Raw genomic sequence first — 576,716 nt, 5'->3', positions numbered from 1 at the left:
GTGTGATTCTATTGCTGTGGTTATCTCGGATTGGTAGTACATTGTTTAAGGCGGTATAGGCTGTGTTTATGTTTATGTAAGTGGCTTCGGGTGTTGCAGAAGCATCAGTGAGCACTACAGTCCTTATAAGTGTGTACTAATTGCTAGGTTCAATAGGCAGGCTGTGAGATTTGAGGTTTGTGTGAATTTTTGTATACATGTTATGAGAACCTCTGAATGACATGAGTAATAAAGTATAAGGGACAAACAATTAAGTCCCCGTTTGGTGTGGTCCCCTGTATGTGACATGGGATATTCAACTCACTTTGAGTTGAAACAGGCGGAGTGATTGAGATAAGGGACTCTACGTGAGAGAAAAAAGTTGCCGTGAAGTAGATCCCTGAATGAGCACAGTCCATGCTGTGAAAGGTGTGCAGGTGTTTTGGATAAATTGTCTCTTCAGAGAGGAAGAGGACGTAGCAATCCTAAAAGTCAATAGTGACCCTTTAACGAGCCTTATCATATGACTTAGGATAAAAAGCCAAGACCAGAAACTCAATTTTCAGACACTGTGTTTCGGGGTACTGCCCCTGGTCAGTGCAAAGTGTGAGCTCTGGTTTGGCTGGATGAGAGGCGTCAGACCAGTATCTAGGGGTAATATTTCTCCTTGCAGAGAGTGACGTGTTAAGCAAGCCAGGTGAGGAGACTTATAAAGCCGCAATGCTGCTCTGGGAAATATGCAAATTCTCTCTTCAGAGAGGAAGAGGACTATAACTCTAGTGCCACCTACAGAAAAGAGCAATCCTAAAAGTCAATAGTGACCCTTTAACGAGCCTTATCACATGACTTAGGATAAAAAGCCAAGACCAGAAACTCAATTTGCAGACACTGTGTTTTGGGGTACTGCCCCTCGTCAGTGCAAAGTGTGAGTTCTGGTTTGGCTGGGTGAGAGGCATCAGACTGGTTTGTAGGGGTAATATTTCTCCTTGCGGAGGGTGACGTGTTAAGCACGTCAGGTGAGAAGACTTTTAAAGCCGCAATGCTCCTCTGGGACATATGCAAATTGTCTCTTCAGAGAGGAAGAGGACTAGAACTCTAGTGCCACCTACAGGAAGTAGCAATCCTAAAAGAGACAATTTGCACCAATTGTGCACTAATTATTCCTTTTTAACAAAAATAATAAGCTTGTTAAGAAACTGTCATATTTGCTGCATTCCTCAAGTTCTGTTCTTATCTCATCTCTGTGCGTGCAGTGTACTCGTTGGGATGGGCTACTCTGCTCCTGTGTATGAGAGAAATGGGGTGAAGAGCAGCTGCAGATGTGCAGCTGTGTGCACCTGTCAGTCTCTGAGTGAAATGTTTGTGTTTTTTTAAAGAGACAGTACTGTACCGCCCACTGAGAGTAAGATTGTAGGTTGGAGTTGGATGCTGAAAGTAAATACTGTGCCTATTTTAGGAAAATTTGAAAGTGATTATTTGGTCATCAGTGTGTGATTGTACCTGCTTACAGTTGTGTACTGTGTGGCTGCTGTACAGCTGGTTAAGGATCAGCAGAGGTGGGTAGCCAACTGCACAGCTTATCTAGTAGGTGAGAGGCTGGGCCTTCCTACTTTAGTCAGCAAGTTTTTGTGGGTGAGAGGTCGCGTGAGCCTTCCCACTGTCCATGGAGCTGGTCTGGTAGGTGAGAGGCCTATCTCATGTAGGCCTTCCTAATACAGTCAGCTGGTCTAACGGGTGAGAGAGCTATCAGAGTCTTCCCGTTACACCCTGTAGGTCTACCGGATGAGAGAGCGATGAGAACCTTCCCGCTACATCTTGCCAGCTCAATCTGACATGATAGAGAACAAGACAGACATGGAGAGGAAAAAGTGAAGAGTGTGGGACCAACACTGAAAAAGGCAGACATGCCAGAGTGTGGATATTTGGATGTACAAAAGAGGCACAGTTTCAGGGACAGGAATAAATGGTGTCGGGTGGCTGAAGAAACACATCAGTATGGCTATAAAGAGACTGCAAGGTGTAAGGTGTATTCTGAATGTTTTGAAGGACAAAAATCTAAGACTATGACTGCTACAGCTCCACCGTTGTGTGACCAGAGACCCAGACAAGACGGATGGACTTGTAAAAATTGTGGTCAGGAAAACCCAGACCGGAGAGATACTTATGTGACATGTGCTACCACCCAACCTAAGCGAGTTAAACTGAATCCTGTTCAGACAAAATCACATGTAGTGACAGAAGACGCTGACACAGAAGTGAGGGCTTTGACTTTTGGGGAGAAAGCTGGCAGTAACCCTGAGAGGGAAGTAGGTATGGAACACCATGTCACCTCCACCCAACATCCTGTCACCTCCACCACCAGACAACAATGCACATCAGGACCGAGAAGGGTGACTAGATTAAGACAGACAGAGGAGTATTATCCCTAGAGCACCTCTGACCAGTTAGCTATGCTGAAACAGTTGCCTGACCCTAAGAATCGACGTTTCCCATTTTATAGACAAATACAGAGAATACAAGTACACTTGAGCAGACGTAGAGAGTTTGGTGACTACGACACATAATAAGGACACATACATACGTGACAAAGGATTAAACATGGAACATGAGTAGTGTTGAGCAAGCATGCTCGACACTGCTCGGTACTCGCCCGAGCATCAAGCTACTCGGGATGTTCGGCGAGCACCGAGCATTTCCGGGTTACTCGGGCGGGAGCTCGGGTCTCCGCCCTGCATGTTTGGCACTCTTTACAGAGCCAATGAACATGCAGGGATTGCCAGCCAGTCACTGTAATGCCACAGCCATGTTGTTTGTGGGCATTACAGTGATTGACTGGCCGCACAGCGTCACCTCGAGTATTTAAAACCGGGCGCCGCCATGTTGGACACAGTCGCTCCGGATTAGACAGTGTAGGGACAGTGCTGCTGAGCTAGGGAGAGATTTATCCTGCAAAATAGTTAGTGTAGGGTCTGTAAAGGCTGCCAGATCAAACAAACAGTCCTTCTCAGGACTAATATCCATCCCAGATATCAGGCAGGCAGGCAGGCTGTATAGGAGATGCAGTGGTTATACCAGCAAACGCTGCATTACAGTCCTGTGTGCTCCTGTTTCTGAAATTGCTGGACTTAGCTCCAGGTCTCGGGGGCCAGTAAAAATCCTTTTTTTTTCATCTAAATCCTCTTTTTTTTTCCCTCCTTCACACTGTACAAATACCCGTCTTATTAACCTATTGGTGTCCCCCCAACCCCCCAAAAAAAAGTGTGTCTCTGATTTTTCAGACACAAATATATCTGTTGAAAAGAGTCTGGTATAGGCCACAGAAACAGAAGTGTGGTTTTGCAGTTCCACGGTTGAAATCTCTGTATTTTCCAGTTTTGGGCCTTTTTGTATCTAAAAAAAAAAACAGTTTGAGTGTGTCGCTCACTGTTCAGCCGCAAATATATATATATTTTAAAAAGTCTGGTATACACCAGTAAATTATAACTGTGGTTTTGCTGTTCCACGGTAAAAAATCTCTATTATCCTGCTTTTGGCATTTTTTGCCGTAAAAAATAAACAGTGTCTCCTGATTGCTCAGACACAAATATATTTGTTGAAAATAGTCTGGTGTAGGCCCGAGAAATACAACTGTGGTTTTGCAGTTCCACGGGTCAAATCTCTGTATTATCCTGCTTTTTGCAATTTTTGGCCGTAAAAAATAAATAATAGTGTCTCCTGATTGTTCAGACACAAATATATCTGTTGAAAATAGTCTGGTGTAGGCCCGAGAAATACAAGTGTGGTTTTGCAGTTCCACGGTTCAAACCTCTGTATTATCCACTTTTGGGTCATTTGTATTTGAAAAAAACAGTTTGAGTGTGTCGCTCACTGTTCAGCCGCAAATATATATATTGTGATGTAGCAGACATCCCTTTAATGGTTCAGTGTGTTTTGAATGACCATGTACCTTCCCCTTTAACTGACTGGTCACATGACCGTGACATCACACAGGTCCTTATGCACACAGAGGGTGTGGACACATGACTGTGACATCAGTTAAGGTCCTATCTGTGAGTGTGTGTGTGTGTGCTGCAATATATATAAACCCTGTGTGTTCCTGTGTGGGTGTGTTCCGGTGTGTAGGAGTTCCTGTGTGTTGGGAGCTCCTGTGTGGGCCCCGTGTGAGAGGCACGAGGCTGTTCCCTGTGTGTGTGGGGGAACACCGCTCGTGTGAGGCCTGGAGTGGCCTGGTGGACTCCGGTGGAGGTGAAGCCTGGATCCCTGTGTGAGAGTGTGGGGGATGCCAGTAAGCCTCGGAGTGCCACACAAGAGGCCTGGTGGACGCCGGTGGAGGTGAAGCCTGGATCCCTCTGTGAGAGTGTGGGGGATGCCAGTAAGCCTCGGAGTGCCACACAAGCGTCCTGGAGGGTGAAGCCTGGGTATGATATATGTAATACGCCAGTAAGCCTTAAAGGGAGTGACGGCTGGAGACCACGTGTGGGAAGCCGTAGTGCCACAGCGGTGGCGTAAGAAAAAGGACTGTTACAGCTGATGCCGGCGAAGGTAATATTCTTGTTTTATGGACATTTATATGGACATTGTGTTAGTATTACCTTGCGGAAGGCTGTAATTAGAGCCAAGTGGGTCGGTCTGCCACTTGGGCCCGTGGACTTTATGTGTGTGAACTACGGTTTATGGAGTTAATAAACTGTTGAGTTGAGAAATACCGAGAAATATGGCTGGTGTGCACTGATTGATGCAGCGAAGCGAGTATCCCCCAGGATAATAAGTAGCGCGGCCTTACATGTGGTTTGAGAGTGCGGGCAGCTGGTTGCTAGGGGCAACTGCAGTCTGGTTGCTAGGGGCAGCTGCAGTCTGGTTGCTAGGGGCAATTGCAGTCTGGTTGCTAGGAGCAATTGCAGTCTGGTTGCTAGGGGCAATTGCAGTCTGGTTGCTAGGGGCAACGGCACAGGACGACGAGTGTGGATAACTCATCTGGCTGCAACTCGGCGGGGTTGTGAAGGTTGTCGTCGAACTCAAACCTGGTTTGCTGTGGCTCGGCGGGGCTCACGAAGGTCAAAGCCTCTTGCTGCAACTCGGTGGGGTTGTGAAGGTCGTCGTCGCACTCAAACCTGGTTTGCTGTGGCTCGGCGGGGCTCACGAAGTTAAAGCATCTTGCTGCAACTCGGCGGGGTTGCGAAGGTTGACATCGCACTCAAGTCCTGTTTTGTGGTGGCTCGGCGGGGCCACAGAAAATTTTTCGGGGAGAGCGGTGAAGTTCAAGTGTGAACAGTGTACCGTGATGGCTGTGAGCAAAGCAGCAGAGGTGTCTGGAGCTATTGAGCGTTTGAAGGACCGGTTGGGACCGGAGCAGGTATTTGAGAAACTCTTACAGGACATGGTGCGGGAACCGCAGAAGCTGTGGGCACCATATAGAATGGCGGCAGTGGACCATTCTATGGACTCTCTAGGGGTGCCCGTGTTGTCCCAGAGTGCCCGGGGAGGTGGTAAGAGATCTTGTGAACTGAGTCCTAAGACTGTCGCTGATGTTTTTTGTAAAAATTCCCTTACAGGTGTGGTTGTTTAAAATGGGGCGGAGTCTAAAAAGGGGGCGGATTTTCACAAGAGTGTGGAGTGTAGAAAACTGGAAATTGTTGATGATTGTGGGTGGGTACCTCCTAAAAATGACAAGGTGACCGTTGATAACGGGGTAGCTCCAGTGGAAGGGGGTGAAGTCAAAGGGGGAGGTGACCTGGTAGTCCACAACATCATGGGGAGTGACACAGACCCCATAGCTGACGGTGACACTACGGAAGTAGAAGGAGAGGTCAGTCAGGAGGGGCTAGACGAGGGGAGAGAGTCCACCTCTCGTCGTAGACGGCGCAGGGGCCACAAAAAGGTTGCTCCTGTACTCTTTGCTGAAAGTGAAAGTAAAGAAAATGTAATGGTGTGTGCCATTGTTTCAAGTGTGGATCCTCCTTCAGAGGCAGAAGAGGAGGTGACGGACCTGGAGAACGTGTCCTCAGACCAGCGGAGCCTGGAGTCTGAACGGCAGAGGGTATACCAGGTTGTGAAGAACTTACAGCGAGATCTGAAGGGAAGCAACAAGGAAGTTGTCCAGTGGAAGGAGATGTTCCACGCAATTAAGGAGGACAGCCGCAAAATCAAGGAAGAGGTTTTGCAATTGAAGCTTGAGAAGGAGGCGCGGCAGGATGGTGTTTCTGGACGTGAACAAATCCTAGAACGACTGCGCAAACAGCTCAACCAGGAGCTGTGTGACTCCAGGAAGGAGTGTGGTGAACACAGTAGGGAACTGCAACAGAGTAAGAGAGATTATGAGGATCTCCTCAAGGTGAAGGAAAAACTAGAGGAGGATAAGGCGGGTGCAGAGCAAGTGCGCCAAGTGGTTGAGACCACTCTGCAAGATATCTGTGAGGAGAATGATGATCTCCGGGGAAAGACCCTAGATCTGGAAGCTCAGGTGAAGGAGCTACAGATGTCCTGTGATACTCTCCAGAAGGCGGAGACGTACCTTAAGGAAACAGTCAGCAAGATGGAAGCTGAGTGAGAGAAGATGGAGGAGTCCATTGGAAAAGCCACAGACCAGGGCCAGGAGTTGACCGCTGGTGATGGGAGGTATGAAGCAGATACCTCCTCGAGTGATGTGGGCTCGGAGGATTCGGTAGATGTCGGAGCCGAGATCAAGCAGCTCAAGGAGTTGCTACAAGCCCAGTGGACGCAAGAGAAGCGTGAGAGACTGGCTATTGAGAGCCGAGTGGGCGCATTGGAGAAGGAGAGGTCTGAGAGAGCTCTGCTGCTGGAAGAGCAGATGAAGCAGGAAGAGTTTCAGAGATGAACTGCTGAGAGGCGAGTAACTGAGCTGGAAGGAGAAGTTTTAGAGAAGGTCGCCTAGCAAAGTGTCACGTGGTGAACGAGGTCTCCTTGGAGAAGGGAAAAGGCAAACAAGTTGCACTTACTCCCTTAGACCATGAGAAGGTGGACCTGAGGAGAGCTAAGAGTAAGGTGTTCGAAGATAAAGGTGAAGTGGAGGTGGTCAAGATGAAAAGTTGTGAAGTTGTAGCTGTGAGTCAGCTCAGGGGAAGCATCCAGGGTGAAGAAGCTGGAAGTCAGCTGTCCCTGAAACCTGAGCTGGTTGATCGTCTGAGAACCACTGGTGAGACCGAAACGTCTCGGTACAAGTGCCTCGTAGATGTACCCGAGGACTTGAGGGAAGAATGCACCCGTGAGTTCGTGCATGAGGAGTTTAAGAAGGCCGTGGGAGCCTGTAAGGTGTACTTGACCTCAGAGGCTAGACAGCTGGTGGTCCTGTCCACAACCGAAGTCACGGTGAAGAGGGTGGCGATCCTGAGTGACATACATTGGCTATGTATTCGCACGAAGCGGTTTCTCCGGTTGAAGGCGGAGCAAGCCGCTAGACAACTGGAGCTGATGAGAAAGGCTCACAGTCTGCGAGAAGAGGTCATCCGGGTGCCTCGTGTTTGTAGCGTCGGCGTCCCTGCCTTCTGCTAGGCAGGGACGCTGTTCCCCTCACCTCTCCGCTCCGTGCCCGGCGTCCTCCTCCCGCTCTGCTGGCAGCGCGCGCTGCTTCCTGGCCACTGTGCTTAGGGTGCGCGCGCGCCGTCCTAAGGAGTCCCCGGCCAATGGCCGGAGGACCTCACCATATATAAGGCACCTCCTCCAAAATGGAGGTGCCCGAGCAATGTTGTTGCAAAGCCTTCACTCTGCTTCAGCCCTCAGGTTCCGTTGCCAGTTACCTGCCAGTCACCTGCCAGATTCCTGCTTGATACCTGCCTGATATCCGCTTACCTGCTTGCAAGCCTGCGGTCCGACGGTCTGCCTTCCGACACCTGTCAGTCTGTCTATGGACCAGCCTGCCCGCTCACCTGGGAGCGCTCACCTGCTACCTGCCTGCTAGCCTACCTGGAGGCTCTGCCGTCACTTGCCGTGACCACCTGCCAGCCCAGAGACACTTGCCCGCTCACCTGGGAGCGCTCACCTGCTACCTGCCTGCTAGCCTACCTGGAGGCTCTGCCGTCACTTGCCGTGACCACCTGCCTGTCCAGAGACTCTTGCCCGCTCAACTGGGAGCGCTCACCTGCTACCTGCCTGCTAGCCTACCTGGAGGCTCTGCCGTCACTCGCCGTGACCACCTGCCTGTCCAGAGACTCTTGCCCGCTCACCTGGGAGCGCTCACCTGCTACCTGCCTGCTAGCCTACCTGGAGACTCTGCCGTCACTTGCTGTGACCACCTGCCCGTCCTGAGACTCTTGCCCGCTCACCTGGGAGCGTCCACCTGCTACCTGTCTGCTAGTCAACCCAGAGACTGTCCCTGTCACTTGCTGTGACTACCTGCCCTTCTACCCAGAGACTGTCCCTGTCACTTGCCGTGACTACCTGCCCGTCTTCCCTGGGAGCCACCCGCTTCCTCACAAGGACCGCCCCCTTGTAGAGTTGCTCAGAGGTTCCGCCTCCCAGACCCGTTACAGTTTTCTCGGGCCATGGAACCCGGTGGCACCCAAGCTCCCTCGCTCTCGGACCTATGTCATGAACTGTCCCGTCAGAGGTCCCAACAGGAGTCCATCCTGAGTCATCTGCGGAATGTCAACTCTTTCCTGGACACTCTGACTGCTCCACCAGCCACCACCGCTAGTGTCATGACTCGCAGCCAGGCAGCGCCGCTGCCCACCAATACCATGGCATCCTGCCCCGGACCCCGGCTTTCTACACCTCCACGCTTCGAAGGCGACCCCGCTCAAGCTTGGGGCTTCATAAACCAGTGCACCCTGCACTTTGAACTCCTGTCCTACCAGTTTATCTCCGACCGGGCCAAAGTAGCCTTCATCATGTCCCATCTCACGGGGGAGGCACTGGCTTGGCTAAATCCTCTATGGGAGAGAGGAGACCCCCCTGGTGTCCAACCTGCCAGCCTTTCTCAAGGCTTTCCGGAAAGTCTTCGACGAACCCGGACGGAAGACCTCATCCGCATCATCTCTGCTACGCCTCCATCAAGGAAATCTCACCGTGGGCCAATATGCCATACGGTTCCGTACCCTTGCTTCGGAGCTGGCCTGGGATAACGACGCCCTGGTGTCTGTCTTTTGGGAGGGTCTGTCCGGCCGTATTAAAGATGAACTCGCCGGTCGGGACATACCTACCACTCTCGACGACTTAATAACTCTTGCCACCCGGATTGACATCCGGTTCCAGGAACGCGCCAAAGAGGTCACCCGTGAGAGGAGGTTTCCACGTCTAGCCTCTACCTTTCAGAAACCTGTCACTTCTCCCGCTACTCCCCAGGCGCACTCACCCGAGCCTATGCAGGTCGACCAGACCAAGATGGTCAAAACCCGTCAAGAGTTACGCCGTGCCGAGGGGAGCTGCTTCTACTGTGGCAGTAAGGAGCACCGGATCCGTTCCTGCCCGGAGAGGTCGGGAAACGCCTGTGTCTAGGATCGCTCAGAGAGGTCATCCTAGACAAGAGTAAACCCTCTCCATCTCTGTTGCTGTCGGTCTCTATCATCTGCGGGGAGAACCGTTATTTTGAACTAGCCCAACTTGACTCTGGAGCTGCCGGAAATCTCATTTCTCAGTCTCTGGTAGAGAAATACCGCATTCCCACCAAACCTCTAGCTGTACCCTTATCTGTCGCTGCCGTGGATGGGGGCCTCTTACCACATCCCATCCAACTCATCACCGAATCCATAACCCTGCAGGTGGGAATGCTGCACTCTGAGAGCATCTTCTTTCATGTTCTGCCTGGACTCTCTCACGCCCTCTTACTAGGCCTACCTTGGCTTCAGAGACATGCACCCGTGCTTGATTGGCAGACCGGAGAAGTCCTTCGCTGGGGACAGGACTGCCATAAGACTTGTTTAGTTCCCGTCCATCCTGTCCGTCCTTCTCCTACTCCAGCCAATCTACCTGGTCTTACGGCTCCTTATTGGTCGTATGCGGACGTCTTTAATAAAAAGGAGGCAGAGACATTACCCCCTCATAGACCATACGACTGCCCAATCGACCTGATGCCCGGCGCTACTCCTCCCCGTGGGCGCATTTACCCTTTGTCCGCTGCTGAGACCCGATCCATGTCAGAATATATTGAGGAGAATCTGGCCCGGGGATTCATCCGGAAATCTACTTCCCCGGCGGGAGCAGGTTTCTTCTTCGTCAAAAAGAAGGACGGCTCACTCCGTCCCTGTATAGACTATAGAGGCCTTAACCAGATCACGGTAAAGAATAAATACCCCCTTCCGCTCATTCCGGAATTATTTGACCGTCTGAGGGGGGCTAGAATCTTCACCAAGCTGGACCTCCGTGGGGCGTATAACCTGGTCCGTATCCATCAGGGGGATGAATGGAAGACGGCATTCAACACCCGGGACGGCCACTATGAATAAATGGTAATGCCCTTTGGTCTCTGTAACGCTCCCGCCGTCTTTCAAGAGTTGGTCAATGACATCTTCCGGGACCTTCTCTACTCCTGCGTAGTGGTGTACCTGGACGACATCTTGGTCTTCTCTCCGGATCTCCCCACACACCGGAGGGATGTTCGTCAGGTTCTGCTCAGGCTCAGGCAGAACCACCTCTACGCCAAATATGCCTCTTTGAGCTGACCTCGCTTCCATTTTTGGGCTACATAATTAATCAGACCGGCCTACGAATGGATCCTGAGAAACTGTCTGCCATCGAGAAGTGGCCTCGACCAGAGGGGTTGAAGGCTATTCAGCGGTTCCTGGGCTTCACCAACTACTACCGCCTCTTCATACCGCACTTCTCTTCCCGGACTGCCCCAATCTCTGCACTCACCCGTAAGGGCACTAATCCCAGAGAATGGCCGCCTGAAGCTGAGGAAGCCTTTCTTTCCTTAAAACAGGCTTTCTCTTCCGCCCCGGTGCTGCATCGCCCGGATGGCAACAAACAATTCTTCCTGGAAGTTGACGCCTCCTCCTCTGGAGCCGGAGCGGTGCTTACCCAAAAATCGTCTTCCGGGAGAATGGTAACTTGCGGCTTCTTCTCCAAACTCTTCTCCTCTTCCGAGCGCAACTATTCTATAGGAGACCGAGAGTTATTGGCCATTAAGCTGGCATTGGAGGAGTGGCGTTACCTGCTCGAGGGGGCTCTTCACCCGGTAATAATTTACACGGACCACAAGAACTTGGCTTACCTCCAGAGTGCCCAGAGACTTAACCCGCGCCAAGCCCGGTGGTCCTTGTTTTTTGCTCGCTTTGATTTTGTTCTTCATTTTCGCCCGGCTGACAAAAACATCAAGGCTGACGCCTTGTCCCGATCCTTCCTGGTGTCTGATCTTGAGGAGGAACCTAAACATATCATCGATCCCGCCAGAGTAATGCAGGTGGCCCCCGTGAGTCTAAATCGTCTCCCTCCCGGAAAGACGTTCGTAACGGTTCCTAATCGGGAGAAGATCCTACACTGGGGTCACTCGTCTAAGCTTGCTGGCAATGCCGGTCAGAAAAAGACCCTCCAGCTTATCACCCGGCACTACTGGTGGCCTACCCTGCACAAGGACGTAATAGACTTTGTTTCTGCCTGTGTGTCCTGCGCCCGCAACAAGGTTCCGAGACACCTGCCAGCCGGTCGCCTCCTTCCTCTTCCAGTACCTACTGCTCCCTGGCAGCATATAGCTATGGACTTTATAACAGATCTCCCTGTCTCTGCCAGTTGTACGGTCATTTGGGTGGTCGCTGACCGCTTTTCCAAAATGGCTCATTTCATTCCCCTGCCAGGCCTCCTGTCTGCACCCGAGCTGGCTAAAGACTTTATCCGCCACATCTTCCGTCTCCATGGCCTGCGCCTCCACATCGTGTCGGATCGTGGGGTTCAGTTCACCTCACGCTTCTGGAGAGCCACATGTAAGCTGCTAGACGTCACCCTGGACTTCTCCTCCGCATACCACCCACAGTCCAATGGTCAAGTGGAGCGGATCAATCAGATCCTGACCAGTTACCTCCGGCACTTCGTTAATGCCCACCATTCAGACTGGGTGGATCTCCTGCCATGGGCCGAATTTTCTTACAATAATCACGAGAGCGAATCTTCCTCCAAATCCCCGTTTTTTGTAGTCTTCGGTCAGCATCCTCGGATCCCATTTCCCGTCTCCACCTCGGTGGACAATCCGGCTGCGGAATCTCTCGTTAGCAAATTTTCCTCCATTTGGGAGAGTACCCGATCCGCACTCCTTCAGTCGTCCGAGCGGATGAAAAAACACGCTGACAAAAAACGCCTGGATCCTCCACAATTCCGTCCTGGAGATAAAGTCTGGCTCTCGTCCAAGTATGTCCGGCTCAAGATTCCTTCCTACAAGTTAGGGCCTCGGTTCATCGGCCCACTAGAAGTTATCAAACAAATCAACCCAGTGGCCTATAAATTGAAACTCCCGGCCAACTTGCGGATCCCTAACTCCTTCCATGTATCTCTCCTCAAACCCGTGGTACTTAACTCTTTTTCTAAGTCTACAGGTACGCCTCCTGCTCCGGTTTCCGCTGAAAACGAGTTTGAGGTAGAGAACATTCTGGCCACCAAAAGGGTAAGAGGAAAGACCTTTTTTTCTAGTGGATTGGAAGGGTTTTGGTCCTGAGGAGAGAACGTGGGAGCCCAGGGAGAACATCCATGCCCCTCTCATCCTTGATAAATTTCTGTCTGGCCTAAAAAAGGGGGGGCCTAAAGGGGGGGTACTGTAGCGTCGGCGTCCCTGCCTCCTGCTAGGCAGGGACGCTGTTCCCCTCACCTCTCCGCTCCGTGCCCGGCGTCCTCCTCCCGCTCTGCTGGCAGCGCGCGCTGCTTCCCGGCCACTGTGCTTAGGGTGCACGCGCGCGCGCGCTCCCCCTCTCTTAAAGGGGCCGCGCGCGCCGTCCTAAGGAGTCCCCGGCCAATGGCCGGAGGACCTCACCATATATAAGGCACCTCCTCCAAAATGGAGGTGCCCGAGCAATGTTGTTGCAAAGCCTTCACTCTGTTTCAGCCCTCAGGTCCCGTTGCCAGTTACCTGCCAGTCACCTGCCAGATTCCTGCTTGATACCTGCCTGATATCCGCTTACCTGCTTGCAAGCCTGCGGTCCGACGGTCTGTTTGTCTATGGACCAGCCTGCCCGCTCACCTGGGAGCGCTCACCTGCTACCTGCCTGCTAGCCTACCTGGAGGCTCTGCTGTCACTTGCCGTGACCACCTGCCAGCCCAGAGACTCTTGCCCGCTCACCTGGGAGCGCTCACCTGCTACCTGCCTGCTAGCCTACCTGGAGGCTCTGCCGTCACTTGCCGTGACCACCTGCCTGTCCAGAGACTCTTGCCCGCTCACCTTGGAGCGCTCACCTGCTACCTGCCTGCTAGCCTACCTGGAGGCTCTGCCGTCACTCGCCGTGACCACCTGCCTGTCCAGAGACTCTTGCCCGCTCACCTGGGAGTGCTCACCTGCTACCTGCCTGCTAGCCTACCTGGAGACTCTGCCGTCACTTGCTGTGACCACCTGCCCGTCCTGAGACTCTTGCCCGCTCACCTGGGAGCGTCCACCTGCTACCTGTCTGCTAGTCAACCCAGAGACTGTCCCTGTCACTTGCTGTGACTACCTGCCCTTCTACCCAGAGACTGTCCCTGTCACTTGCTGTGACTACCTGCCCTTCTACCCAGAGACTGTCCCTGTCACTTGCCGTGACTACCTGCCCGTCTTCCCTGGGAGCCACCCGCTTCCTCACAAGGACCGCCCCCTTGTAGAGTTGCTCAGAGGTTCCGCCTCCCAGACCCGTTACAGTGTTCTGGTGAGAGAGCTCATTGGGAGAAATGGCCGAGCCATGCAGATGATGGTGAAGAAGTCTGGTGTGGTAAAAGTAAGCAGTCCACGTGATCGTCGGGACTGGATGCCGGATGAAGACGGCATGGTGTCGTTCTACGCTGTAGGAACGGAAGAAAGTCTTGCAGATATGCGCATGCTGGTGGAGTACCGAGTGACCTACCTGCGAGAGGTGGAAAAGTTGAATCTCGCTAGACTGCGAGTGGATAGACAGCATCATCTGAGCAGCAGAAGATGGCAGCCGTCTAGAAAGTGTGAGACCAGACAGAGAAAGGGCTCCCTAAATATCAGAGCAGCTGAGCTTAGGGACCTTTCAAGATGTCCTGGGAGTGGGTTTGGAAGAAGTGAGACCTCCAGTGACTCAGGGTTGAGTGGCCCATACAATCGACCCAATAGAGGACGGAACCATGTGGACTCACACTGTTGTATTGACCGCTGGGAGCGGGGGAGACTTGACAGGGTTTCGACTGACCGCTGGGAGCGGGGTAGACTTGACAGGGTTTCGACTGACCGCTGGGAGCGGGGGAGACCTGACAAGGTTATGACTGACCGCTGGGAGCGGGGGAGCCGCTGGGAGCGGGGGAAGTCTGACAAGTTTGCGACTAGTGTTGAGCCACCCCCGTAGTGTTCGAGTTCGGTTCAGTTCGTCGAACACCCGTGTGTTCGCCGAACTGTTCGTCGAACACCTTCGAACACCGTTAAAACTAATGGCAGGCAAACAAAAACACATAGAAAACACCTTCAAAGGTGTCCAAAAGCTGACAAACTGCTCAGAAGACATAACTAACACATGGAAAAGTGACAAGTACATATAGTCATGCGAAAAGAAAAGAGGTGGAGGAGTAAAAGGAGGGGGAGACACAGATATAGGCATGTCATGCCCTTCTAAAATCCAAAAAGTGAGAAGCCGACACGGCCAGTCCGTTCCTGCCCGTGCCACCTCCGTGTCGCCGGGTTTGTGCCAGAGCCGCGGTGGACCCTGACGGCCAGCCCCCCTCTCCCAATACTGGTGCCTGTCCGCTGGTGGGTCAAGCGAGCCCCCCTGTGGTGGAGGCAGCTCTAAGCTTTTTAATTTAAATTGTCTCTCTAATTTGAATGAATACACTTTAAATCCTTTTACAAGGATCTATTGGAGGGCAAGTCTCATGCCAGCAGCCGCGTAATTCCAGCTCCAGTAGCGTCCACTAAAGCTGCTGCAGTTAAAAAGCTTTTATAAGGATCGAGCTCGGCTGTCCACCGCAAGGCATCCTACCGCCAGTCCCAGCCCCTATGCCTTGGGGTGCCTCCTGATGCTCTTCACTGAGTATCCCGTGGTCCCGAAGCATTTCCTTTGAAAAAATTAAGTGTCCAAACTACAGGTGGTGTAGCTTGCTTAACAGCCGGGATAATCCGCTGACTAGCAGACACTGCTACTAGGCACAAAGTATTTCCTGGGCTAGATGCAGTTAAAAATTTGTAATTAGATACTCTCGTTGGATGCTGAGAAAGCATTCCATAGAGTCTCCTGGCACGCCATATATTATTCTCTTAAAAAGCTTGGGGTAGGGGTCTAGGGGACCCTTTTATAGCCAAAATCACGGCCCTGTATCGCAATACGTCACCTAGGCTGAAGATAAATGGAACTGTAGCACCCTGAGGGCTCGGTTGCTACAGAGGTATTGCACCTCACCCAGAGGTGTGATATCTCACTCTCAGGTAAGGATGGAGTGTGGATCAGGACCCGACACCTGCATGCATTACACCACATTGCCGTGGGGCAGGGCGACCAATATGACCCTGAGATGGGCACGACAGTCCCTGTCCCTGGCTGGAGTGGGGGGAGGGAACACTGAGGAAGGGGAACCCTGTAGTGCAGGAGCAGGGAGGAAGCAGTTCCTGGGTGCATTGAGAAGGGAGTATAAAAGGTGGGCACCATCTTAGTTCAGTGCAGAGAAGTCTGAGCAGAAGTGACAGGGAGCAGGGGCTCTGCATGAGCTCTGCTCCGGAGGCGGGCCTAGTAACAGAGGCCCAGGCCTGGAAGAGGGAGAAGGAAGGAAGAGGAGCGGAGAAGGCTCCAGGAACGAGGAACGAAGGGATCCCAGGGGTGCGGACGGGCGAGTCGCCACCGCACGCCCGAATCCACCTGCGTGGAGGGGTCAGGCCAAAGGGGGAGACCGGTCCCCGAAACTAGTGGAGGCGGGAAATGACCCTCAGCTAGAAACCGGAGGCTGTGACATTTTATGTGGCGCAGCCCCTCGCTACACCCGCTAGGAAGGCACCACATAGGGTCAGGGAAACTGGCGCCAAGTTTACCAAGAGGAGGCCCGAGGCAGCCGGACAGAAGGGTTGGTAAGAAAGGCCAGACAAAGGACACACAAAGGGGATCCTGTGAAGCGCTCCAAAGTTATCTGGGAGTTGTCTGAGCCCCTCACCTGGTGAGCACAGTACGACGTGGGCAGCCGTTACCTGCAGACGTGGTCTGGATAATAAGAACTGTGAGTAAAGGCCCTGGACTGCATCACTGACTCCGTGTCGTTACTGCTGCTGCCCTGCACCATCACCCCCATCCTCCGCATACACTGTCCTGAGGCTATACTCCCCCCGTGGGGAGTTATGCTACGCTCTGCTGCACCCACAACACCAGCCTCAGCGGTCTGCCCTGCAGCGGCGGTTCACTCTGACCGCAATCCACGGGTGGCATAGTCGGACATTTAAACATCAAAACCACATAAATAGTTCCGCCACTGGTTTGACCGCCCTGAGCCACGGAACGGGGTCGCCGCCATGGAGACTACAACCACCAGCATCCACCAAAAAGGGTCCGGCTCCGGGTGTCCCAAGTCCCAGGGGGCGCGTCAGAACATTTTCATCACCTTTCATAATCACCAATGGGACAAGGCAGGGATGTCCTCTGTCCCCTCTCTTATACATCCTAGTGACGGAGCACCTGCTCTCATCAATTCGCCATAACCCCAATATTAGGTGGATTGAGGTGGGAGGCACCGAGTACAAGTGCTCTCTATTTGCTGATGATGTCCTAGAAAATATCACTCAATCACATATATCCATCCCTGCTGTTATGGCTGAAATAGATCACTTTGTTACATGGTCAAATTTTAAAATCAATGCAGCGAAGTCTGAGGCCCTCGATGTCTCCCTCCCCAAATCCATACAGGATTCCATCCAGTCCAACTTTCCCTTTGCCTGGCCCTCACAGGGTATCAAATACTTAGGAATTCCTATTCATAGAGACCTCTCCCGTCTGTTATCTTAATTTTGGGCCCTTTATTGAACAACTCCATACAGACCACTGTTGGCAAGTTAGAACTGTAAGATTCACTACGTGAACCACTGGTGTTTTGTGGAAAAGCACATGTACACTGTGTTCCAAATTATTATGCAAAAAGTGTTTAGGAGTGATAAGGGAAGAATTTGTTTGTTTGTCAGTTAAACTCATTGATGGTGATGTGTGTCAGGGCTCTTTATATCACTGTAAGCAATTGCAGACACCTGTGCTAATTAGTTTGGCAGGTGTGTCCAATGAAAGGCAAGACTACTTAAGAAGGCTGTCCCACATTATTAAGCAGCCTACATTTTCTGCCAAAATGGGAAAGAAAAAGGATGTGTCGGCTGCTGAGAAGCAACAAATTGTGGAGTGTTTAGGTCAAGGCATGACTACAATCAACATTGTGCGATGATCAGGATGAAGTGTCTTGGCAATCAAGAAGTATGTAGCTGATTCACAGTACACACGTGTGCGTGCTGATAAGGGCAAATTGAGGACTCTTTTCTACAGGCAATTACGTCAGGTTAAAAGAGCAGCGGCAAAAAAGCCTTGTCATAGCAGCAGACAAGTTTTTGAAGCTGCTGGTGCCTCCAACGTCCCCCGAACAACAAGATGCAGGGTCCTTCAGAGGTTTGCAGCTGTCCTGTTGACCTCCTCTATCCACTTCACACAAGCAGAAATGGCTCCAGTGGGCCAAACATTACATGAAGACAGATTTCAAAACTGTTTTGTTCACAGATGAGTGCCGTGCAATGCTCGATGGTCCAGATGAATGGAGTGGAGGATGGCTGGTTGATGGACACCCCACGCAAACACGGCTACAGCGCCAACAAGGAGGAGGTGGAGTAATGTTTTGGGCTGGAATCATGGGGAGAGAGATTGTCGGCCCCTTTAGGATCCCTGAAGGGGTAAAGATGAACTCCATAATATATGTGGAGTTTCTCAAACAGCACTTCCTGCCATGGTTCAATGCTGCACATAACACATCTGCATCTCTGGCTGATATGGGCATAAAAGGGGACAAACTTATGGTGTGACCCCCCCATGCTCCCCTGACCTCTACCCCATTCAGAACCTCTGGAGCATCATCAAAAGGAGTGTCTATGATGGCGGGAGGCAGTTCACATCTAAGCAACAGCTCTGGGAGGGTATTCTGTCCTCATGCAAAACAATTGAAGCAGAAACCATCCAAAACCTGACAAATTCAATGGACGAGAGAGTTCAGAAGCTCCTTTCGAACAAGGGGTCCTATGTGCAAATGTAACATCACCTAGAATAAAGTTTTGAGTTGAAAACTGTTTGATTTCAGTTTCTAATAACCTGCTAATGCTTATAATTTCAAAAATGACCATTTTTTTGGTCTTTATTAAAATGAAAAGGATGATCGAAGAGTGTGGGGGATCTAAGAGTGTGGCAACCCAGTAGTCAGGATTACTTCGAATTCTGACAATCTGAGGGTCATGTTGCAGGTAGTGCAGCAAGAAGGCACTTATGTGTCTTGCGCATCTCGGAGCCCCAAAATTATTTTCCGGGCTAGATGCAGCTAAAAATTATTATTAATTTTAAATCTGGTGGAGCTTAGTATAGATGGCCTAATAGAATCAGTACTGCACACTGCTACAAAGCCCAAATTATTTTCCAGCCAAGATACAGATAAACATGATTAGTAATTTTAAATCTGGTGGAGCTTAGTATAGATGGCCTAATAGAATCAGTACTGCACACTGCTACAAAGCCCAAATTATTTTCCAGCCAAGATACAGATAAACATGATTAGTAATTTTAAATCTGGTGGAGCTTAGTATAGATGGCCTAATAGAATCAGTACTGCACACTGCTACAAAGCCCAAATTATTTTCCAGCCAAGATACAGATAAACATGATTAGTAATTTGAAAGCTTAAAACGGTTGGTGAGGTGATTTTAACCAATCATCAAGCTTTTACTCTCCCCAGGATGACACAGGGGTAGAAAAGTCGTTTCGGATCCATGATTTGTTCATCTTTATGAACGTGAGTCTGTCTACATTATCAGTGGACAGCCACGTGCGCTTATCTGTCAGCACACCACCAGCAGCGCTGAACACACGTTCAGACAGAACGCTGGCTGCGGGGCATGACAAGATCTCCAAGGCGTAAGTGGCTAGCTCCGGCCATTTATCCAGATTGGAAGCCCAAAAAGAGCAAGGGTCCAGTGACACAGTCATGGCTTCATTGTTTACTTGGAGATACTCCTGTACCATCGTCTCTAGGCGTTGACTATGTGTCAGACTTCTTGTCTCCTGTGGCCTTGCAAAGGATGGGCTAAAAAAGTGGTGAAATGATTCCGCAAAATTGATGTTACCAGCAGATACTGTGTTTCTGTTACGGTTTGAGTGCTGAACACTCGACGGTCCCACGGTTGGCAAGTTGGAACTGTGAGATTCACTACGTGCACCAGTGGTGTTTTGTGGAAAAGCACATGTAAGATTCAGCAACAGTCTCTGCTGATACTCCTGCATGCGTGCATCCCTTTCTATGGCAGGAATAATTTCTGCAAATTTACTTTTGTACCGGGGATCTAACAGTGTGGCAACCCAGTTGTCAGGATTATTTCTAATTCTCACAATTCGAGGGTCATGTTGCAGGTAGTGCAGCAAGAAGGCACTCATGTGTCTTGCGCATCCAGGAGCACCAAGTCCCTGTTGTGTTAATGGCAAGGTAACAATCATGCTTCCTTCCTCTGTCCTCTCCCCCCAACCTCGCACACCAGAAATGTGATCAAGGTCTCCCTCATCTGATGAGTCTTCCATCAGTTCGTCCTCCACTTCTTCCTGGGCTCCTGCACCTTCCTCACTAGTTTGGCTGCTACCATGCGCCCTGGTAAAACCATCTCCCCCACCCTCACATGCCTGCCGTCTTTGTGCTGCCGACCGTCTGGACCTTGCAGATGATAGCCCTTCCGCATACAACTCCTCCTCCTCTACTTCCTCCACCTCCTCTTGTGCCACCACCTGACTCCGAATTCTGTTTAACATGTGCTCCAGCATGTAAATCACCGGAATAGTCATGCTGATAATGGCATCGTCAGCACTAAACATCTTCGTCGCCATTTCAAAACTGTGCAGAAGGCTGCATAGGTCCCTGATCTGAGACCACTCCTCCAGCGTGATTTGCCCCACCTCTGGATCTCGTTGGCCCAGGCTATACGTCAGAACGTATTGCACCAGGGCTTGTCGGTGCTGCCACAGTCGCTGCAACATGTGCAGAGTTAAATTCCACCGGGTAGGCACATCGCATTTTAGCCGGTGAAGTGGCAGGCCCAACGACTTCTGTAGAGATGTAAGTCGCTGAGCTGCGGGATGCGAACGGCGGAAGAGAGCACACAGCGACCGTGCCCTCTGCAGAAGGCCATCTAGTCCGGGATAGTGGGCTAAAAATTGCTGGACAACCAGGTTCAACACGTGAGCCATACAAGGCACGTGTGTGACATTGCCCCGGCGAAGGGCCGCACCCAGGTTTGCAGCATTGTCGCACACGGCCTTCCCTGGTTTCAGGTCCAGTGGAGACAACCATTCATGAAATTGGTTCTCCAGAGCTGACCACAACTCCTCAGCTCTGTGACTCACATTTCCCAGATATTTCAAAGTAAAAACCGCCTGATGACGTTGAGCCCTACTGCCAGCATAGTAAGGAGGTGTGCAGGATCCCTTCTGCGCAGTTAGAAAGCTTGTGGCATGACCAGACAGGCTTTGGGTGCAGGTGGACGACCGAGAGGAGGTTGAGGAGGCAGAAGCAGTGGAGGAACTTTGAGATAAAGAGGATTGACGCACAACTCGTGGGGACGGCAAGACTTGGACAGCAGCCCCTTGTCCTGCTGTCACCATAGTTACCCAGTGCCCAGTCAGCGACATGTAATGCCCCTGTCCATGCCTACTCGTCCAAGTGTCTGTGGTGAAATGCACCCTGTCACACACAGAGTTTCTCAAAGAAGCAGTGATGTTGTGTGCGACATGCTGGTGGAGCGCAGGCACACCTTTCTTTGAGAAGTAGTGGCGTCTGGGCATCTGGTACTGGGGCACTGCGACGGACATAAGGTCTCGAAAATCCTCTGTGTCCACCAGGCGGAAAGGCAGCATTTCTGTAGCCAAGAGCATGCAGATGGTGAAATTCAACCTCTTAGCTTTCTCATGGCTAGGAGGAAATGGTCTTTTACTTGTCCACATCTGAGGGACCGAGGGCTGGCTATTGTGCTTAGACGGGGTTGATAAGGGTGTCGCCAGCAAACTGCCGGTCTGTGAGGAAGATGCAGGCGGACATGTTAGGTTGCCTTGATCCAAAGGTGGTGCTATCGATGTCGGACAGCGCTCAACACCAGCTGGTGTTACCACCTCCAAAGAAAATGATGACCTGCCAATCACGCTGGCTGTTGCGGGTAAAGAGGTGGCAGTTCTGCGTCCCAAAACAGGTGTGACTGCTGTCCCCCCAGTCACAGAGGATGAAGAGGCCGTGGATGCACAAGATATGGCAGACGGTGGTTGGCCCGGCCGGCTAGGCCGCATTGTAGCACACTGAGCTTCCCACTGCAACTTATGCTTCATGTCCATGTGCCGGTTCATGCATGAAGTACTCAAACTATGTATTTTTTGGCCTCTACTTAGCTTTTGCTGACAAATGTTACAGATAACACGAGTTGGGTCATCTTTATCGATCTGAAAAAATGCCCAGGCTATGCAAGGCTTAGCACCCATGCGACCTGATGAGCCACCACGACTTGTGGTGAGAGGCAGAGTTGTGTTTGAGGATGCAGTTGTTGACGTGCTTCCAGTACTACGTCTCTGTCCAGGAAGGCGCAACCTGACCTCGTCGTCACTAGCAGTCTCCTCCACCTCCTCTGCTGACCTCATCTCTTGGCTGACTGTGGGTTGACAGTAAGTGGGATCTCCAACCTCATCATCATCACCCTGTGCGTTATCACACCCGTCGTCCTCAGAGCCAACCTGTTCCTGCCCTGACAAAAAACTAAAGTTGTCGCTCCAATCAGGTATTTGAGTCTCATCATCGTCTTCCTCATTGTCTCCACCAACAGGAGTTACAGTTTGGGAATAAGGGTCTACATTATGGTCAGAAACTTCAGCGTGTGGTCCTGGATCCGACTCATAAAGATTCTGGGCATCAGTGCAGATCATTTCCTCGTCTGGATTCACAGAAGCGCTGGAGCCGACCTCTGATTCCCAGGCTATAGTATGAGTAAACAGCTCTGCAGACTCAACCATCTGTTCTACCTCATACTCAGACGGGCAGCTGGAGATTTGGGAGCTGTGAGGAAGCAAGTGCGATTGGGGTGACACCTTTGAGGACTGGAGTATTTGTGATGTTGAAGTTGATGTGGAGGAGAGCCCACTTAAAGGAGCACTTGATATCCGTTGAAGCACCTGCTGTTTTTGTGCCTCATCTGGAATTTGTAGCGATTGGCGTGGCCGTAAGAAAGGGATCTTATCACATTGTCCGCTAAAAGAAGTAGACATTTTAGTTTGGCTGGAAGATGGTCTTTCTTCTGCAGATGTTACTGTTGCTTTAACACCTACCCCACGGACACAACCTTTTTTCCCCTTCCCAACACGCCTATTCCCCTTTCCACCAGCAGCAGGCCTTTTTCCACTCATTTTGGTGGTTAACTAATTCACAACTCTGGAGTTGTTTGCACAAAAAAACAATGGATGGGAACCGAGCAGAGCTGAGTGGCCAAACTGTGGTATTTGGCCAAAACTATTGGCTGGGTTAGATGCAGAAAAAAATTATATTCAATTTGCAACCTGATGGAGGTCAGTATAGATAGTCCCACACACTGCTAGAAGCCCAAATATTTTTTCAGAGCTAGATGCAGAAAAAAATTATATTCAATTTGCAACCTGATGGAGGTCAGTATAGATGGACTAATAGACCAAGTCCCACACACTGCTAGAAGCCCAAATATTTTTTCAGAGCTAGATGCAGAAAAAAATTATATTCAATTTGCAACCTGATGGAGGTCAGTATAGATGGACTAATAGACCAAGTCCCACACACTGCTAGAAGCCCAAATATTTTTTCAGAGCTAGATGCAGAAAAAAATTATATTCAATTTGCAACCTGATGGAGGTCAGTATAGATGGACTAATAGAACAAGTCCCACAAACTGCTAGAAGCCCAAATATTTTTTCAGAGCTAGATGCAGAAAAAAATTATATTCAATTTGCAACCTGATGGAGGTCAGTATAGATGGACTAATAGAATGATGCCATGCCCAAAAGGTTTTACTTCACTAGGTGCAGTAAAAAAATTGGTATTCTATACACAGGTGGTGTAGCTTGCAACACAGATAGGCTACTCCACTGACTAACGCACTCTGCAATAGGCCAAAAAGGATTAGCTTTGCTAGATTTAGCCAAATGCTGTGAAAAAAACTTGCACAGCACTGGCACAGACCTGCCTGGCAAAAACTGATAGGAACTGATGTAACTTAGTCCTGAAAAGGACTGCAATTACAATTAGTCTTTACTCCCAACCTGTCTATTTAAGAGCACAGACCTGCCTGATAAAAGTCGTAGGAAATGCTGTAACCTAGTCCTTAAAAGGACTGCAATCACAACTATTCCCTACTCCCAAGCTATCTGTAGATTTGTGCGAAAATTGGCTTGAAATTAACAAGGTATAGTGCACACAGCAACAGCGGTGCCGTCTAACACGCAGCTGCAGCAGTGAGAAAATGGTGGCGACGGGGAAAATGGCTGGGTCTTATAGGGCAAGGACATGTGACATACACTGCCAATGACACATGCCCTTGCTTGTATGAAAAAAAGCACTTCGCTCCGTGTGTGCGCTGCTGATAGGCTGACAGATTGTACCTCCCCACTGTAAATGCGGGAAAGAGAAAAAAAAATGGAGATCTTCATTATTCCTGCAGAGATCCATCCCCTGCCCCTCCCCCCGCCCCGCGGTACACTCAAACTGCGTATTAACATTAATTTTCAGCATTACTGAGAAAAAATCCAGTTATGATTTTGGTGCACGAACAGTTATCGAACATAACCTCGAACAGCCGAATTTTTTTCAAATTGTTCGTGTTCGCCGAATGGCTCGAACTCCGCCCAAAACAGCTCGAATTTGAGATTGGCGAACAGTTCGAGTCGAACAACGCTCATCTCTATTTACGACCCGGAAATGCGACGTGACGGAGTCGATGACATTGACAGATGGTGGGTCCCTAAGGAGTGGGCTAATGTCAATGTTTAATATTCCAGGGGCTGGACAACGCAAGGGTCAAGTGCATGGTCTCAGTGTGAACTGTGGGATATAGACTGTTTGTGTATGTTATGTGTTCAACCCCACAAGTTTGAACAGAGGGGGGGAATATGTGATGTAGCAGACATCCCTTTAATGGTTCAGTGTGTTTTGAATGACCATGTACCTTCCCCTTTAACTGACTGGTCACATGACCGTGACATCACACAGGTCCTTACGCACACAGAGTGTGTGGACACATGACTGTGACATCAGTTAAGGTCCTATCTGTGAGTGTGTGTGTGTGCTGCAATATATATAAACCCTGTGTGTTCCTGTGTGGGTGTGTTCCGGTGTGTAGGAGTTCCTGTGTGTTGGGAGCTCCTGTGTGGGCACCGTGTGAGAGGCACGAGGCTGTCCCCTGTGTGTGTGGGGGAACACCGCTCGTGTGAGGCCTGGAGTGGCCTGGTGGACTCCGGTGGAGGTGAAGCCTGGATCCCTCTGTGAGAGTGTGGGGGATGCCAGTAAGCCTCGGAGTGCCACACAAGCGTCCTGGAGGGTGAAGCCTGGGTATGATATATGTAATACGCCAGTAAGCCTTAAAGGGAGTGACGGCTGGAGACCACGTGTGGGAAGCCGTAGTGCCACAGCGGTGGCGTAAGAAAAAGGACTGTTACAGCTGAAGCCGGCGAAGGTAATACTCTTGTGTTATGGACATTTATATGGACATTGTGTTAGTATTACCTTGTGGAAGGCTGTAATTAGAGCCAAGTGGGCCGGTCTGCCACTTGGGCCCGTGGACTTTATGTGTGTGAACTACGGTTTATGGAGTTAATAAACTGTTGAGTTGAGAAATACCGAGAAATATGGCTGGTGTGCACTGATTGACGCAGCGAAGCGAGTATCCCCCAGGATAATAAGTAGCGCTGCCTTACAATATATATTTTAAAAAGTCTGGTATACACCAGTAAATTATAACTGTGGTTTTGCTGTTCCACGGCAAAAAATCTCTATTATCCTGCTTTTGTCATTTTTTGCCGTAAAAAATAAATAGTGTCTCCTGATTGTTCAGACACAAATATATCTGTTGAAAATAGTCTGGTGTAGGCCCGAGAAATACAAGTATGGTTTTGCAGTTCCACGGTTCAAACCTCTGTATTATCCACTTTTGGGCCATTTGTATCTAAAAAAAACAGTTTGAGTGTGTCACTCACTGCTCAGCCGCAAATATATATATTTAAAAAAGTCTGGTATACATACACCAGTAAATTATAACTGTGGTTTTGCTGTTCCACGGTAAGAAATCTGTATTATTCAGCTTTTGGTATTTTTTCTGTAAAGAAAAACAGTAATATTTTCTCCCTGATTATTCAGATTGTTTAAAAGACTCGGGTGTAGGCCAGAGAAATATAACTGTGGTTTTCCTCTTCCACGGTTCTAGTCTACTTTTTATTACCCATTTGCCATTGATAGTGCGAATGTAAGCTATTTTACTTACTTTACAATGGGCGAGGCACGTGGCAAGGGACGTGGAAGTGGACGTTCTGGTGATGGTGCGTGCAGAGGACGGGGCCGTGGCCAAGGTGAAAATGTGCCACAACCAACAGCCACATCTTCTCGCTCCCACTTCTTGACCGAATTACTAGGGAGGCACAGAACAACACAAGTATTGTGAACTGATCAGTGTGAACAGGTTATTAATTGGATAGCAGATAATACTTCCAGTTACCTGGGCACCACCACCTCCGGCCTGTCTTCCACACGGTCGACTCTTAGTAGCCGTGAGTCTCGACCGCATACTCCTCCTCACCCTGATGCTCCTTCCTCCCACCATGCCGAGTGTCGTCAGACAGCAACTGATCCCACACTTGGACACTCTGAAGAGCTGTTCACTGGTCCATTTCCAGATTTATGCCCCTCGCCTGCTCCGCTTGAAGTGGTGGAAGAGGAGATCCCATGTAGCGATGCCCAAATATTTGAACAGCCACGGCCACAGGAAGTCGACGCTGGCAATTTGTCACAAGAGGTGGACGATGACGAGACACAATTGCCAGGAAGTGAGGAGGAGGATCGTGGTGCGCAAGTGGAAGAGGAGGAGGTGGTGGATGATCTAGTAACTGACCCAACGTGGCAGGAGGACATGCAGAGTGAGGCCAGCAGCACACAGAGGGAGGGAGGCAGAGTACCCCAACAGGCAGGAAGAAGCAGTGTGGTGGCCGCAGACAGAAGGCGGGCAACCGTTCCCCGTAACACCAACACGAGGGACGCTGCCAGTACAACCGGTAGGTCTTCCAGAGTCTGGAATTTTTTTAAAGACTCTGCTGATAACCCCAAAAAGGCCATTTGTACCACCTGCCATGCCAGCATCAGCAGGGGTGACAAAACTACCAGCCTGACCACCACCAGCATGATCAGGCACATGGCAGCAAAGCACCCGATATTGTGGGGTGAATCCCAGGGTCCACGACCAGTGTCAGCGGGTGTCACCACTGCTTCTTCCACTGTTGTGCGTGCAAAAGAACCCCCTGTTGTGTGTGCAAGGCAATCCCCTGTCCATACTGCATGCAAAGATGCCCCCTCCTCTCAGTCTTCACTTGTTATGGCAGTTTCTCAAGAAACAGCATCAACGTCCACGTCCCTCCGCAGAGTTCAATTGTCCATCCATTTCCCAGACCTTTGAATGAAAGTGCAAATTCGCAGCCAACGCCCCACAGGCCACAGGCCTAAATTCGCACATTTCACAGCTGCTTGCGTTGGAAATGCTGCCTTTTAGGCTGGTGCAGATGGAATCCTTCTGCAACCTTATGGTGGTGGCCGTCCCTCGGTACTCGGTCCCCAGCCGACACTATTTTGCCCGGTGTGCCATCCCGGCACTACACTAGTACGTGTCCCAAAACATCTGCCTTGCCCTCAACAACGCAGTTACTGGGAGAGTCCACCTGACAACGGACACATGGACAAGTGCTTGTGGCCAGGGACGGTACATCTCCCTGACGGCACACTGGGTAAACATAGTGGAAGCTGCGACCCAGTCGGACCTTGGGACGGAACACATCCTCCCCACACCGAGGATTGCGGGCCCTATGTCAATCAGAGTTGCCCCCACAGTGTACAGCTCCTGCGCATCATCCTCCTCCGCCTCCATCTCAGATATCACCACATCAGTTACAAGCTGGAAGCACTGCAGTACTGCCTCCGCCAAGCGGCAACAGGCTGTGCTGAAACTCACAAGCTTAGGTGAGAAACCTCACACTGCTTGTGAGTTGTGGACAGCTGTGAAAGAGCAGGCAGATCTGTGGCTGACACCGCTGAACCTACATCCAGGCATGGTCGTGTGTGACAATGGCCGTAACCTGGTGGCGGCTCTGAGGCGAGGCGAGATCACACATGTACCATGCCTGGCTCATGTGCTTAACCTCGTGGTTCAGTGGTTTCTTAAATCACACCCCGAGTTGCCAGATCTGCTCGTGAAAGTACGTCGCCTGTCAGCTCATTTTCGCAAGTCGGCTACAGCTTCCGCCGCCCTTGCTGTGTTGCAGCAGCGTTTGCAGCTTCTGGCACACCGACTGGTGTGTGATGTCCCCACACGTTGGAACTCTACCCTCCACATGTTGCTAAAGATTTGTGAGCAGAAGAGAGCAGTTGTGGAGTACCAGCTTCAACAAGGCCGTCGATATTCAGGTCAGACTCCACACATAAGACCTCAGGAGTGGACCTGGATGTCTGACATATGTACCATCCTGACAAACTTTGAGGAGGCCACCAAGATGGTGAGTGGCGATGACGCCATCATTAGTGTCAGCATCCCACTTGTCTGTCTTTTGCAACGCTCTCTGCAGAGAATTAAAGAGGAGGCATTGCAGCCAGAGTATGGTGAGATGTATCAAGAAGCCATAGCGGGCGATTACACACAGCCCAGCCTCATCTCATCCCAACGTGCATTGGGGGACAATGAGGGAGAGGAGGAGGAGGGACAAGAGCTAGTTTCATGCACTATAGACGGTACTACCTGCACAGCTGTCATACCGTCTGTTCAGTGTTGATGGCCAGAGGACAGAGAGGAGGAGGAGGAGAGAGCATGGTCAGTCATCCTCTTGGTGAGGACACGGAAGTCTTGCCTGTTAGTAGTCTGGCACGCATGGCTGAGTTTATGTTACGCTGCCTTTCCCATGACCCTCGCGTTATCAAAATTTTGGGTGACAGTCATTACTGGTTGGTGACACTTGTAGACCCCCGCTACAAGGAGAACTTTCACTCTCTTATTCCTGAGGTGGAGAGGTCTACAAAAATGAGCCAGTACCAGAAGGCCCTTGCTGCAGAACTGTTAAAAAAATTTCCATCTGAACACGCTAGCGGCAGAGGTCACAGTTCGTTGACCAACCAAGGCGTACAAGCGAGAGAGAGGCAACTCCAATCCAGCAGAGGCAGGGGAACACTGTCAACGTTCTGGGACAGGTTTCTCAGACCCCCCCTTCGGACAGACCCTGAGGCGCGGGGTACTCTCACAAGGAGTGGAAAGTTTCAAAAGATGGTGAGGGAGTACCTTGCCGACCGTACCAGCGTCCTCCGTGATTCCTCTGTGCCTTTTAATTATTGGGTATCCAAGCTGGACACTTGGAATTAACTCACTCTGTACGCCTTGGAGCTCCTGGCCTGCCCTGCCGCTAGCGTGTTATCGGAGCTTGTTTTTAGTGCCGCTGGGGGAATTATAACTGATAAGCGCACTCGCCTGTCAACTGACAATGCTGACAAGCTGACCCTTATCAAAATGAACAAGGGCTGGATTGGGCCAGACTTCTCATCACCACCAAATGACAGCAGAGTAACATAAAGTCAAATCCACTGTGTTATTTCGGGAGGTGTATTCACATGCACCGATTCACACCCACACATGGTTATACGCATCCTCATTTTGGCTATTTTTTTGTTCTTCTCCTTATCCTCAGCCTCCACCACCACTATACCACCAGGGTGACCGTGGTCCGTGTTGCCATTATTGAAAGTTCCTCCATCCTCATTTTTGTCAGCTTTTGCTTGGAAGGCATAAGCAAAGACTGTGGGAGACCCACTCCCCAATAATGGGAATAAGATTTTTAAGATGCTGTACTGTATGGCTCTTGTAAGGGGCATTAAAAGCGTCTTGTTAAGCTACTGGGACCTCCACGTCTCTTCTGAGGGGCATTAAAACCGTCTTGTTATACCACATTGACCTCCACGTCTCTTCTGAGGGGCATTAAAAGCGTGTTGTTATACCACTCTGACCTCCACGTCTCTTCTGAGGGGCATTAAAAGCGTCTTGTTAAGCTACTGGGACCTCCACGTCTCTTCTGAGGGGCATTAAAAGCGTCTTGTTAAGCTACTGGGACCTCCACGTCTCTTCCGAGGGGCATTAAAAGCGTCTTGTTAAGCTACTGGGACCTCCACGTCTCTTCTGAGGGGCATTAAAACCGTCTTGTTATACCACATTGACCTCCACGTCTCTTCTGAGGGGCATTAAAAGCGTGTTGTTATACCACTCTGACCTCCACGTCTCTTCTGAGGGGCATTAAAAGCGTCTTGTTAAGCTACTGGGACCTCCACATCTCTTCTGAGGGGCATAAAAAGCGTCTTGTTAAGCTACTGGGACCTCCACGTCTCTTCTGAGGGGCATTAAAAGCGTCTTGTTAAGCTACTGGGACCTCCACGTCTCTTCTGAGGGGCATTGAAACCGTCTTGTTAAGCTACTCTGACCTCCACGTCTCTTCTGAGGGGCATTAAAAGCGTGTTGTTATACCACTCTGACCTCCACGTCTCTTCTGAGGGGCATTAAAAGCGTGTTGTTATACCACTCTGACCTCCACGTCTCTTCCAAGGGGCATTAAAACCGTCTTGTTATACCACTCTGTCCTCCACGTCTCTTCTGAGGGGCATTAAAACCATCTTGTTAAGCTACTGCGACCTCCATGTCTCTTCCGAGGGGCATTAAAACCGGCTTGTTAAGCTACTGTGACCTCCACATCTTTTCCAAGGGGCATTAAAACCGTCTTGTTAAGCTACTGCAACCTCCATGTCTCTTCCGAGGGGCATTAAAACCGTCTTGTTAAGCTACTGGGACCTCCACGTTTCTTCTGAGGGGCATTAAAAGCATCTTGTTAAGCTACTGGGACCTCCACGTCTCTTCTGAGGGGCATTAAAAGCGTCTAGTTAAGCTACTGGGACCTCCACGTCTCTTCTGAGGGGCATTAAAAGCGTCTTGTTAAGCTACTGGGACCTCCACGTCTCTTCTGAGGGGCATTAAAAGCGTCTTGTTAAGCTACTGGGACTTCCATGACTCTTCGAACGGGCATTGCATTTCCTTATAATTTTTGGCAGCTTTTGCTTGGAAGGCATAAGCAAATACTATGGGAGACCCACTCCCCAATAATGGGAATAATGTTTGTAATATGCTGTACTGCATGGCTCTTGTAAGGGGCATTGCAAGTTCCTCTGTCTTAATTTTTGGCAGCTTTTGCTTGGAAGGCATAAGCAAAGACTACGGGAGACCCACTTCCCAATAATGGGAATAATGTTTGTAATATGCTGTATGCCAATGGGCATTAAAACCGTCTTATTAAGCTACTGTGACCTCCATGTCTCTTCCGAGGGGCATTAAAACCGTCTTGTTAAGCTACTGCGACCTCCACCACTTTTCCAAGGAGCAATAAAACCATCTTGTTAAGCTACTGCGATCTCCACCACTTTTTCAAGGGGCATTAAAACCGTCTTGTAAAGCTACTGTGACCTCCACGTCTCTTCCAAGGGGCATTAAAACCGTCTTGTTAAGCTACTGTGACCTCCACGTCTCTTCCGAGGGGCATTGAAATGTTGTTTTTAATTACCTCTAACCTCCACGACTCTTCCAACGGGCATTGCATTTCCTCCTAATTTTAGTCAGCTTTTGTTTTCAATGCAAAGGCGAAAACTAACGGAGACCCACTCCCCAATAATGGGTAGAAGATTTTTAGTACGCTGTAATCCACGTCTGTTTCAAGGGGCATTGCAGTTCCTCATAATTTTTGGAAAGCCTTCCATTCACTGCTTACGCCAACAGTGTACAGTAGACCCAGTTGCTATAAATGGAAAAAACGGTTTAGTTAAGGCCCTCTGACCTCCATGTCACTTCCAAGGGGCATTGGAGTGCCTTGAAATGTTTGGTAGGCATTGCACTCACTGTATGTCCTATAACTGTGTAGCAGAACCGCTCCTTTTGTTACAGAAACATATCCTACAAGACATGTGTGGTTGACTGGCCTGATATTGATGTGAATGGTCCCTGTTCCTCCTGCTCTTTCTCCTTTGCCACCACCTCATCCATCATTCATCACCTGAACCTTTGTTTTAACGGGAGTCATAGAACTGGGATAGTAGCAGGAAAACATCCAGCAATCCTCGGAGGAGGTAGGATATGCGCCAAAACGCTGACCACCTAAGGCCTAGCCGCTACTACATACATGAGCTTGCATTCCAAGAAAACAAAGCAGATGCTAACTTCTATCATCATCATGCTCCTCACCTTGGCACTCTCAACTCCCCTGATGAAGAAGCCAGGGCCCACCGGAGGAGTCGGGTTTTCTGGTGGGCTCGTCCAATGTTGCCCTAAAGCAGGCCAGTCTAATAAAAGTGTGTGGGTCGGTGTAACATACCTGGCGGCGTCCTTGCATAGTGGTCCATCTCCCACTGTGCAAGAGCGCGCACTTGATCTCCTGTCCAGAATGTCTCTCTGGCTTCCCTCCATGCTGTCTGTTTGTGTCTGTTTCTGCTGCTTAAGGGCGGCGCCCGATCACTTCCTGCTTTTTGCACCTGCTGTGGGTCACACCCCTTGTGCGTCCTCAGCCTATTGCTGTCTGTCACCTGGTATATAGCTCAGCTGCTCCAATCAATCCCTGCTTGAGCATAGTGTTTCATTCAGTGTGTGCTTGCACTCTGAAGGTGCCAGGTCCCGTTCTGTGTTCTCTTGTCTGCCTATCCTGGAGGCTGTATTTCCAGGCCTGTCTGAACACGCTCCTAGCCTGTTCCTCTCGCCTTCTAGGGGCCGATTACCTAGACCCGCTCCTGTATCTTGTCTGTCCTGTCTGAACACGCTCCTTGCCTGTTCGTCCCGCCTCTCTGGGGGCCGTATTCCTAGACCCGCTCCTGTATCCCTCTGCAGTGTCAGTCTCCTCCGTACACTCAGTTCCAGTCTGAACTCTCTCCTATCCTTTACCTGTTTTGCCTCTATGTCCGTTCCCTTCCTTTTTCTGCAGAGTCTGAACTCGCACCTAACTCCTGCTTGTTGTCTCTGTACTCCCGTTTGTGAGTTTGTGAGTTTGTGGTCCACTCGCTACTTCACTGCAAGTACCCTGTGGGTATCTGGCTCTGCCTTTCTCTTCCTGTCTGTTCCGTGTGAACAGAGCCCTGTCCCCCCTGCTCTGCCTTGCTCACCGCTCCGGCGGTTCTAGCCTGCTCCGACTCCTTTGCTCTCCGCTCCGGCGGTTCTAGCCTGCTCTGGCTCCTTTGCTCACCGCTCCGGCGGTTCTAGCCTGCTCTGACTCCTTTGCTCACCGCTCCGGCGGTTCTAGCCTGCTCTGACTCCTTTGCTCACCGCTCCGGCGGTTCTAGCCTGCTCTGACTCCTTTGCTCACCGCTCCGGCGGTTCTAGCCTGCTCTGACTCCTTTGCTCACCGCTCCGGCGGTTCTAGCCTGCTCTGACTCCTTTGCTCACCGCTCCGGCGGTTCTAGCCTGCTCTGACTCCTTTGCTCACCGCTCCGGCGGTTCTAGCCTGCTCTGACTCCTTTGCTCACCGCTCCGGCGGTTCTAGCCTGCTCTGACTCCTTTGCTCGCCGCTCCGGCGGTTCTAGCCTGCTCTGACTCCTTTGCTCGCTGCTCCGGCAGTCTCGCTCAGCTCTGACCCTTTGCTCACCGCTCCTGGCGGCCTTGTCCTGCTCTACTCTTGCTCACCGCTCCAGGCGGTCTTGTCCTGCCCTGTTCTCGCTCACCTCTCTGGGCGGCCTCACTCTGCTGTGTTTGTCCTCCACATCTGTGGTTCTGTTCCTGAGTCCCAGTGTGTACTGGGTCCTATCCCGCCAGTGTTCCTACCTGCTAGTGCCTCCCTGTCTGCACTCTAGCTGTGCTTGCCTGTACCCCTCTGCCTGTATTGTTCCTGAGTCCCAGTGTGTACTGGGTCCTATCCCGCCTGTGTTCCTACCTGCTAGTGCCTCCCTGTCTGCACTCTAGCTGTGCTTGCCTGTACCCCCCTGCCTGCATACCCGCCTGCCTGCATACCAGTCGTTCCTGCCTATACCCACCAGTCTGTGCGCCAGCCTAACCAGCCTGTTCCTGTATTCCCCTGTGTGGGTCAACAGCCGTGTCCGGGGTCTGTCCTGGAGTAGCACCTGGTCCCTCTGCTCGGTTCCTCCTTGGTGCACTGGCGTCGTATGCCGTCGTGCGACCCTGGTCGGATCGGGTGAATACCTAGTTACGCCCCTCCAGGCATTCACTCTCCGGCACGGTCCAGTGGAATCACACGCACACGCCGCTCAGCCCGGGCGTGTGCATTACAGCATGCTCAGGCCCTGGTTCCCATTGAGCCCCACGGCCTTCGCTCTCTGAGAAGTTTTCCAGCGAATATATGCATTAAAATAAATAAATAAATAATTATTTTTTTTCCCTTTAGCTGAGTTCCAGGCGAATTACGCACCCGTCCAGATGGATCTATCTGCTCTCGTTCCTGCGGATCCGCTACGTTATTATGGGGATCCAAGACAAAGTCGTGCATTTGTGGAGCAATGCATGCTACACTTCAAGTTCTACCCTCTATGTTTTCCCACCGATCGGGTTAAGGTGGCATTCATTATGTCTTACCTGGCGGGTGATGCCTTGGAATGGATCAACCCCCTATATGAAACACAGGATCCGATCCTCCTGGACCTAATGGCCTTCCTGGTGGCCTTTCTAATGGTCTTCGATGATCCTAACCCGGAGGCTCCTGCTGAAGCTTCACTTCCCAATATCCCGGAGCAGCCCCAATGGGTAATGTGTGTGGGTAGCGCAATAGTCCTCCAGCCCAATGAGACTACTGCCCACCCAGAATCCTCACAGGGTGACTACGCTTTCCGGAATACTTCTCCCAACCTCAAGAGGCAGTCCAGACGTGCTAGACGTAGAGGCAAGCCGTCACGCCAGGGTCTGTCCTCCCTGAGACCTCCTGACCCCAACCTTGAAGTCCCTACTGAAGCTTCATCTCCCTGTATCCCGGAGAAGCCCCAACGGGTAATGTGCGTGGGTAGTGCACCAGTTCTCCTGCCCGAAGAGACTTCTGCCCATCCAGACTCCACACAGGAGAACTTCCTGCACCCGGCATCAGATGCTTCACCCACTTTAACCGGTGTGCATGTCCAAGGATGCTCCAAAGCTGTGGTTACCTCAGAGTCTGTGCACCTCTACTACCTGGCGGAGGACCCCCTGTTGCCTCCTGAATCCTCCGGGATACCACTCGATGACAAATGGAGAGAGACTTCTCTACACCCGGTACTCGATACTTTGTCCGCTTCGTCCTGTGAGCCTGACAATGGGTACCCCAAAGTGGTAGTTACCCCCGAGTCTCTACACCCCTCCGACCAGGCGGAGGACCTCCAGTTGTCTCTTGAACCCTTCGGGGTGCTACCTGGTAGTGAAAGGACAGAGACTCTCCTATACTCTGTACCTGATACCTTGCTCGCTTCGTCCAGTGAGTCCAACCTAGTGTACTCCGAAGCAGAGGTTACTCCCGAGTCTCTACACCCCTCTGACCAGGCGGAGGACCTCCAGTTGTCTCCAGAACCCTTCGGGGTGCTACCTGGTAGCGAAAGGACAGAGACTCTCCTATACTCTGTACCTGATACCTCGCTCGCTTCGTCCACTGAGTCCAACCTAGTGTACTCTGAAGCAGAGTTTACCCATGAGTCTCTACACCCCTCTGACCAGGCGGAGGACCTCCAGTTGTCTCCAGAACCCTTCGGGGTGCCACCTGGTGGTGAATGGACAGAGACTTTCCTATATCCTGGATCTGATACCTCGCTTGCTTCGTCCAGTGAGTCCGACCTAGTGTACTCTGAAGCAGATGTTTTCTCTGAGCCTCTGCACTCTTCTGACCCGGCGGAGGACCTCCAGTTGTTTCCTGAATCCTCCGGGGTACCACCAGATAACAAAGAGACAGTGACTTTTCCTCATTATGTACCTGATAACCCGTCTATTTCTTCCTGTGAGCTTGACAAGATGTACCTCGAAGCAGAGATTACCCCCAAGTCTCTGTCCTCCTCCAACCCGGTGGAGGACTTCCAGTTGTCTCCTGTACCCTCTGGGGTGCCACCTGAAAATATGTGGAGAGAGACTTCCTTGTGTGCTGTTCCTGGTACTCCACCCGTTTCGTCTGTTGCTGAGGATGGCTGGATGGGAGGTAGCATCCTAGCTACCCAGAGGAGACCAGTTTTTCCGGTGGACAGTGGAAGTGATCTCTTCGAAGTGAAGAATTGGCCCTCGAATTCCCTGCGGAAGATTCTGGCAGGCCTGAAGAAGAGGGGGCGTAAGGGGGGGGGGGTACTGTAACATACCTGGCGGCGTCCTTGCATAGTGGTCCATCTCCCACTGTGCAAGAGCGCGCACTTGATCTCCTGTCCAGAATGTCTCTCTGGCTTCCCTCCATGCTGTCTGTTTGTGTCTGTTTCTGCTGCTTAAGGACGGCGCCCGATCACTTCCTGCTTTTTGCACCTGCTGTGGGTCACACCCCTTGTGCGTCCTCAGCCTATTGCTGTCTGTCACCTGGTATATAGCTCAGCTGCTCCAATCAATCCCTGCCTGAGCATAGTGTTTCATTCTAACTAACAAGTCATGTCAGACTAACTTAATTTCCTTCTATGACAGAATCACTGACTGGGTGGATCAGGGAAATGCTGTAGATATAGTATATCTTGACTTCAGCAAAGCATTTGACAAAGTATCTCACACCATCCTTATTGAAAAAATGACCAAGTATGCAATGGACCAGGCAACTGTTAGGTGGATTCATAACTGGCTTAGTGATCGGACTCAAAGGGTGATTGTAAGTGGCTTCACATCCAGCTGGATGAATGTCTCAAGTGGGGTACCACAGGGCTCCGTCCTGGGACCTGTATTGTTCAACATCTTTATCAATGATTTAGATGAAGGAATTGAGGGTAAACTGATTAAATTTGCTGATGACACAAAGCTAGGAGGGATAGCTAATACTAGAGAAGAGAGAGAGAGGATTCAGAAAGACCTAAATAAACTGGAGCAGTGGGCAGCAACCAACAGAATGGTTTTTAACAGGGAAAAATGCAAAGTACTACATCTGGGCAATAAAAATGAAAAAAGCATATACAGAATGGGAGGAATAGAGCTAAGCAACAGTACATGTGAAAAAGACTTAGGTATACTAATAGATCATAGACTGAACATGAGTCAACAGTGTGATGCAGCAGCAAAAAAGGCAAATACAATTCTGGGATGTATTAACAGAAGCATACAGTCTAGATCACGTGAAGTCATTATTGGTCTTTACTCCTCTTTGGTCAGACCTCATCTGGAATACTGTGTACAGTTTTGGGCACCACATTTTAAAAAAGACATAGACAAACTGGAGCAAGTTCAGAGAAGAGCGACCAGAATGGTGACTGGTCTGCAAACCATGTCCTATGAGGAACGGTTGCAGGATTTGGGAATGTTTAGCTTGCAAAAAAGAAGACTGAGAGGAGACTTAATAGCTGTCTACAAATATGTCAAGGGCTGTCACATTGTAGAAGGATCATCTTTATTCTCATTTGCACAAGGAAAGACTAGAAGCAATGGGATGAAACTAAATGGGAGGAGACACAGATTAGATATTAGAAAAAACTTTTTGACAGTTAGGGTGATTAATGAGTGGAACAGGCTGCCACGAGAGGTGGTGAGTTCCCCTTCAATGGACGTCTTCAAACAGAGGCTGGACAGACATCTGTCTGAGATGATTTAGTGAATCCTGCTTTGAGCAGGGGGTTGGACCAGATGACCCAGGAGGTCCCTTCCAACTCTACCATTCTATGATTCTATGATTCTATGATTCAGTGTGTGCTTGCACTCTGAAGGTGCCAGGTCCCGTTCTGTGTTCTCTTGTCTGCCTATCCTGGAGGCTGTATTTCCAGGCCTGTCTGAACACGCTCCTAGCCTGTTCCTCTCGCCTTCTAGGGGCCGATTACCTAGACCCGCTCCTGTATCTTGTCTGTCCTGTCTGAACACGCTCCTAGCCTGTTCCTCCCGCCTTCTAGGGGCCGATTACCTAGACCCGCTCCTGTATCTTGTCTGTCCTGTCTGAACACGCTCCTTGCCTGTTCGTCCCGCCTCTCTGGGGGCCGTATTCCCAGACCCGCTCCTGTATCCCTCTGCAGTGTCGGTCTCCTCCGTACACTCAGTTCCAGTCTGAACTCTCTCCTATCCTTTACCTGTTTTGCCTCTATGTCCGTTCCCTTCCTTTTTCTGCAGAGTCTGAACTCGCACCTAACTCCTGCTTGTTGTCTCTGTACTCCCGTTTGTGAGTTTGTGGTCCACTCGCTACTTCACTGCAAGTACCCTGTGGGTATCTGGCTCTGCCTTTCTCTTCCTGTCTGTTCCGTGTGAACAGAGCCCTGTCCCCCTTGCTCTGCCTTGCTCACCGCTCCGGCGCTTCTAGCCTGCTCCGACTCCTTTGCTCACCGCTTCGGCGGTTCTAGCCTGCTCTGGCTCCTTTGCTCACCGCTCCGGCGGTTCTAGCCTGCTCTGACTCCTTTGCTCACCGCTCCGGCGGTTCTAGCCTGCTCTGACTCCTTTGCTCACCGCTCCGGCGGTTCTAGCCTGCTCTGACTCCTTTGCTCACCGCTCCGGCGGTTCTAGCCTGCTCTGACTCCTTTGCTCACCGCTCCGGCGGTTCTAGCCTGCTCTGACTCCTTTGCTCACCGCTCCGGCGGTTCTAGCCTGCTCTGACTCCTTTGCTTACTGCTCCGGCGGTTCTAGCCTGCTCTGACTCCTTTGCTCGCTGCTCCAGCAGTCTCGCTCAGCTCTGACCCTTTTCTCACCGCTCCTGGCGGCCTTGTCCTGCTCTACTCTTGCTCACCGCTCCAGGCGGTCTTGTCCTGCCCTGTTCTCGCTCACCTTTCTGGGCGGCCTCACTCTGCTGTGTTTGTCCGCCACATCTGTGGTTCTGTTCCTGAGTCCCAGTGTGTACTGGGTCCTATCCCGCCAGTGTTCCTACCTGCTAGTGCCTCCCTGTCTGCACTCTAGCTGTGCTTGCCTGTACCCCTCTGCCTGTATTGTTCCTGAGTCCCAGTGTGTACTGGGTCCTATCCCGCCTGTGTTCCTACCTGCTAGTGCCTCCCTGTCTGCACTCTAGCTGTGCTTGCCTGTACCCCCCTGCCTGCATACCCGCCTGCCTGCATACCAGTCGTGCCTGCCTATACCCACCAGTCTGTGCGCCAGCCTAACCAGCCTGTTCCTGTATTCCCCTGTGTGGGTCAACAGCCGTGTCCAGGGTCTGTCCTGGAGTAGCACCTGGTCCCTCTGCTCGGTTCCTCCTTGGTGCACTGGCGTCGTATGCCGTCGTGCGACCCTGGTCGGATCGGGTGAATACCTAGTTACGCCCCTCCAGGCATTCACTCTCTGGCACGGTCCAGTGGAATCACACGCACACGCCGCTCAGCCCGGGCGTGTGCATTACAGCCGGTAACAGGAGAAATAGAGGCGGCTGGGGACCGTTTATGGGCACCCGGCCGCCCCCATGAGGCTGGGGTCCGAGTGTGGACACCGACCGCCCCCTGGAGGCTGGGGACCGAGCGTAGACACCCAGCCGCCCGGCGGCTGGGGACTGAGTATGGATACCTCGCTGCCGAAGCAGCCATGAGGTAGTGGCCAGCTTCGGCCTCCTCAAAACTAAAAGGCCCCATTTCAAGTGCAAGCTAGCAGTATGGTATTGCAGCCTGCGGGTGGGTGGGTGGTTGGCTGCATATTTGCGCTTGCATTGCAAGGAATGGGGGAGGTATAATTGAACACTGCCCTGGGACAAGGACTTGCACGGGGATAGTTGCAAGTCTGCATCTTCTGATGCGGCAAGGATCACTTCTGATGGGCACACTTTTAGGCAGTGACCTGGGAGTCAGAGATGCTTCCAGGGGTCTTCCCTATGCTGTCCCCATGTCTTTTCAGCACTGTATGCATGTGTCACACAGATAAGGTTGTAAAATGTTAAAATGACATTTCCCGGTGAATGCATTTGTCACAGTTGAAAGCAATACAAAAGTGCAAAAAACGCATAAAAAATGCTACTTGTGAACATAGCCCAAGGTGTGGAGGAGTATTTTTGTTTTTGGTTATTTATTTTACCTTATACACAAGTCTTTATACTAGAAAAGAAATTCCTTAACATATTTCACAGGAAAACAGTTTCACTTTAGTTTTTTAACGTTTTATTATGAGCCTGTAAAAGTGGCTTAATACCTCTGACCACGTTGTTGACAACAGTGACCTGGGGGTCAGAAATGCTTCCTGGGGCGATCCCCATGCTGTCCCCATGTCATTTGAGCACTGTCACTATCGTTTTGGGCACTTTTTAGGCTTTCTACAGACTGTCGGGGGTGCCGCTGCAAAAATGCTGGGGTCTCCCATAGACTAACATTGGGCTCGTTGCTCGGGTCGAGCACCCGAGTATCACGGCAAGCTCGGCCCGAGCTTCGAGCACCCGAGCATTTTAGTGCTCGCTCAACACTAAACATGAGTAATCAATCTGTACAGGGGCGGAACTACCGCCCGTGCAGCCGGTTCATTGAACGGGGGCCCCGAGGGAGAGGGGGCCCCTCCAGCCTCCAGCAGGGCCGCCATCAGGGTAGTCCTGACTCCAGTATGGGGCCCGGCCGGTAGGGGCCCCCTCGGGGGCCCCCCTCTTGTGCGTCTCTCTCCTCATGGGGCCCCCGGCCCCATGCTATGCGCCGGGTCCGGGACTTTTCAGCGCTGAGCTGCGCTGTTGCAGCAGCGCCTTCATGATTCCCCTGACTTCCGGTCATGTGACGGTGCCGTCACATGGCCGGAAGTCAGGAGAACCTGCTGTCAGCGATTTGGACGAGCGCCAGGATTCTGCAGGGATCGCATGGGGGTAAGTATAACAAGTTTTATTTTTTTTAAAATACAATTAACTAGGAGTGGAGAGATGGGAGATGCACATGTGTGTGTGTGTGGGGGGGAGATGGGAGATGCACATGTGTGTGTGTGTGGGGGGGAGATGGGAGATGCACATGTGTGTGGGGGGGTGAGATGGGAGATGCACATGTGTGTGGGGGGGATGGGAGATGCACATGTGTGTGGGGGGGGGAGATGGGAGATGCACATGTGTGGGGGGGGAGATGGGAGATGCACATGTGTGTGGGGGGGATGGGAGATGCACATGTGTGTGGGGGGGAGATGGGAGATGCACATGTGTGTGGGGGGGAGATGGGAGATGCACATGTGTGGGGGGGGAGATGGGAGATGCACATGTGTGGGGGGGAGATGGGAGATGCACATGTGTGGGGGGGGGGAGATGGGAGATGCACATGTGTGGGGGGGATGGGAGATGCACATGTGGTGGGGGGGAGATGGGAGATGCACATGTGTGGGGGGGGAGATGGGAGATGCACATGTGTGGGGGGGGATGGGAGATGCACATGTGGTGGGGGGGAGATGGGAGATGCACATGTGTGGGGGGGGAGATGGGAGATGCACATGTGGGGGGGGTGAGAGAGGTGCACATATGGTGGAGGGGGATGAGAGAGGGGCACATGTGGGGGAGGGGGATGAGAGAGGGGCACATGTGGGGGAGGGGGATGAGAGAGGGGCACATGTGGGGGAGGGGGACGAGAGGGGCACATGTGGGGGAGGGGGTGAGAGATGTGCACATGGGGGGGATGAGAGCTGCACATGGGGGGGTTTGAGAGCTGCACATGGGGGAATTGGGAGTAGGGGGATAATGAGCTGCACATAACGAATGTGGGGTGGGGGAGAGTAAATGATAAATGATGATGGGGTGGGGAGAGCACGGACATGATATAATGAATTGGGGCAGGGGGTGCATGTAAATATTGAATGCGGGGAGCAGGAAGTATAGAGTAGGGGGCGTTGCGGATGCAGGAGTGTGACTGGTAACAAATTGGCGGAAAGAGTAGAGGTTCTAATTAAATTATATATTAAGTGCCTATTTACAGTTAATGGGGGCACAGTGGTGGATTACAATTTATATTTGGAATGGTAGGTTGCATAATAACTAACCATATATTGATGGTGGATGCACGTCTGTATTCAGCTGCGTAATGTAGAAGTTGGGGAATGTGCTCTAGATAACTGTGTTATTTTATGCAGAGACGAGTCCTGGCTGGAAGACGTGATGGCGGTCTGTGCTGGATGAAGGAGAAAAGCGAAGATGAAGGACTTCACCTAGAGACGTCACCGGTGAGTCAGTCTATTACATGTACACTGTGTATAATGTCACTGGTGATCACTGTATTACCTGTACACTGACACTATATACAGAGCTCCTGTGTATAATGTCACTGATGATCACTGTATTACCTGTACACTGACACTATATACAGAGCTCCTGTGTATAATTTCACTGGTGATCACTTCATTACCTGTACACTGACACTATATACAGAGCTCCTGTGTATAATGTCACTGGTGATCCCTGTATTACCTGTACACTGACACTATATACAGAGCTCCTGTGTATAATGTCACTGATGATCACTGTATTACCTGTACACTATATACAGAGCTCCTGTGTATAATGTCACTGGTGATCACTGTATTACCTGTACACTGACACTATATACAGAGCTCCTGTGTATAATTTCACTGGTGATCACTAGATTACCTGGACACTTACGTTATACATACCATGTATAGAGCTCCCGTGTATAATGACACTTATGGTAATATTAGTAATGTGGTGGTAATATTAGTAATGTAGTGGTAATATGTGGTCTGGTCATGGTGTGGCAGTTTTTCTCCCTTCTGTGTGGTATTATTCGGTCACTATGTTGTGGTAATATGTGGTCTGGTCATGGTGTGGCGGTATTCCCTGTATGTGGTATTATTGGTCATTTAAAAAAAAAATGTATATGACACATTCCCTTAAAGAAAACTAAATAAAAATATATCTAAAAAGAGTATTGGATATTTTAAGAAAATTATAATAGGTTAGAGTAGGGCCCGCCCAGAAGAGTCTACCTTATCATGGTGGCGGCTTTAAAAATCTTTTGGCCAAAACAAAAGCTGATGGCTATGTATGTGGCGCCGTCACATGGCCGAACGTCAGGAGAACCTGGTGGCAGCGACGTGGACGAGCGCCAGGATTCTGCAGGGATTGCATGGGGGTAAGTATAACAAGTTTTATTTTTTTTAAATACAATTAATTAACTATGAGTGGGGGGAATCAGAGATGCACATGGGGGGGGTGAGAGATGCACATGGGGGGGTGAGAGATGCACATGGGGGGGTGAGAGATGCACATGGGGGGGTGAGAGATGCACATGGGGGGGTGAGAGATGCACATGGGGGGGTGAGAGATGCACATGGGGGGGTGAGAGATGCACATGGGGGGGTGAGAGATGCACATGGTGGGGGTGAGAGATGCACATGGGGGGGTGAGAGATGCACATGGGGGGGTGAGAGATGCACATGGGGGGGTGAGAGATGCACATGGGGGGGATGAGAGATGCACATGGGGGGGATGAGAGATGCACATGGGGGGGATGAGAGATGCACATGGGGGGGATGAGAGCTGCACATGGGTGGGATGAGAGCTGCACATGGGGGGGTGAGAGATGCACATAGGGGGTTATGTTTACATAACTTTGTTGCCTTATGAAGGGCAGGGGGGGCCCCCCAAAATTTCTTGCACAGGGGCCCACTACAGTCTGTGTCCGCCCCTGAATCTGTACGGTCTGGGGAGATGTACTGTGAAGCACTGAGAGAATGGGCTACACTGAAACAATAAGAGCAGTCTGTACTCCTGACTGACGTAACACAACAAAAAGGAGAAAGTATAGAGTCATACTTTGGACGGTTACAGCTGAAGTGGGCAGACATGGGGTACAGTTCCAAGAACACTCTTGATGTTAAAATACTGATAAGTGCTGTGCTGTCCAGCTCTTTGTTTGCAGAGACTTTCAGCCATTGCAGGAACATTTTCCTAATGTTGTATGTTTAATTGTATTGTTGTACTTTGCTGCCATCTAATGCTGTTGTTATGTATTACCACCACAGTGTTACCCACAATCTTTCCAGACTGTAACTCCTATCTCTTTCTCCCTCACTTGCTTCTTGTCAATACCATTTTGACAATACATACGTGGCGCCCCTGAGGGTTCAGTCGCCACAGAGGTACTGCACCTCACCCAGAGGTGTGGTGTCTCCTTCTCTCAGGTAAGGAGGGAGTGCTGCCCGGAACCCCAACACCCGCATTCAACATTACACTGCTCCAGGCCGGCTGGAAGGGCAAGATGCAATGTGTTTCCTCCTGCTGAGCCCTGTCCCTGGCTGGAGTGGGGGGAACCCAAAGGTAGGGGAAATCAGTAGTGGGTGTGGGTGGAGGAAGCAGTTTAGGGTACGGCGAGTGCAGGACGGCACCCGTACGCCCCGAATCTGTCAGAAGACAGAGGGATCAGGCTGCAAGAAGGGGACCGGCCCCTGGACCAGCCGTGTTACTCCAGGTCTCAGCTGGAAAAACCAGAGGCTTCTGGCATTTATAGTTCAGTTGCCAAAGTCACATCTTAGTCACCATGAGGGTCAAGCAGGTCCGGGAACTCCAAGTTGACAGGAGGGACTTCAGAGCACCCGAGCGGGACTGTGAGTGGGGAAGCGCAGGGCAGGAGGGAGAAGATCCAGCGTGAAGTCGGTCTAGAGAGGAACATAAGAAAGCGGGGTTCCGTCAGGTGCTTCTAACCTACCTGAGGAAGAGCTGAACCCCCGGTCTGGTGAACGCAGCGCGACGTAGGAGACAGGCACCTGCGCAGTGTATCAGTGGAACATACATGAGAACTGTGAGTAAAGACTCGGATGACTGCACAGCGCTGCCTCCGTCCATTATTTCAGCTGCGCCATCTTTCCCTCTGCACTACAACGCCCAGCGCAACCAACAATTTCTACACTGCCCTGGAGCTAGCTCTTCCTGTGGAGAGCCACACCATCCCTGCTGCAGTAACATCAGCTCCAGAGGACTGCTCCGCAGCAGCGGCTCCCTTTGGCCGCACTCCACAGGTGGCGTCACGAACTTTATAAATCCCCTATAAATAGAAAAAAAACCCTTTTTATTGACCGCCCTGGGACACGGACCGGGTCAGCCACCGTGATATCCCCGACCAGCATCCATATGCCCGGCTGCCGAGTACCCCCACGGCCCAAGGGGCGCGTCACATGCTGCAGGACTGAGAAAGGATTCTCTCCTTACCTGTAACCCGTGCTTCATCTCACCTCTACCTCATCTTAATCCCTTCACCTTCCCTCATCTCACCACATCAAGGATTGCGAATAAACCTGTTGAATTCATCACTGCATCATCCTTCCGGACTAATCGTGCAGTTCACAAGGAATAGAAGCACAGGTTAGTGAGTTAACCTATCCGCCATCGCTTATACAGAGATCCTTGTTCACATCCCTCAAACACATCTCACCCCACGTACATCGGTGGCAGAATAGTAAGGAGAGACCTAAGTCTATAGCATCTGTGTGCATATGCATTGTCTGCTAGCAAGTCTATGACCGTTCACCATCTTAGCTAAAGCATGTCCACAAAAGGCACAGTGAATCCCTCTGTGGGAGAAGCACATCATGTTCCTGACACCATAGATGCTTCAGAAGTAGTGATGAGCGTGCATGCTCGCTACTGCTCGGTGCTCGCCCGAGCATCTCACTGCTCGAGATGCTCGGTGCTCGCCGAGTATTTCCGGGTTGCTCGGGCGGGAACTCGGGTCCCCTCCCTGCATGTTTGGTGCTCTTCAGAGAGCCAATGAACATGCAGGGACTGCCTGCCATGCACTGTAATGCCGTAGCCATGTTGGTTGTGGGCATTACAGTGATTGGCTGGCCGCACAGCGTCATCAGGTCTATATCAGACCTGGCGCCGCCATGCTCGTCACAGTCACTCCGGATCAGACAGTGTAGGGAGAGCTGCTGCTGCGTTAGGGAGAGATTTGATTGTGTATTAGGTAGTGTAGGGAGAAAAACCATACATTACACATCATCTTAACAAACAGTCCTTCTGAGGACTAATCCATCTGCAGAGATATCAGGCAGGCAGGGTGTATAGGCAGGCAGTGTATATAGCAGACTGCAGTGCATATAGCACAAGAGGCTCCATTCCAATTCTGCCTTCTGCTGCTGTTAGATATTTCTATACAAAGGCCCAGGTCTCAGGGTCCAGGAATACTTTTCTTTGGATCTTAATCCTCATTATTTGCTTAAAAAGCAATACAGAGAACACCGTTTTTTCTGCGCCATTTGCTTGTTGGCACTGCAGAATACAGCCAGGTCCTTTCCATATTAGAGCGCTAGAAATCCAGCTATTTAAAACTGTGTTTTCTCCATCAAACGGATTACATATACGTTGTCAGAAAATACTGCCATTTCTGGCCTCCATTAAAAATTTCCTTTAGTTTCGCTCCAAACTCAGTCATTTGTAGTGAGCGTGGAAGATACTGTCCTCCATTTAAAATGGGCAAGGCACGTGGCAAGGGACGGGGAACTGGACGTGATGGTAATGGTGCATGCAGAGGCCGAGGACAAGGCCGTGGGCAAGCAGAAATTGTGCCACAACAAACACCCACATCTTCTCGCCTGACCTTCCTGTCCCAATTTCTAGGGGACCGCAGCATACCACTATTGAACCCAGAGCAGTGTCAAAAGGTTGTTGGTTGGATAGCGGATAATACTTCCAGTCACTTAGCCACCACCACCACCACCCTTTCTTCCACACGGTCAAGTCTCAGTAGCCGTGAGTCTGGACTGCATATTCCTCACCCTGATCCTCCTTCCTCCCACCATGCCGAGTACCCAGAGACAACTGATCCCACACTTGGACAGTCTGAAGAGATGTTCACTTTTCCATTTATAGATTCGGGCCTCTCGCCCGGTCTACTTGAAGCGAGGCAAGAGGAGATCGCGTGTAGCGATGCCCAAATATTTGGGCAGCTACGGTCATATGAAGGCGACGGTGGGAAAGTGTCACAAGAGGTGGACGATGATGAGACACAATTGCCAGAAAGTCAGGAGGAGGACAAGGGTGCGGAAGTGGAAGACGAGGTGGTGGATGATATAGCAACTGACCCAACCTGGCAGGAGGACATGCAGAGCGAGGACAGCAGCACACAGGGGGAGGGAGGCAGAGCACCCCAACAGGCAGGAAGAAGCAGTGTGGTGGCCGCAGACAGAAGGCAGGCAACCATTCCCCGTAACACCGACACAAAGGAAGTTGCCAGTACAACTGTTAGGTCTTCCCGAGTCTGGTTGTTTTTTAAAGACTCTGACGATAACCCCAAAAAGGCCATTTGCACTACCTGCCAGGCCAGCATCAGCAGGGGTGGCAAAACGACCAGCCTGACCACCACCAGCATGATCAGGCACATGGCAGCAAAGCACCCGACTTTGTGGGCTGAACCCCAGGGTCCAGGAACAGTGTCTGCAGGTGGCACCATTGCTTCTTCCGCTGTTGTGCATGCAAGCCAATCCCCTGTCCATGGTGCATGCAAAGATGCCTCCTTCCCTGCACCTGTCGTTGCACACTCTCAAGTAGCAGCATCAGGAAGCACGTCCATGTCCTTGTCCCAGCGCAGCGTTCAGTTGTCCATACCGCAGTCCTTGGAACGTAAGAGCAAATATGCAGCCAAAGCCCCACAGGCCACACTACTAAATTATCACTTTTCACGACTGCTTGCATTCGAAATGTTGCCTTTTAGGCTCGTGGAGACAGAAGCATTCCGCAACCTGATGGCGACGGCCGTCCCTCGGTACTCGGTCCACTATTTCTCCCGGTGTGCGTCCCCGCATTACACAAGCACGTGTCCCAAAACATTAGCCGTGCCCTCAACAACGCAGTTACCGGGAAAGTCCACCTAACCACGGACACATGGACAAGTGCTTGTGGGCAGAGACGGTACATCTCGCTGACGGCACACTGGGTTAACATAGTGGAAGCCAGGACCCAGTCGGACCTTGGGACAGAACACGTCCTCCCAACGTCAAGGATTGCGGGCCCTAGGTCAATCAGGGTTGCCCCCACGGTCTACAGCTCCTGCACCTCATCCTCCTCAGCCTCTTCCTCCTCTTCAGCCTCCATCTCTGAAATGACCACATCAGTCACAAGCTGGAAGCACTGCAGCACTGCCTCGGCCAAGCGGCAACAGGCTGTGCTGAAGCTAATATGCTTAGGAGACAAACCGCACAATGCTGAAGAGTTGTGGACAGCTCTGAAAGAGCAGGCAGATCTGTGGCTCACACCTCTGAACCTACAACCAGGCATGGTCGGGTGTGACAATGGCCAGAACCTGGTGGTTGGAACTCTACACTGCAGATGTTGGGAAGGATTTGTGAGCAGAAGAGGGCAGTTGTTGAGTACCAGCATCAACAAGGCCGTCGGTATTCAGTTCAGACTCCACACATAAGACCTCAGGAGTGGACATATATGTCAGACATATGTACCATCCTCCAAAACTTTGAGGACTCCACCAAGATGGTGAGTGGCGATGAAGCCATGATTAGCATCTCCATCCCCCTTCTCTGTCTTCTGAAATGCTCTCTGCTCACAATCAAAGAGGATGCATTGCAGGCGGAGCATGATGAGATGGAGCAAGGAACCATACAGTGTGATTACACACAGCCAAGCCTCATCTCATCCCAACGTGAATTGGGTGACAATGAGGAAGAGGAGGAGGAAGGACAGGAGCTAGTTTCATGCACTATAGACGGTACTACCTGCACAGCTGTCATACCGTCTGTTCAGCGTGGATGGCCAGAGGACGGAGAAGAGGAGGAGAGCATGGTCAGTCATCCTCTTGGTGAAGACACGGAAGTCTTGCCTGTTAGTAGTCTGGCAGGCATGGTTGAGTTTATGTTACACTGCCTTTCCCATGACCCTCGCGTTATCAAAATTTTGGGTGACAGTCATTACTGGTTGGTGACACTTCTAGACCCATGCTACAAGGAGAACTTTATATCTCTTATTCCTGAGGCGGACAGGTGTACAAAAATGGGGCAGTACCAGTAGGCCCTTGTTGCGGAACTATTAAAAAAATTCCCATCTGAAAACGCTGGCGGCAGAGGGCACACTTCGTTGGACAACCAAGGAGTACAGGCGAGAGAGACACAACTTCAATCCAGCAGAGGCAGGGGAACACTGTCAAAGTTCTGGGAGAGTTTTCTCAGACCCTCCCATCGCACAGGCCCTGAGGCGCGGTGTACTTTCACAAGGAGTGCAAAGTTTGGGAAGATGCTGAGGGAGTACCTTGCCGACCGTACCAACGTCCTCCGTGATTCCTCTGTGCCTTATAATTATTGGGTATCCAAGCTGGATACGTGGAATGAACTAGCTCTCTATGCCTTGGAGGTCCTGGCCTGCCCTGCCGCCAGCGTTTTATCAGAGCGGGTTTTTAGTGCCGCTGGTGGAATTATAACTGATAAGCGCATCCGCCTGTCAACTGCAAATGCTGACAGGCAGACTCTTATAAAAATGAACAAGGGCTGGATTGGGCCAGACTTCTCAACACCACCGAATCATAGCAGCGTAACATAAACTCAAATCCAGTCTTTTCTTGGGAGGTGTAGTCCCATGCACCTTTTCACACCTACACATGGGTATACGCTTCCTGATTTTGGCTATTTTCTCTTGTCCTCCTCCTTCTCCTCATCCTCCACCACCATATCACCAGGGTGACCGTGGTCCGTGATGCAACACCTACATAATTTTTTTAAAGGGTGTTTATGATGCCCATAAAAAAAAATTCTTATACAGTATGTTCATGTATACCCCCAGGGGTAAATGTTTGTCAGCCCATACACTTAGTGCATGGGCATTACAAGTATTGGAGGCCCGCTCCTTTCTAATGGGAACATTTTTTTATGAGGCCCTCCTCCACGTCTCTTCCAAGGGTCATTGAAGTGCCTCCAAATTTTTGGCAGCCCTTGCATTCACTGCATAGGCCAACACTATGGGAGACTCTCTCCTTTCTTATGGGAATTTGTCATTACTGTGGCCCTGCACTGTGTGTCTTTAAATTCTTATTGGGGTTTTTCCTAAAATTGGTTAGCCGTTGGACTCACTGCATACACTATAACTGTATAGCAGACCCTTTCCTTTCTAATGGGAACATGTCGTACCTTGTTACTGTGGCCCTGCTCTGTGTGTCTTTAAATTCTTAGTGGGGTTTTTCCTAAAATTGGTCAGCCGTTGGACTCACTGCATACCCTATAACTGTATAGCAGACCCTCTCCTTTCTAATGGGAACATGTCGTACCTTGTTACTGTGGCCCTGCTCTGTGTGTCTTTAAATTATTAGTGGGGGTTTTCCTAAAATTGGTCAGTCATTGGACTCACTGCATACCCTATAACTGTATAGCAGACCCTCTCCTTTCTAATGGGAACATGTCGTACCTTGTTACTATGGCCCTGCTCTATGTGTCTTTAAATTCTTAGTGGAGTTTTTCCCAAATTTTGGCAGCCCTTGCAGTCACAGCATGGGCATTACCACTATAGGAGACCAGCTCCTTTATAATGGGAACATTTTTTTTACTGAGACCCTCCTCTATGTCTTTTCAAAGGGGTATTGGGTTGCGTCCAAATTTTTAGCAGCCCTTGCAGTCACTGGATATGCAATAACAGTATAGGACACCCACTTGTTAATAATGGGAACTACAAAGCATAGCCGGCTGATGGCTCTCTAACAATAGCTAGGGCCGACTGCTGGCCTTTTAAGAATAGTAAGGGCTGTCTGATGTCCCTATAAAAATAGGCTTTATGACTTTCAGAGTCCCTCCATCATAAAACAGGATGTGTCTGATGATGTGTCACACACCACATTGCCAGATAAGGTTGTAAAATGTTAAAATGACATTTCCCGGTGAATGCATTTGTCTTAAAAAATAACGTAAAAAAAAACAAAACAATAGGATCTTTCTTTAGTATAAAAAACAGCATCACCAATTTAACCTCAATGTAATCACATTGTTCAGCTCATGCACCTCCTCCTCCATCTCCGAAATGACCACATCAGTCACAAGTTGACAGCACTGCAGCACTGCCTTGGCCAAGCGGCAACAGGCTGTGCTGAAGATAACATGCTTAATGCTTAATTGACAAACCGCCTAGCGCTGCAGAGTTGTTGAAAGCTGTAACACAGCAGCCTGATCTGTGACTCTCACTGATGAACATACAGCCAGGCATGGTCGTGTCTGACAATGGGCGGAACCTGGTGACGTAGAAATGACAGCTGGGGTAGATACGGTTTCCCTCTATGCCAGTTCTTTCACCGAGCTAAAGAATATGGCTGTGATGAAATACAACTCCCACTGAGAAACTGTTTCAGATTGAAAAACATTGTGCCCACCAGAGGATTTGATTCTGAGGGCTAACCTTTCTCACCCGCTCAAGAGCCCCATAGCAGCTGCAAAGTTAGCGCTATCATGAACTCTCCTGAGGTAGAAGCCAAGGCTCACCAGAGGATTCTCTGGTGGGACCGTCCCACCCTGCCGAGAAGCAGTCCTGGCTTAGAAAAGTGCGTGGGAAGGTTCCCGGACACTCTATGGCTGCTTTTTTACTGAGGAGGAAACACATGCAAACATGGGGAGAACATACAAAGTCCTTGCAGATGTTGTCCTTGCTGGGATTTGAACCCAGGATCCCAGCGCTGCAAGGCTTCAGTGCTAACCACTGATCCAATGTGCTGCCGTTCACCCTCTAATATCTAACAGGCTGGAGAAACTTGCACCTACTGCCACTCTATCTTCAGCTCCTTTGTGAGAAAATGTATTTGGGCAGCCACTCAGTCTACCAAATAAAATTCCTGAGAAGGAAATTGGGGATGGCTTCGCTACTGGTACTGGGGGCAGTGCTAATACCATGGCGTCGTACCATAGTTTGCTGGAAATATTCCAGGCTGGTAGGAGGCAAGCAAATTCCCACAGAAAAGTACCAGCAGTAATGTACAGGCCACATTTCAAGTGCAAGCAGCTTTAGAGGACTTCCTGGGAGAAATGTGAAAAGAAAAAATACATTGAAGCTGGTAGTAAGAAGCACTAGGATGTCAAAATGAGGGGCAAACAGTCCATGAGCTAAAATTAAAAAGTAAGCCAAAGCAGCTCACCAGTAACCCCAAAGGTGTTAAATGTGGAAAATGCAAAAGGTAAAAGCTGGTGATAAGAAGCGCTAAGGCATATAAAATTCAGCAATTATTACCTTTAATAAAGTCCTTGTAAAAACAACGCGTTTTGACGGCATGCAAGCCGTCTTCATCAGGTGATTACCTGATGAAGACGGACCGAGTATGACACCCGGACGCCGCCGGCATGAGGTTGTGAAAAGCTTCCGCCTCCACGAGTTTAAAAGGCCATATTTCAAGTGCAAAGAGCTGCCCAGAAATCTGGCAGTTTAGTGTTGCGGCCTGTGGGTGGGTGGCTGGCTGCATACTTGCACTTGCAGTCCAAGTAACAGAAAACTAAGCAGATGGTGGCCTCTATCATCATCATGGCCTCACCTCAGCACTATGAACTCTCCTGAAGGAGAAGCCAGGGCCCGCCAGAGGAGTCTCCGGTTCTCTAGTGGGCCCGTCCAACCCTGCCGAAAAGCAGCCCTGGCTAAGAAAAGAGTGGGGGAAGGTTCCCGGACACTCTAAGGCTGCTTTTTTAATGTGGATCGGCCATGCTTATGCATGTTATTTCTCAAACCGCATTACAGATCAGGCCATTGTCCAACTCTGTATTCAAGAAATTAAATGCGCAAATAAAGATGTGTGTGTGTATCAAAGCACCACCGACAAGTGCGAGTTGATGTTGGACGGGCTGCCATTGCTTCTGCAACAAGCTCAATTACAGGACTTCCTGGGAGAAATGACACGCAGGGTAGATACGGTTTCCCTCTATGCCAGTCCTTTCACCGAGCTAAATACAACTCTCAGCAAAAAAAGTTGTGGACTGGCTCCGTACCGTCCCTGGCCACATTCACCTGTCCACGTGTTTGTGGTTAGGCGGTCCTTCCCAGTAAGTGCACTGGGGAGGGAACGGGTAATGTTGTGGGACCTGTGCTTGTGGAAGGCGGGGGCGATACCGGGAAATATAGTGGCGGCTGGGGACCGAGTATGGACACCCGACCGCCGCCGGCATGAGGTTGTGAAAAGCTTCCGCCTCCATGAGCTTAAAAGGCCATATTTCAAGTGCAAAGAGCTGCCCAGAAATCTGGCAGCTTAGTGTTGCGGCCTGTGGGTGGGTGGCTGGCTGCATACTTGCACTTGCAGTCCAAGTAACAGAAAACTAAGCAGATGGTGGCCTCTATCATCATCATGGCCTCACCTCAGCACTATGAACTCTCCTGAAGGAGAAGCCAGGGCCCGCCGGAGTAGTCTCCAGTTCTCGGGTGGGCCCGTCCAACCTTGCCGAGAAGCAGCCCTGGCTAAGAAAAGTGTGGCGGAAGGTTCCCGGACACTCTATGGCTGCTTTTTTTATGTGGATCGGCCATGCTTATGCATGTTATTTCTCAAACCGCATTACAGATCAGGCCATTGTCCAACTCTGTATTCAAGAAATTAAATGCTCAAAGAAAGATGTGTGTGTGTGTGTCAAAGCACCACCGACAAGTGCGAGTTGACGTTGGACGGGCTGCCATTGCTTCTGCAACAAGCTCAATTACAGGACTTCCTGGGAGAAGGGTAGATACGGTTTCCCTCTATGCCAGTCCTTTCACCGAGCTAAATACAACTCTCAGCAAAAAAAGTTGTGGACTGGCTCCGTACCATCCCTGGCCACATTCACCTGTCCACATGTTTGTAGTTAGGCGGTCCTTCCCAGTAAGTGCACTGGGGAGGGCACGGGTAATGTTCTGGGACCCGTGCTTGTGGAAGGCGGAGGCGATACCGGGAAATATAGTGGCGGCTGGGGACCGAGTATGGACACCCGGCCGCCGCCGGCATGAGGTTATGAAAAGCTTCCGCCTCCACGAGCCTAAAAGGCCACATTTCAAGTGCAAGCAGCTGTCAAAAATTTGGCAGTATAGTACTGCAGCCTGTGGGTGGGTGGGTTGCTGCCTGCATACTTGCACTTGCATTCCAAGGAATGGGGTAGGGACAACTGAACGCTGCAGTGGGACAAAGACGTGGACGGTGATTGTTGCAAGTCTGCAACGACAGGTGCATGGCGGGAGGCATCTTCGCCAAAGATCACTTATGATGGGCACACTTTTAGGCAGTGATCTGGGAGTCAGAGATGCTTCCAGAGGTCTTCCCCATGCTGTTCCCATGTCTTTTCAGCACTGTATGCATGTGTCTGATGATGTGTCACACACCACATGGCCAGATAAGGTTGTAAAATGTTAAAATGACATTTCCTGGTGAATGCATTTGTCTTGGTTGAAAGCAATGCAAAAGTGCAAAAACGCATCAAAAATGCTACGTGTGAACAAAGCCCAAGGTGTGGAGGAGTATTTTTGTTTTTGGTTATTTATTTTGCCTTATATACAAGTCATTACCCTGGAAAGGATGTTCCTTAACATATTTCCCAGGAAAATCCATTTTGGCTTAGTTTTTGTATGTTTTATTGTGAGTCCGTAAAAGTGGCGTAATACTCCAACCACGTTGTTGACAGCAGTGATCTGGGAGTCAGAGATGCTTCCAGGGGTTTTCCCCATGCTGTTCCCATGTCATTTGAGCACTGTTCCCATCGATTTGGGCAATTTTTAGGCCTTCTGCAGACCGCCGGGGGGAGCCGCCTGAAAAATGCTCGAGTTTCCCATAGACTTACATTGGGCTCGTTACTCGGGTCGAGAACCCGAGTATTCCAATTTGCTCGACCCGAGCAACGAGTACCTGAGCATTTTAGTGCTCGCTCATCACTATTCAGGAGCAGAGTCCACACTTGCTGCAGAGCAGGATGTACGACCCAAAAGTATAAACAAGCCGACACAAAAGGTCAGCAAGAACCTGGAGACAACCAGAGATGAGTTCCATGATAACATAGATCATTTATGGAGCAGAGTTGATCACTATTTAGCAACTCTTCCACGCGCTAACAATGACGCAGCAGATTTAATCGCCAAATTGAATCGTTTGTCTGCCGCCTATGATTGCTACCAGAGACCTTCTGTTAAGTACATCACATTCCGGAGTAACTGTGATATGGATGATGCCCCAGCAGAGCTGGCTGAAAGGGAGACTCTTCTCCAAGAAAAGACCGCATTAGTGCGAGATGCCCAAGGTAAGGCAGAACTCCGCATAGCACACCTCCAAGAGGTTAGGTCACATCGTACAACCTCGACCAAAATCACATCTCGGTCTTCCAGATCATCTCACTCCAGGAAGTCAACATTGTCTGACAAGATACTGGAAATCCATGCATCTGCAGAGGAAGCTAGAGTAAGAAGTTCCTTTGCTAGGAAGGAGGCTGAAGTAGAAGCCCAATTAAAAAAGCAGGAAGCTGAGATGGAAACCCAATTAAAAATACTCCAAGCAGAAAGGGAAGAAGCAGCAGCCCTCGCTAAACTGAAGGTCCTTGAACAAGCACTAGGTCATGATACTGATTCCAGGAGAAATGGAGGACCCAGCTGATCGCACTACAGACTATGTGCTAAATCATTTACCATCTGTACCAGCGCCTCCTTCAATCTACCATACGGATGCTCCAGCAAGCCAAGAAATGTCACCACCTACTGCTCACAAGGTAACTTACAGCACTACCCCACAATTTAGTCCGCAGCCAGCAGACCCTATAGAGACTAAATCACAACTTAACCCTCATGCCGCATCATTTCGTCATGATCCGTCTCAGTCATATAAGCCAGAGAACTTACATTCCTCAGGGATACCACAAGTTAATCCTGCAACTCTGACCGGGAGTTCGGACATGTCTGAATTCGCCAGATATACAGTGCTGGCCAAAAGTATTGGCACCCCTGCAATTCTGTCAGATAATACTCAGTTTCTTCCTGAAAATGATTGCAATCACAAATTCTTTGGTATTATTCTCTTCATTTAATTTGCTTGCAAGGAAAAAACTCAAAAGAGAATGAAGTAAAAATCAAATCATTGATCATTTCACACAAAACTCCAAAAAAGGTCCGGACAAAAGTATTGGCACCCTCAGCCTAATACTTGGTTGCACAACCTTTAGCCAAAATAACTGCGAACAACCGCTTCCGGTAACCATCAATGAGTTTCTTACAATGCTCTGCTGGAATTGTAGACCATTCTTCTTTAGCAAACTGCTCCAGGTCCCTGATATTTGAAGGGTGCCTTCTCCAAACTGCCATTTTGAGATCTCTCCACAGGTGTTCTATGGGATTCAGGTCTGGACTCATTGCTGGCCACCTTAGAAGTCTCCAGTGCTTTCTCTCAAACCATTTTATAGTGCTTTTGGAAGTGTGTTTTGGGTCATTGTCCTGCTGGAATACCCATGACCTCTGAGGGAGACCCAGCTTTCTCACACTGGGCCCTACATTATGCTGCAAAATTTGTTGGTAGTGTTCAGACTTCATAATGCCATGCACACGGTCAAGCAGTCCAGTGCCAGAGGCAGCAAAGCAACCCCAAAACATCAGGGAACCTCCGCCATGTTTGACTGTAGGGACCATGTTCTTTTCTTTGAATGCCTCTTTTTTTTCCCTGTACACTCTATGTTGATGCTTTTTCCCAAAAAAGCTCTACTTTTGTCTCATCTGACCAGAGAACATTCTTCCAAAACATTTTAGGCTTTCTCAGGTAAGTTTTGGCAAACTCCAGCCTGGCTTTTTTATGTCTCGGGGTAAGAAGTGGGGTTTTCCTGTTTATCCTACCATACAGTCCCTTTTCATTCAGACGCCGACGGATAGTACGGGTTGACACTGTTGTACCCTCGGACTGCAGGGCAGCTTGAACTTGTTTGGATGTTAGTCGAGGTTCTTTATCCACCATCTGCACAATCTTGCGTTGAAATCTCTTGTCAATTTTTCTTTTACGTCCACATCTAGGGAGGTTAGCCACAGTGCCATGGGCTTTAAACTTCTTGATGACACTGCGCACGGAAGACTCAGGAACATTCAGGTCTTTGGCGATGGACTTGTAGCCTTGAGATTGCTCATGCTTCCTCACAATTTGGTTTCTCAAGTCCTCAGACAGTTCTTTGGTCTTCTTTCTTTTCTCCATGCTCAATGTGGTACACACAAGGACACAGGACAGAGGTTGAGTCAACTTTAATCCATGTTAACTGGCTGCAAGTGTGATTTAGTTATTGCCAACACCTGTTAGGTGCCACAGGTAAGTTACAGGTGCTGTTAATTACACGAATTAGAGAAGCATCACATGATTTTTCAAAGGGTGCCAATACTTTTGTCCACCACCTTTTTTAGGTTTGGTGTGGAATTATATCCAATTTGGCTTTAGGACAATTCTTTTTGTGTTTTTTTCATTGAAGACAAATTAAATGAAGATAATAATACCTAAGAATTTGTGATTGCAATCATTTTCAGGAAGAAACTGAGTATTATCTGACAGAATTGCAGGGGTGCCAATACTTTTGGCCAGCACTGTATGATTCGCAGGGAGTTAATAAACATCAGTCTCTCAAAGTTTGATGATTGTGCCGAAAATTATAGAGCCTGGAAGTCGACCTTTCAAGCAGTAATCCAAGACCTCAACCTCACCGGCAAGGAACAAATGGATTTGCTTGTCAACTGGTTAGGCCCTGAATCAGCGGAGCGCATCAAGACAATGAGAGCAGTTCATGTGGACTATTCAGATGCAGGTCTTATTGCAGCATGGGAGAAGTTGGAACAAACCTACAGCAGCTCAGAAGCCATAAAGTCAGCCTTATTTTAGAGACTGCAAACCTTCCCAAGGATGACTAACAAGGACAATCGAAAACTTCAAGACCTGAGTGACCTGCTAAAAGAAATAGAATTGGCAAAATTACACCCATGTCTTTCAGGACTGAGCTACTTTGATACTGCTCATGGCGTGACTCAAGTAGTTCTCAAGTTGCCAAAAGGCATGCAGGATAAATGGGCACACCACGGCTCACGATATAAAAGACAGCATAATGTGTTTTTTTCCTCCCTTTTCATATTTTTCCAGGTTCGTCAGTGATCAAGCTCGGAAGAAGAATGATCCCAGCTTCGACTTCACTGAACCTACCCCACCAGCTTCATTGTCATCTTCTACAAGGTATGATAACAATATCACCAAACATAGAGAGTTAAGGAGCACAGTATCCGTGAGAAAGACTGACGCTCCACTTACTGCACCCTCCTTCACTAAAACAAATGCTGTTGCTCTTAAAGCTATGGACAGTAACCGTATGTGCCCTATCCACAAAACACCTCACCCACTTAAAGAATGCCGTGGACACAGGGCAAAGACTTTGCAGGAACGCAGAGATACTCTCAAGGAGCTAGGGATATGTTACAAGTGTTGCGCCTCCTCAGACCACCTTGCTAAGGACTGTAAGGCCGTCATTAAGTGCACTGAATGCAGTAGTGACAAACACGTTACATCCATACATCCCACACCAGCTCCACACAATTCACAACCTTTTGCAGCACCCAATCCTGATCCAGCTGCAACTGCTGTTTCCTCATCAAGTATTGAAGTATGAGGAGAAAGGAGCAGTCCTAAATGCTGTGCCAAGGTATGTCTGGTCAAAGTCTGTCCAGAAGGACAACCCGACAAGGCCTCCAAAATGTATGCCATAATAGATGAGCAAAGTAACAGGTCTCTAGCAAAGCCCAAACTCTTTTAGACCTTCAATATAAAAAAACAAACGGCTCCATACACTGTCAACACCTGTTCTTGTCGGATTGAGACTTCTGGTAGGAGAGCCTCTGAGTACATTATCTCTTCAATCAAGGGGAACGTGCACATACCCTTGCCAACTTTAATTGAATGTGACCAGATACCCGATAGCAGGGAAGAAATTCCCACTCCGGAAGCCATTCCCACTTGAGGCACCTAACTAACGAAATTCCTCCTCTGGACGCGAATGCTGATATTCTAATCCTGCTAGGGAGGGACATTCTAAGGGTCCACAAGGTGCACGAACAATGCAATGGCCCAGATGATGCTCCATACGCCCAAAGACTCGATCTAGGCTGGCTAATCATGGGCAATGTATGTCTGAATAAGAGTCAAAAGGCATCCGAAGTCAACTCCTTTAAAACGTATGTACTTTAAAATGGTAGAAACAACTCACTTCAAACCATGCTCTCATCACTACGAAGTGAAAGAAAGGTTCTCTGACTTCATCCAAGAGCCTGACATCATTCCCACTCCCTATGGTGATGACTTAGGGAAAACAGTGTTTCGCACAACACAAGATGACAACAAGGTCGCCTCAGACGACCCACCAGTACAGAGAAGTCTGGGCTTGAGATGGAACTTGTTAAAGGACTCCTTCAGCTTTCAGGTTAGTGGTGCAGAAAAACCATTTACTAAGTGTGGGGTTCTGTCAGTGGTGAACAGTCTATACGATCCACTCGGGTTTGTTGCACCCCTGACTATACAAGGCAAGCTTCTGTTAAGGCAACTCTCAGATCCCTCGTTAAAGCCAGCAGAGGCGAAACGCGCGTCGGGATATGTGGTGTCTGGTGCCAACATTCTGGTGGTAAGCATGTTCATCTTGTTCCATCTTGTCTCACTAGCTTCCCTTTCAATTATGTGAGGGGAGCTTTGCTCCAATAGTGGCTATCTCATCTTATGAATTGTTCACTCTTCATTTATTTATTTCTGCATATTTGCACTTTATTTATATGGTCACTTTATTTCTTCACTACTAGGTGAAATAATCACAATCGTGTATTTCATTATTCCGCCACTCTGTGGACTATACATATCTTGAAGAGCCTTTTTTTACCATATTTTCATCTTTTGAGCCCTTGATTATATTATCTTTTTCTATATTGACGAACATACACTTTGTGCTTTATTTTTTACCCACCATATGGAAATTAATATGCATTTTTATGGGTACTTCATGCTATAGTATATAAACTGGCCAACTGTACATTGATATATATGTTCCCATGATATAATTTAATTATTATTCTGGCACCATACCCTATATACATCACCTGTTGGATTCTGTATTGTCCTGAATTTGTATGTCTATTTTATTCAATAAAGTTTTTCAATTTTGTTATCATTGGCTGTTGTGCATTCTAATTGTAGGGTATTATAGTCATGTGTCTGCACAGCTAATTTCCGCTGATTTGAATTTATTGTTAACTCTCAGAGACTATTAAGGACTGGGATGTACCACTCCCTGCTGATAAACAACTAAAATGGAAGTCATGGAGGGAATCTCTTTGTGCCTTGGATAAAATCCATATACCACGTTGTTACACTCCAGCATCCCTTGCTATGAGTCAAAGGAAAGAGATCCATATATTCTCTGATGCCTCTACTGAAGCTATTGCAGCTGTTGCCTATTTGAAGCTTATAGACTCTAACAATGAAGCACATGTTGGATTTCTATTTAGAAAGGCTAAATTGGCTCCTAAACCCGAGCACACCATACCCAGACTTGAGCTCTGCGGGGCTGTACTAGCCACAGAGATTACAGACTTCTTACAGAGTGAACTAGCCATTCACGTGGATGACAGAAGATTCTACACAGACAGCAAGGTTGTTCTGGGCTACACATACAACCAGACAAAACGCTTCTATGTTTATGTCAGTAACCGCGTCAAAAGGATCAGGAAATCCTCTAAACCTGAGCAATGGCAGTATGTTCCATCCCATCTTAACCCTGCTGACCTTGATACTAGGCCAGTGTCTGTTAGTACTTTTGCAAATTCTTCTTGGTTAACAGGACCGGAGTTCCTTCTCAGCCAGTGTGAAGTGACTGCCGTTGAAGACAGCTTCAGCCTTCAGGATCCAGATGTTGACCCAGAGATCCATCCTGACGTCAGCACCCTCATCACCAATTCCAAGGGGAAGGTTGGCTTGGACTGTCTGCAATTTGATCACTTCTCCAGATGGACAATGCTTGTTCATGCCATTGCAAGGTTAGTCCACATCGTACAATGCTACCGCAATAAGGACAGTAACGATGAGTGTCATGGTTGGCACATATGTCATAAGCCTCTCCCTGCAGAAGACATTGCTCTGAGTGAACTGTTTGTGATACGTAATGTGCAGCAGAATGTTTTTCACAAGGAGCTAGAATGTATACGTAAAAGGCAAGTCATTCCTAAAAACAGCCCCATTGTCGACTTAAATCCAGTAATTGACAAGAAGGGTTTACTGAGAGTCGGTGGTCTTTTAAACAAAGCCAAATTGGAGGAGGCAGAAAAGAATCCTCTAATCATTCCTGGCCATCACCATTTCACCACTCTACTAATACGACATTACCATGAAAAAATCAAACATCAAGGCAGCCACTTCACTGAAGGTGCCTTGAGAGTTGCAGGCCTCTAGATTGTGGGAGCAAAGAGACAAGTGTCCCATTTAATTTATCGTTGTATTCAGTGTCGCAAAACAAGAGGAAAACTGCAACAACAACAGATGTCTGATTTGCCTGTTAATAGGACAAACAGAGAGCCACCGTTTACCTATGTTGGTTTGGACGTTTTTGGCCCGTGGGAAGTCACTGCACGTAGGAACAGAGGCGGACATGCACAAAGTAAACGTTGGGCAGTGTTGTTCACAAGCATGAATATACATAGAAGTAATAGAATCAATGGATTCCTCCAGTTTTATCAATGCCTTAAGACGATTCCTCGCCATACGAGGACCAGTCAAGCAAATGAGGTCTGATTGTGGAACAAACTTCGTAGGTGCCTGTCGAGAACTACAATTAAATTCAACACCAGTCCAGGATTTCTTGGCTGTTTATGGGTCTTCAACCCTCCTCACACTTCCCATATGTGCAGATCATGGGAAAGAATGATAGGCATAACTTGTAGGATACTGGAGTCTATGTTAATGGACTCAAACCTTTCGAGACTCACTCACGAGACCTTAACCATTTTCTTAGCAGAAGTATCTGCTATTGTAAACTCAAGACCACTTGTTCCCATATCTACGGATCCAGAATCTCCTGCTATTCTTACACCAGCAACTCTCCTCACTCAGAAACTTGGAACTGTTCCTAACCCACCTGAAGACGCTGTGGCCGGTAACAAATATCAGAGACATTGGAAACATGTACAACATCTGGCTAACAGTTTCTGGAGTAGATGGAAGAGGGAGTACCTTACTCTTCTTCAAGGATGAGGAAAATGGCAACAAGTTAAACCTAGCTTACAAGTAGGAGATCTTGTCCTCATTAACCCCTTAACCTCCGAGGGTGGTTTGCACGTTAATGACCAGGCCAATTTTTACAATTCTGACCACTGTCACTTTATGAGGTAATTACTCTGGAACGCTTCAACGGATCCCCCTGATTCTGAGAATGTTTTTTCGTGACATATTGCACTTCATGATTTTGGTAAAATTTCTTCGATATCACTTGCGTTTATTTGTGAAAAAAATGGAAATTTGGCGAAAATTTAGAAATTTTCAAAATTTTAATTTTTATGCCCTTAAATCAGAGAGATATGTCACACAAAATACTTAATAAATAACATGTCCCACATGTGTACTTTACATCAGCACAATTTTGGAACCAAAATTTTTTTTTGTTAGGGAGCTATGAGGGTTAAAAGTTGACCAGCGATTTCTCATTTTTCCAACAAAATTTACAAAACCATTTTTTAGGGACCACATCACATTTGAAGTCACTTTGAGGGGTCTTTATGACAGAAAATACCCAAAAGTGACACCATTCTAAAAACTGTACCCCTCAAGGTGCTCAAAACCACATTCAAGAACTTTATTAACCCTTCAGGTGCTTCACAGGAATTTTTTGAATGTGGAAGAAAAAAATGAACATTTAACTTTTTTCACAAAAATGTTACTTTAGACCCAATTTTTTTTATTTTCACAGGGGTAACAATAAAAAATGGACCCCAAAATTTGTTGTGCAATTTCCCCTGGGCACGCAGATACCCCATATGTGGGGAAAAGCCACTGTTTGGGCGCACGGCAGGGCTCGGAAGGGAAGGAGCGCCATTTGACTTTTTAATTGTAAAATTTGCTTGAATAATTAGCGGACGCCATGTTTTTTTCACTTTTTCATTTTTACGAATCAATTTGTGAAGCACCTGGGGGTTCCAAGTGCTCAGTATGCATCTAGATAGGTGCCTTGGGGGTCTAGTTTCCAAAATGGGGTCACTTGTGGGGGAGCTCCAATGTTTAGGCACACAGGGACTCTCCAAATGCAACATGGTGTCCACTAAAAATTGAATGGAAAATCGGCTCAAATTGTTTGGCCTAGTGCGGCTTCTCCAATCCCAAGATGGGTTATCATTTGGATTGCTTCATGAACTGTTATAGACATTCGTCTACCTTGTTTAATGTTATAGTTGCATTGCATGCATGGTTTTTGTCTTTCAGCTTGAGGTATCCCTCAGGGTACTTCAGGAAAACACTTCCACCTCAAGACTTTAATATAGTGAAATCCAGGGATTTCAGATGGGGAGTGTGCTGTCCAGCTCTTTGTTTGCAGAGACTTTCAGCCATTGCAGGAACATTTTCCTAATGTTGTATGTTTAATTGTATTGTTGTACTTAGCTGCCATCTACTGCCGTTGTTATGTGTTACCACTACTGTGTTACCCACAATTCTTCCTGTCTGTAACTCCTCCTATCTCCTTGTCCCTCACTTGCTTCTTGTCAGTACCATTTTGACAGACATGCTGCAGGACTGAGAAAGGATTCTCTCCTTACCTGTAACCCGTGCTTCTAGCTTCATCTCACCTCTACCTCATCTTCATCCCTTCACCTTCCCTCATCTCACCACATCAAGGATTGTGAATAAACCCGTTGAATTTATCACTGCATCATCCTTCCGGACTAATTGTGCAGTTCATAAGGAATAGAAGCACAGGTTAGTGAGTTAAGCTATCCGCCATCGCTTTAACAGAGATCCGTGTTCACATCCTTCAGACACATCTTCAGAATAAGTGCATTCATTGACGGTATGAACAAAGGTTTACATAAGGCAGTACAGACAGCCACACTTGAATGGAGAAATATGGACCCAAAATATCTCTTACAAGTTGCTAGAGGAGTTGAACAGGCAAGGACCAAGCGACCAGTCATGTATGATAGTGACTAGCACAGGAGGATGGGGACGACTCAGTACCCGGGCCTTTGCCTGGCCTTTGGGGATGTCGCGGTGGTCGGCTCCCGGGCCCGTACCCTGGGGTCAGCTTTTAAAAGGGGATTATTTGTTAACTCTATGAAAGTTCGTGACGCCACCTGTGGTTTCTGGTGAGAATCACCAGCGCTGCGGCAGTGCACTGAGGCCGGTGATAAGGCAGGTCGATGGTATAGCTCCCCACAGGTGGAGCCAGCCCTCAGGGCAGCGTACGGAGAGGGGGATGCAGGACAGATGAGACCCAGCCGGGTCAGAGCAAGAACGGGGACGGACACGGTAGTCACTTCAGTACCTTTTACTGATGGAAATTCAGGCACATCCCGGAGCACTGTAGGGTGAAGGGTGCATATCAGGATCCTCCCCAATGAGTGGGTGTAGGGCCTCCTGTTTCTTGCCTCTGCGTAGTAAGTTTCTGACCTGCCTGAAGCTAGGCCTAACTTTATCTCTGTCCTGCACCGGCTGACGTTGTGGTAGGGCCTTCTCTTGGAGTGCACGCTCCCAGTTTGCGGGGCCTATGTGTCTCCTGGCTCTGTTACGTATCAGCTCTCTGGTGAACCTGGGACCTGTAGTTCTCCAGGGATTCCGGTTATGCCTTACTGGGTCGTAGAGATCCTGGTAAGCTCGGACCCGGTGTCCGGTATATGTTTCGGGGTGAGCTGGGTAAGCTCCTCTGCCCCCACTGCTACTCACGTTCCACTCGCCTTCGGCCATGCTCGGGCCCTCTCTAGGCTACTCACACTAACGGCAGCTCGCCGCTCTTCACCGATCTTATGGCGCCGGCACACCTTGGGCTCACTTACTTGAGCTGCTTGAGTCTAGCTTGGCCTACCTCTGCAGACAGACTTCTGCAGGAACCGAAATTAGAACTCTGTCCCTCTCTGGCTGTGAGCAGGAACTCTTTTCTGGCTAGACTGAGCTCGACTGAGTATTCAGGTCTGTACTTGATGAACTCTCCAGAGGAACTGCACTGCCTAGCTCCACCTTCCCTATTTATATCCCTAACGGGCTCCCTCCGCTGGTCTGAGGTGGAAGGTGGAGATGTGTGAATGTTTATGGGGGCCTCTTGTGGAGGATTCCATCAATACACCCTTCTAGGATCTGTGGTACCAAGTGCAGCTGGGCGCCACACTAGAGCACAAGGAAAACAGTGGAGTCACAGTAGGGGATCTAATGACCTGACAAGAGTGCAGTGATGGAATTGTGGGGAAGACGGACATTACACCAAACATTCTAAAAACTCTAGGAAGGAGACAGAGCAGACTGACTTTCAACCTCCTCTGCCTTGAGCCTAGGAGCCACTCCTCCCGGTTTTAAAAATCAATGGCTCTGACCAGGGATATAAAAGAATATGTTCAGGCAGGGGGCACTGGTACAAAAATCCTCTCCCTGTAACATACCCCTTGTATCCCAGAATGGTACATGATTTGAGAGCTGTAGAATGGTACATGATTTGAGAGCTGTTAATGATGTTACAGAAAGTGTGACCTTGTTTCTAACACACACACATTACTGTCACAGATCCCAGCGACCTCTAAATGTTTCACAGTAATTGACATGGCAAATGCATTTTTCTCTGTGCCGGTTACTGCACGGACTACTGGACAAACCGGATGTTGACAACTTTTCTCTGTGCCCCTTCACGCTGACTGTCAGTACTTTTTCACCTTCACACATTAAGGGAAACAGTACTGTTGGACATTCCTCCCACAAGGAGGAATGAACTCCCTACCATTTATTCAACATCAATGGCAGGGATCCTGGAGCAGTGGCAACCGCCTCATCCACAGATCATACTATTACCGTACGTGGATGACCTTTTGCTCTGTTGCCCAGACCAGACATCCTGCAAGGAAGCCACAGTTGCCTTGCGATGCTTCTTAGCAAAAAAAGGTTGCAAAGTCTTACGTGACTAATTACAATTCTGCAAACAAAAGGTGACACTTTTAGGCCACTGTATTGCTGAAGGTACAAGGCACCTGACTAAAGTGAAAACAGGCAGTTCAAACCACTCTATTACTGTTTATCATCAGATCCGATCAGATCAGATATTGAATCATTTCATTTTCTCAAACTGCTCATAGTGTCAGCCCCGGCCTTAGGCATCCCAAACTATGATCAGTCATTTTCTTGTTTTGCACAGAAAAAGGAGGTCATGCGGCAGCAGCACTGACACAACAGCATGGTGACAGACAAAGACCAATAGCTCACTACTCAGCACAATAAGACCCAGTGATCAGAGGATCTTCCACATGTGTCTATGCTGTAAGTGCTGCTGCACTGCTGCTAGAATAGGCAAGAGATCACATTGACTTTTCCTTTGACAATTTACTCCCCACATGACATCATACAGGTTCAGCCAAAACACCTGTCTATGGCCAGACAGCTAAGACTTGAATGTGCTCTTCATATTCCTGAATATTTCACCCTGAAAAGATGTAATGTTCTGAATCCAGCCACCATTCTGCCTGAGGATTCAGAAAAGGGGGAATTGGTGACAATGTTAGCAAGTGAAGAAGAGTACTTTGACATGACGCACGAAAAAAAAAATTTGATGAAAGAATTGATCTACAGATATGGTGTCCCAGAAACCATAGAAAGTGACAGGGGTTCACTTCTAGGAATAAAACAAGCATTTCACACCCCATATAGGCCACAAAGCAGTGGGAAAGTGGAGAGGTTAAAGGGGACACTTAAACCAAAGCTATAGCAGACACAGGCAGGGTCGGACTGGGGTGTCTGGGGCCCACAGGGAGAACTGACTCTAGGGGCCCACCTACAGCCATATGCAAATATCTGTTATTCGCTATCCCTGTTATAGTGGAGCATTGACTGGCGGCTCCTGCACATCTACTGTGCGACACTAACTGGGATGTACAATTACGGTAGTTTGCATTAAAGGGCTTCTTTGGTTAAAACAAGTTATCACCGATCCATGGGATCCACAGGATCGGTGATCACTTATTGATCGTTTGGGTCCAAACATTGGAAAACGCACCTATCAGAAGAATGGAGAAGCTTTATCCCTGTCAGGACACTTATCCCCATTTTAAAATGCTGCGGCAGGTGGGACGTCTGACCGCAGCTCCATTCATTCTCTTGGGGGCTTCCAAAAAAGAGCAGTGCTCACAGCCACTTTAGGAATGAATGGATCAGTGGTCGCATCTCACATGCCGCTCCAGTCTAATGGGGAGAAAAGCTCCACATTCTGCCGATTGTGTGCCAGCAGTCAGACCCCCACCAATCAATATTATCAATGATCCTGTGGAGAGGTGATTACTTGTTTTCACCGGAGAACCCCTGTAAGTGCATCTCTGCCGCTCTGGTCCAAGTATTTAATCTCTAAGGCCACGGCCCCACTATCAGTATTTGGTCAGTATCCGGTCAGTATTTTTTTTTCAGGAGTGGGAGCCAAAACTAGATGAGGAACAATCAGACAAATGGTATAATAGAAACAAGTCACCAATTCTGCATTTATCACCCACTACTTGTTTTGGCAGCGACTCCTGAGAAAAAATACTAACCAAATACTGATGGTGGGGCTGTGGCCTAATGGAAAAAATCTTTTCCTAGTTAATATCAGCAAGAACAAAATGACCGCCATACACAACACAGTTCACTATATCAACACCAATAATACCACATACAAAAGGGACAAATATCGCCACACCATGACTAGATCACATATTACCACCACATAGTGACTGAATAATACCACATACAAGGAACAAATACGGCCACACCATGACCAGACCACATATTACCACCCCAAAGTGACCCAATACTACAATACTGATCATGAATACAAACCACAATACTAACAACACTGTTATTGCCACCAGCGACATTATACACAGGAGCTCTGTATATAGTGTTAGTGTACAGGTAACACAGTGATCACCAGTGACATTATACACAGGAGCTCTGTATATAGTCTCATTGTACAGGTAATACACTGCTCACCAGTGATATTATACACAGGAGCTCTGTATATAGTGTTCGTGTACAGGTAATAAATACAGTGATCACCAGTGATATTATACACAGGAGCTCTGTATATAGTGTCAGTGTACAGGTAACACAGTGATCACCAGTGACATTATAAACAGCAGCTCTGTATATAGTGTACAGGTAATACAGTGGTCACCAGTGACATTATACACAGAAGCTCTGTATATAGTGTATACGTAATACAGTGATCACCAGTGACATACACAGGAGCTCTGTATATACTATACACACACGTGATCAGAATTGTTGGTACCCCTCGTTTAATGAAAGAAAAACCCACAATGGTCACAGAAATAACTTGAATCTGACAAAGTAATAATAAATTTAAAAATCTATGAAAATGAAGAAATGAAAGTCAGACATTGCTTTTCTGCTTCCACAGAATTAAAAAAAAAATTAAACTCATGAAATAGGCCTGGAAAGAAATTAAGGTACCCCTGAAAATAATGTGACAAAAGGGATATGTTAAATCAAGTTGTGCCCACTAATTAGCATCACAGGTGTCTACAATCTTGTAATTAGTCAGTGGGCCTGTATATAGGGCTACAGATACTCACTGTGAGGTTTGGTGACATGGTGTGTACCACACTCAACATGCACCAGAGGAAGCAAAGGAAAGAGTTGTCTCGGGAGATTAGAAAGAAAGTTATAGAAAAGCATGTTTAAAGGTAAAGGTTATAAGACCATCTCCAAGCAGCTTTATGTTCCTTTGACTACAGTGTCACATATTATTCAGAAATTTAAGATCTATGGGACTGTAGCCAACTTCCCTGGACGTGGCCACAGGAGGAAAATTGATCACAAATCAAAGAGACGGATAATATGAATGGTAACAAAAGAGCCCAGGATAACTTCTAATGAGATTAAAGGTGAACTTCAAGCTCAAGGAACATCAGTGTCAGATCGCACCATCTGTCATTGTTTGATCCAAAGTGGACTTCATGGGAGATGACCAAGGAGAACACCATTGTTGAAAAAAAAAAATAATAAAAAAGCCAGACTGGAATTTGCCAAACTACATGTTGACAAGCCACAAAGCTTCTGGGAGAATGTCCTATGGACAGATGAGACCAAAATGGAAGTTTTTGGCAAGGCACATCAGTTCTATGTTCACAGACAGAAAAATGAAGCATATCAAGAAAAGAACACTATCCCTACTGTGAAACATGGGGGAGGCTGTTATGTTCTGGGGCTGCTCTGCTGCATCTGGCACAAGGTGTCTTGAATCTCTGCAGGGTACAATGAAATCTCAAGACTATCAAGGGATTCTAGTGAGAAATGGGCTGCCCAGTGTCAGAAAGCTTGGTATCAGTCACAGGTCATGGGTCTTGCAACAGGATAATGACCCAAGAATGGCTAAGAGGAAAACATTGGACTATTCTGAAGTGGCCTTCTATGAGCCCTGACCTAAATCCTATTGAGCATCTTTGGAAAGAGCTGAAACATGGAAAAGGCAACCTTCAAACACGAGACAACTGTAGCAGTTTGCTCATGAGGAGTGGGCCAAAATACCTGTGGAGAGGTGCAGAAGTCTCATTGACAGTTACAGGAATCCTTTGATTGCAGTGATTGCCTCAAAAAGTTGTTCAACAAAATATTAAGTTAAGAAGAACCATCATTTCTGTCCAGGCCGATTTCATGAGGTTAATTTTTTTTTAATTCTGTGGAAGCAGAAAAGCAATGTCTGACTTTCATTTGTTCATTTTCAAAAGTTTGTAATCTATCAGATTCAAGTTATTTCTGTGACCATTGTGGGTTTTTCTTTCATGAAACGAGGGGTACCAACAATTTTGACCACGTGTGTAGTGTAAGTGTACATGTAATACACTGACTCACCAGTGACGTCTCTAGGTGAAGTCCTTCATCTTCGCTTTTCTTCTTCATGAGGCACAGACGGCCATCACTTCTTCCAGCCAGGAATCGACTATGCAGAAAATAACACACAGTTATCAATAACTGATCTCTTCTAGAGAATATTCCCACTCCCCCCCGACTTTTACACTACACCAGTTGAAGAAAAAAAAGCAACATAGTGCCATCCTGCACAGTAACAGGACTCCTCTTTTGTCCCATCCCATGGAAAACAGTTTCCTAAAAAGTAAATTATATTACTGAAGTAATAATGTAATAATAATAATTGGAATCTAAAGTAATAATGTTCCCCACTGGCCACCATAAACTAATAAAGTATGTTCCCCAATCTGGCCCCCAAACAGTAATTAAGTCCCTTGTCCAGCCAGGCACCCCCATATGTCCCTTCTGGCCCCCATATGTCCAGGGTGGCCTCTCCATATATTTATCCTAGTCCACATGTATCGAGCCTGCCCTCCCCCCTCCATATATCCATCCTAGTCCCCATGTGGCCAGACTGCCCCCCCCCCACATATCCATCCTTGCCTCCATGTTTCCAGCCTGCCCCTCCATATATCCATCCTGGACTCCTTGTATCCATCCTGACACCCCCCTGCATATATCCCTTCTGGCCCCCATTTGTCCAGTTTGACCCCCCCTCCATATATTTATCCTAGCACACGTGTATCGAGCCTGCCCCCTCCCATATATCCATCCTGGACTCCATGTGTCCAGCCTACCCTCTATATATCCATCCTGCCCCCCCCCTGCATATATCCATCCTGACACCTCCCCATATATCCATCCTGCCCCCCCATATATCCATCCTGGACTCCATGTGTCCAGCCTGCCCCACCCATATATCCATGTGTCCAGCCTGCTCCCCCTACATATCCATCCTGGCCTCCATGTGTCCAGCCTGCCTCCTCATATATCCATCCTGACACCCCCCATATATCCAGCGTGCCCCTCCATATATTTATGTTCGCCCACGTGTATCAAGCCTGCCCATCCACATATCCATCCTAGCCCCCCATGTGTCCAGCCTGTCCCCCCCTTCCATATATCCATCCTGGCCTCCATGTGTTCAGCCTGCCCCCCCCCATAGATCCATCCTGGCCTCCATGTGTTCAGCCTGCACCCCCCCATAGATCCATCCTGGCCTCCATGTGTCCAGATTGCCCCCTCCCATATATCCATCCTGGCCTCCATGAGTCCAGCCTGCCCCCCCATGTATCCATCCTGGCCTCCCATGTGTCCAGCCTGCCCCCCCATATATCCGTCCTGGCCTCCCATGTGTCCAGAATGCCCCCCCATATATCCATCCTGACCTCCATATGTCCAGCCTGCCCCCCATATATCACCCTGGCCTCCATGAGTCCAGCCTGTCCCCCCATATATCCATCCTGCCCACCCCCCCTTTGCCTGGGTCCAGCCAGGGTCCCCCCTTGTGTGTCCAACCAGGGTCCCCCCTTGTGTGTCCAGCCAGGGTCCCCCCTTGTGTGTCCAGCCAGGGTTCCCCCTTGTGTGTCCAGCCAGGGTTCCCCCCTTGTGTGTCCAGCCAGGGTTCCCCCCTTGTGTGTCCATACGGGGTTCCCCTCTTGTGTGTCCAGCCGGGGTTCCCCCCTTGTGTGTCCATCCAGCTGGGCTTCCCCCCTTGTGTGTCCATCCAGCTGGGCTTCCCCCCTTGTGTGTCCGTCCAGCTGGGCTTCCCCCCCTTGTGTGTCCGTCCAGCTGGGCTTCCCCCCTTGTGTGTCCGTCCAGCTGGGCTTCCCCCCTTGTGTGTCTGTCCAGCTGGGCTTCCCCCCCTTGTGTGTCCGTCCAGCTGGGCTTCCCCCCCTTGTGTGTCCGTCCAGCTGGGCTTCCCCCCTTGTGTGTCTGTCCAGCTGGGCTTCCCCCCTTGTGTGTCCGTCCAGCTGGGCTTCCCCCCTTGTGTGTCCGTCCAGCTGGGCTTCCCCCCTTGTGTGTCCGTCCAACTGGGCTTCCCCCTTGTGTGTCTGTCCAGCTGGGCTTCCCCCCTTGTGTGTCTGTCCAGCTGGGCTTCCCCCCCTTGTGTGTCTGTCCAGCTGGGCTTCCCCCCCTTGTGTGTCTGTCCAGCTGGGCTTCCCCCCTTGTGTGTCTGTCCAGCTGGGCTTCCCCCCCTTGTGTGTCTGTCCAGCTGGGCTTCCCCCCTTGTGTGTCTGTCCAGCTAGGCTTCCCCCCTTGTGTGTCTGTCCAGCTGGGCTTCCCCCCTTGTGTGTCTGTCCAGCTGGGCTTCCCTCCTTGTGTGTCTGTCCAGCTGGGCTTCCCCCCTTGTGTGTCTGTCCAGCTGGGCTTCCCCCCTTGTGTGTCTGTCCAGCTGGGCTTCCCCCCTTGTGTGTCTGTCCAGCTGGGCTTCCCCCCTTGTGTGTCTGTCCAGCTGGGCTTCCCACCTTGTGTGTCTGTCCAGCTGGGCTTCCCCACCTTGTGTGTCTGTCCACTGTCCAGCTGGGATTCCCCCCTTGTGTGTCCAGCCAGGGGCCCAGACCATTACATACACACACACACACACACACACACACACATACACCTCTTACCTTCCTGCGATCCCGTGCGGCGTCCTCCTTCTCCGGAGTTGCGCGCCTCCTTCACAGCAGGCGCATGACGATGACGTCATAAGCCGGCCGGCGAAGGGAGACGCGCAGCTTCAGCTGCTTCACAGGGACATGCGCTGCGGTGGTTCAGGTAATGAACGCCGCGTGCGCGCGTCCCCGCATACACTGTGCCTGCGCTTTTAAAGGGCCCGTGCCCCTTAAAACCGCAGGATTTTTTTTTTGCTCTCTTCTCCCCCTCTCCTCTGCAGCAGGGGGCGGGGCCCACCGGGAAAATTCCCGGTATCCCGCCAGCCCAGTCCGACCCTGGACACAGGAAAGAACTGGGTAGAGTGCTTGCCACTTGCACTCTTTCCAGTCAGACACACTCCAAATAGAAAGACAAGTTTGTCTCCTTTTGAAATCCTGTTTGGAAGTGCTCCAAAGACTGAGTCTGTACTTCCCGCAGGTACTACAATTGCAACACGGTACTATGACAGCCTATGTCCAGGCCTTGCAGAAAAGACTTGATGTGGTGCATAAACATGTGTTTTCATCCATTCTAGATCCTAATGCAAGTGCAGACGTATATCAGTTGAATCCAGGTGATTGGGTGGTCGTACGCAGACACGTGAGAAGGAGCCTAGAGCCATAATTTGATGGCCCATTCCAAGTCCAGCTGACCACATCCACCTCAGTGAAGCTTGAGGGAAGGTCCACCTGGATCCACGTCAGGCACTTCAAAAAGATCACTTCACCGACAGAATGACTGTTCTACTAATAACCTTGCTGAGAGTAGCAGGATTATTGCACCCTGCAGAGCCTCTGGATAAACTTTAAAGATGGACAGGGACAACAAACTTATTCGACATCATGCTTTCCTTATAAAGGACATGGAAAGATAAAAGCCCAAGGACTGTTGGATTTGCACACACAACCCAGTATCTGCAAGGACTATGCCGTACTTAGCCTTACCTCTGGAGCCACGGGAGGTATTAACACCACACTGCATACACAATGACAACTGGACTCAGTCTAAGTTTTGGGGAAAGAATGTGCCCTGTGACATATCTGCTTCATTGACTATAGTCGGATGGGTCACCAATCCCTGGTTTCAGTTAAATATAACAAGACCTAAGGTACAGATGTGGTGGCGGGAATATGACTCAGAAGTTGAGATATAGTCACCAAGAGGAGGACTGAGTTCTCTTATTCAGGTCCCACTCCCAGTGATGGATTATGGTTCAGTCTTCAACATACTGGAGCAAATACCTGTGGGGAGGACAATAATTGCTTTTGTATATATACGCATGATCGAACCCAGGTTAATGAGACAGTATACCAAAATGGTGTTGAAGACTGTAAGACATTATCTAGTGGTAAAATAACAAGCAAGGAAGTAAGGAGGTAAATGCACATTTGGTATAGATGGAAAACAAATTAATAATACTTGGTGCGCCCACAAAGCCATGTTGGGCTTTTGAATTTATACCTGTGTGTACTGACCTCTTCCCATGTCTGTGCTCTCCAAGAGGGAGTATTCTTGGTTTGCGGACACCATGCTTACAGGTGGGTGAGCCCACAGATAAGGGGAGTTTGCACCCTTGCCAAAAAGAACACCAGCCACTTTCATAGTACTTCATCGAAAAATAGATGCAGCAGCAATTCCAGTTCACACCTTCTATAAAAGGGCAGCAGACAACAGGCCCAGGCCAAATGGTAGGCCTTATTTAGTACAAATGGGGATAACAAATAAAATATTCAGTAGTCTGTTAATATACCCTTTCATAACACAGATGTGATATAAGTTAGTGGAAGCCACTGACTACCTGGATGATCAAATTTTCCAGGTCCTTGAGATTCTCCACGAGACTAATACAATACAGAGACAATTAATCATAGTTACTAATCAGCATACAATAGTACTAGATTACCTGACAGCAAAAGAAGGGGGGGATGTGTCAAATAATTGGCCTCACCTGTTGTAATTATATTGACCTTGCTGGCAATCTTCGGATCAAAGCCAATATAAATAAACTGAGCGAACTTAGAGACAATTAGGCTATGTGCCCACGATGCAGATTTGATGCAGAGCGTTTTTGCCTCTCCCTGGCAGAAAAAACGCATGCACATTTACGTGCGTTTTTTTCTGCCAGGGAGAAGCGTTTTTTCAGCGTTTTTACATGCGTTTTGGCATGTGTTTTTTCAAGCGCTTTTCCAAGCGATTTTGAGCGTCACTTGGAAAAGTGCTTGACAAATTGGTCACACAATATAAATCCTTGCATCTGGCATGGATTTATATTATTTGACCAACTTAGATGCTGTAAATGCTGCATCTATAGTAAAAAAAAAAAAAGAATTAAAAGTTAAAAATAAAAAAACCTGTATACACACCTCTCCGGCGGCCCCTGGTCTCCTCCCGGCGGAGAGGTGAGTATACAGATTTTTTTTATTTGTAACTTTTTAACTTCTTGTTTTCACCGCGTGGTAGCCGGGATGAAGAGGAGTTGTAGTCTCCTCTTCATCCTGGGTACCACACGCACCGCGATTACGCTTCAAATTCGCGGCCATTGAATTTAATTGAAACACTGCAAATCCACATATACCTGCGGGTTTGCTGCGTTTCAATGTTCCTCAATGCCCGTGAATTTGCGGCGTAATCGCGGTAGAAATGGTCATGCTGCGTTTTGCAACACAATGCGAATTCGGCGCGCCAATTAGCGCATCATGTGCACAGCACATCCGAATTCACATTGGTTTGCATGACAGACTGTTTTACAAGCGTTTTCATGGCGTTTTTGCGGCCGTAAAAACGCCGCAAAAACACTACAAGAATGCTACGTGGGCACATAGGCTAAAACAACACAGCGCAAACAGAAAGTCCTGGTGGGGGAATACATTCTCCTTTTTAAATCCAGCCAACTGGTTTAGTGGCCTAGCCGGTTGGATTTCTGGCATTGTACAGATTTGCATGCAGATTTTATTGTTTTGGTTATTGCTCTATGTAACTATAAAAATGCTGATATATATATTTCTCAAGCTACTGAATAATGTACAGTACAGACCAAAAGTTTGGACACACCTTCTCATTTAAAGATTTTCCTGTATTTTCTTGACTATGAAAATTGTACATTCACACTGAAGGCATCAAAACTATGAATTAACACATGTGGAATTATATACTTAACAAAAAAGTGTGAACAACTGAAAATATGTCTTATATTCTAGGTTCTTCAAAGTAGCCACCTTTTGCTTTGATGACTGCTTTGCACACTCTTGGCATTCTCTTGATGAGCTTCAAGAGGTAGTCACTGGAAATGGTCTTCCAACAATCTTGAAGGAGTTCCCAGAGATGCTTAGCACTTGTTGGCCCTTTTGCCTTCACTCTGCGGTCCAGCTCACCCCAAACCATCTCGATTGGGTTCAGGTCTGGTGACTGTGGAGGCCAGGTCATCTGGCGTTGCACCCCATCACTCTCGTTCTTGGTCAAATAGCCCTTACACAGCCTGGAGGTGTGTTTGGGGTCATTGTCCTGTTGAAAAATAAATGATGGTCCAACTAAACACAAACCGGATGGAATAGCATGCCGCTGCAAGATGCTGTGGTAGCCATGCTGGTTCAGTATGCCTTCAATTTTGAATAAATCTCCAACAGTGTCACTAGCAAAGCACCCCCACACCATCACACCTCCTCCTCCATGCTTCACGGTGGGAACCAGTCATGTAGAGTCCATCCGTTCACCTTTTCTGCATCGCACAAAGACACGGTGGTTGGAACCAAAGATCTCAAATTTGGACTCATCAGACCAAAGCACAGATTTCCACTGGTCTAATGTCCATTCCTTGTGTTCTTTAGCCCAAATAAGTCTCTTCTGCTTGTTGCCTGTCCTTAGCAGTGGTTTCCTAGCAGCTATTTTACCATGAAGGCCTGCTGCACAAAGTCTCCTCTTAACAGTTGTTGAAGAGATGTGTCTGCTGCTAGAACTCTGTGTGGCATTGACCTGGTCTCTAATCTGAGCTGCTGTTAAACTGCGATTTCTGAGGCTGGTGACTCGGATAAACTTATCCTCTGAAGCAGAGGTGACTCTTGGTCTTCCTTTCCTGGGGCGGTCCTCATGTGAGCCAGTTTGTTTGTAGCGCTTGATGGTTTTTGCAACTGCACTGGGGACACTTTCAAAGTTTTCCCAATTTTTCAGACTGACTGACCTTCATATCTTAAAGTAATGATGGCCACTGTTTTTTCTTTACTTAGCTGCTTTTTTCTTGCCATAATACAAATTCTAACAGTCTATTCAGTAGGACTATCAGCTGTGTATCCACCAGACTTCTGCACAACACAACTGATGGTCCCAATCCCATTTATAAGGCAAGAAATCCCACTTATTAAACCTGACAGGGCACACCTGTGAAGTGAAAACCATTTCCGGTGACTACCTCTTGAAGCTCATCAAGAGAATGCCAAGAGTGTGCAAAGCAGTCATCAAAGCAAAAGGTGGCTACTTTGAAGAACCTAGAATATAAGACATATTTTCAGTTGTTTCACACTTTTTTGTTAAGTATATAATTCCACATGTGTTAATTCATAGTGTTGATGCCTTCAGTGTGAATGTACAATTTTCATAGTCATGAAAATACAGAAAAATCTTTAAATGAGAAGGTATGCCCAAACTTTTGGTCTGTACTGTATGTGTTAAGAAATCTAACGCTGAACCCTCCATAGTGTATCATAAACCGCAGATAATCACTACTGAGTGGGGGTTCACAATGAGGGTGGATGGGCGAAGCAGGTAGGAAGACCCCTTATGGGTATTTGACTCAGGAGACAGTAGCTCCTTTGTGGACATCAGCTGACCCCGTTGTAGAGGTTATATACACTGCTCAAAAAAATAAAGGGAACACTCAAATAACACATCCTAGATCTGAATGAATGAAAAATTCTCATTGAATACTTTGTTCTGTACAAAGTTGAATGTGCTGACAACAAAATCACACAAAAATCATCAATGGAAATCAAATTTATTAACCAATGGAGGCCTGGATTTGGAGTCACTCCCAAAATTAAAGTGGAAAAACACACTACAGGCTGATCCAACTTTGATGTAATGTCCTTAAAACAAGTCAAAATGAGGCTCAGTATTGTGTGTGGCCTCCACTTGCCTGTATGACTTCCCTACAATGCCTGGGCATGCTCCTGATGAGGTTGCGGATAGTCTCCTGTGGGATCTCCTCCCAGACCTGGACTAAAGCATCCGCCAACTCATGGACAGTCTGTGGTGCAACGTGACGTTGGTGGATGGAGCGAGACATGATGTCCCAGATGTGCTCAATTGGACTCAGGTCTGGGGAATGGGCGGGCTAGTCCATAGCTTCAATGCCTTCATCTTGCAGGAACTGCTGACACAGTCCAGCCACATGAGGTCTGGCATTGTCCTGCATTAGGAGGAACTCAGGGCCAACCGCACCAGCATATGGTCTCACAAGGGGTCTGAGGATCTCATCTCGGTACCTAATGGCAGTCAGGCAACCTCTGGCGAGCACATGTAGGGCTGTGCAGCCCTCCAAAGAAATGCCACGCCACACCATTACTGACCCACTGCCAAACCGGTCATGCTGAAGGATGTTGCAGGCAGCAGTTCGCTCTCCACGGCGTCTCCAGACTCTGTCACGTCTGTCACATGTGCTCAGTGTGAACCTGCTTTCATCTGTGAAGAGCACAGGGCAACAGTGGCGACTTTGCCAATCCTGGTGTTCTATGGCAAATGCCAAGCGTCCTGCACGGTGTTGGGCTGTGAGCATAACCCCCATCTGTGGACGTCGGGCCCTCATACCACCCTCATGGAGTCGGTTTCTAACAATTTGTGCAGACACATGCACAATTGTGGCCTGCTGGAGGTCATTTTGCAGGGCTCCTCCTGTTCCTCCTTGCACAAAGGCGGAGGTAGCGGTCCTGCTGCTGGGTTGTTCCCCTCCTACGCCCCCCTCCACGTCTCCTGGTGTACTGGCCTGTCTCCTGGTAGTGCCTCCAGCCTCTGGACACTACGCTGACAAACACAGCAAACCTTCTTGCTACAGCTAGCATTGATGTGCCATCCTGGATGAGCTGCACTACCTGAGCAACTTCTGTGGGTTGGAGTCCGTCTCATGCTACCACGAGTGTGAAAGCACAACCAACATTCAAAAGTGACCAAAACATCAGCCAGAAAGCATTGGTACTGAGATGTGGTCTGTGGTCCCCACCTGCAGAACCACTCCTTTATTGGGGGTGTCTTAATAATTGCCAATAATTTCCATCTATTTTCTATTCCATTTGTACAACAGCATGTGAAATTGATTGTCAATCAGTGTTGCTTCCTAAGTGGACAGTTTGATTTCACAGAAGTTTGATTTACTTGCAGTTATATTCTGTTGTTTAAGTGTTCCCTTTATTTTTTTGAGCAGTGTATATATCAATACCATTTACAAAAGGGGGAAATTGATATGGAAGGGTTAATGCTTTTCCTCTCTGCTCTAGATTTCTCTACATACTCTAGATTCCTGTCCTTTCTCTATCTTATACTTTGTTTAGACTTATCCAGTCTCGCAGTCTCCGCTCAAAGATCTTATGCTTCTTATCTCATATGCAACATTCTGCAAATTCTGCAAAAAACAAGTTATGGAGACAGGCTGAATAAAGTCATCACGACCTGGACAAAGGGGGGGGGGGGGTACATTGATTTGCATTGCTTGTAAATATTATAAGAGATGCTATTCTTTATGAGAATAAACAGAAAGTGTTTTGCTCATGATCCGTGTGCAGTCTTTTTCTCCGAGCGCTCGGAATATTGGAGGGCCTAATCTCTTAATTCGGCCTCACTGGTGATCTGGCATATCTGACTATTGGGTCAGAATCAAAACAGCTACAACAGTGGTAACATTGATAAGGCAGCTTTGTTCTTTAGGTCAGTACGATTACAGTGATACCACATTTATATAGTTTTTTTTAATGTTTTGGCGGTTTTACAAGTTTAATAAAACTATTTTATAGAAAAAATAATTATTTTGCATCGCTTTATTCAGAGATCTACAACTTTTTTATTTTTCAGCTGATGGAGCTGTATGGCGACTTGTTTTTTTGTGGGACAAGATGACGTTTTCAGTCAGCTATATTTACATTTGTCTTTTTGGTCACGTTTTATTCCATTTTTTGTTTGGTGGTATGATGATAAAGTATAGTTTTTTGCCTCGTTTTTTATTTTTTTTTAATGGTGTTCACTGAAGGGATTAACTAGTGGGACAGTTTTATAGATCGGTTTGTTCCGGACGTGGTGATACCAAATAGGTGTAATTTTTTGGTTGTTTTTACATAAATAAATGTATTTATTGGATTAATATTTTTTCTTTTTTTGTTCTTTATTTTTGGATTTTTTGCTTATAGTTTTACAATTTTTATTACCTTTTTTTTTTTTTTACTTTTATCACATCATCTTAACAGTGACAGATCGCTGATCTGATACTCTGCAATGCTTCTGCACTATTAAATCTAGAAATTGATAATCCAACTCACAATAGAGTGTCACTCAAACAACTATAAATCAATCTGTACTGCGAGGCACACACTCCTTATATCAAGGAGACCAAGTAGACAAATGTGAACACTTAAACTAGATATATATGAAAAGAAGATATCTTTATGATATTGCTCAATAAAAGTAACAAACACATACATGTAAATAAAAACAGATGCCTCTAGTGTGAGGGGGGCTAGTTAATATCAGCCCAGTGTATATAGATAGATACTATATTATAGTATATGTGACATGCAGAAGTAGTGCTGTTGCTTCCAAAGCATCCAGCAACTGTTACAAATAACACAAACACAGGAGACAGGAAGTGTTTTGCTTCAGAAGCATCCAGTAACTAGAGGGGTTAACACAGTCACAGGAGACAGGGAGTGTTTTAGTAGAGCAACAGGGGGATTGTGGGGAACTTGTTATTGTAGTCTGGCTGAAGCCGATGAGAAAGGTGGTGGTGTGTTATCCGGATCTGACAGAAGGCAACTGAACAGGATTCAAATTAGCAGAGAAACTAAACACATGTCAGATAAACTCCCTGAACTAACAGTGCAGAGTATTATAGGGCAGGAAGATAAGGACTGGAAGGAATTGTGTCACAGGGATCATCTCCCTCATTAAACCCTTCCCCCCTCCATCTTCATACAGGATAAAGAATTCTGTGTATTATTGTGTCCTTGTGAAGGAAAAGCCTGTGGTTGTCTATGCATAGAAGTGTGCTGCTAAGAGATCTAATCTATGCTGAATTATGCTACTGAAGAGACTGTAATACTGTGCCTTGCGACGAAACTACTGTATTGTTACTGGAGCCGATTGCTCAAGAAACTCAGACTGTACTGAAATGAAGATTGTTGCTGTAATATCCCTGAATTGCACTGGTCATGCTTCAGATTAAATTCCACTGTTAAACTGTTGAAAAAGACTCTTGTCAGATGTGTCTGGTCAGCAATTGAATGTATCATGCCTGAGAGAAGCTGCAACCTATGGTCGCCCTGAGTAACGGTTTCCCCAGGATTCCAAAGAATTCATGAAACCTGTCTCTCCCTATCTGAACCAAGCAGCGTGCGTGTAACATATATCCCATAGAATATCAAAAAATACCAAAGATAGTCACTGCATAGTAACTCCTATCGTTGTAAAATCCAACAATTGCAAGGATGGAAACTATCAAAAGTGCCTGTGCATATCAAAGGAAAAAGGTGTCCATTTACTAGGGTAATCCAATGGTTACCCACAAGCAATATGTATTTGTGTTGCACCACCAGATAGAAAATAGATGCAAAAATAAATATAGAAAGTCTATGTGCATAGAGAATCATAAGATACAGAATTGTAATTACCCCAAACTGTGTGTATTATAATATATACATACATAGAATAATAGAATGTGGAATACAATAGATATGCTTGTAAGAGACTATACCCATGTGAGGCTATATATATCACAAGTATCACACCTGCAATATTAAACAGCACAGTATATGCACATGTCAAACCAACGCTTTCTACAATGTGCCATAACCCTGTAAAATATACTTCATTGTAGATGTTTTGAACATACAGTGTAAAGATATAATGTCACTTAAATGGGAAGGTGTAAGGCTGGGTCTGTCCTGCGTCCCTCTGCCCTGACGTGCATATTGTCAATGCTTTCTCAGGTGGTGTGTCAGAGGAGAGGGACGCCGGATGTTACTGATCCGGGTGGTGGAACCTCTGTGCTGCGGTGCAAGGAGGGACCAGAGGGGCGTAACTAGTTTTCAACTCGGACTGACCAAGGTCGTACGGCGGCGCAATCGACTCCGTGACCAGGGAAGGACCGAGCAGAGGGACCAGGTGCTACTCTGGGCCAGACCTTGCATGAGAGCAGGTGACTCCCACGGGTCAGAAGGCAGGGACTGACCGGTACAGCAGATGAGCACGGCAGGCGGGCAGACGGGTGATCCGGGTAGACGGACTGGCAGACACGGCAGGTAACTACAGGAGCCTCTAGGTAGGCTGGCTGGTAGACACGGCAGGTAACAAGCAGGAGCCTCCAGGTAGGCTGGCTGGTAGGCATGGCAGGTAACAAGCAGGAGCCTCCAGGTAGGCTGGCTGGTAGACACGGCAGGTAACAATTAGGAGCCTCCAGGTAGGCTAGCTGGTAGGCACGGCAGGTAACAGGCAGGTGCTTCCAGGTAAGCAGGCTGGCGGGCAGGGTCCATAGACAGACTGGCGGACTGGACTGTAGACAGACTGTCAGGCTGGAGAGTAGACAGGCAGACGGACAGGACTGGTAGTCAGGCTGGCGGACTGGACTGGTAGTCAGGCTAGCAGCGGGACCTGAGGGCTGAAGCAGAGTTTAACACACAAAGCTACAACCTTGCACGGGCATCTCCATTTTGAGAGGTCCTCCTGCCATTGGCAGAAGCAGGAGCGCCGGAGGACGCCGGGCGGGGAGCGCGGCGGTAAGAGGGATGGCATCTCTGCCTGTCAGGGGGCAGAGACGCCGATACTACAGTACCCCCCCCTTTACGCCCCCTCTTTTTTAGGCCTGAAAGAATTTTTTTAAGGAGAAGCGGGGCGTGGATGTTCTCCCTGGGTTCCCAAGTTCTCTCCTCTGGGCCAAACCTCTTCCAATCTGCCAGAAAAAGGTTTTTCCTCTTATCCTCTTGGTGGCCAGAATGTTCTCTACCTCATAGACGTCCTCAGCGGAGACCGGAGATGGGGAGGTACCTGGATTGTTGGAAAAAGAATTAAGCACAACTGGTTTGAGGAGAGATACGTGGAAGGAGTTGGGAATCCATAAGGTGGCCGGGAGTTTTAACTTGTAGGCTACTGGGTTAATTTGCTTGAAGACTTCAAATGGACCGACGAACCGTGGACCCAACTTATAGGAGGGTATTTTGAGACGAACATGTTTGGAGGAGAGCCAAACCTTGTCTCCCGGGCGGAATTGAGGCGGATCCAGACATCTCTTATCAGCATGTTTCTTCATTCGCTCGGAGGATTGAAGAAGTGCAGATCTAGTGTCCTCCCAAATAGTGGAAAATTCGCTGACCAGAGACTCCGCGGCAGGATTGTCCACTGAAGCGGAAACGGGAAACGGAATCCGGGGATGCTGACCGTAGACCACAAAGAACGGGGACTTGGAAGAAGATTCATTCTCATGGTTGTTATAGGAGAACTCGGCCCATGGTAGGAGCTCTACCCAATCGGTATGGTGAGCGTTGACGAAGTTCCGGAGGAAGCTGGTAAAGATAGGGTTGATACGTTCCACTTGGCCATTGGACTGCGGATGGTAAGCAGAGGAGAAATCCAGGGTGACATCCAGCAGCTTACACGTAGCTCTCCAGAAGCGCAAAGTGAACTGGACCCCTCGATCAGACACAATGTGGAGGGGTAGGCCGTGGAGACGAAAGATATGATGGATGAAGTCCTTAGCCAGCACAGATGCAGATGGGAGACCAGACAGAGGGATGAAGTGGGCCATTTTAGAAAAGCGGTCAGCGATCACCCAAATGACCGTACAACCGGCAGAAACAGGGAGATCAGTAATAAAGGCCATAGTAATGTGTTGCCATGGGGCAGCAGGTACGGGAAGAGGCAGGAGATGGCCGGCTGGAAGATGTCTGGGAACCTTGTTGTGGGCACAGGAGGAACAGGCCGTGACGAAGTCTACCACATCCTGGCGCAGGGTGGGCCACCAGTAATGCCGGGTAATGAGCAGGAAGGTCTTCTTCTGGCCAGCATGGCCGGCTAGTTTGGATGAATGGCCCCAGTGAAGGACCTTCTTACGATCCGGAACCACTACAAACGTCTTACCGGGTGGGAGACGAGACAGGTCCAGGGGGGCCACATTCATCACTTTGGAGGGATCGATGATATGCATAGGCTCCTCCTCTTGATCGGAAGACAGGAAGGATCTGGACAAGGCATCGGCTTTAACGTTCCTGTCCGCCGGGCTGTAATGTAGGGTAAAGTTGAAGCGGGCGAAGAACAAAGACCACCGGGCCTGACGCGGATTGAGTCTTTGGGCATTCTGTAGATATGCCAGGTTTTTGTGGTCAGTATAGATGACCACTGGGTGCAGAGTCCCCTCGAGCAGGTAACGCCACTCCTCCAGCGCCAATTTGATGGCTAGCAGTTCTCGGTCTCCTATGGAGTAGTTGCGCTCAGACGAGAAGAGCTTGGAGAAGAAGCCGCAGGTTACCATTCTCCCGGACGGAGATTTCTGGGTGAGCACCGCTCCGGCTCCGGAAGAGGAAGCATCAACCTCCAGAAAGAATTGTTTGTTGCTATCCGGACGGTGCAACACCGGGGCAGAAGAGAAGGCTTGTTTTAAGGAGAGGAAGGCCTCCTCCGCTTCGGACGGCCATTCCTTAGGATTTGCTCCCTTTCAGGTGAGCGCAGAGATGGGAGCAGTCCGGGAAGAAAAATGTGGGATGAAGAGATGGTAATAGTTGGCGAAGCCCAGGAATCGCTGAATCGCATTCAACCCCTCCGGACGGGGCCACTTTAAGACGGCAGAGACCTTCTCGAGGTCCATCTGTAGACCAGTCTTAGAGATAATGTAGCCCAAGAACGGAAGAGAGGTCTGCTCGAAGAGGCATTTCTCAAATTTTGCATATAGGTGATTCTGCCTGAGCCTAAGCAGGACCTGATGAACATCCCTCCGGTGTGTGGGAAGATCTGGAGAGAAGACCAAGATGTCGTCCAGGTACACCACCACGCAAGAATATAAGAGGTCACGGAAGATGTCGTTAACTAACTCTTGGAAGATGGCTGGAGCATTACAGAGACCGAAGGGCATCACATGGTATTCATAGTGGCCGTCCCAGGTATTGAATATCGTCTTCCACTCGTCTCCTTGGCGGATCCGGACCAAATTATACGCCCCACGAAAATCGACCTTGGAGAAGATCTTCGCGCCTTTAAGGCGGTCGAACAGCTCTGAGATGAGCGGCAGGGGGTATTTGTTTTTGATAGTAATTTGGTTGAGTCCTCTATAATCAATACAGGGGCGTAGTTAACCGTCTTTCTTTTTTATGAAGAAGGATCCGGCTCCAGCCGGGGAGGTAGATTTCCGGATGAATCCCCTAGCCAGATTTTCTTCGATGTACTCCGACATGGCCTGGGTCTCGGCCAACGACAACAGGTAAATACGCCCACTGGGTGAAATGGCACCGGGTACCAGGTCGATAGGGCAATCATATGGCCTATGAGGTGGCAGTGTCTCTGCTTCCTTTTTGTCAAAGACATCTGTATAGGACTAGTAAGGTGCCGGTAGACCAGGTAAATTAGCCGGAGTAGGCGGAGGTCGAACCGGGAGAACCGGAACCAGACAGGTCTCGTGGCAATCCTGCTCCCATCGGAGCACCTCACCGGATTGCCAATTCAGAACGGGTTCATGTCTTTGTAGCCAGGGAAGACAAAGCAAAAGGGAGTGAGACAGTCCGGAAAGCACATGGACGGAGATCCTCTCTGAGTGCAGCATTCCCACCTGCAGCGTTACGGGCTCTGTGACGAGCAAGATGGTCACCGGAAGGAGTCTTCCATCCACGGAAGCGTCTGCCAATGGTTCAGCCAGAGGTTTGGTAGGAATCTGATACTTCTCTACAAGGGACTGGGATATGAGATTCCCAGCGGCTCTGGAATCCAGATGTGCGGTTTCAAAGAAACGGTTCTCTCAACAGGTAATAGAGACGGATACAGTCAAGAACGGAGAGGATTTACTTTTGCCTAGGACGACCTCTCCGAGCGGTCCTAGACAATGGAATTTCCCAGCTTCACCGGGCAGGAACGGATCAGGTGCTCCTTACTACCACAGTAGAAACAGCTCCCCTCGGCTCGGCGTGTCTCTTGGCGAGATTTGACCATCTTGGTCTGGTCGATCTGTATAGGTTCGGGCGAGCGTGCCCGGGGAGTTGCAGGTTGGGAGGCAGGTTTCTGGAAAACAGGAGCAAGACGAGGAAATCTTCTCTCCCGGGTAGTCTCCTTAGCACGTTCTAGGAAACGGATGTCAATCCGGGTAGCTAGTGACACCAGGTCATCCAGGGTGGTAGGAATGTCCTGGCTGGCTAACTCGTCCTTAATCCGACCGGAAAGACCCTCCCAGAAGGTGGACACCAGGGCCTCATTGCCCCAAGCAAGCTCAGAAGCGAGGGTACGGAACTGTATGGCATACTGGCCCACGGTGAGACTCCCTTGGCGGAGACGGAGCAATGAGGAGGCAGAGGAAATCCTTCATCCGGGCTCATTGAAGACCCTCCAGAAAGTAGTAAGGAAAGCCGGAAGATTGGACACCAGGGGATCCCCTCTCTCCCATAGAGGGTTTAGCCATGCCAATGCTTCACCGGTGAGGTGAGACATGATGAACGCCACCTTGGCCCGGTCGGAGGGAAACTGATGTGCCAGAAGTTCAAAGTGCAGTGTGCACTCGTTCAGAAAACCCTGACATAAGACGGGGTCACCTCCGAAGCGAGGAGGCGCAGAAAGCCGGGGTCCTAGGCTGGGTGCCATGGTATTGGTAGGCAGTGGCGCCGCTGGAGCGGGCGTCGCCCGCCTCGAGGCGGGCACAGGTGGGACAGACAGCGTGTCCAGGCGAGAGTTGTCAGACCGCAGGTAGGTCAGGATGGTTTCCTGTTGGGATCTCTGACAAGAAACCTCCTGGTATAGGTCAGCAAGCTAAGGAGCTTGGGGGCCACCGGGTTCCATGGCCCGTGCAAACTGTTACGGATCCGGGTGGTGGAACCTCTGTGCTGCGGTGCAAGGAGGGACCAGAGGGGCGTAACTAGGTATCAACTCGGACTGACCAAGGTCGTGCGGCGGCTCAATCGACTCCGTGACCAGGGAAGGACCGAGCAGAGGGACCAGGAGCTACTCTGGGCCAGACCTTGTATGAGAGCAGGTGACTCCCATGAGTCAGAAGGCAGGGACTGACCGGTACAGCAGATGAGCATGGCAGACGGGTGATCCGGGTAGACGGACTGGCAGACATGGCAGGTAACAAGCAGGAGCCTCTAGGTAGGCTGGCTGGTAGGCACAGCAAGTACAAGCAGGAGCCTCCAGGTAGTCTGGCTGGTAGACACGGCAGGTAACAAGCAGGAGCCTCCAGGTAGGCTGGCTGGTAGGCACGGCAGGTAACAAGCAGGAGCCTCCAGGTAGGCTGGCTGGTAGACACGGCAGGTAACAAGCAGGAGCCTCCAGGTTGGCTAGCTCATAGGCACGGCAGGTAATAGGCAGGTGCTTCCAGGAAAGCAGGCTGGCGGGCAGGGCCCATAGACAGACTGGCGTACTGGACTGTAGGCAGACGGACAGGACTGGTAGTCAGGCTGGCGGACTGGACTGGTAGTCAGGCTGGCGGACTGGACTGGTAGTCAGGCTGGCGGACTGGACTGGTAGTCAGGCTAGCAGCGGGACCTGAGGGCTGAAGCAGAGTTTAACACACAAAGCTACAACCTTGCAAGGCCGCTTCCATTTTGGAGGAGGTGCCTTTTATATGAGAGGTCCTCTGGCCATTGGCCGGGGACTCATTAGGACAGCGCGCGCGGCCCCTTTAAGAAGGAGGGAGCGTGCGCGCCCTAAGAACGGTGCCCGGGAAGCTGCGTGCGCCGGCAGAAGCAGGAGCGCCGGAGGACGCCGGGCAGGGAGCGCGGCGGTAAGAGGGACGGCTTCTGTGCCTGTCAGGGGGCAGAGACGCCGATACTACACCGGATCTTTTAAATCAGTGGTCCCCAACCTTTTTTGCACCAGGGACCGGCTTGAAGCAAGATCATTTTTCCATGGCCCAGCAAGGAGGGGGTGGGGTGGGCGGGGCTTTGGTCATATGGGGGCGGGGTAATGGAGGGATTTGGAGTTTAGTGCATACTTATCATATAGTGTAGACCAGGTCCCCGCCAGGAGCTATGCCAGGAGCCCCACATAATGTGCTGTGCCAGGAGCCGCATCACTGAGGCCCAATCACGCCCTGCAGCAGGACAGGGCAGCTGTCCTGACAGCTGCTGTTCAGCTGCATTTACTTCATCCCAGGGGCGGACACAGACTGTAGTGGGCCCCTGTGCAAGAAATTTTTGGGGGCCCCCCCCGCCCTTCATAAGGCAACAAAGTTATGTAAACATAACCCCCCCATGTGCATCTCTCACCCCCCCATGTGCAGCTCACCCCCGTGCATCTCTCATCCCCCTCCGTGCATCTCTCATCCACCCCCCGTGCATCTCTCATCCCCCCCGTGCATCTCTCACCCCCCCGTGCATCTCTCATCTCTCCCCTCCCTCCCATGTGCATCTCTCATCTCTCCCCTCCCCCCATGTGGATCTCTCATCTCTCCCCTCCCCCATGTGCATCTCTCATCTCTCCCCTCCCCCCCATGTGGATCTCTCATCTCTCCCCTCCCCCATGTGCATCTCTCATCTCTCCCCTCCCCCCATGTGCATCTCCCATTCCCCCCACTCCTAGTTAATTGTATTTAAAAAAAAATAAAACTTGTTATACTTACCCCCATGCGATCCCTGCAGAATCCTGGCGCTCGTCCAAATCGCTGACACCAGGTTCTCCTGACTTCCGGCCATGTGACGGCGCCGTCACATGACCGGAAGTCAGGGGAATCATGAAGGTGCTGCCGCAGCAGCGCAGCGCTAAGATGTCCCGGACCCGGCGCTTAGCATGCGGCCGGGGGCCCCATGAGGAGAGAGACGCACAAGAGGGGGGCTCCGAGGGGGCTCCTACCGGCCGGGCCCCATACTGGAGTCAGGGCAGTCATGCCCTGATGGCGGCCCTGCTGGAGGCTGGAGGGGCCCCCTCTCCCCGCGGACCGGCTGAAAAACCCCAACGGCCCGGTCCTGGTCCGCGGACCGGCGGTTGGGGACCTCTGTTTTAAATGATACCTGGACCAATGCTGGAGGTGGCCGTGGGTCACGTGTATGCCTTCCAGGTTGAGAAGAATACGATGCGGCATGCCTCGTTGTTGGGCCGCCTCCTATGAAGACACATCACCTCCCGCGGGTGATCCTCAAGCCAGCAGTGCGGTCATGATGACGACCGGAGTGCGTGCTAGCCGGAGCATAGTGTCGGAAGTAAGATCAGTCCGGAGGCGGTGCCATGGTTATCATAATGTGTCCTATTTTTGCTCACATGATCTTTCCAGTTACTCATACAAGCTGTTAAGAACTGCTACAAGCACTAAGGAAAGATAGGAAAACTGTCCCTACAATAGGACTAAGCTGATTCCCTACAATGCAGCGGGGGACCTGTTCCTTGTGAACAGACCCGCCTAAGTCCTCGGCTAGTCTGAACCCAGACCTATAGATATAAGGGAGGAGTCCCTACAAGAACTAAGGACTGGGATCTAGATGGACACCTCCTAGCAGAAATTGTAGCAGAGCAAAGACAAACAAACAAAAAGTACTAGTGGTCCAAGGACCAAGCAAACTACAGAGTTAGGTACAAGGCCCCTGGCTAGATTAAGAGTAAATGAAACACTGAAGTCCAGAAGGCCAGAAGGGCGGAGCTGGATTATATAGGCAGAAAGTCATGTGACCAACAAAATAGAAAAAGAACTAACAAGAGGGTTCTAACACAAGCACCCCGTGCCTAATCACACATTCACTCCTAACACATTTTTTAATTCACTGGATAACTATCCCCTTTGTCTTCACATTTTCAATAGTACCTCATTCATTCACTCACACACCTCACCATATGTGTGGCTTACCACCTATTCACTTTCATTTTCCACATTCCCATCGCATTTGCATCACGCGAGTCCTGGCTTGGGGAGTTTGAGCGCGCACGTCAGTTGGCATACTACAATGGCAGTTTGATATTCTATGGGGTATACCATAATATAGTATCTCTCTATATACATTGGGCTGACATTTCCTAGCGCCCCTCACACTAGAGGCATCTGTTTTTATTTACATGTACAGTATGTTTTTGTTATCTTTATGATATTGTTCAATAAATATATCTTCTTTTCATATATATCTAGTCTAAGTGTTCACATTTGTCTACTTGGTCTCCTTGATATAAGGAGTGTGTGCCTCGTAGTACAGATTGATTTATAAATGCTTCAGCACATTAAAATATACAGAATGTATTCAAACCAGTATTGGTCTGGTTAGATATTCACAAATAGATAAAGCTCATTCTGTTAAAGCTTTACTTGATGCTTAGACACAGACAATGTTCATAGTAACAAAATCTTGAGAACTGTTTATTCACATTGTCTGGAAGATTCAACTCTCAAATAGAGTGTTTATTGTTTGTTATTGTAAAACATGGAGATTTCTTTAACCTTTGTCTGCAAGTTTACTTATGTGACCACTGAGAGCTTTTGAATTGTGTGCATTTATTGCCCACCATTGTTTGATGAGAGCCTTGTACCTCTCATTCATCTTTGACCAAAGGCCGGCCACTCCAGGTTAAAGGTGAACTAGACTTACTAGTTTAGTTTCACAATATATAAGGCCAGAGAAATATTACTGAGACAGAAGCCTTGTACCTGCACTGTGTAGTGTTGTGATACCTTCCCATGCGGTATTGTAATATTTCCAGGTGTACTCTGTCTTAGTGATTACTTCTCTGATATTCCAGACGGATTATGTCTAAAAGCTCCTTGGTGATGACAAGTGTTGAGCGAGCACTAAAATGCTCGGGTGCTCGAAGCTCGGGCCGACCTCACCGTGATACTCGGGTGCTCGACCCGAGCAACGAGCCCAATGTTAGTCTATGGGAGACCCGAGCATTTTTGCGGCGGCACCCCCGGCAGTCTGTAGAAAGCCTAAAAAGTGCCCAAAACCATAGTGACAGTGCTCAAATTACATGGGGACAGCATGGGGATCGCTCCAGGAAGCATTTCTGACCCCCAGGTCACTGCTGTCAACAACGTGGTCAGAGGTATTAAGCCACTTTTACGGGCTCACAATAAAACATTCAAAAACAAAACTGAAACTGCTTTCATGTGAAATATGTTAAGGAACATCCTTTCCAGGGTAAAGACTTGTGTATAAGGTAAAATAAATAACCAAAAACAAAAATACTCCTCCACACTTTGGGCTATGTTCACAAGTAGCATTTTTTATGCGTTTTTGCACTTTTGTATTGCTTTCAACCATGACAAATGCATTCACTGGGAAATGTCATTTTAACATTTTACAACCTTATCTGGCCATGTGCTGTGTGACACATGCATACAGTGCTGAAAAGACATGGGAACAGCATGGGGAAGACCCCTGGAAGCATCTCTGACACCCAGGTCACTGCCTAAAAGTGTGCCCATCAGTAGTGATCCTTGCCGCATCAGAAGATGCAGACTTGCAACTATCCCCGTGCAAGTCCTTGTCCCAGGGCAGTGTTCAATTGTACCTCCCCCATTCCTTGCAATGCAAGCGCAAGTATGCAGCCTGCCACCCGCCCACCCCCAGGCTGCAATACCATACTGCTTGCTTGCATGCACTTGAAATTGGGCCTTTTAGGCATGTGGAGGCGGAATCTGGCCACCACGTCATGGCTGCGTCGGCGGCCTGGTATCCATACACAGTCCCCAGCCGCCCGGCGGCCGGGTGTCCACACTTGGTCCCCAGCCGCCAGGGGGCGGCCGGGTGTCCAAACTCGGTCCCCAGCCGCCCCTATTTGTCCCGGTAACCTTCCCCACAGTTTTCTTAGCCTGGCCTACTTTAGGGCAGCATTGGCCGAGCCCACCAGACAACCAGACTCCTCCGGTGGGCCGTGGCTTCTCCATCAGGGGAGTTGAGAGTGCCAAGGTGAGGAGCATGATGATGATGATAGAAGTTAGCATCTGCTTTGTTTTCTTGGAATGCAAGCGTAAGTGTGCAGCCTGCCACCCACCCACCCCCAGGCTGCAATACCATACTGCTAGCTTGCTTGTGACTCGCCCCCTGGGCCGTGGGGTACCCGGAACCGGGCCTTCTGGTGTACGGTGCTGATGGGGGTAGTAGTGGCAACCCGATCCCGTGGCTCAGGGTGGTCAGACCAAATTGTGGCAGTCTATCAATCAGTGCTTTAAATGTCCGACTACGCCACCCGTGGATTGCGGTCAGAGATAACCGCCGCTGCGAGGCAGACCGCTGAGGCTGGTGTTGGTGTGCTGCACGGGGATAGGATAACTCCCCACGGGAAGAGTGTAGCCTCAGGGCAGTGTAGGTGGATGCTGGGGGTGATGGTGCAGGCGCAGCAAAGATCACACTGATTCCAATAGTGCAGTCCAGGGTTTTTACTCACAGTTGTTATCCATGTCACTTCTGTCAGCAATGACTGCCCAAGCCGTGCTGCGTCCACCAGGTGAGGGGCTCGGTCAACCCCCAGGCAACTCAGGAGTGTGGCACAGGACCCCCTTCTATCCTTTCTCTGGCCTCTCGTGCCCCACCAGTGACCACGCTTCTGTCCGGCTGCCTCGGGCCTTGTCTGGTAAAACTTGGCGCCAGTTTCCCTGACCCTATGTGGTGCCTTCCTAGCGGGTGTAGCAAGGGGTCGCACCAATAAATGATCACGACTTCCGTTTTTTGGCTGAGGGATGATTTACCTCCACCAACCTGGGAATCCGGTACCCTTTCGCGGCCTGACCCTTCACCCGATATAACGCGGGCTTGCAACGGTTGCTGTCCATTCTGCTCTCTTAGGGTCCCTTCTGCCTTCTTGTTTCTGGAGCCTTTCTACTCCTCTGTCTCTCCTCTTTCCTTCCTTCTCCTTTTCTCCTTTCTGGCCCCGGCTTTCTCTCTAGGCCTGCCTCGTGGAGCTGAGCTCAGGCTGAGCCACAGCTCCCTGTCAGCTCTCTCTGGCTGAACTCCTTCTCGCTCTGAACACTGACTAAAGATGGCTCCCACCTTTTATCTACCTCTCTGTGTCTGAGCTCAGGTGACCTGCACCCAATGAGCTCCTTCCTACGCTCCAGAAACCGTCCCCTACTGCTCCTACATCACTGGGTTCTCTCCCCCCTCCCCACTCCAGCCAGGGACATGGTCAGTTGTGCCTGCATGAATGGGAGCACCGTCGAGCTGTCCCCTGGAAATAGGGTGAGTGTGTGTATGCAGCTAACTGAGCTCTGGTCCACACTCATCCTTACCTGGGACTGGAATATCACACCTCTGGTTGAGGTGCAATACCCCTGTGGCAACCGAACCCTCGGGGCGCCACACTTGCACTTGAAATTGGGCCTTTTAGGCATGTGGAGGTGGAATCTGGCCACCACGTCATGGCAGCGTTGGCGGCCTGGTATCCATACTCAGTCCCCAGCCGCCCGGCGGCCGGGTGTCCACGCTTGGTCCCCAGCCGCCAGGGGGCGGCCGGGTGTCCATACTCGGTCCCCAGCCGCCCCTATTTGTCCCGGTAACCTTCCTCACACTTTTCTTAGCATGGCCTGCTTTAGGGCAGCATTGGCCAAGCACAGCAGACAACCAGACTCCTCCGGTGGGCCCTGGCTTTTCCATCAGGGGAGTTGAGAGTGCCAAGGTGAGGAGCATGATGATGATGATAGAAGTTAGCATCTGCTTTGTTTTCTTGGAATGCAAGCGTACGTGTGCAGCCTGCCACCCACCCACCCCCAGGCTGCAATACCATACTGCTAGCTTGCTTGCACTTGAAATTGGGCCTTTTAGGCATGTGGAGGCGGAATCTGGCCACCACATCATGGCTGCATCGGCGGACTGGTATCCATACTCAGTCTCCAGCCGCCCGGCGGCCGGGTGTCCACGCTTGGTCCCCAGCCGCCTGAGTGCGGCCGGGTGTCCATAAATGGTCCCCAGCCGCCCCTATTTGAAGGACATCCTAACCACAACACGTGGACAAGTGAATGTGGCCAGGGATGGTCCATCTCACTGACGCCTTCGCATTGGGTTAATATTGTGGAAGTCGGGACACAGTTGGACACTGGGATGCAACACGTCCTCCAGACATAGAGGATTGCGGGTCCTGGGTCAATCAGGCTTCAACACAAAGTTCAGAAGGTAGACAGCAGCAGTGGTCGGCCTCCTACACAACAAGTAAATTATTCATGATCATGAGGCCATCCATCATAGTGGCTAGGCCTGAGGTGGTCAGCGTTTTGGCGCATATCCCACCTCCTCTGAGGATTGCTGGATGTTTTCCTGCTACTATCCCAGTTCTATGACTCCCGTTAAAACAAAGCTTCAGGTGATGAATGATGGATGAGGTGGTGGCAATGGAGAAAGAGCAGGAGGAACAGAGACCATTCACATCAATATCAGGCCAGTCAACCACACATGTCTTGTAGGATAAGTTTCTGTACCAAAAGGAGCGGTTCGGCTACACAGTTATAGGGCATACAGTGAGTGCAATGCCTACCAAAAATTTTGAAGCACTCCAATGCCCCTTGGAAGTGACATGGAGGTCAGAGGGCCTTAACTAAACCGTTTTTTCCATTTATAGCAACTGGGTCTCCTGTACACTGTTGGTGTAAGCAGTGAATGGAAGGCTTTCCAAAAATTATGAGGAACTGCAATGCCCCTTGAAACAGACGTGGATTACAGCGTACTTAAAACCTTCTACCCATTATTGGGGAGTGGGTCTCCCTTAGTGTTCGCCCTTGCATTGAAAAGCAAAAGCTGACTAAAATTAGGAAGAAATGCAATGCCCATTGGAAGAGTCATGGAGGTTAGAGTTAATTAAAAACAACATTTCAATGCCCGTTGGAAGAGCTGTGGAGTTCAAAGTGGTTTAACAAGACGGTTTTAATGCCCCTTGGAAGAGACGTTGAGGTCACAGTAGCTTAACAAGACGGTTTTAATGCCCCTTGGAAGAGTGGTGGAGGTCGCAGTGGAATAAAAAGACAATATCAATGCCCCTTGGAAGAGTGGTGGAGGTCGCAGTAGCTTAACAAGACAGTTTTTATGCCCCTTGGAAGAGACGTGGAGGTCACAGTGAAATAAAAAGACAATATCAATGCCCCTTGGAAGAGTGGTGGAGGTCGCAGTAGCTTAACAAGACGGTTTTAATGCCCCTTGGAAGAGACGTGGATGTCACAGTAGCTTAACAAGACGGATTAAATGCCCCTTGGAAGAGAAGTGGAAGTCACAGTGGAATAAAAAAACAATATCAATGCCCCTTGGAAGAGTGGTGGAGGTCGCAGTAGCTTAACAAGACGGTTTTAATGCCCCTTGGAAGAGACGTTGAGATCACATTAGCTTAACAAGACGGTTTTAATGCCCCTTGGAAGAGTGGTGGAGGTCGCAGTGGAATAAAAAGACAATATCAATGCCCCTTGGAAGAGTGGTGGAGGTCGCAGTAGCTTAACGAGACGGTTTTAATGCCCCTTGGAAGAGACGTGGAGGTCACAGTGGAATAAAAAGACAATATCAATGCCCCTTGGAAGAGTGGTGGAGGTCGCAGTAGCTTAACAAGACGGTTTTAATGCCCCTTGGAAGAGACGTGGAGGTCACAGTGGAATAAAAAGACAATATCAATGCCTCTTGGAAGAGTGGTGGAGGTCGCAGTAGCTTAACAAGACGGTTTTAATGCCCCCTGGAGGAGTGGTGGAGGTTGCAGTGGAATAAAAAGACAATATCAATGCCCCGTGGAAGAGACGTGGAGGTCACAGTAGCTTAACAAGATGGTTTTAATGCCCCTTGGAAGAGACGTGGAGGTCACAGTAACTTAGCAAGACGGTTTTAATGCCCCTTGGAAGAGACGTGGAGGTCAGAGTGATTTAACGAGACGGTTTTCATGCCCCTTACAAGAGCCATGCAGTACAGCATATTCAAAACATTATTCCCATTATTGGGGAGTGGGTCTCCCATAGTCTTTGCCTATGCCTTCCAAGCAAAAGCTGCCAAAAATTAGGACGGAGGAACTTGCAATGCTGGCAACACGGACCACGGTCACCCTGGTGGTATAGTGGTGGTGGAGGCTGAGGATAAGGAGAAGAGCAAAATACAGCCGAAATGAGGAAGCGTATACCCATGTGTGGGTGTGAAGGTGGGAATACACCTCCCGAAATAACACAGTGGATTTGACTTTATGTTACTCTGCTGTCATTTGGTGGTGATGAAAAGTCTGGCCCAATCCAGCCCTTGTTCATTTTGATAAGGGTCAGCTTGTCAGCATTGTCAATTGACAGGTGAGTGCGCTTATCAGTTATAATTCCCCCAGCGGCACTAAAAACACGCTGCGATAACACGCTAGAGGTAGGGCAGGCCAGGACCTCCAAGGCGTACAGAGCGAGCTCTTTCCAAGTATCCAGCTTGGATACCCAATAATTAAAAGGCACAGAGGAATCATGGAGGACGCTGGTACGGTCGGCAAGGTACTCCCTCACCATCTTTAGAAACTTTCCACTCCTTGTGAGAGTACCCCGCGCCTCAGGGCCTGTAAGCTGGGTGGGTCTCAGAAAACTGTCCCAGAACGTCGACAGTGTTCCCCTGCCTCTGCTGGATTGGAGTTGCGTCTCTCTCACCTGTACGCCTTGGGCAACGAACTGTGACCTCTGCCGCTAGAGTGTTCAGATGGGAATTTTTTAACAGTTCTGCAGCAAGGGCCTTCTGGTACTGCCCCATTTTTGTAGACCTCTCCACCTCAGGAATAAGAGAGTGAAAGTTCTCCTTGTAGCGGGGGTCTAAAAGTGTCACCAACCAGTAATGACTGTCACCCAACATTTTGACAACGCGAGGGTCACGGTTAAGGCAGCGTAACATAAAGTCAGCCATGCGTGCCAGACTGGTAAAGGGCAAGACTTCAGTGTCCTCACCAAGATGACGACTGACCATGCTCTCCTCCTCCTCCCCCCTGTCCTCAGGCCACCCACGCTGAACCGACGGTATGACAGTTGTACAGGTACTACCGTCTACAGTGCATCATACCAGCTCCTGTTCTTCCTTCTTCTCCTCCTCTCCCTCATTGTCCCCGAATGCACGTTGGGATGAGATGAGGCTGGGCTGTGTGTAATCGCCCGTTATGGCTTCTTGATCCATCTCATCATACTCTGGCTGCAATGCCTCCTCTTTAATTCTCTGCAGAGAGCGTTGCAAAAGACAGACAAGTGGGATGCTGACGCTAATGATGGCGTCATCGCCACTCACCATCTTGGTGGACTCCTCAAAGTTTGTCAGGATGGTACATATGTCAGACATCCAGGTCCACTCCTGAGGTCTTATGTGTGGAGTCTGACCTGAATATCGACAGCCTTGTTGCAGCTGGTACTCCACAACTGCTCTCTTCTGCTCACAAATCCTTTGCAACATGTGGAGGGTAGAATTCCAACGTGTGGGGACATCACACACCAGTCGGTGTGCCGGAAGCAGCAAACGCTGCTGCAACACAGCAAGGGTGGCGGAAGCTGTAGCTGACTTGCGAAAATGAGCTGACAGGCGGCGTACTTTGACGAGCAGATCTGGCAACTCGGGGTACGATTTAAGAAACCTCTAAACCATGAGGTCAAGCACATGAGCCAGGCATGGTACGTGTGTGATCTCGCCTCGCCTCAGAGCCGCAACCAGGTTACGGCCATTGTTACACACGACCATGCCTGGATGTAGGTTCAGCCGTCTCAGCCACAGATCTGCCTGCTCTTTCACAGCTGTCCACAACTCACAATCAGTGTGAGGTTTATCACCTAAGCTTATGAGTTTCAGCACAGCCTGTTGCTGCTTGACTGAGGCAGTACTGCAGTGCTTCCAGCTTGTAACTGATGTGGTGATATCTGAGATGGAGGCTGAACATGAGGAGGAGGAGGATGATGCGCAGGAGCTGTACACTGTGGGGGCAACTCTGACTGACATAGGGCCCGCAATCCTCGGTGTGGGGAGGATGTGTTCCGTCCCAAGGTCCGACTGGGTCCCGGCTTCCACTATGTTTACCCAGTGTGCCGTCAGGGAGATGTACCATCCCGGGCCACAAGCACTTGTCCACGTGTCCGTTGTCAGGTGGACTCTCCCAGTAACTGCGTTGTTGAGGGCACGGCAGATGTTTTGGGACACGTGCTTGTGTAGTGCGGGGATGGCACACCGGGCAAAATAGTGTCGGCTGGGGACTGAGTACCGAGGGACGGCCACCACCTTAAGGTTGCGGAAGGATTCCGTCTCCACCAGCCTAAAAGGCAGCATTTCCAACGCAAGCAGCCGTGAAATGTGCGAATTTAGGCCTGTGGGGCGTTGGCTGCGAATTTGCGCTTTCGTTCAAAGGTCTGGGATATGGACAATTGAACTCTGTGGTGGGACAAGGACGTTGATGCTGTTTCTTGAGAAACTGCCATAACAAGTGAAGACTGAGAGGAGGGGGCATCTTTGCATGCAGTATGGACAGGGGATTGCCTTGCACACACAACAGGGGGTTCTCTTACACGCACAACAGCGGAAGAAGCAGTGGTGACACCCGCTGACACTGGTCATGGACTCTCGGGTTCGCCCCACAAAGTCGGGTGCTTTGCTGACATGTGCCTGATCATGCTGGTGGTGGTCAGGCTGGTAGTTTTGTCACCCCTGCTGATGCTGGCATGGCAGGTGGTACAAATGGTCTTTTTGGGGTTATCAGCAGAGTCTTTAAAAAATTCCAGACTCTGGAAGACCTACCGGTTGTACTGGCAACGTCCCTCGTGTTGGTGTTACGGGGAACTTTTGCCAGCCTTCTGTGTGCGGCCACCACACTGCTTCTTCCTGCCTGTTGGGGTACTCTGCCTCCCTCCCCCTGTATGCTGCTGGCCTCGCTCTGCGTGTCCTCCTGCCACGTTGGGTCAGTTAATAGATCATCCACCACCTCCTCCTCTTCCACTTGCGCACCACGATCTTCCTCCTCACTTCGTGGAAAATTGTGTCTCGTCATCGTCCACCTCTTGTGACAAATTGCCAGCGTCGACTTCCTCTGACCGTGGCTGTTCAAATATTTGGGCATCGCTACATGGGATCTCCTGTTCCACCACTTCAAGCAGAGCAGGCGAGGGGCACAAATATGGAAATGGACCAGTGGACAGCTCTTCAGAGTGTCCAACTGTGGGATCAGTTGCTGTCTGACGACACTCGGCATGGTGGGAGGAAGGAGCATCAGGGTGAGGAGGAGTATGCGGTCGAGACTCACGGCTACTAAAACTTGACCGTGTGGAAGACAGACCGAAGGTGGTGGTGCCCAGGTAACTGGAAGTATTATCTACTTTCCAATTAATAACCTGTTCACACTGATCAGTTCGCAATACTGGTGTTGTAGTGTGCTTCCCTAGTAATTCGGTCAAGAAGTGGGAGCGAGAAGATGTGGCTGTTGGTTGTGGCAGATTTTCACTTTGGCCACGGCCCCGTCCTCTACACGCACCATCACCAGAACGTCCAGTTCCACGTCCCTTGCCACGCGCCTTGCCCATTGTAAATGAAGTAAAATAGCTTACACTCGCACTATCAATGGAAAAAGGGTAATAAAAAGGAGATTAGAACCGTGGAAGAGGAAAACCACAGTTCTATTTCTCTGGCCTACACCAGAATCTTTTAGGCTATGTGCCCACGATGCAGAAATGAAGCAGAAAATTTCTGCATCTCCCTGGCAGAAAAAACGCATGCGGATTGTACATGCGTTTTTCCTGCGTAATACATGCGGATTCACATGCGTTTCCACATGCGTTTCCGCATGCGGATTGACAAGCGCTTTCCAGGCGATTTTAGCATCACCTGGAAAGTGCTTGACAACTAGGTCACACTATATAAATCCATGCAACCGGCATGGATTTATATAGTGTGACCGTAAGAATGTTTAAAAATAAAAAAATAAAGCTATACTTACCCTCCGATGGCCCGGCGTGTGCTGCCGCGTTCGTTCCTGGCTCGTTCCTGGCTGCCGGGATATCGCGAGACACTGTGCTGAAGGGCCTGCGGTCACATGACGTCACCTGAGGTCCTTCAGTCTTGCACGCAAGCAGAGGGAAGGAGACCGGGGGCCGTCGGAAGGTGAATATAATCTTTTATTTTTTATTTTATTCTTGTTTTTGCAGCTTTTTATGGTACCTGGGTGTGGAGGAGAGTCTCATCTTCTCCACACTCGGGTACCATCCGCACATTAGAACGCGCCAATAACGCAAGTACAAATGCAGTCTTGCGGAATTGGCGTGTTCTAATGCAAATCAATGGCGGCAAAAACGCAGCGCTTCCGCAAAATTAATGGACATGCTGCGGATTTTTGAGCACAGCATAAACGCTGCGGAAAAATCCGCAGCATGGGCATTGAAAGTGCGGAATTGCATAGGAGACCATGGCAGAAGGCTTACCATGCGTTTATCATGCGTTTACGCTGCGGAAATTTCCGCACCAAAAACGCATGAAATACGCATCGTGGGCACACAGCCTTAAACAGATATATTTGTGTCTGAACAGTCAGGGAGACACCATTACTGTTTTTTTTTTACGGAAAAAAGGCCAAAAGCTGGATGATACTGAGATTTGAACCGTGGAACTGCAAAACAAAACTTCTAGCTATCTGGCCTACACCAGAATATTTTAAACAGATATATTTGTGTCTGAACAGTCAGGGAGACACTATTACTGTTTTTTTTTACGGAAAAAAGGCCAAAAGCTGGATAATACAGAGATTTGAACAGTGGAACTGCAAAACCAAACTTCTAGTTATCTGGCCTACACCAGAATATTTTAAACAGATATATGTGTGTCTGAACAGTCAGGGAGACACTATTACTGTTTTTTTTATGTAAAAAAGGCCAAAAGCTGGATAATACAGAGATTTGAACCGTGGAACTGCAAAACCAAACTTCTAGTTATCTGGCATACACCAGAATATTTTAAACAGATATATTGGTGTCTGAACAGCCACAGACACACTCAATTTTTTTTTTTTTTTGGGGGGGGATACCCAAAGGTTAATAAGACACGTATTTGTACAGTCTCACTGAGGAAAAAAAAAATACAGGATTTAGATAAAAAAAAGGATTTTTCCTGGCCCGTGAGACCGGGGGATAAGTCTAGCAATTTGACCAGCAGGAGCACACAGGACTGTAATGCACCGTTTGCTGGTATAACCACTGCGTCTCCTATACAGCCTGCCTGCCTGATATCTGGGATGGATATTAGTCCTGAGAAGGACTGTTTGTTTGATTTGGCAGCCTTTAGAGACCCTATACTAACTATTTTGCACTATATATCTCTCCCTAACTCAGCAGCACTCTCCCTACACTGTCTGATCCCGGGCGACTGTGTCCAAGATGGCGGCGCCTGGTTTTAAATACTCGAGGTGACACTGTGCAGCCAGCCAATCACTGTAATGCCCACAAACAACATGGCTGTGGCATTACAGTGACTGGCTGGCAATCCCTGCATGTTTATTGGCTCTGTAAAGAGCGCCAAACGTGCAGGGCGGAGACCCGAGCTCCCGCCCGAGTAACCCAGAAATGCTCGGTACTCGCCGAACATCCCGAGTAGTGAGACTTGAGTATATGTACTTAACCTTTGTATGTTAACATATACAAAAGTGTACGCAATATCATAATATACCTTTAATTGTGTATTTTATCTTTTAAATCAACTATTATAAATAAAATTTCATTATATCTGAACCTGAGTGTTAAAAACTTGGCAAAACAGCACTGCAAAGCATCAGATCAGCATGTGATATGCAGGGAGGAGGCATGTCAGCTCATGCTCTGAGCATGAACTGACAGGCCACCGTCCCTGGGTGACCCAGCAGCTATCTTGGGACCCAGGATCACCATGGAGAACAGCAGCAAACACTATCTCCATCACATTGTGCCGATGGGAGCACAGTGGGAGCTCCCTCCCTTTGCGATGCCCCGCGATGTCGCTGTCACTATTGACAGCTGCATCACAGGGGTTAAATGCCCGCAATCAGTGCTAACACCGATCGTGGGCATTGTTGCGAGTGTCAGCTCTCATATAGAGCTGACACCCACATTTGATTGCGGCGGCGCACAGCGTGAGCCTGCGCGATTACTGCGCCGTATATATATACTTTGCCGGAACACAGCTGCCGCAGCACCATATATACACGGTGCATGTCGGTAAGGGGTTGACTTTAGCCCTTTTAGAGATTATTTCATCTTCAACTAGCTTAACTGTTCACAATAACAGTAATTTTGATCAGGGGTGCCCAAACTTTTACATGCCACTGTGTATATTCTTTGTTACATATTTACACAGAACTTAAAATTTTATGACTTTGTATTGTACATGTGCCTCCTTTTATCCAGTCCGCTGTCCATTCCACACTAATTGTTTTTCAATAAAGTATCTAATTTTTTACCATATTATTTTTTTTTACTTTTTTTTCTGCTTTTTCCCATTATGGTCCATACTTTCATAATATGCACGCTCATACAGTGGGTGATAGAAGTATTGAACATGTCACCAATTTTCTAAGTAAATCTATTTCTAAAGGTGCTATTGATATGAAATTCTCACCAGATGTCACCCATTCAATCCTCACAGGCAAAGAAATCAAACCATAGATGTCCATAAATTAAGTTATGTTTAAAAATGAGAAATGACACAGGGAAAAAATAAATTGAACACGCTTAAGGCCCGGTCACACTTAGCGACGCTGCAACGATCCCGACAACGATACGACCTGTCAGGGATCGTTGCTGCGTCGCTATGTGATCGCTGGTGAGCTGTCAAACAGGCAGGCTCACCAACGATCAGGGGAGCAGCGACATCGTGGAAAGAATCTTTCCACGATGTCCTGCTCCTGGTTGCCAGCCTGCTGAAGCAGGAGCAGGCTGGTAACTATGGTAAACATCGGGTTACTAGGGGCACACGCGCTCCTAGTAACCCGTTGTTTATCATGGTTACCACTCTGCTACAGTGAGCGGGAGGTTACCGCTCACTTTAGCAGGCTCGTAACCATGATAAACAACGGGTTACTAGGTGCGCGTGTGCCCCTAGTAACCCGATGTTTACCATAGTTACCAGCCTGATCGCTGCTCCCGCTGGTCACACACAGCGATGTGTGCTGACCAGCGGGAGAGCAACGACCAAAAAATGGTCCAGGACACTCTGCAGCGATCAGCGACGTCACAGCAGGGGCCTGATCGTTGCAAAGTGTCACACATAGCGACATCGCTGGTGAGGTCGCTGTTGCGTCACCAAAACCGTGACACAGCTGCGATCTCGCTAGCAATCTCGCTATGTGAGACGGGGGCTTTACTGAAATATAATTAATACTTTGTACAAAAGCCTTTGTTGGTGATGACAAATTCTAGACGAGTCCTAGTCACGTGCATTGCTCAGGTGTGATTTTGGCCCATTCTTCCACACAAACACTCTTCGAATCCTGAAGGTTCCATGGGCTCTTTCTATGAACTGTGAGCTTTAGTTCCATCCATAAATTTTCTATTGGATTCAGGTCAGGTGATTGGCTGGGCCATTCTAGTGGCTTTATTTTCTTTCTGTGAAACCAATTGAGAGTTTCCTTGGCTGTGTGTTTGGGATCATTGTCTTGCTGAAATGTCCATCATCATTTCATCTTCATCATCCTGATAGATGGCAGCAAATTTTCATCTGGAATGTCTCGGTACATTCATCCTTCCTTCAATCATTTGAAGTTTGCAAGTGCTGTATGCTGAAAAACAGCCCAACACCATGATGTTCCCACCTCCAAACTTCACTGTTGGTATGGGGTTTTAACATGATGTTTATTATGGCATCCAAAGAGTTCAATTTTGGTTTTATCTGACCAGACTATATTCTCCCAATATTTCGCAAACTGTAAACACGCTTGAACATGCTTTTTGTTCAGCAATGGAGTCTAGCATGGTGAGCTTGCATACAGGCCATGCAGGTTGAATGCATTACTGTTCTCTTTGAAACAATTGTACTTGCTAATTACATGTCTTTCTGTAGCTCTCCACAGGTGGTCCTTGGCTCTTGGACAACTCTTCTGATTTTTTTCACTCCTCTTGCAGGGGGCACGTGGTTGTGGAGGGATTAATGTGAAATGATGTTCTTTCCACTTCTGGATTGTGGCCCCAACAGTGCTCACTGGAACCTCAAGTAGTTTAGAAATTCGCCTGTCAATGCCATCAATATGCAAAGGTCTTGAGACAGCTCACTGGTTTTACACATGATGAGCCGTTTCTTGTGTGGCACCTTGGTAATGAGACACATTTGTATAGGAGTGGGAGCCAAAACCAGGTGAGGAACAATCAGAGAAAAGGTATAAGGCCACGGCCCCACTATCAGTATTTGGTCAGTATTTTTTGTCAGGAGTGGGAGCCAAAACCAGGAGTGGGTGATAAATGCAGAATTAGTGACTTGTTTCTATTATACCTTTTCTCTGATTGTTCCTCACCTGGTTTTGGCTCCCACTCCTGAGAAAAAATACTGACCGAATACTGACCAAATACTGATAATGGGGCCTTGGCTTTAAACATAACTTTATTTATGGACATCTATGGTTTGATTTATTTGCTTGTGTGGAATGGATCGGTTGTTACCAACATCTGGTGAGAATTTCATGTCAATAGCATCTTTAGAAACACATTTACTTAGAAAATTGGTGACGTGTTCAATACTGATTTCACCCGCTGTATATTAATTATTGATACATAAATTATAATATTAATATTATTGGTTGTAGATCTAGCTGTCACTTCACTTTGCCTTTGATCTATCTTAAGATTAAAAACATGGCAAAATTGATGCTTTTTCATATGGCATACACAACTTGTTAACTATAATCTGCAGGTCGGTCCTAACACTAAGGCATTATTCACACACCCAGGTCAAGCATTAGCCTAGTTGTGCTGCTTTCCATTGTTTCCCTGGACAATCACTTTACTTCCACAGAAACCACTGTTTCAAGTGCAAAACCACCGGGCCGTTATAATTGGCCGTGCAGTCTTCATATGAAACAGTGGTTTCCCTGCAAGATAAAGTGATTGTGTAGGGAGACATGCCTCCACAGTCTGCAGATGTGCATCCTACATCTCACCAGTGCACCCCCACCTATACTATGCATCCCACATGTGCACCCAAGTCTAACACAGTGCACCCCCACACACTCCTATACACCTCCTGTGGGCTCCCACAGACCCCACACTTTTCCTGTGCGCTTCCACTGTCCCTACACGCTTCCTGTGTGCTCTCACAATCCCCACACGCTTCCTGTGCACTCCCACATGCCTCCTGTGTGCTCTCACAGTCCCCACACGCCTCCTGTGCGCTCCCAACCTCCTACATGCCTCCTGTGTGCTCCCTTACTGTCCCCATACTCCTACACGCTTCCTGTACGCTCCTTCACTGTCCCAACACTCCTGCATGGCCTTCACACCTCCTGTTTGCTTTCACACTCCTCCTGTTCACTCCCACTGGCCGCACACTCCTCCTGTGCGCTCCTACATTGCCCTCACACCTCCTGTGCACTCCCACACTGTCCCCATACTCCTACATGCTTCCTGTGCGCTCCTTCACTGTTCCAACACTCCTACATGGCCTTCACACCTCCGGTGTGCTTCCACACTGTCCCCACACTCCTACACGCCTCCTGTGCGCTCCTACACTGCCCCCACCCCTCCTGTGCACTCCCACACTGTCCCCACACTCCTACACGCCTCCGGTGTGCTCCTACACTGCCCCCACACCTCATGTGCACTCCCACACACTCTCCATGCCTCCTGTGAGCTCCCACACTGTCCCCACACACCTCCTGTGTTCTTCCACACTGCCCCCACACAATCCTACACGCCTCCTGTGCACTCCCACACGCCTGTTGTGCGCTCCTACATGGCCATCACACTCTTGGGTGCTACTACACTGCCCCCACTCCTCCTGTGCGCTCCTACAGTCCCCACACTCCTCCTGTGCGCTACACTGTCCCCACACACTTCTACATGCCTCCTATGTGCTCCCACACTGTCCCCACACACTTCTACATGCCTCCTATGTGCTCCCACACTGTCACCACACACTTCTACATGCCTCCTGTGTGCTCCCACACTGTCCCCACACACTCCTACATGTTTCCTGCGCCCTACCACACTGTCCCCACACACTCCTACATGCCTCCTGTGCGCTTCCACACTGTCCCCACACACTCCTACATGCCTCCTGAGTGCTCCCACACACTCCTGTGCTCTCCTACAGTCCCGACACTCCTCCTGTGTGCTCCCACTGTCCCCACACATTAATACATGCCTCCTGTGCTCTCCTACAGTCCCCACACTCCTCCTGTGCGCTACCACACTGTCCCCACACACTTCTACATGCCTCCTGCCCTGTGCGCTCCCACACTGTCCCCACACACTCCTGCATGTCTCCTGTGCGCTCCCACACTGTGTCCACACATTCCACCATGCCTCTGGTATGCTCCAACACACTCCTGTGCTCTCCTACAGTCCCCAAACTCCTCCTGTGCACTCCCACACTGTCCCCACACACTTCTACATGCCTCCTATGTGCTCCCACACAATCCTGTGCTGCTACACTGCCTCATTCCTCCTATGCACTCCTACACGCTTACTGTGCACCCCTGCATGCCTACCCGTGTCCCTGTAGAGAGACTTTCAGCTAAGCTCTAGCAGTCAGCATTGTCACTAGAAATAGTTTTCTGTAAGCAGCTTGTTCACGTTTGCACGAGTCACGTGACCTTCTGACGTCAGAAGGTCCTTTCCGTGCATGATATTTAGCCCCTGCACAGCTTTGGAAGGGACTGCATATAAACAGCACACTTCCGGCAACCTATAGAATGGCTCCTCCCACACAAGAGTCTGGTCGCATGATGATGACGTCACTGGAGGTCCTGTCGCCCACTAAGATTTAGCAATTATCTCCTGGCCGTCCGCGGTTAGCATAGACTCGGGGATGTTGAAGAATACCGGGTATTTCCGGGGGATTAAGTGCCCGTTCAGTGACCGGTGCCTGCGGCCGCACTGTGTCTTCAGACATGGAGGAAGAAGCGTCGGGAGTGTTAGGAGTGAAAAGGGCCGGAATGGGGCGGGTGAGCCTTCCTCTTTGTTGTAGTCTTAGGGCCGTGCAGTGCGCTGCTCCTATAATGCCCTCTCTGGTCTCAGGCCCCATGAAGTTGTCAGCTGCTTCTTTTATGGAAGGCAGCCATAATGAGTGCTGTTCTGTAGGGCTTATGTTCAGACTGCACGGCTTCCAGATGCAGTGTAGAAATCTTTCATATCTAGCACCTTTTGCATGAGAGAAAAACCATCATAGAACAGCCTTGGTGTTATAGTGTGTAAAAAAAGAAATTCCAGTAAATACTATGTAAAGCTGACGGTGCGTCCCCACCTAGTGGAAATACTGCGGGGGGTTTCACTCCGAACATCTGCTGCATTTAACTGTCCAAGCAAAGTGCGAGTGATTTCATGAAGCCTCCTGTTTGTTTGTTTTTTTTAAAGTGTTTAAAAAGCGGTTTTAAAAAATAGAAAAAAAAACCAGCAGAGAAGATTATTGCATATTATGGTACCAACGCCTGCAGCAAAAACACAGTACTTGTGTTGGATGTGAACACAGCCTAAAAGGCTTTTTCCTAGATCCATTATGAAAATCCATGGTTTAAATTGACACGCTGTGGATGTGAAATCTGGGGCTCAATTTACAGGGTGGCTTTTTCTGCAGTACATAAGTATTTTTATCACATGGTGGTGATGATGATGCTGTGATAAGCAACAGATTTTCTGCCTCATAATCTGTTGTGTGTATGACCTGTATGAAACTCCCTTAAATCTAGCTGCTGTATCTATGCTCCTGAACCATTGGATGGTAGACTGCTTTAGGATGTGGCCAGAAGGAGCGTTGGGGGTAACGTAGACAATGCTGCTCTCACCCTTGTCAGATAAATGGCTGCACGATTGTGAAAGAGACTCGCGTGACAAATGGGGGTTGGGGGGGGCTTAGTCTCAACACCACCAATTGGACCAACATTTAGGGTTATTTTTGCAACGTTGGAGGGATACTGAGATTCCTTCCATCTATTGCACAATAGACCACCAAGAAGTGTTAAGCAGATAGGCGCACTCAGCTCCATGTCTGAATGTGCACATGGCGCAGGGTATCGACTCATTAGAGAACATGGGCCAGGAAGCCTATGCGCTCGTGTCTACTGAGGTGTGCACTTTTCGTTGTCTATTGTGGAACTGACAGGAGTCTCAGGACAAATACTAACAACTATCCTGCAATTTTTTTCTCGGCACCCAGTCCAGCAGCCAAGTCGGTAAACTGGCTATTGGACAGGAGCCCTGGCATCTGTTGCTATTGTTTTGACTAGCCTAGGCCAATGTCATGGCTGTTAAAGGGAACCTGTCACCAGTTTTTTGGCTATAAACTGTGCCCATGATATTTAAGATCTTAAGAATGGAGTTCCTGCAACCCCTTTATATCCTCAGACATGCCCTGCGTACCTTCAGAAGAAAGCGTTTTATAGTTGTCCCACGCTGTATGTAAATTGCTCAAACCAGTCTGATGGGTGTCTCCACATTGATCAGCGCCACCCCGGTCTCTTCAATCACTGCCTCTTATAACTGCATGTAAGTGGATGATATCCCACTGTCATCCACATAGTGCCCGAAGTCTTACGCCTGCGCAGTGGAATCACTGTCTGTTCAATAAGCACAGTGAGGTGTGCCTGCACAGCTCTCAGATTCCCCTGCGCAGGTGCGAGACTTAGGGTGCTACATTCCCTTTATGCTAATGTGGAGCTGTGGATGCAAGCTGGTAGGAGGCGCCCGTCCAGCTGCCAGTGACTATTGACCTGGCCACAAGGATGGGTCGTCAATTTGCACCAACTCTACTAACAACTGTGGTTGTGTTCCTATTAGTCTGTGCAACTGCCTCTTTCCTCTCTGCATCCGCAGCTCTTCTTTTGACTAGCTGGCCTGGCGTAACATCATAGTTGCAGGCATGACTCCCCTGTGGCATCGCTCCAGCAGCTATGATGTTGTGCTAGGCCAGCTAATCAAAAAAAAAAAGCTGACAGACCATGGGTTGATTTTTTGTTTTGTTTTTTTTTGTTGTTGCTCAAATAAGCTTTAGTTATCGCTCACTTGATTGGATTAACCATTGATCTGGCTACTGATTTATGTGGGAGAGAACATGAGCTGATTTACAAGACACTTCACTCTGCTTTTATATCTTTTTAATCATAACTACCTTATACTGTGCGCAGATTATTCTTTTTTTAACCCCTTCACAGTTGGGAAGAGTTTCCCAACCCTTGACTGATAGATATAGCATGGCGATCTTATGCGGCACAGAAGGTGTGCCCGTGCAATTGTTGCTTGGAGCTCTGCTTGCGAGATGGCCAAGCCCAGGCTGTCACAACCAGGAGCGTTGCCCGCGCTGCTTCCGGCTGTTTAACCCCTTAAATGCCACGATCAATATCGATCACAGCATTTGGGAGGCTAGGAGAAGGGAGACGTCATCGCGAGGGCGCGTTCGTTGTCATGACGACTTCTAGGTCTGCCAGCTATGGTAGATTGTTTAGACCATGACTGGAGCATGGTTTAAGATGCTTCTGTTCCATGTAACATTGACAGGTATAATGCATTATACCAGCGATCAGAGTAATAAAAGTCAAAATTAAAAAAAAAAAAATTAAACCAATAAATATGTATATTTATGTAAAAAAAATAAAATTTAAGCAAAAAAAAAAAAGTACACATTTGGTATCACCGCGTCTGGAACGACCCGAACTATAAAACTGTCGTAATAATTAACCCCTTCAGTGAATACCGTAAAAAAAAAAAATAAACAAACAATCAAAGTCAAATGGAAATGAAAATTTTATCTCTGAAAACATCATCTTGTCCCGCAAAAAAAACAAGCTGCTATACAGCACAGTCAGCGGAGAAATAAAAACTATAGCTCTCAGAATATAGCAATGCAAAAACAATTTTTTGTTCTATAAAATATTTTGTGTAAGAGGCAAAAAAAAAATGTATCGTATTTTTCTGATTTTAACCACTTTACAGCCTGTGCCGTATTTGTATGCACAGGCTGTAACCCCCGATTCAGTGAGGGCTCCGACGCTGAGCCCGCACTGAACCGGGCACATGTCAGCTGATTATTACAGCTGACATGTGCCTGCAACAGCCGCGGGTGGAATCGCGATCCACCCTTGGCTGTTAACATGTTAAATGCCGCTGTCAGTCTCTGACAGTGGCATTTAACAGCGCCGCGCCGGAAGCGCGTCACTTACCCCGCCCATCGGTGACCCCGTCACGTGATCGCGGGTCACTGATGGGTGGGCATGACAACCCTGGGTCTACAGCAGACCCCAGTGGTTGTCATGAGCTGGTTGCTATGAGCGCCACCTAGTGGTCGGCGCTCATAGCACAGGACCATTTCTGCTACATACAGTTGATCTGCTGATCACCTGTATGTAGCAGCGGCGATCAGACAAGTGCTGCTTCTAGTCTCCTATGGAGACTATAGAAGCAAGGAAAAAGTGAAAAAAAAATGTTTTTAAAAAAAATTAAAAGTTTAAATCACCCCCTTTTCACCCCATTCAAAATAAAATAATTAAAAAAAAAAACCCACATGCACATATTTGGTATCGCCGCATTCAGTCGGCCGATCTATCAATATAAAAAAAAATTAATCCGATCGGTAAACGGCATAGCGAGAAAAAAATTCTAAACGCCAGAATTACGTTTTTTGGTCGCCCCAACATTGCAATAAAATGCTACGTTTTTTGGTCGCCCCAACATTGCAGTAACGGGCAATCAAAACATCATATCTACCCCAAAATGGTATCAATAAAAACGTCAGCTTGGTGCGCAAAAAATAAGCCCTCACCCGGCCCCAGATCCTGAAAAATGGAGACGCTACGGGTCTCGGAAATTGGCTCTTTTTTTTTTTTTATTTAAATACAAACAAACCCTGAATTGCTGTTTTTTGTTCATTCTGCCTCCCAAAAATCATAATAGAAAATGATATAAAAAAAAATGATGTGCCTTTAAAATGATACCAATAAAAAAAACAGTCAACTCATCCCACAAAAAACAAGCCCTCACATGACTGTCGGCAAAAATGTGGAAAAATTATAGCTCTCAAAACATGGCGATGCAAAAACTTGTGTTTTGCACCAAAAAATGTTTTTTTAGTGTGTGACAGCAGCCAAACATAAAAAAAAAAAAAAAAAGCTATATAAATCGGATATCGCTGTAATTTCACCAACCCAAAGAATAAAGTCATATAATCACTAATACCTCACGAGGAACAGCGCAAAAAATAAATGGAACAAATTCTTCACCTGCTGTTGATCTTTTTGCCTCTCAAAGATTGCAGTAATGATCAGCCCACATTTATCCTGCACTCTGCTCTGAGCGCTTACACCGGGGTTTCCGTGTAAATCTCTGAAATACGTGATTCAGACGGAACCTCTGGCGAAAAATTCCTTGTGCTGAGGCAGATGGAGACATTGTGAACGCCGTCTGGCCTGTGATCCCATGGTGTCTGTTTTTTAGGTGTGCCTAAAAGCGTAATTGGACGCAGTTTTGTGCATCTCTGAAAAGGACACTGGTGAACAGAGGCCAGATGTAGTCCAGAGTAACTGCTGCCTCATTATAGTGAATGGAAACCCCGATATAAGTGCTCAGCGTAGAGCACAGGATAAATTTGATCCAAATGTTATGTAAAATATTCCCAATAAAAGCTTCAACTCAATCCACCAAAAAGCAAGTTCCCACTCAGGTCCATCTGTCAATGGAATTATAGGGGCTTCCACGTTACTGGTAGTACAAAGGCTCTAGAAAAGCCTATGTCTCCTTGCACCCCAAAAGAAATCCAGTTCTGCACTCCCAAATCCAAATTCCCCCTTCCCTTCTGAGCCTCAGTGTGCCTAAATCACATTTAGCATCCTAATGTTTGGCATTTCTGTAGTGATGCGAGCCCCTTAATTTATGGGGTCCATGTCTCCAGAAGCGTGAGCTGAGCACTACAATGGCAAATTTTCAATTTACACTTTACAACATCCAATGCTGCGTGTTTCTAGAAAACACCCATAGTCAAAATCGTCACTACATCTGTAGATAAATTCCCAGAGGGGTGTAATTTCAAAATGGGGTAACTTGAGTGGGCTTCTGCTCTTCTGGCACTTAGGGGCTTTGTATATGGAGTTTGACTATTCTACGATAAATTGTTCTCCAAGAGTCAAATAGCGCTCCTCCCCTCCCGAGTCTCGCTGCATGACTAAGCAGTACTGTACAGCCACATATGGGGTTTTTGCCATTGTGTGTCAGATTTTGGTGCCTTTTTTTTTTACCCATATCCCCATGTGACTATAAAATCTGGGGTTAAACAATTTTTGTATTTTTTTTTTTTTTTTTTTCTTCTCCATTGCCCAATGGTATAAAATTCTGTGACACACTTGTGATGTCAATATGATCTCTGCATCCTTAGATTAATTCATTGAGAGGAGCAGTTTGCAAAATTGGATCACTTATGGGGGTTTCTGCTAGTTTGGCACCTCAGGGGCTCTGCCAATGTGACATGGCACCCTCAAACCATTCCAGCAAAGTCTGCACTTAAATATGGCACTCCTTCTCTTATGAACTTTCCACTGTGCCTGAAAAGTAAATTTTTGACAACATATGGCGTACTCGGGAGTGATTGTGTAAAAAATTGGTACATTTTCTCTTATCCCTTTTGAAAATTGAAAACTTGAAGCCAAAGCGACATTTTACTGGAAAAATGGAAGTTTTCCATTGACTCAGCCCAATGTTATGCAATTCTGTGAATCACCTTTTAGTTTAAAAATGCTTACTATACCCTAGATGAATTCCTCAAGAGGTGTAGTTTTCAACATGGGGTCGATTGTTGGGTTTCTGCTATTTTTGCATGTCATGGGCTCTTCAAATGTGACCTGATGTCTGCTTATGTAATCCAGCCAAAATTGCATTCCAGAATTCAATTGGCGCTCCTTCTCTTCTGAGCCCTGCCGTACGGCCAAACAGTAGTTTTCCACCATGTCCTCCTGTTACTCTCGTGTAACTGGAAAATTGGGGGCTAAAGCAACATTTTTGTAGGGAAAAAGTAAACTTTTTCATTTTTTTCCTTCCTTATTGCTTTAATTCCTGTGAAGCACGTGAAGGGGTAATAAACTTCTTGCATGTGGTTTTTGAGCACCCTGAGGGGTGCACTTTTTAGAATGGCATAACTTTTGGGTGTTTTCTGTCACATAGGCCCCTGAAAGTCACTTTAAATGCGATGTGGTACCGGGGGAGGGGGATTGACTTTGTAAATTTTGCTGAAAAATTGCTGATTTAACTTTTAACCCTTCTAACTTCATAACAAACAAAAATGTTTAAAAAATGATGCTGATGTAAAGTAGACATGTGGTAAATGTTATTTATTTAGTGTGGTATAACTATCTGGTTTAAGAGCATAAAAATTGTTTGAAAATTGCGAAATTTTTTCTTTTGTCAAATTTTCAATATTTTCATAAATAATTGTAAAAAATATCGGCCTAAATTTACCATTAATATGAAGTACAATCTCAGAATTGCAGCGTTCCATAGTTATTACCACTTAAAGTGACACTTGCCTGGTCAGGAAGGTGAAAATAGGCTTGTGGGGTTAAGGCGTTAATGGAAAGCATGCAATAGAGTAGGAGCTGTTCTGCAGTAGCCAGTAACGGCTCCGCAGAGGCCACTACACTTCAAATGGAGCTGTACTCAGGAGCGCCGTTTAAAGTGTTTACATCTAGCCTCCGCTAGAGAAAAAAAAACTATTGGTAAGGGTTGTCTGACCCTCACCAATGTGCTATTGATGACCTATCCTGTAGTAAGGTCATCACATGCCTATGATCGCACAACTCCTTGAACTTTTTGGGAGATAGTTGTTTTTTTTCGCTATACATAATAGTGCTGATACACTGCAATATATAGCACAAGCGGCCACCGCTTCAAGTCCCCCTAAGAGAACTAACACTTACAGTAAAATGTGCATCACTTGATAAAATCAATGGTGTCATTCAAAAGTTCAACCCGTCCCACAAAAAAAGTCCTCATAAGGCTATGTGGATGGAAAAGTTTAAAAAAAATATCGCTCTTCGAAGAAGTGGAGGAGAAAACTAAAAAAAAAAAAGATGGACATTCGCTGCTGCATGAAATGGGTTAAAAAAAAGGTGCATGTCTTCAGGCTTTTGCTATGTAATCTGAGAGCATCATAATGTATGTTTCCAGCGATGTATTACTGGGCTGTTTGCTGCAGTTTTGATAGAATTCCTGTTTTCTCTGCTGTAGATGTAGCAGTGATGAGAAATGCTGAGCTCTGTATAACCCCGCCGACACCCCTAATTGGCAGCTGCAACATAATCAGGAAGCTGACAATCTCTTCTGGGGGCAGGGTTACACAGAATAGCTGGACTGGCTGGCATGTGAGGCCTAGTCAGGCAGTGATTAGCTCCTGCTGATGAAACACTGATTGTATGGAAACTATAAGGCCAAGGCCAAAATCAGGAGTGGGTGATAAATGCAGAATTGGCGACTTGTTTCTATTATAGCTTTTCTCTGATTGCTCCTCACCTGGTTTTGGATCCCACTACTGAGAAATAATACTGACTGAATACTGATAGGTCACAGCCCCACTAACAGACAGCCTAGTAAGTGGCACATCGCTGTAGTCAGGCTTTCTATTATGCTGCTCTTGCATTAAATAGTATAAACCTGCTGACAGATTCCCTTTAATAGTTTGAGAGATGCAGTTTTTAATGGAGGATCACTTTTGAGCATTTTGTGATCTGCAAGTTTGCTTGAAAATGACAATTTTACATTTCCTAGCATCCTAAAAAATGCAAAAAGTGGCACTGAAGCATGTCTGCACTGCAGCGCCCAAACTAGGGCTTTACAAATGACAAGCAACACTTACTGGGACAGAGCAGAGCCACTTAATTGGCCAATCCATGAAAGACAGATCATTCCTGATGTAAGGATCCCACAATTGGTCCTACTCTAATCTCCCCTCAATGAAACCAATCCCCACCTAGGAATCAGAATTCCAGCAGCGAGGGAGACCAAATTAGCCTAAATGAGGAAAATTGTAGTTGGACAGAGAAAATTATGTAAGGGAATGATTCCAATATATATTAAACATACTAAGAGGGATAGAAGATTTATATATGCCTGTATTGGCATGTCTCTCAACAAGGAGAAACGTTACCCCTTGGATCCGGTTGGGACGCCTCTCGTCCAGCCAAATCAGATCACACACTTTGTGTTTTGGGGTGTTGCCCCTCATCAGTGCAGTGTCTGAAAATTGAGATTCTATTTTGGCTATTATCCTAAATCATGTGGCAAGGCTCTTTAAGGGGTTGCTATTGACTTTTAGGATTGCTACGTCCAATAGGTGGCACTAGAGTTCTAGTCCTCCTCCCTGAAGACGCAATTTGCATATTTAATTTCCCAGGGGAGCATAGCAAGGCTTAAGTCTCCTCACTTTGGCACACCAGGCATGTCACTCTCCACAAGGAGAACATTACGCTTTGGATCTCTATATCTTTGATGGGAAGCTTTGCCAGTTTCCATGAGAGAGATTTGCACCCATTTAGGAAAATATCTATCTATAAAAACAGCTGCCTAAATGAGTGCAAACCTCCCCTAAGGAAACTGAAAAAGCTTGCTATCAAAAATATAAAAATCCCAAAAAAGGAGGCAGCACATCCAAAATAGTGAAAAAGTAAGGATCCTTCATTCACCAACACCAGATCAGTTTCAGCCCGATATAGCTTGATAAAGGCTCTATATAGAGGGCTGAAGTGTAGCTGGCTCTGGTGGATAAATGATCCTTACTTTTTTTTGGATATGCTGCTGCCTTTTTTGGATATATAGAATATAATTTTTGGTGAGGTAGCTCAAAAGGAGTAAAGTGAGAAAAATCTCAGTGATATTACAACGGTTTTGTGTGTGTTGTTGTTGTTGTTTTTTTTTATTTTGTTTTTTAAAGATCACATTTCAGTAAAGACATGTTGCTGGTACACTTGAGAAATATGGGCAATTTGGTTAAAAGAAATAAAGTTGTTATTCGCAAGCATTAGGCTGCAACTACTTGTCAGGCAAAGCATCTTACTGGCTGGTCATATTGGTCCCCCGTTCCATCTTGTGTAGCAGGCACAGTTACGGGCGAGGTTGCTGGGCATGAACGCCTCTCTCCATTCACTGCTAGGGGGCATTCTGAATGCAGCCAAACAAGTGCACTTCTATTGAACAGTTATGGCATATCTCCCAGGTATGCCGTAACTGTCTGTAGTTAGACAACCCTTCTAATCAGGCCCAAAATGGAGCCTTCGTGCATTCTACAAGACTCTCGACCACTCTACAGAATTGCGTTAAGTTCTTAAAGAATCTCCTTTTGTGCATGTATATTTACAATGGGTTTCTGAATGTTGTGTTTTCCATGTATATTTTTGTTGTAATGTTTTTACTTTAATGTATTTTTCAGAGTATGATCCATACAGTCCTGAACTTCCAGTGGTTTCCCCTTGCATGGATAATGACTTTTTGGGGAGTTTTTCTAAGCCCAGCCAACATATACGGGAACTGGAAAGGGTCAACAAAGCGATTGAAGAAGTCAAGGGTCAGATGGAAAAAGAGCGGAGAAAGTATGAAGAACTGCTTGAGTCACAGAATACAAAAAACTCTCTGCCATCTGAAAGCCATTCTTCTTTTGAGTACGATCCGGGTTGTTCTGGAAGGAGTGCTTTATGCTACAACCCAAATCCCAAGTCTCAGTCGGTAAAACAGTGTAAATATAATTTAGCTGACGAGGAAAATGCTAAAAGTAAGAAGCGTCACTTGGAGTACATTCCAACAACAGTAACGAATTTCTCTAGGTACAGAAGTAATAAGTATGTCATTGATAATTCCAAACCTTACACAGACTTGGAATATGATCCAATGTTAAATTACTCTGCTCGACATTTAAGCAAGGGAAAGCCTGAAAAGGTGACTAAAAGATGTCGAACAAATAGTCAGGATAAAAGTGATGCTCCCTTTTCTAAAAAGTTGTGCAATCGGACCCCTAAGATTATGGTTGAAGCTACGTTTTCAGACTCTGAAGATGATTCTCCATTACAGTGTTCCCCTAACATAGGAAAACCCCCAATTTCTGATAAAAAGAGCAGCTCCTTTACTTTGTTAAAATCTTTAGTGTGTGGAACTGAACAATCCTCTTTAAGGACAGTAAAAGAAATTGCAACGCAGCATGATATAGGAAACTCCTTAAACATCAGAGACCCTTTAGAGCCAAAAAATGAGAAGGCTGAATGTAAAAAAGAACCGCCATCGGCAGTGGTCTCTGGTAAGAAGCCATGCATCAGTAAAGAACAAAAAAAAGTAACTTCAAAAAGCCACATTAAGAAGAAATGTGAAAAGGTGGGTGTTAAAAATATAGACAAGCTAGAGGAGTATAAGCCGAAAAAAGAGAGGCCATCTGAACAGACTGAAAATAATAAAAAGAATACTTTGGAGTCTTTATCAAAAAATCCAATAATCAGACAGAATAAAAAAGATAATGAAAATAAATGCTGTAAAGAGTCGTCTAACAAGAATGACCCAAGTAGTAAAGATGGCGATAAGAAAAATAGAAAGCATAAGGCTAAAAAAATGAAATTGGTGTCTTTGGACAAGCCTAAGATGTCTTGCAATGCTAAAAATAAAAAGAATCAAAGAGCATTAAGTCATGTGGATTTATTTGGTGACGAGACAAGCGATGAGGAAGAAAACAGAAAAGCTGGTAAGCAAAGTAAAGATGAAAAGTCAACACACAAAAGCAAAGTGGCCCCCAGAAGAGATTCTGTCTCCTCTGTGGAGTCTCTTGATATCGAGACTTTCTCACTCGAGAACAACTTGGATTCAGAGTCTGATGTAGACCCAATGGAAGAGTGTCTCAGAGTCTTCAATGAGTCACATGAGATTAAGACTGAAGACAAGGGGAGAATAGGAAAACAGGTAAGTGTGTATTAAAACGTCAGATTCTATATTTATCAAACTAACCAAGCGTTGAGAAATAGAAATGTAACCTAAACATTGGGCTCCTGCTCTCCTCTGCTACAAGCACAGAATATTGACCGGTCACATTTATATATGTTGCCAAAATCTGGCAGTGATTTGCTGGTGGTATTAGTTTACTTTTCTTAGATTTGTTATGTTACTGAAATTCCTGTGTGCTTGGCGAAGTGGACCCACTATAAAGAATTGGCATTAGTAATTATTCACTGAAGAGGTGGAAGTGTTAAATTTTAACGTATTTGAGTTGTTGTTTTTTCTATTACATTTTTAAAGGACAGCTGACTGCTGTGTGCAGCATATAGATGTAACCCTAAGCATTTAATGCATTTGTGCGTCAAATGGATTGCACACACCTCAGATGCAAAGCATAATGCTACCTAAAGAGTTTTGGTCTAACAAGAACCAAATGCTTCATACCCATACAAGTAGTCAAAGGCTTTGTTCACATTACTTTCGAGCCTTCTGGTGTAGGTACAAATGGAGGATTTGAGGTGGAAGACGTACAGTAGCGTGCAAAATAGAATACTGGCCAGGTCACTTGATATCAAGGGCTACTCTGGTAGTCAACAGAGCTGAAATAAAAACCTGTTTTTGAAATATATACGTATGTGTGTGTGTATACTCAACATTGTAAGTGCAACACCGAGAAGGAAAAGTTGCCGAATTATGAAGATCACAGGGTCGACATGTTAATGATGTGCAAATCAGGGCTGTGGAGTCGGTATAAAATGGACCGACTCCAACTCCTAAAATATATAATAAATTGGGTACAGTAGTTCATTTAAGATTGTGGGGAATTTTTTTCATAAGAATTTGGGAAAGTTATGAAATGTCCTATTCCTGATCTAAGGGTCTAGACTTATAGCTGAGATGAATCTGTGCTACAGTAAATTTATCACTTAAACATGAGCCATGTATGAGGGAGTCGGTGCCATGGAAATTGAGGAGTCAGTCGGAGGTTTGGCATACTGACTCCACAGCCCTGGTGCAAATGATGGAAAAAATGGAGACTCCATTTTCAAAACATCTAAAATTTATTCAGTTTGATGTATGGGTGCCACACGCACATACTTGCTTTGGCATGCTATAAATGAGGTTATCAATAGTTGTTTGAATGTTCTGCCATGCTGAATGCACTTGAGCATGCAAATCATCAAGATCCACTTCTGCCCTCTTTGCAAATACAGACCAATGACGTCCCAGGTGTTTGCGCGCGAGTGTGTGTTTAAACATATTACAGTGTTAAAAAGGAACCTGTCACCAGGTCTGCCCCATGTGAAATACAGCCCTGCGGGGCAGTCGGGTACTGTGGGCATCGCTGGTCCTGGTCCAGCACCTTCCTTCTTCTTGTGATGCCGTCCTCCTTCTATGGTTCGTGTGGATGACTCGTCCCTACGTCATCCACACAGTGTTCCCCGGTATCGCGCTCCTGCGCAGCTGTACTTCTCTGCCGTGTTAAGGCAGAGCAAAGTACTGCAGTGCGCATGCACCGGGAAAGGTCAAAGAGCTCCAGCACATGCGCACTGCAGCACTTTACTGGGCAGAGAAGTACGCCTGCTCAGGAGTGCGATGCCGGGGACACTGTGTGGATGATGTAGGGACGCGTCATTCACACCGAGCATAGAAGGAGGACGGCATCGGACCCGACCACCCCGCAGGTGAGCATAATAAAAGGGTTTTTTCTTTTGTTACAGGCCGGATCAGGGGCATATGCACTGCATATTAGTATGCTTTATATGAGGGCTGAAAGGTGGTGGCTGTATTTCATATGAGGCAAACCTGGTGACAGGTTCCCTTTTTAAACAGGTGTAAAAACAAAAATGATGCAAAGCAACAATGCTGTTTGTTATGCAGTCTCAAAATTGGAAAAGCAAAAAAAGTGTGTGGACCACTCTGACATGATCCCAGTCGTTGTCTTCCACACTTAATTACAGCTGTTCCCAGTTGGCCTCCTTTTCCTCTTCTTACCCACCTCCGCACTACTCTCATCCTACATCACCTCCACAGTGGTTTGTGTATCTATGCTGTGAACAGTGCATTTGAAGAAGGGGGCATAGCGGCTGGGAGCTGTGTTGTGGATTTGGAGAGACTGCAGTTATGGTGGGAAGATGTGGAGAAGGAGGGCGGCTGTTAGAAGGTAGTTTGCTATTGCAGAGCCGCAGCATCTGATGAACTGTTTCATGGTCCTCGTGTCTGCTTTTTCCCTCGCTCCCCTTCTCACCTTGCGCTGATGGCTCCTCTTTTAGCCCTGTACCTGCATGCAGTGCTCAGACTGACCAGCTGCGCTCAGTTCAAAGCACAGACAAGAAATCGCTGTGCTTTGACTAGACTGAAGCAATGAGTGAGGGGTTGCCACATACTGCAGCTCCGAATCAAGCAAGAATCTTAACAGCAAGTAATTCTAAATATTCTTTATTTCTCACAGGTTTTTCAGTGCTTAAGTCAGTATTCCTGGACAATTTAATTCAATTACAATGAAATTATATAATAAAAACTAATTATTTTACCATATTATATAAAAAGTTTGACTATATCATGTGCAATATTTAAGCAAAACAAGCCTTGTCCGGTAGTTTAAGAAGTTGTTCTGTGGGGCCGTAACTGCATAGTTCTATAAAAATGACCTACAACAAGGTTTACAGCTAATGCTCGAATGAATATGGCAATATACTTTCTCAGGTGGTTTAGCAACTATGGGAAATTATAAAGACTGGCATATCCTAAACTAGTCTTAAACAGTCCTCGTACAGATGATGGCACACCCATTAATCTGGTGCATCTTGTCAGCTGAGAGATGAGGGAGTTCTGCAATAATTGACACCAATTTCTGGTGCTAAATTTATAGTAAACTTTTTAATGCTTCATAGGTTATTATACCGAATGTACACAAGTAAATCAATACATTGTGTTTATGTACCCATTAAATTATGAAACCTATTAAATATGATACACAACTTATTGCTCAAAATAGTATAAATTTTATCAGAATACTTGCAAATAAAAAAACAAGGAAAATGGAATCCTCAAATTATTGCAGTCCAGTGGGGTTATCATAATACAGTGTGTAGGCCATCAGGTAAAAATACATAATGAACACTCGTTAATATAGGTCAGTGGTTCTCAACTCCAGTCCTCAAGACCCACCAACAGATCATGTTTTCAGCATTTCATTGGTATTACACAGGTAATAATTCCAACACCCGTGCAATGCGAAGGAAATCCTGAAAACCTGATCTGTTAGTGGGTCTTGAGGACTGGAGTGGAGAACCACTGCTATAGGGAAACATGGTTATTTAATTGCACCTAATCCTTAGTCCAGAATTGGAAGTAATTGGAAAAAGTCTCCTTGATGAAGCCATAGGCGAAACGCACGTGTGGCCTCAGTTGGGTTAGTGTCTATTACTCTGCCATTTTCTTTACATCACCATGATAACATGTTGTTTGGCCTTTGCAACTCTCACAATTTATTGTATCCTATTGATCACTACTATTTAGCTGAGGGGTCATTCCATTTCAAGTGATCCAAATCTAATATATATATATATATATATATATATATATATATATATATATATATATATATATATATATATATATATATCTCTCTCGTACAGACCAAAAGTTTGGACACACCGTCTCATTTAAAGATTTTTCTGTATTTTCAGGACTATGAAAATTGTACATTCACACTGAAGGCATCAAAACTATGAATTAACACATGTGGAATTATATGCTTAACAAAAAAGTGTGAAACAACTGAAAATATGTCTTATATTCTAGGTTCTTCAAAGTAGCCGCCTTTTGCTTTGATGACTGCTTTGCACACTCTTGGCATTCTCTTGATGAGCTTCAAGAGGTAGTCACCGGAAATGGTCTTCCAACAATCTTGAAGGAGTTCCCAGAGATGCTTAGCACTTGTTGGCCCTTTTGCCTTCACTCTGCGGTCCAGCTCACCCCAAACCATCTCGATTGGGTTCAGGTCTGGTGACTGTGGAGGCCAGGTCATCTGGCGTAGCACCCCATCACTCTCCTCCTTGGTCAAATAGCCCTTACACAGCCTGGAGGTGTGTTTGGGGTCATTGTGCTGTTGAAAAATAAATGATGGTCCAACTAAACACAAACCGGATGGCATATCATGCCGCTGCAAGATGCTGTGGTAGCCATGCTGGTTTAGTATGCCTTCAATTTTGAATAAATCCCCAACAGTGTCACCAGCAAAGCACCCCCACACCATCACAACTCCTCCTCCATGCTTCACGGTGGGAACCAGGCATGTAGAGTCCATCTGTTCACCTTTTCTGTGTCACACAAGACATGGTGGTTGGAACCAAAGATCTCAAATTTGGACTCCTCTAACCAAAGCACAGATTTCTACTGGTCTAATGTCCATTCCTTGTGTTCTTTAGCCCAAACAAGTCTCTTCTGCTTGTTGCCTGTCCTTAGCAGTGGTTTCCTAGCAGCTATTTTACTATGAAGGTCTGCTGCACAAAGTCTCATCTTAACAGTTGTTGTAGAGATGTGTCTGCTGCTAGAACTCTGTGTGGCATTGACCTGGTCTCTAATCTGAGCTGCTGTTAACCTGCGATTTCTGAGGCTGGTGACTCGGATAAACTTATCCTCAGAAGCAGAGCTGACTCTTGGTCTTCCTTTCCTGGGGCAGTCCTCATGTGAGCCAATTTCTTTGTAGCACTTGATGGTTTTTGCAACTGCACTTGGGGACACTTTCAAAGTTTTCCCAATTTTTCGCACTGACTGATCTTCATTTCTTAAAGTAATGATGGGCACTCGTTTTTCTTTACTCAGCTGCTTTTTTCTTGCCATAATACAAATTCTAACAGTCTATTCAGTATGACTATCAGCTGTGTATCCACCTGACTTCTGCACAACACAACTGATGGTCTCAACCCCATTTATAAGGCAAGAAATCCCACTTATTAAACCTGACAGGGCACACCTGTGAAGTGAAAACCATTTCCGGTGACTACCTCTTGAAGCTCATCAAGAGAATGCCAAGAGTGTGCAAAGCAGTCATCAAAGCAAAAGGTGGCTACTTTGAAGAACCTAGAATATAAGACATATTTTAGTTGTTTCACACTTTTTTGTTAAGTATATAATTCCACATGTGTTAATTCATAGTTTTGATGCCTTCAGTGTGAATGTACAATTTTCATAGTCATGAAAATACAGAAAAATCTTTAAATGAGAAGGTGCGTCCAAACTTTTGGTCTGTACTGTGTATGTATATATATATGTATGTGTATATATATATATATATATAGATATAGATATAGATATAGATATATATAATAAATATTATACACTCGTTTATGCATTTTTATCTTCATTAGTTAATTTTTTTTTTTTATAGATTTCTAAAGTTTTGAAAGCCTGAATTTTGGCCTTGTATGATGTTACATATTTTATCATGTCTCTGGTTAGAAATAAGATAGAGATGGGAGAGGCACCGTTTTGTTTAGAAAAGTACAGGCTTTAATTTGATATGTCGCAAGATTATGTTTGTTGATCTTTTGTTTTTGAGGAGTCAAATTCAATATTTTGATGCGCAATTTTGAAAAAAAACGTATGCCTTTTTTGAAAATTTTTATGTTACGTGAGTTCTTGGTTACATTTGTACAAAGATTCAAGTTGGGCTCTCCTTGGGATTATATTTTTAAGTGTGATTTTCTAAATACAGTCTCATCCTAATCATATGTTTAATACTAAAGTAAAAGGAACAATATAAAATATTTAAATATATGTATCAATTTTTTTATTACGACACTAGACATGTCCTCTTTCAATTTTTAATCAGAGTATAATAGTTCAATCATCAAGATTTAAAATAAAACAATATGAACTAGTCTGAACAATTAGGCTGTGTGCCGACTATGCGTTTTTTAAGCATTTCCACAGCGACCATTCCACCGCGGAAACATTTAAACGCTTGGTAGAAGGTCTGCCATGTTCCCCAATGATGATCCACTTGTACTGTGCACATGCTGTGGATTATCATTGCGGAAAAATACGCAGCACTACCAATTATTTTGCATAATCGCGTCGTTTTAGCCGCCATTGACTTGCATTGGAACGCATGACTACATGTGCACATGCGGTTCAATGCGCGGATGGTACCTGGGTCTGGAGAAGAGGAGACTCTCCTCCAGACCCTGGTACCATAGTACCTGTAGTAAACTACAAAAAAAAAACCTTCATACTCGCCTTTCCGGCACCCCCCGGTCTCCTTTGAGTGGCGCTGCTGTCTCATAAGTTTGGGTATTATTTGATTATATATGTATCCAATATTGTCCTAAACTAAATTTTTCTAGTTTGTGGTGTCTTTTTGAATAACATTTTTTAATATAATAGTAATTTTAATATAAATCTCTAGTATTTGGCTTTGATAGATACTTCTTCATTAGAATGATCTTTGGTGAGTCCGTTAGCCAGCAGTGCCGATCATATTCACAGGTCACATAACCAGTTTAGTCATCCATTGACCATCTTGTGCCATCTTCAATAACTTCATGGACTTCACTGTCATTGCTGAATGAAACAATCCTTGTTTTTATTTCTGTTTCACTCTGTGGAATGAAAGTGTGGTATTGCTGAGTCCTTTTAATGGGTTCTCCTTTGCCTCTCTCGCTTTTAAAATAATACTTCGCTTCTGTCAGTATTAACCTCTTAATTTTCCCCTTCATGTATTTTATTCATTAGTTCCTTTTTTATTGTACTTATTGCCATATTCGCACCACTTCTGAGCTGTGCTTGGGGTACTCTCCTTTCTAGAATCTGCTCAGGTTGTCCTTTACTGGGCAGATCTGGGAGATTTGTCTGGATTGGTGACAGACCCTACACTTTTAGACCACAGGCTGAACAGATTTGAATTCATGATTTTCTCATTGACACTGTTTTATATAGGGTTTTTTTTATATTTAAAAAAAAAAAAAAAAAAAATATGATCCCAACTTGAATTTTGGTACAGATGTGGCTAGGAGCATAGGATAGGAGGCACATGTGATATATTTTATATATTGATTTTTCGGAAATGCGTTTTGAAATTTTGCATTTTGATTTTGCATGGGTAAAATATTAACAAAGATGCTCATGTGACATATCAGATGAAAGCCTGTACAGTTCTGAGTGTAATGTTGTTTTCCCATTTCCCTATCTTGTTTCTTGCCTGAGTTATAAGGAGAAACGTAAAGGCATGCAAGAGAGAAATTCACATTTTTTTCACAACGTTGAAAATTAATTAAAAGAAAAAACTAATTTCTAGAATTTTTTTCTTCACATTTTGCATCCTATAAAAATTAAAAATATAGTGGTAATATTCATTGGTTCACCTGACATGGAATGACCCTTGGGTTCTTTTCTACATGGTCATTGCCTAACAAGCTTTAGCTTCACAGCGATATTTGCAGTTTTCTCAGATGCACTAGTCACTTTATGATATTGATTATAACATTTGGACTTCTATTTTGTATTTATTTGGGTGACTCAATTTTTGCCAGAGCTGTATACATTAAGAGACCACTGCAGTTTTCTAAAAATCACCATCTCTACATGTCTGACAGCCATTCCATTCCAGTATCAGTTGAATTCCAACCAAAGTCCACCTCATTCTACTTAATGTGCTTCTGATTAGGTGATCACCTGAACCAAATCTTATGTAATGAGGGAAAGTATAAAAAACACTGCTGTGGTCTTCACAATCCTCTTGCAATAGGACAAGCTGGATGGCAAAACAAGTGCTAGGAATAGCCCAAAAGGAATTTGATTGAAAAAATAACTTTTAACCATGCCAAAAGAGTTGAAAAGAAAAGTCTTGAGTGAGGAAAAGAAGGGCTCAATTCTGGCTTTACTAGCAGAGGGATACAGTGAGCGTTATGTTGCCTCCATCCTTAGAATTTCATTTTAAAAAAGACGGCAGTCCATTACAAGGTCAAGCAGCAGACATTGGGGTCAACAAAGCTACAGACCGGCAGAGGGCGAAAGCGACTCTCCACTGACCGGGATGACTGTCATCTTATTTGAATGTCACTCAGCAACAACAGGATGACATCAAGTGACCTACAAAAGCAATGGCAGCTGGGGTGAAGTGCACGGCAAGAACAGTTCGGAACAGGCTCCTAGAGGCAGGCCTCAAGTCATGTAAAGCTAGAAAAAAAGCCTTTCTTCAATGAGAAGCCATGGAGAGCCAGGCTGAAGTTTGCCAAAGACCATAAGGATTGGACCATAGAGGACTGGAGTAAGGTAATCTTCTCTGGTGAGTCTAATTTTCAGCTTTGCCCAACACCTGGTCATCTAATGGTTAGACGGAGACCTGGAGAGACCTACAAGCCAGTGTCTTGCACCCACTGTGAAATTTGGTGGAGGATTGGTGATGATCTGGGGATGCTTCAGCAAGGCTGGAATTGGGCAGGTTAATCTTTGCGAATGACGTATGAATGAAGCCGCATACAAACACTTGCAAAAAAACACTTTTTTTCCTTCTGCTCAGGCAATGTTCTGAGGACTGTTTTTTCCAGTAGGACCATGCCCCATGCCACACAGCTAGGTCAATCAATGTGTGGATGAAGGAGCACCACATCAAGACCCTGTCATGGCCAGCCGAATCCCCAGACCGGAACCCCATTGAAAACCTCTGGAATGTAATCAAGAGGAAGATGGATAGTCACAAACCATCCAACAAGGAAGAACTGCTTACATTTTTGTGCCAGGAGTGGCATAAGGTCACCCAAAAGCAGTGTGAAAGACTGGTGAAAAGCATGCCAAGACGCATGAAAGCCGTGATTATAAATCATGGTTATTCCACCAAATATTGATTTCTGAACTCTTCCTGAGTTAAAACATGAGTATTGTTGTTTCTAAATGGATAAGAACTTTGTTTTCTTTGCATTATTTGAGGTCTGAAAGCACGGTTTCTTTTTTTATTTTAGTGATTTCTCATTTGCTGCAAATAAATACAAAATTTTTAGCTTTGAATTTCGGAGACATGTTGTCAGTAGCTTATAGAATAAAACAACAATGTACGTTTTACTCAAATATACCTATAAAGAGAAAAATCGGAGAAAATGAAAATTGTTCAGTGGTCTCAATTTTTGCCAGAGTTGTATATACCACATGGTATTGAATTCCTTGATTATTAGATTTATCTGAGTCTGTGCTTCTTTTCCGACCCTTTTTTACAATTACTTCCAATTCTGGACTAAAGATTAGGTGCAATTAAATAACCATGTTTCGCCTATAGTAATGTGTGTTATGTATTTTTACCTGATGACCTACACACTGTATTATGATAACCCCACTGGACTGTAATAATCATTTCAGGATTCCCTTTCCTTTGTCTAGATATGAATATTCTGATAACCTTTATACTATTTTGAGCAATAAGCTGTGTATCATGGGTTATTATACTGCTTAACATTTGCTACGAATAATTTTTTTTTTTCATCTGTTCAATTGATATCTCATTTCACAGAATGGATGTTTTTGTATTTATTAGCCCAATGACTGTGAAGAGAAATTGCAGCAAAGTTCGACTACATTGATTCCTGGTCAGAAAAGGAGGATTTCTCATCTACCTAGCACAAATAATGTGAGTACATTCTTTGATATGACTACATGTTAACTATTGAGCGGTTTTCCCTTTTTCTGAAGGCTAATGTAGTATCGGGATAGTGGATTCTAGTTCAGTAATGTATTTTTCGGGGCATGACTAAATGTGAAATTTTATGCAATGATTCTAAACCAAATATAAATGGAAAACATGCACAAATAAACCCCTTTTCAGTAATACTATATGGAATAATTCTGATGTAAGTTTTGAAATATACAGTCACAATTATGACAACAAATTACTTATTGTGATTGCCATCCTGTGGATTCAGAAGTTGGGGCAAGACAATCCTTCACTGTAACATAATGGATTTACTTTTAAAACTGACCTCCGCTTTATTATACTTATGGAAAAATGATGTGTAAGTACCCGAAATAGACCGGTCCTTATAATAAATGCACTTCCTGGTAAATAGAAAACCCCTAAAAAAATGGAAATAAATGCGACTAAACGTATGTAAATAAAAATAAATGTTATTGAGACAATATACCCAATATAAAAACCTCATGAAAGGGTGGCAATGAGCACCTCGCCACTAGAGGGAGCACAAGGCGTAAGGCTATTTCCAGGTAATAATCAAATTGTAATCCCAAACAGAAAAATCCACATGTAGACTCCAATGTACAAGGAGTCAAATGGCATAATGGGGTATACTAAGTTGCTAATGAATGTAATAAGGTCTAAAGTTATGACAGCACAAAAAGAGACTGTAAGGCGGCGGTGTTCACACCGTGCAGTAACTTAGGCCGTGACCCAAGCAAGTCCAACATAAACAGCTTTATTCAGCAACTCACGGGTAAACAGAAACGTCCTCCGGTCCGCAGCCGGGTTAACACGAGTCCTTAAACAACGGTTGCCGGGGGCAACAGCCGCTCAGAACCTGACGGGTGCAGAGCCTTCCCAGGCGTGGGTTCAGCCACACTCAATCCTGCTGAACACTAATCCTTAGTGCAGGGTTTTTAAAGGACCTGTGGCAAGAGCCACTGGAAAACCCGGGTTGGAGGGAGGAGGCCGCCCCACTGCCTTCCTGTAGCCTCCTTCAAGAAATGAAGGCCCTGCCGGGTTTTACTTAATCTACCTTAGCCAGGTAGCCTGACCAGGTCAATGCTCACCTTCATTCCTGCATTGCAGATGCAGCTGTGTCTGTGACTGCAATGCACTTCAATGGATTTAATAGGTCTCTGTACACATTCTGGGGGATATATAATGTCCCTCGTATACGATTCCAGTCACTGCCTCACAAGACTTATTATAGCCACCCTATGGGATGGGTAGTGTTCCAAACTACAAATGGTCAAATGTACACTATACTGGCTTTTCCTATATATATCAGCATACCTATCTTTTGTACAGTCATGACAGTCTAAAAGATAATATTCTGTAGATAGCTTTTTGGCATTACCTTTTGGGGATCTAGGTTCTCTACCTTCTCTTTAGCCTAGATAATGCTGTTTATAGGTACTTTTATAAGTCATAATATTATTTTTCAGACTTTGTTGTGACTATACTGTGCACTACAATTCTGTGTGTATTTACGATTGTAAGGTTTTTCCTACATATCTCTGCATACCTTTTTGTACAGTGTACATTTGACCATTTGTAGTTTGGAACACTACCCTTCCCATAGGGTGACTGTTATGTCCCTTTTTGTGCTGTCATAACTTTTAGACCTTATTACATTCATTGTATTTTATAAAGAGGGTTTTGCAACTTGGTACGCCCCATTATGCCATTTGACTCTTTGTACGTGGCTTTGTATGTTTGTGATCATAATTTGATTATCACCTAGTAATAGCCTTACTCCTTGTGCTCCCTCTAATGATGAGGTGCTCATTGCTACTCTCTCCCCAGTTATCCTTTATGATCTTATATTGATATATTGTCTCAATAAAATCTATTTTCATGTACATACATTTAATTGCATTTGCTTCCATATATTTTTTTTTTTTTTTTTTTTTTAATGGGGGAAAATGAGCTAAACATCACAGCGTCTTAAACTGCGCTGATTCAGAATAAATGCTTTTCATACTGGAATGAGGCCATCAAGCAGGTTGTCTCCTCTTGCTCTTTCCCAGACTGAAAGGTCTGTAAGGCTGCGTTCCCACAATGAGTATTTGGTGAGTTTTTGATGTTGCAGCATTTCTGCACTTATTAGGTTACGTGCTTTTTTTCGTTGGGTTTTCGAGTGCATTATTTTAAACGTGTTTTTGACTGAGGTTTTTGCTATGTCATGTTTTTTAAATTAAACGTCGTGTTTTTTTGTTTTTATACTTCCTGCTATTTAACTTTGATAAAACTTTATTGATGCAGTAAATTGTGGATTACATGCGTTCAATGTAGAAACGCACTAAAAAGCCCAAATGCGTGTTTTACATGTGGATTTTTCAGTGTATAATGCAATTCTATGGGGAAAATACGCACATAAAGCTCAAACTCAACGCAGGTTCCTTTTGAAAGAGAAGAAAGAAAGAGGGGAAAAAAAAAAAAAAAAAAAAGCATAGTGGGCATGAAATTTCTATAAATCCCATTCACTTTGCTGGAACTATGAGACGCACATGTTCACTGCGGAAAAAAATGCAGTATTGTTAAAAAGGCATTGTGGGAACTTAACCTAAAACACACACTTTAACTGGGGCTTCTCAGCTGGTGGCTTTATAAGATTACTTAAAGGGAATCTCTCACCCCCCTGGGCGATATCAGACCTCTACTATGGCCATACAGGTGATAGAAAAGTAAATCTATACATACCTGTATGGCCCATAGTAGAGGTTTGGTTGCAGAGAAAAGCGCTTTAATCAATTCACTTGTCACTTTCCGGCACCTGCGCAATAGAAACCTGCGGCGCAAAGTCAGGGAGCACAGTGCACGTCACAGGGCCCTGTGACGTGCAGGGGAGGGGGATATGATAATTAAGCAGAGAGGTGGGGATTTAGGGGAATAATAAGCAGATAGGGGGGGATTGCTTGGCGTCCCCCGGACGCCAAGCCTATGGAAAAGAGAATTGATTAAATTGCTTTTCTCTGCAACCAAACCTCTACTATGGGCCATACAGGTAAGTATAGATTTATTACTGATAACTCCAAAGTGGTGACAGATTCCCTTTTAAAGGGGTTTTCCCATCAACAAAATCAATTTCAATCAATAGAACTTGGAATAATAATGACTTAAAATGTGTTTCGGTAAAAAAAAAAAACAAATAAAACATGTTCCTGTGCTGAGAATCTTATTAATGTGCCCCTGCTGTGTCCTGTGTAATGTCTGTGTCTGACCGTACGGAACATGGTCTGATCATACCATATCTCCTGGGCAGGGGAGGAAGCAAAAGAGTGTACAGACCTTACAGCACGGGATCCCAGCTGATTCTTTATGTGAGGTAAAACATTGCTTTAAAATCAGGTGCAAATGTTTTCCTCACAAAAAGAATCAGCTGCAATGTCTGTATACTCCTTTGCTTCCTCCTCTGCCCAGGAGATGTGGTATGATCAGACCATGTTCCTGTGTGGTTGGTTTTTTTTTTTTTGTTTTTTTGTTTTTAAAACCCATCCAATTGTGGAACTTATTATTCCAAGATCTATTAATTTAAAATGTACTTTGTTCATGGGCCAACCCCTTTAAACCCATCGTAAACCGCAGCACGTTCCTTCTTTTCCTACTCCCGTAACCCACCTGCTTTTACACGTTTTTCACTGTCCCTTTGATCCACAAAAGTTATTTAGAGACCTTTTCAACAAGCTTTACATAGACTTATTACTGCATTTCCTCTCCCCGATCATAGCTGTAGGTCTAACACGACCACCAGAGTCTGTTGCATGAGGCTCCAGTTTTTATATAATTTTGTATTTTAATGCACTCTTCTACCAGAGTCATGACCATCTCATGCACATACCAATCTCCTGCAATACTACATAAAGGGGAAACTCCATGTAACATTTTTAACAATGCCTATTGGTATCATAAGCATCATGGTTAGCAGTTGAGGGATCATTGTCACCTATAGGGGCAGACAGTGATCCTTTCAGTGAATGCAGTATGTGAACAATTGAGTATTCATAACTTCAGTAGCATGGAATGTAGAAGGCTCATGCATTCACTGCCACCTCTCCACTTGTTGGTGTTTGGATGCCAATCAGAACAGGGGAACCCTGTTTTTGACTTGCATCCATCAGACAGTTCTGGCAAATCTAAAGGATATGCCATCAATCTCTCGTGAGACAACACATTTAATTGCTATTTCTTTATATACAGTATCAAGCATGCAAAGTTATCATTGAGTTGTTTTTTTGTTCCTTCTTCAGGTAGAGTCGCCTAGTTCAGCTCCTATTCAGCCTTACAGACGCCTAAACCCTCAGGAGATTTGCTATCAGAGAATTCAGAAAGCCCAGGAGCAAGCTGCACAACTGCTTGCTCAACAGAAATCTTCTCTCTTACCCAGTATTACCCAGGAGACTGATCCCATGAAAAGGATAGCCAAATTGTCTGGTTCTCTTTCTTCTAGTTTTTGTAAGTAATTAAATATGCAGAATTTTTAAAGAATATTTATTTGTTATATGAAGCCAAAACTGTTGATAAATTTATGCATTTTAGTTCATTTTGTTGACAAAGGATTCTGGCTATTTCATGGCTCTGGTGGTTAGAATAATCTTAATGTCTAACACAACATATACTAATGAAACCTGAATGATTGAATTCTAAACCTAGTACATTGTCAAAATGCCATCTATAACTTTAACCACTTGGTGACGCTCTCCACCTACATTGAGTCGCCACCCAAAAGTAACTTTAGGTTAACCCATTTAAATGCTGCAGATCAAGTTAACAGCAGTATCTAGCAGGTTCAACTGTTAAGGATGGAGGCTGTCCCTTCCGATGGCAATCACTACCTCCTCCTTCTCACCCTACTAAAGACTCCCATATCGTCCCTGTTACTACACATACAAGTGCATCTCACTAAATTAGAATCTCATAAAGTTAATTTATTTCAGTTCTTCAATCCAAAAAGTGAAACTCCTATATTATATAGTCATTACAAACAGAGTGATCTATTTCAAGTGTTTATTTCTGTTAATGTTGATGATTATGTCTTACAGCCAATGAAAACACAAAAGTCATTATCTCAGTAAATTTAAAATATTTAACAAACAACACCTGCAAAGGCTTCCTAAGCATTTAAAAGGTCCCTTAGCCTGTTTCAGTAGACTCCACAATCATGGGGAAGACTACTGACTTGACAGATGTCCAGAAGGCTGTCATTGACACACTCCAAGGACCCAGAGTTCCAATGTTCATTTTTAAATCAAGGTCCCAGAGTCTGGAGGAAGAGTGGAGAGGCCACAATCCAAGCTGCTTGAGGTCTAGTGTGAAGCTTCCACAATCAGTGATGGTTTGGGGAGCCATGTCATCTGCTGGTGTAGGTCCACTGGGTTTTATCAAGACCAAAGACACCGCAGCTGTCTACCAGGAAATTTTAGAGCACTTCATGCTCTAAAGCCTTTTGGAGATGGAAATTTCATTCTCCAGCAGGACTTGGCACCTGTCCACACTGCCAAAAGTACCAATACCTGGTTTAAAAACAACAGTATCACTATGCTTGATTGGCCAGCAAACTCGCCTGACCTTAACCCCATAGATGATCTATAGGGTATTGTCAAGAGGAAGATAAGAGACACCAGACCCAGCAATGCAGACGAGCTGAAGGCTGCTATCAAAGCAACCTAGGCTTCCATAACACCTCTGCAGTGCCACAGGCTGATCGCCTCCATGCCACGCCGCATTGATGCAGTAATTGATGCAAAAGGAGCCCCGACCAAGTATTGAGGGCATTTACTGAACATACATTTCAGTAGGCCAATATTTTGGATTTTAAAAACCATATTTCAAGCTGTTGTTATAACGTATTCTAATTTACTGAGATAATGACTTTCATGTTTTCATTGGCGGTAAGCCATAATCATCAACATTAACAGAAATAAACACTTGAAATAGATCACTGTTTGTAATAACTCTATAATATGAGTTTCACTTTTTGTATTGAAGAACTGAAATTAACTTTTTGATGATATTCTAATTTTGTGAGAAGCACCTATACTACATCATTTTACCAATACTTATCAATATTGCAGCGTATTGTTTAGATGATTAAGTGATCACAGGTCTAATTAAAAATGAAGGGATTTTTTGATTTTTTTCTGTGCAAATATATTTTCCATGCACTGTGCAGAATTATTAGGCAAGTGAGTATTTTGACCATATCATTTTTATGCAGGTGTGCAGAATTATTAGGCAGCTGGTTTTTCTTTGGCCAATATGGGCCAAAAAAGAGATTTAACTGACTCTCTGAAAAGTCATAAGTTTTCTTTACAGAAGTCTTAGTGGGATGCAGCACTTTTGAAATTGCTAAGTAAGATATTGTGGCATGAATACAGAAACATCATAGGTTTTGTTGCAAATAGTCAACAGGGTTGCAAAAATGTGTTGAGAAAAAGACTCCAAAGAATTGGGAAGAATCAAATGTGAAGCGACCAGGGAGGTTGCAGTTCTGGAATATGGCAGCACTGGAGTGCCCAGAAGTACAAGGTGCTCAGAGACATGACCGAAGCAAGGAGGCTGTAATCCGACCACCACTGAACAAGACACAGAAAAAACATCAACACTGGGTCTAGAAATATCCGAGGACCGGATTTTCAAAGATTTTATGGACTGATGAGATGATAGTGACTCTTGACCGACCAGATGGGATGGTCTCTGACTGGATCAGTAATTCAGTAACTGGCACAGACCTCCACTTTAAGAACAGTGTCTATATTGGTCACTTTTTTTTTTTTTTTTTTGTACATTTTGAGTTGTTGGGTTATTCTCCCTTTACCAGCTGAAAATAAACAATTGAGATGGGAAGATTTACATTTTTCATTTAGTTGCCTAATGATTCTGCACGCATGAAGATTCTCCTAAGACAGACAAAACTTCACTTTTACTTTCTTAAGTATTCAGGTTCATTAACCTTTTGGATTAACCGACAGCACTGTAGTTGTCCAATAATTGAAATTGTCAAAAATCCAAATTGTCTGTGCGCACAGTGTAGTATTTGTGGACCTGGGTGGGGCGTGTGTGCGTGTGTGTGTGTTTGTTTGTTTTTTTTTCTTTTTTTTTTATATAACTTTGTTCCACTAGGAAATAGGCTTATCTTTGCTCTATCCACCTAGATCTGTCAGTTTTAGGCCTGGCGTCAGCCAAGCATATGAAAAATCGCTCAAGGTTTCATCCACAATACTCGGATAACTTTCGTCCGTGTATCCATATTTTACATCAGTATGCGATCTGAAGGGTTAATATACTTGAATGTGATTTTGAGGACTTCAAGGGATGCAGTTTTTAGAATGGTGTCACTTTTGTGTATTTTCTGTCATATAGGCCCCCCAAAGTCACTTCAAATGTGAAGTGGTCCCTCAAAAAAATGGTTTTTGTAACTTTTGTTGGAAAAATGAGAAATTGCTCAAACTTTTAACCTTTCTAACTTCCTAACAAAAAAAAAAAAAAAAATGGTTAAAAAAGTGATGCTGATGTAAAGTAGACATGTGGAAAAATGTTATTTATGAACTATTTTGTGTGATATAATCTGGTTTAAGGGCGTAAAAATGAAAAGTTTGAGAATTGCGAAATCTTCAAATTTCCAAAATTCTGATTTTCACAAACGCAAAAAAAATCTACCTAAACTTACCATTAACAGGAAGTACAATATGTCACAAAAAAACATTCTCAGAATCACTGGAATGTAGAGGAGTTATTACATTGATACAGGTCAGAATTGAAAAAATTGGCCTGGTCAGGAAGGTAAAACAGGCTCTGGCGCAAAAGGATTAATATGTTGGGAAATAGAAAAATCCGCTGCAGTTCTTCCAATATGACCTGTCAGTTGCAGGATGCTGCCATTGAATTCAATAATAAAGATAAAATAAGAGCAGGAGTAACACTGTGCTGCTGAAGAAAAGGAGAAAACCTGAATATCCTTTTTAACCCCTTTCCGACGTAGCTGAGCCCTGGACCTTATGGACCAGCTATGTACTATTATGCACGATATGATCGCGCACAAGCGGTACGGGGCGATCGCCAACTGGTGTCAGCTATGTGCCAGGAGCTGTCAAGCACCGCTGCTGGCACATTAACCCCCGAAATGCTGCGATCAAAGTCTATCTCAGCATTCCGGGAGTAAGGGGAGGTAAAGCGCCGATACTTACCCCCTCTTCGGCATACCGCGCTGTCTAAGCCGGGTCCCGGATGTTGTCATGGTGACCCGATGTCGTCATGACGACATCCGGATCACCAGGAGGCCCGAAGTTGCTTTGGTCATGTTCAGTCCGCAACCAAAGAAACTTTTGCATGCTGCGCTGACAGCTGTATAGCATAGAGATGCTGCTGCATCTCTATGCTATATAAGCGATCAGGCTGCAAAAAGTGAAAGTCCCATAATGGGACATAGTGTACAAGCAAAAAAGTATTAGAAAGTGAAAATAAATGTAAAAAAATAAATAAATTGTAAAAATATAAAAAAATGAGCAAAATCCCTTAAAAACATACTGTATTCATAAATTAGTATTATGAAAAAAATAAACCAATAAAAGTACACATACTTAGTATCACCGCGTCCGCAACGACCTGACCTATAAAACTATTCCACTAGTTAACCCCTTTAGTGAACATGGTAAAATAAATAAATAAAAAACAAAGCAAAAAATGATGCTTTATCATACGGCCAAACAAAAAATGGAATAAAGCGCGATCAAAAAGACGAATGTAAATAAAAATGGTACAGCTGAAAACGTCATCTTGTCCCGCAAAAAACAAGCCGCCTTACAGGTCCATAAGCCAATAAATAAAAGTTATAGCTCTCAGAATAAAGCGATAAAAAAATTCTTTTTTTCTATAAAATAGTTTGTGTAAAAGCGCCAAAACATAAAAAAAGATATAAATGTGGTACCGCTGTAAACATACCGACCCGAAGACTTAATGCTGCCCTATCAATTTTACCACATGTGGAACAGCATAAAAAAAAAAACTCCCTAAAAAAACAATTCTTGAATTGTTGTTTTTTGTTTATTCTGCCTCCTAAAAATCGGAATAGAAAGCGATCAAAAAATGTCACTTGCCTGAAAATACCAGTAAAAATGTCAACTCGTCCTGCAAAAAACAAGCGGTCAGATGATTGTCGGCCGAAATATGGTAAAATTATAGCTCTAAAAATATGGCGATGCAAAAACTAGTCTTTACACAAAAAAAAAGCTTCTTTTAGTGTGTGACAGCTGTCAATCATAAAAACCCAATATAAATCTGACATCGCTGTAATCGCACCGACCCGAAGAATAAAGTCGTCTAATCACTTTTACCGCACAAGGAACTCTAGGGTTAGGGTTGGGATTTTTTCAAAAGTAAAGGAAAAAAAAAATGATGACGATATGGCGACCAGTGTTGAGCGCTTGTGCTCGCTACTTGAGTTTGCATCGGGTGCTTGGGTATGCACAGAGTATCGCGGGTGCTCGAGTCTCCGCCCCATGTGCTTCATGGCCAAAAAAAACATTGCATGGATTGCCTGCCATGCACGAGCTATCCCCCGCATGTTCTTTTTTGCGTGTCTAACAACTGTGAAACATGCGGGCGGGGACTCGAGCTTGTCACTCGAGCGCCCGTGATACATGGTGCATACCCGTGTACCTGATGCAAACTCAAGTAGCGAGCGCTTGCGCTCAAGACTAATGACAACTTATTCAATATGATGACCTAATGTTATCAAATTCTGTGTCGTACCTCTGGGTTCAAAATTTTCACTATACCCCTTGATAAAATCCTTGAGGGGTCTAGTTTCCAAAATGGGGTCACTTGTGGGGGGGTTTCCACTATTTGGGCGCATCAGGTGATCTCCAAAAGGGACATGGTGTCTGCTCTCAATTCCAGACAACTTTGCGTTCAAAATGTCACACCGTGCTCCTTCCCCTCTGAACCCTGCCATGCGCCCAAACAGTGTATTTTCTCCACATATGGGGTATCAGCGTACTCAGGAGAAATTGAACAACAAATGGTATGGTGCAATTTCTCCTGTTACCCTTATGAAAATGCAAAATTGGAGGCTAATAACATTTTTGTGGGAAAAATGTGAAAATTTTATTTTTACGGCTCAATGTTATAAACTTCTGTGAAGCACCTGGGGGGGGGAAGGTTCAAGGTGCTGACCACACATCTAGATAACTTCCTTGAGGGGTCTAGTTTGCAAAATGGTGTCACTTGTGGGGGGTTTCCACTGTTTGGGGAGCCCCTGATGTGCCTAAACGCAACATGGTGTCCGCTAATTATTCAAGCAAACTTTACATTCAAAAAGTCAAATGGCGCTCCTTCAGTACCGAACCCTGCCGTGCGCCAAAACAGTAGTTTTCCCCCACATATGGGGGGTATCTGCATGCTCAGGAGAAATTGCACAACAAATTTTGGGGTCCATTTTTCCTGTTATACCCTTGCAAACCTTTTCTTGGTTTGCATCGGTCTGGAGCAGTTGACTCTACAATAGGGCTGATATAAATACATCACATGAGACGCAGAGACTAGTGTGTGTATATGTGTATAATGTATATATATCATCCACTTGCTGGTGTATATACAGTGGGGGGGATAAGTATTTGATACAGTGCCAATTTTGCAAGTTTTCCCACCTACAAAGAATGGTGAAGTCTGTATTTTTTTCGTAGGTACACTTCAACTGTGAGACCAGAATCTAAAAATAAAAACCAGAAACTCCCATTGTATGATTTTTACATACTTTTAAATTGCTTTTTATTGAATGAAATAAGTATTTGATCACTTACCAACCAGCAAGAATTCTGTCTCACAGACCTGTTTGTTTTTCTTTAAGAAGCCCTCCTACTTTGCACTCATTACCTGTATTAATTGCACCTGTTTGAACTTGTTACATGCGTAAAAGACACCTGTCCACACAATCACACTCCAACCTCTCCACCATGGCCAAGACGAAAGAGCTGTCTAAGGACACCAGGGACAAAATTGTAGACCTCAACAAGGCTGGGATGGCCTATAGGACAATAGGGAAGCAGCTTGGTGAGGAGGCAACAACTGTTGGCACAATTATTAGAAAATGAAAGAAACACAAGATGACTGTTAATCTTCCTCGGTCTGGGGCTCCATGCAAGTTCTTGCCTCATGGGGTAAAGATAATTCTGAGGTCCGGAATCAGCCCAGAACCACATGGGAGGATCTGGTCAATGACCTGAAGAGAGCTGGGACCACAGTCTCAAACATTACCATTAGTAGCACACTATGCCATCATGGATTAAAATCCTGTAGGGCCTGCAAGGACCCCCTGCTCACCCCAGCACGTGTCCAGGCCTTGAAGTTTCACAATGACCATGTGGATGATGCAGAGGAGAAGCACATATGGTCAGAAGAGACCAAAATAGAACTTTCTGGTATCAACTCCACTCGTCGTGTTTTGGAGGAAGAAGGATGAGTACAACCCCAAGAACACCGTCACAACTTCGAAGCATGGTGGAGGAAACCTCATGCCTTGGGGGTGCTTTTCTGCAAAGGGGACAAACCGACTGCACCGTATTGAAGGGAGGATGAATGGGGTCATGTATCACGAGATTTTGGCCAACAACCTCCTTCCCTCAGTAAGAGCATTGAAGATGGCTCGTGGCTGGGTTTTTCCAGCATGACAATGACCCGAAACACACAGCCAAGGCAACTAAGGAGTGGCTCTGTAAGAAGCATTTCAAGACCCTGAAGTGACCTAGCCAATCTCCAGACCTGAACCCAATAGAAAATCTTTGGAGGGAGTTGAAACTCAATGTTGTAGGCAACTGCCCCGAAACCTGAAAGATCTGTATGGAGGGGTGGGCCAAAATCCCTGCTGCAGTGTGTGCAAACTTGGTAAAGAACCACAGGAAATGTCTGACCTCTGTAATTGCAAACAAAGGTTTCTGGACCAAATATGAAGTTCTGTTGTTCTATTGTATCAACTACTTATTTCATGCAATAAAATGCAATTTAATTTTATATAAAAATCATACAATGTGATTTTCTGTCTTCTATTTTTAGATTCTGTCTCACAGTTGAAGTGTACCTACGATAAAAATTAGACCTCTCCATTCTTTGTTGGTGGGAAAATTTGCAAAATCGGCAGTGTATCAAATACTTATTTTCCCCACTGTACATCACATAGGAGATGCTGAGGCTGGTATACATGCATTCCACAGGAGCAGGACGGGAGCACAGAGCCCGCTAACTCTGCCTACTAAGAACATCCTGATGCTGGAACTAGCCAGTGTTGGGACGTAATCCAGCATTGCTTACTCCACGGCATTCAGAGTGCCCGCACTCTAGGGAAAAAATTGAAGGGCTGACTGCCCAAGTACTACAGCTCATTGGAAAGGTGCCCAAGGGCAGAAGAAAATGAGCCCGCAGGCCATATGTTCCCCACACCAGCTATACAGGAAAGCATCGAGCCAGGTACCTCACATGGACTACGAGGAGGTGGGCATAAAAAAAATGTATATTTTGAATCATTTTGCCCACTTATATAGCCCCATTAAGTCCATAACTCTTTACAGACGTTATCAACACTGTCCCCATAGGGAATTTAGATTGCGAAACCCAATCGGTATGTCTTTGCATGGGTTTCCCCAGGGTTCTCCGGTTTCATCCCACACTGCAAACACTGGGAGAACATACAAACTCCTTGCTGATGTAGTCCTTTGAGTGGATTTGAACCCAGGACCCCAGCGCTGAAAGGCTGCACTGCTAACCACTGAGGCGCTTTTTTTGATTTATATTTTTGGAGACCAGAGTGAGGACGCTAGGGCATCAACGTCCAACAGGGCCAGCCGGATTATTCCAGGGCACGTTACCTACCAACTGCTCATAATTTACTGCCCAAAAAGATAGTTTATGCGTTCAAAAACTACATTGGCAAAGACACAAGGTATCCATGTGATACCTGCTCGACAAGCCAGGACTTTATAGACTGCGCAAGCGTGACACGCCTGCACAGTCAGGCTCCAGACAGAAGCACGCATGGAGCCGTTCCAGGTAAGAGGAGTGTATCGCGCAGGAGATCACGGTATGCGTAGACACTGAACTCATACCGCGATCTCCAGCGCCATACTTGTATACTTGCCTGACCGGGAGGAGCGTTGCCGCAGCGCCTCTTCTCGCCGGAGACCGGGGCAGGAGTGAGGCGTCGGAATCGGCGCATGCGCATTGCGCTATCCGCCGCCATTTTACTGAAGACACATTTGCAGTGTCTTCAGCAAAATGGGGCCAGACAGCGCGGTATGGGCTGAAGGGAAGAAAGGTGAGTATAACGGTTTATTTTTTTATGTGTGCAGCGTGAAAGGGATGAGTGGGCCATACATACCAGGATTGAGGGGTGCCATGCATACCAGGATTGGGGAATGAGGGGTACCATACATACCAGGATGAGAAATGGGGTGCCATCCATGCAAAGATTGGGGGGTGAGGGGACCATGCATACCAGAATGAGGAATGGGGTGCCACACATACCAGGATTGGGGGGGGGGGGGGGTGAGGGGTACCAGGCATACCAGGATTGGGGGTGAGGGGTACCATTCATACCAGGATTGGGGGATGAGGGGTGCAATGCATACCACGCATACCAGGATTGGGGGATGAGGGGTACCATGCATACCAAAATAGGGATGAGGGGTACCATGCATACCAGGATGAGGAATGGGGTGCTACGCATACCAGGATTGGGGAGTGAGGGGACCATGCATACCAGGATTGGGGGTGAGGGATGCCATGCATACCAGAATAGGGATGCTGGGTACCATGCATACCAGGATGAGGGATGGGGTGCCATGCATACCAGAATAGGGATGCTGGGTACCATGCATACCAGGATTGGGGGTGAGGGGTGCCATGCATACCAGAATAGGGATGCGGGGTACCATGCATACTAGGATGAGGGATGCGGGGTACCATGCATACCAGGATGACGGATGGGGTACCATGCATACCAGGATGAGGGATGGGGTGTCATGCATACCAGGATTGGGAGTGAGGGGTACCATGCATACCAGGATTGGGGGTGAGGGGTGCCATGCATACCAGGATTGGGGGTGAGGGGTGCCATGCATACCAGGATTGGGGGTGAGGGGTGCCATGCATACCAGGATAGGATGGGGGGACAAAATGGGGGCAGCACAAATACCAGGAGGAGGGCAGCACATTCCAGCATGGGAGACCATATACCAATAAAAATGCTTGCCACCCGGGCGTAGGACAGGTTCAATAGCTAGTAAACTATATATCCCTAGATAATTTATTCTATTTGTTCTTCTTTTTTGCCCTTTTAGATATTTTAATTTTATTTTCTAAATAGTTTTTTTACTTTGTTTAAAACCATTTCTTATTATAACATTAGCAACTCATAATTTGGATTTAAGCCATGTCTGATCAAAATTTTAAAAAGAACCTGTCTGCTTAAAATAAGACTACCTGTAGCCGTAGTGGTAATCTGCAGGTAAATGGCATTTTAACCCCTTTACCCCTGAGGGTGGTTTGCATGTTAATGACCGGGCCAATTTTAACAATTCTGACCACTGTCCCTTTATGAGGTAATTACTCTAGAACACTTCAACGGATCCCGCTGATTCTGAGATTTTTTCGTGACATATTGTACTTCATGATGGTGGTAAAAAAAATTCGATATCACTTGCATTTATTTGTGGAAAAAATCGGAAACTTTGCAAAAATTTTGAAAGTTTCGCAATTTTCAAACTTTTAATTTTCATGCCCTTAAATCAGAGAGATATGTCACACAAAATAGTTAATAAATAACTTTTCCCACATGTCTACTTTACATCAGCACAATTTTGGAAACAATTATTTTTTTTTTATTAGGGAGCTATAAGGGTTAAAAGTTGACCAGCAATTTCTCATTTTAACAAAATTTACAAAACCATTTTTTTAGAGACCACATCACATTTGAAGTGATTTTGAGGGGTCTTCATGACAGAAAATACCCAAAAGTGACACCATTCTAAAGACTGCACCCCTCAAGGTGCTCAAAACCACATTCAAGAAGTTTATTAACCCTTCAGGTGCTTCACAGGAATTTTTGGAATGTGGAAGAAAAAAATGAACATTTAACTTTTTCCACAAAAAATGTTACTTTAGACCCAAATTTTTTTTATTTTCGCAGGGGTGACAGGAAAAAATGGACCCCAAAATTTGTTGTGCAAATTCCCCTGAGCACGCAGATACCCCATATGTGAGGAAAAACCACTGTTTGGGCGCACGGCAGGGCTCGGAAGAGAAGGAGCGCTATTTGACTTTTTGAATGTAAAATTTGCTTGAATAAAATAGCGGACACCATGTTGCGTTTGGGGAGCCCCTGATGTGCCTAAACAGTGGAAACCCCCCACAAGTGACACCATTTTGGAAACCAGACCCCCCTAGGGAACTTATCTAGATGTGGTGAGCACGTTGAACCCCCAGGTGCTTCACAGAAGTTTATATCAGTTAGCCGTAAAAAACATAACCTTTTCACATTTTTCCAACAAAAATGTTTTCAGCCCCCAATTTTGCATTTTCATAAGGGTAACAGAAGAAATTGCACCATGCAATTTGTTGTGCAATTTCTCCTGAGTAAGCAGATACCCCATATGTGGGGGAAAACCACTGTTTGGGCGCACTGCAGGGTTCAGAAGGGAAAGAGCTCCATTTGACTTTTTGAATGTAAAATTGGCTTGAATAATTAACGGACGCCATGTTGCGTTTGGAGAGTCCCTGAAGTGCCTAAATAGTGGAAACCCCCCCCCAAAAAAAATGACACCATACCCCTCAAGGATTTTATCAAGGGGTATAGTGAACATTTTGAACACAGAGGTAAGACACAGAATTTGATAACATTAGGTCATCATATTGAATAAGTTGTCATTAGTCTAGAGTGCAAGTGCTCACTGCTTGAGTTTGCAGCGGGTACTCTGGTTTGCACCAAATATCGCGGGTACTCAAGTGACATGCTCGAATTCCCACCCCGCATGTTTCATGGTTATTAGACACCCAAAAAAAAAATATGCGGGGATAGCTCGTGCATGGCAGGCAATCCCTGCAAGGTTTTTTTGGCTGTATAACAGCTGCAAAACCTTTGGGGCGGAGACCTGAGCATGTCACTCGAGCACCCGCTATGCTCTGTGCATACCCGAGCACCTGATGCAAACTCAAGTAGCGAGCACTTGCACTCAACATTAGTCGCCATATCTTCGGCATTTTTTTTTCTTCTGAAAAAATCCCAACCCCAATACAACCCCAACCCTAGCACAACCCTAACTCTAAAGTTTATTTTTTACGCCGTTCCTCGTGCGGTATAAGAGATTAGACGACTTCATTCTTCCGGTCGGTGCTATTACTGTGATACTAGATTCATATCGGGTTTTTATGATTGACAGCTGTCACACAATAAAAAAGACTAGTTTTTGCATCGCCATATTTTGAGAGCTATAATTTTTCCAGATTTTGGCCGACAGAGTCATGTAAGGCCATGTTTTTCGCGGGACAAGTTGACGTTTTTATTGATACCATTTTCGGGCACGTGACATTTTTTTGATCGCTTTCTATTCCGATTTTTGAAAGACAGAATAAACAAAAACCAACAATTCAGGAATTGTTTTTTTGCCGTTCTGCGTGTGGTAAAATTGATAAGGTAGCTTTATTCTTCGGGTCAGTACGTTTACAGCGGTACCAAATTTTTATATTGTGGTGTTTTTTTTTTTGTTTTGTTTTTTGGGCGCTTTTACACAATAAAAACTATTTTTAGAAAAAAAGAATTGTTTTTGTATCGCTTTATTCTGAGAGCTAACTTTTTATTTTTCGATTGTTGGAGCTGTATGGCGACTTGTTTTCAGCGGTACAATTTTTAATTACATTCGTCTTTTTGATCACGTTTTATTCCATTTTTTGTTTGGCGGTATGATAAAGCATCGTTTTATGTTTCGTTTTTTATTTTTACTTTTTACTGTGTTCACTAAAGGGGTTAACTAGCAGGACAGTTTTATAGGTCTGGTCGTTCCGGACGCGGTGATACCAAATATGTGTACTTTTTATTGGTTTATTTTTTCAGAAGAATATATATATGAATACAGTGCTATGTGCGGGACCACTCCCTGCACATAGCACTGGGTGTTAGCTGTGACAATCAGCTGACACCTGGCGGCGATCTCGCCACACCGCTTGTGTGCCGGCGAAATCGCCAGGGCGTACTAATACGTATCTGACCCATAAGGCCCAGGGCCGATGCGTATTAGTACACCCTGGACCAGAAAGGGGTTAAACACGTTTGACTGTCTAACTTGAAGAGCAGATGCAAGTGAGAAAATAAGGCTATATTCTCCCTGCAGCCACTCCCTTTCTGTCATCAGTGAGCATGCTATAATCACTCTCCCAGGACCTTGCCTGACAGCCTGCTCCGCAGTGTGTGCAGAGTGGGCTGTTGGTTATGATGCAGAGGGAGGGATTACAGCGCGCTCACTGTTTGTTTTTTGAGTGTTGTCAGATCAGTGACCCCTGCACTGCCCTGATGACTGACTGGAAGAGAGTGGCTGCATGGAGACTGTAACTTTATTTTCTTGCTGTAGCTGATATCAGACAGCTGAACTTGTTTAAAACTATGAACCTGCCAAATACCGCTATTCCTGCAGGTAAATAGCATTTTTTTGGGTTCAGATGGGCCTTGAATTTATTCATTTGGGGCCAGAAAGTCAATTGATTTTCTCTACATTTTGGACTCCCCTGTGTGACCAGAAAGGGGTCTGTATTTCTGAACCCTGGCTTAGAGTGCAGATTTGTATTCTATCGCCTACTATAAAAGTTATTGTTTTCCTTTTTTTTTTCACAAATATAAATAATAAAAAATCTATATATTATATTGTACTGCGGCGGTGTTCAGACAGTGCGATTTTACTAGGCAGTGACCCAAGCATGTTCAACTTAAAGTTTTTATTGTCAAAAAAACTCTCACAGTGAAGACCGCTTTATCCTCCAGATCGCAGCCGGGTTGTCCAAAATAGTTCGTACAACAAAACACCGTTGCCGTGTGCGACTGCACCGCTGCAACACTCTGAGGTGCGTGAGAAGCTTTGCCTTCTTGGGCTATGTGTTCAGGTCACACAGGCCAGTATTTCAGAGCCTCCAGCTCTGCAGCTTGCAAACCAAAGACTGACACACCCAAACCTTTGCTGCAGGTTTTTAAATGGAATCTGTGGCCATGAACCACTTGTAAGACCCGGCTGGAGGGAGCGATCCGCCCCACTGCCACCACCTGTATTTCACTCCAAGAAAAAAAGCCCGTGCTGGGTTTTCTTAAATCCAACTTGGCCATATAGTTTGACCAAGTCCAAACTTTACTTTTATTTTGCACTGCAACCACAGCTATTTCTGTGATTTGTAATTCACTCCAGCTGGTTCAATATGCCTCTATGCACATCCTGTGGGATACATACCGTCCCTCGCATATAATTCCCATATAGATCTCTAGATCTCTCCGGTTTTGGCATCTGCACTGTCGCAGCTACAGACACAAAATTTTTGCACAGTCACATGGCTGGACCCCGAGAGTGTCTTGGGCTATGTTGTGAAGTGAAATTTTAATCCCACGCGTTCCAATTAACCTAACAATTTTGCCCCCATCTACATAATGGGGAAAAAGTGAAAGGAAAAGTGTTGGAGGCAAATTGACAGCTGCCACATGTGAACAAGGGAGAATTAAAGAATGAGAGCGATTGGCGCCAAAGAGTGTATACCGTACAGTTGCTAAGGTGGGGCCCCGACATGGGATACTCGTACTCGCCACACACGGGGATATGAACACACACACAAAATGCGCCACACACTGCCACGTGCTTGAACACTCAGCACACACACAACTCATCTCACAAAGATTTATCAGGCTGCCAAAAGCAACCAATCTCAGCTCTGCTTCTATTCTGCTACAGTTAATTAACCTGAGCTGTGATTGGTTAATATAGGCAACAAAGGACGTTCTCAATATAACAAAGCTTGTGTAAGGTAATAAGATGTCAGTTAGGGTGTGCTGGTGGAAAGGCTGATGTCAGTCACATTACTTCTATGTGAGAGGATATAGAAACTGCCAGTTCCAGACTATTTTTACCACAATAATGCCTCATAAGAAAAGGAATTTCATGGCACAAATGTCAGCTGATGTGAAAAGAAAAGCTGCATTACGGGCCAATGAAAAACGTGAAGACCGAGAAACCAGGCTGACACACATGAGAACAGCAGCTGCTTCCTCAAGAGCCAATGAACTTTCTGAGGAGAGGGAAGCGAGGCTTGCAGACAAGAGAACAAAAGAACTGCTTCCTCAAGAGCCAATGAACTTTCTATCTATTTGTTTTGTGTTTTTTGGGTGGAGAATACATTTTTGTTAACACATTCTATTTTGCTAACAGCAGTTATTAACCCGGGCGAAGCCGGGTAGTACAGCTAGTGTATGTGTATATACAGTTTGGACACACCTTCTCATTTAAAGATTTTTCTGTATTTTCATGACTATGAATATTGTATATTCACACTGAAGGCATCAAAACTATGAATTAACACATGTGGAATTATATACTTAACAAAAAAGTGTGAAACAACTGAAAATATGTCTTATATTCTAGGTTCTTCAAAGTAGCCACCTTTTGCTTTGATGACTGCTTTCCACACTCTTGGCATTCTCTTGATGAGCTTCAAGAGGTAGTCACTGGAAATGGTCTTCCAACAATCTTGAAGGAGTTCCCAGAGATGCTTAGCACTTGTTGGCCCTTTTGCCTTCACTCTGCGGTCCAGCTCACCCCAAACCATCTCGATTGGGTTCAGGTCTGGTGACTCTGGAGGCCAGGTCATCTGGCGTAGCTCCCCATCACTCTCCTTCTTGGTCAAATAGCCCTTACACAGCCTGGAGGTGTGTTTGGGGTCATTGTCCTGTTGAAAAATAAATGATGGTCCAACTAAACGCAAACCAGATGGAATAGCATGCCGCTACAAGATGCTGTGGTAGCCATGCTGGTTCAGTATGCCTTCAATTTTGAATAAATCCCCAACAGTGTCACCAGCAAAGCACCCCCACACCATCACACCTCCTCCTCCATGCTTCACGGTGGGAACCAGGCATGTAGAGTCCATTCGTTCACCTTTTCTGCGTCGCACAAAGACATGGTGGTTGGAACCAAAGATCTCAAATTTGGACTCATCAGACCAAAGCACAGATTTCCACTTGTCTAATGTCCATTCCTTGTGTTCTTTAGCCCAAACAAGTCTCTTCTGCTTGTTGCCTGTCCTTAGCAGTGGTTTCCTAGCAGCTATTTTACTATGAAGGCCTGCTGCACAAAGTTTCCTCTTAACAGTTGTTGAAGAGATGTGTCTGCTGCTAGAACTCTCTGTGGCATTGACCTGGTCTCTAATCTGAGCTGCTGTTAACCTGCGATTTCTGAGGCTGGTGACTCGGATAAACTTATCCTCAGAAGCAGAGGTGACTCTTGGTCTTCCTTTCCTGGGGTGGTCCTCATGTGAGCCAGTTTCTTTGTAGCTCTTGATGGTTTTTGCAACTGCACTTGGGGACACTTTCAAAGTTTTCCCAATTTTTCGGACTGACTGACCTTCATTTCTTAAAGTAATGATGGCCACTCGTTTTTCTTTACTAAGCTGCTTTTTTCTTGCCATAATACAAATTCTAACAGTCTATTCAGTAGGACTATCAGCTGTGTATCCACCTGACTTCTGCACAACACAACTGATGGTCCCAACCCCATTTATAAGGCCAGAAATCCCACTTGTTAAACCTGACAGAGTACACCTCTGAAGTGAAAACCATTTCCGGTGACTACCTCTTGGAGCTCATCAAGGGAATGCCAAGAGTGTGCAAAGTAGTTATCAAAGCAAAAGGTGGCTACTTTGAAGAACCTAGAATATAAGACCTATTTTCAGTTTTCACACTTTTTTGTTAAGTATATAATTCCACATGTGTTAATTCATAGTGTTGATGCCTTCAGTGTGAATGTACAATTTTCATAGTCATGAAAATACAGAAAAATCTTTAAATGAGAGGGTGTGTCCAAACTTTTGGTGTGTACTGTGTGTGTGTGTATATGTACAGTGCCTACAAGTAGTATTCAACCCCCTGCAGATTTAGCTGGTTGACACATGCGGAATTAACTTGGCATTGTGACATTTGTACTGTAGATCAGCCTGGAAGTGGGAAATGCACTGCAGCAAATTTTGTTTTTGTTTTTTTTTGTTTGTTTTTTTTAAAGCGTTAAAAGTTAATTCAGAGTGTCATTTATTATTCAACCCCTCAAACCACAAGAATTCTGTTTGGTCCCCCTAAAGTATTAAGAAGTAGTTCAGGCACCAAGAATAATGAGCTTCACATGTGTGGATTATAGATCTCTTTTGCCAGCCTTTTCTAACTATTTAAGACCCTCCCCAAACTTGTGAACAGCACTCAGACATGGTCAACTTGGGAAAGACAAAGGAGCATTCCAAGGCCATCAGAGACAAGATTGTGGAGGGTCACAAGGCTGGCAAGGGGTACAAAACCCTTTCCAAGGAGTTGGGCCTACCTGTCTCCACTGTTGGGAGCATCATCCGTAAGTGGAAGGCTTATGGAACTACTGTTAGCCTTCCACGGCCAGGACAGCCTTTGAAAGTGTCCTCCCGGGCCGAGGCCAGGCTTGTCCGAAGAGTCAAGGCTAACCCAAGGACAACAAGGAAGGAGCTCCGGGAAGACCTCATGGCAGTGGGGACATTGGTTTCAGTCAATACCATAAGTAACGTACTCCACCGCAATGGTCTCCGTTCCAGACGAGCCCGTAAGGTACCTTTACTTTCAAAGCGTCATGTCAAGGCTCGTCTACAGTTTGCTCATGATCACTTGGAGGACTCTGAGACAGACTGGTTCAAGGTTGTATGGTCTGATGAGACCAAGATCGAGATCTTTGGTGCCAACCACACACGTGACGTTTGGAGACTGGATGGCACTGCATACGACCCCAAGAATACCATCCCTACAGTCAAGCATGGTGGTGGCAGCATCATGCTGTGGGGCTGTTTCTCTGCCAAGGGGCCTGGCCATCTGGTCCGCATCCATGGGAAGATGGATAGCACGACCTACCTGGAGATTTTGGCCAAGAACCTCCGCTCCTCCATCAAGGATCTTAAGATGGGTCGTAATTTCATCTTCCAACAAGACAACGACCCAAAGCACACAGCCAAGAAAACCAAGGCCTGGTTCAAGAGGGAAAAAGTCAAGGTGTTGGAGTGGCCTAGTCAGTCTCCTGACCTTAACCCAATTGAAAACTTGTGGAAGGAGCTCAAGAATAAAGTCCACATGAGACACCCAAAGAACCTAGATGACTTGGAGAAGATCTGCATGGAGGAGTGAGCCAAGATAACTCCACAGACCTGTGCCGGCCTGATCAGGTCTTATAAAAGACGATTATTAGCTGTAATTGCAAACAAGGGTTATTCCACAAAATATTAAACATAGGGGTTGTATAATAATTGACCCACACTTTTATGTTTAAAATTTAATAAAATTCAACTGAGCAACATAACTTTTTGGTTTGTAAGATTTATGCTTCTGTTCATAAAACCTACTCTCGTTTGTAATTTGAAGGCTCTAACTTATTTGCATCTTATCAAACCAGCTAAATCTGCAGGGGGTTGAATACTACTTGTAGGCACTGTATGTATGTATGTATATGTGTGTGTATGTGTATGTGTGTGTGTGTATGTATATATATATATATATATATATATATATATATATATATATATATATATATATATATATATATATATATATATATATATATATATATATATATATATATATACAGTACAGACCAAAAGTTTGGACACACCTTCTCATTTAAAGATTTTTCTGTATTTTCATGACTATGAAAATTGTACATTCACACTGAAGGCATCCAAACTATGAATTACCACATGTGGAATTATATACTTAACAAAAAAGTGTGAAAAAGTGTGAAACAACTGAAAATATGTCTTATATTCTAGGTTCTTCAAAGTAGCCACCTTTTGCTTTGATGACTGCTTTGCACACTTTTGGCATTCTCTTGATAAGCTTCAAGTGGTAGTCACCGGAAATGGTCTTCCAACAATCCTGAAGGAGTTCCCAGAGATGCTTAGCACTTGTTGGTCCTTTTGCCTTCACTCTGCGGTCCAGCTCACCCCAAACCATCTCGATTGGGTTCAGGTCTGGTGACTGTGGAGGCCAGGTCATCTGGCGTAGCACCCCATCACTCCCCCACTTGGTCAAATAGCCCTTACACAGCCTGGAGGTGTGTTTGGGGTCATTGTCCTGTTGAAAAATAAATGATGGTCCAACTAAACACAAACCGGATGGAATAGCATGCCGCTGCAAGATGCTGTGCTAGCCATGCTGGTTCAGTATGCCTTCAATTTTGAATAAATCCCCAACAGTGTCACCAGCAAAGCACCCCCACACCATCACACCTCCTCCTCCATGCTTCACGGTGGGAACCAGGCATGTAGACTCCATCCGTTCACCTTTTCTGCGTCGCACAAAGACACGGTGGTTGGAACCAAAGATCCCAAATTTGGACTCATCAGACCAAAGCACAGATTTCCACAGGTCTAATGTCCATTCCTTGTGTTCTTTAGCCCAAACAAGTCTCTTCTGCTTGTTGCCTGTCCTTACCAGTGATTTCCTAGCAGCTATTTTACCATGAAGGCCTGCTGCACAAAGTCTTCTGTTAACAGTTGTTGAAGAGATGTGTCTGCTGCTAGAACTCTGTGTGGCATTGACCTGGTCTCTAATCTGACCTGCTGTTAACCTGCGATTTCGGAGGCTGGTGACTTGGATAAACTTATCCTCAGAAGCAGAGGTGATTCTTGGTCTTCCTTTCCTGGGGCGGTCCTCATGTGAGCCAGTTTCTTTGTAGCGCTTGATGGTTTTGCAACTGCACTTGGGGACACTTTCAAAGTTTTCCCAATTTTTCGCACTGACTGACCTTCATTTCTTAAAGTAATGATGGCCACTCGTTTTTCTTTACTTAGCTGCTTTTTTCTTGCCATAAAACAAATTCTAACAGTCTATTCAGTAGGACTATCAGCTGTGTATCCACCTGACTTCTGCACAACACAACTGATGGTCCCAACCCCATTTATAAGGCAAGAAATCCCACTTATTAAACCTGACAGGGCACAACCGTGAAGTGAAAACCATTTCCGGTGACTACCTCTTGAAGCTCATCAAGAGAATGCCAAGAGTGTGCACAGCAGTCATCAAAGCAAAAGGTGGCTACTTTGAAGAACCTAGAATATAAGACATATTTTCAGTTGTTTCACACTTTTTTGTTAAGTATATAATTCCACATGTGTTAATTCATAGTTTTGATGCCTTCAGTGTGAATGTACAATTTTCATAGTCATGAAAATACTGAAAAATCTTTAAATGAGAAGGTGTGTCCAAACTTTTGGTCTGTACTGTATATGTATATATATATGTATGTGTGTGTGTATATATATATATATATATATATATATATATATATATATATATATATATATATATATATATATATATATATATATATATATATATAGCAACCTAGTGCAAAATCTTAAATTTGCTGAAAATGTAAAATCCTTGCAAAATAATGGATATACAAATGAAGATAACATTTAGATATACATTACCAAATTTGCATTTTCCTGAAATCCACCAAACTCAGTTTCACCGACCGAATGCCATATAACAACTTGATTTGATCACATCAAAAATTTCTTGCCATAGAATTGGATGGTGGTGTGCCTTATACCACTCCATCATGCACAGTGGCAAGTGGATGGGTGTAAAGCACACCACCACCTATTCATTCGATTTATATGTACCCCAAAATTATGGAGATGAAAATACTCCTAACACAAAAAAAAATCCCTCATCTGAAGAAATAAAATGTGACAACGGGAAAAAAAAAATCTAGTTCTTAACACTTTCCCTCACATGAGGTTGCTGTGCTATGTGCAAGATGGCCTTAATGTGAACTACCGCAGTGTTGGCTGTTGCGTTGTGCTGAGTTATGCCTACACTTAATACACACTGCCATAGCAGCCAAGGTTAGTGCAAGCACCAGGCAACCAAGCTCAATAATGAGGATACGGTCTTTTCACAGTGGTATAAACTGTGCACTAAAGGGGTTGAAAATGGCATATCTGTGGAACAATTGCAATTTTCCTTTTTGGTAAGATCTGTTGCACACTAATTTCTGAAAAATTCCTGTGCAGTCAAAGTGCTGACTGTACCCTAAGGGCTAGCTCATATTGCCATATAAATCGAATAGAAAAAACAAGGGTGGCGGTCCAACACCACTTACGTGGTTGTTTTTTTTTTTCATGTTAAAACATCAAAGTTTAATGTAGAACTATTTTAAAATTCATGATTAAAAATAAGCGCTAGGTCAGAAGCATGCTCACTGACGCGTTTTGAACAGTTAGTTCTTAATCCTAGTGTTGCAGTGTTTAAAGAACCATCTATTCATGACGATAATTTTGTTAGAAATCCGGATTGGGTGTTTTATTATCTCATTCAAGCCCGAAGAAATGCTATGACTGATTTTCAATACGCGGTTGAAAAGGAATTGAAAGCTTTACACAATAAACCACCAGCACATAAATTAAACCTTAGTGCAAATGAAAGATATGCAATGAAAACCCTATAAAAAAATGGAAACCTCATAAATAAGAACTCGGATTAAGATGGTTCAATTTTAGTGCTGGATAAAGGATTATATGAAAGAGGGCTATCCTGAAAGATCCTAAAGTCTATCGTAAAATCAACAATGATCCTACTTTAATTAAAGAGAAATTAAAACATCTTGGTACTGGATTGTAAAAAAGTTTATTAAGTAAAAAACAGAATTTTTTAATCCAGAGTTTCCACAGGTACCTCTATTCCATGCGCTTCCTAAAATGCACAAGGAAACTTTTCCACCGCCCTTCAGACCAATCGTGTCTGGAATAGGCTGTCTTCTAGAAAACTCAGGTAAATGGTTGGATGATGGATTACAACGCTTGGTCATAATATCACCAAGTTTTATTCAGGATAGTAAGCATGTATTGAATGTCATGGATAAGATTAAATGGTATAAAGGATATATGTGGTTAACATGCGATGTAACTTCATTATATACCGCAATACCTCATGATCTGGCTTTCTCTTCAGTATCTTAACAACTTGTAAAATGTTCCAATTGTTCTACAGATCTTATAGATTATATCATGCAAGTAATGATGTTTCTTCTAACACATAACTATTTTTTCCTTCCTTGGAGATTTTTACATACAATTTCAGGGTTGTGCGATGGGAGCTAAGTTCTCAGCCACACTAGCAAATATCTTCATGAATTGGTGGGAGGATGGATAAATATATTGTGTCTCTAATCCTTTTCTTTCATCAATTTCTGGTATGGGTGCTTTATTGATGACACACTCATCATATGGTCTGGTGGTGAAGCATCCATGCCAGAATTTATTAAATACATGAATAATAATGATTGCAGTGTGCACTTTACTTATAGTGCTGATCATTTTGAAATTTCATTTTTGGACATTCACATGAGTGGCAATTCTTTTGACAACAGGGTGATATGCAGCCTTTTTAGGACGGCAACCTCTGGTAATGCATTGTTGTATGCAACAAGTTGCCACCCGAATCATATAATTTGAAATCTACCGACAGGTGAATATATTCGTGCCAGAAGCAGATGCACATTGGATGGACACTATAACAAAGAGTGAAAAGTGAATCAATGATGGTACAAAGAGGTTATTCCAAACAGGTCCTTAATGAGGCTAAAAATAAAGCTAATTTAAAAACAAGAAAAGAATATTTGGCAAAAAGCAAAAAAGTGCAAAAAGAAGTATCAAAAGCGGTGTTTTTTTTCTACCAATTACAGCACAGAATATTCTCAGCTAATTAACATTATAAAGAGAAATTTACCTACAGTTGTGCTGAAAATTCTGCCGATGTATGTAAACTTTTTTCCTTTCTTGGCCTTGTTTCAGAGAATATGCATGATAACCAAAAAACTTTCTCCACTCATGGTTATTGGTTGGGTGAAGCCATTTATTGTCAAACTACTGTGTTTTCTCATTTTAAATCTTAATGAAAACCAAAAACATCCAAATGACCCTGATCAAAAGTTCACATACCCTGGTGATTTTGGCCTGATAACATGCACAGCATTTGACACAAATGGGTTTGAATGGCTCAAGGTAACATCCTCACTTGTGACCTGTTTGCTTGTAATCAGTGTGTGTGCATAAAAGCTGAGTGAGTTTCTGGGATCCAGACAGACTCTTGCATCTTTCATCCAGACACTGACGTTTCTGGATTGTGAGTCATGGGGAATGCAAAAGAATTGTCAACGGATCTACGGGAAAATGTAGTTGAACTATATAACACAAGAAAGGGATACAAAAAAAATATCCAAGGAATTGATAATGCCAGTCAGCAGCGTTCAAACTGTGATTAACAAATGGAAAATCAGGGCTCTGTAAAATCCAAACCACGGTCGGGTAGACCAACAAAAATTTCGGCCATAACTGCCAGGAAAATTGTTCGGGATGCAAATAAAACCCCACATATAACATCATCTGAAATTCAGGACTCTCTGGAAACTAGCGATGTGGCTGTTTCAAGATGCACTTGAAGAAAAATGGGCTGCATGGTCGAGTCGCCGGAAGAAAGCTATTACTTTGTGGCATTTGTGCAGTATCTCGCCTACAATACGCCAAACAGCACAGAGACAAGCCTCTAAACTTCTGGAACTAAGGTAATTTGGAGTGATGAGACCAAAATTGAACTTTTTGGCCACAACCATAAATGTTATATTTGGAGAGAGGAACACATCTATCTATGATGCAAAAAACTGCACAACACGAATTCCATCAGGTGCTTCTCAGCACTTTAGCAATCACCATCAGGGTGATGTCAGCGCCTTAAAGGTAACGGTGGCTGAAAAAGTTTACCCACCTAAAATTAATTCTGGATAAATTATACAATTCTTAAAAAGGATTTCTGTTATGTCACTTCCTGCTGCTGAAGCTAATTAAATTACCTATATGGCGCCTGAGTCATTCAACACTCGGATTAAGAACTGACTGTTCGAAACGCGCCAGTGAGCATGCTTCTGACCTAACTCTTATTTTTAATCATGAATTTTTAAATAGTTCTACATTAAACTTTGATGTTTTAATATAAAAAAAAAATGTTCCCACGTAAGTGGTGCTGGACCCCCACCCTTGTTTTTTTCTATTGAATTTTATACTTGTGCCAACACAAGACTACAGTCCTTGCATCCTACGGAGATTCCAAAAAGAAGTCTGGTGAGCTGGAACTTTTCACATTAATTGTTATTGCCGTATACATCGGACAAGTCCTATCCGATGTTCTATCAGACCAACATTATTCAATCAGGCAGTGCTGATGACCAATGTATATATTTATGTTTCTGACCGAAATCTGCGATTCCACTCTTAAATCGGGTGCTTTTGAAAACATTGGACTACACCCAGATGATATCTGAGTGCAGTCCGATTTCCTCGGACACACACAATAAAGAAGATGGAGGTCTTTGCCTATGTGTGCATGAAGTATATCTTTATATGATAAGATCTATGTGCAGCATGTATCAGCTGTCAGGTTCACTTAAAAAAGAAAAAAAAAAAAAACTTTCATGCAGTTTTTAGAAAAAAGTAATATGTTATGGAACCTTGAAACCGTTTAGTGTTTTTGTGTAAAAGTTGTAAAACATAAACTACGCTTGTATATTTTAGAATAAAAATGAAACAAAAAGATGCAGTACCAAACACAGGCTCCGTGTTTTCACCAGTTTTCTGGCGTACAACACTTTGAAAAGTTTCAAAAATTTTGTGCAACACAGAGTTGGACAGAAATTTGCAAATTTTGGCATTTTTAAGTATCATACGCCTAAAAATGAATTTGGCATATTGTATGTGCATGTAATATAGTGTGTATATGTTAATATAATTACCTACCACGATCGAATAAATCAAGCAAGTCTTTATTAATCAACCACCACAACCTCTCCATATAACAGACCAATGCCCTTCCCCATAACTTTCCTCTCTACCATTTCTGAAGGAGAACTTGCTCATCTTCTCTCCCAAATCACACTTCACCACTTGTATACTTCACCTGATCCCATCCCACCTCCTACCCAACCTCACCACCACGCTTATCCAAGTCCTAGCCCATTTCTTCAACCGGTCATTAACTTCTGGTACCTTTTTTCCTTCGGCTTTCAAACATGTCACAATCACACCTATCCTGAAGAAGCCATACCTCGACCTGAGCACCTACATCCAGCTATCGTCCTAGATCGCCTCTCCCGTTCTCTTCCAAACTTCTCGAACAACATGCCCACACTGAACTTTATTCCCACTTGTCTAATCTCATCTAACTCACTTTTCAACAGCCTACAATCTGGCTTCCATCCCCAATACTCCACTAAAACTGCTTTAACCAAAATTAGTAATTACTTTCTGCCAAAGCGAACAGACAATTCTTTATACGCCTCATTTTAGACCTGTTCTCAGCCTTCGACAGTCGACCACTCCCTACTACTACAGATTTTACTTTTCATTTGGTGTCAAAGACCTTGCCCTCTGCTGGATCTCCTCATACCATTTTAACTTCACATTTATATTCCTAAACTACCTCCTCATCCTTCCCTCTCTCTGTTAGGGGTCCCAGAACAGGGCCTTGAGGGACACTACACTTCTCCATTTATAGCTTTTGGCTTGAGACAACTCATAAAAGTCCCATCCTTTACCTTCTATATGCTGATGACACTCAGATGTACCTCTTTGACCCAGACATCACCTCCCTGGTGTCCAGAATGCCAGAGTGTCTATCAGGCATATCCTCCTATTCATCACGCTTAAATAAATTCAATGTGGACAAAACCGAACTTCTCTTTCCTCCATCCCACTTAATTCCCCTACCTGATCTATCTGCAACAATAAATGATATCACGCTTCCCACTGAACCAGATGTCTTCTGCTTCGGAGTAACCATAAACTCTGCCATGTCCTTCAAACTGCACATCCAAGCCCTTATCACCTCCTACTGCCTCCAACTCAAAAATCTTTCCAGAATCCTTCCTCTTCTCAACACTGAATCTACTAAAATGCTAGTGCTTGCCCTCTTCACTTCCCGCCTCGACTCCTGCAATATCCTCCTCTGTGGCCTCACTGCCCACATACTCGCACCTCTCCAGTCCATCCTTAACTCAGCTTCACAACTAATCCACCTCCTCACTACTCCTTGGCTCGTCCCCTCTGCAGATCCCTTCATTAGCTCCCAATTCCCAAACGTATCCAGTTCAAACTACTAACATTGACATACAAAGCCGACCATAACCTTTCTCCTCCATATGTCTCTGAACTAATCTCCTGATATCTTTCCACACTCCGGTCCTCTCAAGACCTCCATCTCTCCTCTACACTCATTCACTCCTCACCCAAACGCCTCCAAGTCTTTACCCGAGTATCTCTCATTTTCTGGAGTTCTGTGCCCCAACACGTCCTATTATTCACCACATTCAGAACTTTCAGACTGAATTTGAAAGTCCATTTCTTCAACAAAGCTTACAGCTTGCAGTGACCCTGCTGTCACCTCTCCACCCCAGGAGCTGCATATAGCAGAAATCATGGTGCCCTTTGAAGCCCAGCTACAGGCAGGGTTTTAAAGGAGCTCCATAACGACAGGCACAGGGGTCATCAACTGACTCCTAGCTGTCATGACAACCCAGCAGCGACCCCCGATCACGTCAGGAGCATACTGATGGGCAGAGAGAATGACGCGCATGCATGCCAGCGCGTGTTAAATACCGCTGTGAGAGATTGACTGGTTAACAATCCCGGGCGGTCCTAGCTGTAATACACAGCCATTAGCTGCCGGGTATGGGGCTGGCTCTGTGTGAGTCCACTCCATACACCCACTTCTAACTTGCGCCGTACACGTACAGCCGATGTTGTGAAAGGGTTAACACCAGCGAGTGGAGATGGCTGTTGCAGCTGCTGCGTCCTGTGCGGAAAATCTGTCACAGGTCGTTTCTTCCTGTTCAGGTGTTTTTGTGAACAGATGGACATAAACAGCATGAATGAGCTAAAGTTTTATCTCTAGCAGGTTGTGTGACTAAGACTTGAATTGTAGTGGTGGAATAAAGACGTGAGAGAGCAGGATGTCTATATTCGAAAAATACTTGGTTAATGCATGATCTAATTTTAATGTTTTATTTTTTCATACACCCTTAATTCAGAAATATCTAAATTGTCTTGACTACCAGAGGAGTGGAATGGCCAGACGTTCCACATTATGTGAAACGATTAACATTCTATTTTGTTCATCATTAACCACTTCTGCTCAGCTCATATAAATTAATTGGACTAAAGGCACAGTCCATGTGTCAGAAGCACTGTAATAAATACTAAGAACTTTAATAGAAGCATGTGTTTTATATCACTTGACCGCTGCAGCCGATCATCAGCCGCTGACCGGAAGCAGTGTTTACTAGTCCGTCAAAGCAGACTTTCACTGACAGAATTTTGAAATCTGCATTTGATGTGTGCCTGATGATTGGCTCTAGCGGTCACTTGTCTGCCGGTGGACATAGCACTGACCTTGTAGGAACAGCGCGAGGAGGTAAGAATGCAGTGTTTTGTGTTTTATGATGAGCTATTTAGAACGATTCTCCAGTAGTTTAAGGTTCTTGTGTGCTTAATGTTTGTTACCCTAAACATACAATGTCCCACTTGGTCACCAATTCCACCTTGACTTTATCTGTATTTGTGCCTTCACAAAAAAAAAAAAAATTAATTCTGTAAATAGAATTAGAGATGCATTTGATATTCAAATGGGGCTTTTCTTAGTACTATGGCAACTCTATTACATTGCACAATATACCATATATTTTACATCTCCGTGCACAGGAGAATTAGAGGATTCTTTTTTTGGTGGTTTAAATATTAATTATTAAACAGGCTATCTTTAAAATGAAGAGCATAACCAATACAAAAAAAAGTATACATTTTCCTGTTTCAAAACCTGTTTAGCCTAAATATTACATACAAAGGTACTTTTTCGAAAATATAATGTTAAACAATAGGTAAACATTATTATCTTGCCCACAAAAAAATGGCATGGACCAAGTCTGGTTTCAAACATTGCAAGTGGTGACATTTTCTCTGAGATTGAAAGCCTAAAACTCCTGATTTGCAGTTGTACTGCAATTGACCATTATGTTTACATGGACTATTTATTACTCTACATATAGGTAACCCTTTTAGAATATTAGACTAATGTTTTTTGGATGGTGATATTTTAACCATGACCTTTCATTATACACAGGTGAAAAAAATACACAGTTGGGTACTGGTGAAACGTGTAATGGCTCCTCTGCAATAAAATTGCGAACACCTTCTGGCATGGCTTCAAAGACAAGCTCTGTAACCGTAAAACGACGATCACATGTACCTTCCCTGCAGGTAAATTGTTTTGTAATAAAAGCTGTGAAGATGTATTGTAACTTAATTCTGGAAAATAAATTATTCTGTACTCTACATGTATCTTCATATACAGTGGCATGTAAAAGTTTGGGCACCCCTGGTCAAAATTACTGTTACTGTGAACAGGTAAGCAAGTTGAAGATGAAATGAGCTCTAAAAGGCCTAAAGTTAAAGATGACACATTTCCATTTGTAATAGAAAAAAAAATATACAGTACAGACCAAAAGTTTGGACACACCTTCTCATTTAAAGATTTTTTTCTGTATTTTCATGTCTATGAATTGTACATTCACACCGAAGGCATCAAAACTATGAATTAGCACATGTGGAATTTATACTTAACAAAAAAGTGTGAAACAACTGAAAATATGTCTTATATTCTAGGTTCTTCAAAGTAGCCACCTTTTGCTTTGATGACTGCTTTGCACATTTTTGATGAGCTTCAAGAGGTAGTCACCGGAAATGGTCTTCCAACAATCTTGAAGGAGTTCCCAGAGATGCTTAGCACTTGTTGGCCCTTTTGCCTTCACTCCAGCTCACCCCAAACCATCTCGATTGGGTTCAGGTCTGGTGACTCTGGAGGCCAGGTCATCCGGCATAGCACCCCATCACTCTCCTTCTTGGTCAAATAGCCCTTACACAGCCTGGAAGTGTGTTTGGGGTCATTGTCCTGTTGAAAAATAAATGATGGTCCAACTAAACGCAAACCGGATGGAATAGCATGCCGCTGCAAGTTGCTGTGGTTGCCATGCTGGTTCAGTATGCCTTCAATTTTGAATAAATCCCCAACAGTGTCACCAGCAAAGCACCCCCACACCATCACACCACCTCCTCCATGCTTCACGGTGGGAACCAGGCATGTAGAGTCCATCCGTTCACCATTTCTGCGTCACACAAAGACACGGTGGTTAGAACCAAAGATCTCAAATTTGGACTCATCAGACCAAAGCACAGATTTCCACTGGTCTAATGTCCATTCCTTATGTTCTTTAGCCCAAACAAGTCTTTTCTGCTTGTTGCCTGTCCTTAGCAGTGGTTTCCTAGCAGCTATTTTACCATGAAGGCCTGCTGCACAAAGTCTCCTCTTAACAGTTGTTGAAGAGATGTGTCTGCTGCTAGAACTCTGTGTTACATTGACCTGGTCTCTCATCTGATCTGCTGTTAACCTGCAATTTCTGAGGCTGGTGACTCGGATAATCTTATCCTCAGAAGCAGATGTGACTCTTGGTCTTCCTTTCCTTGGGCGGCCCTCATGTGAGCCAGTTTCTTTGTAGCGCTTGATGGTTTTTGCAACTGCACTTGGAGACACTTTCAAAGTTTTCCCAATTTTTCGCACTGACTGACCTTCATTTCTTAAAGTAATGATGGCCACTCGTTTTTCTTTACTTAGCTGCATTTTTCTTGCCATAATACAGATTCTAACAGTCTATTCAGTAGGACTATCAGCTGTGTATCCACCAGACTTCTGCACAACACAACTGATGGTCCCAACCCCATTTATAAGGCAAGAAATCCCACTTATTAAACCTGACAGGGCACACCTGTGAAGTGAAAACCATTTCCGGTGACTACCACTTGAAGCTCATCAAGAGAATGCCAAGAGTGTGGAAAGCAGTCATCAAAGCAAAAGGTGGCTACTTTGAAGAACCTAGAATATAAGACATATTTTCAGTTGTTTCACACTTTTTTGTTAAGTATATAATTCCACATGTGTTAATTCATGGTTTTGATGCCTTCAGTGTGAATGTACAGTTTTCATAGTCATGAAAATACAGAAAAATCTTTAAATGAGAAGGTGTGTCCAAACTTTTGGTCTGTACTGTACGTATATATATGTGTGTGTATATATGTATGTGTGTGTGTGTGTATGTATGTGTGTGTATATGTGTATGTGTGTGTATATATATATATATATATTTTTTCCTCTTTTACATTGCAAAAGTTTAAGTACCCTTGGAGATTTGTGTGCTCAGATAACCTTGACCAAGGTTTCAGACCTTAATTAGCCTTGTAGGGTTATGGCTTGTTCACGATCATCGTTAGGAAAGGCCAAGTAATGAAAATTTCCCAGCTTTATTAAAACCCAGCCTCCTCTAACCTTGCGCCAAAAAAAACGCAGCTGTTGGGACTTCTAAGCAGCTGCCTAGCACTCTGAAAATGGTGGAGGCTTACAAAGCAGGAGAAGGCTATAAAAAGATGGCATGTTTAGAAGTTGCCCTTTCCTCAGTTCGAAATGTAATTCAGAAATGGCAGCTAACAGAAACAGTGGAGGTCAAGATGAGGTCTGGAAGACTAAGCAAAATTTCATTGAGCGCTGCTCGTAGGATTGCTAGAGAGGCCGATTAGAACCCACGCTTGACTGTGGAAGATTTAGCAGACTGTGGAGTTGTGGTACATTGTTCTACTGTTCAGAGACACCTGCAGAAATATGGCCTTCATGGAAGTGTCATCAGAAGAAAACCTCTCCTGCGTCCTCTCCATAAAATTCAGCGTCAGAAGTATGCAAAAGAACATCTAAACAAGCCTGATGCCTTTTGGAAACAAGTCCTGTGGGCCAATGAGGTTACAATAGAGCTCTTTGGCCTCAATGATGAAAGGTATATGTGGAGAAAAAAGGGCACAGAATTTCTGAAAAATAACCATCTCGCCAACCATTAAGCAATGGGAGTGGATCAATCATGCTTTGCGGTTGTGCTGCAGCCCATGGCATGTGGAACATTTCACGGGTAGAGGGAAGAATGGATTCAATGAAATTTCAACAAATTCTTGATGCAAACATAACACAATCTGTTAAAAAGCTGAAGTTGAAAAGAGGATTGCTTCTACAAATGGATAATGGTCAAAATCCACATTAGACTACCTCAAAAGGCGCAAACTGAATGTTTTACAATGGTTCTCACAGTCCCCTGATCTGAACATGTTTGAAAATCTGTGGCTAGACCTCAAAATAGCTGGGAATGCAAGACGACCCAGGAATCTCACAGAACTGGAAGAATTTTCAAGTAAGAATGGATGAAAATCCCTCAAACAAGAATTGAAAGACTCTTGTCTGGCTACAAAAAGCATTTACAAGCTGTGATACTTTCAAAAGGGGGTACTACTAGGTACTAACCATGCAGGGTGCCCAAACTTTTGCATCAGCCCATTTTCATTTTTGTAGGGTTTAAAATGTAAATTTTTTTTTTTTTTTTTTTTTTTGCCTAAAATAAAAAGGAAATGTGTCCTCTTTAACTTGAGCCCTTTTAGAGATAATTTAATCTTCAACTCGCTTAACTTTTCTCAATAACAGCAGTTTTGACCAGGAGTGCCCAAACTTTTACACGCCTCTGTACTTCACCCAGAAAAGTTTACACCTTGTTTTTGTGCCTGTATATACTGTGCAGTGAGTAATACTTATTAACTAACAGCATCATGAATTTGTAATATACAGTACCAGTGAAACGTGTGGACGCACCTATTCATGCAGTGGTTCATTGTTGTTTTTGGAATATGCACATTGTAGAATAAGATTGAAGAATGCTAATCTCTGAAATATCCAGGATGGAATCAAGGAGTAAAGAAACATGTGTGAAGCAAACTAGCATGCATTAAACCTTTTGATTTCTCAAAGCACAGTCCACCCCCCCCCCTCCTTTTAAACTGATGACAGCATTATACACACTTGGCATTTTCTCAAGCAGCTTCCAATGATCAGGGATGTCTCATCAAGACTTAAGTTGTAGACTCAATTGCCTTAAAGTATTTACGACCATCAGTGTGTTTTGCAGAGGTAGTGTTACACATTTCCATACAGTGCTGAACTCTATTCAACAACTGTTCTAAGCCAGAATATGGCAAGGACCACTAAGCTAAGTAAAGAGAAACTACAGTTCACCCTTACTTTAGGACATGAAGGTCAGGATTCCAGAGAATTGAAGGTATCCTCAAGTGCAGTCATCAAAATCTTCAATCACTATGGTAAAACTAGCTCCCACCAGACTGCCCCACTGAAGGAAAACCAAGATCTACCTCTGCTGCAGAGTAAAAGTCTATCAGTTACCTGTACTACCCTCAGAATCTGCAAATTGACAGCTCCTCAGTTAACAGCCCTCTTAAATGATGCACAGGAAACAAGTAGCAGACACATCTCAACATTAGTGAGTGAGGCCGACAAGTCTGTTCAATATGAATCACACACTTGCAGTCACATGACCGCCCGCTCCCGGCACCGGAGAATCCTCACAGGACGCAGTGCTCGCGATCTGAAGATTCACAAAGTTGCAGTCACATAGTGACCCCTTTTTAAGAAGTCCTTCTTGCAAGAAAAAATTAGTCCACTTAAAATCCAATTACTAGGTTTTTTTTTGATTACCTTTAACCTAATTTTATAAAACCGAAATGTGAAACTTTACCAAGCAAAGCAACACTACAGTGTCACGCTGTAGTTATACAGGTGGGTCCTCGGTGGCTTCTCCTTGCTGACAGTGACTGGCAAGCCTCTGTCTACATTCATGTATAGGCAGAGGCTTGTCGGTCACTGTCAGCAGGCGGGGGGAAGCTGCCGGGGACCCGCCTGTATGATTAGTATACAGCGCGGCTCTGTCCCCGGTTAAAAGTATGTTTTTCTCTGCAACGGTTTTACAGACAAACATACATGGCTGAGATACTACAGCCAGTGCCTGATACATGCTGCCCAAACCATGGGCAGCATGTATCAGCAGACAGGTTCTCTTTAATCTACAAGTCTGCAGTCACTCTATATGACTGCAGACTTGTGAATCCTTACATCACTCGCGCTTTGTAAGGATTCTGCAGTGCCGGCAGCGGGCGTGTGGCCGCAAGTATGTGATTTGCGTACATGCGGTCACATGCCAACTACACTTTATCCAGCATCAATACACTTGCATTGAGCGAGGCCAAATACAGTCTAATCGGAATGTGACTGTAAGTATGCAAATGCACCTGGCATCTGAGAACCCTCCGAGGACCCATTCCTGCTAATACATGTGGGGACAAATGACACAGCAGGAAAGGACCTGGAAACCATCTGCAGTGACTTTGGAGACTTGGGCAAAAAAGCAAAATAACTGGGAGCGCAGGTGGTGTTCTCATCCATCCTCCCAGTGGATGGCCATGGAACAAAGAGGTGGAACAAGATTCTACAGGTAAACAACTGGCTACGTCGATGGTGCCGTCAGCAAGGATTTGGATTTCTGGATCATAGAGTGAATTACCTATACGATGGACTACTTGCTATAGATGGGCTGCACCGTAACAAGATTGGAAAACACTTACTTGGAAGTCGTCTTGCTACACTCATCAGGAGAGCTTTAAACTAGAACATTGTGCATAGGGAAGCAAAAGGCCAGAAAAAGCCATACAGCTGACAAATACTATTGAGAGCTCTGTTAGAAGTGGAAAAGGAGAACAAAGACAAAGAAATCAGAATAATAAAAATATTGGAGAACGAGAAACCGATCACAAACGAAGATGTTTCTATACAAATGCACAGAGCATGAGCAACCAACAAGGCGAATTTAAGCTACTAACGCCGGAAAAGAAATGTCATTGGCATCACTGAAACTTGGTGGGAAGATGCACATGATTGGAATACAAGGCTAGTGAATGAACAACTTCTATAACTAGTCTAAAAATCTATATTAGATCATTTTAAAATATGGACTGTCAGACAAATATCCAACCTAGAGGACACAAAAAAAAACCATATCTGGTCACTCAATTCTTATGCATGCTTATATAGTGAGATCAGAGCTCATGGATCAAATGCCATGTCCAATCAATACAGATAACAATCACTTTGTCCTGAGGACACTCAACATCCATTGTTGCCAGTAGTGAGATGAAGTGCCGAACAAGTGATATAGTGCAAAAAAAACACATACAAAACATATATTGATAAGTCTATACATCCCTATCCAAGCTAATCAGGCCCTATGATAAAGGCTACAAAATGTACCCTGCCTGACAGCGGAGGTTGGCACCCTAGGTAAAGATGGCGATGTGGTGCCCCCGCTCCTCGGCAGCTCTCCCTCTCTGGCCCTAGATGGCCCTGCTACTACGTTACATCACAATTCGATGCAACCTCCTCAATTAGGGAAAGAAAATAGAATATAGAAAAATGACTTATCTCAGAACATCATGGATGTAGATCCCATAAACAGCCTCAAAAGCAAGCCTCGATGCGTTTCCCCATTGACTGGTTCCTCAGGAGGCAAAAAAGATGTGTGGTAAATCCACAAAGATATCTTTGTGTATTTAAGTATAGACTTATCAGTATATGTTTTGTATGTGTTTTTTGCACTTGTTCTGCACTTAATCACTTTGTCCTGAGGACAGTCCCTATCTATTGTTGCCAGTAGTGAGATTATCTGTATTGATTAGACATGGCATTTGATCCATGAGCTCTGATCTCACTATATAAGCATGCATAAGAATTGAGTGACCCGATATGTTTTTTTGTGTCCTCTAGGTTGGATATTTGTCTGTCAGTCCGTATTTTAAAATTATCTAATAAAGTATAGATTTTTATTTTTTTGGGGGGTAATTGCTCTTGGAATAATAATAACTTTCACAATTGGATGTGTTTTTAAATTAAAATGTTTCTGTGCTGAGATAATCTTATAAATGTGCCCTTACTGTGTAGTGTTTGACCGTGAAGGAACATGGTCTGGTCATGCCACAGCTCCTGGGCCGGGTAGGAAGCAAGAGAGTATACAGATATTACAGCACAGGATCACTGCTAATTGTTTTTGTGAGGTAAAACATTTCCCTGCCTATTTTTTAACAATGTTTTACTTCAAAGAAAGAATCAGCCATGATCCCATGCTGCAATGTCTGTATACTCTTTTGCTTTCTCCCCTGCCCAGGAGCTGTGGTATGATCAGACCATGTTCCTGCACGGTCAGTACACGGCCATTACACAGTACACAGCAGGGGCACATTTATAAGATTATCTCAGCACAGGGGCATTTTATTTAAACACATCCAATTGTGAAAATTATTATTCCAAGATCTATTGATTAAAATGAACTTTTGTTCTTGGTAAAACCCCTTTAATAAACTGGGAGGAGATATCACATTGTATGTTAGAAAAGCGTACATCTCCACAGAGATTGAAGCTTCAGAGACTGGAAGTCCTATGGAAACTGTTTGGGTAAGAATACAAGGAGTGAACAACAGAAAGGACACCATTGTAGGCATTTACTACAGGCCACCTGGGAAAGCTGAAGATATGGATGAACTCTTTATGCATCAGATGGCCAGGTTATCAAAAAAATATGACTTGGTGATCATGGGAGATTTCAGCTATCCAGACATTTGTTGGGAATCTCTCTCAGGCAAAAGAAACAGGTCCATCAAATTCTTGTCCTCTCTTGCTGACAACTTTATCTTCCAAAAGTTAAATACTTAAGAACCAGGTTGATTTTCCAATAATATCTCCCTGAGGTCAGAATCAGCCATACACAGGAGATCAATGAAAATGAAACAAATGACTGTGCAATCACATTACTCCTAATATCATATATGGAGAAAAACATAGGAGCTTTGATTTACCAGATAAAAAATATATTTATTTATAAAATTATTTAAAATTGATATATTAAAAAATTGACGGACCAGAATACAAAAACTCCTCAAAATACACCAACCATTAAAGTGAAATACAAAAAACCCAAACCACAAACAAATAAAACTGGGGAAATGGGCTTACCACAAAGGGTGACAATGAAAAGCTGCTGCGTTTCATTGTCTGGGGGGGTCTCGCCACCCACAGGGTAAGAGTTTACTAGCCACTTGGCTATTGATATGTACTATGGGTAATATTTATTGGAGTCTGCAGTATTTGATACACTGCCGACTTTGCAAGTTTTCCCACGTATAAAGAATGGAGAGGTCTGTAATTTTTATTGTAGGTATACTTCAACTGTGAGAGACAGAATCTAAAAAGAAAAAATAGAAAATCATATTGAATGATTTTTACATACTTATTTCATGCAATAAAATACAAATTAATTATTTAATACAATAAAGAAACAGAACTTAATATTTGGTACAGAAACCCTTGTTTGCAATTGCAGAGGTCAGACGTTTCCTGTAGTTTGTGACCACATTTGCACACACTGCAGCAGGGATTTTGGCCCTCTCCTCCATACAGATCTTCTCCAGATCTTTCGGGTTTCGGGGCTGTTACTGGGCAACATTGAGTTTCAGCTCCCTCCAAAGATTTTCAATTGGGTTCAGGTCTGGAGACTGGCTAGGCCACTCCAGGACCTTGAAATGCTTCTTAGTTGCCCTATCTGTGTGTTTCGGGTCAATGTCATGCTGGAAGACACAGCCATGACCCATCTGCAGTGCTCTTACTGAAGGAAGGAGGTTGTTGGCCAAAATCTTACGATACATGACCCCATCCATCTTCCCTTCAATGCGGTGTCGTCTTCCTGTCCCCTTTCCAGAAAAGCACCACTAAAGTATGAAGTTTCCCCCACCATGCTTCACAATTGGGATGGTGCTCTTGGGGTTGTACTCATCCTTCTTTTTTATCCAAACACGGTGAGTGTAGTTGATACCAACAAGTTCTATTTTGGTCTCATCTGACTACATAGCCTTCTCCCATGCCTCCTCTGGATCATCCAGACGGTCATTGGCGAACTTCAAACAGGCCTGGACATGTCCTGGCGTGAGCAGGAGGACTGTGCGTGCCCTGCAGGATTTTAATCCATGACGGCGTTGTGTGTTACTAATGGTAATGTTTCTTCAGGTCATTGACCAGGTCCTCCCATGTAGTTCTGGGCTGATTCCTGACGTTTCTCCGAATCATTCTTTTCCCATGAGGCATGATCTTGCATGGAGCCCCAGACCAAGGAAGCTTGACAGTTATCTAGTGTTTCTTCCATTTTCTAATAATTGTGCCAACAGTTGTTGCCTTCTCACCAAGCTGCTTGACTATTGTCCTGTAGCCCATTCCCAGCCTTGTTCAGGTCTACAATTTTGTCCCTGGTGTCCTTAGACAGCTGTTTGGTCTTGGCCATGGTGGAGAGGTTGGAGTGTGATTGAGTGTGTGGGCATGTGTCTTTTTATACAGGTAATGAGTTCAAACAGGTGCAGTGATACGGATAATGAGTGCAGAGTAGGAGGGCTTCTTAAAGAAAAACAAACAGGTCTGTGAGAGCCAGAATTCTTGCTGGTTGGCAGGTGATCAAATACTTATTTCATGCAATAAAATGCAATTTAATTATTTAAAAATCATACAATGTGAATTTCTGGATTTTTTTTAAAGATTCCATCTCTTAGAGGTCAAGTGTGCCTACGATAAAAATTACAAACCTCTCCATTCTTTGTAGGTGGGAAAACTTGCAAAATCGGCAGTGTATCAAATACTTATTTTCCCCACTGTGTATCATTACGAATAAGCACCGAGTGATATCCTCAATTTGCAGATCTTCATGGTATCATGCACTTCTATTTCCCTTTGTGATGAGCCCATTTCCCCAGTTTTATTTGTTTGTGGTTTTGTTTTTTTGTATTTCACTTTAATGATTGGTGTATTTTGATGAGGTTTTTGCATTCTGGTCCATCAATTTTTTAATATATCAATTTTTAATTATTCTATAAATAAAGATATATATATTTTTTTTAATCTGGTAAATCAAAACTCCTATGGTTTTCTCCATATATGATTTATGTTCCAAAAGGTAGAAGAGAGAGAGCAAGAGGATCTGCTACCTTGGATCTAATCCTCATAAACAGAGAGGAAATGGTTGAGGAGGTAAGGGTGGCTGGAACCCTAGGAGTCAGCGATCATGCTATCATATAATTTTGGATAACTAGAGGAGGAACACCTGTGAAGAGACAGACTTTAAGATTGGACTTTAGAAAGGCAGATTTTAAGGGACTCAAAAAGACGATAGCAGGGATTCAATGGGTGGATGTCCTTAAAGAAGTTGTCCACTACTTTGACATTGATGCCCTATCCTAAGGATAGGGCATCAATCCACGATTGGCCGGGGTCCCGCACGCGGCACCCCCGCCAATCTGCTGTCATCGGTGCAGGTGATTGCGGCCGCCGGCCGGAAGTCCTTACCTGCGGTGCTTGGCCATCAGGTTGTAGTGGCCACCACTTGTAACTGCACATCCGCCTCCCATTCAGTCGAATGCGCTGGCCAAGATAACAGCTGATCGAAGGGGGTGCTGCGTGCGGGACCCTGGCCAATCATACATTGATGCCCTATCCTATGGATAGGGCATCAATGTCAAAGTAGTGGACAACCCATTTAAGGTCAGAAATGTCCAGGAAGGATGGGAAATTTTTAAAAACTAGATTCTCAAAGTACAATCGTTAACAATCCTTAAAAGAGGGATGAATAGGGAGCATTTAAGGAAACCAGGATGGATGAACACAGAATTTAACCACATGCTAAAAAGGAAGATAATGCTGTCTGCAGGGCACGCATCAGATTAGCTAAAGCTGATAATGAATTAAGGCTTGCAAGAGATGTCAAAAGCAATAAGAAATGATTTTGGGGGTTTGTCAAAAGTAAAAGAAAAGTCAAACATGCTATAAGATTTTTACAGGATGAAAATGGTAAAGCGGTAAAAAATATTGCTGGGAAGACTGAACTTTTAAATTCCTATTTTGCTTCAGTGTTCTCTAAGAAAGTAAATGGAACAACAACTGATATTCACTGTACTATTGAAGGACTAGAAGAATTCACACCATCTATAAACCGAGAAATAGTGAGGGAATACTCAGCTTGACAAAGTATCTCATACCATCCTTAATGAAAAAATAAACAACTATGGAATGGACAAGGCAACTCTTATGTGGATTCATAACTGGCTTGGTGATCGTAGTCCTAAATGGTTGCACATACAGTTGGAAGAATGTCTCAAGTGGGGTACCACAAGACTCTGTCCTGGGCCCTGTGTTGTTCAACATCTTTATCAATGATTTAGATGAAGGAATTGAGGGTAAATGGATTAGATTTCCTGATGACACAAAGCTAGGAGGGATAAGCTAGTACTAGAGGAGAAAGAGAGGATTCAGAAAGATCTAAACAAACTGGAACTGTGGGCAGAAACTATGGGAATGGTTTTTAAGAAGGCGAAATGCAAAGTCCTACATCTGGGCAAGAAAAATGAAAAAAACATATACAGAATGGGGGGAATAGGGCTAAGCAACAGCACGTGTGAAAAAGACTTGGGTATACTAATAGATCACAGACTAATAGATTACAGACTGAACATGAGTCAACAGTGTGATGCAGCAGCAAAAAAGGCAAACACAATTCTGGGATGTATTAACAGAAGCATACAGTCTAGATCACATGAATTAATTATCCCCCTCTACTCCTCCTTGGTCAGCCCTCATCTGGAATACTGTGTTAAGTTCTGGGCACCACATCTTAAAGACATTGAAACTGGAGCAAGTTCAGAGAAGAGGGACCAGAATTGTGACCTGTCTACAAACAATGTCCTATGAGAAACGATTAGAAGATTTGGGAATGTTTAGCTTGCAAAAAATTAGACCGAGAGGAAACTTAATAGCTGTCTACAAATATCTCAAGGGCTGTCACACTGCAGAGGGATCAGCTCTATTCTCATTTGCACAAAGACTAGAAGCAATGGGAGAATGGAAGAAGAGTGGGAGAAGGGGAGTAGATACAGATTAGATATTGGAAAATACTTTTTGACTGTGTGGATCATCAATGAGTGGAACAGGCTGCCACGAGGTGGTGAGTTCTCCTTCAATGGAAGTCTTCAAAATTAGGCTGGACAAACATCTTTCTGAGATGGTTTAGTGAATCCTGCATTGAGCAGAGGGTTGGACACTGACCCTGTAGATCCCTTCAACTGTAACATTCTATGATTCTATGTCCGCATGTGATATGAGGATTCACAAGTCTGCAGTCACATAGTATGACTGCATGCTTATAGCTTAAGATCGTACAACCCCTTTAAAGCGAACCTGTCACTAGGTTTGACCGATATGAGATGCGGCCATCACCTTTCAGGCCTGATATACACCATTTTATAATGCTGTATATATGCCCCCAATCTGACCTGCAAGACTGGAAAAACGCCTATTATACTCACTCACCTGGGGGGGTGGTCCGTATCTCATATTAGTCAAACCTGGTGACAGGTTCCCTTTTAAGAATGTGCTCATTGATATTTTTACATGAATGCATTCCAGGAGCCAAAACAATTTATTTATTTTTTATCAGCTTAGTTGTATAAGGGCTTGTTTTTTGCAGGATGAGTTGTATTTGTCAGTGCCAAAATGTTCGGCTACATATTCATTACCTAACTGCTATTAAAGAGATTATCAACTACTTTTTCATTGATGACCTATCCTTAGGATAGGTCATCAATGTCTGAGCGGACACCTGGCACCCCTTGCCGATCAGCTCTTCTCGGTGTTTTCAAATCCATAAAAAACGGATGTGCAGCATCGTGCCGCGGCTACTACCAGAAGACTGAGCAGCTCCGAAATCGAGCAGTTCCGGTCGGCGGACTTGCCTTCAATGAAAAAGTAGTGGACAGCCTCTTTAACTCCTTATGGGAGGAAATAGAAAAAAACAGCAATTCTTCTGTGTTTTTTTGTTTTTTTTTAATGTTTCAAATTTTACACTATTCAAGTGCTGCACAAATCAAGTGCTGCACAAATAAAGTGCTAACTTTACTATGTAGGTCCGTACGATTATGGTGATACCAAATTTGTGTAGTTTAATGTGGTTTTGGACTTTTCTAAAATAAATGAACTATTTGAAAATAAGTCATGTGTTTGAACTGCCATGATTTGAGAGCCGTAACCTTTTTATTTTCGGTCAGTGTTTTTTTTTTTTTTATTATGGTTTTGTAGTATGGATCAATACACTGTGTAAATTGGGGATCACGGAGCTGCTGGGTCCGATGGCCGTCGCTGGTCCTTGTCCGGTGCCTCCCTTCTTGCGATGTCGTCCTCCTTCTGTTCTTTGTGTGGATAACGCGTCCTACGTCATCCACACAGTGCCCCAGGCATCGCGCTCCTGCTCTTTGACATTTCCCGGTGCATGCTCGTTTACAAAGCTCTTTGAATGCTTTTTTTTTTCCCCTTTTTTTTCTCTTAACAAGCTCTAGTTTTTATTGATGCCACTTTTAGATACAACTTTGTTACTTTTTTTTGTGAGGCTGGGTGAAGAAAAGCAACAATTTTAACACTGTTTTCACATTTTCTTGCGTCGGTCACAATGTAGGATAATAAAGATGAGGCGATGCCAAATGCGATTTTTAAATATTTTTTTGGTTCCCCCAATGGGACTTAACCATGCAATCCAATAATTTCATAAGGTATACCCTGCACTTCATATGTAGTGCAATGTTTTATCTAGCTTTTCTTGGTAGCTTATTAGAGCCCACCTCTAATGGGATCTGGTAGGCTTTTGTGTAAGGTGATATTTCACAGGTAAAAAAAAAAATTGTGCTGTCTGAATTAGGCCTAACTTTGTAACAGAAAGTTGTTGCACGCTGGGCCACTCGCTTTGTTTGGCAAGACATGCCTATTGGTTAGAGAAGGAAGAGAACGTGTCTAAAACAAACTAATATGGCTAAGGTCATGAAACCATTTTTGTGGCTCGTATTGCATCCAGCTCATTTAGCTTGCTAAATTTACTGAAACTTTGGCAAAATGTTATGAGTCAAATGGCCCTTTACAGCTCTCTTTCTTTTCAGTCTGCTGCCTTGAAGAGACCTGTTCTACCTACTGAATTTGGTGCAAAAGTGCCTACCACTATTCGACAGCGTTACCTGAACTTGTTTATTGATGAGTGCCTAAAGTTCTGTCAACCACAAGAAGAAGCGTTTAACAAGGTAAATATTAGAACTTCTTTTTAAACTCTTGCCCATTAAAGGGGTATTCCCATCTCCAAGAACCTACCCCAGTATGCAGTAGGAATAATATTAGCAAATACCTCGAATTAGAAATGTAGTATAGTTTTTCTGATTCGCTATGTCTTTCCTCATGTGCAGGCATTGCAGGATCTTAAGTATCCATGGTTACGACCACTAGCTAACTCGCGCTCAGTGGTCGTAACCATGGATACCTAAGGTCCTGAAATAATATTACACCTACTGCATATTGGGGTAGGATCTTGGAGCTTGCGGGTCTTGTTTTATATTTTAAAGGCACCAAATTTATTGATTAACTTTTATAAACTCTGTATTGACGGGCGGCATAGCCACGGGAGTATCACTCTGCAGTATAATTGACATGGTAACATTTTTTTTTTTCTCAGGTCAATATTCGATAACGTCAATAACAAATTTGTACAGTATTTCTTATGTTTTGCTACAAAAAAAAAATTAAAGCATTAAATAAAAATTGTGTCCCATAATCTGAGATCTGTAACGTTTCATTGGTGGACTTGTGGGAATGCTTGTTCTTTACAAGAAAATGTTTGGTTTTTATTGGTACCATCTTGGAGCAGGTACATTCCCACGATGAGCTTTTGGTGCGGTTTTCACGCTGCGTGTTTTCGCTGCGCCAAAAACGCAGTGTCTTACAGTTCTAGCACAGTGGATGGGATTTATAGAAATCTCATACCCACTGTGCCTCTCTCTTAAGGCAGCGTAAACTGACCTGCGGTGCAAGTTTCAAATGTCCATTTCACTTGCGGGTACACTGAGTTTTCTGTTCTAATTTTCCCCTTAGATTTACTTTAGGTGCTGAAATTCCGCAGGTAAAAAAACACGCATGTGGTTTAAGGGCGGCACGGTGGCGCAGTGGTTCAAATCCCACCAAGGACAATCCCACCGGGTTCAAATCCCACCAAATCCCTGCAAGGAGTTTTTGTTCTCCCCATGTTTGCGTGGGTTTCCTCCGGGTTCTCCGGTTTCCTCCCACACTCCAAAGACATACTGATAGGGAATCTAGATTGTGAGCCCCGATGGGGACAGCGACGATAATATATGTTAGCGCTATATAAAAATAAAGATTATTATTATTAAGTGCGTTTCCGCTGCAGAAACACATCTAAAATGCATGTAATCTGCACCTAAGTAAATTAATAAAGTTTAGTCAAAGCCAAATACCAAGAAGTATAAAAACAAAGCAGCTTTATTTAACCCCTTTACAACCAATGTTAGACATAGCATGTCATGAGCGGGTTTCCTTTTACGTACTATGACGTGCTATGCCCCTCATGGACTTTTATCTGTCACTGCTTGTAAACACGCAGTGACAGTTTAGTGCCGACAGCTGAGCGGCACAGGAAGTGGTGCAGGGACCCATGCCATCGGTCGTCACACTCAGGACGCTGTGATCGGTCAGTCAATCTGGCTCACCGACCACAGCATGATCGCGCATGAGTTTCTGGTGCAATGCAATGTATTATACCTGCTATCAAAGTAAAAAAAAAAAAAAAAGTGACAGGCCCATAAAGAGGCTAATTAAAACTATATTAGTGTAATTTTTTTTTTTAAAGTACACTTTTGGTATCGCCGCATCCAGAATGACCCGAGCTATAAAAGTGTCACACTAGTTAACCCCTTTAGTGAACGCTGTAAAAAAAGAAAAAAAGTGTCACACTTTGCTTTTTCATCATACCGCTGGAAAAAAGTGGAATAAAACGCGATCAAAAAGACGTATGTAAATAACAATGTTATCTCTGAAAACTTCATCTTGTTCTGCAAAAAACAAGCTGCCATGCTGCTCAATCAGCTGAAAAATTAAAAAGTTATAGCTCTCAGAATAAAGCAATGCAAAAATATTTTTTTTTCTATAAAAGTTTCTATTGTGTAAAAGCGCCAAAACATAAAAAAGATTATATAAATGTCGTATTGCTGTAATCATACTGACCCAAAGAATAAAGCTGCCTTATCAATTTTACCACACGCGGAATGGCATAAAAAAAACAATTCCTGAATTGCTGGTTTTGTTCATTCTGCCTCCCAAAAATCAGAATTGAAAGCGATCAAAAAATGTCATGTTCCCGAAAATGGTACCAATAAAAGCGGCAACTCGTTCTGCAAAAAAAACAAGCCCTCACATGACTGGTGGCAGAAACATGGAAAAAAATTATAGCTCTCAAAATATGGCGATGCAAGAACTAGTTTTTGCAAAAAAAAAAAAAAAAAAAAACATCTTTTAGTGTGTGATAGCTGCCAAACACAAAAACCCAATATAAATCTGGTATCGCTGTAATTGCACCGACCCAAAGAATAAAGTAGTCTAATCACTTATACTGCACGAGGAACGGCGTAAAAAATAAATAAAACCAATTCTTCACCCGCTGTTGGTTTGTTCATTCTGCCTCCCAAAGATCGCAGTAAGGCTTTGCTCACATTTATCCTGCAAAGCTGGATAGCTTATACTGGGGTTTCCATGTAAATTTCTGAAACACGTGATTCAGATGGGACCCACGGAGGCAGATGGAGACACTGGATGCCGTCTGGCTTATGATCCGGCGGTGTCAGTCTTTTTAGGCGTGCATAAAAGCGCGGTCGATCAGTTTTGTGCACTTCTGAAAAGGACAACGCTGTAGAATGTTGAGCAGAGGCCTGATCTGGTCCAGAGTAACTGTTGCCTCATTATAGTGAATGGATCCCTCGGGGGTTTCATCTGAATCTCGTCACTCTGAGATTTTAGATGGAAACCCAGATGTAAGTGCTCAGCGTAGAGCGCCGGATAAATGTGATCCAAAATGTTATGTAAAATGTTCCCAATAAAAGCTTCAACTCAAGTCCCCACTCAGGTCCGTTATCTGTTAACGGAAATATGGGGGCTTCCTCGTTACCGGTAGTACAAAGGCTCTGTAAAAGCACTATGGCTCCTGACCCCTATCCCCCCCCCCACCCCCCTCAATTGAAATCCAGAAAATTCTGCACTCCCAAATCCCCCCACCCCTTCTTCTGAGCCCCAGTGAGTCTAAACTACATTTAGCGTCCACATGTTTGGCAGGGGTATAATTTCCAAAATGGGGTCACTTGAGGGGGGTATTCTGCTCTTTTAGCACTTAGGGGCTCTGTATGTGGGGGTCTGCAAAGTATTCTAGGAAAATCTGTGCTCCAGGAGGAAAATGGAGCTCCATCCCTCCCGAATCTTAACGTTTTGCTAAGCAGTACTGTACAGCCACATATTGGGTTTTTCCACGTTCAGCAGAAATTGTGTGACAAATTTTGGTGCAATTTTTACCTATTTCTCCTTGTGAAAATGTAAAATCTGCGGCTAAAACAAATTGTGGTAAAAATGTAATTATTTTTTCTTCCCTTCACAGTGGTATAAAATTCTGTGAGACACCCATTGTGTGAATATGATCACTGCACCCTTAGATTAATTCATTGAGAGGTGTAGTTTGGTAAATGGGGTTACTTATGGGGGGGGGGGTTCTGCTGTTCTGGCACCTCAGGGGCTCTCCCAGAGGGTCATGGTCACCCGCAAACCATAACAGTAAAATCTGCACAATAATATGGCGCTCCTTCCCTCCTGAGCTTTGCACTGTGCCTCAAAAGGAGTTCCCGATTACATGCAGGGTATTGGCGCACTCAGGAGAAATTGCACAACAAACAGGAAAAATGGACCTCTATTAGCCGATGTTGAAATTAAAAATTTCAGGCTAAGGCTATGTGCCCACGATGCAGAAATGATCAGAAAATTTCTGCCGCATTTCTGCATCTCCCTGGCAGAAAAAAGCATGCAGATTGTGCATGCGTTTTTCCTGCCAAATACATGAGGATTTGAAGCTTATTCACATGCGTTTCAGCATGCGGATTGACAAGCACTTTCCAGGCGATTTTAGTATCACTTGGAAAGTGCTTGACAACTAGGTCACACTATATAAATCCATGCAAACACCATGGATTTATATAGTGTGACCGTAAGAATGTTTAAAAATAAAAAAATAAACCTATACTTACCTTCCGATGGCCCGGCGTGTGTTGCTGCGCTCCTTCCTGGCTGCCAGCTGATCGTGGGACACTGCACTGAAGGGCCTGCGGTCACATGACTGTGATGTCACCGCAGATCCTTCAGTCCTGCCGGCAAGCACAGAGGAGGAGACCGGGGGCCGTCGGCAGGTGAATATAATCTTCTTTTTTTTTTATTTTTTTATTTTATTTTAATCTTTTTTTTACAGGTACAATGGTACCCAGGTCTGGATGAGAGTCTCCTCTCCTCCAGACTTGGGTACCATCCGCACATTGAAACGCATATAATCCGTGAGTACAAATGTACTGACACGGATTATATGCGTCTCAATGCAAGTCAATGGCGGCGATTACGCCGCGCTTCCGCAAAATTAATGGACATGCTCAGGATTTTTGAGCGCAGCATAAACTCTGCGGAAAAATCCGCAGCATGGGCATTGACAGTGCGGCTTGTCATTGGGGACCATGGGGGGGCGGATTACCATGCGTTTTTGAAGCTTTTATGCTGCGGAAATTCCGCAGCATAAACGCTTGAAAAACGCATCGTGGGCACTCAGCCTAAAACAACATTTTAGCAGTAAAAAGGTCATTATTCTTTCTTCACCGTCCAATGGTATACATTTCTGTGAGGTACATGTGGTGTCAACATGCTCATTTCACCCGTAGATTAATTCATTGAGGCGTTATTTGTAAAATGACATCACTTATGGGAGGTTTCTGCTGTTCTGGCACCTCAGGGACTCTTCCAATGTGACATGGCACCCTCAAACCATTCCAGCAAAATCTGTACTCCAATATGGTGCTTCTTCCCTTTTTGAGCCTTACATTGTGCCTCAAAAGTAGTTTTTTGACCACAGATGGGGTATCTGTGTTCAGGAGAAATTGCACAATAAATTGTACAGTGCATTTTCTCCTGTTACCCTTGTGAAAATAAGAAATTGGGGCTAAAAGAATATTTTTGTGGGAAAAACGCGTGCGAAGCCCCTGTGGGTTCTAGGTGCTCACCACACATCTAGATACATTCCTTGAGGAGTCTAATTTCCAAAATGGGGTCACTTGTGGGAGATTTCCACTGTTTAGGCACATCAGGGGCCTGCAAACACGACATGGTGTCTGCTCTCGATTGCAGCCATTTTTGCGTTCAGAAAGTCAAAAGGTGCTCCTTGCCTTTCGAGCCCTGCTGTGCGCCCAAATAGTAGTTTTCCCCCACATATGGGGTATTGGTGTACTCAGGAGAAATCGTACAACAAATTTTGAGGTGTATTTTCTCCTGTTACCCTTGTGAAAATAAAAAATTTGGGGCTAAAGTAAGTAAAATTTTTGTGAAAAAAAGTTAAATGTTCATTGTGTTCTTCCACATTCAAAATTCAAAAAATTCCTGTGAAGCACCTGATAGACTTGAATGTGGTTTTGAGCAACTTGAGGGGGGTACAGTTTTTAGAATGGTGTCACTTTTCGGTATTTTCTGTCATATAGACCCCCCCCCCAATCACTTCAAAGGTGATGTGGTCCCTAAAAAAAAAAAAAAAAAAAAAAAAAAAAGTTTTGTAAATTGTGTTGGAAAAATGAGAAACCACTGGTCAACTTTTAACCTTTCTAACTTGCTAACAAAAAAAAATTATATTTCAAAAAATGTGCTCATGTAAAGTAGACATGTGGGAAATGTTATTTATTAACTATTTTGTGTGACATATCTCTCTGATTTAAGGGCATAAAAATTAAAAGTTTGAAAATTGTATCATTTTCAGCATTTTTGCCACATTTCCTATATTTTCAGAAATACAGTACAGACCAAAAGTTTGGACACACCTTCTCATTTAAAGATTTTTCTGTATTTTTATGACTATGAAAATTATACATTCACACTGAAGGCATCAAAACTATGAATTAACACATGTGGAATTATATACTTAACAAAAAAGTGTGAAGCAACTGAAAATATGTCTTATATTCTAGGTTTTTCAAAGTAGCCACCTTTTGCTTTGACTGCTTTGCACACTCTTGGCATTCTCTTGATGAGCTTCAAGAGGTAGTCACCGGAAATGGTTTTCACTTCACAGGTGTGCCCTGTCATGTTTAATAAGTGGGATTTCTTGTCTTATAAATGGGATTGGGACCATCAGTTGTGTTGTGCAGAAGTCTGGTGGATACACAGCTGATAGTCCTACTGAATAGACTGTTAGAATTTGTATTATGGCAAGAAAAAAGCAGCTAAGTAAAGAAAAACGAGTGGCCATTATTACTTTAAGAAATGAAGGTCAGTCAGTGCAAAAAATTGGGCAAACTTTGAAAGTGTCCCCAAGTGCAGTTGTAAAAACCATCAAGCGCTACAAAGAAACTGGCTCACATGAGGACAGCCCAAGGAAAGGAAGACCAAGAGTCACCTCTGCTTCTGAGGATAAGTTTATCCTAGTTAACAGCAGCTCAGATTAGAGACCAGGTCAATGCCACACAGAGTTCTAGCAGCAGACACATCTCTTCAGCAACTGTTAAGAGGAGACTTTGTGCAGCAGGCCTTCATGGTAAAATAGCTGCTAGGAAACCACTGCTAAGGACAGGCAACAAGCAGAAGAGACTTGTTTGGGCTAAAGAACACAAGGAATGGACATTAGACCAGTGGAAATCTGTGCTTTGGTCTGATGAGTCCAAATTTGAGATCTTTGGTTCCAACCACCATGTCTTTGTGCGACGCAGAAAAGGTGAACGGATGGACTCTACATGCCTGGTTCCCACCGTGAAGCATGGAGGAGGAGGTGTGATGGTGTGTGGGTGCTTTGCTGGTGACACTGTTGGGGATATATTCAAAATTGAAGGCATACTGAACCAGCATGGCTACCACAGCATCTTGCAGCGGCATGCTATTCCATCTGGTTTGCGTTTAGTTGGACCATCATTTATTTTTCAACAGGACAATGACCCCAAACACACCTCCAGGCTGTGTAAGGGCTATTTGACCAAGAAGGAGAGTGATGGGGTGCTACGCCAGATGACCTGGCCTCCACACTCACCAGACCTGAACCCAATCGAGATGGTTTGGGGTGAGCTGGACCGCAGAGTGAAGGCAAAAGGGCCAACAAGTGCTAAGCATCTCTGGGAACTCCTTCAAGATTGTTGGAAGACCATTTCCGGTGACTACCTCTTGAAACTCATCAAGAGAATGCCAAGAGTGTGCAAAGCAGTCATCAAAGCAAAAGGTGGCTACTTTGAAGAACCTAGAATATAAGACATATTTTCAGTTGTTTCACACTTTTTTGTTAAGTATATAATTCCACATGTGTTAATTCATAGTTTTGATGCCTTCAGTGTGAATATACAATATTCATAGTCATGAAAATACAGAAAGATCTTTAAATGAGAAGGTGTGTCCAAACTTTTGGTCTGTACTGTATATGCAAGTTATATCAAAGAAATGTTGCCACTATCATGAGGTACAGTATGTCATGAAAAAACAGTGGGATCCGTTGAAGCGTTTCATAGTTATTAAAGTGACAATGGTCAGAATTAAAAAATGAGGCCCAGTCATTAACCTGCAAAGTGGCTCGGTCCTTAAGGGGTTAATTTGTGGAGTTTTTGTTTATGTACATTACATACACTGTGTTGTGAAGGGCTTCCCTAGAGCTTGGTAGCCCACCTTTCTCACTTTTGCAATTGTTTGTATTTTGTATTAATGATATTGTAGTAATAAATATTAGTCTTTTATATAAACTTGGTTGCATGAAATTCCTCTATTTTGTCATAGGTTTATCACCTTATTCATGAGGGGGACGGTAATATGTATGTGAGGCAATATTGGTTCTACAGATCCTAAAATCATTCATTACCATGTGAAAAAGACATATAGCACTGTACCCTGTTTACATAACACCCATTTATACCCTGAGGTACTCTGCACAACTTGCATATGCCTTTACATTATAAATTCAAATACCAGTAAACACCAAGCATAACTCATTGTGAAGACCCGGGGTCTTCCGTGGGCTTAAAACTACTCAGACAACACAGGGTGCAGGTAAAACAGTGTGGCAATACTTTATTGAACCACAAAGCGGACAATAAACAAGTGGAACAGTCCCAGCAAATACCCAAGATGGTACAACATTACAGTACACGGTCTCACCCTTCCTTCTCCGCCTGCCTGGGATAGAACAGCTGCGACTTTGGAGACTTCCAGGGCAGACTACCTCAACCAGTGGCCCCCCCCCACTTTTGGCGGGCCCCCACAGAGAGGAGGTAGCAGCAAGCTTGGGAAGCTAGCAGTCCATCAAGGTACAAGACCAGGAGACTCAAGGGTCCCAACCTGGACTCTCCGAGAGTGTCCATGGGGCCAGATGACCAGTGGTTCCCAATATGGCTTCTCTGAATGTCTCCATGGGTTCCAGGCGACCGGTGGGTCTCTCCTGGCAACCCCAAACAACATATCCATTGGGCTAGGTGACTTCCTCGTCCCAACCTGGTCTCCCCAAAATGTATCCATGGTCTCTCTGATGGTTAATGGAGCAGATCCATATCTTTCCGGTCAGGGCCGATACCCTTAGGCTGGAATCATATAGAATCAAAATCTGTGTATCTTTAAGGTAAAATCCAAGCTGACTGTCTGTCTGTGTCCTCTTGCTTCCCTTTGATTCTCTGCTTGCAGCACTACCGACATCCTAGTTTATATTTACAGCAGTGTAACGTCATCAGTCACAGGTTGGGGGGAGAGGGCAACCTCGTGTCATTGTTTGAGCTAATCAATTTACATAGTTGGTATCACAGGGGCTATTGTAAATAAACTTTCAGCTGACTTAGTATAAGGCCATGTTCCCACGTAGCGTTTTTACGGCTGCGAAAACGCTTGTAAAACCGTCTGCCATGCAAAGCATTGTGAATTCGGATGTGCTTTGCACATGATGCGCTAATTGGAGCGCCAAATTCACATTGCGTTGCAAAACGCAGCATGACCATTTCTACCGCAATTACGCTGCAAATTTGCGGCCATTGAGTGACATTGAAACGCAGCAAACCAGCAGGTATATGTGGATTTGTTGTGTTTCAATTAAATTCAATGGCCGCGAATTTGCAGCGTAATCGCGGTGCGTGTGGTACCTGGGATGAAGAGGAGACTACAACTCCTCTTAATTCCGGCTACCACGCAGTGAAAAAGAAAAGAAATAAAAAAGTTTAAAATAAAAAACTGTATACTCACCTCTCCGGTCTGCTCCCGGCAGCGTCCTCTCTCCTTGGCGTCCTGCGGTGTACTTGCAGAACCTGCGGTGACATCATTTAGTCAGCTGATGGTCTCGCGACTGCTGACGTCAGCGGTCAGGTGATGGTCACATGACCATCAGCTGACTAAATGACGTCACCGCAGGTCCTGCAAGTACACCGCGGGACGCCGAGGAGAGAGTATCGCCGCCGGGAGGAGACTGGAGAGGTGAGTATACAGTTTTTTGGGTTTTTTTTTACTATAGATGCAGCATTTAAAGCATCTAAGTTGGTCACACAATATAAATCCATGCCGGTTGCATAGATTTATATTGTGTGACCAACTTGTCAAGAACTTTTCCAAGTGATGCTCAAAATCGCTTGGAAAAGTACTTGAAAAAACGCATGCGAAAACTCATGTAAAAACGCTTCTCTGGCAGAAAAAACGCATGTAAATCTGCATGCGTTTTTTTTTCTGCCAGAGAGAGGCAAAAACGCTCTGCATCAAATCTGCTACTTGGGCACATAGCCTAATATGTAATTAGCATAGCAAACATCATTGTTTCCAAATGAACAAAAGTCAAAATTCAGGGTTATATAAATAGTATGACCTTTTTGATCAGCAAGAGAAATACAAATACATTTGTAAGTCGACATACACTATTATCTTTATTCCTCTTGGATTAACAAATCTAAACGTCTGGTTTATTAAGATTATAGGCTGTATCGTTACACTCATTATGGCCCTAGATGAATTCCTTGAGGGATGTTGTGGTGATAGAGTAAAATCTTTCTGATGGCAAGAGCAGCATTCCTTTATTTTTATGTTGACTCTTTAATCTCTGTTCTTTAGTAGATTAACACAGACTACTATTTGTATACCTCTGAATGTTATCTGCTCTTTTGATTCTGAAACAATGATGTGTATTTACAAGAGTCCCTGTGATACCAACTATGTAAATAGATTATCTCAAACAATGATAGGTGAGCCCTGCACCTTTTACCTCTGACATGTGATATACACACTAAGCTTTGAAGCCCCCGTCTCACATAGCGAGATCGCTAGCGAGATCGCTGCTGAGTCAAGGTTTTGGTGACGCAACAGCGACCTCGCCAGCGATGTCGCTATGTGTGACATCAGGCCCCTGCTGTGATGTTTCTGATCGCTGCCGAATGTCCTGGATCTTTTTTTGGTCGTTGCCCTCCCTCTGGTCAGCACACATCGCTGTGTGTAACCAGCCGGAGCAGCGATCAGGCTGGTAACCATGGTAAACAGCGGGTTACTAGGGGCACACGCGCACTTAGTAACCCTCTGTTTATCATGGTTACGAGCCTGCTAAAGTGAGCGGTAACCTCCCGCTCACCAAAGCAGAGTGGTAACCATGATAAACAGCGGGTTACTAGGTGCGTGTGTGCCCCTAGTAACCCGCTGTTTACCATGGTTACCAGCCTGCTCCTGCTTCAGCAGGCTGGTAACCAGGAGCAGGACATTGTGGAAAGATTCTTTCCACGATGTCGCTGCTCCCCTGATCGTTGGTGAGCCTGCCTGTTTGACAGCTCACCAGCAACCACATAGCGACGCAGCAACAATCCCTGACAGGTTGTATCGTTGTCGGGATCGCTGCAGCGTCGCTATGTGTGACGGGGCCTTGAGGCGGGTGGGTGAGAGCAGTTCTGCCATTTAGGGGGCCGAACCAAGAGAAGCAGAAGGGACATGTGTTTCTGAGACATAGGGAGTCTTGGGACAGAGATTCAGACAGACTTTGGAAGGAGAATGAGGGACATCCTCCAGGACAGCAGATGGATTACATGGCATTACCAAAAAGATAGATTTGAATTCTATATTATTCTAGCCTAAGGCTAAGTGCCCACGTTGCGGAAATGAAGCATATTTTTTACGCTTCTCCCTGGCGGGAAAATCGCATGCGGATTTTACATGCGGTTTTCCCGCTAGGTAGAAGCGTATGTGAGGCGTCTTTGCAGCGTCTTTGCATGCATTTCCGCATTCAGGTGATCAAGCACTTCTCCAAGTGATTCAAGCATCACTTGGAAAAGTGCTTGACAACTTGTTCACACTATATAAATCCATGCAACCGGCATGGATTTATATAGTGTGACCAAGTAATAGTTAAAAAATAAAATGAATGGTATAAAATAAAAAAATAATGGTATAAAATAAAAAAATAAAGTTTATACTCACCTACCGATACATTCTGTGCTCCGTCCGGAGTCTTGAGTGGCTCACGCTGTTGTGTGCAGGACCTTCGGTGACGTCATTGAGTCATGTGATGGGTCACATGACTCAATGACGTGGCAGGTCCTTCACACACCTTGCGACGGCGGGAAAACACCGGGAAGACATCAGAAGATAAGTATAAACTTTATTTTATTCTTTTTTTTACAGGTTCTTTGGTACCCAGGTCTGGATGAGAGTCTCCTCTCCTCCAGACTTGGGTACCATCCGCATGCGGAAACGCAAAATTAATGAACATGCTGCGGATTTTTGACCGCAGCATATACGCTGCGGAAAAATCCGCAGCATGGGCATTGACATTGCGGAATGCCATTGGGGACCATGGGGTGCGGATATACATGCGTTTTACAAGCGTTTACGCTGCGGAAATTCCGCAGCATATACGCTTGTAATACGCAACGTGGGCACGCAGCCTAAGGGTACTGGCCTTAACTGGAAAGTTTTTGGATCTGCTCCATTAACTATCAGGGAGACATGGATACGTTTTGGGGAGTCCAGGAGAGGACGAAGATGTTTTGGGGTTCCCAGGAGGGACCCACCGGTCGCCGGGCCCCATGGAAACTCTCGGAGAGGCCAGATTTGGGCCCTCGGGTCTCTTGGTCTTGTACCTCGATGGACTGCTAGCTTCCTAAGCTTGCCGCTACCTCGTCTCTGTGGGGGCCCACCAGAAGCGGGGGGCCACTTGTTGAGGTATTTGGCCCTGAAAGTCTCCAATGTCGTGGCTGTTCTATCCCAGGCGGGCAGAGCGGAAGGGTGAGACTGTGTAATGTTGTACCATCATGGGTATTTGCTGGGACTGTTATGTGTTTATTGTCCGCTTTGTGGTTCAATAAAGTATTGCCACTCTGTTTTTACCCTCACCCTGTGTTGTCTGAGTAGCGTTATGCCCACGGAAGACTCCGGGTCTTCACAGATGTATTTTATAAAATGGGCTCAGTTGGGGGGAGTTCTGCACCTCCAGCATTGGCATACATAGAAATCACAGGGCCCCATAGCAAAAGTTCTAATTACCCAACTTTTATAAACCGGGTGACGGATATGTATTGTGACACGTACACAGTAATTATGTCCTTATTGAAGCCCCTTAGTGTTCTCACCAGCAATACCCCTTTTATGCAGTGTGATGCTTACTAAAATGCTGCCACCCATACACACACTCAGTGTGATATCACCACAGTCTCTCCCCTACCCCACAGTTTCACCCCTAAACTTACAATATGATGTCTTCACAGTGTGTCCAGCAAGATATATACCCCATAATGCGCACACACACACACACACACACACACACACACACACACACACACACACTGTTTCTTTCACTCTCATTCAGTATCAGGACCCCCTACAGTATTCTGGACCCTCAGTATCATGCCCCGTTAGGCCTATTTCACACTGTGTCTCTGGTAAGTTTGGTGACAGTTTTCACACGGAGCTGAGGCACTTACTTAGCCCCATTCAAATGAATGGGTCTGCGCACATGTCAGTGTGTGTCCACGGACCTTGTGTCCATGGGAACAACACACTGACATGTTCGTTTTTTTTCATGCTGCAAGGGCCGCAAAACATCCCCCACTGATGACACACGGATGACATCCGTGTGTCATCCGTGTGACACATACCAGCACCTGGCAATCAGTGGTACAGATCACGTTGTTTCCAGGCGCCGGAAGCTGAAGGCTTCTGTCATCATTGTCCCCTGCTTGCGCTGCGATCAGCACGAGCAAGAGACAATGTTGACAGTTGTATTCTGCCCCCGCTGTGTTCAGCAAGTGTAAAAATAAGAATAAAATAGAAAACACTTACTCGCATGTTTGATATACTGTCCCACGCTGTAATCCATCTGACTGATAATTCTGCATCAGCGTCTGCGGTGGCTTGAAGCGACCGCACACGCGGAGGAGAATGACTTGCTTGCTCCAGCGAGCGGGCCCCTGACCTGCGCTGAGCTCAGTGAGTGGCATCCTGTCACTCATTTTTTTGTCTCTGGTGTGTCATGCTTTAAAAAAATCTTATTTTGTTTTTGATACTTATTGGTATTTGTTTATTGATAAACTCGAGAGTGCATAACATGCTTTTTTTTATGTGTTTTTTCGCCACGGAATCTCACTAAAAACGTGCGTTTTTTTACCTAGAGCTATTCCGCATCTAATGCAAGTCTATGGGAAAAATCTGCACAGAAAACTCGGCGTACTCGTAAGAGAAATTGACATGTTGCGCATTTGAAAAACGCACCGTGAGTCAGTTTTACGCGGAGTGTGTGTTAAAAAAAAAAAAAAAAAAAGCACATTCCCACTGCTTATTTTTTTTTATCAACACCATCCACTTTGCTGGAATTGTAAAGTGCTGTGTTTTTGACCCAGCGAAAATACGCAGCTTCAAAAACCCACCAAAAGCTCACCGTGAGAATGTAGCCTTGAGGCCAGGCACATTAACAGTTTTAAAAATGCAAATTTTTTTAAATTTTTTTTTTTTTTTTTTCTTTGTAAATTTTAGTTGTTTTAAATTTATAAAAAAAAAATCAACCTAAACTTACTATTTTCATAAAGGTTCATGTATTTGTCACGAAAAAAAAAAGAAAGTTCTCAGAATCGCTTATGATGTGTAAAGGCATTCCAAATTTATTGTTATGTTAAGTAATACATGCCAGATTTGAAAAATAGAGCTGTGTTCTAATGTCTCGAGTAGGTGAGGGGCAAAATGGGGAGACCGCGGAGTGTGTCATGTAACTAACCACTACCAGGCCAGAAGTAACCTGCTCAAGCACTGCTGTACAAGCCTAGAATTCCCATGACAGACGGGCATTTCCGGTTAATAAGGGTTTGTAGTAGAGAAATACCCAATATAAAGTATATCACAAAATTCTTGTTTTTTATAGGCTCTAGAAGAGGAAAAATTGGTTTACAGCCGAAGCAGCAGTCGTAACATTTATCTTAATGTGGCAGTCAACACGCTGAAGAAACTCCGAAGCCAAGGATCAGATAAAAAAACATCTCCCAGTGCGTAAACACTTTTTCTTTAAGAGTATGTTAGGGTTGTAATGGGATTTTTAATTTATTTTACCTTACAGTGACAACCTACTTTGAAGTCATGTTGAAAGGAGATATTATTTTACTTTTCCACCTTCTGTAAAAACCATGGAGTTAAAGGGAAGCTGTCATGAAAAAAGGAACTATTTAGATCTGGTATCTTTGTTACATGTATTATAAAATGTCTTTAAGGCTATGTGCCCACGATGCAGAAATGCTCTTGATTTTTTCCTGAGCGTTTCTGCATCTCCCTGGCAGAAAAAACGCATGCGGATTGTACATGCGGAGTGTACATGCTTTTTCCTGCCAGGGACAAGCGGATGTGAAGCGTTCTTCACATGCATTTCCGCATGCGGGTTGTCAAGCGCTTTCCAAGCGATTTTAGTATCACTTGGAAAGTGCTTGTCAACTTGGTCACACTATATAAATCCATGCAACCGGCATGGATTTATATAGTGTGACCGAAAGAATGGTAAAAAAATAAATCTGTACTTACCTTCCGATGGCCCCCGGAGTCTTGATTCGATGCGTCTCGGTTTGCCGGCAGCTCGCGGTACACTGAAGGACCTGCCGTCACATGACTAAATGACGTCAGCACAGGTCTTTGAGTCCACCGCGATCTGCCGGCAAGCCAAAACAAGCACACCGGGGGCCATCAGAAGGTAAGTATAATAATTTATTTTTTATTTTATTCTTTTTTTTTTACAGGTTCTATGGTACCCGGGTCCGGAGGAGAGTCTCCTCTTCTCCAGACCCAGGTACCATCCGCACATAGAAACGCATGGATTCCGCATGTACAGATCCAGTGATGCGGATTACATGCGTTCCAATGCAAGTCAATGGCGGCGAAAACGCAACGCTTCCGCAAAATAACTGATAGTGCTGCGTTTTTTCCGCAATGATAATCCGCAGCGGAAATTTCCGCTGCATGTGCACAGCATTATCATTGGGCAACATGGCAGGCCTTCTACCAAGCTTTTTTTAAGCGTTTCTGCAGCGGAATTGCACACAGCCTTATATATAGCTATATAATCTGAAAATACCATGATGTAGGGTAAGAAAGCCTGATTACAGGGATTTGTCCCTTACTGCACTGTGTTTTGCAATCAGTTTTTATCTTGTTGGTCACTATAGGACAACAGGCCTCATGTCTCCTAGTCCAACCAAGCCCCCAGCACTGATTAGCAGCTTTCTTTCAATATACAAGTATATAGAAAGCTGTCAATCAAAGGTGTTGGTGGGGTTACACAGCGCTCAATATTCCGAGCTCTGCCTGAACAGCAAAAGAAAACTGTGATGCATCTTTGCGATCAGGGTAGGGCCACTACATCATGCTTCTGCCAGATTACATAGCAAAAACATGCTGATGGATTACCTTTTCTTAAAAAAATAAATAATAAAATTAATAATCTTGCAATTTTCACACTGGCCCCTGGAGCTTTTCTAGACACATTCTTACTTCCTGTCCTTTCAGAATGAGTTTTCAGCAAGATTCGTGATCATTAGAGGCAGGATTACAATGACCTGTGACACCACTATACACAGCTGATCTATCACAATAGGTGATGTCACACCTGACCCTGCTCCTCCTCCTTTTACAATGACCTTTGCACTGGCTCATTAGACACTTTAAATACAAAAGATAGGGTCAAGGAGTGACCATTAAGGCTAGGTGCTTGTGGTGTTTACTGAAGCAACCAGGGCTGTGGAGTCGGTAAGCAAAACCTCCAACTCCTCAATTTCCATGACACAGACTCAGACTCCACACTTAGACTCCCTCATACATGGCTCATGTTTAAGTGATAAACTTACTGTAGTAAAATGGTAACATAAGGCTTTTAATCATTATTATGATAAAATAATCAAGCTATTTAGAATGAACATAAAATATATTTATTGGAATACAACTTTAGAACAAAAAAAACTTTTGCATATATACAATTTATTATACACTATGCAGTAAGTGGGGGGGAAAAACACCAAGGTTACTTACCGGTAGCCGGTTTTTCCTGAACCCATGACAGCACACCTTGAGAGAGAGGGATCCGCCCCACCAAAGACAGGAAACCGTCTGAAATAAAAGGGCTTTACCTCTCCCTCGCTTCAGTTGGATTACAGAGCATTGAGAGGACCTCCAGAAAAGGTTAGACACATAACCAACACCTACAATATGTGCTTTACCAGGGCGTGAGAAAGACAGGGGGGGGGAAACTACGGGTGCTGTCATGGGTTCAGGAAAAACCGGCTACCGGTAAGTAACCTTGGTGTTTTCCCCTCACCCATGACAGCACACCTTGAGAGAATTTTGGAGAATATGAGCACCCTAGGGAGGGATCACCGCCTGAAGTACCCTTCTCCCAAAGGTAAGGTCAGAGGAGGCTAGATCCAACCGATAGTGCTTGTAGAAGGTGGATGGTGCAGACCTAGTAGCAGCTTTACATATCTGGTCAATCGAAACGTCTGCTCTCTCTGCCCAGGAGATTGCGACAGCTCTGGTGAAATGAGCTTTAATACCGTCTGGTGCCGGAACACCTGTAGATGTATAAGCTAGACAAATGGCCTCCCTAAGCCACCTAGCAATAGTTCCCTTTGATACCCTGTGACCTTTCCTACTCCCCTGAAAGGCCAGAAACAAGGACTTGTCCTTCCTCCACTGACTAGTCATGTCTATGTACTGTAGTAATGCCCTTCTAACATCTAGATTGTGGAACCTAACCTCCCCGAGGTTTTTAGGGTTACTGCAGAAAGAGGGAAGTACAATCTCCTGATTACAGTGGAATCTGGATACTACTTTCGGAAGGTACGCCGGATCTGTTCGCAGGACGACCCGGTCCTCATGAATTTGGGTGTATGGGGGATCAACAGAAAGGGCCTGCAGGTCACTCACCCTACGGGCCGACGTTAGGGCCACTAAGAGAATGGTTTTGAGGGTGAGGATCTTTGGAGAGATAACCTGCAGGGGTTCAAATGGGTCGCCAGAGAGTGCGTTTAAAACCAAAATCCGGTCACAGGGAGGAACTCTGAGAGCCCGAACTGGCTTAGCTCTGGAACAGGATTTAATGAATCTAGAGACCCATCTGTTCCCTGCCAGGTTACAATTATAGAGCGCCCCTAGGGCGGACACCTGAACTTTAAGTGTTCCCGTAGCCAACCCCAGGTCACGTCCCTTTTGTAAAAATTCTAGGACTTCTCTAACTGGAGGTTTATCCGACAATGGGGAGTCTATAAAATCCAGGAATTTTCCCCAGACCCTGGAAAAAATTTTAGTTGTTATGGGCTTTCTACTACCCAACAGGGTAGAAACTAGGCCTGTTGAAAACCCCCTATTGCTCAGTAACAACCTCTCAAATTCCAAGCTGCCAGATGGAAACCTTTGGCTTGTGCATGGAATATCGGCCCTTTGATGAGAAGGTCCGGCAGGACCCAGGGATCCGAGACCGACAGGCGAAGCAGGGAGAACCAGGGTCTTTTTGGCCAAAAGGGTGCTATCAGAAATATCCTCGCCCCCTCCTCCCGAATTTTCCTCACAACTGCCGGGATCATCACTATCGGTGGAAACGCGTAGGCCTTCCCGAACTTCCAGGGTATCTGGAGAGCTTCTACAGCATAGGGATTCTCTGTTGGATTTAGTGAACAGAATCTCTCCACCTTCCCTTTCGCCCTGGTGGCGAACAAATCTATGTCCGGTGATCCCCATAGCTGGATAATCTGTTGGAAGACTATCGGGTTTACAGCCCACTCTTCTTGTCTTAAAGTGTGGCGACTGAGGAAATCCCCCTTGAATTTTCTACCCCCCGGATGAAAAGAGCACTGAGGGATGGGAGATGCTGTTCTGCTAGATGCAGGATCCTGTTTGCCACTACCATAAGGGAGCGAGATCTTGTTCCTCCCTGGTGATTTATATAAGCCACTGTCGTCCAATTGTCGGACCTGATCTGGACATGGCGACCCTGTATGTGGGGAAAGAAGCCTATCAGGGATTTCTCTACTGCCAAAAGCTCCTTTAGGTTTGATGACGCATCTCTTTCGTGATGTAGCCAGAGCCCCTGAACTGAGAGCTCTGCTACATGACCCCCCCCCCCCCCCCAGCCGGTGCCACTTGCATCTGTTGTAATTGTGTGGTCGACTGGTTTGGACCACTGTAAGCTTGCAGTCAGATTCTCCCTGTTTGTCCACCAGGAGAGGGAGTTTACGGTCTCCAAAGAAAGAGTCTTTTTCCTAAATGTCCGTTGAAGGATTTCTGTGCTGACAGGACCTCCCACTGAAGAAGCCTTATATGACTCTGGGCCCATTTGACTGCCGAAAGACAGGAAGTCATGGAGCCTAGTAGGGACATTGCTTCTCTCAAGGACCTCACGGGAGACCTTATGGCCCTTGAGACCAGGCTGATCATTTTGCAAACCTTGTCTTCCGGAAGGAAACAGGATTGGTGTTGGGAATCTAGGGTCAAGCCCAGAAAGATCTGAGTCCTTGAGGGGGATAGCTTTGATTTTTGAATATTTAGTAACCACCCCAGGTGATGTAAAGCTGTCCTGACCTCTAAAAGTTGAGCAGAACAGTGGTCCTCCGATTTTCCTATTATCAGAAAGTCGTCCAGATAGGGAACAATCACCACGTTCTTGATTCGGAGAAAAGCTGTCACCTCCGCTATGACCTTTGTAAACACTCTCGGTGCTATCGAGAGTCCAAAAGGTAGGGCAGTGAATTGGAAATGTCTCAATTGCCCTTGGATGAACAGGGCTACCCTTAGGTACTTCCGATAGTCTGGATGGATTGGGACGTGATAGTAGGCATCTTTTAGGTCGATAACTGCCTTGAAACAATTGTGGTGTAGGAGTTTTACTGCAGAGTTCACTGATTTCCATCTTGAAAGTCTGGTTGTTTATCAGCTGATTTAGACTTTTGAGGGGGGGGAATAAAATCTCCATCCCCATTGTGAAACTGGAACTTCGTGAAGGACCCGCTTGTTGACTAAGTCTAACACTTCCGATTCTAGAGCCATCTGCTCCTCCCTGGACTTCCTCCTGGAGGTGATCATGAAGGTTCGGTGAGGGACCTGACTGAAGCGTATCTTTAGGCCGTTCTTTATGATATCCAACACCCAGGGATTTGAAGTGATGGCTTCCCAAGCTGGAATAAAATTGGAAATCCTTCCCCCAACCTCTAGCCTCGCGTCATTGGGGAGATTTTTTTGGTACTGGAGGATGGTCCTCCAAACATGTAACCAGAGTCCTTTTTAGATCTGGGCTCCCATCTTTTCCTTTGTCCCGGAGGGCGACCCCGGTTAAATCTCTTCCCCCGAAAATAGGACCTATTGGTTTCCCCCGTGAACCCTGGGAAACCTCTTTCTGTCGCCAGCCTTCTCCAAAATCTCGTCCAGTTTTTGGCCAAACAAAAGTTTTACCATCACAAGGAAGAGAACAAAGCTTATGCTTAGATTGTAGGTCTCCTGGGCAACCCTTGAGCCACAGGGCTTGTCTGGCAGCATTAGACAAATTTGCAGACGTGGCAGCGAGTTTAACTGAATCCGCTGAGGAGTCGGCCAAAAAAGCAGATGCTGCTTGTAGCAAAGGCAGATTGGAGAGGATTTTATCTCTGGACATCTTTTTATCCTTGAGCTGGTCTCCTAATTGCTGAAGGCACACCATAAGTGACCTAGCGACACAAGTGCCTGCTACTGCTGGCTTCAGGCCCCCTGCCGCTGCTTTCCAGGTGTGAAGCAGGAAAGAATCTGCCTTCTTATCCAGAGCATCCTTTAGACTGCCGGAATCTTCCAGGGGTAGGGACGATCTTTTGGATGATCGGGCGACCGATCCGTCAACTTTAGGAATTTTGTCCCAGGACTCAGAGAGACTATCCTCGAAGGGGTACCTCCTTTTAGAGGATGAGGGCAATACTCCTGATTTCTCCGGCTTCCTCCATTCCCGGTCTATAAGGGTCTGAATTTTGGGATTCACTGGAAAGGAGCGTCTCTTTTTTTTTTTTTTTTTTTTTTTTTTTTTTTTTTTTTTTTTCCTCCAGGCCTGCGAACATAATGTCTTCCAGGGACCTGGCTGCCTTTTCCTCCCTCAACCCCATGGTAGATCTGACCACTCTGACCAACTTGTCAGTATTCTCAATAGGGAAACAGGGCCTACCACTGTCTGATGAAGAGGAGGATGCCGAATCACTGAGGCAAAGATCCTCTGACTGGGAGGATAAATCATAGTCGGAGGACATATCTTTATGGGATCTCTTTTTCCCCTTTAGCAAGCCTTTCAGGGAATCCTGCACCTCTGAACGGATTACGGACCTCAAATTAGAAGCGAAATCTGGGGTGCTCTCCGCTATGGTTTGGTTAATACAGCTTGCACAAAGCTGTTTCTGCCAATCTCTGGAAAGGGGGGCCTGGCATAAGGCGCAAACCCTGTGCTTCTTTTTGGCGCTACTCTTCTTGGGTTCCTAAGGAATGAAGCACATAACAACTTTCCATTACTATTAAGTGACATTCACGAAGATCACTCACCCCTGAAGTCACAAAAGGGTACCGGATTTGGAGGCTGTGGCGGGACATAAGATGAATCCCTTCTGGATGGCCCTGAAGCGTGCGACACCTTACTTCTCCTGCTGCCGCTGCGGTTGCTGGAGCGGCCGTCCGTGTGCGAGGTGTCCGACTGCTTCTTCCGCTGGCGTCGATGAGGTGGAGGGGTCAGCTGCTGCTGCTCCTGGCTGTCCTGGTCTGCCATAGCTGCTACACCATGAGCTGAGCATAAGCAGCGCTTGTCAGGAGAACCCCGCCCCCTTCCCCCCCCCCACACCTTAAATAGGGCACATCCGGACCTCCTCCGGTTCATGTGTCCTCCCCCCTCCTGACACCCACCGGCCGATTTTTGAAAAAAGCCGGCCGGCAAGCGCTTACAGGGCTCCGCCATCTTGCATCCGGATGCCGCCCTCCGACGTCATCGGGCACGCCTCTCCCAGCGTGCACCGCGCCGTGACGTCCGGCGCATCATACCTGGAAGAAATGTAGAAATTTTTGCAAATTTATTAAAGAAAAACCCTTTGCTCAGACACTCATATTTAAGTCACATGCTGTCCATTTCCTTGTGATCCTCCTTGAGATGGTTCTACTCCTTCATTAGAGTCCAGCTGTGTTTAATTAAACTGATAGGACTTGATTTAGAAAGGCACACACCTGTGTATAAGACCTCACACCACACAGTGCATGTGAGACCAAATGAGAATCATGAGCTCGAAGGAACTGCCCAAGGAGCTCAGAGACAGAATTGTGGCAAGGCACAGATCTGGCCAAGGTTACAAAAGAATTTCTGCATCACTCAAGGTTCCTAAGAGCACAGTGGCCTCCATAATCCTTAAATGGAAGAAGTTTGGGACCACCAGAAGTCTTCCTAGACCTGGCCGTCCAGCCAAACTGAGCAATCGTGGGAGAAGAGCCTTGGTGAGAGAGGTAAAGAAGAACCCCAAGACCACTGTGGCTGAGCTCCAAAGATGCAGTAGGGATAGGGATATGGGAGAAAGTTCCACAAAGTTAACTATCACTGCAGCCCTCCACCAGTCAGGCCTTTATGGCAGAGTGGCCCAATGGAAGCCTCTCATCAGTGCAAGACTTATGAAAGCCCGCATAGAGTTTGCTCAAAAACACATGAAGGACTCCCAGACTATGAGAAATAAGATTCTCTAGTCTGATGAGTTGAAGATAGAACTTTTTGGTGATAATTCTAAGCGGTATGTGTGGGGAAAACCAGGCTCTGCTCATCACCTGCCCAATACAATCCCAACAGTGAAACGTGGTGGTAGCATCATGCTATGGGGGTGTTTTTCAGCTGCAGGGACAGGACGACTGGTTGCAACCTAAGGAAACATGAATGCGTCCAAGTACAGAAGTATCCTGGATGAAAACCTCTTCCAGAGTGGTCTGGACCTCAGACTTGGCAGAAGGTTCACCTTCCAACAAGACAATGACCCTAAGCACACAGCTAAAATAACAAAGGAGTGGCTTCAGAACAACTCTGTGACCATTCTTGACTGGCCCAGCCAGAACCCTGACCTAAACCCAATTGAGCATCTCTGGAGAGACCTGAAAATGGCTGTCCACCAACGTTCACCATTCAACCTGACGGAACTGGAGAGGATCTGCACGGAAGAATGTCAGAGGATCCCCAAATCCAGGTGTGAAAAACTTGTTGCATCATTCCCAAGAAGACTCATGGTTGTACTAGCTCATAAGGGTGCTTCTACTCAATACTGAGCAAAGAGTCTGAATACTTATGATCATGTGATATTTCAGTTTTTCTTTTTTTAATAAATTTGCAAAAATTTCTACATTTCTGTGTTTTTTTTTCAGTCAAGATGGGGTGCAGAGTGTGCTTTTAATGAGAAAAAAATGAACTTTTTAGAATTTGCCAAATGGCTGCAATGAAACAAACAGTGAAAAATTTAAAGCGGTCTGAATACTTTCTGTACCCACTGTAGTATCGCCTCCATCAGATCCTTCTTCATAGATGACCTCAAATCTGACCTAATTATTTTAAGGCTAGAGAATAACCTCTCTACACTAACTTGGGTTGGTGGCAAAGCAGTAACCACATCATGGGCAACATCTCGAACAATTTCAGGGTATAAAGGAATTGCCTCGTGCACAGTCAGTTTTGATGAACGATTGAACTCTTCTACTACTTTGAGAGCAAGTGAAAAATTTTGTAATTCCACAATTGCCCCTTTTCCAGCACGTCTCTTCAAGATGGAATAATTTTAGGGGTTCTGGCAGCAATAGCCAATTTCCTCACTTTGCTAATCAGAGTTGCAGCATGTTCCTGTTGCAGACTATCTCTTATTGCAAGCTATAGCGTGTGCACAACGCAGCGCATGTAATGAATAGGAAAGAGGTGTGAAGCAGCTTCAACAAGATCATCTAATTGTAAAGAATTTTGCTGTTCTTCTGAAGTAACATCTGTTTGTTCCTCCCTTATGGGAACATTACTATGGCCTTCTATCTCCAACATACTGAATCTGAAATGTTCTTCTAGCTGCTGTTCACCTTCATTATTTTTAATCATCAGTTTAATTGTACTTATCATTTTTGAAGCATTATCAGTTATAATAGCAAGAACCTGTTATTTTTTGTTCTTAATCCTGCTTTCCTGAGTAGACTAGGTAAGGAGAGGTCAATGGTGATCACCTAACCGCCTATTGTTAAATAGAAACAATTTTGTGGCCAGTAGGTTTTCAACTCTATAGGTAGCAATTTTGGAGTCTTGCTTTCTATTTGCAATATTTTTTGCATCGATATGATTTTTTTTTAATTATTAATATTCAGTAGTGTGATGGGAATTCTAATATTGTAGTTACAAGAGATGATAAATTGTGATCTCCTTTTGTGGTGACTTTCCCCCGTCTCTGGGCACCTGCACACTACCCTGTCAGATCACAGTTAGAACCAGAGAGATAGGGGAAGGCAGCAGCACAGCACTGAGGAGGCTCTCTAGTGTCGTGTACTCGGTGTCTCGCCCTTCCCATCTCATCCTGTGCACTCAACAGTCCTCTGTTCACAGCTGTTATACTGTAACACTGCATAGGAGACAGGAGGCGTGAATGAAGCCAACGCTGATTGGCCAAACATGAGCCAGTCAGCGCCAGGCTTGAGCTCAGCTGCTGCATCCTGCTTACATGAGGAGGGAGCCTCAGTCAGGAACTTGTGCTGCACATGTTACCAAGGGCACAGGGGCAGCTAAGCGGCAGGTACTTATATCGAAGTGTGTTTATATCTAATATATACTGCACTGCTCAAAAAAATAAAGGGAACACTCAAATAACACATCGTAGATCTGAATGAATGAAATATTCTCATTGAATACTTTGTTCTGTACAAAGTTGAATGTGCTGACAACAAAAGCACACAAAAATCATCAATGGAAATCAAATGTATTAACCAATGGAGGCCTGGATTTGGAGTCACCCCCAAAATGAAAGTGGAAAACACACTACAGGCTGATCCAACTTCGATTTATTGTCCTTAAAACAAGTCAAAATGAGGCTCAGTATTGTGTGTGGCCTCCACGTACCTGTATGACCTCCCTACAATGCCTGGGCATGTTCCTGTTGAGGTTGCGGATGGTCTCCTGTGGGATCTCCTCCCAGACCTGGACTAAAGCATCCGCCAACTCCTGGACAGTGTGTGGTGTAACGTGACGTTGGTAGATGGAGCGAGATATGATATCCCAGATGTGCTCAATCAAATTCAGGTCTGGGGAACGGGCGGGCCAGTCCATAGCTTCAATGCCTTCATCTTGCAGGGACTGCTGACACTCCAGCCACATGAGGTCTGGCATTGTCCTGCATTAGGAGGAACCCAGGGCCAAACGCACCGGCATATGGTCTCACAAGCGGTCTGAAGATCTCATCTTGGTACCTATTGGCAGTCAGGCTACCTCTGGCGAGCACATGGAGGGCTGTGTGGCCCTCCAAAGAAATTCCACCCCACACCATTACTGACCCACTGCCAAACCGGTCATGCTGAAGGATGTTGCAGGCAGCAGATCGCTCTCCACAGTGTCTCCAGACTCTGTGACTTCTGTCACGTGCTCAATGTGAACCTGCTTTCATCTGTGAAGAGCACAGGGCGCGAGTGGCGACTCTGCCAGTCCTGGTGTTCTGTGGCAAATGCCAAGCGTCCTGCACGGTGTTGGGCTGTGAGCACAACCCCCATCTGTGGACGTTTGGCCCTCATACCACCCTCATGGAGTCGGTTTCCAACCGTTTGTGCAGACACACGCACATTTGTGGCCTGCTGGAGGTCATTTTGCAGGGCACTGGCAGTGCTCCTCCTGTTCCTCCTTGCACAAAGGAGGATATAACAGTTCTGCTGCTGGGTTGTTGCCCTACTATGGCTCCCTCCACATCTCCTGGTATCTGATCCATGCTGTGGACACTGTGCTGACAGACACCGCTACCCTTTTTGTCACAGCTCGCACTGATGTGCCATCCTGGATGAACTGCACTACCTGAGCAACTTCTGTGGGTTGTACTGTAGACACCGCCTCATGCTACTGTACCTCTAGGGGTGAGAGCAATGTTAAAATGAAAGTGACCAAAACAGCCAAAAAGGATGAGAACAGAGAAATGGTCTGTGGTCACCACCTGCAGAACCACTCCTTTATAGGGGGTATCTTGATAATTGCCTATCATTTCTACCAGTTGTCTGTTCCATTTGCACAACAGCAGGAGAAATTGATTCACAATCAGTGTTGCTTCATAACTGGACAGGTAGATTTCATAGAAGTGTTATTGACTTGGAGTTATATTGTGTTTAAGTGTTCCCTTTATTTTTTTCAGCAGTGTATGTATATATGTGTATGTCCAGTGTGTGAGGGCTGTGTGCGGCACACGGACAGTGTGTGAGGGCTGTGTGCGGCACACGGCCAGTGTGTGAGGGCTGTGTGCGGCACACGGCCAGTGTGTGAGGGCTGTGTGCGGCACACGGCCAGTGTGTGAGGGCTGTGTGCGGCACACGGCCAGTGTGTGAGGGCTGTGTGCGGCACACGGCCAGTGTGTGAGGGCTGTGGAGTGGAGAAGCCCACTGAGCAGGTTTATCATAATTTATGCCACTAAGGTGACGTAAATTGCACTAGAAATGTACTCCATCCCGTGGCTGAAGTTATATTCCTGGTGAAGCAGTACACATGCCTCTTATGGGGTTACTCCACTACTTTTACTGTTATCAGATCGCTGGGGTTCCGTACCCTAGCACCCCCCACCAATCGGTTGTTCTCAATGGCGACAGCGAATGTTAGCAGGTGCGGAGCAGAGCAGTACAACTTCATCAACTCTATAGTTACTGCTGCCAGGTACTGCAGATCCACTCCTAATCAAATGAATAGGAGTGAATCTGCAGTACTCACTCATGGTTATTATACAGTTGAAGTTGTGCTGTTCCGCTCCCAAACTGTCCCCACCTTCAGATGTATCGAACATCAACAGGAAGTCAGAGAGCAGCCGCTTCCCTGACTTCCTATTGATGTTCGATAGGTCCAAAGGTGGGGACAGTGAAGCTGGCGCTGATTGGGCGCAGGACTTGCATGTAGTAACAACCTCATGTGAGTGCCGCCACCGAGTGCCCACAATATTTAAAAAAAAAAAAAAAAAAAAAGTGGTGCTTTAAAGGAGCACTCCATTTTTATTTTTTTTTGCTTCCCTGTACCTTCACCAGATTGTCTATCGCATGTTGCATTTATCTTAAATAGGCTTTCTACCATGTACTTCAAACCTCTTCACAGATGTTTCAATAGTTTGAACGCTTTTATGCTTTTATAGCCATTTATTCCCCTTCTGAGAGCCGAGATATGCTTTCCCCAGATATGTGTTAATATATACTGACTGTGGGTGCATTATATGAAGTACAGGTGGTTTACCTTTGTTTTATCATGTTGAACGCCTTAATTCTGTTTCTGGGTACATTTGTATCTGCTCGCTTGTAGTGTTTTTGTGCTGACTTCAGCCATGTTTTTGGAAGTAGTCTGATCACTGTCAGTTTGTCAGTTAGTTTCTTCTTTCCAGTGATGTCATCATATTATCTTTTTTGATCCTTTTGTCAAATTTGTTTTTTGCAGCTCCTAAATGTTTTCTGAATGTCTGTGTTCAGACGTCCATTCCATGTGGGAATATATTAATTGTGTCCATGTGTGCAAGGTCTCACCTCTTCCATTACCTTGTTGAGAAGATATAAATGCTTATCCACTTTTGGCAATGGCTATCACTTCGGAATTTTACTTCTAGCTGTCATGCACTTTATGGATAACAATCTTCTTTCTAGACTGGGAACATACAACAGGTCTTTTACTGGTACAGCTACATTCTGTCCATTTGTACAGGGGCACATGAGGACTCCATGTTCAATACTGCATTTATTCAACGTCCATCAGCAAGATAGACTGTTTCCTTGTTATTTGTCAAGTTTTGTGAAAAAGCTTCTATCACTATTCGTGTGATTCATTGTTTTGGAGTCCATACACCAACCTTATAATGTCTGATTATTTGTCACTTTTAAATGTGCAATTCACATAGATCAGAGATTGTTGCTTTCACCATTTTGGAAATTGTTTCTGACGTTCTGCTTTCCATACAATCTTTTTTTTAACCGTTTCTGTTTGTGGCATCTGAAACGTACCCTGGTTCCTTTCTTGTTTGTATCCTTTGCATTAAGAGCATTTTCACTGTCTTCAATGGAGTCCTGCACAGGTTGATTGCTCGTCTGGCATCCATCCACTAACCTGGATGTTACAAATCTTAGGCTGGGTCTAAACCTGCTACTTTGGCCACAATACTTGTTTCCAAAATTTTGTAGATGTCACTGCTACATGGCAATACAAGGCAGTACTAGTGAATGGGGTTGCATTGCGCTCCCCGAGGGCACTGCGACCACTACAAAGAAGTCTCAAAAATTAAAACTTGGCAACAAAACCAAAAATGAAAGGAGGTGCTTGCCACATCCTATGATTAAAAGTTCTTAATTACAAGTTACAAGGGGTGTGCGGGAGAGAAATAAGCGACAGCTGCTTCACGCTTCCACAGCACTTCTACAGGTCCCGTAGGACGTTAATCATAGAATATGGTGAGTGTTGCCTTTCCTTTTTTTCTTTTTGTTGCCAAGTTTAAACTAAGCAGAGCACCACTGGCATTCCTAATGATCTGACCAAGCTCGCCATAGAGGGAGGTACAACAATTGTACACGATAGTTTGGTGCTGTGAAGTTTTACTTGGACTATTAATCAAAAAATAAAACCATGTCGAATTTTTTGCAAAATGCTTGTCACAATGTGAGCTCATTCAGTTATATTGTCCTGCAATGTAGGCGCGACAGGTGCTGCTGTCAAATTTGCCCTGTAGCCTTAGCCTAAGTGGTAAGTTTGTCTCAGGCCTCATCTTGTGCATTAAGCAGTGCATGTAATAAGTGAAATACTCTCATGCAGTAATCTGTTCAATGGTTAAACACACCCATCATGTGTTTCGCCAACTGCTTTGTCATGGGATGGTTGTTAGTTGGGGAGTCACATATAATAATAATCTTGCAATAGGCAGTCACTGTGATTCACAGTACACAGGAGCAATTACTCTATTGGGAAAAACACACTGAAACCTATAAATAAGTAGTCAGCCCTACTGTGAGATAGCAGCTCATACTCCCGCCACATGTGGCAGAATTAGCTGAGAGGAGCGATCAATTGTAACAAAATGCTGACTCTTGCACCCTATGATTAAAGCTAAAAGATATGTGGTCATGTTCCCATTAAAACCACAGATAAAGGAGCACAATGGCTAAGAAGAAGAAAACCGACCCTGAGGGCAAAGAGGAGCACATTTGTTAAAATAAAAATAAGATGCCAAACCCTGTAAATAAGCATTTCCATGAAGATTTTTTTAAATAAATCTGTGTATATGTGCATATAGTGTAGTGTTTATGTGTAAATATACTCACCTACCTCCACCTTTTCCGGGATCCAGCGCCATTCTGCTCCTCTTCTCCGTGACATCACCAGTCTTCAGACTCTCGGGGTCACACTGCTCTCTGTGCCTTTTACAATGTAAGCCTATTAAGTGTCTAAGTCCATGGAGCCTCGTTTAGTGTGAGGTCACGGCCCCACTATCAGTATTTGGTCAGTATTCGGTCAGTATTTCTTCTCAGGAGTGGGAGCCAAAACCAGGTGAGGAAAAATCAGAGAAAAGGTATAATAGAAACAAGTCACCAATTCTGCATTTGTCACCCACTCCTGGTTCTGGCTCCCACTCCTGAGAAAAAAATACTGGCTGAATACTGATAGTCTGATAGTGGTGCTGTGGCCTTAGAGACACTTCCGGCTCATGCATAGAGTGATCTGGGATAGCCTGAAGTGCGGTGACATCACTTAGAAGAGTAGTGGGATTGCGCTGGATCCTTGTATAGTAACATACACACTACATTACATGCACATATACACAGGTTTAATTCCAAAAATGATTAAAAAATATGTCTTCATTTGAGGGCTTCTTTAATCTTAAGTAAACAAATAAATAAAATAAATCTACCTTAAGTTGCTAAGCTTAAAAGGCTATATATACAATGATGTTGTACACCGTTTTCTCTTACAGAAGTTGCTAACAAGAAATCCGTTTCCCATGAGTCTGTCCTTGGTGGAAAATTGGCAGCTAAGATCAGTTTCTCTGTGCAGCGTAGCAATCATCAGGATGAAGAATTGACAGGTACTATGATGGTATACTTTTTTGAGTATCTTTTGCCTTTATTATCATCTAGATTGTGGGTGTTTTATTAACTACAATTAATATTAAAAATACACATCTGAAGCATTCAGTGTTTATATAGATTTGTTACCTAGAGTAGCCCAGAACATGGATTGCTTGCTACTGCTTTGTACTACATGTAAACTGTTTGTTTGATATACATTTTCTGAGTAGAAAAAATATATATGAAAAATATACTTCCGGTATTTTAATTTTATATGCATGGCTTGCTTTGAGACCTGATTGTCAGTCTAAAACAGGGGTGGGAACCTTTTTTTTTCTACCAGGGGCCATTTGGATATTTATACCATCATTCTGGGGCCGTAGAAAATTATCAACTTAATATGTTTCCTTCTATATAAATATTTAATTAACTCACTCTTAATGGAACTGCTTCTCTTTAGTGCGGCTGATTTTCCAGATTTGAGTCGGTCTGGGGTGCAGTCGATTCTTTGCAATGAATTTTGAAAAGAAGACGCTGGGTGCATATACTTCACAGGAGGGTCTGGGGGCATACTAGTCACAGGAGGGGTTGGTCCTGGACCGTATACATTATAGGAGACACTGGGGCTGTCATTGCGGTCTTCGTTGGTGGGACAGGAGTGCCAAATGCGCTGATCCCACCCACAAAGTATGTCCTCACACTAGCACTGGCCAGCATGAGGACGTAATCCTTTATTCCATGCGCCACAGCGTTCAGTAGCGAACGCTGCTTGCGCATGCTCGCACTGCAAGAAATTATTAAAGAGCCCTCCGGAAGCCAGGAGAAAGGACTTTTACTTATCAAGTATACCGGAAAAAGATAAAGCACTCCCATGCACTAAAGAATGAAATAACCACCAAAAAACAGGACGCCTTTATAAATACTATAAAGATAGAATAATGTAATTTAGGTGCTATCATGCCACCTATGTGACATTATTCCATCTATATAGTGTACACATGGGTTTCCTGATTTCTGGTTATTCTTTAGCGCATGTGATTGCTTTTTCTTTCTTATATTTAGTCAGTAGTACTTGTGTTTAAGCATACTTTCATACTTGCCCAAACTAATATATGGCTGCGCAGTGGTGATCATCAATTCGGTCATTGTATTTGATGCACAAGTCGATGTCTTTTTTTACTCAGAGACCACAATATACAACAAATTGAAAAAATATGTCATGACGTCTGAACAACTAAAGGAGAATAGCTACCCACTGGTGCACCCTGAAAAATCTGAAAGTGCTGTGGTTTTTACTGAAGATGAAAACAAGAACTCAGACAGTAAGTATTACATGTTCCAAAAATGTGATATTCCATGTAAAAAGTCAACATAGTGGATATTCTTAGATTTAAATCCAAGTGTATAGTATTAAAGGGGATATCCACTACTCTGTCAACCCCCTTCTCAATCAGCATGTAAAATAACAGCTATACTCTCCTCCAGTACGGGAACCGTTCCAGAAGATGTCGGTGCATGCTCTTCCAGGGATCGTGTGACGTTACTATGTCAGGCAAGTCCTGCAACCAATCTGTATCGCTTCACTTGCTCTTTAGACGAAACTGATACCCGGGGAAGTGAGAGATTCTGCTGCTCTGACTTCCTCTGATTGTCAGTTTTGTCCGAAGGAAGTGTCCACTGATTGGCTGTAGGACTCGTGCCGATACAACAACTTCACGCGAGCAACAGGAGCCCATGGAACCGACATCTCTAGAATGGCACCGGCGTAGGACGTGTGTATAGGCTGCTATCACTTTTCATGGGGGAAATATAGTGATTGAGAAAGGGGTGTCTGTGTGCTATATTAAAGGAGTTTCCACTACTCAGTTATATTTATGATTTCTTTTTTCTAACTAGCTTCTTGTAAAATATGCTGTCGCTGTGGAGCAGAGTACTTTGTGACACCTAAAGGAAACTGTGTGCGTCAAGAGGAGTGCGTTCACCATTGGGGTCGTCTCCGCAGACTGAGAGGTGCTGTATCACATGGAGAGGGGCACTGATAAGCTTACAGAGCGATTGCTAATGAAGTTGTGCGTGCGCACACATGTAGATATGTTCTGTGGTAATAAAAAGTGAAATTTAAAAAAGTAAAAGAAGATTAATGTTAGTTGCATTGTCAGACAGCAGCTGATTTCTTATCTTGATGCTTAGAGATACCTTTGGACATCCCTGTAATAGCGACATAAACGGTTATCTCCTTATTCTTCTTTTCTCAGTACCTGGAGGTTGGGAGACTCACTATAACTGCTGCTCTGGTGCTGTTGGATCAGCTGGTTGTCAAGTAGCTAAGGTTAGTCAAATATTCTACTACTTGATATAAAACCGGATTTTCACTGACTTGAATAAATGACTGATGTCAGCTGGCTTATAAGTTTTCTAGAAGTATAACGAAAGTGTCAAATGCTGCTAAAGTTTTTGTTTCTGAAACCTATTTTTTTTTTTAATTACCCTCATTCAAATTGGCATCAGGAAGTTTGTCAAATGTTTTGCAGAAATTTTTTTTTCATTGATATTCATTTCACTGCAAAAAAAAATACATTTTTCCCCATATCACATCCAATATATATATCTAGTCCATGAATATTCACCACACCCATGGGATTGGTGAATATTTATGGAATAGCGGGCACACTGACCACCGAGCGCAGCATGAGCCGCGCTGTGGCTACAGCGTGCGTGCTATTAGGGACGATGAATGGTCACTGCTCCCCACGCACGCAGTCCCGGCGTGGGGAGCAGCACACAGCGCTGGAGTAGAGAGGAGGTGAATATAATTGTTTTTATTTTTTTTTCTGTGCAGCATGACGGGGATCAGGGGGTGCCAAGCATACCAGGATGAGGGGGGCCATACATACCAGGAAGAGGTATGAGGGAGGCAATACATACAGGGATGAAGGGTGCCATACATATCAGGAGCCGCGCTGCAGGCGCCATGGGCGTGGGGAGCAGTGAATGTTCATTTTCCTTAATAGCGGTACAGTGTAGGCTGCAGCAGGCGGTGCTGCCTCCTGTGCCCCGCTACTCCGCCGCTGTTGCTTCCCCCACCACCCACAGCCATAGTATTTATGTATATCGGACTATAAGATGCACCCCCTACTTTCCTCCAAAATTTTGCGGGGAAAAAAGTGAGTCTTATAGTCTGAAAAATATGGTATCTCTTATTATCAAATTCGTTTAGAAGCCTCACAAATTATTTTTTTACTGTAAGAGCAGTGAGACAATGAATGATGTTATAATGATTACTTTTCTGCAAAAGTTCCAGGAGGGCCTGGATCTCTCTTTTGATAAAAAATAAATAAATATAGACTATAGGCACTAGATTCTGTTATGGGGCATTGATCCAGGGAACTTGTCTGATTTCTGTATGTGGAATCAGGAAGGAATCTTCCCCCTAATATGGGGCAGTTATATCTGCCTCTTTGAGTTTTTGCTTTCTTCTTGATGTTAGGTTATAGGTTGAACTTGATGGACTTAAAGTGGTGTGAAAATGTTTCAGATCACAAAACACATTTAAATATTAGACAAAGAGAACACAAGTAAACACAAAATGTAGTTTTTAAAGGTCTTTATTATTAAGGGAAAATTAAATCCAAACCTACACGGCCCTGTGTGAAAAAGTGATTGCCGCCCACTTAAAACATAAATTAACTGTGGTTTATCACATCTTTGGGAAGCTGAGTTCAATTTCCATAGCCACACACAGGCCTGATTACTGTCTCACCTGTTCTCAAAAAATCACTTAAATAGGACCTGCCTGACAAAGTGAAGTAGACCAAAAGATCCTCAAAAGCTAGACATCATGCTACAATCCAAAGAAATTCAGGAACAAATGTGAAACAAAGTAATTGAGATCCATCAGTCTGGAAAAGGTTATAAAGCTATTTCTAAAGCTTTGAGACTCTAGCGAACCACAGTGAGAGCCATTATCCACGAATGGCGAAAACATGGAACAGTGGTGAACCTTCCCTGGAGTGTTCAGCCGGACGGCCGACCAAAATTACCCCAAGAACGCAGCGACTACTCCTCCAAGAGGTCACAAAACACCGCACAACAACATCCAAAGAACTGCAGGCCTCACTTGCCTCAGTTTAGGTCAGTGTTCATGACTCCACCATAAGAAAGAGACTGGGCAAAAATGGCATGTATGGCAGAGTTCCAAGACAAAAACCACTGCTGAGCAAAAAGTACATAAAGTCTTGTCTCAGTTTTGCCAGAAAACATCTTGATGATTTCCAAAACTTTTGTGAGAATACTCTGTGGACCGACGAGACAAAAATTGAACTTTTTTGGAAGGTGTATGTTCCATTATATCTGGTGTAGAAGTAACAGCATTTCAGAAAAGGAACATCATACCAGCAGTAAAATATGATGGTGGTAGTGTGATGGTCTGGGGCTGTTTTGCTGCTTCATTACCTCGAACACTTGTTGTGGTAAATGGAACCATGAATTCTGCTGTCTACAAAAAAATCCTGAAGGAGAATGTCCTGCCCTCTGTTTGTGACCTCAAGCTGAAGCACACTTGGGTTATGCTGCAGGACAATGATCCAAAACACACCAGCAAGTCCACCTCTGAATGGCTTAAGAAAAACAAAATTAAGAATTTGAAGTGGGCTAGTCAGTCCTGACCTTAATCAGATTGAGATGCTGTGGCATGACTTAAAAAGCTGTTCATGCTCGGAAAATTCCTCCAGGGTGTTGTAAAAGACTCACTGCCAGTTATTGCAAACGTTTGATTCCAGTTGTTGCCGCTAAGGCTGGCCCAACCAGTTATTAGGTTTAGGGGGCAATCACTTTTTCCCACAGGGCCCTGAAGGTTTGCATTTCTTTTTCCCTTAATAATAAAGACCTTCATTTAAAAACTGCATTCTGTGTTTACTTGTGTTATCTTTGTTGAATATTTAAATTTGTTTTGTGATCGGAAACTTTTAAATGTGACAAACATGCAAAAGAATAAGAAATCAGGAAGGGGGCAAACACTTTTTCACACCACTGTATGTTTACCTTCATCCTTCAAAATGATGAAACTATAAATACGTGGCCCTTGTGTCCTATTTAACTCAAATACAGGCCTTAGAAATAAGGAACTCAAATGTTCAGATTTCCTTTTTTTAGGACGTTTTAAAGGCATTAATATAGGTTTACAAATGTTTGAGATGCTAAAAAATAAGCAAAATACTCAAGACTTTTTGAAAACTACACCACTTCATGAATCCATCTACCGAACAATTTTGACGGCATAATATGTGGGCAATAAAAAAAAAAATGTAAAATTTAATTTTTTGCCAATAACTTGATTGTCTAAATTTTTTTTTATTTTATTTTCACAAGAGGTAATAGGAAAAACAGAGTGCTCAACCTGGTAGGCAATTTCTACCGTGTCTGACACTACCCCATTGCACACAGGCGAGCTCCTAATGGAAAGCGTGGCATTAGGCTTTTGTAGCAAAGATTTTGCTGGAATGGTTTTCAGGCACCATGTTGCATTTTTAGAGCCCCTGATGTCCCAGTGTAGAACCCCTGAAAAGTGACTACTATTTTAGAACCTACACCTCCAAAGTATTCATCTGAAGGTTTTACTAACATTTTCTAATAAAATGTGGTTTTAACCACGGCAAGTCACATAAGATAATAGATAAGGTGATCCATCATATATTAACCCCTTTACCCCCCCAGGGTGGTTTGCATGATAATGACCAGGCAAATTTTTACAATTCTGACCACTGTCACTTTATGAGGTAATTACTCTGGAACGCTTCAACGGATCCCACTGATTCTGAGATTGTTTTTTTTGTGACATATTGTACTTAATGATAGTGGTAAAATTTCTTCGATATCACTTGCGTTTATTTGTGAAAAAAAAAAACGGAAATTTGGCGAAAAATTCGCAATGTTCAAATTTTGAATTTTCATGCCCTTAAATCAGAGAGATATGTCACACAAAATAGTTAATAAATAACATTTCCCACATGTCTACTTTACATCAGCACAATTTTGGAACGTAAATTTTTTTTTGTTAGGAAGTTATAAGGGTTAAATGTTGACCAGCGATTTCTCATTCTTACAACTAAATTTACCAAAACATTTTTTTAGAGACCACATCACATTTGAAGTGACTTTGAGGGGCCTTTATGACAGAAAATACCCAAAAGTGACACCATTCTAAAAACTGCACCCCTCAGGGTGCTCAAAACAACATTCAAGAAGTTTATTAACCCTTCAGGTGCTTCACCGGAATTTTTGGAATGTGGAAGTAAAAATTGAACATTTCACTTTTTTCACAAAAATGTTATTTTAGACCCTAATTTTTTTATTTTCACAATGGTATGCGGAAACAAATGGACCACAAAATTTGTTGTGTAATTCCTCCTGAGCACCCCGATACCCCATATGTGGGTAAAAATCACTGTTTGGGCGCACGGCTGGGTTCGGAAGGGAAGGAGCGCCATTTGACTTTTTGAATGTAAAATTTGCTTGAATAATTAGCGTACACCATGTTGCGTTTGGAGAGCCCCTGATGTGTCTAAACAGTGGAAACCGCTCACAACTGACCCCATTTTGGAAACTAGACCCCTCAGAGAACTTATCTAGATGTGTGGTGAGCACTCTGAATGCCTAGGTGCTTCACAGAAGTTTATAACGTAGAGCTGTGAAAAGAAAAAAATAACTTTTTCCACAAAAATTAGCCCCAAATTTTTTAGTTTCACTAGGGTAATAGGAGAAAATGGACCCCAAAAACTGTTGTGCAATTTCTCTTGAGTATGCCGATACCCCGTATGTGGGGAAAATACACGGTTTGGTCACTCAGCAGGGTTCAGAAGAGAAGGAGCACTGTGTGACTTTTTGAACGCAAAATTGGCTGGAATTGAGAGCGGACGCCATGTCGCATTTGGAGAGCCCCTGATGCGCCTAAATAGTGGAACCCCCCCCCCACAAGTGACCCCATTTTGGAAACTACACCCCTCAAGGATTTTAACCCCTTAATAACATCTGACGTACTAATACGCGTCTGTGCCCTGGGACTTAAGAGCCAGACCCGTATTAGTACGTCATGGCGATCGCGCGCGCACACAGGCTGTGCGGGCGCGATCGCCGCCGGGTGTCAGCTGATTGTCACAGCTGACACCCGGTACTATGTGCAGGGAGCGGTCACGCACCGCTCCCAGCACATTAACCCCCGCGATGCTGCGATCGAAGTCGATCGCGGCATTGCGGGGGCAAGGGGAGGTGATCGCCGATACTCACCTCCTCTTCCGGCTTCCAGCGCAGTCTGCAAAGGCTTCCCGGGTGTTGCCATGACGACCCGATGTCGTCATGACAACATCCGGGTCACCAGAGAGCAGGAAGATTGCTTGGACATGCGCAGTGCATCTCCAAGCAATCTTCACACTGTGCACTTCTGACAGCCTTCATGGCATAGGGATGGTGCTCCATTCCTGTGCCATGCAGGCGATCAGAAAAAAAAAAGTGAAAGTCCCAGAGTGGGACAAAGTAATAAAGTGTATAAACTGTGTGAAAGTGGAAAAAAAAAAAAAAAAAATGTGCAAAAATATTATAAAAAAATAAAAAAAAATAATACACCAAAAATAAAAATATAATGTACCCATCAATAAATATTATTATAAAAAAAATAAAAAAAAAACAATAAAAGTACACATATTTGGTATCGCCGCGTCCGGAACAACCTGACCTATAAAACTGTCCCACTAGTTAACCCCTTCAGTGAACACGGTAAAAAAAAAAAAAAAAAAAACAAGCAAAAAACAATGCTTTATCACCATACCGCCAAACAAAAAGTGGAATAACACGCGATCAAAAAGACGCATATAAATAAAAATGATACCGCTGAAAACGTCATCTCGTCCCGCAAAAAACAAGCCGCCATATAGCTCCATCAGCCGAAAAATAAAAAAGTTATAGCTCTCAGAATAAAGCGATACTAAAAAATATTTTTTTCTATAAAATAGCTTTTATTGTGTATAAGCGCCAAAACATAGAAAAATTATACAAATGTGGTACCGCTGTAAACGTACTGACCCGAAGAGTAAAGCTGCCTCATCAATTTTACCACACGCGGAACAGAATAAGAAAAAAAAAAAAAAAACAATTCCTGAATTGTTGGTTTTTGTTTATTCTGCCTCCCAAAAATCGGAATAGAAAGCGATCAAAAAATGTCACGTGCCTGAAAATGGCACCAATAACAACGTCAAGTCATCCCGCAAAAAACGAGCCGTCACATGACTGTCTGCCAAAATTTGGAAAAATTATAGCTCTCAAAATATGGCGATGCAAAAACTAGATTTTACAAAAAATGCGTCTTTTAGTGTGTGACAGCTGTCAGTCATAAAAACCCCATATGATTCTGGCATTGCTGTAATCACACCGACCCGAAGAATAAAGTCGTCTAATCACTTATACCGCACAAGGAACGGCGTCAAAAATAAACTCTTGAGTTAGGATTGGGCTAGGGTTAGGGCTGGGTTTGGGGCTAGGGTTGTGCTGGGGCTAGGGTTGTGCTGGGGCTAGGGTTGTGCTGGGGCTAGGGTTGTGCTGGGGCTAGGGTTGTGCTAGGGTTAGGGCTGGGGTTGGGATTTTTTTCAAAAGTAAGAAAAAAAGATGACGATATGGCGACTAGTGTTGAGAGCAAGTGCTCGCTACTTGAGTTTGCATCGGGTGCTCTGGTATGCATTTAGTATCGTGGGTATTTGAGTGACATGCTCGAGTCTCTGCCCCATATGCTTCGCGGCCAAAAAACTTTACGGGGATTGCCTGCCATGCACGAGCGATCCCCGCATGTTTTTTTTTGGGTGTCTAATAACCGTGAAACATGCGGAGCAGGGACTCGAGCATGTCACTCGAGCACACGCTGTACATGGTGCATACCTGAGTACCCGATGCAAACTCAAGTAGCGAGCACTTGCGCTCAAGAATAATGAAAACTTATTCAATATGATGACCTAATGTAAACAAATAATGTGCCGTACCTCTGGGTTCAAAATGTTCACTATACACCTTAATAAAATCTTTGAGGGGTATAGTTTCCAAAATGGGGACACTTGTGGGGGAGCTCCACTGTTTAGGCACATCACGGGCTCTCCAAACGCGACATGGTGTCCGCTAACAAATTGAATGGAAAATCGGCTCAAATTGTTAGCGGACGCCATGTTGCGTTTGGAGAGCCCCTGTGTGTCCAAACATTGGAGCTCCCCCACAAGTGACCCCATTTTGGAAACTAGACCCCCCAAGGCACCTATCTAGATGCATAGTGAGCACTTAGAACCCCCAGGTGCTTCACAAATTGATTCGTAAAAATGAAAAAGTGAAAATAAAACACTTTTTCATTTTTATGAATCAATTTGTGAAGCACCTGGGGTTCCAAGTGCTCACTATGAATCTAGATAGGTGCCTTGGGGGGTCTAGTTTCCAAAATGGGGTCACTTGTGGGGGAGCTCCAATGTTTGGGCACACAGGGACTCTCTAAATGCAACATGGTATCCGCTAACAAATTGAATGGAAAATCGGCTCAAATTGTTAGCGGACGCCACATTGCGTTTGGAGAGCCCCTCTGTGCCCAAACTTTGGAGCTCCCCCACAAGTGACCCCATTTTGGAAACTAGACCCCCCAAGGCACCTTTCTAGATGCATAGTGAGCACTTGGAACCCCCAGGTGCTTCACAAATTGATTCGTAAAAATGAAAAAGTGAAAAAAAAAACACTTTTTCATTTTTATGAATCAATTTGTGAAGCACCTGGGGTTCCAAGTGCTCACTATGAATCTAGATAGGTGCCTTGGGGGGTCTAGTTTCCAAAATGGGGTCACTTGTGGGGGAGCTCCAATGTTTGAGCACACAGGGACTCTCCAAATGCAACATGATATCCGCTAACAAATTGTCGGCTCAAATTGTTAGCGGATACCATGTTGCATTTGGAGAGTCCCTGTGTGCCCAAACATTGGAGCTCCTCCACAAGTGACCCCATTTTGGAAACTAGACCCCCCAAGGCACCTATCTAGATGCATAGTGAGCACTTGGAACCCCTAGGTGCTTCACAAATTAATTCGTAAAAATGAAAAAGTGTTTTTTTTTTTCACTTTTTCATTATTACGAATCAATTTGTGAAGCACCTGGGGGTTCCAAGTGCTCACTATGCATCTAGAAAGGTGCCTTGGGGGGTCTAGTTTCCAAAATGGGGTCACTTGTGGGGGAGCTCCAAAGTTTGGGCACAGAGGGGCTCTCCAAACGCAATGTGGCGTCCGCTAACAATTTGAGCCGATTTTCCATTCAATTTGTTAGCGGATACCATGTTGCATTTAGAGAGTCCCTGTGTGTCCAAACATTGGAGCTCCCCCACAAGTGACCCCATTTTGGAAACTAGACCCCCCAAGGCACCTATCTAGATGCATAGTGAGCACTTGGATCCCCTAGGTGCTTCACAAATTGATTCGTAAAAATGAAAAAGTGTTTTTTTTTTCACTTTTTCATTATTACGAATCAATTTGTGAAGCACCTGGGGGTTCCAAGTGCTCACTATGCATCTAGAAAGGTGCCTTGGGGGGTCTAGTTTCCAAAATGGGGTTACTTGTGGGGGAGCTCCAAAGTTTGGGCACACATGGGCTCTCCAAACACAACATGGCGTCCGCTAATTATTCAAGCAAATTTTACAATCAAAAAGTCAAATAGCGCTCCTTCCCTTCCGAGCCCTGCCGTGCGCCCAAACAGTATTTTTTCCCCAAATATTGGGTATCTGCGTGCCCAGGGGAAATTGCACAACAAATTTTGGGGTCCATTTTTTCTTGTTACCCCTGTGAAAATAAAAAAAATTGGGTCTAAATTAACATTTTTGTGAAAAAAGTTAAATGTTCATTTTTTTCTTCCACATTCAAAAAATTCCTGTGAAGCACCTGAAGGGTTAATAAAGTTCTTGAATGTGGTTTTGAGCACCTTGAGGGGTGCAGTTTTTAGAATGGTGTCACTTTTGGGTATTTTCTGTCATAAAGACCTCTCAAAGTGACTTCAAATGTGATGTGGTCCCTAAAAAAATGGTTTTGTAAATTTTGTTGGAAAAATGAGAAATCGCTGGTCAACTTTTAACCCTTATAGCTCCCTAACAAAAAAAAAATTTGGTTCCAAAATTGTGCTGATGTAAAGTAGACATGTGGGAAATGTTATTTATTAACTCTTTTGTGTGACATATCGCTCTGATTTCAGGGCTTAAAAATTCAAATTTTGAAAATTGCAAAATTTTCAAAATTTTCGCCAAATTTCCGTTTTTTTCACAAATAAACGCAAGTGATATCGAAGAAATTTTTCCACAATCATGAAGTACAATATGTCACGAAAAAACAATCTCAGAATCAGGGGGATCCGTTGAAGCGTTCGAGAGTAATTACCTCATAAAGTGACAGTGGTCAGAATTGTAAAAATTGGCCCGGTCATTAACGTGCAAACCACCCGCGGGGCTTAAGGGGTTAACAAGGGTTATAGTGAACATTTTGAACCCAGAGGTACGACACATTCAATATGATGATTTAATGTTATCAAATTCTAAGTTGTCATTAGTCTTGAGCGCAAGTGCTCGCTACTTGAGTTTACATCGGGTACTCTGGTATGCACTGTGTATCGCGGATGCTCGAGTCCCCGCCCTGCATGTTTCACTGTTATTAGACACCCAAAAAAAAAACATGCGGGGATTGCTCATGAATGGCAAACAATCCCCGCGAGGTTTTTTTGGCTGTATAACAGCAGCGAAACATATGGGGCGGAGACTCGAGTATGTCAGTCAAGCTCCCACGATACTCTGTGCATACCCGAGCACCCGATGCAAACTCAAGTAGCGAGCACTTGCGCTCAACACTGGTCGCCATATCATCGTCATATTTTTTTTCTTTACTTTTGAAAAAATCCCAGCACAGCCCCGACCCTAGCCCGCGCACAGCCCCGACCCTAGCCCGCGCACAGCCGTATACCTGGTGCGGTATAAGTGATTAGATGACTTTATTCTTCGGGTTGGTGCGATTACAGCGATACCAGATTCATATCCAATTTTATGACTGACAGCTGTCACACACTAAAATACCCTTTTTTTTGCAAAGACTAGTTTTTGCATTGCCGTATTTTGAGCGCTATAATTTTTGCATATTTTGGCCAACAGAGTCAAGTAAGGGCTTGTTTTTTGCGGAACAAGTTGATCGCTTTCTACTCCGATTTTTGGGAGGCAGAATAAACAAAAACCTACAATTCAGGAATCGTGTTTTTTTTTTTTTTTTTTTTTATGCCGTTCCGCGTGTGGTAAAATTGATCAGGTAGCTTCATTCTTCGGATCAGTACTTTTGCAGCAGTACCACATTTATATCGTTTTTATGTTTTTTGCCGCTTTTACACAATAAAAACTTTTATAGAGAAAAGATATTTTTTGTATCGCTTTATTCTGAAAGCTTTAACTTTTTTTATTTTTCGGCTGATGGAACTGTATGGCGACTTGTTTTTTGCGGGACAAGATGACGTTTTCAGCGGTACCATTTTTATTTACATTTGTCTTTTTGATCGCTTTTTATTACATTTTTTGTTTGGCGGTATGATGATAAAGCATAGTTTTTTGCTTTGTTTATTTATTTATTTTTTTTACCGTGTTCATTAAAAGGGGTTAACTAGTAGGACAATTTTATAGGTCAGGTCGTTCCGGATGCGGTGATTACCAAATATGTGTACCTTTTATTGTGTTTTTTGATTTTTTTTTCTTCATAATATTTATTTATGGGTACAGTGTGTGTGGATAGATAGATAGATAGATAGATAGATAGATATTTTTTTTTTTTTACTTTTAAACTTTGTCCCGCCATGGGATTTCATTTTTTGCAGGCTGATCACTTGCATAGCGTAGAGATGCAGCAGCATCTCTATACTATTCTGCCTGTCAGCGCCGCACACTCAGAGGTTACTTTGATCACGCACTGCACATGATCAAAGTAACTTTCTGCTGCCTGGTGACCTAGATGTCGCCATGACGACATCAGGTCACCATGACAACTACCGGGACCCAGCACAGACACCGCAGTACGCCGGAGAGGAGGTAAGTAGGTTGCGCTTACCTCCCCTTGCTTCCAGAATGCTGCAATTGACTTCGATCACAGCATTTCGTGGGTTAATGTGCCGGGAGAGGTGCTTGACCGCTCCTGGCACATAGCATCGGGTGTCAGCTGTGAGAATCAGCGGACACCCGGCAGCGATCGCCCCCCACAGCTTGTGTGCGGACGCGATGGCATTGTGCGTAATAGTACGTACCTGGTCCATAAGTCCCAGGGCACCAGGATGTACTATTACTGACAGTGTCAGTAAGGGGTTAAAACCCTAATTCTGTTTCCCGTGGTGTGAACACTGGACACCTTCTTACCCACAGAAAGAGCTATACAAAGTAATAGGACATTAGGACTGTGTTGCACAAGAATAAAATTAAATCCAGGACTGGACTGCAGGATGGAAAAAAAAAATTATGTCTCGCCTCTCTGTAGCAGCGTTATTAGCAATCAAAGTATTTGGCACCTAATGAGTTAACTTTATAGAATCATAGAATGGTAGAGTTGGAAGGGACCTCCTGGGTCATCTGGTCCAACCCCCTGCTCAAAGCAGGATTCACTAGATCATCTCAGACAGATGTCTGTCCAGCCTCTGTTTGAAGACGTCCATTGAAGGGGAACTCACCACCTCTCGTGGCAGCCTGTTCCACTCATTAATCACCCTAACTGTCAAAAAGTTTTTTCTAATTTTTTTTTTTTCTAACTTTAGTTAAGCCCAAGTGGGTGTCACCAGGAGGGCTGTGGAATCGGTATAAAATGGACCGACTCCAACTCCTAAAATATATAATAAATTGGGTACAGTAGTTCAATGCAGTTTGTGGGGAATATTTTTTCATGAGAATTTGGGAAAGTTATGAAATGTCCTATAAATGTCTGTCCTATCCCTGATCTAAGGGTCTAGACTTTTAGCTGAGATGAATCTGTGCTACAGTAAATTTACCACTTAAACATGAGCCATGTATGAGGGAGTCGGAGTCATGGAAATTGAGGAGTCGGAGGTTTGGCTTACCGACTCCATAGCCCTGGTTACCAGATACTTTTTACTAGGGCTGTGTAAATTTTCTCCCTGTACCAGATGTTATATGATAACTTTAGTTATCCAAGTGGATGTTAACACATTGGGTGCCAATTAGGCTGTGTGCCCACGATGCGTTTTTGGTGCGCATTTGCAGCGCAGAAACGCTCCAGAAACGCATTGCATACCTTATCCCATGACTTCCTATGACATTCTGCTAGTTCTGTGCACATGGTCCGGATTTCTTCTGTGCGGATTTTACTCGCAGAAAAAATACGGACATGACCAATTCTTGTGCGTTTCTGCATGCGTATTTGCCTATACAATGCATTGGAAAAACGCATGGCAAATCCGCATGCAAATACGCTTCAAAAACGCATGCGTTTTTCTGCCAAGGAGATGCAGAAATGCTCAGGAAAATTTCTGCTTCATTTCTGCATTGTGTGCACTAAGCCTTACTTTGATTGCTAATACCTCCGCAACGGAGGAGTAAAATAAAAAAAAAAATGTATTCTGTTCTACAGCCACTATTACGTGGTGTGTCCAGTTCAACATGAAAAATTTGATGAAAGGTCCTGTTTTTAACAATTATGTGGTGTCCGCCTGTATAAGGATAAGCTAGACACAATATGTCAGAGCGAAAATTGCAAATAAGCCATTTTAGTGCCTAACATCCACTGCACATTAATTTCTGAAAAACACCTAAGGAGTCAAAATGGTTACTATACCACTAGACAAATATCGTAAGGGGTGTAGTTTTGAAAACACCCGTGGCTGTTGAAGGCACATGATGTCTGATTAAATCAGCCATCATGAGCAGGGAAAGATGCAGACTCGGCGTGCGAACCCGCATCAAAGGCAATGTAAATGTACGTCATATGTCATGAATGGGTTAAACTTTTATGATTCATATCCAGGTTTACTGTTCTCTAAAGCTGTTCATTTAGTGGTTTACAGTTATGACAGGATATACTAATAGGTCAATTAATTTGTTTATTGGCATTCAATATCCCTTCAATTCAATTATATATTTTCTGTATTTCATTGATATTATATATGTGACTTTTTAAATTATTTTTTTTAACCCCTTTAAAGCCTGAGGCATATTAGTACGCCCCAGGCCATCACCCCCGGTTCAGTGAGGGCTGCGGCGGTGAGCCCGCACTGAACCGGGCACATGTCAGCTGATTCTTACAGCTGACATGTGCCCGCAACAGCCGTGGGTGGAATCACGATCCAACCGCCGCTGTTAACCAGTTAAACGCCGCTGTCCATCTCTGACAGCAGCATTTAACTCGCGCAAACCGGATGCACGTCATTTACCCCACCCATCAGTGACCCCCGTCACGTGATCGCGGGTCACTGATGGGTGCGCATAGCAACCCGGGGTCTGCATCAGACCCCTGTGGTTATGTCATGTCTCGCTAGCTATGAGCGCCACCTAGTGGTCGGCGCTCATTGCACAGGAGCATTTCTCCTGCATACAGGGGATCTGCTCGTCGCCTGTATGCAGTAGAAACGATCAGGAAACTGCAGCTTCTAGTCTTCTATGGAGACTATTGGAGCATGCAGAAAGTGTTAAAAAAAAAAAAAATGGTTTTAAAAATATAAAAGTTTAAATCACCCCCCTTTTGCCCCATTCAAAATAAAATAATAAAAAAAATTCCCACATACACATATTTGGTATTTCTGTGTTCAGAATCACCCGATCTATCAATATAAAAAAAGAATTAATCCGATCAGTAAACGGCGTAACGAGAAAAAAATTCTAAACGCCAGAATTACGTTTTTTTGGTTGCTGCAACATTGCAATAAAATGCAATAATGGGCGATCAAAACATCAAATCTACCCCAAAATGGTATCAATAAAAACGTCAGCCTGGCGCGCAAAAAATAAGCCCTCACCCAGCCCTCAGGAAAATGCTGCCATTTTTTTTTTTTAAGTGAACTGGATTTTTTTTCACCACTTAAATAAAAAATAACCTATACATGTTTGGTGTCTATGAACTCGTAATGACCTGGAGAATAATGATGGCTGGTCAGGTTTAGCATTCAGTGAACGTGGTAAAAAAAAAACAACCCAAAAAATAACTTTGGAATTGCATTTTTTTTTTTTTGCAATTTCAACGCACTTGGAAATTTTTCCCATTTTCCAGCACACGATATGGTAAAACCAGTGATGCGTTTAAAAGTACAGCTCGTCCCGCAAAAAATAAGCCCTCACGTGGCCATATTGAATGAAAAATAAAAAGGCTATGGCTCTGGGAAGAAGGGGAGCAAAAAACGAAAACGCAAAAACACAAGGTCCTTAAGGGGTTAATATGTGAAAACTAGAATGGCCTTTGTGTTGGGAGGCAATTTATTTGGTTTGGTGAAATATTTTTGCTTATTAGATCTGTTTTTGTATTTTTATTTTACAGCAACATGTGCAAGATGGACGTAAGGATAATTTGGTTGGCTTTGTGAAGACTTTTGAGAAATTAAATACATCTGAAGGAAGTCCCGGTGTGTTTGCTTTAGACTGTGAAATGGTAAGTGATTTAGGTTTTGACTAGATCAGATTCTTCAATGTTAGCAATTCTGTATAAAAAGCTTTTACATTTGTAGATCTGCTTATTCTGATATAAAATAAACAAATACTTAAAAATAATACTGACCATATAATGTAATTGTTATAGGGGGTGCAGAGGTAGCAGTTGCATCTTTGCCATGGGCCTAAAAGTCTACCACAGAACATAGTGTTCTAATGGGGCATGATAGGTTATGGACCTATTTCACATTTTTGCATTGTGACACTGGAAATTCAAGTAATAGTTCTGAATATAATCAAATAAGTCTTTTTTTTGTTTTGTTTTGTTTTTTTATATGCTAAAAATTACATACATGGCATGCAGAATTATTAGGAAAGTGTCTGTTTAGATCATATAATTTTTCTGTGTATTTCCCAACTCCAAGTTAATTAATTTGATTATTTATTGGATGAATCCGATCAGGTGATGAGTATTGAGGGAGGTTGTGGCCTAAGGATACAACCCACCTTTATGAAAGTGCAGAATTATTAGGCGGCTTGTTTTTTTTTCATGCAAAATGTGTCAAAAAAGAGATTTAACTGACTCCGTAAAGTCAAAAATTCTAAGACTTCTTACAGAGAGATACAGCACTCTTGAAATTGCTAAGCTATTGGGTCGTGATCACAGAACCATGAAAAGTTTTGTTACAAATCGTTAACCGGTTTGCAAAAACGTGTTGAGAAAAAAAGATGCAGAATAACTGCCAAAGATTTAAGAAGACTCAAATGTACAAGTAGTACCCATTATCCTTTTGTGCTGTCATACTCCAAAACTGCAACCTCCCTGGAGGGCCCAGAAGTAAAAGGTGTTCAGTGCTCAGAGACATGGCCAAAGTAAGGGAGGCTGAAACCAGACCACCACTGAACAATACACAGAAGTTGGAACATGAAGATCAAGACTGGGTGAAGAAATATCTGAACACAATTTTTTTTCAAAAGTTTTATTCAAGGATGAAATTAAATGGATGGGCCCATGGCTGGATCAGTAACTGGCACAGTCCTTCACTTTGAATCAGATACCAGCAAGGTGGAGGGTGGGGTACTGCTATGGTCTTGTATTCTTACAGATGAGCTAGTTGGATCTTTTTGAGCTGAAGATGGACTCAAATTTAACTCTCAAGCATACTGCCTGTTTTTAGAAGACATTTTCTTCAAGCAGTGGTACAGGAAAAAGTCTGCATCAAGAAAATCATGATTTTTATGCAGGACAATGCTCCATTGCATGCATATCCAAGTGTCCATTGCTTAGCAAGTCAGTAAGGGCCTTTAAAGATGAAAGAAGAATGACAAGGGTTCCATCATCACCTGACCTAAACCCAATTGAGAACTTGTGGGCTCTCTTTAAATGGGAGATTTATGGTGAAGAAAGACAGTACACATCTCTAAACATTTCCTGGAAGACTGTAGTTGGTGTTGCCCCAAAAGTTGATCATGAACAGATTAAGAAACCATGTGCTAGTTTGTTCTTTTGGCTCTTTAAAGAGTCTGTCCACTACTTAATCAGTGATGACCTATCCGTAGTATAGGTTATCAATGTCTGATGAACACTCGGCACCCAACACCCCCGCCGATCAGCAAATCAATAGGAGGCGGATGTGCTGTATCCTTCCACGGCCACTATCAGAAGATGGAGCTGCTCCACAATTGACCAGTTCCGTCCAGCGGCCACTGACACCGGAAACAGTTGATCGGCGGGTGTGCTGGGTGTCGGGCCCCGATCGATCAGACATTGATGACCTATCCTAAGGATAGGCCGCTGGCATCGGACTCCTCTGTTCATGGGCCCCATAGCATGTAAGTCGTAATCATCAACATTAACAGAAATAAACATTTGAAATAGATCACTCTGTCTGTAATGACTCTATATAATGAGTTTCACTTTTTGTATTGAAGAACTGAAATAAGTTAACTTTTTGATTATATTCTAAATTAGTGAGATGCACCTGTATGTATACAGTTGTGCTCAAAAGTTTACATACCGCGGCAGAATTTTTACTTTCTTGGCCTTGTTTCAGAGAATATGATGCATAATAAGGAGGCACTTGAAAAATGGGCTGCATGGTCGAGTCGCCAGAAGAAAGCCATTACTGCGCAAATGCCACAAAGTATCTCGCGTACAATACGCCAAACAGCACAGACACAAGCTTCAAAACCTCTGGAACAAGGTTATTTGGAGTGATGAGACCAAAATTGAACTTTTTGGCCACAACCATAAACTTTACATTTGGAGCGAGGTCAACAAGGCCTATGATGAAAGGAGCACCATTCCTACTGTAAAGCACGGAGGTGGATCGCTGATGTTGTGGGGATGTGTGAGCTACAAAGGCACAGGAAACTTGGTAAAAGTTGAAGGAAAGATGAATGCAGCACGTTATCAGCAAATACTGGAGGTAAATTTGCACTCATCAGCCCGGAAGCTGCGCATGGGACTTGCTGGGAATTTCCAACATGCCAACGATCCAAAACACAAGTCCGTGTCGACCTGTCATTGGCTACAGCAGAACAAAGTGAAGGTTCTAGAGTGGTCATCTCAGTCTCCTGATCTCAATATCATTAAACCACTTTGGGGAGATCTCAAGTGCGCAGTTCATGCTAGACAGCTCAGGAATTTACAGGAACTGGAGGTTTTTTTGCCAAGAAGAATGGACAGCTTTACCATCTGAAAAATTAAACAACCTCATCCACAACTACCACAAAAGACTTCAAGCTGTCCTTGATGTTAGAGGGGACAATGCACGGTATTAAGAACTGGGGTATGTGAACTTTTGATCAGGGTCATTTGGATGTTTTTGGTTTTCACTAAGATTTAAAAAGCGAAAACACAGTAGTTTGACAATAAATGGCTTCACCCAACCAATAACCATGAGTGGAGAAAGTTTTTTTGTTATCATTCATATTCTCTGAAACATGGTAAAGAAAGGAAAAATTCTGCCGCGATATGTAAACTTTTGAGCACAACTGTATGTGTATGTATTTACAGTTGAAACCAGAAGTTTACATAACACTATATAAAAAGACACACACATGCATGTTTTTCTCAATATCAGACATGAAATCAGAATAAACCTTTCCCGTTTTAGGTCAGTTAGGATTACCATAATTTCTAATATTTGCCAAATGCCAGTATAATGAGAGCGAGAGAAAGCGAGAGAGAATGTTTTAAGGCATTTTTATTACTTACTGCAAAGTCAAAAGTTTACATACATTTCATTAGTATTTGGTACAATTGCCCTTAAACTGAATGACTTGGATCAAACGTTTGGGATATCCTTCCACAAGCTTCTCACAATAGTTGGTCGGAATTTGGGCCCATTCCTCCTGACAAAACTGGTGTAACTGATCCAGGTTTGTAGGTCGCCTTGCTCGCAACTGCCTTTTCAGCTTTGCCCATGAATTTTCAATAGGTTTGAGATCAGGGCTTTGTGATGGCCACACCAAAACATTGACTTTATCCTTAAGCCACTTTGTTACCATTTTGGCAGTATCTTCGGGTGATTGTCCATTTGGAAGACCCATTTCTGCCCAAGCTTTAACTTCCTGGCTGATGTCTTGAGATGTTGCTTCAGTATTGCCACATAATCTTCTTTTCTCATGAAGCCATCTATTTTGTGAAGTGCACCAGTCCCTTTTGCAGCAAAACAACCCCACATCATGATGCTGCCACCCCCGTATTTCACAGTTGGGATGGTGTTCTTGGGCTTCCCAGCATCTCCCTTTTTTCTCCAAATGTAACGATAGTCATTATGCCCAAAAAGTTTAATTTTAGTTTCATCAGACCATAGGACATGTCTCCAAAAATTAAGGTCTTTGTTACTGTATGCATTTGCAAACATTAATCTGGCCCATGTTGATACAGTACTCATTTCACTGTGGATATTGACTCAATATTACCAGCTTCCGCCATTATATATATCTCTCTATCCTCTCTCTATCTCTCCATCTCACACCTAGGTTTTAGAATGAGGAAAATATTTAAAAAAAATATATATATATATATGTGGTCATGATGCACGGGGAAGGGGGTCTGCTGCTGACACTGTTAAAGGGGTAATGTCCCCCAATTCTGTTAATATCCCCCATCCTGGTATATATGACCCCCTCCTTCCCGTTATAGTGGCCCCAATCCCCCAGCCAGGTATGTATGGCACCCCAATCCCCCAGCCAGGTATGTATGGCACCCCAATCCCCCAGCCAGGTATGTATGGCACCCCAATCCCCCAGCCAGGTATGTATGGCACCCCAATCCCCCAGCCAGGTATGCATGGCACCCCTCATCCTGGTATGCATGGCACCCCTCATCCTGGTATGCATGGCACCCCTCATCCTGGTATGCATGGCACCCCTCATCCTGGTATGCATGGCACCCCTCATCCTGGTATGCATGGCACCCATCATCCTGGTATGTATTTCACCCCTTATCCCTCATCCTGGTATGTATTTCACCCTTATCCCTTATCCTGGTATGTATTGCACCCCATTATCCCTCATCCTGGTATGTATTGCACCCCCTTATCCCTCATCCTGGTATGTATTGCACCCCCTTATCCCTCATCCTGGTATGCAAGGCACCCCTCCATCCTGGAATGCTTGGCACCCCCTGATCCCCATCAAGCTGCACACACAAAAAATGGGCGTGGGGAGCAGTGAATATTCATTTTCTTTAGCAGCGGGCACAGCATAGGCTGCAGCAGGCGGCTGATGCCTCCTGTGCCCCGCTCCTCTGTCGTTACCGCTCTCCCCAGACCCCTACCACCCACAAACATAGGTATATAGTACGGGGCACAGTTGAAACTAGAAGACGCACCCCCCACTTTCCTCCAAAATTTTGGAGGAAAAAAGTGCTTCTTATAGTCCAAAAAATACGGTGTGTGTGTGTGTGTGTATATTGGGATGGCTCGTCTTGTCTGGAAATAGTGATATGTTACATATAACAATGTATTGGTGGCAGTAGCTTTTCACAAATCTTTTTTTATGAACTCTGCAAAATCTTTTTCAGTGAATTCAAAAATTTAGCTCCTGACTTACTGTACTTCCAAGTCCTTTTTATATTTAGACTATTGTAATATAATCTCCCAAGGAAAATATTCAATGATAACATGGAGTCCTGCCATATAAAGAAAATGTCATCAATGTACCTGGACTACGAGATTACCTCATCAAAACCACATATGTTCTGGACCACCACCCTTTCCAACAGACCCAGGAATAAAATTGCTTATGAGCGCATGCAAGTCGCCCCCGGAGCTGTAGGAAGAAGTGGTCATAGTTGAAGGGAATCAGTTAGCAGGTTTGTGCTATGTAATCTGAAGATAGCATGAGTTGGGTTTAAAGTGCAGATTTCAGTGATGCCTCTTTTATCATGTTTTGTTTACTTGTAATGATTGTTTTAGCACCAGGAAGTATCCTTGCTGGGACACAGCAGCATGTGCCTCCTCCTTCCTTTGATAAATAGCTTAGTGTCTATAGTTGTTGTATATACAGAGTCTGGTGCTAAATATAAAAACTGTGTGGGAACGGCTGCACCAAGTAATCTAAGTGATACATCGCTGGATTCGGCTTCTCTTTGCCTACATCTGGCTGCTTTCAGATGAGGTAGAAAAAACCTGCTGACTGATTCCCTTTTTAAATCTGGTTTGTGGATTATACAAAAAAAATGTAGAAACAACGTACAGTCACTCACTCGTTACAGAGACACTTTCTTTGACACTGAGCTCATATTATTTTTCTTTGAAAAATATTTTGTTTGCTGATGATTTTTAGTGCATGAAGACTTAAAGGTGCCATCAAAAAAAAAAATGTTTTCAACAATTGAAAAAATGTTAAGTATCAAAGACCTCTCTGAGGCCACAAATGCTGACTACACCATCAAATTAATTTCTTGAAGGGTATAGCTTTCAAACTTAGGTTACTTTTCAAGGGCTTCTATTGAACTCGTATACCAGGAGTTCCACCAATGAAACATGGCACCTGAAACCATTCAAGGAAATTCTGTGCTCCAAAAATGGTTCTCCTTCCCTTTTGAGCTCTGCCATGTGCCCAAATGGTAATTTCTGATGACGTGGAGTAGTAGTGTAGAAACAAATTGTGGGGTTATCTTCATTTCATTACCCATTGTGAAGATAAAAATATTAAAGCAAAAAAAATGTAATTTTTTTTTTCCGTGTTCCAGCATTATAAAATTCTCTGAAGCACCTGAGAGTTCAAAATGCTCACCTATATCCAAAGTTGGAGTCTAGTTTCCAAAATAGGGCTACTGTTTGGGGATTTTTTGCTGTTTTGTCATATTTGCAGAGCCTTGAGGTGCCAAAGTATCTGTAATCTTTGAGAGAATCTTTTCCAGACAACATTGCTCTCCAAAAGACAAATGGTAGTCTTTCCCTTCCGTACTCTGTTGTATGTCTGAAGTGTAGTTTCTGGCCACTCAAGGTGTATTGCCACATTACGGGGTTCATCTTTTAAATGGAGGTCTTGTTTGGGAGTTTTCTGACATTTGGGCATCTGTCACTTCAAAAGTGAAGTGATGCCTAAAAGTAAATGGGTTTTGTAAATTTTGAAAAAAAATAAAGACAAAATTGCTGATAACCTTATATAAGCATTCTACCGTCCTTACAAAATAAAAGCATATTTCAAAAATTATGCTGATATAAGGCGTAATGGCATAAAAATGTTTTATAAAAATCTTCTACATTTTTGACAAACTTATATTTTAATAAATGAGTTCAAATCATGTCGACCTAAATTTGCACTAACATATAAAGTACAATGTGTCACAAAAGAAAACATTCTCCGAATCACTGGGAAATGTACAAACATTACAAAGTTATTACCACATATAGTAACTTGCTAGTTTTGAAATATCTCGCCTGGTCAGGAAGGTGAAATCTTGCTATGGCAGTAAGGGGTTAATAACTTTTACTCTGGTTGAACAAAAAGATTACCAATAGCTCAACAGATCATTGGTGTTTGCTAAAACTTTAGGAGTTTATTTTTCCATATTTAATAATTTAGTATTAATGTTATAACTTTTCTTTTACAGTGTTACACTACAAAAGGACTGGAGTTGACTCGTGTTACTGTTATAAACTATCAGCTTAAGGTGATTTATGACACTTTCGTAATACCAGACAACAAGATTGTGGACTACAATACCAGGTGACTGTGACATGCTTCATTCTCATATCATTAACTCACATCCACATTAAATACATTTTTATAATGGAGAGCAAACAAACACGTTCAAGTCAATGGATCCTTTTACATGTCCATTTTTTGGTGGTTTATTTTGTGAGTCAATGTGTCACACGCTTTAAAAAAAACAAAAAAAAACAAAACAAAACACAGTCTTTCCAACACCAAATCGGATAACAAATGCACTAGCAGGTGCAAAATACTGATTAAAACAACAACGCACAAACCTACAAATTTATGGAGGGGGTGGCTGCCTAGTATTAAAAATGCACACCGATGAAGCTTGCATAGGACGGCAGTCACACAGGTAGGTGTGATGCTGAAGTCTGACTGATAGAAGTTTGGAAGGAGGAGTAGTTTGAAAACATCCCCTTGAGAAAGCAGCAGACGAAATGCGCTTTAGGGTGTGGTCATCCTTGTGGTTTTTGGGTAAATATGCTCCATACATTAGCCTGTACATGATGTGTTCTGTAAGGGCCGAGGCACTGACACCTGCCTGCTGCCATTGAGCAAGCTCTGCATCAGTGAACCGATCCCAATCCTCTTTAGAAGATGGTCTTGGCACTTGCTGGACTTTCTTGGATGCATTGAAGCATTCTTTACAGCAATTGAACCTGTCTCTTTGAAGTTTGATGTGGCAAGGCTGGAAATAAGTGGAAATTGTTTTTATGTGGCAAGTAATGACTTTTTTTTTTTGCATTTCATCTGATCACATTTTATAACAATCTAGAGTTAATGCAAATTGCCACTATAAAAACTGAAGCAGTAAAGTTTGTGAAAAACATATTTTAGTAGTACATTTTAGGTAGATATTTGTTTATGAAAATATCTGAAATGTGACAAATTAAACAAATAAAATTGCAAGTTTTGAACTTTGACTTTTTATAACCTTAAAGTTGTCCAGTCTTCTGATAAGTCTGTGACTAGAGACTTCTGAAACCTGACAGTGTACAGTGCGCACACTGTCAGGATTCACCAGTATTGCTGCTGACAGCCAGTTGTCACGTGACTGCAAATATGTGATTTGCATACTTTCGGTCACATTTCGACTAGACATGCCTGTCTTCTCTCTACAAGTGAATTAATAGCAGCTCCTTTCACAGGCAATGCATAGTGACTGCAGACTTTCATCAGAAGACTGGGCAACCCCTTTAAGGGCTCATTCAGACAAGCATATTATACGGATATGTGCTGCCTGTGTGAAAATTTACCACACACTGACCAGTGTTATTGAATAGGGCTGTTCATTTTACAATTTTTTCACAAAGGCAAGTCTTGTGTGTGAAAAAAAATTGCATTGTGCACTATTCTCTTCGATATTTCGCATGAGACTTGTCTGTTCAAGTCTATAGGTAAATAAATCAGATCACTGACAGAACATCTGTATTGTATGCAATTTTATTAACAGGAAACTGTTTTTGATTGTGTACATTTTAAACTATTGATGTATAAATCAGATGTCATAAGGTTTGCATACAGCTGTAAAGAAATGAACACGTGTGACCAGACAAAGTGGAGCTCTGAGCAAAAGTTTAAAGTGGGCCCCAAATGCTCACATATTGCACCATCACAGAAACTTTTCGGTTGCATTTACATGGGCTGAATTCAGACTGGTAAACGAGCGCTATCGACAATATTGAAGTCGTTCGAAGCTTGTTTCCTGGCCTCTTTTCACCGGCTGAGAAAGAATGATGGGGACAGAACAATCACTAGTAGATGAATTTATCCCTATACAGTATCCTGTTATTAGCAGCACATCTGAATTTTCACCAGGCGGTGTGCTGCTGAGAACAATGATGTTTGTTCCTGCATAAACAATCCAATCACTTGATGAATCAGCAGCATATTGCTTGTTTAATATAATACACCCCATAGTCCTCCAGATAGTGTAATCCGCCCTTTGTCCTACATATTGTATAATGCACACCCATAGCCCTCCATATAGAATAATACACTCCCCATAGTCCTCCATACAGTATAATGCACTCCCTATAGTCCTCCATACAGTATAATGCACTCCCTATAGTCCTCCATACACTATAATGCACTCCCTATAGTCCTCCATACACTATAATGCACTCCCTATAGTCCTCCATACACTATAATGCACTCCCTATAGTCCTCCATACACTATAATGCACTCCCTATAGTCCTCCATACAGTATAATGCACTCCTCAGTGTCCTGCATCAGAGGCAGATGTGGAATGATGGCTTTCAACTGTGTCTGCATCTATGATAAGAAAGAAACAGAGGCGCTCCTTTGTGTGAATCAGCCCAGACTGGTTTACTCAAGTCCAATAAGGCTGCGTGCCCACGATGCGTTTTTCATGCGTTTCCACTGCGGAATTTCCGCAGCGGAAATGCATCAAAAACGCATGGTAATCCGCACCCCATGGTCCCCAATGGCATTCCACAATGTCAGTGCACATGCTGCGGATTTTTCCGCAGCGTTTCTGCAGCGCAAATAAATCCGCAGCATGTTCATTAATTTTGCGGAAGCGCAGCCATTGACTTGCATTGACACGCATAGAATGCGCGTCTGTACATTTGTACACGCGGATTATATGCGTTTCAATGTGCGGATGGTACCCAGTTCTGGAGGAGAGAAGACTCTCATCCAGACCTGGGTACCATTGTACCTGTGAAAAAAGTATATTCACCTGTACGGCGGCCCCTGCAGCGCTTACCTTCCAGTACCTGAGATGACGTCGCGGTCATGTGACCGCAGGCTGTCTCGCGAGATGCCGGCAACCCGGAAGAAGCCAGGACGAGCGCGACAGCACACGCGGCGGCATCGGAGGTAAGTATAGCTTTATTTTTTTATTCTTACAGTCACACTATATAAATCCATGCCTTTTGCATGGATTTATATAGTGTGACCTAGTTGTCAAGCACTTTCCAAGTGATGCTATCGCCTGGAAAGTGCTTGTCAGTCCGCATGCGGAAACACATGCGTTAACGCATGTGGGTACGCATGTGAATCCGCATGTATTCTGCAGGAAAAACGCATGCACAATCTGCATGCGTTTTTTCTGCCAGGGAGATGCAGAAATGCTGCAGAAATTTTCTGCTTCATTTCTGCATCGTGGGCACATAGCCTAAAAGGAAAGGCTCACCTGGAATTGTGCAATCTCAGGCACAACCCTGATGTTAGCAGACTGCAGCCCTCGCCATCAGCCCACAGCTGTTGGTGAAGATACAGATCCAAAATAAAATAACAATCCAATGGCGTGGTCACTCCAATAAAAGTGTTTTTATAAAAACAACGCGTTTCTAGAGCGAACCACTCTCCTCTTCATCAGGTACAAATAAAAACATGCATTCAAATTAATTAACATTCTTTTGAAACCCCTTCACCAGGTGTGGGTATTCAAATTCTTTAAAGGAGTTGTCCAGTACATTTTATTATCTCCCCAATGTATTCACCCTGTGCCCACAAGTGTTTTTGCAAATACCTTTTGGTTTTTCTTCTTGCCTGTGAGCAGCGCTATTGCTGACCGCTCACAGGCATTACGTGACCCCCGGCTGCAGCCGGCTCGGACATACGTTGATGTCACGTCATGTTCCGGATGCAGCCGGGCATAACTCAGTGCTGCGTTCCCCCTGATTGATGGGCTGTGGGCGGGGTTACCCCATGCGTCACACCCAGCATCCACCGCGCGCTTTCCCGCTCATTTATTGGACAACTGCGCCGTTAATGCTGGGTGTGACACGTAGGGTATCCCCACACACAGCCCGGCATCCATTTAATAATTGTAAGTGGATACAGTCTGGCAAAAAAACATTTACATCCACCGTCACAGGGGAGTGGTTTTTGTGCTGAAAAGTTTTTTTTAAAGTGTCAAAGCTCATATGTGATGTCCTACAGGTGCATCTCACTAAATTAGAATATCATCAAAAAGTTAATTGATTTCAGTTCTTCAATATAAAAAGTGAAACTCCTATATTATATAGTCATTACAAGCAGAGTGATCTAGTTCAAGTGTTTATTTCTGTTAATGTTGATGATTATGGCTTACAGCCAATGAAAACACAAAGTCATTATCTCAGTAAATTAGGATAATTAACAAAAAAACACCTGCAAAGGCTTCCTAAACATTTAAAAACGTTCCTTAGTCTATTTCAGTAGGCTCCACAATCATGGGGAAGACTGCTGACTTGACAGATGTCCAGAAGGCAGTCATTGGCACACTCCACAAGGTCCCAGAGTTCCAATTTTCATTTGAAAATCAAGGTCCCAGAGTCTGGAGGAAGAGTGGAGAGGCCACAATCCAAGCTGCTTGAGGTCTAGTGTGAAGTTTCCACAATCAGTGATGGTTTGGGGAACCATGTCATCTGCTGGTGTAGGTCCACTGTGTTTTATCAAGACCAAAGTCAGCGCAGCCGTCTACCAGGACATTTTAGAGAACTTCATGCTTCCCTCTGCCGAAAAGCTTTTTGGAGATGGAAATGTCATTCTCCAGCAGGACTTGGCACCTGTCCATACTGCCAAAAGTACCAATACCTGGTTTAAAAACAACAGTATCACTGTGCTTGATTGGCCAGTAAACTCGCCTAACCTTAACCCCATAGAGAATCTATGGGGTATTGTCAAGAAGATGATGAGAGACACCAGACCCAACAATGCAGACGAGCTGAAGGCTGCTATCAAAGCAACCTGGGCTTCCAAAAGACCTCAGCAGTGCCGCAGGCTGATCGCCTCCATGCCACATTGCTGTATTGATGCAGTAATTGATGCAAAAGGAGCCCCGACCAAGTATTGAGTGCATTTACTGAACGTACATTTCAGTAGGCCAACATTTCAGATTTTAAAAACCTTTTTCAAGCTGCTGTTATAAAGTATTCTAATTTACTGAGATGATAATGGCTTTTTTGTTTTCATTGGCTGTAAGCCATAATCCTCAACATTAACAGAAATAAACACTTGAAATGGATCACTCTGTTTGTAATGACTATATAATGAGTTTCACTTTTTGTATTGAAGAACTGAAATTAACTTTTTGATGATATTCTAATTTAGTGAGATGCACCTGTATAATGCCAGTGCAAATTGCAGCATGTGGGACGGACCACAATACCAATACATCTTGGAATGAATAAATATACGTCAAACATTAAAAATGAAGTTATGGATCATAGCCTGTTGAGGCATTTTTTTCATGTACATGGGGGTAAAAAAACACTAACTTAGAGCTTACCATAATACAACCCCTGGCAAAAATTATGCTTGGTCTGAAAAAAATTACCCTTACTGAGTACCATATTTTTAATCTTGATTTCTTTTAGTGTTTCTTAAAGCCCTAAAGTTGCCATTTGAAATTACTTTAGCTTTGTACCATGTCTGTGATCTGCTTTTTTTCAACAACATTAAACAACTGAATGAACATCCTCCGAGCCCGGTGATTCCATAATTTTTGCCAGGAGTTGTAGAACAAATATCAATCCGCTTCACGGATAGTTACCAAAAGCTGATAATTTAAAAATCCAATAACTTTCTCTATTTATCTACATTCGTCCCGGAAGGACTAAATGAATGTATAGAGCATACAGAATTTGAATACTGTGACAAATTACAAAGTCACTGGTAGTGTGTCGGAAGGGAGATGTGTCGCTGAGACTCTTAGCCTTTGTGATGTGAAAATATGGAAGTTTCTCCTGCACATTAGGTGCAGAGAGAGTTAACAGGACCATGTTTACAAGGGAATGTTTTTAGTGGATAACGAATTGCAGGGCGGGACATTATCCACCCTATCTCCAATCCAGGGAGTGTCTGGGCTTTAAATAGCCAGCCTGACACTCGGGTGTGTTCAGTACCTGGGGAAAGCTTGCTCCAGAGAGGAGCTCACATGTGCTGTGCTGAACAGTGAGAGCGAAATTGTGAGTGGCCAGACCTTGGCCCGAGATACGGACTGTACTGCAAGTTTTGTGTTTTGTTTTATCTCTTTAGCCGAATAGGCTGTGTTTTCTTTATGGACTCCAGGGTAGATTATTCCTGCTGAATAAACTAATCCCAAAATTTAAAGAGACCGTATCCTGTGTTTACCTCTGCATACAGCCGAGCTTGTCACTTTACCACAATACCCACTCCTGGTGAAGGGATTTTGTAACGTGGGTTTATTTGAATGTATGTTTTTATTTGTACCTGATTATGATGATGATAAGAGCGGTTCGCTCTAGTAACACGTTGTTTTCTTAAACACACTTTTTTAATAATTTTATTGGAGTGACCGTGCCATTGCATCGTTATATTTTTTTTAAATTTTGGATCTGCATCTATGATTCAGTTACAGATGAATGCGGGGGGGAGCTATTAGTGGCACGCCACTGGGGGTGGGGGGGCCCTAGACAAATACCTAATCTTCCTGCCCCTAACGCCAGCCCTGCGTGTGACATACGGCTGGGATACGGATAACAATACAAATTAAAATCGTCCCTTTTTCTGCATGATCAGACTGTTTTTCATACATATGTGAACCAGACCTAATGCTACATTCACAACATCCTTGTGAGTTTTAACATACTTGAGAAAGACTGATTGATATATACAGGTGCATCTCACTAAATTAGAATACCATCAAAAAGTTAATTTATTTCAGTTCTTCAATACAAAAAGTGAAACTCTTATAGAGTCATTACAAACAGAGTGATCTATTTCAAGTGTTTATTTCTGTTAATGTTGATGGTTATGGCTTACAGCCAATGAAAACACAAAGTCATTATCTCAGTAAATTAGAATACTTTATAACAGCTTGAAAAATGATTTTAAAATCCAAAATGTTGGCCTACTGAAATGTATGTTCAGTAAATGCACTCAGTACTTGGTCACGGCTCCTTTTGCATCAATTATTGCATCAATGTGGTGTGGCGTGGCACTGCTGAGGTGTTATGGAAGCCCAGGTTGCTTTGATAGCAGCCTTCTGCATTGTTGGGTCTGGAGTCTCTCATCTTCCTCTTGACAATACCCCATAGATTTTCTATGGGGTTAAGGTCAGGCGAGTTTACTGGCCAATCAAGCACAGTGATACTGTTGTTTTTAAACCAGATATTGGTACTTTTGGCAGTGTGGACAGGTGCCAAGTCCTGCTGGAGAATGAAATTTCCATCTCCAAAAAGCTTTTCGGCAGAGGGAAGCATGAAGTTCTCTAAAATGTCCTGGTAGACTGCTGCGCTGACTTTGGTCTTGATAAAACACAGCGGGCCTACAAGTCAGCAGTCTTCCCCATGATCGTGGAGCCTACTGAAACAGACTAAGGAAGCATTTGCAGGTGTTTTTTGTTAATTATTCTAATTTACTGAGATAATGACTTGTATTTTCATTGGCTGTAAGCCATAATCATCAACATTAACAGAAATAAACACTTGAAATAGATCACTCTGTAATGACTCCATATAACGAGTTTCACTTTTTGTATTGAAGAACTGAAATAAATTACCTTTTTGATGATGATCTAATTTAGTGAGCTGCACCTGTATATTTTTTTTTTCTTTGATGCCACCCTAGTTTCATTGACTTAGCAATGATGGGGGCTTGTTTTTTTGTGGGTTGAGTTGAAGTATTCATTGGTAACATTTTGAAGAACATGAGATATTAGATCACTTTTAAGGCGAAGTACACATTTATCCTGTGCGCTACACTTACATCGGGGTTTCAGTCTAAATTTGCGAAATATGGGATTTAGAGAGAACCCCTGATAGAACTATTAACTATAATGATGCAGACTGAGTCACTTTGGACTCTCTCGTTTCTGTTCCAGCAGTGTCCTATCTTTTTAGAGGCATACGTACTTGTTTTTGTGCATTCTTCAAAAGTCTTATGGTCTTTATTTAGATCATATATGTCAAACTCTGGCCCTAGGGCCAAATCTGGCCTGCAGGGTGATATTTGGCCCCCGATACCAGAGCCACCATCCCTATGTGGGGCCCATTATTCTGTATGAAGGACTATGTAGGGCCATTATTCTATATGGAGGACTATGTGGGGCCCATTATTCTGTATGGAGGACTATGTGGGGCTCATTATTCTGTGTGGAGGACCATGTTGGGCCCATTGTACTGTATACTGGTTGGCCAGTGACTTTGTCCAAGTTTTTAATTTAGGCCCTCTGTGTGTTTGAGTTTGACATCCCTGATTTAGATCAATGACTACAGTTCACAAAAAAATAAGCCCTCACAAACCCCAGTTATGACTTTTAAATATGACAACACAAAAAATATTGTCATTTGTGAGAACTGTGGTTGGCAATTTTCAGGGGCATTCTGGCTGGCATTTACAGGAGAACTTAGGCTGGTAATTATGTTGAGTAATGTGGCTGGGAATTACATGCGACCGGTAGCTGGCATATCTGAGGATACTGAGGCTGGCAAATACAGGAGGACTGTTTCTGGCATTTATGGGGAGACTGAGGTTGGCAATTTTGGTAAAGTTGTAACTAGCAATTACAGGGAAACTGGCATGCAGTAATGGGAAAGCTGTGCTGGCAATTTTGGGGCGACTGTGGCGTGATGGTTTTTATTGATGCATTATTGTTTTGTACATATATGCAGGTGAAATAAAAAGATGTAAATGCACCATTAGCTTGAGTTCAGACTGCAATATTAAAATACAACCTGATTCATCCTCAAATTGTATACATAACTATTTCCTTTTGCAGATCTGTGTGCTTGTCCACATCATGGATGGGTGTAGGAGCTATCTGATACTACGTGCACATATTTGGGCCATAAACCAGACCAGTTTAGAGTATGTTCCTATTTTTTTTTTTCCTAACAGACCTAGTGTCCAGGTGAATAATCTCTGGTGTTATTATTGAGTCAATGCTTTGTTCGTTGCTTGTCCAGTACATAGTATTATAAATGTACATGTTCCCTCTCTGGTGCTGCCTAGCCATGATGTCGCCACTGCTGCCTCCGCCTTCAGTATTGAACACAGAAATGGAACTGCAGTGGCACTAAACCAGTCAGGTTGGTGAAAGCACAAGGAGAGGTAAGAGTTGTACAGTTATAATGTATTCCTGTTCAGATAGTGGTTCTTTTGACAAATTCATGTAGTGAAGGTTGTTCTAGTGCTGTATTCATGTACTACTGATGGTTCTGATATATCCATGTAGTGATGATGGTCCTAATGATGTATTAATGTAGTAATGGTTGTTCTGGTGATGTATTAATCACCAAAACCATCATCTGTATATGAATACAAAACCAAACGCATCATCAGTACATAAATAGAACACCAGAGCCATCAATAACACATAAATACAGCACCAGAACCATCATCAGAAACTAAATAGGTCACTAGAACCGCCATCAGTACACAAATTCATCACGAAAGCCACCATCAGTAAATGAATACAATGCCAGTACCATCATAAATGCATCAACAGAAGCACCATAAGTACTTGAATGCAAGAACAAAGCTTAGTACAGCAATCAATTGTAATGTTAGATCAGCCCCATATACAATTGTATTGTATTGCATGAACCTACAACTCCCAGTATGTCCTTAACAATGGTAAGGAGATGCTTGGAGTTATTAGTCTTTATCAGACTGCAGACCATACAAGAACCACAGTACTGACTAGACACAGGCAGGATCACAAATGAAATATTTACACCCAGGTACCTTACAGGTGACTTCATCTGTGATTGGAGTCGTTCTTTCTTTTCGTCTCCATCTTGTCCAGACACCATGATGACTTTTCACAGCCACAGCTCTTTTCTACACACTTCATACTCTCCAGTCTTCAGCGACCAAAGCCCCAAGACATCTATTTAACCACCCCACCCCCAAAAAAAAGAAAACACCACAGATAAGTCTTCACTCTGAGTACAGATAATGTAGTAGATGTCACCTGTAGTCCTATGTAAAACCACAGATAAATCTCTTAGAGCTGCAGATGACCTTATCTGTGGTGTTACCTAGGACTGCAGGTGACATTTAACATATTATCTGTACTGTTACACAGGGCTGTGGAGTCTGAGTCGGAGCCCATTTTGGTGGAGTCGGTATAAAATGTACAGACTCCTAAAATATATAATAAATTGGGTTCAGTAGTTGAATGCAGTTTGTGGGGAATATTTTTTCATGAGAATTTGGGAAAGTTCTGAAATGTCCTATAAATGTCTGTCCTATTCCTGATCTAAGGGTCTAGACTTTTAGCTGAGATGAATCTGTGCTACAGTAAAGTTACCACTTAAACATGAGCCATGTATGAGGGAGTCTGTGCCATGGAAATTGAGGAATCAGAGGTTTGGCTTACCGACTCCACAGCCCTGCTGTTACACCACATGCCACAGTGATTAACCTCTGAGTAAAGATAGTGTAGTATATGTCATCTGCAGTCCTATGTAACATCACCGATAACACAGTGATAACTTAATGGGGGGAGGTGTAGGATCAGGGGCTTGTCCCAGCCTGGATTCATCACAGTGGTAATTACAACAGGCCGCTCTGTCACAGATAAAGCAGTGATTATTGACTGCTGGCAGTTCCATGCATGGTCAGTGCTGTGTGTGGACGAGAAATCTGATCCTGCACTGATCAGACAGTGGGCATCAGAGTCCATTAATCACTGATTTTAGAATCAGTGACTCCTGAAGAAGCTGACAGGCAGCAATTTACATTCCCATCCTCACCTCCTGCTGAAGAGTACCTGGATCTGTGTGTGCGGACGCTGCTCGGTACAGGCTGGCAGAGGGGAGCTGAAGGCTGTATGTAAGTATGTGGCTGAGGAAAGGACGAGCTGGAGGAGGAGCAGCCGGTGTGCATGGCTTGGAGGCCAGGGTGTCAGCGCTGTGGAGCTACACAGTTTGACGATGGCCATGGCGCAGACTGGTCGTCAGTATTCTGAATGCCTGCCACTTGCAGAAGGCGCCGGGCAGCTGCGGGCATTCAGCAATGTCAGGTTTGTTTTTGTTTTTTAAACTGCGCCTTCCTCAGGGAGGCAAGAGGTAGCGCCTTAGGCAGGTGCCTACCCCTCGTCCCGACCCCGTGTACAGGTGACCACTCCATCCACAATCCACAACAGATGCGGCTAGTAAGATGGCCGTTTCACGTATGAGAACACTTCTACGGGTCTGATGAGAAATTTCAAAATGATCAGTTTATGGGTTAAATCTGTATTCAGTGAAGACAGAAATTTACATGACCGAGATAGGCGATAGTTCTAATGTATAATATTATAATATTTTCATTTGATATATTATATAGAAAATAAATATAACAACTTTAATCGCCCTCCTTTTCCCAGTTTTAAAATGCAAAAATAAAAAACATAATTAGTCACAGCATTCCTAAAAGTCCAGTCTATCAAAATAAAAAATTATTTAAAACATACGTTGAACTCTGAAAAAAAACTAAAAGCTGGCATTTTAATTTTTTTTTTGGTCACCGCAGTTGCCCAAAAAATGCAATAGAAAGTGATAAATATGTCTCAAGTACCCCAACATTTTATCAATGAACTACACATGCAAAAAACAATGGCTGCACAATTTTTTTTTTTTTTTACTACTAAAGAATATATATATTGTTTTTATATAAGTTCAGTATGGCTGTAATTGTACTAACCTAGAGAATCCTATCCCCCAAGTAATTGAACGCCATAAAAACAAAACCCGAAAGACTATGGCTGAAGTTTTTCCCACTTTAGAATTTTTTTCCTAATTTTTTCAGTACATGATACAATAAAATGAATAGTGTTCTTAAAAATTACAATTCATCCCTCAAAAAAATTAGCCCTCATCTGACTATGTTGACAAAAATGAAAAAAGTTATGGCTCTTGGAAGGGGGGAATTAAAAACAAACAAAAGCTTTTATGTTCTATTTTCATTGATCAGACTTTTATTGACATGCCAATACAAAATTTGCTTTTTTTTTTTCAGATTCTTTATTTTTAACAGGGAAAAAAGTGGGGTGATATATAAAAATTTTAGAAAAAAAATTTTGAGATCTGTTTAAAATCCGGTTCAAGTCCCCTCATTCAGTATTGCAGTATGCATTACCAATCTCTGTTTCCTGTGGCTGGATTTCACACAAGTGCCAAGATGGAAGTAATGGGGCCTTCAGCAGGCCTTCGATAGCAACCTATTGGCACGCAGTGATCATATCACACATGGTGCAATGAGCACTTGAATGGATGCTCGGGCAAGATCACGTGCCTTAGATGCCACTGGCACTTGGTTTGTGTGGAGTGTGCTCGGCTGCATACACCCACATTCTTCATAACATAATGGTACTTTATCAGAAAGGAGTTTGTTTATGGCACCAAATATGGTATAAAAAATGCCTGTATATTTAGTGCATATATAGGAGCACAGGTCACCACGTGACATACAGTACAGACCAAAAGTTTGGACACACCTTCTCATTTAAAGATTTTTCTGTATTTTCATGACCATGAAAATTGTACATTCACACTGAAGGCATCAAAACTATGAATTAACACATGTGGAATTATATACTTAACAAAAAAGTGTGAAACAACTGAAAATATGTCTTATATTCTAGATTCTTCAAAGTAGCCACCTTTTGCTTTGATGACTGCTTTGCACACTCTTGGCATTCTTTTGATGAGCTTCAAGAGGTAGTCACCGGAAATGGTCTTCCAACAGTCTTGAATGAGTTCCCAGAGATGCTTAGCACTTGTTGCCCTTTTGCCTTCACTCTGCGGTCCAGCTCACCCCAAACCATCTCGATTGGGTTCAGGTCTGGTGACTGTGGAGGCCAGATCATCTGGCGTAGCACCCCATCACTCTCCTTCTTGGTCAAATAGCCCTTACACAGCCTGGAGGTGTGTTTGGGGTCATAGTCCTACTGAATAGACTGTTAGAATTTATTTTTCAACAGGACAATCAGCTGTGTAGCCACCTGACTTCTGCACAACACAACTGATGGTCCCAACCCCATTTATAAGGCAAGAAATCCCACTTATTAAACCTGACAGGGCACACCTGTGAAGTGAAAACCATTTCCGGTGACTACCTCTTGAAGCTCATCAAGAGAATGCCAAGAGTGTGCAAAGCAATCATCAAAGCAAAAGGTGGCTGCTTTGAAGGACCTAGAATATAAGACATATTTTCAGTTGTTTCACACTTTTTTGTTAAGTATATAATTCCACATGTGTTAATTCATAGTTTTGATGCCTTCAGTGTGAATGTACAATTTTCAAAGTCATGAAAATACAGAAATTTCTTTAAATGAGAAGGTGTGTCCAAACTTTTGGTCTGTACTGTACCTGGAATACCAGGACAAAATAATTTTTTTTAAAAATCTCCTGTTTGGAAACGTGGCAGAAGAAAAATAGGGTTTCACCTCCCCTACCAGTTGACATCCCCAGAATTGTTCCAGTGCAGCTTTTTCCAAGTGAGGTGCCAGCCACAGAGAAAACAATGTCTTCCCTAGAACAGGTCATGTTTGTTCCAAAAATTGTGTTTCACACAATTTGGCACGTGCCACTCCAAACCTGGTTTCTGCAAAAAGGTGGTGTTTTTGTTTAAAAAAAAAAAAAAAAAGGTTCAGTGTGCAAAAGTAGCAAACTCATAAAAAAGCTAATGTTTTTGCTACTTTTGCACACATTTCCATACTCGGAGAGACATATTTTCTTATTTTTCTAGTTACTGAGCTGCCTGAAGGCTTGTTTTTGGCAGAATTTTGAGTTTTGAATGGCATCATTTTAGGGACCACAACATTTTTTAATCCAATTTTTGTGAGACAATTTGAAAATAAAACATGATCCTGTTTTTTGTTTTGTTTAACACAGTTAGCCTTTCAGAATTAAGTGACATAACTTTATTCTTCAAGTCAGTTTTTTTTTTTTTTTTTTTTTTCTTTCTTTAGTATGCCATTTACCATGCGGTATAAGTGACGGTGACTTTATTTCATTCGGTCAGTGTTACAATTATTGCAGCATCAGATTTATAGATTTTATTTTTTTTGTCTTGCTATTTTTAAAAACTGAACACTTTTTTAAAAAATCCTTTTTTTTTTATTTACATCTCCATATTTTAAGAGTCATGTGTTTTTATTTACTGACAGCTGTATGAAGGATTGCTTTTAGCAGGGCTAGTTGACATTTTCAATGATACTATTTTGGTGTACATATGACTTTTTGATCACACTTTGTTCCCTTTTTTTTTGCCTGTCGGCCTGATGAAAAGGCTGCATTTTGGCATGTTTTTCTAATACGTTGAAATACTTGAGCAGAAGTGGTTCACTGTGGAAGTATAATGGTTTTCTTTTCTTCTAAGGTTTTCTGGTGTTACAGAAGAGGATCTACAGAACACCACCATTACACTGAGAGATGTTCAGGCAGTGTTACTCAGCATGTTCAGCTGTGATTCAATATTAATCGGCCACAGTTTGGAAAGCGACCTATTTGCACTCAAGGTAAGGTAATCTATCCTTAGAAAGTAATAAAAAAAAAATACACTAAATCGAACCAGGGTAAAATATGTTTTTAATCTGCTATAGTAGATGAACTCACTGACTGTAATGCTAGTTACCGGCGTCCCTTCGTATCCCCTCTCACACATCCAGGTAACAGAAACCGTATCAATAATTAATGCTAAGAGATATATGCACGAATATATCCAGTATAGAGTTTTTCAAGACCAGTATATAAATGATGTCATCTAAAGATAGTATCAATGTGGTCTGATAAATAATATAAGTTCCCATACGGGGTAATCAATAATCCATGCCACAAGATACATGTAGGAAGTTGCATATAAGAATCAATAATACAGTAGTAGCATAGAAATCAAATATATAGTTATTTATCTAATCACTGTATATTATTGATTTCTATGCTATTACCCGGTATGGGAACTTATATTATTTATCAGACCACATTGATACTATCTTTAGATGACATAATTTATATACTGGTCTTGAAAAACTGTATACTGGATATGCATATATCTCTTGCCATTAATTATTGATACGGTTTCTGTTACCTGGATGTGTGAGGTCTCTTTGCTATTTCTCCCCTTTAATATTTAATTAATGGAAAATTTTAATATCTCTGAAGAGGTAATTTGCATATTTAATTTTCCATAGGAGCAATGCAAGACTTAAGTCTCCTGACATTGGCATGCTAAGCTTGGCATGTCACTCTCCATAAGGAGAAATGTTATTACCTCTTTTGATTCGACTCTTATGATTGTAGTTACAGTATATTTTAGAACACATGGATTTTAGCTCAGTTTTTCTTAACATTCTTCAGTGTTTTTATGCTTATCTTCTACATTGGGTCTACATTCAAGGATTTTAATTTGGTCTTATCCAGATGTATTGAAGTAAGAGGCATGAGTGTTCCCTGTCTCCCGCACTCTTTATCCTGGATATTGAGCCTTTAGCAAATCTTATTTGTACGGATTCCAATGTTCGGGGTACAGTCAGTGATGTGGAGGAAGAAAAATCTGCATCATTACCTGACAACGTGTTAGTCTTTGTTACTCACCCACACACCTCCCTCTGTAATATCTTTAGGATATTTGATCTTTACGGTTGACTTTCTGGGCATAAAGTAAAATCTCCATCCCAACAGTCAAATTATTTATAGGGTTTTCCCACAAACAAAGTACATTTTAATAGATCTTGGTATAATAAGTTCCACAATTGGAAGTGTTAAAAAAATGCTCCTGTGCTGAGATAATCTTATAAATGTGCCCCTGCTGTGTACTGTGTAATGTTTGTGTCTCACCATGCAGGAACACGGTCTGATCATGGCATTTTCCCACCTGGTCTGGAGGTAGGAAAATGCCTGTAATAGATGAACAAGGGCCTCTTGTGTATTGCAGATTTTGTCAATCTACAGTATTGGGTAGAAAATGTTCTCTGTTTATGGTATGCCCTCTTTCTAATGTTTTTGTTTCAACAAACCCATCATTTTTTTGGGCTCAATCAGATAAAAGTATGGAGATTCAAATTCTAAATCTATTTTTGCCCATATATGTTTTAATAACCCTGGTGGACCTGGAATATATCTATATACAAATAAACTTGTCTCTATGCACCGCTGGGAGGACGATCGTGAGAAATCTTTATCTTTTAGGGATTGTAAAGATATTTCTATTAATATATTTTAGGTGGAATCCAGTTATAAATTCCTCCTGAAATGGCGGAACACACGGAAGACCTTTGAGATTTTTCCTCCTTTGTTTTAGGGGTTGTGGGAGTGAGAGTTTCCTAGTACATACAGTGGGTGAGATCAGTATTAAACACGTCACCAATTTTCTTAGTAAATGTATTTCTAAAGGTGCTATTGACATGACATTATCATTACACATAATTTATGGACATCTATGGTTTGATTTCTTTGTCTGTGTGGATTGGATAGGTTGTTACCGACATGTATTTACTTAGAAAATTGGTGACATGTTTAATACTTATTTCACCTGCTGTACATGCCAGTTACTTACTAGACGCATGCCACAATCATACAACTGATACAGTTCTCAAAGTGCAATTTTCATTTATTTATGAACACTACACACATCACATATTACAAGCATCACTCACTTATACCTACCAGCCTTCATCTGCAGGTACGACCAGCTTCTGCTAGCTGGCAGTGCTTCGTGGCTATGCCCGTCCATTTCCTTATTAAGCTGCGCCATTGTACCGCTAAGCCTCACCCAGACATTTCACTGCTGAAGGGGGTATTTTGCACAGATTCTTTTAGATAAACTGTTCTACCTGGCCTCTGCATGCTACTGATGAACAGCTCCCTCTCTTGGCATATTTGGTGTATTAGTGGTATCCATTATGTATTTCTTTTTTTTTTTTTTTTACATGTTCATAAAAATTCAGGACCAAAAAAAAATTTTGTGCTGCTCTCTATCTGAGACTCAAAATTTTTTATTTTTCAGTCAGTGGAGCTATATGGGAGTTTTTTTTTAGTTTGCATGGTAAACTGTAGTTTTAGATTGGTATAATTTTTGGGTACATTCAGAGTTTTGGATGTTTTCTTTTTATTGCTTTACTTTGGGGAACTACATTGACCTAAAAATAGCAATTCTTTTACCGCATTTACCATATGGGTCATGCTAGTACTAAATCAGGATGTACTTTCTTCCTTTTCCCTGCCATACTGTTAGAAAGTCACTCAGGTCACTGCTGCAGCCTGTAAACCATCACTGAGAGCAACAGCAAAGAGTCGACACTGGTGATGAGTATGGCTGATTTTATTTTTGACATGGGGACGCTGATGGTGTGCAGGAATTTGAAAGGGGAAATCCCCTTTCATGAGTGGCCATTTGTTTTGTTATTTTGCCTCTCTGCATTTCAGGAGGCATAACTTTATATTTTTTTATATTGCTTAAGTTGCTTTATGCAGAAAAATTCTATTTTTTGGTACTGCTTTGGAGTATTTATACATTTCTGTATAATGCCCTTGTTTTTTTTTTTTATTTATTTTATTTTTCCATGATGTTTATATTTAAATAAAAATGTATTTAACTTAAATTTGTTCGTTATATTTATGTATAATTTATTTTTTACATAATTTGTCCACAAAGATCTTAAAAGTTCTCTGGGAAGCATCACATTTTTTCTTTAGAATGCTTACTTTCCACTGTAACTGGCGTATCCATAGAAGCCCAAGTTGTAGGGAAAACAGCCAGTGAATGAGAAGTCACTGGCAGAGCTGATCTTGTCTGCTAGGACCCATGGGTTCTCTTGTACATGGTAAAAATCCAGCGATCGTGAATACTGGGTCTAATTAAAAGCATCGCCGATGCTTCTATCTATTACATAGCGCTGTGTCTGCAAGAGGGGTGTCAAAAGTGGTGATAAAATGCTTCTGTTTTCGTCTCAGAATCCTGGACTGTGTGTCAGTAGTAGACCGCAAATTCCTTCACTGTAAATGAAGAAGCCACCATACACAGGGACTCAATTCAGGAGGGGCAGAACAAAGCAGATAGGAGGACACTGCTAAGTATCCTCTTATGTGCATGATATTCAGCACACCACCAGGACAGTGGGGCAGAGACGTGAATTTGGGACTATCCTGCTGTATTTGAGACAGTTGGCTATCTATGCTACCCTGTGTAAATGGTTTGTATAGGAGTATAGGATTTCAAGTGTACATGTATGAGATGAACCTTCATACTGTCTCGCCTGCCTCCTGCTTGTAAGGGCTGACGGGTAGAAATTTCTTACGAGTAGGAAGACTGAAGCTGCATCCCATAAGAATAAACTAAGATTTGAGACTGAGTAATGGGACAGAAGTTCCACGAGGGGCGTTCATTAAAAAGTTCCCCTGACCCACTTCCTGTGGACAGTTATTAGTCCTTCTCTACATAGGTGCCACCTAAGGACACACACTTCTCCCATCTCTTTAAGCAACTGTAAACACCTCGCTTGTAGAAGTCGACAGGTTGTTCCAAAAGCCGCGTTGTGACTTTGGAAATCAGAGTCTCATCATCTGGAAAATGCTTGCCCTTCAAAAATAACTTCATTTTTGGAAAGAGGTGGAAGTCCGATAGTGCGAGGTCGGGTGAATAAGGGGGATGCGGTAGAATTTCAAAGCCATAGGAGCATGCTTCCATTTGGGCAACATGTGAGTTGTGAACTGGTGCATTGTCTTGCAGAAGGCGGACACTTTTGGTGAGCTTGCCACGTCTCTTGGTTTTGATGGCCTCCCGCAATTTCTGCAGCAGTGAAGCATAGTATGCCCCAGTGATCATGGTATCCTTTGCTAGGAAATCCATCAATACTACTCCGTGCTGGTCCCAAAATACTGTGAGCATGACCTTGCCTGCTGAGTGTTGGTCACGTACCTTCTTTGGAGGCGGTGAGTCATGATGCTTCCATTGCATCGACTGGACTTTAGTCTCAGGATCATAGTGATGGACCCAGTTTTCATCCTGTGTGATCAGTCTGTTGAAAAAGTCCTCCTGGTTTCCATGGCACATCATCAAGAGCCTGAGAGCATTCGACTTGTTCCTGCTTCTGGAAAGGTGTGCGCAGCTGGGGGACCCAGCAAGCGCATACCTTATGCATGTGAAGATGGTCTTGGATGATTTTTTCCAAGGACCCCACACTAATCTTAACATTTTGGGCTAGGTGGCGAATGGTTGCGCGTTAATTTTCCAAAATGGCGACCTCCACTTGCTGGATGGTGTGTTCATCAACAGCAGAGTGGGGTCGCCCTGGAATTGGAGCTGCTTGCGTCGAAGTCAGACCACATTTCAATTGACAATTGCAGTTCTTGACTACATCATATGATGGGGAATCATCACCATAAACCTTTCATCTCATCGAACGTCTCCTTTGGTGTGCGGCCTTTCAAGTAAAGGAACTTTGACTGCTCTGTATTCCACTGGGTCCATTATCAAACCTCACACCACTTCAGCACCTGTAAAATCAAGACCATTATCAGTTCTGAGTTGCAAATTGGCACGTAACCTATAGAGACTTTATATCATTACACATGTGAAGTTTCAGCGTCCTGTGATAAATAGAAGTGGGTCAGGGGAAATCTTTAATGAATGCCCCTCGTATGTGCATTTTTCTATCACTGCTATCACCAGGGGAAACCCCCTGTGCAAATCCTGAGGCTCCATGGAAAATGTAAGGTGCATTGGAAAAACTCTCTCAGATAGAAAGACTGTTAACAAGGGAGACAACCCAGAAATAGAAAATAAACTACACTGCTCAAAAAAATAAAGGGAAGACTCAAATAACACATCCTAGAACTGAATGAATGAAATATTCTCATTGAATACTTTGTTCTGTACAAAGTTGAATGTGCTGACAACAAAATCACACAAAAATCATCAATGGAAATCAAATTTATTAACCAATGGAGGCCTGGATTTGGAGTCACCCCCAAAATTAAAGTGGAAAACACACTACAGGCTGATCCAACTTTGATGTAATCTCCTTAAAACAAGTCAAAATGAGGCTCCATATTGTGTGTGGCCTTCACGTGCCTGTATGACCTCCCTACAATGCCTGGGCATGCTCCTGATGAGGTTGCGGATGGTCTCCTGTGGGATCTCCTCCCAGACCTGGACTAAAGCATCCGCCAACTCCTGGACAGTTGGTGGATGGAGCGAGACATGATGTCCCAGATGTGCTCAATCGGATTCAGGTCTGGGGAATGGGCGGGCCAGTCCATAGCTTCAATGCCTTCATCTTGCAGGATCTGCTGACACACTCCAGCCACATGAGGTCTGGCAATGTCCTGCATTAGAAGGAATCCAGGGCCAACCGCACCAGCATATGGTCTCACAAGGGGTCTGAGGATCTCATCTCTGTACCTAATGGCAGTCAGGCTACCTCTGGCGAGCACATGGAGGGCTGTGCGGCCCTCCAAAGAAATGCCACCCCACACCATTACTGACCCACTTCCAAACCCGTCATGCTGAAGGATGTTGCAGGCAGCAGATCGCTCTCCACGGTGTCTCCAGGCTCTGTCATGTCTGTCACATGTGCTCAGTATGAACCTGCTTTCATCTGTGAAGAGCACAGGGCGCCAGTGGTGACTTTGCCAATCCTGGTGTTCTGTGGCAAATGCCAAGCGTCCTGCACGGTGTTGGGCTGTGAGCACAACCCCCATCTGTGGATGTCGGGCCCTCATACCACCCTCATGGAGTCGGTTTCTAACCATTTGTGCAGACATATGCACATTTGTGACCTGCTGGAGGTCATTTTGCAGGGCTCTGGCAGTGCTCCTCCTGTTCCTCCTTGCACAAAGGTGGAGGTAGCAGTCCTGCTGCTGGGTTGTTGCCCTCCTACGGCCCCCTCCATGTCTCCTGGTGTACTGGCCTGTCTCCTGGTAGCGTCTCCAGCCTCTGGACACTACACTGACAGACACAGCAAACCTTCTTGCCACAGCTCGCATTGATGTGCCATCCTGGAAGAGCTGCACTACCTGAGCAACTTCTATGGGTTGTAGAGTCCGTCTCATGCTACCACGAGTGTGAAAGCATAACCAACATTCAAAGGTGACCAAAACATCAGCCAGAAAGCATTGGTACTGAGATGTGGTCTGTGGTCCCCACCTGCAGAACCACTCCTTTATTGAGTGGGTCTTGATAATTGCCAATAATTTCCATCTATTGTCTATTCCATTTGCACAACAGCATGTGAAATTGATTGTCAATCAGTGTTGCTTCCTAAGTGGACAGTTTGATTTCACAGAAGTTTGATTTACTTGGAGTTATATTCTGTTGTTTAAGTGTTCCCTTTATTTTTTTGAGCAGTGTATAACCGGTATAAATGAAAGCTATGCTAGAGCCTCTACATTACACCTCTGCTGGAGTGATGTTTTAATTAATTCCTGTGATGTTCATTCATGTTATTCATCATGTTTTGATGACCAATCTTAATGTGAAGAGTTGAGAATGATAATTCATGTGTTTTTTTTTTTTGTTTTGTTTTTTAAAAAAAAGCTTATTCACCCAACTGTAGTGGACACAGCAATTGTTTTTCCTCACCGACTTGGACTGCCTTACAAGCGTGCTCTTCGTTCGTTAATGGCTGACCATCTTAAGCGTATTATCCAAGACAATGGTAAGCATATATATACAGGGTTAATTTGTAACCTATAACCATGTAAATACATAAGTCTGTGTAGGAGCTAAAATTGCAAAAAGGTGGGACATTTGCAGTCAAAATCATTGCAAAGTTGCTTCAAATTTTTTTCTTTTATGTCCATTAAGTGGTTGAAAAAGTAAACATAATCTTTGAAGTCACGCTCCATTCTGTCACTGAAAAGTGCATATACATTTGTCATCTCTAGTCGCCCTACCTGGTGCCCTCTCTGCCTCCCGCTGCCTGCTCTGCTGACATTGGTTTTCCAGCTCTCCTGCCTTCTCTGTCTACAGGAGGTGTGGTTCAGACTTGGCCCATGCAGTACCATAGGAAGCAGTATTCTCTTGACTGCCGAAGGACTTCAATGCCAAGCTCAGCGTCGAGAGCAAATGGCGCAAGGGCACATGACAAATGTATAGTTACTTTTCAATACCATTATGATGGATTACTTTATGAAATGACAGATAAGATTATGTACAGTGGTGCTTGAAAGTTTGTGAACCCTCCAGAATTTTATTTATTATTTTTTCATATTTCTGCATAAATTTGACCTAAAACTAAATCAGATTTTTTACACAAGTCCTAAAATTGGATAAAGAACTAAATAATACTAATGAGTCAAAAATATTAAACTTGTTTTTGTTTTTTATTGTGGAAAATGATCAAATAGAGATGTCTGTGAGTGGCAAAAGTATGTGAACTTTTGCTTTCAGAATCTGTCCTTTTTTGCAGCAATAAATGCATCTAAGTTTTTGGTAATTGTTGTTTAGTTTCAAATGTTTTAATGTATGTTCACTGTTCAAGCAAAAAGGTAGTCAACAATAACGACCCAATGCAGTCATATTCAACAATCCCCACACTGGTTCAAAGATAATACACAAAAGAGATAAAGAAAACAGATGTATAAAGGAAAGAAAGTAGGGAGGGGAGTAACAAAAAGAATGACCATCGAGTGGAAAGGGGACCAAGAGCATAATTGAGGAGCCTAGAAAGGGTATGTTTGGCAATGTAAGAGTATTTGGAGCCATGGAAATAAACTAGAGGTTTGGTGTATGTGATGGTGGACTCATGAACACGAATATTGGCTAATGTGCAAGAGGCCTTTAGAAGCTTAAAGTTTACCTTGGGCTCCTTTTTTTACTTTGCGGACTATTATACAGTATGTCTTGCTTTTGAAGAGTGATCTTTGTTGGTTGACAACTCTTGGAGATGGTAATAATGGTCACTGTCTCTCATTATTATGTTCGTGCCACAATACATATCCATAAACATGTTGTAAAAATAAGACTTTGATAGAGGTCTATTCTTTAAATAAAACAAGTCTCCCACTCACATTTGATTGTCATATCATTGACTGCAAACACCAGACTCTAACGTCAACTTCATATTACACTGGTGAACACTAGTGATGAGCGAGTATGTTCTGTTAACCCTTTCGGCGAGTATGCTCGGGCCGAGCACCGAGTAGTTACAGCTGCTCGGTGATATGGTTGAATCGCTCCCGTGTGCATGATTTGCGACTGTTTGACAACTTTAATACATGTTAGGAATGTGTAAGAAATAGACATTCCTTACATGTACTAAAGCTGTCAAACAGTCGCAAATCATGCACACGGGAGTGATTCAAACATAACAACGAGCAGCTGTAACTACTCGGTTCTCGGCCCGAGCATACTCGCCGAAAGGGTTAACAGAACATACTCTCTCATCACTAGTGAACACAAAAAAATCATCAGCAAAGGTAATATGTCTGTTTTATGGAGTTTGATGTGCTGATTCCAAAAATATGCTTACTTTTGCTCTATCACATAAAGTTTCTGATATAGAAGCATTTTTGTTATTACGTTATTTCTACATTTTCAATGTATGTGGTTTTTCTGTGTTATTCCCATTTCTTTACTTGTCGTACTTAATTGTGAATTTTCTTACAGGGACAACATCAGTAAAGTTTTTAGTGAGTTTTATGGGAAGGAGTATGGACCGTGCAGTCAGCCAATGACTGCTTCTTGGAAAGTCACATGTTATGGGGAGGAGCTAACTGTTATGAGGTGGTAAGATTTGAGTCAGTCAGAAAAGGATGGTGATGGCAGCAAGGACCGGTATGTGAGACTGTGACAGGAGACCGGCCTCTACAGGCCTCTTACACTGAGGTGTAACTGAGTGATGGTCTCCACAGAGAGAGAACCTGAAAGCAGCCAATACCACACTGAGAAACTGCCTGTCTGCAAGTGTTCATCTGTAAGGAATAGGCTGACCTGTTTACCTCACACCTGTATATAGTTATCTCCCAGATTACCTCCAGTAAAATCAGTTCTAAATACAAGCTGCCTCTGTCATCTCTGGGGAAATATCTACATACCACCATTGAACTGAACTTAGGCTGAGTTCACACGATGCGTTTTTCATGCGTTTCCACGGCGTTTTTGCAGTTGCGTAAACGCCGCGGAAACGCATGAAAAACGCATGGTAGAAGGGAAGCAATGTTTCCCAATTGAAATCCGCATGTGCTGTGCCCATGATGCGGATTTTTCCGCAGCATGTCAATTAATTTTGCGGAAACGCTGCTCTTTTGCCGCCATTGACTTGCATTAGACCGCATGGAATCCGCATCACTGTATATGTTGATGCGCTTTTCATGCGGTCTAATGTGCGGATGGTACCCGGGTGTGGATGAGAGGACTCTCATCCAGACCCAGGTACCATTAAAAAAAAAAGAATAAAATAAAAAATATATATATTCTCACCTTCTGACGGGCCCGCTCAGCGCTCCTGCTTGATTCCCCGCACTTCGCGGTTGAATGAAGAAGGACCTTCGCTGACGTCAGAGTCATGTGACGGGTCACGTGACGCTGACGTCGGAAGGTCCTAAAGTCTTCACTGCCGGCAGCCGGGACCGAGCGAAGCCGGACACCGGGGGCCATCAGAGGGTAAAGTATATATTTATTTATTTTTATTTTTTGACATTCACACACTATATAAATCCATGCCGGTTGCATGGATTTATATAGTGTAAAGTTGACAAGCACTTTCCAAGTGATGCTAAAATCGCTTGGGAAGCGCTTGTCAACCCGCATGCGGAAATGAAAGTGAAGACCGCTTCATTTCCGCATGTCCCTGGCAGGAAACCGCATGTACAATCCGCATGCGTTTTTTCCTGCCAGAGAGATGCAGAAACGCTCAGGAAAAAATCCTGAGCATTTCTGCATCGTGTGCACATACCCTTACTCTGTTTGATCTGATTTAAAGGAGAAAAATGTCCCGACAGTGTATCAATTACCCGGACAGATTCTGCTATGTGTGAGGTTCTTTTACACCAAAAGGCCAAGTACGTTCAATCACTCATGATGTACCAGATGTACTTTAATTGTCCACTTGGTGATAAAGACAAAACTGGGCCCCTCATGTGATATGCTCAAGTTGTTCAAATGGTCTCCGTGACTGGTTGAATATGAGGAAAGTGGCTATGCCATTTGCTGTTCCCATGATTTGGAGAGAACCCAAAAATCATAGTGATGACTGCTTCTTTTGTTTAGTCAAACTGAAGGGCTTTTCTACAAAGAACGAACATAAGATTAATTACCCTGAACTTGAATCTGCAATCAGGCCAGTTCCACATGATGATACCTTGCCAATTCCTGTACCACCGTTGTCTGGATTGGATGAAATTGAAGTAGAATATGGCCCTGAAGCTACTAGCAAAGGCATGGAGACCTCAAGTCAAGATGAGTATGTACTTGATGGAGCAGCCGAACAGTCAGAACGCTTTACTCAACATGAATTAAGTGATCTCATCAGAGACCTGTCATTGTCAAAATATAGAGCCGAACTTCTTGCATCTAGGTTGAAACTAAAGAATCTTCTTCATGATGATGTCAAAGTGTGTTGTTACCAAAACAAAAATAACAGTGTAACACAATTTTTTACAGTTGATGGACCAATGGTGTACTGTAACAATGTGAATGGCTTCTTTGAAGAACTGAATCAAGAGTATTTTGTTGCAGATTGGCGATGACTCATCCCAGAGAAGTTTGAAAGCAGTGTTGCTTCACAATGGAAATATGAAACCATCACTCCCTATTGCTCACTCATGTTATCTAAAGGAAAGTTATAAAAATCTGTCAGTTGTTTTGGATGCTATACAATATAAGCACCATCAATGGAATATCAGTGGAGATTTGAAAGTGATTGGTCCGCTAATGGGAATGCAAGGAGGTTTCACAAAATATTGTTGCTTCTTGTGTTTATGGGACAGTAGAGCATTATGTTCAACGTGATTGGGGACCTCTATGCTCCAGGTAGACACAATGTACAGCATAATCCTTTAGTTGCGCCAACAAAAATCTTTCTTCCTCCACTACATATAAAGTTGGGATTGATTAAAAGCTTTGTGAAAGCCACGGCAAAGACAAATTCACAAGGGTTCCAGTACATTTCATAGAAATTCTCCAGCAAAACTGAAGGAAGGGTTATTTGTTGGTCCTCAGATCAGAGAGCTTATGAGAGATGATGTGTTTGAAGTAACTCTAAATAATAAGGAATTGAGAGCTTGGAAAAGCTTCAAGTGGATCTGTGAAAACTTCTTAGGAAAAAATAAATCTCCAGAATATGTTGATGGTGTTGAGGAACTGCTAAATGCATACCAATGTCTTGGATGTCGCATGTCTCTGAAAATGCACTTTTTGCATTCACATTTAGATTTCTTCCCTCCAAATCTTGGGGATGTAAGCGATGTACAAGGCGAGCGGTTTCACCAGGACATTAAAGTAATGGAACACCGCTACCAGGGTTTGTGGAATGACTCAATGATGGCAGATTACTGTTGGATGTTATATAGGGACAAGCCTGAAAAATCGTATCAACGACAGTCTAATGTCAAGCACTTTTACTTTTTGCTAATATTTTGGTTTCTAATTTGCATGTGAAATTATTTTGCTTCAATAAAAACTGTTTCGTAAGGTCAAGCATTTTTTTCTGATCTGTAGATTACTGTTTTCTTAATGTCGCCAGTATATTTCCTATACCTTATAATAATGATGCTGCTCCGTGGAAACTATACCTGCTACAGAAAAACTATATACATTTTTGAAATCAGAACAAAAAATTATTCAGAAAAGTATAAGGTCAACTGCGATGATTACAAAAAATATTTTTTTGTAGACCTGTGTTATCTGCTAACCCCAAAGGTTCACATACTTTTGCCACTCGCAGATATTGGATCATTTTCCTTAATTTAAAAAAAATGACAGTCTAATATCTTTGAATCATTTCTTTTATTTGGTTCTCTTCATCTAGTTGTGTGAAAGTTTTAGGACAAATTTATGCAGAAATATGGAAAATTCTGATTTTGTTCACACATTTTCAAGCACCGCGGTATATTAGAAAATGTCTGAGGAAGGGACCGAAGATGAATTAAGAACTTACTGCTTTAATTTATTTGTTGTAATATTAGCATACGTCCTCAATAGTTGATACCTTTTAATGACTAACTGAAAATATGATGATGTCTTGAGAATACTACAATTTCATCAGGTGCAGTTTAACCCAATATATGAGGAACCAAATATTTATAGTCAATAGGAATATGAAGAGTGTAGTAAATAAGACTCGTACAGTTACTTGTATAGATAACTAACCAACATCAGTCGAAGGCTGGATTCCACACATCCTTGTGTTGTAGTACTAATACAGACCACTATGCTTGGACTGCCCACAGGTCTCTTGACTCCCAACCTGGCAACCTCACAAGCATATATGAGAGGCTTCTGCGTTCAGGTCAGGAGATCTTTAGCTGGTCCATTCTCTGACCACGACACACATTTGTGTGAATGCAGCCTAAATTGGTGTGTTTAAATAGCGAGTTGATCTGACTGAAGTCTGACAGAAAACTGATCAGATGTCAGGGGCGTTGCTAGGGTCAGAAAAGATCAGGGGCCCAAGGCATAAGCTTTGCATCCTACCCCTCCCCTAAACAAAAAAATGTAAAACTCCTTTCCACTTAATTGTGCATCGTGTTTGCAAGAACCATGAATGTAAGGGATGTAATATAGTTAGACCGCATTCCCACCTGCATATGTATGTTCTTTTTGTTCTGGTTTTAGAAACACAGAATGTCTTAAAAGTCAAATAGTTGCATAACTGAAACAGTTGGGTCCCATTGATTATCATGGGATGTGTCTGGGTTCTGTTATGTGTCCATTTTCTGATGGAAACAAAACTTCTGCGTTATGCTCGTTTACTTCCATAATAAATCCGGAAATATAGCGGAACCCAGACACACCCCATAACAATCAATGGTGTCCTTCTGCTTTCCTTTGTATCAGTTTTAGACATTAATTCTTTTTTTTTGAAGTAGAAAAACAAAACAGAGCAACAAAATGTCAGAATGCAGATGTGAAGTAGCCTAAAGCCAGGTTCAGACGCCCGTATTCCACAGTCCACTTATGGACCACAATGCCCAGACTGATCACCGGTCTCCTCTCCTGACCTGGACTCAACAGCTTTTATAGGCATTTATGAGACTACTAAGTTGGGGTCTAGATTTCAGGTTGGTCCAGGCATTGTGGTTCATGCGTGGACTGTGGAATACAGCTGTCTGGACCTGGCCCAGGACATACCACTTTTTTTTTAAAGCCTTTAAGGATCCAGATTTTTTTTTTTGTGCTTTTGTTTGTTCCTCCCCTTGTTCTAAGAGCCATAGTGTTAAATTTTGTGTGTGAAGTTGTAGTTATAGTTTTATAAAGAGCGCAGCCAAAGAAATAAAAATAACTTAAAAAAAAAAAAAAAATACCCAATAATTCAATTAGAAACATAGCCAAAATGCAATGGGTTTTACCAGCCAAGGTCAGAGAAATAAATTCACAAACAGGATGTAGCAGCCCCCCTTAACAAATGAGGTAACACAGGTGCTGTATACTGATGAGACCACCACTCTCGATCTACCAGTCCATGGGGGGGGGGGGGTGATTGTCCAATATTGGAGTTTTTTCACCTTAGACACTGGTCAAAATTACTGTTATTGTGAACAGTTAAGCAACTTGAAGATTAAATGATCTCTAAAAGGCCTAAAGTTAAAGATGACACATTTACTTTGTATTCTAAGCAAAAATATATATATTTTTTCATATTTTACATTTTAAAAATTGCAAAAAGAAAAATGGACTGATGCAAACGTTTGGGCACCTTGCATGCTTAGTACCTAGTAGCACCCCCTTTTGAAAGTATCACAGCTTGTAAACGCTTTTTGTAGCCAGCCAACAGTCTTTCAATTCTTGTTTGAGGGATTTTCATCCATTCTTCCTTGGAAAAATTTTCCAGTTCTGTGAGGTTCCTGGTTCATCTTCTATGCATTGCTATTTTGAGATCTAGCCACAGATTTTCAATGATTATCAGATCAGGGGACTGTAAGGGCCATTGTAAAACCTTCAGCTTGTGCCTTTTGAGGTAGTCTATTGTGGATTTTGATGTGTGTTTAGGATCATTATCCATTTGTATAAGCCATCCTCTTTTCAGCTTCAGCTTTTTAACAGATGATGATATGTTTGCATTAAAAATTTGTTGAAATTTCATTGAATCCATTCTTCCCTCTACCCGTGAAATGTTCCCCGTGCCATTGGCTGTAACACAACCCTAAAGCATAATTGCTCCACCCCCATGCTTGATGGTTGACCAGATGTTCTTTTCCTGAAATTCTGTTCCCTTTTTTCTCCATACATACCTTTTGATCATTGTGGTCAAAGAGTTCTATTTTAACCTCATCGGTCCACAGGACTTGTTTCCAAAATGCATCAGGCTTGTTTAGATGTTCTTTTGCATACTTCTGACGCTGAATTTTATGGTGGAGACGCAGGAGAGGTTTTCTTCTGATGACTCTTCCGTGAAGGCCATATTTGTGCATGTGTCTTTGAACAGTAGAACAATGTACCACAACTCCAGAGTCTGCTAAATCTTTCTGACTGTCTTTTGCAATCAAGCGCGGGGTTCTGATTTGCCTCTCTAGCAATCATACGAGCAGCTCTCACTGAAATTTTGCTTGGTCTTATCTGGACTTCCACGGTTCCTGTTAACTGCCATTTCTTAATTACATTTCGATCTGAGGAAAGGGCCATTTCCAATTCAACAGCGCTTTACTGACATTATGCGGCTCACAATCTAAATTCCTCTATCAGTATGTCATTGGAATGTGGGTGGAAACAGGAGTACCCGGAGGAAAGGAAAGTACATTCAGCACTGGGTCCTCGTAAAAAATTCCCAGAACCCCAGCGCTGCTAGGCTCCAGTGCTATCCACTGAGCCATTGTGCTGCCCTATGCATGGACAGGTTTTACTCGTTGAACCTTTAGTTTTATAATTATGAAAGACTTCTACTGGCTAACATGGTACACAGATTTTTTTTTTTTTTTTCTTTTAACAAAATATTTAGTCAAGATTATATTCAGTCAGGTGTATTTATTTATTAGTCAAGAGTTAAGATTGTGCCCTTTTCCATTAATTTTGTAATGACTTTTATTTTGTTTTTCTTCAAAGTGGATGGACATGATTCTTCTGAAGATGCCTGCTCTTGTATGGAACTAATGATCTGGCGTTTAAAGGAGGATGCTAAAGTGAAACGATGATCCACTTCACTGTGGTTCCAGCTTCAAGTGAATTTAGCCACAAAAGTGAAACTGTAGTTGAAAAATCACACAGTAACAATTTTTTTTACGAGCACACTGTGGGTACCTTTTGGGCTTCACCCATTTAGGTCCAGGTAATATACTTACCTTGCCATTTATTGAACATTCCTGCACTGTTGGTCCACCTTTTTTTCCATATAGTTTACGTGACGTCCATGCCTGTATATCAAGTGACTACAGCCACCATGCGGTGTAATGCCACATCACAATAAGTTAATCAGCACTACAAAAGCTGATAAACTGCAATGGCCATTTGACTTTACAAGGACTAGTAGAAAGCCATGGCACTGGACAGGAGTATAAAGTACAAACTTCATTATTTCTGTTCTTAAGGGTTCCAGTGGAGGTACACCCCTCTTTTAACTGGTTCTCTGGTTTAAAGGACTTGAGAATGACTTGTTTAAAGGCTATGTCTCCCTTCACAACCATTTTTTTTTGTTTATTGTGCCTGTGCATCATAAATAATAAAGCAATTTTGCAGTAGGCTTTGGTTTAAAACATTTTTATTGTGGTTTTCTTTATATGGTCCCTACGCATGGTAGCAGACAAGTTATACTTTGTCCCATCTGTTCACAACATTATGATAACATACAGTTGAGTTGGTAGGTTAACAAGAAGTAGAGACTGATATAAAAAGTAGGACTGCAGAGTGCAAGGGTCTATGGTTGTCTGTAGATGTAAAATGTTAAGAAATTTTAAATTACTTAAGGACCAGCCTATTCTGAGCCTTTGGGTCAAGGCCTTTTTTTTGTCTTTTCTTTTCCATTCATGACTTTTATTGTTCCTTCAATGTAGCCGCATGTTGTATTTTTTATTGGTGCCATTTTATGGTACGTATAACTTATTAACGAAGTTCTATTAAGGGATTGTACAGTCTTAAACTACAAGTCTGCAGTCACTCTGTGTGAATCCTCACATCGCATGCACTGCGCTCTGTGAGGATTCTCTGACGCCGGGAGTGGCGGTCAATGGACCACAAGTTTGCAATATGCATGTTCCCGGCCACATGCTGGCTAGATGGGTGCGGCCTTGCTCAATGCAAGTGTTTTGATTGAGGCTGGAAACTGTCTAGTCACGTGATCGAGAGTATGCTGATCACATACTTGTGATCACATGACCGCTGACAGAGAATACTCGCAGCACAAAGTGCACACGATGTGAGGATTCACAAGTCTGCAGTCATTCTGACTGCAGACTTGTAGTTTGAGATCGGACAACCCCTTATATTTCTTTTCAGTGAGAGATAAAGTAAAAATCGCAATTTTATTATTTTTTTTTTTTTATGCTATTTGCCGTGCAGCACAAATAAATAACTTTCCTCTGTGGGTTATTATGATTATAATACCACATTTGTAGTTTTATTTATGTTTGACCAATTTTGTAAAATAAATACACTGAAAAAAAATCATTTGTTTTTGTCGCCATAATTTTTTTCTGTGAATGGAGCTGTGGTAGGGCCTACTTTTTTGTGGTACAAGTTGTAGTTTTTATCGGTACCATTTCTTTGCTACATACTACTTATTTTTATTGAAAAAAAAGTGGTGTAGGAAAAAGCAGGTACGACCACTTATGAAATTTAAAAATATTTCTATATTCCGTATACATTAAGAAGTTTCTGATAGTGCATCAATACATCTCTGACGCGTTTCCGATGTTATCTCTTTGACTAAGGGCGTATTCTATCACCAGAGTCTCATCAAAATCTTTTTAAAACCATTGCAAACCAATCAGAACCATTGCAAATGTCTTTGAAATTAACATTATAAGGTGTGCTAAAAGTAGGTCATCAATTTATTTTCTTTTTTTTTGTCTTTTCTAAAATATTTTCTTTATTCATACTTTTTACCTTTTTCTATGATGGAACAATTTCACTATACTTATATCTTCTATCTTTTAGCCTATTTTTAATGATTACACTTTCCTTTTCAAAAATATTTTCCCTCAAGCAAATTCGTTTTGCTCTCAAAAATTCTGCATGTGGGATTGCCTTTAGGCTACGGTCACACTATCAGTATTTAACATCAGTATTTTACATCAGTATTTGTAAGCCAAAACCAGGAGTGGGTGATAAGTGCAGAAGTGGTGACGTGTTTCTATTATACTTTTCTCTGGTTTTGGCTTACAAATACTGATGTAAAATACTGACGAAATACTGAAGGTGTGATCTGGGTGGCAGCTGTCTTTTAAAAAAAAAAATCAAAAAACAATAATAAAAAATATATATATTATATTGTTCCCATAAATAAATATTATGAAAAAAATAAATAAAAGTACACATTTGGTATTGCTGAGTTAAGAACAACCTGACGTATAAAACTGTCCCACTAGTTAACCCCTTTAGTGAACACCGTAAAAAAAATAAAATAAAAAACGAAGCAAAAAAACTGTGCTTTATCATACCACCAAACAAAAAGTGGAATTAAAACACGATCAAAAAGACGAATGTAAATAAAAATGGTACTGCTGAAAATGTCATCTTGTCCCGCAAAAAACAAGTCGCCATACAGCTCCAACAGCTGAAAAATAAGTTATAGCTCTCAGCATAAAGCGATGCAAAAAACATTTTTTCTATAAAATAGTTTTTATTGGGTAAAAGTGCCAAAACATAAAATATAAATGTAGTATCGCTATAAACGTACCCACCAGAAGAATACAGCTGCCTTATCAATTTTACCACACGCGGAACGGCAAAAAAAAAATCCTGAATTGTTGGTTTTTGTTTATTCCGCCTCCCAAAAATCTGAATACAAAGCGATCAAAAAATGTCACATGCCCGAAAATGGTACCAATAAAAACGTCAACTTGTCCCGCAAAAAACAAGTCCTTACATGACCGTCAGCCGAAATATGGAAAAATTATAGCTCTCAAAATATAGTGATGCAAAAATAGTCTTGCACCGACCAGAAGAATAAAGTCATCTAATCACTTGTACAGCATGAGGAACAGCATAAAAAATAAATAAAACCAATTCTTCACCTGCTGCTGATTTGTTCATTCTGCCTCCCAAAGATCGCAGTATGGCTCGGCTCGCATTTATCCTGCACTGAGCGCTTCCTGTGGGGTTTCTGTGTAAATCTGTAAAATACGTGATTCAGACGGAACCCCAGGCAGAAGATTCCCTCTAATGAGGCAGATGGAGGCACCGTGGATGCCGTCTGGCCTGTGATTTGACGGTGTCTGTCTTTTTATTAGGCGTGCATAAAAGTGCCGTTGGACAGTTTTGTGAACCTCTGGAAAAAAAAGGACACCGCTAGAGTCCAGACGGAGTCCAGAGTAAGGCCGGTTTCACACGTCCTGATATTTCCGGTACCGGAGATGTGTGTCCATGTGCACCTGTGAGGCATACGTGTGCCGCATAAGCACACGTACAAATATTTTTTTTTTTATCTCCTTTTTGCCCCACATACATGCATGAGTCTTACAGCCATTGAGTGTTGGTCAGGGCCGCACATCGCCATCCGTTTTTTGTGTATGTGTGAAAAAAAATCTAATAAAACTTTAGATTAGTTGATAGGACTAGATTAGGGACAGTAAAAATATACTGATGTAATCGGCATCTACTACAGTATTTTTTGCTGAATATAGTGAGGGTTAGTGTGAAATAGTTGCAGGCACTCAGTAATTTTTTTTTACGGACTTCAGTTTAGTAAGCTTGTTTTTTATTTTACCAAATTTTGATATTCTTTTTATCTTTTTCTTTCTAGATTTATTTATTTTACTCACTTATATACCGCCATTAATTCCACAGCGCTTTACAGACCTTATTGGCACTGTCCCCATTGGGGCTCACAATCTAAATTCCCTATCAGTATGTCTTTGGAGTGTGGGAGGAAACCAGAGTCCCCAAAGGAAACATGGGGAGAACATACAAACTACTTGCAGATGTTGTCCTTGGTGGCATTTGAACCCAGGACCCCAACGCTGCAAAGCTGCTGTTCTAACCACTGAGCCACCCCTGTTACTTTTTTTTTTTCTCTGTCAAATTTGACACTACCAGTCTTATTCTCTGAGGATTTTGTAAACCTCATGGTGGCCGAGACAAATTTGTACGCCTAACTGTTTTTGGCCCAAAACCCCATGACTTAATTTTCTAACTGGACCCCTCTAGACACTGTAGAAATGAAGACATTTTGGGACCTTGTCCTTCACATGGGGTTAGTGAAGAAGCCAGAACTTCAGCAATATTGGAGTGTTGATTTTTATATAACACTCCACTGTTTCGCAAGGCTATGACCCGTAAACAATTTGAGGAAATCCACAAATTTTTGTGTTACAATGATAATGCATGGTGTCCTCCCCGAAATGAACCCAACTTTGACCGTTTGCTGAGGTGTATGTTCCCCAAAGGGACATGTGCATGGAGTCCCTAATAGATTTTAAGAGGAGGTTCAAATTCCAGCAATACCTGCCCAGTAAGAGGGCCAGGTATGGAATTAAACTCTACAAGCTGTGCAAGAGTATCTCAGGGTGCACACACAGATTTAGGATTTATGAAAGGAAGAGACACCCGGGTTCAACCCCCTAAATGCCCCCTGTCCAGGGAAAATTGTGTGGGATTTGGTGCACTCACTGCTGGATCAAAATTATCACCTCTACGTAGATAACTTTTATACCAGCATCCCACTCTTCAAGTTCCTCTCTGCCATAGCTACCGCAGCATGCGGTACTGTCAGCGAAAATCAGAGAGGCCTCCCTAAGACGCTTATTGGGCAGCTGCACAGAAAGGGTGAGAGCAGAGCCCAATTTAGCAACAACATGCTGGTGGTTAAGTACAAGAGGGATGTCCTTTTCTTGACCACCATACATGGTGATGGCACCACTCCCATGGCTGTACAAGGTTCCTCTACACAGGTCACCAAACCAGACTGTGTCCTGGGGTACAATAAAAATATGGGGGGAGGTGATCTCTCTGATCGAGTCCTCCAGCCCTACAGTGCCAAGTGAAAAAGCTATGGTGTGGTACAAGAAGCTGGCCGTGTACATCGTACAGATGGCAATGTAGAACGCTTACGTGCTATCACGATGTGCAGGCCAGACCGGTATGTTACTTAAGTTCCAGGAGGTAGTGATCAAGGCCCTAATATTTGGAAGTCAGGGTGGGGAGGGCCCAGTACTTCTGGAACTGAAACATTTCCTAGGTGAGGTCTCTCAAACCAGAAAAAATGAAGGTCACAAAAGAGGTTCCCGAGTGTGTTACAGAAAGGGGATAAGAAAGGACACCACTTATCAATGCGACACCTGCGCCAACAAACTTGGTCTGTGTATAAAAGAATGCTTCAAAATGCACCACACATCCAAGGACTACTAAATTTATTTCGGACTTACACAACTCACACATGCCAACCTGATGCACTCTACACAATTTTCCATATAACTACATTATAAAATTCACATACCAGGAAAACACTAGATCAATTCCAATATAGTCACTTGTGGGGGGTTTCCACTGTTTAGGCACATCAGGGGCTCGCCAAACGCGATATGACGCCCGCAGACCAATCCATCAAAGTATGCGTTCCAAAACGCCATTCCTTCCTTTCAGAGTCCTGCCATGCCCCCAAACAGCAGTTTTCCCTTACATATGGGATAACAGCGTGCTAAGAAGAAATTGCACAACAAATTTTGGGGTCTATTTTCTCCTGTTACCCTTGTGAAAATAAAAAAAAAATGGGGCCAAGAACATTTTTGTGAGAAAAATGTTGTTGTTTTTTTTTGTTTTTTTTATTTTCACGGCTCAAGGTGCTCACCACACATCTAGATAAATTCCTTGAGGGGTCTAGTTTCCAAAATGGGGTTACTTGTGGGGGGTTTCCACTGTTTAGGCACATCAGGGGCTCTCAAAATGCGACATAGCGTTCGCTCTAGATTCCAGACATTTTTGCGCTCAAAAAGCGCTCTCTATTCCAGCCATTTTTGCGTTCAAAAAGTCAAACGGTGCTCCTTCCCTGCCGTGCACCCAAAAAGTAGTTTTCCCCCACATATGAGGTATTGGCGTACTCAGGAGAAATTGCACAACAAATTTTCTCCTGTTACCCTTGTGAAAATAACAAAAAATTGGGGCTAAAGTAACATTTTGGTGGGAAAAAAAAAGTGATGTACAATAACAAATTATATTGTGGTAAAATACTTTTATGCCCAAAAATGATAAGTACTCTGAGTGATACCTTTATTGGCTAACCAGAAAAAATATATATATTTACAAGCTTTCAGAGCACAGAGGCTCCTTCTTCAGGCTGGTTTAGAAACAAATTAAGACAAAAGCACAACATTTAAGAGATATTAAAGCTGGACATTTGTTCATGGGGTGGGAGGGGTGATGCCTCCTAAAGATAAGCCAAGGAAATCAAATTAGAGATTTTGTTACAAATGGAGAGGCAGTCGGAATGTTCTTTTAGTTATCTGGAGTCAGTCTGGTGGAGGTGTGAATTGTATCCAAGTAGTGAGTCATAATATCAGGTGTTAAACTGAGTCCTATAGTCAAAGAATTGAACATCTTTATCAGTTTGAATTCCCAAATTCTTCTCTCTCTGTTGTCCTTAGAATGATGTTTTAGTATTAAGACTTTTAAATCTGTCATACAGTGTCCATGTCCAGATAAGTGTTTAACCACAGGTGTGTTAAGTTCACTCCTGATAATGTCTGTGTAGATTCATCCTTGTTTGTAGTTTTTGCATTGTTTCCCCAATATCGATACTTCCAGGGCAACTTGTACATTATATCATGTACACTACATTGGGGGATGTACATGAAAAGACATCCATGATTTTGTAGTCCTGATTTGTGTTTGGTATGCGGACTGTATTTGTTGGTAATATGTGGGTACAAGTTTTGCATTTTTTTATTGTTACATGGGAATGTGCCCGTCACTGATGGTGATGGTGATGAAAGGACACATCTGACAAGGAGATTCCTTAAATTAGAGGGCTGTTTGTAGGAGAGAAGTGGTAGTTCTGGGAATATTTCTTTCAGTTTTTGGTCTATGTGGAATATGGGTTGGAGATCAGCACTATTTGTTCTTAGCATGCTCACGTGGGGGCTGTATGTGACCACATAGAGGCACCCTGTTGTCCTCCCTCAGTCTGTAATCGATGAGGCTGCTTCTTGGGATCCTTGTAGCTCTGTTCATCTATTACCAGTGCATGGTATCCTTGTTATAGGAATATATTCCTCAGTGATAGCTGCTGTAGTTTTCTGTCCTTACTGTCTGAACAGATTCGAGTGTACCTCAGAGCTTGACGGTAGATTATGGATTTTTTATGTTTCTTGGATGAAAGCTGCTCCATCTAAGATACGCCGGATGTCCTGTGAGTTTATGGTAAATTGATGATTGTATGGTGTTGTCTTGTGATGTATATGGTCCTGTCCAGAAAATGTATTTGGGACTTTGAGAATTTGAGGGTGAGCTTGATGGTTGGGTGGAACTTGTTTTGAAGTTATTTGTGGAAGGTAGGCATATTGTGGGGACATTTTGCTTGCCATGGCGCTGCCCATAAACTGTTGGTATAAATTGTTCCCAAAGCAAATATAGTTGTGATGGAGCATAAACCTGATAATTTGCAATGTTGGTTTTGTGGCCAGATTGTTTTTTTGAAGGAAATGTTTACATACCGCAAGCCCATCCTCATGAGGAATGTTGGAATAGAGAGAGACTACATCCATAGTGGCTAGTATTGTGTCCTCCGCAAGTGGGCCCAGGTGTAGCGTCGGCGTCCCTGCCTCCTGCTAGGCAGGGACTCCATTCCCCTCACCTCTCCGCTCCGTGCCCGGCGTCGTCCTCCCGCTCTGCTGGCAGCGCGTGCTGCTTCCCGGTCACTGTGCTTAGGGCGCGCGCGCTCCCTCTCTCTTAAAGGGGTCGCGCGCGCTGTCCTAAGGAGTCCCCGGCCAATGGCCGGAGGATCTCACCATATATAAGGCACCTCCTCCAAAATGGAGGTGCCCGAGCAATGTTGTTGCAAAGCCTTTCAACTCTGCTTCAGCCCTCAGGTCCCGTTGCCAGCTTGTTTTCCAGTGCTGTCTACCTGCTTGCAATCCTGTGGTCCGACAGTCTGCCTACCAGCATCTGCCAGTCTGTCTATGGATCAGTCCGCCCGCGGACCAGGAAGCACCTGCCAGATACCTGCCTGCCTGTCCAGAGACTCTTACCCGCTCACCTGGGAGCGCTCACCTGCTATCCGCCTGCTAGCCTACCTGGAGGCTTAGCCGTCACTTGCTGTGACCACCTGCCTGTCCAGAGACTCTTACCCTGCTGTCACTTGCCGTGACCACCTGCCTGTCCAGAGACTCTTATCCTGCTGTCACTTGCCGTGACCACCTGCCTGTCCAGAGACTCTTACCCTGCTGTCACTTGCCGTGACCCCTCGCCTGTCAAGAGACCGTCCCCGTCACTTGCCGTGACCTCCTGCCCTTCTACCCAGAGACTGTCCCTGTCACTTGACGTGACTGCCTGCCTGCTTTCCCTGGGAGCCACCCGCTTCCTTACAAGGACTGCCCCTTTGTATAGTAGCTCAGAGGTTCCACCTCCCAGACCCGTTACACCAGAGCCGACAAGCTGCAGAGAATATCCATGGTGTCCTGGATATGCCTTTGGCTGAGTTCACACGATGCGTTTTTCATGCGTTTCCGCGGCGTTTTTGCAGTTGCGTAAACGCCGCGGAAACGCATGAAAAACGCATGGTAGAAGGGCAGCAATGTTCCCCAATTGAAATCCGCATGTGCTGTGCCCATGATGCGGATTTTTCCGCAGCGTAAACGCTGCGGTCAAAAATCCGCAGCATGTCAATTAATTTTGCGGAAACGCTGCTCTTTTGCCGCCATTGACTTGCATTAGACCGCATGGAATCCGCATCACTGTATATGTTGATGCGCTTTTCATGCGGTCTAATGTGCGGATGGTACCCGGGTGTGGATGAGAGGACTCTCATCCAGACCCAGGTACCATTAAAAAAAAAAAGAATAAAATAAAAAATATATATATTCTCACCTTCTGACGGGCCCGCTCAGCGCTCCTGCTTGGTTCGCGGCACTTCGGGGTTGAATGAAGAAGGACCTTCGCAGACGTCAGAGTCATGTGACGGGTCACGTGACGCTGACGTCGGAAGGTCCTAAAGTCTTCACTGCCGGCAGCCGGGACCGAGCGAAGCCGGACACCGGGGGCCATCAGAGGGTAAAGTATATATTTATTTTTTGACATTCACACACTATATAAATCCATGCCGGTTGCATGGATTTATATAGTGTGAAGTTGACAAGCACTTTCCAAGTGATGCTAAAATCGCTTGGGAAGCGCTTGTCAACCCGCATGCGGAAATGAAAGTGAAGACCGCTTCATTTCCGCATGTCCCTGGCAGGAAACCACATGTACAATCCGCATGCGTTTTTTCCTGCCAGAGAGATGCAGAAACGCTCAGGAAAAAATCCTGAGCATTTCTGCATCGTGTGCACATACCCTTTGTGTGCGCCTCACCAAGGGCTTCAGAATGTTCTCCACCCAGCCTGAGATATTCTCAGTTAATGTCCCAATACCAGAGATGATTGGCCTCCCAGGATCACCTCTTTTATGTAGTTTAGGTAACATGTATAAGGTACATTTTATTAGTACCTGTATTAGTTCCTGTTGTGAGGATGCAGTAATATCAAACCTATTGATGACATGTATTAGTTCCTCTGTGTATTTTTGGTGGGATCTTCTTGATGTAGAGTGTAGTATTGTCTATCCAAGAGTTGTCTGTATGCTTCCTGGATGTAATCTGACATGTTCATGGTGACTACAGCTCCTCCTTTGTCTGCTGGTTTGATGATGATATTGTTGCTAGCTTTTAAGGATTGTATGGCTTTTCTTTCTTCCATACTGATATTGTGTGGCACTTTATGGTGTCTCTCCAAAATGTCAGATTTTACTTTTTTTACGGAAACCGTCTATGTAGTGATTCAGAGTTTGGTTACACCCAGGTTGTGGGGTCCAGTTTCTCTTTTTCTTTTTTGATGTGTTGTTCACATTGTCTTCTGATGTGATATCTGCATGGTTATGAAAGAATTCTTTGAGCAGTAATCTGCAGAAGAATAACTCTATATCACTACAAAACTGAGCTGTAGCAAGTTGTTTCATAGGACAGAATGTTACTCCCTTTGATAGAACATTCATTTCACCTGTGCTTGGCTCATAATTGTGAGAGGTTCACAACAGAGGACGATATATAATAAAATGATTGTGTAACTTGGGCTTACCTTCAGCTACATTGAGACCCGCTTTCCTCCTGAGTCTATGGAGTTTCTTTTTCTTATTGATGGTAAGTAGTAAAGAGCGAATGTGCTTGCCCCAGCATCACGATACTCGACAAGCTCGGCGAGTATTTCCGGGTTGCTCGTGCGGGAACTGTGGTCCCCTCCCTGCATGTTTGGCGCTCTTTAGAGAGCCAATGAACATGCAGGGATTGCCTGCCACGCACTGTAATGCCGTAGCCATGTTGGTTGTGGCATTACAGTGATTGGCTGACCGCTCAGCGTCATCAGGTCTATATAAGACGTGGCGCCGCTATGCTCATCATAGTCTACCCCGGAAACAGGCAGAGTAGGGAGAGGTGCTGCTGAGTCAGGGAGAGATTTGCTTGTTTATAGTTAGTATAGGTATTCCACAACCTATATATATCCATCTGAACTAACAGTCCTTCTGAGGACTAATTCAGCTGCATATATTCAGTGATGATAGCAGGAGTTAGGCAGGCAGTGTATGTGGCAGACTGCAGTGCATATAGCTCAAGAGGGTCCATTGAACGTCCTGTCTGCTGCTGTAATATAGATATTTGTAGACACAGCCCCAGATATCAGGGGCCAGGGCAATTTTTTGTTTTCTTATTCCTGGTTATTTGCTTAAAAAGCAATCCAATTTACAACATTTTCTGCTCCATTTACTTGTTCTCACTGCAGAATACAGCCAGATCTGGTCCATATTTCAGCGAATAAAAATCCAGAAATTTGAACTGAACGTGGAAAATATTGGCCTCCTTTTCCATTCTGTTGCAGTGTGTCGGTCAAGCTATTCACACTAGGTCTCTGAAGAATACTATTGGTAAACTACAGGCCTGCTATTTAAAAACGTGGTTCTCTGTCAGATTTATCACATATAAGTGTGGTTCACATGCAGCCATTTGTAGTGAACTTGGAAAATATTGTCCTCCATTTATACACTGCTCAAAAGAATAAAGGGAACACTTAAACAACAAAATATAACTCCAAGTAAATCAAACTTCTGTGAAATCAAACTGTTCACTTAGGAAGCAACACTGACAATCAATTTCACATGCTGTTGTGCAAATGGAATAGACAATAGATGGAAATTATTGGCAATTATCAAGGCACACTCAATAAAGGAGTGTTTCTGCAGGTGGGGACCACAGACCACATCTCAGTACTAATGCTTTCTGGCTGATGTTTTGGGCACTTTTGAATGGTGGTTGTGCTTTTTCACTCGTGGTAGCATGAGACGGACTCTACAACCCACAGACGTTGCTCAGGTAGTGCAGCTCATCCAGGATGGCACATCAATGCAAGCTGTGGCAAGAAGGTTTGCTGTGTCTGTCAGCGTAGTGTCCAGAGGCTGGAGGCGCTACCAGGAGACGTGGAGGGGGTCGTAGGAGGGCAACAACCCAGCAGCAGGACCCCTACCTCTGCCTTTGTGCAAGGAGGAACAGGAGGAGCACTGCAAAATGACCTCCAGCAGGCCACAAATGTGCTGTTAGAAACCGACTCCATGAGGGTGGTATGAGGGCCCGACGTCCACAGATGGGGGTTGTGCTCACAACCCAACAACGTGCAGGACGCTTGGCATTTGCCACAGAACACCAGGTTTGGCAAAGTCAACACTGGTGTACTGTGCTCTTCACAGATGAAAGCAGGTTCATACTGAGCACATGTGACAGAGTCTGGAGACAGCGTGGAGAGCGATCTGCTGCCTGCAACATCCTTCAGCATGACCGGTTTGGCGTGGGGTCAGTAATGGTGTGGGGTGGCATTTCTTTGGAGGGCTGTAGCTGGTGACGATACCACCTAGCAGCAGCACCTGTTCCTATCAGAAATGCATCTAACAGCGTTATCGATAGGTAATAGAATAGATTTTAAATTTTGGGCTGGATCGGTGTAATACGCTATCCATACTGCAATACCTCACGTGTAAAAGAATTTCAGATAAGACAGTTAATATTCTAGAATATAGAATCTATTTGAATTGTCCTTCCCATTATTAAGGAGTGTGTCTCCTATACTGTTATTGCATATGCAACAATTTTAAGGGCTGCCAAAAATTAGGACGCACTCCAATACACATTTGAAGAGACGTAAAAAAAAATAACAAAGTAGAATCTTTCTTTAGTATAAAAGCCAGACTCGCCAATGTAAGCTCATTGTAATCACATTGTTAAGCTCCTGCACCTCCTCCTCCAGTTCGGCCTCCATCTCCAAAATGACTGTTATGATCTGCAACAAGTACTAAGGAAAGATAGGGGAAAGCTGTCCCTACAGTAAGATTAAGCTGAATCCCTACGATGTAGCGAGCTGCCTGTTCCTAGCGAACAGACCCGCCTTAGTCCTCGGCTAGTCTGAACGAAGACCTATAGCATAAGGGGAGGGGTCCCTAAAAGAACTAAGGACTGGGACAAAAATGGGACACCTCCTAAACAGAGAAGTTGTTGCAGAACACAAAAAGACAAACAGACAAAAAGGTACTAGAGGTCCCAGAAGGACCAAACGAACTGACAGAGAAAGGCACAGAAGCACCTGGCTAGAGAAACAGTCAAACACTGAAGTCCAGCACAGCCAGGAGGGCGGAGCTGGAATATAAAGGCAGGTGGTCACGTGACTGCAAAACACAAGTTGGAAAAACAAACAGGAGGGTTCTAACAATGACCACATCAGTCACAAGTTGAAAGCACTGCAGCACTGCCTTGGCCAAGCGGCAACAGGCTGTGCTGAAGATCATATGCTTAATTGTTAGATGACAAACCGCCCACCGCTGCAGAATTGTTGAAAGCTGTAACACAGCAGCCTGATCTGTGGCTCTCACCGCTGAACATACAGCCAGGCATTGTCGTGTGTGACAATAGGCGGAACCTGGTGGCGGACAAATGACAGCCAGTGTAGATACAGTTTCCCTCTATGCCAGTCCTTTCACCGAGCTAAAGAATATGGCTGTGGTGAAATACAACTCTTACCGAGAAGCAGTGTCAGACTGAAAAACATTGGGCCCACCAGAGGATTTGATTCTGAGGGCCCACCTTTCTCCCCCGCTCAAGAGTCCCATAGCAGCTGCAAAGTTTGCGCTATCATGAACTCTCCTGAAACCCTGCCGAGAAGCAGCCCTGGCTAAGAAAAGTGTATGGGAAGGTTCCTGGACACTGCTATTTTATTGAGAGGGAAACCCACACAAACACAGGGAGAACATACAAAATCCTTGCAGATGTTGTCCTTGGTGGGATTTGAACTCAGGACCCCAGCGCTGCAAGGCTTCAGTGCTAACCACTGAGCCACTGTGCTGCCCTCTCTGTTCTCCCTCTGAAATCTAACATGTGGAGAAACTTGCACCTACTGCCACTGTGTCTTCATCTCCTTTTTGAGAAACTAATGTATTTGGGCAGAAGGAGAGGAAATTGTGCATGGCTTCGCTACTGGTACTGGGGGCACTACTAATACCATGGCGTTGTGCCATAGTTCACTTGAAATATTACAGGCTGGTTGGAGCCAAGCTGATTCCCATAGAAAAGTACCAGCAGCAAGCTAAGGAGATGGTGGCCTCAATCATCATCACAACCTCACCTCGGCACTATGAACTCTCCTGAAGGAGAAGCCAGGGCCCACCGGAAGAGTTTCCAGTTCTCTGATGGGCCCGTCCAACCCTGCCGAGAAGCAGCCCTAGCTAAGAAAAGTCTGTGGGAAGGTTCCTGGATATTCTATGGCTGCTTTTTTACTGTGGACTGGCTCTAGCAATCTATAAGATTGCAATCTATGATCCCTTCACTGGCTCCCCATTGGCCAGAGACTTCAGTTCAAAACCGTAACCATGACATGCAAAGCCATCCACAACCTGTCTGCGCCATATATCTGTGACCTAGGCTCCCAGTACATACCTGCATGCAACCTCTGATCCTCACAAGATCTCCTTCTCTACTCCTGTCTTCTCTCCTCTTCCCACAATCGCATACAAGATTTTTCCCGTGCATCTCTTCTACTCTTGAACTGTGTACCCCAACATATCAGACTCTCGCCTACTGTTGAAACCTTTAAAAGGAAGCTGAAGACTCACCTCTTCAAGCCTACAACCTGCAGAAACCCTCGCTCCACCATACCGCTGCACGACCAGCTGTACCCTCACCTACTGTATCCTCGCCCATCCCTTATAGACGGTTTGTGCGCCCTCACGGGCAGGGTCCTCTCTGCTCTTGTACCAGTCAGTGACTTTTCACATGTTAAGCGCAATAGAATAAATGGCGCTATAATAATAAATAATAATTTTACTACTTGTACTCTGTGTCAATTGATGGCACTTTCCTGTTGAAGGACCCTAAATTGATGTGTTTTGGCAGCTTTTGGTCCCGTTTGAAGGTGTTGTGTATACGTTTGGTTTTGGCACCCATTGAATCCAATTGCGTTTGGCAATGTTCAGCGAATATTTGACAATTACATTGGCGAATATTGCAAAAACGGCGATTGTAATCCGAAACAAATATTGAAATATTTGCTCGTCTCTAATCAGAAACACCCTTAAAAAAAAAAATATCGGTCTCCCTGGTGATGTGGTGGAGGATGAGGAGAAGGAGGAGGGTGACATAAAATAGCACAATTCCTGAAGGGTATACCCATGTCTGGGTGTGAAGGGGTGCATGGGAATAGACCCCCAATGTTTGATTGTATTTTCTGGTGGTGTTGAGAAGTCTGGCCCAATGCAGGCCGTGTTCATTTTTATAAGTAGCAGCCTGTCAGCATTTTCAGTTGACAGGCGGAATGCGCCTATCAGTTTTATCAGTTATAATGCCCTCGGCGGCACTAAAAACTCTCTCTGACAAAACGCTAGCGGCCAGGACCTCCAAGGCGTAGAAAGATAGTTCATGCTACGTGTCCAGCTTACATCTTACAAAACTTTTCCCTCCTTGTTAGAGTACTTCTTGTATCAGGGCCTGGGTGCTGGGAGAGTCTGAGAAAACTATCCCAGACCTTTGACAGCGTTCTCCTGCCTCTGCCGCATCCGGTTTGTGTCTTCCTCGCTTGTACTCCTTGGTTGTCCAATGAACTGTCTGACTGTGACCTCTGCCGCCAGCGTTGTCAGATGGGAATTTTTTTTTTGTTATAATTCTTCAACAAGAGCCTTAACTTAATATCTCCAAAAATGAACACCTTCGGTTTCCTCCCTCTACTAACCTACCTATACCTGACTTTGCAATTTACTTTAGGTGTTGCCACCATAATTCCCACTTGAAACGCCTGCTATCTTGAAGTCATATTTGAGACACAACTTTCCTTTATTCAACGTGGAAAATCACTCACTCGCTCATATCACCTGCACCTTAAAAACTTCTCCAGAAATCGACTTTTTCTCACCTTTGATACTGCAAAAACTCTTACAAATGCTCTTATTCACTAGTGCAACTCTCTTCTAATCGGTCTCCGTCTAAACGAAATGTATCCTCTCCAATCCCTTCTGAATGCAGAAGACAGGGTCGTATTTCTATCAATCCGCTTCACCGACGCCTCTACCTTGTGCCAGTCATTGCACGGGTTAGGTTAAACAATCACTACACAATACCATAAAAACTCCTCTTTCTCACCCACCAAGCTGTCCACAGTTCTGCACCGGCCTATATCTTTACATCTCATTTCTGTGTATCACCCCTCCTGTGCCCTCCGTGCTGCAACTGATCTAAGACAGTCATCCTCCTTAATCAGAACCTCACACCTCCGTCTCCAAGAATTCTCTCGTGCCGTGCCAGTTTTCTGTAATGCCCAAAATGCGTACAACGCAATGCTCACGGTAAAGGCAGGGGAACATAAAGTCAGCCATGTGTGCCAGACTGCCAACAGCCAAGACTTCCTTGTTCTCACCAAGAGTATGACTGTCTATGTTCTCTTCCTCCTCATTATCACCCAATCCGCGATGAGATGAGAGGAGTCTGGGCTGGGTAGCATCACCATGTATAGTTCCCTGCTCCACCTGCAATGCCTCCTCTTTTATTATGAGCGAGTGTTTCAGGAGACAGAGAAGCGGGATGGTGACTCTTAATTATGGCGTCATCGCCGCTCACCATCTTGGTGGAGTCCTCAAAGTTTTGGTGGAGGGCACAGATGTCAGACATCCATGCCCACTCATCAGCTCTTATGTGCGGAGGCTGACCTGAATGCCGACGGACGTGTTGAAGCTGGAAACTGCTCTCTGCTGCTCAAAATCATTCCAAACATCTGCAACATTGATTTCCAACGCATAGTCACGTTGCACACCAGTCGGTGAGCTGGAAGCTGCAAACGCTGCTTAAGCCCTGCTAGGGCGGCGGAAGCTGTAGCTGACTTTCTGAAATGGGCACACACGTGGCGTACTTTCACAAGCTGCTCTGGCAGATCTGTGTAGATTTTGAGAAATTGCAGAACCACTAAGTTGAGCACATGGGCCAGGCATGGTACATGTGCGAGCTTGCCTAGCTTCAGAGCTGACATCAGGTTCTCTGATACAGCTTTCAACAACTCTGCAATGGTGTGTGGTTTGTTGCCTAAGCGTACAGTCCTGCTTGTTATTGGCACACACGAAGTTTAAGTAAATAATCTGGAATATGTCCTGAAAAACTGAATCAAGTGATGGAGGTGGAGGCTGTAGAATATAGGGGTAACCCTCATTGACCCAGGGCTTCTGCGTCGGGAGGACGTGTTCCATCCCAGGGTCCCGGCTTCCACAATATTAACCTAGTGATATGCGTCCGTGAGATGTGCCGTCCCTGGCCACATTCACTTGTCCACGTTTTTGTGGTTAGGCGGTCCTTCCCACTTAAGTGCACTGGGGAGGGCACGGGTAATGTTCTGGGGCCCGCGCTTGTGGAAGGCGGAGACGATACCGGGAGAAATAGTGGCGGCTGGGAACCGAGTATGGACACCGAGCAGCTGCCGCCATGAGGTTGTGGAAAACTTCCGCCTCCACAAGCCTAAAAGGCAACATTTCAAGTGCAAGCATTCCAGAAAATTGTCAGTTTAGTATTGCGTCCTGTGGGTGGGTGGCTCGCTGCATACTTGCGCTTACATTCCAAGGACTGTGGTAGGGATAACTGAACGCTGCAAAGGGACAAGGACGGGGACAGTGATGGTTGCAAGTTTGCAAAGACCATGGACAGGGGATTGGCATGCACACACAACAGCTGATGAGATGACCACAGTTTTAGGCAGTGCACTGGGAGTCAGAGATGCTTCCAGGGGTCTTCCCCATGCTGTTCCCATGAATTTTCAGCACTGTATGCATGTGTCACACACCACATGGCCAGATAAGGTTGTAAAATGTTAAAATGACATTTCCCGGTGAATGCATTTGTCACGGTTGAAAGCAATGCAAAAGTGCAAAAACGAATCAAAAACGCTACGTGTGAACATAGCCCAAGGTGTGAAGGAGCATTTTTGTTTTTGGTTATTTATTTTGCCTTATATACAAGTCATTACCCTGGAAAAGGATGTTCCTTAACATATTTCCCAGGAAAATACATTTTGGTTTCATTTTTGTATGTTTTATTGTGAGTCCGTAAAAGTGGCGTACTACCTCTGACAACATTGTTGACAGCAGTGACCTGGAAGTCAGAAATGCTTCCAGGGGTCTTCCCCATGCTGTTCCCATGTAATTTGAGCACTGTTCCCATTTGATTTGGGCAATTTTTAGGCTCTCTGCAGACCGCCAGGAGGAGCCGCTGGAAAAATGCTCGAGTTTCCCATAGACTTACATTGGGATCGTTACTCGGATCGACCACTCGAGCATTCAAATTTGCTCGACCCAAGCAACGAGTACCCGAGCATTTTAGTGCTCGCTCATCACTAATAATAAGGTGATGTCAATTATTGTAGAATTCCTGTAATGCTCCTTAATTAGACATGAACCCGGTGCTTGTATTTGGTCCTGTAGAGAATTTATCTCCTTATGGATGGTCTGTGAAAAAAAAAGTAAAATGTTCATTTTTTCCTTCCACATTGCTTTAGTTCCTTTGAAGCACCTGAAGGGTTAATATACTTCTTGAATGTGGTTTTGAGGATTTGATGGGTGCAGTTTTTAGAATGGTGTCACTTTTGGGTATTATTTGTCATGTAGTCCCCTCAAAGTCACTTTAAATGCGATGTGGTCCCTAAAAAAAAGTGGTTTTGTAAATTTTGTTGGAAAAATGAGAAATCACTGAAACTTTTAACCCTTGTAACTCGTAACAAAAAAAAAATGTTTAAAAAATTGTGCTAATGTAAAGTAGACATGTGGGAAATGTTTTTAACTATTTTGTGTGACATAACTCTGGTTTAAGGGCATAAATATTAAAAGTATGAAAATTTCTGTTTTTTTCACACATAAAGGCAAGTCATATTGGGGTCATTCCACATCAAGTGGACCAGTTTTAAAAATCGTCCCCACTCGACCTTCTCCGATTTTGTTGAAAATTTATAAGGATGTACATGTATGTTTGAAAAGAGGTTCTGTAAATTTTTAGGGCCAGATCTCAAATACATTGGGCACTGTTGACCTTTCACTGGAGGTTCCACCAAGCCTGCGGCTTCAGCTAAGAGGATTTTGCAAACTTTGGCACATAGCCATTAGAGTTCTATACTGGCTATGATGCTGAAATTTGGCATACTAGCTCAACTTTTGCTGCTAAACACGATAAAATTATTACCGGCTATGACAAAACAATATTTCGGCCGCAATTTTGTGTCAAAGTAGCTTGTAAAACGCGTCGCATAAAATTTATGCCAAACTTTGCCCATATATAACTCAAGACCAAAAACCAATAGTAACTGGTGCTTTGCCCTGTACACCAAACATCTACATGACTTTGCATTGCTGCAATATCACGGTCAAACCATATGTATTTGTGGAAATATTCACACCCACATATGATGAAAAACTTAAAAAAAAAAGAATTTTACCTATTTTTAGGTCAAATTTCTCAAAAAGGGTACCCCTAAAATATATTAATTCTGATATCATTAGAAAGAGCACATTTTTCTCTACAAGGATCATTGTTTTTTTTTTGGAGTCTCTCAGTTTAAGAAAAGAAAAATGCCACTGAACATGGTGTTATTTATGCGCGTAATGCATTGATTTTGTGTTTGATTTTCAGATTCTTATCACATGTTACAGAGTTGTATTGTTGCTAGCAATGTCTATTATAATCAAAAACCTATAAACCTTTTTATTCATGAAAAGTTATTGACTATTGTTACATTTTAATGCATATATTATTTCTTTTTTAGCGATGGAGAATGAAATTGATGACGAATCGGCCCAGTGCTCTATCGGCCTTGCGAACAATTCGAAGTGCCACCTTAAGACATTCACCCATAGCAAGGATGAGTTGAAATTGTTTACAAGCTTTGGATTGGATGAACAGAAATTGCTGCGTCGACGAGTGGGACTAAATTTTGACGAACATTCACAAATCTGTTTACACCATGAAGCTTCATTCTTGACCAAATATGAGCATTTGCAAAAATCGTGTTGCAATCCTTTTAGGAAGAAAGGTCATAACACCAAAAAGAATTTGCGAGCTATCAATTTGTTAGCAGCTGACCAGTTGAACGAATTTACAAAGAATGATGTGAAGCCTGGCCAGAAGATGTGTGCATCATGTCGAAAAGAATTTGCTAACAGGAAAAAATCAGCTGATCCAGTTTCCTCTGAATCAGATCCAGATGGAATGTTCTCCTGAAAGTCTAAATTCAAGCTTAACATCCATTGGCATCTCTCCTCTGAAATATCCACGGGTAAGCCAGCGGGATTCACTTGGATATGCAAGGAGAAAGATAAGCCAGGTACAAAATGCATTTTCTAGCAAGATTGCTTCAATTGGAGGGCTTGAGCCGAAAGACATTGAGCAAACAAAAACAGCACAGTGCAAAATGTGTCTGGATTACAATCACCTTTTGGCAGATTTGAAGCAAAAGCTGCAGGTGTCCAGTCGGGCAGAAAAGGTCCAAATCTTGACATTGGCACCTAAAAGTTGGTCCATTAAGGCTATATCAGACGAATTCGGTGTCTCTGAACGAATGGTCAAACAAGCTCGAAAGCTTAAATGTGAACATGGGATCTTAGCCTTACCTAGAATCAAGTGTGGCAAGAATGTTTCTGAGGAAGTGAAGAAAAAGGTGCAGGTATTTTTTGAGGATGATGAATTCAGTCGAATGTGCCCTGGTAAAAAAGACTATGTATCAGTGCGAATAGCAGGAGAAAAAAAAGCAGATGCAAAAGCGACTATTACTGAGCAATATGAGGGAAATGTTTGTTGCCTATCGGGATCGGAATGGCCCTGAAATTGGATTTTCCAAGTTTTGTGAGCTTCGGCCAAAGTGGTGCGTAACCGTTGGATCTGCTGGAACACATTCCGTTTGTGTGTGTACCATTCACCAAAATGTCAAACTAATGCTTGCCGCATGCCCAATCAATGATGACCACAAAGAGCTCATATGCAAAATGGTCTGTGGAATTGAATCCAAGGACTGTATGCTTGGCCGTTGTGATAAATGCCCAGGTCCTGAAGTTTTAAAAGAATTTCTAGTCAATGTGTTTGTCAACAGTGACCCTGAAGATATTATTGAGTTCAAACAATGGATTCACACTGATCGAGACACGCTTGATACCAAACAACTGACTATAGAAGATTTCATTGAAGAATTGGTTTTGAAAATGTCTAAACTTTGTAGCCATCACTACATCGCCAAGCATCAAAGTAGCTATTTGAAATCGTTGAAGTAAAATCTGAGACCTGGAGAGCTTGTGATCCTTATGGACTTTGCTGAAAATTACTCATTTATTGTTCAAGATGCCATTCAAGGTTTCCACTGGGAAAAGTCATGCTACAGTACACCCATTTGTAATTTACTTCAAGGAGTTAAATGGTGAAGCTGCGCAGAACATCAGCTTGTGCATAATCAGTGATTGCTCACGACATGACACAGTTGCAGTCCACACTTTCTTAACAGTAATTGTGGAGTATCTCAAGACTCTCATCTATGGGATTCGTCATATCCACTACTTCAGCGATGGATCTGCAGCTCAGTACAAAAATTTCAAAAATTTTCTCAACTTGTGCCACCACAATGCTGATTTCAATATCAGCGCTGAATGGAATTTTTTTGGTACCAGTCATGGAAAGTCGCCCTGTGATGGGATTGGAGGGACAGCAAAGAGATTGGCAGCTCGTGCCAGTCTTCAATGCCCAACTGAAAACCAAATACTGACCCCGGTGGATTTATTCAACTTTTGCAACGAGCAACTGCATGGAATCAAATTTTTTTTTGTTCCAAAAGAAAAAATTGACGAAATACGGGTAGTTCAAGAAGAAAGGTTCAAAGATGGACATACAATTGCTGGAACAAGAGAAAATCACCAGTTTGTGCCAATTGATGACAAAAAGATTCGCATTTCAAGGGTGTCAAATGACCCATCATCTTTCATTGCCCATGTAGATAGATCTGTCAGATCAGAAATGCCTTTTGTGCCATTTGCAAACCTCCAGCCAGGGCAATACATTGCCTGCATTTACGATAGGAACTGGTGGATTGGAAATATTTCTGAAATTTCAGTCGACGACCATGATGCATTAATAAATTTTATGCATCCTCATGGACCAGCTAGCTTCTTTCACTGGCCTGTGAGAAATGATACATGCTGGATTCCCGAGCAGTCAATCATTGCAATAATTCCAGCACCAGCTGCAACAGCAATGGGCCGACAATACAGCTTCTCTGAACCGATTATGTTGCAAATTCAGCAACAATTCCAGACCACTTAGACTGAACATTATGGCTTGGGAACAAACAAAAGATACCCAATATTAGGCTTGGGATCCTAGGCAAAGACACCCACCATCATGCTTCGGAACCTGCGATAAAGAGACCGCCCGCGGCTGGCCTTGCACGGCTATCGGCCTAGGCGATGGGGCTGCCAATTCTCGAAAGACAGCATTATTACAATTCTTAATAGGATTATAATACCAATTCTTAGGGAATTGGTTGTGGTATAACCACCATGGACCAACGCAAGGGTTTGAATAGTGCAGTTACCATTCATTGCTTATTAACAAATAACACCATGTTCAGTGGCATTTTTCTTTTCTTAAACTGAGAGACTCCAAAAAAAAAAAAAAAAACAATGAGAAAAATGTGCTCTTTCTAATGATATCAGAATTAATATATTTTAGGGGTACCCTTTTTGAGAAATTTGACCTAAAAATAGGTAAAATTCGTTTTTTTTAAGTTTTTCATCATATGTGGGTGTGAATATTTCCACAAATACATATGGTTTGACCGTGATATTGCAGCAATGCAAAGTCATGTAGATGTTTGGTGTACAGGGCAAAGCACCAGTTACTATTGGTTTTTGGTCTTGAGTTATATATGGGCAAAGTTTGGCATAAATTTTATGCGACGCGTTTTACAAGCTACTTTGACACAAAATTGCGGCCGAAATATTGTTTTGTCATAGCCGGTAATAATTTTATCGTGTTTAGCAGCAAAAGTTGAGCTAGTATGCCAAATTTCAGCATCATAGCCAGTATAGAACTCTAATGGCTATGTGCCAAAGTTTGCAAAATCCCCTTAGCTGAAGCCGCAGGCTTGGTGGAACCTCCAGTGAAAGGTCAACAGTGCCCAATGTATTTGAGATCTGGCCCTAAAAATTTACAGAACCTCTTTTCAAACATACATGTACATCCTTATAAATGTTCAGCAAAATCGGAGGTCGAGTGAGGACCACTGGTCCACTTGACATGGAATGATTCATTGGACACATTTTACCACTGTTATGAAGTGCAGAATCACTGGGAACCGCCCCTAGTAATGGTTGATGGTAATCTGGAATTCGAGATTTCGAGGATTGTAGATTCTCATCTCCAATGTCGTTCTCTACAATACTTGGTGCACTGAAAGGCTATGGTCCAGAGGAGAGGATGTGGGTTTCAGCGTCAGAGGTGAACGCTCCCAGATTGGTTCGCTCTTTTCACACCTCTTTTCCTGAAAACTCGGTTCTGAGTGTCCAGAGGCCACTCGTAGAGGAGGGGGTACTGTCACGGGTGAGTCGGAGCTGACAGTCGCCTGTAGGAGATCTCCACTTTTGGCATTGCAGACAGCTTCCTAGATAGGAGGTTGTATTTAGGACCCAGCGACTACCTCCCTCTGGCCTGGGTGTATATATACCTGGTCTCTCTAGGTGGGCGCCGGTTATACTCATTCCTACTTTGAACTTGGCTGAAGTGGCATCACATCCTCTTTGGAGTCTTGAGGCCGTGTGCCCTGTTGGAGTTTCTTCTAAAGCGAAGTTGTATTTCCCCTATGTTGTCTTCCCCTTTTGTCTTTAGAGTGATAGCGGAGGTTGACTAGTGCTCATCTCCTTCCACCCCCAGTTGTAGCCTTACACCAGGGATAGTAGGGCAAGGGAAGTGATCGGCAACAGCTGCGGTGGCTGTATAGGGACGGTAGGGGAAGACAGGGTGACGCTAATCCAGTTTAGGAGGTCACCACTTCCCCTTTACCTTTCCCCCCTGTATTGCATTCACACCTGGCGTGACAGCGCACTTCTGAAGTCCACGTAACCATTCGTATCACAGCTTTTAAAGTGCGTTTCTGCTGTAATTTCACCCATTTTTTGACCCAATTCCAGGTCCAAGAACACAATTTTGTCCTTTCTAATACATGACGTGAAGGAGATGCCCCAGTTATTATTGTTAAGGGAATATATAAATTTATAGGCTTCATCCTCCGTCCCAGCCCAAAAAATTATCAAATTGTCTATGTATATACGGTATAATAGTATTTTTTCTTTATATTCAGATATAAATTACCTTTGTTCTCCTGTGACCGCACCTGCCTGGGACTCAAAACGGGAACTCAGTATCCAGCGGCTGAATGCAGTCAATGCATCCAGAAACAGCTCATACAAGTCCATAGAAATACATTGTGTATAACAATGTATTTTTATGGTGCCTGTATACTGAGCAGGAGAAAATGATTTTTTTGGTCCTATAAAAAGTAATACATTTATGAACAATTACAATTTTTTTTCTCTGAGTCCCTGGTCTTGAACCCACAACCTAAAAACATTACGGACACAGCAGACACTTCTGCTGAGCCACCAGCTCTATTGAGATCAGTTCTAGAATTCTGTCTACTTCACCTGTACTGCAGAATCTGCCTAGGCTGATTGAAATACACTGCTGTATCTAATGAATGTATTTTATACATACATTGTACACAGCAGAATAAGAGATTTTTTTTTCATCCTATAAAATTGCTAAAATAATAAAGAAAAACACTTGATAATGAAATAAAAATCATCATTTTTAATGAGTTTTGTAATGTAATAAAGCTGAGGCTGTGTTCACACGTAGCGTTAATGCCGCGTTCTTTTTTTCTGCAGGTGTTTGCACCACACGACGCAGTAACAATCTTCTCTGACAATTGTGTGTTTTCTGCGTTTCTTTTATGCGTTTACCTGCTTATTTGATGCGATTTGGGGGTAGATATGAAGCAGAGTTTTTAACGCTTTTTAATAGTACAGAAAAGCTTTGATTCTGAGCTTAAAAATGCAGCAGCGTTTTTTTTCTCTATGCGTTTTTTTTTTTTTCAAAAGAAGCCGAGGAGAAAATGCACCAAAACCGCAGAGTAGGGATGAGTGAGATTGTATTGTTAAACCTTTCGGCAAGCACGCTCGGGTGCTCACCGAGTATTTTCGGCGTGTTTGGCATCTATGTTTGAGCTGCCGCAGCTGCATGTGTGTGGCGGCACTAACATAAAGGCCGAGCATGCTTGCCAAAAGGGTTAACAATACACGCTCGCTCATCAGACGCTTCTATGTGGAGCCTAAAAACATGCAGATATTTCATTAAAGGGGTTGTCCACTACTTTATATGATCCCCCAAGGCCCATAAGTGTTTCTCTAAATGCCTTGTGGTGCCTTTTCTGCCTGTGAGAAGTGCTAGCGCTGACCGCTCACAGGCATCATGTGACCCCTGGCTGCAGTCGGCTCTGACATTCGCTGAGGTCACGACAAGTGCTGGCTGCAGCCGAGGGGGACTCACTTCTACGTTCCATGGTGAGTGACCGGCTGTGGGCAGGGTTATCCCGCGCGTCACACCCGGCTCTCCCTCTCCTCATTCATTGGGAAAGCACGCAGTGGGTGCTGCATGTGACGGACAGGGTAACCCCTCCCACAGCCCAGCGTCCACTGCGAGGACCGTGTCACTGATGTCACACCTCACTTGACGTGACATCAGTGACGGGTCACGTGATGCCACTGAGCGGCCAGTGATATAAAGTTGTGGACAACATCTTTAAGTGCAAAGTCAAAGCTTTTCTGTCCTATAGAAAGCACCTTAACGTGACTTCACATCTGCACCAAAACGCATCAAATAAGGGAAAGAAGATTGTTCTTGTGTAGTTTGGTGCGGACATCTGCGGGGCACACAGATGAGGTCGCACTGCCCTGGAAGATAAAAGATTCATGGCCTCTCATCCACCCACCAGGTGGCGCTGAGCTGGAGCAGAGACCCAGGAATCCATCCGCTTATCTCTAGTCCCAACTGTCCTGGATTTGGGTCTACACCCTGAGTCTTTTCCTCGCTACCAGCGCCCCCCTGACAACTCTTCCTGCAGGGAGGGAAAGATAATGGTGAATGGGCGGGGCCAAAATTTGCCACTACACGCGCCGCATTATTTGTCCCTCTTTCTGTTCTTCAAATGTTGGGAGGTATGGTTCTGGTGATGCAGCAAAATACCTTGTCCAGGCCCTGACCTGACAGGAAAATGAAAATGTAAGAACTCCGTTTTAAGCCACCACACCGCCCTAAAAAAAACTAAAACAAACCCCTGGGCCTGGCACCCATGCGCCACCACCCTCACATGTGCACAGCTCTGCGGGCAGCACTTTCCCGCCATTTCCTCCTCAGCACAGGACGTCCCGGGACACTTGCTGGCCTCTGGTCGGTCGGTCAGCTCGTGGCTGCACATTTCAGCCTGTGCTAGTCACATGACTGAAGACCGTCAGGTGACCGGTGACGTTAGAGTCGGCGGTTTTGCCTCAACCGCCGCTGTCCCCGGCCTCGGTTTGTGTGAGGCGGCTCTGACGTAGATGACGCAGTCTAGTCTGCCCCATGCGCCACTGCTGCCCGGTGCTGTTTGTAAACAAGTTTGGGAAGCCTCTATTCCCGTCCGCTTTCTTCTGCACCCGCCCACCGGAGCTTCCCCCATCCAAGATGGCGGCTGGAGGGAGCGGCGGCCTGTCGTTCCCTGGGGTAGTGGGCAATAGCACCCCGAGCAATCGCGTCGGGTCGTCCGCATCATCGTACAATTATAGCGGTGGAGCCGCGGCCTCGTCCCCCGGTAACCAGGCGGCGTCTATGGTCTCCTCCAGTGGGGCTTCCCCCCCTGCGGCCCCGCCTCCACCCCCTCCAGCTGTGGCTGGCCTCCACCGGGAGCCCGTGTATAACTGGCAGGCCACCAAGACCACGGTGCGGGAACGCTTCACGTTTCTGTTCAACAACGAGGTGCTGAGTGACGTGCACTTCCTGGTCGGGAAGGGAGTGGGCAGCCAGCGGATCCCCGCACACAGGTACTGGCGCCGCACAGGGCTCGGCACACCGGAGCCATGACGGCGGCCGACCATCGCGCTGTGCGTGGTGCCATCGGGAGCCGGTCCCCACTGCTGAGGGCAGCTCGCCTCAATGTTTGTGCTTGGTCAGGACGGTGCTGTAGTGCGGATTGGTGGGAGCCCTCCTCAGAGGGGGCTCTGGTGCACCCATCAGGCTGGCATTTATTGGGCAAAGACCTCCCACATGTCCATGTGCAGATATAGCCAGTAATGACTAACATCAAAACAAACACACCATGTCACTTATCACATGGTGAAAGCAGATCACAGCTGAGGGCACTGCCACTAGTCATAAGGCTGGTGTGATCCTGCATCACAGCTGAGGGCACTGCCACTAGTCATAAGGCTGGTGTGATCTCGGATCACAGCTGAGGGCACTGCCACTAGTCATAAGGCTTGTGTGATCCTGCATCACAGCTGAGGGCACTGCCACTAGTCATAAGGCTTGTGTGATCTCGGATGACAGCTGAGGGCACTTCCACCCAGTCATAAGGCTTGTGTGATCACAGCTGAGGGCACTGCCACCTAGTCATAAGGCTGGTGTGATCACAGCTGAGGGCACTGCCACCTAGTCATAAGGCTGGTGTGATCACAGCTGAGGGCACTGCCACCTAGTCATAAGGCTGGTGTGATCACAGCTGAGGGCACTGCCACCTAGTCATAAGGCTTGTGTGATCACAGCTGAGGGCACTGCCACCTAGTCATAAGGCTGGTGTGATCACAGCTGAGGGCACTGCCACCTAGTCATAAGGCTTGTGTGATCCTGGATGACAGCTGAGGGCACTGCCACCTAGTCATAAGGCTTGTGTGATCACAGCTGAGGGCACTGCCACCTAGTCATAAGGCTTGTGTGGTCACAGCTGAGGGCACTGCCTCCTAGTCATAAGGCTGGTGTGATTCCCGATCACAGCTGAGGGCACTGCCACTTAGTCATAAGGCTTGTGTGAACCCTGGCTGACTGCAGTAGTATCAGGGTCTTACAAGCTTATGGTCTATATACTGACCAGCATGCCGTACTGACCGCACTTCTCCATGCCCAAACTTACAGACACATATATAAGACTGTAAGGCTATGTGCGCACGATCAGGAATTGCTTGCAGAAATTTCTGCATTGTTTCTGTACCTCTTGGCAGCAAAAACGCTGTGGAAAATCCGCAGCATTTTTGACGCTTTTGTTTTGTATTTTTGTATGTTTTTGCCATGCGATTTTCCTAATGTGTTGTATTGGAAAAATGCACAAAGAATGGACATGCTGCTTCTTTTTCTGCACAAGGAATTCAGTCAGGAAAAATCCTGATCATTTGCACAGATCTTCCGAAATGTCATAGGAAATCATGGGATAAGGTTTGTCTAGCCATGCTTTCCTATTCCCATACACTCTGGTCTTTCATTTAAAATGCAATCTGTCAGCACAATCCTCCCTGCCCCACCAATACTGTTTATATGAGCATGTTGCTCTATTTAATGCAAATGAGGCTTTAAGGGGTTGTCCTGGTAAAATTAAAACTTTTCCCTTGGACTGGATATGTGAAAAAGTGACAAACTGATTCTCAACTATCAGCACCTACCTGGATCCAGCGAAGTCCAAAATGTGCCAAGTTAAGCTACTCCGGGGGGGGGGGGGGGGGACTGGCGATGCACCAAAAAATGCAACATTTGTTAAAAGCATTTCAACTTGTCTAAAACTTCTGGATAAGCAGAGTTGTAGACAATGACGAATCGGGGTAATAGTTTGAAGAGCCGGCTGGGTACTATAGGCAGGGACCTATCTAGTCCTGCGAGGCCTCTGGACAGCTTCTCCCGCCCCACTCCAGTTGATTGACAGGTCTATCTGTTACACATGTCCATCACCTGCAGTGGGGTGGGGCTATTCAAACTGTGCTTTCTCTGCAACGCTGCAGCAGTTCACGATAAAACCTACCTGGCTGTGATCGCATAGATGGGCTGATTCGTGCTGCCTGTGGTTTGCGCAGCATAACTCTAGTGACAGGTTTCACTTTTTAAAGGACACCTATTTCCTGGCTGGGGCTTCCCTTTTTAAGAAAAAGAGTGGGCATCCTCAGACTGGTGATTTTTTTTTTTTTTTCTTTTTTTTTTTTTTTTTTTTGTAAATAACCATAGCAAAAATGTCCAGAAGGGTCCCTAATGCCTCCTTAAAGGAGCTGACTTTCTAAGAAAAGTTTGGTCTGAAATTCCAGGATGTGGGATCTGGGCATACTGAGCAGGATCTCTCCTGTTATCGCGAGGTCTCACTCTTTGTACTAACCCAGCACTGATCTGTTACCAAGTTGTTTCTGAACGATGGCCACTTTAATGTTCATTAACAAGTTAGTAGAGTGCGCTGTAATGCTTGGTTAGTGCAAACTGCAAGCTCTCGCTCTTTGTCAGTGAGGAGGGCTTTTGAGCGTTGTAGGATCCTGTGCTGCATGTTGGGATCCCAGAGCCAAAAATTTGGACCCTTTTGCTAAAAATAGGGCATTAAGGGGACCCTTCAGGTCACTTTTGCTAACAAGAAAAATTCCAGTCTGGTGCTGCCCAGTCTTCTCTTAGGCTGTGTGCCCACGAAGCATTTTCCAAGCGTTTATGCTGCGGAATTTACGCAGCGTAAACGCTTGGTAATCCGCCCCCCATGGTCCTCAATGACAAGCCGCAATGTTGGTGCCCATGCTGCGGATTTTTCTGCAGCATTTATGCTGTGCTCAAAAATCCGCAGCATGTCCATTAATTTTGCGGACACGCAGCTTAATCGCCGCCATTGACTTGCATTGGACCGCGTGACATCCGCATCACTACATGTGGATAAGCGGATATCACACGGTTCAATGTGCAGATGGTACCCAGGTCTGGAGGAGAGGAGACTCTCCTCCAGACCTGGGTACCATAGAAACTGTAAAAAAAAAATAATTTAAAATTAAAAAATAAAGATTATACTTACCTTCCAATGTCCTCCCGGTGTTTTGTCCGCTCCGTCCGGTCTCTTGCATTGCTCACGCTGTTGTGAAGGACCTGCCATGATGTCATTGAGTCATGTGACCGGACACATGACTGAATGACGTCACCGCAGGTCCTTCACACCACCGCGAGCCGCCAAAGACACCGGACGCAGCAGAGAAAACACCGGGAGGACATCGGAAGGTAAGTATAATCTTTATTTTTTTACCATTCTTATTCCTTTTTTTAACTAACTTGGTCACACTATATACTGTAAATCCATGGTTGCATGGATTTATATAGTGTGAACAAGTTCTCAAGCACTAAAATCGCTTGGTAAAGCGCTTGATAACCCGCATGCAAAAACGCTTGACAAACGCTTCTACCTGGCGGGAAAAACGCATGTAAAAACCGCATGCATTTTTCCTGCCAGGGACAAGCGTAAAAAATATGCAGCATTTCTGCATCGTGGGCACATAGCCTAAGGGTATGTGCACACGATGCAGAAATGAAGCAGAAAATTTCTGCATCTCCCTGGCAGAAAAAACGCATGCAGATTGTGCATGCGTTTTTCCTGCAGAATACATGCGGATCCACATGCAGATTGAGGCTGTGTGCCCACGTAGCGTTTTTCAAGCGTTTTTGATGCGGAATTTCCGCAGCGGAAACGCTTGGTAACCCGCACCCCATGGTCCCCAAGGGGATTCCGCATGTTCTATGCACATGCTGCGGATTTTTCCGCAGCGTTTAGGCTGTGTGCCCACGTAGCATTTTTCAAGCGTATATGCTGCGGAATTTCCGCAGCGTAAACGCTTGAAAAACGCATGTATATCCGCACCCCATGGTCCCCAATGGGATTCCGCAAGTTCTATGCACATGTTGCGGATTTTTCCGCAGCGTTTATGCCGCGTTCAAAAATCCGCAGCATGTCATTTAATTTTGCGTTTCCGCAAGCGGAATTGCCTTAGTCCAATGCATAAAAAACGCAAGGCAATTCCGCATGTGGAAAACGCGTGATAAACGCGCGAAAAATGCGCGATAAACGCGTGCGGAATTCCGCATGCGTTTTTCCGGGAGAGGACTTGCATTTATGCAGCAGAAATTTTCTGCTTCATAAATGCAACGTGGGCACATAGCCTAAACGCGTGCGGAATTCCGCATGCGTTTTTCCGGGAGAGGACTTGCATTTATGCAGCAGAAATTTTCTGCTTCATAAATGCAACGTGGGCACATAGCCTCAATGGCGGCGAAATCGCCGCGTTTCCGCAAAATTAATTGACATGCTGCGGATTTTTGACCGCAGCGTTGACGCTGCGGAAAAATCCGCATCATGGGCACAGCACATGCGGATTTCCATTGGGGAACATTGCTTCCCTTCTACCATGCGTTTTTCATGCGTTTCCGCAACTGCAAAAACGACGCGGAAACGCATGAAATACGCATCGTGTGAACTCAGCCTAAAAAGGGGCTGCCCCACACTACTGGTAAGTTCTCGTAAAACCTCATTTGCATTTGAATTAAACCAGCTTTTTTCAGTCAGGAGCAACAGATAGCATAAGTAAGGTATGTATGACTATTTTTATAGCGCAACATGACCATATAGGCAGTTTTTTTCTCTAAGAGGGGTGGGGACGTCATTCTGACCCCCTTTAAAAGATGAAAGGCCCACGTGAGGGAATGCCCTTCATAGTGTCCATATAAAATATTTATTTTTGGAGCACCATTGATTCCATGGTGCTGTACATGAGAGGGTTACATACAAATTACAAATATAAATTACAGTGAACAAACTAACAATGACAGAGTGGTACAGGGAGGAGAGAGTCGTGCCCTTGCTGATTTAGTCTACCGGATAATGGGGAAGGAGATAGTAGGTTGAGGAGAGGGGGTTGCGGCCACTCTGGTGGTGGTGAGGTGCCAGGGGGTCATTGCGTATGAGTGTGGAGAGAAGGAAGTCTGGAGATTAGTTCGGAGATATGTGGAGGAAACAGATTATGGACGGCTTTGTAGGTCAATGCTCTTAGTTTGAACTGGATATGTTGTGGAATTGGGGAAAAACAGATTTGTAGAGGGGAGAAGGAGAAGAATAGCGTGAAGAGAGATGGATTTGTCTGACTGGAGAGGTACACGAGAGTGTTGGCTGGGAGCCACAGAGGAGGACATTGCAGTAGTTGAGGTGGGAGATGAGGGCATGCATTAACATTTTAGCAGATTCAGGGTTGAGAAATGAATGGATTCTGAAAATATTGCTTTGGAGGCGGCAGGAGGTGGAAAGATCTGGGATGTGCGGTTTGAAGGACAAGACAGAGTCGAGGGTTACTCCGAGGCAGCAGGCTTATGATACAGGGAAAGCGTGATGGCATTTATGATTAGATCAGGTAGTGGAATTAAAGGGGGACCTGTCACCATGAAAATGCAGTCCAATTTGCTGCACCATGTTATAGAGCAGGGGGAGCTGAGTAGACTGATGTACAGTTTTGTGAGAAAAGATTCAGTATAATCTGTCATTGAATCATCAGTGAGTGGTCCTATCAGTGACTGAAAGATTTCTTGTATAAGAATGCATACAGGGATAACTGTCAGTCGCTGATGGGACCGCCCACTGGACCCAAAATCTCAAACAGCAGAGGTTAAAATGATTGAATCACCGGTTATACTGAATGTTTTCCCACAAAACTATATATCAGTCTACTGTGCTCCTCCTGCTGTATAACAAGGTGCCTGGAGATTGGACTGCATTTTCATGGTGACAGGTTCCCTTTAAGTGGTATGTAGGAAATATGATGACTTGAGTTTTGTCTATATTGAGCTTTAGGAAGCGTGATGAGGAGGAGGATATAGCTGATAGACACTCTGGGATTCTGGACAGCAGAGAGGTGACATCTGGGCCAGAGAGGTGACATCTGGGCCAGAGAGGTAGATCTGAGTGTCATCAGCATATAGGTAGTACTGGGAGCCATGGGACTTTGATTTGTCCCAGGTCAAAGGTATAGATCAGTGTTTCCCAATCTCAGTCCTCACGGACCCCACAGGTCGTGTTTTCAGTATTTCCTTTGTATTGCACAGGTGATGGAAGTATCATCAAGGCATCAAGAATTCTCTCACCTGTGCAATACTATGGAAATCCTGAAAATGTGACCTGTGGGGTCCGTGAGGACTGGAGTTTGGGAAACACTGGTATAGATGAAGACGAGAGGATTCCAGGACACAGCCTTGAGGGACACCAGCAGAGAGCGGGTGGGAGTGGGAGACACTAAATGTGCAGTAAGAAAGGTATGAGGAGATCCAGGAGAAAGCAAGGTCTTTGACTCCAAAGGAAGAGTTGACCACTACCTCCTATTACAGATCCTGTGTCAAAGTCAGAGGACAGGTCGAGGAGGAGGAGTATTGAGAATTGTCTGTTAGCTTTGGTAGTAAGTCATTAGTAAGTTTGGTCAGGGTGGTTTCGGTGGAGTGCTAGGGAAGAAGATCAGATTCTACGTTGTTAAAGAATGAGTTAGGCCACGGCCCCACTATCAGTATTTGGTCAGTATTCTTTCTCAGGAGTGGGAGCCAAAACCAGGAGTGGGTGATAAATGCAGAATTGGTGACTTGTTTCTATTATACCTTTTCTCTGATTGTTCCTCACCTGGTTTTGGCTCCCACTCCTGAGAAAAAATACTGACCGAATACTGATAGTGGGGCCGTGGCCTTAGATGAGAAATGGGAGGAAAGTTCAGCATGGACATGCTGTTCAAGGCATTTGGAGGCGAACAGGAGCAGTAATATGGAGTGATAATTGGATGTAGATGTCAGGTTGAGGGATGGTTTCTTCAAGATAGGTGTCATTGTGGCATGTTTGAAAGGAGTAGGGAAGGTACCAGAAGTTTTTGATGGGTTGAAGAAATGGGTTAGGGCTGGGATAAGCCTGGTGGTGAGGTTGGGGAGTAGATGGAATGGGCTCAAGTGCACAAGGGGTCAGGTGTGATTTGGAGAGGAGCGAGTTGGTAGGAAGTTTATGGGGGAAGGGTAGTGGCCTGTTATCCATAGGGGTTGTGGTGATTGAGCAGTAAAGACTTGCCTTATCTGACAATCACAATTTTGAAATGAGCGGCATAGTCTTCTGCAGAGATGAGGGGGCAGTGGAGGGCAGAGAAGGGAGTGTTGAATAACTGGGGTTGTGGGATAAAGAAGATTTAAGGGTTGTTAAGTAGTCCTGTTAAATTAATAGAGCATATGAACAGGGGTTGTATTTATGAGGAAACAGTCAAAAGAGATTTTTTTTTTTTTGGTCTGGTCACAATATGCTTTACTCTACATTTTCCATGTATGCTCCAGGAAATCTGTAGACTTGCACGTTAAACTTTTTCATAGGGCTCAAATAGTCAGAAACGTGTCAGTATATTGCAATGAATAGAAATGTGGAAAAGTGTAGTAACTGATATTCCATGCAGCATTATATTAAGACATATAAAGGCTACATTATTCACACATCCGTTGTGGATGTATGTGTTGTTCGTTGTTTAAATGGATTGCACATGGACCCAGTTATATTGATAAACACCATACATACATCAGTTTTAGTGATGAGCGAGTATGTTCTGTTAACCCTTTCGGCGAGTATGCTCGGGCCGAGCTCCGAGTAGTTACAGCTGCTCGGTGATATGGTTGAATCGCTCCCGTGTGCATGATTTGTGACTGTTTGACAGCTTTATTACATGTGAGGAATGTGTAAGAAATAGACATTCCTCCCATGTAATAAAACTGTCCAAACAGTTGCAAATCATGCACACGGGAGCGATTCAACCATATCACCGAGCAGCTATAAATACTTGGAGCTCGGCCCGAGCATACTCGGACAGAACATACTCGCTCAACACTAGTTATTACTTATCTTCTGGATAGGTGATAACTTATTTTATAAGACCCCCTAGACCAGATAGAGGCCAAAGTGTCTCTATTTGGCCCCTCTGACTAATATGCATCTACAGCAAAAAAATCTATACTATGTCGTACACAGTTTGTTTTTCCGTTTTTTTGTTTGTTTGTTTTTCATAATGGACTCCTCTGGTGAAAGCATCCATCCTGACTGTGGCTACTGTCAGGTATATAACTTCTGAGCCTGGTCTGCAGTTAAAAATGCAGTACTCTGCCAACAGCATGAGCTGCTGAGCTCTTCTGCAATGATGATGTGCTAATGTCGTGATGTCACCTGTGCAGCCTATAAACTATCACCGGACCAGTGGCGGAAAGGCAGTGCTGGACCTGGTGAAGCAGTACCAGCTCTTTTATTATTTTAATGAAGTGCTTATCAATGGGTGAAAAAAATGTTATCTCCTGCAAACCCCTTTTAAAGAAATTATTTGCTTAATTTATTGGGTTAATAATTAAAGCCAGATGCTGATCTTATGTGTCACTGAATGCTATCAGCATGGTAGATCTTGAATTGGCATCTTTGCCCACTCTTCCTTGCAGTAGCGCTCCAAATCTGTCAGATTGTGAGGGCATCTCCTGTGTACAACACTTTTTTCAGGTCACCCACAAATTTTCAATTGCATTCAGGTCAGGGCTCTGTCTGGGCAATTCCAAAACTTTGATCGTCTTCTGGCAAAGCCATTCTTTTGTTGATTTGGAGGTGTGGTTAGGGTCGTTGTAATGCTGAAAGGTGAAATTCAGCTTTAAAGCAGAAGCCTTAACGTTTTGTTTAGAAACTGACTGATATTTTAAACTGTTCATAATTGCCTCCATTTTGACTAAAGAATCAGTTACAGCTGCTGAAAGACAGCCCCAAAACATAATACTGCCTCTACCATATTTCACTGTGGGTATGGTGTTCTTTTGTAAATGTGCAATGTTGGCTTTGCGTCAAACTTACCTTTTGGAATTATGGCCATAAAGTAAAATCTTGGTCTCATCAGACCATAACATATTTTCCCACATGCTTTTGGCAGACGTTAAGCAGGTTTTGGCAAAACATAGCTGGACTTTTGGTGTCTTTATTTGTAAGAAAAGGCTTCCATCTTACCACCCTATACTGTAGGCCCGACATATGAAGAATACAGGAGATTGTCACATACAGCACTTGCCAGAAATTCCTGCAGCTCCTTCAGTGTTGCTGTAGGCCTCTTGGCAGCCTCCGGGACAGATTTTCTTCTTGTTGTTTTATCAATTTTTGAGGGACATTCAGCTCTGTAATGTCACTGTTGTGCAAATTTAAGGCACCCCTTGATGATCGTCTACATTCTATTCCATGGTGTATCTAAGGACCAAGGGGCACTCATTACGTGTGGAGGAAATGCGATTCTGGCAGGTAAATAGGAAAGGGTTCTGTACAATTAAAGCAGTCAGACCGTCGAATGCCCTACCACAAAAGGTAGTAGTAATAGCTGACACAATAAAGCTACGTGGACACTCAGGAATGGATGCGGATTGGACGCAGTGCACTTGCTTTTCGTGCAATCCGCAGCTGCCAGATGTTACAGCATAGTGGATGGGATTTCAAGAAATCCCATGCCCACTATGCGTCTGCTCCTGCGGCTCACCCTCGGAGACGGACATGCTGGGCGTCTTCACAGATCGCAGCATGTCAGTTTCTCTTGTGGAGACGCTAGTTTCCGCAAGAGAAAGTCTATCAGTGCGATGTATTGAATACGGTGAATCCGCATGTGTTCAATGAACATATGAGGATTCACCGCCGTGCAGCGCTTTGGACGCAGCATAAAGCATTAAATGATCAGCTCGAGCACAGTCCAGTGCATCTCCCCACCACCTACTGTACTTGGATTCCATCTCTCTCTGTCCTTTTCTGGCTCCTGTAAAGCCAGAGCTGTCTATCAAGGAAGTGGGGGCAGGAGACCTCTCTCCCCCTTCCCACAGTCCATATAGTGATTGGGATATACAGCCATCTGTGCTTGCCTAAAAGGAAGGCTAGATAGCATATTTTTCTTTAAGGGTGGAGAGGCATCTGCAGAACAAGATAATGGTATCTGTTGATATTGGACAGTTCAGTACTAAAAGGAGGTGAAAGATAGTAATCACAAATGCATCTGAAACTTTTCCTACTACTGATTAAAGAGGTCTGCTAAATCTAGTTTTTACTTAAAGGGGTATTCTCAAGCGTGGAAGCTATTCCATATCTATAGGGGCTCTCTTCAGCTCTGGTTCTCTGAATAGTTGGGGTTATTGCGATTGGGCCACCAGCAATTGGGATGTTCTCCTCTATTTCACGCATAAGGGAGAACTGCCATTCTTGTGTTTTTATTTTTTAAAGGGTTATCCAGCCTTTAAAAATTGTCATTTGAGGCTATAAGTTGGCATCAGGAGGCCTTGGGCAACCCAGGCATTGCTTTACTTATACAGACCATGAAATAAGCCATCAGTATTAGATTAGTCTGTGACCGACTATTAACACCCCTGACAATCAGATGAATAGACTGCAGGAGTAGTTGCTTGCCCCTCATTATTATTTTTTTTCTATAGTGGCCATTCAAGTTTTTGCATAATTGTACCATTGAAGCAAATGGAACAACGACGCAAAGCCATGAACGGCTGCTAAAGAATATAGAGCCTCTAAAGCCAGCAGATTGGGATTCCTTGCAACTCAATATGTTCTGTGGACTGAAGTTGTAGTGCACTAGTTAAAGGGGTTTTCCCACAAACAAAGTTAATTTTAACCCCTTTGCCCCCAAAGGCTGTTTTAATGACCAGGCCAATTTTATAATTCTGACCACTGTCACTTTGAGGTAGTAACTTTGGAACGCTTCAATGGATCCCACTGATTCAGAGATTTTTTTTTCATGACGTATTGTACTTCATGATATTGGTAACCTTTATTTGATATGATTGGCGTTACTTTGTGAAAAAAATCGGAAATTTGGCAAAAATTTTAAGTGTCGCAGTTTTCAAACATTGAATTTTCATGCCCTTAAATTAGAGAGTTATGTCACACAAAATAGTTAATAAATAACATTTCCCACATGTCTACTTTACATCAGCACAATTTTGGAATCAATTTTTTTTTTTTTTTTTTAGTTAGGAAGTTATAAGGGTTAAAAGTTGACCAGCGATTTCTAATTTTTGCAACAAAATTTACAAAACCATTTTTTAGGGACCACATCATATTTGAAGTGACTTTGAGGGGCCTTTATGACAGAAAATACCCAGAAATGACACCATTCTAAAAACTACAACCCTCAAGGTGCTCAAAACCACATTCAAGACGTTTATTAACCCTTCAGGTGCTTCACAGGAATTTTTAGAATGTGGAAGAAAACAATGATCATTTAACTTTTTTTTCACTAAAATGTTATTTTAGACCCAAATTCTTTTATTTTCACAAGGGTAACAGGAAAAAATGGACCACAAAATGTGTTGTGCAATTTCTCCTGAGCATGCAGATACCCCATATGTGGGGAAAACCACTGTTTGGGCGCACAGCTGGGTTCGGAAGGGAAGGAGCGCCATTTGACTTTTTGAATGTAAAATTTGCTTTAATTAGAGGATACGTTTGGAGAGCCCCTGATGTGCCTAAACAGTGGAAACCCCCCACAAGTGACTCCATTTTGGAAACAAGATCCCTCAAGGAATTTATTTAGATGTGTGGTGAGCACCTTGAACCCACAGGTGCTTCACAGAATTTTACAATATATTTTTCCCACAAAAATGTTTTTAGCCCCCAATATTTTCATTTTCACAAGGATAGCAGGAGAAAATGGACCCCAAAATTTGTTGTGCAATTTCTCCTGAGTATGCCGATACTCCATATGTGGTCGAAAACTACTTTTGAGGCACAGTGCAAAGCTCAGAAGGGAAGAAGCACCATATTGGAGTCCATGTTTTGCTGGGCTAATTTGACGGTGCCATGTCACATTGGCAGAGCCCCTAAGGTGCTAGAACAGCAGAACCCCCCCAAACATGTGGAAGCTAACTGCGGTTTAGGCACACTGTGGGGCTCAAAAGGGAGGTGGGCATTTTTATTTGGGAACACAGAATTTGCTGAATTTCTTTTGGGCGGCAAGGGCCATTTTGCTTTTCTAGAGCCTTTGTGCTACTAGTAACGTGGAAGCCCCCTATATTTCCGCTAACAGATGATGGACCTGAATGGGGACTTGCATTTTTGTGGATTGAGTGGAAGATTTTTATTGTGATGTAAAATGTTCCCATTTATCCTGTTCTCTACGCTGAGCACTGATATCAGGGTTTCTATTTAAATTTCCAAGTGACGTAATTCAGATGAATCCCTGAGGGATCCATTCACTATAATGAGGCAGCAGACTTACTCTGGACTCCGTCTGGCCTCTGTTTAGCGGTGTCCTTTTTTTTTCCTCAGAGGTTCACAAACTGTGGCCGACTGCACTTTTATGCACGCTTAATAAAGAGACGGACACCTTGGGATCACAGGCCAGATGACGTCCACAGTGCCTCCATCTGCCTCATTACAGGGAATCTTCCGCCAGGGGTTCCGTCTGACTCACATATTTCAGAGATTTACACGGAAACACCGGTGTAAGCGCTCAGCACAGAGCGCAAGATAAATGTGAGCCGAGCCTTAGTGTGATCTTTGGGAGGCAGAATGAACAAATCAGCAGCAGATGAAGAATTGGTTTTGTTTATTTTTTACACCATTCCTTGTTCGGTATAAGTGATTATGCGACTTTATTCTTCGGGACACTGCGATTACAGCGATATCACATTTATATCGGGTTTTTGTTTGGCTGCTGTCACACACACACAAAAAAAGCATTTTTTATTTTTGCAAAAACTAGTTTTTGCATCACCATATTTTGAGAGCTATAATTTTTCCATATTTTGGGCAACAGAGTCATGTAAAGGCTTGTTTTTTTGCTGGACAAGTTGATGTTTTTTATTGGTACCATTTTCGGGTATTATGTGACACCTTTTGATCGCTTTTTATTCCGATTTTTGGGAGACCCAATAAACAAAAACCAGCAATTCAGAAAGTTTTTTTTTTGTGGGGGTAATTATGGCACGTGTGATTAAAATTGATAAAGCAGCTTTATTCTTCGGGTCAGTACGTTTACAGCGATACTACATTTATATAGGTTTTTTTTATGTTTTGGTGCTTTTACATAATAACTATAGAAAAAAATTTTTTTTTTTTTGCATCGCTTTACTCTGAGAGCTATAACTTTTTTATTTATTTTTTGGCTGATGGAACTGTATGGCGGCTTGTTTTTTGCGGGACAAGATGACGTTTTCAGCGGTACCATTTTTATTTACATTCGTCTTTTTGATCGCGTTTTAATCCACTTTTTGTTCGGCGGTATGATGATAAAGCACAGTTTTTTGCTTCGTCTTGAATTTTTTTACCGTGTTCACTAAAGGGGTTAACTAGTGGGACAGTTTTATAGGTCAAGTCGTTCCAGAAGTGGCGATACCATATACAGGTGCTTCTCACTAAATTAGAATATTATTAAAAAGTTAATTTATTTCAGTTCTTCAATACAAAAAGTGAAACTCATATTATATAGAGTCATTACAAGCAAACTGATCTATTTCAAGTGTTTATTTCTGTTAATGTTGATGATTATGGCTTACATCCAATGAGAACACAAAAGTCATTATCTCAGTAAATTAGAATACTTTATAACAGCTTGAAAAATGTTTTTAAAATCTGAAATGTTGGCCTACTGAAATGTATGTTCAGTAAATGGTGGGCTGCTTGCCTTAAGGCCCCGTCACACTTAGCGACGCTGCAACGATCCCGACAACGGTACGACCTGTCGGGATCGTTGCTGCGTCGCGATGTGGTCGCTGGTGAGCTGTCAAACAGGCAGGCTCACCAACGATCAGGGGAGCAGCGACATCGTGGAAAGAATCTTTCCACGATGTCCTGCTCCTGGTTACCAGCCTGTTGAAGCAGGAGCAGGCTGGTAACCATGATAAACATCGGGTTACTAGGGGCACACGCGCACCTAGTAACCCGTTGTTTATCATGGTTACCACTCTGCTACGGTGAGCGGGAGGTTACCGCTCACTTTAGCAGGCTCGTAACCATGATAAACAACGGGTTACTAGGTGCGCGTGTGCCCCTAGTAACCCGATGTTTATCATGGTTACCAGCCTGATCGCTGCTCCCGCTGGTCACACACAGCGATGTGTGCTGACCAGCGGGAGGGCAACGACCAAAAAATGGTCCAGGACACTCTGCAGCGATCAGCGACCTCACAGCAGGGGCCTGATCGCTGCAAAGTGTCACACATAGCGACAACGCTGGTGAGGTCGCTGTTGCATCACCAAAACCGTGACACAGCAGCGATCTCGCTAGCGATCTCGCTATATGAGACGGGGGCTTTAGTTTTAAAATCAGAAGGAGATTATCACTAGATGACGAGTAAACCTGCTGCCCATGTAGTCCTCCATATTCATGAGCTCTGTAAAACCCTGTCCCCACCACTAATTCGCAGCTTTCTGCCTATGCACAGTGTACGCAAAAGCTGCCAATCAGTGGTGTGGGCAGGTTATACAGGGCTCAGCATTCAGAGAAGTGGTAGATCTGCAGCAGAGGAAAGTGATTCTATGAAAAGTGCAGCCGAGTAAGTGACTCATCGCTGGAATCAGGGTTTTATTTTCTTGCATAGTGCTCTCAGATTACATTGCAAAAACCTGGTGCCAAATTTCCTTTAATAGATTTTAATGTGCAAATCTCTTTTGGGTGCGTATTAATCTGCATGTTTTGTATTTTTTAGGTTTGTTTTGGCAGTGGGAAGTGCAGTCTTTGATGCCATGTTTAATGGTGGCATGGCCACAACCTCAACAGAAATTGAATTGCCAGATGTTGAACCTGCCGCTTTCCTTGCTTTGCTGAAGTAAGTTCTTGGACAACTTTATACTTCATCCAACTACACAATCTGAATAGCAGGAGCTTTGTGATGTTTCTTCCTTTATCTCGAAGTGCTTATCAGTGTGTAAGCTCAAATACTAATGGAAGCTCTAAATTTCTCATGAACATTACAATTTTTGTGCAGAATCAGATTTGCTTATCCAACCAAGTGGTAAAGATAAATATTTAAAGGGGGTGTCCAGGATTTTTTTTTTTTTATTTCATAGGCTTTTACTGGATTAAAATTACAAACTGATATATACTAAAACGCATTAAAGAAAATGAAACCTTTTCATAGGATTGTCCATGCCTGTCATTTAGCAGAGAATGCAATCTGCAAGGGTTGAACAGTAACGTTCAGCTAGAGTAAAATGCTCATTTTAATATCTGTATTTTACAACTATTTTGACATGGATTTTTAAAGTAAATACACCAGGTCTAAGAGATCTATGAATTAATATATAATGTATGAAATCTGATGCCATCTTTACATATTCATTTTACTATCAATACACTTAACGTTAGGATCGCAAAGTATATGAATTACTGTATAGAGGCTATATTTACAAATTTAAAAGACTATTCACGTCTTCATTTCTGCATATTGCTGTACTGCCGAGTAGTGCATGTAGGAAAAAAAAAACAAGCACTTCTGCGATCTAATAAAAAATGCAAAAAATTTGCATTCTTTGTTAAAGGGAACCTGACAGGTCCCACATGCCCTCCAACCCACCAGCATGTCTTTATTCCTTCCTAAACACCGTGCCAAAGGTTGGGTGCCCACTATGCGTTTATTAAGCGTTTCCGCAGCGGCAATTCCGCCGCAAAAACGCTTAAAAAACGCTTGGTAGAAGCTCTGCCATGTTCCCCAATGATAATCCGCATGTGCTGTGCACATGCTGCTGCAATTTCCGCTGTGGATTATCATTGCGGAAAAATCTGCAGTACTACCAATTATTTAGCGCAATGACGGCGTTTTCGCCGCCATTCACTTGCATTGATTCGCTTAATATCCGCATGACTACATGTGCATATGCGGATATTAAGAGATTCAATGTGCAGATGGTACCCGGGTCTGGAGAAGAGGAGACTCTCCTCCAGACCCGGGTACCATAGTACCTGTAAAAAAAAAAAAGAATTTAAAATAAAAAAAAATACTTTATACTCACCTTCTGATGTCCCCCAGTCTCCTCTATGGTGCGTCCTGGCTTCCGGGTGGCTCGCGATGGTCTAAAAGGACCTTCCATGACGTCATTTAGTCATGTGACAGGTCACGCGACCTCTGACGTTGGCGGTCGCGTGACCTGTCACATGACTAAATGACGTCATGGTAGGTCCTTTTAGACAACTGCGAGCCGCCGGACGCACCGGAGGAGACCGGGGGCCATCGGAAGGTGAGTATAATTTTTATTTTTTACCATTCTTTTACTATAGCTTGGTCACACTATATAGACTACTCAAAAAAATAAAGGGAACACTTAAATAGAATATAATTCCAAGTACATCAAACTTCTGTTTGATGTACCGCACCATATGCCGGTGCGGTTGGCCCTGGGTTCCTCCTAATGCAGGACAATGCCAGACCTCATGTGGCTGGAGTGTGTCAGCAGTCCCTGCAAGATGAAGGCATTGAAGCTATGGACTGGCCCGCCCGTTCCCCAGACCTGAATCCGATTGAGCACATCTGGGACATCATGTCTCGCTCCATCCACCAACGTCACGTTACACCACACACTGTCCAGGAGTTGGCGGATGCTTTAGTCCAGGTCTGGGAGGAGATCCCACAGGAGACCATCCGCAACCTCATCAGGAGCATGCCCAGGCGTTGTAGGGAGGTCATACAGGCACGTGGAGGCCACACACAATACTGAGCCTCATTTTGACTTGTTTTAAGGACATTACATCAAAATTGGATCAGCCTGTATTGTGTTTTTCCACTTTAATTTTGGGGGTGACTCCAAATCCAGGCCTCCATTGGTTAATAAATTTGATTTCCATTGATGATTTTTGTGTGATTTTTTTTTTGTCAGCACATTCAACTTTGTACAGAACAAAGTATTCAATGAGAATATTTCATTCATTCAGATCTAGGATGTGTTATTTGAGTGTTCCCTTTATTTTTTGAGCAGTGTAAATCCATGACTGTTGCATGGATTTATATAGTGTGAACAAGTTGTTAAGCACTTTCCAAGTGATGCCGAAAGCGCTTGACAACCCGCATGCGGAAATGCATGTGAAGAACGCTTCACTTCCGCTTGTCCCTGGCAGGAAAACGCATGTACAATCCGCATGTGTGTTTTCTGCCAGGGAGATGCAGAAACGCTCAGGAAAAATCCGGAGCATTTCTGCATCGTGGGCACATAGCCTAACAGTCCCTTTATATTGTTTGACACAAACAGATGTAAATAGATTATTTTTAAACAGTCTGTTTTTAACCCCTTCATGACTGGGGCATTTTCCGTTATTGAATTTTCGTTTTTTGCTCCCCTTCTTCCCAGACCCATAGCCTTTTTATTTTTCATTCAATATGGCAATGTGAGGGCGTATCACTGGTTTTACCATATCGTGTACTGGAAAACGGGAAAAATTTCCAAGTGCGGTGAAATTGCAAAAAAAAAAAAAAAAAAATGCAATTCCACAGTTGTTTTTTGTTTTCTTTCCACGTTCACTAAATGCTAAAACTGACCTGCCATTATTATTCCCCAGGTCATTACGAGCTCGTAGACCCCAAACATGGTGGTGAAAAAAAAATTCCGAAGTTTGCTTAAAAAACAAAAACAAAACGACATTTTTCGGGATCTGGGGCCGGGTGAGGGCTTAATTTTTGCGTGCTGAGCTGACGTTTTTATTGATACCATTTTGGGGTAGATCTGATGTTTTGATCGCCCATTATTGCGTTTTATTTCAATGTTGCGGCGACCAAAAAAACGTAATTCGGCCGTTTAGAATTTCTTTCTCATTACGCCTTTTACCAATCGGATTAATTATTTTTTTATATTGATAGATCGGGCAATTCTGAAAGCGGCGATACCAAATATGTATATGTGGGGGTTATTTTTTATTTTATTTTGAATGGGACAAAAACTTTTATATTTTTTAAAACTTTTTTTTTTTTTTTTTTACACTTTTTGCTTGCTTCTATAGTTTCCATAGGAGACTAGAAGCAGCAACTGTCCGATCGCCTCTGCTACATAGAGGTGATGAGCTGATCACCTCTATGTAGCAGAAATGCTCCTGTGCTATGAGCGCCGACCACTATGTGGCGCTCATAGCAATCTTTACATGACAGCCACTGGGGTCTGCTGCAGACCCAGGGTTGTCATGCCCCCACCCATCAGTGACCCGCTATCACGTGACGGGGTCACTGATGGGCGGGGTAAGTGACGCGCTTCCGGCTCTGTTAAATGCAGCTGTCAGAGATTGACAGCAGCATTTAACTAGTTAACAGCCGCGGGTGGATCGCGATTCCACCTGCGGCTGTTGTGGGCAAATAATAGCTGACATGTGCCCGGTTCAGTGCGGGCTCAGCGCCGGAGTCCCCGCTGAACCGGCCTTTCCGAAGTGGTGCGTACTATTACTGACCACGTCGGAAACGGGTTAATATGCAAATTTCCTTCTGACTAGTCAATGGGGCGTTTGTTTTCCCAGACTAGTCGTCCCACTTCGCATGTTGTCACACCCCTGTGGGCTTGATAACATTTTATTGCTAGAGCCAGCGTCATCGTCTGCTGTCTGCAAATCTTACGCAACTTTCTTGCCTGCACGTCATTGCACATCTGAAGCCGGGTGTATGCTCCCCAGTTTCAGAGACTCACTGCACATGTCCGGAAGCGAAGAAGACTGCTGACATTCATGGAGGAGCCGAAGAGCAACCGCTGAAACAGAGCTTCTTTGCTTTCGGACATGTGCGTTGCGCATCTGAAACTGTGGGGCATACACTCTGCTTCATAGGTGCGATAACGCGTAGGCAAGAAAGTCGTGCGCATGCGAGAGGTTTGTATAGCGCTTTTGCAAATCATGTTATCACGCTCACAGGGGTGTGATAATATGCGGAGTGGGAGGATTAGTTTGGGGAACAAACGCCCCATCGATTAGGCAAAAAGACCTCTGCATATTAAAAATAGTTTTTAAAAAGACTTTTTAAACATCTGTTTGTGTCAAACAGTATAAAAGGACTGTTCGGCAAGGTATTTAGAAAAGAATATACAAATGCTGGTGGGTTAGAGGGCATGGGGGACTTGTCGTGTTCCCTTTAATATATTAACACTACTTTTGTTTACTGCTCGTTGCCTAGGAGACTGATTACTGTTGCTGTCTAGCTTGAAGCTGGCCAGGCAGCATTCTCCGGCTATAAAGCAGTACTATTTACTGTTCATAAAAATTGCTGCCATCAGCCATGGCCAAATATGCTCTGTGCTTACAAGCTCTTTTCTATTGAGCTTGTGAGCACAGAGCTATGTGAGGTTGGTGTGTGTGGTGTATACACTACACTATACCACACCGCACACCAACCTGACATACACTACACAATTTGTGAAGCACCTGGGGGTGCTCACTATACATCTAGAGAAGTTCCCTGGGGGGTCTAGTTTCCAAAATGGGGTCACTTGTGGGGGAGCTCCAATGTTTAGGCACACAGGGGCTCTCCAAACGCGACATGGTGTCCGCTAACAAATTGAATGGAAAATCGACTCAAATTGTTAGCGGACACCATGTTGCGTTTGGAGAGCCCCTGTGTGCCTAAACATTGGAGCTCCCCCACAAGTGACCCCATTTTGGGAACTAGACCCCCCAGGGGACTTATCTAGATGCATAGTCAGCACTTTAAACCCCAAGGTGCTTCACAAATTGATCTGTGAAAACGAAAAAGTACTTTTTTTTTTCACAAAAATTTTCTTTTAGCCTAAATTTTTTAATTTTCACATGGGTAACAGGATAAAATGCATCCTAAAATTTGTTGGGCAATTTCTCCTGAGTACACCGATACCTCATATGTGGTCATAAACCACTGTTTGGGTGCACGGCAGGACTCAGAAGGGAAGGAGCGCCATTTCACTTTTTGAATGGAAAATTAGCTCCAAAAGTCAAATTGCGCTCCTTCCCTTCTGAGCCCTAACGTGCGCCCAAACAGTGGTTTATGACCACATATTAGGTATCGGTGTACTCAGGAGAAATTGCCCAACAAATTTTAGGATGCATTTTATCCTGTTACCCATGTGAAAATTAAAAAATTTAGGCTAAAAGAAAATTTTTGTTAAGAAAAATGAAAATGTTCATTTTTTTCTTCCATGTTGCTTTAGTTCCTGTGATGCACCTGAAGGATTAATAATCTTCTTGAATGTAGTTTTGAGTAGCTTGAGGGGTGCAGTTTTTGGAATGGTGTCACTTTGGGTGTTTTCTGTCATGTACACCCCTCAAAGGGACTTCAAATGTGATGTGGTCACTAAAAAAAATGGTTTTGTAAATTTTGCTGGAAAAAAGATAAATTGCTGAGGAACGTTGAACCCTTCAAACTTCCTACCCCAAATTTTTTTTTTTCCAAAATTGTGCTGATGAAAAGTAGACATGTTGGAAATGTTATTTATTAACTATTTTGTGTCAAATCACTCTCTGGTTTAGCAGAATAAAAATTAAAAATTTGAAAATTGCACAAATAAACGCAAATATTATCGACTTAAATTTAATACTAACATGAAGCCCAATATGTCACGAAAAAAAAGTCTCAGAATCGCTAGGATCCGTTGAAGTGTTCCAGAGTTTTTACTTCGTAAAGGGACACTGGTCAGAATTGACAAAAATGCCAAGGTCTTTAGGGTCAAAATGGGTTGGGTCCTGAAGGGGTTAAAATGAATCTGTCAGCTGGACTATTTATATGTTCATGTAGGGTTTTCAATGAGCAATACCTTTACAAGGCCAGTCTGCTGCTCATTTACTGAGAAATCGGGGAATTAATTGATATGTAAATGATAGATCTGAAGCCTCTGTCACTCCAGCTCTATTACCAGTGCCGCTGCCTCCTGCTTGACTAACGGCTCCTTTGGCTGAAGTCACACAGTATAGAGGCTGTCAGTCAAGCAGGAGGAGGCGGCTCTGGGCTGGGAATAGAGCCAAAGTGACAGAGGCTTTAGATCTACAGTCTCATTTTACATATCAATATTTGTCGTGATTTCTTAGTAATGGAGAAATGGACTGGCCATATAAAGGTGTTCGTGGACTTGTCTTTGAAAGCGCTACATGTCCATATGATTAGTTTGGGTGTGAAATCCTGCTGACAGATTAATTTTAAAGAGGTGGTTCAGCGCTGCTCACTTCCACAGGTATCATGCATGTATCCCATTTTAATTCTGATTGCACCATTCACTTACTTGAAAGTGAGCGGAGCCAAGCAACAAGGTATCACTTTAGTGCTGAGGTTTGTAACTTGTGACTCTCCATCTTTTGTGAAACCAAAGGTTGTTGTAGTTTCAGGAGCAGGTGGAGCATCACCGATTGGAGACCACTGCTGGAGTGCAGGCAATTTTTCATTTTTATTTTTTTCTACATCTCCGTGATTTAGTTAGTTTTTGGCTTTACATAGTGCACAGACTCATCAATAGAACTGTCAGGGGGTAGCTGAGACCCTGGAGAACACGATCAGGGCATGGTTTTCTGGTTGGCGATCACCAAAAAAAAAAGTGTGCCTGCTATTAAAATAATTTCTCTCTACTCCTCTGACATGATATAACACATCAGAGGACCGATAAATGATGTCCCCAAGCACCCCCCTCCAGTACCTCCGCCGTCTCCCAGCCCTCCACCTCCTCTTCCTGAAAAAAAAAATGGCAGGCGCATGCACCCGCTGAGAATTGCTGGCCGGCGGCTGGCACCTGACAACACCAGATGATATTCCTATTTGTTCCTTTTGATCACAGTGATAGACCCCATCAGTGATCAAAAGCCAATAATTAGTATGTCATCCACTTAGATTAATTTCTTTATTTTATCATTTTTATTTCTTTCATTCTTTGTAGTTAGGGTTAGGCTTTGGCTTGGGGCGTTGGGTGTAGTGGTTGGTTTTAGGGTTGGGGCTTAGTTTTTTTTTCAAAAGTTTAAAAAAAATAAAATATGATGACTAATGTTGAGCGCAAGTGCTCGCTACTCGAGTTTGCATAGAATATTCAGGTATGCTCAAAGTATCGCGGGTGCTCAAGTGATATGCTCGAGTCTCTGCCCCACATGTTTTGCGGCTGTTAGACACCCAAAAACATGCGGGATTGCCTGCCATAAACGGGCAATCCCCCGCATGTTTTTTTTTGGGTGTCTTAACAGCCAGAAAACACAAGGGGCCTCGAGCATGTCAATCGAGCACCTGCGATACTTGGTGCGTACCCGAGCACCCAATGCAAACTCAAGTAGCGAGCACTTGCTTTTAACACTAATGACACCTTATTCAATAAGATGACCTAATGTTATCAAATTCTGTCTCGTTCCTGTGGGTTCAAAATGCTCACTAAACACCTGGATAAAAATCCTTGAGTGGTGTAGTCTCCACCATGGGGTCAGTTGTGGAGGGTTCCTGCTGTTTTGACATGCCACCCTCAAATCATTTCAGCAAAATCTCAAATCCATTATGGCGCTTCTTCCCTGCTTAGCTTTGCACTGTGCCTCAAAAGTAGTTTTCAACCACATATTGGGTATCGGCGTACTGCACAACAAATTGTATGGTCTATTTTGTTCCCATTATCCTTCTGAAAATGAAAAATTTGGGGCAAATCCCAACATTTTTGAAGGATTTTTTTTTCTTTTTTCATTGTTCAACATTCTAAACTTCTGTGAAGCACAAGGTGCTCACTACACATCTAGATACATTCCTTGAAGGGTTTAATTTCCAAAATAGGGTCACTTGTGGGGGGGGGGTTTCCACTGTTTAGTCACACCAGGGGCTCTCCAAATGTGACGGTATCCGCTCTCGATTCCAGCCATTTTTGCGTTCAAAAAGTCAAACAGTGCTGCTTCCTTTCCGAGCCCTGACATGCTCCCAAAAAGTGGTATTCCCCCACATACGAGGTAGCTGCATACTCCAGAGAAAATGAATGACAAAATTTGGGGTTAATTTTCTCCTGTTACCCTTGTGAAAGTTAAAAATTGTGGGGGGAAAAAAAATGTTTTATTTTTTTCTTTCCACATTCCATTAATTCCTCTGACATAACTGAAGGGTTAAGAAACTTCTTGAAAGTGATTTTGAGCACTTTGAGGGGTGCAGTTTTTAGAGTGGTGTCATCTTTGGGTATTTTCTGTCATATAGGCCCCCCAAAATCACTTCAGATATGATGCGGTCCCTAAAAAAATGGGTTTTGTAAATTTTTTTTGTTGGAAAAATTAGAAATTGCTGATTAACTTTGAACCCTTCTAACTTCCTAAGAAAAGGAATTTGTTTAATAAATGATTCAGATGTAAAGTAGACATGTGGGATATGTTATTTATTATTGTGTGGTATAACTATCTGATTTAATGTTTGTAAAATTTTTGATATTTTCATAAATATGCGCAAATCATATTGACCAAATTGTACCACTATTATGAAGTACAATGTCAGGACAAAAAAAACAGTCTCAGAATCAGTGGGATCCATTGAAGCGTTCCAGAGTTATTACCACATAAAGTGACACTGGTCAGATTTAAAAAAAAAAAAAAAATTGACCTGGTCATTAAGGTCAAAATTAGCTCAGTCACTAAGGGGTGTGACAGTCACTGGTATGATATTCGAGGGGAGTTATGTGTCACTCAGGTTGCTCTCCTGTGTGAACTGAAACCTACTAAATTTCTGCCAGCATGTTGTATACTGGGGGTTAACTCTCTTAAAGGGTGTGGTTTTATGGGAATGGCAAAGAGGGTGGGAAGCAATTTCCCCTACCTCCCCTCAGGGTGTGGCGGGGCAAGGTTTAAATGCTCAGTCATTTTTGTTTCCTGGCTGTAGTATGTGGTCTGGAGAGGGAAGTCTCCAGGCTGTGTTGGGCTGAAGCCAGAGAGCAACACCGGAGGACTGGTGTTGCTGAGACTTCACTCTTCTACCTGCAGCAGGCGGAGCCTCGCTGGCTAAAGGACTCTGTTATACTTTATCTTTTGTTTTCCTATTAACCCCGAGAAGGACTGTTTATTTTTATGGGACGCTGTTGGAGTTTATGCCGCACAATAAACAGTCAGGAAGTTTATCCCGAACTGTGTTTCCCGTGTCTGCCTCTGGAGAGCCGAGCAAGGCTCTTTACCTCAGTTTGTGTGAGAGTGCTGGCAAAGATCCAGGAACACGTGTACCTGCCACAGAGAACAGTGGATGTCCTGGGTGAAGTCAGTCAGCCAGCCAGAGATGTCCGGTAGCGTGGAAGAGCTTATGAAGCATTTAGTCCAGAGCCAGCAGCAGCAACTATTACAGTAGCACCTGCAACAATTACAGCAGCCGCAAGCTTAACAGGAGATGACCAAACTGTTACTACAACAGATCCAGTTGCAGAAAAAGGTGCACCAGCAGGAGCAGCAACAGCAGATACAGATTCTGGTGGACTCCATCGAGGGCAAAGCGACTGCAGGAAGGTGGTAAGACTGGCCATGCAGAAGATGAACCCTGGGGATGATGTAGAAGCCTTTCTGACAGCCTTTGAGAGGGTGGCTGATCGGGAGAGCCTGCCACCAGAACAGTGGGCAGAGGTTCTGGCGCCATATTTGTCAGGTGAACCCAAAAAGGCATATTATGACTTGGCACTGCAGGATGGCAAGAAATATGCCAAGCTAAAAGCAGAGATCTTGGCACGCCTGGGAGTGAATATGGCGTTGAGAGCTCAACGAGTCCACTACTGGGCATACGCCAGCGACAAACCCCCTCGCTCGCAGATGTTTGACCTACTGCATCTCGTCCAGAAGTGGTTGCAGCCAGAGTCCTCCACTCCGGCCCAGATGGTCGAGCGGGTGGTGATTGATAGATTCGTGCATTCCCTTCCCAAGTCGGTACAGACTTGGGTGGTCCAGGGCGATCCCCAGAACGCAGATGACTTCATAGGCCTGGTAGAGAGGTACCAGGTGGTTGAGAAATCCCTTGGGAAACCGGATACAGTCACTTCCCCGTACTGGGATACCCAAAATGGGGCGGGTTCACCACGGAAGGGGTCTAGAGCCACCACTGGGGGGCGTCCCACTTCCACTGAAGGTGCTGCAAGGACGATTGTTAAGGATATAGTCTGTTGGCGGTGTCACAACCAGGGCTGTGGAGTTTGTAAGCCAAACCTCCGACTCCTCAATTTCCACGACTCCGACTCCCTCATACTTGGGCTCATGTTTAAGTGATAAATTTACTGTAGCACAGATTCATCTCCGCTAAAAGTCTAGACCCTTAAATCAGGAATAGGACAGACATTTACAGGACATTTCATAACTTTCCCAATTTCTTATGAAAAAATATTCCCCACAAACTGCATTGAACTACTGTACCCAATTTATTATATATTTTAGGAGTCGGTCCATTTTATACCTACTCCACCAAAATGGGCTCCCACTCAGCCCTGGTCACAACCCTGGACATGTAGCTGCCTGGTGTCATATGTCCCCTGAGCCCATGGACTGCATGCGGCCTAGGCAGATGGGTCTCCTATTATGCTTATCCAGCCTGCAGTGTGGACTGTCGACCCGGCACACATGTTATCTGCGTGACAGCGTGGCTAATCAGGGATGTTCATAGACGGAGCCTATTTTTTAGTTATTTTTATTTTTTTTGGCGCGAACGAGCCAGAACCACGAACACGAACCCGAGTTTGAAATGCCGAACAAATTCGCTCAACACTAGTCTTTAGCCCAGACTGGGCTAGTCACCTACCTAAACTACAGGCCATTCTTGATGCGCTGAGGAAGGCGCGATTTACTATAAATCCGAGAAAATGTGCCGTTAGGAAAGAGGAGGCCAAGTACTTGGGCTATGTCGTCGGGAGAGGCGAAATAATAAAACTGCAAGTCAATAAAGTGGAGGCAATCCAGACCTGGCCGCAACCGCTCTCCAAGAAGAAAGTAAGAGAGTTTCTGGGAATGGTGGGATATTACCGGCGGTTTATCATGTATTTTGCCATGATGGCTGCACCGCTGACTGATCTCCTAAAAGGCACCAGATCAACCATGGTGAAGTAGAAGGAGGAAGCAGAGACCGTGTTTCAACAGTTGAAGCTACCACTGTGTAATCGCACCAGATTTAAGAGTTCGTGGTCCAGACAGACGCTTCAGAGGTTGGTCTAGGAGCCGTACTCTCTCAAGAAATAAGTGGAGAAGAACATCCCATTCTCTGTCTGAGTGGGGGGAAGCTTTCGTCCTGCGAGAAGAACTACGCAATAGTAGAAAAGGAGTGTTTAGCCATAAAGTGGGCCGTAGATACACTGATAAACTTCCGGCCTAGTAAGTAGTAAGTTGGTGTCAGACCATGTTCCTTTTGAGATGGTTCAGAGAAAAGAGAGGTAAAAATGCCATGGTAACTAAATGGTTCCTAGATCTTCAGGACTTTGACTTTCATGTGGAGCATAGGCCCGGGAAGTTACACGGGAACGCAGATGCCCTCTCTAGAATTCCCTGCCTGGTATCGGAAGGTGCCCAAACCTGCGGCTTTGGGCAGAGGGGGGGAATATGTGACAATCACTGGTGTGATATACGAGGAGAGGTATGTGTCACTCAGGTTGCTCTCCTGTGTGAACTGAAACCTACTAAATTTCTGCCAGCATGTTATATGCCCCTGACAAAGGTGACACCAAAACACACGTTAGGGCAGGCGCGCCGACACAGAGTCCACATACTCTTCTTTCTGCATATCAGGTATATTACTGTGATAGTTACTATTACGATCCTTATTTAAGGTTTCAGTCTTCATTTGCACACAATGCATATGGGATGTCGATATGTATTTTTATTGATTGACCTGCTGTTGCTGTATAATATAATAAATATTTAGTGTGGCTCTATCCCCATCTACCTGTGAATTATATTTTTATATATTTTTTCAATAAAGATTTATATAGTTTTTTTAAACTTTGTATGGCCTCTTTGTTTTATTCTGCTCTTTATCATTCTTCAATTCAGTTTGAAACCGATTTCATACTGGGGATGAATCTGTTACATACCTGATGCAAATGCCGCCTAATGGACCATATTACCTAAAGTGGATATTTGTGAGGCTTAAATGAGATACGTTTGCCCACCGATTTGTCAGAAGAAATTTCAGCATGTTCCACATGTAGAAATCCTGTAGAGTGGGTGGGTTAATGGCTTAGAATCAGCTGAAGGGGTCAAGCTTAACCAAGAGGGATGGGGACTCCTGCTGCAGCCAATAGTCTTGTATCTATGCATAGGACAGTGAGTAGGAGAGGTTTTTGTTTTTTTTGCATGTTATTTTTTCGGAAAATGAGTCACATGGGCAAAAATAAAACGTTCCTTAGAAGGTTGTGGAGGTAGCAGAGTACAGCACTCAGTTTTTTTCTGAAGAGTAGAAAATGACTAGTGTTGGGGTCCATGCCTAGCACTGCTCCACACAAGTGGAGGCTCTGCAGAGCCCCGTTCTTAAGAGTGGTGGGGTTCCTAGAAGTCTTACTGCCACCAATCACGGCTATAACCTATCCTATAACCTGTTTTTCATGTTTGTTTTTGTTTTGTTTTTTTTAATAGAGGAAAACACCATTATACACCATTTTTTCAGTGTCAGAACCGTTTATTTAATACCACAGTAAATTTATGAAGAGCCAACCTCATTTTACTACCTCAAACTGTATTCATTATTTTGTCAAAAGTGGGGTTGTTTTCCATTTGTGGAAAGTGTAACCAATTTACAATTTATGTTTCCTCTTCTCTTAATCAGACCTGATGCCAAAATTGTCTAACCTAACTGTAATATGCTAGTTACTAGTGCTTGAGGGCTCTGTCTTGTAATTTTCCCCAATTAGAAAAATCACAGCATGTTGCGAGTCGTTTTGGGTTTGTTGAAACACCCTGATCAAAACCAAAAGGACCTAATTATGTAGTCAGTGAGATCCATTGGGGGTGGTTTGTGTCAGTCATGTGATAGATCTGTTTTGTTTGTTTTTTTTAAAGGGAATTCTGTTTTCTTTTCCTACAATGAAGCAAAAAAAAAAATTCTGTCGCAGGTGTGAATAATGCTGTAATAGCCACACACTAGGCAGAACAAAATTAGTCTTCAAATATAATATATTATATCCAAACACTAGACTCAGTAACTTCAGAGGTCCATACCTCATCTGGCATTAACATCCGCACAAAAAACTGTGCACCAACAACTTCATAGCATGGGTTGTCAAGGTTGAGACTATTTATGCATACCTTACATCATCAAGCACAATTGCAAGTATCTGGTAGTGTGGGGTAAAGCTCTATAGAGCATGTTTATATGTACTGGGACACAATTGAGTTCAAGTTTTTCATTCAGACCTATTGCCATAAGTGAAATAAAGCAGATAGTCATACAGTCTGCCTTGGCAAACATTTGTGAAAGAATATGTTGTCCTAAACAGCTCATTTCAAATTTAAAAAAATGTTCACAACTTAATGAATAGAAATAATTAAAAAAATCACTTTTTTTTTTTTTTTTTGGATGCATGCATCATTAAAATAGCATAAAAATATACAATGCCAGACAGACACAAAAATCATCGCCTAGCTATGTATGTAAAGTAACACAAACTGAGTGACCAATAGGTACCATAAGTAGAGTCCTGGTAAAGTACAAACAGTTAACCTGATTGAATTGGATAATGCTCCAATTATTCTGTCTCTCTATGCAGAGATGGCTCAAAGATGTTCAAAAGCCCAAAGCTTACAATATATAGGAAGACCCATTGAGTGTAGTAGAATGAAATGTGATTTAGTGCATAAACCGGGGTAACAGTACATTCTCACCTAGAAAACCGCAACTGACACACGTTTCGCATCATTTTTTGCCAGGGGCTACCTGTAGGACTCATTTGTTTTAGTTGGTTCTTCTTATCTACTATGAAAATCTGATGTAGTTTTAGGTCAAATTAGTGCAGATATGTGGAAAATTCTGAAGGTTTCCCAAACTTACAAGCACCACTGCATCGTGGACGTGGTATTTGTCCACTGTTCATACTTTTCCTGAAAGCCTTCTGGGAAGCCTGTAGAGGATTGATCTGCCAGTGTTCTGGAATGCTGCTCCAGGGGTAAAAGCCATCACTGTCCTTGAGGCTACAGTTTGTAAGCATGGTGGAGGGGGCTGGACTTGATTTCCTCTCTGGACATTTTTCACTTTTACTGCAAAATTGTAATGTGCTGCCATTTTACATAATCCTTGCATATCTGGGCAGGCCATAATTTTGCGGTCTTGTTCTTCATGGTCTTAAGGAAGCCATATGTGTCCTTGTAGGGTTCAGGTAGCCCATTGGCTATTCTGAGTTTTTTTTGCCTCTAAACATTCATTCTCTTCTATCTCCTGCCTCTTTAGCACATTCTTTATGCCATCTATTGACCATCCTCCCTATTTTTCCTTCTGTGTCCACAGCACTTGCTTCATGTGGGTCACCCACTCTAGTATTCCTTAGTATTTAGTGAGCCCATGATCCCCTCCTATAAGGTAGCTAGTCGTATTCTGAGGAAGTATTTCATTAGGACCTCCTTGTCCCTTTTGAAGGATTAGGTTATTAAATACTGTCTGTATACCTTGATATTTCTGTGCTCTAATCCTTGAGCACACATAAAACAAATTCTCTGCTACCAGAAAGATGGCCAGTATTAATCTTACAACAGAGACTCTGTTGTATTTGTTCTCGAGGACTAGAGTCTGAGGATCTATTTTCTGCATTGGCTCCAGACCTCAGGACACCTGAGCGCAGATTACATGGTGTGTTCAGGGTCTGCATTTATCACATCCACTAACCATTAAGCAGCGGACACTATTTTACACACAAGCAAGTTTTCACTCCTGGCAGCATGTGTGTCACAAGACTATCCTGACAGGTGGGTGTGAAGGGTTACCTGTCACTCCTGCAAGGATCAACTTGTGATCTGATCTGATTCCAGGGGGCGCAGAGAGTAGGGGCAACAATTAACACCTTGGACTTGTCACTTACTGCTATAATAATCTTTATTCTTGCATTCCATGTCTCGGAATCACAACACAAGCACTCCTGGAAGTTACTCTCCTCTCACACATGAGTAGCCTAACAAGGTCCGCAAAGCACAAATATAAGTAATGGACAGGGAGAAACATCAAGTTCTTGGGGATTCCCCACTTCCCACCCAGACCTAAAATACAACTCGCCCTGCGAAGGAAAAAGGAAGACCAGCAAAACAGACTTACGCCATTTCTTATCTCTCCTTTCCTCTTGGAAGTTAACTGTTTTAGTTGATGCAGGCGTGATTGGGGGGGATCCCAGAAAGAACCCCCATTTAATGTTGGATTCATTTTTGTGCAAAAAGGAAGCAGTTGTTGAGGTTGCTGGAGTTCTCCGGGATGACAAAAAGTATGTAGACATGTGGAGCATATTACAGAATCGGAGGGAGGATCGGTCTTGTATTGTATATTTATACAATAATTAAGATACAGCATAGTATGTTGTGCTTCCAATCACTTGACCATGCCTGGGGTGTTGGTGTTGACCTCCATCGTAGCAAAGAAAAACATGTTACATGCACATATCATTACCTATAACAGGGATTGAGCTTATCAGCTTTCAATATTGGAATTTTAGCCTACACATTTATTTAAAAAAAAAATCTGACAATAACTGGTGGCTAAAAATCTTGAACCTTTCCACAGATAATTGCCTGGGAGCCAACTTCTGTAAAATACTAAAAATGAAACAAATTGAGCTTTTGGAATTTAACAATAGCACATTGAAACTCAAAGTTATGATATATCGTGATTAACCCATGAAGATTCTACAGATTTTACAATTATTTTTTTAACTGTGATTATGCTAGAGAGTCTCATGATTCACCACACCTTAACCTCATCCTGTTATGTTGTGCGAGAAGGTTCTCAAGCAGTTTGGAAATGTGTGTGTGCCAGGTTGGAACCTATTCATCTAATATATATCTATTCTATTATGATGTATGTATATGTATTGTGTATATGTATGTATGTATGTATGTGTATATATACTAGCTATTGAGCCTGTTCTACGCCCGGGTGGCAAGCATTTTTATTGGTATATGGTCTCCCATGCTGGTATGTGCTGCCCCCATCCTGGTATTTGTGCTCCCCAATCCTGTCCTCCATCCTGTTATGTGCTGCCCTCATCCCTATCCTGGTATGCATGGTACCCTGCATTCCTATCCTGGTATGCATGGCCCCTCTCATCCCCCCAATCCTGGTATGCATGGCCCCCCTCATTCCCCAATCCTGGTATGCATGGCCCCCCTCATTCCCCAATCCTGGTATGCATGGCCCCCCTCATTCCCCAATCCTGGTATGCATGGCCCCCCTCATTCCCCAATCCTGGTATGCATGGCCCCCCTCATTCCCCAATCCTGGTATGCATGGCCTCCCTCATTCCCCAATCCTGGTATGCATGGCCCCCCTCATTCCCCAATCCTGGTATGCATGGTACCCCTCATTCCCCAATCCTGGTGTGCATGGTACCCCTCATTCCCCAATCCTGGTGTGCATGGCCTCCCTCATTCCCCAATCCTGGTGTGCATGGCCTCCCTCATTCCCCAATCCTGGTGTGCATGGCCTCCCTCATTCCCCAATCCTGGTGTGCATGGCCTCCCTCATTCCCCAATCCTGGTGTGCATGGCCTCCCTCATTCCCCAATCCTGGTGTGCATGGCCTCCCTCATTCCCCAATCCTGGTGTGCATGGCCTCCCTCATTCCCCAATCCTGGTGTGCATGGACTCCCTCTTTCCCCAATCCTGGTGTTCATGGCCTCCCTCTTTCCCCAATCCTGGTGTGCATGGCCTCCCTCATTCCCCAATCCTGGTGTGCATGGTACCCCTCATTCCCCAATCCTGGTATGCATGGTACCCCTCATCCCTCAATCCTGGTATGCATGGCCCCCTCATCCCCTAATCCTGGTATGTATGGTACCCCTTATCCCTTTCACACTGCACACATACTAAAAAAAAAACCACATACTCCCCTTTCTTCCCTGTGCTCCAGCGCTGCTGTGTCCTGTTCTGCCGGAGGCCGGGGATGAGTGTGGCACCGGAGTACGCGCGTGCCCATACCGCGCTGTCCGGCGCCATTTTGCTGAAGAGACACTGCAAATGTATGTTCAGTAAAATGGCGCTGGATAGCGCTATGCGCATGTGCCGAATCCGACGCCTTCACTCCTGCCCCGGTCTCCGGCGAGAAGAGAGACGCCACGGCAACGCTCCTCCCGGTCACGTAAATATGTAAGTGTGGCGCCTGAGATCGCGGTATGCGTTCAGTGTCTACGTATACCGCGATCTCTGGCGCCATACACTCCTCTTACCTGTAACGGCTCCATGCGTTCTTCTGTCTGGAGCCAGACTGCGTGTCGTGCATGCGTAGTCTATAGAGGCTTCAGACAGAGGGACGCTTGCAGCGTTATATAGATCGCTATCTTATATTTTTTTTCATTTTGTCTCTGTACTCCATTGGGATTTTGACAACGGGAAAAGTGTTCAGCAATTTGCCATTAAAGGAAATCTCTCGACATGATGTCGCTCCCTCAAACTATTTTATATCTGCATGTATCTTTTTGAAAGACAAGTCTAGCAATATCTTTATATGGTCAGTCGGTTTCTCCGTTACTGAGAAATCAGGGTATGAATTGATATGTAATTAAGTATATTAGATCTCAAACCTCTCCCACTCCAGCTCTATTCCCCGCCCAGCGCGGCCGCCTCCTGCTTCACTGGTGACTCCTTTTGCCTAAAGTCACCCAGCATAAAGGTGGAGGAGACCATGCTGAACAGGCGGGGCTGTGGAGTCGGAGTTGGTGTCCATTTTGGTGGAGTCGGTATAAAATAGACAGATTCCGACTCCTAAAATATATAATAAATTGGGTACAGTAGTTCAATGCAGTTTGTGGAGAATATTTTTTCATATAATTTGGGAAAGTTCTGAAATGTCCTATAAATGTCTGTCCTATTCCTGATCTAAGGGTCTAGACTTTTAGCTGAGATGAATCTGTGATACAGTAAATTTACCACTTAAACACGAGCCATGTATGAGGGAGTCTGAGTCTGAGTTGGAGTCGGTGTCATGGAAATTGAGGAGTCGAAGGTTTGTGGACAGGGAATAGAGCTGGAATGACAGAGGCTTCAGATTTACCATATCTATTTGCTTATCAATTCGTACCATAATTTCTCACTAATGGAAGAGCAGACTGGCAATGTAAAGGCGTTGCTGGACTCGTCTGTGAAAGAGCTACATATTCATACAAATAATTTAGAGAGGGGTGAAATTCTTCTGACAGATTTTCTTTAAACCATGAAAACCTCAACAAACCATCACGTATCTCGCGATGAGTCATTGGGTTATTGACATCTTTTAGATTTTTCATGATTGGAAGCTGTTTGACTCTACTTGATATAGTGCATGTTCACACATTGAATATGTTTACCTTTGCATTAGTACGGGTCAAATTCACATGTAATGCATGCAGGTTTTATAATGGACTTAAAGCAGTGAAGTATCGGTATGTGGCTTAAAAGTTTCTGCCTGTGGTATTTTGGCGTTCGTTAGGTTAATTATACTGTCTATACCTTTATTTGATGCAAGGTGATCTAGGAACGTGTCCTGCTCATACATATCTTAAATTTACACATAGTTAGCTTGGATCTTAGTAAAATGCTTTGATTTTATGTATTTATTTTTTTTTATATATATATACTTTAAAACTAATTGGTAAAAACAATGTTGTTTTAAGGTTCCTGTACTCTGACGAAGTTCAGATTGGACCAGAGACCGTCATGACTACTCTGTATACAGCTAAGAAATACGCAGTGCCGGCCCTGGAGGCACACTGTGTAGAGTTTCTGAAGAAGAACCTTCGTGCTGACAATGCTTTCATGTTACTTACTCAGGTATGTGCAAAATACAGCAAATGTTTGCTACATGTGGTCTGTGTGCATAAGTGTCCTGAATTCTTCATGGACTTCTGTCAATTCTAGGACGTAACTTGGGCTTTTCTTAGTTTTTAATCCCCTCCTATTGTGTCATGTTTTTTTTTTTTTTTTTTCAGGCTCGCTTATTTGATGAACCACAGCTAGCAAGCCTCTGCTTGGAAAACATAGATAAAAATACTTCAGATGCCCTGAATGCAGAAGGTTTTACAGATATTGATCTAGGTATTGTGTTCATAGATTTTAAGCACATTTTTTATTTGACTGATGTCTTGAAGTTCCATACATATAAATAAACCTAATTAGTTGTCAGATTTCACTAAGGGCATGTGCACACAGTGTTTTTTAGATGCCGGCCGAGTTCTGCAAGAAGGACGTGTTTCAAGAAAATGCCAGTGCAGTTTTTCCTTAAGCGTCTTTTTTTTCTCTCTCCATATGATGTATACAACAGTAAGCGGTTTCCAAGCAAAAGCCTCGTGAAGAATGGTCGCTTGATTTAGCCAGATAACTGCTTCAGGCTTCAAAAGCTGTTAAGACCGAGCATATGCACAGTAAATCATTTTTACAATGCAGTGCATATCTTCATTCTTTTTAAGCTTTTTTTTTTCCCTGCACTTTTTAAGGTGGGTTTTGGCTGGCACCCTCCTGAAAATGACGTTGTGTGCACATACCCTTAATTGGTCTTCTCTTAAAAATCACATGATTTTGATGTAAAAAAAAAAAACGTGTTGGAAAAAACCTTAATCATGTTTACAAGCTTGTTGAAGGTGAGAATATAGCATATATTTTAAAACTAAAACTAGATTGGTTGGGAAGTGAGTACTTCTAATTGCATTTTCTTTAGTTTCAAAGTACAGTGTCTTTTTGATGGTAGAGGCCTCAAAGTTGTCAGAGATAGACTTACCCATTCACTCCAAAAAGTTGCTCTCATTTTCCTTTGCTTAATTCATTAGCATCACTATTCACTAAATTAGACTAATCAATTAATCTTTTCATTAATACCACAGAAAAGGAAAAAGCATTGTCCAGCTTCATCCATGGTTTAAATCAAAATTTTGTTAAAATCCATATTGGTGCGCCATAGTAAGCATCCATCGCGTTTCAAAAGCAACTTGCGAATTTAATATCCAGCTGTTACTAGTGTGTTTGTGTTGGCTACACTAAATAACATTTCCATTTCAGTACCGCTCCCAAATACACGTGTAGTATAAATAAATAGTAATGGTCATTTTAATTCTTATTTCATAAATCAATAGTCCACATGAAAATAAGCAACTTTGTAATATATCTGATCAGAGAAATCTGCTTCTTTCTCCTGAACTGATTTTTCATTCTCAAAATTCTCAATTCATAGGTGAAATCTGCCTTCAGAAAACACAGATTTTCCCATTACTGTAAAAAGAGATGACAGTTGGTGTTTATAAAATTCTATGGAGAACAGTAAGTGTTTCTGAAAAAATTGAAGCAAAATGTCTATCTTTCTTTCTTTAGCGCCTCCCATCCATAGAATTGTAAAAGCACCAATTGTCATCTCCTATCTTAGTAATGGGAAAATATGACTTCACTAAAAAAGATTTTTCAAATTTTACTCCTGAACTTAGAGTGAAACTTCAGTCCTGGAGGTGAAAGAAGCATATTTCTCTGGTAAAAAAATAAATTACAAAGTTTCTTATTGTCACGTGTACGTTTGATTTATGAAATAGAAATTAGAAGAACGGTTACTCAATAAGATGAATAAAACCTAGACTATAAACACCCAAAACATATAATGGATCCTTACGAAACTAAGCTTGAACATATAAATCACATTTTAATAGATGAAAATATAGCTAGTAATTACTTAGCTTAACTCATTCAATAGATTTAACAAAAAAAGTAGCAAAAATACAGACACATAGCTGAAAATGCAGCAGTACATTGAAAGTTACACAGTGAGGAGTATAAATAAATAACTTAATTTTCCAAAATTGGGCACTCATTAAATCGAACCTGTCATACCAAAAAACTCTATTTACCTGCAGATATAGAGTTATTCTGCGGGTAAATAGCCTTAAAATCTTACAAGGCTGCCCTACTAGAGCAGCAGCTACAGGGAGAAAATGAACTCATATCCTTGTAGCTACTCACTGCCATTCACTGGGGTTGTCTGGTGACTGGCTGAAATCGTTCTCCCCACCCGCTCATTGTCAACCATAGCTGCACACGTGCGCTGTGGTGCAGGCTGTCAATCAGTGTGCTGGGAAGTGATTTCAGCACACTCGCTGTTTAGTGAGCAGTGAATATTCACCACTCCAATGACTGGAAGTGAGCCGCTACTGTGAGAATATATTGCTGTTGCTCCAATAAGGCAGCCAGGTAGGGTGTTAACTCTATTTAACTGCAAATTGACCCTATATATGCAAGTATATAGCATTTTTGAACAGGACTATTTCCATTTAAAGAAGCACTCCCATCAAAGTTTTTATCCTCTTAATATATGTCATCATATTATATAGCACTATGTGCTTGCAATTGCTTATTTTGCCCTTCTCACCAGTTAGTTCTTCTCTCTTTAATTAGGTCTGCAACATCACATGATTAAAAACAGACTAACTGAATCCTTCTAAGCTCTATGTAGAAACAGGAAGTCTCTTTTCCCTGCATGAGTCATCCCCCCTCTTCTGCTCCTCCCCCCTGTCAGTGACTTTGCAGTGATGACTCATGAAGGAAAAGTAGACTTTGATTCTACATAGAGCTTAGAAGGATTCAGCTAGTCTGTTTTTATCACGTGATATCGTAGACCTAATTGAAGAGCGAATTATTACCTGGGTAGAAGGGCAAAACGAGCAATTGTAAGTACACAGTGCTCTAAAATCTGATGACTGCAATACATTAAGAGGATAAAAATTTTGATGGGAGTGCTTCTTTAAACAGATCAAAGGTACCTGCCACATCTCCGACACTTAAAATTAGGGGGCATGTAGAGAGGTGTCCTGGCTGAGCTCTCGCTATACTCATTCTGAAAGTACACTACTGTTATGGTTTCTGATGGTGGCTGTGGACAGTTGAGAGTTTTGTGATCCTGAGGAGCTAGAGGACTGGCGCTGCCATGACCTGCAGTAAGACGTCCAGCAAAGGAGACAAAGAGGAGCCCACAGTAGTTGCATACAAACCAATAGAAAAACCTATTTAGAACAAATTTACATAATGTGAGTTTGGAGCCTTGCCAGTGTGTGGCACTGCACCCCAATGCACGTTTCGCCTTGCTTTGTCAGGGGGCACGTCACTCTGGACTATACCCTAACAATGCACCTTTGTATGTTTAGATTTTCCTTTTACTTATACTTTATTATAATATGATTTTCAGGCCCCCAGTGTTTTTCTTTAGCCCGTCATTGAGCTACTGCTTTTTTTTTTTATTATTTTTTTTCTGTGTACTTTTTTATACATAAAAAGAAAAATGATTTAGAGACCATTTTGTACCACCTTTTTCTTTGGGTTTAATTGAATGGTATGTAGGTGCGTCTGTTAATTTTCCATTCACATAGGCGCTAGAACTTCAGCTGGTCTTAATTATTCCCTTTAAACGTATTGACTCGTTTAGAAATGATGAAGGCCACTTTGCTGGGGGTGCAGTGTACTTTAGTCCAAGAAAAGTTAGATGGCCTGATGTACCTTTAATCATTATGGGAGATTTTAATAATGTGGTAAATATAGTTTAATAAAAAAAATACTTCCCTAGGGGTGGAGGCGAGGAGGATTCACTGACATTTTTTGCTCGCCTTATTCGAGAGGTTGATCTCATTGTTTGGCAGGAAAGGTTTCCTAATACTAGAGCTTACAATTGTGCTTCAGCAACTTTTCAATCTCTATCAAGAATTGACTTATTGCTATGTAGTCTCTTCTTGGTACCGTTAATTATGAGGGTATAATACTGTCCCAGTGACCATTCTCCCCTTTTTTTCCATTTGCATTTACCCTAGATGTGGTTTGGGAAGCTATGATAGCCTTCTTAAGGAGGGAATTTATTGGGGAGATAAAGTTAAAGACAATTCTGAATATCTGGGTAAATTACTTAAAACTGTGTAAGATAGGAGAAGTTACATGCTAGGAAGAATAATCCGGAGACTCTTGGTCATTGGAGAGATGCTCAAAGGAAGTTAAGTTCACATCATCTAGCGCAACCTGACAATAAGCGCATGGTCCTAATACAGCCCTTCTATCAAGAGGCCTGAGACTACAGGTCTGTTATTAGCCAAGCTGCTCAAGTCTCAGCTTGGAAATTCCTCTTATATGAACTGAAAGATGCCTGGGGTAAAATATTCATTCAGACTTCACTTTTATTTGTATTTGCCATGTGCAGAATACAGTGGCTGAGTTTTTGTCCTTAACTGGTGGGAATAAGCATGCCGATCTTGCATAATGTGGACAGATAGGCACAAGAAATGCTCATTTTGGTTTAAAAAATGTAGGAATATGTTGGGAGGATGCCAATTTATAAAGGTCCATGGGTAGATTGCCTTCTTAAGGTTTGTAAAGTATTTGAAGGAGACCTAATATTGCATTATCTTGACATGTTTGAATATACAGTACAGACCAAACGTTTGGACACACCTTCTCATTTAAAGATTTTTCTGTATTTTCATGACTTTGAAAATTGTACATTCACACTGAAAGCATCAGAACTATGAATTAACACATGTGGAATTATATACTTATCAAAAAAGTGTGAAACAACTGAAAATATGTCTTATATTCTAGGTTCTTCAAAGTAGCCACCTTTTGCTTTGACTGCTTTGCACACTCTTGGCATTCTCTTGATGAGCTTCAAGAGGTAGTCACCGCAAATGGTTTTCACTTCACAGGTGTGCCCTGTCAGGTTTAATAAGTGGGATTTCTTGCCTTATAAATGGGGTTGGGACCATCAGTTGTGTTGTGCAGAAGTCAGGTGGATACACAGCTGATAGTCCTACTGAATAGACTGTTAGAATTTGTATTATGGCAAGAAAAAAGCAGCTAAGTAAAGAAAAACGAGTGGCCATCATTACTTTAAGGAATGAAGGTCAGTCAGTGCGAAAAATTGGGCAAACTTTGAAAGTGTCCCCAAGTGCAGTTGCAAAAACCATCAAGCGCTACAAAGAAACTGGCTCACATGAGAACAGCCCCAGGAAAGGAAGACCAAGAGTCACCTCTGCTTCTGAGGATAAGTTTATCCGAGTCACCAGCCTCAGAAATCGCAGGTTAACAGCAGCTCAGATTAGAGATCAGGTCAATGCCACACAGAGTTCTAGCAGCAGACACATCTCTACAACAACTGTTAAGAGGAGACTTTGTGCAGCAGGCCTTCATGGTAAAATAGCTGCTAGGAAACCACTGCTAAGGACAAGCAACAAGCAGAAGAGACTTGTTTGGGCTAAAGAACACAAGGAATGGACATTAGACCAGTGGAAATCTGTGCTTTGGTCTGATGAGTCCAAATTTGAGATCTTTGGTTCCAACCACCGTGTCTTTGTGCGACGCAGAAAAGGTGAACGGATGGACTCTACATGCCTGGTTCCCACCGCGAAGCATGGAGGAGGAGGTGTGATGGTGTGGGGGTGCTTTGCTGGTGACACTGTTGGGGATTTATTCAAAATTGAAGGCATACTGAACCAGCATGGCTACCACAACATCTTGCAGCGGCATGCTATTCCATCCGGTTTGTGTTTAGTTGGACCATCATTTATTTTTCAACAGGACAATGACCCCAAACACACCTCCAGGCTTTATTTTATCAAGATGGAGAGTGATGGGGTGCTACGCCAGATTACTTGGCCTCCACAGTCACCAGACCTGAACCCAATCGAGATGGTTTGGGGTGAGCTGGACCGCAGAGTGAAGGCAAAAGGGCCAAGAAGTGCTAAGCATCTCTGGGAACTCCTTCAAGATTGTTGGAAGACTATTTCCGGTGACTACCACTTGAAGCTCATCAAGAGAATGCCAAGAGTGTGCAAAGCAGTCATCAAAGCAAAAGGTGGCTACTTTGAAGAACCTAGAATATAAGACATATTTTCAGTTGTTTCACACTTTTTTGTTAAGTATATAATTCCACATGTGTTAATTCATAGTTTTGATGCCTTCAGTGTGAATGTACAATTTTCATAGTCATGAAAATACAGAAAAATCTTTAAATGAGAAGGTGTGTCCAAACTTTTGGTCTGTACTGTAGTTTTGAGAGGGGAGAATTGCCCATGTCCAATGAATATGGAATGGTCGTTTTGCCAAAGGAGTGAAAGTATAAAGATTTGCCTGACTTTTGTAGCCCAGATCTGATCTGATCTTGGATAAAAATCTTGGCGAAGATTCTGCATCCTGCTTGTCTAAAGTTATTACTTTGGTGATCTATTCGGATGAAGCCAGGTTTATGCCCACTAAATCGCCAGAAATTAATTTGCGCAGGCTGCTTTTTTTTTTTTTTTTTTTTTTTTTTTTTAAATTTACAGGCTTCCCATGAATCTATCACTGGATGCTCCGTGTTTGATAATGTGGAATGGGCATATCCCTGGGCTGCACTGGAGAAACTGGGCTCTGGCCCAAACTTCCTTCAATGGTTTAACTTGTGTATGTACACCAAGGGCAAGACTAAGCCAATGGCTTTTTTTCTGACAAGGCAAGGCTGCCCACTGTTGGCGTTGTTGTTCGCCCTGGCCGCTGGAGTTAAATTTAACCTGGGGGTGATAGGGTTTCAGTATGGGGAGGTAGAAGAGCTGGTTGCATTGTATGTCGACCACTTGCTATTATTCTTGGGAAACTTGAAGAGGTCCTAATCGACATTGATCAAAATAATTGTTTGTTTGCTTTAGGGGTTTTTTGGGCCTCACTATAAACTGCACTAAGTCTGTATTGCTACCACCTGGGTGACCGGGAGCTTAATACATTGGGTAGGGGTATAATTCTTCCTGTGGTGAATAAATGCTAATTAGGGTACTTATTATTATAGTACTTATAATCTCCAACAATTTTAGTGACATATCTCTGAGTCACTTAATGATCAAGTTAAGAAATAAGGTGGGGACTTGGGGAAAGGTCCCTTTATCGACATTGGGTAGGACAAATCTTATTAAGCTGTGTTTAATGCTTTGTATTTTATACGTAGTGTCTAATTCTTCTATATGGTTAGAGACGAAAAACAAAAAAATTTCTATCACTACCACACCTAATTCACAATAAGGATAGGATCAAACAAAACCTACCCAGGTTATAATTGCCATATCTTGCGGTGCACAGCTTAACATGTATAAAATCATGGTTTTCAGAGGAAAGCAAGAGAAGCCGCACTCTCCACCGGCTTTGTTTCATTCGCAGGGTTGCAGACATACACATCAATGAAATGAGCAACAGCTGCTCTTAGCTCACCCGAAAGAAGCCTGCACTCACACGAAACAGCTGTTGCCCATTTCATCGATGTCTCGGTCTGCAACCTTGCGACTAAAATAAAGTGCCTTTTCTTGAAATTGCCAGTGGAGAGTGCTGCTTCCTCTGAATTGCAACTTCTATGTGGTTCCCTGAGTATTGGTTCAAAAAGATGCACAACATCTTCAGGGATTTGGTGTGAAAAAAGGATATCCCCAGAATTAAGCTAGAAAAGATCCAACTTTCCAACGGACAATGGGATTTTGCTGTGCCACATACATGGTGATATTTTCTAGCCTCGCAATGCTAACATTTTAAGAAGTGGACATTAGAGGAGACTTGAAAGGCAGGGGCTGCATTGCTAAGATGCCTGGGTTTGGAAAGAAATCTTTTGGAACTAGTGAAAACACATACATTTAAGGTGAGGTCAGCATGATACCCCACTCTGCTGGAGTGTCAGATTATGTAGCCCCAGCAAGAAATGCTAAAGTATAGGTCTCTTTTAACAAAAGTTTTGGGATATCCTATGAAAATTGTGAAGTGCAGATGGGAGGAGGATGTGAGCCCCTTTTCTCCAGAGTAGTGAGGGGAAATTTTGGAGTCTTCGGCACTGGTCTTAATAAATTTTTCACAAAGAATGCAGTTCTTTCTTATACATAGAGTATATAGAGCGCCGAAGGCGCTCCATAGGATGATTTTACGTCCGGATGACTGCTGTCCCCGGTGTAGGGAAGAAGGTGCAGATCTGGGACATAGGTTTTGGTTGTGTCCACGCTTGGCTGAGTTATGGGCTGTTGTGAACAATGTAATTATTGAGGTATTTCTCATTGATACACTTGGAACCAAAATTATGTTTGATGGGATGTGTGAGAGCCCTTGAGGGCACAATATTAGAACCGTTCGCAATAGCCAAAATTCTTTACCAAGTTGATCTATTGCTGGATATTGGCTAATGTTCTCCTCATTGTAGGGGGACGTGCTTCAGCGTCTGAATACTACTATATTTTTGGAGAAAAAGGTGTATATTAAGAGTGGTGCTCTAGCTAAGTTTGATAGAGTGGGGCGTTTGGATCAGATGTCCAAGCGTGGTGTCAGAAGCTTTATTACGGGATGAGATGTATGGATTCTTGAGACTTATGTGCAGCTTGTTAATCCCTGGACTCATTTTACTTCTCTTTTGGAATAACCTAATTCTATAGTGAACTATACACCAAAAAAGAGTTGAGGGGGGGGGGGGGTAGCTGAAGTTGTGGGTTGTTTTTGTTTTTTGTTTTGCTTTATTTTATTGTTGATGGTACAATATTTCTTAAAAAAGCGTCATTGCATTGTCATTTGGCTGCTATGTTTGACTACAGAAATGTTCCTCATTATATTGTGCAGCAAAATCTTATTGATTAAAACATGGCCACTTTCTCTGGTTAGTGCAGCTTTCCTCACACACTGACCAGCGCGTCTGTCCATACAATGGCTGCTAGTGGAGGGGCAGTGACCAGTCCTGTCCATCAGCCTCCTCCAATAGAAAAGCAGCTTTCGTATGTGAGGTGTTTTATAATGGACAAGCCCGGTCACATGACTTTCCACAACAGCCATTTTATAGACAAGTGCTTGTCCGTTTGTGAGCCACTGGGGTTTTCTTTCACAAAGCCACTTCAGGAAAAAATACTGTGCCTTTTTATGTTTAGTGGCTCCAATGGCGGTATCAGTCATTTTCGTGGTAGCAGTGTCTCTTTGATATGTCTTATATTATAGAGAGCAGGTTGCTTCCAAAGAATTAACATGTTACATTTTGGTTAACCGCTTCATTGTTTCCACACCGTGGAGCGGTTAAAATAAGTAACGAGACTGAACATGTGCACAGCACATGTTTTCACATGTCCACCAAAAAGAAAAAAAAGCGCCGTGCACAGACCCTAGCGTAGTAGATAATTGTTATGTTCCCAAAGTGTTGAATAATTAACTCCTGAATAAATGGAATAGAGACATAGCGGTAATACCGCATGACTGTGGAACTGTGATATGGTAAATACTTTTAATTGGCTGAAATTAACCCTAGAACGCATACCTGGGGCCTCGCAGGCCCGCCCTGTTAATTGTTTTCTATTTTCTGCAAGATTTATTTAGTTAGACTTTTGAAACTCTAGGTATTCCTCAGGAATATAGTTGTTTGTCATTTTTGTTTGAGTTATTCCATGTTATTTGCACACGGGCCTAAAAGGCCCCAGGTATGTGAAAAAGTAGATTTTTATGGTCATGCGTTCTAGGGTTAAAGAGGTTGTCTACTACAATAAAAAATGCCCCCATCGATTAACACAGTGGAAAGTATATTTGTAAATACCTCTTGTTGCCATTCTTGCCTGTGAGCGGCGCTACCGCTGACCGCTCACAGGCATCACGTCACCCCGGCTGCAGCCTGCTCAGACTTCCGTGTTCTTACTGCCAATGAATGCAGAGGAGAGGGAAAGCGTGTGGTGGATGCTGGGCTGTGACATGCGGTAGAACCCCGTCCACAGCCCAGTCAATCATGGGGGTGCGTGCCACTGGGTCACGCCTGTGGGGTCCCAGAACTTGACGTGACGTTAGCGGATGTCAGAGCCGGCTGCAGCCGGGGTGACGTGATGCCCAGTGAGCGGTCAGCGATAGCGCCGCTCACAGGCACTTATAACAACTGAAGGTAATTACAAAAATACTTCTTTCCACTGTTTAAATCGATGGGGCTTTCTTGAAGAAAACCCTAAGAAAAATTAGGTTTGGCTCTTTCTTATCTAAAATTCTCTACACTGACCCAAAAGCGAGAGTTAGGGCTAACGGCCTTCTATCGTACACATTTTCTATTGAAAATGGGACGAGGCAAGGGTATCTTTCCTTATCACCTCTCCTATACACATTGGAGATGGAAAATTTAGCGGTAGCATTACATAAAAATCCAGGTGTTAGTGGAGTTACTGTAGGCTCACATCATTATAAACTAGCTCTATACTGATGACTTGTTGCTCTGTTTCAAACCCAATGAACTCATTACCCTCTATAATAAAGGAATTTGAAGAATTCAGCAATGTAAGCAATTTTAAAGTCAACTACTCTAAAACAGAAGCCATGAACCAAACTTTTAACGCTGAATTGACACAACAACTAATTTGTAAATTTCCCCTTAAATGACAGACCAACTCCATTAAGTACCTGAGGACACAAATTCCAGGGAATTTGGATGATCTGTAAACTCTTCAAAATCTAATGAATTAGAACTTGAAACCCTTGTCCTGGTTTGGTCATAATAATGTGACCAAAATGGACATATTGCCAAAACTCCTTTTATGTATTCCAGACCGTTCCTGTTCCTTAGACATTTTTCTTCCAACTCAACAAGACTATTATCAAGATTGTATGGGGAACTTCGAAGCCTAGGATACGTTTTAAAATATTATTGCATCAAAAAAAAGTCTGCCAGATCTAAAAAAAAAAACAAAAAACATCAGTCTGCAATTTTTATGAGAGCAGTTGACTGTTTCAGGTCTGTGGAACATAAGCAATGGGTGAAACTAGAAGGGGGTCTCTCTCGCTTGACACTCACATCCTTACCTTGGATCAACAAAATACATATACAAACTAAACAATTACCAGTACTCAGCAATTTTTGCGAACATGGGAGCAAGTCTTAATCTCATCATCAATATCACGTACCTTGGGGCCTTTAATACCCTTGTTTGACCACCCAGATTTCCCCACTGCTTCAGGTGCAGACTCATTTCTAATCTAGGGCAGATCCGCTGGGGTTAGATTGAGACATGTTCTCATGGAGTCAGGCTCTTTTCCTTCCTTTACAGAACTTGGTGGCTCTTGTCCAGGTAGGCTTTTATCCTGGCTGTCTTATTTCCAGCTCGGGTCATTTATAAATTTTCACATATATCTGAATAGTATAAAGGATGAACTTGCTCTGTTTGAAACCTTAATCACTCCAGTAGGTTCTTGTATTAAACTTCTATCTTGTATATACAAAGCAACACAAAGGGACACCTGCTATTACCCTCTATTCTTCACTGGAGCTTGGGAGAAGGAATTGGATAGTCAAATGTCAGAGGAGGATTGGCAAAAAAACATTCATACTCTCCCACAAATTACCTATTACTTGCCGTGCTCAGGAGAAAAAATATAAGATTCTATCTAGATGGTACAGTTGTCCCACTATGCTTCATAGGATCTTACTCTATAATGGGGTCACTGGTAGCAGAGTCACACCCTCCTCCCAAATTTGTTCAAAGATTTTTCCTGGTATAGAAGTAAGGCTCACTGGCCTGTAATTCCCTGGCTCCACCTTTCCTTTTTTTTTAAGATGGGGACAACATTTGCCCTTCTCCAATCTTCTGGGACTTCTCCTGTTCTCCAGAAATGTTCAAAGATTCTGGCTAGTGGTTCTGCAATTTCCCCTGCTATCTCTTTCAGTACCCTAGGATGTAATTCATATGGACCAGGAGATTTAAATTCATGTAAATTAGCTAAGTGTTCCCTCACCATCTGTTTATAGATAGTGTGAATTCTTTTATTCCTTCGATAGCAGTGAAGATCAGTTGATGTTACATTTGCTTTCTTAGAGAACACAGATGCAAAATAGAAATTTAAAAGTTCGGTCTTCTCCACATCATTTTTGACCACTTCACACTTTTCAACCTGTAAAAATCCTATAGCATCTTTGGCATTTCTTTTCCTTTTGACATACCACCAAAATCCTTTTACATTGCTTTTGGTCTCCATTGCAAGCCTTACTTCATTACTGGCTTTAGCTCTTCTAACGCTTTCTTTGCAGACAGCATTATATTCTTCTTTAGATATGCCCCCCTCTTTCCATTTGATATACATTTTTTTCCCTTTTTATCAAGTATTTAAGTTCTGTGATCATCCATCCTGGTCTCTTTTAATGCTTCCAATTCTTCCTTCTTTTTGGGATTGTTACTGATTGTGCAGTGAGCATTTCATGTAGCAAAATCTCCCATCCTTCTTGGACATTTCCATCCTTTAGAACATCCAGCCAATGAACCTTTCCTACGCTTTTTCTGAGTTCATTAAAATCTGCCTTTCTGAAGTCCAACTTTAACTTTCTGACGCCGGGTGTAATAATACGTATCTGCGCCCTGGGCCTATTGGAGCACATACGTATTATTACGTCCTGGCGATCGCGCCCACACAGAGGCTGTGCTGGCATGATCGCCACCGGGTGTGAGCTGATTCTATGTGCTAGGAGCGGTGCCGCACCACTCCCGGCACATTTACCCCGAAATGCTGTGTTCGACAAGCATCGGTAAGAGCGCGCCTCTAACCATGTATCCGGCTTCCCATTCTGTGTATGCCGGGTCCGGATAGTTGCCTTGGTGACCCGAGGTCATGACAACATCCGGTTCACCATGCATCAGCAAGATGGGTAGATCGTGCTCAGTGCACAATCTACCTAGCTTGTGTGTGCAGGGCTGACAGCAAAAAAATGAAAGTCCCATAGTGATAAAGTGTAAAAGTTTAAAAAAAAAAAGCGTAAGAAAGTGAAAAAAAAATGTAAAAAAAAATTGTATAAATATTTTTTTTTAAAAAAAAAGGAAAAAATAAAAATATACTGTACCCATAAATAAATATTATGACACTAAAAGTACACATATGGTATTGCCGCGTCCGTAACGACCTAACCTATAAAACTGTCCCACTAATTAACCCCTTTAGTGAACACGGTAAAAAAAAAAAAAAAAAAACGGAGCAAAAAACGATTCTTTATCATACCGCCAAACAAAAAATGGAATAAAACGTGATCAAAAAGACAAATGTAAATAAAAATGGTACCGCTGAAAACGTAATCTTGTCCCACAAAAAACAAGCCGCCATACAGCTCCATCAGCCGAAAAATAAAAGTTATAGCTCTCAGAATAAAGCGATGCCCAAAAAATTATTTTTTCTATAAAATAGTTTTTATTGTATAAAGGCGCCAAAACATTGAAAAAAGATATCAATGTAGTATCGCTGTAAACTTACTGACCTGGAGTGTAAAGCTACCTTATCAATTTTACCACACGCGGAACGGCATAAAAAAAAAAAAAAAAACAATTCCTGAATTGTTGGTTTTTGTTGATTCTGCCTCCCAAAAATCGGAGTAGAAAGCGATCAGAAAATGTCACATGCCCGAAAATGGTACCAAGAAAAACGTCTACTTGTCCTGCAAAAAACAAGCCGTCACATGACTCTGTCGGCCGAAATATGGAAAAATCATAGCTCTCAAAATATGGCGATGATAAAACTAATCTTTGAAAAAAAAAAAGGGGGGGGAGTTTAGTGTGTGACAGCTGTCAATCATAAAAACCCGATATAAATGTAATATCGCTGTAATCTCACTGACCGACGAATAAAGTCATCTAATCACTTATACCACACGAGGAACGGTATAAAAAATAAACACTAGGGTTAGGGTTGTGCTACGGTTAGGATTTTTTCAAAAGGAAAGAAAAAAACTGATTACTATGGCGACTAGTGTTGAGTTCAAGTTCCCACTACTTGAGTTTGCATCGGGTGCTCCGGTATGCACCGAGTATCACAGGTGCTCTAGTCTCCGCCCCATATGCTTCGTGGCTGTTATACAGCCAAAAAACACATGGGGATTGCCTGCCATGCACTGGCAATCCCCGCATGGTTTTTTTCTTGGGTGTCTAACAACCGTGAAGCATGTCACTCGAGCACCCGTGATACATGGTGCATACCCGAGTACCCGATGCAAACTCAAGTAGTGAGCACTTGCGCTTAAGGCTAATGACAACTTATTCAGTATGATGACCTAATTTTATCAAATTCTGTGTTGTACATCTGGGTTCAAAATGTTCTCTATACCCCTTGATATAATCCTTGAGAGGTCTAGTTTCCAAAAATGGAGTCACTTGTGGGTTTTTTTCACTGTTTAGGTGCATCAGGGGCTCGCCAAACGCAACATGGCGTCCGCTCTCCATTCCAGCCAATTTTGCGTTCAAAAAGTCACACAGTGCGCCTTCCCTTCTGAGCCCTGCCATGCGCCCAAACAGTGTTTTTTCCCGACATATGGGGTATCGACTTACTCAGGAGAAATTGCACAACAAATTGCATGGTGCAATTTCTCCTGTTACCCTTATGAAAATGTAAAATTGGGGGCTGATAAACATTTTTGTGGGAAAAATATGAAAATTGTATTTTTATGGCTGAATGTTATACATTTCTGTGAAGCAGCTGGGGGGGTTCAAGGTGCTCACTACACATCTAAATAAGTTCCCTGAGGGGTCTAGCTTAGAAAATGGTGTCACTTGTGGGGGGTTTCCACTATTTAGGCACATCAGGGGCTCCCCAAAAGCAACATGGCGTCCTCTAATTATTCAAGCAAATTTTACATTCAAAAAGTCAAATGACGCGCCTTCCCTGCCGTGCGCCCAAACAGTGGTTTTCCCCCTCATATGGGGTATCTGCCTGCTCAGGAGAAATTGCACAACAAATTTGGGGGTCCATTTTCTCCAGTTACCAATTTTGAAAATAAAAAAAGTTTGGGTCTATAGTAACATTTTTGTGAAAGTTAAATGTTCATTTTTTTCTTCCATGTTCCAAAAATTCCGGTGAAGCACCTGAAGGGTTAATAAAGTTCTTGAATGTGGTTTTGAGCACCTTGAGGGATGCAGTTTTTAGAATGGTGTCACTTTTGGGTATTTTCCTTTTACTTTTGATGGAGAGAGATTCCCAACAAATATCTGGATAGTATAAATCTCCCATGATCACTGTCTTAATTTTTGTTCTACAAAAAAAAGCCATCTGACGTAAAGAGTTCATCCAAGTCTTCAGTCTGTCCAGGTGGCCTATAGTAAACACGTACAATAGTGTCTTTTCTATTCTACTCTCCTTGTATTCTTATCAAAACGGTTTCTACAGAGCTACCATTCTACTAGAGTATTTCATGTCAGCACGTTTACTGCAATAACTAACTTGCATCCATTTTTTTTTCTCATTAAGTAATGAAAAAAAGTTTAGAATTTTATTAAAAAAGAAAAAAGTTCATCTTTGTGTCACTGTATCTGTGACCTTTGTTATTTTTCCATCCATGGAGCTGAGTGGGGGCATGTTTTTCATGTTGTGGTAAGCCAATGTTTTTATTGATCCCATTTTGGGTCACGTGACATTTTATCCTTTTTTTTTTTTTTCTGTGAAGTGGTGAGAAAAAAAATACTTTGAATTCTGTAATTTTGATCCCCCCCCTTTTACTGTGTTTTCTATTGCTATTCTTGTTAGTTAATTCTGTATTCTTTTATGGATGCGGTGATGCCAGATATGTTTTTTTAAAACTATTTTTTTTATAAGAAGTTTTCTGTTCCTTTAGTACTTTACTTGAACATTTGATTGCTTACAATATGTACTATGTACTGCAATACCATATTATTGAAGTATATTGTAAAAATGGAGGTCTGCTATGAAGCTCAGTCTTCGGTTGAGCTTCACAGGAGTAGCAAGATGGTGGGGATGGGGTCTTCAGGAGTCATGCCCATAACTCATCGGTCCCCCATGATCACGTAGCAGGGGGCCAATGAGAGCTGGTGCGCTCGTCCTTGTGACCATGTCATTTAAATGCTGCTTTCAGAAATTGACAGAACCATCTAAGTGGTTAACAGAATGGGTTAATAATGTAACATGAATTCAGTTTTCAAATTGAGACCTATTGGAGCTCTGGTGTTTTTAAATTAAAAATCTACCATTGTTCTCAATCGTAATAATTTCACTCTATCACCCTGAAGTGTAACTAGAACTTGCTCTATGGCATATGATAAACTCCAAATGTGGCAAGTAGTAACGTTTAGCTGCATTGGACACATTGTGTAATGAATTGTGAGTAGATCACTGCATTCAAAGTCAGTGGTGCTCCCTAGGGTTATACCCTTTGCCTAGTGCTTCATATCTACTATAAACGATAGTAAAACTGAGACATAGATATTAGCCCTGATTCGTCAAGACAAGTTATTTTTCACACCAGTGTTTGAGAGAGCATTTTGGATTAACCCCTTAAGCCCCGCGGGTGGTTTGCACGTTAATGACCGGGCCAATTTTTACAATTCTGACCACTGTCACTTTATGAGGTAATTACTCTCGAACGCTTCAACGGATCCCCCTGATTCTGAGATTGTTTTTTCGTGACATATTGTACTTCATGATTGTGGAAAAATTTCTTCGATATCACTTGCGTTTATTTGTGAAAAAAACGGAAATTTGGCGAAAATTTTGAAAATTTTGCAATTTTCAAAATTTGAATTTTTAAGCCCTGAAATCAGAGCGATATGTCACACAAAAGAGTTAATAAATAACATTTCCCACATGTCTACTTTACATCAGCACAATTTTGGAACCAAAATTTTTTTTTGTTAGGGAGCTATAAGGGTTAAAAGTTGACCAGCGATTTCTCATTTTTCCAACAAAATTTACAAAACCATTTTTTTAGGGACCACATCACATTTGAAGTCACTTTGAGAGGTCTTTATGACAGAAAATACCCAAAAGTGACACCATTCTAAAAACTGCACCCCTCAAGGTGCTCAAAACCACATTCAAGAACTTTATTAACCCTTAAGGTGCTTCACAGGAATTTTTTGAATGTGGAAGAAAAAAATTAACATTTAACTTTTTTCACAAAAATGTTAATTTAGACCCAATTTTTTTTATTTTCACAGGGGTAACAAGAAAAAATGGACCCCAAAATTTGTTGTGCAATTTCCCCTGGGCACGCAGATACCCAATATTTGGGGAAAAAATACTGTTTGGGCGCACGGCAGGGCTCGGAAGGGAAGGAGCGCTATTTGACTTTTTGATTGTAAAATTTGCTTGAATAATTAGCGGACGCCATGTTGTGTTTGGAGAGCCCATGTGTGCCCAAACTTTGGAGCTCCCCCACAAGTGACCCCATTTTGGAAACTAGACCCCCCAAGGCACCTTTCTAGATGCATAGTGAGCACTTGGAACCCCCAGGTGCTTCACAAATTGATTCGTAACAATGAAAAAGTGAAAAAAAAAAAACACTTTTTCATTTTTATGAATCAATTTGTGAAGCACCTGAGTGTTCCAAGTGCTCACAATGCATCTAGATAGGTGCCTTGGGGGGTCTAGTTTCCAAAATGGGGTCACTTGTGGGGGAGCTCCAATGTTTGGGCACACAGCGGCTCTCCAAACGCAACATGGTGTCGCTAACAATTTGAGCCGATTTTCCGTTAAATTTGTTAGAGGACACCATGTTGCATTTAGAGAGTCCCTGTGTGCCCAAACATTGGAGCTCCCCCACAAGTGACCCCATTTTGGAAACTAGACCCCCCAAGGCACCTATCTAGATGCATAGTGAGCACTTGGAACCCCCAGGTGCTTCACAAATTGATTCGTAACAATGAAAAAGTGAAAAAAAAAACACTTTTTCATTTGTATGAATCAATTTGTGAAGCACCTGAGGGTTCCAAGTGCTCACTATGCATCTAGATAGGTGCCTTGGGTGGTCTAGTTTCCAAAATGGGGTCACTTGTGGGGGAGCTCCAATATTTGGGCACACAGCGGCTCTCTAAATGCAACATGGTGTCCGCTAACAAATTTAACGCAAAATTGGCTCAAATTGTTAGCGACACCATGTTGCGTTTGGAGAGCTGCTGTGTGCCCAAACATTGGAGCTCCCCCACAAGTGACCCCATTTTGGAAACTAGACCCCCCAAGGCACCTATCTAGATGCATAGTGAGCACTTGGAACCCCCAGGTGCTTCACAAATTGATTCGTAACAATGAAAAAGTGAAAAAAAAAACACTTTTTCATTTTTATGAATCAATTTGTGAAGCACCTGGGGGTTCCAACTGCTCACTATGCATCTAGATAGGTGCCTTGGGGGGTCTAGTTTCCAAAATGGGGTCACTTGTGGGAGAGCTCCAATGTTTGGGCACACAGGGACTCTCTAAATGCAACATGGTATCCGCTAACAAATTGAATGGAAAATCGGCTCAAATTGTTAGCGGACACCACATTGCGTTTGGAGAGCTTCTCTGTGCCCAAACTTTGGAGCTCCCCCACAAGTGACCCCATTTTGGAAACTAGACCCCCCAAGGCACCTTTCTAGATGCATAGTGAGCACTTGGAACCCCCAGGTGCTTCACAAATTGATTCGTAATAATGAAAAAGTGAAAAAAAAAACACTTTTTCATTTTTACGAATTAATTTGTGAAGCACCTAGGGGTTCCAAGTGCTCACTATGCATCTAGATAGGTGCCTTGGGGGGTCTAGTTTCCAAAATGGGGTCACTTGTGGAGGAGCTCCAATGTTTGGGCACACAAGGACTCTCCAAATGCAACATGATATCCGCTAACAATTTGAGCCGACAATTTGTTAGCGGATATCATGTTGCATTTGGAGAGTCCCTGTGTGCTCAAACATTGGAGCTCCCCCACAAGTGACCCCATTTTGGAAACTAGACCCCCCAAGGCACCTATCTAGATTCATAGTGAGCACTTGGAACCCCAGGTGCTTCACAAATTGATTCATAAAAATGAAAAAGTGTTTTTTTTTTCACTTTTTCATTTTTACGAATCAATTTGTGAAGCACCTGGGGGTTCCAAGTGCTCACTATGCATCTAGAAAGGTGCCTTGGGGGGTCTAGTTTCCAAAATGGGGTCACTTGTGGGGGAGCTCCAAAGTTTGGGCACAGAGGGGCTCTCCAAACGCAATGTGGTGTCCGCTAACAATTTGAGCCGATTTTCCATTCAATTTGTTAGCGGATACCATGTTGCATTTAGAGAGTCCCTGTGTGCCCAAACATTGGAGCTCCCCCACAAGTGACCCCATTTTGGAAACTAGACCCCCCAAGGCACCTATCTAGATTCATAGTGAGCACTTGGAACCCCAGGTGCTTCACAAATTGATTCATAAAAATGAAAAAGTGTTTTATTTTCACTTTTTCATTTTTACGAATCAATTTGTGAAGCACCTGGGGGTTCTAAGTGCTCACTATGCATCTAGATAGGTGCCTTGGGGGGTCTAGTTTCCAAAATGGGGTCACTTGTGGGGGAGCTCCAATGTTTGGACACACAGGGGCTCTCCAAACGCAACATGGCGTCCGCTAACAATTTGAGCCGATTTTCCATTCAATTTGTTAGCGGACACCATGTCGCGTTTGGAGAGCCCGTGATGTGCCTAAACAGTGGAGCTCCCCCACAAGTGTCCCCATTTTGGAAACTATACCCCTCAAAGATTTTATTAAGGTGTATAGTGAACATTTTGAACCCAGAGGTACGGCACATTATTTGTTTACATTAGGTCATCATATTGAATAAGTTTTCATTATTCTTGAGCGCAAGTGCTCGCTACTTGAGTTTGCATCGGGTACTCAGGTATGCACCATGTACAGCGTGTGCTCGAGTGACATGCTCGAGTCCCTGCTCCGCATGTTTCACGGTTATTAGACATCCAAAAAAAAACATGCGGGGATCGCTCGTGCATGGCAGGCAATCCCCGTAAAGTTTTTTGGCCGCGAAGCATATGGGGCAGAGACTCGAGCATGTCACTCAAATACCCACGATACTAAATGCATACCAGAGCACCCGATGCAAACTCAAGTAGCGAGCACTTGCTCTCAACACTAGTCGCCATATCGTCATCTTTTTTTCTTACTTTTGAAAAAAATCCCAACCCCAGCCCTAACCCTAGCACAACCCTAGCCCCAGCACAACCCTAGCCCCAGCACAACCCTAGCCCCAGCACAACCCTAGCCCCAGCACAACCCTAGCCCCAAACCCAGCCCTAACCCTAGCCCAATCCTAACTCAAGAGTTTATTTTTGACGCCGTTCCTTGTGCGGTATAAGTGATTAGACGACTTTATTCTTCGGGTCGGTGTGATTACAGCAATGCCAGAATCATATGGGGTTTTTATGACTGACAGCTGTCACACACTAAAAGACGCATTTTTTGTAAAATCTAGTTTTTGCATCGCCATATTTTGAGAGCTATAATTTTTCCAAATTTTGGCAGACAGTCATGTGACGGCTCGTTTTTTGCGGGATGACTTGACGTTGTTATTGGTGCCATTTTCAGGCACGTGACATTTTTTGATCGCTTTCTATTCCGATTTTTGGGAGGCAGAATAAACAAAAACCAACAATTCAGGAATTGTTTTTTTTTTTTTTTTTTATTCTGTTCCGCGTGTGGTAAAATTGATGAGGCAGCTTTACTCTTCGGGTCAGTACGTTTACAGCGGTACCACATTTGTATAATTTTTCTATGTTTTGGCGCTTATACACAATAAAAGCTATTTTATAGAAAAAAATATTTTTTAGTATCGCTTTATTCTGAGAGCTATAACTTTTTTATTTTTCGGCTGATGGAGCTATATGGCGGCTTGTTTTTTGCGGGACGAGATGACGTTTTCAGCGGTATCATTTTTATTTATATGCGTCTTTTTGATCGCGTGTTATTCCACTTTTTGTTTGGCGGTATGGTGATAAAGCATTGTTTTTTGCTTGGTTTTTTTTTTTTTTTTTTTACCGTGTTCACTGAAGGGGTTAACTAGTGGGACAGTTTTATAGGTCAGGTTGTTCCGGACGCGGCGATACCAAATATGTGTACTTTTATTGTTTTTTTTTTATTTTTTTTATAATAATATTTATTGATGGGTACATTATATTTTTATTTTTGGTGTATTATTTTTTTTATTTTTTTATAATATTTTTGCACATTTTTTTTTTTTTTTTTTTTCCACTTTCACACAGTTTATACACTTTATTACTTTGTCCCACTCTGGGACTTTCACTTTTTTTTTTCTGATCGCCTGCATGGCACAGGAATGGAGCACCATCCCTATGCCATGAAGGCTGTCAGAAGTGCACAGTGTGAAGATTGCTTGGAGATGCACTGCGCATGTCCAAGCAATCTTCCTGCTCTCTGGTGACCCGGATGTTGTCATGACGACATCGGGTCGTCATGGCAACACCCGGGAAGCCTTTGCAGACTGCGCTGGAAGCCGGAAGAGGAGGTGAGTATCGGCGATCACCTCCCCTTGCCCCCGCAATGCCGCGATCGACTTCGATCGACTTCGATCGCAGCATCGCGGGGGTTAATGTGCTGGGAGCGGTGCGTGACCGCTCCCTGCACATAGTACCGGGTGTCAGCTGTGACAATCAGCTGACACCCGGCGGCGATCGCGCCCGCACAGCCTGTGTGCGCGCGCGATCGCCATGACGTACTAATACGGGTCTGGCTCTTAAGTCCCAGGGCACAGACGCGTATTAGTACGTCAGATGTTATTAAGGGGTTAAGACACTCTTGACTGATTAGGAGGTGTGCGCATTTTAATTAATCTGGAGCATCTGACAAGTGGTTTACGTTTTGACAAAAATCTGGCTTAAGGAGTGCTACATCTCGTCATGAATTAGATGAACTTTGGCTTCTCACTGCCCCATCCCTCCTTTTCTGTTCATGTTGGCAGAGCTGGGTAAAACCCAGGCGTCAAAATGGCAAGTCGCAAAATTTTTGTGACATTTCAAAGCTATTAAGGCCAGTTTACTGGCAGAAAAACTTTAATCTGGTTCACAGTCTGTGATAAATTATTGTCCAGCTTGGGGGCTTTTCTCACAACTATTGTTATACTCTCTTTCAAAAATAATTCCATGACAGTATCCTCATATAAAATAGGCAAATATTTGTAAAGGTTCTTTTTTTCTGTATATCTCTGAAACTGCAGTATATTGAAGTGCCATCTTTGGTTTGTAGCTCTGTTTGGTTATGTAATTTTTACTACCGGTGTGTGATCAGATGTCTATTAGGGTTGCTCTTGATTTCTTGTTGTTCACTGTTCTTTCAGCCATTTTGAAGGGAAACTGTCACTGGATTGATGCTGATAAAACCACAGATTCATGCTGACCAAGCAAGGCTGCACGATTGCAGCTAAGTATGTTTTTCTCTGAAATGTGTCGGCATTTCCAGGAAAACATAATTTGAATATCTGGCTGGGACTAATCATTTCTCTACTGTAGTCCCAACTGTCTCCAGCCTGGCTCCTCTCAGCTCCTCTCTAGGTGATTGACAGGTGTTTACTACGTACACAGATGGGAAAGACTTGTAAATTGTCTGGATTGGTGCGCGGGGAAGCTGGGTCTTCTGAAATACTCAGTAAAAGCGTTTTTAATGTGACAGCAGCCAAACATAAAAAACTATATAAATCTGGTATCTCGGTCATCGCACCGACTCGAAGAATAAAGTCGTCTAATCACTAATACCGCACGAGGAACGGCATAAAAACAATTCTTCAACTACTGTTGATTTGTTCATTCTGCCTCCCAAAGATCGCAGTAAGGATCGGCTCACATGTATCCTGTGCTCTACGCGAAGCGCTTACACCGGGGTTTCCTTGTGAATCTCTGAAATACATAATTCAGACTGAACTCCCGGTGGAAGATTCCCTATAATGAGGCAGATGGAAACACTGTGGACGCAGTCTGATCTGTGATCCTGGTGGTGTCCGTCTTTTTAGGCGTGCATAAAAGCGCGGTCGGCCACAATTTTGTGCTCCTCTAAAAAGGACACCGCTGAACAGAGGCCAGACAGAGTACAGAGTAACTCTGCTGCATCATTTTAGTGAATGGATCCCTCTGAGGTTTAATTTGAATCACGTCATTAGGCGATTTAGATGGAAACTCCAATGTACGTGCTCAGCATAGAGCACAGAATAAATGTAATCCCAAATATTATGTAAAATGCTGGCAATAAAAGCTTCAACTTAATCCACAAAAAAAGCAAGTCCCCACTCAGGTCTGTCATCTGTCAATGGAGGGTTTTCCACGTTGCTGGTAGTGCAAAAGCTCTGGAAAAGTGCTACGGCTCCTCACCCGCCAAAACAAATCTAGCGAATTCTGCATTCCCAAATCCAAATTCCCCTCTCCCTTCTGAGCCCCACACTGTGCCTAAACCACATTTAGCACCTCCATTGTTTGGTATTTCTGTAATGATAAGGGCACGCCTAATTTTTGTGTGCGAGTCTCCAGAAGCACGAGCAGGGCATAATGTACTGTGCACTAGAATAGCAAATTTCCAATTTTCACTCTGCAACATCCACACTGCTGCTTGTTTCTGGAAAACATCCATGGAGTCAAATCCTCAATAAACCTGTAGATAAATTCCCAAAGGAGTATAATTTCCAAAATGGGGTCACTTGAGGGGGGTATTCTACTCTTCTAGCACTTAAGCTTTGTGCGCACGATCAGGATTTGAAGCAAAAAATTTCCTGAGCGTTTCTGCATCTCCTTGGCAGGTAAAACGCGCAGAAAAAAAGCACGGTTTTGACGCGTTTTTGTACATCAATGAATGCTTTTTGGAAGCTAAATAAAGTTATTTGGTGGGATATTGCTTAAACCCTTGGATTACCTTCAGAACTGGGAGAGTATATTGGTTAATTTAAATGATTAAAGAATGTGTCTGTTGTATTTCAAATAAAGTGCTTGCTCTGTGTCTGTGTGTTTAACACTTTAATTAGGTTTGGTCAAGAAAAGATCTGATTGTCACCTTGTCATAACCAAACAAAATAGCTAGGTGTCAGCTGATCCCATACACCCAATCTTCATTAGCATTTCCATTCATGTAATTTATGTGGCAACTGAGCTGCTATTTTTAGCCTAGGAAGGGGCCATTTGCAAACATGGTCCCTGGCTATAATTAACAGCTCACAGCTGTTTCATTAGCCCTTACGTCCCCCCAATCAGCACTCAGCAGCACTTTGGACGCAGCATAATTTTGCTATGTTCAAAACGTGGTGTTCTAATGCCGCACTTTTGTTGTCAGTATATGTGAATCCACCGCATATAATGACACTTCAATCGGTCAAAATCTGCAGTGGAGACTAGTGTGTCCGCTACAGAAATTGACATGCTATGGGTGAGTTTGGGTACGTGGCCACAATCAGGAGCCGCTGCAGGTTTGACGCTGCTTGTTTATGCAGCGTCAAACCCGCAGCGTCCAGACTTTGCAGCATAGTGTATGAGAGCTCTAGAAATCCCATGTCCACTATGCGTGCATCTGAGGCTGCGGATCACCTGTGGACACTGACATGCTGCACGTCTTTCAGGACCGCAGCATGTCAAATTCTCTTGCGGAGTCGCTAGTCTCCACAACAGAAATTTGACCACTAGAATGTATTTAATGCAGTAAATCCGCATGGTTCAGTGAACACATGTGGATTTACCTGTGTTCAATAGAATGCCACATTTGGACCCAGCAAAGATATGCGTTCAAAGCACTTCTAAGTCCGGATCGTGGGCACAGAGCCTAAAATTTAAAAAAAATGGCGTGGGCTCCCGCGTCATTTTTATAGCCAGCAGAGGGAAAGCCGACCGCTGGGGGCTGATATTAGTAGCCGGGGAAGGGGCCTTTAGCGAAAAGTGTTCCCTGGCTATTAATATCAGCCCACAGCTGTTTGTTTAGCCTTTACTGGCTAAATTACAGGGGGACCCCAGAAAAAAATTTATGTAGTGTCCCCCTATAAAATCTAACCAGAAAAGGCTAAACAAACAGCTGCCGTCTGATATTAATAGCCAGGGAAGGGATCAATACTAGCCCCCTCACGGCTATTAATATCAGCAGTCCTAGAAATGACGTATCCATAAGATGTGCCAAATCTGGCGCTTAACCTCTGTTCTTCCCACTGCACTGTAGCGGTGGGGTAATGGGGTTGGGGTTCACGTCAGCCTTGTATTGGCGGCTGACGTGAAGCCCAGGTTAGTAATGGAGGGCATCTATAAGACGCCCCCATTACTAACTGCGTAGTAAAATGGTGGCCGCTTTTTCAATTAAACAGGGCCAGAATAAAGTATTTTAATGAAATAAAAAACACACGGTTCTACAATTTGTTTTATTACCCTCTGTCCGCGAAGGCATCGATCTTCTGAAAAAAATGTAAAATAACAAACAACCATATCTCTCACCTGTCTGCTGTCAACGACCGTCCACGTACCGCCAATTATTGTCCCACGGCGATCTGGGACACTTCTACAGCAGTGACATCCGCAATCACTGATGTCACTGCTGTAGAAGATAGCAATGTACACTGACAGGGTTGTGAAATCACCCCTGTCAGTATACATTGCAGCTGCAGGAGGTCACTGGGGTTCATCAGCTGATCAGCCCCAGTGAACTTGCCACCATGGGAACCTTAATTAGGCAATACTGTAAAACCACATATGGGGTATTTTCACGTTTAGCTGAAATTGAGTAACAAATTTTGGTGCCATTTTTACCCATTTTCCCGTGTGAAAATGTAAAATCTGGGCTAAAACAAAATTTTTGTGGTAAAAATGTAATCCTTTTTTCTTCACTGTCCAATGGTATAAGGTTTTGTGACACATCTGTGGTGTCCATTTGATCACTGTACCCTTATATTAATTCATTGAGAGGTGTAGTTTGTAAAATGGGGTCACTGTGAGGACCTGCCCACTTACTAAAGACTAAGATACTTTTCCAGCACGTAGCACCGGTTCCGTCGATATTATTGTGTTTTATTCAAGTTTTGCTGGCTGTGTTTTGTTAATACGCTGCTTGCTTGTCAGTTTATGTAAACTAATTTTACTTCTAACTTGTCCAGCATTACAGTAATTTGATCAGTATCTCGGGAGCCTTCAATTATTGTCCAAACAGGGACTAGGCCCGTTGTGTGAGTGTTGATTGTAGACACAGTGGAGCCATCACCACAGGGGATCTAACATGCAGTCCCAGGTGAAGGCTCCTGGAATATTCTTCATTGTTTCAGCTAAAAGTAAATGCTTAAGGGGGAAGGGTGTCATAATTTCCGACCTTTGAGGGGGCTGAGCCCATGGAGGGAGAAACGTCATGTTTTGGTGAAGAGTGAGTGGAAGGACGCCGGAGGGAGAGGATCTATGGCTGTGGACGTGGAGCCGATGGATGGAGATCAGGTACCGACTAAGCTGGATAAACGTGCTACAATTGTGGATGCCATTTGGATTTAAACCTTCTTAAAGGACTGTTGCTACTCGATACCTGTGCTTCCATCGTTTTATGACGTCTGCAGGATCGTGGACTGTGGCTACAGACTATACTGACTGGAGATACGAAATCTGTGGGCCAACCAAAAGTTGGGAGACAGTGAGTATGGCCTGATACAAAGTCAGTGGAACTACTGATCCCACATTGGGAACTTGAAGACTGAGAGAACTGTATTTTGACCAATTACTTGGAATTGCTGCATTACCATGGATGTGATTAATAACATATTGTTGCATCGTTAACCTGCCTAGGTAATTACTTACAACCCAGAGCCTCAGATCCTTACAGTCACTTATGTGGGTTTCTGCTGTTCTGGCACCCGCACACCATAACAGTAAAAATCTGCACTATAATATGGCGTACCTGCTCTTCTGAGCTTTGCACTGTGCCTCAACAGTAGTTCCCTATTTACATGTAGGGTATTGGCGCACTCGGGAGAAATTGCACAACAAACTGAGAGGTCCATTTTTTCCTTTTAGCCCTTATAAAAATTAAAAATTAGCAGTAAAAATGTAATTATTCTTTCTTCACCGCCCAATAGTATAAATTTGTGAGGCACATGTGGTGTCAACATGCTCATTACACCCCTAGATGAATTAATTTGAGAGGTGTAGATTGTAAAATGTCACTTATGGGGGATTTTCTGCTGTTCTGACACCTCAAAGGCTCTGCCAATGTAACATGGCATCCGCAAACCATTCCAACAAAATCTGAACTCCAATATGGCGCTTCTTCCCTTCTGAGCTTTGCTCTGTGCCTCAAAAGTAGTTTTCGACCACGTATGGGGTATCAGCAAACTCGGGGCTAAAAGAACGTTTTTGTGGGAAAATGTGATTATTTATTTTTTTCCACGGCTGTTATAAACTTTTGTGAAGTACCTGGAGGTTTAAGGTGCTCCGCACACATACCTCGAGGGGTTTAGGTTCCAAAATGGGGTGACTTGTGGGGGGTTTCCACTGTTTAGGCACTTCAGGGGTTCTCCAAACACGACATTGTGTCTGCTCTCGATTCCAGTCATTTTTGCGTTAAAGTCAAACTGTGCTTCTTCCCTTCCGAGCCCTCCCATGCGCCCAAACAGTAGTTTTTCCCCACATAAGGGGTATATGCTTACTGCATTTTCTCCTGTTACCCTTCTGAAAATGAAAAAAATTGGGGCAAAAGTAAATTTTCATGTGAAAAAAAGGTAAAATGTTAATTTTTTTCCTTCCACATTGCATTAATTCCTGTGAAGCACCTGAAAGGTTAATACATTTATTGAATGTGGTTTTGAGGGGTGCAGTTTTTAGAATGGAGTCACTTTTGGGTATTTTCTGTCATATAAGGCCCTCCAAAGTCACTTCAAAGGTGATGTGGTCCCTATGGTTTGTAAATTTTGTTGGAAAAATGAGAAAATCACTGATCAACTTTTAACTCTAACTTCCTAACAAAAAAAAAATTATATTTAAAAAATTGTGCTGATGTAAAGTAAACATGTGGGAAATGTTATTTATTAACCATTTTGTGTGACATAACTCTCTGGTATAAGGCCATAAGGATTAAAATTTGATAATTCTGAAATTTTCTAAAGTTTCGCCAAATTTCCGATATTTTCACAAATAAACACAAGTCATAACGAACAAACTTTATCACTCACATGAAGTCATGTGTCATGAAAAAACAGTCTCCGAATCAGTAGGATCCATTGAAGCGTTCAAGTTATTACCACATTAAGTGACACTGGTCAGATTTAAAAAGTGAGGCCTGGTCATTAATTTACAAAGTGGCTTGGTCCTTAAGGGGTTAAACAAGAAGCATTTGACAACACAAACCCCCATTTTTTACTTAAAGAAGTACTGGATCCCTGTCTTTTTATAGCAATTGACTCAAGAAGGCTTTTGACAAAGTTCATTGTTCTTTCCTGCTATCTGCTTGTGAAGATCTTTTCTTTATTCAGCTCCTGGTGAAACCTCCACAATTTCAAACTGTAGAAGACAGGGGTGCCTCCTGTCCTTTTTCCTATACATGATCCCTATGGAATACTTCGCAATTGTAATCCGCAAAGCCCTGAACATATCTGGAGTCCCCATGGGCTGGAACTGTCATAAATTTACCATTTATGTAGACTATTACTGTACATTACCTAGCCTTTACTTCCCTCTCTGTCCTGATCATAATTTAACCGATTCATACAGACTCTTTTACTGTACAGTACCAACTGGTAACTTCCCTCCTACTCTTGATCAGCGAGTTTGAAAAGTTTAGCACGGTAAGGAATTTTAAAGTAAACCATAACAAAACTAACTAATTTTTACCTCCGTTCGCCAACACACTTTTCAAGACTTCAAATTCTATAATCACTCCAATTTATCCTGGTTCGTGTGTTTTTAATCCTGTGAAAATAGATATTCTGCCCCGCTTTCTGTATTCATTCTAAACTATACCAATCCAACTCCCCAACACCTTTTTTTTTTTTTTAAAAGTCTCCAATCTGCAATTAAAGAGTTTGTCTGGGGCTAAACATGAATCAAGTGACCGTTTTCCTTTAAATAATGCCTCCGCAATACTCTGCTAACCCACCCTAAGTACACCAAGCATACAATGGGTCCTTATTTTACTGAAATCTTTTTCCTGCGTGCTTCCCATTGACTGACCACCAGCCCTTTCCTAATCCAACAACACTTTGGTCTTTGGGACAAGTTAATCTTTATATCATGGCCCTTCTTTTTTATTAACCTCCTTTTCTGCATGCAGTAGACAGATATACATTGCCAGGTTGTGTCTTCAGATCTCTCATTGCCTTCACGTTTGGCTGTTTGTTGGGCCTGCTCATAAAAATGTCTCTCTTGGCTTGAATAATGCATAGGTAAACAAAAATTTCTTCAATAAAACACTCTGGGAGGGATATTTTGTTTTACTCCTATGGATCTTGAATCTGTTCTTCTCCAGTTATTACCTACCCCTTGTATATACACTCTCTACTTTATGATCTTTTATTAAATTCTGGCCCTTTTATGAGATTCCCTCCACCCTGTTTGTTTATGTCAGCTGTGGATTGGCAGAAATCTTTCAAACTCACAAAATGCCAGGAGAAAAATGACAAGATTCTGACTGGATGCTTATGAATTGCCCTTTGTCCTCCTAAAGATCTGGCACTTTAACAATCAAAAGGGTATTATGCTTTATATTTGCTTATATTGTGCTGTTGTGAGGCCATTCTGACAGGACATCTTTGAGTTATACTACCTCGTTGTAAATGAGATCTTTGAGCTATACTACAGCTTGGTGAACACACCCCTCCTGCCCCCAGATCTTACTTCTCGCTCTCATCCAAGGCTCAGTAACTAAAGACCTTTCCTTACTGCCACTAGAATAATGAGTCCACGCCATTGTAAGTCGGCCAAACCTGCACAATTAGTGAATGAATTTTTGCAATGGATCTCCACAAATTGAAAACTCACTGCTGATAGAGATTAGGCTTATCAAGCTTAATGTCTCTGGTTACCCTGGGTCGACTTTAAAGCAAGGCCCATCATTTACTCACTGGCTGGCTAAATAATTTACGTAATGTTATATTTAAAAGGCAGGTATCGTGAGTGATAATTGTTTGGGGTACTTGCATACTGTGCTCCTCTAGCTTCCTTCATCATTCAACCATTCATTACCTCCTTCCTTTCCTGTTCCTCCTTCTCATCTCCTCCTTTTTTCCTATTATTTCCCCCTTTTATTCTTATCTTTCCTTTCAAAAGGTGCATTTACACTGCACGAATATTGTGAAAGAATATCCCTAGAAACTCTCGTATCACCATACTCATGCAGTCTAAATAGGATGCTGGTTACCCGACAAACAAGCAACACTCGTTTGTTGAGTGAAATTGTTTTGGTTTGACCAAAAGATCTTCTCTCTTGGCAGAATGTTGCACTGATAAGAACAGTGGCTGCCTATGTGCACTGACTGATCTATTACAGATTGTTGAGTGCGCATCTGAAGCGCCCATCTGCCGGTCTAAACAGGCTACTAAATGACTGCCGACTGGCAAACATGTTGGCGGTCGTTAATCGATGGGCATCGCACACTGTAAATGCACCCTTACTTTTTTACATAGCTTTTCTCCTTCCCTGGTTCCTAATTTTGGGTTATTGCGGTAGCAATAAGTTTTTATTATGAGCAATACTCCGTAAACCTCATTCATATCTATACCGCCATGCTTCTGTTATCATTGTTATGTCTTAAATGCACTTATGTTCTAATCTACATTCAATTTCTTCCTGTTTTAATTGCAAACTTGAATGAAAACTTCAATAAAAACAGACTTACCAAATGCAAAGATGACTGAATCGTCAGTACAGAGTAGTAAAATAGCATACCTCTGGGATGGACAACACAAATAGGCTACTGTATTCACATTGCATGTTTCTGCTTTTTTCCAGATACCCTTGTTGCAGTCTTAGAACGGGATACGTTAGGGATTCGCGAGATCAGACTCTTTAATGCAGTTGTACGCTGGTCTGAGGCAGAGTGCCAGAGGCAGCAGCAACCAATAACCTCAGAAAACAAACGGAAAGCGCTTGGCAAAGCATTATCACTTATCCGTTTTCCACTTATGACTATTGAAGAATTTGCAGCAGGTATCATGAAGTAAACATATATATTTTATTGCAATTTATTTAAACTATTGCTGGTGTATATACAAGTGCTTCTCACTAAATTAGAATATCATCAAAAATGTAATTTATTTCAGTTCTTCAATACAACAAGTGAACCTCATATTATATAGAGTCATTACCACAGAGTGATCTATTTCAAGTGTTTATTTCTGTTAATGTTGAGGATTATGGCTTACAGCCAATGAAAGCACAAAAGTCATTAGCTCAGTAAATTAGAATACTTAATAACAACAGCTTGAAAATGTTTTTAAAATCCGAAATGTTGGCCTACTGAAATGTATGTTCAGTAAATGCACTCAATACTTGGTCGGGGCTCCTTTTGCTTCAATTACTGCATGAATGCGGCGTGGCATGGAAGTGATAAGCCTGTGGCACTGCTGAGGTGTTATGGAAACCCAGGTTGCTTTGATATCAGCCTTCAGCTCGTCTGCATTGTTGGGTCTGGTGTCTCTCATCTTCCTCTTGACAATACCCCATACATTCTCTATGGGGTTAAGGTCAGGCGAGTTTGCTGGCCAATCAAGCACAGTGATACTGTTGTTTTTAAACCAGGTATTGGTACTTTTGGCAGTGTGGACAGGTGCCAAGTCCTGCTGGAGAATGAAATTTCCATCTCCAAAAGGCTTGTCGGCAGAAGGAAGCATGAAGTGCTCTAAAATTTCCTGGTAGACGGCGGCGCTGACTTTGGTCTTGATAAAACACAGTGGACCTACACCAGTGGATGACATGGCTCCAAGTCATCACTGATTGTGGAAACTTCACACTAGACCTCAAGCAGCTTGGAATGATTCTTCCTCCAGACTCTGGGACCTTGATTTCTAAATGAAATGCAAAATTTACTTTCATCTAAAAACAACACTTTGGACCACTGAGCAACAGTCCAGGTCTTTTTGCTCCTTGGCCCAGGTAAGACGCTTCTGGCGTTGTCTATTGGTCATGAATGGCTTGACACAAGGAATGCGACACTTGTAGCCCATGTCCTGGATACGTCTGTGTGTGGTGCCTCTTGAAGCAATGACTCCAGCAGCAGTCCACTCCTTGTGAATCTCCCCCAAATTTTTGAATGGCCTTTTCTTAACAATCCTTTCAAGGCTGCAGTTATCACCGTTGCTTGTGCACCTTTTTCTACCACACTTTTTCCTTCCATTCAACTTTCCATTAATATGCTTGGATACAGCACTCTGTGAACAGCCAGCTTCTTTAGCAATGACCTTTTGTGGCTTACCCTCCTTGTGCAGTGTGTCAATGACTGCCTTCTGGACAGCTGTCAAGTCAGCAGTCTTCCCCGTGATTGTGGAGCCAATTGAGACTACGGGACCTTTTTAAACGCAATGAAAGCCTTTGCAGGTGTTTTTTGTTAATTACTCTAATTTACTGAGATAATGACTTTTGTATTTTCTTTGGCTGTAAGCCATAATCATCAATATTAACAGAAATGAACACTTGAAATAGATCACTCTGTTTGCAGTGACTCTATATAATATATGAATTTCACTTTTTGTATTGAAGAACTGAAATTAACTTTTTGATTATCTAATTTAGTGAGAAGCACTTGTAGATGGGGGTGGTGGCTTGTTTTATTGATAAGGCATTTTTCTTGCTGTTCTCATTTTTGACAGTAAAGATTTTGAATGATTATTTCACTTTCACAAACCGTGGCCCCAGATGCTTTTAAACAAATAAAATAAACACCTGTAGTACTCGCCTACCCCAGGTCCAACACCAGCTCTCTACCGCTGCTAACGGTCCTTATGAACTGGCTGCAGCGATGACCTCACATCTATAACACACATCACCACTGGAGCCAATAACTGAGCTCAGCGCCTCTGTTAGAGTAGACAGCACGAGATGCTCAGAGTTGCTGAGCTTACTGATTGGCTGTAGCACTGTTGACATTACATCAGGGATGCAAACAATAACAGACATTGGGAGCAGCGATGGAGACTTGGCACTGGACCCAGTGAGGGTGAGCGGAGCTCCGTTTTTGCTTTGCTTTTTTAAACAAACTGCAGACGAGGTTTTCCGAAAACCCCAATAAATATATCTATATAATAGCGATTTGGGCTCTGATTCATCAAAATTTTTGTGCAGCACAAATTTGAGCAAGAAATGGCAACTTTTGGTGTTCACACACCACTTTTGACCAGTTTCGCCAAAGTAGGCAAAGCGGGGGAGGACCCGGGACAGGGCGTAACAATACCCACCTGACAAATTTATCAAAAGTTGCGGCAGTACATTACGCCAGAAATATTACACCAGTCTTTGACTGAAGGAATATCTCTGGCGAAGCGCACAGAGGCGTACACCAGTAATAAGGTGCTCCAAAGTCGTTAAGTGGTGTTCGCAGCTTATACCTGCACACCCCTTCATTAACATTGGCTTTCAAAACACCTGTCTCAAAGAATCAGCGCCTATGTGCCCTGTTGTAGAAACCAATGATTTCTTACAGTTTTAAAGTTTTATAAGTCCATCTGTAGATTTTTTTACATCGGTCGTTGTTAAAATCTCCAAAAAATTTTTAATTTTCCTGATCACCAGCTAGATTTAAGATTGACTGCTCTAAGTAAGAAGATATAACTTTTAATGGCTAACAAAAATAAAGTAATATTGCAAAGCAAACTTTTGAGATGATTCAGGTCTCTTAATTAGGCATTTTATGTATAACAATGTATCTGAAGAAATAAATCTTTAATTCCATTTCCAAAAAAGTTGTGGTGCTGTGTAAAATGTAAAGAAACTAAGAATGCAATGATATGGAAATCTTCTATAAACATATATTATTCACAACAGAACATAGAACACATGAGAGGTTGAAAGTCAAACGTTTTTCTTTTATGTTAAAAAAAATTAAAGAGGTTGTCCGGTCAAAAGTGAGAAGTCTGTGTAACTGCAGACTTATGAATCACCCAGCGCAGTCAGTGTGCGCTGCGGGGACTCGCCAGTATGAGACTCAAAGTTGGGATAGGGTTAATAAAAGGATGGAACAGTAAGTGGTACTAATAATAAAAAAAAAAAAACACAGCTTTTGGGTCAATTTTCAGCTAAGTCACATGACTGTATAAAAAAAAGGGCATGTTAGAGAGGCAGAGTCTCTCAGAAGCAAAGATGGTCAGACTTTCACCAACCGGTGAACAACTGCGTCGGAAATTGTAGAACAATTTCAGAAAAATGTTCCTCAATATAAAATTGCAAACACTGAGTATCCCACCATCTACAGTACATTGTTAGCAAAATATTCAGAGATTGTTGAGAAATCCATGTGCACAAGGGACAAGGCCGTCAGTTAATATTGGATGCTCATGATCTATTGTCCCTCGAGCGACCCTACATTAACTAGCATGATTCGTTCATGCAAATCACTGCACGGGCTCAGGAATAGTTCCAGAAATCATTGTTTCTGAACACAGTTTGCCGTGTAATCCAAAAATGCAAATTAAAGCTTTATCCTGCAAGAAGAAGCCATGTATCAACACATTCTAGAAACACTGCGGTCTTCTCTGGGCCGAAGTTTGTTTAAAATGAATTGAGACTGAATGGAAAACTGTTCTGTGGTCCGATAAATCAAAATGTGAGGTTCTTTGTGGAAGCTACAGACACTGTGACCTGCAGACTCAAGAGGAGTGGGACCATCCAGTTTATCACCGCACAGCTTAAAGTCTAAATCTCTGATGGTATGGGGTTGCATTAGTGCCTATGACAGGGGCAGCTTACCCAACACAAAAGGCACTATCAATGCTGAGTATTATATAGGGGTTGTAGAACAACATATGCTCCCATCCAGACATCATCTATTTCATAGAAGGCCTTACATATTTCAGCAATGCAATGCTAAACCACATACTGGGTCCATCACAACAGCATGGCTTCACAGAAGGAGAGGTCTGGTGATGAACAGGCTGCCTGCAGTTTAGACTTTTCTCCAATAGAAAACATTTGTAGTATTCTGAAAAGTAAAACCCAGCAAAGAGACCCAGTCCTGTTGAGCAGCCAGAAATCTACATCAGACAAGAATGGACAACATTCCTCTCCAGTAATTAGTCTCCTCATTTTCCAAACATTTATAGACTGTAGTAAAAAAGGTGATTATACCCAATCTACCATTGTCCTGTCCCAACTTTTCAGAGATTTGTTACTGCCATCCATTTCTAAATTGTGTTAATTCTTTCAAATTAAAATGGAGAAATATCTACCTTTTCATCTTCTCATGTTCTCTATGTTCTGTTGTGAATTAAATATGGTTATAAGAGATTTCTGAATAATTAATTCTCATTTTCTGCACATTTTACACAACACCCCAACTTTTTTGGAATTAGGGTTGTATATACAAAAAGCAGAGACATGGAAAAATAAATGGACATTTAAAAATCACAGAATGAGTTTGGATATTAAATCCTTAATTAGACTAGACATGCAATGTGAAAGATTTTTTTTTCTGTAAATCAGATTAGAGACCAGAGTCCCTTGTTATTTTGAAATCAGATTTTGTTTTGACAAATTTCCTTATGAGCGATTTGGTACTGTGTAAAGTGTGTCAAAGCCTGCTGTAGCTGTATTCCAAGACCTTTCTGTCTCTTTGTGATTTGAAATTGCCTTTTTAATATAACATTCATATGGCCATAAAAGAAACGTGCCACTCAATGCTTCACTTTGTATATAAAATGTTTTTATGTATTAAATATTCAATTGCACAAGTAAACACCTAAACAGATACATTCTATCTGGATTGCAATACACTGTGGGTGAATATGGTGAAAGTGTGATCTGGATTTCCATAGCATAGATCTTCACAAGTTAACCATGCTGAGACACAGCTAGGTGATTTAGAATTTTCGGTTTTTTAATATAACAGGTAGATCTTTTTGTCTGTGATTGTGTGGCAATGATACCTCATCCTTGCTTTTTTATGTTGTTTGGTTGCTCTGTAAAGCCTCGCCTGGCAGCTCTAAAATGGATCTATGGACTGGATTAGCACAATCCTCTCCATTTACCAGATCCCGGGAGTTACCCCGGCCATCACCCTTTAACCCTGTACAGGGATATGGACTTAAAGGGGTTGTCCGGGCTTTCTGTATAATCTGTTTGTGTACCTAGGCTGCAGAATGCTGACCGTTTGTAATATACTTCTTGTCAGCATTCTCCATGGTGTCCTAGGTATCACACGTAGTCATGTGAGCAGCTCTTTCCTGATTCTGGAGGATCTGCTCACTCCCCGACTACAGTTTTCCTGTCTGGTACAACAGATATCATGCCCCCAGTCTCTGCCAGATCCTCCCCTGCCTCCTGCTCCAGCCTCCCATGCACTACACAGTGCGAGGCAGCAGTGGAATGACTTAGCTGATTGGACTAACCAGGAAGGAAAAGGCTTCAACATAGGTGAGTATAATGTGCTGTGTGCATTCATCCCTCCCTCTACTCATTCATCCCTCCCTCTACTCATTCATCCCTCCCTCTACTCATTCATCCCTCCCTCTACTCATTCATCCCTCCCTCTACTCATTCATCCCTCCCTCTACTCATTCATCCCTCCCTCTACTCATTCATCCCTCCCTCTACTCATTCATCCCTCCCTCTACTCATTCATCCCTCCCTCTACTCATTCATCCCTCCCTCTACTCATTCATCCCTCCCTCTACTCATTCATCCCTCCCTCTACTCATTCATCCCTCCCTCTACTCATTCATCCCTCCCTCTACTCATTCATCCCTCCCTCTACTCATTCATCCCTCCCTCTACTCATTCATCCCTCCCTCTACTCACCCCTCCAACCACACGCACATCACTATAGACTGAGGTTTTGCTGCAGCTGAGGTGTATTATGTGGTATATATGTAGATATATACACACATACTTACACTCTTGCACGCGCACACACACACACACGTGTGAGGTTAGATAATAAAGCACAGGGAGCTGTCAAGTTTGGTAGAGCCGCAGTTAAACAAAGTGGGTGCAGGGATGAAGTGAAATTCAGGAGAAATGAAAGAGAAACAAAAAACTAAATTTATAGGGGTGTTATTTATTACAATATAGCACAGATTAGCTTTAAAAAAAACAACTTTGATTTCGAGGTCCAGGTTCGTGTGGATACGTCTTGGCGATCGCGCACACAGAGGTTGTGCGCACACGATCGCTGCCGGGTGTCATCTAATTCTGACAGCTGACACCTGTCACTTTAATCCCCTAAATGCTGCAATCGCAGCATTTAGCGAGCGAGCAGAGGGACAGAAGCCCCTCTGCTGTTGGATCAGAGACCCCGCAACGTCATCCTGGGGTCCCGATCGTTGCCATGATGACCCGGTGCCGTCATGACGACTTCCAGGTCACCAGGCACTAGCCAGGTAGTTAGTAAAAAAAATAAAAATAAATTGTAGAAATAATATATTTTTTAAAAAATATATTGTACCCATAAATATTATGAAGAGAAAAAAAAAATTAAACAGTAAAAGTAACACATTTGATATTGTCGGGTACGGAACAACCTGACCTATAAAACTGTCCCACTAGTTAACCCCTTTAGTGAACACGGTAGAAAAAATAAAAATAAACAAAGTAAAAAACGATGCTTTATCTTACCGCCAAACAAAAAGTGGAATAAATCGCGATCAAAAAGACAAATGTAAATAAAAATGATACAGCCGCACGAGGAACGGTGTAGAAAATAAATAAAAACCAATTCTTCACCTGCTGCTGATTTCTTCATTCTGCCTCCCAAAGGCAGCCGTCGCAGTATGGCTCGGCTCACATTTATCCTGCGCTCTGCGCTGAGCGCTTACATCGGGGTTTCCGTGTAAATCTCTGAAATACGTGATTCATACTTAACCCCCGGTGGAAGAGTTCCTATGAGTTCGATGGAGACACTGTGGACGCTGTCTGGCCTGTGATCCCACGGTGTCCATCTTTTTATTATTCGTGCATAAAAGTGCCGTCGGCCACAGTTTTGTGAACCTCTGAAAAAAAAAAAAGGATACTACTGAACAGAGAGCTGAACAGAGGCCAGACTGAGTCCAGAGTAACTCTGCTGCCTCATTATAGTGAATGGATCCCTCGGGGGTTTCATCTGCATTACGTCACTCGGAGATTTAAATGGAAACCTCGATATCAGTGCTCAGCGTAGAGCACAGGATAAATGGGAACATTTTACATAAAATTTTGGATCACAATAAAAGCTTCGACTCAATCCACTAAAAAGCGAATTCTCACTTGGGTTTGTCATCTGTCAATGCAAATATAACGGGCTTTAACGTTACTAGTAGCACAAAGGCTCTGGAAAAGTGAAATCGCCCTTGCCCCCCAAAATTAATTCAGCAAATTCTGTGCTCCCAAATACAAATGCCCACCTCCCTTTTGAGCCCCACCGTGTGCCTAAACTGCAGTTAGCATCCACATTTTTCCATTTCTGTAGCGATGAGAGCCCACCTAATTTACGGGTGCATGTCTCCAGAAGCATGAGCTGGGCACAACATACTGGTCACTACATCGTACTGATCAGTACAACTGCAGTTTGCAATTTTCACTCGGCAACATCCGCTGCTGCTTGTTTCTGGAAAAGACCCATGGAGTCAAAATCATCACTACACCTGTAGATAAATTCCCAAAGGGGTATAATTTCCAAAATGTGGTCATTTGAGGGGGGGGGGGTCTGCTATTTTAACACTTAGGGGCTCTGTATATGGAGTCCGCAAACTATTCTAGGAAAACCTGTACTCCAGGAGGCAAATAGCGCTCTGTCCCTCCCAAGTCTCGACGTATGTCTAAGCCATACCAAGCAGTACTGGTACATCTGTGCCTCCTGGAGCACAGATTTTCCTAGGATAGTTTGCGGACTCCATATACAGAGCCCCTAAGTGCTAGAATAGCAGACCCCCCCCCCCCTCAAACGACCCCATTTTGGAAATTATACCCCTTTGGGAATTTATCTACAGGTGTAGTGACAATTTTGACTCCATGGATCTTTTCCAGAAACAAGCCACAATATGGGGTATTTCTACATTCAGCAGAAATTGTGGGACGAATTTTGATGCCATTTTTACCTCATATTTCCCAGTGTGAAAATGTAAAATCTGGGGCTAAAACAAAATTTTGGTGGTAAAAATGTCATTATTTTTTTCTTCACTGCCCAATGGTATACAATTGTGATCCACCTGTGGTGTCAATATGCTCACTGCACCCCTAAATTAATTCATTGAGAGGTGTAGTTTGTAAAATGGGGTCTCTTATGGGGTGTATGCTGTTCTGACACCTCAGGGGCTCTGCCAATGTGACATGGCACCCTCAAACCAGTCCAGCAAAATCAGAACTCCAATATGGTGCTTTTTACTTTGCACTGTGCATCAAAAGTAGTTTTCAACCACATATGGGGTATCTGTGTACATAGGAAAAATTGCACAACAAATTTTGGGGTTCATTTTCTCCTATTTTTGTGAAAATGAAAAAATTGGGGCTAAACATTTTTGTGGGAAAAATATATATTTTTCATTTTTACAGATCCATGTTGTAAAATTCTGTGAAGCACCTGTGGGTTCAAGGTGCTCACCACGCATCAAAATAAATTCCTTGAGGGGTCTCGTTTCCAAAATGGTGTCACTTGTGGGGGTTTTCCACTGTTTAGGCACATCAGGGGCTCTCCAAACGAGTTATGACACCCGCAGACCATTCCATCAAAGTCTACATTCCAAAATGTCACTCCTTCCTTTCTGAGCCCTGCTGTGCGTCCAAACTATAGTTTTCCCCCACATATGGTGTATCGGTGTGCTAAGGAGAAATTGCACAACAAATTTTGAGGTCTATTTTCCCCTGTTACCCCTTTGAAAATAAAATATTTGGGATTTTTTATTTTTACGACTCCACGTTACAAACATCTGTGATTCTGTGAAGCACTTGGGGGTTCAAGGTGCTCACCACACATCTAGATAAGTTCCCTGAGGGGTCTAGTTTCCAAAATGGTATCACTTGTGGGGGGTTTCCACTGTTTAGGCACATTGGGGGCTCTCCAAACGCGACATGGCATCCGCTAATTATTCAAGCATTCAAAAAGTCAAATGGCACTCCTTCCCTTCTGAGCCCCGCTGTGCGCCCAAACAGTGGTTTTCCCCCACATATGGGGTATCTGTTTACTCAGGAGAAATTGCACAACACATTTTGGGGTCCATTTTTTCCTGTTATCCTTGCAAAAATAAAAGAATTTGGGTCTAAAATAAAATTTTTGTGAAAGAAATTAAATGTTCATTGTTTTCTGCCACATTCCAAAAATTCCTGTGAAGCACCTGAAGGGTTAATAAACTTCTTGAATGTGGTTTTGAGCACCTTGAGGGGTGCAGTTTTTAGACTGGTGTCACTTTTGGGTATTTTCTGTCATATAGATCCTCCAGAGTCACTTCAAATGTGATGTGGTCCCTAAAAAAAATGGTTTTGTAAATTTTGTTGGGAAAAATTAGAAATCGCTGGTCAACTTTTAACCCTTATAGCTTCCTAACAAAAAAAAATTTGGTTCCAAAATTGTGCTGATGTAAAGTAGACATGTGGGAAATGTTATTTATTAACCATTTTATGTGACATATCTCTCTGATTTAAGGGCATGAAAATTAAGTTTGAAAATTGCAAAATTTTTGCCAAATTTCTGATTTTTTTCACAAAAACGCCAGCCACATCAAATAAATGTTACCACTTTCATGAAGTACAATATGTCACGAAAATCAGAATCAGTGGGATCCGTTGAAGCGTTCCAGAGTAATTACCTCATAAAGTGACAGTGGTCAGAATTGTAAAAATGAGCCTGGTCATTAACATGCAAACAGCCTTCTGGGGTAAAGGGGTTAAACAATGGTCCTTGGGTTGTGGTCATGGAGTCAGCTGCTGTTACATAGCAGGCTCAGAACCAGGAGGACTGTCCAGGAACAAATTCACAAGGCAAAAGAATGGCCAAGAAATGGCAACAAGAATATAACAAGCAAGCAGGAGTGGAGATAGCGCAGCGACTGAACTAGAGTAAATTGACTATCTGGTAGCTCCCATCACTAGGCTAGGAGTAGCTCCCATCACTAGGCTAGGAGTATTTGTTGGTTGTGGTGCTGTTCAGTTGGCCAAGCTCACACACCCATACTGTCGTAGACTAGACTGCACTAAAGATTCCCGCCTCAATGGCTGGACAGAGTCTGTGCCGACCAGAGCTTCTGTTTGCGATCTCGACTCCATCACCAGAGCTGCCCACAGAATGAATATAGAGGCCTGGTGACAGAAGCAGACATCGCAGGTTCTGGAAGAGATTTGACAGTTTTAAAGAATAACTTTTTTATTTTTTAATTATTGATCATTATTTGCAAATTAATACATTTTTGTAATATACGCCATTACCTTATCTTGCTGCTTTTTCTCCCAAACTGAAGTCTAAAAGGGCTGTTTCAACTGCATTGTCCATGCACTTAAGTAGCTGTTAAACTGTAGGTCTACCAAGTATCCCTATTCTTGTGAACTTTTCTGCTCCCCTCGTGGCAGTTGAAACATCCATTTCAGCCTTCAGTTTGGAGAAAAGGAAGCAAGATGAGGTACATTACAAAAAGTCATAACTTTGCAAAGATGTATCATTAATTAAATTAAAAAATTGTTCTTAAGTTTGTCAATTTTATTCCAATAGGAGAATAGTAATTGTATAATAGTGTACACCTGCTGTTTTTTTGGGATTTAAGATTCCTGGTACATTTAACATGTTGTATGTCCAATGTGGTATCTAACTCTGCACACTAAATGTCCTACTGGAGGTCTTCATGTTGAAGAAGCAAAACAGAAACTTAAAGCACGGATGAGGTCTTATCGTCATACAGTTAGGCTAAGTGCCCACGATGCAGAAATGCTGCATATTTTTTCCGCTTCTCCCTGGCAGGAAAAAGGCATGTGGATTTTACATGCGTTTTTCCTGCCAGGTAGAATCGTTTGTGAAGCGTTTTTGCATGCATTTCTGCATGCGGGTTATCAAGCTCTTTTCCAAGCGATTTTAGCATCACTTGGAAAAGTGCTTGACAACTTGTTCACACTATAAATCCATGCAACCGGCATGGATTTATATAGTGTGACCAAGTAATAGTTAAAAAAAGAAAAGAATAAGAAAGGTAAAAAATTATACTCACCTTCTGATGGCCCCCGGTGTTTTCCCCGTTATGTCCGGTCTGTTGTATGGGTCGCGGTGGTGTGAAAGGACCTGCCATGACGTCATTTAGTCATGTGACAGGTCACGCGACCACTGACTTCGGCGGTTGCGTGACCTGTCACATGACTAAATGACGTCATGGCGGGTCCTTTCACACCACTGCAACCCATACAACAGACCGGACGCATTGGATAAGGAGACCTTGAGCCATCAGAAGGTAAGTATAATCTTTATTTTTTATTTTAAATTCTTTTTTTAACAGGTGGTATTGTACCTGGGTCTGGATGAGTCTCCTCTTCTCCAGCCCCGGGTACCCTCCGCACATTGAACCGTGTGATATCCGCATGTCCAAATTAATGGACATGCTGCGTATTTTTCCGCAATGATAATACGCAGCGGAAATTTCCGCAGCATGTGCACAGCACATGCGGATTATCGTTGGGGACCATGGGGCACGTATTACCAAGCGTTTTTTAAGCGTTTTCGCTGCGGAAATTCCGCGGCAAAAATGCTTGAAAAACGCATAGTGGGCACGCAGCCTAACAGACAAAAAGATTCATCTACCTTTCATTCCATAACCACATGAAGCTTATGAAAGTTGTGATATTAAAAGGCACTTTCAAATCTTAGATTCAGAAGGGTCTATGGATACAATTTCCTGACAATCATTGATGCACTTAAATCCTTTGACAGATTTAGTCTTGTGTTATGTCTTAGTACAACACAATAGAAACAGGTATCAGATCTTCAGGGGCCTAGCTATTGCAGATGGTCCACTGGGCCTGGAGTGGATGGCTATTTTTAGCTGGATGTGTGTTCTCAGATGCACATTCAGTGAAAACTATTTTGGAGCAGAGAGCCACAAGCTCTTTTTATTTATTTTTTTTAATTGCTATGTGGAAAGTGACAGAATGGGAGACATTATTACCTTGTGGTCAGAATGGTGAACATTATTAATCTCACTCCTTGTGGTTGCATAAAAAAGTTAATGTCCCATATTCTGGCTGCAATATAGAAAGTGTCCTCCCTTATGGCCCCATACATACATTAATAATTTCCCCAGTTGTGCTCCATACTTTAACTATGTGCCTCCCCTTGTGGGCCCATGCATTATTAATCTATGATGATGCCACAATTTTGGCCATTCCAACTGTATCCGGGCATAAAAGTTGAACGCTATTGCTGCTGTGGGTGTCACTTGGGAGAGTGTCATTACTGCTGTATTTAACCATTTAACCACAAAGACAGACATTTGTAGTGTATGGAAGCAGAAAGAGTAATTTTACTATTGTAGAGAGTCACAAAAGTACGAGGTATATAAGGTACATAAGCATTAGTGCTGCATGAGGTGCACAGGTGAGGACATTGCTACTGTGAGTGGGTCATAAATGGGTACATCAGTATAGTTTTATTTTTTGGGGATATTGTTACTGTGGAAGGAAGAAGAGGGAGGAATTTTTACGGTGTAGGGCACCAGAGTGGTTTTGTGACACTTTTCTTCATCATCTGGTACATTGTATAAGTGGAGGGGAAAGATCCTCTAGATATCATCAGCCACAGATGTCTGTGTGTTACATTCTGCAGAGATGAATCATAGCTAGATGAAAAGTGAAAATTTAATTACTTCAATTGGAGATGTCAATGGATTTACCTATATATTTACAGAGCTTGTATGTATGTCACTGGTGATCACTATATTACTTGTGCATTTACAGTATATACGATCTACAGAGCTCCTATGTATAACTGTGTTCATAATAATTATTGTTAGTACTGTGGTTTTTGTTGAGAAGTATGGTAGTAGTATTCAATTACCATGTTAATAATATGTGGTCTGGTCATGGTGTGGTGGTATTTATCCCTTGTATGAGGGTGGATAAATTCAGAGTCTATGAAGTTATAGTTTGTCATTTTTTTACCTTTTGTTTTGGTATAATGGACTTTGTTCAGTAACTGTATGGCGATACTTATCTGGTAACTGTATGGCTCTATTATTTTAGAAGTATTACTTAGAAAATTAGCTTATTGCTGCATTTTCTGTGAGATTTATAGTATATATTTTGTTTTCATGGGAGTTTTTTTTACGGCAGAAGTTGGGGGAATGCAGACATATCTTTATAGGATCTAGCCACGTTACAGGGGGCCCTTGCATCTGCTCTACATGCTGGTGGTGGGTCGCAGGTCCAAATTTTGCTTTGGTGATCATTGAACTGCTCTATTCATATTGGACTCTTCAGAGCCCTGGTTCTCTGGAGGTGGAGGTCCCAGTAGTCGGAACCCCCAGCAATTGGAAAGTTAACTCCTTTCCTGTGGATAGTGGATAACTTTCAAACTTGAGAATACCTCTTTAAGCCTTAACTAATCTTCCATCAATTTAGGGGCAATAAAACTTTTACTCCGATTATCTAAACTAATCCAAATAAGGATTTGCTCTCCAAACTCATTCGGTGTCCATTTATTATACCATGTCTGCTCTTTTTACACATACATATATTCACGCACCATATACACTGCTCAAAAAAAATAAAGGGAACACTAAAATACCACATCATAAAAACGGAAGAGAAAATTTCCATCGTACTCACATTTTATGAAAAACCTGTCTTTATTTTCCAGAGAGCCATTCCAATGCTGCTGACAGACTCGAAATATCCAATGCAAAGAAAAGGTGGACAGGCACATCCAATAATAAAAAAATCTTCACGCTTTATTCCAAATACATATCTTTAAAAACCTAAACAAGGATGATGTGGTACAGGAAACGCTCTGACGCATTTCTGACGCCTACTGCGCCCATACCACATCCTAGATATCACTGAATGAAATATTTCAGTTGCATATCTTTATTCATTACATAGTGGAATGCGTAGAGAACAATAAAACATAAAAATGATCAATATACATCAAAATGAATATCCCATGGAGGTCTGAATTTAGAATGATACTCAAAAGCAAAGTGGAAAATCAAATTACAGGCTCATCCAACTGCAGTGGAAATACCTCAAGACAAGGAAATGCTGCTCAGTAGGGTGTGTGACCTCCCTACAACACCTGAGCATGCTCCTGATGAGGTGGCAGATGTTCACCTGAGGGATCTCCTCCCAGATCTGAATTAAAGCATCAGTCAACTCCTGGACAGTCTGTGTTGCAACGTTGCATTGATTGGATTCAGGTCTGGCGAACGGGCAGGCCAGTCCAAAGCATCAATGCCTTCATCATGCAGGAACTGCTGACACACTTCAGCCACATGAGGACTAGCATTGTCAGGTATCAGAAGGAGCCCAGGGCCCACTGCACCAAGGTCTACCAATGGGGCTGAGAATCTCATCCCGGTACCTCTGGCCAGCAAATGTGTCGGCCTTCAAAGAAATGCCTTCACACACCATTGCTGACCCACTGCCAAACCAGTCATGCTGGAGGATGTTGCAGCCAGCAGAAGGTTCTCCACGGCGTCTCCGGACTCACATGTGCTCAGTGTGAACCTGCTCTCATCTGTGAAGAGCACCAATGTCAAATCTGCCAAACTTTGTGTTATCTGGCGAATGCCAATCGCCCTCCATGGTGTTGGGCTGTAAGCACAACTCCCACTTGTGGACGTTAGGCCCTCATTGAGTCTGTTTGACACTTTGAGCAGACATATGGATGTTAGTGGCCTGTTGGAGGTCATTTTGCAGGGCTCTGGCTCTGCTCCTCCTGTTCCTTCTTTCACAAATGAAGAGGTAGCGGTCCTGCTTCTGGGTTTTTGCCCTCCTACTCCCCCCTCCACTTCACCTGGTATCTGCTCCATGCTCTGGACACTGTGCTGACACACACAGCTACCCTTCTTGCCACAGCTCGCATTGATGTGACATCCTGGATGAGCTGCACTACCGAGCAACTTCTATGACATGTACTGTAGACACCACCTCATGCTACTGTACCTCTAGGGGTGAGAGCAATGACCAAATGTAAAAGTGACCTAAACAGCCAAAAAGGATGAGCACAGAGAAATGGTCTGTGGTCACCACCTGCCGAACCACTCATTTTATAAGGCTTGTCTTGCTAATTGCCTATCATTTCTACCTGTTGTCTGTTCCATTTGCATAACCGCATGAGAAATTGATTCACAATCAGTGTTGCTTCCTAACTGGACAGGTTGATTTCCCAGAAGTGCGAGTGACTTGGAGTTGCATTGTTTTGTTTAAATGTTCCCTTTATTTTTGAGCAGTGTATATGCACATGTACACACACATGTTTCTTAAGATAATTTGTTATACCATGCCTGCTGAAGAGACCTAAGTAGTCTTGAAAGCTTACTCGTAACATAATTTATTTTATTTTTGTTAGCCATAAAATGATATCTTTTTTTTTTTTTTTTTTTTTTCCCCTACTGCGAGAAATAAAATATTTTTCAACTGGCTAACACAGTACAAAACTTTTATTTTCTTTTGACTAGATTTAAAAAAATAATCCTGAAATCTTGTAGTGTTCATTCTAACCACTTACCGTTATTTAGAGAGCATTTCTTAGCCGTCACTTTTTATTGTAAGCTTGGCCATAATGAGAAAGAGCTAACACCTCTATTACAATTCTGGAGACAACTCATGATCTACGATTGGCAATGTGTAGTTGACGCAGCTTGCCTCCCTGCCCAGTGGTCGTCTTGTAGAGCTTGCCTCGACCATTTCCTAGTAGCAGTGAGTTGTCTCCAGACACTAGTTTCATATGTTTATGAGGCTGCATAAAGAAATATTTATCTGTTAAATTTTCTGGTGCTCCTCACTAATCTTTAACTGTGCAATGTTGACACACATGACCACTGCATGTAATCGCTAGCCTCAGCACTTACACATGTACAGTCCTGCTCACCGTTATTGGCACCCATGAAGTTTAAGTCCATAATGTGGAATATCTCCTGAAAATAATGAATCAAGTGAAAGTTTTTTTGTATAGAGCACTCGTGTTAAATAAAGAGTGAATGAAAAACAATTTAAAAAATGGGAGGGAAAAATAGAAAAATCTAAAGCTTGCTGTGTCACTGGTATTGGCACCCTTTACATTAATTTAGTATGATAACACATTTTGACTTGTCTGTGGTAAATCACAAAACAGATTCACCTGTGATTGTCGGTGCCTATGTGACATGAATTAGCCAATGAATGATGACAGTGTTTTAAAAAGCTACATGGTAGGCCCTATTTCTTTGTCACAATGGTGAAGACAAAGGAGCTGTCTGAGAACATCAGAACTGCTGTTAGCAAACACAAGACTTCCAAAGGGTATAAGGCCATCTCCAAAGACCTTGGTATCCCAGTTTCGACAGTGCGCAATGTTATTAAGAAGTTTGCCAAGCATGGAACCATCAAGAACTTCCCTGGATATGGGGGAATAAGGAAAATTGACAAGAGATGTCTTCGAAAGTTGGTGCAAATGGTGGAAAAAGCACCACGTCAAACATCCAAAGACCTGAAGGCCAACCTGTAACAGTCTGGGGTCATGGTTTCAACAAGTACCATACGCTTCACACTAAACTAAGCAAAGCTTTATTGGCGAAGGTCAAGGAAGAAGCCATCTCTGAAGAAAAGACATAAAAAGGAACTACTGATCTTTGCCAAAGTACCTTGACAAACCACAATCCTTCTGGGAAAATGTTCTGTGGACAGATGAAACAAAAATAGAGCTTTTTGGCAATGCAAAGCAACAGTTTGTTTACAAACGGCGCAATTAAGCTCATAAGGAAAAGAACACCTTACCAACAGTTAAGCATAGTGGAGGATTCAAAATGCTGTGGGGTTGCTTTGCGGTGTCAGGTAGTGGAGGCCTTTACCATACCACAGGAATCATGAAATCAGAGAGTTATCAAGACATTTTAGATTGATATGTTGTACCCAGTGTAAGAAAACTTTGTTTTAGTCTAAGTTCATGGGTCTTCCAGCAAGACAATAACCCAAAGCACACATCCAAAGTTACACAGAAATGGTTGAAAAATAAAAAATGGACTGTTTTAAAATGGCCAGCAATGAGTCCCGACCTCAATCCCATTGAAAATCTTTGGGTGAGCTGAAATCTGCCATCGGGAAAAAGAATCCTGCAAACATTCAAGAGCTTGAACAAACTGCAAAGAGTGGGAGAAAATTCCAGCTGAGAAGTGGAAGAAGTTTATAGATGGCTACAAGAAATGTTTGGAGGCTGTCAGCAATGCTGAAGGGTGTGCAACCAAGTATGTATTAGGTGTGCCTTTTATTGCTGCACATGCTGTTTATTCTGTTTTTTCTTTGTCTTTCAACTTCCATGTTTCAATTTCAATGTTTTACTGTTGTATTACTTTGGACCACTAATTAAAAAATTGAGGCTATAACTTTGGTACATTTCCACTTATTTCTGAAGATACTGTACAGTCTGTGAAAAAAAATGAAGGGGTGCCAATAATGGTGAGCAGCACTGTAGATGGGATATTTTCGCTGCAGCCTTCTAGGCCTATATTTCTGGATCCTGGACGATCCCGTTTAGTCTGGTAATATTACGTTTTTGTTCTTTCTTCCTACAATTTGCTTTCTAAATGTAACTTTTCTCTCCCTTGATTTTGTTTTCTCTAGGCCCAGCTCAGTCGGGCATACTCACTGATCGGGAAGTGGTCAGTCTTTTCCTGCACTTTACAGTAAACCCCAAACCTCGAGTAGAGTTTATAGACAGGCCAAGGTGTTGTCTTCGTGGCAAAGAATGTAATATTAACCGTTTCCAGCAGGTAGAAAGTCGATGGGGTTACAGTGGTACCAGTGATCGAATAAGGTATTGTACTATATCTGGAAGACACTAATCTATATATGGTGAAACAATAAATGCTGCATATTCTTTAGCTTCTCCATGATCCGAGTATAAGCCTGAAAAAAACAAAATCTCAGTTCTACATCTGTAATATGTTGTGCAGCCACTCTTCTAAACCGAGCCACACAGGAAAAGATGTAGTTCATGTTGGATGCATTTTTTCCTACAATGAGAGCTCATTGGTGATGCTTACAGAATGCCCATTTTATTAAAGAAACTTGCCCTGTCACTATTGGATTTTCCATGTCTGAAAATTAAACTCTTCACCCAGAATTGCAGCATAAAATCAAGTGATCAAGTTTTCCTTGGTCATTTTCAGTGTGAATCCACATAAGAATTCTAAAATAGAGCAGTCTGAATAGCTTCGAACATGTGATGGTCATTAGTACCAGATTAGTCAACACCAGTATTTCTAGAGCTTCCGACCTTGTGGGTTTTTTGTCATGCAACAATGTAAAGAGTATACGGAGAATGGTATGATCTTGGAAAAACAGTCTGAAAGAGGATCATGTTTGTATGTAAAAACTTGTCAAAGGAGTCCTAAGAGAATGAAGAGTCGTTCTGACAAACAGGCAGCGCACAATAAGCTAATTGTAGCTGAATGAAACATTGATGGTCCAATGAGCATGTCTGGAGTACTACTCCTTTGCTCAGATGGGCTAGAACAGCTGATGACCAGTTTGAGTGTCATTGCCCTCTAAGGAAATAGAAGGGCAAGCCTTTAGTAGGGAAAAAGAGTGCAAAATTTGGGTCACTGAGGAGTGGAAAAACAAGGTTTAGTTTGATTCTATTGCACCATGCTGATAGGAAACTCAGAATTTGTCAGAAGCAGCAAGAATATAAGATCCATTCCTATCAACTGTCAAAAACGCAGGCTGGTGGAGATTGAATAATGGTATGTGGAATGTATACCTGTGGATGGACAGTAGGACTTGCTTAAGCATTGTGGTGGCCCTTCATGCCAGTGGTTTACCCTAATGTAGAAGGACACTTTCTGCAGGATAGTGCGCTATGCCATAAGGTTTTTATGGTCATGAATTTCTTCCAGGAACATGACTGCGAGTTTTCCTTGTTGCCTCGACCTTTAAAATCACAGATCATAACCACTTATATCAGTACCTCCCATCTTGTTTGTTGAAACTGCGAGAAGCTGTCCTGTCTTCATGGGCCAATATTCCTGGTGAGAATTTCAACATCTATTGAAATCCATGTCAGTGAGGTTTTAAAGGCCAAAGAGGGTACGTCATGTGACTAGATCGGTGTCTAGTGGCCATTCAGAATATGTCACTATACGCATATATAATGGTATATTTTTAAAGACTTTTGTCAAAGAAACACTCTTGATGTACTTTGTAGATCTGTGCTGGAAGTATAAAAGTGTGTGAACAGTGCATTACATTGCCGAAAGCATGCAGGCAAGGAGAAGAGCACTGCAAGAGGTTGCCAACTGTAGTTGCATGTCGAACAGATTTATGTAAATGGAATAACAGTAGTTACATTTTTATTACTGCTACTTCTCAACTTTTTACAGGTTTTTTTTTATATATATATATATATTTTTTAAACATTTCAGGTTTTCAGTTAATCGAAGAATATTTGTTGTGGGCTTTGCACTTTATGGTTCAATACATGGTCCAACAGACTATCAAGTTAATATACAGGTATGAGTATTGTATTTATTGTCATAATGTAACCTATAGGGTTATTATATACCTAGACATAATCCAGTTTCAAGGTAACTAAACAACCTGTTCTAGCTAACCTCTTGCTCTTCAGACATTTTATGACTAAATGCTACCAATTTGTGCCAGATGTATGTTGCTTGATCCGGTCAGTGTCATATTAGGTGTTAGCCAAACCCTCTGGTGTCTCCCATCTCCTAGTCTCAGCTGAAGCCACTTGATGCAGTGTGTATGCTGCCCGAACCCTCAGGTGTCTCCCCATCTTCTAGTCTCAGCTGAAGCCACTTGAAGCAGTGTGTATGCTGCCCGAACCCTCTGGTGTCTCCCTATCTCCTAGTCTCAGCTGAAGCCACTTGAAGCAGTGTGTATGCTGCCCGAACCCTCTGGTGTCTCCCCATCTCGTAGTCTCAGCTGAAGCCACTTGAAGCCGTGTGTATGCTGCCCGAACCCTCTGGTGTCTCCCCATCTCCTAGTCTCAGCTGAAGCCACTTGAAGCAGTGTGTATGCTGCCCGAACCCTCAGGTGTCTCCCCATCTCCTAGTCTCAGCTGAAGCCACTTGATGCAGTGTGTATGCTGCCCGAACCCTCTGGTGTCTCCCCATCTCCTAGTCTCAGCTGAAGCCACTTGAAGCAGTGTGTATGCTGCCCGAACCCTCTGGTGTCTCCCCATCTCCTAGTCTCAGCTGAAGCCACTTGATGCAGTGTGTATGCTGCCCGAACCCTCTGGTGTCTCCCCATCTCCTAGTCTCAGCTGAAGCCACTTGAAGCAGTGTGTATGCTGCCCGAACCCTCAGGTGTCTCCCCATCTCCTAGTCTCAGCTGAAGCCACTTGAAGCAGTGTGTATGCTGCCCGAACCCTCAGGTGTCTCCCCATCTCCTAGTCTCAGCTGAAGCCACTTGATGCAGTGTGTATGCTGCCCGAACCCTCTGGTGTCTCCCCATCTCCTAGTCTCAGCTGAAGCCACTTGAAGCAGTGTGTATGCTGCCCGAACCCTCTGGTGTCTCCCCATCTCCTAGTCTCAGCTGAAGCCACTTGAAGCCGTGTGTATGCTGCCCGAACCCTCAGGTGTCTCCCCATCTCCTAGTCTCAGCTGAAGCCACTTGAAGCAGTGTGTATGCTGCCCGAACCCTCAGGTGTCTCCCCATCTCCTAGTCTCAGCTGAAGCCACTTGATGCAGTGTGTATGCTGCCCGAACCCTCTGGTGTCTCCCCATCTCCTAGTCTCAGCTGAAGCCACTTGAAGCAGTGTGTATGCTGCCCGAACCCTCTGGTGTCTCCCCATCTCCTAGTCTTAGCTGAAGCCACTTGAAGCAGTGTGTATGCTGCCCGAACCCTCTGGTGTCTCCCCATCTCCTAGTCTCAGCTGAAGCCACTTGATGGAGTGTGTATGCTGCCTGAGCCCTCAGGTGTCTCCCCATCTCCTAGTCTCAGCTGAAGCCACTTGAAGCAGTGTGTATGCTGCCCGAACCCTCAGGTGTCTCCCCATCTCCTAGTCTCAGCTGAAGCCACTTGAAGCAGTGTGTATGCTGCCCGAACCCTCTGGTGTCTCCCCATCTCCTAGTCTCAGCTGAAGCCACTTGAAGCAGTGTGTATGCTGCCCGAACCCTCAGGTGTCTCCCCATCTCCTAGTCTCAGCTGAAGCCACTTGAGCAGTGTGTATGCTGCCCGAACCCTCTGGTGTCTCCCCATCTCCTAGTCTCAGCTGAAGCCACTTGAAGCAGTGTGTATGCTGCCCGAACCCTCTGGTGTCTCCCCATCTCCTAGTCTCAGCTGAAGCCACTCGAAGCAGTGTGTATGCTGCCCGAACCCTCTGGTGTCTCCCCATCTCCTAGTCTCAGCTGAAGCCACTTGAGCAGTGTGTATGCTGCCCGAACCCTCTGGTGTCTCCCCATCTCCTAGTCTCAGCTGAAGCCACTTGAAGCAGTGTGTATGCAAACACGCTTGCACTGTAAGCACCCCGCTCCTCCGGTTACATAGTTCTTACATTTGTTGATAAGGCTTGTATTACAATGTGTTATAATCAATGGTCTTAGCTTTGGTAATACCCATCTAAGGAAAATTTCCTCACAAATTGTTCCATCATGGCATATTTTATATTAAAAGTATCCATCTTTAGGGTGGGTTTCCGCCCTCCTATTCTTTAGGAGTTAACAAATTTCATATTTTTCTGGGGATAAATTAGATCATGATTAAAACATTTTAGTTTCTGAGCTTCATGGTGTCATAAAATCTTTGGGAATGTAGAAGAAAAAATAACTTTCTGCATCCTCTTTGTACTTAATGTGAAATTTAGCTAGCTATGCTTCAAACGTAAAGGAGTTGTCAACTGCTTTTATATTGATGGCCTTTTCTTAATTTTGTGCCCCAACGTTCCTCAAAAGATGCATATTATGGATAGGAATCTGCCCTGTGATCGGGTGTGTTTACGTGCAGAGCTGTACAGTAGTCACATCGCAATGTACTGTAAATCCACTCCAATTTGTTTGAATAGGGGTGGATGTGCAGTTCCAGCTAATTCGTCAGGTTGCCAAGAGTCGCACTCCCACTCATTTTATAGTAATGACACATTCTAAGGATAGGTCATCAATATAAAGATAGTGTACCACCATTTAAGGGTTGAAAACCCTTCTATTCTCTGTCCAATTTGGTAGATTTTTAACAAACTTAAGATGTATCAGTAAAGAAGTCTATTAGGTCAGTTGAGGTGTAGAAGTAATCCCAAGTATAACTTCTGGTGGGGGGAATCTAATTCTCCCAGAGAATCTGCAAGATTTTTCTAACGCTTCCTGCAAGGTTTCAAAGTTCTTTATAATATGATGCTAATTAGCATTTAAAGGGTATCTGTGAGCAGGTTTTTGCTTCTAATCTGAGAACAGCATGATGTAGGGACAGAGACCCTGATTCCAGTTATGTATCCTCTACTGGACTGTGTAGTGTGGTTTGGATAGAATCCCTGTTTTTTTCTGTTGTAGATGTAGAATTAGTCAGAATGTTTGAGGAATCCCACCCACACCACTGATTAGCTGCTTGAAACTACATCAAGCTGCTGAGCAAGTGTCAAATACCAGGAATCGGGCTTTCTGCCGCTACCTCATGCTGCTCTCGGATTAAATAGCAAAAACCTGCTAACAGATTCCCTTTAAAGCAGGAAGAGAAAATATGAGTATTTGAATTAAGAGGTCCATCTTGAGCCCTTAGCAGGTAATCGTCCTACTCTGTATCATGTAGGGTGGATCCTAAGCATGGCATTGAGGCATTAGGTGGTGGAGATACAGTTTGCCATAGCTGTCTGTTGGTGAATAACCTTGAAACTTCTAAAAAGTGCAAATTCTAATTGCATGGTTTCATATAATGCAGTCTCAGTAATTCTATTACTCTACAAATTATCTTAAATTCTAGCACATGCTACTATACAATCCTGAATTCATGTGGAGCAAAGTTAAACAGCAGATAAAAGCAAACATTTTCTGCAATGTTTAAATCCTAATTTATAGAAGTATCTCTTTTTTTTTTTTTCTTGTTAGATTATTCACACAGATAGCAATACCGTGCTTGGGCAGAATGACACAGGATTCAGTTGTGATGGTTCTTCAAGTACATTTAGGGTGATGTTTAAAGAACCAGTGGAAATCCTACCTAACGTCAACTACACTGCATGTGCAACACTAAAGGTACTGCATAACCAAATGATTGTGTTTTTTTTCTAAATGATACACAGGGTTATATCTTTAGGGGGGTTTATTTGTTTTGTCTAAATTAAATCTAACTTTTTTTTAATATATTCTGTTAAATGGGCCATAGAAGCTAAGGAAAAGCCGTTATAACCACATAAGTCTTAGACCCCAATTCATCAAGACTGTCATTATGTATATACAGTACAGACCAAAAGTTTGGACACACCTTCTCATTTAAAGATTTTTCTGTATTTTCATGACTATGAAAATTGTATATTCACACTGAAGGCATCAAAACTATGAATTAACACATGTGGAATTATATACTTAACAAAAAAGTGTGAAACAACTGAAAATATGTCTTATATTCTAGATTCTTCAAAGTAGCCACCTTTTGCTTTGATGACTGCTTTGCACACTCTTGGCATTCTCTGGATTCTCCCTCCAGAGAAGCCCCCTCCCCAACAGATAACAGATGTTTACTGGGGGTCCCATCACAAGTACACATTGATGGCTCACGCCAGCATTTTTTTTTATTGCCCCTTTCTGTTAGTAGTCAGTAATGTGTGTGTAGTGAGTGCATTAAAATAGTCACCCATTGCAGTTTTCTTCTGTTTCCAGCGCTGCTTCGGTGCTCTGCTGCATCATGTGACTGCAATTTTGACCTGCTAATTTAACTGGGTCTCTGTGGACTGGATGTTACTTTTATCAATGCAACTCTGAGACTCTGAATGAGGTGCTCATAGAGTTGCATTAATAAATTAATGAACTGTCTGTTGTGGTAGTCGGCCAATGAGAGCTTTGGTCACATGATGCAGGAGAGGCTCGGATCAGAGTTGGGTAAATGCAGAAGACCGCAAGGTATGAGTATTTTAATACTTACTACACAAATGTTGCTGTTTTGCTAAAAAAAAGGGCAACATAAAATGAAAATTCTGCAGTTCTAAGGCTTCCAAACACTTCAAATAGCTGTCAGCTGGAGGATCAAACCTATTGACATGCAGGTCATTCCATTTCAAGTGTACCAATGCAATTATCCTCTATATTTTTAATTCTTTTGAGATTTTGTTCTTTGGTAAAAGTGTGTTGGAGAATGCAAAATGTGAAGAAAATAAATTCTATATACTTTAGTGTTTTTGTTTTTTATTAATTTTCAAAGTTTTGAAAAAAATGTGAATTTTTGTTCTGCATTTTCATTTCTCCTCTTAACACAGGCCCAGAACCAAGTTAGAGAAATGGAAAAAAACGCATTACACTCAAAACTGTACAGGCTTCCACATGATATGACATAAGAGAATCTTTGTTAATATTTTACCCATGCTGACTCAAACGCAAAATTCCGAAAAGTATTTCCAAAAATCAATTATATAACATTTAAAAAAAATAAACATGTGCCTCCTATGCTCCTAGCCACATCTGTACCTAAATTCAAGTTGTGATCTCAAAGGGATCATACTTCAAAAAAGAACTATATGAACAATATCAATTTGAAAATTTCGTATTCAGAGCTGTTCGGCCTGTGGTCTGGAACTTCTTTTTTTTTTTTTTTTTTTTTTTGAAAATATAGACCCTGTATATTCCAAATAAAATAAAGTTTTGTGACTTGTCCTGATCTTAAAACAGGCAAATAATTAGATAAATCTGTAGTGGATACAGTGAAGGGTTTTTACAGTAGTGATGAAGTGAACCGAATTATACCTGGCAAGAAAGACTGTGTGTCTATGAAAGTGAACGGTAAGAAAACTCATGTCCAAAAGAGGCTGGTTCTTGCCAAAATAGGATCTTCAAAATGTGCTGCCCTGTGACCTAAGAATTGTGTCCTGGCTGGTGGTAGTGGTGAACACTCTGTATACATATGTACACCACACCAGAACACTATGCTTATGATTGAAGGAGGTAAGCTGAAAGATATTCAGATTGGTGAGTCCAACCTTGGTGAATACAAAGTATGTCTGTCTGAAATAGTGTGTCCAGAAAAGAGTTCAAACAGTTACCTAAATATATGCAAAAAATGTCCCCCAGTAACGTCTCTCCAAGAAAAGAGGGAAAAGAGGCTATGGTGCATAGAATAACTTATAAACAGTGGATATCTGGTGACAGATGTACTTTTGACACTGTTTCTAAAAGTGCAGAAGACTTTGTAGAACATTTTTGTGACCAGCTGATAGTCCGTAAGAAACACTCATTTATAGCCAGACTACTACAATCACTTCAAAGAAAACCTCAAACTGAGTGAGGCAGTAATAAACTTGGACTTTTCAGAGAACTATTCCTTTGTTGTTCAGGATGAAGCAATCATTTCATTGGAACAAGGAACAAGCAACTGTACACCCTTTTGTGGTCTATTACAACGAGAATGGAGAAATAAAGTACAAAAGTGTAGTTATATCTGAGTGCTTACTTCATGATTCAATAGCTGTTCATTTGTTCCCAAAAAAATGTAACTCAGTGATAAAAACTGACATCCTACCAAGTTTGAGCAAGGTACTTCTAGGATGGCTCTTCTGCACAGTAAGTATAAAAACAGGAGAAACTTCATAAATGTATGCCATCACAAGGAAGATTTTGCAGTGGAAGCTCAATGGCATTTTAGGTTGAGGAAGCACCATGAAACACCTTGCAACTCGAACTAGCCTCCAGAGGCCGTATTCACACCAAATCTTAAAACCCATGCAACTTTTCAACTGGAGTGAGAAAAATATTCCTAACATCCAGTTCATGTACTGTACAAACCAGGACCATGAAGAAGAGGAGAGTTTTGTTTAAAACATCAGCTGCAGGAAGCTGAACCCATCAAAGGGACTCAGCAATTTTTTCATTCAGCAACGACAGTGAAGTCCATGAAGTTATTGAAGATGGCACAAGGTTGTCAATGGATGACTAAACTGGTTATGTGACCTGTGAATATGATCGGCACTGCTGGCTAAGGGACTCACCAAAGATCATTCTAATGAAGAAGTAGAAGTGACTTCTTTGCACCTTCTGGTCCATCATTGTCCTTTGTGTATCCAAGAAAACCAGACATTTTAAAAGTAAACAAAAATCAGATATAATGCAGCTGGACCCAAACCCCGTAACAGCCGTACATACTGACACAAAAGGAAACTTCCATTGTTGATAAGAGATTGTGGACAAGATTACAATTCACCCAGTAGAAGGGACAATTGATGATAAAAGGTCTATTAATTAAGACTAGTTCATATTGTTTTGATAGCTTGATGATTTAACTACTGTACTATGCTTTTTAAAAACTTGAAAAAAAGGACATGTCTAGTAATATAAAAATTGTTACATGTATATTTAAAAAGGTTTTAAAAATCTTGATTCTTTTAATTTAGTATTAAACATATGATTAGGTTAAGACTTCATTTAGAAAATCACGCTTCAAAATATGATCTTACACAGATCCCAACTTGAATCCCTGAACAAATGTAACCAAGAACACAAGTAACACAAGCTTTTTTTTTTTTTAATAAGTTTTCCCGAAATCGTCCATCAAAATTTAGAATTTGACTCCTCAAAAATAAAATATCAACAAACAGTCTTGTGACATATCAAATTACAGCCAGTACAATTCTAAACAAAATAAGCCCTCTCCCATCTCTTCATCCTATTTCTAGCCTGAGATGTGATAAAAACAAATGTAAAGTCCTACAAGCCCAAAATTCAGGCTTTCAAAAATCTACAAAAAATTAACTAATGAAGATAAAAGTTCAAAACGTATTTTTAATTCACTAAAGTAGCACTTCAAAAAACACCGAATTGTTTCTGAAAAAATATTCAGATTTGAATCACCTGAAATGGATTGACCCATAAGTAAATTACAAATACACATGGTATTTTCATAACACTCACTCATGAATTGAAAAAACTGCACCTGGATTTGTGTTAATGGTAACCTTTTTACACATCTTTTTTTTTTTTTTTTTCAGGGTCCGGACTCTCACTATGGTACAAAAGGCCTACGCAAAGTTATCCATGAATCTCCAACTACTGGTGCAAAGACGTGCTTTACATTTTGTTATGCAGCTGGTAATAACAATGGGACTTCAGTTGAAGATGGACAGATCCCTGAGATTATTTTCTACACATAAGCCACTTCTACTCAGATGATATAAGACCGTGGCTATGTCACATTTTATATCCAAAGGTTTCATTTCAAAGACTTTATTGTGTGCCTAGCATAGGACAATGTTTTCAGTTGGCATAGTGTGGACGACATTATCGGACCTATGTAGACTGCGCCTACTGCCATTTTTCCCTCATTTAGCAAGTCTTCAGCACTTGGCATGGCTACTTAACATCACCATTCACCCATATCTCCTTTCAGAGACATGGTAAATGCCAAAATATGAACTTTGTCTTTCTGTGCCACTTAAATAAATTATTGTCTATGTAAGTAGTAATGCTGCAGCCTTTGTGTGAATGGTATCTTTTAGACTTTAAGTACTTTGAGGCAGTGTAAAAGAATTATTGTGGAGCTATTTAGACTAAAAGAAACCATGTTAGAAAAAAAAATCTATGTTTGATCATAAATCATACAATCACTGATCAGCTTTTCTGCTCAATTTTTGGCAAATAACTTTTTTTTTTTTTCCTTTACACAAAATGTGTGTGCGCGTTTTCCAGTCGCTGAGTACTGGTTTGTGACATGCCTCGCTGATCAGTAACTGGGCTCTTTTTGGTGCAGGATTTTTGTTTTGTGTTTAAACATTTCTTGAAATTTTATTTGAACCAGGTGTGTGTGACGTGCACAAATTTCTATTCCAAAGCTATATTTAATCATTCACTAATTGGACCCCTCATAGATGCAGTGGAAATAGTGAAGTTCTGTGCTTTAAATGGGGATACTGAGGAAGCCACAAATTATGCAATATTGGAAGTTTAGATATTTTAGATAGCACTCAATGTGTGGCTATGACTCGACACACTTTGGGCCATTCTCAAGTTTTTGCATTCTAATGATAATGCAGTGTCCATCCAGAGATGACTCCAAAGTTAGGCCAATCATTGATCACTTCAAGTCTACATGCCCCACAGGGACATCTGCGTAGAGCAGTCCCTAGGCCACTTCAAGGGGAGACTTAATTTCCAACAACACCTGCTTATTAAGAAGGCACAATATGGAATCAAAATGTATAAACTGAGCGAGAACACCTCAGGGAATACTTATAGATTTAGGATTTACAAAAGGAGAGTGACTACAATTGAACGGCCTAAATGTCCTCCAGGTTTACCACCTCTACATGGATAACTTCAATACCAGTATCCCACTCTTCAAGTCCCTCTCGGTCAGAGCTACGGTAACATGCATTACTGTACGCAAAAAGCAAAGAGGACTCGGGTTGCTAATTGGACAGCTGTTCAGAAAGGACAAAAGCGGGGCCCAATGTAACAGCAACATGCTGGTCGTCAAGTATAAGGACAAGACCTGTGTGGAAAAAAAAAAAAAAAAAAATCTATGAAAGGCCTGTGGGTTCAGAATGGGGTCACTTATGGAAGGGGGTGAGGGTTTCCGCTTCAGAGGCACCTCTTGGACTCTGCAAATGCAACATGGTTTTCTGCAGTTTATTCCAGCAAAATTTGCTCTTCAAAAGTAAAATAGCACTCCTTCCCTTCTGTGCCATCTGTGCCAAAACTCCCAAATAACTTTAAAATGCAAATCTAGTAAAATAAAGTTTCTTTATTTTTTGTTTGTTTCCATTCTGTTAATTATTGGAATTTTTCTTAAAATTCTCAGACACATACCAGGAAAATGATGATGACTTTGTATTTCAAACCATTACTGGTGCTATGTACCTCCATTGTTTGGGTTATTTTCTGTGTAAGTCATTTATTCTTCAGGTGAGTTTAGAGAGAGCCTTTCCTTAGTACTTTACCGTAATAACAATTCGGGCAACCGAAATGTACAACCCCAGTTAAAAAAAAAAAAAAATGTTGGGACACTTTGTAAACTGTAAAGAAAAAAAGAATACAATTATTCGGAAATCTTATATCCATGTTTTATTCACAACACAACATAGAACACTGATCAGAAGATAAAAGTTAGATATTTTTCTACTTCATATGAAAAAAATTACATATTTAAAAATTGATGGCAGCAATGCATGTCAAAGTTGGAACAGGGCCATGTCTACCATTGTGTTGCATCTCCTCTTCTTATCACAACAGTCTGTAAACATCTGGGAAGTGAAAAGACCTATTGCTGGGATTTTGGAAGAGGAGTGTTGTCCCATCCTTGTCTGATGTAGGAACCTAGATGCAGAGCAGTCTTGTGTGGTCTTTGCCTTTTCATTTCATAATGCAGTAAATGTTTTCTATTGGTGAAACATCAGGACTACAGGAGGCCTGTTCATCACGCAAATTCTACTTCTCCAAAGCCATGCTGTAGTGATGTACAGTGAAGGAAATAATTATTTGATCCCTTGCTGTTTTTGTAAGTTTGCCCACTGACAAAGACATGAACAGTCTATAATTTTAAGGGCAGGTTAATTTTAACATTGAGAGATAGAATATCCAAAAGAAAATCACATTGTATAAATTAGATACATTTATTTCCATTTTGCAGTGCGAAATAAGTATTTGATTCCTCTGGCAAACACTTACTACTTGGTTGCAAAACCCTTATTGGCAAGCACAGCAGTCAGACGTTTTTTGTAGTTGATGATGAGGGTTGCGCACATGTCAGGAGGAATTTTGCTCCACTCCTCTTTGCAGATCATCTCAAAATCATTCAGATTTTGAGGCTGTCGCTTGGCAACTCGAAACTTCAACACCCTCCATAAGTTTTCTATGGGATTAAGGTCTGGAGACTGGCTAGGCCAATCCATGACCTTAATGTGCTGCTTTTTGAGCCACTCCTTTGTTGCCTTGGCTGTATGTTTTGGGTCATTGTCTTGCTGGAAGACCCAGCCACGACCCATTTTTAATGTCCTGGCGGAGGGAAGGAGGTTGTCACTCAAGATTTTACGGTACATGGCTCCATCCATTCTCCCATTGATGCGGTGAAGTAGTCCTGTGCCCTTAGCAGAGAAACACCCCCAAAACATAATGTTTCCACCTCCATGCTTGACAGTGGGGACGGTGTTCTTTGGGTCATAGGCAGCATTTCTCTTCCTCCAAACACGGCAAGTTAATGCCAAAGAGCTCAATTTTTGTCTCATCTGACCACAGCACCTTCTCCCAATAACTCACAGAATCATCCAGGTGTTCATTGGCAAACTTCAGAAGGGCCTGCACATGTGCCTTCTTGAACAGGGGGACCTTGCAGGCACTGCAGGACTTTAAACCTTTTAAGGCGTAATGTGTTACCAATGGTTTTCTTTGTGACTGTGGTCCCAGCTGCCTTGAGATCATTAACAAGTTCCCTCCGTGTAGTTTTAGGCTGATCTCTCCCCTTCCTCATGATCAAGGATACCCCTCGAGGTAAGATTTTGCATGGTGCCCCAGATCGATGTTGATTGACAGTCATTTTGTATTTGTTCCATTAACTATTGCACCAACACTTGTCTCCTTCTCACCCAGTGTCTTGCTTATGGTTTTGTAGCCCATTCCAGCTTTGTGCAGGTCTATGATCTTGTCCCTGACATCCTTAGAAAGCCCTTTGGTCTTGCCCATGGTGTAGAGGTTAGAGTCTGACTGATTGAGTCTGTGGACAGGAGTCTTTTATACAGGTGACTATGTAAGACAGCTGTCTTTAATACAGGTAACAAGTTGATTAGGAGCATCTAACTGGTCTGTAGGAGCCAGAACTCATAATGGTTTGTATGGGATCAAAAACTTATTTCTCACTGCAAAATGCAAATAAATTTATCTAATTTATACAATGTGATTTTCTTGGGGGGAATATTCTATCTCTCAATGTTAAAATTAACCAACCTACCCTTAAAATTATAGACTGTTCATGTCTTTGTCAGTGGGCAAACTTGCAAAAACAGTAAGGGGATCAAATAATTATTTCCTGACATATGTAAGGCCTTCTCTGCAAATAAACATCTGTATGGGAGCATACGTTGTTCTAAAACCCCTATGTAATGCTCGGCATTGGTTCCTTTCACATTCTGTAAGCTGCACATGCCATAGGCCCTAATGCAATCCAGTACCATCAGATATACAGGCTTTTTAACTGTTTGCTGATGAATCCACAGGATACAGCATCCGTGGTTTCCATAAAGAATTTCAATTTTGATTCATCTGACCAAATAACAGTTTTCCATTTTGTCTTGGTCCATTTTAAACAGACCTTTGGACCAGAGAAGACAGCAGTGTTTCTCGATTGTGTTGATATATGGCTTCTAGAGCTTTAACTTGCATTTGTGGATTGCAAACGGAGTTCACAGACAATGATTCCTGTTCATATTCCTGAGCCCATGTAGGGATTTGCACAATCGCATCATGCCTGGTTTTAATGCAGTGCCACCTGAAGGCTCATGAGTATACAATATTGACCGTGTACATTGTCCCTTGCATTCATGGATTTCTCCAGAATCTCTGAATCTTTACGTGATCTTTATTATTGGTAGTGGGATATTCAAAGTCTTTTTTCAGTTTTACATGGTTACATTTTTCTGAGATTGTTTCAAAATTTTTAGATGCAGTTCACTAATTGGTGAACCTCTGACCATCTTTGCTTCTGAGAGACTCTGCCTCTCTAATGTGCTGTTTTTATACAAAGGCATGTGTCTGTTGAAAATTGACCCTCCAGCTGTTTTTCATCAATATAACTTTTACAGCCTTTTTGTTAACCCTGTTCCAAATATTTTGAGATGTGTTGCTGCCATCAATTTCTAAATGAGTGAATTTTTTCATACGAAATGGAAAAATGTCTAACTTTCAACTTCTGATCTGTGTTCTATGATCTGCTGTGAATAAAATATGGTTATAAGATAATACCAAATCATTGCATTGCAAGAAAACAAGAGTTTTCTTTAAATATTACATAACGTCCCAACTTTTTGGGAAATGGGATTGTATACAAATTGATCTGATCTTTAGTAGTGGATAATGAATAATAACACTTATACCCATGTTTTATAACTGAGACATTAACTAATATTACGTAATTTTTCAATTGCTAAACATGAAAATGACACCGAACAAGTGAGATTTGTTCTTGTTTGGAAGTTACCGAGGAAAAAAGGAAAGAACGCTGACTTTAATAAAAAATTTCTTATGTTAGAAAGAAAATGCATGTACGTGATTCACATGCAGCATCTTTTTGTTTGTAGCTTGTATTCCTATTCTAGAACAACTCTTCTGACAACACAGCAAGACATCATTTACCTTTGTAACACTTCTTAACTGCAATTTCCAGATGAGAACGCCCCCATGTTTGTCACTGAGTGCACCGCAATTAAATGGGAAGATCTCTAAATGGGAATAGAGGATGTTTCGGGACATTCTGGACCCCATCTTAACACATGCCGTTGAAAGAACATACATAAGCTAATGGAAATTTTTGGCTATGCCATTTGCTAACAAGCAATTTTGAAAGCCTTGCATGTTTCTTTTTCACTCTTCTTCAACCAACTCCCAAATTAGTTATCCATTTTGAAGTTACATGATCTGGTGACTAATAAATATTCCATTCTTGATTTTTCTCTGTGGCTGACAAATTAGTAAATGCATCACCATTCCATCTAAGAACCAATCTCACATTTTCAGTGTCTTTTTTTTTTTTTGTGTGTTAAAGGGGGCATTCCCATCTGCAAGATCCTATCCCAATATGTAGTAGGTGTAAATTTTTAATAATAATATTAGCAAATACCTCCAATTAGAAATGTAGTGTACACCGCGTGCAGAATTATTAGGCAAATTAGTATTTTGATCACATGATACTTTTTATACATGTTGTCCTACTCCAAGCTGCATAGGCTTGAGAGCCAACTACCAATTAAGTAAATCTGGTGATGTGCATCTCTGTAATGAATAGGGGTGTTGACTAATGACATCAACACCCTATATAAGGTGTGCTTAATTATTAGGTAACTTCCTTTCCTTTGGCGAAATGGGTTAGAAGAGAGATTTGACGGGCTCTGAAAAGTCCAAAATTGTGAGATGTCTTGCAGAGGGATACACCAGTCTTGAAATTTCCAAACTTTTGAAGCGTGATCACCGAACAATCAAGCGTTTCATGGCAAATAGCCAACAGGGTCGCAAGAAGCGTGTTGGCCAAAAGCGCAAAATAACTGCCCATGAATTGAGGAAAATCAAGCGTGAAGCTGCCAAGATGCCATTCGCCACCAGTTTTGCCATATTTCAGAGCTGCAACGTTACTGGAGTATCAAAAAGCACAAGGTGTGCGATACTCAGGGACATGGCCAAGGTAAGGAAGGCTGAAAAACGACCACCTTTGAACAAGAAATATAAGATAAAATGTCAAGAATGGGCCAAGAAATATCTTAAGACTGATTTTTCAAAGGTTTTATGGACTGATGAAATGAGTGACTCTTGATGGGCCAGAGGCTGGATCAGTAAAGGGCAGAGAGCTCCACTCCGACTCAGACGCCAGCAAGGTGGAGGTGGGGTACTGGTATGGGCTGGTATCCTCAAAGATGAACTTGTGGGACCTTTTCGGGTTGAGGCTGGAGTGAAGCTCAACTCCCAGACCTACTGCCAGTATCTGGAAGACAACTTCTTCAAGCAGTGGTGCAGGAAGAGGTCGGTATCGTTCAAGAAAAACATGATTTTCGTGCAGGACAATGCTCCATCACATGCATCCAACTACTCCACAGCGTGGCTAGCCAGTAAAGGTCTAAAAGAAGAAAAAATAATGACATGGCCCCCTTGTTCACCTGATCTGAACCCCATAGAGAACCTGTGGTCCATCATAAAATGTGAGATCTACAGGGAGGGAAAACAGTACACCTCTCGGAACAGTGTCTGGAAGGCTGTGGTGGCTGCTGCATGCAATGTTGATCGAAAACAGTTCAAGCAACTGACAGAATCTATGGATGGAAGGCTGAGTATCTTCATAAAGAAAGGTGGCTATATTGATCACTAATTTTTTTGTTTTTGCATGTCAGAAATGTTGATTTCTAAATTTTTTGCACTGATATTTGTTTACCTGAAAATAAACGAGTGAGATGGGATTATATTTGGTTTTTATTAAGTTGCCTAATAATTCTGCACAGTAATAGTTACCTGCACAAACAGATATCCTCCTAAGATAGCCAAATCTAAAAAAAACCCGCTCCAACTTCCAAAAATATTAAGCTTGGATATTTGAGTCTTTTGGGTTGATTGAGAACATAGTTGTTGATCAATAATAAAAATAATCCTCTAAAATACAACTTGCCTAATAATTCTGCACACAGTGTAGTTCTTCTGATTTGATAGGTCTCCTTCCTCATGTGCAGGCATTCCAGGGCCTTAGGTATCCATGGTTAAGTTCACTGATATAGTGACCGTTATCTAGCTGCCAGTGGTCGTAACCGTGGATGCCTAAGGTCCCGCAATACCTGCACATGAAGTAATAGACAAAGTGAATCAAAAATACTATACTACATTTCTAATTGAAGGTATTTGCTAATATTATTATTACACCTACTACATATTTGGATGGGATCTTTGAGATAGGAATACCCCTTTAAGCACTAAAAAATAATTTAAAGTTGCTTAAAGTCAACCTGTCACCAGAAAAAAACTATATTAACATGCAGATATGGGGTTAATCTGCAGGTTAATAGCATTTATTATGCTGGCCGGCGCCTGAAAGTAGCCTAACACTGAGAGGAGAAAATTAACTTTATTCTTCCCAGCAGCGTTCCCATTTAAGTCATGGGGGTGACGCCGGAGCTAGTTCAGTCACCGCTCTGAATACAGAGCATTAGCTGTAACCACGCCCTCGGCCCTGACTGACAGCTGGACCTAATGCCGGGGCGTGGTTACAGCCGCTGCTCTGTACTCTGAGCCCTGGCTGAACTAGCTCCAGCGGTGCTCCTGTGACTGAACCCACACCCCCTGCGTTGACTGACACTTGCTCTGCCGGGGCACGGATTCAGTCGCCGCTCTAAGTATACAGGGCGGCAGCTGTAACCGCTCCCCCAGCCTGACTGACAGCTGGCTCCAATGCAGAGCCAGTGTCAGTCAGGGGCACGGTTACAACAGCCGCTCTGTATACTCAGAGCGATAACTGAACCAGCATCGGTGCTGCTCCGTGACAGAAACTGTAACGCTGCATGGGAGAATAAAGTTAATTTTCTCCCTGCAGCTCTGGGCTACGTGCAGGCGCCAGCCAGCATTCTAATGCTGTTAACCTGCAGATTTACCCTATATCTGCAGGTTTATAGAGGTTTTTTTATGGTGACAGTTTCCCTATAAACATGTCTCTGGTACAAAAAACTTCATAATTTTTGTAGAACACTAAAATAAAACCATTACATAAAATTGGGAGAATTGTAGAAAGGGAGCCACTAAATGTTCTGCAGGCTAATTAATGCATGTACCTAAGATTAAATTACATTGCAAGCTACTCCTGATTATTCAGATTATAAAATGTGCATACGAGATGTAAGTGGCTGAAAACTAGTAGGGTAAAACTTAAATATAAAAAACTGGCCTAATGCTCTATGAAGTAAGTAATAATTCCACTCGATCAGATACCAAATAGTGTACACATTTCGCCGAGCATTGGAGATGGAGTAATGCTAGCAAAATAATCAGAAATACAAAATAACTAACAGAATATCTATACAGACATTAAAAAGTGAAACATCCCAAAGCAGGTTTCACCTACGTTCCCCCCTCTTCCCATGATCCAGCTTGGTGAAACGTGTTTCAAGGTGTCCTAATACCCTGTGAGCAAGCTAGGCGAAACATGTTGGGTTGTATCTCCTCTGCAGGATCTGTATGGTACTATTTTGTATTCCTGATTGTTTTGCTAGCATTATCATGGTTGTCTCCAGTGCTAGAGGACTTCTTTACACTAATATTGTCTGTAAAGCACTGCAGAGTATGATGGCGCTATATAAACAAGCATAACAAACACTACTTGGTATTTGATATAGGGGGCTTTTTGCTTATGTATGTATGTATATATACACATGTATAGTACAGACCAAAAGTTTGGACACACCTCATTTAAAGATTTTTCTGTATTTTCATGAATATGAAAATTGTACATTCACACTGAAGGCATCAAAACTATGATTTAACACATGTGGAATTATATACTTAAAAAAGTGTGAAACAACTGAAAATATGTCTTATATTCTAGATTCTTCAAAGTAGCCAAGAGGAGCTTCAAGAGGTAGTCACCGGAAATGGTCTTCCAACAATCTTGAAGGAGTTCCCAGAGATGCTTAGCACTTGTTGGACCTTTTGCCTTCACTCTGCGGTCCAGCTCACCCCAAACCATCTCGATTGGGTCTGGTGACTGTGGAGGCCAGGTCATCTGGCGTAGCACCCCGTCACTCTCCTACTTGGTCAAATAGCCCTTACACAGCCCGGAGGTGTGTTTGGGGTCATTGTCCTTTTGAAAAATAAATGATGGTCCAACTAAACGCAAACCAGATGGAATAGCATGCCGCTGCAAGATGCTGTGGTAGCCATGCTGGTTCAGTATGCCTTCAATTTTGAATAAATCCCTAACAGTGTCACCAGCAAAGCACCATCACACCTCCTCCTCCTCCATGGTTCACGGTGGGAACCAGGCATGTAGAGTCCATCCGTTCACCTTTTCTGCGTCGCACAAAGACACTGGTTGGAACCAAAGATCTCAAATTTGGACTCATCAGACCAAAGCACAGATTTCCACTGGTCTAATGTCCATTCCTTGTTTGGGCTAAAGAAAACAAGTCTCTTCTGCTTGTTGCCTGTCCTTAGCAGTGGTTTCCTAGCAGCTATTTTACCATGAAGGCCTGCTGCACAATGTCTCCTCTTAACAGTTGTAGAGATGTGTCTGCTGCTAGAACTCTGTGTGGCATTGACCTGGTCTCTAATCTGAGCTGCTGTTAACCTGCGATTTTTGAGGCTGGTGTCTCGGATAAACTTATCCTCAGAAGCAGAGGTGACTCTTGGTCATCCTTTCCTGGGTCGGTCCTCATGTGAGCCAGTTTCTTTGTAGCGCTTGATGGTTTTTGCAACTGCACTTGGGGACACTTTCAAAGTTTTCCCAATTTTTCGGACTGACTGACCTTCATTTCTTAAAGTAATGATAGCCACTCATTTTCCTTTACTTAGCTGCTTTTTTCTTGCCATAATACAAATTCTAACAGTCTATTCAGTAGGACTATCAGCTGTGTATCCACCAGACTTCTGCACAACACAACTGATGGTCCCAACCCCATTTATAAGGCAAGAAATCCCACTTATTAAACCTGACAGGGCACACCTGTGAAGTGAAAACCATTTTCGGTGACTACCTCTTGAAGCTCATCAAGAGAATGCCAAGAGTGTGCAAAGCAGTCATCAAAGCAAAAGGTGGCTACTTTGAAGAACCTAGAATATAAGACATATTTTCTGTTGTTTCACACTTTTTTGTTAAGTATATAATTCCACATGTGTTAATTCATAGTTTTGATGCCTTCAGTGTGAATGTACAATTTTCAAAGTCCTGAAAATACAGAAAAATCTTTAAATGAGAAGGTGTGTTCAAACTTTTGGTCTGTACTGTATATGATATATGTAAACACAAGATGAAGATGAAATGATCTTGAAGAGGCCTAAAGTTAAACATGACAAATTTCCTTTGTATTTTAGGCAACAAAAAAAAATTATTTTCATTTTAAAAATTACAAAAAGGAAAGCGTTTGTGTACCCTTGGAGATTTGTACGCAAATAACTTTGAACAAGGTTTCAGATCTTAATTAGTCTATTAGGGTTTTGGCTTGTTCATTATCATTGTTAGGAAAGGCCTGGTGATGCAAATTTGCCAGCTTTTTAAAAACCCAGCCTCCTCTAACCTTGTGCCAAAAAACAGCTGCCAAGGTGGTTCTAAGCAGCTGCCTAGCATTCTGAAAAGGAAAATAGTGGAAGCCCACAAAGCAGGAGAAGGCTATAAGAAGATAGCAAAGTGTTTTCAAGTTGCCCTTTCTTCAGTTCGAAATGTAATTAAGAAATGGCAACAGATAACAGGAACAGTGGAGGTCAAGATAAGGTCTGGAAGACCAATCAAAGTTTCAGTGAGAGCTGCTCATAGAATTGCTAGTGAGGCAAATCAGAACCCCCACTTGGCTGCAAAAGACCTTCTGAAAGATTTACCAGGCTCTGAACAGTAGAACAATGTACTACAACTCCAGAGACAGCATAAATATGGCCTTCATGTAAGAGTCATCAGAAGAAAACTTCTCCTGCGTCCTCACCATAAAATTCAGCATCAGAAATATGCAAAAGAACATCTAAACAAGCCTGATGCATTTTGGAAACAAGTCCTGTGGACTGATAAGGTTAAATAGAACTCTTTGGTCACAATGATCAAAGGTACTGTATGTGTGGAGAAAAAGGGAACAGAATTTCAAGAAAAGAATATCTCGCCAACCATTAAGCATGGGGGTGGATCAATCATGCTTTGGGGTTGTGTCGCCGCCAATGGCACAGGGAACATTTCACAAGTAGAAGGAAGAATGCATTCAATGAAATTTGAACAAATTCTTGATGCGAACAAGACACCATCTGTAAAAAAAAAAAAAGCTGAAGTTGAAAAGAGGATGGCTTCTACAAATGGATAATGATCCTAAAAACACATCAAAATCCACAATAGGCTACCTCAAAAGGCGCAAGCTGAAAGTTTAACAATGGCCCTTAGTCACCTGATCTGAAGAACATCATTGAAAATCTGTGGCCAGACCTCAAAATAGCAGTGCATGCAAGATAACCCTGGAATCTCACAATCTCACAGAACTGCAAAGGGGGTGCTACTAGGCACTAACCATAGAAAAACCAAAAACAAGCAAAATACCCAAATAACTGGAAGTAAATGGGTAAATCGCACAGTTCAAAAATAATGATAAATAATAAAGGGTATTTAGTTAACATAATTTTGATCAAAATAATGTAAAAGCCATCCCACCACTTCACGGTAACCCTTATGGGACAGTCCTAACTCTAATATTAAAACTTTACCATTTGTCAAGTGACATACATATGGACAACGGCAGAGAGACTGAACCCGTATTTTGATCAAAATTGTTAACTAAATACCCTTTATTATTTATCATTATTTTTGCACTGTGCGATTTACCCATTTACTTCCAGTTATTTGGGTATTTTGCTTGTTTTTTGTTTTTCTCTGTCTAATGGCCTTATGTGAACATGCATGTACATTTTGCATGCACATCAATTTACGTTTCAGCTCAAGACTCCCAGGTTTTTTCTTTGCAGTATAGTGTGCTTTAGTGCATTTAAGGGTGTGGCCGCCCTTTGTCTGAGCTGAAAGGTTCATTCTGCCTCTCAGGTCTATGTCTCTACTATGGGTTCAGTCTCTCTGCCCTTGTCCATATGTATGCCACTTGACTTTTTGTGTCGCGCGCCCGCACGTGTGCACTTGCTCCTGACGGCCTGGTCGCACGTCTGGGGGCAGGGAGTGGCAGCTCATGCGCCGCTAATAGGCACCCGCCCACTTACATCTGCATATCAGGTGATCGACACCATGGGGTATATATACTTCCGTCCTCTTCCTTTGTATCACTCCCCTTGAGGAAGCGGCCCCTGGTGGCCGCGAAACGCGCGTCTGGGTCCGCCATTGCGCATTATTAGGCACTGGTCTCTGGCCCCTTACGTGCTAAGATACTGACTTTTTACTTTTTTCACCTTTGCATATGGTGTCACTGGAAGGCAGTAATGTCATCTAGATAGATCTTTGATTTTGTACTGTGACTTTAATTATTTATAAAATATTTATCAATATATGTTTACTATATATTCACTGTATACTTTCTGGACTATCCATACTACCTATATCTTACCGTAACCCAATGCATTTATGTTCTTACCAAGCTGGATATGCTAAATTGTTTGTCATTTAGGCCTTTTTCACCAGTGTCTCATGCTACCCTCATAATGTCACTTTGTCCCAATTTTTTATACCTTCTGCATGTTTTTAGCTTGATATAAATAAAAAAAATTGAATTTTTTAATGCCTAAAAACTCTTCATCCTCCTATTTATTCACTTGACAAATGGTAAGGTTTTAATATTAGAGTTAGGACTGTCCCATAAGGGTTACCCTGAAGTGGTGGGATGGCTTTTACATTATTTTGATCAAAATTATGTTAACTAAATACTAGTGTTGAGCGAGCATGCTCGACACTGCTCGGTACTCGCCCGAGCATCACGCTACTCAGGATGTTCGGCAAGCACCGAGCATTTCCGGGTTACTCGGGCGGGAGCTCGGGTCTCCGCCCTGCATATTTGGCGCTCTTTACAGAGCTAATGAACATGCAGGGATTGCCAGCCAGTCACTGTAATGCCGCAGCCATGTTGTTTGTGGGCATTACAGTGATTGTCTGGCCGCACAGCGTCACCTCGAGTATTTAAAACCGGGAGCCGCCATGTTGGACACAGTCGCTCCGGATCAGACAGTGTAGGGACAGCTCTGCTGATTTAGGGAGAGATATATCCTGCGAAAGTTAGTGTAGGGTCTGCAAAGGCTGCCAGATCAAACAAACAGTCCTTCTCCATCCCAGATATCAGGCAGGCAGGCTGTATAGGAGACGCAGTGGTTATACCAGCAAATGCTGCATTACAGTCCTGTGTGCTCCTGTTGCTGAAACTGCTGGACTTAGCTCCAGGTCTCGGGGGCCAGGAAAAATCCTTTTTTTCATCTAAATCCTCTTTTTTTTTTTCCTCCTTCACACTGTACAAATACCCGTCTTATTAACCTTCCGGTGTTCCCCCCCCCCCCCCAAAAAAAAAAAAAGTGTGTCTCTGATTTTTCACACACAAATATATCTGTTGAAAATTGTGTGGTGTAGGTCAGAGAAATAGAAGTGTGGTTTTGCAGTTCCATGGGCCATTTGTATCTAAAAAAAAACCGTTTGAGTGTGTCGCTCACTGTTCAGCCGCAAATGTATATATTTAAAAAGGTCTGGTATACACCATTAAATTATAACTGTGGTTTTGCTGTTCCACGGTAAGAAATCTCTATTATTCAGCTTTTGGTATTTTTTCCATAAAGAAAAGCAGTAATAGTTTCTCCCTGATTGTTCAGATTGTTTAAAAGAGTCTGGTGTAGGCCAGAGAAATAGAACTGTGGTTTTCCTCTTCCACGGTTCTAATCTACTTTTTATTACCCTTTTTCCATTGATAGTGCGAGTGTAAGCTATTTTACTTCCTTTACAATGGGCAAGGGACGTGGAAGTGGACGTTCTGGTGATGGTGCGTGCAGAGGACGGGGCCGTGGCCAAGTTGAAAATGTGCCACAACCAACAGCCACATCTTCTCGCTCCCACTTCTTGACCGAATTACTAGGGAAGCACAGAACAACACCAGTATTGCGAACTGATCAGTGTGAACAGGTTATTAATTGGATAGCAGATAATACTTCCAGTTACCTGGGCACCACCACATCCGGCCTGTCTTCCACACGATCGACTCTTAGTAGCCGTGAGTCTCGAACGCATACTCCTCCTCACCCTGATGCTCCTTCCTCCCACCATGCCGAGTGTCGTCAGACAGCAACTGATCCCACACTTGGACACTGAAGAGCTGTTCACTGGTCCATTTCCAGATTTGTGCCCCTCGCCTGCTCTGCTTGAAGTGGTGGAAGAGGAGATCCCATGTAGCGATGCCCAAATATTTGTACAGCCACAGGAAGTCGATGCTGGCAATTTGTCACAAGAGGTGGACGATGACGAGACACAATTGCCATGAAGTGAGGAGGAGGATCGTGGTGCGCAAGTGGAAGAGGAGGAGGTGGTGGATGAACTAGTAACTGACCCAACGTGGCAGGAGGATATGCAGAGTGAGGCCAGCAGCACACAGGGGGAGGGAGGCAGAGTACCCCAACAGGCAGGAAGAAGCAGTGTGGTGGCCGCAGACAGAAGGCGGGCAACCGTTCCCCGTAACACAAACACGAGGGATGTTGCCAGTACAACCGGTAGGTCTTCCAGAGTCTGGAATTTTTTTAAAGACTCTGCTGATAACCCCAAAAAGGCCATTTGTACCACCTGCCATGCCAGCATCAGCAGGGGTGACAAAACTACCAGCCTGACCACCACCAGCATGATCAGGCACATGGCAGCAAAGCACCCGACTTTGTGGGGCAAACCCCAGAGTCCACGACCAGTGTCAGCGGGTGTCACCACTGCTTCTTCCGCTGTTGTGCGTGCAATAGCACCCCCTGTTGTGTGTGCAAGGAAATCCCCTGTCCATACTGCATGCAAAGATGCCCCCTCCTCTGTCTTCACTTGCTATGGCAGTTTCTCAAGAAACAGCATCAACGTCCACGTCCCACCGCTGCGTTCAATTGTCCATATCCCAGACCTTTGAACGAAAGTGGAAATTCGCAGCTAACGCCCCACAGGCCACAGTCCTAAATTCGCACATTTCACGACTGCTTGCGTTGGAAATGCTGCCTTTTAGGCTGGCAGAGACGGAATCCTTCCGCAACCTTATGGCGGTGGCCGTCCCTCGGTACTCGGTCCCCAGCCGACACTATTTTGCCCGGTGTGCCATCCCCGCACTACACAAGCACGTGTCCCAAAACATCGGCCGTTCCCTCAACAACGCAGTTACTGGGAGTGTCCACCTGACAACGGACACGTGGACAAGTGCTTGTTGCCAGGGACGGTACATCTCCCTGACCGCACACTGGGTAAACATAGTGGAAGCCGGGACCCAGTCGGACCTTGGGACGGAACACATCCTCCCCACACCGAGGATTGCGGGCCCTATGTCAGTCAGAGTTGCCCCCACAGTGTACAGCTCCTGCGCATCATCATCCTCCTCCTCCTCATGTTCAGCCTCCATCTCAGATATCAACACATCAGTTACAAGTTGGAAGCACTGCAGTACTGCCTCTGCCAAGCGGCAACAGGCTGTGCTGAAACTCACAAGCTTAGGTGAGAAACCTCACACTGCTTGTGAGTTGTGGACAGCTGTGAAAGAGCAGGCAGATCTGTGGCTGAGACCGCTGAACCTACATCCAGGCTTGGTCGTGTGTGACAATGGCTGTAACCTGGTGGCGGCTCTGAGGCGAGGCGAGATCACACACGTACCATGCCTGGCTCATGTGCTTAACCTCGTGGTTCAGCGGTTTCTTAAATCGTACCCCGAGTTGCCAGATCTGCTCGTCAAAGTACGCCGCCTGTCAGATCATTTTCGCAAGTCGGCTACAGCTTCCGCCGCCCTTGCTGTGTTGCAGCAGCGTTTGCAGCTTCCGTCACACTGACTGGTGTGTGATGTCCCCACACGTTTGAACTCTGCCCTCCACATGTTGCAAGGGATTTGTGAGCAGAAGAGAGCAGTCGTGGAGTACCAGCTGCAACAAGGCCGTCGATATTCAGGTCAGACTCCACACATAAGACCTCAGGAGTGGACCTGGATGTCTGACATCTGTACCATCTTGACAAACTTTGAGGAGTCCACCCAGGTGGTGAGTGGCGATGACGCCATCATTAGCTTCAGCATTCCACTTGTCTGTCTTTTGCAACGCTCTCTGCAGAGAATTAAAGAGGAGGCATTGCAGCCAGAGTATGATGAGATGGATCAAGAAGCCATAGCGGTCGATTACACACAGCCCAGCCTCATCTCATCCCAACGTGCATTGGGGGACAATGAGGGAGAGGAGGAGGAGGAAGAACAGGAGCTTGTATCATGCGCTGTAGACGGTAGTACCTGTACAACTGTCATACCATCGGTTCAGCGTGGGTGGCCTGAAGACAGGGGGGAGGAGGAGGAGAGTTTGGTCAGTCGTCATCTTGGTGAGGACACGGAAGTCTTGCCTGTTACCAGTCTGGCACGCATGGCTGACTTTGTTACGCTGCCTTAACCGTGACCCTCGCGTTGTCAAAATGTTGGGTGACAGTCATTACTGGTTGGTGACACTTTTAGACCCCCGCTACAAGGAGAACTTTCACTCTCTTATTCCTGAGGTGGAGAGGTCTACAAAAATGGGGCAGTACCAGAAGGCCCTTGCTGCAGAACTGTTAAAAAAGTTCCCATCTGAACACGCTAGCGGCAGAGGTCACAGTTCGTTGACCAACCAAGGCGTACAAGCGAGAGAGAGGCAACTCCAATCCAGGAGAGGCAGGGGAACACTGTCAACGTTCTGGGACAGTTTTCTGAGACCCGCCCAGCTTACAGGCCCTGAGGTGCGGGGTACTCTCACAAGGAGTGGAAAGTTTCAAAAGATTGTGGGGGAGTACCTTGCCGACCGTACCAGCGTCCTCAGTGATTCCTCTGTGCCTTTTAATTATTGGGTATCCAAGCTGGACACTTGGAATGAACTCGCTATGTACGCCTTGGAGGTCCTGGCCTGCCCTGCCGCTAGCGTGTTATCAGAGCGTGTTTTTAGTGCCGCTGGGGGAATTATAACTGATAAGCGCACTCGCCTGTCAACTGACAATGCTGACAAGCTGACCCTTATCAAAATGAACAAGGGCTGGATTGGGCCAGACTTCTCATCACCACCAAATGACAGCAGAGTAACAAAGTCAAATCCACTGTGTTATTTCGGGAGGTGTATTCACATGCACCGCTTCACACCTCATAATTTTTGGAAAGCCTTCCATTTACTGCTTAGGCCAACAGTGAACAGGAGACCCAGTTGCTATAAATGGAAAAAACGGTTTAGTTAAGGCCCTCTGACCTCCATGTCACTTCCAAGGGGCATTGGAGTGCCTCAAAATTTTTAGTAGGCATTGCATTCACTGTATGCTCTATAACTGTGTAGCCGAACTGCTCATTTTGTTACAGAAACATATCCTACAAGACATACAGTGCCTACAAGTAGTATTCAACCCCCTGCAGATTTAGCTGGTTTGATAAGATGCAAATAAGTTAGAGCCTTCAAACTGCAAACGAGAGTAGGTTTTATGAACAGAAGCAAATCTTACAAACCAAAAAGTTATGTTGCTCAGTTGAATTTTATTAAATTTTAAACATAAAAGTGTGGGTCAATTATTATACAACCCCTATGTTTAATATTTTGTGGAATAACCCTTGTTTGCAATTACAGCTAATAATCGTCTTTTATAAGACCTGATCAGGCCGGCACAGGTCTGTGGAGTTATCTTGGCCCACTCCTCCATGCAGATCTTCTCCAAGTTATCTAGGTTCTTTGGGTGTCTCATGTGGACTTTATTCTTGAGCTCCTTCCACAAGTTTTCAATTGGGTTAAGGTCAGGAGACTGACTAGGCCACTCCAACACCTTGACTTTTTCCCTCTTGAACCAGGCCTTGGTTTTCTTGGCTGTGTGCTTTGGGTCGTTGTCTTGTTGGAAGATCAAATTACGACCCATCTTAAGATCCTTGATGGAGGAGCGGAGGTTCTTGGCCAAAATCTCCAGGTAGGCCGTGCTATCCATCTTCCCATGGATGCGGACCAGATGGCCAGGCCCCTTGGCTGAGAAACAGCCCCACAGCATGATGCTGCCACCACCATCTTGACTGTAGGGATGGTATTCTTGGGGTCGTATGCAGTGCCATCCAGTCTCCAAACGTCACGTGTGTGGTTGGCACCAAAGATCTCGATCTTGGTCTCATCAGACCATAGAACCTTGAACCAGTCTGTCTCAGAGTCCTCCAAGTGATCATGAGCAAACTGTAGACGAGCCTTGACATGACGCTTTGAAAGTAAAGGTACCTTACGGGCTCGTCTGGAACGGAGACCATTACGGTGGAGTACGTTACTTATGGTATTGACTGAAACCAATGTCCCCACTGCCATGAGATCTTCCCGGAGCTCCTTCCTTGTTGTCCTTGGGTTAGCCTTGACTCTTCGGATAAGCCTGGCCTCGGCACGGGAGGACACTCTCAAAGGCTGTCCTGGCCGTGGAAGGCTAACAGTAGTTCCAAAAGCCTTACACTTACGGATGATGCTCCCAACAGTGGAGACAGGTAGGCCCAACTCCTTGGAAAGGGTTTTGTACCCCTTGCCAGCCTTGTGACCCTCCACGATCTTGTCTCTGATGGCCTTGGAATGCTCCTTTGTCTTTCCCATGTTGACCATGTCTGAGTGCTGTTCACAAGTTTGGGGAGGGTCTTAAATAGTCAGAAAAGGCTGGCAAAAGAGATCTTTAATCCACACATGTGAAGCTCATTATTCTTGGTGCCTGAACTACTTCTTAATACTTTAGGGGGACCAAACAGAATTCTTGTGGTTTGAGGGGTTGAATAATAAATGACACTCTGAATTAACTTTTAACGTTTTAAAAAAAAGAAAAAAAAAATTAGCTGCAGTGCATTTCCCACTTCCAGGCTGATCTACAGTACAAATGTCACAATGCCAAGTTAATTCCGCATGTGTCAACCAGCTAAATCTGCAGGGGGTTGAATACTACTTGTAGGCACTGTATGTGGTTGACTGGCCTGATATTGATGTGAATGGTCCCTGTTCCTCCTGCTCTTTCTCCTTTGCCACTACCTCATCCATCATTTATCACCTGAAGCTTTGTTTTAACGGGAGTCCTAGAACTGGGATAGTAGCAAGAAAACATCCAGCAATCCTCGGAGGAGGTAGGATATACGCCAAAACGCTGACCACCTCAGGCCTAGCCGCTACTACATACATGCGCTTGCATTCCAAGAAAACAAAGCAGATGCTAACTTCTATCATCATCATCATCATGGTCCTCACCTTGGCACTCTCAACTCCCCTGATGGAGAAGCCAGGGCCCACTGGAGGAGTCTGGTTCTCTGGTGGGCTCGTCCATTGCTGCCCTAAAGCAAGCTGGGCTAAGAAAAGTGTGTGGCGGGATGTTCCAAGGAGAAATAGGGGCGGCTAGGGACCGTTTATGGACACCCGGTTGCCCCCAGGCGGCTGGGGACCGTGTGTGGACACCCCACCGCCTGGCGGCTGGGGACCGAGTATGGACACCCGGCCGCCCCCTGGCAGCTGGGGACCGAGTGTGGACACCCAGCCGCCGGGCGGCTGGGGACTGAGTATGGATACCAGGCTGCCAACGCAGCCATGACGTGGTGGCCAGATTCCGCCTCCACATGCCTAAAAGGCCCAATTTCAAGTGCAAGCAAGCAAGCAGTATGGTATTGCAGCCTGGGGGTGGGTGGGTGGCAGTCTGCATACTTGCGCTTGCATTGCAAGGAATGGGGGAGGTACAATTGAACACTGCCCTGGGACAAGAACTTGCTCGGGGATAGTTGGAAGTCTGCATCTTCTGATGCGGCAAGGATGACTTCTGATGGGCACACTTTTAGGCAGTGACCTGGGTGTCAGAGATGCTTCAAGGGGTCTTCCCCATGCTGTTCCCATGTCTTTTCAGCACTGTATGCATGTGTCACACAGCACATGGCCAGATAAGGTTGTAAAATGTTAAAATGACATTTCCCGGTGAATGCATTTGTCACGGTTGAAAGCAATACAAAAGTGCAAAAATGCATAAAAGATGCTACTTGTGAACATAGCCCAAGGTGTGGGGGAGTATTTTTTTGGGGGGTTATTTATTTTACCTTATACACAAGTCTTTACCCTGGAAAGGAACTTCCTTAACATATTTCACAGGAAAGCAGTTTCAGTTTCATTTTTTAATTGTTTTATTGTGAGCCCTTAAAAGTGGCTTAATACCTCTGACCACGTTGTTGACAGCAGTGACCTGGGGGTCAGAAATGCTTCCTGGGGCGATCCCCATGCTGTCCCCATCTCATTTGAGCACTGTCACTATCGTTTTGGGCACTTGTTAGGCTTTTAAAAGACTGCCGGGGGTGCCGCCGTAAAAATGCTCGGGTCTCCCATAGACTAACATAGGGCTCGTTGCTCGGGTCGAGCACCCGAGTATCACGGCGAGCTCGGCCCGAGCTTCGAGCACCCGAGCATTTTAGTGCTTGCTCAACACTACTAAATACCCTTTATTATTTATCATTATTTTTGCACTGTGCAATTTACCCATTTACTTCCAGTTATTTGGGCATTTTGCTTGTTTTTGGTTTTTCTCTGTCTAATGGCCTTATGTGAACATGAATTTATATTTTGCATGCACATCAATTTACGTTTCAGCTCAGACTCCCAGGTTTTTTCCAGGCACTAACCATGCAAGGGGCCCAAAGTTTTGCATCGGCCCATTTAACTTTTTTAAATTTTTCTAATGTAAAAGATGACAATAGATTTGTGTTTGCCTAAAATACAAAGGAAATGTCACATCTTTTTAACTTTAGTCCTTTTGAAGATCATTTCATCTTCAACTTGCTTAAAGGGGTTGTGTGGTACTTTAGATTACCCCCTGCCCCATGTATCACCCCCAGGTACCAAAGACTTTTTCTAAATACCTTCTGATGTTGATAATGCCTGTGAGCGGCGCTATCGGTGGCCACTCACAGGCATCATGTGACCCCCGGCTGCAGCCGGCTCTGACATCCGCTGATGCCACGACAAGTGCTGGCAGCAGCCGGGGGTCACGATCTTCCTGGTTACAGGTGGATTCCAGGCTGTGGGCGGGGTTACCCCCCACGTGACACCCGGCATCCACCGCGCTCTGCCTCTCCCCATTCATTGTGAAAACGGGCGGTGGATGCCAGGTGTGACGCGGGGGGTAACCCCGCCGACAACCCAGCAGCCATCGTGGGGACCCCAGCGCTGAGTCACGCCTCACTTGTTGTGACGTCGGCACTGGGGTCACGTGATGCCTGTGAGCGGCCACTGATAGCGCCGCTCACAGGCATTATCAACATCAGAAGGTATTTACAAAAAGTCTTAGGGACCTGGGGGGTAATCTAAAGTACCGCACAACCCCTTTAACTGTTAACAAAAACAGACCAGTGGTGCCCAAACTTTCACATGCCACTGTATGTACAGTACAGACCAAAAGTTTGGACACACCACCTCATTTAAAGATTTTTCTGTATTTTCATGACTATGAAAATTGTACATTCACACTGAAGACATCAAAACTAACACATGTGGAATTATATACAGTACAGACCAAAAGTTTGGACACACCTTCTCATTTAAAGATTTTTCTGCATTTTCATTGACGCGCCCCTGGGCCTGCTGTGTCGCGCAGCGTCTCGCGCACGGGGCTTACCCGGAACCGGATCAGATGAGGGTTGTAGTCTCCGAGTGGCGGGGACCCGGTCCGTGCCCAGGGAGTCAAACTCAGTGTGTGGCAGTCTTGATAGATGTTATTTGAGTGTCGACTACGCCACCCGTTGATTTGCAGCTATGGAGCTGCCGCTGCAGGGCAGACCGCTGAGGCCGGTGTAGAATTGTGCAGCGTGATAGTATAACCCCCAACGGGAGGGGTATGGCCTCAGGGCAGCCGACGTGGAAAATGGGGGTAGCAGGAACCACTCAGAGACGGTGCGGTGTAATTCAGGGTCTTTACTGGTAACAACGATAGACCCTCCCGGAGTACTTGCTAGCGAACGGGGCCTGGTCAGTCCTTGAGCAGATGGGATCTCCCCTGGCCAGGCGGAGTTGTAGGCCTCCCAAACTGACTGTACTCTTCTGGCTACCTTGCTAGAAGCGGATATAAGTAGCCCACGTCCCTGAGTGTACCGTGTGGTGCTCACCCGTATGGCCGGTGACTCGGGGCCTTCTAATGGCTTCCGCTCCACGATGGCGGTGCTGGTCCCACGCGTGTGACCGTGCCTTCGGGTTTCTGGGCCTGAGGACCTGAAATCCCCTGCCGGTCGGCTTCTGCTGCTGGGTAAGAGTTAGTCCCCACAGCCTCGGACGCCGGGTCCGGTAAGAAAGCTTCTCAGTCAGGGCGAGCTCTGCAGCTGCCAGCCCCTGACTCGTATTAGTATTGCTCCCACTGAGCTTCTGCTGTTTCTTCATATGACTGTTTCTTGTCTCTACTCTCCTTGACTGACTAACCCTGCTTCAGCCCCGGGTTTTTATAGGGGAAGTTCTTCCCCTCCCAAGACTGGGCAGGAGGTGTGGCATGCACAGGATCCCTGACCAAAGGACCTCCCACCTGCTCTCAGACATAACATTACATTACTGTGGAAACCAGACCCCTGGGGTGCCACATTCCCCCCTAGTAAAATTTAGTACTCCGGGACTAAACACATTTTTGTAAACATAACAGAGTACAACCAAAACATTATAATAAAGAGACACATAACAATGGTCACGGCGTGTCCGCAACCGGGTGCAGTCTTTGAGGGAAAGCAAGGTGTCCATTTCACCAAAACAGGGAGACGTAACCAGGTAGGGGTCTGTCCTACCCCGAGTCCTTAACAGTCTCTAGTCCATCCTGGGTTACGCTCCAACTATGTACAAGGGATTCCCGGTAAATCCACCAAGGACTCCTACAAATAACTAGAAACACAAAATTATACACAAGCAACAATACACAGGTAAACATAAATAAAACAATTTATACACTTCAAATCCTCCAACGTGCGGGTAACTGGCCTCTAGTGGACCTACAGAGCTGACTGTCTAGCCCTGAACTACAGGGTGTAGGAGCTGTCAAGGGTAAACTGGGCAGCTGTCTACCGGCTCTTTGGCTCACTAGGGATATGGCAGGCTCACTGCAAGCAGAGGGTTGATCCTCCTGGTCTGCTGGTGTGGGGTCTTCTGCCTCCTGGACCGGCTGTTCTTCCAGCTCTACCTGTTGCTCCGTAGGTGCTTGGGATGCTGGTTGGAGGAAGGTGAGTACGGGTACCACAACTGCACCATTGACTTGAGTCCAAGACCGAGGGAAGTCCCCGAGCACAGTACTAACCATATCTTCCCTTTCCTCTACGGGTCGATGGTCTTCTTGTTCCTCTTCAGGGTTCCTCAGTTGTTCGGGACACTTTTTCAGGTGGTCCCGGGATACAATGGCTGTGGTTTCCCCTCCGTCTTTACTGATGGTACAAACCTTCGGGTTCTCGTGGCTTGAGGGCAGTACAGTGTACGGGTCCTTCTCCCACTGGTCGTCCAACTTGTGGAGCCGTCTCTTCCTCTTCAAGACCTGCTCTCCGGGTACCAGGGGAACAGCGGGAGCATACTGGTTGTAAGTTTTCTCTTGTCTTTCCCTAGCCTGACAGAGACTTCGCTCCACGCTCTCCTGTACTCTCCGGTACTGCTGCTGCCTCTCTGTGTCCCAGTCTGCTTCTGGTGAAGTGTCCTCGGGTGTCAGGACTCCCATTTCCAGGTCAACAGGTAACTTACCAGGTCTTGCCCTCATTAGGTAAGCCGGGGTACAGTTGGTGGAACCTACCGGGATGTGGTTGTATAGGTCCACTAGATCGGGCAGCTTCTCAGGCCACAGACTACGTTCTTCCAGGGGCAACGTTTTCAGGAGATCCATTACCACCTGGTTCATTTTCTCACAAAGTCCATTAGTTTGCGGATGATAGGGTGTCGTCCTTATCTTCCGGCAGCCATACAGAGTGCAGAATTCTTGGAAGACCTCCGCTTCAAAGGCAGGTCCCTGGTCTGTCAACACTTGGTCCGGGTACCCGTGTGGACGGCAGAAATGCTGCTGGAAGGCTCTCGCTGCTGTTCGAGCTGTTAAGTCCTTGACGGGGACGACAACCAAGAACCGGGAGTAGTGATCCACGATGGTTAGTGCGTAGACGTAGCCACTTCTGCTTGGGGTCAGTTTTACATGATCCAAGGCTACCAGTTCCAACGGCTGCCGGGTGACGATGGACTGCAGGGGAGTCTTCTGGCTGGCACGGTCCTTCCTTCTTAGGTTGCACGGACCACAGTCTCTGCACCACTTCTCAATGGTTCCCCTCATGCCTACCCAGTGGAATCGCTCGCGCAGCAGGAACTCCAGCTTCTTCCACCCGAAGTGTCCAGCTCCGTCGTGGTATGCCTCCATCACCATGGCTGTGTCTCTTCGTGGCACCACTACTTGCCAGAGTAGTTCATGCGTCCGGGAGTTAACCATTCTGCGGCACAACTTCCCCTTGTAAAGGAACAGTCGACTCCTCTCTGCCCATAGTTGTTTGGCTTCCTCCGGAGCGTCTGGTTCAAGGCAAGCCTCCGGGCGAGTCAGCATCTCCTTCACCAGTCGGACGGCAGGGTCGCTGTCTTGCGTTTCCGCCCAGTTGTAGTGAGTAAGGGGTTCAACGTAGCAGCCTGCTTACTCCTTACCCGGTGGGAATACTGGATAGTCCCATGACGGTGGAACGCAGGGAGTTCAACTTCTTCCAGTCCCTCCGGATCTTCTCCTTCGTCCGGCAGGTTGGGCATCCTGGACAGGGCGTCCGCGTTGGTATTGGAGCGTCCGGCCCGGTATTTGATTGTGAACTCGTAGTTGGACAGACGGGCCATCCACCTCTGCTCCAGGGCACCGAGTCTTGCCGTGTCCAGGTGTGTCAACGGGTTGTTATCCGTGTACACGGTGAACCGGGAAGAAGCGAGGTAATGCTTAAAGCGCTCGGTGACTGCCCATACTACGGCCAGGAACTCTAGCTTAAATGAGCTGTAATTCTCGGGGTTCCTTTCGGTGGGTCGCAGCTTTCGGCTGGCGTAGGCGATTACTCGTTCCTTCCCCTGCTGGATCTGGGACAGTACGGCTCCTAGCCCGATGTTACTGGCGTCGGTGTAGAGGATAAAGGGCTGGCTATAATCCGGGTACGCCAGGATTTCGTCCCCCGTGAGGGCCATCTTCAGCTGGCGGAAGGACTCTTCTTCCAGCTCCTCCCATTTGAAGGGCGGCTTCTGGTTCTTGGCCTTCCGGGACTGGCCTATCAGGAGGTCCTGCATAGGTGCTGCCTTTTTGGTGAAACCGGGAATAAACCTTCGGTAGTAGCCTACCAACCCGAGGAACTGCCGCACTTCTTTTACGCTGGAGGGGCTTGGCCATTCCTTAATTGCGGTGATCTTATCAGGGTCGGGAGCCACTCCGTCAGCGCTCACCACGTGTCCCAGGTACTGCACCTTTGGTTTCAGGAGGTGACACTTGGAGGGTTTCACCTTTAGGCCGTAACTCGCCAGAGCTTCGAACACTTCCGCCAGGTGTTTCAGGTGGTCCTCATATGTCTTGGAATATACGATGACATCGTCCAGGTACAACAGGACCGTCTCGAAGTTTCTGTGGCCCAGACAACACTCCATTAGTCGTTGGAAGGTTCCTGGTGCGTTGCAGAGTCCGAACGGCATGCAGGTGAACTCGCTAAGTCCCATCGGGGTGGTGAATGCGGTCTTCTCCCGGTCCGCCTCTGCTACAGGAACCTGCCAGTACCCGCTAGTGAGATCCAAGGTAGAGAAGAAGTTAGCAGATCTTAAAGCAGCCAATGACTCCTCTATCCTTGGTAAGGGGTACGCATCCTTGTGTGTGATACGGTTGATTTTCCGGTAATCTACACACATCCTCATGGTATTGTCTTTTTTTCTGACTAAGACTAGTGGAGCTGCCCAGGGGCTACAGCTATCCCTGATCACCCCAGCCTCCTTCATGTCTCTAAGCATCCCCTTGGCGTGTTGGTAGTGTGCAGGGGGTACGGGTCGATACCTCTCTTTTATGGGAGGATGGTCTCCCGTGGGGATGTGGTGTTCTACCCCCTTGACTCGCCCGAAGTCTAACGGGTGTTTACTAAACACTCTCTCGTACTCTTGAACCACCCGATAGACTCCCTGTTTCTGATGTGAGGGAGTGGAGTCAGTACCCAAATGTAGTTGCTGACACCAGTCCTCCATTGTTTTCTTAGAGCCGTTACCTTCCTCCGGGTGAGATGGAGGCAAGGGTTCCACAGATTGTATAGCATTTTGGTTAATGGTATATAATTTGGCTAGCGTGGCATACCGGGGCAGGTACACTTCCCTCTTCCCGATATTGATTATGCGAACGGGCACCCTCCCATGGCGTACATTAACCACCCCCCGTGCTGTCAAGATGGTGGGCCTACTGTCTGAGTAAACTGGTTCTACCATTGCCTGGTAATCTCTACCTCTCAGACCAATAGCTGCCCGGCACCAAATCATCATTTCACTTTTTGGGGGCATGGCAATAGGAAAAGGGTCACACATTCTTACGCTACCAATCTCACCGCCGGAGAGTTCCACCTGTTGCCGTCGCATCAGTGCCCGGATCTCTTTCTGGAGCACCCGCTGCTCGCCGGAGCTGGCGTTCTTGGCAACCTGCTGTAAAAGGAAAATCACCTCTGCAAGACAATTTTCAATTACATTAGTTCCTAGCATTATCTTTGGGTGACTCTCGTGTTTGTCAATGTCTACAATAATCAGTCCCTGTGCTGCTAGTTCGACTCTACCAATTTTAATGGTCGCCTCTTTAAATCCGATCTGTGGCACGGGCTGACCATTGCTGGCGATGATACTCAAGTCGTCGTCAGGGTAGCGGGTTATATCCGAGTCATTCCAGTACTGCTTGAAGAGCACGTACGGGATGGTGGTGACCTGTGACCCGGTGTCCAGTAGGGCACTCATAGGGATGCCATCCAGTACCACAGGCAAGACTGGACGTCCTCCGACATATTTGTCGCGCCAGTTCGATGGGCCTGGTGATCTTTTTCCTGGGGGTTGGCCCTCTACCCCCAGGTTGTGCCAGTTTAAAGGACAGTACCTTGCCATATGTCCGGGTTGATTGCAGCGGCGGCAGATGGGTCGTCCGTCCTCGTTGTACCGGTCACTGGGTCTTCCTCTGGCCGGTGGGGTCCTCCTTGGTCGACGCCACGGGATGTTCTCCGGTCCGGATGCCAGCTGGATCTTCCCTGGAGTGGAAGCCTGTAAAGACTGCACAGTTCGGGTTAACGCAGCAACGCTTTTAGCTAGCTCTTGGACCTGATGGTGCAGGTCTGGAGCCGGGTCATTGTTCAAAGCCTGCGCATCAGCCCCTACAGGCCCTGCCGACAAGGGCGCCGCCTCCTGGTGGTAAGTGATAGCTGGGCGCCTGTGGGTCACAACGCCATCCGGTGCCGGTTCTCGGAGCACCCGGATGGCTCTGTCCTTGAACTGTGCAAATCCCAGATGAGGGTCCTGTAGGGCCATTGTCCGCAACTGGGTTCGGTGGGCATTGCAATATAAACCCTCTATAAATTGTTCAGTCAACAGCCTGTCCTCGTCTCCCACGCCGTCAGGGTCGGTCTGCTTAACGGCTCTCAGGGCCTCTTGTAGGTTCAGGGCATAGTCCCTTATACTCTCATGGGCCCGCTGTTTGCACCCGTAGAATCTAAGCTTGATCTCGGCTGAGGTGCGGGTATCAAAGGTGTCCCTCAGCTGGGTTAGTATCCCTGCGACAGTCCTCCCCCCAGGTGGCCAGGACTTTACCTCCCTTCGGGCTGCTCCGGTTAATTGGGCCACCAGGATGCTCACTTTTTGCTCCTCTGTGAGGGGGTACACCTGGAAGAGGCTATCCAGCCTTTCTCTAAAGTCCTGCAGGGTATGTGACTCCCCTGAGTACTGGGGTAGCCAGGCTGCCCCCGGGATATAGGGCATGGTGAAAGGCATGACCGCGACAGCGGTGGCGCTGGCGGGGGTTGAAGCGGTGAAGCTCTCCTCCGTATCCGACATCCTTCTCCCCCCTAGTGGACCGTGGCCTACCTTGCGATGATCCTCTTCCGTAGGCCGCGGCTCCGCAGTGGATCGTCAGGGTTGAGGACCTTCCGTCGCGCTCCGGTGACGTCGGCGTCTGCTGGGCTCCTTCCAGGACCTTACGCAACGTCCGGACGTGAGGCGGGGCTTCAGTTCTCGCGGGCTTTTCGGAGTCCACGCCCCTCTTCTTCCCGCGCGGCGTCCTCAAGATGGCGTCCAACGGCGGGAAAACTCCACGGATGGCGGGAAGAAGGCTGAAGATGGCGCCGGATGGCGGGAATCTTCACAGATGGCGGGAAAACTTCACGGATGGTAAGTTTTAAAAGTCTCTTTTTCAGGCACGCAGTACCCGGTGGTTGCGGGCACGAAATCCTGCCGACTACGCCAAAGTTGACGCGCCCCTGGGCCTGCTGTGTCGCGCAGCGTCTCGCGCACGGGGCTTACCCGGAACCGGATCAGATGAGGGTTGTAGTCTCCGAGTGGCGGGGACCCGGTCCGTGCCCAGGGAGTCAAACTCAGTGTGTGGCAGTCTTGATAGATGTTATTTGAGTGTCGACTACGCCACCCGTTGATTTGCAGCTATGGAGCTGCCGCTGCAGGGCAGACCGCTGAGGCCGGTGTAGAATTGTGCAGCGTGATAGTATAACCCCCAACGGGAGGGGTATGGCCTCAGGGCAGCCGACGTGGAAAATGGGGGTAGCAGGAACCACTCAGAGACGGTGCGGTGTAATTCAGGGTCTTTACTGGTAACAACGATAGACCCTCCCGGAGTACTTTCTAGCGAACGGGGCCTGGTCAGTCCTTGAGCAGATGGGATCTCCCCTGGCCAGGCGGAGTTGTAGGCCTCCCAAACTGACTGTACTCTTCTGGCTACCTTGCTAGAAGCGGATATAAGTAGCCCACGTCCCTGAGTGTACCGTGTGGTGCTCACCCGTATGGCCGGTGACTCGGGGCCTTCTAATGGCTTCCGCTCCACGATGGCGGTGCTGGTCCCACGCGTGTGACCGTGCCTTCGTGTTTCTGGGCCTGAGGACCTGAAATCCCCTGCCGGTCGGCTTCTGCTGCTGGGTAAGAGTTAGTCCCCACAGCCTCGGACGCCGGGTCCGGTAAGAAAGCTTCTCAGTCAGGGCGAGCTCTGCAGCTGCCAGCCCCTGACTCGTATTAGTATTGCTCCCACTGAGCTTCTGCTGTTTCTTCATATGACTGTTTCTTGTCTCTACTCTCCTTGACTGACTTACCCTGCTTCAGCCCCGGGTTTTTATAGGGGAAGTTCTTCCCCTTCCAAGACTGGGCAGGAGGTGTGGCATGCACAGGATCCCTGACCAAAGGACCTCCCACCTGCTCTCAGACATAACATTACATTACTGTGGAAACCAGACCCCTGGGGTGCCACATCATGACTATGAAAATTGTACATTCACACTGAAGGCATCAAAACTATGAATTAACACATGTGGAATTATATACTTAACAAAAAAGTGTGAAACAACTGAAAATATGTCTTATATTCTAGGTTCTTCAAAGTAGCCACCTTTTGCTTTGATGACTGCTTTGCACACTCTTGGCATTCTCTTGATGAGCTTCAAGAGGTAGTCACTGGAAATGGTCTTCCAACAATCTTGAAGGAGTTCCCAGAGATGCTTAGCACTTGTTGGCCCTTTTGCCTTCACTCTGCAGTCCAGCTCACCCCAAACCATCTCGTTTGGGTTCAGGTCTGGTGACTGTGGAGGCCAGGTCATCTGGCGTAGCACCCCATCACTCTCCCTCTTGTTCAAATAGCCATTACACAGCCTGGAGGTCCTTGTCCTGTTGAAAAATAAATGATGGTCCAACTAAACGCAATGCCGCTGCAAGATGCTGCGGTAGCCATGCTGGTTCAGTATGCCTTCAATTTTGAATAAATCCCCAACAGTGTCACCAGAAAAGCACCCTCACACCATCACACCTCCTTCTCCAGGCTTCACTGTGGGAACCAGGCACGTAAAGTCCATCCGTTCACCTTTTCTGCGTCGCACAAACACACAGTGGTTGGAACCAAAGATCTCAAATTTGGACTCATCAGACCAAAGCACAGATTTCCACTGGTCTAATGTCCATTACTTGTGTTCTTTAGCCCAAACAAGTCTCTTCTGCTTGTTGCCTGTCCTTAGCAGTGGTTTCCTAGCAGCTGTTTTAACATGAAGGCCTGCTACACAAAGTCTCCTCTTAACAGTTGTTGTAGAGATATGTCTGCTGCTAGAACTCTGTGTGGCATTGACCTGGTCTCTAATCTGAGCTGCTGTTAACCTGCGATTTCTGAGGCTGGTGACTTGGATAAACTTATCCTCAGAAGCAGAGGTGACTCTTGGTCTTCCTTTTCTGGTGCGGTCCTCATGTGAGCCAGTTTCTTTGTAGCGCTTGATGGTTTTTGCAACTGCACTTGGGGACACTTTCAAAGTTTTCCCAATTTTTTGCACTGACTGACCTTCATTTCTTAAAGTAATGATGGCCACTCGTTTTTTCTTTACTTAGAATTTCTATTATGGCAAGAAAAAAGCAGCTAACAGTCTATTCAGTAGGACTATCAGCTGTGTACCCACCAGACTTCTGCACAACACAACTGATGGTCCCAACCCCATTTATAAGGCAAGAAATCCCACTTATTAAACCTGACAGGACACACCTGTGAAGTGAAAACCATTTCCGGTGACTACCTCTTGAAGCTCATCAAGAGAATGCCAAGAGTGTGCAAAGCAGTCATCAAAGCAAAAGGTGGCTAGTTTGAAGAACCTAGAATATAAGACCTATTTTCAGTTGTTTCACACTTTTTTGTTAAGTATATAATTCCACATGTGTTAATTCATAGTTTTGATGCCTTCAGTGTGAATGTAGAATTTTCATAGTCATGAAAATACAGAAAAATCTTTAAATGAGAAGGTGTGTCCAAACTTTTGGTCTGTACTGTACTTAACAAAAAAGTGTGAAACAACTGAAAATATGTCTTATATTCTAGGTTCTTCAATGTAGGCACAACTTTTGCTTTGATGACTGCTTTGCACACTCTTGGCATTCTCTTGATGAGCTTCAAGAGGTAGTCACGGGAAATGGTCTTCCAACAATCTTAAAGGAGTTCCCAGAGATGCTTAGCACTAGTGTTGAGCGAGTATGTTCTATTAACCCTTTCGCCGAGTATGCTCGGGCCGAGCTCCGAGTATTTACAGCTGCTCGGTGATAAGGTTAAATCGCTCTCATGTGCATGATTTTCAACTGTTTGACAGCTTTATTACATTTGAGGAATGTCTATTTCTTACACATTCCTCACATGTAATAAAGTTGTCAAACAGTTGCAAATCATGCACACGGAGCGATTTAACCTTATCACCGAGCAGCTGTAAATACTCGGAGCTCGGCCCGAGCATACTCTAACAGAACATACTCGCTCAACCCTACTTAGCACTTGTTGGCCCTTTTGCCTTCACTCTGCGGTCCAGCTCACCCCAAACCATCTCGATTGGGTTCAGGTCTGGTCACTGTGGAGGCCAGGTCATCTGGTGTAGCACCCCATCACTCTCCTTCTTGGTCAAATAGCCCTTACACAGCCTGGAGGTGTGTTTGGGGTCATTGTCCTGTTGAAAAATAAATGATGGTCCAACTAAACGCAAACTGGATGGAATAGCATGCCGCTGCAAGATGCTGTGGTAGCCATGCTGGGTCAGTATGACTTAAATTTTGAATAAATCCCCAATAGTGTCACCAGCAAAGCACCCTCACACCATCACACCTCCTCCTCCATGGTTCACGGTGGGAACCAGGCATGTAGAGTCCATCCGTTCACCTTTTCTGCGTCGCACAAAGACACGGTGGTTGGAACCAAAGATCTCAAATTTGGACTCATCAGACCAAAGCACACATTTCCACTGGTCTAATGTCCGTTCCTTGTGTTCTTTAGCTCAAACAAGTCTCTTCTGCTTGTTGCCTGTCCTTAGCAGTGGTTTCCTAGCAGCTATTTTACCATGAAGGCCTGCTGCACAAAGTCTCCTCTTAACAGTTGTTGTAGAGATGTGTCTGCTGCTAGAACTCTGTGTGGCATTGACCTGGTCTCTAATATGAGCTGCTGTTAACCTGCGATTTTTGAGGCTGGTGACTCGGATAAACTTATCCTCAGAAGCAGAGGTGACTCTTGGTCTTCCTTTCCTGGGTCGGTCCTCATGTGAGCCAGTTTCTTTGTAGCGCTTGATGGTTTTTGCAACTGCACTTGGGGACACTTTCAAAGTTTGCCCAATTTTTCGGACTGACTGACCTTCATTTCTTAAAGTAATGATGGCTACTCGTTTTTCTTTACTTAGCTGCTTTTTTCTTGCCATAATACAAATTCTAACAGTCTATTCAGTAGGACTATCAGCTGTGTATCCACCTGACTTCTGCACAACACAACTGATGGTCCCAACCCCATTTATAAAGCAAGAAATCCCACTTATTAAACCTGACAGGGCACACCTGTAAAGTGAAAAACATTTCCGGTGACTACCTCTTGAAGAGAATGCCAAGAGTGTGCAAAGCAGTCATCAAAGCAAAAGGTGGCTACTTTGAAGAACCTAGAATATAAGACATATTTTCAGTTGTTTCACACTTTTTTGCTAAGTATATAATTCCACATGTGTTAATTCACAGCTTTGATGCCTTCAGTGTGAATGTACAAGTTTCATAGTCATGAAAATACAGAAAAATCTTTAAATGAGAAGGTGTGTCCAAACTTTTGGTCTGTACTGTATATGTGTGTATGTGTGTGTGTATATATATATATATATATATATATATATACTGTATTTTTTGGACTATGAGACGCACTTTTTTCCAAAATTTTGGAGGAAAGTGGGGGGTGCGTGTTATAGTCCGAATATTATATATAATACTATATGTATGGCTGCATGGTGGTGGGTGTGGGGGAGCAGCGGGGCACAGGAGGCAGCAGTCGCCTGCTGCAGTCTACGCTGTGCCCGCTACTAAGGAAAATGAATATTCCCTGCTCCCCACGCTCGTGGGCATGGAGAGCAATGAATATTCACTTTCCTTAATAGCCGGCACACTGGAGCCACAGCGCGGCTCCTGCTGCCGTTCTGCGGTCTGTGTGCCCACTATTAAAGCTCATGAATATTCCCTACAACCCACTCCAATCGGGTAAATCAAAGCACACCAGCAATGTCCTTCCGGTATTTCACAATGCTGCAGTTTATTGCACTTCATAAACCACAGTTCACCGGGTCCAACTCAGTGGCACGCCGACACACATATACATATAATGTTCACGAGCCAAGTGGCAGACCGGCCCACTTGCTCCAGGTTCAGCCTTCAGCAAGGTAATCAGATAGCAATGTCCATAGCAATGTCCATATAACACAGGGTATTACCTTTGCCGGGTTTAGCTGTCTCAGTCCATTACTCCGCCACCACTGTGGCTTTGCGGCTTCCCAGGTAGGGGTCTCCAGCTGTTGTTCCTCGAAGGCTACTGGTATGTCTTCACTCACATCCAGCCTGCTCCTTTCAGGACTCCTCCGCAAACCTCTGCCTTCCAAGGCCACTAGCATCCACACAGGATCCAGGCTTTGCCTTTCAGGCACCAGGCTTCACTCGGCCTCACTAGGCCTCTCACAAACGGTGTCCCACACACACGGGGCACAGGCCTCGTGCCTCACACCGAACACACCTGTCTCAAATTACCAGGGTTTATATATCCTGTGCACACACACACAAACTGACAGGACCTTGCTGATGTCACAGTCATGTGATCAGTCAGCTTTGTGTATAGGTCCTGTGTGCTGTCCCAGTCATGTGTACAGACCTTTACTGTGCATACAGGACCTGTGTGATGTCACAGTCATGTGACCAGTCACCTGAGGGGAAAGGTATATGGTCAGGTAAAACACATCCTAGACCATTACCGTAATGCAAGCACGTCGCTGCATTACACAACCTATAAAATGGAGGCCATTTGTTTGGCACATGGTCTGTGTGTTTGGAGGGAGAAGGCCTCCTGTGTGTTGTTGTCTCCAGACCGAGCCTGGATACTGGACGCTACCAGCCTGTGAGCCGACAGGACTGGCTAAGCAGAGACTTGCTTAACCCCTTTACGACCATGTCCGTAATACGTAGCTGCACCCTGGGCCTTATGGACCAGCTATATACTATTACGCGCGATCTTTAATGCAGTCCCGCGACCGAAGTCACGGTGATCGCATTATATTTCCGGTGCCATCCTACCTTAGGGTTGTTGGTGTCACCATCCCGGGGGGTGTCGCCACCCCCACTGAAACCACAATCGCTGTGATTGGCTGTTTAACTCTGAACAGCCAATCACAGCATTTCTCACTGTTTCTGGCAATCAGATTGCCAGAAACAGTGATGTGCAGCCTAGGATCGGTGCTCCTAAGAGCACCGATCCTAGGCTGTTGCCTAGTAACCCCAGCCCTCTCCCCAACCCGCTCTGGTTGGTGCAATCTCCGATTACATTGATCGCACCAATCAGCGAGACCGCGCGGTGCCCGGGTGGTCACGGGACGGTCACCGCCCCATGACCCCCTGTACTTTTGGCACAGGCCCCAGCCACCTCTGATTGGAGCGATTGATGACGTTGATCGCTCCAATCAGAGTTGCCTGTCACCGATCCATGACCCCCTGTACTGTCAGCCAAGGCCCCATCCGGTTCTGATTGGTGCTATTGATGTAATCATTGATTGCACCAATCAGAGTACCTGACCCAGAGGTGACCGGCCTGTGACCTGGCTGTCACCACCCTATCACCCCCCTGTGACCGCCCTGCAACTCCTCACACTTCTGTGACACTATAAGACCTTTCTCCTACCTGCTTCGGTCTTTGATCTTCTGGATCTCCTGCTCCGATGTCCTGCTGCTGTTCCATTGTCCTGCTCCAGTCTCCTGCTGTGGTGTCCTGGATCTCCTCCTCCGGTCTGCTCGGGTCTTCAGTCTCCTGCTGCTGCTGGGCTCCTGCTGCTGATCCTACTGCTGAGCCTGCTCCTGATCCTGCTGAAAAAAGAACAGAGAAGACTTTGGTAAGTCTATCTCTGATCTCCCCTCATCCACCGCAACCCCACTCCCCACCTCTTTTTACCCCTCATCCCCCCTCTCTTTTTACCATTCTCCCCATGCCCTTTTTCTGCCACAGAGCGCTGATCAGTACTTGATCGTGTGTTTTTTGGCACTTTTTTTTCCGTGAGTCCTGCAGCGGCCGAGCATTGACCAGTGACTACGTCACTGATCAACGTCCGTGCTCGCTGTTTTCCAGGCCTTTTTTTGTCCCTGTCTATTTCCCCCCCCCCTCCCACTTTGCACCACCTCCATGCATGCATCTAGCAGCCGCTGAACGTTGATCGGCGAGACAAAACACCGATCAGCACTCGCGCTCGCTACTTTACACTTTTTTTTGCCACTAACCTTTTTTTCTTTTGTAGAGGGCGGTCACGCTGTCCTTTTGTGAACCCTGTGACACCACAATCGCCACTCCTGCTGCTGCTGCTGCTACAGAAGACATCTAACAGAATACAACTGTAAGTAGGATTTTTTGATCCGTCTTCAATCACCCCAATTCCCCTCTCCCCCTTCCCCCCTTCCCATCCGCCTTTCTGCCACCAAGTGCTGATCATTGTTTGATCGCTCGACTTTTGTCAATTTTTTTTTTCGGGCTTTCTGCAGCAGCTGAGCGCTGATTAGTGACCATAGATCACTGATCCGCACTTGTGCTCGCTGTTTTGCACTCCCCCTCCTTTGCACCACATCCGTGCGCACATCCAGCAGCCGCTGAGCGTTGATTGGTGACATAGGAGTCTACCCGGGAAAGAGGATTTCCTCGTCTTGCTCCTGTTCTCCAGAGACCGGGTTCCCAATCAGCAATTTCCGGGGCACGCTCGCCCGAACCTATGCAGATCGACCAGACCAAGATGGTCAAATCTCGCCAAGAGACACGCCGAGCCGAGGGGAGCTGTTTCTACTGTGGTAGTAAGGAGCACCTGATCCGTTCCTGCCCGGTGAAGCCGGGAAACTCCAGAGTCTAGGACCGCTCGGAGAGGTCATCCTAGGCAAAAGTAAATCCTCTCAGTCTTTGACTTTATCCGTCTCTATCTCCTGGGGAGAGAACCGCTACTTTGAAATTGCACACCTGGATTCCGGAGCTGCTGGGAACCTCATTTCCCAGTCCCTGGTAGAGAAATATCACATTCCCACCAAACCACTGGCTGAACCATTGGCAGTCGCCTCCGTGGATGGAAGGCTCCTTCCGGTGACCATCCTGCTCGTCACAGAACCTATAACCCTGCAGGTGGGAATGCTGCACTCTGAGAGGATCTCCTTCCATGTGCTTTCCGGTCTCTCTCACTCCCTATTGCTAGGTCTACCCTAGCTTCAGAGACATGAACCCGTGCTGAATTGGCAATCCGGTGAAGTTCTCCGTTGGGGGCAGGATTGTCATAAGACCTGCCTGGCCCCGGTCCACCCGGTTCGTCCTCCACCCACCCCGGCTAATCTACCCGGTTTACTGGCACCTTACTGGTCCTATGCAGATGTCTTCGTCAAAAAGGAAGCAGAGACACTGCCACCTCATAGGCCATATGATTGTCCTATCAACCTGGTACCTGGTGCCACTCCACCCCGTGGGCGTATTTACCCGTTGTCGTCGGTCGAAACCCGGGCCATGTCGGAGTACATTAAGGAGAATCTGGCTAGGGGATTCATCCGGAAATCTACCTCCCTGGCTGGAGCCGGATTCTTCTTCATCAAGAAGAAGGATGGTTCACTACGTCCCTGTATTGACTATAGAGGACTCAACCAAATCACGTTCAAAAACAAATACCCCCTGCCGCTCATCTCCGAGTTGTTTGACCGCCTTAAGGGCGCTAGGATCTTTTCCAAGCTGGATCTATGTGGGGCGTATAACCTGGTCCGGATCCGTCAAGGAGACGAGTGGAAGACGGCATTCAATACCCGGGAAGGTCACTATGAATACCGTGTGATGCCCTTCGGTCTCTGTAATGCTCCTGCTGTCTTCCAAGAATTAGTCAATGACATCTTCCGTGACCTTCTATATTCCTGCATAGTGGTGTACCTGGACGACATCTTGGTCTTCTCTCCGGACCTTCCCACACACCGGAGGGATGTTCGTCAGGTCCTGCTTAGGCTCAGGCAGAATCACCTCTATGCCAAATTTGAGAAGTGCCTTTTCAAGCAGACCTCCCTTCCGTTCCTGGGCTATATTGTCTCCCAGACAGGTCTACGAATGGACCCCGAGAAGCTCTCTGCTGTCTTAACGTTGCCCCATCCGGAGGGGTTGAAGGCGATTCAGCAATTCCTGGGCTTCTCCAACTACTGCCGTCTCTTCATCCCGCACTTCTCTTCCCGGACTGCTCCCATCTCTGCGCTCACCCTAAGGGAGCAAATCCCAAGGAATGGCCACCTGAAGCTGAGGAGGCCTTCCTTTCCTTAAAGCAAGTCTTCTCCTCTGCCCCAGTGCTGCACCGTCCGGACTGCGACAAACAGTTCTTCCTGGAGGTTGATGCTTCCTCCTCCGGAGCCGGAGCGGTGCTCACCCAAAAATCTTCATCCGGGAGAATGGTAACCTACGGCTTCTTCTCCAAACTCTTCTCCTCGTCTGAGCGCAACTACTCCATAGGAGACCGAGAACTGCTAGCCATCAAATTGGCACTGGAGGAGTGGCGTTACCTGCTTGAAGGGGCTCTATACCCGGTGATCATCTATACTGATCACAAGAGCCTAGCATATCTTCAGAATGCCCAAAGACTCAATCCGCGTCAGGCCCGGTGGTCTCTGTTCTTCGCTCGCTTCGACTGTATCCTACATTACCGCCCGGCGGACAAGAATGTTAAAGCTGACGCCTTGTCCCGATCCTTCCTGTCCTCCGATCTAGAGGAGGAGCCTATGCACATCATCGACCCCTCCAAAGTGATGAGTATGGCCCCCTTGGATCTGACTCATCTCCCACCCGGTAAGACGTTTGTAGCGGTTTCAGATCGGGAGAAGATTCTTCACTGGGGTCATTCTTCTAAACTAGCCGGCCACGCTGGTCAGAAGAAGACCTTCCTGCTCATTACCCGGCATTACTGGTGGCCTACCCTGTGCAAGGATGTGGTAGACTTCGTCTCGGCCTGTTCGTCTTGTGCCCGCAACAAAGTTCCCAGACATCTTCCAGCCAGTCACCTCCTGCCTCTTCCCGTACTTGCTGCACATTGCTATGGACTTTATTACAGATCTCCCTGTTTCTGCCGGCTGTACAGTCATTTGGGTGGTCGCCGACCGCTTTTCTAAAATGGCCCACTTCATCCCTCTGCCTGGTCTTCCGTCTGCATCAGAGCAGGCTAAGGACTTCTTCCTTCACATTTTCCGTCTCCATAGCTTACCCCTCCACATTGTGTCGGATCGAGGGGTTCAGTTCACCTCACGCTTCTGGAGAGCTGCGTGTAAGCTGCATGGATTTCTCCTCCACTTACCATCCACAGTCCAATGGCCAAGTGGAGCGTATCAACCAGATCCTTACCAGCTACCTGCTGCACTTTGTTAATGCTCACCATACCAATTGGGTGGACCTCCTACCATGGGCCGAATTCTCCTACAACAACCATGAGAGCGAATCGACTTCCAAGTCCCCGTTCTTCGTAGTCTGTGGTCAACATCCCCAGATTCCGTTTCCCGTCTCCGCTTCTGTGGACAACCCTGCCACGGAGTCTCTGGTCAGCGAATTTTCCACCATTTGGGAAAATACTAGGTCCGCACTTCTTCAGTCCTCCGAGCGGATGAAGAGATATGCTAACAAGAGACGTCTGGATCCGCCTCAATTCCGTCCGGGAGACGAGGTTTGGCTCTCCTCCAAACCATCCAAAATACCCTCCTACAAGTTGGGTCCTCGGTTCATCGGTCCATTTGAAGTCCTCAAACAAATCAACCCAGTGGTCTACAAGTTAAAACTCCCGGCCACCTTACGGATTCCCAACTCCTTCCACGTATCTCTCCTCAAACCAGTTGTGTTTAATTCTTTTTCCAACAATCCAGGTACTCCCCCTGCTCCGGTTTCCGCTGACGACGTTTTTGAGGTAGAGAACATTCTGGCCACCAAGAAAGTAAGAGGAAAAACCTTTTTTCTGGTGGATTGGAAGGGGTTTGGCCCAGAGGAGAGAACTTGGGAACCCAGGGAGAACATTCATGCCCTGCTTCTCCTTGAAAAATTTCTTTCTGGCTTAAAAAAGAGGGGGCGTAAAGGGTCCTTCTCACCGCCGCGCTCCCTGCCCGGCGTCCTCCAGTGCTCCTCTTCCTGCTTCTGCTGGCGCGCGCAGCTTCACGGCACTGTGCTTAGAGCGCGCTCCCTCCCTCTTAAAGGGGCCGCGTGTGCAGCCCTAAGGAGTCCCCGGCCAATTGCCGGAGGTCCTCCCATATTTAAAGCACCTCCTCCAATATGGAGGTGCCCGAGCAGTAGTTGATGCACAGTGTATTTACCTCTGCTTCAGCCCTCAGGTCCCGCTGCTAGCCTGACTACTAGTCCTGCCTGCCAGCCTGACTATCAGTCCAGTCCGCCAGCCTGACTACTCTCCAGCCCGACAGTCTGTCTTCTGTTCAGTCCGCCAGTCTGTCTATGGGCTTTGCCCGCCTGCTTACCTGGAAGCACCTGCTTGTTACCTGCCGTGCCTACCTGGAGGCTCCTGCTGTCACTTGCCGTGACCACCTGTCAGCCTACCTGGAGGCTCCTGTCCGTCAATTGCCGTGACCACCTGACAGCCTACCTAGAGGCCCCCACCTGTTGCCTGCTGTGCCCATCTGCTGTATCGGTCAGTCCCAGCCATCTGACCCGTGGGAGTCACCTGCTCTCTTTCAAGGTCGTCCCCAAAGTAGCACCTGGTCCCTCTGCTCGGTCCCTCCCTGGTCACGGAGTCGTTAGCCGCCATACGACCTAGGTCGGTCCTAGTTGATACTTAGTTACGCCCCTCTGGGTCCCTCCTTGCACCGCAGCACAGAGGTTCCACCATCCGGATCCGTAACAGCGTGCCGTACCGCAGCCTGCGGTACTGTCCGCAAAAATCAGAGAGGCCTCCCGAAGACACTAATTGGGTAGCTGCTCAGAAGGGGTGAGAGCAGAGCCCAATGTAGCGACCACATGCTGGTGATCAAGGACAAGAGGGACGTCCTTTTCTTGACCACCATACATGGTGATGGCAGCACTCTCAGCACTGTACGAGGTTCCACTGCACAGGTTGTCAAACCAGACTGTAGTGGGGTACAACAAGCACATGGGGGAGTTGATCTCTCTGATCAAGTCCTCCAGCCGTACAGTGCTGTGAGAAAGGCCAAGGTGTGGTACAAGAAGCTGGCCGTGCACATCATTCAGATGGCAATGCACAACGCTTTCCTTCTGTCACAATGTGCAAGCCAGACTTCTACGTCGTACCTTCAGTTCCAGGAGGTAGTTATCAAGGCCCTGATATTTGGCAGTGGTGACGGAGCGGGCACCAGTACTTCCGGAATTAAAGGACCTCGAATTGTACCAGGCCAGCATTTTCCGGGGGAGGTCCCTCAAAGCAGAAAAAAAGGTAAGTCACAAAAGAGGTGCCGAGTGTGTTCCAAAAGGGGAATACGCAAGGAGAGCACCTATCAATGCGACATCTGCCTGAACAAACCTGGCCTGTGCATGAAAGAATGCTTCAGAAGGTACCATACTTCCATGCACTACTAAATTAATTTCTGACGTATCACAACCTGACGAACACTACACATCTAACATAGTATTCGTCAGGTTGTCCTACTTCAGTTTTGTAGTGTTAGTCAGGTTGTCCTACACAACTGACATATGACACATTATAAAATTTACAAATCAGGTATCAGTTCCAAAAAGGGGGCACTTGTTGGGCATTTCCACTGTTTAGGCACATCAGGGGCACTGAAAACGTCACCTGACGCCCACAGACCATTCCATCAAAGTCTGCATTCCAAAGAGTCACTCCTTCCCTTCCGAGCCCTGACATGAGCCCAAACAGTAGTTTTCTCCAACACATGGGGTATCAGCTTACTCAGGAGAAATTGAACAACAGATTTTGAGGTCCACTTTCTCCTGATACCATTGTGAAAATATATTTTTTTAACATTTTTGTGGAAAAAAATTGTTGTTTTTATTTTCACAAGTCAACATTATAATTTTCTGTGAAGCACCTGGGGGTTCAAGGTGCTCACAACACATCTAGATAAATTCAATGTGGGGTCTAGTTTCCAAAAAGAGGGCACTTGTTGGGCATTTCCACTGTTTAGGCACATCAGGGGCTCTGAAAACGTGACATGACGTCCACAGACCATTCCATCAAAGTCTGCATTCCAAAGCGTCACTCCTTCCCTTCTGAGCCCTGACCTGCGCCCAAACAATGGCTTTCTCCCACATATGGGGTATTAGCGTACTCAGGAGAAATTGCACAACAACTTTTGGGGTCCAACTTCTCCTGTTACCCTTGTGAAAATAAAAAAATTGGGGTCTAAAGTAAAATTTTTGTGAAAAAAAGTTAAATGTTCATTTTTTCCTTTCACGTTCAATTAATTGCTGTAAAGCACGTGAAGGGTTAATAAACTTCTTGAATGTTGTTTTAAGCACCTTGAGCGGTGCAGTTTTAGAACAGTGTCACTTTTGGGTATTTTCTTTCATAAAGGCCCCTCAAAGTGACTTCAAATGTGATGTAGACCCTAAAAAATGGTTTTGTAAATGTTGTAAGAATGAGAAATCGCTGGTCAACTTTTAACCCTTATAACTTCCTAACCCCAAAAAATTTTTGTTCCAAAATTGTGCTGATGTAAAGTAGACATGTGGGAAATGTTATTTATTAACTATTTTGTGTGACATATCTCTCTGATTTAAGGGCATGAAAATTCAAAGTTTGAAAATTGTGAAATTTTCACGAAATATCCGTTTTTTTTCACAAATAAACGCAAGTCATATCAAATAAATTTTAACACTATCATGAAGTACAATATGTCATGAAAAAATAATCTCAATCAGTGGGATCCGTTAAAGCGTTCCAGAGTTATTACCTCATAAAGTGACAGTGATCAGAATTCTAAAAATTGGCTTCCTGTTTGCCTCCTGTCGCACCCAAGTGAGTAAAAAAAAACACAGTATATACAAGTGCTTCTCAATAAATTAGAATATCATCAAAAAGTTAATTTATTTCAGTTCTTCAATACAAAAAGTGAAACTCATATATTATATAGTCATTACAAAGAGTGATCTATTTCAAGTTTAATGTTGATGATTATGGCTTAGAGCCAATGAAAACACAAAAGTCATTATCTCAGTAAATTAGAATAACTAACAAAAAACACCTGCAAAGGCTTCCTAAGCATTTAAAAAGGTCCCTTAGTCTCTTTCAGTAGGCTCCACAATCATGGGGAAGGCTGCTGACTTGACAGATGTCCAGAAGGCAGTCATTGACACACTCCACAAGGATGGTAAGCCACAAAAGGTCATTGCTAAAGAAGCTGGCTGTTCACAGAGTGCTGTATCCAAGCATATTAATGGAAAGTTGAATGGAAGGAAAAAGTGTGGTAGAAAAAGGTGCACAAGCAACGGTGATAACTGCAGCCTTGAAAGGATTGTTAAGAAAAGGCCATTCAAAAATTTTGGGGAGATTCACAAAGAGTGGACTGCTGCTGGAGTCATTGCTTCAATAGCCACCACACACAGACGTATCCAGGACATGGGCTACAAGTGTCACATTCCTTGTGTCAAGCCACTCATGACCAATAGACAACGCCAGAAGCGTCTTACCTTGGCCCAAGGAGAAAAAGACCTGGACTGTTGCTCAGTGGTCCAAGGTGTTGTTTTCAAATGAAAGTAAATTTTGCATTTCATTTTTAAATCAAGGTCCCAGAGTCTGAAGGAAGAATTGAAAAGGCACACAATCCAAGCTGCTTGAGGTCTAGTGTGAAGTTTCCACAATCGGTGATGGTTTGGGGAGCCATGTCATCTGCTGGTGTAGGTCCACTGTGTTTTATCAAGAAGATCAAAGTCAGCGCAGCCGTTTTCCAGGAAATTTTAGAGCACTTCATGACTCCTCTGCTGACAAGCTTTTTGGAGATGGAAATTTCATTCTCCAGCAGGACTTGGCACCTGTCCACACTGCCAAAAGTACCAATATCTGGTTTAAAAACAACAAACTCGCCTGACCTTAACCCCATAGAGAACCTATTGGGTATTGTCAAGAGGAAGATGAGAGACACCAGACCAAATAATGCAGACGAGCTGAAGGCTGCTATCAAAGCAACCTGGGCTTCCATAACACCTCAGCAGTGCCACAGGCTGATTACCTCCATGCCACGCCGCATTGATGCAAAAGGAGCCGTGACCAAGTATTGAGTGCATTTACTGAACATACATTTTAGTAGGCCAACATTTCAGATTTTAAAAACATTTTTCAACTGTTGTTATAAAGTATTCTAATTTACTGAGATAATGACTTGTGTTTTCATTGGCTGTAAGCCATAATCAACAAACAACAGAAATAAACACTTGAAATAGATGACTCTGTTTGTAATGACTCTATATAATATGAGTATCACTTTTAGTATTGAAGAACTGAAATAAATTAACTTTATGATATTCTAATTTAGTGAGACGCACGTGTATGTGTGTGTACAGTGGTGGCCAAAAGTATTGGCACCCCTGCAATTCTGTCAGATAATACTCAGTTTCTTCCTGAAAATGATCGCAATCACAAATTCTTTGGTATTATTATCTTCATTTAATTTGCTTGCAATGAAAAAACACAAAAGAGAATGAAGCAAAAATCAAATCATTGATCATTTCACACAAAACTCCAAAAATGGGCCAGACAAAAGTATTGGCACCCTCAGCCTAATACTTGGTTGCACAACCTTTAGGCAAAATAACTGCGAACAACCGCTTCCGGTAACCATCAATGAGTTTCTTACAATTCTCTGCTGGAATTGTAGACCATTCTTCTTTGGCAAACTGCTCCAGGTCCCTGATATTTGAAGGGTGCCTTCTCCAAACTGCCATTTTGAGATCTCTCCACAGGTGTTCTATGGGATTCAGGTCTGGACTCATTGCTGACCACCTTAGAAGTCTCCAGTGCTTTCTCTAAAACCATTTTATAGTGCTTTTGGAAGTGTGTTTTGGGTCATTGTCCTGCTGGAAGACCCATGATCTCTGAGGAAGACCCAGCTTTCTCACACTGGGCCCTACATTATGCTGCAAAATTTGTTGGTAGTCTTCAGACTTCATAATGCCATGCACACGGTCATGCAGTCCAGTGCCAGAGGCAGCAAAGCAACCCCAAAACATCAGGGAACCTCCGCCATGTTTGACTGTAGGGACCGTGTTCTTTTCTTTGAATGGCTCTTTTTTTTTCCTGTACACTCTATGTTGATGCTTTTTGACAAAAAGCTCTACTTTTGTCTCATCTGACCAGAGAACATTCTTCCAAAACATTTTAGGCTTTCTCAGGTAAGTTTTGGCAAACTCCAGCCTGTCTTTTTTATGTCTCAGGGTAAGAAGTGGGGTCTTCCTGGGTATCCTACCATACAGTCCATTTTCATTCAGACGCCGACGGATAGTACGGGTTGACACTGTTGTACCCTCGGACTGCAGGGCCGCTTGAACTTGTTTGGATGTTAGTTGAGGTTCTTTATCCACCATCCGCACAATCTTGCGTTGAAATCTCTCGTCAATTTTTCTTTTCCGTCCACATCTAGGGAGGTTAGCCACAGTGCCATGGGCTTTAAACTTCTTGATGACACTGCGCACGGAAGACACAGGAACATTCAGGTCTTTGGAGATGGACTTGTAACCTTGAGATTGCTCATGCTTCCTCACAATTTGGTTTCTCAAGTCCTCAGACAGTTCTTTGGTCTTCTTTCTTTTCTCCATGCTCAATGTGGTACACACAAGGACACAGGACAGAGGTTGAGTCAACTTTAATCCATGTTAACTGGCTGCAAGTGTGATTTAGTTATTGCCAACACCTGTTACAGGTAAGTTACAGGTGCTGTTAATTACACGAATTAGAGAAGCATCACATGATTTTTCAAACAGTGCCAATACTTTTGTCCACCCCCTTTTTTAGGTTTGGTGTGGAATTGTATCCAATTTGGCTTTAGGACAATTCTTTTTGTGTTTTTTCATTGAAGACAAATTAAATGAAGATAATAATACCAAAGAATTTGTGACTGCAATCATTTTCAGGAAGAAACTGAGTATTATCTGACAGAATTGCAGGGGTGCCAATACTTTTGGCCACCACTGTATATACAGCTCTGGCAAAAATGAAGAGACCACTGCAAAATTTTCATTTTCTCTGATTTTTCTCTTTATAGGTATATTTTTGAGTAAAATGTACATTGTTGTTTTAGTCTATAAACTACTGACAACATGTCTCCGAAATTCAAAACTAAAAATGTAGTATTTATTTGCAGCAAATGATAAAGCGTCAAAATACTAAAAAAGAAACCGTGCTTTCAGACCTCAAATTACTAATGTTTTGAACTGTGAAATCAATATTTTGAAATATTTGGTGGACTAACCATGATTTTTAATCACAGCTTTCATTCGTCTTGCCATGCTTTCCACCAGTCTTTCCATGCTTTCCAATAGAAAACTATTCAGTGGTCTCTTAATTTTTGCCAGAGCTGTATATACTAGCTATTGAACCTGTTCTACGCCCAGGTGGCAAGCATTTTTATTGGTATATGGTCCCCCATCCTGTTATGTGCTGCCCCCATCCAGTTATGTGTTTCCCTATCCTGGTATTTGTGCTGTCCCCATGCTGTTATGTGCTGTCACCATCCTGTTATGCCCTCATCCTGCGCCCTCATCCTGTTATGTGCTGTCCCCATCCTGGTATATGTGCTGTCCCCATCCTGGTATTTGTGCTGCCCAATCCTGTTTCCCCATCCTGTTATGTGCTGCCCCCATTCTATCCTGGTATGCATGGTACCCCTCATCCCTAGCCTTTTATGTATGGCACCCCTCATCCCCAATCCTGGTATGCATGGCACCCCATCCCTCATCCTGGTATGCATGTCCCCATCATCCCCAATCCTGGTATGCATGGCCTGATTATCCCCAATCCTGGTATGCATGGCCCCTCATCCCCAATCCTGGTATGTATGGCGCCCTCAGCCTTATCCTGGTATGCATGGGCCCCTCACCCCCATCCTGATATGCATGGCTCTCCTGATCACCTAATCCTGGTATGCATGGCACCCGTCCCTCATCCCTATCTTGGTATGTATGGTACCCCTCATCCTGGTATGCATAGCACCCCATCCCTCATCACCCAATCCTGGTATGCATGGTACCCCCTCATCCGTATCCTGGTATGCATGGCCCCTCATCCGTATCCTAGTATGCATGGCCCCTCATCCGTATCCTGGTATGCATGGCCCCTCATCCCTATCCTGGTATGCATGGCCCCCTTTCATCCCTATCCTGGTATGCATGGTACCCCCTCATACCTATCCTGATATGCATGGTACCCCCTCATCCCTATCCTGGTATGCATGGTACCCCCTCATCTGTATCCTGGAATGTATGGTACCCCATCATCCGTATCCTGGTATGCATGGTACCCCCTCATTTCCAATCCTGGTATGTATGGCACCCCTCATCCCCCGATCCTGGTATGCAAGGCATCCCATCCCTAATCCTGGTATGTATGGTACCCCTCATCCTCAATCCTGGCATGCATGGCACCCCTCATTCCCAATCCTGGTATGCATGGTACCGCTCAGCCCTATTCTGGTATGCATGGCACCCCTCAACCCCAATCCTGGTATGCATGGCACCCCTCATCCCCATCCTGGTATGCATGGCACCCCTCATTCCTATCCTTGTATGCATGGCACACCTCATCCGTATCCTTGTATGCATGGTACCCCCTCATCCCTATCCTGGTATGCATGGTACCCCATCCCTCATTCTTGCATGCATGGCACCCCCTCATCCCTATCCTGCTATGCATGGTACCCCCTCATCCGCATCCTGGTATGTATGGTACCCCCTCATACCTATCCTGGTATGCATGGTACCCCCTCATCCTCAATCCTGGTATGTATGGCACTCCTCACCCCCCATCCTGGTATGCATGGCCCCCTCACCCCCCATCCTGGTATGCATGGCACCCCTCATCCCCAATCCTGGTATGCATGGCACCCCATTCCTCATTCTGGTATGCATGGTCCCCCTCTTTTCCAATTCTGGTATGTATGGCCCCTTCAAGCCTTATGCTGGTATGCATGGTCCACCTCATCCCCATCCTGGAATTCATGGCACCCCTCATCCCCCAATCCTGGTATTCATGGCACCCCTCATCCCCCAATCCAGGTATGCATGGCACCCCATCCCTCATCCTGGTATGTATGGTACCCCTCATCCCCAATCCTGGTATGCATGGCATCCCTCATCCCCAATCATGGTATGCATGGCACACCTCATCCCCCAATCCTGGTATGTATGGTACCCTTTATCCCTATCCTGGTATGCATGGTACCCCATCCTTCATCCTGGTATGCATGGCACCCCCTCATTCCTCTCCTGGTATGCATGGTACCCCATCCCTATCCTGGTATGCATGGTACACCATCCCTATCCTGGTATGCATGGTATCCCCTCATCCGTATCCTGGTATGCATGGTACCCCCTCATCCGTATCCTGGTATCCATGGTACCCCCTCATGCGTATCCTGGTATGTATGGCACTCCTCATCCCCAATCCTTGTATGCATGGCACCCCTCATCCCCCAATCCTGGTATGCATGGCATCCCATCCCTCATCCTGGTATGTATAGTACCCCTCATCCCCAATCCTGGTATGCATAGCACCCCTCATCCCTATTCTGGTATGCATGGTACCCCTAATCCCCCATACTGGTATGCATGGTACCCCTCATCCCTATCCTGGTATGCATGGCACCCCTTATCCCTATCCTTGTATGCATGGCACCCCCTCATCCCTATCCTTGTATGCATAGCACCCGCTCATCCGTATCCTGGTATGCATGGCACCCCCTCATTCGCATCCTGGTATGCATGGCCCCTCATTCGTATCCTGGTATGCATGTTACCCCCTCATCCCTATCCTGGTATGCATGGTGCCCCCTAATCCAAAATCTGGTATGCTTGGTACCCCATCCCTCATCCTGGTATGCATGGTACTCCCTCATCCCTATCCTGGTATGTATGGTACACCATCCCTCGTCGTGGTATGCATGGTACCCCCTCATCCCTATCCTGGTATGCATGGTACCCCATCCTTCATCCTGGTATGCATGGCACCCCCTCATTCCTCTCCTGGTATGTATGGTACCCCATCCCTATCCTGGTATGCATGGTACACCATCCCTATCCTGGTATGCATGGTATCCCCTCATCCGTATCCTGGTATGCATGGTACCCCCTCATCCGTATCCTGGTATCCATGGTACCCCCTCATGCGTATCCTGGTATGTATGGCACTCCTCATCCCCAATCCTTGTATGCATGGCACCCCTCATCCCCCAATCCTGGTATGCATGGCATCCCATCCCTCATCCTGGTATGTATAGTACCCCTCATCCCCAATCCTGGTATGCATAGCACCCCTCATCCCTATTCTGGTATGCATGGTACCCCTAATCCCCCATACTGGTATGCATGGTACCCCTCATCCCTATCCTGGTATGCATGGTACCCCTTATCCCTATCCTTGTATGCATGGCACCCCCTCATCCCTATCCTTGTATGCATAGCACCCGCTCATCCGTATCCTGGTATGCATGGCACCCCCTCATTCGCATCCTGGTATGCATGGCCCCTCATTCGTATCCTGGTATGCATGTTACCCCCTCATCCCTATCCTGGTATGCATGGTGCCCCCTCATCCAAAATCTGGTATGATTGGTACCCCATCCCTCATCCTGGTATGCATGGTACTCCCTCATCCCTATCCTGGTATGCATGGTACCCCCCTTCATTATCCTGGTATGCATGGCCCCTCATCCATATCCTGGTATGCATGGTGCCCCCTCATCTGTATACTGGTATGCATGGTACCCTATCATCCGTATCCTGGTATGCATGGTACCCCCTCATCCCTATTCTGGTATGCATGGTACCCCCTCATCCCCAATCCTGGTATGCATGGCACCCCTCATCCTCAATCCTGGTATGCATGGTACCCCTCATCCCCAATCGTGGTATGCATGGCACCCCTCATTCCCAATCCTGGTATGCATGGTACCCCTCATCCCTATTCCGGTATGCATGGTACCCCTCATCCCCCATACTGGTATGCATGACACCCCTCATCCCCAATCCTGGTATGCATGGCACCCCTCATCCCCAATCCAGGTATGCATGGCACCCCTCATCCCTATCCTGGTATGCATGGCACCCCTCATCCCTATTCTTGTATGCATGGTACCCCCCTTCATTATCCTGGTATGCATGGCCCCTCATCCATATCCTGGTATGCATGGTGCCCCTTCATCCCTATCCTGGTATGCATGGCCCCTCATCCTGGTATGCATGGTACCCCATTCCTCGTCCTGGTATGCATGGTACCCCCTCATCCCTATCCTGGTATGCATGGTACCCCATCCCTCATTCTTGTATGCATGGTACCCCCTCATCCTTATCCTGGTATGCATGGTACCCAATCCCTCATCCTGGTATGCATGGTACACAATCCCTTATCCTGGTTGCATGGTACCCCCTCATCCCTATCCTGGAATGCATGGTACCCCATCCCTCATCCTGGTATGCATGGCACCCCCTCATCCCTATCCTGGTATGCATGGTACCCCATCCCTATCCTGGTATGCATGGTACCCCATCCCTATCCTGGCATGCATGGTACCCCCTCATCCCTATCCTGGTATGCATGTTACCCCCTCATCCATATCCTGCTATGCATGGTATCCCTCATCCCTATTCCTGTATGCATGGTACCCCCTCATCCCCAATCCTGGTATGCATGGTACCCCTCATCCCCAATCCTGGTATGCATGGTACCCCTCATCCCCAATCCTGGTATGCATGGTACCCCTCATCCCCAATCCTGGTATGCATGGTACCCCTCATCCCCAATCCTGGTATGCATGGTACCCCTCATCCCCAATCCTGGTATGCATGGTACCCCTAATCCCCAATCCTGGTATACATGGCACCTCATTCGTATCCTGGTATTCATGGTACCCCCTCATCTCTATCCTGGTATGCATGGTACCCCATCCCTCATCCTGGTATGCATGGCACCCCCTCATTCCTATCCTGCTATGCATGGTTCCACATCCTTATCCTGGTATGCATGGTACCCCATCCATATCCTGGTATGCATGGTACCCCCTCATCCGTATCCTGGTATGCATGGTACCCCATCATCCGTATCCTGGTATGCATGGTACCCCCTCATCCCTATTCTGGTATACATGGTACCCCATCCCTCATCCTGGTATGCATGGTACCCCCTCATCCCTATCCTGCTCTGCATGGTACCCCATCCTTATCCTGGTATGCATGGTACCCCATCCATATTCTGGTATGCATGTTACCCCCTTATCCGTATCCTGGTATGCATGGCACCCCATCATCCGTATCCTGGTATGCATGGTACCCCCTCATCCCTATTCTGGTATGCATGGTACCCCCTCATCCCCAATCCTGGTATGTATGCCACTACTCATCCCCAATCCTGGCATGCATGGCACCCCTCATCCCCCAATCCTGGTATGCATGGCATCCCATCCCTAATCCTGGTATGTATGGTACCCCTCATCCCCAATCCTGGTATGCATGTCACCCCTCATTCCCAATCCTGGTATGCATGGTACCCCTCATCCATATTCTGGTATGCATGGTACCCCTCATCCCCAATACTGGTATGCATGGTACCCCTCATTCCCTAATCCTTGTATGCATGGCACCCCTCATCCCCAATCCTCCTATGCATGGCAACCCTCATCCCTATCCTGGTATGCATGGCACCCCTCATCCCTATCCCTGTATGCATGGCACCCCTCATCCGTATCCTTGTATGCATGGTAGCCCCTCATCCGTATCCTGGTATGCATGGTACCCCCCTCATTCCTATCCTGGTATGCATGGTGCCCCCTCATCCCTATCCTGGTATGCATGCTACCCCATCCCTCATCCTGGTATGCATGGTACCCCCTCATCCCTATCCTGGTATGTATGGTACCCCTCATCCGTATCCTGGTATGCATGGCCCCTCATCCATATCCTGGTATGCATGGTCCATCATCCTGGTATGCATGGTACCCCATTCCTCATCCTGGTATACATGGTACTCCCTCATCCCTATCCTGGTATGCATGGTACCCAATCCCTCATCCTGGTATGCATGGTACCCAATCCCTCATCCTGGTATGCATGGTACCCCCTCATCCCTATCCTGGTGTGCATGGTACCCCATCCCTCATTGTTGTATGCATGGCACCCCCTCATCCCTATCCTGCTGTGCATGGTACCCCCTCATCCGCATCCTGGTATGCATGGTACCCCCTCATCCGTATCCTGGTATACATGGCACCCCTCATCTCCATTCCTGGTATGCATGGCACCCTCATCCCAATACTGGTATGCATGGCATCCCATCCCTCATCCTGGTATGCATGGTCCTCCTCATTCCCAATCCTGGTATGTATGGCTCCCTCAGCCTTATGCTGGTATGCATGGTCCCCCTCATCCCCATCCTGGAATGCATGGCACCCCTCATCCCTCAATCTTGGTGTGCATGGCACCCCATTCCTCATCCTGGTATGTATGGTACCCCTCATTCCCAATCCTGGTATGCATGGCACCCCTCATCCCCAATCCTGGTATGCATGACACCCCTCATCCCAATCCTGGTATGCATGACACCCCTCATCCCCCAATCCTGGTATATATGGTACCCCTCATCCCTATCCTGGTATGCATGGCATCGCACCACTCATCCCCAATCCTGGTATGTATGTTATCCCTCATCCCTATCCTGGTATGCATGGCACCTCTCATCCCTATCCTGGTATGCATAGCACCCCTCATCCCTATCCTAGTATGCATGGTGCCCCCTCATCCCTATCCTGGTATGCATGGTACCCCATCCCTCATCCTGGTGTGCATGTTACCCAATCCCTCATCCTGGTATGCATGGTACCCCCTCAACCCTATCCTGGTATGCATGGTACCCCATCCCTCATTCTTGTATGCATGGAACCCCCCCTCATCCCTATCCTGCTATGCATGGTACCTCATCCTTCATCCTGGTATGCATGGTACCCCCTCATCCCTATCCTGGTATGCATGGCACCCCTCATCCCTATCCCTGTATGCATGGCACCCCTCATCCGTATCGTTGTATGCATGGTAGCCCCTCATCCATATCCTGGTATGCATGGTACCCCCCTCATCCCTATCCTGGTATGCATGGTGCCCCCTCATCCCTATCCTGGTATGCATGCTACCCCATCCCTCATCCTGGTATGCATGGTACCCCCTCATCCCTATCCTGGTATGTATGGTACCCCTCATCCGTATCCTGGTATGCATGGCCCCTCATCCATATCCTGGTATGCATGGTCCATCATCCTGGTATGCATGGTACCCCATTCCTCATCCTGGTATGCGTGGTACCCCCTCATCCCTATCCTGGTATGCATGGTACCCCATCCCTCATCCTGGTATACATGGTACTCCCTCATCCCTATCCTGGTATGCATGGTACCCAATCCCTCATCCTGGTATGCATGGTACCCAATCCCTCATCCTGGTATGCATGGTACCCCCTCATCCCTATCCTGGTGTGCATGGTACCCCATCCCTCATTGTTGTATGCATGGCACCCCCTCATCCCTATCCTGCTGTGCATGGTACCCCCTCATCCGCATCCTGGTATGCATGGTACCCCCTCATCCGTATCCTGGTATACATGGCACCCCTCATCTCCATTCCTGGTATGCATGGCACCCTCATCCCAATACTGGTATGCATGGCATCCCATCCCTCATCCTGGTATGCATGGTCCTCCTCATTCCCAATCCTGGTATGTATGGCTCCCTCAGCCTTATGCTGGTATGCATGGTCCCCCTCATCCCCATCCTGGAATGCATGGCACCCCTCATCCCTCAATCTTGGTGTGCATGGCACCCCATTCCTCATCCTGGTATGTATGGTACCCCTCATTCCCAATCCTGGTATGCATGACACCCCTCATCCCCAATCCTGGTATGCATGATACCCCTCATCCCAATCCTGGTATGCATGACACCCCTCATCCCCCAATCCTGGTATATATGGTACCCCTCATCCCTATCCTGGTATGCATGGCATCGCACCACTCATCCCCAATCCTGGTATGTATGTTATCCCTCATCCCTATCCTGGTATGCATGGCACCTCTCATCCCTATCCTGGTATGCATAGCACCCCTCATCCCTATCCTAGTATGCATGGTGCCCCCTCATCCCTATCCTGGTATGCATGGTACCCCATCCCTCATCCTGGTGTGCATGTTACCCAATCCCTCATCCTGGTATGCATGGTACCCCCTCAACCCTATCCTGGTATGCATGGTACCCCATCCCTCATTCTTGTATGCATGGAACCCCCCCTCATCCCTATCCTGCTATGCATGGTACCCCATCCTTCATCCTGGTATGCATGGTACCCCCTCATCCCTATCCTGGTATGCATGGTACTCCCTCTTCCACATCCTGGTATGCATGGTACCCCCTCACCCCTATTCTGGTATGCATGGTACCCCCTCATCCTCAATCCTGGTATGTATGGCACCCCTCATCCCCAATCCTGGCATGCATGGCACCCATCATCTCCAATCCTGGTATGCATGGCACCCCTCATCGCAATACTGGTATGCATGGCACCCCATCCCTCATCCTGGTATGCATGGCCCCCCTCATTCCCAATCCTGGTATGTATGGCCCCCTCAGCCTTATGCTGGTATGCATGTTCCCCCTCATCCCCATCTTGGAATGCATGGCACCCCTCATCCCCAAATCCTGGTGTGCATGGCACCCCATCCCTCATCCTGGTATGTATTGTACCCCTCATCCCCAATCCTGGTATGCATGGCACCCCTCATCCCCAATCCTGGTATGCATGGCACCCCTCATCCCAATCATGGTATGCATGGCACCCCTCATCCCAATCCTGGTATGCATGGCACCCCTCATCCCCCAATCCTGGTATATATGGTACCCCTCATCCCTAATCCTGGTATGCATGGCATCGCACCACTCATCCCCAATCCTGGTATGTATGTTATCCCTCATCCCTATCCTGGTATGCATTGCACCTCTCATCCCTATCCTGGTATGCATGGCACCCCTCATCCCTATCCTTGTATGCATTGTGCCCCCTCATCCCTATCCTGGTATGCATGGTACCCCATCCCTCATCCTGGTATGTATGTTACCCCCTCATCCCTATCCTGGTATGTATGGTACCCCTCATCCGTATCCTAGTATGCATGGCCCCTCGTCCATATCCTGATATGCATGGTACCCCCTCATCCCTATCCTGGTATGCATGGTGCTCCCTCATCCATATCCTAGTATGCATGGTGCCCCCTCATCCCTATCCTGGTATGCATGGCCCCTCATCCTGGTAAGCATGGCACCCCTTATCCCTATCCTGGTATGCATGATACCTCATCCCTCATCCTGTTATGTATGGTACCCCTCATCCCTATCCTGGTATGCATGGTACCCCCTCATCCCTATCCTGGTATGCATGGTACCCCATCCCTCATCCTGGTATGCATGGTACCCCCCTCATCCCTATCCTGGTATGCATGGTACCCCATCCCTCATCCTGGTATGCATGGTACCCCCTCATCCCTATCCTGGTATGCATGGTACCCCCTCATCCCTATCCTGGTATGCATGGTACCCCTCATCCTTATCCTGGTATGCATGGCCCCTCATCCATATCCTGGTATGCATGGTGCCCCCTCATCCCTATCCTGGTATGCATGGCCCCTCATCCTGGTATGCATGGTACCCCATTCCTCATCCTGGTATGCATGGTACCCCCTCATCCCTATCCTGGTGTGCATGGTACCCCATCCCTCACCCTGGTATGCATGGCACCCCCTCATCCCTATCCTGGTATGCATGGTACCCCCTCATCCCTATCCTGGTATGTATCCCTATCACGCTGCACACACACACAAAAAAATAAACACTTATACTCACCTTTCTTCCCTGTGCTCCAGCGCTGCGTACCATTCTGCCGGGGGAGGAGTGTGGTGCTGGAGTACGCGAGTGCCCATACCGTGCTGTCTGGCGCCATTTTGCTGAAGACACACTGCAAATGTGTCTTCAGTAAAATGGCGCCGGATAGTGCACTATGCGAATGCACCGATTCCGACGCCTCACTCCTGCCCTGGTCTTTGACCAGAACAGAGGCACTGCGGCAACATTCCTCCTGATCAGGTAAGTATGTAAGTATGGCGCCGGAGATCGCGGTATGCGTTCAGTGTCTACGCATACCGCAATCTCCAGCGCCATACACTCCTCTTACCTGTAACGGCTCGATGTGTTCTTCTGTCTGGAGCCAGACTGCGCAGGTGCGTCACGCTTGCGCAGTCTATAAAGGCTTTGGACAGAGGGACACTTGTATCGTTATGTTATATATAGATAGATAGATATAGATATATATAATATATATATCTCTGGTATCGCCTCAAAGGAATCTTTTTTTTTTCTAAGCTATACAAGCTTTCCTCTGGATCAATAATGACATTTGGCATCTATCTTTATTCTGAAATGATAGGGCATATTTATGAAAACTGTTTAAAGGAAAACTGTCCAAGAAACTGGCTTTGTTGCCCTTAAAAACTAATGGCATCAATGATTTAATTTCCAAAAAGCACAATAAGAAATGAAAGTTGTGCTACCATTGGCCATAGGACAGTTTGATACGGCTGAACAAGGTCTTTGGTGCATATGACTGCAAAGCCCACAGACTTCAAATTGTGTCTTTGACGTCTCCTCGTCAATTTCTAAGTCAATGGACATTTGCTAAATGCTGTGACAAATTAATGGTAAGTAAATAGAAAATCTGTTAAAATTGTTGATTGAACATAATTTCATAGGCAGCGTTACATAATTCATATACAGTTACCTTCTAACTTTCTTTGTAAGTTTACTTACACTTGGGGTGTACCATTAGCTACAGTCAATTGTGCGTGGCAAATAATGTTCAGGAACATGCTACGCCTTCAAGATAAGCTAACCTGTAGTTAAAGCTGAGAAAAAGGAGAAATATACCATTTCGATAAGAGCACAAAGAAAAAAAATATAACACACAGAAAGCATATGACTAGAAAAACTACGACTCCTGCCACGATCCCTTAGCTCAGTAGTTATTGATGAGACGTGGGAGCAATACTGGGCTTGTGGACACCATAGACCCATAAGTATGTGTTTGTTGTTTGGTACAATTACTTATTGTACCTGTATTATAATACACAACCCTTATAGGGGTTATTCTGTTCTCCATGGACAAGGTTTATTTTTCTTTATTAGTAAATGAAACCCCACTTGTAATCTGCTGATTATCGCTATTCTAGCAGCTAAAATGCTAGAACCGTAAGTGGCCATCCCTTTTGCCCATGTGCTGGTTTAGAGCTGAGTCTTGTGTTATCTTGTTACTGCATTATCTGAATTGGCACGTGAAGTGATGGCATATGAAGTCCCTGCACACACTGCTTCCACTGCCCCTGTGCCTGTGCCTATGCTGTGGTTACTGCATTTTAAGTCAATAAAGCTGCTGACAGTTCCATGCTGACTGATCAACCTTAACTCCTTACTGCTAAAGCCAATTTTGGTCATCCTGACAGCTCCATTTTTTTCACATCTAACGTGTCACTTAAAGTGAAAATAACTGTGTAATGCTTCTTTCAATCTTATTGATTCTGTGATTTTTGTTTTCTCTAATACTTCGTACTACATGGTACACGTAAGTTTAGTTCGATAAAATTTGTGTTTATGAATAAATATCTGTAATTTGGCAAAAAAATTAAAGTTTGCATTTTTCAAACCTTTAATTTTTATGCTATTATGACAGATTACCAAAATAAAGAGAATCACATTAGGAAGGCTGCGATGCATGAAAAGAGGAGCCTTGGAGCTTCAGATAAGGTTTTTATTAATACCGTGTTTTGTAGTGACTTTGAGGAACCTATACAGTGGGTACAGAAAGTATTCAGACCCCTTTAAATTTTTCACTCTTTGTTTCATTGCAGCCATTTGGTAAATTCTAAAAAGTTTATTTTTTCTCTCATTAACACCCTTACCCCCGAGGGTGGTTTGCACGTTAATAACCGGACCAATATTTACAAATTTGACCACTGTCACTTTATGAGGTAATAACTCTGGAACGCTTCAACGTATCCCGCTGATTCGGAGATTGTTTTTTTCGTGACATATTGTACTTCATGGTAGTGGTAGGATTTCTTCGATATCACTTGCGTTTATTTATGAAAAAATTGTAAATTTGGCAAAAATTTTTAATTTTTATGACCTTAAATCAGAGAGATATGTCACATAAAATAGTTAATAAATAACATTTCCCACATGTCTACTTTACATCAGCACAATTTTGGAACCAAAAATTTATTTTATTAGGGAACTATAAGAGTTAAAAGTTGACCAGTGATTTCTCATTTTTACAGCAAAATTTACAAAACCATTTTTTTCGGGACCACATCACATTTGAAGTGACTTTGAGGGGCCTTTATGACAGAAAAGACCCAAAAGTGACACCATTCTAAAAACTGCACCCCTCAGGGTGCTCAAAACCACATATACAGTTATATGAAAAAGTTTGGGCACCCCTATTAATCTTAAGCTTATTGTTTTATAAAAATTGGTGTTTTTGCAACAGCTATTTCAGTTTGATATATGTAATAACTGTTGGACACAGTAATGATTCTGCCTTGAAATGAGGTTTATTGTACTAACAGAAAATGTGCAATCTGCATTCAAACAAAATTTGACAGGTGCATAAGTATGGGCACCTCACCAGAAAAGTGACATTAATATTTAGTAGATCCTCCTTTTGCAAAAATAACAGCTTCTAGTCGCTTCCTGTAGCTTTTAATGAGTTCCTGGATCCTGGATGAAGGTATTTTTGACCATTCCTCTTTACAAAACAATTCCAGTTCAGTTAAGTTTGATGGTCGCCGAGCATGGACAGCCCTCTTCAAATGATCCCACAGATATTCAATGATATTCAGGTCTGGGGACTGGGATGGCCATTCCAGAACATTGTAATTGTTCCTCTGCATGAATGCCTGAGTAGATTTGGAGCGGTGTTTTGGATCATTGTCTTGCTGAAAGATTCATCCCCTGCGTAACTTAAACTTTATCACTGATTCTTGAACATTATTGTCAAGAATCTGCTGATACTGAGTGGAATCCATGCGTCCCTCAACTTTAACAAGATTCCTGGTGCCGGCATTGGCCACACAGCCCCAAAGCATGATGGAACCTCCACCAAATTTTACTGTGGGTAGCAAGTGTTTTTCTTGGAATGCTGTGTTTTTTTGCCACCATGCATAACGCCTTTTTGTATGACCAAACAACTCAATCTTGGTTTCATCAGTCCACAGGACCTTCTTCCAAAAAGAAATTGGCTTCTCCAAATGTGCATTTGCATACCTCAGCCGACTCTGTTTGTGGCGTGCTTGCAGAAACGGCTTCTTTCGCATCACTCTCCCATACAGCTTCTCCTTGAGCAAAGTGCGTTGTATAGTTGACCGATGCACAGTGACACCATCTGCAGCAAGTTGATGCTGCAGCTCTCTGGAGGTGGTCTGAGGATTGTCCTTGGCTGATCTCACCTTTCTTCTTCTCTGCTTTTCTGATGTTTTTCTTGGCCTGCCACTTCTGGCCTTAACAAGAACTGTCCCTGTGTTCTTCCATTTCCTTACTATGTTCCTCACAGTGGAAATTGACTGGTTAAATCTCTGAGACAGCTTTTTGTATCCTTCCCCTGAACAACTATGTTGAATAATCTTTGTTTTCAGATCATTTGACAGTTGTTTTGAGGAGCCCATGATGCCACTCTTCATAGGAGATTCAAACAGGAGAACAACTTGCAAGTGGCCACTTTAAGTAGCTTTTATCATGATTGCATACACCTGGCTATGAAGTTCAAAGCTCAATGAGGTTACAAAACCAAAAAAAGTGCTTTAGTAAGTCAGTAAAAAGTAGGTAGGAGTATTTAAAACAAGAAAATGATAAGGGTGCCCATACTTATGCACCTGTCAAATTTTGTTTGAATGCAGATTGCACATTTTCTGTTAGCACAATAAACCTCATTTGAAGGCAGAAACATTACTGTGTCCAACAGTTATTACATATATCAAACTGAAATAGCTGTTACAAAAACACCAATTTTTATAAAACATTAAGCTTAAGATTAATAGGGGTGCCCAAACTTTTTCATATAACTGTAAGAAGTTTATTAACCCTTCAGGTGCTTCACAGGAATTTTTGGAATCGGGAAGAAAAACTTTTTTCACAAAAATGTTACTTTAGATCCCGATTTTTTTATTTTTGCAGGGGTAACAGGAAAAAATGGACCCCAAAATTTGTTGTGCAATTTCCTCTAAGCACGCAGATACCCCATATGTGGGGAAAAAACACTGTTTGGGTGCACAGCAGGGCTCAGAAGGGAAGGAGTGCCATTTGACTTTTTGAATGTAAAATTTACTTGAATAATTAGCGGACGCCATGTTGCGTTTTTAACAGCCCCTGATGTGCCTAAACAGTGGAAACCCCCACAAGTGACACCATTTTGCAAACTAGACTCCTCAGGGAACTTATCTAGATGTGTGGTGAGCACCTTGAACCCCCATGTGCTTCACAGAAGTTTATAACATGGAGCCATAAAAATAAAATTTTCACATATTTCCCACAAAAATGTTTTTCAGCCCCCAGTTTTGCATTTTCATAAGGGTAACGAGAAATTGCACCATACAACTTGTTGTGCAATTTGTCCTGAGTAAGTCGATACCCCATATGTGGGGGAAAACCACTGCTTGGGCGCACGGCATGGTTCGGAAGGGAAAGAGTGCCATTTGACTTTCTGAATGTAAAATTTGCTTGCATAATTAGCGGACGCCATGTTGCGTTTGGACAGCCTCTGAAGTGCCTAAACAGTGGAAACTTCCCACAAGTGACACCATTTTGGAAACTAGACCCCACAGGGAACTTATCTAGCTGTTTGGTGAGCACCCTTAACCCCCAGGTGCTTCACAGAAGTTTATAACATGGAGCCGTGAAAATAAAAAAATTAAACTTTTTCCACAAAAATGATCTTTTAGCCAAAAATTTTTTATTTTCACAAGGGTAAGAGGAGAAAATGGAACCTAAAATCTGTTGTGCAATTTCTCCTGAGTACGCCAATACCCCATATGTGGGGAAAATACACTGTTTGGGCGTACATCAGGGTTCAGAAGGAAAGGAGCACTGTGTGACTTTTTGAACGCAAGATTGGCTGGAATCATAATCGCATTTTGGGAGCCCCTGATGTGCCTAAATAGGGGAAATCCCCCACAATTTACTCCATTTTGGAAACTAGACCCCTCAAGGATTTTATCAAGGGGTATAGTGTACATTTTGAACCCAGAGGTACGACAGAATTTTATAACATTAGGTCATCATGTTGAATAAGTTGTCATTAGTCTTAAGCGCAAGTGCTTGCTACTTGAGTTTGCATCGGGTACTCGGGTATGCACCATGTATCACGGGTGCTCAAGTGACATGTTCGAGTTCCTGCCCTGCATGTTTCATGGTTGTTAGACATCCCAAAAAAACATGCGGGGATCGCTCGTGCATGGCAGGCAATCCCAGCAATGTTTTTTTTTGACCGCGAAGCATATGGGGCAGAGACTCGAGCATGTCACTCGAACACCCGCGATACTTAGTGCATACCCAAACACCTGATGCAAACTCAAGTAGCGAGCACTTGCGCTCAATACTGGTCGCCATATCGTCATCATTTTTTTTTCTTTACTTTTGAAAAAATCCTAACCTTAACCCCAACCCTAATACAACCCCAACCCTAACCCTAGCCCAACCCTAGCACAACTCTAACCCTAGCACAACCCTAACTCCAACCCTAATACAACCCCTAGCCCAACCCCTACCCTAGCCCAACCCCTACCCTAGCCCAACCCTAACCCTAGCCCAACCCTAACCCTAACCCTAGAGTTTATTTTTTACGCCGTTCCTCGTGAGATATAAGTGATTAGACGACTTTCTTCTTCGGGTTGGTGCGATTACACTAAAAGAAGCTTTTTTTTTTGCAAAAACTATTTTTTGCATCGCCCTATTTTGAGCTCTATAATTTTTCCATATTTTGGCCGACAGTCATGTAAGGGCTTGTTTTTTGTAGAACAAGTTGACGTTTTTAATGGTACCATTTTCGGGCACGTGATATTTTTTGATCGCTTTCTACTCCGATTTTTGGGAGGCAGAATAAACAAAAACCAGCAATTCAGAAATTGTTTTTTTTTATTTATTTTTTTTATGCCATTCCGCGTGTAGTAAAATTGATAAGGCAGCTTTATTCTTCGGGTCAATACGTTTACAGCGGTACCGCATTTATATTGTTTTTTTATATTTTGGCGCTTTTACACAATAAAAACTATTTTCTAGAAAAAATATTTTTTTTGTATCGCTTTATTCTGAGAGCTATAAGTTTTTTATTTTTAGGATGATGGAGCTGTATGGTGGCTTGTTTATTGCAGGACAAGATGACGTTTTCAGCGGTACCATTTTATTTACATTCGTCTTTTTGATAGCGTTTTTGTTTGGCGGTATGATGATAAAGCATTGTTTTTTGCTTCATTTTTTATTTATTTTTTTTACTGTGTTCACTAAAGGGCTTACCTACCGGGACAGTTTTATAGGTCAGATCGTTTCGGACGCGGCGATACCAAATAAGTGTACTTTTATTGGTTTGTTTATTTTTTTCCATAATAAATAAATATTATAGGTACAATATATTTTTATTTTTTGGGGATTATTTTTTATATATATATATACAGTACAGACCAAAAGTTTGGACACGTCTTCTCATTTAAAGATTTTTCTGTATTTTCATGACTATGAAAATTGAACATTCACACTGAAGGTATCAAAACTATGAATTAACACATGTGTAATTATATACTTAACAAAAAAGTGTGAAACAACTGAAAATATGTCTTATATTCTAGGTTCTTCAAAGTAGCCACCTTTTGCTTTGATGACTGCTTTTCACACTCTTGGCATTCTCTTGATGAGCTTCAAGAGGTAGTCACCGGAAATGGTCTTCCAACAATCTTGAAGGAGTTCCCAGAGATGCTAAGCACTTGTTGGCTCTTTTGCCTTCACTCTGCGGTCCAGCTCACCCCAAACCATCTCGATTGTGTTCAGGTCTGGTGACTGTGGAGGCCAGGTCATCTGGCGTAGCACCCCATCACTCTCCTTCTTGGTCAAATAGCCCTTACACAGCCTGGAGGTGTGTTTGGGGTCATTGTCCTGTTGAAAAATAAATGATGGTCCAACTAAATGCAAACTGGATGGAATAGCATGCCGCTGCAAGATGCTGTGGTAGCCATGCTGGTTCAGTATGCCTTCAATTTTGAATAAATCCCCAACAGTGTCACCAGCAAAGCACCCCCACACCATCACACATCCTCCTCCATGCTTCACGGTGGGAGCCAGGCATGTAGAGTCCATCCGTTCACCTTTTCTGCGTCTCACAAAGACACAGTGGTTGGAACCAAAGATCTGAAATTTGGACTCATCAGACCAAAGCACAGATTTCCACTGGTCTAATGTCCATTCCTTGTGTTCTTTAGCCCAAACAAGTCTCTTCTGCTTGTTGCCTGTCCTTAGCAGTGGTTTCCTAGAAGCTATTTTACCATGAAGGCTGTGATGAACCTGTAGCCGCCATCTTGGTAATGATAAATCATATCCAGGGATGGCCACACTTCAGCAGCCCCCACCCTTGGGACCTTCTGTTAAAACGTCAACTAGATAGTTTCCCCCCATCCAGGCTCCTGTAAGATAAGAAGCCTACTTAACACTTGAATGCTAGGAGCTTCAAAGACTTCGAGAGGAAACACAGCCAGCAGGGGGGGGTGCTTCGTCTATCTGTACCTGACCATTTGTCCCATAGGACTAGTTTCTTTGTCTGTCCCAAGCATGGAGGCATAAGATATAGAAACATGAAAAGTACACGCATGTTGCATGGGATGGGCCAATAAAAAAAATATCACGGCGTCCCGGAGCCATTGCGCACACAAGCCTCCGCGGTAGACGTTTGTACGTGCTCTGGAAGCCAAGATATAGCGCGGAGCCATTCCTGAGGACCGTATGGTATCATAATTGATATCAAAAGGTCGGTTACGGCGGCCCGAATCCATGGGAACCCCTGGGGGTATCATGAGACCATCCCAGAAGAAGTTATTGGGTTCCATAGAATTTGGGCTTCTGATCGAAGTTAGACCTGAGGGTGGAGACTGAGCCAGCTGACCTCACCAGCAGTGGGCGGGACGGGGCAGGTAAGATAGCAGGACAGACAAGAGATAAGTCAGTCTTGACCCAAGAGTGGTGTGCTGAACATCTGAGCACCAGCTGAGGCCACCAAGGGGAGGAGCAGTTTGACCATGCGGTGGTAGGCCTCAGCCTGTAACAAAGAACCGTGCCTGCGATCGCAGAATCCTCTCCCTGCGTCACAAGAAAATCAAGAAACCGGTAACTGATATGCTGTGGTGATTCTGTGTGTTGTATTCCATTGTTGTATAGTTTAGCCTGACCTTATACCTGTGTATATTTAGTTGTATATCGTGTATCTAGTGTATTATTATAATCAATTACCTCAAGTAATTGTGGGCCTGCCTTTTATTCTGCATAACGAACGCACGTCCGTGTGAGCTCGGCTCAAGCCAAAAACGCTACCCAGGGTTGGTTCCTGACCCGATATAGGCCCATTCACGGACTGGGCGTATATCTAAAATAGGGACTGGTGGCAGCATACCAACTGGGGATTGGGGAAGGCTGGTAGTGACGGTCGGAGGTTCAGATATATATGGCCGCCGTAACCGACCTTTTGATATCAATTATGATACCATACGGTCCTCAGGAATGGCTCCGCGCTATATCTTGGCTTCCAGAGCACGTACAAACGTCTACCGCGGAGGCTTGTGTGCGCAATGGCTCCGGGACGCCGTGATATTTTTTTTATTGGCCCATCCCATGCAACATGCGTGTACTTTTCATGTTTCTATATCTTATGCCTCCATGCTTGGGACAGACAAAGAAACTAGTCCTATGGGACAAATGGTCAGGTACAGATAGACGAAGCACCCCCCCCTGCTGGCTGTGTTTCCTCTCGAAGTCTTTGAAGCTCCTAGCATTCAAGTGTTAAGTAGGCTTCTTATCTTACAGGAGCCTGGATGGGGGGAAACTATCTAGTTGACGTTTTAACAGAAGGTCCCAAGGGTGGGGGCTGCTGAAGTGTGGCCATCCCTGGATATGATTTATCATTACCAAGATGGCGGCTACAGGTTCATCACACCTCCCCCTATACGAGGGCGCGAGGGGGTAGCACATTCCTGTGTTCCCCCGTGCGTCCTTCTGCACCCTCCCCTTGCCGGGATAACCCGTCAGCGTTACCGTGGTCACGGCCTCTTCTGTGGCGAATGGAGAAGTGGTACTGCTGGAGAGCGAGGCTCCAGCGTAGCAACCTGCCATTCGACCCAGAGACCGTGTGTAACCAGCTGAGGGGGTTGTGGTCCGTCTCCACGGTGAAATGGCTCCCGTACAAGTAGGGCTGCAGACGCTGCAGGGCCCATACAATTGCCAGGCATTCTTTTTCCACCGTGGAGTAAGCCACCTCCCGGGGCAGTAGCTTCCTGCTCAGGTACAAGACAGGATGTTCCTGGCCTGTCGTGTTGACCTGACTTAGCACAGCACCGAGGCCAAAGTCACTGGCGTCGGTCTGTACCACAAACGGCCGGTCGAAGTCGGCAGCTTGCAGTACAGGGGAGCTACTTAGGGCGGCCTTGAGTGCCCCGAAAGCTGTCTCGCAGGCGACTGTCCAGTCGACTGCGACGGGCAGCTTCTTCTTGGTGAGGTCCGTCAGGGGCTTGGCCAGGGTGCTATAGTGTGGGACGAACCTCCTATAGTACCCGGCGGTCCCCAAGAAGGACATCACCTGCTTTTTGGTCCTAGGAGTGGGCCAGGATGCGATGGCATCCACTTTCCCCGGTTCTGGCTTCAGAACCCCCCCGCCTACCCGGTGACCCAGGTAGAGGACCTCACTCATGCCCAGCTGGCACTTTTCCGGCTTGATGGTCAAGCCTGCCCGGTGGATCCGACCGAGCACCTGCCGCAGGTGCTCTAGGTGATCCTCCCAAGTGGGACTGAAGACTGCAATATCGTCCAAGTACGCAGCCGCGTACCCTTCAAGTCCCTCAAGCAGCGTATTGACCATCCGCTGAAAAGTGGCAGGGGCATTCTTCATGCCGAATGGCATCACTGTGGACTCGTACAGTCCAAAAGGGGTGATAAAGGCAGAGCGTTCCCTTGCCGCGGGGGTCAGAGGAATCTGCCAGTACCCCCGGCTCAGATCCATGATGGTCAGGTACTTAGCCCCGGCCATCCGATCGAGCAGGTCATCGATGCGTGGTATGGGGAACGCATCGGTGGCCGTTACAGCGTTGAGCCCCCGGTAGTCCACGCAGAACCGTGTAGTTCGGTCCTTCTTTGGTACGAGGACTACAGGCGAGGCCCACGCGCTGCTGGATGCCTGGATCACCCCCAGCTTCAGCATCTCGTCTATCTCTCGGCGCATGTTTCCCTGCACCTCGAAAGAGACCCGATATGCTGAACGCCGGATCGGCGGGTGATCGCCAGTGTCCACGTCGTGGACAGCCATCTCAGTCCTTCCGGGCAGGCTGCTGAACAGCCCCCGGAAGGGGTGCAGGGTGGTCCCCAGCTGGGACCGTTGGTCCTCCGTGAGCTGGTGGCCAACCCCCACATCCTCGATGGACCCACCCGCCTTGGCTTGGGTGAGCAGATCCAGGAGGGTTTCTACCTCTCCTTCCTCGGGAAGGTTGCACACTGGGTGGGCAGTCGCTTCCCGCTCATGATGAGCCTTCATCATGTTCACGTGGAAGGCCTTCCTCCTTCCACGGGCGTGATCCAGGGTGACCAGATAGGTGACGGCATTGAGTTTCTGGTGCACGAAGTAGGGACCTTCCCAGGCTGCCTGAAGCTTGTTCTGTGGTACGGGGACCAGTACCCACACCTTTTGACCCACCTGGTAGGTCCTCTCACAAGCATTCTGGTCGTACCACCGCTTCTGGTCGGCCTGGGCCTGGGCCATATTGTCCTGCACCAGCTTTGCCAAGGCCATCATCCTGTCCCGGTGGCGCACGACATACTCGATGACCGACACCTCGGGGGTGGCCAAATCCCCTTCCCATGCTTCCTTCACCAGAGCCAGGGGGCCCCGTACCCGTCGCCCGTACAGGAGCTCAAAGGGGGAGAACCCCGTTGAGGCCTGCGGAACCTCCCGGTAAGCAAATAGGAGGTGTGGGAGGTAACGCTCCCAGTCTCTCCCGTGGGAGTCGACCAACATCTTAAGCATCTGCTTTAAGGTGCCATTGAACCGCTCACACAGGCCATTAGTCTGTGGGTGATACGGGCTGGCCACCAGATGTTGCACCTGCATTTGCTTACAGAGGGACTCCATCAGCCGCGACATGAACTGGGTCCCTCGGTCGGTGAGCATTTCTTGGGGGAAACCCACTCTGGAGAAGATCTCCAGTAAGGCGGTAGCCACCTTGTCGGCCCGAATGGACGACAAAGCTACCGCTTCCGGGTACCGGGTGGCATAGTCCACTACCGTGAGTATGAAGCATTTCCCGGAGTGGCTGGGAGTGGACAGAGGTCCAATAAGATCCACAGCGACCCTCGAGAAAGGCTCTTCGATGATTGGCAGAGTTACCAGTGGGGCTTTGGGGCGCGGCCCCGCCTTCCCCACCCTCTGACAGGTGTCACACGAACGGCAGTAGGCACCCACCGCGGCTCCCATCCCAGGCCAGTAGAAATGCTGAGCTATCCTGGCCTTGGTTTTAGCGATCCCTAGGTGTCCGGCCATCGGAATCTCGTGTGCGATCCGCAACAATTCCGCCCTGAACGGATAGGGTACCACTAACTGTCGGTCCCTGGGCCACGCCTCCGGTGAACCCTGCTGGACCGTTACCCGGTACAGCCGTCCCTGGTCCCAGACCACACGCTCGCAGTCTGACTCCATGGGAGGCTGTGCCGCCTGTTCCTTGAGAGCTTTCAGGCTGTCGTCTGCTTCCAACGCAGCCTGAAATTCCTGACTTGATGTGGCCAGAATCGACGAAACTGCCACATCCTCCGTCAGCCCCTCCGGGCATGTCACCTGGCCGCTGTCTGACCCGGCAGACACTTGGTCAGAAGTGGGGAAGCCGTCGGACCTCTGCAAGGCTCCTTGGGCTCCGGCGCTCCCACTCCTGGTGACAGCGGCTATGACCGCTGTGACCGTGGGTAGTGCCCGCTTCCCCTCTGTTTCTGACCAAGCCGCCCGATCAGGCAGGCTTCCTAGGCCTTTGGACATCTCGGATGTGGGGAACTCCTGCCCTGGGGTCTTACCTGGCGGCTCCTCTCTTGGGACACCCCCACCCCCCATGGCCTGTTCCTCCCCCTGCAGTGGGCCTATACTCAGCAGCCTGGATACCCCTGGGAGCCCTACACTGCCGGTAGCTGCCCCCCTCTCCATCCCTGAGCTTCCCTCTACAGAATCCTGCCCGCCCCCTCCCTCACCGGAGGACAAGAGGTCACGGCACGCCGGCTGAGCACCTCTGCGGGCATCCCCACACTCCCCACCTGCTTTCACTAACCCTGTTTGTGTTGTGTCTGTGCAGGTGTTACCCTCAGGTTTCACTCCCTCCTCCTCAGCAGGACACACACTACATACAACATGGTTGGCATTAGCAGCAGACAAATCAATACACTCTTGGGGGGCCGAACTTGGGGGTTCAGAGGGTACATACTGCGATACTAGACGCCCCAAGTCGGTCCCTAATAAAACATTTGCGGGAATATTTGGCGTTACTCCCACCTCCCGCATCCCCCTTCCGGCACCCCAGTCCAAATACACCATGGCAACGGGAAGTGCCGGCTCCACGCCTCCAACCCCGGAGACGGAAAGAGTCTTTCCTGGTACCAAGTCCTGGGGGGACACCACCTCAGGCCGTACCAGTGTTCGTTCAGCGCCCGTGTCCCGCAGTCCCATGACCGCAGAACGGCCTATGGTGACGGGTTGGATGTTGTCCAGGGACCTACCACCACCCCCTCCCACACACAAAACATTGGGCGCTCTCTGGGACTGGGATGGGGTCTTTTGGCGCTGGGGACACTCAGCCCTAAAGTGTCCTGGTTTGTTGCATAGATGACAACGTCTTACGTCTGGTCCTTGCCTGGAGAGGGCAACAGGGGGATACACCCCTTGTGTTCTAGGGGCCGGGGAAACAGGGGCATGACTGGGCTTACCCCCTCTCCAGGTGCTGCTGGCAGACTTCTTCAGCTCAGGCGCCCTGTTATTGGCATACTCGTCTGCCAGGGCGGCTGTAGCAGAAGCCCCTGTTGGTTTTCGGTCACGGAGGAACTGTCGGAGGTCCTCTGGGCAGTTCCACAAGAACTGCTCCGTGACGAACAGTTCCTGGACCTCCTGGCGGGTAGTAAGCGCTAGACCCGAGGTCCAGTGCTCTGCGGCTCTCAACAGCGCCCGCATATGATCGGTCCAGGTGTCCTTGGGGCCACGCAGCAGGCTCCGGAACTTCTGGCGGTACGACTCGGGAGTGAGGTTGTACTGCCGGATCAGGGCCCGCTTGATGCAGTCGTAGTTCTGTACCTCCCCGGCAGGTAAGTCCCCCAAGGCATCCAGGGACTTACCCCTCAAACGGGGGGTCAGGTATCTGGCCCACTGATCCCGGGCCAGATGGTGCTGAAGACAGGTCCGTTCAAATGCCACCAGAAAGGAGTCCAGGTCCCCATCCTTCTCCAGTAGAGGGAAGTCCTCAGCTCGGACTTTGGACGACTTGGTCTCCTGATGGGTTGGTTGCTCTAGCGGAAGCCCCCGCTGGGCTAGGTCCAGTTGGTGCTGGCGCTCCGCAGCTCGCTCTGCACGCTCCGCAACCTCCCGGCGCTCTGCAGCTTCACGCTCCGCAGCCCGCTCCGCAGCCCGCTCTGCACGCTCCTCCTCCGCTGCCTTCTCTGATGCTGCCAGGAGGGTTTTGTAGACGGCATCGCCATGAGACTGGAGACTTGCCATAGCCGCTTGTAAAAGGGCTTGTGATCTGGACAGGCTGGGCTGGGTAGGTGGTGGGCAGCCCACTGCGGGACCGTATACTGGGGACTGGCTCCCTGAGGTGCCCGGGCTGGACTCCTCCTCGCCATGAGTAACAATGTCCTCCCCTCCTGCCACACGGACCGTAGCATTAGCCTCCTGCAGGGTCTTGCTCCTGGTGCCGTCTGCCATCTTGGTAACCGACACCGCTGCAACCCTGAGTTTGCACACACCTTGTTATACTTTTAGCCTGACCGTCTAACGTTGGGCTGACCTTAAGACTCCAGCAGTGGAAGTTACCACTGGCAGTCTTTAGTGCCTGGGAGTAGGGGTCCCACAACACTATTATTCTGCAATCCCACCGCTCTGCCACCAATGTGATGAAAGCCGGCCGGTGGGTGCAGCTCTCTGGCGCCCCCTTACCTCTCAGGTCAGTCAAGGTACTGCACCTAGAGAAAGTAGTGCCAGGTAGCTGCAACCAGCGCAGGGAACACGGTAGTGTGTTATCCCTTCAACGTCACTACACAGCACAACTCGCTAGCGCCCTCTTAGCCTCAGGTCAGTCAAGGAACTGCACCTAGGATAAGCGGTCGCCAGAGAGACTGTCCTGTAACCTACTGGGTATCGGGGCCCTCTGTAGTGAGGGCGGTATATATATCTTCCTTGGCCGCGCCAGGAATATATATATCTGAACCTCCGACCGTCACTACTAGCCTTCCCCAATCCCCAGTTGGTATGCTGCCACCAGTCCCTATTTTAGATATACGCCCAGTCCGTGAATGGGCCTATATCGGGTCAGGAACCAACCCTGGGTAGCGTTTTTGGCTTGAGCCGAGCTCACACGGACGTGCGTTCGTTATGCAGAATAAAAGGCAGGCCCACAATTACTTGAGGTAATTGATTATAATAATACACTAGATACACGATATACAACTAAATATACACAGGTATAAGGTCAGGCTAAACTATACAACAATGGAATACAACACACAGAATCACCACAGCATATCAGTTACCGGTTTCTTGATTTTCTTGTGACGCAGGGAGAGGATTCTGCGATCGCAGGCACGGTTCTTTGTTACAGGCTGAGGCCTACCACCGCATGGTCAAACTGCTCCTCCCCTTGGTGGCCTCAGCTGGTGCTCAGATGTTCAGCACACCACTCTTGGGTCAAGACTGACTTATCTCTTGTCTGTCCTGCTATCTTACCTGCCCCGTCCCGCCCACTGCTGGTGAGGTCAGCTGGCTCAGTCTCCACCCTCAGGTCTAACTTCGATCAGAAGCCCAAATTCTATGGAACCCAATAACTTCTTCTGGGATGGTCTCATGATACCCCCAGGGGTTCCCATGGATTCGGGCCGCCGTAACCGACCTTTTGATATCAATTATGATACCATACGGTCCTCAGGAATGGCTCCGCGCTATATCTTGGCTTCCAGAGCACGTACAAACGTCTACCGCGGAGGCTTGTGTGCGCAATGGCTCCGGGACGCCGTGATATTTTTTTTATTGGCCCATCCCATGCAACATGCGTGTACTTTTCATGTTTCTATATCTTATGCCTCCATGCTTGGGACAGACAAAGAAACTAGTCCTATGGGACAAATGGTCAGGTACAGATAGACGAAGCACCCCCCCCTGCTGGCTGTGTTTCCTCTCGAAGTCTTTGAAGCTCCTAGCATTCAAGTGTTAAGTAGGCTTCTTATCTTACAGGAGCCTGGATGGGGGGAAACTATCTAGTTGACGTTTTAACAGAAGGTCCCAAGGGTGGGGGCTGCTGAAGTGTGGCCATCCCTGGATATGATTTATCATTACCAAGATGGCGGCTACAGGTTCATCACAAAGGCCTGTTGCACAAAGTCTCCTCTTAACAGTTGTTGTAGAGATGTGTCTGCTGCTAGAACTCTGTGTGGCATTGATCTGGTCTATAATCTGAGCTGCTGTTAACTGCGATTTCTGAGGCTGGTGACTCGGATAAACTTATCCTCAGAAGCAGAGGTGACTCTTGGTCTTCCTTTCCTGGGGCGGTCCTCATGTGAGCCAGTTTCTTTGTAGCGCTTGATGGTTTTTGCAACTGCACTTGGGGACACTTTCAAAGTTTGCCCAATTTTTCGCACTGACTGACCTTCATTCCTTAAAGTAATGATGGCCACTCGTTTTTCTTTACTTAGCTGCTTTTTTCTTGCCATAATACAAATTCTAACAGTCTATTCAGTAGGACTATCAGCTGTGTATCCACCTGACTTCTGCACAACACAACTGATGGTCCCAACCCCATTTATATGGCAAGAAATCCCACTTATTAAACCTGACAGGGCACACCTGTGAAGTGAAAACCATTTCCGGTGACTACCTCATCAAGAGAATGCCAAGAGTGTGCAAAGCAGTCATCAAAGCAAAAGGTGGCTACTTTGAAGAACCTAGAATATAAGACATATTTTCAGTTGTTTCACACTTTTTTGTTAAGTATATAATTCCACATCTGTTAATTCATAGTTTTGATGTCTTTAGTGTGAATGTACAATTTTCATAGTCATGAAAATACAGAAAAATCTTTAAATGAGAAGGTGTGTCCAAACTTTTGGTCTGTACTGTATATTTAAAAAAAATGTTTTTATATTTTTACAGTTTATTTTTTTTTCACTTTCCTACACTTTTTTTTTACTTTTACACATTGTCCCACTATGGGACTTTCACTTTTTGCCGCCTGATCGGCTGTATAGCATAGAGAGCAGCAGCTCCCTTTGCTATGCAGCCTGTCAGCGTTGCACACAGGGAGACGTTACTTTGGTCATGCACTGCACATGACCAGAGTAACTTCCTGCTTCCTGGTGCCCCGTATGTTGTCAGACATCGCTGGACGCCGGAGAGGAGGTGAGTACCGGTGCTTACCTCCTCCCTTGCCCCCGCAATGCTGCAATCGACTTCGATTGCAGCATTTCAGGGGTTAATGTGTCGGGAGCGGTGAGGGACCGCTCCCGGCACATAGCACCGGGTGTCAGCTGTAACAATCAGCTTGCAATGACCGGAGGTCCGAGAGAGATCCAGTGAGTCACGAACTGAGACAGAGACAGAAATAAACAACACTTTCTTTACTAAAACAGGGATAAGACTAAAATTCAGTATTGCATGAATCAGCCTCAGATTCTACCTGGGACACTGTCCCTACTAAATACACACAATCAGCAAAAGCTGAAATCAATGTGCCAATCTCAAGGTTTCCAGCTTATATGAATTATTCTAGGGATCTGGAACAATTTTACCTAAACACAGTGTCAGTCTAGTGAGGGCGGTCTATGGGGACCCCCTGAGATGGCACACTGAGTACAATCCTATCACTATTAACAGTAACAATGCATGAAACTATACCAATTGCTCTTATACCCCTATTACAAGGATACCCGGGTATCTTAAAGTTACGGTACCGTTAACCTCAGATGTAGTCTATCACAGGCCTGTGAATCACGGTGGCTGCAGCTAGTCCCGGAAAACTTTGGCGCCAAAACAAAAACAACGTTCCCAAAGTCAGCAAAGGTTCCTTGTCTTGTCGGCCGAGCCCACACGCCGGGGACTTTAGTCCTGTAGCCTCACGTTAAGGTCTGGGAAGACCTCTTCACAAGGCTTGTCAGTATCCTCTCAATGGGAATGACACCGGACCCCTTCTTTCCTCTCGCAGTCATTCACTCTTTTCCAGACCACCGACCATGTGCTCCGTCACAGAAATGGATTCCTCAGTCTCTTCACTTCTCTGTCGACACTTAGCTCCTTCAGCACAAAGTCTCTAGTCCACTCAGCATAGACTTCCACAAAACTCCACAGAGCCACACAGATTTCCCCAGCTCAGCACTTGTTCTTAAGCAGGGACAGGGGTTAACAAACTCCACAGGGAAGCGTGTAGAGACAGCGTCTTGTTGCAGCTCAGTTCTCACAGACTTCCTGTCTCGCCTCTCACACACCAGACACTCGCAGAACGCACAGGGTCTCCAGCTCTGCCCCTGCTCTGAGCTCAGCCCGGCAAAAGTCACAGGGTCCTAATGCTGTCCTGCTGCTATCACAGTTCACACTCTCACATGCCACCCCACTAGCGGTTGGCATCCTCGACACACCTCCCCACTCAAGTCATCTTGTGTATAGCGCTGTGGAGGTATACCCGCCGTAGCTCGAGTAGTTCTCCTGGGACCCACCCCAACAGGCTCGGCTCCCGAGGGGGCAGAAATCTCTTCAACGGGAGCCAATGAGGCTGCTCCCTCCTGAGGTGCGGCGCCCTGTGCCACATCATAAGGATCAGGTAACTGTCCTGATTCCCCGTTCTCTGAAGGACATACCACATTCTTCATACTCTCTCCACACGGGGACAAATTGATCGCAGGGGGCAAGTAAGCAGGCGCGGAGGCAGACCCACCATCAAATTCAACAGCATTAGAGATGCCCACCCCTCGGGACACGGCCTGTGGTTCCGTGGAAACGGGGACAGCATCTTTAAACCAGCACCATTGTAGCATGTTACGATGAAGATTACGGGTTGGTCCCCCTGTCCCCACCGGCTCGACCTCGTAGACTGGAATCTCAGGGCTCACCCGTTTTTTTTTACCAGGTACGGAGTCGCCTCCCACCATTCACTCAGCTTTCCGAACCGTCCTTTGATTCTCACCAACACTCTATCCCCCGGGGAGAAAGGCTCGGTTTGCATGGGACACGTGTCCCTATGGGTCACCTGACTGAGTCGATCACCCACCACCTGATACACCACCCTCAATCGTCGCCGGTGTTCCCGAACCCATTCTGATGTGGTCTGAGGGGGATTGGAGGAGGGATCTGGCATGCTCAAATCCTCAATGTCCTGCCCTGGCCTCCCGAACATCAACATGTGTGGTGAGTAGCCAGTAGTGCTGTGCACTCTATTACTGTAGGCCCACATCAATTCGGGGAGATACTCAGGCCAGCGTACCTGTGGTTTACCCTCTAACGTCCTCAACATCTGCGACAGAGTCCGATTAAAGCGTTCACAAGCTCCGTTACCTTGGGGATGGTAAGGTGTCGATCTCGACTGTGCGACACCATACAGCTGGTACAGCTCCTTCATCAATGCCCCCTGAAAACATGCCCCCGTATTCTTTGTGGACACCCAAACACCTGGATGAAATGTCGACACACGGCTTCAGCCGCCGACTCCGCCGTCTGATCTCTTGTCGGCACTGCTACAGCATACTTGGTGAAGTGGTCTGTCATTACCAAGCAATAGGAATACCCAGACGTTGAGTATCCTATCAAGACATAGTCAATCATGAGCAGCTCTAAAGGAGCAGAAGTCTTAATAGATTGCGTGGGCGCCCGCTGCTCAGGGCTCTTACTGAGCCCACAGACCCGACACTGCCGACACGCTTCTGTCACCATCTCCCCCAATTCAGGACAATAGAGGACTCGCTGTAGCCACTGAAGTGTCTTTTCACTCCCAAAGTGGGCCCCCTTCTCATGCGCCTCGCGAGCGACCACCGGACCCATCCCCATAGGGATTACTAGCTGGTATCGGTGCTGCAGCTCAGATGGCAGGTACACCTTACGGTACAAGAGGCCCTGTTCCACACACAACTTATCCCACTGTCGCAGTAGTTTCATTCCTTCCACGGACAGCTGGGCCTTTTCCTCTGCCCGCGGCCAGACCCCTTTTTGTACCCAATTGCGCACTAGTGCAATGTCAGGGCAATCGTTCTGGTCCTTCGCCCAATCCGAGGGTGTTTTTCCCAGAACACACGGCATCCCTGACGCCACCCCACTTGAATGTACCACACTTCGGAAGATAGGTACCTGCCCCAAGTCAGGGGTTTCAGTGTCCTCAAGCTGGTCATCAACATTTTCCCCCGAGGACCCAAGGGGCACCCTTGAGAGTGCATCCGCATTTCCGTTTTCCCGCCCAGAGCGAAACTTAATTCGATAGTTAAACTTAGCAAGGCGAGTGACCCCCCCTCGCTGCTCCAACGCTCCCAGCTTTGCGTTTTCTAGGTGAGCCAGAGGGTTATTTTCAGTCATGACTAGTACCTCAGCTCCCATTAAATACTCGGCAAAGCGTTCTGTCATCGCCCACACCAGGGCCAGTAGCTCTAGGAGAAACGAGCTGTAGTTAGCTGGGTTGCGTTCAGTGTCTCTTAAAGACCTGCTGCCATAGGCGATTACTCGCTCCTGACCATCCTGCACTTGTGCTAGTACTGCCCCTAGCCCATGCAGACTGCCATCGGTGTATAACAGGAAAGGGGAATCAAACCGGGCATACGCTAACAACGGAGCACTCGTTAGGGCGACCTTCACCTCCTCAAATGCCTTTTGCTGCTGGGGTCCCCAAGGGATGGGGCGATTTTGGGGGCCTTGTGCCGTCCCTCTTAAGAGCTCATTCAGGGGACTCACTACTTGTGAAAACTTAGGTACAAATCGCCGATAGTACCCTGCTAAACCTAAGAAGGCCCGAACCTCTCGGGAACGGGGGGGTGGCCACTCCTGCACAACCATGACCTTACTGGTCGCGGGCAGAACCCCTTCTGGAGTCACCATGTGACCTAAATACTCAATCTGACTCTGTAACAATTGTCACTTCTTTGGTTTTATTTTTAGGTCATAACCACTGAGCCGCCGGAGAACTTGACGTAACTTCTCAAGATGGTCTTCAAATGAGCTCCCGAACACCACAATGTCATCTAGGTATATCAGGACTGATTCAAAATTCAGATCGCCTAAGCAATGTTCCATCAGGCGTTGAAAAGTTCCCGGGGCGTTAGTGAGCCCGAAGGGCATCCGGTTGAATTCATAGAGCCCCATTGGTAGGACAAACGCCGTCTTGGCCCGATCTTTTTCGGCCATTGGTACCTGCCAATAGCCACTTGCTAAATCCAACGTCGAGAAATATTTGGCCCGACCCAATGCCGACAGAGACTCTTCTATGCGAGGTAATGGATATGTGTCCCTCACCGTGTGAGCATTCAATTTGCGATAGTCCACACAAAACTGAAGGGTCCCATCCTTCTTCCGCACCAAAACCACAGGGGCCGCCCAGGAGCTCTGGCTCTCTCAGATTACTTGGTTGTCAAGCATACTGGCCACCATGCGCTTCACCTCTTGATAGAGCGTTGGGGGAATTTGACGATAATGTTCCCTAATAGGAGGAGTATCCCCCGTGGGAATCTCATGCTCAATCGTCCGGGAACAGCCGAAATCCTCCGCATGTCGTGAAAAGGTCTCTTGATGTTCCCACAAGACCTTCTCCAGCTGCTCCAATTGCACGGGGGTCAGTTCCTCCCGATCCAATCCCATCTGGTTTATGATCACACGACCATTGCATTCTTCGGTAGGAGGTTTGGTCCGGCCTACTTTGACCGCGAATGTCCATGAAGACTGTTCATCTGGGCGAAGTTCGAACACTGTCTTGTCAGGCACCTTCCCTGCTGGCACGAACAGTTCAGCCAGAATGGTCCCAGCAGGAATTGTAACAGCCTCATCTAAAACGTTGATACATCTGACTGGCTCCCGTCCATTCTTCACAATCGCCAGAGACCGGGTCACATGCGCCTTGGCGAACAAGGACTTCTCTGGGGCTGGCTCGATGAGTACTTCAAGCCCATTTAGTCTCTGTGCAGCCCCCACCGGTAGCATTAAGAGTTCTTCATGCAGGGGCGCTAGCGAGATTGTGGTCCGCGATGGCACTCGGACCAAGCCCACACAACCCCCAGGGACCGCACTCTTCAGGAGATCGCAACTCAGCACTAGATGGTGTAACATTCTCTGGGTGGGTCGATGGTGGGTAGCACGCGCCCAGTATCGGGGTCCCTCACTGGCATACATCTGATGATTTAAATCTCGCAGAACGTTCATTCCGAGCGTCACCTCCATCCCTATTCTAGGAGGGTGGTCCACCAGCACTATCCCTTTCTGACCCAGCTCTTGACCAAACATTTTCAGTTGCATCCACACGATCCCCTTCACCGTCAGTTGGCCATTGTTAGCGGCTGTAAGCCTTATCACTCGGCCATCCCCGGGAACCACGAGTTGACTGAAGTGCCTCTCGTACATCTCTAAGGGCATTATGGTACATTCGGATCCTATGTCAACCAAGCATCTCATCTTCCGCCCTTCAAACTCTACTTCCAGCACTGGACTGCATGCGAACAAATCTTGATCTTCCCGTCGAGGGCTTTGTAGTGGGTGGGCCGCTGCTGCTCGCCCTCTCATGGCAGCGGCTGGAAGTTTAACGCCGGCAAAGGAGGCTCCGGGGCTGCAGACATCTGGCAGTACCGGTAGATGTGTCCCCGACGCCCACACCTCCAGCAGGTGACTGCTCCTCGTGGACGAGAACTTGGATCATTCGAGGAGGGCAACCTGGCAGACTGTGGAACCACCATTCCAGAGGACGGGGCGAGTGGCCCTTCCATAGGAGTAGGGACCGGCCCAGCTCTGAGTTTAGACACCTCCAGCTTTAGCTCCTTCAGTTCGGCACGCAGAGCCTGTACAACGTTTACCAGTCCTCCCCCTCCTGAAACTGGCGCCGGAACTCCCTCCAGCTGTGCACTGTTAACTGCCCCCTCGGCCACCAGAGTAGACTCCTCCTCCCTTTCCACCGTGGCCCGATAAATCAGCCAGAAGGATAATTCCGGGGTAGCTCGGGACATCTCCATCAGTTTGTCTCGAAGGAGTCTATTGGCTAACCCCGTTATGAATTGATCCCGGAGCAAGCAGTCTAACTCTCGGAATGCCCCTATGGCCCCTGGGTCTAGTCACTGCACCTCATTCAACATTTCCTGTAAAGTATTCGAGTACTGAATCAAAGTCTCACATTCCCTTTGGGGAAGATTGAAAAACAAGGAACGAAGCTGGGCCACACGAGCCCGGCCTCCTGAACTCCGTTCTAACAGCTCCAAGATTTTCTCTAACGTGCTCCTCTCTGACTCTGGACGTACCATCACCATCCGCCTAGCGTCGCCCTCTAGTGCATTTAATGCCAACTCTGCTCATAATGCGGGGGCCAGATTACACATCCGCAGAACACTCCGGAGCCTCTCAGCCCAATCCTGCAACGGCATGTTACCCCCGTCGTATTTCGGCATGTGCTGGAGTAAAGCTCCTACCGGCACATATCCTCCCACAGTTGTCGTGGCTGCCAGGGGTTCCGCTACCAGCGAGGGGGCTGCTGGTGCGGCAGAGTCATTTCTTCCCTCGCCTCCGTCCATGACAAGCACTGGATCCTGCCGACTACGCCAAAAATGTAATGACCGGAGGTCCGAGAGAGATCCAGTGAGTCACGAACTGAGACAGAGACAGAAATAAACAACACTTTCTTTACTAAAACAGGGATAAGACTAAAATTCAGTATTGCATGAATCAGCCTCAGGTTCTACCTGGGACACTGTCCCTACTAAATACACACAATCAGCAAAAGCTGAAATCAATGTGCCAATCTCAAGGTTTCCAGCTTCTGTGAATTATTCGAGGGATCTGGAACAATTCTACCTAAACACAGTGTCAGTCTAGTGAGGGCAGTCTATGGGGACCCCCTGAGATGGCACACTGAGTACAATCCTATCACTATTAACAATAACAATGCATGAACCTATACCAATTGCTCTTATACCCCTATTACAAGGATACCCGGGTATCTTAAAGTTACGGTACTGCTAACCTCAGATGTAGTCTATCACAGGCCTGTGAATCGCGGTGGCTGCAGTTAGTCCTGGAAAACTTTGGCGCCAAAACAAAAACGTTCACAAAATCAGTAAAGGTTCCTTGTCTTGTCGGCCGATGCTGAGCCCACACACCGGGGACTTTAGTCCTGTAGCCTCACGTTAAGGTCTGGGAAGATCTCTTCACAAGGCTTGTCAGTATCCTCTCAATGGGAATGGCACCGGACCCCTTCTTTCCTCTCGCAGTCACTCACTCTTTTCCAGACCACCGACCATGTGCTCCGTCACAGAAATGGATTCCTCAGTCTCTTCACTTCTCTCTCGACACTTGGCTCCTTCAGCACAAAGTCTCTAGTCCACTCAGCATAGACTTCCACAAAACTCCACAGAGCCACACAGCTTTCCCCAGCTCAACACTTGTTCTTAAGCAGGGACAGGGGTTAACAAACTCCACAGGGAAGCATGTAGAGACAGCGTCTTGTTGCAGCTCAGTTCTCACAGACTTCCTGTATCGCCTCTCACACAGCAGACACTCTCAGAACGCGCAGGGTCTCCAGCTCTGCCCCTGCTCTGAGCAAAGCCCGGCAAAAGTCACAGGGTCCTAATGCTCTCCTGCTGCTATCACAATTCACACTCTCACAAGCTGACACCCGGCGGCGATCGCCCCGCCCCGCTTGTGTGTAGGCGCGATCGCAGCACGCGTAATAGTATGCAGCTGGTCCATAAGTCCCAGGGCGCAGCTATGTACTATTACTGACTTGGTCTTAAAGGGGTTAAAGTACACTCTGCACCACATCTTGACTGAAAAAAAACAGAAATGTAGAAATTTTTGCAAATTTATTAAAAAAGAAAAACTGAAATATCACATTGTCATAAGTATTCAGACCCTTTGCTCAGACACTCATATTTAAGTCACATGCTGTCCATTTCCTTGTGATCCTCCTTGAGATTGTTCTACTCCTTCATTGGAGTCCAGCTGTGTTTAATTAACCTGATAGGACTTGATTTGGAAAGGCACACACCTGTCTATATAAGACCTCACAGATCATAGTGCATGCCTGACCAAATGAGAATCATGAGCTCAAAAGAACTGCCCAAGGAGCTCAGAGACAGAATTGTGGCAAGGCACAGATCTGGCCAAGATTATAAAAGAATTTCTTCATTACTCAAGGTTCCTAAGAGCACAGTGGCCTCCATAATCCTTAAATGGAAGAAGTTTGGGACCACCAGTAGTCTTCCTAGACTTGGCCGTCCAGCCAAGCTGAGCAATCGTGGGAGAAGAGCCTTGGTGAGAGAGGTAAAGAAGAACCCCAAGATCACTGTGGCTGAGCTCCAGAGATGCAGTAGGGAGATGGGAGAAAGTTCCACAAAGTCAACTATCACTGCAGCCCTCCACCAGTCGGGCCTTTATGGCAGAGTGGCCCAACGGAAGCCTCTCCTCAGTGCAAGACATATGAAAGCCCGCATAGAGTTTGCTCAAAAACACATGAAGGACTCCCAGACTATGAGAAATAAGATTCTCTGGTCTGATGAGACGAAGATAGAACTTTTTGGTGATAATTCTAAGCGGTATGTGTGGAGAAAACCAGGCACTGCTCATCACCTGCCCAAAACAATCCCAACAGTGAAACATGGTGGTGGCAGCATCATGCTATGGGGGTGTTTTTTAGCAGCAGGGACAGGACGACTGGTTGCAATTGAAGGAAACATGAATGGGGCCAAGTACAGAGATATCCTGGATGAAAACCTCTTCCAGAGTGCTCTGGACCTCAGACTTGTCCACCAACATTCACCATCCAACCTGACGGAACTGGAGAGGATCTGCAAGGACGAATGGCAGAGGATCCCCAAATACAGGTGTGAAAAACTTGTTGCATCATTCCCAAGAAGACTCATGGCTGTACTAGCTCAAAAGGGTGCTTCTACTCAATACTGAGCAAAGGGTCTGAATACTTATGACCATGTGATATTTCAGTTTTTCTTTTTTAATAAATTTGCAAAAATTTCTACATTTCTGTTCTTTTTTCAGTCAAGGTGGGGTGCAGAGTGTACTTTAATGGGAAAAAAATGAACTTTTTAGAATTTACCAAATGGCTGCAATGAAACAAAGAGTGAAAAATTTAAAGGGATCTGAATACTTTCCGTACCCACTGTATGTCAGAAACCCACCCTCCTTCCATTCCAAATGATAACATTTTAAAAACTGAAACCGTCAAAATATTCAAAACACAATTCAGGAAGTTTAACCTTTCAGATGCTTCACAGGAATCTAATCAAAGTGGAATGAGAATTAATGATTATATATTTCAACTAAATTACTGCTTTAGCCTCAAATTTTTCATGTTAACAGGGAGTAATGAGAGAAAATGCAGCCAACTTTTTTTTTTTTGAGCAATTTCTTCCAAAAGCGGCAATATGCCATATGTCAGGGCCGGTGTCAGCACCCGGGCAAATGCCGGGGCCCTGAGCAGGCAGAGGGGCCCACTGGCGGTAGCGCACCCCGCTGGGCTATGGGCGGAGGAGAGCGGTGTCAGCGCCCGCCCTTCTCCGCCGCTTGCTCAGGGCCCCGGCAGCTGGATACTTACCTCTCCCCGTGCCTCCGCAGATCAGCTGTCTTCCTGCTCTGCGCTCCCTGTGACGTCTCAGGTCAGAGGGCGCGGTGACGTCTTTACACCGCGCCCTCCCCTGAGCCGTCACAGGGAGCGCTGAGCGGGAAGACGCCGACAACGCTGGAGTTCGGACCCGAGCAGCGGGCAGCAGGTAGCAGGTGAGGAGAAGGGAGGTGAGTATTTTATTATTTTTTTTTTAATGTATGGAGGCATGGGGCAGTATAAAGAGAAGGGGGGGTGGCATCCTCCATGGAGCATTATAAAGAGAGGGGGGGGGGGCATCCTGCATGGGGCATTATAAAGAGAGGGGGGGGACATCCTGCATGGGGCATTATAAAGGGGGGGGGTGACATCCTGCATGGGGCATTATAAGGTGGGGAACAGCCTGCATGGGGCATTATAAAGGGGAGGCAGCCTGCATAGTGCATTATGTGGGGGGGAACAGCCTGCATGGAGCATTATAAGGGGGGGGAAGCCTGTATGGGGCATTATGTGGGGGGTAACAGCCTGCATGGAGCATTAAAAGGGGGGGGGGCTGTATGGGGCATTATGTGGGGGGTAACAGCCTGCATGGAGCATTATAAGGGGGGGACAGCCTGTATGGGGCATTATGTGGGGGGTAACAGCTTGCATGCAGCATCATATGGGGGCCGGTATCCTGTATGGAGCGTTATAAGGGGACCGGTATCCTGTATGGAGCGTCATATGGGGGCCAGTATCCTGTATGGAGCTTTAGAAGGGGACCAGTATCCTGTATGGAGTGTTATATGGGGGCCAGTATTCTGTATGGAGCCTTATATGGGGGCCAGTATTCCATATGGAACCTTATATGGAGGCCAGCATTCCGTATGGAGCCTTATATGGGGGCCAGTATTCCGTATGGAGCCTTATATGGGGGCCAGTATTCCGTATGGAGCCTTATATGGGGGCCAGTATTCCGTATGGAGCCTTATATGGGGGCCAGTATTCCGTATGGAGCCTTATATGGGGGCCAGTATTTCGTATGGAGCCTTATATGGGGGCCAGTATTCCGTATGGAGCCTTATATGGGGGCCAGTATTCTGTATGGAGCCTTATATGGGGGCCAGTATTCTGTATGGAGCCTTATATGGGGGTCAGTATTCCGTATGGAGCCTTATATGGGGGCCAGTATTCCGTATGGAGCCTTATATGGGGGCCAGTATTCCGTATGGGGCCTTAGATGGGGGTCAGTAATCCGTATGGGGCCTTATATGGGGGGCAGTATTCCGTATGGAGCCTTATATGGGGGCCAGTATTCTTTATGGAGCCTTATATGGGGGCCAGTATTCCGTATGGGGCCTTATATGGGGGCCAGTATTCCGTATGGAGCCTTATATGGGGGCCAGTATTCCGTATGGAGCCTTATATGGGGGCCAGTATTCCGTATGGAGCCTTATATGGGGGCCAGTATTCCGTATGGAGCCTTATATGGGGGCCAGTATTCCGTATGGAGCCTTATATGGGGGCCAGTATTCTGTATGGAGCCTTATATGGGGGCCAGTATTCCGTATGGAGCCTTATATGGGGGTCAGTATTCCGCATGGAGCCTTATATGGGGGCCAGTATTCCGTATGGGGCCTTATATGGGGGCCAGTATTCCGTATGGGGCCTTACATGGGGGCCAGTATTCCGTATGGGGCCTTATATGGGGGCCAGTATTCCGTATGAAGCGTTATATGGGGGCCAGTATTCCGTATGGAGCCTTATATGGGGGCCAGTATTCTGTGTGGAGCGATTCACCGGTTTCTGAGCTATTATGGAATTTACAATAGATATCGCTCATGTAATGTAAGAAGTGAAATCTTTGCATTGTACTATATATATATTTCTCCGCCGTATCTCTGCATCATGAATCGTGGTATGTGTTAAAGGGGCCCACTGAGACTCTTTCGCCCGGGGCCCAGAAAAACCTGGAGCCGGCCCTGCCATATGTGGTCAAAATCTACTATTTGGGCAAATGGTATGGAAGGAACGCTGTATGACTTTTGGAGTGCAAATATGGCTTTAATAAATTGCCTGGATGGCGTTCCAGCACAAAACCATTGTACAGTACAATCAGTACTATATGCACGCCAACTTTTTGTGCCATAGTTTTGTATTTCGCATAGCACGGTACAGGGTCAAGACCTAATCTGAGAGATCAACCAACTAATAATTTTTTTTTTAAATTCAGAATACAATAATGTTTTTGGTGGTAACTAGGACAGGAAACGGGTGTTTTTGTCACTATTTACTGTGGTCAAGATAAGCACCACTTTCTTTCTACATTGGGCCCTGCTCTCTCATCCATTGTAAAAAATTTCCCCTTTTATAAACATAAGAAAATCTCTTTATTTTTGCCCACAATACCACATACAGCAGCACCTCTGGCAGAGAGGGACTTGAATAGTGGGATTCTGGTGTAAAAGTTAACCTCATAGAGATGTTAACCCTGGTGCAGCAGTGGGTGTGACTCGCCCCCTGGGCCGTGGGGCACTCGGATCCGGGCAATAGGGGGAACGATGGGAGTAGTAGTGGCAACCCGGTTCCGTGGCTCAGGGTGGTCAGACCAGTGGCAGTCTTTTAGATGGTTTAAGAGTTTAAGAGATGTCCGACTACGCCACCCGTGGATTGCGGTTATTAGGAACCGCTGCTGCAAGGCAGTCCGCTGGGGCCGATGGTGTGTGCAGCTGGGATGGTGTGACTCCCCACGGGAAGAGTGCGGCCCCAGGGCAGTGTAGTGGATGGTGGGAGTGATGGTGGTGAGAGTCCCAGTACCGGTAGTGCCGGAGGAGCGAAGAAGCACACAGACAATGTACTGCAGTCCAGGGTCTTTACTCACGGTTAATATCCAAGTCACTTCTGCAGGGAATGACTGCCCGAGCCATGCTGCGTCCACCAGGTGAGGGGCTCGGTCAACTCCCAGGCAGTTCAGGAGCATGGCACAGGACCCCCTTTAATCCTTTCTCTGGCCTGCCTCACCAGTGACCCACTTTTGTCCAGCTGCCGCGGACTTGTGCGGGTAAACGTGGGCCCCGTCCTCCGCTGTCCTATATGGTGCCTTCCTAGCAGGTTTGATGAGGTGTCGCACCAATAAATGATCACGACGACCGGTCTTTGGCTGAGGGTAGTTTCTCCTCCACCAACTTGGGATCCGGTACCCTTAATCTGCCAGACCCTTCACCCTGGATTCTCGTGGGTTCTTAGGGTCCCTTCCACCTTCTTGTTCCTGAGCCCGTCTGTTTCTCTCTCTCTTCTCCTTCTTTCCTGTTCTGTCTTCTCCTCCTTCCCTTGGCCTCTTCTCTAGGCCCACTTCTCCTTCTCCTCTCAGGCTCCGGCCTCTTCTCTAGGCCTGCCTCTGGAGCAGCACTCAGCCTGAGCTGCTGCTCCCTGTCAGCTCTCCTCTCCTCACAGACTGAACACTGTTCTAAGATGGTGCCCACCTTTTATACCTCCCTCTGACCATGAGCCCAGGTGACCAGCAACCAATGAGCTCCTATCTACGCTCAGGAACCAACCCCTATCTGCCCCTATAGCACTGGGTGTTCCACCCCCCTCCCCACTCCAGGCAGGGACATAGTCGGTCGTGCCTGCACTTCTGTCTAGTGGGAGCACCGTTGAGCTGTCCCTTGGAAATGGGGTGTGTGTGCTGTATGCAGCTAACTGAGCCCTGGTCCATACTCCATCCTTACCCGGGAGTGGAATATCACACCTCTGGACTGAGGTGCAATACCCCTGTAGAGGCCGAACCCTCGGGGCGCTACAGGTGCACTAATTCCCACTCAATTCCAGGAGAAAATGGCATTTGGGTGGTTCAATCCATGCATCCTTCACATTGTAGACCCTAACTTTGGTTAGTGGACCCTGAGGTATTCTCGCACAGCTTCTACATTTTGGTTCTCTACTTTGCCTTCTTACAAGTATTGTCAGAATTTTAACCTCCCCTTGAAATTAATTAGGGACTTGTCTATACAGATGTCTCTTTGGGGTGTTTAAACCTCAGCAAGTTGTGCTGAAGTAATCAACTACTGGCATATTTTTGTATAGACGATCAAAATGGAGATGGTCTTTGGGTGGACACTGCATTATTACTATTGTGCAAAAATTTTAAGATTGCTTTAAATCATGTATTGGTCATGGTCATATAGAAAATATCTGCATTCAGTTATTGTCAATTCTCTGTTTATTGTACTATGCCCACATACAGCACTTTGACCCAAAATGTCATAATTCCTGCTTCTACTACATGGGTCTGTAGCGCCCCGAGGACTCGGCCGCTACAGGGGTATTGCACCTCTGCCAGAGGTGTGATATTCCACTCCCGGGTGAGGATGGAGTGTGGACCAGGGCTCAGTTAGCTGCATACAGCACACTCACCCCATTTCCGAAGGACAGCTCAACGGTACTCCCATTAGACAGAAATGCAGGTACGACAGACCATGTCCCTGGCTGGAGTGGGTAGGGGGGAGGAATACCCGGTGATGTAGGAGCAGATAGGCGACGGTTCCTGAGCGTAGGTAGGAGCCCATTGGTTGCTGGTCACCTGGGCTCATGGCTAGAGGGGGGTATAATAGGGGGGCACCATCTTAGGACACAGGTCAGTCTGTGCAGAGAGAGGAGAAGACTGGGAGTAGAGGCTCTGTAGGAGCTCTACTCCAGAGTGGGCCTAGGGAGAGGCCGAGGAAGAGAGTGGAGTGGAGAGAGAGAGGAGGTGAAGGGGAGCTGTGGTTTCCTCTCAGCCCAGCTCCACGAGAAAGGGGAAGAAGAAGGAACAGGAAAGAAGAAGAAGAGAGAGAGAGAAACAGAAGGGCTCAGTAACAAGAAGGTGGAAGGGACCCTAAGAACCCACGAGAATACAGGGTGAAGGGTCAGGCAGATTAAGGGTACCGGATCCCAAGTTGGTGGAGGAGAAACAACCCTCAGCCAAAGACCGGAGGCTGTGACCATTTATTGGTGCAGCACCTCATCAAACCTGCTAGGAAGGCACCATAAAGGACAGCGGAGAACGGGATCCACGTTTAACCGCACAAGTCCGCGGCAGCTGGACAAAAGTGGGTCACTGGTGAGACAGGCCAGAGGAAGGATTGAAGGTGGTCCTGAGCCATACTTCTGAGCTGCCTGGGAGTTGACCGAGCCCCACACCTGGTGGACGCAGCACGGCTTGGGTGGTCACTACCTGTACAGAAGTGACCCGGAACAAATGAACTGTGAGTAAAGACCCTGGACTGTAACTTGTTGTCTGTGTGCTCCTTCGCGCCTCCAGCACTATTGGTACCGGGACTCTCACCACCATCACTCCCACCATTCCCTACACTGTCCTGGGGCCGCACTCTTCCCGTGGGGAGTCACACCATCCCAGCTGCATACATCATCAGCCCCAGCGGTCTGCCTTGCAGCGGCGGTTCCTAATAACCGCAATCCACGGGTGGCGTAGTCGGACATCACTTAAAACTTACAAAGGGACTACCACTGGTCTGACCGCCCTGAGCCACAGACCGGGTCGCCACTACTACCCCCATCGTTCCCCTATTGCCCGGATCCGAGTGCCCCACGGCCCAGGGGGCGAGTCAGCTTTGGCGTGGTCGGCAGGATTTCGTGCCCGCTAACAACGGGTACTGCGCGCCTGAAGAGAAAGAGACTGTTTTACTGAAATTGACCGTGTTGAAAATGGCACCCACCCCAGAAGAACGAGCGCCATAATGTGCGCGCCAAAAGACCACAGGAGGCCACCTCCCATCGTGGGCCAGGTCCCAGAATGGCGCCAAAGAAGGAGCCCATCCTCGACAGCCATGAGTGCGGCTGTGGAGATGTCCATCAAGGTGGGGGGGCTGCCCCTGAAAGTGATTGTCACCAAGTTGCCCCGGGACCACCCCCAATGGGGGTGGGAAGAGAAGAAAACCGTGGGGCAGGGCGCGGTATGGATCAGCCTAGACAGACCGCACCCGGGAATGGACGCGTTCAACAGCACCAACCTGTTGGCCCGGAGCCTGCTGCAAGCCGAACCACCCTGCAGCCTGGCAGAGATCCTGGCGCAGCTCCCGAGAGACCCGGAGCATGCGCAAGCTGCGCTGGAGGACCTGGAGCGGAGGATGGTCCGAGCGCAGCGGGGTGCGCTCATCGAGTGGAGGGAGGAACTGGCCCGGCAGGCCGAAACCCACCAGCGACAGGCATCAACTGCACCCCGGAGTCTGCCTGCTTCTGAGGATGGCGCAGGAGGAGAGAGGACCGGAGGCGACGCCGCAGAGGGAGCCGTGAGGACTGAGGCAGGTACAGGGGACGTCACCACCCCAGGCCCAGCAACCGCAAGCCTGCCCCAGCCTGCCGTCGCAGAACCCGAAGCCCCACTCACCGCGCCTGTTGCCGCGCCGCCACTGCTCCCAGCTAGGCCTCAAGTGGCGAGCGCCGCTGCTACGCCCCGCCCAGCGCCACGCCCCTTGACTCCGGGCGCCGTAAAGAGGGAAGCGTCACCGGCCTGGTCGCAAGGCCTGGTAAACCCTGGCGCCGTCACCCCACCAGGGCCCCCTTCCCGGACTGGGCCGCCACTGGACACGACCAAAAGACCCCCGGCCTGGTCGCAAGGCCGAGTGCCCCCGGGCGCTGCTCCCAAACCGGGTCCCCCCACTATACCATCGCTGGGCGTGGACCTGTTTACCCATCATACCGGTCCGGATGGACTGCCGCTGGAGTGGCCGGCTGAACTGACCAGCAGTCAGCCATGGAAGACCCAGCCCCCGCGCGAGCCTCTGATACCGGCTCCGGAGCCCATAGAGGTCACCCTACCCCCACTAGAGGACGCCCAATTTGAGTGGGACCCCGCCGGCGAGAACTTGATGGGGTTCACTCAGGAGACCCGGGCGGACGCGGTCCGTCGTCTGGAGGCTTGTCATCAGCAACTGGCGACCTTCGAACGGGAACGGCGGGAAAGGCGCGTCAGGGAGGAGCGGCTCCAGGCCCGAAGCACGGAGCAAAAACGCGGAGCCCGTCAAAACCCCCGGGCCGCCCTCGGTCCCCGAATCACTGGGACCATAATCAAATTCCATATGGAGAACGGTTGGGGCTTCATCAGGGGCCCGGAAACGGCAGGCGACGTCTTTGTAACCCGCAGGGACGTTGAAAGCCACCTACCGGAGGCACACCGTGGCCATGACCTCTACCCTGGTGATGTGGTCACCTTCACCCGACACGAGGGCGCAAAAGGACCATACGCCCTCCATGTCCATCGGCTCACCGAGGAGGAGCTGCAGCACTACCGCTATGAGGAGAGCCAAGAGGGCCCAGACGGGTCTGAAGATCAAGATGAGGAGGAAGGAGCATATGGAGGACACCGCTACTAGTAAGTAGCAAAAGCATGTGTGTAAATAGTTACCCGTCGGGGTAAAAGAACTGCTTCCAGAGAGTGTGCGGTCCCCGTTGGGACTGTTAAGAGACTGTTACCTGTGTGCCCCTCATCCCCTACCAGGCTGAGGACTGTGAGCAGCCATTCCCCTCCCCCTTTCAAACCGGCCGAGGACTGGGAACGGCCAATCCCCTGTAAATAGTTGCGCTTCCTAAAGCGCCCCCTACTGGTTTTATAAAAAGACTACCACGTCTACCTTGGGACAGCAAGTCCCTCATGTTTACAAGTTTGCCAAGGTTCCTGCACTTAAAAGAAGAATGCACACCTGGTCGCAAGTTGCACCGCCGCCAGGATCCAGGAATGTGTTTTTGAAAATGTTTTCTTGTAAATGTTTTATATGAAAAGTTTTTATATGCTGCTAAATAGTGTTGTGAATGTTTTCTATAATGTTTATATGTCAAAAGAGTTCCAGAAGTATTAGTACGTGTTTTATAATAGTGTAACAAGAAAAGGAGAGTGTTTCCCATAAAGGGAACTGAACCGTGTTGCCTGTTTCCTGATGTGAAAAGTTATTGAAAAAGTTTTGCATGTCCTGTAATTAACTGTTTTTGCTCTTTTCCAGCCCGAGGACGTGCTGTGGTTTACCAGGGGGGAATGTAGCGCCCCGAGGGCTCGGCCGCTACAGGGGTATTGCACCTCTGCCAGAGGTGTGATATTCCACTCCCGGGTGAGGATGGAGTGTGGACCAGGGCTCAGTTAGCTGCATACAGCACACTCACCCCATTTCCGAGGGACAGCTCAATGGTACTCCCATTAGACAGAAATGCAGGTACGACAGACCATGTCCCTGGCTGGAATGGGGAGGGGGGAGGAATACCCGGTGATGTAGGAGCAGATAGGGGACGGTTCCTGAGCGTAGGTAGGAGCCCATTGGTTGCTGGTCACCTGGGCTCATGGCTAGAGGGAAGTATAAGAGGGGGGCACCATCTTAGGACACAGGTCAGTCTGTGCAGAGAGAGGAGAAGACTGGGAGTAGAGGCTGTGTAGGAGCTCTACTCCAGAGTGGGCCTAGGGAGAGGCCGAGGAAGAGAGTGGAGTGGAGAGAGAGAGGAGGTGAAGGGGAGCTGTGGTTTCCTCTCAGCCCAGCTCCACGAGAAAGGGGAAGAAGAAGGAACAGGAAAGAAGAAGAAGAGAGACAGAGAAACAGAAGGGCTCAGGAACAAGAAGGTGGAAGGGACCCTAAGAACCCACGAGAATACAGGGTAAAGGGTCAGGCAGATTAAGGGTACCGGATCCCAAGTTGGTGGAGGAGAATCAACACTCAGCCAAAGACCGGAGGCTGTGACCATTTATTGGTGCAGCACCTCATCAAACCTGCTAGGAAGGCACCATAAAGGACAGCAGAGAACGGGATCCACGTTTAACCGCACAAGTCCGCGGCAGCTGGACAAAAGTGGGTCACTGGTGAGACAGGCCAGAGGAAGGATTGAAGGTGGTCCTGAGCCATACTTCTGAGCTGCCTGGGAGTTGACCGAGCCCCACACCTGGTGGACGCAGCACGGCTTGGGTGGTCACTACCTGTACAGAAGTGACCTGGAACAAATGAACTGTGAGTAAAGACCCTGGACTGTAACTTGTTGTCTGTGTGCTCCTTCGCGCCTCCAGCACTATTGGTACCGGGACTCTCACCACCATCACTCCCACCATTCCCTACACTGCCCTGGGGCCGCACTCTTCCCGTGGGGAGTCACACCATCCCAGCTGCATACATCATCAGCCCCAGCGGTCTGCCTTGCAGCAGCGGTTCCTAATAACCGCAATCCACGGGTGGCGTAGTCGGACATCACTTAAAACTTACAAAGGGACTACCACTGGTCTGACCGCCCTGAGCCACGGACCTGGTCGCCACTACTACCCCCATCGTTCCCCTATTGCCCGGATCCGAGTGCCCCACGGCCCAGGGGGCGAGTCAGGTCCATTCATTAATTATGAGATTTTGGGTGAAAAACTGCAGGGCGAATAAAATTGCCTGAGTCACCAATAAATTTAGTAAATTTTCAGTGAAAAAGTTAATTTCTGTGAGGCCTGCAGCATTAAATTTGGTTTCAGAGATGCCATGAAATCAGGAATCTTAACGTCATAATTTTCAGGGGTGGGCTCCATATTGGATCAATTGCTGAATGGATTGCCTCACCTGCAGTCCTAGGATGCCTTGCTGGGGGTCCCTCCCCACTAGAGGAAGAAAAAATTAGAATGCCTCTTCCCGAGAATAAAGCCTTTGTGAGAAATTGGCCATTTTTAATACATTCTACCAAACCTGTGTGAGTGGTGCTTTTACATGTGTACTGTATTGGGTACGTGTAAAGGAAACTATTTATTCTAAAACGTACTATACAATGTACAGAAAAAAAGCACAATATAAGTTTTAGAAGATGAAAAAAAAAAAATTAGAACAGGTATGAAAAAAAATTGGATAGAAATGTAGTTACGTCTGCTACTCTGTTATACACCTGTCTCAACACTAGGGTTAAGTTCTCCCTTTCCTTATAGCCACCGCCCTTTGCTGTGCTCCATGCCAGGTTCACTAGTTGCCCACGTACCTTACTGACATCATCCAAGGCCTTTTAAAGGAAAATTGCCAGCTCCGCAGAGCTCCTAAACTGCCAGTATAACTTTATAAGCCTGTCCCTGGATTATTAGAAGGTATACGTATGTGACGCGCCCCTGGGCCTGAGTCGCGCAGCGTTGCGCACGCGGGAGCCTACCCGGAGCCGGATCAGATGGGGGTAGTAGTCTCGTGGCGGTGACCCGGTCCGTGCCCAGGGAGTCAGACTAAGTGGCAGTCTATTAGCAGTAGATGGTGGATGACTACGCCACCCGTTGAATGCAGCTTTAGGGCTGCTGCTGCAGGGCAGACCGCTGAGGCCGGTGGTAGGATTGTGCAGCGTGGTAGTATAACCCCCAACGGGAGGGGTATGGCCTCAGGGCAGCCGACGTGGATGATGGGGGTAGCAGGAACCACTCAGAGACGATGCGGTGTAGTTCAGGGTCTTTACTGGTGACAAAGATAGACCCTCCCGGAGTACTTGCTAGCAATCGGGGCCTGGTCAGTCCTTGAGCAGATGGGATCTCCCCTGGCCAGGCGGAGTTGTAGGCCTTCCCAACTAACTGTACTCTTCTGGCTACCTTGCTAGAGGCGGGTAAAAGTAGCCCACGTCCCTGAGTGTACCGTGTGGTGCTCACCCGTATGGCCGGTGACTCGGGACCTTCTAATGGCTTCCGCTCCACGATGGCGGTGCTGGTCCCACGCGTGTGACCGTGCCTTCGGGTTTCTGGGCCAGAGGACCTGCAATCCCCTGCCGGTCGGTTTCTGCTGCTGGGTAGGAGTTAGTCCCCACAGCCTCGGACTCCGGGTCCGGTGAGAAATCTTCTCAGTCAGGGCGAGCTCTGCAGCTGCCAGCCCCTGACTCCTTGTAACACTGCTCCCACAGAGCTCCTGATGTTCTGTTCCTATATTTGCTTCTTCTCTCTGTCTCTACTTCTTCTCTACTCACTAACCCTGCCTCAGCCCTAGGTTTATATAGGGGAAGTTCTTCCCCTCCCAGGACTGGGCAGGAGGTGTGGCATGCATAGGATCCCTGACCAAGAGACCTCCCACCTGCTCTCAGACGTAATATCTCTATCACTGTGGCAACCAGACCCCTGGGGTGTCACATATGTGTATAACTGAAAAATGGATTTAAAAATCTGGTTTGCAGTATGCAAATTTGCCATGACTACTGTAGTTGGGCAAGGTATTGATTTCCCTAGATTACTCCTGCCGATCAGGGCTCTGCAACTCTTGTGTGCAGCATTGTACCTTCCTGGTTATGCTCCCCAGCTTCATCGGCGCACTGCTCATGCCCAGGTAAGTATTAATAACGCTGATCTGGCTTTGCAGCCAGTCTCTTTGAAGCGGGATTGGTGTCACATACCTATTTGGGCATGAGCAGTGTGCCGATGAAGCTTTGAGCATAAACCTGGCTTCATTCAACATGTCTGGGAAGGCAGAACATCACACTCCTGCATAAGAGTTACTGAGTCCTGATGGTGATGTTGCCTTTGTGGTGACCGTTAACCCCTTTACCACCTTGGGTTTTTAAATTTTCATTTTTGCTCCCCTTCTTCCCAGAGCCATAACTTTTTTTTTTTAGCAATATTGCCATGTGAGGGCTTGTTTTTTGCGAAAAGGGGTGTACTTTTGAATGACTCCATAGGTTTTACCATATCGTGTACTGGAAAACGGGAAAAAAAATTCCAAGTGTGGTGAAATTGGCCATGGAAGCTCAAATGTCGCAGCTGTTCTAATCCCGGTGAGTCAGCAGAAGGGTGAGACTCCTGTTATTTGCACCATCTTGGGTATTTGCTGGGACTGTTCCATATGTTAGTATCTGTTGGTGGTTCAATAAAGTATTGCCACACAGTTTTACCCTCACCCTGTGTCTCTGAGTAATTATGTCCACGGAGAAGGAGTGCGGTCATTCAGTGGGATGAGCCTTGGTCCATGAGGTCTCGGGCTAGCAGACGAGAGCACCCACTGACCCTCGTGTCTCCACAGGGGGCTACTGTTACGCACCTCTCTCTATTTCAGAGTCAGCCTATGCTCCATTCCCCTATGAATACTAACCTTTGCTTTGCTCCAAGCCAAGCTTTACACGTTGCCTAGCATACCTCACTGACCTCATCATCATCCAAGGCCTTTTAAGGTCCACTTAGCCACACTTGTAGTGTCTTGGAGTTTGTCACCACCCTGTTACTTCACCTACAATCATCTCTGAAAACCCCTGTCATTTTTCATCTACTTCTCTTCAGACTCACTGGTTAACGCATCGTCTGCTACATTACTTTAACCTTTTCATCTGCTTTCCTGTGTTTTTGTTTTATACTCCTGGTTCTGTGACTTACAATGTGTCTCACTCCGCTTACTTGCTTGCAGTCCAGCATAGCCCATTGTCCTGGCCCTTATTGCAGTACGATCGAAGTCTGTATGTTCACCCTGACCTATGACTTAGTGGATCTATCTCACCAGGTGTGCCTCACACCCTAACCATGGAACATTGAAGTACTAACTACTATGATTTTTCACACAAAAAAAGGTATGTTACTGATGCATAACCTATAGAGCTACTAGGTACCTAACTACTATTATTTTTTACTAGAAAATGGAAATGACTAATATTGCGACATCCACTGCCTTAATGCTCAATCTACAGAGCTACTAGGTACTAACTACTGTACCTAGTCCATTACTAAAAAATGGACCTAATTCACATTGTGAAGTTTGCCACCCTACCTATAGAGCTACTCCTAACTTTACAGTTATTATATGCTACTATATTAATTCATGTTCTTTTTTAAAATTTCAAAAACATTACAGGATGCTCACACAGATGTCGTGTAAATGTAGAGCCAGCAGCCATCTTTCCTCGGTCAGCATGCAATTATATGTACGGCACTTAACAGATGGTTAAATTGCCCCTTAGAAAATATTAATGCCCTGCACTTGGAATTTTTTCCCGCTTTCCAATGCATTTCATGATAAAATGAACACGTACAACATGTCCCACAAAAATACACTGCCCATACGGCTATATTGATAGAAAAATAAAAAAAGTTATAGTTCTTGAAAGAAGGGGAGGAAAAAAGGAAAATCCCATGGAGGTGAAGGGGTTAATATTTAGTACATTTAAATTGAAAATTACTATTGTCAGTTTCAAGTTATTTCAGTGACCATTGTGGGTTTATCTTAATTTAACAGAGTTCCAACTGTTAACAGGTATACGGAATTCAACAGTGCATAGAATGAGTAGACTGTGTTACTTAACCAACAACTTTTTATTTGCTTGATACATATATATCTATCTACAGGACCCAACGGGAGTCTACGTTACTTCCTGTTAGGCTGCAAGTTCGGTATCAGTGGGTTACTTGGCACACCTGACATGATGACAGCTTCCATTTCCTGAATCACAGCCCCGATTCCCCCAACCTCCCTCTGTTTCGACCGGGGGTTGCAGCTTATACGAATGTCTCTCTCTGGCAGTCCTAACACCTTTCTTGGTTCTGGCCCTGCTCACTTGACTTGGATTGCCCAACTCTGGTTTCTCATTTCTGGGTTTGGTCTCTTGGATCTTCACACAGGTCTGGTCTCTCGGGTCTTCACTCGGGTGTGGTCTCTTGTAATGGTGGTTATAAGCCAAGTCCGTTTGTCACACAACTGTCCTGCTACAGGTCCAGACGCCAACTCCTCCCCTTCTCGGTCTTCCCGGGTCTTTTATAATAACTGCGCCACAGCTGTCACCTGATTTGGTGTCTCCTCCAATCTATTCCCTCAGGAGATGTGTACTTCACTCTTCAGTTCCTACTGATGTAGCTCTCATTTCTTATCTTTAGTCGGCAGATAGCGGCAGATTTTTATCTCATCTTTAGTCGGCAGATTCACTTGCAGAGACTCGGTCAGGAGTTTGCATATCATATACTTGCGGTCACATGACCGTCGTTCCTGGCACTGACACAAGAAAATCTTCATAGCGCATCATAATGCGTGCTCTGGGAGGATTCTCAAGTCTGCAAAAACATACAGTGACTGCAGACTTGTAATTTTAGATTAGACAACCCCTTTAATGAATCTCAAGATGACTGGCACTGCAGTGTAGCTGAAATGGTGCCTCCCAGGTATGACACCAGGGAAATGGCATTACTCCTTCAGGTACACAACTCCACACTCACTATTTGTTGCAGGGGGTGAGTGACCTCACAGGGAAGATCACTAGATTCAGGTACTTTATGCAAGACCTCCTTCCTCCTGTAGTGTGCTTTGCTATGGAACTTGTGTATGGGAGAGAGGAGGAGTGGTGGGGGAGGGATGATGCTGGATGTCTTCTCCGGTGCCTTTTAAGATGGCAAATTTTGGATCTTGAAGAAAACAAGTAACATTTAAGCATACTAGCAATTCGACAAGACTAATCTCAACAGCCTCAATAATTTAGCAAAGGAAAAAATAAGTAGTATGAAAATGAAAGCAAAACTACAGCGCTGTAATCTTCAGCCCAGGAGGGCAATACGTGAGAGGAATTACTGCTGTGTTATTTGAACGGCAGTGAGAGAGTACAATTCTCCCACCCCTCCCTCCAAGCAGAGGCAAGGTACGGTCACGTCATGTGGGGATTTACGCCGTAGAAAGGAAAGGTCTATCTGTCGCGCCCCCAGGGCAATGGGGTACTCGGAGTCCGGGCCTATGGATGCTGGGGGGGATATGTCACAGTGGCTGACGCGGTCCGTGGCCCAGGGCGGTCAACCAAAAAGGGGATTGAAACTTGGATAGAGATAAAAATAAAATAAATAGTTTGTGACGCCACCTGCGGTACCTGGTAAGGTTTACCAGCGCTGCTGCAGACCTCTGGGGGGTGATGGAATGGCAGCTGAGGTGTTTCTGCTCCCCACAGGTGGAGCGGGCCCCCGGGGCAGTGTGGAGTTTGATGGTGGGTGGTGATGCTGGGACTTGTAGTGCAGAGTGAGAGATGGCCCAGCTGAAATAATTGACGGAGGCAGTTCAGTGCAGTCATCCGAGTTTTTATTCACAGTTCTTATGTAAGTTCCACAGGTACACTGTACGGGTGTCAGCCTCCCACGTCACGCTGCGTTCACCAGACCGGGGGTTCAGCTCTTCCTCAGATGTGTCAGGAGTGCTTGACGGAACCCCGCTTTCTTATGTTCCTTTCCTTGACCGACTTCATGCTGGGTCTTCTCCCTCCTGCCCTGCGCTTCCCCACTCACAGTCCCCCTCGGGTGCTCTGAAGTCCCTCTGGGCAACCTGGAGTTCCCGGACCTACTTGACCCTCATGGTGACTAGGATGAGGCTGTGGCAACTGCACTATAAAAGTCAGAAGCCTCCTGTTTTTCCAGCCGAGACCTGGAGTAACACGGCTGGTCCAGGGGCCGGTCCCCTTCTTGCGGCCTGATCCCTCTGACACCTGGCAGATTCGGGGCGTACGGGTGCCGTCCTGCACTCGCCGTACCCCCTGGGATCCCTTCTTTAGAACGGAGCCTTTCTCCTCTGCTCCCCTCCTGGGCCTCTATCACTAGGCCCCACTTGTGGAGCAGAGCTCCTGACGAGACTCTGCTCCCTGACTGACTGTCCTCACTGTCTCCTCTTACTGACTGACCTGCCACCCTAAGATGGCCTCCCTTTATATACCTCCTACTATGGTGCTCCCCTACTCTACTTCCTCCACCCACACCCACTACTGGTTCCCCCTACCTTTGGTTCCCCCCACTCCAGCCAGGGACAGGGCTCAGCAGAAAACAGTGCATCTTGCCCTTCCAGCCGGCCTGGAGTAGTGTAGTGTTGAATGTGGGTGTTGGGGTTCCGGGCAGCACTCCCTCCTTACCTGAGAGAAGGAGATACCACACCTCTGGGTGAGGTGCAGTACCTCTGTGGCGACTGAACCCTCAGGGGCGCCACATATCCTTGTAAATCCATATGCAAAGAAGACAGAAGAGGCTCTTGTCTTGTCACCTGTTGGGACTTTTATCTTTTCTCCAATTGGACAGTGCAGTGGGCGGTCTGAAGAAGTGCCGGCAAATAGCATTTCATTCACTGTGCCCAGGACACTTGCGTGTCTCTGACCAGCACCTTCAGGCTGCGGGAGTGGGGTGGGGTGGCAGCCTTCCTTGAGGGCCAAATGTAATCATCCCGCAGGTATTTCCCCGCAGGCCAAATGTGATCAGCCGGTGTTTGACACGTGATCGAGAGGTATGGGGAGATCTAAGGTAATATGTATTTGCCAGATGATCCCATAGTGCTAAAGAATGGGACTACGAGGGAAAGAATATTGAAGGTCTGGAAGACAGACTTAACCAGAGGAGTCACAGAAAGTTGTGATTAGGGGCTGCTGTGGATTCCATATAAACCCAGCATGGCATTGAAAGCTGGACATAAATCAAACTTAATTGCCCTAATTGATAGTATTTTGTTAGTTGTTATACTTCCAGTTCCCCCATGTTTTTGGGATAAATAAAGTGGACTGGGAATTCTCCTGGTGCCTTGCTGAAAAGAAATTGAAGAATTCAGGATTGTAAAGAGGGAAGGTTTTGGGGTGAACAGGAATTAAAAGGGTGCGAAAAAGATATAGTATTCATTGTAAGAGTTATTTTCACCATGGCTATCCTTCTCTGCCATGAGATCTGATAAACAGACCACTGTTGAAGGTCTTCAATCAGCCTGTTAATAACAGAAAGATAGTTGAGCTTGTATACCAATTCTATCAATGCGGAACCCAAATTCCCAGATAGGATAGATATGAGGAGGCCCATTTAAAATCTAAATTGAGTAGAAATAATTTAACTGTGGGGGTAGGTAGATTAGTTTAAAGGAAATCTGTCAGTAGGCTCAACCCTCCTGAGCCATCTATATAGGCGTGAATGTAAAAAAAAGTTTAATAAAATCATATCTTGAAATCTACAATCCATTTCTTTTTCTAAAATAATCCACAGTTTTCTCAATAATTAAATGAGCTGTTAAGATCTATGGGCTGTACAAAGATCTCCCCAAGAATCTACAGAGCATATTTTATGAAAGGGGTAATTACCAGTGTGAGACATGTAGATCAAGAGAGCAGACTGTTAGTCATTACATGTCTCACACTGGTTGCTCATCCTTTTATTTAAAATAAGCTCTGGAGCAGATTATCAGGGAGAGCCAGCCTATAGATCTTAACAGCTCATTTACATGTAAGAAAAACATGGATTTCTCTGAAATAAAACATTGGATTGCAGATATCAAGGTATCATTTTATTCAATATTCTATGCTCATATAGACTGCTTAGGAGAGTTGATCCTACTGACAGATTTCCTTTAAGCACTTCTGATTTAGTGGTATTTATCTTGAGGCCCAGTGATCTAGTTTAAGATTTTGAATATATTGAGGGTGATATGAGTGGGGAGGAGACAAAGCGAAGAATATCATCAGCGAATACCACACATTTATTTTCATCTCTCCCATAGGTTATACCTCGGACATTGGGATCCCCAGATAAAAGGTTGGCTAATGGTTCCATTGCCAGGGAAAAGAGCACTGAGGATAGGGGACACCCCATGCCTCTGCAGATTTGGATAAGGTCAGATTCAAACCAATGGACACACGCCTGTGCTAAAACGTTTGTATATAGAACTCGGAGAGTATAACGAAAGGTAGGGCCAAAGCACATACCACTCCAGGATATATTGTAGGTACGATCATGAAACTGAATTGAAGGCTTTATGAAATCTAACCTCAGCAAAATTCCCCCTGTATCAGGCTTCTCATCCCATTTAGAGTGCCATAGGGAGATTGCATTTAAAATCTGAAAGAAATTAGAGCCCCCATCCCATTTAGAGTGCCAGAGGAATATAGCATTTCAAATCCAATGGACATTGGCTGAGGCTTGCCTATGAGGGATAAATTCCATTTAGTTTTAATGGATATATTTAGAAATAAAAAAAATTTAAGATGAGTGGTGAATATTTTAGTGACTATTTTGATATAATTAACACAGGTCTGCAAAAATAAAATTTCAAGAGCTGTTTTGGTTATTCCACGTAATCTTTGTTTTTTGGAGCGCTGAATCCGAAAATGACCTCGTTTTGTCATAGGACATCACGTTTCCTGACAATTTAGGTAACTATGTTAAATGAGGCAATACCACAAAATAAATGAAAACAGACTTATAAAATTAATTTTTTATTACAAATTTTTCATGAAAATCATTTTTGAACTGAAATGAACTCACTAACACTCACTAAAATCGATTTTTTTTCCTGTGAGTCTCCTCTTGGTACATTTACACTTGTGAGTAGCATCTGGACTATCTCTCTGAATCATCCAACATTAGTCAACCATCATTGTAATGCTCCATTTTCCCTGGTATCTTCTTTCCATCTCTTTAATGTCCTGGTGGAATCGTTCACCTTGCTCTTCAATCACAGCTCCCAAGTTTTCAGGAAAGTAGTCAAGGTGGGAATGGAGGAAATGCATTTTCAAACTCATCAGGCAACCTAAAGCTTGAAATGCTTTCATCATTCATCCTACAATCTTTTTGTAGTCAGGATCTTTTTTATTACCTAAAAATTTCTCTACGACTGCAATCCACCCTTCTTTTTGAGGATCCGTCATTGTGTTGACAAGCTCTTTATCAGCTATAAGCCTTCTAATGTCTGGTCGGACGAACACACCTTCCTTCAATTTTGCCTCCAAGAGGCTTGGAAACTTTGTGACCAAGTATTTGAAGCATTCCCCATCTCTTGGAAGTGAGTTTATGAATTACTTCATCAAGCCCAATTTTATGTGGAGAGGTGGTAGAAGAACTTTATAGGGACGTACCAAAGTTTCTCGGAGGACATTTTTTTCACCGACTGTGAGCACCCTCGGCGTCCAACTCTTCTTGGTCCAGTGATTTTATCGGTCTCGACTGTCCCACAGACACAGAAAACAAGGGTATTTGGCATGCACAAGACCTTCAAATCCCCACAGACTTGCCGATCGTGGTCTTCATATTTAAGTTTACAAAGAACCAATTCCAAGTTCTTAGGTTTCCTTCAAGTGTACGGAATGACCTACAGGGATGGACGCGTAAAAACCGCTGTTGTGGAGTAAAACTGCTTTGAGACTTTTTTTTGAAGATTCTATAAAAAGACGCCATTGCGCTGAATCATATTGGATTTTGAATTGACACCCATCAAACCTTCGACATCGATGCAATAAACCAACTTGTCTTCCTGGGCAAAGTAAGGAACAAACTCCTTTTCAAGATGTCTGTAACCATGAAAAAGACACTCCTGGTAACAATAAATTCCTGCTTTTGAGCCTTGATCCGAGTAACTCAGCGGCATCTTTGGGAAGATTCAAGTCTCTTAATAAATCCTTCATCTCCTCCTGGGAAAAAAAATTTGGTCTTGTATCATCTTCAAAGTTAGAACTTGATTCGTCACCTGGTTCAGGTATGATTCCACCTTCATCGGAGGTAGGTATCTCTTCCAGGGTAGCAGGGGCCTTGGATACTGGTATATCTGTGCCATGGGGGATGGGATAAATTGCTGAGTGAAGATTGGGGAATGAAATGGAATGCTTCCATTTGGAATTATACCCTTCCTTTCACATTGCATGAACAAAGGTAACAATCGTCACTATGGTTCTTTTGCTCTCGTCATACCATAGGAATCTCATAATAAAGCTTTTTTTCTTACCCTTGAACCAATTTTGGAGGTCTTCAAACCACCATTTGCACACTTTATGAGGCACCCAAACTTTATCTTAATCTCCAAGTTTTATGCGAAGTATACTTTTTTCACAAAGTCTGTAATATTCAGCTGTTGATTCAATACTGTATATTCACCATAAATGAAACAAACGGTCAGGCGAATTAATACACTTCCGCAAAGCCATAACGCTAATTTGGGAAAACACGGTTGATGAATGAAATTCCAATGCAAGTTTCTTAAAAGCATAAGGACCTTTCATTATGTCACTAACCACCTGACTGCCACCAGTCAATCACGCAGTTCCTATTGATGTTAATGAGGAAAGAAAATAAGCTACCTGCCGATGAGTCACACCAGAGTTTGCAGAAGAACCTATAGGTTTGTGGTAAGTCCTGACGTTTAGGATTTTTTTCAATATTTTTTTCGTTATCAAAACACCAAAATACATGGAAATTATATGAAAATAATCAAACAGCTTTTTAGTCGCAGACCTGTGTAATTAGAGATGGGTCTATAATTTTCACGGCCTGAATGATCTTTATTAGGTTTGGGAATTGAATGTCTATGGGCCAAATTAGAATAGGGACCCAGTCTACCAACAGATTGGAGATGATATAGCAAAATTTTTATTGTATTGATTTAAAAAGCCATCAGGGCAAGAAGCTCTCACAGTTTGGCCAATTTGATGGCTTGAAGAACCTCCTCTAATGAAATCTTTTTTTCATCAAATCATGGTAGTGAGGGTCAAGATAGGGAATCATTCCAGGAGAGAGTATTATATCTGCTAAAGATTTTGAAAATGAATCAGGAGGGACATATAATTGAAAATTAAATTGGAAGAAATCCTAAGTAATGAGATTAGAGTCTTGTGTTAAAAGCCATTCTGAAATATGAAGCCTTGGGGGGGGGGGCTCCAAGTCTAGAAAATGAGAAATCTTTCAAGCTAAAATGGTATTTGGTTTGTTTCTGACCAAATAAATCTGCATTTCGACCATTGCAAACTTGTCTCCGCATATGTTGTTATGGAGAGATTTAATTCAGTTCAGACTTTTGCAATTTCAGATCATAGATTTAGACTTATCTGCTTTATGGGCTTTTAATAATCTCTTGAGGTGGTTTTCGTTCACTCTTACTATAGACTGTTGGGTTTTCTTTTTATGACATCCAATGCTGGTAAATATCCCTCGGATACTGGTTTTATGGGCCTCCCACAGATTAGTAAGGGACGTGTCCAAAGGAGGATTCTTCTGGAAGTATGTAAATATGGTAGAAAGGGCAGATTGTATTCCAGAGCAGATATCCAGATTACTCAACATGGATACATTTAGCCTCTAGCAAAAGATAGAGCTACAAGAATAGAAATCTTGAAATAAGTCAAATTAGAGATTATTTTATTATAACCAATTAAAACATAATGGTTCTTGAGTTGCCTTTATTCCTAGGATCTTGTAATACCAGGATTCACTGACTACCAGAGTCTTCTAAAACCAATTGGTGGAAGATAGGAGTATTAGTCTGCTCTGCTGTGCTAGATTCAAGAAATCCAGAGGACATAAGGGATTAGATCATGCGGTTTATTCTCAACGCATTTTGAAGTTGAACCAACTTATTCATAAGTAGAACCGCAATGTTCTTCTGATGAATGCAAAACAAGAGGAAGAACAAACCGAACAAAAAGGTCCAAAGGAGTACATCAAAGGAAAAAGTGCATTGAAGAAAATAATCAAAGTTGGTAATACATAAAATACCTTTATTGAACACTAGGTAGAAAGTGGTACTACATACAAGGAAGAAAAAGGTGCGCGCGCAGAATAAATCATACAATCCAATATATATTAGAAAATGTTAGTTTTACACAGGTAAACAAACATTCATTAGGCAATTATGTCTTGTGTAGAAAATATCCCACACCTCCCATATCATCAAGGTCTAATAGCCTATGCACACAGGGGTAAACCAAAAGTAAAAAAGAACACCCTGGCTACCAGACACACTAATACTGGATGATTCCCAAAAAGGGAGGGGGAAACCCCAACAGAGAAACAAAAATGCTGAAAGGTGGGTAGAGGGGTAACTATGATGTGCTTCTCCAACCAGCAATAGCATATGAACCAATGATGTTACATGTATCAAACCATTATAATGGTAAATTATGCATCAAAAAGATATGACCCTATACTATATATGTCTCAAGATGCCAAGGGTGCAAATAATGAGGTTGACAAAAATAAGATATTGTAGGTGGAGGGTAGGGCGGGGGGCGGGGAAATGCCATAAGATACATGTAGATATGTGGTTAGTTACCTGTGTGTTGAACAACTGCGCAACACACACCCCGACTCGCGTTTCAGACCGCTGTCCTTCGTCAGGGGGTAGCGTCCATAAAGCACAAGCGCTATAAAACAGTGTGGCCAATGGAATGAAAGAGGGGGCGTGATACTACCTCCCGTCCGGCACCTAGCCGGAATTCTGCGGTTCATCCACTGGAGCAATGAGATGAATGTGTAATAATTATTCATTTCTAAAACATCAGTATGTTATAAATATATGCCCTGGTAAATCAAATTCCCATGTGGGTGTAAGAAAAATATACACTACCATTCAAGAGTTTGGGGTCACCCATACAATTTTGTGTTTTCCAAGAAAACTCATAATTTTATTTATCAAATGAGTTGCAAAATGATTAGAAAATATAGTCCAGACATTGACAAGGTTAGAAATAATGATTTTTATTAGAAAGAATAATTTTCTCCTTCAAACTTTGCTTTCGTCAAAGAATGCTCCCTTTGCAGCAATTACAGCATTGCAGACCTTTCGCATTCTAGCTGTTAATTTGCTGAGGTAATCTTGAGAAATTTCCCCCCATGTTTCCTGAAGCCCCTCCACAAGTTGGATTGGCTTGATGGGCACTTTTTGCGTACCATACGGTCAAGCTGCTCCCACAACAGCTCAATGGGGTTGACATCTGGTGACTGCGCTGGCCATTCCATTACAGCTGCTTGCTTCTTCCCTAAATAGTTCATGCATAATTTGGAGGTGGGCTTTGCGTCATTGTCCTGTTGTAGGATGAAATTGGCTCCAATCAAGTGCTGTCCACAGGGTATGGCATAGCATTGCAAAATGGAGTGATAGCCTTCCTTATTCAAAATCCCATTTACCTTGTACAAATCTCCCACTTTACCAGCACCAAAGCAACCCCAGACCATCACATTACCTCCACCATGCTTGACAGATGGTGTCAGGCACTCTTCCAGCATCTTTTCAGTTGTTCTGCGTCTCACAAATGTTCTTCTGTATGATCTAAATACCTCAAACTTTGATTCGTCTGTCCATAAAACTTTTTTCCAATCTTCCTCTATCCAATGTCTGTGTTCTTTTGCCCATATTAATCTTTTCCTTTTATTAGCCAGTCTCAGATATGGCTTTTTCTTTGCCACTTTGCCCTGAAGGCCAGCATCCCGGTGTCACCTCTTCACTGTAGACGTTGTCACTGGCGTTTTGCGTGTACTATTTAATGAAGCTGCCAGTTGAAGAGCTGTGAGGCGTCGATTTCTCAAACTAGAGACTCTAATGTACTTGTCTTGTTGCTCAGTTGTGCAGCGGGGCCTCCCACTTCTTTTTCTACTCTGGTTAGAGCCTGTTTGTGCTCTCCTCTGATGGGAGTAGTACACACCGTTGAAGGAAATCTTCAGGTTCTCGGCAATTTCTCGCATTTCTGGCCATTTTGAGAGTTTCATAGAACAAACAGATGTAATGCTCCAGATTCTCAACTAGCTCAAAGGAAGGTCAATTTTATAGCTTCTCAAATCAGCCAAACCGTTTTCAGCTGGGCTAACATACTTGTGCAAGGGTTTTCTATGGGTTTCTAAACATCCATTAGCTTTCTTACACAGTTAGCAAACACAATTACCATTACAAATACCATTAAAACACTGGAGTGGTGGTTGTTGGAAATGGGCCTCTATACACCTATGTAGATATTGCAATAAAAACAAGACGTTTGCAGCTAGAATAGTCATTTACCACATTAACAATGTATAGAGCAGGGGTCTCAAACACGCGGGCCGCGGGCCGCATGCGGCCCCTGAGGCTGCTTTATGCGGCCCGCAGGCACAGACCCCTTGACGATCCCGACCTGGTCCAGGAGGAGCCGCCAACAGCAGCGCTGAATTGCCACACAGAGACTGTTTCCCAGCACTGCATTTCCAATGCCAGCTGCTGGCCAATCAGAGGCCAGCAGCTGATATCTGCGTGTCGGCGCAGCGAGTATGACGTCATTGCCATATGCAGATGTCAGCTGCTGGCCTCTGATTGGCCGGCGGCTGACATTGAAAATGCTGTGCTGGGAGACGGTCTCTGTGCGGCAATGCAGCGCTGCTGTCGGCGGCTCCTCCTGGACCAGGTCGGGATCGTCAAGGGGTCGGACTCTGTGGTGTCTGCGGGCCACATCTGCAGGAAGGCCGCCGAGGGAACGGAGGACAGGTGAGAATCATCTTTTTTTTTTTCTATTTTATGTGTGTGAAGAACAGCACAGGGGGCACATAGCCACAAGAGGGGACCTGGATGGGGCACATAGCCACAAGAGGGGACCTGAATGGGGCACATAGCCACAAGAGGGGACCTGGATGGGGCACATAGCCACAAGAGGGGACCTGGATGGGGCACATAGCCTCAAGATGTGGACCTGGATGGGGCACATAGCCACAAGAGGGGACCTGGATGGGGCACATAGCCACAAGAGGGGACCTGGATGGGGCACATAGCCACAGGATGGGGACCTGGATGGGGCACAGAGCCTCAAGATGTCGACCTGGATGGGGCACATAGCCCCAAGATGGGGACCTGGATGAGGCACATTAGTACAAGATGGGCGCCAGGATGGGGAACGTTGCCACAGGATGGGGACCTGGATGGGGCACATAGCCACAAGATGGGGACCTGGATGGGGCACAGAGCCACAAGATGGGAACCTGGATGGGGCACAGAGCCACAAGATGGGGACCAGAGCCACAAGATGGGGACCAGAGCCACAAGATGGGGACCTGGATGGGGAACATTGCCACAGGATGGGGACCTGGATGAGGCACATTAGTACAAGATGGGCGCCAGGATGGGGAACGTTGCCACAGGATGGGGACCTGGATGGGGCACATAGCCACAGGATGGGGACCTGGATGGGGCACATTAGTACAAGATGGGGACTTGGATGGGGAACATTACTACAAGATGTTTTCCATTATTACTATATGATGCTAATTGTAAGACAATATTACTGTATGTGGCCAATTGGGGGAAATAAAATTGTAAAAAAAATAAAAAATAAAATAAAGCATGAAAAAATATTGGGCACTAAAAATGCTGTTTTATATGTAAACTAAAGTAAACACAAAAAAGTGCACGTTTATTATCGCCACATCCATAACGACTCAAGCCATAAAAAAATAAACACGGCAAAAATGTTCAAAAGGTGTATACAAAAAAATGGTATCACTAAAAATGTCACATTGAACAAAGAATGCGGCCCCCCAAATTCAAATTTTTTCCATGTGCGGCCCATATACCCAGCCGAGTTTGAGACCCCTGGTATAGAGTGTATTTCTGATTTATTTAATGTTAGCTTCATTGAAAAAAAATGTGCTTTTCTTTCAAAAATAATGAAATTTCTAAATTACCCCAAACTTTTGAACGGTAGTGTATATCACCAGACAAATGGTACAGGTCTATGCACATATAATCAAAGTATAAGCTTTACCCAGAATAAAATACAGCACTTAGAATTTTTTAAGATAACAACCATAAATACTAAGCCAAATGCATGCAACCATATAACAGTGGACTAAGTCCTACCAGGGGGTATTACCCATTAGTGGGGGTAAATAATTACAGTGGGTACGGAAAGTATTTAGACCCCTTTAAATTTTTCACTCTTTGTTTCATTGCAGCCATTTGGTAAATTCTAAAAAGTTCATTTTTTTCTCATTAAAGTACTCTCTGCACCCCATCTTGACTGAAAAAAAAACAGAAATGTAGAAATTTTTGCCAATTTATTAAAAAAGAAAAACTGAAATATCACATGGTCATAACTATTTAGACCCTTTGCTCAGTATTGAGTAGAAGCACCCTTTTGAGCTAGTACAGCCATGAGTCTTCTTGGGAATGATGCAATAAGTTTTTCACACCTGGATTTAGGGATCCTCTGCTATTCTTCCTTGCAGATCCTCTCCAGTTCCGTCAGGTTGGATGGTGAACGTTGGTGGACAGCCATTTTCAGGTCTCTCCAGAGATGCTCAATTCGGTTTAGGCCAGGGCTCTGGCTGGGCCAGTCAAGAATGATCACAGAGTTGTTCTGAAGCCACTCCTTTGTTATTTTAGCTGTGTGCTTAGGGTCATTGTCTTGTTGAAAGGTGAACCTTTGGCCAAGTCGGAGGTCCAGAGCACTCTGGAAGAGGTTTTCATCCAGGATATCTCTGTACTTGGCCGCATTCATGTTTCCTTCAATTGCAACCAGTCGTCCTGTCCCTGCAGCTGAAAAACACCCCCATAGCATGATGCTGCCACCACCATGTTTCACTGTTGGGATTGTATTGGGCAGGTGATGAGCAGTGCCTGGTTTTCTCCATACATACTGCTTAGAATTATCACCAAAAAGTTCTATCTTCGTCTCATCAGACCAGAGAATCTTATTTCTCATAGTCTTGGAGTCCTTCATGTCTTTTTGAGCAAACTCTATACGGGCTTTCATATGTCTTGCACTGAGGAGAGGCTTCCGTCTGGCCACTCTGCCATAAAGGCCCGACTAGTGGAGGGCTGCAGTGATAGTTGACTTTGTGGAACTTTCTCCCATCTCCCTACTGCATCTCTGGAGCTCAGACACAGTGATCTTGGGGTTCTTCTTTACCTCTCTCACCAAGGCTCTTCTCCCACGATTGCTCAGTTTGGCTGGACGGTCAGGTGAGCTGTGAGGTCTTATATAGACAGGTGTGTGCCTTTCCAAATCATGTCCTATCAGTTTAATTAAAGTTGGACTCCAATGAAGGAGTAGAACCATCTCAAGGAGGATCACAAGAAAATGGACAGCATGTTTCTTAAATTTGAGTGTCTGAGCAAAGGGTCTGAATACTAATGACCATGTGATATTTCAGTTTTTCTTTTTTAATAAATTTGCAAAAATTTCTACATTTCTGGTTTTTTTGCAGTCAAGATGAGATGCAGGGCGTACTTTAATGAGAAAAAAAATGAACGTTTTAGAATTTGCCAAATGGCTGCAATGAAACAAAGAGTGAAAAATTTAAAGGGGTCTGAATACTTTCCGTACTCACTGTATAACATTTGACTCAGTGTTGTATTAGAAAATGATAATACAAAACAAATATAAATATGTAGTTATTGGCATAATCCTAATCAAAGTGCACATGTAAGAGCCCACAACCCACTGGTATCAGGGTTTGGATGGAAGTATAAAGGTCTGAGCAAGGAAAATCATTTGTAACATAGCTACCAGATCAATCAATTGGACATAGGCTAACACATAGATATATGAGGGCATATATGAAAAGGATATCTCAACCTGTGTGGACCCAGAAGAAAGTACCCTTAGGGTAAAAAATTCTAAGTGCTGTTTTTTATTCTGGGTAAAGGTCATACTTTGATTATATGTGCATAGACCTATTCCATTTGTCTGGTGATATATATTTTTGTTACACCCACGTGGGAATTGGATTTTCCATGGCATATATTTTATATAATACTCATGTTTTAGAGATTAATAATTGTTACATATTATAGGGGTCTCTCTGTGGTCCCTCTTTTTTGTCTGACATTCTTCGTTTTTATCAATGATTTGCCGTACTTTATTCAATTATGTAATTAATAAAGATTAAATATTTTACATTCGCTCAATACACCTATTTTTTGTAAATTATATATATTCTGATTAGGAGAGCCATCTACTTTATGGGTCATTTATAGGTATTAACATCCTACATCTGGCTTAGTTTTGATTAACTGATTAAGATGAGCATAAGCCCCTTCCCTCTGTTTCAAACTTGAATGCATTTCTAGTGAGCAACAAGTCCGCATAGACTTTAGTCTGTTCTGCATCATCCAAGTGCAACATGTAAGTTTACTGCAATGAATTAGACCAGAATTGAGCCAGAAGGGAACTGGATACGTAGTCATTGTAAACAATGTTTGTTTCTACTATCCCCACTATAGTCCTCCACTTCATACTAACCCACCTAATCCCTACACCTAATAATGAACTGGTTATCTCTCCCTCCATCCTCCCCATCCATCTCACCACCTCCTCAGATCTGTTCCTCAACATAAAATTCTTTGTCTCCAAACACAGAAAGCCACCTCATGCCCTCTCCTGCTCCCACGTACTAACACTCTCTGCTCCTCTTCACTGCTGGAGATTTCTCTCCAAATCCTGGCCCTCCTCACCACATCCCCACAGTCACTTTCACCTCCCTTCCACAATCACAAATTTCTGCAATTTCTAACCTTATATCCATTAACCCAGCCCCCGCTTCCCCAGTCCCTCTAACAGGAGCTCTATGGAACGCTCGCTCTGTCTGCAACAAACTTTCCTATATCCATGATCTTTTCATCACTAACAAATTTTCCTTCCTTGGCATCATCGAAACCTGGCTCACCCCATCTGATACAGCCTCTCCTGCTGTACTTTCTTATGGTGGATTCCACCTTTCTCACACCTCCGCCCCAGCAACAAGCATGGTGCTCCTTCACCCCAATTTCACTGCCACCCTCCTTTACTCTCCCTTTTTTTGAGGTGCACTCTGTCCACATCTACTCCAACTCCAATCTCCAACTGGCTGTTATTTACCACCCCCAGGACCAGCCACCACCTTTTTTGACCACTTTATCACCTGGCTACTACATTTCCTTTCTGCTGATATCCCCACTATCATCATCGGTGACTTCAGCATCCCCACTGACACTTCTCACTCAGCTGTCTCCAAGCTTCTAATACTTCCTTCTTTGGCCTTTCTCAATGGTCCACTGCAGCCACTCACAAAGATGGCGACACACTGGACCTCATCTGCACCCGCCTCTGTCCCCTGTCTAACCTCTCTAATTCACCTCTCCCTCTGTCTGACCACACCCTACTTAGATTCTCTTCCTTCTCCATTCCATGTACGCATTCGCCACTCACAAACTTGCACACCCTTACAGAAATCTCCAACACCTTGATTTACACTCACTTTCTGAGTCCCTTCTCTCTCTTACAGACATAGAGGTGCATCTCACTAAATTAGAATATCATCAAAAAGTACATTTATTTCAGTTCTTCAATACAAAAAGTGAAACTCATATATTATATAGAGTCATTACAAACAGAGTGATCTATTTCAAGTGTTTATTTCTGTTAATGTTGATTATTATGGCTTACAGCCAATGAAAATACAAAAGTCATTATCTCAGTAAATTAAAATAATTAACAAAAAACACCTGCAAAGGCATCCTAAGCATTTAAAAAGGTCCCTTTCAGTAGGCTCCACAATCATGGGGAAGAGTGCTGACTTGACAGATGTCCATCTTCAACTGTCCTCCCACCTCTCCTCCTGCTCCTCTGTGACCAGTTACAATCTGGCTTCTGACCGCATCATTCCACTGAAACTGCCCTAACTAAAGTCACCAATGACCTACTAACCGCCAAAGCCAAGCTACACTACTACTCTGTCCTCCTCCTGAACCTGTCCTCTGCCTTCGACACAATGGACCATTCCCTGTTACTACAGAATCTCTCATCTCTTACTACAGAATCTCTCATCTCTTGATATCACAGACTTGGCCCTATCTTGGATTGCTTCATACCTAACAGACCGGACATTGTGTCTCCCACTTACATACCGCCTCCTCATCTCACCCCCTATCTGTCGGTGTCCCCCAAGGTTCAGTTCTTCTCCATCTACACTTTTAACCTAGGACAGCTCATAGTCTCACGGCTTTCAGTACCATCTTGATGCTGATGATACACAGATCTGCCTCTCTGGACCCGATATCACCTCCTAACTAATCAGAATCCCACAATGTCTCCCCGCTATCTCATCCTTCTTCTCTGCTCGATTTCATAGATAAAACAGAATTCATCCATCAAAGTCAATATTTCCCAGATCCATACATTCCTTAACCAAGAATCTGAAAAAACTCTAGTGCATACCCCATCTCCCACCTCGACTACTGCAACCTCTGGGGGATCCCTTCAAACACTCTCGCACCTCTCCAATCTATCCAAAACTGTGCTGCTCGACTAATCCACCTGTCCCCCGCTATTCCCCGGCTTCTCCTCTCTGCCAATCCCTTCACTGGCTCCCCATTGCCCAGAGACTCCAGTTCAAAACCCTAACCATGACATATATACCCATTTCACATGGAAAGCACCATCGACTATATGGTGCTATAATAATAAATAATAATAACTGTTGCACCAAGTAAACTAAGTGTAACATCACTGCAATCAGTCTTTTCCCTACTTTATGCTGTTCTCACATGACGTCGCAAAAATCTAGTGACAGATTCCCTTTAATAATAATGTCTTGAAAAGGACCTGCTTTTCTTTGGGCACAGAGGGTCTGACCGGTTCTGTCAGTTTCAAAGTGGATAGTGTCTAGTCCAGGGATCAGTTCTTTGACCATCTGTGTGACAACGCAATCAATATCCATCATCAATTCAGGCACTCTGCGGATTGCAAACTTGACCCTCCTAGATCTATTTTTTAAGTCCCTCAATTTTTAGTAAGGTTTGGTCCAGTTAGGATTGTAGTTTTGAGATTATATTGGTGTTCTAATTAACTCTTGACCCCACATCATCGATCTTCTGTTCAACGACCACAACCCTTTGGCCAAATTCCAACAATTCCCTTTTTAGGTAGGCCTAATATGAACAGTAACTTGGCTAGCTCAACTTGTAGCATTGCACAAAATCTGGCTATAAGAGCAGAATCCCCTGAGTACTCTGGTTGAACTTTTGGTAAGGATGAAAATATTGAAAGAGAGACAACTTGATTAAGAGGAGAATCCTGATAGAATAGATATCTATTCTATCTGGTGAGAACTAAGAGCAGGGTCTGAGAAAGAAGGTAATGTTGGACTAAGCCCTGAGTAGTTTGATGTTCCAGGTTAGCTGAATCTGTTATAGAACTCAAAGACTGAGTTAGAGAAGTGGTTCAAGTCAAGGTCATTTTAAAGAGTTTGCTAACCCATGTATAGGTAGGATCCAAAACGGGCATAGATTTCTTCCTAATACTTCTATTCATCAGTACTAGTGATAATTGAAATGTGGAAGTAAAAAAGAAAAATGCAAACCAGCAAATAATAGTAAGTAAGGACTGTGAGTTAAGGAGACTATGGTGCTGACTGGCCCAAATACATGTGCAACAAGTCGAATCACGTGCTTGCACCCTCTGGAGGGCGAGAATAATGGTAAAATTAAATTATTTCAATTGTATAGTGTTTGTAAGAAAGCTTTTTTTATGGCTTCTTGGGACTTTGTAAAAAGTTGTATTCAGGTAATTTCTCGCCACCACCAAAGAGCAAGGATCTAAGTCTTTAGTCACGATGTATTTCCAATTGTAGTAATATTGAATCACCACTAGGTGGCAGCAGAGTACTATTCAACCTAGAATAGCAATGAAGCTCACAACTCATCTTTAGAAAATGGATCATACTGTTATTCAGATGCAGCATTCAAGCAGGCTCGTGGGCAGGGTTACCAACTGTCCAGAAATTCAAGGACAGTCCGTAAAAATGGGGCACTTTTTTTGGGCTGTCTATAAAAAAAATTGAAGACGTCTGTGATTTTTTTTTTTTTGCAGCTGAACAAACTTACACAAATTATTTTGACTGCAATTATCATCAGTTCACAGTGAAAGCAGATTGTTCTGTCCTCACTACACGCTACCCTGGCAGGGTCGGACTGGGCTGGCGGGGTACCGGGAATTTTCCCGGTGGACCCCGTCCCCTGCTGCAGAGGAGAGGGGGAGAAGAGAACAAAAAAAAAAAAAAAAACCTGTGGTTTTAAGGGGCACGGGTCCTTTAAAAGCGCAGGCACAGTGTATGCAGGGACGCGCGCACGCGGTGTTCATTACCTGAACCGCCGCGGCGCACGTCCCAGTGAAGCAGTAAAGCTGCACGTTTCCCTTCGCCAGCCGGCATATGACGTCATCGTCATGCGCCTGCAGTGAAGGAGGCGCGCAGCTCAGCCGCCGGAGAAGGAGGACACCACATGGGAGCGCAGGAAGGTAAGAGGTATCTGTGTGTGTGTGTGTATGTATGTATATAAGTGGATACAGAATGGGATGGGCCCCTGGCTGGACGCACAAGGGGGAGCCCTGGCTGGACACACAAGGGGCGGCCCGGCTGGACACACAAGGGGGAGCCCTGGCTGGACACACAAGGAAGAACCCTGACTGGACACACGAGGGGGAACCCTCGCTAGACACACGAGGGGGAACCCTGGCTGGACACACGACGGAGGACCCTGGCTGGACACACGAGGGGGGACCCTGGCTGGACACACGAGGGGGACCCTGGCTGGACACACGAGGGGGAACCCAGGCTGGACACACGGGAGGGGAACCCTGGCTGGACACACGAAGGGGGAACCCTGGCTGGACATACCAGGGGGGAACCCTGGCTGGACACACGAGGGGGGAACCCTGGCTGGACACACGATGTGGGAGCCCGGCTGGACACACGAGGGGGGAGCCTGGCTGGATACATTAAGGGGGGGGAGCCTGGCTGGAAACATAAGGGGGGGATATATGGGGGGGCAGGATGGACAGATGGAGGCCAGGATGGATATGTGGGGGGGGCAGGCTCGATACACATGGGCTAGGATAAATATATGGAGGGGCCACGCTGGACATATGGGTGTCAGGATGGATATATGCAGGGGGGGAAGGGCAGGATGGATATATGAGGGGGCAGGCTGGACACATGGAGGCAAGTATGGATATATGGGTGGGCAGGCTGGATACATGGAGGCCAGGATGGATGGATGGGGGGGGCAGGCTGGACACATGGAGGCCAAGATAGATATACAGTATGGGGGGGCAGGCTGGACACATGGAGGCCAGGATGGATATGTAGGTGGGCAGGCTGGATACATGGAGGCCAGGATGGATATATGGGGGGGGCAGGCTGGACACATGGAGGCCAGGATAGATATATGGGGGGGCAGGCTGGACAGATGGAGGCCAGGATGGATATGTAGGGGGGCAGGCTGGACAGATGGAGGCCAGGATGGATATATGGGGGGGCAGGCTGGACACATGGGGCACTAGGATGGATATATGGGAGGGGGCAGGCTGGACACATGGAGGCCAGGACAGATATATGGGGGGGCAGGCTGGAAACCTGGAGGCCAGGATGGATATGTGGGGGGGGGCAGGCTGGCCACATGGGGTACTAGGATGGGTATATGGGAGGGGGCAGGCTCGATACACGTGGGCTAGGATAAATATATGGAGGGGTCACACTGGACATATAGGGGTCAGAAGGGATATATGGGGGGGTGTCAGGATGGATATATGCAGGGAAGGGGGGGCCAGGATGGATATATGGGGGTGCCAGGCTGGACAAGGGACTTAATTACTGTTTGGGGGCCAGATTGAGGAACATACTTTATTAGTTTATGGTGGCCAGTGGGGAACATTATTATTTTAGAGTCCAATTAGGGACATTATTACTTCTGTAATACAATTTACTTTTTAGGAAAATTGTTTTCCATGGGATGGGACAAAAGAGGGGTCCTGTTACTGTGCAGGGCGACACTATATCGCTTTTTTTCTTCAACTGGTGTAGTGTAGAAGTCGGGGGGAGTGGGAATGTGCTCTAGAAGAGATCAGGTATTGATAACTGTGTGTTATTTTCTGTAGAGATGATTCCTGGCTGGAAGAAGTGATGGCTGCCTGTACCTGATGAAGAAGAAAAGCGAAGATGAAGGACTTCACCTAGAGACGTCACTGGTGAGTCAGTGTATTACATGTACACTTACACTACACACGTGGTCAAAATTGTTGGTACCCCTTGTTTAATGAAAGAAAAACCCACAATGGTCACAGAAATAACTTGAATCTGACAAAAGTAATAATAAATTAAAAATCTATGAAAATGAACAAATGAAAGTCAGACATTGCTTTTCAACCCTGCTTCCACAGAATTTTTAAAGAAATTAAACTCATGAAATAGGCCTGGACAGAAATGATGGTACTCTTCTTAACTTAATATTTTGTTGAACAACCTTTTGAGGCAATCACTGCAATCAAACGATTCCTGTAACTGCCAATGAGACTTCTGCACCTCTCGACAGGTATTTTGGCCCACTCCTCATGAGCAAACTGCTCCAGTTGTCTCGTGTTTGAAGGTTGCCTTTTCCAGACGGCATGTTTCAGCTCTTTCCAAAGATGCTCAATAGGATTTAGGTCAGGGCTCATAGAAGGCCACTTCAGAATAGTCCAATGTTTTCCTCTTAGCCGTTCTTGGGTGTTTTTAGCTGTGTGTTTTGGGTCATTATCCTGTTGCAAGACCCAAGACCTGCGACTGAGACCAAGCTTTCTGACACTGGGCAGCACATTTCTCTCTAGAATCCCTTGATAGTCTTGAGATTTCATTGTACCCTGCACAGATTCAAGACACCCTGTGCCAGATGCAGCAGACCAGCCCCAGAACATAAAAGAGCCTCCTCCATGTTTCACAGTAGGGACAGTTCTTTTCTTGATGTGCTTCATTTTTCCATCTGTGAACATAGAGCTGATGTGCCTTTCCAAAAACTTCCATTTCTTGTCTCATCTGTCCATAGGACATTCTCCCAGAAGCTTTGTGGCTTGTCAACATGTAGTTTGGCAAATTCCAGTCTGCCTTTTTTAGGATTTTTTTTCAACAATGGTGTTCTCCTTGGTCATCTCCCATGAAGTCCACTTTGGATCAAACAACCTACGGATGGTGCGATCTGACACTGATGTTCCTTGAGCTTAAAGTTGTAACGGGTCTGGGAGGCGGAACCTCTGAGCTACTATACAAGGGGGCGGTCCTTGTAAGGGAGCGGGTGGCGACCAGGCAGGCAGTCACAGCAGGTGACCGGGACAGTCTCTGGAAGAACGGGCAGGAGGTCATGGCAAGTGACCGGGGCAGTCTCTGGATGAACGGGCAGAAGGTCACGGCAAGTGACCGGGGCAGTCTCTGGGTAAAGGGTTGGTACGACCTGTGGCGGCTGATGGTAGACGTGAGCTCCCAGGTGAGCAGGCGAGAGTCTCTGGATAAACGGGTGGTCACAGCATGTGACGGCGGAGCCTCCAGGAAGACCAACAGACAGGCAGCAGATGAGCGCTCCCAGGTGAGCGGGCAGAAGTCTCTGGACAGGCGGGTTGTCACAGCACGTGACGGCAGAGCCTCAGGTAGGCTAGCAGACAGGCAGCAGATGAGCGCTCCCAGGTGAGCGGGCAGGAGTCTCTGGACAGGCAGGTGGTCACAGCACGTGACGGCGGAGCCTCCAGGTAGGCTAGCAGGCAGGTAGCAGATGTGCGCTCCCAGGTGAGCGGGCAAGCTGGTCCATAGACAGACTGACAGGAGTTGGAAGGCAGACCGTCGGACCTCAGGCAAGCAGGCAGGTAGCTGATGTGCGCTCCCAGGTGAGCGGGCAAGCTGGTCCTTAGACAGACTGATAGGAGTTGGAAGGCAGACCGTCGGACCTCAGGCTAGCAGGCAGGTAGCAGAATATCAGGCAGGAATTAGACAGCAAGCTGGCAGGAATCTGGCAGGTAACTGGCAGGTAACTGGCAACGGGACCTGAGGGCTGAAGCAGAGTAGTGAACAGTGCAACAACATTGCTCGGGCACCTCCATTTTGTAGGAGGTGCCTTATATATGGTGAAGTCCTCCGGCCATTGGCCGGGGACTCCTTAGGACGGCGCGCGCGGCCCCTTTAAGAGGGAGGGAGCGCGCGCGCGCGCCCTAAGCACAGTGGCCGGGAAGGAGCGCGCGCTGCCAGCAGAGCGGGAGGAGGACGCCGGGCTCGGAGCAGAGAGGTGAGGGGAACAGCGTCCCTGCCTAGCAGAGGGCAGGGACGCCGGCGCTACAGTACCCCCCCTTTAGGCCCCCCCTTTTTTAGGCCAGACAGAAATTTAGCAAGGATGAGAGGGGCATGGATGTTCTCCCGGGGCTCCCACGTTCTCTCCTCAGGACCAAACCCCTTCCAATCTACTAGAAAAAAGGTCTTTCATCTTACCCTTTTGGTGGCAAGAATGTTCTCTACCTCAAACTCGTCCTCAGCAGAAACCGGAGCAGCAGGCGTACCTGTAGACTTGGAAAAAGAGTTAAGTACCACAGGTTTGAGGAGAGATACATGGAAGGAGTTAGGGATCCGTAAGTTGGCCGGGAGTTTCAATTTATAGGCCACCGGGTTGATCTGACTGATGACCTCCAGAGGACCGATGAACCGAGGCCCTAACTTGTAAGAAGGTATCTTGAGTCGGACATATTTAGATGAGAGCCAGACTTTATCTCCAGGACGAAATTGTGGAGGATCCAGGCGTTTTTTGTCAGCGTGTCTTTTCATCCGTTCGGACGACTGAAGGAGTGCGGATCGGGTACTCTCCCAAATGGAGGAAAATTTGCTAACGAGAGATTCCGCAGCCGGGTTGTCCACAGAGGTGGAGACAGGAAAAGGAATCCGAGGATGCTGACCGAAGACTACAAAAAACGGGGATTTGGAGGAGGATTCGCTCTCGTGATTGTTGTAAGAGAACTCGGCCCATGGTAAGAGATCCACCCAGTCTGAATGATGGGCATTAACGAAGTGCCGGAGGTAAGTGGTCAGGTTCTGATTGATCCGCTCCACTTGACCATTGGACTGTGGGTGGTAAGCGGAAGAGAAGTCCAGGGTGACGTCTAGTAGTTTACAAGTGGCTCTCCAGAAGCGTGAGGTGAACTGTACCCCACAATCCGACACGATGTGGAGGGGCAGGCCATGAAGACGAAAGATGTGACGAATAAAGTCTTTAGCTAGCTCGGGTGCAGACGGGAGGCCTGGCAGGGGAACGAAATGAGCCATCTTGGAGAAGCGGTCAGCGACCACCCAAATGACCGTACAACCGGCAGAGACTGGGAGGTCAGTTATAAAGTCCATTGCTATATGCTGCCAGGGGGCAGCAGGTACAGAAAGCGGAAGGAGGCGACCGGCTGGCAGATGTCTCGGAACCTTGTTGCGGGCGCAGGACACACAGGCAGAAACAAAGTCTATTACGTCCTTGTGCAGGGTAGGCCACCAGTAGTGCCGGGTAATAAGCTGGAGGGTCTTTTTCTGACCGGCGTGGCCAGCCAGTTTAGACGAGTAACCCCAGTGAAAGATCTTCTCCCGATCAGGTACAGATACGAACGTCTTTCCGGGAGGGAGACGATTTAGACTCACGGGAGCCACCTGCATTACTCTGGCGGGATCGATGATGTGTTTTGGATCTTCCTCGAGATCAGACACCAGAAAGGATCGAGACAAGGCGTCCGCCTTGACGCTTTTGTCAGCCGGGCGAAAATGAAGAACAAAATCAAAGCGAGCAAAAAACAAGGACCACCGGGCTTGGCGCGGGTTAAGTCTCTGGGCATGCTGGAGGTAAGCCAAGTTCTTGTGGTCAGTGTAAATTATTACCGGGTGAAGAGCCCCCTCGAGCAGGTAACGCCACTCCTCCAATGCCAGTTTGATGGCCAATAACTCTCGGTCTCCTATGGAATAATTGCGCTCTGAGGAGGAGAAGAGTTTAGAGAAGAAGCCGCAAGTTACCATCCTCCCGGAAGATGATTTTTGAGTAAGTACCGCTCCGGCTCCAGAGGAGGAGGCGTCAACTTCCAGGAAGAACTGCTTGTTGCCGTCCGGGCGATGCAGCACCGGGGCGGAAGAGAAGGCCTGTTTTAAGGAAAGAAAGGCCTCCTCTGCTTCGGGCGGCCACTCTTTGGGATTAGTACCCTTACGGGTGAGCGCGGAAATTGGGGCAGTCCGGGAAGAGAAGTGTGGTATGAAGAGGCGGTAGTAGTTGGCGAAGCCCAGGAATCGCTGAATGGCCTTCAACCCCTCCGGTCGAGGCCATTTCTCGATGGCAGACAGTTTCTCTGGATCCATTCGTAGGCCGGTCTGAGAAATAATGTAGCCCAAAAACGGAAGCGAGGTCTGCTCAAAGAGGCACTTCTCGTATTTAGCGAAGAGGTGATTCTGCCTGAGCCTGAGCAGGACCTGACGAACGTCCCTCCGGTGAGTCTGGAGATCCGGAGAGAAGACCAAGATGTCGTCCAGGTACACCACTACGCAGGAGTAGAGAAGGTCCCGGAAGATGTCATTGACCAACTCTTGAAAGACGGCAGGAGCGTTACAGAGACCAAAGGGCATTACCAGATATTCATAGTGGCCGTCCCGGGTGTTGAATGCCGTCTTCCATTCATCCCCCTGACGGATACGAACCAGGTTGTACGCCCCACGGAGGTCCAGTTTGGTGAAGATTCTAGCCCCCCTCAGACGATCAAATAACTCCGGAATGAGCGGAAGGGGGTACTTATTCTTCACCGTGATCTGGTTAAGGCCTCTATAGTCTATACAGGGACGGAGAGAGCCGTCCTTCTTTTTGACGAAAAAGAAGCCTGCTCCCGCCGGGGAGGTAGATTTCCGGATGAATCCCCTGGCCAGATTCTCGTCAATATATTCGGACATCGACCGGGTCTCAGCAGCGGATAATGGATAAATACGCCCACGGGGAGGAGTAGTACCGGGTAACAGGTCGATAGGGCAGTCGTATGGTCTATGAGGGGGTAGTGTCTCTGCCTCCTTTTTATTAAAGACATCAGCATAAGACCAATAAGGAATCGGAAGTCCAGGTAGATTAGCTGGGGTAGGAGAAGGACGGACGGGATGGACGGGAACCAGACAGGTCTTATGGCAGTCCTGTCCCCAGCGAAGGACTTCTCCGGTCTGCCAGTCAAGCACGGGTGCATGTCTCTGGAGCCAAGGTAGGCCTAGCAAGAGGGCGTGAGAGAGTCCAGGCAGAACATGAAAGGAGATACTCTCAGAATGCAACATTCCCACCTGCAGAGTAATGGATTCGGTGATGAGTTGGATGGGGCGTGGTAAGAGACCCCCATCCACGACAGCAACAGACAAGGGTACAGCCAGAGGTTTGGTGGGGATGCGGTCTTTCTCTACCAGGGACTGTGAAATAAGATTCCCGGCTGCTCCAGAGTCAAGTTGGGCTAGTTCGAAATAACGGTTCTCCCCGCAGACGATTGAGACTGACAACAGCAGAGATGGAGAGGATTTATTCTTGTCTAGGTCGACCTCTCTGAGCGAACCTAGACACAGGCGTTTCCCGACCTCTCCGGGCAGGCACGGATCCGGTGCTCCTTACTGCCACAGTAGAAGCAGCTCCCCTCGGCACGGCGTAAGTCCTGACGGGTTTTGACCATCTTGGTCTGGTCGACCTGCATAGGCTCAGGAGAGTGTACCTGGGAAGAGACGGAGGGAGTGACGGGTCTCTGAAAAGTAGGAGCTAGACGTGGAAACCTCCTCTCATGGGTGACCTCTTTGGCACGCTCCTGGAACCGTAGGTCAATCCGGGTGGCAAGAGTTATTAGGTCATCGAGAGTGGTAGGAATGTCCCGACCGGCAAGTTCATCCCAGAAGACGGATACCAGAGCGTCGTTATCCCAGGCCAGCTCCGAGGCAAGGGTACGGAACCGTATGGCATATTGGCCCACGGTGAGACTTCCCTGACGGAGGCGTAGCAGTGATGATGCGGATGAGGTCTTCCGTCCGGGTTCGTCGAAGACTTTCCGGAAGGCCGTGAGAAAGGCAGGCAAGTCGGACACCAGGGGGTCTCCTCTCTCTCATAGAGGATTTAGCCAGGCCAGGGCCTCCCCGGTGAGATGGGACATGATGAAGGCAATTTTGGCCCGGTCGGAGTTAAACTGGTGGGACAGGAGTTCAAAGTGCAGGGTGCACTGATTTATGAAGCCCCGAGCCTGGGCGGAGTCGCCTCCGAAGCGAGGAGGTGCAGAAAGCCGGGGTCCGGGGTAGGATACCATGGTATTAGTGGGCAGCGGAGCTGCCGGATTGCGAGTCATGGCACTGGCGGAGGTTGCTGGCGGAGCAGTCAGAGTGTTCAGGCGAGAATTGACATTCCGCAGGTGACCCAGGATGGACTCCTGTTGGGACCTCTGACGGGACAGTACATGACACAGGTCCGAGAGCGAGGGAGCTTGGGTGCCACCGGGTTCCATGGCCCGAGCAAACTGTAACGGGTCTGGGAGGCGGAACCTCTGAGCTACTATACAAAGGGGCGGTCCTTGTAAGGGAGCGGGTGGCGACCAGGCAGGCAGTCACAGCAGGTGACCGGGACAGTCTCTGGAAGAACGGGCAGGAGGTCACGGCAAGTGACCGGGGCAGTCTCTGGATGAACGGGCAGAAGGTCACGGCAAGTGACCGGGGCAGTCTCTGGGTAAAGGGTTGGTACGACCTGTGGCGGCTGATGGTAGACGTGAGCTCCCAGGTGAGCAGGCGAGAGTCTCTGGATAAACGGGTGGTCACAGCATGTGACGGCGGAGCCTCCAGGACGACCAACAGACAGGCAGCAGATGAGCGCTCCCAGGTGAGCGGGCAGAAGTCTCTGGACAGGCGGGTTGTCACAGCACGTGACGGCAGAGCCTCAGGTAGGCTAGCAGACAGGTAGCAGATGAGCGCTCCCAGGTGAGCGGGCAGGAGTCTCTGGACAGGCAGGTGGTCACAGCACGTGACGGCGGAGCCTCCAGGTAGGCTAGCAGGCAGGTAGCAGATGTGCGCTCCCAGGTGAGCGGGCAAGCTGGTCCATAGACAGACTGACAGGAGTTGGAAGGCAGACCGTCGGACCTCAGGCAAGCAGGCAGGTAGCTGATGTGCGCTCCCAGGTGAGCGGGCAAGCTGGTCCTTAGACAGACTGATAGGAGTTGGAAGGCAGACCGTCGGACCTCAGGCTAGCAGGCAGGTAGCAGAATATCAGGCAGGAATTAGACAGCAAGCTGGCAGGAATCTGGCAGGTAACTGGCAGGTAACTGGCAACGGGACCTGAGGGCTGAAGCAGAGTAGTGAACAGTGCAACAACATTGCTCGGGCACCTCCATTTTGGAGGAGGTGCCTTATATATGGTGAAGTCCTCCGGCCATTGGCCGGGGACTCCTTAGGACGGCGCGCGCGGCCCCTTTAAGAGGGAGGGAGCGCGCGCGCGCCCTAAGCACAGTGGCCGGGAAGGAGCGCGCGCTGCCAGCAGAGCAGGAGGAGGACGCCGGGCTCGGTGCAGAGAGGTGAGGGGAACAGCGTCCCTGCCTAGCAGAGGGCAGGGACGCCGGCGCTACAAAAGTTCACCTTTAATCTCTTTAGAAGTTATCCTGGGCTCTTTTGTTGCCATTTATATTATCCGTCTCTTTGATTTGTTATCAATTTTCCTCCTGCTGCCACGTCCAGGGAGATTGGCTACAGTCCCATTGATCTTAAATTTCTGAATAATATGTGCAACTGTAGTCACAGGAACATCAAGCTGCTTGGAGATGGTCTTATAACCTTTACCTTTAACATGCTTGTCTATAATTTTCTTTATAATCTCCTGAGACAACTCTTTCCTTTGCTTCCCCTGGCCCATGTTGTGTGTGGTACACACCATGTCACCAAACAGCACAGTGAGTATCTGTAGCCCTATATACAGGCCCACTGACTGATTACAAGATTGTAGACACCTGTGATGCTAATTAGTGGACACAACTTGATTTAACATGTCCCTTTTGTCACATTATTTTCAGGGGTACCATCATTTCTGTCCAGGCCTATTTCATGAGTTAATTTTTTTTAAAATTCTGTGGAAGCAGGGTTGAAAATCAATGTCTGACTTTCATTTGTTCATTTTCATAGATTTTTAATGCATTATTACTTTTGTCAGATTCAAGTTTTTTCTGTGACCATTGTGGGTTTTTCTTTCATTAAACGAGGGGTACCAACTATTTTGACTACGTGTGTATATAGTATATACAGAGCTCCTGTGTATGTCACTGGTGATCACTGTATTACCTATACACTATATACAGAGCTCCTGTGTATAATGTCACTGATGATCACTGTTACCTGTACACTGACACTATATACAGAGCTCCTATGTATAATGTCGCTGGTGGTAATAACAGTGTTGTTAGTATTGTGGTTTGTATACATGATCAGTATTGTAGTATTTGGTCACTTTGGGGTAGTAATATGTGGTCTGGCCATGGTATTTGTTCCTTGTATGTGGTATTATTCGGTCACTATGTGGTGGTAATATGTGATCTAGTCATGGTGTGGCGATATTTGTCCCTTTTGTATGTGGTATTATTGGTGTTGATATAGTGGACTTTGTTGTGTATGGCGGTCATTTTGTTCTCGCTGATATTAGCTAGGAAAATATTTTTTTCCATTAGGCCACATCCCCACCATCAATATTTGGTCAGTATTTTTTCTCAGGAGTGGCTGACAAAACCAGGAGTGGGTGATAAATGCAGAATTGGTGACTCGTTTCTATTATACCTTTTCTCTGATTGTTCCTCACCTGGTTTTGGCTCCAACTCCTGAGAAAAAATACTGACCGGATACTGACTGAATACTGATAGTAGGGCCGTGGCCTTAGCGATTAAATATTTGGACCAGAGAGGCAGAGATGCACTTACAGGGGTTCTCTGGTGAAAACAAGTAATCACCTCTCCACGGGATCAGTGATAATATTGATTGGTGGGGGTCTGACTGCTGGCACACAATCGGCAGAATGTGGAGCTTTTCTCCCCATTAGAATGGAGCGGCATGTGAGATGCGACCACTGATCCATTCATTCCTAAAGTGGCTGTGAGCACTGCTCTATTTTGGAAGCCCCCAAGAGAATGAATAGAGCTGCGGTCAGACGTCCCAGATGTCGCTGCATTTTAAAATGGGTATAAGTGTCCTGTCAGGGATAAAACTTCCCCATTCTTCTGATAGGTGCGTTTTCCAATGTTCGGACACAAACGCTCAATAAGTGATCACCGATCCTGTAGAGCCCATGGATCGGTGATAACTTGTTTTAACCAAAGAAGCCCTTTATTGCAAACATGTACATCCCAGTTATAGTGTCGCACAGTAGATATGCAGGAGCCGCCAGTCAATGCTCCACTATAACAGGGATAGCGGATAACAGATATTTGCATATTGCTGTAGGTGGGCCCCTAGAGTCAGTTCTCCCTGTGGGCCCCAGACACCCCAGTCCGACCCTGTCCTGAGGTGTGTGTGTAGTCCGACAGGCAACTAAACCGATCTACCGTAGTCCAAAAAGAAGACTGTATATTGAAGTCTGGCAGTTTATTGAACATTAGTAAATACATGCGGTTAAACCAGGAGCAATAAAAAACAAAGTATCAGTACATGTATACAGGTAACACAGAAATACATTAGGCAAATGTCTGAAAAGTTTATAAACAATATGTGTTAAATCAGCCTGCTATACAGTCTTATAAATACAACTGACTAATGCTAAGGACAAGATCTGCAAGGAGTTTGTATGTTCTCCCCGTGTTTGCGTGGGTTTTTTCTGGTTTTCTCCCACAGTCCAAAGACATACTGATAGGGAATCTAGATTGTGAGCCCCAATGGGGACAGTGCCAATAATGTCTGTATGGTACTGTAGAATTAATGGCACTATATATGTAAAATAAATAAGGGGTGAGAGTTTTAGGTATCTGGTGGCTCTAAACAAGTACCACATAATCCTTCTTACCAGCGATGCTATTGTAGCACCCCGAGGGCTCGGCTGCTACAGGGGTATTGCACCTCAGTCCAGAGGTGTGATATTCCACTCCCGGGTAAGGATGGAGTGTGGACCAGGACTCAGTAGCTGCATGCACCACACACACCCCATTTCCGAGGGACAGGTCAACGGTGCTCCCACTAGACAGAAGTGCAGGCACGACAGCATCTGTCCCTGGCTGGAGTGGGGCGGGGGGTGGAATACCCAGTGGTGTAGGAGCAGATAGGGGTGGGTCTCTGGGCATAGGTAGGAGCCCATTGGTTGCTAGTCACCTGGGCTCACACATAGAGGGAGGTATTTAAGGTGGGCACCATCTTAGGACAGGGTCCAGTTCAGTTCAGCGAGTTCAGAGAGGAGTTCAGCCAGAGAGGGCTGACAGGGAGCTGTGGCTCAGTCTGGGCCCAGCTCCAGAGGCAGGCCTGGAGTGGAGGCCAGAAGCAGCAGAGAGAGAGAGGAGGAGGAACAGAAAGGAAGATAAGAAAGGAACTGGAACAGAGGAGAAAGGAAGCAAAGAACACAGAGAAAGGCCCAGAGACACGAAGGCAGAAGGAACCCCATATGCCCAGGAGATACAGGGTGAAGGGTTGGCAGAACAGGGTACCGGAACCCAAATTGGTGGAGGCAACAGATTCCTCAGCCAAAGACCGGAGGTTGTTACCACATCTTGGTGCGACCCCTCACTACATCCACCAGGAAAGCATACCGCATAGGGTCAGGGAAACCGGAGATAGGTTCTGCCAAGAGAAGGCCCGAGGGAGCTGGACAAAGGTGGGTCACTGATGGGGACGGCCAGAGAAAGGAAAGGAAGGGAGCCCTGTGCCACGCTCTGGAATTGCCTGGGAGTTGGTCGAGTCCCTTGCCTGGTGAACGCAGCACAGCTCAGGCGGTCCCTCATGTGCACAAGTGACCAGAATAACAACTGTGAGTAAAGCATTGGAAACTGCAATTACAAGTCTCTGTGTTTCATCGCCGCACCAGCACCATCAGTACTGGAACGCTCACACCATCACTCCCAACATTCACTCTAGCTGCCCTGAGGCAATACTTCTCCCGTGGGGAGTCATCCCATTCCTGGCTGCGCATATAACATCAGCCTCAGCGGTCTGCAGCGCAGCGGCGGTCCCCACTGACCGCAATCCACGGGTGGCGTAGTCGGACAATTACAATACCAATAGACTGCCACTGGTTTGACCACCCTGGGCACGGACCGGGTCGCCGCCACACGGAGACTACAACCCCCCAGCATCCTACAACAGGCCCGGTTCCGGGTTTCCCACGCGGCCCAGGGGGCGCGTCACTATCACAAAGGGGAATAAGATGGTGGATGTCCTCTGAACACCAGTCTATGAAGTAATGAGCTTCTTCTCAAAATGCACCACTACAGAGCATGGAATCAGAAGAGCAGAGGAACCAAAAGCTGGTGCAGATAAATAAAATCCCGAGCCGCATCATCTAGGTATTCCCGCCGGCCCCGGGCATGAAAAAGACTGCGTGCACAGCCTTGTTCGGCAGTGGTGGGCGGCCCGACGCCAGTGCACGTGTCTGGCACGCCTACCGTTTACCCCAGTGGAAGTGTGCCGTCATCCGCTTCCAGTCGCGGCGGTGGCGCTTCACCGAGGAGCGCGTCATCAGCCGCTTCCTGTCACGGCGGTGACGTCTCCGGATGCTTGTCATCGGCCGCTTCCAGTCACGCCGATGACACTTGCAGAAGAAAGGCACCTACGGCGGGCCGTCACAGTGAGGTCATTGTCGGACCGCCTGCTTACCCACCACAGTACCAGGACCGGGCGGCGGTGAGCTGGGTTGACAGGGAAGATAAGGACCTTTACCTGCAACGGAGCTCCGTGGGAGAAGCAACAGGGGAGGGGGTGGGTGATCACTTTCCTGAAAGGAAGTACCTGCGGCGTGGTCTCCCATGATATGACATTCCACAGGGGGTAGAAAATCAGGGACCGTCAAGGGAGTACCTGCGTCGCGGTATCCCAATATATGACGTTCCAGGAGAAGAGGTGGGAAATCCGGGTCCTGTAAGGGAGGACCTGTGGCACGGTCTCCTTAGATATGGAGCGGACAGCTGTAGGGGGATGGGGGCCACCCTTTCCCCTTAAGGACAGCTTCCTCAGCATCATCATATGGGGCACAGGCCCAAACCAATTATTCCAGTGGGGGTTTCCGATGCGACCCCCAACACAACTCCGCATCATCTGCAAGGGAATCCGGCTTTCACCAAGGAGCAATGGCAAGAGGCAGCTCACCAAGATCATCAACCCAGGATCATCAGGATGCGGGATTTCTGGCCGGTGGGGTGGTTCCCCACACGGGTTCTGGTGAGTATGATTCTTTGTCTTGTCCGTTTTCACCAACATTACTATCTACAAATAATCTGTGCAGTCAGCATTTAAGGGAGGTGTCCCAAGTTAATATGGGCACTCAGCAAATAGGGGACGTGTCTAGGGGTGTAGGGATGGGCAATGTTGGAGTCACAAGGGTTCAGGATTTGCTATCTACCTTAAAGGATTGCTTAGCAAGGTTAGAAGGAGCCAATAGACGTCCGGCCCAAGTAAGTGCCTGGATCCCGTGGGGTGGGGGTGGGGGCACCAATAATGATGGGTATCGGGCGATCGATGAAAGCCCCCAGGCACAAGGTTTGGTCAGGGCCGGCTCCAGGTTTTTGTGGGCCCTGGGCGAAAGAATCTCACTGGGCCCCTTTAACACATACCACGATTCATGATGCACAGATACCACAGAGAAATATATATATATAGTACAATGCCAAAGATTTCACTTCTTATATTACATGAGCGATATCTATTGTAAATTCTCAAATAGCTCAGAAACCGGCAAATCCTAGCAGCGTACAGTGCAGACCGGACAATATAGTCCTCCGTACAGTATTATGGCACCACATAGTCCTCCGTACAGTATTATGGCATTACATAGTCCTCCATACAGTATTATGGGCCCCATATATTGCTCCATGCATTATAATGGACCCCATATAATGCTCCATACAAAATACTGGACTACATGAAATGCTCCATGCAGATTACTGGCCCCCATAAAATGCTCCATACAGATTACTGGCCCCTATAAAATGCTCCATACAGGATACTGGATCCCATATAACGCTCCATACAGAATACTGGCCCCTATATAACGCTCCATACCGAATACTGGCCCCCATATAATGCTCCATGCAGGCTGTGCCTCCACATAATGCCCCATGCAGGCTACCCCTCCCCCCATAATGCCCCATGCAGGCTGACCCTCCCCACATAATGCCCCATGCAGCCTGTGCACCCACATAATTCCCCATGCAAGCTGTTCCCCCCACATAATGCCCCATGCAGGCTGTTCTCCCCCACATAAATGCCCCATGCAGACTGTCTCCCCCCACACATAAAGCCCAATGCAGGCTGCTCCCCCCACACATAATGCCCCATGTAGGCGGTCCCCCCCCACTCACATAATGCCCCATGCAGGCTGTCCCCCCCACACACATAATGCCCCATGCAGGCTGTTCCCCCCACATAAATGCCCCATGCAGACTGTCTCCCATCACACATAATGCCCAATGCAGGCTGTTCCCCCCACACATAATGCCCCATGTAGGCGGTCCCCCCCACTCACATAATGCCCCATGCAGGCTGTCTCCCCCACACACATAATGCCCCATGCAGGATGTCATCACCCCCCTCCATATAATGCCCCAAGCAGGATGTCACTCCCCTCCCATATAATTCCCCATGCAGGATGTCACTTCCTCTCATATAATGCCCCATGCAAGATGTTATCACCCCCCTCCATATAATGCCCCATACATTTAAAAAAAAAATCAAATACCTCACTTCTCCTCATCTGCTGCCGCTGCTCAGCTCTGGACTCCTCAGCGTTGCTGCCGTCTTCCCCCTCTGCGCTGTGACTGCTCAGTAGAGGGCGCGGTGGAAAGATGTCATTGTGCCCTCTGACCTGAGACGTCACTGTGCAGCAGCCGCGGAGGATACAGGACCTGCTGTGGAGGCACAGGGAGAGGTAAGTAATGTGCCGGGGCCCTGAGCAAGCAAGGAGCGGGTGCTGGCACCGCTCTCCTCCACTCACGGGTCCTATAGCGCGCTGGGGTGCCCGACAGCGAGTGGGCCTCCCCGCCTGCTCAGGGCCCTGGCACTTGCCCGAGTGCGCCGAGTGCTGGCGCCGGGCCTGGGTCCAGTGTCCATTTTAGTTCAGACTGAAGCGGATAGGAGGGAAAAAATTCACTTGGATAATAGGGAAAAAGGAGAAGTTTACGTTTGTTTTGAGGGACCATTGGGGGCTCATTTAAAGAAGGAAGTAAAGGAACAAATATGGAGGGACGAGTACATTGAAATATTTTCACTATTGCCACTGGAAAAGTTTAACCTTGACAAAAGGAGGAGTGATGATAGCGCAAAAGAAGATGAGACAAAGCAAAGGTGGTGCTTGATCCCACAAACGTTCGCTAACTGGATGCAAGCGTTTGTAATCATGATCAGCGTAATAGGGAAAAAGGCTCCAGAGAACTGCTCTAGCCTTTTTTGCTATCTTGACTCTATTGGGGAAGCATACAGAGTTTATGGAGGCCAGACATGGTTGAGATATGACGAACAGTTTCGTCAAAGGAAGGCAGTTAGGCCAGCGATCAGGTGGGACCAAAAAGATATATGCCTGTTAGTGTTGAGCAAGTATGTTCTGTTAACCCTTTTGCCGAGTATGCTTGGGAGAGCACCGAGTATTTACAGCTGCTCTGTGTTATGTTTAAATCACTCCCATGTGCATGATTTACGACTGTTTGACAGCTTTATTACATGTGAGGAATGCAAAAGAAACAATCATTCCTCACATGTAATAAAGCTCTCAAACAGTTGCAAATCATACACACGGGAGTGATTTAAACATAAGACCGAGCAGCTGTAACTACTCGGTGCTCGGCCCGAGCATACTCGGCGAAAGGGTTAACAGAACATACTCGCTCAACACTAATGCCTATGGTTGCGGGTCATGGCGCCAGTCAGGTATCGGCATACATTTCGGGGAGGGGTCGGTTTATCCGGCCAAACAGGAATCTCAGGAGCTTATAATCATTCAACCCAGATGAGGGGGAGGGGAGATCAAGAGCCGGGAGTAAGTTTGGGAACAGTTGTAAATTCAAACATTTGTGCTCCTATTTTAACGGTTCTTCCCACGGGGTGGGAAAATGTTTCAGAAAAGTCAAAGGAAAAGTACCTCCCGTGCTGGGACGCCACTGAAACTACACGAAATGCGTCTCTGACATGCAGAAGTAGTGCTGTTGCTTCAAAAGCATCCAGCAACTATTAGAAGTAACACAAGCACAGGAGACAGAAAGTGTTGTGCTCCATAAGCATCCAGCAACTAGAGGGGTTAACACAGTCACAGGAGGCAGGGAGTGTTTTAGCAGAGCAACAGGGGGATTGTGGGGAAGTTATTTCCTGTCTGGCTAGAGCCAAAAAGAAAGATGGTCTATGATCTGCATCTTACAGAAGGCAAGGGAACAGAATTCAGGTTATGAGGGAAGCTAAACACAGGTCAGATAGACTCCCTGAGCTAACAGCGTGGAGTATTATTGGGCAGAAAGATAAGGACTGGAAGGAATCTTGTCATACGGATCATCTCCCTCATCAAACCCTCCCCCCTCCATCTCCATGCAGGATAAAGAATGCTGTGTACTATTGAGTCCTTGTGAAGGTGGTTGCGTATGCATTAAAACTGTGCCGTACTGTGCTACTGGATAGACTGTGTACTACTATGCTGCGAAGGAGATTGTACTATTGTTACTGGAGCCTGTTGCTCAAAGAGACACTTAAATTGCATTGGCTGTGCCTCATTAAATGTTACTGTTCTACCGTTTCTGAAGACTCTTGTCAAATGTGTCTGGTCAGCAATTGAATCTATCCTGTGCCTGAGAGAAGCTGCAGCCTATGGTCGCCCTGAGTAACGGTTCCCCCAGGATTCCAACGAATTCATGTAACCTGTCTTGCCTTAGATGGCGTACGTGGGAGGGGGCATTGAGCAAGCCTTATTCTTCTAAGAAAAAGGTGTTTGGAAAGGGGTCTTGAGCATTTGAGGAGGCTCTTTTTCCATGTTTGTACTGTTTACAATAAAAGGTCTCTGTGGCCGATATTTATCCAACCTCCCTTGAGTTCATTGTTTTTTGGGAAGGGGTACTTTGGGCCAAGAACACACGATAGTCGACAATACCAGCGTCATGAATTGTAGTTCCTTCTGAATGACACCATTCATCATGTGATGCACAGAAAAGCAGAACAAAAAATATTCTGTGCGTCAAAATTGCAAAAAAAAATGTAATTCCACAATTGTTTTTTGGGGTTTTTATTTACCATGTTCACTATACGGTAAAACTCACCTGGCAATATTATTCTCCAGGTCAGTATGATTACGCAGATACCAAACATGTATAGTTTTTTTTTTAAGCGGTAAATTTTTTTTTGCAAATTTGTAAAAAAAATTTGTTTGTGTGACCTGTAACGCTTTCAGTTTTCGGAATATGGGGCTGTGTGAGGGCTTATTTTTTTTATACACTGAGCTGACGTTTTTACTGATACCATTTTAGGGTAGATACGATGCTTTGATAGTTTTTATTGCAGTGTTGTGGTGGCCGAAAATCCGGGGTTTTGATTTCTTTTCTTATTACACCATTTACTGATCAGATTTATTTTTTGACAGATCAAACTTTTACTGACGCTGCGATACCAAATGTGTATTTTTATTTATTTATTTTTAATAAGGAAAAAAGGGGTTGATTTGAATTTTTATGCTTTTTTTATTTTTTTCATATTCTTAAAAACTTTTTTTCACTTTTTATTGTACTTTTAAGTTTCCTTAGGGGACTTGAACTTGCAATTGTCTGATCGCTTCTACTATACATAGCAATATTACAGTACTGCTATTTATAGGGAAAATCACGGTGTCCTGTGAACACAAACTACAGGCTGGCTTTTACAGGAGAACCATCATGACAAGGACAGCGATCTGCAGCAGACCCCCAGCTGTCATGGCAACCCATGGGCGCCCCTCAATCATATCACAGGCGCACCGATGGGCGCATAGAATGACACACCCCCTACCGACATGCATTAAGAGCCGCTGCCAGAGATTGACAGGAGCATTTAACAGGTTAACAGCCACAGTCGGTTAGGGGCAGATCATGGCTGATTAAGATAGCCATCATCTGCCAGGAAAGATGCAGGCTCTGCTTGCTAGCCTGCATCAAAGTCAGGGACGTGGCATATGACATAACTGTATGTCATATGTGGGGAAGGGGTTAAGTGATTAACAGCAGCGGGTGGAGCTGATCCTTGCCCACTGCTGTTAATCACTGTTAATCAACTCCACCCACTACTGCTAGAGCCATATGCTGGCTGAATAACATAGTCAGTGTCTAGCAGCAATAATACATTAATAATAATATGTGATAGTATTTCATATGCTGAAAAAGGGTTACAGAGCAGCAATTGGAGCTGCTGTCACAAGAAGCTGCTGGCTATATATTACAGCTGCTATTTCCCAGTTATGGTTTAGGCTCAGTTCCTGAGCCTGCTGCATATACAAACACCAGACATGATGTACTGTTACAACACATGTTCGGACTGGGATTAATCATTTTGGACAACTCCTTTCAACAGGTAGGTGCAAGCCTTTAGGTCACACAGGGGAAATACATAAAAACAGCAGTACTCCAGTGTGAAGATATTCAAGATAATCCCATGTCAATCACTGTGCACTGTTTGGTGGGGGTTATAGAGGTCTACATATGCAAATCTGAGATACTGCAGCTGCAAGGGAAGGGGCCTAGAGGCAGACAGTGACATTCTTTCCAGCAGCTGTGAGTGGCACAGGGCGGCCCCTCCCCCGGCCATGCGGCTTCCTTTGTGTAAGATACTATAATTCAACACCGAGATATGGGAATACGATACATCCCAGGGATACACTAAATAGTTTTTTGGAAAAACAAAAGAAGGGGGAATGTTACCCTAGCTTTAAACACAGCCCAGCGTGTAAGGAAAGGGAGATACCCGACACAGCCTTGTGAGGGCCCCTAGGGCCCAGTGTTTGGTATCCACATGTAGCAAGGGCCCGGCTGGGTCCGATGATCCCTGAACCAGCTCCATAGGACCGTCCATTATGGAGATATTGCCCATTTTAGTTTTTGGGAATCTGTAGCTGGGAGAAAACAGGGGTGGAGATTTGGGCACAGCCAGGGGGCAGTAGTGGGAGTGACCCGCAGAGTTTAACAGTCATTGCTGCCAGAGCCCAGCGTCTTTTTTCCTAGGGAGGCCGTGACGTCACGTCGTGTGGAAGGGGTCCATCAACCAAGAGAGGGCCCACAAGCCTCCCATGTGGCAGCCCCTCCCCCACAAGCCAGGCCTTTCCGTCTAACCAGTAACTGACTCATAATAACTGCTTTATATCTTTTGTACCCCGGCTATTGTATTTGTAACTGACGATTGTGAATGTATATCCCTTATGTATACAGTGTTTGTCTAATGTGCCTTTACGACGATTAAATATATAATTTAACCCTGGGCTGTTCTTTTATCTCGATCCACGAACCTTACGTCCGTTGTTCGGCCAACGAACAATCTACCGGGCGGGTTTCTAGCTCGATATAAGTCTGTTATATCTAATAGAATCTGGTGACAGCTCTCCCAGGCTGACCAGGCTTTGCTTCACTGGAGCTAGTGAAGGGGCCTCTCAGTCTGTCGGAGGTGTGAGCGAAAGTGGTGCCACATCAGTGACTGAGTGGGCCATCTCTTCTCACTCCCTAGTGCCTTCCTGTACACGTGTGGATAGGTGGTGTCTGTGCATAACTGTACCGATCTGACCTTACATGTCCCCGAGGGGGTGCGAAACGTCACATTGGTGCAAAGGGCAGATCCGTACCACGTGCTTCGTCTGATGTAATTGTGACGTCAGGCAGGTGGCGGGGTGTGGATTCATCACAAGAAATGGCAGCGGCGAGATTCTGGGGGATCTCCCTGCTGCCATTTCTTCACATTGGTGGCAGTGGTGGGATTCTGCGGGGTCTCACTGCTGCCATTTCTTCACATCCAGATATCCTGATATTTACCTATATGTTCACATTACATTACAGCTCCACTACACTGAGTCTTTGTCAGCCTTACACACATGCATACAGTAATTACAAGCACATTCCAGATTTCCACATATAAATATGTATACACATCACAGGATACACATACACACATTCTGTAATATCTGTACACACTCAGACCACTCTTACAGATAAAGATTGCACATTGTGGAAGATGCCCAGGAAGCAGAGGGATGTGCACAGTAGATGACTGAGCCTTCTGTTCTTCCTTCTTCCTTTCTCTGCAGTGCATCCTCCCTCCCTCTTCTGTCTGGACCGACTTCTGAGTTGTGGGTGCTTTGTTGTAGCTACAGGGTGTGAAGACGAGGCTGCAGGAACTGAAAGACTTGCACACTTGATTCCCAGGTGGGGGCTCCGCACAGTAGGGGAAGCCAACAGAATATCGGAACTGGTGGGTGTAGCCTCCTTCCTCCTCTGCTAGCACAGTGCTGCCCACCTAAACAGAGGCCTAAAGTACCACCTGTGCACTGCTATATGAAAGGCAGAGCCAACTCCTAGCTCAGGGGCCCACCGGATGATTCACCGATTTCCCGGTGGCCCCGTCTGAGACTTTAATCCCACTGCACCAACGCCTTCGGTCTGAGTTGTTTATCTGGACCCATGGATTGCCAAATGCACTTCACCAGGTGAGCCATAACACCCTGGCTGATCAGTGTAAGTGATGTCAGAAAGGATTAGATTGTAGTGGAAGGTATTTTGGCAAACAATTTCACATCAGCATTAATAAGAGAGGTCTGTCTGCAGCTTGCATACTGGAAGGAGTCTTTGCCAGCGTTATGGAGCACTGGTTTGTGGACCCTGAGGGAAACTTTGATGCTGTTTATCAAAGGCATTAAAATTAGACAAAAGCTGGGGGAAGAGTGTTCACAAAGTCTTTATAGTATGGGTGGGAAAAATTGCTGGGGCCTCAATGGGAGTTTCTTGTAAGCAGGTGACCGGATGCAACGCACAGAATAGACACGAGGCGGAAGTAGTCACTGAAACTATTTATTTCCCTGATAGGGCGGGAACTGTTATGGTGGTAATTATAGCAGCAGCAATTAATGCTAAACAGGATAATTTCAGCATGAAATCTAAAATGACAAATAAACAAAGAATCCACAGGTTCACTCTAACGACTATAATCGTTTCTTAATTTACGTTCTTATAACTTCTGACAAAGGGAATGATACCAATACTAGAGAAAATAACTGTACTTTTGACAAAATCTAACAAGGTTCGCTGAGCCGCCTTCACTTCGATCGGCCCCTGGCCTGGATGTTGTACTCTTCCAGACCAACCACTGTACTGTGCGTCAGTGCTAGAAGCAACAGCCCGGCTCACTCGCGCCTCCCGTTCATCACCATGGGCGTCCACCCCCGAGTGGAGTCTTCTCATGGATCTTCGGTGCTTGACTGACGACGGATGTCTCTTGTACCCGGTGGGATGAGGGCTGGGCCTTGGCTCTTGACTCACGTAGTCTGGACTTCAGATCTTGACTGGCACAGGTTAGGTTTTCGGGCTTTGACCGGCGTTGTCTGGATTCCGGAACTTGCCCGGTGTGGATTGGGTCATCAGGTCTTGACCGGCATTGTCCGGATTCTGGAACTTGCTTGATTCCGCTTCCAGGGGTGCTACAGCCCACTGCCTTGAGCTTTCTGCCGCAGCCTGTCACCTCAGCCTCAGCGTCTTCCTCGATGCACATCATGCTCGTTCCTTAACTTGGCGTCACATCCTTTCCCATTTTGGCACTCTGGCCTTTTATATCAGGGAACTGTGTCATTAAGGTCATTTGACCCGGTGCTACGTTCAAACTCTTCCTCCTTGAAACTCTCCCTCTCCTGGTTTGTTCCAAAGGATCTTGTTTGGACAGTAGATGTCAGTCTTCTTGGACAAATGCTGCAGTCGCACCTTACACTCTAACGAGTCGTCGTCAGCATTTGAGAGTGCCCGAAAGCCAGAGTCATGAAAATAGTTTACAATCAGTGTTTGTATGTCTGGGCGAAAGATTTTTCTGCTGGTGGAGTCTACAGATTATATGTGGCGCTGCTAAGTCTTTGGCTTTACCCAGAAAGAAACGAGATAGGAAGATTAAACTTTACATTTATTCAACATACTCTCCACTGATGTCAACACACTTCTTACATCGGTATTCCAAGTTCTGTAAGCCTTGCAAAAAGAAGGATTTCGGTTGTGCCTCAAACCAGTCATCCGTACCAGCCATGGCATCAGAAATGGTGTGAAATTTGGTACCCTTGAGGTGTTTCTTCAGGTTTGGAAACAGATGATAGTCGGAGGGAGCTAGATCTGGTGAATAAGGTGGGTGGTCAACCAGCTGGAAGCCTAACTCAACCAGTTTCTCGTAATGAGGAGTAATACTCCTTAAAGTCTTTGGTAATATCTACAAGGAAGTGTTAGCAGGACTGGAGGACACCTAAGTCTGGGCCCTTTAATCGCGAAGGGCCTTAGCAAATACACTATTGCATTTATTGTCATATTCAATAAGTAACTTTAGGAGGAGCGTATGGAGAGAATCACATTTTGATACAAGGCAATTTCTTGTATTATCTGTAAGGGAATATTTATAAAGATTTTTAAAAAAGGGGAATGTTCAGCTCATCTGATAAAAAAAAACAAAAAAACTTTTGGACTCTCAAGATGTGCACGGACATTGGATCCTAGTTAGAAGGATAATGCAACACACATGGAAAAATAGTAATCTTGTCCAGCACTCAATCTTCAAGTGCTTCTCACTAAATTAGAATATCATCAAAAAGTTAATTTATTTCAGTTCTTCAATACAAAAAGAGAAACTCATATATTATATAGAGTCATTATAAACAGAGTGATCTATTTCAAGTGTTTATTTCTGTTAATGTTGATGATTATGGCTTACAGCCAATGAAAATACAAAAGTCATTATCTCTGTAAATTAGAATACTTTATAACAGCTTGAAAAATGTTTTCAAAATCCAAAATGTTGGCCTACTGAAATGTAAACAGTAAATGCACTCAATACTTGGTCGGGGCTCTTTTTGCATCAATTACTGCATCAATGCAGCGTGGCATGGAGGCGATCAGCCTGTGGCACTGCTGAGGTGTTATGGAAGCCCAGGCTGCTTTGATAGCAGCCTTTAGCTCGTCTGCACTGTTGGTTCTGGTGTCTCTCATCTTCTTCTTGACAATTAGTGTTGAGCGAGTATGTTCTGTTCCGAGTATGCTCGGCCCGAGCTCCGAATATTTACAGCTGCTCGGTGGTATGTTTGAATCGCTCCCGTGTGCATGATTTGCAATTGTTTGACAGCTTTATTACATGTGAGGAATGTGTAAGAAATAGACATTCCTCACATGTATTAAAACTGTCAAACAGTCGCAAATCATGCACACGGGAGTGATTCAAACATATCACCGAGCAGCTGTAAATACTCGGAGCTCGGCCCGAGCATACTCGGCGAAAGGGCTAACAGAACATACTCGCTCAACACTATTGACAATACCCCATAGATTCTCTATGGGGTTAAGGTCAGGCCAGTTTACTGGCCAATCAAGCACAGTGATACTGTTGCTTTTAAACCAGGTATTGGTACTTTTGGCAGTGTGGACAGGTGCCAAGTCCTGCTGGCGAATGAAATTTCCATCTTCAAAAAGCTTGTCGGCAGAGGGAAGCATGAAGTGCTCTAAAATTTCCTGGTAGACGGCTGCGCTGACTTTAGTCTTGATAAAACACAGTGGACCTACACCAGCAGATGACATGGCTCTCCAAACCATCACTGATTGTGGAAACTTCACACTAGACCTCAAGCAACTTGGATTGTGTGCCTCTCCACTCTTCCTCCAGACTCTGGGACCTTGATTTCCAAATGAAATGCAAAATTTACTTTCATCTGAAAACAACTTGGACCACTGAGCAACAGTCCAGGTCTTTTTCTCCTTGCCCAGGTAAGACGCTTCTGGCGTTGTCTATTGGTCATGAGTGGCTTGACACAAGGAATGCGACACTTGTAGCCCATGTCCTGGATACGTCTGTGTGTGGCGGCTCTTGAAGCAATGATTCCAGCACAGCAGCAGTCCACTCCTTGTGAATCTCCCTCAAATTTTTGAATGGCCTTTTCTTAACAATCCTTTGAAGGCTGCGGTTATCCTGGTTGCTAGTGCACCTTTTTCCTTCCACTCAACCTTCCATTAATATGCTTGGATACAGCACTCTGTGAACAGTCAGCTTCTTTAGCAATGACATTTTGTGGCTTACCCTCCTTGTGAAGTGTGTCAATGACTGCCTTCTGGACATCTGTCAAGTCCGCAGTCTTCCCCATGGTAGTGGAGCCTACTGAAACAGACTAAGGGACCTTTTAAATGCTTAGGAAGCCTTTGCAGGTGTTTTTGTTAATTATTCTAATTTACTGAGATAATGACTTTTGTGTTTTCATTGGCTGTAAGCCATAATCATCAACATTAACAGAAATAACACTTGAAATAGATCACTCTGCTTGTAATGACTTTTTGTATTGAAGAACTGAAATAAATTAACTTTTTGATGATATTCTAATTTAGTGAGAAGCATTTGGAACTTGACTATAGCATGTGCATACTAGTGTCAACAAATGTATTGCCCTCCTATATAATGCAGGGGTCAGCTGCATGCAAAATATATATCAGAAGTCTAATGAGGAAAAGGAGAAAAAAACTGCTGAGCACAAAAGGGTGAGATCCAGATATTTTATACAGAAATAATCTATTCCGGTATAAATCTCGTGTGCAGCTGAATAGGAGGCAATTTATTGCAACCAGAGAAGAGATAGGTTAACAGGCAAAACATTTCATTACAGGCAATAGCAGATTATAATATGGGCAGTTAGTATGGCTGGCCAAAGCACCCATAGTATAATATGTCAATGTCAATCAAAAACAGCTTCTCTTTTCAAAATGGTGTGCATGTCCCATCTTTCTTAATTCATGGAGTTGGTCCTTACCAAAGATGATGTCTATGCTGAAATCTTATATTCTAAGAACTTCAGATCGTAGTGGCCAGAGCCCCTGTACCTGTCACTGTGGAAGGTAGCCTAAATGTTGCTGGTACACTTCTGGTGAATCAGACGGGTTGTTTTTTTTTATCAAATGTAATGTAGATTATTAGGGATCTAAAGTAATTTAGGTTTGGTCTAAGACTACATAGGGCCAGAGATATCTCAGAGGGACACTTTGCAGTCATCAAAACAGGCCTTCTGGACCTGGATAAAGAGGAAATAAAACATAACTTCTACAATAGGAAGATATATCTTATGAGTAATGGATTTATAAAGAAGCCATCATCCCTTTTGATAAATAATTGTACTCCTCGTTAGAAAATAGCTCTAGAGCATCTTTACTTAGACCTGTGCAGTGACATTCCTTTTTTAGGGCTGGAACCAGTAGCAGTATGTTTAACAGTTGCTTAGTCTCACCTTACCCAAGGATGTTTCTTTAGGCAGTTCTAGTGGAAACTGCTTCAGGAAAAGTGCTTTTTTTAATGCTATGTTCCCACAATGAGTGTTTGGTGAGCTTTCCACTCTGCGTATTTTCGAAAAAATGCAAGTAACCCATCTTACGTAGTAGGTGCAGAAATGCTGCAGCATCAAAAACGCCCCAAAAGCCGATTGTGGGAACGTAGCCTTAGGGTATGTGCGCACGTCTTTTTCAGGCGGATTCTACCTGAAATAGCGCTGCAAATAATGAACACAATGCACAGCAATCTAAAAGCAACATTGTTGTGCACATATTCAGTCTTTTGTTACTTCTTTTAATCCCTTCAGGTTTTGGAAACTGTAAGGCAGTTAAAAGACGTAACCTGTCATCAAAGCTGCTTCAGGAAGCGATTCACCTAGGAAAGTTTCAACAGCTGCGCCAGCATCTTTAAGACTTCATGTGCACACACTCTTTGGGACGTTTTTTATTTTCTGACGTGGCTTTGAAGAGTTTTTTTTTTCTTGAGTATTTTGCAGCCTTTTCTTTGGACAATGCATAATTTGGAGCAGATTCCATCTGGAGCTGCTTCGAAGAAGTGACGTACAGTAGTGTTCAAAATAATAGCAGTCCAATATGACTAACCAGATTAATCAGTTTTTGGTATAAATTATATTACCACGTCAAACAATTTACCAGTTGGTGCAGTAGATTGTAAGAAAACCAACAGAATCAGCATTCATGATCTGCATGTTTTTGAAGGATGAATTGAAAGGTGTGTGTTCAAGATAATAGCAGCGTTCCAGGTATATTCCCATTCTTTACCAAGATACTTTCAATCAAATCCTGGAGGAATGGACGTAGATGTGTAGCAATAAAAGGTGGCTTATTAGGTAACTATCTCCTAATCTACATCATAGAACAACTCACCAGAACACCTTGCTTGCTGTTAAAAATGTTTTAAGTTGTGCAGGCAACAAATGCACCATGTGCAAGTATGCCAAGAAAGCTAAAAATATCTCTGATACAATTAATAAAATTTATTTTGATGTTAATTCACAATTTGTGGTTTATTGTATAGATTATGACATTTGTCAGGTTAAATCCACTGGATGTATCGGTCAAAATCGAAGAAAAGGATCTCTGAACATATACAAAATATTAACACTAATAGTAGATCATATTCTGGTGGAACAAGGCACTTTATTGACATGCATAATGGTAGTACTGATAACTTTTTCAAGACTGGAAAAATCCTTTTTCACCCAATAAAGGGGATTGGAAAAAGAAACTATTACTTAGAGAAGCATTTTGAATCAACAAATTAGATACAAAATTTCCTAAGGGCATAAATTATATTGAATCATTAATATATCAGTTTTGCTCTACTTACCTTTCTATAGTTTTTTTTTCCTCAAAATTTTTGATGCCGTTTTCTGATGGCGAGTCTGTGTACATCCTCATTGTGAAGACGCAGGTTTGCGTTGGAGGTTGTCACAGAGGATTATGAATGCATGTACCGGGATATCTCCGCAGCGAGGATGTAACATTTGAATGTGAAGTTGCCATCAATTTATCCATCTGCGCTTGATATTCATTTACGCCTTTGAATATGCATAAATCTTATGTTGCTGTGGCCATTTTTTATATTTAATTTGCATGCCTTCAGATGCTGAAAGGGGTTGTCCACTACTTTATATGATCCCCCAATGTATTCCCTCAGGGCCAATAAGTGTTTCTCTAAATATCTTGTGGTGCCTTTTCTTCCTGTGAGCGGCGCTATCACTGGCCGCTCACAGGCATCACGTGACCCCCGGCTGCTGCCGGCTCTGACATCCGCTGATGTCACGACAAGTGCTGGCTGCAGCCGAAGGTCCCTCTCCCGCGTTCCCCCGCACGCTCTCTCTCCCTCTCCTCATTCACTGGGAAAACGCACGGTGGATGCTGGGTGTGACACACAGGGTAACCCCTCCCACAGCCCAGAGTCCACCGCAACACTGATGTCACGCCTCACTTGACGTGACATCAGTGACGGGTCACGTGATGCCTCTGAGCGGCCAGCGATGGCGCCGCTCAGAGGCAGAAAAGACACTGCAAGCTATTTACAAAAACACTTCTGGGCCCTGGCCGATGGGGGGGGGTTATAATTAGTAGTGGACAACTTCTTTAAGTATAGTATTAGAAATCAATATTTGATCCTTGAAATTAGTGTAATTTTTTTTTTTTTCTTTAGTTTTTAATTTCCTCTGTGTTCTGCCATAATGCATGGTCAGCATGGATACATGCTTAAGTTTGCATTTTATGCTTATTCAATACCCATTATACTTGCATGCATTTTTCTGTTCATGTGTTGAACTTAACATGTATTAGGTGGTTTAAGGTAATAACATGTGGTTAGCAATCTCACGCTCTCTATAGCACTTTTGTATATTCTATGACTAAGGGCAGCTATTACTGATGAGCGAAGGTGTTCAAGAACGTCTTATCTGAGTATCTTCAGCATGCTCCTATATATTATGTTAGAGTCCCGGTGTCTGCACGATTTGTGGCTGTTAGACAGGCAATCCCTGCATGTGTTGAGGCTGTTTATTAGACAGCCTCAACACATGTGAAGATTCCCTAACAGCCACAAATCATGAAGACGCAGGGACTCTAACATAATATATAGGAGCATGCCGAAGATACTCAGATAAGACGTTATCCAAGCACGTTCGCTCATCACGAGCAGCTATGCCAGAAATGTGCAAGAATCACTATTTTTTAATCATTGATATCCCATGATATCAAAGGAAGTTTTATTCAAGTACCAATCCTTTTTCCCCCCAACTTAAATGGGTGCTGTGATCACAGAACAGCACAAATTCCCAGTGGATGCACCTGAAAATATAGAAAATCCTCTAGTTTCAAGCTTGAAAAAGGCCCAGATTTGGAAAGATTGAAAATTTGCACTTGCACTTTATATTGATGGTGAAGTAACAACTAGGGATGAGCAAGCATGCTCTGATATGGAGTTATCCAAGCATGCTCTGGTTCGGATAGAGGAGCCGGCGTGCTCGAGTTAAATGCTCGGGTAGCTGCAGCAGCAGGCATCGGGGCTGGTACACGGCCGCTAAACATGCGGAGAATGCCCGTGTATCAGCCACGATACATGCAGCCGCGGCTACCTAAGCCTTTGACTCAAGCACGCCGGCTCCTCTAGCCGAACCCGAGCATGCTTGGATAACTCCATATCCGAGCATGCTCGCTCATCCCTAGTAACAACCTAACGATTTTCATGGTTGCCGAGTTCTCTTGGATGGCTGACTAGATGTTGGTTCTTGGCATAGCAATAACACGAATTCCATGCTACCTGTTTTATCATGCTATCAATGTGTTCGGTCTTCTCCACGGACTGTTCTAAAATGATGATTATCTACTCTGAGAAGGCAGAGAATGTCAGTGTTTGGCTACATTCACATGAACATTTGAAGCTCCTGTTTGGAGTGTATGCCGGGAAAAGCCTTAGTGAAGGAAGCAAAACTGTGCTTACATGTGAACTTTTACTTTAAAAGATAAATGTGAAAATTTAACAAAATACAAAAAAAAACAAAACAAACAGTACATTTTTTTATTCAGTCTTACAAAAAAAGAAATACAAAACTTCAGATGAAATTTTTTGATAACAAAAACCTCCATTTAGCTGCATCAGAAATTTGTTAAAATACAGTAAAGTGCTTATTCCAGTTTTTTTGCAGCACAGATTTGTGACTTAGAGATAACTTTACTTAGACTTCCACAGTGCTTTATGGCAAATTTGCATGTAGTTTTGGTCATTCACACTTGTACCAACAAGCTAAACAGTTTGTGCATATATTTCTGAAAGTCATTATATAACTTAAAAATTATTATTTTTTATCATCATTTTGGGGTAGAAGATTTATTCAGTTATGCGAATTTAATTTTGCATGAGACCCCATTCACACATTAATGCCATGCATTTATGAATATCAAGTTTCCTTGCAGATAGACCAATAGTCCAGACACATACAATAATTGTTTAAAAAAAAGAAAAAAGTCCAGGTTTGGTCGGATTTGCAGACCAATCCTGCTAATTCACATCTTGGGGTTCGTGTTTGAAACTGCTAGAACATGGATAACATCTGGGTGCAATCAATTTCAAACAAGCATATGAGAAAATCAGACTTAAGGTTATTAAAATTTATTTTTTATTAATATTTATGCATCTTTTTAAATGACCCTCTATGAATTTTCGAAGTGCAATAATCTATAAAAAGGAGGAGATGCATGCGTTTGGCATCTGTGGTACATTCATCCTGATCTGTACATATAAATGTCTTTCAAACTTGAATAATGAAGCTTTTATTTAATGTTCACACCATAGATGCAGTTTCTTGTTGGTTCCTGAACCCTGAGTACATCATAAAAGATAGTTTATTTTTACAGGAATATACTTAAAGGGCTGAGATCATCAGTATTTCACAACCCTTACAGTTTTGTTCTAACCCACATCATCCCCCCCCCAAACTTTAAAAAAAAAAAAAAAAAAAAGCACTATACATTTTACATTGTTTACTTGTACTGCTCAGGTTAAGGCTGGGTTCAGACGAGCATATGCAAAAATTGCTGTTTTCTTCATCTGCAATTTATTCCTTTTTACACACAGACCATCAGTTAGTGCACATGAACGTCTTTACACACGAGCACTTTGACTTGCATTGGTCAGTGTGCTGCCCGAATGCTACTAGTTTTGAATACCGAGCACATGGACTGATTATACACTCGTCTGAATGAGCGCTAAAGGCTATCCAATTTTGTACCTACGCTTATATGTCCAGCTAAAGATACAGATTAAACAAACAAAAAAATTCTATAAAAAAAATTCACACTACTGCAAAAGTTTGTCAGGTTTGAAGAAAATGTTGCAAAATAAGAATACTTTCAAAAACATAAGTGGCAAGAGTTTATTTTTTATCAATAAAATGGAAAAAGAATGAACAAAAAGAGAAATTTTAATCAAAATCAATATTGGATGTGACCACCTTTTGCTTTCAAAACCATATAAATTCCTCTAGGTACAAGTGTACAAATCATGGATTTTGTAAGATTATAGTCCGGTAACCAATTATACCAAACAGATAATCATTTTTCCATATGTATGTTGAAACAACCATTAATTGAAACAAACGGGTGTGTATAAAAACTGGGTGAGGAACGACCAAACTGCTACAAAAGGTGAGGTTGTGGAAGACCGTTTCATGTCACAGGTCATGCAACATAGCTAGGCTAAGCAAAGCAGCAAAACAAAGTACTTATACTGCATCAGCTAGATCTCTCCCAGGCAAAGATTGGAAAGCAGAATGGGATTTCAAGAGGTGCTGTTCAAGCTCTTTTGAAGAAGCATCAACAATTTTATAACATTGAGCATGCGCAGTGATTGACTAAGTAAAGTTCATGCAGCAGATGAAAGACATCGTGCTTACTTCCCTTCAGAACTAGCTGAAACCTGTGGGACCCAGCTACACCATCTACTGTTTAAGAAGTCTGTCTATAAGTGGTCTTCGTGGAAGAATAGCGCCCAAAAAGCCATACCTTTGACTTGGAAATAGGGCCAAGCGTTTCAACCAAGCACAAAAAATAGGAACATGGATGTATTAAATAAAAAAAAAAAAAAAAAATGACAGCAGGTGCTCTGGACTGATGAGTCCAAACGTGAAATGTTTGACTAACAAAAGGCAGTGTGTTTTCCGAAGGGCTGGAAAGCAGTACAATAAGGAGTGTCTGCAGGCAACAATGAAACATGGTGGAGGATCCCTACAAGATTGAGGCTGCATTACAACAAATGGAGTTGGAGATTTGGTCAGGATTAATGATGTCTTCAATACAGAGAAATGCAGGCAGACACTTCATCATGCAGGGAGACATCTGATTGGCTCCAAATTTATTCTGCAGCAGGATAATGACCCAAAACATACAGCCAAAATCATTAAGAACTATCTTCAGTTACAGAGGAACGAGGAGTCCCAGATGTGATGGGAAGATCAATCATCTCTATCTGGGATATTATGAAGAGACAGAAGGATTTGATCAAGCCTACAACAACATAAGTTCTGTTGATAGTTCTCCAAAATGTTTGGAACAACCTCCTTGCCGATCAAAAACGGTGTGCAAGTGTATTCGAAAGAATTGAGACAAAGGCCAGTCACACCAAATATTCATTTCATTTAGGTTTCTCATTTGTTCATTTACTTTTATAAATTAACAAAAAATGGAAGTAACACTTATTTATGAAATCATTACATTTAGCATTACTTGACAGCATTATTCCACACTTGCCTAAAACTTTTGAACAGTACCGTGTATCACACCGACAGAGTGCATCTACTCTATACACAAAGCAGTTGCAGAAAACCTGCATTGAAATGATCTTAATATAAGACAAAGTTATTGGAAATGTATCAGTCACATGCTCCAGCGGCTGGGTGGAAGTGTGTGGTGCCTTGACAAATGGAAAAACTACATGCTGTTTACCACAAATTGTTGTGGTAAAGTAAAGGTAATGCGCATTGCTGCAAAACTTGAAATTTGGAAACCACATGTAGTCTTGGCACCCTAACGCAGCAAAGCTGTAACATGTGAACCCAATATAAATAGACTGTTGGATCATAGATTTAGTCCAGTTGTACAAAATCTAAATGGTATTATTTATCTATAAGTAAAGCAGATCATATGCAAAGCTTACATGGCTATGGCCGTAACCACGTAAGCAAATTGTTATTAAATGCTTCGATTCCAATACCTAAAACCATCATAGAAGCAAAGCAATGATGAAAGTTTACAACCCAGCAACTACCAACTTCTTAGGTATTGACCATAAGCCAATCCACAAGGTGTACATGAGCCAAATATAGAGCAGTCTATAGAACGCAGTATGCGCCAGCCTGGTACTGTATTAAGGCACTATTTCATCTGGTAATTACATGGCATTCTCAAATACAAGCTCTTTATTTTACACTGTCCCCTCGGTTAAACACTACTTGTTGCACCGGAATAATGATAAACCAGTTTCTTAGCTATACTTCTGTATTGTTCCAGCGTGAAGCAGCCACACTAAATGCACATCATTTCTTGGGGAAAAAAAATCCAGCTAAAAAAGGACCTAACATGTCTGTTTTCTCCCTTAAAATATGCTGCAAAGATCAGAAATCTCAAATTGATCAACTGATGCCATTTAAGGATCTGTTCACATACTTGGGCCCTAAAGCAGAAAGATTATGAGTGATTTTGCAACAAATTCTCAATGTATCCAAAACAACAATTAAAGCACCTTTTTGCTCTGATGGTAAGAAACAAGCGACCCTCACATAGTCAGATCTGATCCCAGAGTTACAACGCTTCTATATATACAAAGTGTATGATCAAACGCTAGTGTGATCCTAGCCTGACCGTCCTCTTACTGGAAAGACGAACTGAACTTACCCTTATTTGTAGTCTCCAATTATGGAAAGCCACAGATCTGCATAGAATTTGTGGACAGACAATACAGAAGGTTTCCTAATGAAAAGTTATTGCTCCAATACATTAAAGTAAAGCAACTTTGCAATGAAAAAAAAAAAAAGAAAAGTTGCAAAGGTCGTAAACAAACTTTATGCCTTAATGTACAAATATCCTAGGGGATTATTCTAACTAGGACCAATATGTCAATAGGAACCATAGAAACCTATAGGAATGTTACAACATACTTTTTGGTACTATAAACATACAAGGTACACTGTGTGGCCAATCATGATGGGGACATGGAGACGTAAATAAAACACATTTTCTAGCCAGATTTCCATTGCCCACTTTTGCCAGATCTGCAGACACAAATTTTATTTTTTTTTTATTATTATTATTATTCCAATTTTTTTCCAAGACATGCAAAAAAATACCTTCAAATGTAAATTCTCCTTTTAATATTGTCACTCAAAATGAGTTGCCAAGTCTCCTGCTCATCTCAGGTTAAACATGTATAAAAATAAAAATCGAAATATAGAAAAACTAGATTGTTAAAATTAATTTTTATAGCTTTTGAATGGTATGAGGACAGTTTTTTGGGGGAGAATATGCAGATTTTAATGACAACATTCACGACACCGTATAAAATATTGTAAAATGTGTAAAAAATATATATATATGCAAGTGCTAGATGGCGACAATACGACCAATTCCACCATTGGTTTTTGGGTTTTATTTTTATGCCGTTCATTGTGCGGGAAATCGGACTTGTTAACATGATTCAAGTCAATAAAATTAAGGTGATAGATAAAAAAAAAAAAATCTTAAGGCTGTGTGCCCACGTAGCGTTTTTCAAGCGTTTATGCTGAGGAATTTCCGCAGCGTAATCGCTAGGTAATCCGCACCCCATGGTCCCCAAGGGGATTCCGCATGTTCTATGCACATGCTGTGGATTTTTCCGCAGCGTTTATGCTGCGTACAAAAATCCGCAGCATGTCATTTAATTTTGCGGAAGCGCAGCGGAACTCCCGCCATTGACTTGCATTGAAACGTATAGAAACCGCGACTGTACATTGGTACAAGCGGCTTCTATGCGTCTCTATGTGCGGATGGTACCCAGTTCTGGAGGAGAGGAGACTCTCATCCAGACCTGGGTACCATTGTACCTGTAAAAAAAGAATAAAATAACAAAGTTTATATTCACCTGTCCGGCGGCTTCTCTCTGAATGCCGGCATCGCTTGAGGACCTGCGGTGACGTCACAGTCATGTGACCGCAGGCCCTTCACCGCTCTGTCTCGCGATATGCCGGCAGCCGGGAACCAGACAGGAACGAGCGCTGCAGCCACGCCGGGGCCTCGGGGGTGAGTATAGCTTTATTTTATTTTTACGGTTCACACTGTATAAATCCATGCTGTTTGCATGGATTTATATAGTGTGACCTAGTTGTCAAGCACTTTCCAAGTGATGCTATCGCCTGGAAAGCGCTTGTCAATCTGCATGCGGAAACGCATGTGAATCCGCATGTGGATCCGCATGTATTCTGCAGGAAAAACGCATGCACAATCTGCATGTACAATCTGCATGCGTTTTTTTCTGCCAGGGAGATGCAGAAATGCTGCAGAAATTTTCTGCTTCATTTCTGCATCGTGGGCACATAGCCTAAACCTTTTCTATGTTTTAGCAGTTAAAAAAAATTCAGAAGTTTGCATAATAAAAAAATGTGGTTTGTGTCACCTTTATCTGGACCTTTTTATTTTCTTCTGTTGATGAGCATGTGTGAGGGCCTACTTTTTAGTACATCAAGCTGTAGCTCCAATTTAGGGTACATATGATGCTCTGAATGTAGGGACACGCCTAGATAAACATGGAAATGACAAACAATTGGCAACATAGATTACATTTTTTTTTTGGGGGGGGGTGGGGATGGAGTTTAGCAAATGAAAAAGGACGATTCTGGAGATTATTTTTTTTTATCGTTTTGGTATTCACATTCTAGAACAAGTTTTGTTTTATCTTATTAGTTTGGGCGATTATGCATTTTTATACAATTTTTTCCCATATCTTATTTTTTCATGTTTTTGAAAATCTTATCTAGTCCCCTAAGGGGATTTCAACCCTAAGGGGATTTTTTTCCTTTTTGGTTGTCATATTCTAAGAGCCCAGATGTTATCAATTTTCTGCCTACAAGGCTGTGTGAGGAGGGCCTGTTTTTTTGTTTCACAGCTGGACTTTTAATTGGTACCACTTGAGATCTAAACAAAAATATTGGTTAGTAGGATGAAAAAAAGAACAGCATTACTGACAATGATTTTTGCATTTTTTTTTTTTTTAAATTGCATTGTACAGGATAATTAGTGATCTAGTTTTATAGTATCGGTAGTTACAGATGCAGCCAAACTGTTATTTGTGGGAGGGAGATTGTTTTTTTTTTTCCAGAATATAACATTTTTATTGGGAAAACTGGTATTTTAGGTCTAACATTTATTTTAATGTTTTTCAATATTTATTAGTCTCCCCAAGGGGACATTGGGTGGCGTAGATCATACATTGTGCTACTCATGTAGTGCATGACATTATCTCATCCAGCCAGTGTTAAAATAATAGGAAGCCTATTGGATCCTGTCCCAGGCAAGATCTAACAGTCATCAAAATGTAGCCGACAAGGGAATAACTCATCGGCACACCGAGATCACCGAGGTGCTCTCTTCTTGGTGTCAAACTCCTCATGTGTCACTATTGACAGAGGCACATAGGGGTTTTAAATTGTTGGGATCGGTGAGAAAACCGATCTTAGCAGTTACAGCAGGAGCCCAGCCGTGCACCAAGTAAGACTCCTACAACTGATTGCATGAGTACAGATTCTGTGTCCATAAGATCACCATGCTATATACCAGTCATGGAAAATGAATCGATTCATGACAGATATATCATGTATCGTTAAGAGCTCAATGGTGTGATACTACAATTACCACTCAATTAGTTTTTGTCTTCACAAAACACCAGATTTTATTTTTCACAACTCATTTTTTCAACAAAGTATTGGGGCTGATGTTTGGAGGTGCATAAATAAAAAAACAGCCATTCCATCTTTTTTTGGATTTGTTCTTACACTTTGTGGTATCATTTATGCTGGGCTACATAAAAACATGTGTTTTGGTGTTCTGTTATCAGGAACAGAAACCGAATGTCTAAAATGAACGTGCTGTATAGCTGATGCAACGTGAAGCCAAAAAAAAACACCGATTTGATGGGGTCCACTATGTTTTTCAAGCAAAAGAAAGCACATCATGCAGAACTTTCTTACACCGCAAAAATGGGTATAAAACTGAACACAACAAGACCCCATTATAACCAATGTGATCCCTCTGTTTTAGTTATGCCCTTTGCTTGTTCCCAATATACGAAAGGATGGCCTACATGCAAATGGGAAAGTAGTGTTCCCATCTTTAAAAGTCATCACCCATCTATAGGGTAGGTGTCATGGTGTGTCAGAAGTGACAGTCGCCCTGCAGTTGGTTGCAGGAGATCTCAGCGTTTGACATTACAGACACCTTCTTAGAAGCTGTCTCTCTAGGACCCAGTGGCTACATTCCTCTTGCTAATTAACACCCTGGCCTGGGTGTATAAATACCTGCTGTTTGCTGGAGGGAGGTGCTGGCGATACTCACATGACCCATTGTGAAGGCTTGGAGCTAGTGCCGTACTTCTTCCTCTCTGGTGAGAAGAGGACGGGTGTTCATCTCTTTGAAGTCGACTAAAGCTAAGCTATCTTCCCTTGTTTGTTCCCCCTGGTTGTCTTTAGTTGTCAGTGGGGATCGACGCTCATCCCCTCCCTTCCATAGCAAGGGCCAAATGCCAGGGAAAAACTGGGTGAGGTTCCTGTGCGGCGATTGGTGCAGAACCACTATAGGGATGTTAGGGAAGACCGGGTGATACAAGGTCAGCCTAGGAGGTCTCCACTACCCCCTTTCACTAGAGTCTGGGCCCCCTTCCCTTCGTGTTGCACTTAGTCTTTCCTACACCTTGCCTGACAGTAGGTGAAAACGTGATGATCGATAGGGATCTGTGACCTCCACTGATCCCAAGAGAATAGGAGCTGATCTGCAGTGGCCACTAGTCACTATGATGGAACTGTGGTGCTCCACTCCATACACCCTTTACATCTGGCCGTGCCGGAGTTAACACCTAGTGCTGGAACTCCTCTAATCGTATACTGATTGCCTATCCAAAGGATATGACAATATTATGAGTGCACAACTCCTTTAAATCTCAAAATGATGATTATTTTTTTTTAGAAGGGGTCATTACAAGCAAAATTACTCACAATTTATTAAGTTTTAACAAAAAAAATATATATTTTTTTAGTTTTAATCTTTTTTTTTTTTTTTAATTTTAGTTTAATTCCCCAGGGAATCATCTCGAGTGCTCAGAAATAATTTGCAATATTGCAGTATTACAGCATATTATTCACAGCAATGTAAATATGACAGACTGGCAGTGACTAGAAGGTGCATAAAGTAGAGACATGGGGACTATGCCATATCAACCCATTGGCACACCATCAATCATTCCATCACAGGGGGCCAACGAAGGGAGCTTCCTCGATCTAACTTTGATACCACAGACAAAAGCAACAGACTGCTTAGAAGGCCAGGATTGGAGTACTCTGTTCCTGACAATTGCAGTAGGGCATCAGCTGCACACTATGGTTGACAAACACTGCTTCTAAGCCCACAGCGTCCTCCCATAATGCACGTATGGCTCCAGTCAAGAATAAATACTACATTTCTTTGTAAGGTCACGCAAAACACTTTTTTCCTATAGTAACCTGTTTAGATATTGCTGTTATATAACTGTAAGGCCACTTTCACACGTTCAGTATTTGGTCAGTATTTCACCTCAGTATCAGGAGTGGCGCAATCAGAGGAAAAGTATAATAGAAACACGTCACCACTTCTGGATTTATCACCCACTCCTGGTTTTATCATACAAATACTAATGTAAAATACTGACCAAATACTGATAGTGTGAACGCTCCCTTAGGGAACCACCCTGGTGTTTATCTGGTCCTCTTCTAGCAAACCAATTCTTACTAGCTGCTTGGTATAAAAGTAGGAATTACTCCGCCATTCATGTAAAACAGGGTTTGGGTGGTAAAACTAAGCGGAGTATAGGACCACAATCTTTTAATACATCAGGTGTACAGTCCAAGGGAACACGAAGAACAGCATAGAGCGCCATAACAAGTTTAACAGCAATAAAGAAACAGGAGCATTTTCTATCATTTATAAACTGAAATTGTTATAGTTTGCATCATGAAGCAAAAAATCGTAATATTTGTTGGACATTCCTTTGGAATGAGGGGGACACGAAAAAGACCTAATAAAATCTGGTACAAAACAAATCCAACAGACAGACAGACAGACGCATTTGAAATGTCATTTGTGACATTGTAGCCAGGTAGGAGTGGCCAAACAGAATAAACCATCAATTGTTTCAAAAACTGCGCTGAACACAACATTTAGCATCGACTGAAAACATTGTCCTCAATCACTAATCCTACAAAATAATTTGTAAAATTGACTTCATCAGTCTGAGAAATTCAGACAGCAGCCCTGTATGAAAACCAAGTTTGTCATTGTGCCGGCTAAACGATAAATTATTTTGCGTTTTTAAAACACACAATTTATATATCGGTCATTCTTCCTCCGCATCACTCAAGAAGCGTGTGCTAAGCACAAAACCGCCATTGCCCATAAGCGGTGCATCCAATGCCTCCCCGCTGTGTTTTAGTGCAATGGGTATAAAGCAAAAGGATCAGCGTGATCAGTAAGTGCCACATTTAGCTTTTCTAACTGGAGAATCTACGCTTTTATATAGCTGGAAAAGAACAAAACAGAGCAGGTCCTTACCCTCCTCTGGGATCCAGCATCTATACTGGTAGAGGTGCTGAGCTCAGTGATCGGCTCCAGCGGTGATGCAAGCACAGAGATTGGGGCAGCAACGCTGGATCTCAGAGGTTGTGGACCTTCTCTGTTATTTTGCAGCTATAAAAGCAGTTGAGGACCACTTTTCTTAAAGTGGAAAACCCCTTTAAAGTCTTGTATTTTAGAGTGAAACTCTAGAAGACTTCCATAGAATATTGGTTCACCACATCCATTTTCCTATCTTTATCCCATTGCTGTACAGCAGAGAGGTGAAAAGAAAAATGAGAAATAAATCCAATAATCATTTTCTGTGGGTTTGCTTATTCTGAGACTTTGTTACACATGCAATCATTCACAATAAGAATGGATGCTATGTTAGGAGGGGAGATGCCCCCTTTACTCCCCTGCTGTCTCCTCTTTGCCAGCTTTGATTCGGAGGGAGGAGAAAGTCGCATAGAGCAAGAGGTAGCTTTAATCATAATGGTGCATGAGGAAGAAGAGTCTGCTGCTTGCTCCTCCTCTTCTCGCTCCATCAGCTGGCGGTTCATTGCTATAGCTTCAGCAGCAAATGACGTAAGATCTTTGGCACTACTGTTCCTAAAACAACAATACCACAATGTTATTATAGCATTTCATTTATTCATTTATATTATTAATATTCCTGCAATAGTCAATCTGCTCTCACCATTGCTGGAGAAATTGTATTTTATTTGCCCTATTGTAATACAGTATTGCATGCGGTTTCAGAGGTAATATTTACCATTTATCATCAAGTCCCAACAGAAAAGTGACACTCACCTCTGAAGGATGATAGGAGTTGGGAGTGTATTCTGTGGAGCACACTGGAATAGCAAAACAAATTGTCAACTTCATTTAAATGTGGTTTTCCTTGACATATCAAAACCTGGGAGATAAGTGTTGCTCAATACTCGAATCTACCACGAATAGAGTGGTTTCCACCAGGATTGGAACCAATGACATCCTGCAGTCAATCAGCGGCTCTAGTGAACGACTGACAGAACGCCATCTATTCCAGTTCCAGCAGAGAACACAGGAGAGACGACGAAGCAAGTGGCACTTGTAGCAGAGGAAATTCTCATATGTACTTACAGCTAAATATTCATGCTACATACTTGCACAACTTTATAACCTCCAATGCCTTTTTTAAAATGTGATCATTAAAGGGAAAGGGTCAGAAAATGGCCCATTGTTTAAATCTCCCTTCCATATTAAGTGTATTTAAAAAAAAAAAGGTTTGCTAGAATTTCTGATGGCATTACATCTTGGCTACCTTTTACAGGTGCTTTTTTTTTTTTTAGAAAAGGTGAAGTTGAGAAATACTTATCGCACAAGCACTGAGATCAGTGGAAAGTTGGCCCCACCACACTATAAGCCTGGCACTAGGCATACTACAGAACAAAGGAGTTGATATGACTTATTCTTTCGCAAACCAGCTCTTTATTAGAAGCTTCTGACACAAGACTGAGAATTAGACTGTCCCCTTCTTTGACTTACACATTGTTCTTGCTCTACCTCATTCTCAGACTACAATCGCATGGCTGGTCTCAAAGACAATGCGCCAAGCTGGGACTGAATGGTGGCCGGTAAATTTGGCAAGCTGTACACTGTAAAATTAAAAATCCCTCGGTTCTGGAGGTAAATTGCAAAGATGCTTGTTTTTATAAACACTTTGCAATTTCACCATCTATGAACTTTATACAACCCCTCTAATAATTGATGTTGTAGCTACTCGTCTACCCCCTCAATTTAAGATGACCTTTGTTCAGATTAGAGCATGCCAAGTCTATACTTCTAGACGAACAACTAGGGTCTGACTTAGTCTATAGCTGCTAATGTCCATGAGGAACAGGATCTTGTCAGTCTAATAAATTGCAGGATGTTAGAGAAAAACAAATCTAAAAATAAAAATAGATCGTGATAAGAAAAAATAAAATTTAGTAACGTGAACCATGAAAACACGATTCAAACAATAGATCATTTTCTGATGACATTCTCTTTGAAAATGGCCTTATTGCAAGGTGTCATGATTTTAGGGTGCTACAAGTGCCTGGCTTTCACACAGATGGACACCCCAGAGAAAAGACAAAAACATAATATATAATCTGTATCTTTACAGTCACAACTGTCAGAAATAAATTAACCAAGATGGACATGGGTGAAATTATATTTTAGCCTAGGTTCACATGAAAGAGGATTTTTACATACTCTGTTTTTCACCTAAAAAACAGATGAATTTTCATTTGTATTGCCATCCGTATATCCGTTTATTTCTGCAAGACACATGACGTATCTCTATGGCACTAGTTTTCTACATCAACAATATAAAAATATAGTAGGCTAAATCCAGCTTCCTATGTTAAAAACTTCAGTGGAAAAACAAACGGATGGAAACCTGAATTTCACTAATTTTTGCACACCCACTAACTTAACAGCGCGAGAGTCTAATTCTAAAAAAAAAAAAAAAAAAAAAAAAAAAAAAATCAAAGTAGCACATACTGCCATTTTTACATGCACACCGTCTATTCGTGAATAAACATGCATGTGAACCACCGCACAATGGTCAGTGTGCGGTCCGTAGGCTATCCTTTTTGCATACAGATAGCACACGGACATGTAAAGGGAACCTGACAGCTGATACATGCTGCCCGATCCGTGAGCATGTATCAGGCGTTGGCTGTATGATCTCAGCCAGGTATGTTTGACTCTTTCTGAAATGCTGCAGTGTTTTATACTTTAAAAGTCGCTGGAGACTAGTCAGTCAAAAAGGCAGGCCTGCAATGCCTTCTTCCTGCCCACTGCCAATGACTGGCAGGTCTCTCCTTATAAACACAAGCAGTGAAAGATCTGTCACGAAAGGGGAATGGGCAGAGAAACCGCTGAGGACTAGCCTTTCCGACTCGTCTCTTGTGCTTCTCGGTTTCCGGCAGCAATAGCAATATTTTTTAAAATGACAATTTGATAAAATGGTCATTCTTCTTATGGAATTACAATTTTTACAGTTTGAATAAAATTACCAAAATATTTCTGGTTGAAAATGTGACTCAGTTTTGCCATACAACACTAACCAGATAGCGGGTTACAACAGTGCCAAGAAAAAATTAAGCAGCAGATTTGTAGAAGAAATTTCTGCAAGTGTCAAAATCATCTGAATGGGGCTTGCCGATAACCACTAAATAGTTGCTGAAATATCTGCTAATGAAAATTAGTTCTATTTCTGTTTAGGATTTTTTTGGCAACAGATCTGCATGAGAATTCACCCTTTCAATGTCCATAAAGGTTAGTAAACAAAGTAAAAGTTGCATTTTCATTCCCTTTCTTTTTCCGAATCTGTATAATGCACAATCAACTTCAAATTCGTTTGGGACTTACCCCTTGCACCCACGGATGCTGTAAAACCTGTGCTGCACTTAGTCTCTTTTTGGCATCTCGTAGCAGCAACTTGGAGATCAGATCTTTGGCTCCAGATGATATGTGAGCCCAGTCTTTATCTGGAAACTCATATTTTCCTTCTTGAATACTTACAAATAGCATATTCTGTTGATGGCATAAAAATAGCAATATCAAAATTTGTGAAAGTAAAACGAAAAAATAAAACTAAACGGCTTGGCCACTTTATGATTATTCTAACAATTGTGATGGAACATGACCATGTGGCACCTACTAATAATGGTTCTCCTCCTGCACTTTGTGCAGCTTTCCTCAGACTGCACTGCTCTCCTGGCCTAAAAATGGTAGCTGATGGAGGACTATGTGACCACACCAAGTTCAGCCACTTCCTCCAAGTGATAAACCACTTTCCCATTGATTAGTGATTTTCAATTGGAGCTGATGGACTGGTCTGATCATCAACATTTTGTGGACAGGAGAGCAACCACAACTTTATCAGGAAAGCAGCACTAACAAGCGCAGGAGGATTTATATATAAACTGGTGAAACAAAAAAAAGGTGTTGGGGACATGCTTTTTCTAACAAAAGTAGCCAACTCCTTTAAAGCAGCCAAAATGTAGGTTCCTATTCAGAATACCTGACAAGCGGGACAAGCCTCTCCTCTATCCCAGCCACAAGCACTTCCACAGTGCCCGACAAATGGTGGATAGCCACTCAACATGATGTATAAGATCACTCCAAGGCTCCACAGATCGCAGCGTTTGTCATATATTGACGCTTCCTCATTAAATGCCTCAACCACTTCGGGAGCCATATATTCTGCGGATCCACACTGTAGACAAATAAGGTCAAACATATAAACTAGATTTGGCAACACAGCAGGAAGAAAGGCAGTTTTTATTCAGTACTTAAAAGGAATAAAAGTTTAAAATTACACGAGTTGCCCCACTAGAGACTCAGATTTTTTTTTTTATAGATTTGAGAGATCCACTAGTCCAGTGTGCCCCTTCCCACCCCCCCCGGCCAGCTGTTTTATGTCCAGCTCCAGTACACTGAAGGTCTCTCCTGTGTGTGTGTACATTGGGAAACTATAACCAGAGTCAGATTATCATCTTGAATTGGCATCTTTGCTCACTTCCTTGCAGTAGCGCTCCAAATCTGTCAGATTGTGAAGGCATCTCCTGTGTACAGCACCCTCTTCAGGTCACCCACAGATTTTCATTTGGATTCACATCTAGGCTTTGGCTGGGCCATGTGAAAACTTTCTTTTTCTAGCAAAGCCATTCTTTTGTTGCTTTGGAAGTATGTTCGGAGGCATTTTCATTTGGAGGTATTGGTGTTGCTGTCGTGCTGGAAGATGAAATTAATTTTAGAGGCCTGAAGGTTTTGTTGCAAAATTGATTGATATTTGGAACGTTTTATAATTTCCTCCATCTTGTAAAGTTCCAGATGTAGCTGACGAAAAATATCCCCAAAAATACACTGCTCAAAAAAATAAAGGGAACACTCAAATAACACATCGTAGATCTGAATGAATGAAATATTCTCATTGAATACTTTGCTCTGTACAAAGTTGAATGTGCTGACAACAAAATCACACAAAAATCATCAATGGAAATCAAATTTATTAACCAATGGAGGCCTGGATTTGGAGTCACCCCCAAAATTAAAGTGGAAAAACACACTACAGGCTGATCCAACTTTGATGTAATGTCCTTAAAACAAGTCAAAATGAGTCTCAGTATTGTGTGTGGCCTCCACGTGCCTGTATGACCTCCCTACAATGCCTGGGCATGCTCCTGATGAGGTTGCAGATGGTCTCCTGGGGATCTCCTCCCAGACCTGGACTACAGCATAAGCCAACTCCTAGACAGTCTGTGGTGCAACGTGACGTTGGTGGATGGAGCGAGACATGATGTCCCAGATGTGCTCAATCGGATTCAGGTCTGGGGAACGGGCGGGTCAGTCCATAGCTTCAATGCCTTCATCTTGCAGGATCTGCTGACACACTGCAGCCACATGAGGTCTGGCATTGTCCTGCATTAGGAGGAACCCAGGGCCAACCGCACCAGCAGATTGTCTCATCTCGGTACCTAATGGCAGTCAGGCTACCTCTGGCAAGCACATGGAGGGCTGTGCAGCCCTCCAAAGAAATGCCACACCATTACTGACCCACTGCCAAACCGGTCATGCTGGAGGATGTTGCAGGCAGAAGATCGCTCTCCACGGCGTCTCCAGACTCTGTCACGTCTGTCACATGTGCTCAGTGTGAACCTGCTTTCATCTGGGAAGAGCACAGGGTGCCCAGTGGCGACTTTGCCAATCCTGGTGTTCTGTGGTAAATGCCAAGCGTCCTGCATGGTGTTAGGCTGAGCACACAACCCCCATCTGTGGACGTCGGGCCCTCATACTACCCTCATACCACCCTCATGGATTATGCTTCTAACAGTTTGTCAAGACACATGCACATTTGTGGCCTGCTGGAGGTCATTTTGCAGGGCTCTGGCAGTGCTCCTCCTGTTCCTCCTTGCACAAAGGTGGAGGTAGCGGTCCTGCTGCTGGCTTGTTGCCCTCCTACGGCCCCCTCCACATCTCCTGGTGTACTGGCCTGTCTCCTGGTAGCGCCTCCATCCTCTGGACACTACGCTGACAGACACAGCAAACCTTCTTGCCACAGCTCGCATTGATGTGCCATCCTGGATGAGCTGCACTACCTGAGCAACTTCTGTGGGTTGTAGAGTCCGTCTCACGCTACCACGAGCGTGAAAGCACAACCAACATTCAAAAGTGACCAAAACATCAGCCAGAAAGCATTGGTACCGAGATGTGGTCTGTGGTCCCCACCTGCAGAACCACTCCTTTATTGAGTGTGTCTTGATAATTGCCAATAATTTCCATCTATTGTCTATTTCATTTGCACAACAGCATGTGAAATTGATTGTCAATCAGTGTTGCTTCCTAAGTGGACAGTTTGATTTAACAGAAGTTTGATTTACTTGGAGTTATATTCTGTTTAAGTGTTCCCTTTATTTTTTTTGAGCAGTGTATAACACGGCCTACATTATGCTTCACTGTGGGTATGGTGTTCTTTTGGTAATTCATAGTTTAATCTTTGCGACATCTGACCATAACATGTTTTCCCACATGCTTTTGGCAGACTACGTAGATTCTGGTAAAACATAGCCGGGCTTTGATGTTTTTCTTTGTAAGAAAAGGCTTTCATTTTACTTGCCACCCAGCCATACAGGCCAAACGTGCAAAGAATATGGGAGATTGTTGCTACATGCAGCGCACAAGCAGTACTTGCCAGAAATTGCTACAGCTCCTTTAATGTTGCTGTAGGCCTCTTCGGGGCCTCACAGATAATTTTTTATTAATTTTTGAGCCACTTCTTGATGACTGTCTTCACAATTTTCCATGATACATCAAATGCCTTGGAAAAAATGTTTTGACCTTCTGACTGATAATTTTCAACAATGAGATGAATCGCACGGTTTACGGACCATGGCTTTTGCAGTAGAATGCAACTAGGAAAATGTCAGGAATATCCTAAACTTTATGTGGAATTAATCAGAATCACTGTAAATTATGGCAGCTGTGTACTGACTACTATTTAAAAGGAATCTGTCAACAGATTTTTGCCATGTAATCTGACAGCACCATGATGAAGTGTCAAGTTGTCCGGTAAAGATAATCTCTCCTTTTGATAAATCAATGATTGTATTGAAATGGCAAAACACAGCCTAGTAAGTTACACATCACTGGATTCAGGGTCTCTGCTTCTACATCATGCTACTCTCAGATTACATACAAAAACCTACTGACAGATTCCTTTAACATGAGTTCAAACTTGATTGTCCAATTCTGAACATAACCACATCCCCAATTACAAGAGGGTGTTCGCTCTTATGCAACAACATCATTTTAGCTTTGTAACTTATTTTCCTCTCAAAATGATTTCATTTTGTTTCTCAGTGCTTTTCTACCACCTATGAGTAACATTAAAAGGTGGAAAAAGTTCGGAAATGATTCTTCTTGGAATGATTTTTTTTTAATTAAGGGGAAAAGTGAAATTTTTTCCATCGGTGTGTAGACTTTATATCCGCTGTAGAGGAAATCTTTATACCCACTAATCTTTTTTTAGGAACAAATAAGTAATGATAAAGTGTTTATTTTACCGGCGTTAAAAGTTCAGGGGTAGATATAGGTGAGCAATCACTATTCAACTTGATCCCACTGCCAAGGTCAAAGTCACAAATCTTCACTGGGGACACCTGGCATAGAGAAGACGTATTGACATTAACAACAAGTATTTGATACCAAAGAACAGATTTTATAATCTTGTTTCCTTCCCGGGAGTAGGAAGCATCAAAGAATTTATGGCTTGTTCACATAGGTCAGATATGCTGTGGACTGTCTGAACGTCAAGAAAGCTGTGAAGAAAAGCTGAAGTAAATTCATATCTACCCCAAAGGGGTATCAATAAAAAAATCAGCTTAGAGCGCAAAAAAAGCCCTCACACAGCCCCATATCCTGAAAAATTAGAACGCTACAGGTCTTGGAAAGTGGCAACAAAAGCAAAAACATTTTTTCCACACATTTCGGATTTTTTTTTTTTCACCACTTCAATTAAAAATAAACTATACAGGTCTGGTATCTGTGTACTCGTACTGACCTGGATAATCATATCGCCGGTCAGTTTTACCATATAGTGTGAATCGTCTCTATTGTGCAGATCGCCTATTGACATTGTGCATATATAAACTCCACAGCAGATCCGCTCTGTGTGGCTGAACCCCAATAGGGTTTTCTGACAGCCCGAAGAGTAAGAAAAAAATTAAGCCTGTGTGACAATGCAATACTAAAATCTGCCTCCTGATCAGAGTCAGTGTCAGTTTGTACAGTCAGCGTTTCATCAGGTTTCTCCCAGATGAAAAAAAAACAAAAACTGATGGAGGTTTCTCAAGCTTCTATCAAGAATTTGAAAAACATGGATGGCATCCGAGTGCTGTCTGATTTTTTTTCATGGATCCATAAAGTTGCATTTGCAAATTTGACACAACACTTGAATATTGGACAAGTCGTCCAAAGAAAAAAAAATTGGATATATGACCTACCCAAAAGACCATCACAGATACAAATGCTATCCATGAAAAACATGACATCTGAAAGAGCCCTAATTAGGAGTCTATATTGTGGTCATTTGGGGGTTAGTGATTTTAACCCATTACTTGCCAAATTAGCAATTTTCATTTTTTGGACCTAATTAGAAAATCTTAGTTGCTAGAAGCAAAAAATTAGGCATCCCAAAAAAAGGACATTGGTAGATAATGGGTTAAGGGTCTGAGTATCTAATGCGCCATTTCATTGACAAGTGACATACATTTTTACCATTCTTAATTAGATGCACTTGTTCATCGGCTTTGTTTTCTGCTGCAGATAAAGTCAGTGTAGGATGTCTAAAGGGTTGGGCACTGTATGAATGAAGCTGAGATGCAGTACCGCTAAATGTAAAAAAAAAGCAGAAAGACCAAAAAAAGAGAGACACTGGAGGCAAATGTGTATAGAAAAATGCTAAACACGTTTTTTTGCTTTTTTATAAAAGGAGACAGATCACCCTCCTAAGTGCTAAGCAGCTTCCTATGGATCCATCATAATAAGCCATCAAGCAGAACAGGGCAGAGCTAAGCCAGGAACATTTGCAGCTGTATGGCCATACAGATCTGCCATAAAAGCCTTTCCAATGTGCTTTCTCTCATTCCCTTCCTTACCTGATGGAGGCTTTCACAGAGGATGTTTTCAGGTTTCAAATCTCGATGTGCTATACCTGTGAAAATACCAATTACTTTAATTTCTAGAAAATTATTTCTTTTGAGCAATGTTAAATGAAAAAAGCACTACAATGAAAACAGGCAATTGGAAGCACTAAGATTTTTGGTCTCCTGCGAGTAGGTGGAGCTGTCATGTATTAACTCCTGACCTTTAAATTTAGGTGTTGTGCATCTAAACAACTTATTTGAGACCGACTTTAAAACCACAAAACTTTTAACCCTTTCACCCCCGGGCCATTTTCCGTTTTTGAGTTTTCATTTTTTGCTCCCCTTGTTCCCAGGGCCATAGCGTTATTATTTTTTGGTCAATATGGCCGTGTGAGGGCTTATTTTTTGCGGGACGAGTTGTACTTTTCAACGCCATTACTAGTTTTACCATATCGTATACGGGAAAAAAATTCTTAACGCGGTGAAATTGCAAAAAAAAGTGCAATACCACAGAGGTTTTTTTAAAATTTTTTTACCACGTTCACTGAATGCTAAAACGGACCTGCCATCATTATTCTCCAGGTCATTACGAGTTCGTAGACACCAAACATGTATAGGTTCTTTTTTATTTAAGTGGTGAAAAAAAAAAAAAAAATGGCGCCATTTTCCGAGACCCGTAGCGTCTCTATTTTTTGGGATATGGGGCCAGGTGAGGGCTTATTTTTTGCGCACTGAGCTGAAGTTTTATTGATGCCATTTTGGGGTAGATCTGATGTTTTGATCGCCCGTTATTGCATTTCATTGCAATTTTGCGGCGACCAAAAAAAGTAATTCTGGCGTTCAGAATTTTTTCTCATTACGCCGTTTACCGATCGGATTAATTCTTTTTTTATATTGATAGATTGGGCGATTCTGAACGCGGCGATACTAAATATGTGTATGTTTTTTTTTTTATTATTATATTTTGAATGGGGCGAAAGGGGGGTGATTTAAACTTTTATATTTTTTTAAAACATTTTTTTTTCACTTTTTGCATACTTCTATAGTCTCCATAGGAGACTAGAAGCAGCAACTGTCCGATCGCCTCTGCTACATACAGGTGATCAGCAGATCACCTGTATGCAGCAGAAATGGTCCTGTGCTATGAGCGCCGACCACTAGGAGGCGCTCATAGCGACCAGCTCATGACAACCACAGGCGTCTGCTGCAGACCCTGGGTTGTCATGCCCACCCATCAGTGACCCGCGATCATGTGAGGGGGTCGCCGATGGGCGGGGCTTAGGACGCGCGCGCTAAATGCTGCTGTCGGAGATTGACAACGGCATTTAACATGTTAACAGCCGCGGGTGGATCGCGATTCCACCCGCGGCTGTCGCGGGCACATGTCAGCAGTAAGAATCAGCCGACATGTGCCCGGTTCAGTGCGGGCTCACCGCCGGAGCCCTCACTAAACCGAGGGTGATGACACAGGGCGTACTAATACGCCCTATGTCGTAAAGGGGTTAAAGGGGGTTTTCTCCCCTTGGCAAGCTAGCTAAATACTGATTGCACACTATCTCACTGTTAGGCCACGGCCCCACTATCAGTATTTGGTCAGTATTTTTTCTCAGGAGTGGGAACCAAAACCAGGTGAGGAACAATCAGAGAAAAGGTATAATAGAAACAAGTCACCAATTCTGAATTTTGTCACCCACTCCTGGTTCTGGCTCCCACTCCTGAGAAAAAATACTGACAGTATACGGATAGTGGGGCCGTGGCCTTAGGATTTGGCTCTGAATCGGGGTTCAAGCGGCCATCGATTGACCAGCCCCTGGCTGTCGTACATTCCTGGCGGCGGAGCACACTGGGTGTCAGATGTGCCTGATTCAGTAAGTAGTGCACGCTGCTTAATGAATCATGTCAGCGTACTACAGCGAGAGCATCATTAAGACTGGCATGCGCTTCAGGAGTCGTAATCAATTGCCCCCAATGTTTTTATGCCAATTTTTTTTTCTGGTTTCCAAAATATACATATACTACAGTTGTCCTTACAGAACACCTTACAGGCCAGTTTCACCAAGTTATACTTTACCAAATGATATTAATTCTGATAGTTGAAGCATCAAAAACGTAGTCAGAATTTGAGCTCCAGCCGTCATATATGATTTATAATATGTATCATTACAAATCATATTACGAAAGATGGAGCTTAAATTCTGACTACATTTTCAATACTCCAACTGCAGGACACATGTCCTAGAAAGGCAGGAAATCGTGCTGCTCATCAAGTATACAGGGCAGCTTATTCTGAAGGCACATGAATGTACAGTTACCCTTTAAAATTAGCCATTCTAGCATTAAAAAAGCTAAAATGGCTAAAAGGGTAACTATATATTCAAGTAACCTTTCAGAATAAGTGCTCCTGTGTCTGTGTACATGAGTACCACTATTTCTGGTCCTTCTATGACTTGTTATGGTCTAACAACGAAGATGCCACAGCATCTATTGACCGCAGTATCTAAAGGGTTAGACGGCGAAGATCAATGTTGTTACTGGTACACATGTATGGGGGATTGGCAGCAGCTCATAGGTAATGTGAAAAATCTTTTCTTTTAATTTCAGATACCTACCTTTGTTGTGCAAGTAGTTTAGAGCCCCTGCAATATCTTTTACTACAAAACTGGCTTCTCTCTCATTGAAATACTTCCGCCGATGAATGTGATTTAGTATTGAACCTAGGATATCAAGTAGAGATGGTAACAAAACAATATGCAACAATGTAACAAAATAAACGACAAATAAGAGCAACATGACATGTTTTATTAGATTAATCTGAATAAGTGGTAAATGATGTTTAACACTGATAAATGCAAGTGTACACTACTTTTTGGGAAAACACTGGGCAAAAGCAGTCATGGAAGGAATTTGGGTAGAAAGAAATTTTAAACAGTTGACCGAGTTCTAAAAAAAAGTTCTCTGAAAGGTAGAGATAGTTCTAAAGATAAAGCATATCCCAGGATCTGACCGATCGAACTCTCCCTTCACACGCACGTAAAGAGAGGCCTGTCATTCAAGGGGACAAGGGGAGAAGGAAGGTTTAATGCAGGGTTTCCTCACTTTATCTGATATGAACATATTGGGGCAGATTTCTCAACACCATTTCTTAGACAAACTTCAACTAAGTACCCCCTTAACACCTGAACGGAGTTGTTCGGCCTTAGGCTACAAATCTACAAGTCATAATGTGACTGCAGTCTAGTAGCCTAAGGCCAGACAGATCAAATTCTGACACTTATATACCCATACAAAAACGCCCAAAAAAAAAATCATAACATTAGAATAAAGTTTTTCCAATCACCACACCTACCTAAAAGGGATGCAACCAAAAATTGATCAAAACATCAAATGGACTCCATACTGGCATCATTAAAAACCATTGTCTCAAGACACAAAACAATCAAGCCCTTATACAGCTTTATTGATGGAAAAAAATAAAAAGACATTACCGATCGCAACTTTTTTTTTTTTTTTCTTTCAAACTTCTGATTTTTTTTTCCAAATCTGGTATGCCCATAATTGTACTAACCAAGTGAATAATTTTACCTGGTAATTTATACCATAAAATGATTACCGTAAAGACAAAACCCAATACACAATGACGAACTGCAATTTTTTCAGTATTTCATTCCACTTGAAATTTTTTTTGTATGTTTTTCAGTACATAGTGTGGTGAAAATCAACGAAGTCATTAAAAACTACAACTCATCCTGCAAAAAAAGAAACAAGCCCTCATATGCCTATGAAAACAAAACTATGGCAAAAGCAAGTAAAGATGGGACGCAAAATTGTGGGTGGGGTAGGGGGGTCTCTCTCTTAAAGGGGCCAAATCTAGATCTATATAGCAATATTTGTAATGGCATTTGTGAGGTTTTGCAGAATTGAAAAGTACCACTACATTATAAATTAATGTTATTAGGCATGTTCTGGCATAACACCAAGGTTTTACTACACATCTTTATCACATTTACTTACCACCAGACATCTTCTCAAATACGAGGTAAAATTTCTCCTCCTCTTCAAAAAATTCTATTAATTCAAGGACATTGCTGGGACATAAAAGCAGCAAGTTTTAATGACCGGTAGTAGTCAACAACATTTCAGGCGAGTCCACGCCCTTCATTCACATTCTGGTTTTTGCCATGACATCATAGCAAATTTTTGCAGAAATTTTGTGGCAATTGCAGGAAAAACTTGAATTACATTGATGCATAGACTCGCCCTTTATTAATTATCTGTCACCAGGTTTTGGCTACCCCATCTGAGAGCAGCATAATGTAAGGACAGAGGCCCCAATTCTAGCGATGTATCACTTACTGGGCTGCATGTTGAAGTTTTGAGCAAATCACTGTTTTAACTACTGTAGATCGACCAGTTCTATGAGTGCTGAGCTCTGAATAAACCCCACCACAACACTGACTGGCAGCTTTCTGCCTTTGCACTGTGTACACATAGCTGTCAATATGTGGCAGGATGGTGTTATACAGAGCTCATTAATAAAACGGCTTATAAACAGATTTTACTGATATTTCAGCATGCAGCCTAGCAAAAGATACATCGCTGGAATCAGGGTCTCTGCCGCTACACCATGCTGCTCTCAGATTACATGGCAAAAACCTGGTGACAAATTCCCTTTAATAACCTATTCTAATAGTCAAATGAAAAATTGCAATAAATACACTCACCTGTGGCCCTGACATTGATATAACATTTCCACTTCTCTGAACACTCTGCTTCGGCTGTGACCAGGTCGTTTCTCTATAATCTAATAGGAAAACAGAAGCTGTATCAATTTTCTTTAGCAGATATGCATTGATGAACATGTACTGTAACGAACACTGACTATGTAGGTGCTCGTACACAAGAGAAAGTATCTGTTGATTTCGGACTGACGAGCCGACCATCTTAAATTTATGCGGCTTCCTGACTCGCCTATTTTAGGCAATTGTGCAATATAAAGATAAGACCTGTGCGTTTCGACAAGAAGTCTTAATCATTGCGATGATTAAGACTTCTTGTCGAAACAAGTAGGTCTTATCTTTATATTGCACTAAAATTTGGTCTCATGTGTCCAAAGGAAATTCTCAATCTTTGTGGCTTGCCAATTTTAACAAATTCCAGTCTTGCTTTTATACGACTTGCTTTCAGCAGTGGTTTCCTCCTTGGTCATCTTACTTGGACAAGATAGTGACAGATGGTGCAATCTGACACAAACATGGGAGTTCACCTGTAATCTCTTTGGAAGTTGTTCTGGACTCTTTCGCTACCGTTTATAACTGCAGTCTCTACAATTTGCTGTCAATTTTTCTTTGTAGCCACGTCCAGGGGTGTTTACTACAGTCCCATAGACCTTAAACTCCTGAATATTTGCAATTGTATTTAAGAGAAACATCAAGCCGTTTAGAAAGTTAAAAGCTATAAGGCCATCTTTAATCTCCTGAGACAACCCTTTCCTTTGCTTTCCTTGATCTATGTTCAATGTGGTACACACTGATACCAAACAGCACAGTGACTACTTTTCACATTGTAAATAGGCAGACTGACTGATTACAAGTTTGTAGACACCCGTTATGGCAATTACAGGACACACCTTAGTTTAACATGTCCCTATAGTCCAATTCTTTTCAATCTTTTTTAGGGGTACCATCACTTTTGTCCACACCATTTTCATTACATTTGATTTCCTTTTTGGTTGAACCACAATGTCAATTTAATTAGTTCATATTCAGTAAATTTAAAATGAAAATTACTTTTGTCAGTTTAGCGTTATTTCAGTGACCATTTTAGGTGTTTCTTATGTTAACAGAAGGGTACTAACAATTTTGTCCATGTGTGTACCAACTTAAGAACAGGAAAATAACTATTTAAAATAATAAAAAAATGTTATATTCAGTCACAAGGAAACTGGGCTCATAATACAATTAACAAAGATCTGTCAGAAACAGCTACCATTAACAAAAAAAGAAGAACTCACTTTCACTGCATACTCCCTATTAGTGACTACGTTAATGCAGCTTTGGACCTTGGCATGTGCTCCTTCACCAAGCACCTCATCCTGAAGTTGATACATGTCTATAAAGAGAAATTCAAAGGAATCCACATTAGTTACAATAGCTGTAGGCAAAGCAACTTTTTGAAGTAAAGACACACACATGAACAGCACAAGGCTTACACCCAAAGCTCATAAGATTCTATGCACTTTGCATCCATTATAAATTCACATCTAAAGGAAATCTGTCAAAAATAACACCCTCGACCCCCCCAATTATATAATTATTAACCGATAAGCCAATCAATCCCTTTATGACCCCAAAATATTGCTCTATCAAGGAGAAAATGCATTTTGAAGTGTCTGGAAGTGCACCAGGGCATGATAATGCACTTCTAGCTTCTTATCCTCAGGCTGCATTTCCTACCTAGCAGCACCCTTCTCTAACTGATCGGTCATCAGACTGGGTAAGGTGCTGCTAGGTAGGAAATACAGGGTGAGGCTGAGAAGCTAGAAGTGCATTATCATGCCATGGTGCATTTTCAGATACAGCTTCATATGGGATTTCATGCTGCAGGGGCAGTGCTTTGTGGTACTGAAGGGACTGACTTATTTCTACATGCTACACAATCATGTTAATGGTTTGGGGTGGTAAAAGTTTGACACGTTCTCTAAAGTAAATGTTCATCTTATTGCAGACTTCAAGATAATCCATATTCAATGAACAGCTTTACTTGGTACATGCAATAATCAGCATCACCACAATATGAAGAATTTTAAAAAACTAAAACAAGACAGAACAGGACAAAACCTAACCATTCAAACAGTGCCATTTGCGGTCCTTCCAGCGTAGCTGCAGCTGTTGCTATAGCTCCAAAATTCCTCCTGAACATCTAAGGCATGTTCAGTTATGACCAGCTTCTTTATCAGCCCAGAATGTCTTTCTGTAGTCATAGCATGGCTTTGTAAAAATATCCCTTAAGTCATTCTCAACTAGGCTTCACATTAAAGTTAACCAGCGACTTCCAAAATGCAATCTATCTGCAGAAATAGAGGAAATCTGCAGGTAAATAGAATGTAAATCATGCCTGGCAGGCCTACTGGAGCAGTGGCTACAAAGTGAAATAAATTATACTATCCCTGAAGCCACTCGCTTCCAATCATTGGGACACTGCAGAGACTGGTTACATACACTGCTCACTACACAGTGAACGCACCGTAATACATGGCACATTTATTGACAGCCTGCTCTGCAATGTGTGCCGCAATCAACGTGGTGGGGAATGATCACAGCCCGCTCACTACATGTATAGTTTCTTTGTATACAAAGGATGAGAACCTCTGGAAGACCCCAGCAGCTTGCTCACCCAGCTGAGCTCTGCTTTTTTGGGGTCTGGCGAGGCCTAACACTTATTGCAGACTTCATCTTGCACTAGAATTAATCAGAATTTTGACATTGCGGGAGAATTATACATTTGGTTGGGATAAACCGCAACTGAATCACCACAACAGGATGAAAATTGTTAAGCCTATGGCTCAAACAGATTTTTATGCAAAAGTAAAAATATTCATACAGCTATATAAAAATTGATATCACCATAAATGTGTAGCACATGTAAAGATTAATTTAAAATGGCAAAAAAAGTTCACTTTTTTTTCTAGTTCTCCAAAGACAAAAAATGGTATTAACACTTCCTAAAAGGACTATTTTCGGTTTTATTTTTTTCGTCTTTTCCTCCCTTTCTTCAAAAAACTATACACCTTTATGTTATTTTTCCGTCCACATAGCAGTATGAGGGCTTATTTTTTGTGGGACAAGTTATACTTTTGAATGACACCATTTATTTTATCAAGTGATGCCCTGAAAAAGCAGGAAAAAAATTCCAAGTGCGTGGAAATTCCACAATTGTTTTTTTTTTTTTTTTATTATTTTATTTGCCATGTTCACTATACGGTAAAACTGACCTGGCAATATGATTTTCCAGGTCAGTACATTTATGCATATACAAAAATAAATAAATTTAGCTTATGTTGCCATTTTCGGAGCCCCATAACATTTTCATTTTTAAGGATATGGGGCTGGGTGAGGGGCTTATTGTTTGCGCCCTGAGCAGACCTTTTTACTGATACCATTTTGGGGTAGATATGATGTTTTGATCGCCAGTTATTGCATTTTATTGCAATGTTGCAGCAGCCAAAAAATGTAATTCTGGAGTTTTGATTTTTAATCTCGTTACGCCGTTTACTGATCAGATTAATTTAATTTAATATTGTGATACATTAGACTTTTACGAACGCAGCTATACCAAACGTGTATTTTTTTATAATTTTTTCATTGTATTATTTTTAATAAAGCAAAAAGGAGGGCAAGTTGAACTTCTATTTTTTTTTCATATTTATTAAAGTTTTTTTTATACACCTTTTCCTTTATTTATTAGTCCCCTTAGGGCACTTGAATCGGAGATCATCCAATCGCATCAGCACTGCTATGTATAGTGAGAAGCACGATCTATGAACGTCCGCTAAACGCTGGCTTTCACAGAAGTATCATAACCCCTGGCAGTCATAGCAACCCATCGGCGCCCTGAAATCACATTACCCGCGCCTTTTGGCGCACCTGTGATGATGCCCCCTTCTGCCAGCATGTGTTAAATGCCACTGTCAGAGATTGACAGCTGCATTTAACATGTTAACAGTCACAGGCGGAGCTCCGTCAGCCATCATTTGCCAAGAAAAATATGGGACGGCTTGCAAGCCTGCATGAAAGTCAGTAAGCCGACATATGTCGTACCAGTACGTCATATGTTGATAAGGTGTTAAAGAGAATCTGTCAGCAGGCCTTTGCTTTGTAATCGGACAGCATGATGATGTTGGGACAGAGACCCTGATTCCAGCGATATATCACTTAGTTTACTGGGCTCAGCAGTTGTGATGGAATCAGTTTTCTCTGCTGCAGTTCTAGCATAGATCAGTTGTTGAGCTATGTATAACCCCGCACACACCACATTGTATAGTTACAAAGAGCTGCTAATCACTGCTGGGGGTGTGGTTGGACTAGGAGGCACGAGGCCAGTTGTCTTCTAGTGATTATCTCCTGCTGATAAAGTATTGATTGTATTGAAACAGCAAAACGCAGCACAGTAACTGACCCATTGCTAGAAAAACCTGCCGAGATTCCCTTTAAAGTGGTTGTTCACTACCAAACTCGTGCTCCCATGTTATATACCCCAGAAATAGGTATTTATGAAAGTGCCAATGCCTTTCATTACTAAATGTTCCTCTGAGCGCTGCTAGCACTCATGGTGATGTCAAGCTAGGGCAGAGATAACCCTCACTTCCGGTGATGTTACGTCAGTCCAGGCCCTCTTCGACCTCTAGATTTTACCATGACAACACAAACTAGTGATCCAGACTCATGGACTGCGACCACAACTTTAATCGATTTGATTGTGGGTGATAACAGATGTTAAAGCGTGTGCGCAACAGAAAAACAGTTGTGCGCATGCCTTGTTCTATTTATATACAACGCCGCCACATCTCGGTATGAGGAGGAGGAGCAGAAGCATGGGCCACCCATGGACCAATAAGAGGTGTCATAAATTATAAGCGAGTTGAAATAGATTATGCAACTCTGGTTGCTTCACTTATGGGGGGCTGGTGACCGTGTGAAATAAGATTACTACTGGAAGCAGGTTGCTGGCTGCATATTAAACCATTTTAATAGGAGCTACTTTGTGTCTCTTGTTTTATTTGTTGTATTAGAGCGCAGTGTCATTCTCCATAACTACAGTAGGGTTATTTTAGATATTAATCTAAATAATTGTTTGCTATATTCGCAGGTGTTTATTCAGAAATAAATCATACATAACTGTGTGCATGCATATATACACGTGCACACACGTCTGCATGTATGTATGTATGTATGTATGTATGTATGTACACATGTTAATGATATGGAAACAAAAATTTTCAACACCTCTCGCTTGTTCAAGTATGAACACCATGCACAGAAATACATGCACTTTACACGTCTTGGTTGCAATGAAAGAGGTTATAAAATAGTTGTCTGAGGAATATTCTGCCATGCTGAATGCACTTAGGCACGCAAATCATCAAGATCCACTGCTGGCAGCTACCTTTGCAATCGCCAACCAATGAAGTCTCAGATGTGTTTGATGGGAGACCTGTCCGGAGATGCTGCAGGCCACACTAACATGAGCAATATGCAACCTGGAGTTGTGCTGATAAACAGCTGATGGGACACTTTTTTTTTTCTGCAAATAGGCAATACTAAAATACTGACCTTCAAACTTTCCAGTGAAACTATCTGTTGCCCTGCAACGTTTTTTCTTCTTTGTTCTTTTCTTGGAATCAGGAATATCTATGGGAGCACTTGAAGGCATGTCTGAGAAAAATAAAGTTGTAATAAAATATGTCATTAGATCTGACTAAAGTGCCATCATTAAATGGTCAATAGATACTAGATAAAAAAAAGCAGTTTCTAACTATAATCATTACTACAACCCCTGGCAAAAATTATGGAATCACTGGGCTCGGAGGATGTTCATTCAGTTGTTTAGGCTATGTGCCCACAATGCAGAAATGCTGCATATTCTTTCCGCTTCTCCCTTGCTGGAAAAACGCATGCGGATTTTACATGCGTTTTTTCCCGCCAGGTAGAAGCGTTTGTCAAGCGTTTTTGCATGCATTTCTGCATGCCGGGTTATCAAGCGCTTTTCCAAGCGAGTTTAGCATCACTTGGAAAGTGCTTGACAACTTGTTCACACTATATAAAACCATGCAACCGGCATGGATTTATAGTAGTGTGACCTAGTTAAAAAAAAAAAAAAAAAAAAATGAAGAATGGTAAAAAATAAACATTATACTTACCTTCCGATGTCCTCCCGGTGTTTTCTCTGCTGCGTCCGGTGTCTTTCACTGCTCGCGGTGGTGTGATGGACCTGAGGTGATGTCATTCAGTCATGTGACAGGTCACATGACTTAATGACATCATGGCAGGTCCTTCACAACACCGCGACCCATAGAGCAGACCAGACGGAGCAGAGAAAACACCGGGAGGACATCGGAAGGCAAGTAGAAGCTTTATTTTTTATTTAAAATTCTTTTTTTTTTTTTTTTTTTTTTTTTTTTTTTAACAGTTTCTATGGTACTTGGGTCTGGAGGAGAGTCTTGTTCTCCAAATCCGGGTACCATCTGCAAATAGAAACGCAAAATATCCGTGTGTACAAATGTACTGACACGGATATTATGCGTTTCGATGCAAGTCAATGGCGGCGATTACGCTGCGTGTCTGCAAAATTAATGGACATACTGCGGAATGATAACCCGCAATGATAGCCCGCAGCAGAAATTTCCACAGCATGTACACAGCACATGCGGATTATCATTGGGGACCATGAGGCATGTATTACCAAGCGTTTTCGCTGCGGAAATTCGGCGGCAAAAACGCTTGAAAAACACATAGGGGGCACGCAGCCTTAAAGTTGCTGAAAAGAAAGCAGATCACAGACATGGCACAAAACTAAAGTCATTTCAAATGGCAACTTTAGGGCTTTAAGAAACACTAAAATCAAGATTAATAATGTGGTACTCCGTAAGGGTAATTTTTTTCAGACCAAGCAGAGGGGAAAAAAATTATGGAATCACTCAATTCTGAGGAAAAAATTATGGAATCATGTAAAACAAACACACAAAAGAACACTCCAATACATCACTAGTATTTTGTTGCACCACCTCTGGCTTTAATAACAGCTTGCAGTCTCTGAGGCATGGACTTAATGAGTGACAAACAGTACTCTTCATCAATCTGGCTCCAACTTGTCCAGAGCTTGTATAATGATGACCCATCAGTAGGATAGGTCATCAATATTGGGATGTGACACCCAAGGGACCTACAATCAGCTGTTAAACAGGAGCACTGGGCAGTAGCAGTTTAATTTCTCATCCACTTGAGTGGGAGATGAATACTCGGCAGCAGCCACTGACCATATGGAGCTGTGATGTTCCATACATTGCTTACATCCGGCAGGAGCAGATAACAGCAGATCAATGGAAGTGCAGACTGGACTAAAGTTTCATGGTGACAGGTCCTCTTTAAAAGGTAATCTGTCAGCCGTAGCCCCTTTACATCGCCATAATGTCTGTATTCTAACATGCCCATTTTTAAATTGTGCTTGCACTATGGGAATCATTGGGTGAATAGTGCAGAGGGGACATAGATTTCCCCAGACCAATCCTCTCTCATGTAAAAACACCAACTTGGCTACTCGCCAGTGTGAGTGAACCCTAAATGTGATTGGCTAATTCTGAACACGAGCACATGTCGGATGATAAGCCTTTGTTCACACGTTGCATTTTTTTTCTCCAGGCAAAACCTGTTCTCTTGGCAGTAAAGAAGCTGCTTAAAAAAAAAAGCAGTTTTTGCTGCATTTTTCAAGATCCCAAAGTTCAGCATTGCTTCCACCACAGAAGCATGAACAATACAAGGTGTTCGGCCACTAATGCAAGACATATGTGAAACCATAAAAACATTTTTTGGAAAGTAGGGTTATTTGATCAAATTGTTTAGTGGACAAAGATTTTTGTCTCTGAAAAAATTGTGACTATTCTGAACAAAAAAGTTAATATGGGTTCATGAAAAAATACACAATTACAAATTAACAGCAGGGGGAGGTGAATTTGTCAGGAATAGTTTACCAAAGACATTGGCAGAGCATTGCTTTTGTAGGACATGGTTTACTTTCATACTTTGGTGGGCCCTTGAGATGACCAGGTACTGTTCAAATTTCACACCTTGGTCAGCCAATATTTATGTTGCACACCTATCACTAATTTAAACTGTACTAATCCTAACTGCCATTCTCAGGTGAATAGACCAAGTCATTATGATTTAAACTTGGGAAAAATCACAAAAATAAATGTGTTTCACATACTGCTATACAGTCTTTTTCCCCACTTAAAATACAGCAAAACCTGCATTTTTTTGCTGCGGTTTTGCATTTGCTCATCGCGTTGGGTCAGAAAAAAACACAGCAAAAACGCTGAAAGAATTGACATGCAGCAATTTTCAAAAACACAGCAGTTTTCCAATTCAGTAAGGAAAACAAATGTGTGCATGAGATTTCTGAAATCACAGCTTTTGCTAGTATTGTAAAATGCAGCTTAAAATTTGCACAAGTGCATAAAAAAAGCAGCAAAAGCGCAACATGTGAACATAGCCTAAGAGGGTGTTCACACTTATGCAACCACATTATTTTAGTGTCATTTTCATTTTCCCAGTGTGTTTCTCAATAGATGTGTTCTTGGTATAATTTTTTTACATAATAAAAACCTGGTATTTTAAACAGGTGTGTGTAGATTTTTATATATCCACTGCATACACGTGACGCCTTTAGAGAAGGCCTGGTAGAATGGCCCCAACAATCAGTACACCTTCCAAAAGCCTTGCACAGGTGATGACATGATCATTCATGTATGGAACCAGTACATGTACTTCTGTGCTATATATTTTCATGTATGCTTCTAACCATAAATTGGCAAATAGTGTAATGTAAAACATATGTATATCCTTGTAAGATGGAATACTGCTGGGAGAGCACTAGTGTGAACAGTGAGACCTGTGAATTAAAGTGTATCCAGGAATCATTTACACCCATTCCTCACAGATGTCTGCATCATTGTTTGTATCTGACGAGTAAGGACAATTAGAGGTATTGACCCCTCAACTTGACACTGCCAGGAAAGTGTTAATCATCAAGAAAAATGTTTGTTTTTTTCATGCTTTCTGCTAACCCTGGGGTACGTCTTATAGTAAGGTGCGTCCTATGGTCGGGAAAATACATTATATTCCTGTACATCCACAAAAGCAACCAGGGCAACAAGGGATATAATTTCTAAAACCCCCCAAAAACCATGTAGAACCCTGACTTGCAAGACAAAGTTACAATCTAAATGCTTATTTACCAGGGCGAGAGGGGCAGTCAAAGTTGAACACAGATTCCATGTTTCTTGACTCCGCTCCATAACTCACGTCAAATGGGTTTTGACCCTAAAACAGAACAGAATTATTTTCTTTACTCTTTTGCTTTAAAACTTAAGAAAAAAAAAAAAAAAAAAAAAAACATCCAAAGCATATTTATTTATTCTGCAAAATAAGGATGAACGCATTTAACCTCTGTCTAGTGAACTGTGAACTCTTACAAGACCGGTGGTTGTCATGTATCAGATCACATGCCAAACATTTTATCTTCTGCGTCTCTCAATTGAAACCATTCGGACATAGAGTTAAATGCCACCCATGTTTATTATAGATCGTACATATATTTTAGACACTTATCTTAGGATTTAACACGCTACACTCACTCTGGTTTTACCAATGACAACTATAAAAAAAAAAAAAAAAAGTCTTTAAACCAATAAAGATAAAAAAATTAAAAAAAAAGTTTGTAAGGTTTATTTCTTTTACAACAAAAACAGTGTTCTGACCCAAGCTTGGATACAAGTTGATGTGTTAATAAGCCTAGATGCTGGGTATATTCGGGAACATTAAAAATACAGTTTGATTAAGTTACTAAATTTTCTTAAGCGTCCTTTTATTTTTTAAAATGTTAAACATTAAGAAGGGAATTGTAGTAGTGCTTTCAATTTACAAGCAAGTAATCAAGCTACGCTTCACCGAGCGTTAATTATAGGCAGTAATGGAGTGGTTTGGGACAAAGGTTAAAGACTATTTTAATTACGGTACACTTATAATTCTAAGAGCAGAATAATAGTGGTAATATAAAGGAACACCAAACATACAGCATGTAAGACTTGATAATATGATTATAGCTAAAATAACTACTTCTACCAAATGATAACCTGGATACCTCAATGGTGGCGTGAGTAGGGTAGGTAGTCGCATCTCATTAGTTAGCAAAGAATTAAAAGGCAACATTGTAGCGAAGGAAGCATAAAGGTTAATGAGAAGATGGTGAGGGTCTTGTCTGATCATCGCTTGTGGTTCTGTGTTGAATGATCACCTGGCAGATGTAAGATTTGTGAGAAAGCCAAGGGCTCAAAATCATGCGATCTCAGTTCCCAATGACAGCTGGTCTAACCGAGATATCTGACCTGCTTCATTCATCCAGTGTTCTTAAAGCACCACTCCAGAGGTGTCGGAGTGGTGCTACTAATCTAGAGTCCCTGTCCTAGTAATAGAGGCAGTTGCTGTCTTCATCTGTTATCAGTTCCTGCCCGATCCCTCCAGGCACAAAGATCTTCAGCAGATCACCCGGTTGCCACGGCAACATGTGATCACATCAAGAGGGGTAAACTGATGGGCGCTTAAAACAACGCGCCCCTGAACCCCACGCTGTAAATTCCACCGAAAGAGGTTGACAACAGCATTTGTTAGGCCAACAGCTGCAAACTCAGCTCCACCACCAGCTGTTACAGAAAGACAATGGCTGAATAACAACCATCTTGCTCCATACACTTGTTCATAACCTGCTCGTCGTTAAGGGGTTGAAGAGTACCTATCACCAATCTGGGGCTGTCCTTTTTTTATTAAACAAAAGGATGATAGATACTCTAAGGATAAATTAGACCTGTTCCTTAAGGGGTTAATCTAACAAATGTCCAAAAGTAGGATACATCTGGTATCATCACATCCGCAACGACCAGCACAATTAAACTTATTAATTCTGCACGACGAACAAGGCAAAACAAAACCCTAAGCCAGAATAGCCATTTTTGTTCATCCCAACTCACATAAAATGAAATAAATGATCCAAAAGTCGTATTGACCCAAAAATAGTGGCAATAAAAACTATAACTTCAACTAAAAAATTCAGTCCTCAGAAAGATGAAAAAGTTCTGACTCAGAAAATGAAATTCTTATACTACACTTGGCATCACTGTAATCTTATGGCTCCATACTATAAAACTATCTTTAGCAAGCATATTGAACGAAAAAGAAATAAAAGCCAAAATTGATTTTTTTGTTGACTCCTACTACCAAATATGTTAAAAAGTTATCAAAAGTCAGAGTCATACCATTGAAAACTACAGCTTGTCCCACATAAAATAACCCCTTGTATAAACTCCGTTTACGGGAAAAAGGTTATAATTTATGGCTCTCAAGAGTATGAGGACTCAAAAACAAATGGTTTTTCTCAAAAGTAATAAAACAAAAACTACATAAATGTAGTATTACATAAAAGATACACAAAAATCTCTCAATACAGATACACAGATTATGTGATTAGGGTTACAACTCAGCATATAGAACATAAAAACTTCTTAGGGCATAAAGAAAATGCTCAAAATGAGTATTGTGCCTTCAAATACTTTATTAAATATAACATATATATCACAAGTTAAAAGCTAAAATAATTCTTGAAACAAAAAGAAACAAGATGCTGCATTATATGAAGGGATACATTACATGGATAATCCAGTACAAAAACATAATCAACATCATAGACAGCAATGCAGTAAAAGGATAAAATATAATCCCCATAGAGCAACAATAGGTCAAGAGTTGGGGTGGGCACTTAATTTTCCAGAGGGGACAAGAGAGACCGTGACTGTTGTGGAAAGCAGGCCGCGACCAATCAGCAGAGCGGGGTTTAAATTTGGCGCCAAAAATCACTGATTGGTCGCGGCCGGCCGCGACCAATCAGCAGAACGGCGTTGAAATTTTCCTTCCATATCGCTGATTGGTCGCGGCCGGCCACCGCGACCAATCAGCGCCGTATTAGTGAGGACCGGCGTTGCTTGTGCGGCTACTTCCGCTGCGAGAAGCCGGAAGATGAGCGGCTGCTCGCAGCAGAAGCATCCCGACCGCTCCCCGGTCCTCCGTTCACACTTGCCGTCCGGAGATCAGCAGGCCAAGCCGCTAATCTCCCGACGTTAGCCGCATGGAGGTGAGCGGCGCCGCCTGTCGGGGTACTTGTGCTGCCAGCAGCGGGGAGATGAGCAGCTAGCGCCGCTCATCTCCCGGCTGCATCACCGCTGACCTCCGTGCGGCAGATGAGCCGCCATCTTTTTCTGAAATCCCGCGTCGCTGATTAGCCGAGGCCGGACCAATGAGCGACGCAGGATTTCCTTGACAGACAGCGGCCGAACCAATGAGCGACGCGGGATCAGACAGACAGACAGACAGACAGACAGACAGACAGACAGACAGACAGACAGACAGACAGACAGACAGACTAACTATATATATATATATATATATATATATATATATATATATATATATATATATATATATATATATAGATATAGATATAGATATTGCCCAAGTTGGCTTCCAACACCATCAATAGTTAACATTCTAATGTGTAGGGAAGCATTGCAATTTAATTATTTTTAGATGCGAGAAAATCACTAGTGGTATGAACGGACACACTGATGGAAATTGGGCTTTTAATATGTATTAATAAAAAGAAAAATAATGTCTGAACAAGGCTTAAAGTGGTTGTGCACTACCCTGCCTCTGTTACTAGTTTTGCCATAAATGTTTAAGGATAATGCCCCTAAATTTCATGTTTTATGCCATTTGCTTCGCTTCCTATGCCCTGGCACCAGCTCGGTTGTCATAACGATCACTTCCTGTTCTGAATCCTCATTTCCCATCATTCATTCATTGTGTGAGGATGCAAGCCAGCAGTGAGCACAGACCTGTAACTTCGCCTAAACCTCTCCTATTCCTCCTCCACCTTCAAACACAGCCCCTATATGACCTCCTGTACAGGACGTTGCAGGAAACAGAAGTAATACATAAAGCACCAGAACATCACCCCAAATATTAAAGATTATCCACTACTCCTCCCTCACTGACATGGATGATGGGATGGATCAATGGATGGATGGGGAGAGATCTGAATATAAAGAATCTCATACACCAAAGACTACTGCTTAAAAGGCAATGCCATACACCAAAGACAACTGCCATCTGTCAGGTCATTTATGAGTACCATACTAACAGTATCCTGAAATAGGGCTTGGGCAACCCTTCAGGATTTGTAAGCCCCGAAAAATGAATACGTAAATGCGAAAGCCTTACTTACCTGTAACGGGATTTTTCGGAGCCCAGGACAGCACCACGAGAGAGAGGATCCGCCCATCAAGGACAGGAAACCTACAGGTTAAAAAGGGCAGCACCTCTCTCCCGCCTCAGTTTAAGTGAACAGAGCATGAGAGGACCGCCAAGGTTAATTACAACAAGACAAAACACAATATTCATTTTAAGCCAGTGACTTTAACTTCCCCTGTGGTTGCAAAAAAGGAAAATAACCTTATGGGGGTGCAAAACACGAGTGTAGGGAGGGAATATAAGGGTGCTGTCATGGGCTCCGAAAAATCCCGTTACCGGTAAGTAACTAAGGCTTTATTCGTACTCCCATGACAGCAGCACGAGAGAATTACAGAGACGAAGGAGATTAGGGAGGGACCACAGCCTGAAGCACCCTTCTCCCAAAGGTGAGATCAGAGGACTCCCCTAAATCTAAACTATGCCGCCTATAGAAGGTGGAGGGAGAAGACCAGGTGGCAGCCTTACATATGTCTTCGATGGAAACCCCCGTCTTCTCGGCCCAGGAAGTTGCTACTGCTCTGGTGGAGTGTGCCCTCAACCCCTCCGGGACTTCCTTATCTCCCGAAGAGTAGGCGAGGGTGATTGCTTCTCTAATCCACCTCGCAATTGTAGATTTTGAAGCTTTACAACCCATCCTAGCCCCCTGATGACATAAATAGGGAACTCTCTTTCCTAAAACTCTGTGAGACCTCCAGATATTTAAGTACGCGCCTTCTAACATCTAATGTGTGTAGTTTCTCCTCTTTCTGATTTTTAGGGGGAAAACAAAAAGTTGGAAGATTTACCCCTTGAGTTCTATGAAAACGTGAGACTACTTTTGGAAGAAAAGCCAGGTCAGGCCTTAGTACAATTCTATCATCCAGAATTTGAGTAAATGGTGGGGATATAGAAAAAGCCTGTATGTCACTTACTCTTCTGGCCGAAGTTAGAGCAACTAACAGGGCTGTTTTAAGAAGAATAATTTTATGGGTGGCTGAATCTAGGGATTCGAAGGGAGGGTTAGTCAAGGCATTTAAGACCAGGTTTAAATCCCAGGGAGAGGGTCTGGATTTAATAATAGGTCTACACCTGAAAGAGGCTTTTATAAACAGTGCTACCCAATAATTAGCGGCTATATCAAAAGAAAATAAGGCTCCTAAAGCCGAAACTTGTACTTTTAATGCACTAGTGGTTAGGCCCTGTTCTAAACCCTGCTGTAGAAATTCTAGCATCTTCCCAATAGGGATCCCATCCTCTAGTTTGAATTCTGAAAAGGACAGGAACTTTCTCCAAGTTCTAGCATAGATGCGGGTAGTAAAGGGCTTTCTGCTACATAGGAGAGTGTTTACTAAATTCGTGGAAAACCCTTTGCTGGTTAACAGTGCCCTTTCAAATTCCATGCCGTTAAATGGAGATTTGAAGCTGGAGGATGGGAAACCGGACCCTGAGTGAGAAGGTCCGTAATCTCCGGAAGGACCCAGGGGTCTGATATTGACATTCTGCGGAGACAAGAGAACCATGGCCTCTTGGGCCAAAGGGGGCATAGGAGGCTCATTCTGGCTTTGTCTGCCCTGATTTTCCTTAGGACTGACGGAAGCAGGACCATAGGAGGGAATGCATACGCCAAAGGAAACTCCCATGGAATCATGAAGGCATCCACTGCCAGGGGCCTTTCTCTGGGGTTTAGAGAACAAAATGTTGCCACCTTCCGATTGGATTTTGTCACGAACAAGTCCACTGTTGGAATAACCCACATTGCCACAATCTTGGAGAATATCTGAGGGTTCAAGGACCAGTCTCCTTCTTTTAGGCAATTGCGGCTGAGAAAATCTGCTCTGACGTTTTCTTTTCCTCTTAGATGAACAGCAGAAAGGGAGAGAAGATTATCTTCTGCTTTCTGAAGTCTGTCTGCTACTCTCATTAAGTCTTTTGAACGGGTTCCCCCTTGATGATTTATATATGCTACTGAGACTTGATTGTCCTAGAGTATACGGACATCCTGGCCCGGTAAATATACAAGGAACCCATTGAGCACATAATCAACTGCCAAAAGTTCCTTAACATTTGAGGAAAACTGTACCTCATTCTCTGACCAGGTCCCCTGAATTAAGTTACCTTCAAAATGAGCTCCCCAACCTGTAGCACCTGCATCTGTAGTCAAGACTGCAGTAGGTTTACTCTCCCAAGGGACTCCCCTGGAAAGATTAGTGTATACCAACCACAAACGAAGGGATTGTAAGGAGTGAGGGGCCAAGGTAAACTCCTGGTCTAGATGTCCATCTAGAATTGAGTCGTTATACAATATATCCCATTGAAGAGCCCTTGAGTGAAATTGGGACCAATGCACCGCGGAAAAACTTGAGGTCAGGGTCCCTAATAATGACATGGCTTTACAGAGTGGGTGTATCCACACAATGTTTCACTAGGCCCTGGATTTTTGCAAATCTTCTCATCTGATAAATGGCATAACTGTCTTTCTGAATCTAAAATGACCCCCAGGAACTGTTGAGCTTTTTGTGGGGTCAACCTAGATTTTTCCAGATTTAGAAACCAACCTAGGCCTTCTAGGACAGAAATTGTCACCTGAAGGTGGGCCTCGCATTGTAAAAAGGAGTTCCCCATTATCAGGAAATCATCAAGGTAAGGGATTATTAATATATCTTTTTCTTATATGAGCCATAACTTCTGCCACTAGTTTGGTAAAAACCCTCGGGGCTATAGCCCAGGGTTCCCCAACTCCAGTCCTCAAGGCCCACCAACAGGTCATGTTTTCAGGATTTCCTTAGTATTGCACAGGTGATGGAATTATTGCCTGTGCAGGTGATGCAATTATCACCTGTGTAATACTAAGGAAATCCTGAAAACATGACCTGTTGGTGGGCCTTGAGGACTGGAGTTGGGGAACCCTGCTATAGCCAACCCAAAGGGAAGGGCGGTACACTGGAAGGGTTTTACTACCCCTTTCATTTTAATGGCCAATCTTAAATACTTTTGATAATCCTTAAGAATGGGAACATGGTAATAAGCGTCTTTAAGATTCAGGACTACCATATAACAGTGGGGAAAAAGTAATTTTATTATAGTTTTTAATGATTCCATTTTAAGAAAGCTATTTAAGGATCTTAAATTTAGGATTGTCCTGAAACACCCATCTGGTTTGGGGACCAGGAAGAGCGTGGAGTAGAATCTGTGTCCCTCTTCTGTTTCAGGAACCTCAATCAGGACGTTTTTCTTTATTTAGGTCTTTAATCTCCGATACGAGGGCCGCTCTGAGGAGGAACTAGAGGGAATAATCACGAATCTTCTGTAAGGAAGGGCTTGAAATTTAAATTTAAGACCAAATCTAATCAGGCTCCAAATCCAATTGCTATGTGAAATAAGTTCCCAAGCCGGGAAAAACAATGACAATCTCCCTCCCACCTGGGCCGATTGGGATTCCCCTGGTTTCTGTTCATCTTTGGAAGAAAGAGCACATTCCTTAAGTTTTGACTTAAATGAACATTTCTTGCTCTGAAAAAATTATAGACAGAAAAGTAGAAGAATTAGTAGAACTTTAACGAAGATTCCACTTAGCCCCTGGAATATGTGGTACTGTAGAAGCAGAGGAATCCTTCTTAACCAGCGGAGGATCACGCCGAACAACAGGACCTTCCTTCCTGCTTTTTGCGGTGAACTTCCTAGTTGAACGACTGGACCCAGACTGGCAACGACGTTGCACCGCCTGTTGTGAGGGCTCCCCAGAGGGCTGCTCATGCAGCAGTTGTTCTTGCTGAGGTGATAGCTGCTCCTGTGTATCTCCCAGGTTACCAAAATAAAACAAGGGGCTGGGAAGCACCTCTGTATGCTGCCAGGTCCTTTTTATACTGGCCATACCAGGTACCTGTGTGGTGGGTCCCTGGAAGGAACCTCCCCCTCCCCCCAGGTGGGCTGATCACTGCCTCTCAGCAGCACTGGCGGGACACCCCTCGTCCGGTGAACAGTCTCCTGCTCCGGTGTCCTCACATCGCATGCATGCGGTCCCGTACTTCCTGGCTGCGCGCGAACTACGCCCACTTCTGGTGGAGGCCTCCGGCGCACCGGAAACACGTCACAGGGCCGCGCCTGACACGTTCCCCGCCGGCGCGGCCCAGATCTCTTGTATAGTGTAGCGGGGGGGGGGTTGCCCGCATACGGACCCACACATAGTGGACCATTCACCTCCGCAAGAGGGGATGTCATGCTGACCGCAACGCACACGGAGGTGCCCCAATGAGCCTTGCCGTGGCATCTCCAGAAGTTCAGGACCGACTCGGACAGGAAGTTCACCGCTCCAGGCACCCTGTCTATCCATCTGGGGCAAGAGACCAGTTCTTCATCCTGCAGGTAAGCCTGATAGGTCTCCCATCAAGGACAGGAAACCTAAACTGAGGCGGGAGAGAGGTGCCGCCCTTTTTTAACCTGTAGGTTTCCTGTCCTTGATGGGCGGATCCTCTCTTGTGGTGCTGTCATGGGAGTACGAATAAAAATATATTTCCCCCTTACCCCACTGATAATCCGTCCACCCCTCTGCACCGGCGTCAGTGATTCAGTCAGATGGCCGTATTACTAGCCTGAGGATCGCACTGCAATCCTTGGACTGGCCATCGGCTCTCCTGACCAGAGCGTGACAGCTGCATAGAAGTACATGCTGTCATGCTCAGGTCAAGAGAAGGGGAAGTCCAAGCATTGTGATGCAATCCTCGGGCAAGTAATATGGCAGACTGACTTAATCACTGACACCAGCGCATAGGGGTGAATATTTAGTTCAGATTTACAAGCACTTGAATAGCCGGCGTGCCACTATAAATATTCCGGGGCTTACAGCAACACAACAGGTCAACACCCAAGTCCTATTTCAGGACACTATTAGTATGGCATTCAAAAATGAGCTGACCAATTCCCTTTAAAACAAGCAACCAAAAACAAAATTTAAAAAGAACCTGATAGGAAATTGATGGCTGTATCACAGATTAAATGATAAAAGTAAGGTTGCTAAATAAAACAAAATATAAATGGCATACTAAGGTGAGAGGTAAATTGCTCTCAGCATATGTGTTATAAAACTTCAGCATGTGTTCATATCATGAAAGATCCGTAGTAGCTGTCCCGTGGATATAGCAAGTAGATTCGCCAGCCAAAAATAAAAAAAAAAAATTTGGGGGGAGCATAATAACTATTATTTTTCTGCCAACATAGCAGTATGAGGCTTTTCATTTGTTGATGAAGGGACATTTTAATTGGTACCATTTTGGAGTCTTTACGTTTTTATTAACACTTTCTATTTGGATTTTTGGATAACAGAATGAACCAATAAATCGCAATTCTCTAAATGTTTTTCCCTTTTTAATGCAGTTCCCCATGTGGTATAAGTGATAAAACAGCCTTTTTTCTTCAGTTCAGTACAATTAGCGATTCCTAATTTATACAGGGTATGTGTCGCTACTTTTGCACACTAAAGTAAAAAAATCTAATTGCATCAACATATTTCGAGAGCTGTAACTTCTTTTTCTGCTGACTGCTGAGTGAGGATTTGTTTTTTTCTTATGTGAGGAGGTGACCTTTTCGGTGATACCATTCTTATTTAGGAGTTTGTGATCGCATTTTATTGCATGGTGGTGTGATGCCCAACGTGGGGCTTTTGGTCTTCTCTATATGTATTCATTTTCTTTACGGTGCTCACTTACAAATTTTTTTATTTTCAGTTTTCCGTTAGATCCCTCCCATCCCACATGAGAATGCAAACTGATTGCTCTGATGAGCTCTGTACAACCACACCCCCACCACGGATTGGCAGCTTTCTGCCTATGCACAGTATACACAAAGCAGTCAGTGGTGTGGACAGGGTTGTACACATTCCAACAGAGAACTAGTAGATGTGTAGCAGATAAAACTAATTTTATCAAAATGACAGCAAGCAGCCGACTAAGTGATACCACTGGAATAGGGGAAAATGCCCATACATCATACTGCTCTCAGATGAGATTGCAAAAGGCTGGCGAGAAATTCCCTTTAAACATCCAGGACCGAGCTGGCAATGGGACAGACTCTGGTGGCAGGAACTCTTTTATCAGCCAAGTAGACATCGCAGTGAAGATGCCTGAGCCCGCATTATCACATGTCATATCGACATCTTCCCCATTATGATGTACAGGTCGGTCAAATATTAGGTAGTGGTTAAGCCCGGCATTGCAAGTGAATCTTAGATGCGATCGCTGTGCCCATGGGAGAATAGCAAAAATTTGGACCAACTAACAGATTGCAATAACTTACATGTTTATTGATGCATTACTACATTAACGCATAAGCACTTTAAGCCCATGCAAGTATAAAGATGGTACATAAGACTTTAGGAGTCAACGGTGTTTTCCCAAAATCGTAAGTAGTCATATAGTCTAGTCACATTGTAAGTAGTCACATGGTCATATATCTCCTATGCAAGGAGACATAGACCATGTGTTACTACTATATGCTCCAGTAGAATAAGAGAGCCATGTAGTATTGAATGCTTGGCCTTCGCTCCATTAATGGTCAATAGGGCTGTCAGAAATGGCAAAGCTGTGTACTACAGCTATGGGACTGATGGAGAAAGGAATGAATGGAGCAGAGGCAGAGCATTCAGGACCTATTCTATACATGCTTGTGCTAGGCAGAGCCCGGGTCTCATTGATCCAAAGCTCAAATCTCCAAATTGATGGAGGTCTCAGCAGCAGGACCACCAGCGATCAGCAAGTTATCCTCCATCCAATGGATAGGGAACAACTTGTGATTTTGGGAAAATCCCTTTAAAAATTTTAGTTTAAAGAATTTTCTTCATTCAACTTCCTTCAAAACATTTGACTGCATTTTTCATTTTATTGTACTGGGGCCTAGGGAAGTAACATTTGGTTTGTGTGCTCCTTCTTCGTCCCCATATACAGAGCACTAACACTATATATCAAATCTATGGGATGTGATGGGCACTGAATTATACGGACAGAGAACTGAAAGCAAGATATTAATGGGGCAGAATAAAGCCAATTCGATAATAAAACCCCACTCACCTTAAAGGAACGATGAAAACCTTTCATCTCGGGGCTTTTTTTCTGTACCATACTTGCAAAAATAAATACTTCCAAATTTAAAACCAAAGGACTGGTTTCTTAAACCTCAAAAAGTGGAATACTGCCGGAATTTGCAGTTGAAAATCTGGAATGAAGGATGAAAAAATTTGGGATTGGAGCTCTCAAATGGCTGGAAGAGACCCTGTGAAAACAAAAGCAAAGGCTGTGACATAAAACCAATCAAAACAAAAATTAAACTCGTTGTCCACTACTGGAAATCCTTGCTTTATCTATTCAGGACCCCAAAATCACTTGAACAAGTGCGGCTGTAGGAGGAGAGTATACATCGTTTTTATCTTATTTGAGGACCTGAATGGATTAAGCAGGGGTTATCCTGTAGTAGACAATCCCTTTAAATGAAAAAATTATTATGTTCACACAACAATGACCGCTGAAGTTTTTACAGGAACCATGCAAGGCATTCTTCCTGGAGAACAAAAATAAAAAGCAAAGCATGCAGCCACAACCTGCCTGTCAATGAGCAGAAGTAACTAGACCAGGGATGTCAAGGTCAAATACACAGAAGGCCGAAATTGAAATCTTGGCCAAAGTCACGGGCCAAAGCGAGTGTTCCTGCAGCATCTCCAGCCCTGGAGCTGATCATAAATCAAGTCAGTGATAGCTGTGTTATCAATAGTTCAAAGGGCCTTTTGATTAAAACTGAGAAAGCCAAATCAAATTAAAAGGATTGACAATTTTTTTTTTTTTTTTTTTTTTTTTTTTTACACAAGAGTTTATTGCAATACAGCAAAAAAACAAAACAAACATAAATTAACAGACAGTCCCTTTTTCTCAAAAAAAAAAAAAAAAAAAGACTCTCTCAGGCAGCAAGATCGAGATTTTGTAGACCTATAAAGGACTACAGGAGCTAGATTTTTCTGTTTTACAGAGGACCCTCAACTCATAGGTTCCGGCTCATTAAAGCAGTCATGATAAAAAGCTTTGAAAATTGCCAAATTTTATAGCAATGCGAGGCTGCGCTACAATTTTGTGACTTTTTGCAATCTCACCATTTTAGCCCAGCTCACACAAAGTCGGTGGAGCAGGGGAAGGATAAGGCCTTCGCAGCCCCTACTTGTCTTGACGAGGTATCACTTTCCTTATGCAACAAATTTTCCTCCAGTCCACCACTGAAGTAAGATCTGTGGCGAGATGCACATGGACACACCAGAGTAATTAAGACTCCAGCATGTCCCTTCATCAAGCCAGGTGTGAAAAATGCCAGACTTGATGCATCAAGGCCATAGTTCTTTCAGAAGACAGGATCATCCTCTTTAGGCCAAAATGGTGCAATAAAAATCACCTTGAAAGGTTCTTTCAGAATTTTTTTTTAGCTGAGCATTTAGGATTAAAGAAAGTGGAGGAAAGCCACGAGAGTTTGACAATCCAAATTTAGGCTAAGGAATCTACTGCATGCAGTTTGTCACTTGCGCTGAGATGGCCACACAGACATGCTACCTGAAACAGCGGGCACACCAATCTCACTTCTGGCTTCTGTGAACACACTTGCAGGGCCGCTAAGGCAGTGTTCTCCAATTCCAGTCCTCAAGGGCCACCAACAGGTCATGTTTTCAGAATTTCCTTAGTATTGCACAGGTGATGGAGTTATTACCTGTGCAGGTGATGGAGTTATTACCTGTGCAATACTAAGGAAATCCTGAAAACATGACCTGTTGGTGGGCCCTGCTCTAAGGTGCCCAAACAGCAGAAACCTCCCACAACTGACCCCATTTTAGAAACTACACCCCTCAAGGATTTAACCAGGGGTGTAGTGAGCATTTTGAACCCAAAAAAGGTACTACACAGAATTTGATAATATTAAGTAGTCCTACTGAATATGTCATCATTAGTGTTGAGGGCAAGTGCTCGATACTAGAGTTTGCATCGGGTATGCATCGAGTATTTGGAGTGCTCAAGTGACATGCTCGGGGCTCCACCCTGCATGTTTTGCGGCTGTTAGACACCCAAAAAAACATGCGGGGATTGCCTGTGTATGGCAGGCAATCCCAGCATGTTTTTTGATTGTCCAACAGCCACAAAACATGCGGGGCGGACAATTGAGCACCCGCTATACTCGGTGCATACCCGAGCACCCGATAGAAACTAGAGTAGCGAGAACTTATGCTCAACACTATTCGTCATATCGTCTTTTTTTTAACTTTTGAAAAAACCCTAACTGCAAAAAATGAAAGAAATAAAAACTATAAAATAAAAATAATTAATCTGATTAAGAGGATGACACAGGGAAGAGATGACATACTAATAATTAGTTTTTGATCAGTGTGATAGGGTGCATCAAAGTGATCAAAAGAAACCAATAGGAAAATTAACTATTGTTGCCGACCGATCTCACGCATGCACCAGCCTTTTTTTTTTTCAGGAAGACGGGGAGGGCCGGGGGACGGAGCAGGAGGGCTCAGGTAATGGAGAAGGTACTGGGGGGGGGGGGGGGGGGGGGGTGCTTGCGGACACAATTTTTCTTTCCTCTTACATGTATATCATGTCAGAAGAGAGAGAAATGATTTTAATAGCAGGCAGAGTTTTCTTTTAGAACGTGAATTTTTTCACTGAAAAACGGCTATCACATAATCGGGGTCCAGGTCCAGAAAATCCGGACTGATAGTGTTCTCCAGGGTCTCAGCTACTGGAGAGATTTAGCTGAGACCCTGGAGATTTTCGGACTCTGTAGGGCGCTATACCCTTATTATTCCGTTTTAAAACGGCAATGAGGGAATAAGGCTTCTTAGCGGCCGCTATTTTAATGTGTAACGGTGGTCGTTAAGGGGTTAAGCAAGAGGCACCATTAACCAAACAACACCACGAAGACCAAAGAGATCTCCAAGTAAGTCAGGGACAAAGTTGTTGAGAAACACAAATCAGGGTTGGAGCACCATCAACTCTATCATCATCAAACGGAAAGAACATGGTACCACAACAAACCTGCCAAGAGCCCACCAAAACTCTCAGCCCAGGCAAGGAAGGCATTAATCAGAGAGGCAGCACAGAGACCAAAGGTAACCCTGAAGGAGCTGCAGAGTTCCCAAGCAGAGACTGGAGTATCTGTCCATACGACCACAATAAATCGTACACTCCATAGAGAAGGCCTTTATGGACGAGTGGGCAGAAAAAAGCCTTTACTTACACACAAAAATTGTAAAGCTCGTTTTAAGTTTGCCAAAAGACACGTGGGAGACTCCCCAAATGTATGGAGGTCGATGCTGTGGTCAGAGGAGACCAAAATTTAACTTTTTGGCCACCGAGGTAAACGCTGTCTGATGCCAAACCTACACAGCTCATCACATGGAAGGTTTTTTGAACGGATTTAGGGTATTTTGAGGGTGCCGAATTCAAAAATCCCATTACTTTTGGTGAATTGGTTCTAGTTTTTGAGATCATTAATTTATGAAAATAATGCATTCTCCCAATGCGACTTGTGTGTGATAGCTTTTGGTCTCTTGGTCTGTCTTTTGACTCTAAGGCTATGTGCCCACGATGCAGAAATGCTGCATATTTTCTACGCTTCTCCCTGGCAGGAAAAACGCTTGCAGATTTTACATGCGATTTTTCCTGCCAGGTAGAAGAGTTTGTCAAGCGTTTTTGCATGCGGGTTATCAAGCGTTTTTCCAAGCGATTTTAGCATCACTTGGAAAAGTGCTTGACAACTTGTTCACACTATATAAATCCATGCAACAGGCATGGATTTATAGTAGTGTGACCAAGTTAGTTAAAAAAAAAAAAAATAAAGTGGTAACAAATAAAGTTTATACTCACATTCCGGTGTTCTCTCCACCGCGTCCGGTGTGTTGGGCGGCTCGCGGTGGTGTGAAGGACCTGCGGTGTCGTCATTGAGCCATGTGATGGGTCACATGACTCAGTGACGTCATGGCAGGTCCTTCACAACAGCGGGAGCATTGCAAGAGAGCGGACGCGACAGAGAACACGGGGAGGACATCGGATGCCGAGTATAAACTTTATTTTTTATTTTAAATTCTTTTTTTTACAGTTTCTATGGTACCCAGGTCTGGATGAGAGTCTCCTCTCCTCCAGACCTGGGTACCATCCGCACATTGAACCATGTGATATCCGCTTATCCACATGTAGTGATGCGGATGTCACACGGTCCAATGCAAGTCAATGGTGGCGATTACGCTGCGTGTCCGCAAAATTAATGGACATGCTGCGGATTTTTGAGCGCAGCATAAACGCTGCGGGCATCGACAGTGCGGCTTGTCATTGAGGACCATGGGGGGGCGGATTACCATGCGTTTTTGAAGCATTTACGCTACGGAAATTCCGCAGCATATACGCTTGTAAAACGCTACGTTGGCGCATATCCTAACAGTGTCTTAGGTAATGAAACATCCCATAGAATTATTTTGTAATTCAATTTGTAGGCTTACAATGCTATAAAAGTGACTTTCTGAAGCCAGAATTCTACAGTTATTAAAAGGGGTTTTCCCACGAACAAAAGTTAATTTGAATCAATGGCTGTGTCTGACCGTACAGGAACACGGTCTGATCATACCACATCTCCTGGACAGTGGAGGAAGCAAAAGAGTATACAGACATTGCAGCACGGGATCACAGCGGATTCATTTTGTGGGGTAAAATATTGTTTAAAAACAGGCAGTGAAATATTTTACCTCACAAAATGAATCCTCTGCAATACCCCGCTGTAATATCTGTATTGTCTCTTGCTTCCTCCCCTGCCCAGGAGCCGTGGTATCATCAGACCATGTTCCGTACACAGTCAGACAGCCAATTATTGAAAACCCCTTTAACTATTAAATATCTCAGAAATTGGAGCCAATCTGGCAAAACCAAAGTCATATTCATAACCAGCACCATAACCGTTCAGACATTGTTGGCACCAAAATCTCTGTATACCAGTGTTATCTTTGTTATTCTCCTCTGACCCGATTTATGACCAGTCCAGATGAACATTGTGGTCATAAATCAGCTCAGAGGAGCACAGAAAAATAAATTAATGCTACAGTACACACGACGTATTTTTAGTCAGTGCTGTTAGTGGAAAAAGCGGAAACTTCGACCAATGTTATTCAGTTGGGCTGTTTAGATGACCAGTTTGTTATTGTTTTTTTTTTTTTTTTTTTTTACAAGGACCAAATGTCTGAGTAAGAAAAAACTTGTAGCATGTCCTGGTCTCTTCCATTTTCGGATAAGAAATCGCCTACTCAAGTCTATGAATGCACAAAACAATTCAGATTCCATAAGTATCAACTGTGTAGCATTCGATTTTTACGGACACATTGGAAACTGATTTTTTTGGTCTTTTAAGCTGCATTCACCAATGCAATCAGATGCCTTCTAGATGGATTACGGATGAAAATAGCACATTTCTTTATACACTCGCATGAACTTAGTCTAATGGTTATAAATGCTACTAACAGAAAAGCTCATACTGCTCCATACTAACAAAAAGTGCCTCGTTCTGTTGATTTTGGAGGTTCTAGCGATCGGACATCCACAGATTTATACAGCAACACCTAGCATGCGGATAGGATGTCTTCACTGAACAACTCCTTTTAGGACTGGGGAACTGGATATAAATCCCTACATAGATAAGCCCAGCAAAACGCGTTTTAGTGCAGTCGCCATATAGTAGGGTTTGGATTGACTTCTGTCCCTACCATCTTACACTTACTCTTCACACAAGCTGACACTTAGGCTATGTTCACACTAGGCATTTTTCAGTGTTTTTTATGCAAATTTTCAGCTGCATTTTACAGTACCAGCAAAGTCTATGAGATTTCAGAAATCTCATACACACATTGTTTTTTGTGTCATCAGGATTTTGTGCTTTGCATGGCTTTTGCACAATAGAGCAAGTCACTTCTTTCAGCGTTTTTTGCAGCGGTTCTTCACCCATTGAAAGTAATGGGTGATGAAAAAATGCTGAAAAAACACAGGTATCAAGTTTTGCTGCGTTTTTCTGTGCCAAAACGCTTATGAAGTTGAATAGGTCATTTTTTTTTCACTGAACCTTAACAGCATACATAAAGAGACAAATGGACAGTAAAAAAAAAACAAGAAAAAAACAAGCAAAGGCTGCGTTCACACATTGCGTATTTTCGCGCGCTTTTTTGCAATGTGACGCAATGTGCCTTGTGTCTGCCAGCAAAGTGAATGGGAAATTCACTTTGCCGTTCAGACACTGATTTTACGCAGCGCGAAAGCGCAGCTGCCTAAAGAATTAACATGTCAACTCTTTACGCAGCTGCGTCCTGCGCTTTCTCCTATTGTGCCCATTATAAGCGATGGAATTACGCACCGGTGTTCACAAACTGCGTAGTTCCAGCGCTTTTTTATGGAGGAGCAGGAGAAACTATGGATACTCACCTATCCGATGGATGGGAGAGGCGTCCGGTCCGGTCCCGCGCTTCCAGCATCTGCCGGTGAAGCGATCAGGTAACTGTAGCTTACCGGCTTCTGGTCAGCTGATTTACAAGCCGGTCACGTGACAGTCAGCTGATCGCTTCACGGCAGATGCTGGAAGCCGCGGGACCGGACCGGACCCCTCTCCCATCCATCGGATAGGTGAGTATCCATAGTTTATTTCTTTTAAAGCAGTGTATGTACTGCAGCCAGAAGCTGTCTGTACATACACTGCTAGGAGGACACTCACAACACAGACACAGACAGGACACACAGACATACATTACATACAGGTGTCCATACTCCTCACACTTCATTTTCTCCTGCACTTCCGTAAAAAAACGCAGGAAAAAACGCAGTGTGTGAATGGAAGTGCTTTTTTTTTACCTGCGTAAACCGTAAAACGCAGGTAAAAAAAGCAGGAAATACGCGCGCGTAAAAAAACGCAGGGAAATAAGCAATGTGTGAACGCAGCCAAAACCTGCTTTTTTCTGCCTGCCAAGAGATCAGGTTTCACTGTAGAAAAAAAACGGCCTAGTGTGAACACACCCTTAGGCTACGGTCATACCTCAGTATTTGTAAGAAAAACCAGGAGTGGGTGATAAATACAGAAGTGTTGACGTGTTTCTATTATACTTTTCCTCTGATTGTTCCACTCCTGGTTTTGGCTAAGGCTGCGTGCACACGATGCGTTTTTCATGCGTTTATGCTGCGGAATTTCCGCAGCGGAAACGCATCAAAAACGCATGGTAATCCGCCCCCCATGGTCCCCAATGGCATTCCGCGGATTTTTCCGCAGCGTTTCTGCAGCGCAAATAAATCCGCAGCATGTTCATTAATTTTGCGGAAGCGCCGCCATTGACTTGCATTGAGACGCATAGAATGCGCGTCTGTACATTTGTACAAGCGGATTCTATGCGTCTTTATGTGCGGATGGTACCCAGTTCTGGAGGAGAGGAGACTCTCATCCAGACCTGGGTACCATTGTACCTGTAAAAAAAAGAATAAAATAAAAAGTTTATATTCACCTGTCCAACGGCTTCTCTCGGCATGCCGGCAGCGCTGAAGGACCTTCGGTGACGTCACAGTCATGTGACCGCAGGCCCTTCACCGCCGTGTCTCGCGATATGCCGGCAGCCGGGAACCAGCCAGGAAGCAGCGCTGCAGCACACGCCGGGGCATCGGGGGTGAGTATAGCTTTATTTTAAGCATTGTTTTACGGTCACACTATATAAATCCATGCCGTTTGCATGGATTTATATAGTGTGACCTAGTTGTCAAGCACTTTCCAAGTGATGCCAAAATCGCCTGGAAAGCGCTTGTCAATCTGCATGCGTTTTTTCTGCCAGGGAGATGCAGAAATGCTGCGGAAATTTTCTGCTTCATTTCTGCATCATGGGCACATAGCCTTACACGTACTGATTTAAAGTACTGACCAAATACTGATAGTGGAGCCGTAGCCTTATATTGTGATCAGTGCCAGCAATAATCCCTGTACAAGCATCCCCGACACCTGTGATGCCATATGTCCTATGGAGGAGACCCCGTGGGGGATCAGTTTCTGTGCTGGGCAAAGCTCCCACCCCCTGTACACTGGCACTCCCTGACCATGCCCTGTCCACTCCTAATCAGCAGCCGCCCGCTCTCTAGGACCGTGGTGAGGAGTTCCCGCATGTCTCATTGCATCATCTGAGTCACAGCACTTACAAGGTGCCATTATTAGAAACCTATAATCCACCAACACAGCTGACAATACAAAACCTAGAAGTCATCCACCCAAAGAGCTTTCCAACACAATATTAAAATATTAATCACACTTTATTGATAAATGGACACAATATCCCAAAATACACATGATTCGCTAATTAGGATTTACATACACAGATGGATCCAAACACGACAATACAAAAAAATAACTGAAAGAAATAAATCTTAAAAACAACTGGAAAGCCTCAGGCTAAACCCCAACCAACGAAGACATCCTACAATAAAGTACCCAGATTAAAGGGGTTGTGCACTACTAGGAGAACGCCTTCTCAATCTAAGTGTTTGCCCCCGTCAATATATAAACAGTGTTTATATATTGACGGGGGCAAACACTCAGATTGAGAAGGGGTTGTCTGAGTAGTGGACAACCCCTTTAATGTACAATACAAGCGACTATAAGAAGATGTGTGACAAACCCATGGGCATCTATGGAATATCTGACAGTAACAATGGATTTACACACAAATCCACAATTACCTGTGGACATGGTGGGACAAGTTCCGGCCTAAACAGTCATGAGCACACGTTTCACTTCTTCGTCAGGAGGTGTTAGTCCATATGGACCGGATGCCTAATACCTGGCTTGTTGATTTGTGAACCAATGGGGCTTAGCACAGCTAAATCAGGTGTGTAATTCCTGACTTTTGTATTTCCCTACATGTCTCTACGTGTTACACACAGGGCTGTGGAGTCGGTAAGCCAAACCTTCGACTCCTCAATTTCCATGGCACCGACTCCCTCATACATGGCTCATGTTTAAGTGATAAATTTACTGTAGCACAGATTCATCTCAGCTAAAAGTCTAAACCCTTAGATCAGGAATAGGACAGACATTTATAGGACATTTCAGAACTTTCCCAAATTCTTATGAGATAAATATTCCCCACAAACTGCATTGCACTACTGTACCCAATTTATTATATAATTTAGGAGTCGGTCCATTTTATACAGACTCCGAGAAAATGGGCTCGGAGTCGGAGAGTTGTGGAGTCTGTCATGTAAATTGAGGAGTCGGAGGTTTGGCTTACCAACTCCACAGACCTGGCTACACGCTCTCTCCCATATAGTCCTCGCCGCCTCTTACTGCCACAACCAGGCCTGTTCACGCCAATCCAGGACTTTTGGTCACAACCGGAATGCCTTGACACATGCACATCACAAAGTCGTAGAGAAATCAGGACGTGGCCACGACCTTACAACACACAACCTAGGCTGGGACTTATGGCCACGACTATGCACGGGATGCAAACATGTCCCAGGCCTAGTCCCAGCCTGGTGGAAAATGCTCTGGGTTTCAGAATGCAGTGGCGGTAAGAGGTAGCCCCAAGGATTGTACGGGGAACAGTGAGCAGCGGAGGGGATCGGTAAAGTGAGTATTGGTGGCTTTCTATGTCTTATGCTTATTATACCCTGGGGACACTCCAGACCGCAAAGTAAAAGGGGCATTCAATCTGTAGAGAATAAAATGGGCAAATCAAGTTTTCTGGGTAAAATCAAGCAGATTTGGCAAATTTCAATCTGATCAGATTCGCCCAAGTGCAACCTTTAGTTATGACAGATCTGCTTTTATCGGGATGGGAGTTACTGGGGTGATGAGACGACAACCAACACTGTATTATAAAGTGTATGACTGGCTGTGTGGGCACCGCGCTGCATGTACACCGCCACATTTACCAGCCTACTTCAGGGTCCAATAAAAGAAGTGACCTGACCACTAAACTATATAGAAAGTAAAAAAAAAAAAAAAAAAAGTGCCACAAAAAACTGACCAAAAAATACAAAAATACTCCAGGAATAACCCCAGTGTATAGGTAAAGCCTCTTCTGGTCCTAAACCAGTTTGCAGGTGACAGCATGCAAATCGCAAACCTGGACAGTGAGACTGCAGGAGTTTGGCTAGAGCCTGGAAAACCCCTTGAAGGAACCTGTCAGCTTCCTCAAGCTGCCACCATGTCATTCCTGAACAGTCTATACACTTCCAGTCTCTTATTTCTCGCTTACACATAAAAATCAATGTTAGAACTGCAGTGACAATGATAGTTAGTGGGTGACTAGTTGTGGGGACATTTCCCCTGGACTAACCAGGTTACCACGTCCCTGACGGCATGAGTGACATGACTTGTAAAAGCGGCATCACCGCCATGCCACATCCTCCCGGTCACTGAGCAGTGAAGTCGCTTGTATGCCCCCTGGCACCATCGGTGCCATGTGCATGCTCGCGGGGATGGAACAGACATTTATAGGACGTTTCAGAACGTTCCCAAATTCTTATGGAAACATTTACAGCACATCCTGCATTGTACTACTGTACCCAATTTATTATATATTTTAGAAGTCAGTCCATTTTATACCGACTCCACCGCCCTGGCAACACCAAGCTGAGCTAGAACAAATTCTACCCGAAACTTTACAAGCAATGAAGAGAAGCTACAAACTACCAGCTCTGTCTTCCTCAGCTCTGCAGCCACTATTCCATGATGTGACCAGTAGAACTAGCTCAAACTGGTGAAAGGCCCTCCTTAAAAGGGGCTGTCCAAGCAAGGACCACCCTAACATGGAGGAAGGATGCAGTCCTCTTTTGGTGGGGTACATAGAGGGCTGGGTAAGAAAGTTTCCTACGAGCCCTATGGGCCACATACCCCTGCAGCCCACACCACTGAGAAGCCATGTCCCCGTGGGCAGGCCGGGGCCTCCAGCAGCACTGCAGCATCACACCGGGACCACGGCACTGCCCGATCTCGGCCATCAGGCGCCACTGTCAGCAGCACCAACCTCAACGCCTGCTCGTACGACAGCAGCACGTACGGGCGACACGCTGCAGCCACTGCCCGACCACATCTCGGTTTACGTCTGATCCGTACAAGCAGTGTGTTCCCCAATCGGGCCGCTACATACCTGGAGGGCTCTGCAGTGGAGGGCGCACTGCTGACAGCCTGCTGCCGCTGGTGACATGAGAGGGCTGACGCATGACACTGCTAGCTCCCTTATATAGACTCGGTAAGGGGGTGTGTCCGGAGTTCACGTGACGAGTGATCATGTGACGGGGGACTGACGACCTCCTGTATACGTGCGGTTGTTCACTGCAGCCCCTGACCAGCTCCGGCGGACATGTAACCATTGCATCACACTGGCCTCCGTGACCCGGCGGTGGCAGGGCTCACCTGTCTGTATAACAGGCCATGAGTGCTGGAATAGTGCGGCCTCCAGATTAGCCATGCGTGGCCGGAGCATCGGACGTGCCACTCCACTGGTGACCGCTCCATCAGTGGCAGGCTGGAGGTGCCCTGTCCCCGGGGGACATGCTCACCATGGCCGAAGGTGCCACTCTTCCTACAAATACTGCGTGCAACATGCACATATATGGCAAGTGTAATAACACATCACTGGTCACTTACATCTGGTGCTAGAGGGGCCACTACTGAGATAGGTGGTGCTAGAGGGGCCACTACTGAGATAGGTGGTGCTAGAGGGGCCACTACTGAGATAGCTGGTGCTAGAGGGGGCCACCACTGGGATATCTGGTGCTAGAGGGGGCCACCACTGGGATATCTGGTGCTTGAGGGGGCCACCACTGGGATATCTGGTGCTTGAGGGGGCCACCACTGGGATATCTGGTGCTAGAGGGGGCCACCACTGGGATATCTGGTGCTAGAGGGGGCCACCACTGGGATATCTGGTGCTTGAGGGGGCCACCACTGGGATATCTGGTGCTTGAGGGGGCCACCACTGGGATATCTGGTGCTAGAGGGGGCCACCACTGGGATATCTGGTGCTTGAAGGGGCCACCACTGGGATATCTAGTGCTTGAGGGGCCACCACTGGGATATCTAGTGCTCAATGGGGTTGCCATTGGGATTATACTTAAAGAGGACCTGTGTGGAGGTCAAAAGTGGCCAATTTTCGCTCCTATTTGATTCTTGCAGCTCCCCATA

The 576,716-nt window shown here is 44.6% G+C and overlaps 3 protein-coding genes across 6 annotated transcripts; 2 read left to right on the top strand and 1 right to left on the bottom strand.

Annotated features, from left to right (window-relative positions):
• Nucleotides 1–106,225: 106,225 nt before the first annotated feature.
• REXO1 (RNA exonuclease 1 homolog) lies at nucleotides 106,226–258,941 on the top strand. Of its 3 annotated transcripts, none has more exons than XM_073686334.1 (16): nucleotides 106,226–106,365; nucleotides 116,016–117,523; nucleotides 127,089–127,181; nucleotides 131,498–131,702; nucleotides 159,703–159,839; nucleotides 173,571–173,708; nucleotides 188,078–188,198; nucleotides 203,349–203,459; nucleotides 204,627–204,764; nucleotides 205,339–205,452; nucleotides 205,698–205,771; nucleotides 219,986–220,096; nucleotides 227,171–227,286; nucleotides 241,566–241,704; nucleotides 248,721–248,841; nucleotides 257,385–258,941. In XM_073686334.1, exons 2-16 carry the CDS (start codon nucleotides 116,060–116,062, stop codon nucleotides 257,471–257,473), a joined length of 3,171 nt encoding a protein of 1,056 aa, XP_073542435.1. In that variant the 5' UTR covers nucleotides 106,226–106,365; nucleotides 116,016–116,059; the 3' UTR covers nucleotides 257,474–258,941. The 3 variants fall into 3 exon arrangements, with proteins under 3 accessions (XP_073542435.1, XP_073542433.1, XP_073542434.1); XM_073686332.1 differs by having other exon boundaries at nucleotides 106,242–106,566; XM_073686333.1 differs by lacking the exon at nucleotides 257,385–258,941 and adding an exon at nucleotides 250,794–250,876 and having other exon boundaries at nucleotides 106,242–106,566.
• Nucleotides 258,942–283,771: 24,830 nt separating this feature from the next.
• On the top strand, nucleotides 283,772–376,942 carry BTBD2 (BTB domain containing 2). Of its 2 annotated transcripts, XM_073686330.1 has the most exons (9): nucleotides 283,778–284,339; nucleotides 298,998–299,117; nucleotides 317,998–318,154; nucleotides 318,313–318,418; nucleotides 349,000–349,197; nucleotides 366,952–367,144; nucleotides 368,754–368,841; nucleotides 372,387–372,533; nucleotides 376,469–376,942. In XM_073686330.1, the coding sequence occupies exons 1-9, from the start codon at nucleotides 283,882–283,884 to the stop codon at nucleotides 376,628–376,630; spliced, it is 1,629 nt and encodes a 542-aa protein (XP_073542431.1). In that variant the 5' UTR covers nucleotides 283,778–283,881; the 3' UTR covers nucleotides 376,631–376,942. The 2 variants fall into 2 exon arrangements, with proteins under 2 accessions (XP_073542432.1, XP_073542431.1); XM_073686331.1 differs by lacking the exon at nucleotides 349,000–349,197 and having other exon boundaries at nucleotides 283,772–284,339.
• Nucleotides 376,943–520,401: 143,459 nt separating this feature from the next.
• MKNK2 (MAPK interacting serine/threonine kinase 2) lies at nucleotides 520,402–575,811 on the bottom strand. Its single transcript, XM_073686328.1, has 14 exons — nucleotides 575,680–575,811; nucleotides 564,563–564,764; nucleotides 553,406–553,490; nucleotides 549,726–549,827; nucleotides 545,408–545,505; nucleotides 544,119–544,198; nucleotides 543,409–543,482; nucleotides 542,007–542,111; nucleotides 539,410–539,465; nucleotides 537,817–537,912; nucleotides 534,276–534,470; nucleotides 533,621–533,785; nucleotides 531,029–531,072; nucleotides 520,402–530,827 (listed from the first exon to the last, which is right to left on the bottom strand). Exons 2-14 carry the CDS (start codon nucleotides 564,611–564,613, stop codon nucleotides 530,551–530,553), a joined length of 1,428 nt encoding a protein of 475 aa, XP_073542429.1. The 5' UTR covers nucleotides 564,614–564,764; nucleotides 575,680–575,811; the 3' UTR covers nucleotides 520,402–530,550.
• Between the last annotated feature and the right edge of the window lie 905 nt (nucleotides 575,812–576,716).

This window comes from Phyllobates terribilis, unplaced genomic scaffold, assembly GCF_046119375.1.
Source record: "Phyllobates terribilis strain yellow unplaced genomic scaffold, ASM4611937v1 Scaffold_1__5_contigs__length_1240528914, whole genome shotgun sequence".
Taxonomy (NCBI): domain Eukaryota; kingdom Metazoa; phylum Chordata; class Amphibia; order Anura; family Dendrobatidae; genus Phyllobates; species Phyllobates terribilis.
This window is presented reverse-complemented; position numbering and strand designations above follow the sequence as displayed.

Bases quoted from the DNA above. Each gene is read 5' to 3' on its own strand.
- REXO1 (XM_073686332.1), top strand. From the start codon at position 106,431: ATGTTGAAGAATACCGGGTATTTCCGGGGGATTAAGTGCCCGTTCAGT. The intron at 131,703-159,702 runs GTAAGTAATTAA...CATTATACACAG, and splicing joins TTCTCTTTCTTCTAGTTTTT to GTGAAAAAAATACACAGTTG. The intron at 159,840-173,570 runs GTAAATTGTTTT...CTTTCTTTTCAG, and splicing joins CACATGTACCTTCCCTGCAG to TCTGCTGCCTTGAAGAGACC.
- BTBD2 (XM_073686330.1), top strand. From the start codon at position 283,882: ATGCGCCACTGCTGCCCGGTGCTGTTTGTAAACAAGTTTGGGAAGCCT. The intron at 349,198-366,951 runs GTATCATGAAGT...TGTTTTCTCTAG, and splicing joins TATTGAAGAATTTGCAGCAG to GCCCAGCTCAGTCGGGCATA. The intron at 368,842-372,386 runs GTATGAGTATTG...TTTTCTTGTTAG, and splicing joins ACTATCAAGTTAATATACAG to ATTATTCACACAGATAGCAA.
- MKNK2 (XM_073686328.1), bottom strand. From the start codon at position 564,613: ATGGTACAGAAAAAAAGCCCCGAGATGAAAGGTTTTCATCGTTCCTTT. The intron at 544,199-545,407 runs GTGAGTTCTTCT...TTTTCCTATTAG, and splicing joins ATAGGGAGTATGCAGTGAAA to ATTATAGAGAAACGACCTGG. The intron at 533,786-534,275 runs GTATTCTGAATA...TGCCATCAACAG, and splicing joins AGGCTTGTCCCGCTTGTCAG to AATATGCTATTTGTAAGTAT.